The sequence below is a fragment of the Symphalangus syndactylus genome, chromosome 5 (genome assembly GCF_028878055.3).
Source record: "Symphalangus syndactylus isolate Jambi chromosome 5, NHGRI_mSymSyn1-v2.1_pri, whole genome shotgun sequence".
Taxonomy (NCBI): Eukaryota; Metazoa; Chordata; class Mammalia; order Primates; family Hylobatidae; genus Symphalangus; species Symphalangus syndactylus.
Window position 1 is genome coordinate 140542598 of NC_072427.2, and position 576192 is coordinate 141118789.

General features: G+C 37.4%; 4 protein-coding genes and 1 long non-coding RNA gene across 9 annotated transcripts; 3 read left to right on the forward strand and 2 right to left on the reverse strand.

Moving 5' to 3' along the window:
* Positions 1–605: 605 nt before the first annotated feature.
* PTPRO (protein tyrosine phosphatase receptor type O) lies at positions 606–261040 on the reverse strand. 2 transcript variants are annotated; one of them, XM_055280532.2, is made up of 27 exons: positions 260698–261040; positions 109835–110108; positions 99589–99747; positions 97412–97564; positions 95033–95476; positions 93065–93226; positions 88394–88590; positions 81661–81781; positions 80328–80521; positions 77006–77117; positions 72123–72274; positions 70826–70946; positions 50067–50206; positions 47551–47683; positions 45082–45202; positions 39283–39351; positions 36212–36295; positions 30633–30668; positions 26785–26866; positions 19686–19776; positions 18533–18609; positions 17819–17953; positions 16863–16985; positions 11627–11781; positions 9121–9256; positions 2929–3049; positions 606–1898 (listed from the first exon to the last, which is right to left on the reverse strand). In XM_055280532.2, exons 1-26 carry the CDS (start codon positions 260770–260772, stop codon positions 2945–2947), a joined length of 3651 nt encoding a protein of 1216 aa, XP_055136507.1. In that variant the 5' UTR covers positions 260773–261040; the 3' UTR covers positions 606–1898; positions 2929–2944. The 2 variants fall into 2 exon arrangements, with proteins under 2 accessions (XP_055136507.1, XP_055136508.1); XM_055280533.2 differs by lacking the exon at positions 36212–36295.
* A 62630-nt stretch (positions 261041–323670) lies between these two features.
* Positions 323671–324550, forward strand: LOC129481673 (tRNA N(3)-methylcytidine methyltransferase METTL8, mitochondrial-like). The gene has a single exon (XM_055276752.2). It carries the CDS (start codon positions 323671–323673, stop codon positions 324121–324123), a length of 453 nt encoding a protein of 150 aa, XP_055132727.2. The 3' UTR covers positions 324124–324550.
* A 20130-nt stretch (positions 324551–344680) lies between these two features.
* On the forward strand, positions 344681–474662 carry RERG (RAS like estrogen regulated growth inhibitor). Of its 4 annotated transcripts, none has more exons than XM_055280563.2 (5): positions 344681–344804; positions 361056–361230; positions 461304–461360; positions 471054–471127; positions 472933–474662. In XM_055280563.2, the coding sequence occupies exons 2-5, from the start codon at positions 361170–361172 to the stop codon at positions 473338–473340; spliced, it is 600 nt and encodes a 199-aa protein (XP_055136538.1). In that variant the 5' UTR covers positions 344681–344804; positions 361056–361169; the 3' UTR covers positions 473341–474662. The 4 variants fall into 4 exon arrangements, with proteins under 4 accessions (XP_055136538.1, XP_055136536.1, XP_055136540.1 ...); XM_055280561.2 differs by lacking the exon at positions 344681–344804 and adding an exon at positions 357226–357472; XM_055280564.2 differs by lacking the exon at positions 344681–344804 and adding an exon at positions 434556–434737 and having other exon boundaries at positions 361100–361230.
* A 76581-nt stretch (positions 474663–551243) lies between these two features.
* On the reverse strand, positions 551244–553707 carry LOC134736674 (uncharacterized). Its single transcript, XR_010120863.1, has 2 exons — positions 553601–553707; positions 551244–552445 (listed from the first exon to the last, which is right to left on the reverse strand). It is a non-coding gene; the product is annotated as an uncharacterized lncRNA (long non-coding RNA).
* Positions 553708–563099: 9392 nt separating this feature from the next.
* On the forward strand, positions 563100–565580 carry LOC129481674 (bromodomain and WD repeat-containing protein 3-like). Its single transcript, XM_055276754.2, has 2 exons — positions 563100–563811; positions 565435–565580. Exons 1-2 carry the CDS (start codon positions 563376–563378, stop codon positions 565578–565580), a joined length of 582 nt encoding a protein of 193 aa, XP_055132729.2. The 5' UTR covers positions 563100–563375.
* Positions 565581–576192: the final 10612 nt, after the last annotated feature.

Genomic DNA, 576192 nt, shown 5'->3' on the forward strand with positions numbered 1-576192 from the left:
GCTCTGAGCAGCAGTGTTGGAAATGTATTTCAGCTTACCATACATTGCATCACCTCTTCCAAGGTTGCACATTTCACTCCTGACTGTCCATGTGTGAAAATCTAAGAATGTCACACATCCCTTTGCCACCTTTCATTAACCATGTTTGTTCCTGAGAATGGTGCGATATATTATTAAAATGTCCAAAAAAGGGAAATAAAGGAGTGGGGGGTGAGAAGAAGAGGAGGAGGTGGTAGCAGGGAGGTGAGTAGGAACTGACAATCCCTGAGGAGCCCAAGCTGTTAACCTGCAGGGTATGGGCATCCTCTGCCATTCACCCTGCAAGGTGAAACTGAGACTCACTGGCCAGATCTTGCAAGAAACTCTGCCAAGGTCTGCCATGGCCAAGCCTTCTCAGTGACAAGAGACGGTGGGGTGCAGAGCTGTTCATTTGGCATCTTTCAGCAACACTAAGGTCACTGATAAAATATTAAGCTGATCTTATATCTGTGGCTTCATGAAGATGATCAGGGATGGAGGGAAGCCAGGGAAGGGGCAGTGTCAGGTGTATGAAGAGGAGCAAAGCCTCCTGGAAGCACACACACGGAAGCTCACAATAGCCACAGTTGCCACAGGGAAGCAGCCAGCTTGTGTTTACTTTCAACTCAAAGTGTTTTCTGTTGTATATCCATGTCATCACCTCTTATTTATCAGGAAGTGACACAAAGTAACAGGCTTCACAATGCCATCAATGTCATTTTGACAGCATTCATGTCACAATACACAATCATGTACTGTAATTATACAAAATCCAAAGAATAAAATGTTACTAGTTACACTCGTTAAAATGAAACTGACAACCAAAAGAATAACAAAACAAAAAGAAATCTCTGTCAGAATCCATAGAGACATTTGACAATATTACAAAAAATATGTAGTCAAATAATTGTCCCAGCATGCTGCAGTTCATTGCCATAACTTCATAAATTCCCAGCTCTTTGGGGGAAAGAAAGTGCGTTTTCACAGCCTATATAGTTCTTAAAGAAATAGCTCTCACATGTATGCAGGTCAACAGAACAAGGAATGCAAAGTCTAGGCACCAAGATTGCTCAGACAGCAACAGAGTTTAAAGAATCCGACTTGACACTCTTCTGAACCAGATGTGGTTTCTTGAGAAAGAACTTGGACAGTAGCATTAGTCCAAAAGGGCCAAGGAAGAAACACCAACTGTTAATAAGGAAGAAAACCGTCAAGAACTAGAACAGTTAAGACAATATTTTTTCTACTCTACTTTGAATTATAGCTTGAATAGGAAAAGATTACACAGTTGATCTGTGGGTAGAACCCCTCTCTTCCCTGACCAACTTCCCCAATCCAGATCCGGTAACGTTGGAGTACAGATAGTGCTGGCTCAATTTCTTTGAAGTAGAATGACCATTTCTTCATGTGTGGCCATGCCTCCTTTTAATAATGAGGTATAATCTGATGCTAACAATGCCTGTTCCTTCCTGGGTTATGGGGCTGATGAATGGTGTAGGCAGAAAATAATTCAACTTTCTGATAAGAATCACACACACACAAAAATTATTGCACTTAAAAACAAACACTTAAAAAACTCAGCCCAACCAGCAAAGGGCCAACTAAACTCTTCGGAAGTGCTGTACTTCCTGCCCTTTGCAGAGCGTCTTGACCTTCCTGGTGTTCTGTTGAATTTGGTCCGTTATTAAATGTCCCGAAGTGAAAGAGTCCAAAAAGACACTGTAGGCTCTTTAAGGCTAAGTCTTCCCGGTGCTTCTGTGAGATAAATTATCTCCTTGGCCACATATTACAAAGCAGGGCCTCTGTTTAGAAAAATGACTATCAGGGCCCCCTAAAACAATCTGGAAGCAAGGGAGGATGGGTGCACATCATGTCCTCTCCTGTGAATGAGACAAAGAAAGACAGTAAGCAGCCTGGTGTCACAGCAACCTTCTCCTGCTCCACCACTGCTCTCACTATGTTCAGTCTCACAACCCATGCAGGTGTGGGTTGATCTGTGCATCTTTCTCTGTGTGCTGCCTCCTTTCTGTGGGTCTGAATGTCTTTCCCTCTCCCAGCAAATTTGTTTCTCTCTGTCTTTATTTTTTATCCTTCCTGCTCCATTTTGCGCTCCGTCTCTCTTGATGGATGTAGAGGTGCAGTGCTAATCCTATCCTGCCCACTGGTCCATATGCTTCCCAGACTTTCATGATTCTCCCATCATGTACCACTGTCATCTCCCTACCCTGTCGTTGGCTCCTCTTCCCCCAATATAGTCAGACACTCTACAGTCTGTTTACTGAACTAAATGGGCAGATTACTGTTACCTCAACCAAGATTACTTACACCTCCAAAATCTGATCTCCTAGTCAAAATTGGAGAACAGGACATTGAATATGTTACAAGTGTCTTCATGAAGCTGTCAAGTAAGGGCTCACATAATGGGTGAGACCAAGGTATTTTCAGACTCTGCTATCCTGAGGCTCTATTGTCACTGTTGTTTTTGGTTTTAGGAGTGTCCAATCCAGCTCATGTCTTTTTGTAACCCCGTATACAGCCCTTGTAATCAATAAAATATTTGCACAAGATATCTAGATAGATTTGGATGGTAGTATCCTGATATTACAGGCACAGATCCAATAACAGAATAATTTAGGGTTCTGAGTAGAGGGAATGGAGGCAAAGTCATCATGATGTGCAGAAGCTCCTGTTTGTTGCCAACACCAACCCCAAGGTGCATTGAAACTCAAAGATCTGCTACAGTACTTGTTTCTCCCTGTGACCACCCATGTGAGGCCAGGAACTGGGAAGAAATACTCATGTGAAGTCAGAGTCAATACAAATGGCTACTGCTGTCTTTTGTCCCATCCTTCACGTCCCCCTCTAATAGTTCTAAGACCAAGCACTCGTGGCGAGCTCTTCTCCACTTACTGCTCCGGATTCTGAACTAGGACTTGCTAACATTCTCGTATATGACATCACTGATGCAGAACTGCTGCTTCTTCTTCATCCACATCAGTTGCACACACTGATGGATAAAAATGTACTGCTCCTGGAACAAAAGACAAAAACAGGTCTCAGAGTAGACATGTGCAAAGATATAATATTTTATACTATGACAGTTTTAATGATCAAGATCTGGTGTTAAAGGAAACCATTTTCATTATTTACAGAGACACAGTTTTATAACTAGAAAATCCAAGAGAATCAACTGTACAAGTATTTTGATTAATAACAGAGCTTAGAACATCATGGCTTTTTTAAAAAAACAGTGGAATTTTTCCCCCTAACTTTATTGCAGTATAATAAAAATTGTATACATTTAAGGTGTACAATGTGATGACTTGATATACATATATATTATGAAATGATTACCACAATCAAGCTAGTTAACACATTCATCACCCCAGATTATATATATGTTTATATATATGTGTGTGTATATACATATATGTATATATATTTGTGTGTATGTGTGTGTGTGTGGTGAGAACACTTAAGATCTACTTTCCTAGCAAATTTCAAGTATACAATATGGTATTATGAACCATGTTCATCATGCTGTACATTAAATCATTATTAATGCTAAAGGAAATGAATATTCAATCAAATCATGGGGCTATTTTGAAAAAAAAAAAAAGGATATCCCCTTATCATACACCAAAGCAAATTCCAGGTAATTTAATAAATTGTCTTTAAAAATATAGAGGAAAATATTGGTTAATTTCTCTCTGATTACTTTAGGAAAGGAATTTCTAAAATTAAGAGCAATAGAATAAATTACAAAGAAAAATCTCGATCTACTATATATATATATATATATATATATATTTTTTTTTTTTTTTTTTTTTTTTTTTTTTTTGAGACGGAGTCTCGCTCTGTCGCCCAGGCTGGAGTGCAGTGGCGCGATCTCGGCTCACTGCAAGCTCCGCCTCCCGGGTTCACGCCATTCTCCTGCCTCAGCCTCTCCGAGTAGCTGGGACTACAGGCGCCCGCCACCGCGCCCGGCTAATTTTTTGTATTTTTAGTAGAGACGGGGTTTCACCGTGGTCTCGATCTCCTGACCTCGTGATCCGCCCGCCTCGGCCTCCCAAAGTGCTGGGATTACAAGCGTGAGCCACCGCGCCCGGTCATATATTTTAAAAAGTTAAAAAGAAGCCGGGCGCGGTGGCTCACGCTTGTAATCCCAGCACTTTGGGAGGCCGAGGCGGGCGGATCACGAGGTCAGGAGATCGAGACCACGGTGAAACCCCGTCTCTACTAAAAATATAAAAAAAATTAGCCGGGCGTGGTGGCGGGCGCCTGTAGTCCCAGCTACTCGGAGAGGCTGAGGCAGGAGAATGGCGTGAACCCGGGAGGCGGAGCTTGCAGTGAGCCGAGATCGCGCCACTGCACTCCAGCCTGGGCGACAGAGTGAGACTCCGTCTCAAAAAAAAAAAAAAAAAAAAAAAAGTTAAAAAGAATAAAACATAGGGTAAACCAGAAACTGAGAAAGAAAAATATTTTCTAGAATTATGACAGAATATTGATACCTTTATTTTTGTGATAAAGTCATTCATAAAAAGAAAAAAACATAGGGTAAACCAGAAACTGAGAAAGAAAAATATTTTCTAGAATTATGACAGAATATTGATACCTTTATTTTTGTGATAAATTCATTCAAATCAGTAAGATATACAAATAGACAAGTAAAGGACATCAACCACTAGGCCAAATATTCCCTGGAAGTTAGAAACGAGGCATTTATTCCTAATGCCTAGCACTTAGCTGTGCTTATTAAATGATTTTTGAAGTAAACTGAGGAAATATTAAAATTTGCCAAAAATAGTCAAGTAATACAAAGTACATTGAAATAATTATTTTCTATCTGTGTAGTGGACAAAGCTAGAAGGAAAAGAATAATATTTAATGATGACAAGTTTGTTGAGGCAGTCCATTTTACCTATTGTTTGTGGAGGTAGAATTAATAAAGTGCTAATAAATGTTGTGGACACAGATAATAGTAAAAAGTGGGAAATAATCCAATTTAATGTTCTATAAAAAGGAGATTCGTTTAAGTATGCAATAGTGTATCTATAATGAAACATTAGTCTGTCCTTAAAATGAGATTTACAGAGTTGTAGGTAATTTTTGATACTATACAGGCTACATAGTAAAATCCTAAATGAGAAACTACAACGTAAATAGAATGTAAAGTAACACACATATATACATACATATAATATGCGCACAATCACATAAAAGTTATACTTGAATGAAAGCAAGATGAAATCACCAAAATATATCTTTCTGCTAAGAAGTAAGGGTAATTTCACAGTGTTCCTCCTTTTTCTTTGTTTCCCAGAGTTTCTCTATAAGTAATACCACTAGAAATAACATTTAAATGAGATCTGGTCAAAATATTCATAGGATTTTAAGAAGCTTCCTGTGTAACAACTTCATACAAAAAACAAAATTAATATTTCAAACATCACTGGGTTGATACCTCAGCCTAACCTGTATTTTTCAACACGGTTTGGAGAAAATATATTCCCTTTTGTGGTGATGGTATTCTATCAGTGGCTGAGCTACCCCTTGTGGTCATCACACATGGACACCTAATCCATTGTTTCTGGTTTTATGTCAACACAGGGAATAGATAAGACCAGAGATTGCCTGGACATTCAATCTGCATCTGCTTAGTGGCTGCATTTTGTATCAAAACATAAAACAACCAAACAGAAAGACCACAAGAAAAGTAAATAAAGACTGTTTATGGAGGGACTTGTCCTTCAAAGTCCCGACATCCAAACCGCAGATCAGGAGGATGGGCTGCTCAAAGCAAAGCCCCAACTGACCTCCAGGTGAGGATATTAGAGGAAAACCAACAAAATATTTGATAAAAATAGAAGAGAGGAGAACATCATTCATAAGTAGCACTTCACAGTTTCAAAGCACTTATCTAGGTTATATTATTTCCCATCATGTCTACTTTACAAAAATTAGTGAAAGTTATCATTCATATTTTACAGAAGAGAAATGGGAGCCTTGAGAGGTGATGTGACTTGTGCAGCAGTAAAGTGGAGATTCAGGCTCCCCCCAGGGTCTGGCATTCTTTCTAAATACGCGTCTACTTGCGTGAAGAAGTCTATAAAGTGTGTCTGGGCAGGTGAGGAAGAGGAAGAGGGCAGGTCACAGTGCAGTCCAGGCAGCATGTTGCACCTGGAGACATGGCTCATCCTATCAGCTACTTCTGCAATTTTTTGGGTGAGGTGGAATGGTGGAGTCAAGGCAATGTAGAGAAGGCTGGAAAATTAGATACCAGTGATGGGAGGAAATATGGTCTATGTGGGTTGATTATATACATAAAAACAGAGCTCAACTGGAGAATCATTTCATTCTCTTGAAAATCATTAGTGTCAAAGGAGTACTCTAGGATGATACATGTGAAAAGAATAAGCTTTTTTTACTTTGTTATTTCCTTGTTAACTTTTGTGACCTGGTGGCAGAATTTGAATGTGAATGGGCTTAAGGAGAATCTTAGGCAGATCAATCTGTATTCAAAATACGGGATGAACCATAGTGAGCAGAGGAACAAGGAAAAAATAAAGGTAAATGAACAAGATGTTCTAGACATAAGTTAAAAAAAAAAGACACAGATAAATAACTGGAACTGGAAAACATCCACCATGAAGTCCTTAGGGAATCAAGGGTCAAGCTAGAAAAGTCGGAAAAAGTAAGTAACCCGGGGGACCTCTGCCCTCTTTGCTGACTTTGAACTCCCCACGAGAGTTCAGGGAAGGGCTACTGCACTTTATTTTTTATTTAATTATTTCATAATTAATTTTAATTAATTATTTTATGGTTTTTTTTTTTTGAGACAGAGTCTCGCTGTGTCACCAGACTGGAGTGCAGTGGCACGATCTTGGCTCACTGCAAGCTCCGCCTTCCAGGTTCAAGTGATTCTCCTGCCTCAGCCTCCCGAGTAGCTGGGACTGTAGTAGGCATGTGCTACCACGCCCAGCTAATTTTTGTATTTTTAGTAGAGACGGGGTTTCACTATGTTGGCCAGGATGGGGATACTGTATTTTAAAAAGGCTGTGTCCGAGGAGATATCAACATAAAATGCTGGCATAAACAAATGAAACAACCAAAATTTAGGGTAAAACATTTAGGGAGAAAACAAAACTATTTCTTGGCTTTGCAGAAAGCGACATGGTGGCTGCTTGATAACCACCCAAAGAAAGATAATGACTCTAAAAATGGGATGGAGGATGTGTCATGTGAAAGAGATTAAGAATCTGTAGTTGGAGAAAAGTCAAAAGCAAACAGGCCATAATTAAAATCTACGAAGTTTTTTGTTGTTTTGAGATGGAGTCTCACTCTGTCGCCCAGGCTGGAGTGCAGTGGCACCATGTCAGCTCATTGCAACCTCTGTCCCCTGGGTTCAAGCAATTCTCCTGCCTCAGCCTCCCGAGTAGCTGGGATTACAGGTGCCCACCACCAGGCCAGGCTAATTTTTTAAATATTTTTAGTAGAAACGGGGTTTCACCATGTTGGCCAGGCTGGTCTCCAACTTCTGACCTCAGGTGATCCGCACGCCTCAGCCTCTCAAAATGCTGGGATTACAGCTGTGAGCCTCTGCACCTGGCCCCAAAATCTATGAAGTTTTAAAAGGTATGAATTAAGTAAATTGAGGAGACAATTCATTAAATACAAAATACTTAAGGTGTGGCTCTTTGAAGCTTGGTGATTCATATACATAACGGGGAGTTTTAATCACATATCAGGGTGCGAATTTATGGAAGTAAAAGCCAAAAATATGGACTGAATAATAAAGCACTGTTTACTCACCAGATAGTGGACTCCTCTGGGAAACCAGACATTTTAAACTTATGATTAAAAAGTGATATCGATGTCCCCACCACACTAAATTACCAGGCAGCATGATTGAAACCAAGTGAGGAAACCAATTGGATTTGCTTCCTAATTATCAATGAGAGGTCTGAATATTAACGACGATAACTCTTTCCCAAGTGGTATGATCCTGCTGTAGTTCAGAAATGAATGTATTGAAACAGCCTTGCCAAAAATTGGTCAGACAAGAATGGGGAGGTAGGAGGAAAGAAAAGTAAAAGGAGTGGGAAAGCAGAAACAGCTGAGACGGCCGCCATTACTCTAGGCTTTTGAAGTGATACTGACATCTAGTGGTGCTGGGTAGGAAAAGCATGAGGAAGACCAAAGCATTTAAAAAATATCCTGATAACAGGTCGGGCCAGGTTGTGTTCTACCCAAGTGTTTCACCCACACACACTCTTTGAGAAAAAGGATTATTGTAAGACTGAAGCTAAGAAGTCGCGAGTATGGCTGGGTGATGAGGCTTATGAACAAGCTGTTGTACTTGGGTTTTTGCGCCCACAGAGGTACACACCCACGGCTGCTCTGAGGCAGGCGGTGCTGTCTGCCGGCGTTGCCTTGGGTTGCCGCTCCAGACTAAGTGCATCCTCAGGCTTTCAGGGAGGGAGGACTCGGGAGAAGAGGAGGAAGACGGAGCACGTAACGCTGTTGGATATTTCAGGGGATGCTTCCATGTTGTTAAAATAATAAATCTTCATCATTGAGATGAAGGGAACTGGCAATGCTGGTAGGTTGGGGACTGGGAATCTTTAAAATCATAAAAGGAACAGAAAGCTCAAATCCAACTTCTAATCATCATCAAAAGTGAATTGGGATAGAGTCACACGGAGGATAAACTAATGACAAATGTATTGAATCAAATCCAACATTTCAAATATAAATCAAATTGCACCAGTTCTACAGTCTCTATTTGGTGGCATTTACCCAGGATGGCTGTTATCTGCAATTGACTCTGAGTCTGTTCAAAGAGGTTTTACTCTTATGAATCTACCCATGCACTCTGAATTATGATGCCAATAAAAGTATAATCACTACAGGTCAAATGGATTTCTGGAGGCTAGTGTCTGTTTCTTTTATGCCTCAAAGCAGTTTGAACATACACAATAAGAAAATGGGAAAGAAAGATACAAAGAAGTTTGAGAGAATTGTTTTGAAGTGTATCATTGAATAATGGTAAGTTTTTCAGTCCAGGGAAAATTTAAAAATACGTATAGATTATGTTCCTACCTCTGTCTGTACCATAGACATCCGGTATGACCTCATTTCTGACACCAGCCCTAAGATGTCGACAAACTCATGATCCCGAATGTGCTGCAAGAGCCTGTCCAGGGCAATGAATGTTCCCGTCCGTCCCACTCCAGCACTGCAAAAGAATGTTCCAATGGCACATTATTCAGATGGCGCTTCTTTTTTTTTCTCTTTTTTTTTTTGAGATGGAGTCTTGCTGTGTTGCCTAGGCTGGAGTGCAATGGCATGATCTTGGCTCACTGCAACCTCTGCCTCTCAGGTTCAAGTGATTCTCCTGCCTCAGCCTCCCGAGTAGCTGGGATTACAGGCATGCGCCACCATTCCTGGCTAATTTTTGTATTTTTAGTAGAGATGGACTTTTGCCATGTTGGCCAGGCTGGTCTTGAACTTCTGACCTCAGGTGATCTTCCCACCTCGGCCTCCCAAAGTGCTGGGATTAGAGGCCTGAGCCACCGCGGCTGGCCCAGATGGTGCTACTTTACTGTTCAAATAAAACTGATGATTTCTAAAAAACTACTAATAGTGCCCTTGTGGAAAAAAGAAGACTAAGCTCCTGACAGTATTTTCCACTTAACTGATTTTAAAGTATGCAGTTGTGGTTGGTGTTCCTTCTAATGTCACATTTCTGACTATCATGGCTACCTTCCTGAGAGAGGTTTGCACTGCATTGGCCACACCCTTTTTTGGGGTCTCTGCTTCTGCAGAAAAATAGGGATTCCATGCTGAGTACTCTCGGGAACTGATTTCTGCATTCAGAGAGCTGATACACATAAACAATACCCTGTCTTTTGAACAGCATCAGAGTTAAGCCCTCAGACCAGCTCAAAAGTCCAGTTGAGATGTCCATATCCTAACTCTAGCTCTAGGACCACAGAGATTTGTGTGTCTTCAACTCCAAGTTCAGTTCACCACCCCAGACCTGCCTTACAGCACGCCTGCACTTTTAGTGGGTCCTGGGCCTGCTTCTATCTCACAGATGCCTTAAAATCAGATGAAAAATTTGGACCCAGTCTCATCCAGTCCCCCAATCCCAGTGCTCAGGGCACAGGTGGAAGTGGACTGACATGCGCTGGCCAACTGCCCATCACAGTCCCTAGTTTTATGTGTTGAAGTCAGCCCTTCTTTTCCTCCAATCTTCAATAAAGAGCCAAATGGCTCTAAGCTTTGAATTACTGTGAAACGATGGGAAAAGAGAAATTTCAGGCCAATATATATGGAAAGTTTGCTAGAAAAATCCCACTCTATAAACCTTGAGTTTAAGTTTGCTTTTTCTACTAGACAACTCTTCCGTCCCAGGATTTCTCAGATAAAATGATCTGCCATTGGGTGAGCACCTGTAAAATCACATCCAGAACTGCACTTACTATCTTCCATGGAAGGAATCTGTGAGTTTGACCCCAGAGTTGAAGAGCTTCATTTTCTGCTCTTGAAAAGAACCATTTTGAGAACAGATAATCTTATCTGCTAAAGCACATCTTTTAACCTGTGAATGCCTACAGTGGATTGACAGCAACAATATCTGCCTTAAACAGAAACTTAGTAGCTTATGAAGCATATTCCTTTCCAGGGAGACACACACTCCACACAAACACGCATGAATGCACACACATTCATCCTCATTCTAGCCATTCTAATTCACAAGGGCCATGGCAGTAGGTCTGCGATTGTAGATTTATTTGCTTAGGTTGGCATGGCTGCCAATGCTTCCCTTCACATCTTCATCCCACTGCCACCTCTCACATGCCATTGGAGCACGTTTAGGTCCCCTATTCTTTTGAGGTTGCGTAAGGATTTTACAGCAATATTGTGTGACAGAGATAGATTTTGATGGAGTTCATATAGTAAGAAGAACAAATTAAATTTAATGATAACTGTTCCTGTTGGGAATTAGTGTGGACCTTGATTTTTTTATATCCTACATCCTTTTTCATTCTACTGTCCGAAAATTTAAGAGAAAATGCCGAAGAGGAACCACAGCAAATATGTTTATCTTCATAAGCTGAATATTTTCATTTTTCTTTGCCTTTTCTAGTTTTTATGCCTATTTATATTATGTCAAGCTGTGATCAGCTTTCTATAATTTGACCTTGTATTTGTTCATGTTGTAACTACTCAGAATCCTTGATGGAGTAGGATAATATCACATATTAAGGGCATGATCCTTGCAGATTGGCATGCCTGGATTTGAATACTAACTCCTCCACGTTCTAGCTGCATGAACTTGTGTGAATCCCTTAACATCTCTACCCTTCTCTATTATTTTCATTAAAGAATTGGAGTAATAACATCTATTTTATAGGGTATAGATACAGGAAAGCCAGAATAAATATTGTATATAGCGAGACATCAATTAATCATAGTTTAAAAAACATCAGAGTTTATTTAATTTTCAACTAAATCTGATAAGGGCTTATGGAATGGTGAGCTATTCCTCTTACAAAACCAACTCCTAACATTTAATAGAAAATGCAGTTGATGAGGTTACCTGCAGTGAATGATCATGGGACCTTTGCTCTTGGTAGCTTGCTGTCGGACCATGTGTACAAACTGCAGGATACTTTCTGCAGCATTTGCTGTGGGCACACCATGATCAGGCCATGCAGTGTAGTTAAAATGCATCACATCCTGCATCTCGTCAGCCTTTAGAGAAAAAAGCCAAAAACAAGCATTAATTTTTCAGTTCACTGTTAGGATGACCCAGGACTCCACTAGTTAATCATGCAAAAAGGTAGAACCATGTTCCACTCCTGATCAGTACACTTTCCTTTCCAGCTTTGAGCACCATATCTGGCATAAAATAGGTATTGAAAAAAAACACGCTAATTGTATAAAGCTTCAAATAGTAGGATAAGTAGGCTAATCTGTACCTGTGGACAAAACTTAAGCAGATTAGGGTTTGCATCCTGGCTCTGTCATTTAGAAGCTGCATCAGTTTTGGCTAATGAATTAAACACTGTAGAAAGTGCTGTTGGTGCCTGGGACACACTTTTCCCAGTTGCTGCTAACAGCACAGCAGTACCCTTCTCTTGATAGTTGCCTTCTACTGCACAGAGCTGCCTCGATAGAAAATACCTAAGAGGTTGCGTTCTTCTGCTGAGAGCAGCTCACAGCTAATGATTGTCTAATTGTGGGGTGCAAAAATCCAGCCTTTTTCAGAGTGAGACAATACCATGGTGCTATTCATGCCCCAGCACTGCCTGTGGGATCCAGCACAGGTGAGACTTCAGCTGAATGCTCTGTAGGGCTTCTTCTCTGTCAATCTGCTTCCCTTGCTTCCTTATGGGCTTTCCCTAAGAATGCACTTTCATAAAATCACTTATATGAGAATCCTTGTCTTGGGCTTTGATACTGGAGGACCTGACTCACTGAGCTTCAGTTTTCTCATATCTAAAAATGGCCTAATGATACTTGTAACAAGAGTTGTTGTGTGAATTAAGTGTAATCATGTGTGTGATATTACTACTTACTAATACCTCATTACTATCACTCACTGTCATCCAGCTCCGTGCAATTGTATGGTTGATTCTGGGAGTCCCTAGTAAGTGAGTATAACTTGTATATTTACCTATTCCTATTAACCCGTACATCAAATATATTGTTGTTCTCTCTGAACTGAGTACATATTAACTAGAATGTGTATCTTTCCAGATCAACTCTTTTGAGTCCCAACTAATTTGTAAGAGTTATATATTCTCCACTTGTTATCAACCGTCAGAAATATCCCAAACCCAGGCTTCATAAAGGTCTGATTCATCCCTCATTCCTCAAACTTGTGAAGAGCCTAGAATTCACTCAGAGGATGGAATATTATATCATAAGTGGGAAGGAAGGAAGCTTGGCCTCGCTGTCAGTTTTGAGCTAAAATTGAAGTTCAGGTATTAAAAGAGAAATGAATTTCAAAGAGTCAGTGGTCTTGGGCAGAAAATAAATGTATAAAGACAATTCATAAATAAAATGTATAAATAAATATGTAAGATTTGTTTAAATATACATAAGTTACCACCTCCCCTACACCCATTGTACCCTTGGCACCTAATATATCTCCAGCAGCGTGCAGTGCCTTCCTACTATGTTCAAGGGCTCTGGCTTAGACACACGGAACATGAAGTCTACAAAGACCCTGGCTACCCTCCCTGCTCTCTTCAGGAAGTATGTTGAGAAACTATCTTGGGCATAATGAATTGTGCAGAATAATTTACTTATTCAACATCATGAGGATTTGAGAATACTCAGCCACCAGATAACTTTAGTTGCCAGGAAAGTTCAGGAACATGCTTGCCCTGTTCAAATGCTGATCATAATTTGTATAACACGTGTACATTGTAGCCAATATATATATTCCAGTACGGTTGAAGTGAAAATGTATTCAGTTAAAAAGTGCAAGGTGATTTAATATCAGGAAATCATTAAATTGTAGTTAGTTTCTCCACAGCTACAAGGCAGGGGTCCTGGAACTGGGGTCAGCCTTGTGAGCTGAATAGCAAGGCACAAAGTCCCTGGCAACAAACACGTTTTTAGTCTCCAGCCCTCACTCAGTTCATGCCAAGTTTCAAGTAGTAGAAAGTGACAAGTTGTGTGTTATGGTCATTTTTCTCTTTTCTTGTTAAAGGAGAAAACTCTTCTGGTTTTATCTTACTTAGCTATTTCTAAATTTCTCTTACCTTGAGTTCCTTATTTATGTAATTTTATCTTTTTATAATTGGAAAGTTTCCACACATCAATATGGAATGGACAAAGAAGGGCATAAACAAAAAATGAAACAAATTGAAAAATATATTAATTAGCACAGCGCAATGTTCTTTGGGCAACTTAGCCATCATTGTAGGAGCTTAACATTTAGATTCATTATGCTTATGGCCAAAAGGGGGCACTCTGGTACCAGATGCTTGTAACAAGTAAATCCCTTACAAGCAAATACTACTGTTCAATGTTTTATTCCTATTTTTCAAGTCCTTCACATGATTGTCATTGAAAGATAGGTCATCACTTAAGACCAAGGACAAGAAGCATAGTACTGACTATGCAATAATCTATGTGACTCTTCTTTGTCAACAGAATAGGCCATGGAACAGAACCTATTTTGTGCTCTGAAATTTTTTCTCCTACGTGCAAACCTAGGGACAGATTTGTACTGTATTTGGTTATCAGTTTGCACTGGCTTTTCAATTGAAATATCTAAGAACAAAAAACAGAGTTCAAATGGCATTCGGATTGACAAATATTTTCTCTGATGGAAAGTCTATTGATGCTTTACAAGTGCCTTATTATTTTTGAAATAACTCATTCATTCACTGATTTATTCGTTCCACAGGGATACAGCACTTGCTTCTAAAACTCACAGTATACTGGGGAAGCAGATACAAAAAGCGAGAATTGTAACTATCTATGGTGTGCTGTGATAAAGCAGCGTACTTGAGACTCTGTCCCAGCGAAGGAATGGGCTAATGGTGTCCAAGCCCAGAGAAGACTCCACAAAGGAGGTGACACTTAAGCTGAAACTCTGCATTTGAGTAAAAACTTGCTTAACAAGGAAGCAATGTGAATTTTAAACGACCGAAACAACACGAAACACAGTCTGTTAGAGTCATACGGGGATTTGCCTAAATTCTCCTGGTCATAAAACACATTGTTAACTGCCAGTTAACAAGTGGCAGTTAACAGTGGCTAAGAAGTGATTTATCTCCTGTCGATATCACTAAGTAGGTAGTATCAAGTTCTAACGTTGTATTGATATGGGCAATCTTTGTTTCCATTGCCTATTTTAAGGGTCAGCAAACATTTTCTGCAAAGAGATAGTAAATATTTTAGTTTTTGCAGATCATATAGTTTTGGTTGCAGCTACTCAAGCTTGATGTAGCACAAAAGCAGTCATAGAAAATTCGTAAACAATGCAGGCTGTGTTCTAATAAAATGTTATATATGGACATTGAAATTTGAATTTCACATAATTTACATATAGCATTTCACATAAAATACTATTTTTCTTGTTTTTTTTTTTTTTTTTTTTTTTTTTTTTGGTGGAGACAAAGTCTTGCTCTTGTTGCCCAGGCTGAAGTGTAGTGGCACAATCTTGGCTCACTGCAACCTCCACCCACTGGGCTCAAGCGATTCCCCCACCTCAGCCTCTTGAGTAGCTGGGACTACAGGTGTGTGCCATTACACCCAGCTAATTTTTTTTTTTTTAGTCAGATGGGATCTCCCTGTGTTGCTCAGGCAATCTTGAAATCCTGGGCTTCAGTGATCTGCTCGCCTCAGCCTCTCAAAGTGCTGGGATTACAGGCATGAACCACCATGCTCAGATGTTTTTTTTCAACCATTAAAAAATGTAAAAACCATTCTTAGCTCATGGGCTTTATCCAACAGGCAGTGGGTAAATTTGGTCCACAGGCTACAGTTTGCTATTGCCTTAACTATCAGAAAGGATTGTTTCTAAGCAGGGAAGAACATCTCAGTGAGAACTTTCCTATTCAATTTTGTCTTCATAGAGAGCATGTTCAAGTGGAGAAGACTATTAGTAGTAAAAACTGTATATTCTATAGGCTGAGGTCAATGGCATGACTTCGATTGATGTTAGCACCTAAGCCTGGCACAGAAATATTTAGCGTTTGCTCAGAGACTTGTCAGCAGAAAGGTGGCAGGCCTTGTGAGAAAAACAGACATTTTTTTTTGGATGTGTTATCAATCAGAAATCAATAGCCCTTCAAGAGAGATAGGGAATTATGATTAATAAGACCTAGAAGTACCTTACAAATAATGAAAACCAAACCAGAACAAAATAAGAAAAAAAAAAACAACAAACAAAATTCAAACTACTAAATCAGGATTTAATTATTTAATTTAAAATGAAAGTGTGCCTTATATACCCTAATTATACTCATATATGATTAATATAAGTAATGAGAACACTTCTGTCCTCAGTGATGCCTGATGAGAAATGATTAATAGTGTCTTCTATGATCCTGAGCTAATTTGAGATGAACTAGTGCAGACTTTTTACTGCGTCTTCTCAGCCTCTCCAGACCGACTGTATCATCCACACCATCACTGACGGAATGGGAAACAATGACACTGCTAGTGGATTTTTCCTCTTGAAGGAAGCAGCATTGCAAAGCTCAAAGTGCTCGTTGGGTTGGTCTCCCAGCACTTGCCCGGCGGTGGTGGTGTAGGTGTCTGTTGGGAATGGGCCCCCTAAATCTGGCCATAAACTGGCCCCAAATCTGGTCATAAACTGGCCCGAAAACTGGCCATAAACAAAATCTTTGCAGCCCTGTGACATGCTCGTGTTGGCCTTGATGCCAAGGTTGTCGGTTTGCTGGAAGGAGGGCAAGGAACACCTGGCCCGCCCAGGGCAGAAAACCGCTTAAGGCGTTTAAACCACAAACAATAGCATGAGCAACCTGTACCTTAAGGACATGTTCATGCTGCAGATAACTGGCCAGACCCATTCCTTTATTTCCCATAAGGAATACTTTTAGTTAATCTATAATCTATAGAAATAATGCTTATCACTGGCTTGCTGTCAATAAATATGTGGGTAAATCTCTGTTTGAGGCTCTCAGCTCTTAAAGCTGTGAGACCCCTGATTTCCCACTCCACACTCGATATTTGTGTGTGTGTGTCTGTAATTCCTCTAGTGCCACTGGGTTAGGGTCTCCCCGACCAAACTGGTCTCGGCAGGTGTCAGCACAGGGACAGTACCTGCTCTCTGCTTCGTGACTTACATAGTTGATCCGGAAGTGTCTACAGGCCCAGTCATCCTGCTCTTCCTCTGAAATCATCTCCACAGTGATGTCTCCGTAGGCTATAGGTTCTTCTGTGAATGGCCAGTAATGGTCACATTTCACCTGGAGCAAGGACAAAACAATTTTAAAAAAAACAGGCTAGGAAAGAAATTAAGTGTGCTCACTTAGGGAAAACAAAGGTATTCACCTCTAAAGAATTAGGACCGTGGTGAAGATGAAACATAAAGCAAATACAACCATTTCTGCTACATAGTGTGAATTCTTATCACATGACTTGGGTCATTCTTATCATATCTAATTAAAACGGAATTGAGGGGTCAGGGGACAAAGCACTCAGAACGCCCCAGCTACTCGGGAGGCTGAGGCAGGCAGATCGCTTGAACCCAGGAGGCAGAGGTTTGCAGTGAGCTGAGATCGCGCCACTGCACCCCAGCCTGGGCAACAGAGTGAGACTCCGTCTCAAAAAACAAAAGCACTCAGAACGCATAACACTGTTCCAGGAATATAATTCTCTGTAAGCCCCGGTTGCTGAAACTGCCTTTAGTAACTTGAAACTAGTGTTATCTAATAGCAACTGAAACAACCAGCTGCGACTCTGAGACTAGTTTTACCCACCACCATCCATTCACCAATCAGAGCTTGCCAGCTCCCGAAGACTTTACTAGTGCTAATGAAGTTTCCTGGAAAACAATGTGCAATATTTCTCCTTTTTAGAAGACTTCCAACCTTCTCTTTTTTCCTTTGGACACTGCAAAGACCACCGGGTCTGTGTGTTTACCCCCAAATTCTAATTCTTGCTGCCAGAATACAATGTTTTAAATTTAGCGATTTGTCTCTATGTTTTATTTGACTTTGAAAACAACAAGCATTTCATCAACGGCAGTGGCTGGGGCAGGTTTTGCTGCTAAGTGGGAGCAGCTTCAGTAAGTACGTACCCTTCTTTTCTCATTACACTGAGTGAGCATAACAATAATCTGAGACTTTTGTTGCAGGACCATCTTCCAGAAGTCATTTCTGGTTTCAGGCAGTGGCCCCTGGGTGGCAATATACTCCTGGGGTGAGTTGTATCCCTGAAAGATAAGTGACAAAATTATCACCTAACCAGACACTGTCAACACCAAATGCTGCTCCACACCTATGGGAAAAAAACTGAAAATTTACTGGTGATAAAATTGGCAAAGGATCACACACCTATGTAATGTTTTCTTCTGTTTTAATCAAAGAGGCTATCAGAGTAACTGACCATAATTAGTCTGTGTGATTGTAAGCATTGTTCTCCAGAAGGCTGTAAAAATCACATCCACACCTTTTTATGACAATAATAACTATCTTTATATTTTAAAAGTGCAGGTGCTAGGGTGGAACCCTTTGAATTTGGTTGCTGAATGTGAAATTTAAGCACAAGAGAGGTGATCTTTAGCCTTTCTACTTTCCCTTTCACTGGTCCTTTATAAAGAAATAGAAACATTACTAATCTATGGACTTTTTCTTTCTATTCTTTATTATGAAACGGAGTAATGCAAACTTTTTAGAATTCAATTGCTGGGTTGGGAATGGCTCTCTTTCGAACTGTTTGACACATGCATGTAGCCCTCCTAGTCTTTCTCTGGCTGGGTTAGCACTGATGCCTGATTTTTTTTTCTACTTACCGGAATATAGTTGGCATTGATGTAGTCTGCACCTTCCTCTTCGTTCATGGAAACTAATCTCACACGGCTGAAGTCATCTGTAGAGAATAAGGAGAAAAAAATATTAAAATTGAGGATGGAAGGAAAAATTATTTTGGCCCTCTCTATCCAATATTAAGTTAAATCAGTCAGTGACAGTGTAGATAGATAACAATTTTTAGCCTGATATTTTAGCCATTGTTCAACTTTGGTTTGTTGTTTAAATAAACAAGTGAATATCTTCCAACCACTATTTTTTTCCACTACCAGCTCTCCTGTCCTTGAAAGAATTGTTTCTAGGATTGTTTAGGTGTTGTTCAGAGTATTTCAGGAACTACAATATCTGTGAGATTGGTTGGACAGCTATAGTATATAGCCTAAGCACACGATTTTCATTTCACCTAGAAATATGCAGAGAGTTCACTACTTTAAGGAGACCTAGAGAAGAGAATGGCTTTCTTTTGTAGGTGGACATTAAATTAAAGAAGTAATTTCTGAACTGTGTACAGATGTGAAGTGTTATTATGATAATATATCTAATTTCATCAAGAAACCATATCAAGAAGAGACTTCTCTTTCTAGAGCTTTTTCAGCCTTTCTCTTCTCACTTTTCCATTCGTGCCTAGCTCCCACAGCGTGTAGCAGAGAGAAAAGTGAAATCTAAACTGGAATGTATTTTAATTGTTTTGTAAGTGCTTTATATTACCTTTTTTTCTTGAATGTTGCTTTTTATTACAAAATGCTAAGCAACTATATAACTTGTCAGAAGTTAGAGAAGGCATTTTAATATACTGCATTGCCTTTCCATTTGCCTCTTTCCATTATCAATGAATTGGCTGAAAATATTTTATGACAGTACAAATGATCCAATCCCTAATTTGACTATGGCTCTTTAATCTCTAAAGGGCCAAATGGTCAGTCTTTTTGTTCAGATGCAATTCATTTAAAAGCACAATAATTAAATCTTCCTTCATATGATAAGATCTAAAGACATCAAAGCAGAGTGAGATCAATGCAATCTCAGACGTGGCCTTGAGATCCGGACCACAAATGAGTGTGGCCAGAGATTGGTGAAATTGATTAATCTGCAACCCTTAAAAGACATGAGTATGATTGGCACAATTGACGATCTTACATGGTAGGATGTTTGTGTAACGGTTTTTACATCGATTCAGTGGAAGATCTGCAGCAAAGTGTGGGATATCCAGTCCAATCAATTTCAACTCCTGTAAAGGACAGAGAATGGATTTGGGATTTCCATACATGGTGTGAATTGGATTATTGTTCACACTGGTTTATTGCTCACAAGCCCTTTGCTATATGACATTGCAGTAGCTCCCTTTAGAGGCGGAGTGTACTCCTCCACCCCACTATTGTCAACTTGCTCTGGCCAACTTCTCTTGCTTTGGGGACAGACTGATAAGCCACGGGAAAAGGCCTCAGATACAAAAGGAATGGTGGAAACAGATTGAGGCTGAGCGTTTGAGCACATGTGGAAGCTGACTAACTGATAGAACTTTAATTGTGTGTTGCCTTCCTGCTGTAAATACTCTAAGTTGATAAGAGAGGTTTAATTGGCTGAACACTGTAAGTGGAAGTTGCCAAAGTTGAATTGCATCAAAGTGGGAACTGCATGTAAACACAGTATGCTTTGCAGCCTTTGTAATTTAGCCTGTCACTAAGTGAAAAATAAAATATTAAGTTTCCAGTTCAGCAGCTTTAAAGTTATTTTATTTCCAACCTTATGGAAATTCCACTGGCTTAAATCTTTATGAAGACAAAGTATGGAGTGATGGACCTGAAACCCACATAAATCATTTCTGAATTTTCTTTTATCAGTTTTGTTTCTAAATATAATTTATCACCCTTTTTTTCTAGGCTATACAGTCATCTATAGAGAGTTGAATGGCGATCCCCAAAAAGATACATCTACATCCTAACCCCCAGAACCTGTGAATGTGATCTAACTTGGAGAAGGGTCTTTGCAGTTGTAATTAAGTTAAAGAACATGAGATGAGATCATCCTGGAGAAGAGGAAAAGGCATGTAAAGATGGAGACAGATCAGAGTCATGCAGCTGCAAGCCAAGGAATTGCTGTGGCCAACAGAAGCTGAAAGAGGCAAAGCAAAATTCTTCCCTAGAGCCTTCAGGGTGAGTGTGGCCCTGCTGACACCTTGATTTTGGAATTCTGGCTCTGCAATTGTGAGAATAAATTTCTCTTGTTTTAAACCACGACAATTGTGGTAATTTGTTATGGCAGCCATAGGAACTAATACGGTCACCCAAACCCAATAGCAGGCTACGTTTTGTTGGCTGTGTTTGAAGCATACAGGTCTTGGAAAGCAAAGCACAAGCATATACATTACATTAGTTGGCTTAGGCTGCCATAACAAAACACCATAGAGTGATAGTTTAAACAGTAGAGATTCATGTCTCACAGTTCTGGAGGCTGGGAAGTCCAAGATCAAGATGGCAACAAGGTAGATTTCATTCTTAGGCGTCTTGTCTTGGCTAATCCTGAGACAGTCAGACGGGAGGGGGTCCTTAGAGAAATTCCAACTAGCCTGCTCACAGAGGTGGAGCCTCAGGAAGTTCATCATGTTGCAGTGGGAAAGGAGCCTGGCCTCTCCTCTTCCTGTGTGGAACCTGAGATTCAAGCTGCCGGTGGGAAGTGCTCCAGCAGGGACTTCAGCCTAGTGAGAGTCCCTGTTGTTCCTTTTCACCCAATAAAAGCCTGTTTTACTCACACTCCAAACTGCCTATGAACCTAAATTTTCATGGCTGTGGGACGGACAAGAACCGCATCTTTAGCTGATCTAAGGAAAAGTCCTGCAACAATCCTACCATGAAGTCCTCACCCTCATGAGCTTATCTAATCCTAATTACTTAGCAAGGGCTGCATCTCCAAATACCATTGCATTGTTAGGTATTAAACATAGGAATTTGGGGGACCACAAATATTCAGTCCATAACCTGCAACATCATCTTCTGAGGAGAGCACAATCTGTATTCTGGTCTTAGGGTTTGTAACAATGTCAGTAGGTGACAGTTTGCTTTCAGTGTTTTTTTTGGGATAGGGTGGACATTATGTCTTGAAACCCAAGTGTAACTGTTACTGTTTCTGAATTGCATGATTATAAAAAATCCAACAAGTCATCTTCCAGTAAACATATTCTTTTAGTTGTGAGTGACAAAAACATAGCTCAAACTAGTTTAGACTAAAGGAAAGGGGGTTTATTCAAAGGATACTAAGATTACTAGATTACTTGTCCATAGGGGTGGAAAAAGTGAGGAGAAGCAATGTGCCAGTGGTGTTGACAGAAGAGGTTCCATCTATAGCAAGTAAAAGCTACTACCAGAAATCAAAGGTCACCTCTTGTGAACTGCATGGCCAGTTCTGTAGTTTTGTTTTGATCTTTGCAGCCACATGTCTGAACAGAGATGGTGAGGGCCTTTACTAGTATCCTGATCAAACACTAAGCACAGACATTAATAGCAGAATGAGCAATATGTGATATGTCTTCTGGGCTCTCACATTTCAGCTATAAAGTCTGGTTCTTCAAAATCCTTCCCATGTGAAATGTAAAAAATGAGGAACCTATTTTAATCCCTGGGTCCCAAGACTTTTAAAGGAAAGGTGTATATTTTTATCAGAAGGATAATCAATCTTTCTAGCAGATTTAAAATCAGATTCAGAGTAAAAAAGAAATCTATTCAGTAAACACAAATTAGTAACTCGTATAGCTTCATGTATGACTTATAGCTGTATTGGTAGTATATATAAATCCAGACATTAGTTTCAACTTGCAAAATGCTTATAAATGATGTGATTTCTCAATGTGAATGTGATATTTCAATGTCAGCATCAAAATGAATACAAATACTAGGCATTAATATAAACAGAACAAGTAAAAGTTCAGCTGCTGGAATTATCTAGACCAAGGTGATTCGGCCATCTCGTACTCTCTGGAATTCTCATTAGAGCTAGGAATATTTTTTTTCCTTAAGTCTCAATTAACTATCAATATATTTCAAAAACATTTGAGGGCTGCCATGTGAAAGCTCCAGCATACACCCTGAAATCAGGCATGGGAGCACAATACTTCTATGAAAATTGATGAGGAAACCCTGACACTGACCCTGAGGATGTAGGGGGCAGAATGGAACTGAGGACTGGCAATATCTGAAGTCTGTCAAATGAAGAAGGAAGTAAATTGGACCAGTGGGCCACTGCTTGAGCAAATGTTAGTCCAAAACATACAGTCTAAGCCTGTGACTTAAAACAGAGCCCTAGAGAGTAAGTTGTATTTTCCCACCAGAACATGTAAACAATGTCAGGACTTACCACCCAATTAATTACATATATGACCAATAATGTTCTAAGAATAGAAATGTATGAAGAGAGCATCATAATAAATAACAGTATTAAAGACCTTAAAATCATGGTGTAATGGTTAATTTTATACGTCAACTTGACTAGGCTATAGTGTCCAGTTGCTTGGGCAAACACCAGTCTGCTGCTGTGAAGGTGTTTTTCTCATATGTGATTAACATTTATGTAAGTAGAGTTTGAGGAAGGCTGACTATGCTACGTAATGTGGCTGGGCCTCATCCAGTCAGTTTGAAGGCCTGATGAGAAGAGACAGGTCCTACAAGGAGGGAGGAATTCTGCCTCCCCGTTGCCTTCAAACTCAAAACTGCAACCTCAACTTTTCCTTGGATCTCCAGCCTGCCAGCCTGCCCTGCAGGTTTCAGACTTGCCAACCTCAAAAGCCAATACCTTAAAATAGATCTCTCTATATATACATCATATTTGTTCTATATAAACATCCCATTGGTTTCTCTGGAGAACCCTGACTAATACACACGGGTTGTAAAGCTTGGTTGTAGCCTCATCCCATATTTAACCCATATTTCTCAACTAAGCTATTCTAACAACCAAGAACACTCCCACACGTTTTCAAATTTCCTCTGGGGGCTGACTGGTACTTGTCCAGTTGAGAACCATTGATCTAGTTCAACTCACCCATTTTATACATAAAGAAACTAAGGTGATGAGAAAATGTACTTAAAAAAAAGCAGAACATGATTATTTTTCAATACACAACTTCTGTACAAACTCCAAATAAAACCCAACGTAAAAAAATGAGAAAAAAATGGTATTTCATTTTCAACCCTCCACAAAACGTTAACCTCTTTAATCATAAATCAGCTGTTAGAAATCAGTAACAAAATGATGAAGATTATAAGGTACATGAAAATAAAAGAAACAGAGGAAAATGAAATAACACAAATGACTAATAGTGCTATATGAAGATGATGTAGCTGAACGTTAACAGATGAGAAAGCAATTTCTTTGTCATATTACATTATCAATGATTACAAATGTTGACATCTACTGTGTATAGTTTTAGGAAGTGGGGAACACTCAAACACTGGGAAAACTTACTCCATTTATGGGAAATTTACTCAAAATGCAGATTTTGCATATACTTTGCCTGGGCAGTTTCAATCCATAGGAATTATTCCAACAAAGTAGTTGGATAAACTGAAACTTACACATGAGCATGTTGTTCTCTACATAAAAAATCTGTAGCTAATACATCATCCCCCGCACACCGCCCCAAATTCATTATGTATCAATTAGTTAAGAAAAAAACATGTTTTTTAGAATATTAATTAGTAGCAACACTGTAGTGAGGATTCAGGATTTTAGATTCCTAGTTTAGCACATTTCTAACTCCCTTATAAATCCTATGAAGTCAGGCTAAATGTATTCATTTATCCATTGAATGTATAAAAGCCCTCAGCATATTATAAATTGAACATTTAGCACATAAAATTTATAATTCTGCTTTTCATATTTTTGTGATAGCTAAAGATAGCATGCTAATCACTTATGGTTTGGTTCTCCCAATACCCTCTCTTTATTGGGAGATAATGCCCTTCTTAGGTTTTGCTACTTGAGCCACATGGTTCCAGTTAGAGATTGTGTGCATCTGCCCTTTCTGGCTGCGATTGGTTTGAATGGGCACCATGACACAGGCTCGTCCATCAAAATCCTCCCCTGTTAATTTTCAAACTACAAACAAGAAAGGGAGACAATAGTTCCCTTTGGAAACCATGGAAACAAAGGGCTGTGGTGCTCAAGGGTTGTTGTTGGTTGCTTTTCACTATGAAAAAGAGGTTGGGCTGGGCATCGTGGCTCATGGCTGTAATCCCAGCACTTTGGGAGGCTGAGGCAGCTAGATCACAAGGTAAGGAGTTCGAGACCAGACTGGTTAATATGGTGAAACCCTGTCTCTACTAAAAATACAAAAGTTAGCCGGGCATGGTGGCGGGCACCTGTAGTCCCAGCTACTCAGGAGGCTGAGGCAGGAGAATCACTTGAACCTGGGAGGCAGAGGTTGCAGTCAGCCGAGATCGCACCATTGCACTCCTAGCCTGGGCAACAGAGCAAGACTCCGTCTCAAAAAAAAAAAAAAAAAAAGTGAAAAAAAGAAAAAGAGGTTTGTGTTCAGTGAAACAAAGGAAACCAAGACAGACAGATAAGCAGAAATGAGAACTAGAGGGGCCCCTGCAGGGCTCTAGTCCCTGGCTGCAGTCATCCCTGAAACTGTGCTGCGTCCTTGCACGTGGTCTAGCTACTCAATGCTTTCTTTGATTGTATGAGATACCTTAGTATTCTTTGAATAAACCCCCTTTCCTTTAGTCTAAACTAGTTTGAGCTATATTTTTGTCACTCACAACTAAAAGAATATGTTTACTGGAAGATGACTTGTTGAATTTTTTATGATCATGCAATTCAGAAACAGTAATAGTTATGCTTGGGTTTCAAGACATAAACTGTGAGTTGCCAGCAGAGGTTATGATCCAGCTGTGCCACCAAGGGCGTGCCATCTTGAAGGAATTAAGAAAATATGGCTTTAATAAGGTTAAAAGTGTAGCTATACCATAATTTCTATCATCATTGTTAGAATCATCTAGCTATTTATTTTTTCAGAGTTTTGCCTCATGTTTGCTTAGAAAAAAAGTCCTCCTTTCCTTGATATGCTTTCTGAAATGGCATCCTCATCATTCATTTCCAATTCAAATTGAATTTCTTTGAGTATAGCATTTCGTGTAGCATCTATAATATCCTATGCACCTGCATACAATGGATAAGTGAGCAGGCTCTGTGTGGAATTTTTCAGGACACAGGTGGTAGTTAGCGGTCTTTGTATTTGGTAATGTATAAGATTCTTCTCATCCTCAAATTCCCCGTTAGTGTCTCCACACCAGGACCACTGATGCTTTTTGCAGACTAAAGCTGTCTTTGGCTGATAAGTGGAAAGGAGAAATGATTTTTAAAAATGAAGAAAAAACAGCTACCTTAATAGAAAAGAGCACTTAAAAGGCTTTATATATAAAAAAAAAACTACAGAATTTAGAAAAAATCACTTTATCTTTCCCTTTTCCCTGAATCACTGACCACTCAAAGCATACTCTAGAAACCTGAAGGATGGGGGACCATTTAGACTGTGTTATGAGCTATAAAATATGTAGAAAAAAAAAGTGAGAACTAATTATCTTCCCCCACACTGCTGAGATATTAGACTCACTCACTTCCATCTCTTCTGACATATGGTTTTAGATCAAAGAAATATGTGTCCTTCAGAAAAAAAGAGATGTTGGCAATCTTTTTCTTAACACAAATCATGTAACGTTATCTCCCCAATTTGTCCAAGGAAAGAAAATAATACTGCACAAAAGTTATCAAGTAGAATGCCAGGAGTCCTATAGTTTGAAAAGCCCTACTCCAGGATGTTATGTGCCCAGGACACAAAGGGGGTCAGTTTTATCCACTATCCACCCCTACTGTGGCCTAAGAAGCATGAGAAACACTGCAAATCCCCTGAAAGGGAAATTCGGTCTCAGGCGTCGTGCCTCAGCTTGCATTTTTCTTCTTGTACTCTCGATTTCCCTGGTTTTCAATGATGGCTTCTACTCCACCTATGTTTGCTCACCTCAGTACCTGCACCTATTCTCTTCTTCCCCTGATTTGTGCCACCTGAGGCCTTGCCTACTAAGCAAGGATTGACAACCCTTGCTCTGAACCAGCAGATCAGCACCCCCCAGGCCAATACCCTTTTTGTTATGCACTGCCAGTGAGCAGGGACATGAGCCCAACACAAACCCCACAATTCCCAGGCCCTTTCCATTACAGAAGGTAGAAAATGCCTTAACCAACTCACCTCAAACTGAAGAGAAAATTTATAGTCGGAGTCTTTGGCCATATCCTTAATATAGGCATCAAAGTCATCCAGTTGAACCGGGCTTTGCCAAACACGAAGAAATATACATACATTTTAAAATTCTTGTTGGTAGTTATTATATATTGTTTAATATCATACTTCTTAATCTTCTTGGAGAAAATAGAAGTTTTACTTCTCTAAGGTTAGCACTTACCTTTTTTTTTTTTTGATTCAAGTTACCAATCCTTAATATATTGCAATTGAAAAGAAGGGCATATATATCCAGCTTCCTTGATAGGAGAAATCTCTAGATTTCCACTTGGCTCTTACTCTAGCACTACAGTAGTATATATATGCATACTCATATACACACGCCCCCATATATGTTGCTTCTAAAAAACTCTGGCATATGGAAAATAACAAAGGAATAGATTCCAAAGACCTCTTTGAGTTATGGTTTTGCTTTATTGGCTGTGTTATCCTACAGAATCACCTAAGTCTTCAGAGTCAATGTTCTCATCTATAAAATACAATAGTTATAGCTACAGGGTTGACATACAGTATATAAAGAACTTTGTAAGTTTCAACAGCTTTACAAGTATAAGGAATTGTGCTGCTAGCTACAGTCTCCCCAAAGCAGAGGCAGGATCAGTGGGATGAAACTTTTGTCCAGAAAGCTCCCAGGGTCTCACTGGAGCGAGTTATCTTTAGAGGCTTGCATATCTATAAAAGTATGGAAATGGCTCAGAGATTCAATCAAGTAACACATCTGAGCTATGTTTCTGCATCCGCAGCAGAAGTTCTCACTTTTATTTTGAGAATAAGAATCAAGTTTTATCTCCTGCAGTTTTCTGTAGCTGCTTATCTCCTCTAGAGACTACCTAAACCAATTTGCTCTCTAAAGTAGCTCTCTGCTTCTGCAGAATGCCACATGCTGTCATCTAACTCAAGCCTTTCCACTTTGGCAGGGTCCTTACAGTTGACCCTTCACTTGGTCTTGTGGTGTGTTACTCAGCTTACATCATCTAACTGTGGTCTTTTTTGTTTTGTTTTGTTTTGAGACAGAGTCTCACTCTGTCACCCAGACTGGAGTGTAGTGGCACTATTTCGGCTCACTGCAACTTCCACCTCCTAGGTTCAAGCGATTCTCCTGCCTCAGCCTCCCAAGTAGCTGGGACTACAGGTAGGTGCCACCACACCTGGCTAATTTTTGTATTTTTAGTAGAGATTTGGTTTCACCATGTTGTCCAAGGTGGTCTTGAACTCCTGACCTCAAGTGATCCACCTGCCTTGGCCTCTCAAAGTGCTGGGATTACGGGTATGAGCCATTGCACCCGGCCTAACTGTGGTCTTATGTCCAATTACAAAATACATAGTATTTAATAGTGCTCATTTAAAGTTGTTGATTAGCTAATCTGATGAATTCATTTATGTTAACATTTTAGTAAATTTTAGAGGGCATTATATCTTCCAGAGAATACCTTTAAACTTAAATGTTTTTACTTAATAACAATAATTCATTTATAAAACACGCTACACTTCATAAATATTCTCATGTGCTATCTTGCTTAATCGATCCCTGAGGTAGGAATAGACAACATTAGCTCCGTGCTCCAGCTGAGAGAGCCATGGCTAAGAGAGTTAAATGAGTAGCCCAACATCACGTGTCTACTAAGCAGTAGAATTCTCACTGGAATCCAGGGAGAGTAAGTCCTGGTTCAAAGCTTTTCCCACTTCAAACTTGTTATCCTTCCAAAAGAATGGGCTAAAGTTGGGACTCCTCTCCTGGAATGAACCCCCTCAGAACTGCACTCTCTGGCTGGTGTCTTTGGGCAGTGTATCGACCTTAAAGTTGGCTTTAACAACTCTAGCTTTCATCTTGTTACTAGGAAAATGGACGCATGTATACAGAAGGCAAACCAGACAAAGTATTAATGGGTTAAAAGAAGTAAAAGCAAGAAGCAGAGGGAAAAGAGAGAGAGAGGAAGGAATAGCAAACAGAAGAATGGACATAAGGGAGAAGGAGAATGACAAGGAGAAGAAAAAGAAAGCTGGAAGGGAGCAGAGACCAAAAGGACAAATATCTACAGAGGAAAAAGGAAAAGAGGAGGTGAAGGAAAGGAAGGATGCAATGAAGACAAGCGGAGATAGAAAATGGGAACCAGGGGGATACGGTAGTGGTGGGGCATTTGGAGTGAAAGAGAAATGGTAGAGAAGGCAAATGAAAAGGCGAGAGGAAAGCCTTTCAAGAAAGGTCTTTTAGAGAAGGAGAGAGGACTCAAAGGAAGATGAGACGGGGGAAGGTGGAAGCCGAATTGATGTGAGTTTTTTTGCTTGTAGGTGTGTTCTACCACTCCTAATCTCTACCATATCTTTTGTCTGGGTCTTGCTTCTCCTTCTTTTCTTTGCCTGGGTCATGGGAGGAGCAAGCCTTGATAGTCTCTCCTTTTTGTCCAAGGACACTATCTTCTAAATGCTCTAGTATCTGCCTCTTTAGTTCACCTGCCAACCCAAGCAATAGTTTTTGGTAACAAAGTCTTTCTGTTTCTGTGAAATCATCCCTCCCAGTTGACGGTACCGTCTCCTCTATTCAGTCTGGTCTTATCTCTCCTACATCAGTTGGTATAAACCAATGGAATGTATGCTGGTTTGAAATTGACTTAGAGCCTGGACATGGTGGCTCATGCCTGTAATCCCAGCACTTTGGGAGGCTGAGGAGGGTGGATCACATGAGGTCAGGAGTTCGAGACCAGTCTGACCAATATGGTGAAATTTCGTCTCTACTAAAAATACAAAAATTAGCCAGACATGGTGGCGTATGTCTGTAGTATCAGCTACTCGGGAGGCTGAGGCAGGAGAATCATTTGAACCTGGGAGACAGAGGTTGCAGTGAGCCAAGATTGTGCCACTGCACTCCAGCCTGGGTGACAGAGCGAGACTTCATCTCAAAAAAATGAAATAAAATAAATTAAAAAATAGAAATAAAAAATGAAATTGACTTAGAAAAAATTATTCTGTTTTCATATATGCCATAAAATTATATGCCACTGAAGACTAACTAGAAACATTTTTACATCAACTTTTCTTTTGGATTATGTCATGGATTACTCATGATTTCTTTCCATAAGCATAGATGCCACAGACCTGGCTGGACCCCCTAATTTCCTTCTTGTACTAATTCACCAATGTTCTATCTAGGCAGGTATCAAGAACAAACTCTATATAAAGTTCCGCTCTTCATATGTAGAATTATAACTAAGAAAAGGTGTGGAGGTGATAATCTAATAAGCTTTTGAAATCAGCTGGGGGTTAATTTTCACTTACCACAATAGTAATTCTTCTCATTTAATGGTTTAATAGATAAGGAAAACCACAGGCTAGATTAATTATCTTTTCTATTTATTATACAGGTTTCTTGAGAAAACATTATCAAAGTATTTATTATAACATCAAATAGAGTAAAAGCCTTTTCCAGCAATAAACACAGAATTTCAAAATACTAAAAGGATTTTTGAAACCCTTTGATGTAGTTAAATATTAGATTTTCATATACTGTATTTAGAATACCATACTTCCTCCTCCAAGACTTTAAAAATTACTAACGATCCACTCTCTCAGATTTGATATGATAAACATTGTCCTTATTTCTGATGTGATTTCTGTGATACGCTTTTCTAGTGGCCACTGCCACTCAGGCATAAACGACCAATACATTATTGTGCTTAGCTATCATAATATGCATTTGCCTCTTTCTTAAGCATCCCTTCTATTTGAAGACAATCTTTAATTGGAACGTTAAGATTATTATAACCAACGTCCTTTTAAATGACATAGTAAGAAAAACTTACTTTGTCAGTTTCCTCTTCTTTAAACCATTTTTACTCCTGATAATTAAAAAAGAAAAGACAAATTTATCTGGGCAAAAGAATTGATTAACATAATAATTAAACTTGAAGAGCTTTAAATAATTACATCAGGTACCTCAGTTTTATTTAATTTTCATTAAATACATATCAGGTGTGTTGAATTACTTTTCCTTACATGAGAAGATAATAATAATTTCAGATTCATTTTTTAAAACTCTACTAGATTGCATGAACATATCTGCACTTTATATTTCCCATTTGCCAAAAACTGAGTTCTAGAAATGAAATTTCTAACTGCTGTTGATTAAGTTGCTAAAGCAGTTTGTAAATATATAGAAGTATCTATCTACCACCTGAACACTCCAATTTCTACAAGCAGGAAGGAAGAATGGGGGAATAAACGGAGAACAAATAAAGAGACGGTGGAATGTTGTTTTCTTAATTAAAGACTAAAATAACTTTTTCTGACATTTTTCTTTGGGGATGTGAATGTGTGCTGTCAGTGTGGACATGTACCTTGTATAATTCTACTATGGCGTTGTTTTTATTCCACCTCGAACTAATTTTTAAGCTATCTGAAGAACTGGACCTATTACCTGCTTGCTCTTCATCATTACTAGTCTATAAGCTCAAACACAGGAAATGCTAATGCACGCCTTAGTTAGTTACATTTGTTTAGGGGATAATTAAGGCAATGGTTTTCACCCAACCAAGTAAGATGACTTACCTGTTAGCTAAGGCTAACAGTATCTATTGAAGCACTCTGTGATTGTATTCTTATTGTCGTCTATAAATAATAAATACTGAAACATGATTGACTGTATGAGTGACGTTACAGCAAACTTTTTTGCAAGTAATTTTCAGAGGTCTTTACATAATTTTGATAGAAGCACCCAACTTTTCAGAAAATAAACAGTCTATAGTAAATAACCAGTTGTAATCTTAGTACTTTAATGTGTCCAAATATTTATTTATATTTAAAATTATGAATGTCTGGATATCTCCACTTCCAGAAAGCTTTTAGCAGGATAAAGCACTACTTTGTGCTTTCAAAGCGCTTTGCAAACGGAGAGTTTCTCACATTGTGTGATTGTTAGTTGCAGGTACACACCTTGCTACACTCACTATAGCTTCCTCCCAGGGCTGAGTATAGTTAATGAAACACCTAGTGGGTGGTCAATAAACGCTTATTCAATTCAGCTGAAACAAAATACCTCTGCCATGTTACCCTCAGAATTTCACGTAATGATTCCTTTAACCGTTGAATACTAGACTTGGGCTTGTGATGTTCTGATTGAAAAGATGAGACTTGTGGATGAAGAGAAAGTAACTCAGGTCAAGAAATGTAGGAACATATCCATGAAGGCAAGTGGTGTTTGTGGTTTTCAGGTAGGTTTAATTTCCTCCCACTTCTAAGTGAAAACAATCCGTTCAATGGTTCCTGTTCTGTTTTTTCTCCCTCATCCTCTTTGTCTTCCATACTTGAGATTTAGAGGGAAAAATCAGTCCAGGTTTTACTCTGCCTCTCCCTAATCTCCTCAAAAAACACTGTCATGTTGGACATAGCTGTATCTTATAGGCATTTGGGAACCTAAAGGAATATTTATTGATCGTGTATTTTATTCAGCCCCATGATGGTAATTTAGTTAGTTTTAGGAGTTCCACATTTACTTCTTGTAGTAAGAGCCAATTACTTCAGTGCTTTCGGAAAGCAGAATGTCAGCGGAGATGACTAAACAGCTCTGATAAAGTCAAGAGGCTGCCAACACATTTTGTGATCAGGAGTGAACAAAAAAAAATACTTTCCTATCCAAACAGGCTTTAAAGGAAACTAGGAAGTAACAAATGTATGTAAGAGGGTAACACTGAATAAATTCAGTGCTGAAATATTAAGCTGCTACTGCTCGGCAGCTGTGTAGAAACTTGATTCATGGAGGAGAGACACATTTTTTTTCTTTCAATCTCATTCATTATTGAATGAACTTTCAGTATAATGTACCATTCTGCTACATGTTTTGTATGGCATATTATCATATACTTATTGGCATAAGTAATCATGATTTGTATACAATTTTCATTGTTCTATTTAGATCTTGCTGATTCCAAGGAGTTTCTGTATCCTAAGGCTGTGGAACAGACAGGATTGAATTATGAAACTCCACAGCAACACTGATAAAACGTTCCTACATTTTCAATTGCTGTGCTAATTCTGAGACTAAAACCAGGGGAAAATTCACGCAAATTAAGGCTTTGCTAGCAATTTTAACTTAAGCACATTCTGGAAAGAGCCAATATGTGCACATGTTACAGTGACGATTTTGTGTAACATGTAGGGTATTACCTTTTCATTGCAAAAGATTTTCCAAATCAATAAATAACCCCCATCAGACACACCTACAGCATGTATGCATAGAGGATTGTGCACTTATAATTTTTTCTCTTTCTGTTATATTAGGTAAGGTTCAAAATCCTAATGACTTCAAAAAGTTAAGATACATTCTGCATAAATTAGCCATGGTTATGACAGTCTTGGAAAGCCATCCACACTGTAATTCATTCTGAAAAAGCAATAGCAAGGACATGGGATTTATAATGGTTAAAACAAGACAAAACAAAACTCTAAAAGTCTCCAATTTTGTAAGTGCTCCTTACTCTTTGATGAGCTAAGCAGAAACCATCCCCAAATCTTAAAAAGGACTTTAGGATATTATATCATTCTTCAAATAGAACGTGCAATCATCAGGAGTAAAGCTGAGCATTTTCAACTAAATGCCACTTCTTGCTTAAAATGCCAACTGCTTAGGATTGAGAACAAGCAGATGAATACCTGAGTACAGCATGAGGGTCATTATGGCAGCAAAAAAAAAAAAAAAAAAAAAAAAGATTTAACACTGAATCTAGATATAGCTAGTTCAACTTAGATGATTTCTTTCAATAGGAAACATACTCTAAGTTCTGAAAGTCAGAAATCCTTGCAGAACACAATCCTGAGACCAACCTAACTGGGTACTGGTGCTCCACACTGATTCTGCTACCACCCCAGGAAAAGATTTGAGCAACACTATGAGAGAAAGAGTTTTTTGATTTCCACACAAACCACTAGTGGTATCAGATGGGTTTTAGAAAATCAACAGGAACATATATTTCCAAGAAACTGACAGTTTAGAAAGGAAGTTGGACAGTGTGTTAGGCAGTGTGTGTCTGGGGAGATGGCTCTGTTATTTGCAGCTGTTGTTAACAGGGTAGGTGAAATATGAAGACAAACACATCATTAGGAGGATTAAAAATGACTCTAGCCAATGAAAGCAGGGAAAAATAACCACAAGTTATTAGATGAAGCAAACAGGGAATTGGAGTCGTTGTGTGAGTAGAAGCTGTATCTTCACGAGCGGGGAACATGAATTTCACTTCTTTTGTATCTGGCATTGTACAAAAGGGCTGAGAACATAGTTTATATCCAGTGTGTTTTCACTAGTTGATATGTGTGAAATTTACTGAAGTGACAGAAAGCATGCAGCTCTATGTTTTACCTTCTCAACTGGAGACAACCATTTACAGTTTCAAGGTGATTCTTCTAAAAATTACTGAAGGGTATTTTCTCCCCATAAGTTGGGCCTGGTGCTATTTGATTGGTACTAGAAATAGCAGACCTTGTGAGGGTTGCTGAAATTTGAAGATATGTTCATCAATGAGGCCTATTAAGGAATACATGCTTATTTGAACAGGCCTACCTTACTGAAGCTTAAAAACACACTGTGGAAAATGAGAAAGTCTCAGAGAATTAAGCAAGGAAATGATATATGCATCTTTCTTTCATTTTATTTGCAATCTGGGATACTTATGGGTATTTGCTATCAGTATTTTAATGATAGGCACACTATTTGAGGATGATTAGTAGATGTTCAGTTAAAAGTAAATGTATATTTTGAAGGTCGAAATGGAATTTATGTGTGCTATTCATACCAGGAAACTATTTGATGTCAAATACTGAAAATATGGAGTTGACTGTGCTGAAGCCCTATACTAAAAACTGTAACAATGAACTTAGAATAACAGTGAATGGGTCCTCAGCATCTAGCACATTCCTCTAACTTTATTACCTACACATCATGTCTACTTTGTTTCAAAAGCTTTCCTTTAGTCTCTTTTTTTAAAAGAAGATATGAATTCTAGAATTAACAATCTCTATTTTGAGGAAATCCTTTTTTATGTTTCTTCCAGTGCAACTTGAAATCCTAAATTCTGCCAGCTGTATTTATTCTGTCCTTGGAGGAGCTAAAGAACATTTGGTCAATTGTCTTTTTGAATAAATAAATGCTCCAGATTGCTTTTCATACCCGCACCACCACTCCATAAGCTATTTTTTTCCAGTCTGAGATATTTTTATTGTTTTCTTCTGAGACCTTTTCAAGTTGTCCACATTTATGGATCTGTCTGTACATAATTTAGTACCTAAACACTAGGTATTAATATTTTTTTTTTTTTTTTTTTTTTTTTTTTTTTTTTGAGACGGAGTCTCGCTCTGTCACCCAGGCTGGAGTGCAGTGGCGCGATCTCGGCTCACTGCAACCTCCGCCTCCCGGGTTCACGCCATTCTCCTGCCTCAGCCTCTCCGAGTAGCTGGGACTACAGGCGCCCGCCACCACGCCCGGCTAATTTTTTGTATTTTTAGTAGAGACGGGGTTTCACCGTATTAATATTTAAGGACAATGACTTTTTTGTCAGTTCCCGGGGAAACTGCTACCTTTTATCTTATAGCACAGGAAAAGAAAGAGTTCTTAATTCTTTAGTCTCAGAATTCAAGGTTACTGTTATTATGACATATTAAAAAGTCAAAAGGAACACTTCAAGATTTGATTATTAAAATGATCTAGAAGTCAAGAAAATAAGAAATTAAAGGAGTCTGCTCTTTACAGAGGAAAGAATAGATTTCAGAGAGACCTGACTTTGGAACCTGGATTTTGTACATAGTGGAATGTGCTACTAAGACAGTTAATCTCCATAAGCCTCCATTTCCACATTTCTAAAATGGGACTAATAATACTCTCTGCAGGATTGTGGGGGAAAATTAAGTAAGATAATCATACAAAGAGGCTTGCATACAGTCAGCTGTTTAATAGTCACTGAGTTAGCATTATTATAAAAACAAGGAGGCCTCAGATACAGAGGATTGTATAGACTCTGGTTTCTCCATCTTAATGCATTTCTACCTTCTTGGAAATTTGGAGCTCTCTAACGGATGAAGACGACAATGGAAAATGGAAAGCATTATTTGCAAAGATGAGAGGCCAATCGATTGATTCAATGAAGAAACGAATAACTAGTACCAAATGGGAAAAAACGCTTGCCAACAACATCACGGAAAAAAATTTAACAGAAAACCTTATAGTTAACATCTTTGTCCTGTTAACTGCTTTAATTCACTTCAATACATGATTAATAACTTTAGATGTTACTGAACATACAAAATAGTTAAGAAGAAACTTTCCTTTTTGTTTACTTCTTGAAAACTAACTTTTAAAGAGTTTGTGTTAAACAGTAAAAAAAAAAAAATCACTTACCAAGGATTAATATAAAATGCCAAAAGATAATCAGTCCAAAGACATGAGGGTAGCAGGGTTAAGAAAGCAAATATACTCCTACGCCTGTGTGCATTAATAGATAACAGATGGAAAGATGAAAAAGTTGCAAGAGTTAGTAATATAAACTGTGAATAGATATCAGTAAATTACCTACTGGGATTAATTCATATGGCAAGCACCTTAATTACAATTAAATATTAAACCATTCTGTGAAATATAAATGTGAGGGCTTAAATGCTACAATATTGACAAAATCAGTTTTTATTCACACATGACCTTATTGTAATCAGATATATTTCTTTCAACTTATTTTGTGTTAATTAGTCTGCTACCAGGTGATTACATTTTGCATTCAGTTAAATGAAGCACTTAAATGCCTCATTAGTTATCTTGAGGCTTATTCTTGGATATTATTCTTCCCATGCTTAAGCCTATTTTAAGCAACCTCTGTAACATCATTTGACAGCTAAACAGCAGCTTGTGTGAGAAAATAAAAATGGTCATTTTACATATACTGATTCTGGTGAAGACTAAGCTTTTAAGAGACATTCTTATAAAGCTGCACTACTAAGTGTGACATTCTGTATTGTTTTTAAATTACTATAAAATTTATAAATATAACCCTTAAAACAGACGTATGGATGATACTAGGATATCGTTCATTCAAGATAAGTAGCTCATCAACTACTTAGTCTGTGACCTCACTGATATTCAGCTAAGTAGGAGAAAAATAGTTGAGTTTCACTTTAATTCTAATTCAGACTGTTGATTTAAAATGCCTGGTTTCAGATATTCAAACCACTTGTCAAATAGAACACCCATTAATATAGATTTAAAAATATCCTGTGACTGCATCTATGGTTATTCTGAGAATTAGGGGGAAAATACTGTCACCTTGTCACTTCAGTTATTACAAATCTTCACTGAGATATCTATTCTCAGTCAGCTAGAAAATGCTAGAGCCGGCAAAACTGTCTTTGTGAAGAGCTGCAAAATGTGCTTGATTTTACAGAAAGATCCTGAAGTGAATTCTCTTTTGCTTCAGTTCTCCCATGACTGGTCTCCCATAAATTCCATGAATTGTGACTGGCTGTGAAGTTAGTTAATATCTATCTCTCATGAGTCACAAGTATTAAATACATATAATCGGATTGGTTCCTAGATGGGCCACTCATCACTGGTCTCCCATTGGGCCTTTTATAAGGGTGAACCAGGCATGAAACAAGTATCAGTGAGTCAATCTCTTAATTTTGGAAAGAGTGCTAATATATTTGAACAAACCTAGTAACGTTTCCTAACTTTTCGCCATCAAGGGTTGATGGATTTCTTTTTCTTCACAGTTGGGTTGTTTTTTAATAGCAAAATTCTATTCATGTTAAAAATTTTAAATGGCACAACATATTGTCTTATTCAAGGAAACCTGGTTTCAGCTAGATTTTCAACTAGAGTGAGCATCAGCTACACTGAGGGAAGTGAAATTTATATCCTAAATAAAGTTCTCCCTCCTTCATTGATTCTGTAAAATTTCCAGTCTCCCATGTGTATTTCTTTAAGATTAATCATTTTAGGGAGTTAGTAAACAGAAAGAAGTAACTGAACAATGATTAATATGACATATATTCATTTACGTATACTTTGCATAGTTTCTTGCAAAAGAAACAAACTAGACCATGTAAGTAGTACTAGCTTCATGTTGAATGTTTACTTAATTAGTACTTTTGTTGGGCATTGATTGAACTGGATAGGATTGTTAATCTTCATCTATCATTGTCGGGTGTAACGTCAACCAATTTAATCTCTTGACAATGCTCTTTAAAATTCGAACACTTCCTCCCTCCAGGTCCTTAATACTCAAGCATAAAGAAAAATGAAGCCATGTTTTCTTATGAAACTTCCCTGGCTTTGATATTTATTTATCTGTAAGCATGAGAACTGAATACTGGGCTGTATAACTTTTTAACAGAAGTGGTGGCTCTTATTGCCTCAGGCACTGAAATGTGAGTTTAAAATGGAGATGCTAGGTGGGCATGGGGGCTCGTGCCTGTAATCCCAGCACTTTGGGAGGCCAAGGTGGAAGGATCACTTCAGCCCAGGAGTTCAAGACCAGCCTGGGCAATATAGTGAGACCTCATCTCTACAAATATTTAAAAATCAGCCGGATTTGGTGGTGCATGCGTGTAGTCCCAGCTACTCGGGAGGCCGGGGTGGAAAGATTACTGGGGCCCAGGAGGCAGAGATTGCAGTGGGCTGAGATCATCCTACATTCCAGCCTGGGTGACCAAAGAGGGAGATTCTGTCTCCTCAAAAAATACAAAACAATAAAAAATAAAATAAAATAAAATATAAAATAAAATGGAGAAGCTGATGTGTCTCAAGCTGCTTCATTGGAATCTCTTCTTGTGCCTTTAGCCACCACTTGTTCAGTGTGGCTCCTGCATTTTTTTTTTTTTTTTTTTTTTTTTTTTTTTTTTTTTTTGAGACGGAGTCTCGCTCTGTTGCCCAGGCTGGAGTGCAGTGGCGCAATCTCGGCTCACTGCAAGCTCCACCTCCCGGGTTCACGCCATTCTCCTGCCTCAGCCTCTCCGAGTAGCTGGGACTACAGGCGCCCGCCACCACGCCCGGCTAATTTTTTGTATTTTTAGTAGAGACGGGGTTTCACCGTGGTCTCGATCTCCTGACCTCGTGATCCGCCCGCCTCGGCCTCCCAAAGTGCTGGGATTACAAGCGTGAGCCACCGCGCCCGGCCCCGGCTCCTGCATTTAAGCCCTTTTTCAGCACAGGTAGGGGCTCCTGTGTGTGCACCACTGTTTCAGTCCCTTGTTTAATATTGTAAATACAGAGCAGACCATGATGTTTTCCCTACTTCAGAACTACGCTGAGCTTATATAAAGCATTTTATTCTGTGAAGATCTAGCCATTGAAAGTCTACCATCACTGAAATTACAAAAGGATAATCAGACAAAACTATCCCCAAAGGATAGTAAAATCGACTTTGGAGTGCACACAGCATAGTTAAACTATGTAGAAGCTTGTTCCAAAACAATACTCACCAGTTGTATGGAAGCTTTCCATCCCTCTCTAAGGATGCAAAATTGACAAATGTACCTGCTCCACACTCCCTGTTTTAAAGGAACCACAAAATCAAGGTTACTGCTTGACAAAGCATTCTTACGTTGACATAAAAGTAAAGAGAGTCTTTACTAGCTTATCATCACAGCATTAAATTAAAAAAAAGACGCTAGGCTAGGCGCGGTGGCTCATGCCTGTAATCCCAGTACTTTGGGAGGCCGAGGTGGGCAGATCACCTGAGATCAGGAGTTTCGCCAACATGGCAAAATGCTGTCTCCACTAAAAATACAAAAATTAGCCAGGCATGGTGGCATATGCCTGTAATCCCAGCTACTCAGGAGGCTGAAGCAGGAGAATTGCTTGAACCCGGGAGACGGAGGTTCTGGTGAGCAAAGATCGCGCCACCGCACTCCAGCCTGGGTGACAGAGAAAGACTCCGTCTTAAAAAGAAAAAGAAAAAAAAAAACAACATACAAGAAGCTAATACAAGTTCCATATGTTCCCTTTTGGCATACAATGCAGAACAGAAAGATAAAACGAAAAGAAATAATCTTTTGCAAGGTTGCAAATCAAATTATTTGAGGCCAAAAGAATTCACTTCACGATCCTTTCCAAAGGGCATTCATGATTCTAAAATAAATATTTGAACTATTTGGGGTATAATATTTTTTTTTTTTACAAAGCCTTTAATAGTAACATAGAAACTCTCCTAGATGAACTAAGCATTTTCCACCTTTAGCAAAATTCTTTGTAGTGTTTTGTTTTATGGCATTTTGATTTCCTCTCTACAATGATAGTGGATTGTTTACTTCCTCCAAAATCTTTCTCTTATATTGTGATGCCTGCATTATTCATCACTGGAGATTAGAATAAAAGAGTGTAATGTATTGAAATAGGCAAGCTTCTGGCATGCCTATTGTCCGGAATGTGGTCTATTAATCTGCTAGTAAAAACACTGTTGAAGTTTTTTTTTTTTTCCAGAAGTAGAGAAAAAGTAAACATATTCTCATGCCTTCTCTACCTTTTGGCTAATTTCATGCATGAATAACAGCTCATTGGGGCTCATGTATCTCATTTTTTCTTTATATGCAATTAATGGATTTAAAATTCAGAACTGAAGCAGAGATTTTAACATTACTGGCACAATGTGCTAATTACTTGAATTATCTACCTGTTCTTATTAAGGTGTTCCAAGAACAATTTTCTTCTTTTGAAAAGTACACTAATATAATATCATAGTGTATTATAAATTACACATCATTAATGAATTTTCCTATGTCGATTTCCTATATATGGGATTTATTTTACCTCTAACTCAAGGGTTTTAATCTGGAGTTCCAAAGATAGAATGTAGGACTCTATGAACACATGTGGGAAAAGGGTACATATTTATTTTCACAATCTGTGACTAAACTTAGCAGTCCTTTCTATCATTAAAGTAGGTACCAAACCATCATAATATCCACATGTGTGATTTGCTACCAATAGAGATTACATATTTTTTAATAATAGGCTTGCTGCAGATATCTTGAAATATTGGTCATATTCGTCACCATGATGAAATTGTTAGACTATTACATACTGACATTCAATATACTAATTAAAAAGCATACAACACATTTGCTTTTTAAATATTATGATTCTCATATTTCAATATAGTTGTATAATCCTATGTATTTTATTTTAGGCACGGAAAATGGAAGCATTATTCTTAGAAGAGTTCACCAGACTGCCAAAAAGGATCATGGCACGAAAAATGATGAGAATCTCTGCTTTAATAACTAGCTGAAAGAATCAGAACCACCTCTTCTAAATATCTTTGGTATGTACCACAAAAAATGCTCAGAAATACCACTACTTGCATTACTACATCTATTACCACCTCCTCCACCATTACTATTATGAGCTAACATTTACTGCACACTTCCTATGAGTTGAGTATTACGCTATGTTATTACTGCGTTAATGCTCCTAAGTTTCCACTAATATAGGGGCAATTATCATCTCTTCTGCATACACACTGTTTCTCTAGCTTTCAGGCCACCACACTCCCTTAGTTGTCGTTATACTTCACTGGTTGCCTCTTTGTCAGTCGCTTACTGTTATCTTCTTTTCTCCTTGAAAACCTTAATATTGATTGTTCCAGTGATTAACGCAGGGCCTTGTTTTCCATTTACTCCCTGAATTTCATCCAGTCTAAAGCTCTAATGCAATTTATATGTTAACAACTCTCAATTTTTTTTTTTTTTTCCTGAGACGGAGTTTCACTCAGTCGTCGCCCAGGCTGGAGTGCAGTGGCGCAATCTCAGCTCACTGCAACCTCCGCCTCCCAAGTGCAAGCCATTCTTCTGCCTCAGTCTCCTGAGTAGCTGGGATTACAGGCACCCGCCACCATGCCCGGCTAGTTTTTTGTATTTTTAGTAGAGACAGGGTTTCACCATGTTGGCCAGGCTGGTCTCAAACTCCTGACCTCAAGCGAGCTGCCTGCCTCCCAAAGTGCTGGGATTACAAGTGTGAGCCACTGTGCCGAGCCGACAACTCTCAAATTTGTATCTTCAACCAAAAATTCTCTTTCAAACATTAGACTTTTATGTGCAGGTGGCTCCTCTGCACCTGCACTTGCAAGTTATCTCAAACTTCACATTTCTGTGATGGTTAATACTGAGGGTCAACTTGATTGGATTGAAGGATACAAAGTATTGATCCTGGGTGTGTCTGTGAATTTGTTGCCAAAGGAGATTAACATTTGAGTCAGTGGGCTGGGAAAGGCAGACCCACCCTTAATTGGGTGGGCACAGTCTAACCAGCTGCCAGTGAATATAAAGCAGGCAGAAAAACGTGAAAAGGAGAGACTGGCCTAGCCTTCCAGCCCACATCTTTCTCCTGTGCTGGACGCTTCCTGTCCTTGAACATTGGACTCCAAGTTCTTCAGTTTTCAGATTCGGACTGGCTCTCCTTTCTCCTCAAGCTTGCAGACAGCCTATTGTGAAACCTTGTGATCGTGGAAGTTAATACTTAATAAACTCCTATATACCCATAGGATATATATATATACCCTATGTCCTATTAGTTTTGTCCATCTAGAGAACTCTGATTAATACAATTTCCAAAACTGAAGTCTTGATGTTCCCCCAACTCTGACCTGGAATCCTCTCTCAGTTGATGGCAACTCCATCCTTTCAAGTGCTTGGGCCAAAAACCTGGAGTTAGCCTCAACTCTTTTGTTTGTTTGTTTTTTGAGATGGAATTTCGCTCTTGTTGCCCAGGCTGGACTGCAATGGTGCAATTTTGGCTCACCGCAACCTCCGCCTCCCGGTTTCAAGTGATTCTCCCGTCTCACCTCCTGAGTAGCTGGGATTACAGGCATGCGCCACTATGCCCAGCCAATTTTGTATTTTCAGCAAAGACAGGGTTTCTCCATGTTTGTCAGTCTGGTCTCGAACTCCCAACCTCAGGTGATCCACCTTGCTCGGCCTCCCAAAGTGCTAGGATTACAGCCTCAACTCCTTTTTTTTCATTTCCATTCCATGTCAACTTATTAGCAAATCCTGTTGCTCCTATTTTCAAAATATGTCCAGAATCTGATGGCTTCTCTCTGCCTTCAGTGTTGCTACTCTGGATTGAACTATTACCATCTCTTACCTGGATTCCTGGCTACCACAGTTGATATGCCTGTCTCTGTCCTTGCCTCAATACAGCCTGTTTTCTGCATAAAAGTCAAAACGAAAGTGTTAAATCTAAGTCAGATGCTGTTAATCTTCTGCCCCAGAGCCTGCAATGCCTGCTCATTTTACTGAGTAAAAGTCAAAGTCCTTCCAACGGCATACAAAGCCCTACATGACTTGACATCTCCTTCTATTCTTGTCTTCCTCTGCTTTAGTCACAACGGCCCCTCTGCTACACTTTGAACATCCCAGTCTTGCTCCTACCCCAGGGCCTTTACACCAGCTGTTCTTGCCACTGGGCACACTCTTCCCACAGATAACACAGGCTACCTCCCTCATGTGCTTCAAGTCTCTGCTCCAATGCCACTATTTCAGTGAAGTCTACCCACCTCCTAGGACCCCTATCCCCACACTGGTACTATTTATCTCCCTTACTTGGCCTTGTTTCCTTTCCTTATCACCTGCTAACATAAGGGGCAGTCCTTTTACTTATATCTTTATTGTTTATTGTCTATTTCTCCCACTAGAATATGAGCTCCATGAAGGCACATATTTTTGTCTGTTTCATATACTGTCATATATGTACCAATATTTGTAATATGAACGCATGAAGTTTCAGTGACCTACACAAATTCACACAAGTTGGAAGTCAAGATTCGACCTCAGGGAGGCCGAGCATGGTGACTCACGCCTATAGTCCCAGCACTTTGGGAGGCTGAGGTGGGCAGATTACTTAAGGTCAGGAGTTCGAGACCTGCCTGGCCAACATGGTGAAACCTTGTCTCTACTAAAAATACAAAAATTAACTAGGCCTAGTGGTGCGTGCCTGTAATCCCAGCTATCAGGAGGCTGAGGCAGAAGAATCGCTTGAACCTGAGAAGCGGAGCTTGCAGTGAACCAAGATGGCGCCATTGCACTCCAGCCTGGGCGACAGAGTGAGACTCTGTCTCAAAAAAAAAAAAAAATATATATATATATATATATATGACCTCAAGGAGTGTAATTTCAGAGCTCTCCACTGTAGTTACAGTGCAATCCCACATCTCTTCTTATCCTTTTAAGATTATTCAAATGCCAACCTTCAAGAAGCTAATTTTCACATTCAGAATTAGTCTTTATTCTCTACTTTCATGGCATCCTGTTTTTAATCCCCTTTATGCTACATGTCAGCTTATGCCTTTAAATATATCTATCTGTTCATATATCCAGCTAGGTAGGTAAGCTCCTAGTGGACAGCTCTGATGTCTGATTTTTCTTTGGATATGCCACGTCAGGCACTGATTAGATCACTATTGGATGGATGAATTTATTTATGAATATGTGAGTGACAGAACTCTGAGACAGGAGAAAAATGTTAATTTATAATTCAGCAGGTTAATATTGGGCAAATATAAATGTTAACAAAATTTCCCAAACCAAGTAGTATTCAAATAAGCAACAGTTTTTAAGGGAATTGATAGATTGTTCTGATAATACAGGGGGCGGGGCACAGAAACTACTTGAGAATGTGCTCTGATGAGCAATGCATCAGTGGTCAAAGGAACAGGGAAGAGCTGAAATCATAAATCAAAGGCTTTTCTAATTGCAAGAAAAACTAAGCTGGCTGCAACTCTGAGTAATAGGAATAAAACTAATAGAGACTGCTAATGGACCTAATCATAAACTGTACAAATATTTTCCAATAGAACAGCTTAAAATTATGGAGAGGGTTTCTCCCCCTGCCATTCTTTCTTGTCATCTCCATTTTTATTAACTTTTTTCATTAACTATACCAGTCATAGATATTTCTCTTATTCTAAATGTGTCTAAAAGTACCCAAATGTAATGGATCCCCATATATGGGCTACTTCAAATGCCAAGATTGATAGCAAGAGGTCTGACTTTGTGTAAACAAGCAATCCTTTGCTTTCTCATTTCAATGGTAATATTTTCCAATATAATGTTTCAAAGTCTATTTAGAAAACACACACAATAGCAACAGACACTGAAAACTAAAATCAAATATGCCGCTATACAACTTAGGTATGCAAAAACAATATATATGTATATATATATATATGGCAGATAAAGATACTTTAAAGATTGTGGATGAAAGATTAGTAAAACTTAACTTACCTAGCCATCTGCAGATGCTTTTTCCTAAGAATAATGAGGGTAACAAGCAACAGTCCAATTAAAAGTGTGCTAAGGATGGCCAGCACGGAGATCACTACCACATTGGGATTCATCTCTGTAACTAAAGAGATAAGTTGTGCATTTTCATCATAGGTTCTGTTACAGGGAACCAAACAGAACTATTCATTGCTTTTTATCTAGTCTTAAGGGCAGTGAGCTTACGATGATACCAATAATAGTAACAATCATGTTCTCCACGCCAACAATGACCTCTTCCTGGTCAACTGTAACTTAGCAAACTAGACTGATAAGTGGTATGCAGGTGTCTGGAAGAATTGAGTCTCTTTCAAAGGCCTACAACATTCAGGATATTCTTACACAGGGAAACTAAAGAATGAAGCATACCTGTGCCACAGTTTAAATTCATCTGAAAGCTAAAAATATAGAAGTCATTATCATACATTATCGTTTTTTAACATTTTCGCAAGCTTAGAGGGTGGCAACCTCTTATTTTACGCCCATGATTTTGAAGTCAGAAAGCACAACTGTATACTTTGCTTACAACTAATAATGTATATCAAAAAGACATTAGCAAACTACCATCTGCTGAAGCACTTAACACATTACTAGAAGCAGGCATTCTGATGATCCGTGGCCATATGTTTAGAGGTTTTCCATCTGCACCACTCAAGAGATTAAACCTATTAATAGGTTGTAGGGCCCTGAAGAACAGGGGTCGCGTCCTTTTCATGTACTCTATATAAAGACTTGTCTCCTATGGCACTTACACATTGTCTACTTCTTCATACTACACAGAAGAACAGGATATTAAAGGCAGGAACATAGGTTAAATATTCTTATAAAACTCTTTAAAATGGGCCTGAGGACTCATACCGTCTTTTGCATTGATCATAAAATCACAGAATGAGCAAGTGCATCTGATCCCTAAGGTTTTGGGTATTTACCACTTCCCATTTGGGCCAGCTTGGCTCCAGTTTATGAATAGAGTGCTTAAATAGAAAGAACAATGGACTCATGAACAGAAGAGCTTGTTCATTTGAGTACTGCTATTTGGAGAGAAGCCATTTCATCTGCCCTATGGGCCTCATTTTCCTCATTTATAAATAAGTTTAATAATATCACCTGTTATGCTACATTGTCATGGAGCTGACAAGGAATGATGGACATTAAGGTACAGTTGATCCTTGAACAAAATGAGTTTGAACTGTGCAGGTTCACATATATATGGATTATCTTTCCTCTCTGCCACCCTTGAGACAGCAAGACCAAACCCTCCTCTTCCTCCTCCTCCTCAGCCTACTCAATGTGAAGACCATGAGGAAGATCTTTATGAAGATCTGCTTCCACTTAATGAATAGTACATATATTTTCTCTTCCTTATGATTTTCTCAATAACATTTTCTTTTCTCTAGCTTACTTTATTGTAAGAATACAGTATATAATAAGTATAACATAAAAAATGTGTTAATCAACTGTCTATATCATTGGTAAGACTTCAGGTCAACAGTAGCCTATGAGTAGCTAACTTTTGGGGGAGTCAAAAATTATACAAGGATTTTCAACTATGCAGGGGTTGGTACTTCTAAGTCTTTCATTATTCATGGTCAACTGTATATTTTAGAAAGTGTACAAGGATTTAGGAATGAGAGACCATTAAAATACTTTGCAGGTATATTTTTTGTCCTCTCTTCTGAAAAAACAAAAATTAAAAACAGAAAACCTAAAAGAAAAAAGAAAACAGTCCACTCCAGTCATCCCTGAATATAGCAGCTAAATATGTGACTAATATTACAGAAATGGAACTAAACTGGTAAAGTTATAAGTGGCTTTATTACAAGAGGCTTCATAGCGGGTCTCAGGTTGCAGAATCAGACTCTAACAAACCAGGAGTAACACATGCAATACAACTAAGAAAAGAATAAGGAAATAAACAGCATCATTCCAGAGCTTTCATTAACCTCTAATTTTCCCACTTATACTTTTGGCTGGATTGGAAACTTTCTTGCTTTGACCCAGTTATCAATTATGTCATTCTCTGATCAGTGACAGATGAAGGCCAAGGCTAAATAGATGAAACTGGATTGATCAGAGTGTTGTGCCTATTCCTGAAGAAGATGAGATGAGTTAGCAACTAGCATTTAGACAGCATATACTAAGGATTTCAGTATTTTATTTCTAAGCTTCAAAACAACTCAGAAAGTTACATATTATTATTCCAATTTTACAGATGAAAAAAAGCTCAGGGGCACCAAATGTCTTTCTCTAACTCCATAGCTAGTAAGTGCACTTTGGGATTGAAATTAAGGACTCTCTGACTCCGAAGCTTGGGATTTCTTGGTGGAATATTGATACAAATACATATATATAAACTCAAAAATGTGAGAAAAATATGGAAAAAAATATGTAAAGAACTTCCAAAGACCAGATTTCACTAATGTGTGTAATTACCCATTGTTGAGACGGCTATGAACGTAGGGACACTGGGGCTGTCATGGCTAAAGCTGGTGACACTACAATTGTAGGCAGTGGCAGGAAGAAGGCTGGAGATGGTCACGACATGGGAAGAAACAGCGACTGGTTCCTGGGGTTTCAGAAAATAAGATAAATTTTAGGTTAACTTCATCTATATTTTTAAAAAATACATTTCATAGTTGAGTTGGTAATAGATTGACAGAGTAAAAAATGTACAAGATGACAAAGAATAGCATTGAAAAATGTTTCCTTTTTTCCTGATTCCCCATCTGACCAATTCCCTTCCATGGAAGCAGCTTTATTCCATGTTGTCAGGCATTATTTTTCTTCCCATATGCATTTCATGGATGTATGAACATATATGACACAGTTGAAAAACATAAGTGATGGCTTAGCTTACAAATTGTTCTGCACATTTTTTTACCTTAGTTATCAATATATTTTGGTGCTTTTTCCATATCAGTACAGATTAAGCTGTTTTATTCTTTTTAAGGGCTGGACAGAAATCCGTTGAAAGGACATACCGTACTTTATTTAATGAGCCCCGGTTGATGAACGTGTAAATGGTCTCTGATTTTTTGCTATTGCAAACAATGCAACAATGAACTTCGTTTCACAAATTTGGGAAGATACACACATATACATATAGACACACACACATATGTATATATATATATACACATATATACACACAATATATGCATGTAATATGTTTGTAAGTGTGAACATACACACATACACATATACTCATATATTCTTTGCTAGTGTCACATTCTTTGAACTGCTGAGTCAAAAAGTGTACATTTAAAATTTTGAAAGGTATTGAAAAATAGTTCTCTACAGACATTTTTCAAGTTACTCACCTATGGCATCAATGTGTGACAATGCCTGCCTCCCTGCATTCTTTCCAGTACCATAGATTCGCAAACTCTGAGCCTTTCCATTATTACTAGTGAAAATTGTATATTGTAGTTTTATTTTGCATTTTTTTTTTACCATAAGTGAGGTTGCTCAAGTTTTCATCTGTTCAAGAGACTTCTGTATTTATTATTCTATGAAATATTTGTTTTGGGTTGTTGACCTTTACCTTTTTGACTTGTAGCAATTCTTTATATATTAAGGACGCTATACCTTTGTCTGCATTCTTAGCTTTTATATAACATCCACTAATGCATGGCAACTATTTGCACTAAGAAACATTTAGTATTAACTTATTCTTGAGTCAAAAAACTTGCTAGCTTGGTGGACCCACGGCCAGACTAGTGACAAGTACTACTGTACAATAGCAAAAGATGAGCCAGCATCTTTTTCAAAACAAGATTTTGAAACACCCTTGCATAAAGAAATGAGAGCCATCAGCATTTTCTTCCACTTCCTTCTCTTTCACTATTCTATAAAAGAATTATTCTAAGGAAAGACTTTTGCTAACAGGACTCAGTTGTAGCAAGTAGCTAACTAACCATTGTTTTCTTAAAGGAAGGCATCACTGTAGTTATAGAGAAGAAAATCCATTATTGGCAGAGCAGTTATTTTCCAAACGGATTCTTAGAATAGAGAAAATTCAGCTGTTCAGTACAAATCAACAAGAGATACATTCATAGAAGGGAATCTCAAAAGGAGAAAGGAATCAAAGCAAATTGTCTTAGCATTCCATATGAAAAGATTTGCACTCCCAGCAATCCTTTTTTCTTCTCAATCTCATGAACTTCATTATTTAAAAAAGATCAATTACTTATGTTCACAGCATTAGTCTACACACTGTATTATGTAAAATCCCTAACAAATCTGTCCTTTTCCTTTCACCTTTGGCTGTGAAATATTTTTTCCTTGTGGCGTTGCCACTCATAGAACTGCAGGTTCATCTCTTTCCTTCCATTCATTCTGACCTGGTGAACAACTCTGTTTATCGTATCTGCCATTTGTAATACTAGAGCTTTAGCAATAGCCTTCTCTCAGTCTTCATTTTGCAACAAGACTGTTCCCCTTACAAACTAGATATGCACGTTTCTTTTAAATTATCTTGGTAGTATGGACCTCTCTTGTGGTACTTATATTTTACTTTACTTTTTTCTGTACTTATGCAATGTCCACACCATATAAAAATGTTTTGAAGGCAAATATTGATTCTATCATGTGTGTTCTATACAGTGCCTTTTATATACTTGGCAATTGGTTCATATTTGTTAAATTATATTTTATATGGTAGGGTCTTTCTTCCCTTGATCAATTCAATGGCCTACTAACTTTATTCCTTTGTCTGACCTGGAGTGACTTATGAATTAGGAACAAGTGATACAGACAAAGATAAAAGTTCTCATTACAACTTTTGGGCTTGGTCTAAGCCTGCTGTTAATTTCTATCACTGAAACACAAAAGAGCAAATAAACAGTTTTCATTTTATGTAGCTCAAAGAAATAGAAAATTCTTATTTTGCCCAGATAATTAGCCTTACTAAAGTTAACTGAGAAAAGGTAGATCAAAAGGTACAGTACCTGAAGTTTGGTTTTCTGACTGGAGCCAACTTGTTGACAGAAAACTTCAAAGAAATCAGCTACTCCCTCTTCCACCCACAGCAAAGTCACTGAAGTCTGGGTTTTGTTCACTGCGAAGAGTGATTTGGGTGGAGCTGGTTCTGAGCAAAAACAAAGTTTTTTAAAAAATTTAATTTACTAAGTGTATTCTTTCTTCTTTCACTAGTAAGCAGGTGAAGCATCCTCCAATTCAAATATAGGTAGGTAAGGGCACCATAAAGACTTTATATTGCCTTTGAAATATGTCCTTTCATAAAGATAGCTATCTAACTTGGAAGGCAGAATACTTTGCCTTTTCCCCCTTCCATTTTTTTTACTTCTCTTTTCAGAACACTTCTGTTTTCTACTTCAGTTTCATCATAGACATAATCTATTAATAGTTTCTGTGTCATTTATACTGGAATTAGCATTGCCCTGATAATACAGAACTTCCTGGATGAGAAACAAAAATCTGCACTTAATAAAGGTGGAGAAAAATGAAATTTGGTGTGCTTCCTTCTAATGATGAGATGCAGTTTGGTATTTAGCCAACAACCTGTCTTCCTTTCTCTGGAAACTATCTGGAACAATTCAGACAGAAAAACAGCTGCTTGAAATTTTAGTCAAAATTTAAAAAGATAAAGCTAAACAGATAGTATCTTTTTTTTTTTTTTTTTGAGGCGGGGGTCTCACTCTGTCACCCAGGCTGGAGTGCAGTAGTGCGAACACAGCTCACTGAAGCCTCATCTTCCCTGGCTCAAGTGATCCTCCTGCCTCGACTCCCAAGTCACTGGGACTACCTGGCTTATTTTTGTATTTTTTGCAGAGACGGAGTTTTGCCATGTTGCTCAGGCTGGTCTCAAACTCCTGGGCTCCAGCAATCTGCCCACTTTGGCCTCCCAAAGCATTGGGATTACAGGTGTGAGCCACCGTGCCTGGCTGACAATATAATTTTTTAAGAAAAGAGTTGATAGAAGGAGATTGGACGATTAATAAAACATTACATAAATTTTTTATCTTAGACATTTTATCTTAATAATAAATAAATCCATTTGTCAAGGAAGCTGTGTTTTCTGTCCTCTTCATACTTATTTCTAGTAATTGAGTCACTGGCATTGCTCTCTTGAGACCAAAAAACCCTGCCTGTTCCTCAATTCTGATAGTCATCTGCTGTCTCGTTCTCCATTCCTGAATGTCTCCTGGTCTTCTGCCTGTGACCCTGTCTTTTGGATGTTGTCTTTCCCTCTAGGTCCCCCAGTATGCAGAGTGTTGTGCCTGAACTCAAAGTCTTAAGCTGGAGTCCCCGTTACCTGCTCTCAGACCCCCTGACATTGCTTATTTGGACATATTGTGTCTTGCTGCTAGGTTCACAAAACAGCATCCTCCGACCACCTATATGCACCTGTCGGACAACTACCCACTGTTGTAGGTTTCTTCCTGCTTGTTACTTGGATTTTTCATTTTCTGCCCCACTCTCCTAACTCTGTTCTCCAGCTCCTGTCCTTTAGAGGTGCTTGAAAAAGTCCTGTCATCCATTTCACTGCTTTGACAGGTACATATCTTTGTGTGGGAAGATTTGAACCTTGTTTCTAGAATATCATCATTGTGGCCCTGCCCAGGACCAAGAAGTATGTCAAAATCATTCTTGACATGATTTATCACAGATTGCCTAAACTTATGTCCAACTAAAAAGAAGCATGTTTCTTTCCTGCAGCAACTTGACAAGGTTAGGCAGAAGAGTTGATGGAGGAAAGAGATGAGTTCTTCTTAGGCAAGCAAAATTCACAATAGATGTCAGGACCCCTTTTTCACTTGCAATGAATTGTCCAGTCCTCCAGGCATTGTATTGTCCCACTTCTGCTCTGAGGAAGACTGCTAATGAAACACAGAGGTCAATTTCCACTTCTCACTTCCTTTATAACTGCCATTGCTAATAGGATTATGTCCTTCAGGGATTCTGACTCATGTGGAACTTGGATCTATGGAACCAAGTGTGAAGTTGTTCGGGGGGCATAGATGAATGATTAGTTAGGCTGATCCTAGGCTTTTCTTTTTAAAATGCACACTACAGAATTGTTCCTTAGTCACAATTCTGAGGCTCTTCCCTTATTTCTCAGTCCCAGAGAGCACATCTTTAAAAACTCTTCTTACCTTTTCCTTTAATCTTTTTTTTTTTTTTTTTTTTGAGATGGAGTCTCGCTCTGTCACCAGGCTGGAGTGCAGTGGTGGTGTAATCTCGGCTCACTGCAACCTCTGCCTCCCGGGTTCAAAAATTCTCCTGCCTCAGCCTCCTGAGTAGCTGGGACTACAGGCGTGTGCCACCATGCCCAGCTAATTTTTTTGTATTTTTAGTAGAGACAGGGTTTCACCATGTTGGGCAGGATGGCCTCCATCTCCTGACCTCGTGATCTGCCTCCCTCAGCCATCCCAAAGTGGGATTATAGGCATGAGCCACCATGCCCGGTCTCCTTTAATCTATTTTTAAATTATATTGCATGTCTAGACTTTTGAGATCATACTTATTGATCATCACAAACGTGCTGTACCTCTTTTTCCCTGGCTCTAATCAGTTGTTTCTTCATTTTGTCAACGATGGATTAAAATCACCATAAAATGCCATTTCACTCATGTTAAATCCTGTCTGTGCATTGTCTGTGGTATCACATCCAAATATACCATGTCTTTAAGATCCTGCTTAAACTGGCTGCATGCTATCCGACCAGCTTCACCACCATTCCTGACACACAGATGTGTTGCCTCCTGGGAAAGACAGTCTTCTCACTGACCTTCAGGGCAGTGCTCTATGTCAGCCCATGTTTACCTTCAATCAGTATGCTCTTTATTCTGCTCATTCGAAGGTCAAGAAAAAGTCTTACCTCCTCCTTGAAGTCTCATTTGGTGACTCTTTCTCTTGATGATTTATCCCTTCTCTGACATTCTACTGCCTTTAATTATTTCCTATATAATCTATGTGAGTGAAGGCCTGATTCTAGTAGATCCTATTAGATTCTTTAAGAACAGGGGTCATGTGTTATAAATGACTTTGTCTTCATTTGAAGTAGCCACCTATAGGTACTCAATAAATCTTATTTATCAGCTGATTTAAAACATGAGTCAATACTCATCAACCAAAAGAGGAGGATTCAAGCACCAGGCAAGACCAGACATGCTGGGGTTGTATCTTAATGTTCTCTTCTGTTTTTATGGTGCTCGTGTAGATAAAATTATCAAATTTCAGGGGCAGAGTCAAGAATTATCATGAATTATTGCAAGAGCTCCCAGTGGTCCAAGGAATATGACATGAATACTGCAGTAAGGGTTTCCTTTGTTCTGGCCGAGAATGTGGCTCTAGGTGATAAGATTCTCAGGAAAATCTCCTAAAGGCCTGGGACATCTAACAGCCACATAACAGATTTTTCTTTTTGGATGGAATATGAGGGCAATAGATTATTTCAAAGTCCCTGCATCTGCGATCACTGTGCACTTTTCTGGAAGACGTTTACATGTCAGCTCTGTAGGTCAATGAATAACATACATAAATCACCTGCTTGAGGACTGTTCAGGATCTTCGTGATTGGTGTGCTTCCCTAAATTAATCAGGCAGAAATTTAACTCTCGTATCCCAAAGGAAACAAAGAAAGTTATTACAATTTATTGTTACTATAATTATGAACTTATTACTATTACAAGATTTCACAAGTGAAAGTATAATTGAATTGGGAGTGCTTATAATTAGATTTTCCTACTCAAGACAACAACTGTCCCAAGAAATGTTTTAAAATGTAAGAATTGGAATGTGAATTGTCCAACACAGCCACTAGCCACATGTAGCTGTTGTGTACTTGAAATGTGGCTAGTCCAAATTGAGAGGTGCTGCAAATGTAAAATACAGACAGAATTTCGAAGACCCAGTGTGAGAAAAGAATAAAATATCTCATTAATAATTATTTATATTGATTATATGTTGGAACAATATGACCTTGGATATATTTGGTTACATAAAGTATATCGAATTCAATTTTAACTCTTTCTTTTTACTAATTTTAATGTGGCTACTAGAAAATTGAAAATTATACATGTGGCTCTTATTATGTTTCAAATGAATAGTACTGAATTAGAGCATTTCTTCTTATTGTCTAGAGTAGAAGTCTGGAAATTTCTGGCAAAAACTGGCTGGAGGGGTCCCACATCTCATGAGAAGTCAGGGCCAGCTCAGTGCCACAGCCTAGGATGGTTTAGATCAAGCTTGTCCAACCCACGGCCCCTAGGCCGCATGCCACCCAGAATGGCTTTGAATGCAGCCCAACACAAATTCATAAACTTTCTCAAAAAATTGTGAGAATTTTTTTGCGATTTTTTTTTTTTTGATTCATCAGTGTTAGTATATTTTACGTGTGGCCCAAGACAATTCTTCATCTTCCAGTGTGGCACATGGAAGCCAAAAGCCAAAAGACTGGACATCCCTGGTTTACATGACTCATGTTTTCCATCCTCAGAAGCACAAGATTCAAGTGGATAGTGGCTAAATACTATTTAGGCAATTGCATATGATAGAGAATACACTGACATCAAAAGCATTTTGATTGCTTTCTATCTTTGTTATGGGATGAATTATATCCCCTCCCCCTAAATTCATATGCTGAAACCCTAACCCTTAGTACCTCAGAATGTGACTGTATTTTTTTTTTTTTTTTTTTTTTTTGAGGCAGAGTCTTGCTCTGTCGCCCAGGCTGGAGTGCAATGGCATGATCTTGGCTCACTGCAAACTCCACCTCCCAGATTCAAGCCATCCTCCCACTCAGCCTCCTGAGTAGCTGGGACTACAGGCGCCCGCCACCACACCCAGCTAATTTTTGTATTTTTAGTAGATACAGGGTTTCACTGTGTTGGCCAGGCTGGTCTCGAACGCCTGACCTCAAGTGATCCACCCACCTCGGCCTCCCAAAGTGTTGGGATTACAGGTGTGAACCACCACACCCGGGGTGAAAAGGGCCTTTAAAGAGGTGATTAATTTAAATGAAGCTGTTAGCATGTGCCCTAATCTAATCAGACTGGTGTCCTTATAGGGAGAGGAAATATAGACAGTAAGGAGATGTACGTGCACAAAGAAAAGACCATGTGAGGACACAGTTACAAAGTGATCATCTGCAAGCCTCAGGAGAAGCCTACTCTGCTCACACGTGGACCTTGAACTTCCAGACTCCAGATCTGTGAGAAAACAAATTTCTGTTGTTTAAGCCACCCAGTCTGTGGTATTTTGCTATGACAGCCCTAACAAACTAATACAGTCTCTTACTATTCAAAATACCAAATATGTCCCTTTCTGCACATGAGGGATTGGAAAAAAAAACCCCTATAAAATATCAAATACAGTCTGTCTTCTAAAGCAGAAGGACAGGAAAAACCCAATAATGTTGTGAAGAGTAAATGGAATTTAAGACAATGTATACACAAACACTTTATATAATGTAAAGGCACGTAGATACTAGTTACGGAACATCTCCTGGCTATTGCTTTTTATCTCTCTAAATGACATTTTCAATCATAACATTTTCAATATTCTCATGCTCCAAAATGTCAAACGTCCTTTTTTTTAAAATAATTTCACAGTCCATGATATTTGGTATGAGAACCTATGTATATGGGTAAGGGGGATAGACATACCATTTTCATAAAATGAGGTATAGATATAGGGTTGTTTGCTTTTAAATACCCTCTAAAAGCTTTCTAACATGGCTGGTGTTCCACTCAACTAGCTGGCCCTCCCTATTTTCTTTTCTTCTCTCTCATTCCATGCCTCTCCGGGTTTGGACTGAGAATCCAATCTAATTTTATAAGAAAACCAAGTACAATGCATAGAATATGAGCAGACTGGAAGGCTGCAAGGCCATCGCTACCATTTAATTTAGATTGGATTATGAGAGGCTCGAGTTGTTGCCCAGGCTCTCTGGGGAGTGGAAGTGACCTTCCTGAAGTATGAGCTAGTGTCTGATTCTTATTCTGTGCTCTGGCAGCAAATCTCTTCCTTTTCTCAGGAATTCCAAAGGGAATAGTCAGATGTAATATTTAGCCTAAGAGCAGCATGTAATGTGTTTATTGTCTGAAACCCATCTTTCTCTGATAGCTATTACATTGTTTCTTCTTTTAATGTGACTCATTAGTTTAGCTGCCTAGAGAATGATGTTTATGAGGCCAAGATTATATCCGTAAAGACCAGCGTGGTGAGTCATTTTACAAATGTGCAACATTGGTAATAAGGAAAATTAAGTAGAAAAGTGTTGTTAAAATTATCTTAATCCGTGATCCACATAACATTTATTTTCAATCTTTAGCCTCACTGAAAACAGTTTTTTAGAATGCTCTTCATATGCAAAGCATAATTGTTAACATCTATATTGTAGTAAGTCTTTTAAATTTATTTTTACTTTCCTCAACTCAAGCAACTCTATGTTAAGCAGTGTAAGTCATATAGCATATTCGACTTGGCCAAAGGAAGCATCTGCAACGTAAGCAGTGCAGGCTGCAGAAACTATGCTCAAGCTGGTAAAATAACACCTGCAAAAGAAAGCACTATCTGAAAGGAAAATAAACAAGAGGTATAGAAATTATTCAGGGTGAGTTAAGATTGATATGCAATGAAATTAAGGAGAGAAATATTTATGTTAAACAGCAGAAGTCTTTGTTACACCTGAAGTTTATTAGACCTTGTCTTGTTGACTTAGGGAAATTCTTTTCCTAGATACATTTAACAAGTAATTTAAACATTAAAAAAAAACAACAGGAAATAAAAAAATTCAGGCAAATATTTAGCACCTGAAAACACATTAAATTATGAGGCCTTTTTCCCATATATAAAAATAAAATTTTCTCAGGAGTTAGAAATGTCTGTCATTTTCACTACTTTTTTTTATTTTGAGATGGGGTCTCAGTCTGTCACCCAGACTGGAGTGCAGTGGCGCAATCTCGGCTCACAGCAACCTCTGCCTCCCAGGTTCAAAAAATTCTCCTGCCTCAGCCTCCCGAGTAGCTGGGATTACAGGTACCCATGAATACACCCAGCTAATTTTGTATTTTTAGTAGAAACGGGGTTTCACCATGTTGGCCAGGCTAGTCTCGAATTCCTGACCTCAAGTGATCTGCCCGCCTCGGCCTCCCAAAGTGCTGGGATTGGGATTACAGGCAGTGAGCCACTGTGCCCAGCCTTACCTATATTCTTTAAGGCTTTGAGATAGCAAGTATAATACCTTCTTCTGTGAATCACTAGATGGGTTGATAGTTTTAGTACCTTAAGTAACTTCTGAAGATCAATAGAGTTTTTCAGAGAAAGCTCCCATTTAACATTACTTTCTTTTTTTTTAATTTAAAACAATTTGCATATGTTTATGGGATACTAGTGTAATTTCGTTACATGCATTGATTGCATAGTGGTGAAGTCAGGGCTTTCAGGGTATTCATTACCCACATAACATACATTGTACCTATTAAATAATTTCTCATCATCCACCCACTTCCCACCCCCTCACCCTTCTGATTCTCTTTGCTTAGTTTCAAAATAAATATCTGAATTCCTCCTTTTCAGTGGTTCCAGGAATATGTGCTTTTACTTAGCATTTTTATTTTGTTAGGAGTCATATATTGCAAAATTCTTAGAATAAGATCATTACTTTCATTGCGTCATTAATCTTGTTGCTTTTATTCTGGACTCAGGTATGGAATGAAATTCTAAAAGTTGAAGGAGCATAAAAGATCATCTAGCCCAGACTCATTTTATAGATAGGAAGTTGGAATTCAGAGGGTCTGAGTTACTTTGCTATGGTAACACAATTTGTTTGTGAGGGCAAGAACTGGGATCCACACCTCTGGACCCCTAATCAAGGATCCTTCCTATTACACCTGGTTTCCTCCCAATCGGTGAGTTTCCCATTTAGTTGTATATAAGTGGGGATGACCAGGCCTCCTGAAAAATTCCTTTGCTTAGAAGACCAACTTTTCCAGAGTGGGCACTTGCTTGTGTATTTAGGTCAGTGCCAGACTTCACAGTCATTGCCCTATGTGTCCATCCTTCAGATTCTTCCAATACATTGGAGAGAATCATGTACCTGCAGAATATGCAGTACCTTATGATGGGCAGGAGAAATGCTTTTAGAGAAGTGCTAAAGTGGGCCGGGCTCAGTGGCTCACATCTGTAATCCCAGCACTGTGGGAAGCATTTGCGGGCAGATCAAGAGACCAGGAGTTCGGGACCAGCCTGACCAAAATGGTGAAACCCCGTCTCTACTAAAAATACAAAAATTAGCCGGGCATGGTGGTGTGCGCCTGTAATCCCAGCTACTTGGGTGGCTGGCCTCAGCCAGGAGACTCGCTTGAACCCAGAAGGTGGAGGTTGCAGTGAGCAGAGATTAGGCCACTGCACTCCAGCCTGGATGACAGAGTAAGACTCTGTCTCAAAAAAAAAAAATAGAAGCACTAAAATGGTTTGGCATGCCTCTGGGCAGTTGACAAACCATGGTGACACTCAGAAGACTGCAGTGAGGAGGGATATATTGAGGCGAGGGATTGGTTAGTGTCACGCCCAGGTACAGAGCCATGGGACTGTGGCATGGCTGTCACTGAGAACCTAAATCAGAAAACAATGCTTGCATGGGGCTGCTGGCCATGGAGGTATATATCAGAAGAGCAGCACGGCAGGTATTGCCCCCTGCAAACCTAAAGAACATGCATGTGTTTATCTTATAAGAAGTCAATCAGAAGAAACCATCCACAAGCTGCTATCATGATCTTCACTCTGCTCACTATCCCATTAATGCCCATACTGTCTGTTTGTCTGACATTGTCTTCCTGAAGATATATCCAGACCCAATCCTTCCACTGGATCCCTGGGTTCCATCTCACCAATCAAGGACATCACACCAAGTCTCACCTCTAACTCTCCTGCATCAACAGTTTTCTCTGTTTTGTTGAATCATTTTGCTTAGCCTACAGACAAGCTGTTTTCACTCACTTAAAGAAAACAAAATAAAAACAAAAAACTACCAAAAACTCTTGGATTCTTCTATCCTTTAGCTCCTGTGCATTTTCTCTCCTTCCCTTTATAATATAATCCTCAAAGGTTTTGTTATTCTAGGTATTTTATGGTTTTCTCCTTTTATTCTCTTTGAACATCTTTTAATTAGATTTTTTTTCCGTCACCATGGCACCCAAATGCCTCTTCTCAAAATCACCAGTGACTTCTGGGCTGCTAAGATTGGTGGTCAATTCTCATTCCTCATCTTACCAGATTTGTTCACAGGTTTGACCTGGGCAGTCTCCAATCACTGAGGCTCTCTCTTCCTTTGGCTCCTGGGACAGGACACTTTTCTGTGCTCTTTCTTGCTTCCCTGGCCAATGCTCCTCAGTCTCTTTTGCTGGTTTTTACTCACCATCTCCACGTCTTAAAGTTGGAGTGGCCCAGGGCTTAGTCCCTGGATAGCATTATTTTTTCTTTATTGAGTCTTTGTTAACTCATCACATCTGTCTCCTGCCTACACCCAAATTTATATTTTTAGTCCTGAAGTCTTCACTGAATCCAAGCTCCATTATCTAACTGCCTGCTCAGTATTTGTTATTTAATGGTTTCATAGGAACCTTCAAAATGTTGACCCACCCAGACCTGAACTTCTGACATTGCCCCAAACCAGCCTCTCCCATAATCTTCTCCAAGTTAGTAAATCAAACTTGTCTTTTCAATTGCTCAGGCCCCAAATCTTGCTGTGTCTCTAGGCTGCTTTTACCCATTCATAGACAACATCTAAGTCCATCAGAATATTTTCTCAGCAACACCTTCAAAATAAATTTTGAATCTGACCACTTTTCATCGCCTCTGTGGCTCCCAGTCTGACCTAAACAAGTATAATCTCTTGTCTGGACAGACTCAGTGTTCTCTAAACTTTAAGGTGACCATGTAATTTATCAAAAATGTCCACACGGGAACACTTTCGGGGCAGAAAAGGCTTGCCGCAAATCCTAAAGAGGATTACTGCCTTTTAACTAATCCATAAGAGTTGTAAAGTGGTATTGTCTAAGGCAACAAGGAGGTATGGTCAGATTACCTAATTGGTTCCCTCCTGCCCTTATCCTTGCTCTCAACAATCTATTATCACCAGAGTGACCCAGTGAAACCCGTCAGGTTATGCGCCTCTGCTTAAAGCATGCAATGGAGAATCATCTCACTCACAGGAGAGTGTCTTTTCAATGACCTTACACGGTCTGTTCCCTTGCTACCTCTCTGCCCCATATCTACTACTCTCCACCTTGTTTGTTTCACTCCAGCCACACTGCCTGCCTGACTTTTCCTTGAACTTGCCAGGAACACTACTGCTTCCACAGCTGTGCACCTGTGCTTCCTTCTGCCTACAGAATCTCATCCCAGTGATCTCTTTGGTTTAATCCCTCATCTCCTTTAGGCTCTGACTCAAATATCACCTTCACAGTGACACTTACTCTACTTCCCACAAAAATTGCACCCATCCCCCACAGCACTTCCTATCCTCTTTTCCTCTTTCACTTTTCTCCATGACACTTATCACCATTTAACATTCTTACATTTATGTTTATCATCTCCTTTTCTCCATTAGAATGAGGGGTGACATTTTTGTCAGTTTTGTTCATTTCTGTATGCTCAGAACCAAGAATAGTGTGTGGCATACAGTAAATGCTAAATAAATATTCACTGATTCACAGGATGAATAATTTTTTTTAAAAAAGTATAAGTAAGACCTTAAGCATTTTATTAGCTTCTTTCTAGCTGACTGGCAGCCTACAGATTTCTATATATCTATATCCATATCCATATTTGAGAGAGACAGAGAAAAAGCCTGCTATCCCCCAAATACTTAACATTTCAAAGTATTTTGATTTTTTTCTTGTCCATAGCCAAATTATGTTTTAAAGATTTCTAATCTCTATAAAAGTTTCTATGACTGAGATTAAGAAAATCAAGCCAATGTCCCTAAGTCCAAATTCCAAAAGAGGAACAGAAAGTCACAAAAGTGGGTATGAGGCTCCTCCCTGTTGTTAAATTTTGTAATAGAAAAAATGAAGTTTGAAGGGAAAAGGCCACACCCCAGTCCAGGAATAGAAGCAGCAGATGGATAAAAAGTATGAAATGACTGTTTCTGGACCAAGATTTAGCAATGTATAAAGCGTGTCACATTTCTCTAAGCTCCAGCTTGTTCAAATGAGGACATAGAACTGAATTATCTCCAAAAGCTCTCCTAGCACTAAAGTTATATGATTCTTTATCTCGAACGTGCCCGAACATATCTGTGGTCAGGATAAAGCAGAAATTTGATGATGGTGGTGTGCAATTCTGGTTTTTTTGTTTTGTTTTGTTTTGTTTTGTTCTCTGACCTCCTTAGCTGTTCCTTTCCACTCTCTCTTTCTGATTCTTCCTGCTAAGCTGAATTTCTAACTGCTGGGGTGGTTCTTCCAGACTTAATCCAGGGCTTCTCTTTTCTTCTCTATCTTTACTTATTACTTGGTGATTTCATCCAGACACTTCCAAATTTATATTTCCAGCCCAGAATTCTCCCCTGGCCTTCACATCTGCACCGGGATATCCAATAATCATTTTAAATTTTTTTACATCCAAAGAAGAACCCTTGATTCTTACTTCACCCTAAATGTTCTCCTCCTGTAGTATTACTAGTCATCTCAATCTCAGTGAATTGAGCCACCATTCGTCCTAGTTGCTCAAGAGTGAAGCCTGGGAGTCATTAATTTCCCTTTCCCTCACTTCTTGTTTCTGCCCTATCAGAAAGTTCTGTGGACACAACCTCCAAAAGAGCTCCTGAATTCTGTCCACTTCTCTTCATCTCCATTACAACCACTGTAGTCAAAGTTACCATCACTCTCTTGCCACTTCTTTGAATTAGAATATTATTTTTAAAGCTGGCACAAATAGACCCTTAATGAGTTCCCCTACTTTCATAGTTGATACAGTAATCCCTTTCTCATTAAGCGACCAGAGGGATTGTTTTAAATGTAAATCGGATTATTTATTTTAAGTTCTCTAAATGGCCCTTCATTACTCTGAAAATAATATTCCAACTGCATGCCTTAAAAGACTTATACTCAGGCCTGCCTGTTCCCTCTGCCTGGCATCCTCCTTCTTGGCCTTTTCGTGGCTGGTTCTTCTTGTTATTCAGACCATAGCCTCCATGGCTTCCTCAAAGAAAGCTTTGACCACATAGTCATTCTGCACCACATTTCCATGTTGTAGAGCACTGTACAGCACTTACTACCATCTTCCTCTTCACTAGATCATAAGCTCTTTGTGAACTGAAAGTGAAAGTAGTGCTCTGGGTTCATTACCATCACTACTACCACAAGTAGTCTGGCATCTGAGTAGTACTTAGAAGGTTCTCAACATATATTAGTTAAATGGATTGATAAATGGATATTCTATTACCAGAGAGCTATTTGTGATGTGTCCAACACGTCTCATTCCTGTTTTTTTTTTTCCTTTCTTTTTCTTTTTTTTAATGTTGGGAAACTGATTATCTTATGCAGACTTAGCAAGTCCTCTTAAAGTTGGCCCAGGGATCCAGGTTGATTCACCAAGACTAGAAGATACGATTGGTTACTGGCTGAAGTCACAGTCATATGAAGACCAATGAGTTCTTGTAAAATGACGAGTCTTAGAGGCAGATTTGATTGATATTTGTAATGACTGACTGTCAAAGGGACCTGTCATCACATACCACCAAAGTTTCGTGAAACTACTGGCAACCTAAAATTTCCTAATGGATGGTTGGTTCAACATTCTGGGAAAAGCACCATTATTGGTGCATTTCTTTTTGTGAATGTTTATTGATGATACAATATTGAGAATTATTGGCAACTGTTTTGAGGGCTCTCTACCCTTGCACATGACATATTGGATTAATTTATATGATACTGGACTCATTGGTAGTTTGGTTTCTTTCTATAGAGGTAGAACCTACCCTCCACGACACAGGAGTCATTCAGAGGCATTCTAAAGAGGCCTCTATTAGAGATAAATTGAACTGCAGGTTAGCCCAACCAGTTATGGCCCCAGCTTTAACAATGGCATTCTGATTCAAACATGCTCTGAAAAATCTATGTGCCAAAGTTGTATTTTTCTGTAAAGGAGAATGACTATGACTTCCATATATATCAAAATGAATGCGGTGAAGAAACATAAAACCACTAGAATGAAAGTTCTGTAAACACACACACACACACACACACACACAAAACCTGCAATTCAGGTACTACTAAAGCAAGATATTATTTCACTTCTCTGAAAGGTGAAACTTGTTCCAATTAAATATTAACTGGAACACTATGTTCAACTTTGAGGTCCGCAATTTCAATTCATTCAACAGTATCTGTTAAGCAGTTATAGGTGTTCAGGCATTGTGTTATATAAAATGGAAAGGGCTTATATACACAATAACATGATTAGTAGAACAGATCTTTTGACTAAAGGATAAAAACCAACATTATATGTTTTCAAGAAAATAAGAAAGGCACATCATATACAGATTGTCTTGTCTACAGAGAGGAATAAGATAGAAACAATATTCCATTTGATATTTAAGATGCCAATAAGAAAAAGGTTATTGATCCTAAGGGTTACATTAACTAGAAATAATTTCCATGAAAACTCACCTTTCCTTCTTGTAAAGTTTAAATAAATTTTCCAAGCTGGTTTACATAGTCCATTCTGTTATCAGGGAGACATGGAGACTCCAAACATTTTGATAAGTTTGGGAAACTATCATGGTTTTAACTCACTGTCCTATGTAGATACAGTTGTACCAGTTCATGACTTTGACTCATATTCCTGAGGCACCATAGACCATGACGTCACATAGAAATTTCAGTGAAGTTTCCAATAGGCCCACTAAATGCTACTTTGATAAGACCCACTCTGAACTTAAATTTTAAGGGAGACTGAAAAAACAAATGAGTTGGAGAAAGCTGCTAGGACCTGAGAAACCCTTAATAGCTTCCTGTATTAGTAAAGCTTGGAAAAAGGAAGACATTGGGAATATGAGCACAATCTTCAAGTAATTATAGTTACCTGGAAATGAGCTTTTGAACGGCCCTTTACACCCACAGAGGACAGAGTCAGAGATAATGGGGTTGGAATTGGTAGACAGGCAACTTTTTTCTTAATAGAAAGATTATGCAAAGTTGGAAGTTGGTGCTTTCCACATTCGTAGAATTTAAGTATAGATCACAAGGGAGGAAGAGCAGATTGCCTTCAGCGCAGGAAAGAGGAGAGACTGCCCTTGATCCTCAATTGGGGCACTAGCGCCCCCTTGAGGGTATTTGAAGGTTTGGAGGAATGTTTTTATTAGTCACAACAGAGGGAATTAGCCGTTCTTTTGTGGTCAGGACTTAGAAATGCTAGCTGTCCTGGAATTATGAAGAGGACACCAAATGAAAAATTGTCCCATGTCCCACATCCCACATGACTTTCAAATGTCATACCAGAGAAAATCCACCATAAGCATAAATTGCAAGTACTTTACTACATAATATTGAAAGTTTTTAAAAAGAAATTAAGTAAAATAATTTAGAAGAAACTTGTCTTGAAAAGGCATATTTAAATCCAATTAAGATAGTATTTAAAATTATAAATTATTCAATAATATAATTTTTACTTCCATAGTGTCTAATCAATACATCACATATTTCCAAATTACCTATACAATTTTAAAGTATTTCAGCACAAAAACTTAGCTTTTGTCATGGCAAATATGAGACAAAGAAATTTAAGACTCAGTGACTTATGCATTGAGTTCTGAAGAAATGCAATTACTGGGTAAATTGCGGAAAGATCATATTTTTTGTTTTTTAGATTTTCTAAAATTTTTCTAAAAGTACATCACTGTCAACAATGCTACCCATGGTATTTAAGCTACTAATAAAACAACTGTGAATTAGTCTTTACTTACAGCTGCTAATATGAACACATGTAATGACAGAGATGACTTGAGACTGTTATGAACAAACTCAGACACAAAAATTAGCACACATCTTAAAAAATGATGTCAATAAATTGCATTAACTATATGGAAAACACTTTTATTGCCATTTGATAGATTTAATTTTTGAAATATGAAAATTATAAAATCTCTGCTGTGAAAATTACATATTGAAATTATGCATTTAGTTTTGGGTTGCCACTCTTTCAGTCATACTGCCTCTAAAGGTCTATCACACAACTTTGTGTCAATCCATCCTCCATTGTCAGTGGCAGATTTTAGGATACTGTCTTCGAGTTTCCCTATAAGTACCAGAAACTAAATGTATACTGCAATAAGTGGTCAATTTTTGAATGCAGAAGATGTATTTTGTGTTACACAGTCACTTTCCAGTTGCATGTCATAATATAAAGAATTATTTTGACATTACGCTACACAAAAAGATCCAGTTCATTTGCAAGAATGTTAAAGTATCTGTTTTTCCTCATCCACAGCCTATTATTTTTCTTGGCATATTATCTTACAGAATGAATTTGGAAGTATTCCTTCCTATTCAACTTTTTTGAAGAGTTTGAGCAGGATTGGCATTACTCCTTCTTTAAATGTCTGGTGAATTCAGGGATCAAGCCATCAGGACCTGGGCTTTCTTTGGTAGGAGACTTTATTATGACCTTCATCTCATTGCTCATTATTGGTTTGTTAAGGTTTTCTTGTTCTTAATGGTTCAATATCGTTAGGTGTGTTCAGGAATCTATCCATTTCTTCTAGTTTTCCAGTTTGTTGGTTTATAGTTGTTCATAGTAGTCTCTAATGATTCTTTGTATTTATGAGGTCTCTTATTATGTCTACTTTTTTCTTTCTGATTTTATTTCTTTGGGTCTTCTCTCTTTTTTTCTCAGTCTAGCTAAAGGTTTGTTGATTTTATCTTTTTAAATAACCAACTTTTTGTTGTGTTGAACTTCTGTATTTATTTTTATTCTCAATTTCATTTATTTCTGCTATGACCTTTATATTTCTTTCCTTCTACTAATTTAGTGTTTGGTTTGCTTTTACTTTTCTAGTTCCTTGAGGTGCATCATTAGGTTGTGTATTTGAACTTTCTACTTTTTTATATTAAGGGCATTTATTGCTATAAACTTCCCTCATACTATGGCTTTTGCTATATCCCACAGATTTTGGTATGTTGTATTTTCATTTCATTTGTCTCAAGAATTTTTAAAATTCCTTTCTTAATTTCTTCATTGACTCATTGGTTGTTCAGCAACATGTTGTTCAATTTCCATGTGTTTGTTTATTTTTCGAGGTTTCTCTTGTTATCACTTTCTAGTCTTATTCCATTGTGGTCAGAAAAGATACTTGATATGATATCTACTTTTTGAATTTGTTGAGACTTGTTCTGTGTCCTAAGATATGATATATTCTGGAGAATGTTCCATGTGCAGTGAAAACAATGTGTATTCTGTAGCAGTTGGGTGAAATGTTCTTTAAGTGTCTATTAGGCCTATCGGGTCTCATGTGTAGTTTAACTCTGTTGTTTCTTTGTTGCTCTTCTGTTGGATGATCTATACGTTACTGAGAGTGGGGTGTTGAAGTCCCCTACTATCATTATAATTAAGTTTATCTGTTCCTTTAGATCTATTAATGTTTACTTTATTTACTTAGGAGCTCCAGTGTTGGGTGCATAGATATTTATAATTGTTATATCCTCTTGCTAAACTGATCCCTTTATCATTATATAGTAACCCTCTTTGTCTGTTTTTACAATTCTAGATTTGTGGTCCATTTTATCTAATATAAGCATAGCTACATCTGCTCTTTTGCTTGTTTGTTTTCCAGTTGCATGGAATATCTTTTTCCACCCCTTCACTTTCAGTCCCTGTGTGTCTTTACAGGTGAAGTGGGTTTCTTAAAGGCAGCATATAGTTGGGTTTTATTTCTTTATCCATTCAGCCACACTGTGACTTTTAATTGAGAACTGAGACCATTTGCATCCAGTGTTATTATTGCTAAGTACGGATTTACTACTGCCATTTTGTTGCCTGTTTTCAGATTGTTTTGAGAATCCTCTCTTCCTTTCATCTTTTGTGGTTAAGTGATTATTAAGTGTTATGTATTAATTTGTTGCTTTTTATTTTTAATGAACTGATTATATGATTTTGTGCTGTGGTTACCACGAGGCTTATAAAAAATCTTATAGATATAACAAGTTTATTTATTTATTTTCTTATTTTTAAGATGGGGGTCTTGCTCTGTCATGCAGGCTGGAGTGCAGTGTTACAATCACAGCTCACAGCTCACTGCAGCCTCAATCTCCTGGGCTAAAATGATCCTCCTGCCTCAGCCTTCCAAGTAGCTGGGACCACAGGCATGTGTCACCATACTCAGCTTTTTTTTTTTTTTTTTTTTTTAGTAGAGATGAGGTCTTGAATTCCTGGGCTCAAGCAATTCACCAACCTTGACCTCCCAAAGTGCTAGATTATAGGCATAAGCCACCACGCCTGGCCATAACAAGTTACTTTAGAGAGATGACAACTTATCTTAGATCATGAGCAAAAGAATAGAAACAAAAGCAAAACCACCACACCTAAAAATTTAACTTCATCTCTCTCCACCCCCCAATTTTGACTTTGTTGCCTCAATTTACATGCTTTACATTACCTATCTCTTAACAGGTTGCTGTAGCTATTATTGTTTTTAAAAGATTTGTCTTTTGGGCTTTATACCCGAGTTATGGATGGATTGTACACCACAATTACAGTAACAGAACATCCTGGGTTGGTCCATGTATTTAATTTTCCCAAAGGTCTAATACCTTGAAAAATTTTCTTTTTGCATGTGTCTTTTTCTCTCAGATTGAAGAACTCTTGCATTTCTTGTATGACAGGTCTGGTAGTGGTGAATTCTTTCATCTTTTGTTTTTCTGAGAAATACTTTATCTTTCCTTCATATTTGAAGGACAATTTTGCTGGATACATTATTCTTGGATGGCAGTTTTTTTATTTGAGCACTGTGAAAATGTTCTTCCTCATGGCCTGTACAGTTTGTTGCCAGATGAATTGCAGCTTGTTTACTTGTTATTTGCTCCTTTTCTCTTGATGCTTTCAGGATCTTCTCTTTGTCCTTGACCTTTGAGAGTTTGAGTTATTATATGCTTCGGGGTGATCTTATTTGAGTGGTATCTGTTTGGTATTCTTAAACCCTCCTGAACCTGGCTATTTATATCTGTCTCAAGTTCTGGAATGTTTTCTATTATTATTTCTTTGAGTAAACTTCCTTATTCAGCTCCCCCTTGAATACTAATAATTCTTATATTTGATCTTTCAAGGTTTTCTTTTTTCTTTCTGTTTTTCTTTTTTTTTTTTTTTTGAGACAGAGTCTCACTCTGTCACCCAGGTTGGAGTGCAGTGGCGCCATCTCGGCTCACTGCAAGCTCCGCCTCCTGGGTTCACGGCATTCTCCTGCCTCAGACTTTTAATACCTTTTTTTTGTTGATGGAGTCTTGCTCTGTTGCCCAGGCTGGAGTGCAGTGGTGTGATATCGGCTCACTGCAAGCTCCACCTCCCAAGTTCACACCATTCTCCTGCCTCAGCCTCCCGAGTAGCTGAGACTACAGGTGCCCGCCACCATGCCTGACTAATGTTTTTTTTGTATTTTTAGTAGAGACAGGGTTTCACCATGTTAGCCAGGATGGTCTCCATCTCCTGACCTCATGATCCACCAGCCTTGGCCTCCCAAAGTGCTGGGATTACAGGTGTGAGCCACCGCACCCGGCCCTTTTTTTTATGTATCTTATAGTCAGACTTCACTTACTTTCAGTCTTATTTTTCTTTTTTCTCCTCCAATGGTGTATTTTCAAACAGGCTTTGTGCTCCCTGAATCATTATTCTCCTTTGTCCATTCTGCTGTGATGAGTTTTTCAGTTCAGCAAACGTATTTTCCAGTACCAAGATTTTGTTTGATTTAAAAATTTCTTTGATAAATTTCTGAATTGCTTTTCTGTGTTTTCCTGGACATCACTGATTTTCCTTAAACTGTATTCTGAATTCTTGTTCAGAGAGCTCACAAATCACCATCTTGTTAGGGTCAGTCATTGGATTTTTGCTTTGTCCTTCTCCTGGTGGGGGGAGGAGTCACAGTTCCCTGTTTGATGTTGTTTCTTATGGGCATAGATCTATGTCTTTGCATTAAAGAATTAACTATTTAGTCCACTTTCCTTTGTCTGCCTTGCCTTGTTTTGTCTTTTACTGGCTATGTTTGCTTAGCAAATATTTACCACCAGATCACTGCCTACATTTCAGCTCTAGGTGGCACCTTAAGTCCAGATTCGCCTTGACTCTGCCTGTCCTGAAAAGGAAAGGTCTTAAAGGAATTATCGTGGCAGTGTGTCAAAGTTGGCTGAGGGACTCATGCCCAAGTGACCTGTGAAATGTACCTCCTACAGTATGGTGCTGCTGAACAGCCACTCTGATTTGGTGTCTCCTTTGGCCAAGTTACAGAGCAGAGTTGCTGGGACTGGGAATGGTAGTTCCACCTCACCTCTTTGTTTCTGCCTATCCTCAAGCTATTTCTCCCTTCAGGCAGTCACGATGCTTCCTGTGGGTTAAGGCAAGGACAGATTTCCTGCCAGGGAGACCAAGATAGTGGGGAAACTAGTTGACTGCCTCAACCTCACTTTTTCCAGTGTAGAAACATGAGTTGGCAGAAGATTTTCTGCACACTTGTTGCCAGGCAGAATTGTGGGGGAGGCGTCACGAATGTGGAAGCCTGATTCTCCTACCATCTGCCCAGAGTTTTTTCACTTCTCTATGGCTCTGGAATCTGTCTCATCCTTATATTTGAGTTCTGGGTTGTTGCTGGTGAAAATCTCAGAGTGTATATTTGCTTTTGGTTTTCTGTTGGGTAGACGGGAGTGAAGCCAGGTTGCTTCTATGCTGCCATTTATAAACTTTTGGTGTGTTGTCCCTACTTTAATTAAAATTATTTCCATCTTTCTCTCATTATATGAAAGTATATCTCATCTTTTAGTACTTATTTTAACTCTAGTTTTTATTCTAGTATCTACCCGTATCTATGCTTGTTTAGTTATTTGTTATTAATTTATATTAACTTGTTCATTTCTTTGCTTATTTTCATACTTCTTATATGAAGGACTAATGATCTTTTTATTTCCTATAAACCCCAACTTATTCATTTTAATTATATCTAGGCATCAGATAATTTCATTATGTCTTTTAGAGTAGTTGTGTCTGACCATATATGTAGGGAATCCGTATTATTTTATTATAAATTAGTTTCTTTTTGTCTTGATTTTATTCTAGTTAGGAAACTACATAAAATTTAAAAAAATCAATATGTAGATTTTTAAATCCATTACTATTTAAGATATTAAAGGGGGCATTACATAATATTAATATGAAAATAGAATGTTGTCTTATAGGGTTGTGAACACTGCATTAGATAATCTGTAATGTGCTTCCATCTCCAAAATCCTATGACTACCTGGTTTCTTTAATCTTACAAAGAATAGCGAACACCACTGTTTCCCAGAACAGTATACATCCCACTCACAGAAACTTGTACCAAGTTGAACATACTCTTTTGCTAGTACAAATGTCTATATTCTACTCATAAAAAATTAGCCATTTTTCTGTTATTATTTCATTGAATTGAGGAGTCCTTGCTGAATCAAATGATGCAAACATTAGTGATTATTTCACACCCATCTCTGTGTACTCTTCTTACCTAGCTTGACAAGGCGGAGCATGGAGGTATTACTTCCTCTTTCAGTACAAGCAGTTACTGAGAGATTGTAGATGTCGCCTGGAGGCAAGCTGAGAATTGCAGTCATGACATTGCGTGTTACCTGCAAGATCATCAAAATCGAGGGTTTAAACTTTTAGTGAATGAGTCAGTGCACCACCCCAAACAACTGAAGGACTATAGCAGACACATTCCCTCTCTGTTCTATGCTGCAATCTGCAATTGATTATATTATAGATACGTTATATCTTCTGAAAATTTTATAAATTCCTCAGCTGGGCCCAATGCGAGGTAGCCTTAATAATGCATTATATACATCAGAACAATTTTGCGATTAATGCCCTTATTTGGAATGGGTCTCATTCTGACATTTTCTCACATATTCATAACAGGATTTAGAAAAGACAATTACTGAGTTGCTACTGATATGTACCTTCTAAGAAGTTCAAAAGAAACCGACCCATATCTGTAGATGTGTGGCTTCCTACCTAATGGCCACTGTTATTTCCTATCCTCTCCTACAGCTAGAGGGGATGATGTGATCCAGCTCTGATCAGTGGATTGTAAGTAGAAGTCACATGGACAACTTATAGTTCAGTTCACATCCTGTAAGTGCTGGGCTTCCTCATCATCCCTTTTCTTTTCCCCTTTCTGCAGGCTGGAACATGGATGTAATGGTGATAAAGGTTCCTCTCTAGAGACGAGGACTCTGCATAGTGGCAGATGGAAAAACAAAACAGAATTTGCCTTCCTGGATGACCCCTTAAAGCAGAAGTGCCTGGTTAGTCCTGTGCTATCATGGGAGAGGTATAAACTTCTATTTTATTTGAGCCACTGTCTTTTTGTTTGTTTCCTTATTACAGTAGTTTAGTCTGTACCCTAATCAATAAACACCCAAAAGCGTATTTTGGAGAAAAGAAATCAGTAGTCCCAAAGTCCCCAAATCTTTAGGTGTCAGTGATATATGGGAAAAAATTGGAAATACGTTAATTGTAGTTTTCTTGAAAATGTTTGGCATCCTGAAGAAAAAGCTCAAATCATAATTCTAAATATAAATGAAATCAGTAGTTGGAGCTCTTACATCTCACTGTTGAAGATTAAATGGTAAGCTTCATGAAAGGAAGAATTTAATTTTTGTTCACTGTCTTATCTCCAGAGCCTAAAACAGACAACTGGCATGCAAACCTTTGACGTGTCAATAAATGATTGCTTAGTGGTTTTCAATAATTCATAAAACTAAATTCACAGACACACAATACTGGCATTCAAAGAAACATACACTCTTTTTAATTTTCTTTTTTCCTTCTGCAACCACCATCCAGTGAAGCATTCTAGAATGGGACAAGTCCGTTGTATCATCCCCATATGTCCAACTGATATATAACAGACTGTTGAAATATTCCACAGAAGTGATTTCTGGAGCCACTGGGGCTGCAAGGGAGAAACGAGGCACAATTTAGTATAATAGACAGATAAATAAAGTACTTATCAGTAGAGCATGAAATCCCATATAGAGTCAACTTAGCGAATTAGAATTCACAGCACATGATAGTCCTGGTAACTTCAGGACCTCTCGATAACAGTGAAGGATGGTGATACAGGATGGGCACTTGTTTAATGGGATCCCACATCTTGTATATCTAAGATACAAGACACCCAGACCCATCTGTACCTGAGGATATCAAAGTCTTTTATATAAATTTCACCATTACAAAATTCCTAAAAAGTTCACTTGTTTGGGTATATTTTTGTTACATCAACCAATTAATATTAATAGACATCAGTGGAGTCAGTATCCAAGTAGGACTAAAAAATGTAGAGTCCTGTAAACGAAGTCTCTTTCATTTATTTGCAGCAAAGTCGTTTATGGGAATAAAGAACAGTAGGATACAAGGGTAGAAAGATAGAAGATCATAGTACTACAAGTAGGATGGAAGACAAATGTTATTTCCATAAAATAACAAGACATTATTTTTGACAGTGCCTAGCCCAGTGCTTTGCAGAAAACAGGCTCTTAATAAATGTTGCTGAGTGAGTAGTGAGAGAGAGAAAGAAGCGAAGAACAAGTTTTTGTTTTTTTTTTTTTTTTTATCATGCCACGAAGCTAAATTCTAACACTGAGCTTGCTACTTAATCATCTTACGCATTTAAATTTTTAAAAATTTAAGCAGGGAATGTCTGTAATCCCTGCATTTCGGGAAGCTGAAGTGGGTGGATTGCTTGAGTCCAGGAGTTCGAGACCAGCCTGGGCAACATAGCAAAGTCCCATCTCTACAAAAAAATTAGAAAATTCAGCCAGGCATGGTGCCACACCCAGTTGTCCCAACTACTAGGGAGGCTGAGGTGGGAGGACCATTTGAGCCCAGGAGGTCTGGGCTGCACTAAGCCATGAGCCTGCCACTGCATTCCAGCCTGGGTGACAGAGTGAGACCCTGCCTCAAAAGAAAAAAAATTACTTTTACTTTATTTTTATTTTTGAGGCAGGGTCTCAATCTGTCATGCAAGCTGGAGTGCAGTGGCGCAATCTCAGCTCACTGCAGCCTCGGCCTCCCAGGCTCAAGCATCCCTTCTGCCTCAGCCTACCAAGTAGCTAGGACTACAGGTACAGGCCTTCATATCCAGCTAATTTTTGTATTTTTTGTAGAGACAGGGTCTTTCTATGTTGCCTAGGCTGGTCTTGAACTCCTGGGCTCAAGCAATCTGCCCATCTTGGCCTCCCAAAGTGCTGGGATTACAGGCGTGAGCTTCCACGCCCAGCCAAAAAAAAAAAAAAAAATTAAAAATTTGCTAACTAGGGAAGAGAATTCATCACAAGCTTTATACTATATAGGCTCTGAAAACATATTTTAATTACTTTTTAAAGTAACTGCTAATTCTGATTATTTTAAAAAACAAATACACAGTTGAATTTAAATTCCATGTGTGTGTTGGTTTGCAGACAGTCAGTGTTCCATTCTGAGATACAGCACAATGTCAACTAAAATCTTTGGAAATTTTCTATAAAGAATCATTTCCCCTAATATGATGCTAATACTTACAACAAACATTCATAACTAGCTATGCTTTCAAAAATATTCACTGAAGAATTTGTAATATATAAAGTAAAAATGCATTTCTGTTTCATGTGAAATAGAAGTAGCATTTACATAGTATGCTTAGCGATAAAATCTTGAAAGAACAACAATGCATCTAACAAGTAACACAAATCTACATCATATTTCAGAATATTCTACTAAGGAAAATAACCTTGGCTTCCTTATAGCCTCCTAATATATTTCAACATATTTCATCATATACAAGAACCTATGCATATATTTCTTCACAGGATATTTTCTCATGTCCTAATTTTAGTGAGGAAAAGAAATATCTTTTTTTTATTGCTTTTTTTTTTTTTTATTATACTTTAGGGTTTTAGGGTACATGTGCACAATGTGCCGGTTTGTTACATATGTATCCATGTGCCATGTTGATTTCCTGCACCCATTAACTCGTCATTTAGCATTAGGTGTATCTCCTAATGCTGTCCCTCCCCCCTCCCCCCACCCCACAACAGTCCCCAGAGCGTGATGTTCCCCTTCCTGTGTCCATGAGTTATCTTTAAAATTGTAAACCCAGAAGTATATATCTTTCCTCTCACTTGTCTGGTTTTTATATCCATGTTGTTGCTTTAAAATCTAGCATATTGCTGGAAGGCCACAAGATGTCGCTATTTGTTTATTAATGATTTGGCCCCTCATCATTACTGTGATTGAGGGCTAGCCAACTGAATTGCCAAACAAAGATGGTAGACTTGAGTTCCTAATAAATCACACCTAATTCAAATATTTTGTTCCTATTTCCTTTTATACCACACAATTTGGAAAATTCAAAGCATAGGAAAGTTAAGCATGAGATTCTTATTTGCTTTAAATAGGAAGGTAAAAAAAATCACACACACATGCGTTTTTACTTTATATATTACAAATTCTTCAGTGAATAATTATTTTTGAAAGCATAGCTAGTTATGAATGTTTGTTATAAGTATTAGCATCATATGAGGCCTGTCGGGAGGTGGGGACAAGGGGAGGGAGAGCATTAGGACACATACCTAATGTATGCGGGGCTTAAAACCTGGATAACAGGTTGATAGGTGCAGCAAACTACCATGGCACATGTATACCTATGTAATACACCTGCATGTTCTGTACATGTATCCCAGAACTTAAAGTAAAAGTAAAAAAAAAAAGAAGGTTAAAAAAAAACCTATTAGAATTTTCAACTGGTTTAAAAAATAAGTATAAAAATGATAATAATCTATTATAATAGTGACTTACGTTACATGATTTAATTCTCACACATACTGTGAGGTATTTATTATTATTTATTTATTATTATTATACCCATTTTGCAGATGTGAGAATTGAGACCATCTCTGTCAATATGCTCAGACAATACCTGTAGACTGCTGGTTCAGCATCACTTATTTATTTGACCAAGGAAAAGATAGAAAATCATCAACATCAATACGTTGGAGACAATAGACTGCTTCCCAGGTAAGTAGCTTGTTTATTAACCATAGTTTATTGATCCAGACTTGCTATGTCCATTTAAACTGTTATAAACTAAGCCCGATCCTAGTCAGTTTCCCATCTTGAAAGGCATACTTTAAACTACTTGAGCCAGGAAGCCAAATCCTATTAATATTTCATTTCTTTTGTTCCCCCTTAAGGGACAGTGCAAAGACTGTCAGGGTCGTGTTCAATATATTAAGTTTTGCTCTACTAATCAGTTGTCTCTAAGTAGGCTTTAGTGCCTATTTAGCTGACATTTTAGCGGGTTCTACCGGTGAGAAAATAGAAGCCCAGAATCATTAAGATAATTCAAAGTTTGACAGCTAGAAATGAGCAGTCCCAGGTTGAGATGTTACATCTGGGCTTTTTCCAGACAACTGTCCTGGTGAGAAGAAAAGAGCATTCTCAGAAAGTTTATATCAATATAGTTAAATTATAAGAATTATTGATACAGTGAAGTTTACTTATAATTAAATATGTGATTATCATTATAGGCAAAAGCCTAACAGTGCTTGCCAAGTAACTGCTATTTTCTCCTTTTTGGGTATTCTTTCACTTTTCTGCTGTAATATTACTATTAAAATCTGGAACAAAAAGTGCTCTGGATATTGGCTAGTAAAGAAAAGAGACATGCTTATGTGAGTTAATTGTGTAAGAATTCACAGATGATTGATTTCTTTCCACTTTTTTTACTGATAAATTTCAACAGAGTAAACTAGATGTCCACTGAGGAGACTATTTGCCAAAATTATTCCTCTAAGCAGTATTTTTCTCCTCTGTTTTCTCAGGACAACTCTAATTACAACCTTGTCGTTCGATAAAAGGTTCTCGAAATGTCTTAGTTCAAACAACAAGGGTTAGTGTTTCTTTGTTGAATTTCCCCTTTTCATTGCTATCTCTGACTACTGATGATACAACTACATAATTTAAGGTTTCCGAGGATCTAAGACTAATCGTTTTTTAAGTGCTTAAACTTTGTGTCGTGTATTTTGCAAAGTAGCTTATATAATAATGAAGTTGTAATAAATAATAACAGATAACTGATACTATTATCATCCCCATTTTCCACATTAAAAAAAAAAAACAGGTTTAGAAACGTTAACGTGCTCAAAGTTATATGTGGTATGCGGGAGGGTCTATTCAAATCCAGATCTATCTGTCTCTAAACCCTATTTTTTAATTTCCACAATGGACTCTACTACAGTCAGCCTATGACTTTAAAAATGGCTTAATTAATAAGAAAATAAAGGCACTCTAACAAATATAATCATCATATGGGTAAAATCAATTGACTGTGCAGTGTAAAGCTGATGGCTGTTCCTGCCATATTTCTATTCTAATCAATCTCAGCTGGATAGTACATAAATCAAGGTCAGTGCCTCGGAATAAAAATAAGTCAACAGCGGTAATGCAAAATAAAAATAGTATTTTTATTTTTAAAGATTATCAACTAAACAAAATGATGAATGATCAGAATCAATATTATCTCCCATGAAATTGATGTTCACCCAGTGCTGGGTGAATGACTGGCACTTTCTAGAGATTTGGAACCTTGGTAACTCCTCACAATAATGCTCCCTCCTCGTGGAACCATTCCCCACACATGCCTCACCTGTTATGAAGCTGATGGTAGAGCTGTCACAGCAGCTTAATTCTGGATCTCCCCATGTCACCATGGTAACCCGGAAGTTGTAGTACCATGCTGGCAGCAGATTAGCTATTCTCTGAATGAGAAAAGCAAGCAAGGAGACAAAAGACTGTGGGAGAAAGTACTATTTTTGGAGTAGAGTTACTTTCATAAAAAATTAATAAGTAATTTTAATTTTCCTTTATATTGTCTTTTTGTATTTCCTAAATTTACTACAATAAAATATTCTTTCTAGAATGAAATGAGACATAAAGTAAAATACAAAAATATAAATTTTTAAAAGTGATTTAAAGATATAGAGCCAAAGATTTCCAATATTTGTTTCATTTTGCAATTTCCTAATATTACACACATGAAATAGTGCTTATTTATAAGTGACTGTACATACATTTCTCCCTATTTCTAAGACAAGTAACCTCTCACAACTCAATGTTTTTTCAGTGTAAACCATGAACAGGAGTCCTTCAGAGTCTTCAACTGGGTAGAGAGCAATTGTGTACTTTGTGAATAGTCCATGGGTAACCTACACTTTTCAAAATTATCTCGATTTCAGAAAGAGCAATTTTTACCTGTTTTCTTAAAAACCATCCTCTAAAAGCCTGACATTAGAGGTATTTAATTGATCTGTAGATACCACGAAGAGTCCTCATTAAAATTAGGCAGTGTCAACTAACTATTGAATGCCAAAGGGAAATCTCTTTGTGTTCCTCCCCAGGATCCAGGAGAAGCAGTAAGCACTTGATTGCTCTATTCTGTGCTTAGGAAAAAATATTGATTAACAAATACATTCAATTAGAGATGACAGCTAGCTTTAAACAATTATCTCTTTCTCTCCCTCTCGAAACAAAAGAGAATCCCAAAACCTAAAAGCAAAAACAATGAAAAAACTTGAAAATAGCCATACCTATGTGATATGGTTTGGCTGTGTCCCCACCCAAATCTCATCTTGAATTCCCACGTGTTGTGGGATGGGCCCAGTAGGAGGTAACTGAATCATGGGGGCAGGTGTTTCCCATGCTGTTCTGATGATAGTGAGTAAATCTCATGAGATCTGATAGTTATTATAACGGGGAGTGTTCCTGCACAAGCTCTCTTGCTTGGTGCCATCCATGTAAGACATGACTTGTTCCTCTTTGCCTTCTGCCATAATTGTGGGGCTTCCCCAGCCACGTGGACCTGTAAGCCCAATTAAACCTCCTTCTTTTGTAAATTGCCCAGTCTTGGGTATGTCTTTGTCAGCAGCATGAAAACAAATGAATACAGTAAATTGGTACCAAGAGTGGGGTGCTGCTGAGAAGATACCCAAAAATGTGGAAGTGACTTTGGAACTGGGTAACAGGCAGAAGCTGGAACAGTTTGGAGGGCTCAGAAGACGGTAAAACGTGGGAAAGTTTGGAACTCCCTAGAGACTTGTTGAATGGCTTTAAACAAAATGCTGATAATGATATGGACAATGAAATCTAGGCTGAGGTGGTCTCAGATGGGGATGAAGAACTTGTTGGGAACTGGAGCAAAGGTGATTCTTGTTATGTTTTAGCAAAGAGACTGGCAGCATTTTATGCCTCCCTTAGGGATTTTGGAACTTTGAACTTAAGAGAGATGATTTAGGGTATCTGGCAGAAGACATTTCTAAGCAGCAAAGCAAGAGGTGACTTGGTGCTGTTAAAGGCATTCAGTTTTAAAAGGGAAACAGAGCATAAAAGTTTGGAAAATTTGCAGCTTGACAATGTGATAGGAAAGAAAATCCCATTTTCTGAGGAGAAATTCAAGTTGGCTGCAGAAATTTGAATAAGTAATGAGGAGCTGAATGTTAATCCCCAAGACAATGGGGAAAATGTCTCCAGGTCAGGTCAGAGTTCTTCATGGAAGCCCCTCCCATCACAGGCCTGGAGGCCTGGGAGGAAAAAGTGGTTTTGTGGCCCAGGCTCAGGGTCCCTGTGCTATGTACAGCCTAGAGACTTGGTGCCCTGCTTCCCAGCTGCTGCAGCTGTGGGTGAAAGGGGTCAATGTAGAGATCAGATGGTGGCTTCAGAGGGTGCAAGCCCCAAGCCTTGGTAGCTTCCACGTGGTGTTGAGACTGTGGGTGCACAGGAGTCAAGAACTGAGGTTTGGGAACCTCCACCTAGATTTCAGAAAATGTATGGAAACACTTGGATGCCCAGGCGAAAGTTTGCTGCAGTGGGGCAGGGCCCTCATGCCCTCTGCTAGGGCAATGCAAAAGGGAAATGTGGGGCTGGAGACCACACACAGAGTCCCTACTGGGGTACTGCCTAGTGGAGCTGTGAGAAGAGGGTCACCATCCTCCAGACCCCAGAATGGTAGATCCACTGACAGCTTGCACTGTGCACCTGGAAAAGCTGCAGACACTCAATGCCAGCCTGTGAATGCAGCCAGGAGGGGGGATATGTGCTGCAAAGCCATAGGAGTGGAACTGCCTAAGACCATGGGAACCCACCTCTTGCATCAGCATGACCTGGATGTGAGACATGGAGTCAAAGGATATCATTTTGGAGCTTTGAGATTTGACTGTCCCAGTGGATTTTGGAGTTGCATGGGGCCTGTAGCCTCTTTGTTTTGGTCAATGTTTCCGATTTGGAACAGCTGTATCAATGCCTGTACCCCGAGTGTATCTAGGAAGTAACTAACTTGCTTTTGATTTTACAGACTCATAGGCAGAAGGGACTTGCCTTGTCTCAGATGAAACTTTTGACTATGCACTTTCGAGTTAATTAGTTAAGACTTTTCGGGACTGTTGGGAAGGCATAATTGGTTTTGAAATGTGAGGACATGAGATTTGGGATGGGCAAGGGGCAGAATAATATGGTTTGGTTGTGTTCTCACCCAAATCTCATCTTGAATTCCCAAGTGTTGTGGGAGGGACCCTGTGGGAAGTAAATGAATCCTGGGGGCAGGTCTTTCCCATGCCATTCTTGTGATAGTGAATAAGTCTCATGAGATCTGATGGCTATTATAAGAGGGAGTTTTCCTGCACAAGCTCTCTTTGCTTGCTGCCATCTGTATAAGACGTGACTTGCTCCTCCTTGCCTTCCGTCATGATTGTGAGGCTTCCCCAGCCACGTGGAACTGTAAGTCCAGTTAAACTTCTTTCTTTTGTAAATTGCTCAGTCTTGGCTATTTCTTTATCAGTGGCGTGAAAATGAACTAACACACTATGTGTATTTACAAAATAATCAAATTTATAGATAAATTTTTAAAGACACATTTGGTACATAAAGGCTTGCTTGTTCCCATAGGAAAGACTGACAGTTGGTTAAGGGAAGATTACCACGGATGCAGTTAAGGAGACAGTTGCTGCTATTTCATAGTAGGTGGTCCACTCTGATGTCATTGTAGCAGGGTTGAAATAAAACATTTCAACCACGTATTTTCTGAACACGCCTAAATAAGGTCTGGTCCAGCTCAGAACCACTGCTGTAGGACCCAAAGGATAGAGCATTAAATCCTTTATTCCTGTGGGAACTAAAAAGAAGAGGGCAGGGGTTAGAAAAACAAAGAAGGAATGTCTTAGCAATGGCCTCAAACTTCTACTTGATGACCTGAGTTTTCACTCTTCTCATACAATCCCTCCCTCCCTCCCTCCTTCCCTCCCTCCCTTCCTTCCTCCCTCCCTTCCTTCCTCCCTTCCTCCCTTTCTTGCTTCCTCCCCTTCCTTCCTCCCTCCCCCTGCCCTCCCCCTTCCTCCTTCCCTCCTTTCATCTTTCTTTCCTTTTCCTTTCTTTTTCTTTCTTTCTTCTCTTTTCTTTCTTTCCTTTCTCTCTTTCTCTCCTTTCTCTTTCTCACTCTCTTCTTTCTCTTTCTTTCTTTCTCACTTTCTTTCTCACTTTTTCTCCTTTCTTTCTTTCTCTCTTTCTTTTGTTCTTTCTTTCTTTCTTCTTTTCTCTCTTTCTTTTTTTTTTTTTTGAGACAGGGTCTTTCTATGTTACCAAGGCTAGATTAAAACTTCTGGGCTCGGCTGGGTGTGGTGGCTCATGCCTGTAATCCCAGTACTTTGGGAAGCCAAGGCGGGCAGATCACGAGGTCAGATCGAGACCATCCTGGCTAACACGGTGAAACCCCGTCTCTACTAAAAATACAAAAAATTAGCCAGGCATGGTGGCGTGTGCCTGTAGTCCCAGCTGCTCAGGAGGCTGAGGCAGGAGAATTGCTTGAACCTGGGAGGCAGTAGTTGCAGTGAGCTGAGATTGCACCACTGCATTCCAACCTGGGTGACAGAGCGAGACTCTGTCTCCAAAAAAAAAAAAAAAAAAAAAAAAAAAACAGACAAAACAAACAACTTCTGGGCTCAAGCAGTCCTCCCACCTCAGCCTCCCAAGTAGCTGGAACTGTAGGTGTGTGCCACGGCACACAGCTTTACTCTTGTTGTATAATCATTGAAAACTAAAGTAAGTATGTTTGCCTCTGATTTTTTCCCCAAGTAATAAATATTAAGAACGTTTTCCAAGTATACAATTCTAGTCATTTATTACTCTGAAGGTAGCATATTGGATGAACTAATATAGACCTTCCAAGTACGATGATAATTATTTAAGCTTGCACATTGCACCCCTCTGTCAATACCCTAATATATAGGTCAGTCATTCTTGTGGCTAGCAACTTACCAATAGCAAATGTCACAGGATCTGAAGGTGGTCCAATCAAAGGGCCTTTCCTTAGGTATATTACAACCTGGTACTGGGCACCAGGAACCAGATTTTCAATAATAGGTTTGCTTGAGTTCACCTTTAAACCAAACACCCAATAAGATTTATTTAGAGCTGGGATTTCAGAATGTTACACAGAGGCTGAAATAATATTCAGAGACTCTTTTTGGAATCACAGATGACTTTGAAATCCAGAAGGCTTTACTGAAGCTGTCAGATTCCAAAATTAGGATGATTTATAGTTTATGTGAACATTGAAGGGAACCTAGAAGATTCAAATTTTGTCTATTCTAAGCCCTGTGAACTGTTTTATACTCATCAGTGTCAATTATAACTATGCACACTAGAGACACATCAGCCTCTAACCATAATCAAATCAGCAATACCATGAGGATAGTTTGACATTCTAAATTGTAGTGTCAGCTGATTACATACAAAGATCAGTGCAGAAATGTCTTTAGTCTCTTGTCACTTAGAAGCATATAATATCTAATTATAGATGAAAATGACCACCGGGAACAGTGGCTCAGGCGTGTAATCCCAGCACTTTGGGAGGCCAAGGCAGGCAGATCATTTGAAGTCAGGAGTTCAAGACCAGCCTGATGAACATAGTGAAACCCTGTCTCTACTAAAATACAAGGAAAATTAGCCAGGCATGGTGGCAGGTGCCTGTAATCTCAGCTACTCAGGAGGCTGAGGTAGGAGAATTGCTTGAACCCAGGAGGCAGAGGTGCAGTGAGCCGAGATTGTGCCAGTGCACTCCAGCCTGGGCAACAGAGTGAGACAAGCGCTCAAATAAATAAATAAATAAATAAATGGAAATGACCTTAGAGATTACCTAGTCCAAAGTGCTCATTTAATAAATAAAGTAAAGCCAGAGAATGGCCAAGGTCGTATATTTAGATGCAGTGTTGGGACCGGAAGCCTAGTGTTGGGACCTCTAATCTGCACTACGGGCAGGTCACCGTGCTAAGCATCAAGATATCCTGGTAAGCACCTTGCCAGGCTGTTGTAGCCCCCTACAATAATATCGTAGAGAACGTTTCTCATTTAGATGAGACCTTCTTTACTGTTCTTTTTTTTTTTTTTTTTTTTTTTTTTTGAGACAGAGTCTTACTCTGTCGCCCAGGCTGGAGTGAAGTGGTGTGATCTGGGCTCACTGCAACCTCCACCTCCCGGGTTCAAGCAATTCTCCTGCCTCAGGCTCCTGAGTACCTGGGATTACAGTTGTGCGCCACCACGCCTAGCTAATTTTTGTATTTTTAGTACTGACGAGGTTTTGCCATGTTGGCCAGGCTGGTCTCGGACTCCTGACTTCAGGTGATCCACCCGCCTGGGCCTTCTAAAGTGCTAGGATTACAGGCGTGAGCCACCACACCTGGCCCTGCTCTTTTTTAAAAAAATTTGGATACATAACAAATACCATATGGAGAAAAATAGTGAGAACGTACAGATGAATAAAATGCATTTATTAAAGTTGAATGTCAGCACACACAAGAATTGATCATTCAACTAAAAGGTTAAGGTGCTGCTTTGACCTTCAGTGTCTCTAATATTTAAGACAGTATTGCTTGGTGGAAAGAACACAGGTTCTTTTTTTGGACTACCTGGAATCAAATCCTGACTCTACTCATTATTAGCATGGGGGTTTATTTATGCTTTATAATTTATTTAAAATTCTTACCTTGGTTACTTCATTGCTAAAATATAGGTAATAAAATTATATACCTCATAGAGTTTGAGAATGTTTAAACCAGAGTATCAATAAATATTAACCTTTGCTCATCTTATTAACTTTTTGGCCTCTTAGATACAAAAAATTGTGGAATTACTCCAAGGAGGAACATGAATCAATGGAGAACATTTACAGCTTATCTATGCTGTAAGGTGTTTTTTAGAGTCTCATTAAGATTTTAAGGATTCATATAGAACTGGTGATATGATATGAATTTTAAACCTTTTCACACTGGAAACTGATTATACACAGTAGAAATTATGTAATCTGAATTGGTACAACTTGCTCTACATGTAAGTAAAATGAGCCATATACCAAAATTTATTTTCCACTGGCTTGGACAAAATAAGATTACATTGAATTAATAAATTGGGATTTTCATTCTTTCTTTCATATTTATACTCTTTCATATCAGGGTTTCTTGCACAAGTTTTAGATTTTTAATTCTGCTGGAAGCCATATAGTCAGATTTAGTCAACTAGATCTCTTCATCTGATGAAGAATTTTCCTTCCTTCCTTCCTTCCTTCCCTCCCTCTCTCTCCTTCTCCCTGTTTCTTTCTTTCTTTCTTTCTTTCTTTCTTTCTTTCTTTCTTTCTTTCTTTCTTTCTTTCTTTCCTTCTCTTTCTTTCTTTCCTCTTTCTTTCTTTCTTTCTTTCTTTCTTTCTTTCTTTCTTTCTTTCTTTCTTTCTTTCCTTTCTCTCTCTTTCTTTCTTTTTGAGACAGAGTCTTGCTCTGTCACTCTGTTGCTGGAGTGCAGTGGCACAATCTTGGCTCACTGCAACCTCTGCCTCCTGGGTTCAAGCGATTCTGGTGCTTCAGCTACCCAAGTAGCTGGAATTACAGGTGTGTGCCATCATGCTCAGCTAATTTTTGTATTTTTAGTAGAGACAGAGTTTCATTATGTTGGCCAGGCTGGTCTTGAACTCCTGGCCTCAAGCGACTCTCCTGCCTTAAGCGACTCTCCTGCCTTAAGCAACTCTCCTGCCTTGGCCTCCCAAAGTGCTGGGATTACAGGAGTGAACCACTGTGCCCAGCCTAATAGAGAATTTTCTAAAGAGACAAACTATGATAAGAAGATTCATATTATCCACAACTAAGCAGTATTCTTTTATTTATTTAACATACACTTTATATGATAAAACATATATGCTTATTGTAAAAGTTGTTCACCCAGTAGAAGAACAAATGAGGTAAATCGAAAGTCTTGTTTGTTTTCCTCCTCCCACAAATCCTGACATTTTGATACGCATTCTTCTAGACCTTCTTCTAACATATATACATAAATAATATGCTATTGAACCACATAATCTGTTATATTATCAACATTGCTCCAGGCCGGGCGCAGTGGCTCACACCTGTAATCCCAGCACTTTGGGAGGCCAAGGCGAGCAGATTACCTGAGGTTGGGAGTTTGAGGCCAGCCTGGCCAACATGGTGAAACCCCGTCTCTACTAAAAATACAAAAATTAGTGAGGCATGGTGGCTCACTTCTGTAGTCCCAGCTCCTTGGGAGGCTGAGGCAAGAGAATCGCTTGAACCTGGGAGGTGGAGGTTGCTGTGAGCCGAGATCATACCACTGGACTCTAGCCTGGGTGACAGAGCAATACTCCATCTCAAGAAAATCCCAAAAAAACAAAAAAATTTGTTCCATTTAAACTTTACACATTGTAGACATCTGACTATAAGTGTAAATGCTGACCTAGCTCATTAATCACCCATTTTGCTTATTTAGGATGTTTAGAATAATAAAGGATATAAAGAGTATAGATTGTTTCAGGGTGATGTTAAGGTTCCTTTCTTTTGATAATATTTTAGGTAATAGTTGATTCTAACTATTCAAATGACTACCTGGAATCATAGCTGTTTAAATATGCCATTATAGCTGGGTACGGTGGCTCACACCTGTAATCCCAAAACTTTGGAAGGCTGAGGGGGGCGGATCATGAGGTCAAGAGATTGAGACCATCTTGGTCAACATGGTGAAACCTCATCTTTACTAAAAATACAAAAATTAGCTGGGTGTGGTGGTGTGCACTTGTAATCCTAGCTACTCGGGAGGCTGGGGCAGGAGAATTGCTTGAACCTGGGAGGTGGAGATTGCAGTGAGCCGAGATCATGCCTTTGCACTCCACACTCCAGCCTGGCAACAGAGCGAGACTCTGTCTCATAAAAAACAAATAAACAAAAATATGCCATTATAATAAATTTATCTTAGGTATATTATACTTTTTAAAATAAGAAGTAGCTATGGGCATATACATCATATTACTTAAAAAAATCACAAGAGGGTAATTGTATTACAGATTACCTGACTTGGTAATAAATTTCCATCCTCCCCAATTTCTGAATATTTACTGATCTGCTAACCTGTATTTACACTTCTATATTTCTCCATGCCTTTTTACTTATCCTGACCTCCTTGGGTGTGTGTTGGAGGAGGAAAAGTGGAATGCCCCTGCATTCTGCATGTTAAGTAATGTGTTTTATTTTTTACAAAATAATTTCACACTCCACTCCCCCTTAATTTCCACTTATTTAGCATCCCAATATTTTTTCTGACTGTCTTAATCTTCATTCCTGAGAATTTAGTTGAGTCCAGTGTCTCTCCAACTGGATACCACCAGTTCTATTCCTCGTCAGCTAAAGGAATAAGGAGAAAAATGTACTAGAGAGCATAGCTAGTGGAACTAAATATATGTTAGACAATTTTTTTTTTTTAATATAGAGACAGGGTTTTGCTATGTTGCCCAGGCTGGTCTCGAACTTCTGAGCTCAAGTGATCTGCCCACCTTAGCTTCCCAAAGTGCTGGTATTACAGGCGTGAGCCACTGCACCTGTATATGATGGACTCTTAAATAATGGGGTTGAACTAGATGATAGTGTAGGTTCCTTTGAGTCTGAGATGGTCTTATTTCCACTGTATGTGATCTTCTTTCCATTGGTGCTTTTCTACACATTTATTTAGTGGCATAATGGACTATAGTGGTATGATATTATACAAATCTCAAAAAGTTCTTGTGGTAACTGAGATGATGCCTAGCATGGTGGTCTCATTCCTGCACTCCCCTTTAAATATTAGTCTTCTTGCTTACAATCCTGAATAGGACATTTCATGTTCTGTTTTCCTATTTGCATTTTGAGAAGATATTGTAAAAGTACATTTGGATTAGTCTTTTCTGGCTTATTGATAATTTACAATATCTATCTCTACCTTTAGCCTTTGTATTCTTATGTGAAGATACATAATGTGCACATTAAGTAGGGCAAGGGGAGAAATGTACCTTGAAGCAGTTGAGTTCTAGGTCAAGGTCTGTAGGGGAAAACACATTTTTCTGTCAATGTAATGAGTCAGTCATCTTGGGTACGCTCAGGAAAGGAAGCTAATAAGTTACACAATGAACTGTGATTACTAGTTAATCAGTTTAGCATATTTATTCCTTAATTTAATTCAACTCAAGGGGCGCCTCATTCTCAAGTAAGGGCTTATCTTAGCATTCTATGGCTTTCTAGTGCTCCAAAGAACATGATTCCTGAATTCATCTTATCAATTTACAATTTATCATTGTTTGAATTTCATTAAATGCTTAATTTTCCTGGGAGGAACGGAAACATCCCAAATAGCTCTCATACAGCAAACATCTTTTCTGCACATTACATTTCCAATGTACTCCACATGAATTGATAAATTTTTTTTTCCTTTTGCCTTTAGGGAAGAAAATGTGTTTGTAAGACACCAAGAACCACCACATTTGACCTTGTAAAAACATAAGGCCAGAATTTAGAAATATAGGACTGGGCCCCAGGTTCTCAGGGCATCTGAGAGCAAGGTCCACTCTGGGCTCCAGCTGCACGGTTTCACTAGGGATTGGTCTGGCGTGTGCATTCCTTCTGCTAGCGACTCACAGGACTACTGAGTTGCACACTGTCTCTGCCTGCCTCTCGCTCTCCTCTGTGCACAGCTTTCTCCTATATATTCTTCAAAGCTCTTTTCAGCTGTGACTGGTGAGGGGGTAGTTTTTTACTTTAGAGACGGAGTCTCACTCTGTTGCCCAGGCTGGAGTACAGTGGTGCGATCTCGGCTCACTGCAACCCCCACCTCCCGGGTTCAAGTAATTCTCTTGCCTCAGCTTCCTGAGTAGCTGGGATTACAGGCATGTGCCACCGCGCCTGGCTAATTTTTGTATTTTTAGTAGAGATGAGTTTTCACTATGTTGGCCAGGTTGGTCTCGAACTCCTGACCTCAGGTGATCCACCCGCCTCGGCCTTCCAAAGTGCTGAGATTAAAGGTGTGAGCCACCATGCCCAGCCGACTTTATATTCTTTACACTTTTAAATTTTTTTTTTTTTCAGCAAGAATGCGTTACTTTTACAGTAAAAACGAAAATTAAAAGAATGGAAAAAGGTCAAACAAACAAACAAAAAACCCTCCAACCCTCTGCTTGGTTGTCTCCTCCTCTGCGATGTTTTTTCCGACCAGTTTCCAAATCCTCTTTCCCCTTCATCCATGTTACTCATGCTCAGCTCCTTCTTCCGTGAACTCCTCTGGACTCTCATCATTCATTTTAAGCTGAGGCCTTATTCTATACAGTGCAGTCATTGTATGTTCACTTATCTATTGTTCTCACTAGATTATAAGCTCTGCAAGAGCACGATGTTTAAAAACTTCTAACATCTATCTTAGTACCTGGCACATCACAGATGCTCAGCAAATTCCCTTGAATAATGAATGAAAGAGAAAAGAATGTGACCCTCTTCTGAAGAGAAAGGGAGATGACAGCACCATCAAAAAGCCATTGCCACTCATTTCTGGCCCCTCTGGCTCTTGGGAACAGTCATAGAACACACCCATCCCAGCAGACCTCAGCCTGGCTTCCTGCAATTGACTCCTTGGCATTGCCCTGTAAGACTGTGCTTAGGAGGGACCGGCGAGCCCATCCTCATTTCTTCTCCTTTACCTGAGTGCAGTACTGCTTTTCAAGCCTCTGGCTCTCCTTTTGTTTCTGGCAGGTCAGCGAAACCACAGACACAATGGTGCTGTTGTAGTTCTCTTGGGGAGATGTCCAGGACATCAAGGCAGTGGTTGAGCTTAAAACGTGGACACTCACGTGTTGGGGCTTCTCGGTCAGTTCTTCAATCCACTCTCCTGAAGGACCTGCACATTTCAAATTGGAACACAGGGGAGGCTGCACATTACACTGATTGAGATAAAAGATTCTGGTTTAAAAAATCATGTTTTCTTTTTGCCCTTACAATGAGATTCAAAGTAAGATTGGCGGTCAGACTGGCAACTCTTCAGGTCCTCTGCCCAGCTGCAACCCTCTACTCCTTGACCTCACCTTGATCTAAACAGCAGCCTCGGCAATAACAGCAGAAACAAAAGCACCACTTAAATCGTCGTGTGCATGTGACAGTATTCTGGTAAATTCTTCACCAGAGAAAATTTACTTCTCTTTTAACAAAGAGCGTGGCAGTGTGGCATTTCGTCAGGGTTTATAATTCCTTTGCTACTAGGATCTTTGGTCTCTAGGAATAATTACTTTGAGATTCAAATCAGCCTTGACTACTATCCTGTGAAAACATTTGAATTTGGCAACAGTGAGAACAAAAAGGCAGGCTGTGATTATATTAGAGAAGAAACACACAACAGGCTGGCTCAATTAAAGAAGCTGGCTAAAACCTGGGTGATAATTTGAGGAACACAACAGGATCCCTACCATAAAATATCTCCATAGAAGTGCCCATCCTTAGCTTTGTTCTCTTATGTTCCTAAAGTGGTTCTTAACACAGTGCTGACACCTAGTAAGGACTCAAGACATGTTAAGGTGCTTATTATCTACAGAAATTCCCTGCTGAAATGCAAATGTGAAACTTCCATTTATTTGCTTAGGATGCATTTCTCAGCTCCTTAATTTAATGCTGTATTCCTAGGCTGAGACCCAGGAGAGGAAAAGGAGCAACTGGCTCTACTGGGGAGGACAGACTAAGGTTCGGTGCAAACGGTGCAAGGGAAATGATAATAAAAAGTGATATTAATTATAGTAAAGATATATGAAACCCATTATATATTTATATATTTATTCCTGGCAGATCAGTGACACCACAGACACAAGGATGCTACCGTAGTTCTCTTGGGAAGATGTCTAGGACATCACAGTAGTGGTTGAGCTTAAAACACGGATGCTCACATATAAACTGCTTTTCAGCATATAAACTGTTTTTTAGCATATAGACTTCTTTAAGTTTATATGTGTTATGCATTTCATTCCTTTATATTTATTTATTTATTTATTTTGAGATGGAGTCTCACTCTGTCACCCAGGCTGGAGTGCAGCCTTATCTCGGCTCACTGCAACCTCCACCTCCTGGGTTCAAGTGATTCTTCTGCCTCAGCCTCCCGAGTAGCTGGGATTATAGGTGCCCACCACCACGCCTGGCTAATATTTATACTTTTAGTAGAGAGAGGGTTTCACCATGTTGGCCAGGCTAGTCTTGAACTCCTGACCTCAGGTGATCCGCCCACCTTGGCCTCCGGAAGTGCTGGGGTTACAGGTGTGAGCCACTGTGCCTGGCCCCTTTAACTTTTATAACAAGCCAATGAGATAAGTACTTTTATTAAATCTCACTTTTCAGATGCGAAAACTGAGGCAGAGATAGGGTAAGTCAAGCTAGGATTCACACACAGGAAGTCTGATTCCAAAATCCATGCTCTCAACCCCGCATGAGACTTCCTGGAGCACTATGAAATAGTAAAAATTTGGAGATAGGATAATTTCACTAAGACTCAGTTTGGTCATTATTAGTGGTGCAACTTTGGACAAATGAGTTAACCTCTCTGAATCTCAGTCATTGCATCTTTTAAATGGATAAATCATGGAATTTTAGAATAGAACAGAACTTTAGAGACCCACTGCTTTATTTTGCTGATACGGTTTGGCTCTGTGTCCCCACTCAAATATCATCTTGAATTGTAATCCGCACTTGTCGAGGGAGGGACCTGATGGGAGGTAATTGGATCATGGAGGTGTTTTCCCCCAGCTGTTCTCAAGATAATGAGGGAGTTCTCGTGAGATCTGATGGTTTAAAAGTGGCAGTTTCCCCTGCTCTCTCTCTCTCTCTGTCCGGCCACCCTCTGAAGAAGGTGCTTGCTTCCCCTTCGTCTTCTGCCATGATTGTACGTTTCCTGAGACCTCCCTGGCCATACAGAACTGTGAGTCAATTAAACCTCTTTCCTTTGTAAATTACTCAATCTCAAGTATCTTTATAGCAATGTAAAAACGGACTAATATATTTGCTGATGAGGAAACTGAGGCCCAGAGATATAAACAAGCTGCCTGAAGTCATACAGCTAGTAAGTGCTTGTGACCCAACACAGACCGCCTGTCTCCTGTGTTAGCACTTTGTGACAATCTGATTAATTTACTTCATAAGGTTGTTGTTGGGATCAAATGAGATAATATGTGTTAGAGAACTATGTAAATGTGAGGTGTTACTACTGTTCTGAAGAGTACTAGTGTTGTGGGGGCACAGAGGGCGAAGGTTGGAGGAAGCAAAACAAATTCAATTATTTAATAGTTTTACCTTATGACTGACTTGATAATCAACCCAAGGACATGGGTCATTGCCGGCTGAATGAAAATGGGTTTTGTTATAAAATATTCCTGAGTTCTAATCTTAATTTTGACACTTGGTGAAGTCACTGAAATTTCTGCGATTCAGTTTGTTTTTCAATGTGAAAAATGAGGGTAATAAAAGTGTTCTCTTCATAAGGCTATTTGCAGACTAGTGCAAATTCCTACCTGAATTCTCATCTCTGGGAAGGACTTCAAAGCTACATAAATGTAAATTATAATGCAACGACATAAACATATAATAAATTGTAATGTAACCGCTCAACACCAGAATATGTGAAACAGTTTGGTCAGGAAAAACGAGCTGCAAATATACTTTAGCTGGTGTGTGACTACATTATGCTGAGCAAACGTAAGCCACCCTAATTTGCTGCTCATTTACCCAATTAGGTGTAAGTATTTATATCTGTGGTATCCATTTTTTAAACCAAAGAAGTATACACGGTACATCTGAATAGCTCATTACCACAGAACAGAATCTCCTTAAAAAGTCGTTCTTTTAGCAACAGAGAAAAAACAAAACTTCTGGGAGCCTATATTTTTCTAGATAAATATTAAGATGCATCTCTTTAAAGTATCACGTTTTTTAGCAATTCTGACGTATTCTCAATAGCACTAGTCACTTTGGATACTCTGAGAATAGAGCAGAGTGCATGAAAGATATAAGTGGTTCCGTAAGTATTTCTTGAATGTACAAAAGAATGAATAAATATGCAAACAGTATAACTCCAGCCTAGGATTTTACAATTTGACATGAGAAGCAAGATGTACATAAAATAAATCTAGAAAAATACCACACACTAATAAGTTCTGTGTTTTGTGCTGTGTACTGTGAGACAGAATAGGAATTCAGAGAAGAGAAAAGTCAGAAAGACCAGAATTGTTGTGGAGTTTTTGTGGAGGCTGTTCACACGTGCAGTGGATCTGTACTGGGGCAGAAAGAGACTATTTGGTCAGTAAGGCATTTTTAGTCTTATGGTAAGAATGAAATACTCAACTTTGTTCTCTTTCTTAAGTAATCACATGTTCAAGGTCTCGCACACCAGAAAGACACATAAGGTGGGAATACCCTTTCTATGCATCTGATAAATCTTTAAGGCCTTTCTTTTGCCAGAGGTGACATTTTTGGTTTTTCTCTTAAGTAAAAATATTATATGGGATATTTTCAACATTTTTAAGCTGCTACATAAACTGAGCTCCTCTTCTGCTCTCATCCATCCTTCAACGAAAGGTGGTATTTTGCCTTTCCAGATGGCAATAGGATATGTGGTGGTTATCCTTTTCTGAAAGCAATTTTTATTCTTTGCCTTCTGGTTTTTCTTTCTACTGATCGGAGGCACATATAACTCCTGATAGGGTAGGTTACTGATTTTTGACCTCTGTACTTCCAGTAAACATAGTCAGTTTAGCTAAACATTATAGAGGCAGGCACTGTTTGTGCAACCTTCAAAGGCTAGCTTTTGCTGTGCTGTTACCCTTATGGAATGGTAGAGGCCACTCTAGGACTTGACACTGGTGCTTTCAGGTTGCTCTAGCTATGACTTTTTCCGCCAGTTTTATGGAGACCACCTGGGTGTACCCACACTTGAATCTTTGCCTTTCTTTTGAGCCTCACAAGCTCAATACTCTAATGAGATTTTTCACAGTCCTATAATATCATTTCATTATGGGCTCAAACAAATGTCGAATTTCCCAAACTGTATGTCCACATCCTTGGAGGCTTTGTTATGGCTAATGTGGAAGGTCAGTTTAATAAATGTTCAAGTATCACAATAGTAAAAAAAAATCCTCAAGTTAAACTCCTGGATAGGATTGCTACTATTAAACAAGCATATATTTCCTCTGCTATCCAAAGCTTGTGGATCTCAGCCTCTCCTGATCTTGAAGACTTATCATCATCCCTAGTTTGTCAATAATTGACATCTGAGCATCATTAATCCCACCAGTTCCATTGTTCTAGCTCCCCAGTAAGTGTGAAATGATCTCTTTGTGACTTACTGATATAAAAGCTGAGTGATTTTGCTGACTGACTTTTTCGAGTTTCACAAGATCCTGAGGAACTAAAGGTTGTCACAGATAACTTATATTTCCCAGGTTCCTTCAGTTCTGCAATAAATTCATGTGCTTCTTCATCCACCATCAAATATTCAGTAAAGTTCTCTAAATCATTATAAAAAAGAGAAGATACATGAATCAACACCTGGAAAGGCCCTGGGTATAGACAAGTCAATTAATGAAAAAAAAATTAGGTATTTTAAATGTTCCTTCCTTTTGTCAAGTTCAATTACACCTCTAAACTAAAGGTACTATTAAAGAATAATAAATAAGAGTTCAATATTTTTACAATCTTCCAAATAACAAAACTCAAATATGACATTCAAATCAATAAAACTAGGGATGGGTCTACACTGTGTATCTTTATGTACTCCTACCCAGCAAAATTGTGTGTACAAAATAGAAGTAGATAATCAGGAAAAGATAACAACTGTTGGCTTTCTCATCACGAGGTAAGGGCTAAAAAATAACCAGGATCACATATCTTGTAAGTTCTTTGTGGTAGTATTAACCATCCAGAAGTGCTTTAACATTCATTTAAAATACGTCTAATTTTTAAGGTGTATTTTCTGATGTACCCCTGAACTTAAAGTAAAATTAATAAGTAATAATCATGGTAATATTTTTCCTTCATCCATTTGCTTTAAGATCTTCTTAAAGAATTATTTCACATTGCATCACAGTCCATCCATCCTCTGCTGCTTATTACTTCATTTGAAGTCATTATGATCAGTTGGTGACTACAACAGCCTTCAAAAGAAGACACTGTAGTCAGACAAATGCATAATAGAATGTTCATGAGAAGAGGCAGTAAAAAATTTTTGTAATGACAAGATCCTATTTGCCATAGGGACATATTTAGGAACAGAAAAATAAATGATAGATTAGGGAAACTTTAAAAAATATAGGCAATTCCAGGAAAATGACTTTTGACTCAAATAAGAATTTTCATTTTATGTAATATTTGGGTATGGTTGAATGCTGTATCATCTTGTATAGAAGAATCCACAGATTTTGTATCTCATGCTATTAAGTAAAATAGGAGTAAACAATATGTCAGTATATGAGACTACATGGGCCTTAAACTCTCACTCTAAAAATAAGGCTATCATTGTAACTTCAAATTTTTACAAATTATAACCTCTACCACTCAAACTACTAGATCAGAAAATGGAAAATGAAGTATATTACTGTAAAAACTAAACAACAAATAACAGTAAAAATCTGCCAAACACCAATTGAGATAGGCATCATGACCCAAACTTGTTGGAAGTCATGGCTCTACTTTCCTAAGTTAGTGGGCTAAAATATAAAGAATGAATCTTAGTAGCTATATGGAAATGTCAGTAGCTGTGTATTTTCCATTTTACTCTCAGCTTCTCTTTGGAAAACTGTGGTGCTTGTTCCAGAGGGGCGCACCCTAAAGGGAACAAGAGCAGCTGGTTAGCAGGACACGTGCCTCATATTCTTGAGGAAGTAGTAATGTTTTCATAAGTATTACTTTGCTGCCATGTTTAAAAATTTGCATATGAGAAAACAAAATTTCTCTAGGATATGCTGTAATATTCTGGGATAGTTAGATCTTTAATTCAAAATATTTCCAAATATGATGTTTTCCTCATTGTTCTGAGACATGAGAAATAGCGGGCAGTAAAATGTATACAGTTGGCAGTACTTACAACTTGTGAATCACCCGAACCTTCTGATTCTTATCCAGTCTATTTATTTGGGTTTTCTGCTCTCAATCTGCATTGGATACCCAATTAAATTATTCTCTTTCTTTACCATTATTCTTCGACTAGTAACTTAGTAACTGTCTACGATCAGTCTTTCTAAACTCAAATTTAAAAACATTTCAGTTCCCCTTCCTTTGTATCAGTCCTTATTTCCTCTAATTTCCTACTGCTTTACCTTCTCGTTCAATATGGATATGGAACCCATCAAAAGCAGTGGGTGGTTTGGGTGGTAACCAGGTCAATATCATTTGCACAGGGAAAAAGGAGAAAGAGCCTGACGTTGACTTCTCTGTCTCACTGAGTGTACTGTTATTTTCGTATTCCATGGGAAGTACGCTGACAAATTCATCTTCACTTTCAGGAGCTGCAGATGCACTGTCCCACCAATATGGCTGAGACGTAGTTTCATAGTCACTGCTATTAAAATCAGGCCAACCGGAAGAAATGTTGCCCGAGGGAATTTCAGGGGTTTCTTCTGTAAAATGGAAGAGTTTTTCTTTTCCTATTGTATCTTGTGATCTCATGAAGGATTCTTCTGGGAAATTGCCACTCTGTTCTTCCCAGTTGTTTTTGTTCAAGTTTACGATACGAACGGAAATATTTTGAGGTGGATAAGGGGCTGTAAGAGAGAGAATTTTCATTTTCAAGTAATTTTTAATTCAATTAGAGTGAATACTTAATCTCTTAATGAGTCAGGTACACAAACAGATTTTTAAAAGTGGAATTTAATTTTACTTCTAATACACAGACAAATTTACATCAAGATAAACTGTGTTTTTTTTCCGTATACATACTTCTAACATTTTGTGGATGATCTGTACCTATTAACATACCACTAGTCACACTTCAAATATATTAACTTGCAATATTATGCTTGTTGAAGTGGTAATTTAACCACTTCTAAAAGCAGAGTATGTAAATATTTTTCAGTTTATCATAATCTCACAAAAAATGTATCCTGTTCCTGGATTTTTATTACAAAAAAAAAAAAAACAAGTATAGTGTACTTATAGCTATGAAGATGAAAATACTCCATGTGACATAGTTGCACCTACAAGAGTTGCATACATGTGTTGCCTTTAGAGATGTTAACACACGTTAGAAATATGGCTTCACTCCTCACCTCTCTAAAATGAAACATATAAACACAAAATGAGTTTATAAATTATGGAAGCACACTTTACTTACAGGGAGAAAATTATGAAGACACACTGTGTAGTCTCTGCCTGTAACAGTTTCTACTTGTTCTTCAAATAGCAGTTCAATTATCACCTCTTCCATGAACTTTTTTTTTATTTTTATTTTGAGACAGCAGCTCTCTCTGTTGCCCAGGCTAGAGTGCAATGGCGTGGTCTCGGCTCACTGCAACCTCTGTCTCCTGGGTTCAAGCGGTTCTCCTGCCTCAGCTTCCCGAGTATCTGGGATTACAGGGGCCAGCCACCACGCCTGGCTAATATTTGTATTTTTAGTAGAGACGGGGTTTCACCATGTTGGCTAGGCTGGTCTCAAACTCCTGACCTCAGGTGATCCATCTGCCTCGGCCTCCCAAAGTGCTGGGATTACAGGCATGAGCCACCATGCTAGGCCCCATGAGCTTCTCTCCTTGCTTGTGTTGTTAAATAACTTTGTACCTCTGTTATAATATTTATCTCATTCTGCCTTGTATTAGTGCCATTCGTGTATTACGAGTACCATTTTTTGAGGACAAGGATCCTGTCTTATCAGTCTTTGTCTTCATGTCTCAGTACTGAGAACAACTTCCAGGTAGAAGGTGCTCAATTAATGTTTTTCTACTTACATTGAATAATGAAAAACATAAATAGAATCTTAACTGTTGACATTAGGTGAATTAGTGATTTAGCTGAAATAGTTTCCTGGTCTTAGACTAATGAATAAGAATCATGACATCTTAGAATTTCAAATTGTCAAGACGTTAGAAATAATCTATCATAATCCCTTTCTGATGCTCATCAGAATGGCCTCTCCAGCATTCCTATTGAGTACTCAGGCATATAGGCACATATGATGTTGCTTATATTGGTGATGGGTACTTAGTAGATATATGCTTATTTTATCCATTCATTCTTCCATCCATCCATCCATCCAACCATCCATCCATTCATCTATCCAGCCATCCATGCATCTATCCATCCATCCTACAATAGTGCTTCATATTAGTGGTGCTACTAAAATTAAGCACTACAAGTTTTAGATACATTTGAATTTCAATATTTTCCTTTAATAATCTGATAATCTGTACTAGAATATCTTCCCTCTGTTTTCTGCCATAGGGCCACTTATCAGCAATAACTGATGTATACTAGATCCGGGTAAGTTAGTTAATTATAACCTTTGGTAATAATATAGTAGCTTTTTATTCAAAGATTACAAATCTATGACTACAGTAACATGTTTTAGATTTTTCTTATTGAATATTTTGCCCAGTTCTTTTTACATTGGTAGAAAATCTGTTTTAGGTTATTAAACATACATATTTTCTTTCTTTATAGTGAAAATTATTTTTTCACTATATTTGATTCTTCAGGAGACTTACCAGTTCTGTGCTGTTTGGGTTCATGACTGACACCACTGTACTCAACAAGGGTACTTTTATTAAAAGTTGCCTCAGATACCAGCTGAAAGGTGATATTACTATAACACATTCCTGGCAGCCAGTGATTAAATACTGTTTTTCCCTTAAAGAAATCTGTGAAGAGAAAATCAATTACATGAAAAATATGGTCTTCTAAATGTCACACACTTCTGGAAAGTTTGAAACAATTATGGTTAAACATTCACAAAATAGTATTTCCTTCAACTACTGTTATGGTCAGTAATAAAGAGTTAGTAGAAGGCTAGAGATGAAACGTTGAATGTTTAGACTCAATCCTGAAGGGCTTTTTCTGACAAAATTCTTAAGGAGATCAAAGACAATTGGAGTTAACTTTTTTATGATAGGAATTTTGGGGTACGTATTAATTGAAGAAGATAATAAAAAGAAATTGTAGAGGTTAAGTTTATACTGGCCATTTACTTTAAGATAAAAATCCAAGGTATTTTGCCACCTTGTGACCTAAAAAAAAGCGATTTTACAAGAAAAGTTTTCATGTAGAAAAACTAGCCTAATTTAAAACTGGTTTATTTGCCAGTTTGCAGACAGAACCTGCCCAAAGAAAGAAATAATAAAAGTTTAGATTCCACTTAGAAAACTTTAAAGAGAATAACAATAAACTAAAAATCCAATCCAACTCAAAAGAAATGAGAAAAAAACTAAAAGTACCACTTATTGAATTGAAATCTAAAAATAGTTTGAAAAAGTAATTGACTTAAGAATGGGATTATATTAATTATTTTAAAATTTATGATTGTTAGCAAAAGTTTCAGTAATTGCTTTTTAATCATTCATAAATATATTTGCATGTGATCTATAAACAAATAACTTCCCATTTATTAATTTGCAGATTATCTGTTTTCATTGTAAATAAAGAACATAATTTGTGGAATTTGTGTTTCTTTGATTTTTTCAAAGTTTAAAAAAACTAAATTCGCTGCATATATTTCATTCATTCATTTTGAGATGGAGCCTTGCTCTGTTGCCCAGGCTGGAGTGCAGTGGTGTGATCTCGGCTCACTGCAACCTCTGCCTCCCGGGTTCAAGGGATTCTCCTGCCTCAGCCTCCTGAGTATCTGGGATTATAGGCGCCCGCCACAACGCCCAGCTCGATTTTTTTGTATGTTTTAGTAGAGACGGTGTTTCACCATGTTGGCCAGACTGGTCTCAAACTCCTGAACGCAAGTGATCTGCCCACCTCGGCCTCCCAAAGTGCTGGGATTACAGGTGTGAGCCACCACTCCCAGCCCCACCACATATATTTTAAATAGTGTCTCAGAAAAACTAAATCCATGGAAGAAATGAGTGTGTAAAAGCAGCAAGTCAAAGTGACATTTTCCTGGATGTCATGCTCTGTGTGCTTCAATACTCTTTCTCTTCCCACCAATACTTGTTTCCAGTTACAGTTAGCCAATTCTGATACCATTACCTACCTCCCACCCCCACCCGATGTGTCCTGAGAGTATTCAAGTTCCTTTGCTAGGATTCACTCCCAAATGAAACTGAATGCTCTCTCTTCCCTCTCCCTCTAGCCCCTTCCACCCGGAGAAGTTGATTTTGTTCCTTTGACTAATTTGAAGTATTACTTCTCCTGGGCTCTTTTCTCTCCCTTCCCCACAAGGTTCCCACCAAGCCAGTGAAAAAGCGAAACTAATTTTTGTATGTTAATGTATTCATTTAGCTGGTCATACAGCATCGCATTTGAGGATGTTGGATCATCTCCAAGTGAAACTTTGCAAAAGGCACCACTCTGGCTTCCCAGTCCCAGAAATGCCCATCTATCATACCCAGAAATAAACGGTTACTTGTGCTTCTAAACTTAAGTCTGAATTTATTTCCTGCCCCAGGCATGCTGCCTTAGGGAAGAGTAACATGTAAGTGACAATAATTTGAGTATTTCTCATGCTGAACACATGACACACGACTCTCAAATAATGAACCAGATGTTCTAGGCTTCCTCATAACATAATTTTCATAAATCAATAGTTATTTTTAATGGCTCATTTATAGGTCAAATAGTGAATTATAAAACCTCTTTGCAGTAAGAGAGAACATCATTTGGGAAAAGCTTTGTAAAAAGTGAGGGTCATCACTGATTCAGCCTTCCTTTTGCTGCTTACCTTTATATAGCATTGTCCGGAAGTCTTTACCTTCCCAGTAGCTAATGTTCACTCTTGTGAAAACGTTATATTTTTCTGGGTAATGAATTTCAAACAGGACTCCTGTTTCAGGAGAAGGTTTATAGTCATATATGGAAACACTGGTTACAGGTAGAGGTTCTACAGAAGTGAAGTAGATGGAGAAACGGAAAAGAAAGAGAAGAGAGAAAGGCCGTTATCAATACTTGAATGAACCAAGGATTACACCTACCAGAAATTCACGCATATTTTCACTGTCTGTGGGCACTAAACTTCTCAGTGCCCATGAATTGAATGTTCTTAGCAGTAATTAATAAAGTACATTTTATATGGTGCTTTCTCTTTTTGAAGAACTTTTATACTTATTTTTCCTTTTGCAACAGTCCTGAGATCTAGGAAGAGCAAATATTAATATCTCCATCCCACTCATAAATATAATGATGACTCACTGACTAAATTATTTGTCCAAGGTAATTTAACAAGTACATGACAGTCTGTATCTCCAGATTCCTAGTTTATTTTTCTTCTTCTCATGCAAAGGAAATTTGATATTAGTAACAGACCAGTAACAGAAAATAAATTTTGGCTCAGACCAATGATAGTTATATGATCATTTATTTCTTCCTGTGAACATAGCACTTTTCCATATGAAGTATAAAATTTTAAACTGTCTAGTGTTGTAAAAAATATGTTTTGTGGTGTTTATCAAACCACTCTTTCTATAGAAATTTAAAGAAAACATTTCTATTTTGCTTGAGTAGTTCATTCACTGGAAAACTTTAAAAATACTCATTTTTTAAAATCCATGATCGATATATGTCTGCCTCTCCTCCCCCTCCCACTCTCCTGCAAAATTCTTGTAAATAATGCATTTTGCACCTTTTTGAAGAAGCTATTAAACAGATTTTACTTGTATGAATTTTATTAAGAAGATATGTTAAATAATTTGGTTTGGGGTCACCTGTAATTCCAGCATTTTGGGAGGCCAAGGCGGGCGGATCACCTGTGGTTGGGAGTTTGAGACCAGCCTGACTAACATGGAGAAACCCTGTCTCTACTAAAAATACAAAATTAGCCAGGCGTGGTGACATGTGCCTGTAATCCCAGCTACTCGGGAGGCTGAGACAGGAGAATCACTGGAACCTGGGAGGCAGAGGTTGTGGTGAGCAGAGATCATGCCATTGCACTCCAGCCTGGGGTACAAGAGTGAAATCTCAAAAAAAAGAAAAGAAATATGAAGATAAGTAAAATTTAAAAGCTGTTGGAACCCCAAAAGTTGTGACTGTGATCTGAGTCACATATAGTTATAACTTCTGTTCTCAAATTACAGATTAACTCACTTTATTTTTCTTGTTCTGTACAGTGGCTAGAGGGAATTAAATGATGTCAGGGACAAAAATCTCCTGCCTTCTTAATTAATGACCCTTGTTGTAGATTAACCTCCCCCCTTTGTTGTCCTGCTTTGCTTAGGCCAGATGACAGAAAACCCATAAATATTACACTCGGTATAAAAAAGTGTTAAATGTACCCTTCCCCAAAAGAAACACTGCTTATAACCAATGAAATTTCTGTAACCAGGTGTCATCCTTGTATGAATAATTTTTTTTGTAATCCTGATAAAATCTTCTCTGTCTCCGCCTATAGAAATGAGATCCTAATTTCACTACTTTAGAGCACTGACTGAATTCTTTTGGAGTTGGTGTTTCCAGGTGGTCTAGCCTCACACTTTGTGCTTGAAAAAACTCTCTTTAAATGAGATTCTGACCCTTTTGACGATTTTAGCTTGACAGAAAAAAAAAATTTTGATTCACAGTTTTAGAATTGAGAGAATACTTGGACATCATCTATAGGCTGACCTAAAGAAATGTCCTTAGTTTAAAGTTTACATTTAAAAAATTTCAATTTCAATAACATGAGAACTCCAAATTTGACTTAGTTCATTCAATAAATAACTATTGAGGATCTAGTATGTCTCAATCTGTAGCTGAATGTATTCTATTTTGTTGCTCAGGGTCTTAATCTATCTTTGCTTTTGAGTTTAAGCAACCCAGAAATAATTGAAGCTACGTGTTCATGCTTTGATTTTTCCTGGAATTTTCTGAACAACAACATCTACAAAAAAGTTAGGAAGACCTTCAGACTCCAATATATTTTATGATCAGGTCACTGTAGACTATGTGCTATAGTCTGGTTAAAAAGTTTGAATTTTATTTTTGTCTCATCCCTAGTCTTCCTACATGAAGATAACATTTCTGAATGAACTCACTAACTCACTTATGTACCATGTCAACCAACCAACCAACCAACCAATCAACCAACCCTCAAAGACTCTGTTTTGAGTTCGAAACTCCCAAAGAAGTTTTGAACTGCTTCAAGTTCTTTCTTTCAACCCAACCTAATTTACTAACCCATGGAGTCTACCAGATTCAGCTATTGACTCTGGCCCTAAGAGAACTAAAATGAAAGGAGACAGAAGCAGCGGCCATGGAGCAGTAACTCCTCCACTGCTGCAGTCCTGTTTCACATCATCATCAGGGTTTCTTCTACTGAAAAGAGAAGTTAGAAGGGCACTCAATCTTTCATGCCCTGAGGCACGAAGTCTGCACATCAAAGCCACGGTCAAACTTTGAAATTCAAGACAGACAGGAGGATTAGAGAACAGATATTTTATTTTCCAATTTTTTTTTTCTGCAACAAGCTACATAAACTTTAAACTAAGAGAATGTCTTAAAACGCCTGCTTATATGTTTGTTTTATGTTTCCTTCAACTTCAGTGTAAATGACCCAGGTCAGCTGTAAATCCTGTTGATGTCTAAGCATTACTGAAGAGTATTCAATTCAAGAACTACTGTTTTTAGAAGAACTCAAATGTATAGTCTAAAAATATTTTACTATCTCTCCAGTGACTTCTCTCATTGTCTTTCTTTTTAGAAATTAAGTGGTGTGGTATGAACCAGAGCTATAGTTACTAACAGGCATTTCAGTGATGACAAGGTTAAATCCTAATCTAAGCCGATAGTCCTTGCCCTGTCAGTCACTCCATTATACTTCCCTTTCTTTTCTTAGGACCAGCCTGGACTGGACAGAGAAATGGAGTTGTTGGACAAGGCGAATCATTTAATATCTTTGTTCATTACTTTCTTGTCCACAGATGTTTTAATTTTTCAAATAAAGTATTAGAAAATATAGTTGAAATTCCCCCATGTAACTTACCCAAACCCCATTCTTTTCCCACCATGACCAGAAGTAAATTATTACTCTGAATCTGGTATTTATCTTCTCATGCATGTTGTTTAAACTTATATATTTGTAAGCATCCAACATTGTTTCATGTTTTAAATTATTATGTAAATTATCGTAACTATCCTGCAGCTTGTTTTTATTGCCTAACATTGTTTTAAGATTTATCACTCTTGATACAAGAACATCTAAAAATTTTATTTTAGTGTCCATTTTGCAACTATATAACCTACACAATATACCTGTTATTCTTTTAGTAGAGTAATTGCTTTTAATCATTCACTCTTACAAATAATGCTGCAATAAATGTTTGCAGCATGTCTCCTTAGGTTGCAAATCCTGGATAGTAGGGTCTACACATCATCTGTGTCAGATAGTCTCAGAAAGTTTTCTAGTTAGATTAGGGCAATTTACATATCTATTAGCAGTGTATGATAGTTCTTCTTTCTCCATATTATTTTCCAACATTCGCTGATATCAGCCTTTTTAATTTTTGCCACTCTGAGGTATGTGAAATTTTGTCTCTTTGTTTTAATTTCCTGCTCATGGAGATTAATGATTTTTTCTTATTTTTTTGGTCAATCAGCTTTCCTTTTCTTAGAATTGTTAAATTCTTTTGCCTGTTTTGGGGTTCTTTTTCCATCTTCTGCTGCTAATTTGTAACACAATCTTTGTCATATACCATATTCCCATTGTCTTTTTTTTTAAATTGTGTCCTGGACTTTCCTCCTAGGTTCACCTTTTTTCTTGCTGAAATCTATTAACAGTTATTTAACTCAGAGCTATGGGTGTTAAGTTCTCTAGGCTTTGTGTATTAGGAGATTTCTTTATTTTATCTTTATTCTTAATGTGGTTTATTCTTGATGTATCTGGGTATAAAATTGTAGGTAGACAGGTATTTTCCTCAGTACTTTGAAGATGTTTTTTTGTTTTCTTTCACCAGTTATTGCAGAAGGGAAGACTTCTGTCAGTAGAATAGTCATTCCTTTGTAGATACTTCGCTTTTTTTCTCTTGTACCTTTCAAGCTTATTTATCTATTTTCATTTAGCCTTAGTAATCTGATGATATATAATAACAATAATATAGAATTATATGTTTAGGAGTGGTTTTAGTTTTGAATTACTCTATTAGGTACTTAGTTGGAATGCTCTGTCAGTCTGTGAATTCATGTCATTCTTCAAGTCTTGGAAATTCTCATACTCATCTCTCCAAATATTGTGCCCACCATTCCCTCCTTCTTTTTCATGAATTCTTAAGCCTTCTTAGCTGGAGCCTCTCCCACTTCCATGCCTGTGAATTGCCTCACTGTGCTATATTACAGGGCAAATTGCATGGTATTATCTTCCAGTTTACTAGCTCTTTATAACTGTTATCAGTATAGAATTTGTCCTATCTACTGAAGCTTTTCAATTAGTAAACTTTAATCAATCAAATTAATTTTACCTACTTCAATGAATTAAATTTTAAATTAATTTAAGTAATTATGTTTTCATTTATAAAAATTTTAATTTATTCATGTTTATTCTATATGTTTTTATTTTATTTCTGCAAATTTTTTTTGAGATAGGGTCTCATCATGTTGTCCAGCCTTGATTTGAACTCCTGGAATCAAGGGATCCTCCTGGGTCAGCCTTCTGATTAGGTGGAACTGTAGGCACAGCACTACACTGTTTCTACCAATTCTTTTTTTCACTAATTCCCTGGTTTCAAAAACCAGAGGCAGTTCTTACATTTATTTCCTTGAACATTATAAACATAATTAAATTTTTGTTAAATTGCTGTTTAAAATATAATCTGAACTGTTATAGTTGTTTTGATATCTATCTTTTTTAGCATAAGTTCTTCATGTGTTTTGAGACACAGGCACTGGGCTCATTTGATGTTTTCTCATCTCCCCATTTCTCTCTTATTATGCCTTGCTTTTAAAACAATTAAGCCATTGCATCCTCTCAGCCCACCAAAGCACCCAGTCTACAAGACATACGACATTATTTTGCCATTCTTAATATTGTGGATGATATAGTGGTTATCACTATAGATTCATTCACTGAGTCAGAAAGTAACTAGCCTTGGACCTTGGTAGTAAGATGAATATGTGTCTCCTGCATCCTCAGGTCTTTATATATGTTTTTGTTTGTTTGTTTGTCAAACAGGAAGAATCTTTGCTGTAAACAGAGACCCTGGCTCTGTGCCCTGTCTAGCGTGGAGCATTTCCGTCCTTCTGGCTATACTGGGGCCCAGACTCAATAGTGTCTTTTCCAGACCCAGAGCCCATTACTTCAGCCCATTTCCCCACTTTGAGTTTTTATCTTGTTTCTGGTTCTTAGAGAACTATTGTGGTTTTGGGTCTGGAAATGTGCTTCTGCTTTTCTTTTTGCTTTGTGGTAGGAGCAAAAAGTGGATGACAAGAAGAATGGACTGCATTATTTTGACAAGAAATCCTAGCATAAGTTCCCAGTTTTTTCTTTAATAAAAAATGACATTTAGTATGATTATTTTTTCCCTCATTAGGTGTCTTATATAATGAAAACTCATGTTCAAATTGAACGATATTTTATGCCCCTTAATTATCTTTGAATCATTCAAGAGAGATCATGAATAGGAAAGTTTTGAAAGTTTTGGATGTGACTATCTTGGAGAAGAGACAAAGAAATACAAGCAAATGTGGAGTACATACTGTTTAAAGAAAACAAAAGTAGCTCTGTATTACTTATTAAATGCTAACTGCTGAGTTGCTTCTTTCTGAGATTGCTCTGTTTAGCTGGACTAAAGAATAAAAACTAAAGAAGCAATTGTGTTCATGTTCAGTAACCTCTGATGTGACCAACTGAAGAATGTGTCTCTTCTGGCACAGTTCTCTTGAGGGAGAGGATCTGGGATTAGACCCTCACTTCTGATGGCAGGCACAGGGAAAAGAGACTGGACTGAGGCCAGAGCTGCTGTTTGGTGTTTAGATGATGATTTGAGACCTGACCTGGCATCTCAGCTACATTGAAGCAGGCCAGTGAGGTAGGTCTGGCAGCAGAAGCTGCCCACGGTCCAAGTGAGGTGGTGACCATCACATCCTGTACCTTAGTTCAAGTTCTCATCATTTCTTTCCTCGTACATTTCAACAACTTTCTAAATTATTCTCCCTGCCTCCATTCTCACCTTAATTTTCTTATTCATTTCTGCTCAAAATTTCAATGTCTGTAGGCTACTTGATATTCTCACTTTAGTCAGGATCTTTGTCCTAAACCAGTCACCTCCTTCTCACTGATATTTCCCTGCCCAATCTGTCTCAATCTCCTTCACTTCTGACACCTTGAGTAACTTTCTATTTAATGCCATTGATACTTCTTATATTGATTGATCCTATACTGCATGCTTTGTTAAGGAGCTTACTTTATATTATTTTATAATGACCCCACCAAGTAGGCACTCTAATTATCCCTATATTACATATTATAATGATACGACAGATCAAGTGAGCAAACTACAGTCCACAAAGCCAAATCTGCCCTGCCACCTGTTTTTGTTTGACTTTTGAGCTAAGAAAAGCTTTTACATTTTTAGATGTTGGACCTAAACAAAAGAATAGTATTTCATGGCACATGAAAATTATACAAAAAAATCAAATTTTGGTGTCTATAAATAAAGTTTAATTATAACATAGTCATGATCATTTGTTTATGTATTATGTGTGGCTGCTGTTGTTTGCAACAGCAGAGTTGTGTAGTTGCAATATAGACTGTATGGCCCTCAAAGCATAACATACTTATTATCTAAGCCTTCACAGAAAAAGTTTGCTAACCCCTAGAATGAACTGTAGATTTGAAAACTAAGATTTAGAGAAAGTAATCATCTGCCCAAGGCTATACATATGATTGAACTACTACCCCAAATACTTGCTTGATAATTTTTCTATTCCAATGCAGGATTCAGGATCTCTTGGCTTGCCACCCTGCTACAAGAGAGAGCTTTCCCCATTCAAATCCTATTATGTAATTTCTCCCTCATCACTTATAGGTTAAAGTCTAAATTCCTTTGCAAGGTACTTAAAGTTCTTCAACATTGCTAGCCACCTTTCTTGTTATTTTCTGGAACAGCTAACACTTGCCATCTTAACTTTTAGCAGTCATCAAGTGTGCCACGCTACGTATGCCTCCATTATTTGCATATACGATTCCATTTGACTCTGTAACACTTTCTTTATTCTTGCGGCAAATTTTCCTTTATTTTTTCAATGATTGTTTCTTCTGTGCTCCCTTCCCAGTGCTCCCTAGGAAGGCAAGGCAGTCTCTTTCACATAATTCTTTCACAGTGTCAGAGGCATTTGAACCAGGGCAACCCTATCTTGAATAGGGACTGGGTAGAATAAGGCTGAGACCTACTGGGGTGGACCTTCGTGATAAAACAGGTTGCAGTAAAGAAGCTGGCCAAACACCACCAAAACCAAGATGGTGATGAGACTGACCTCTGGTTGTCCTCACTGGCTTATTATATGCTAATTATAATACATTAGCATGCTAAGAGACACCCACCAGTGCCATGACCGTTTACAAATGCCATGGCAATGTCAGAAAGTTACTCTATATGGTCTAAAAGGGACACAAACCCTCAGTTCCGGGAATTGTCCACCCTTTTTGGAAAACTCATGAATAATCCACCCCGTTGTTTAGCATGTAATCAAGAAATAACCATAAAAATGGGCAACCAGCAGTCCTTGGGCTGCTCTGCCTATGGAGTAGCCATTCTTTCATTCCTTCACTTTCTTAATGAACTTGCTTTCGCTTTGCAGTGCGCACTAGCCCTGAATTCTTTCTTGCGTGAGATCCAAGAACCCTCTCTTGGGGGTCTGGATTGTGACCCCTTTCTGGTTACAATAGCAGTTATCATATTATTTGTAATGGTTTTTATTTGTCTCTTCCACTATAGTATAACATCTTTGATTATGGGTATTTTTATCTATCTTTATTTCTTTGGTACCTAGGACATGGCACAGAGAATGTACCTGATAACTAAAATAAAAATTCATGAATTATTTTTATTTAGAATAGGTCCGTACAGAATATTATATTTGTAGAGTGTCTCCATGTGTATTCTTTAATGTGTACAGCCACTATCTGTAGAACTTCACTGACACATGACACAGCTGTTTGTATGTGACATTTCCTCAATTTCCAAGCAACTGATTCCAGGTATCCCTTTACCTGCTGAGAAACTACCCCTTCCCTCTGAGGGGCATGCAATATACTGAAGGTTCTCAATCAATTAAATATTACTGAGATGTCACAGCCTAAGGGTTGTGAAATTCTTTTGAAATGGCCAAATGACTCTGCTGTGCCAAATTTATTCTTTGCCACGTTTTTCAGCTTTCTCTAAGAGTGACAGACTCAGAACAACTATAGTGAAATATCAAAGGACTGCCCTGGGGCCAATTGCTTTGTCATTGCTTATTTCATCAAGACAAGCATCTAACACACAATAAATGACTGCTACAAAGGTACTCTTTTATTCTCAGGAGAAATATGTCAACTCTGTGAGCAGATACTACAAATGTTTTCCAAACTTGTTTAAAAAGCTTTCAGTTAGAAAAATAAAGATGGCAAAAGCACATCATTAACTGACAGATAATGTTAGTTTCAGAGCTCAAAAGTTATCTTAGTCATCATGTACTTTAATTGCCTCATTTATGAAGGTGGAAGCTGAAACCCAAATGTCACCAAATGCCAGCTCATGCCTAATGTCACCGAAATATTTGTGCACTAATCCCCACTTCTTATATTCCCAACCTATTATTGTTCCTTAAATTTGGGATAATGTAATTGAGCCTTTAAAAATGAGGTACAAGACAATATTTAATAGGCCATCATGAATTAATTTTACTCTTTGGAAATCAATACGTGTTTCCTCTTTAATTCAACTAGTAGATTTGTTCATTATGTCTATAAACTTTGAAGGTCTTGGGTCTATGCCATTCCTAATTTTTAGGACTCACTACTGATCCTGGGATTCTGCCAATGGAGACTTTAATTAATTTTTGACAGACGTGTTAAAAATATGTCCTCTAGCTTGGTTCTGAGTTTTTGCTTCCTGTAGTTTCTGCCTTCTTTTATCCCAACAGACAATATCATTGTCTTTTCCCTTATTTATCACCAGAACAATCACACATACATGGCATTTAACAAATTGCAGCTGTTGCAAAACTTACACTAAAGAACACAAGCAAAGGGGAATATGCTGAGCCATTATATTGTGCTAGTGATAAACTCTACTGTCTTACAAATATCCATTTTTCTTCCACAGGTCAACATAGACAGTAGAGTCACATCTTAATTTGAGATTAGATATTAAAGTCAGTGGGTAAAGTAGAAAAAATATCACATGGAGTTAAAACTATTCCTAAAAATTTCCCAATGTCAGCCTTAACTCTTTATGACATGGACTAATGAAGGTTAAAATGCCAGTAATTTTTTTCTTGGCATTTTTTCTTAAGAAGTAGAAGGCAAAGCTATTTTGAAGATGAGGTGGGGAATAACAATTGATAAATAAATATATCTTTTTCTCTCTCTCAGCCAAAGACCTGAATTTGAGCAGGTTAAATAGGAATATTAGTTCATTGTCCTCAAACTGAATTGCTTAATATGAGAATACATGCTCTGGAAAAAAATAAACAAGTTAGGATGACATTATTAAGTAATATAGCAGAAAATTATATGGTCCAGTCATGAATTTGAAATTGTTGCTCAGTCTCAAAATATACTACTTCATTGAGGTTTACTTTTTTTGGTTTAAAAATATTTTTGTTATCACAAGGTAAAGAGTAAACATCAAACTTCAGCAAAAAGCTATGTTCTTAATACAGCTCATAACTTTGAATCTATGTCACTTGGCATTAAGGCAAGTGATTTCGCCATTCTGAGTGGAGTCTGTCAATTTGAGCCCCATGGGAAGAAATAGGGGAACAATAACAAGAAACAGGACAATATTACACATGATGCTTACTTGTTAACACAGTGATTGATCTGGATGGCTTGGTCACCACATTTCCATTTACCACTACCAGAGTGATTATATAATAAAGGCCATGATAACTGGCCTTGAAAATAACAGGAGGAGGCAAAGTGCTGTTGAATTCCTCAAATTCGAAAAAATAATTTTTGGATTCACCAGTTATCTTCACAACATACACAGATGCTGGACTGATGATATCTGAAGCTTCTAATGAGACAACGATGTTATTATCGTCTCGGACAGTTACATGGAAAGCTGTAGCATTCTGTTGAATGAAAGAGAATAAAAACAGATGGAGGTTATATTCAGATAATTGGCAATAAAGTTATGCTAAGATAATTCTTACATATTGTGTATCATAAACATTAGTTATGTTTATGATAAGCCTTATTTCTTAAAATAGAGTTACATAGATATTTTAGTTACACAAGGAAAATCAGAAAGAGATTATCCTTCTTAGGATTAATAATCTTCTCAGGGTTTTACTTTGAGGATTTTTTTCCACTGAAAAGCTCCTTCCAATTTGTGGACAGTGTCATGTAATAAACAAACATCTTGTGGAGGAGTAAATAATGAATGAGTCATTTTGACACTCAAGTTCTAGGGAAGTTCTTGGTTTCAACTGTGCTGGCAAAGTTACATGGTTTGAAGAAGTACTCTTTTTACTTTAGAGGGAGTGATGCTGGGAGAATATATCAAAGCAGTTATTTCCTCTATTTCCTTTCATCTGCTAGTTCTGAAAATTATGAAAAGGTCAGGACTAAGAAACTGGTTTTGATCCTTGTCATTAAAGATTAACCAGCATAATCTCTTAAAGATGAAGGAAGCTATACTAGTGAGGAAGAGACCAGATGGAGGATCTGCAGGTGTCTATGGGACCAGCAGTTGATGGACTTTTTAAAAACTTTGCTCCAAGTCTCCAAATATGTGTTTATGGACAATACCTGAAAAGTCATCCATGGAATTGGTTTAAATATTCCTCCCTGATTCTGTCTCAGACTCCATAGGCAGAATTAATCTTTCTTTCTGGTCTCAAACAAGACTCATGTGCTTTGTACCACGTGCTTGTGTTTAATTTATCTTCCAGGTACGTAGTGTCCCGGGTGAGTAAGTTATTCACTGCACTGAGCCTCAAATTTCTTTTCTATAATAGCAGGATAGAAAAATTGCTGAAACTTGTTAAGAATCTACAGGGATCCAAGCACTATGCCAGGCACTCCATATATAAAAACATCTCATTTAATATTGAAAATAACCTCGTGAGATAGGTATCGTTATTTTTAATCTCACTTTGTAGCTGAGGAAACTGAAGCTCAGAAAGATTCAGTCACTCACCCATGGTCACCAGTACAAAAAATCAGTCTCATGATTGTTCCACATGTTAATTTGTCTTCATCTCTTAACTTACTTTCTTAACACCGAGTCTGTCATATAACACATAACACATGACTGGTAAGTTTCTGTTACATCAATGAAGGAATGGCTGATTGAGTTAATAATATATGGGCATTCGCCTCTAACAAATTACTCAATTTATTGATTTTGATTTTATTATTCCTATTTTTAGTTGACACATAACAATTTTACATCTTTATGCGGTACCTGTGATATTTTGATACATATATACATCATGTAATGAGCAAATCAGGGTGATTAGCATATCAACCACATCAGACATTTATCATTTCTTTGTGTTGGGAACATTCAAAATCCACTCTTGTAGCTATTTGAAAATACACGATAAGTGTTAATATAGTCCCCCTATAGTACTATAGAGCATTAGAACTTATTCCTCCTGGCTAGGTATACTTTTGTATCCCTTAACCAGCCTTTGACTGTCCCCCTCTCTCTCCCTTCCTTGGCTCTAGTAACGACTTCTGCTAGAGCAACTTGCAAGTTTTTTTGTTTTTTTTTTTTTTTTAGCTTTGTGAGTAAAAACGTGGTATTTATCTTCTAGTGCTTGGGTTATTTCACTTGGTATAATGTCCTTCAGGTTCATCCATGTGGTTGCAAATGACAGAATTACCTTTTTATTTTAAGGCTGGATGATATTACACACACACACACACACACACACACACACACACACACACATATATATATATATCTCTGCTGGACACTTAAGTTGATTCTGTATCTTGCCTCCTGTGAAGAGTACTGCAATAGAGATGGGAGTGCAGAGAAATCGTCAACATACTGATTTCCCTTCCCTTGGATAGATATCCAGTAGTGGGATTGCTGGATCATATGGTAGTTCCATTTTTAGGTTTTTGAGGAACCTCCATACTGTTTTCCATAATGGCTGAACAAATTTACATTTCCACCAACAGTTTAACTTATTGATTTTTGTTTCTCACATATTTTCAGCAACCAAATGAAGCACACAATACACATCACTACTCTCCAAAAAGTTTTATAGACTGAAAAATGTACTGATTTTTCTTGTTATTTTATTTTTCAGAAATACAGTTTTTACAGGCCCTAGTACTTATAAAGAATGTCTGGCATAGACAAATTTAATTCTGTCTTAACACTGAATAGACTAAATTGTGTTCCTGATATTCTTATCATACTAGACCATAAGTCCTCTAAGGTCAGGAACTGCACGTTATTTCCAGCTGCATCTCCAGCTCTAGGATCAGTACCTGGCACATGCTAAGTGCTTTTGATGTGGGTGATGCTAGGCATATTTCTGTAATATGAGATAGGCACTGAGAATGAACTTTTAAAATGTCTCTTTATTGGACTATGTCGTGTAATAAAATAAACATCTTGTGAAGGAGTCAATAATGAATGAAAGTCATTTTGACACTTAAGTTCTAGGGAAGTTCTTGGTTTCAGCTATGCTGGTGAAATTACATGTTTTGAAAAAATACGAGGGAGTGAGGCTGTGGCGTCCTAGGAAAATTCTAGGAGAATGTATCAAGGCAGTTATTCCAGACACATGGGCAGGTTTCTAACATTGAGCAATGTACTTCTGGGATCAAACACAAAATATGAGCCATGCTATATTGCCAGTGGTCCAGGTGGAATTGTGAGGCTAACATAAAGTTCATAAGAGCATTTCATTGTTTGGGCAAGAAGGATAAAACACAAGAAAACAGAAAAAGAACAGAAAAGGTATTTAATGTGTTGCTATACATTAACAAATACTAGCTCCTTCCCTTCTCCATTACCCCTTTCTTTCTTTTGAATTATGCTTCTGCAAGTTCTGCTTCAGTTATGGTCATGCAAGTTCCTCTCTGACTGTGTCTCCAGCAAATCATAACCATAAACTCTGGAAAAATTACCAAATAAACAACTGACTGAAGACTGAATCATGAACAAAGCAGAGAGATTTTGGAGGGCAGTTGACACTTGGCAGAATTGGCACAGAATGAGTTATTTTTGTTTATCTATCTGTCTGTCTGTCTGTCTGTGTCTATCTGTCTGTCCATCCATCCATCCATCCATCCATCCATCTTCTACATCAGCTTATAGCCAGAAGGCAGAGGCTTCACTCAATGTGAGATAGCTGAAACTCTGAAAAAAGTCTCAGTCTTTCTGGCCTGAGGCAAAAGATAAGAGAATCTTGGCAACCACTGCTAATGGAAAGTGAGTAGGTAATCCTGAAAAGGATGGGGTCCTAAAGTCTGTCCAAACCTCAGACTGATTCCTGAGCCATGCATGGGGAGGTCAGGCTGCAGGTAGCCCAGCCAAAGCTAAAAGAAGTTCAAGCTGCCACCCATGAGAAAGCATGTGTAGTTTTCATCCAACCAAGTGAATTTCTTGCTAAGACAAAAATATTAGTTTAATCATGAAACATAAATATTACAGTCTTTATAACATAATACTCACAATATTCAAGAAATAGTCCAAAATTAGTCAATATACAGAGATCCAAGAAAATATGACATTTTCAAGAGAAAATCCAGGTTTTGGATGTAGCCAAGTACTTTAAATCAGATATTATAACTATGCTTAATAAACTAAAAGTACGTTCATAATGAATGAAAGGGTAGAAAATTTCACCAGAGAAATAGAAACAACAAAAAAAGTAATTCTAGATCCGAACATAGTTCTGTGTTATTGAAAGGCCTTTTTAAAACAAATTGAAAGAATCCTTGCAATATAGCATATTTGGTTTCATCCTCAGTCATTTAGTCCTAGCCAATGGGCCTAAAGAATGCAGCCACACAACCAAAAGGAATTTAAAAATATCTAGGGCTCAAGTAGTGTGCCGCCTGCACACCAAGACAGAGGGAAGACCCCTTGCCTCATGCGTGCCTGGTCTTTCCGCACATTCAGCTACAGTGAACAGGACTGTGGTGATTGTCATACTCATCTGAAGAGGAGAACAGTGCAGGGCTAGGCTTCTGCATCAGGATGAGACCAGCGCCAGATGTGCCCTACCTCCCTGCCTCCTGAAATCTTCCTCTCTGCTACTCAGTACTGATGGCATCACTGATCAAGACCAGTGTATTCTGCTACTGTCTTGCCCCTGTGCTGGGGGAGAGAAGTCTGCTCCTATCTGAGCGAGAACTTGGAGAACTTCCCTTCTAGGTTCCTTTTAGGAGAGCAAATGCTCTGACTTAGATGAAGAGATGAGATGGGTTTTGCCCCACCTACAACCTCCTCTCCCCTCCCTTCTCTTTGAAGAAAAGATCTAGAAACCTAGTGTCTCCAGTAGAGGCGAGGGAGGCTGTCTATGAAATAGTGGGGAGCAAAACACATAAAAGGAAAAAGTCATTGTTCACATGGGAGCAATTGAAACACAGGCTGCCGTCTGTCCAGCTGGCTGATTACAGAATAATGAAGGGCAGACCCCCTCCCCTGCTAGGCTGAGGTGCTATCGATTCTCCCCTTCTTCCTCAGTTAACCCCAGAGCTTCCAATTCCATGTTGGGGTTTGAGTGCCCCTCTAGAGGAAGGGCTTGTTCTATACTCAAATTGATTCCCAGGGGCTCTTTCTAAGGAAGCAAAAAGGGGCTGGGGATGGTAGTATCTGCAGGTTAAGGTAGCAACAGATGCCTTCTTCCCCTTCGTAAACAATTTTTTATTCTTCATCCTCACCGTCTCAGGCTTTACATATGAAATCCTTAGACTAGAGGGGTTGGGGATCTTCTGTTCCTCCCTGGAGTCTTTCTGCACATTCAGTGCTGTGAAGGTGAAGGTGAAGTTTGAAGATGAGAAGAGTATGTATTTTAAAAAATTAAATTTAATGGCCGGGCACAGTGGCTCATGCCTGTAATCCCACCACTTTGGGAGGCCGAGGCGGGCAGATCATGAGGTCAGGAGATTGAGACCATCCTGGCTAACACGGTGAAACCCTGTCTCTACTAAAAATACAAAAAATTAGCCAGGCGTGGTGGCAGGCGCCTGTAGTCCCAGCTACTCGGGAAGCTGAGGCAGGAGAATGGCGCAAACCCGGGAGGCCGATCTCGCAGTGCGCCGAGATCGTGCCACTGCACTCCAGCCTGGGCAACAGAGCAAGACTTTGTCTCAAAAAAAAAAAAAAAATTAAATTTAATAATAGGCTACTCTAACCTCCTTTTGCCTGTGGTTTTGACCTGTGCCTGTTGGCCCTTTTCTGCCAATAGGGTAAACAAAACTCTCTAACTGCTTCTTCTCCCCTCCCCATACCCAAATTAAACACACATGTGCAAAGGTTCGTAATCCTTGAAAAATTGATCTTAGATTGTTAACTGTATAACATAAATTGGGATTAACATTAATGCACATTAAGACCTGACTAAGCCAGGCTCATTCATCTGTAGAATATTTTTAAAGAGAGTCGACATTTTTCGACCACAGCATTTCATAAGCTAGGATTTGAAATTAATAGACTTCTATTAGTAATTGAAGCAATTGTCTGTATCCTTAATATGACTAGAAAGTTCTAGGTTGCTATCATAGATGCTTGATCTCTTTTCCCTTACTATACTTTCTTTTAAAACCTATTAGCTGATGATCACAGACATCCTAGCCGCCTGCACCAAATCTAGAAGTATTGCATTGTTAATGGTTTGTGGCCCTATGTGCAGTCTGCTCTTGTACCCATACCCTCCAACTTTGCTCTGTCAGTGTCCCAAGGGGGTGTCGAATCAATAGTGGGTGTGAAAAATGAATTGAGAATGTGGGGAACAATTTTATTGGCCATCAGAAGCACAGAGCAGCTGGGTCATGGTTGTCCCCTGCTTGGTGGGGCAGGGCAGTGCCAGCAGTCCAAGAGCAAGCGCTGGGCAATGTGCCAGGTGAGGAACATTTGTTGATGAGTTTATAGTGCGGTGATGGGTCACAGCTGCGCAAGAGATCTCCATGCACCCAGAGGTTCCAGACCTCAAAGGTAGATGGGATGCCCTCCCATCCCTGTGATGGTGCCATGGAGGCTGTCAGCACAATGTGTGCTTATGATGGACAGACCCAAGGTGCAGCGGGAGCACTTGCCTGTCTAGTGAAGTCATCAGCCCCTGTCCTGGTGGGCTACTTTGCCCAAGGGTGCACCTGTTCTTGCCACTTTGTCCCGACTCATGCTCTGAAGGCTAACTCCTGCTCCTCCTTAATGCCCCCATACCCTTGCTGCTACAGCTAACCCGATGGGGTTGGATCCTCTCTTTACTACGGGCACTAATTCTTCCTCTAGCATCATCAGCTTACTTTAGTGTGGGGAATACAATGCATTTTTTAAGGAAAGCAAAGAGCCCTCCCTCTAGCTTTCCTAGGCAAAACAAAGAGCCCTCCTTCATCTCATGGTGAATGCATTGCCGGGATCAAGCAGGAAACACAAGTAATATGTAGGTTGGCCTCAACATCTCCTGCCTCAACATCTTCCCTTCCTCTTTTTTTTTTTTTTTTTTTTTCGAGACAGAGTCTCGCTCTGTCGCCCAGGCTGGAGTGCAGTGGCGCGATCTCGGCTCGCTGCAAGCTCCACCTCCCGGGTTCACGCCATTCTCCTGCCTCAGCCTCTCCGAGTAGCTGGGACTACAGGCGCCCGCCACCACGCCCAGCTAATTTTTTTTGTATTTGTAGTAGAGACGGGGTTTCACCGTGGTCTCGATCTCCTGACCTTGTGATCCGCCCGCCTCGGCCTCCCAAAGTGCTGGGATTACAAGCGTGAGCCACCGCGCCCGGCCTTCCCTTCCTCTTAAGGAAAATTCATCAGCATTGAAATACTTCTAAAATTCTGGCACCACCACCACCACCACAGCAACAACAAATTAGACCCCAATCAACCAGAGCACCCGAGGTCTCCAGCAATACTTCTTAAACTTCTTATTTTTCCCCTACCATAATGTCCTTCTCTCTTTTTTTTTTTTTTTTTTTTTTGAGATGGAGTCTCGCTCTGTCGCCCAGGCTGGAGTGCAGTGGCACAATCTCTGCTCACTGCAAGCTCCGCCTCCCGGGTTCACGCCATTCTCCTGCCTCAGCCTCTCCGAGTAGCTGGGACTACAGGCGCCCGTCACCACGCCCGGCTAATTTTTTGTATTTTTAGTAGAGACGGGGTTTCACCATGGTCTCGATCTCCTGACCTCGTGATCCGCCAGCCTTGGCCTCCCAAAGTGCTGGGATTACAAGCGTGAGCCACCGCGCCCGGCCATCGCCCTTCTCTCTTTAAACTTCTCTCTCTGCAAATTTTGTCTTTTCTTCTCTTCTATCTTTTTGCTTTCCTTACAATCCTCTGTAGACAGACTTTCCAAGATGGGATCTGGAACAGCTGAGATGTCCTCATTGGATAGAGAAGACTTGGGTACGAGGAAAAGAAAGAGTAATCACACCCATGATAGACGTTACTAATTGATACTCTCATCTAGTCAATACAAATTAAGAACCTACTAAGAACCACACAGTCTGCTGAGTACTGGGGATCCAAAACACAGTCCTGCCTCCAGAGCTGCAAGTTTGCTGGTGGTCAGTGGCTGCCTATTCATGAAATGCTTAGTGAATGGGGAATCCTGATTATAAATATGCTTTCAAATTAACTGAGAGCTTATGGAAAATCCTTTTATTTTTAACCTATTGGAAAATTTGCCAAAGTGTTTCATTTTTCATGATACATTTTTTATACTAAATGTACTTTAGGACTTATTTGGAATCTCAGAATTTTTGTATCTCAAAGACCTAAAAATAATGATCGTTACTAATAAATCTTACTGTCCACAAATATAAATTGAAATCATATACATATTGTGCTTCATATCTGAAAGTTGCATTTTTAGGAGAAAATATTTATTTATATTTCCTTATTATTCACTTTTCACCTAGATAGTACTGTTTGGTGCACAACGGGAAAGTCTGTTGAGCAAAATGTAGACAAATCAGGCACTGAGTATCCAGTAGCATTGAAATCTGGCTTTTAGTTCTTATCGATTACAGCAGGTGATTCACTAACTCAGAAAACAATAAGTTTATAAGCATCAAATATGTAGTTACGAAGAAATTTTCTCTATGTTTTAGCAGCCAATAACAGAAGGTGGTTGTGATAATAAGAAGAGGAGTAAATAGACTCAATTTTGTAAAGTGTTTAAGAAATATATGTCTAATGTGTGTCATGATGCTTCATAGGCAATAAAATCATCCAGAGAAAGGGACTAATCTTCCAAATGCTAACGACAGCTTTGGGGATGATTGTATCAGCCATGAAAATAAGCATTGGCCCATGCACTTCCAGGTTGCCAAAAATAAACCAGAGTGGGCTAATCAGATTCAGTTGGTGCGACTAATGAGAGGAAGGCAGCAGGCCAAGTGAGATCTAGGCAGTGCGCCTAAAAGAAGTGTCATCTGTGCTCTTGCTTTCTACTCTTGTCTTCTTTACCTTAGCTTTTCCTGGAATCTATGTTCAGGAGAAAATTCTGAGTGTACGCTGCAGGCATGTAATCCCTGCTGAGAAGTAGAGCAGGGAGGAACAGTTGAAAGTAATAGAAATTGATCTGATAAATGTAGGCAAGTCCAATGCTGATTTATTTGGTTGCCGTAAAAAAATATGTAAAACTTTTATTGAGATGAAGTAATAGTATTGCTTGACTCTGCAGGAAAAATATTTTTGCTGAAATTTCCTTTACATAACAAATTTAATATAGTGATTTCTCTGGTCTAGCATTCTCATTTTATGCTTGAGGGAACAGCGGTGCAAATGTCACACAGCTAATTGATGTCAGGACAAGGTCTAGGATCCATATATCCTTATGCCTCTTGGTGCTTATCTTTCCATAACCAGTGGGGCCAGCTAACTGAGGCAGCAAAAGGGGTCTAGGCACTTGGCTTCAGCAAGAAAGGGAGCCCAGGAGCCTGTGACCTGTTCTAGAAGCAGTCTTCGGGGAGAGAAGCTACTGGAGACTGAGTGGGTAGCACTAAAGAGAAGAATAACACAGGACGAGTCCCCGGGCTGCGGGACAAGGACAAAAACTGGCCGGAGATATGTACTAGTCAGAATCAAAGGAAATCTCCCACCATCACTGACAAATGTAGCACTATTGTCCATTAATCCCCTCATCTGGACCAGGCTATGTGCTAATTTGTTTATATATGTTTTTTCTTTTACTCCTCACAGCAATCCTTAGAAACAATAGTTATTATCTCCATTTTACCCAGACAGGTTAATAATTTGCTTAAGAGCAAAGCAATAAGACTTGAGATCAGAAGGCCTGGGTTTCTATTCTGCCTCTGTAGCCTTTTGACCTGTGAGAACTAGGGGAAGTCCAAGCATCTCTTAACTTCATCTTCTTAATTTATAAAAAAGGGCTAATTCCTGAGACTCATGGAATTTTTGTGAGCATAAAATGTCTTTTGTAAAAATGCTAACACTATGAACTCAATAGTAGTAGTATTTCAAAGGTTATTGTGTTATATTTTAGTTTTGAGTCACTCAATGTCTTTTTTTTTTTTTTTTTTTTGAGACTGAGTCTCACTCTGTCGCCCAGGCTGGAGCGCAGTGGCACCGCGTCGGCTCACTGCAACCTCTGTCTCCTGGGTTCAAGCAATTCTCCTGCCTTAGCCTCCCGAGTAGCTGGGATTACAGGTGCCCACCACCACGCCCGGCTAATTTTTGTACTTTTTCCTAGAGGTGGGGTTTCACCATGTTGGCCAGGCTGGTCTCAAACTGCTGACCTCAGGTGATCTGCCCACCTCAGCCTCTCAAAGTGCTGGGATTACAGGCGTGAGCCACTCAATGTCTTTTAAATTACAGCGGTTCTATAAACATTTGTTTAACTGACTTCAAACACTGCAGAATTCTGTAATTACATTCACCGGATGTTTTGTTCACAGAGCCCTGGAGAGCTATCCATTTGTTAATTCGATAACATACAAGCATGAGCTAAGTGGCAACCGGGCAACAGGCACCATGCTAGGTGTGAGCAGAGGCACATGAGTAAGACGGGTGCTTGAACTCTAGGAGCTCACTCTGTAGTGAGAGGCAAACTCACATACACAGTTGGGATCTGAAGTGTTATTAGTTATCAAATTTGAATAACAGTCCAGATGACACCTACTCTTCTGCTTGTCTGAAATTCTATCTGAGCTTGCACCTTCTTATGGGACACTGCTTCTTTCCCACTCTAAATCTAATGAGGGCCTGACGAGGGTTGCTGATCATGCTACCCCGCCACTGGGTCTGAGCAGGCACCTTGAAGCAGTCTAGGGGAATCATGGCATCTGGTCCCCTTCCTGTGATGCTCATGTAGACTAAGCCAGGCCATCCAGAGTGGTTCCTCTGAAGTTTTATAACTAGAATTCATGGGAAGGAGCTCTTGTTCCTTTCTGGCTTTCAGTATGTATGAATGCAGAGCTGAAGTGTTTGTAATTTCTGCCCCAGGAAGATAGTTGCTAGTGGTAGACTCCCTGATTTGGTCTGAGGTCCTGGTCACACTCATCCAAAGGCCCAGCCACTGTGCAGTTTGGTGACACAAGTGAATAAATCCAAACATACTCTTTAATTTGTTTGATCTAGACTTCCAGGATTTGCAGCCAAATATCCTGGCCAATACAAGAGAACTGTGCAGTGCCACGGACATGTAGACAAGAAAGCCCTCAATTCTGCTTCTGCAGATGGGTGTGAGGGAAGGCTTCAGGGAGCACGTGATGTTTGAAAGATGCTTGTGAGTTTGCCAGGGGAACCCAGGTCAGAAAAGTCACTTGTTAAGCGGGAAGAGCATCCAGAGACCTCTAGAGTGTTTAGATCAATGGAGGATGCTCAGAATAGAGTGCTGGTGGCCCAAGACCAAGATGCGCCTTGCTAAGGAGTTTGGATATTTTTTAGGCCAAAGGAAATCATGAACTGTTGTAATGCAGAAAAGTGATATGATTCAATTACAGGTTAGCAAGACTTATATAATTGGGAGTATGCAGAATAACAGGCTGACTGGGCTGATGTAAGGCCAGTAGACAGTAAGGAGGGTGTTGCAATAGTTCAGGCAGGTAAGATGCTGAGTCAGAGCCAGTGCTGGTTGCACCAAATCAGCCTGTGTGACGTACATCTAGAGCATGGTCAGTGCTCTAGCTGGCAACCCAATAAATGATCAGACTTATTAAAATTCTGCCGTGCTCAGGTTACCACCTAGGAAGGAATAGGCTGCTCAGTTCTTTTAAATAGCAATATTAATGATGTTTGGTGCTTACATAGCACTTATGGCCATGATTCTCTGCAGACATTACATAATGCACCCACTAAACATCCTGTCCAGCTACCAGGGTACCTTTTCCACCTGGGTATTCTTTCTTTTCAGTTCCTTCAGGAAAATCAAAGTCCCAGAGTTACACTCGCCAGGTTGCTTCTGACACTTGGCTAGAATTATTCACAACTCTCAGAAATTGTCAGAGCAGATTTTGGCTGTTGATCTCAAAGGCCGGCGATGGCCTCTCTCTAATCTTCCATTATTTATGCAGCAATTCCTCAGATATATTTTGGGCAACAAGCATGCATTAGAAACTGAGCAGAACACTGGGGATACCCTCTATTTGGGAGTAAAGAGGAAGACAGGAGTTAGGAGTCTTTGCCCTTCCTAGAATTGTGTCTGACCAATAATAGTAGCAATGATGATAATAAGGATGATGATGATGACATAACAAAGAACATCTACTTACATCATACTTCTTGTGTGCCAGAAACTTTCCTGAAGATCATATGGCAGGTTCTTAAATGCTTGTTGAATTAGAATATTTACAACCGGCTGTGTAATACTAGACTTTTTAATATGTATCCTAAATGTATCCTTTCAGATAGAGTATGACAGTTCTCTACTCCTGCAGGATTTGGTGCATGCTCAGTGTTTCCTTTGTTAAATGATCGGATGCAGGCTGGAGTGCAGTGGCCGGATCTCGGCTTACTGCAATCTCCACTCCCCGGGCTCAAGCGATCCTCCCACGTCAGCCTCCCAAGTATCTGGGACCACAGGCAAGCAACACCAAATCTGCTTTTTTTTTTTTTTGTAGAGACAGGGTTTCACCATGTTGCCCATGCTGGTCTCAAACTCCTGAGCTCAAGCAATCTGCCCACCTCAGCCTCCCAACAGATACATTCTTTTATGGTTTCAGAATGAAGAAAACTCATCTCTTTTGCCTGTTGTTTGGTAAAGGGACTCCCATCTCCCAGTTACTGTCAGGCAGGTAATATACATGTGAGAGGCAGCCAGGTGTAAGAGGATACAAATGATGGAATGTTAGCAGACTGGGGGGTACATGCACTGTTTAACAGCATCATTAAAAAGCACAATTACAACAAAATAAACCCCTGCTGGCCAAAGAAAATACATCGGCGGGTCAGCCCCAGCCTGTAGGCTGCCAGATTACAGCCCTTGAATTCCTTGCACTGCCATTTCCTTGACCATTGCTCATCTTTTGTCCTTCAGTTTCTAGATCATACTCTATTTTCTTGGCCCAACCAGAGTGTAGGTGATAGCTAAAGTCTGTCACCAATGAAGCATTAATTTAAAATAAGTACAAATGATATTTTCTTATCAAGTTGCCACGTGTGTGCATGTGTAAAATGACAGTTCAATATATATAATAATGCAGCAATTATTTCCTGACTTCTAAAATGAACTCAGGCTGGAAGCTCTGCACAACTCCTAATTTTGGAGATTAAACAAAACATACTTAAGGAACGAATTCAACCGGCCAGTTTTAAGTTCTGCCAAAGAGATGTGCCAAGATTTTATGTGATATGTAGGGTAATAATAATAGTCATATATCAAATTTTATATTTTAGAAAGCACTTTCAAATATATTTTCTCCTTTGATCCTCAGAACATTCCATTAAGTTATTATCTCAATTCACAGAAGAAGAAACTGACGTTCAAAGAATTAAATGGATTTCTCAAGGCTACCCTATTATATTGTGGAGGAGCTAGCACTCAAGGCAATTCTTATAACTACAGATTTGGTGACTCCATTATACTACAGTCCCCAGACTGTAAGATCCTGGAGCTAAGATGATTTCCCAAATGCTACCTTTCATATCTGTACTTAATTGGTGGCAAATTCCCTCAGCACAAACTGTGACTGACTTCTTCTAGAATATGCTTGATAAATGCTCAAAAAGTGTAGCATCATGAAAAAAACAGAAATTTTGGAGACACACAGACCTGGGTTCAAATCCCACTTAAGTGACAGTCTCTCATTTTTATTCTTTGAGCCCCAGTTATTTAAGGTAAATCATGGAAATACTAAAAGCTTATTATGACAGTTTTTTTGGGGGTAGGGACAAATGAAATCACATGTGCAAATTTTCCATCCAAGGACCCGATATTTAGGAGATCCTCCAAAAACAATAACTAATGTTTCTACAAAATTTGTGATCTGTTTTCTCATTGATTTTCTTTGAGACATATAAATTTTAGAAGCTGTATTTTTTTTTTTTTTTTTTGTCAGGACACTAACGCCATGATTCCTATTTGGTTCAACAACTATTCTGACTTTCAGTCTATTTATTCAGTAATCAGTATTACTTCTCTTTGTGGCATCACGAACAAGAGCAGCCAGTATTTCTTTTTCTCGTTTTGTCTGCAAAAGACAGCCCGAGCTCACCTGTTTTACAGCTCACCTGTTTGATGGAAGGTTACCATGGGAACACTTTTAGGGCCTACTGTGCTGAGAAGTTTAAAGACCTGGAAGCTGTGCTTGGCTGGTGTCTGACTGGGTAGGGGGTGGGCCCACAACCCAGGAACCCATGGAATACATTTGTTCTCAACAGTTCAGTGATCAGGCAAATTCCAAAACTATGCAACATTCTTCTGGCATAATTTGTTATGAAAAACCTGACAGGTTCATTCTGCCTCTGAAACAAGTTTTATTTTCATAAAATGGAGCACCCACAAGTATCATTTTGCCTGACTTCCTTATTTCCCATCCTTCTTTTCCATGCTTACTGGTATTTAGAGTTTGAAAATGGTTTTTCTCTAGCAAGTTGTGAAAATGTAGCTGTCCCACTTATTGAAAGATAATGTGAAAGACGGTGGTGCTAATCATTTATTTTGGAATGGATGAGTTCAGTCAAATTTCCCCACAGGCATGAAATGTCAATTCAGCTGTGACACCAGTTAATTAAATCCTGATGATAGCTAACAAGAGTGCAGCCTACTTACGAAGCTCACAGCATATTTAGGGAGTACGCTTGTGACCTTTTGTAAGCACTGCCCTTTAACTCCCCTTCTTGTTGGGTTGTTAATATCAGCAACAACAAAATTGTCAGAACTTTAAAGCAAATAGTTTAATGAGCCCTCCACCTTCACTAAGGTTTTCTGGGTCTTCTGAAAGACTGATCCCTATAAATGCAGAATAAATTAAAGCCCAGAAGTTAAGGGAGATTTAGGGCAATACTTTACACAGATGCTTGACTCAATGTTTACCTTCAGATAGTTTTTAACAATTGAGTGCCTGCTGTATGCTTCTTGCTGAGAATATGATAGTTAAGACAAGAATTCTGGTTTCTGTTCTAGTGGTGTTTTGAGTCTGTGGAAAGAGAGGAAATACATTATTTTAAATAACTAGATAATTGCAAGGGGAAAAAGCATTGTTAAGAAATATCTGATAATCAAGGAGCTCCTAGCAGGTGGCTCTAGCCTAGAGTAAGTTCTAGTTAGGCAGAGACCTATGGGCTGGTAAGAGTTGACCTGATGATGAGTTGGAGAGAAAGAACAGGACCTAAGGACAGTGAATGTGAAGGCCTGGGTGCTGGAGAAAGCACAATGTGGATGAGAAACCAAAATAACATTTGAATGGCCAGTAGAGGAGGCAGCATGGGAAACTTTGTAGACCCTTCTAAAAAAGTTAGAGGCTTTATGCTAAAGGCGATGGGAAGCCACTTATGGGTTATTCGGCAGGGGCGTGGGATGATTTGATTTACATTCTATAATAGAAGCAAGAAGTTTATGATGTTACTTGCTGGCTCCAGAATTCCTATTGGGGGTGGAAACTTTTATTGAAAAAATACTTGGTAACTAACCACTTGGGATAGAAGGAAATACTGATGGTGTGAGTTGAGGAAGCTAGGCAAGCAAACAAAAACCGGACATCCAAACTGGGATTCAAATTACAAAGGATTTGAATAAAGAATAAAGAATAAAGAAATCTGGAATAAAGAAATCTGGTACAAGATGAGAGCCCCCAAGATGATATGATGCTGGATGAAGAAGGGGCAATCTGCCAATGGAAACATCCAGATGGTGAGGAGGGCAGAGGACATTCAGGACTGGAAATACCTAATGCACCATTGGAGTTCACATTCTGAATAGCAAATAGTTCTCCGTCTCCCTGAATCCCAGTGTTTACTGAAGTTGGCTATGCTCACAAATGCTTTGTATGAATGGATCATCCATGGAACTGGTAGAAGGGGCTGAGTTTCACTTGGAGGTGTTAGGGCACAGAACAGTATTTTTGGAAGTTGGCTCCTGAGGGAAGACGAATTTATAAGAATGAATGTTTACGCCAAGTTAACAAAAACTCCAAGGGGGATTTGGATTTCCATCAAAGTAGAATAAGACTTTAAGCCAATCTTAAAACTCGAGGGGCAGGAAGGTCCCTCTGGTTAGAGTATGGCTAACTGGTTGGTGAGTATAGGCAGCAGTGGATATGACTGCATTAGGCTAGGAGAGAAATGATGGCCACTAGGACTAGGGTGGTATCGGGGGGAATTTAGAAGGCATATCCCTTAGCACTGAGTGACTTAAGAATGGATTAGTTGTGGGCTGGTTACAGTGTTGATTTTGCACACACACACATATACACACACACACACACACACACACACACTCTCACCCCTACCTCACTACCATAAAAAAACCGACTGCAGGAGAGCAGATACTAGCAGGGAAGGAGGGAGGATGACATATATCATTAGTTCAGTTTGATATATACAAAATATGAGATGCCTGTGGGCATCCAAGCGCAGATGTCAAGTAGGTGATGGGATACATGGATCCAGAATTCAGAAGAGAGGTCTGGACCTAATATTTGGAAGTGATTGACTCAGAGATGAAGCTATGAGAATCAAGGAAATAGCATAGTGTGCTATGCACCTAGAGCTTACTTTTATTAAGAGCCTACTTTGTGTTAAGTACTTTTTAGGCATTATTTCACTTAATCCTCTTAACAACTCCCTGAAGTAGATATTACTATTTGCACTTTTCAGATTAGCAGTTGAGCCTCTGAAAGATTAAGTAATACATCTAAGGCCACACAGCTTTAAGATGGTGGATATGAGAGTTAATCTCACATTCCTTTGATCCCAAAGCCTATGTATTAACATTGATTCTACACTCACTGCATTTCAGGTTTGTGCCACGGATGATTCCTTATTCTTTTTCAATCATGAGATATGAATATCACTTTGAGATCAGTTGTTTTTATTACATGAGGAGTTACAGGGCAATCAGCTGTAGTGGAAACAGCAGTGATTTAAGGACAAATAGAGCAGAATATGAATGTTGGTTGTGTCGTATACAGACAAAATTTCCCTCAGCCTTAGGTTCTTCATCTATAAAATGGGAGGAGAACACCAACATCACAAGACTGTTGTGAGATTAAGATTAAAAAATGTAATTAAGGTGCTTGCCACAGTTTAGATGTTACACACACTATGTGCTTAATTTTGATGGTTTAAAAAAGTGGAAATGACATTTAATGCATATTACTAGGAAAGTTCCCATTACAGACGTTGCAAAACTTTCTGAATAACGTAAGAAACCCAACAGGCAAAAGACAAATTTAAATTTTCTCTCACATGGGAACTCTCAACATTATGCTAAAAATCTAAAATAACCATCATACAATTTTTCAATGTGCATTTTTTCAGAAACCATGGTAACTCAGATTTGCTGTTACTTGAACTAGTGACAAACATAACTGAATCAGAATGATTACTTCTTGTGCTATTAAAATAGTCTCTGACATATTCTCAATCTTTTCTATTTTTATCTTCTTCAAAATACTAGATTATGAAGCATAACAGGATTATAGTGGAACAGGATTTTGTTAAAACAATAGAATTATGAAAACAACAGGATTATGTAGAGTAATGAACAAAAAGATTTTGATTTAAAAATCAGCTTGTCAGATGATTGTACACAGGCAAATTATATAGCCTGAGACTCAGTTCTCTCATCTGAAAAATGGGGTTAATACTTCTTTCAACCATACTTTTGTGATGATCATATTGGATAATATTTATAAACTAACACAGCTGGGTGCATTCTAAGTATCCAATAAATAGTCAGCTCTGATCATGTGAGTATTCAGCATTTTAAAACTTGGGGGAAAAAAAAACATAGGGTTTCTTATTCATTACCAAATAAAAACTGAATTACTTAGCTTAGCACTCAAAACCTTCCACAATTAGTCCCCTATTTACCATCCATCTTATCTGCCACTACTTCTCTGTCACAACCTCCATGAACCCCATTAAATAGACAAACTCCCCAGTCTCCATATACCCTGGCTGCTTCCCTGCCTATGTCCTATTTATGCATTCCTTCTTGTTGAAATATCCTGTCCCTGCTTCAAATATCTGACACTATTCAAGTGCCACTTTCTGTGAGAAGCCTTTAGGATACCCCAGAAAGAATCAATTTCTTTCTTCCTGTAAACTCACAACCTTCTGTCTGAATCTTAGGACACATCGCTGTGTACCTGGAAACATACAACTCTACTAATTGGCAGATTGTTCTTAGAGTAAGACGTAGAAGTAATTTTAAATGTCTCTTCCCCTTTACTAAAATTCTTCTGTCCCCAAGTTAGGTAATTATAACATCTTCTTAAACCAATATATAAAGAAGAAATATGTTCAGATTATTCATACAAAACAGAATAAAGCTAGAACATTTTGCACATTCATCTTCATTTCACAATGTTAACTTCAAATTGTCACCATTTCTAACTTTCCAATGCATGAGTAATATGTTCAGCCAGCACTGATGCTATTTTGAATTACAAGAAGGCTGGAACAACAATATGATATTTATGTTTTATAAATGAAGCTCAAAAATATCTTTGTCTTTGTGAACAGCTGTAAAAAGACAGTATTCAATTTATTGCACCAAGTGAAAGGATTCCATTCTTTGGAAGGATGGGCATTTATATAAATCATGCTGTGCTATTTGGTGTTAAGGAAGCATTATTACTTTTACTTGACATATTGAACTTGTTAATTGGCATGTCATCATTAAATATTTTCTTATTGCTTGCCACCATATGTATTTCAAAAAGTGAAAAATAGAAATTTAGCATCATTAAAATAATTTTTAAAAATAATTTTTGTTATTAGAAAATTTTAATGGTACAAGTTCTAAAAACAATGTTGAAAATTTTCATACGATTCTTTACAGAAATGTTTAAGTCTCTTTTCACACATTTGCCTATTATTTGAAAGTCTCTGTTCATAAGATGGCTGTTATTGGTGGTCTGAAACAAGTATATCATGCTAATTTACAATAATCCACACAGGTTACAACAAACAAAATATCTCTATTTACAAAGGTTTTATTCAATTTATAATAAAGACTAAATAAAGTCAGCTGGGCATGGTGGCTCATACCTGTAATCCCAGCACTTTGGGAGGCCAAGGCGGGCAGATCACTTGAGGTCAGGAGTTTGAGACCTGCCTGGCCAAGATGGTGAAACCCCCTCTCTACTAAAAATACAAAAACAAACAAACAAACAAAAAATTAGCTGGGCGTGGTGGCATGTGCCTGTAATCCCAGCTACTCAGGAGGCTGAGGCAGGAGAACTCCTTGAACCCAGGAGGTGGAGCTTGCAGTGAGTCGAGATTGTGTTGCTGCACTCCAGCCTGGGCGACAGAGTGAGACTCAGTCTCCAAAAAAAACCCCAAAACAAAACAAAAAAACTTAATAAAGTCATAGCATGCAACATTTTCACCAGTGGCCGTGTGTTAGATCCACGTGATTTGAAAAAATCAGTGTTAATGTGCTTGAAGTTCTGAAACATGCCTTTCTTGTAGTCCATGTTAATTTTCCATTTGTTAACTACTTTATTTCTATTTCCGCCTCCCTGCATAAGATTCCCCTTCTCTCTTCTGCTGTGCCTCTTTTTTTCTCACTTCTTCCTCTCTTTGCATTGTTTCTTACCATCTCCTTTGTGCTATGTTTAGTTAGTTTTGTATATAAAATTTCTGGCAGATTTTAGCCTTCGAAGTACAGAAAATGAGACCTCACCTATTATCTATCACAGTATACAGCACAGTACTTTACTGTTTGGAACTTGAGAAATATCTGTAAAATTAAATTTATCTACCCATCCATCTACCCAGCCTACATGTGTTGAGCCTTTAACCACATATTCTCACTGTGGCTGTCCAGCCTACCCCTCCTATGTCAGAGTATTTACTATTATTATTATAGTTCAGTTTCTGGGTTATTAAGGTAAAACCATATTATTGTATTATAGAAATGAAAGAATACCTGGACAAACAGAGCTAGTAGGAAGAGAAGCATGAAGGTAAAAAGGGAGGAAGGGAGAATCAGATGGAGAGAAAGAATATCAACAAAGAATAGCTAGGAGACAATGAAGAAAGCTTGTACATTGGGAATAAGAGTAATATTGAATGATATAATGGTGATAGAATAAGACTGATATTTTGCATCTTTTCTGGTCATAACTCCTACCTGTATAATTATTTAGTGCTTGACAAAGAAAGAAACTAATATAAATATCTCAATTGTTTCCTTATCCACCATCCATCTTCATTTTTTTCTTCTATGACTATGTTATAATTTGTTTCTCATTTGCAGAGAATGCATTCTTAAAAAATCATAGATAAAACATTAATAAATCATATGTTGCTATGGGAACTAATAGCGCTTTAATCTTCTCCCTTTCCATGCAGTGGCTGTTCATTCACTGGGCTAAGATGGTGCCACAGAGATTCAAATATTGGATGGGAGATTGGAGTTTAGGATCTATTGATTCATAACTTTGAAGAGTTATGAATTAATAAAAGCTGAACCTTTGAGTAATTTCTAAGAATATTAAGAGATACATGCCAGATTTCCTTTTAGGTCATAAGTATCCAGGATTTATTTTCTTTAAAATGACAATTTCAAGCCTTTCCCATTAAGTTAAGCTTTGAGAAAACAAATCACAGACCATTTGCAGAAGAATTTGATAATAATTCAATGCATTATTTTGCAAATATATTGGTGCATAATTTATAATATGATGCATTATATATATAGTATATAACAATATGATTCTTTGTTTCATTGGAATAAGAAATACTATTAACCTGATGCATTTGTTTAATTGATTAATGCATCTACTTTTTTAAGTATTCCATTTAACTTCAAAGTGAGAAAGATTTTTAGTTATCAGGTAATTATAATTAAGCCCATACTGACTGCTGTAATTAAAGAGAGAAAAGAATAATAACAATTGTAATAGCTAGCATATATTAAGTGAATAATATATGCCAGGAATTTTTCTATGTGTCTTGAGTGAATTATGCCTATTCCTTAAAGCAATATTTAGAGCTTATTATTATTTAATCAACAACGGAAGTAGGAGACAAGAATTCATATAGGCAATTCAAGCAATTATTTTTAGTGCTTACTTGGTGTTATGTACAAGAACATGATTGTGAGCACGGAACACTGGTCTCAGCCCTCACAGAGATAAGTTACAAATAAGCAATAACGGTAAGAAGCAACAAATATTATGGCTGAAAGGACAGAGCACCATGGCAGCAAGAGTATTTTACCAGTGACGGTGAAGACGACACTTAAAAGGTGAGCAAGGCCGGGTGTGGTGGCTCACACCTATAATCCCAGCACTTTGGGAGGCCGAGGCGGGTGGGTCACTTGAGGTCAGGAGTTTGAGACCAGCCAGGCCAACGTGGTGAAACCCGGTCTCTACTGAAAAAATACAAAATTAGTCGGGCATGGTGGAGCATGCCTGTAATTCCAGCTACTTGGGAGGCTGAGGCAAGAGAACTACTTGAACCCAGGAGGTGGAGGTTGCAGTGAGCCGAGATCACACCATTGCATTCCAGTCTGGGCAACAAGGGTGAAACGCCATCTCGAAAGAAAAAAGATGAGCAACACTAAGCTAAGTAAAGAGGCTGGTGTGTGTGCTATATTTCAGGAAAGAGGGGATGGGAAGTAGCAGTGTGGTTAGGGACAGAAGATGAGCATAGCACCTTCAAGGAACAGAAAGGGCCTTGGGGCTGTTAAAGTGTTCCAAGGATGAGATGAACATCGTCAGCTTTTCTTTTGGGAACAAATGAATGACTAGTTGAACTGAGGGAGCAGGAAACCAAGAAAGCAGGAATCAGGAGACTAGTTAAAATGCTGTAGCAGGCCAGGCATGGTGGCTCACGCCTGTAAACCCAGCACTTTGGGAGGCTGAGGCGGGCGGATCATGAGGTCAAGAGGTCGAGACCATCCTGGCAACACGGTGAAACCCCATCTCTACTAAAAATACAAAAATTAGCCAGACATGGTGGCACACATCTGTAGTCCCAGCTACTCAGGAGGCTGAGGCAGGAGAATTGCTTGAACCCAGGAGGTGGAGGTTGCAGTGAGCCAAGATTGCACCACTGTACTCCAGCCTCAGGACAGAGCGAGATTCTGTCAAAAAAAAAAAAAAAAAAAAAAAAAAAAAAAAAAAAAAAAGCTATAGCAATAAATGAAGGACTTGGACTAGGAAACAGCAGTGGTGGAGGAGATGAAGATGTTGACAAAAAGAGTCACACTTTGTAAAATATTTGAAGAGATTTATTCTGAGCCAAATATAAGTGACCATGGCCTGTGACACAGTCCTTGGGAGACCCTGAGAATATGTGTCCAAGGTGTTTGTGGTTCACCTTGGTTTATACATTTTAGGGAGACATGACGCTTCAATCAAATACATTTAAGAAATACATTGGTTTGGTCCAAAAAGGCAGGGCAACTTGGAGCTTGTGCTTCCAGCTTACAGGTAGATTTGAAAATTTTCTGCTTGACAATTGGTTGAGTTTATGTAAAGATCTGGGATCAATAGAAATGTCTGGGTTAAGATAAAGAATTGCGGAGACCAAAGTTCTTATTCGCAGAGGAAGCCTTCAGGTAGTAGGCTTCAGAGAGAATGGGTTGTGAAATGTTTCTTATCAGGCTTAAAGGCTGTGTTCATGTTAATGCCAGAGAGGTAGAGTGAGGCATGTCTGACCCTCAGCTTCCTGTCACGACAAGAACCGGTGTCTCAAGTTAAAATTTAAGAGTGCCCTGGCTGAGGAGGAAGTCCATTCAGATGGCTGGGGCCTGAGAATTTTATTTTTGGTTTACAAGGGGAACAAGGAGCAATGTATTAAAGAAAAATTAGAAATGTTCTTAGTGGGAAAAGGCCTTGGAGCACAGGTTATGCCAACTGCTTAATATACATGAGGAAACCCAAGACCCAGAAAAGGAGAGTCCTGTCCAAGAATATCTTGATGGTTCAAGGAAAATTCTTGCTTAAACATAGGTCTTCTTGAACCCAGTCCAGTGATATTTCCATTACAATGTTTCAACTTCAAAAACTTACCAAATCAACTTATTTTTCTCTTTTTCTTCCCATAAAGAATATAGCTTACCTAGGTTGGCTCTGTGGGCATGCTGTAGAGGTACAGGGCAAATTGGGCATTTAGGTGAATTGTTGGACTTGTAAAGCTATTGTTGTAAATAAGTGATTGTTTTCTAAGAGGCAATGAAGACTGTCTTCATTATTATTTTAAAATAAGGGAACAGAGAAAAATAAGAAATTGAGGGTTTTCTTTACTGCATTTAGTCACAAACATACTAGAAAATTATTACATCATGAGAAAAGCATCAAAATGTAGATTGTGCTTTAGAGTAGGGCTTTTTCAAACTAAAAGGCATATGAAATCAGGAGGTCTGGGATACGGCCTGCAATTCCACATTTCTAGTAAGCTTCTATATGGTGCTAATGCTGCTGGTCCACAAGACACTTGCTGGTAGCAAGGCCTTAGTTTTCAAAGTTTTTATTTCATGGTTTGCAGGCATAAATAGTTCCACCAGCGAGATCCTGAGCCATTTAGGGTAAGCCTAGCCTAAACAAGTCATTCTTGTTTATTGACTCAAAAATACTGAGAAGTATTTTCAGTGTGAAAATAGGTGAAGGAATGGAAAAGGTAATTTGCTGTCAACCCAATGTGAAGCCTTCTTAGCAAGATAGTTGTTTCCACCACTACAGCAACATACACATGAGGCTCAGAGGCTTTAAATAAACCCGAGGAACATAAACCATCTGCCACACATTGACACATCTCCTTGACACCCTGGGTAGAGGAGCATTACACTCTGCTTTGGGTACCTGAGTTCAAATCCTCTTACCAGCTTTGAGATTAAAAATTTCGAGCCTATGTTTTTACTAAATCTTATACTTTATGATTTAGTTTTTGTCAACTTGGTGTTTAGAATTTTAAGAAAAGGAAATGAGTGTGCATGAAAATTCTCTGTTACATAGAAGGCATTCAAGAATTAGAGGAGAGTAACATCAGCAAGATGGCAGAATAGGAAGACTTGGATCTTCGTTCCCATCATAAACCCAGTGATTCAACAACCAATACACAGGTCAACTCCTTTTGCAATAAATTCAGAAGCCAGTTGAGAAGCTCTTGGATCTGAGGCGAACAAAAAACCAACCACACTGAAGCTGATAGGAAAATTTGAGACATCCTCTAACCATAATCCCCACCCTCAGCGTATTGCTATATGCTTGGGAGGAAACCCCCAGTTCCCAGCTTCTCTCTGGAGAGGGAAGGAAAGAACATTATGTGTTCAACATTCTGATTTTCCTGGGGGTTGCCCAAGCATGTGACTTCTGTCTCACCTGTCTCAGAGTGCAAATGAGACTCAGCATGCTACTAAAAATAAAGATGGCTGTTTGAACTAGCATGATGGCACCCATCACAGACCTGGGAGGGTCTTGCTCAGCACAGAGAAAGTGGGAGAAAAACGACAGATCTCATCTACATCCTGAAGAAGAAAAGAGTTGGATCACATGTTTAACATTTCAGTTTTTCTAGGGATTGCCTGAGGAACTGGCTTCTGTCTCACTTGTCTTAGAATGCAGATGAGTCCCAGCATATTCTAGACATCTGGGAGCTACTAAGAACATAGCTGGTGGTTTTGACTAGCATACAGATTTGAGAAGCCCCCAGAATTTCTGGTCAGGCTGATAGGTGAAGGTCTTCTTTTGTTTGAGGCCAGTCCATGAAGGCTGGAAGAGGTAGCTGTTTTATCTAACATCCAGATATACTAAAATAAAGAACCAAGGGTAAAACAACCAGGTAAATATGTCCAAAACAAAGTACAAGATTAATCTCCAGAAATCAAACTTAATGCAATGGAGATATATTATGTCTCTGATGGAAAATTCAAAATAACCATCAGAAAGATGCTCAACGAGGTCAATAGAACATGCATGAACAAAGTGAGAATTTCAACAAAGAAATAGAAAACGTTAAAAAAGACTACCAAGAAACCAGCTCAGAAATCACTGAGCTGAAGAATACAATAACTAAAAAAATTCACTAGAGGGATTCAACAGCAGACTAGATCAAGCAGAAGAAAAGATCAGCAAACTTGGAGACACAACATTAGAAATTATTCAGTGAGAGGAACAAAAAGAAAAAAATGAAAAAGAGTGATAAAACTCACTTAAGGGACTTACAGGGCACCATCAAGTGGCCTATATATGCATTATGGGAATTTCACAAGAAGAGAGATAGAAATGGAAAGAAAGCTTATTCAAAGAAATAATGGTTGGAAATTACCCAAATCTGGAGGAAAAAGGGAAGCCTAACAGTTCCAAATAAGATAAATCCAAAGACATCCACACTGAGATGCATTATAATTAAATTGTCAAAAACCAAATATAAATAGAATTTTGAAAGCAACAAGAAAAAAAATGATTTATCACATACAGGGAATCTGCATAAGGCTGTCAGCAGATTTCTCAGCAGAAACCTTGCATGTCACTAGACAGCAGGATGATATATTAAAAGTGCTGAAAGAAAAAAAAATCTGTCAGCTAACAATACTATATATGGCCAACACCATCATTCAAAAATGAAGGAGAGATAAAGACCTTCCCAAAGAAACACAAGCTGAGGAAGTTCATCGCTGCTAGAGCTGCTTTACAAGAAATGCTTAAGGGAGTTCTTTAAGTTGAAACAAAATGATGTGAAATGACAGAACAAAAGCAAAGGGAAGTACAAAAATTTCTGGTGAAGATAAATATATAGACAAATACAGAACACTGTAATACTGTAATGGTGGTGTGTAAATTACTTTTACTTTCAGGATAAAAGTTAAAAGCCAGAAAAGTACTGACATAACCACTTCTATAAAAATATTTTAAAAGATACATAATATAAAAACATGTGAATTGTGACATCAATAATATAACAAAGTATGTGGGGGCAGGGATTTTTGTATGTGATTGAAAATAAGTTGTTATCAGTTTAAAATAGATAACATAACAAAAGTTGTGTTATGCAAACCTATGGTAACCACAAAGATAATACCTGCATAAACTATCAATATAAAATTTCAGTATAAAATATCAATATAAAAAATTTTTAAAAATACAAAGGAAGACAACCAGAGATAAAAGAGAGATAAAAGAATTGCAGGTCAGACAGAAAACAAGTAACAACAAGGCAATAGTAAATCCTTCCTTAGCAATGATGACTTTAAATGTAAATGGATTAAACTCTCCATGAAGACTTAGAAATAGCTAAATGGATTTTAAAAATCTCAAGTTCCAGTTATATGCTGTATTATTCATGGTTCTCCAGAGGAACAGAACTAATAGGATACATGAATATATGAAAGGGAGTTTATTAGGGAGAATTGTCTCACATGATCAAAAGGCAAAGTCCCACAATAGGCTGTCTGTGAGCTGGGGAGAAAAGAAGCCAGTAGTGGCTCAGTCCGAGGCCAAAAGCCTCAAAAGCAGGGAAGCCGACAGTGCAGCCTTCAGTCTGTGGCCGAAGGCCCAAGAGCCCCGAGCAAACCACTGATGCAAGTCCAAGAGTCCGAAGGCTGAAGAACCGGAGTCTGATGTCCAAGGGCAGGAGAAATGGAAGGAAGCATCCGCATAGGAAAAAGATCATCTTAAGTAAACAATCTAATTTTACACCCCAAAGAACCAGAAACAGAATACATTAAGCCCAAAATTAGCAGAAGGGAGAAAGTAATAAAGATTAGAACAGAACCAAATGAAATATAAAATAGAAAAATAATTTAAAAATTAATAAAAGAATTGGTTTATTTAAAAGATAAGATTAACAAGATATTAGTGTAACTTTTCCCCATAGTATAACTGAGGAAAAAAGAGAGAATACAAATAAATGAAAACAGAAGCAGAGACATTGTAATTGATACCATAGAAATAAAAAGAATCAAGAGGCTACTATGAACAATTATATACCAGTACATTGGATAACCCAGAAGACATGGCTATATTTTTAGGAACATACAACCTACCAAGACTGAATTACTGAGCAATAGAAAATCTGAAAAGACCTATAACTAGTAAGGACATTGAATCAGTAATCAAATACTTTTCAAAAAGAAAAGTCCAATGGTGACTCCTACCAAACATTTAAAGGTGTTCTCAATTTCTTCCAAAGAATCTAGGAAGCAGAATACTTCCAAACTCATCTTATTAGGCCAAATATTAAAATACCAAGTAAAATATCTTGGCTCTGATACCAATGCCAAACAAAGACACTATAAGAAAAACAAACTACAGGCCAATAACCCTGATAAACGGAGATGCAAAAATCCTCAACAAAATACTAGCCAACCAAATACAACAGCATATTAAAAGGATCAGACACCATGACCAAGTGAGATTTATCCCTGGGATGCAAGGATGATTCAACATATGAAAATCAACTAATGTGATATACCACGTTAATAGAATAAAGGGTAAAAACCACACAATCGTCTCAATAAATGCAGAAAAGGAATTTGGTAAAATTCAACACCCTTTTATGATAAAAATTCTAAACAAGTTGGGAATAGAAGGAAATTAACTCAATATAGTAAAGGACATACATGAAATGCTCAAAGTTAACATTATACTCAATGCTGAAAATGGAAAGATTTTTCTCTAAAATCTAGAACAAGACAAAGATGCCCACTTTTACCACCCTTCTTTTTAAATTATGCTTTAAGTTCTGGGGTACATGTGCAGAACGTGCAGGTTTGTTACATAGGTATACACGTACCATGGTGGTTTGCTGCACCCATCAACCTGTCATCTACATTAGGTACTTCTCCTCTGGAAGTACTAGCCAGAGCAATTAGTCAAGAAAAAGAAACACAAGGCATTCAAACTGAAAAAGAGGAAGTCAAATTGTCCCTGTTTGCAGATGACATTACCTGATATACAGAAAACCCTAAAGTTTCCACCAAAAAACGCTGTTAGAAGTAACAAATGAGTTCAGCAAAGTCACAGGATACAAAATCAACATACAAAATCAGCTGCATTTCTAAATATTAATAATGAATCATTTTTAATATCTGAAAAGGAAATTAAGAAACAGTCCCATTTACAATAACATTAAAAAGAATAAAATACTTAGGAATAAACTTAATTATAGTGGTAAATGACTTGTACTAAAAACTACAAAACATTAATGAAAGAAAAAGACACAAACAATTGGAAAGGTGTCCTGTGTACATGGACCGGAAGACTTAATATTGTTCAAATGTCTTTACTTCTTATTGTGCAATCTGCAAATTTAGCATACGTTCTATCAAAGTTCTAATGGCATGTTATACCACTGAGAAAAAACTCAGGAAAAACCTGCCTTAGGTAGGCAGAGATTTCAGGTATTGTGTGTGTGTGGGGGGTGGGGAGGGGCAGGGGGGAGGTGCACAGTGTTAGTGAAAAACATTCTAAGGAATTACTTTTCAGCAGGGATCTGATGGATAGCAGTTAAGCAGGTATAAGTGGTATGATGGTGGCAGTGAAAAGAGAGGAGAAGAGCATTCCAGGCTACATAGAACAGGATGTGCAAATATTCTCTGACAGAAGGAAATGTTGATATCTGAAGGTAGGCTGATATAGAAAAATAAAACAATTCTAAAATTAATATGGAACCACATAGGATTCTGAATAGCCAAAGCAATCTTGAAAAAGAACAAAGCTGGAGGCATCACACTTCCTGATTTCAAAATATATTACAAAGTTACAATAATCAAAATTCAACTGGCATATAGACCAATGGAAGAGAATAGATAGCATAGAAGTTAACACGAGCATATATGTTTTATTGATCCTAGATGTGGATGCCGACTACACACAATGGGAAAATGAGAGTCTCTTCAACCAAGGGTGTTGAGATAACTAGGTATCTGCATGCAAAACAATGAAATTGGACCCTTATATTTCCCCATATAAAAATTATTCCAAAATGTATTGAAGACTTAAACACGAGACATGAAATTGTAAAACTCCTAGAAGAATGTATAGGAGAAAAGCTTCATGACACTGGTTGTGGTAGTGATTTGTTGGATATGACACCAAAAACATAGGCAACGCAAGGAAACATAGACAACAGACTATATAGACAACAGACTATATCAAACTAAAAAGTTTCTGCACAGCAAAGGAAATAATTATTATAGTGAGAAGACAATCTATGTAATGGAAGAGAATATTTGCAAACCTTGTATCTCATAAGGGGTTAATAACCAAAATATATAAGGAACTCTTTCAACTTAATTAGCAAAAGTAATAGAAATAACCAGATTAAAAAATGGGAAAATCCTTAAATAGACATTTTTTTCTAAAGAAGACATACACGTGGCCAACAAAACTTATGAAAAAATGCTCAACATCACTTACAATCAGGGAAATGCAAATCAAGTCCACAGTGACTTATCATCGCACAACTGTTGGGATGGCACAAAAGATAATAGTTTGGTGGGGATGTGGAGAAATTGGAACTTTCTACCCTGTTGTTGGGAATGAAAAATGGTGCTGCATCATTTCAATATCTTATAGGCTAAAGAAATGAAATATACAGCATGTGTTTCAGAGTAGTTCTATATTGCTATCATATTGCTGCAAATGTATTACTCTATTATTACAGTTACCACAAGTAAATGCCATTTGGAATATTTGAAAATGGAAATCACTATCTCAATGATAACAGAAGCAATTTCACTTGTTTCTGCTAGGCAGATCAACTGGAATTATATTTCAAAATAAAATAAATATTTTCTGAGAAGACTGACACGAAATTCACAATTTCCCTCATACAGGGGATTTTTATTTTTGGAAATGAACCTGATGAATCTGACCATCAATCTGCAGAGAATGAAACCATTAGTTTCCAAAGAACCAGGAACTCAATGTATCTATAATTGTCCTTTTTGTTCAAAGACTATAAGATGCAACCCACTCACATAGATGGCAAATTTGGCTCTTAAAAATTTGCTTTTTGGTGAAAAGTCATAGCTATGAGGCATAGGATTGTGGCAAATTCAAGAATCTATGTTTGAATGCATCCATCATGCTTGCCCAGGAATTCATTAGTTGTCTTTAAATTTAGTAATTCATTACATTATGGATTGGTTTTCTTTTTAATCCTACATCTAATTTTGTCAGTGCTGCCTTGCTCATCAAAACCTTCCCCATCTTTCTTGATGGAGATCAAGTGAAATTAGTGAAGGCTGGTGGGGAAACAGTTAAACTCATAAATGAAATAGTATTCAAAGCTAAGGTGGCAGATTCCTTGCTTTTCACCCACATTGCTTTGTCTTTTTATTCTCTGCAAATGGGCTGGAATTGAGCAATAAAAACCTGCTGAAGTTTTTTATTTCAGATTTACTTAAACACAATTTTGGAGCTTAATATTCTTTTTTTGCTTTTTTTTTTTAATTATACTTTAGGTTTTAGGGTACATGTGCACAATGTACAGGTTTGTTACATATGTATCCATGTGCCGTGTTGGTTTGCTGCACCCATTAACTCATCATTTAGCATTAGGTATATCTCCTAATGCTGACCCTACCCCCTCCCCCCAACCCACAACAGTCCCCGGAGTGTGATGTTCCCCTTCCTGTGTCCACGAGTTCTCATTGTTCAATTCCCACCTATGAGTGAGAACATGCGGTGTTTGGTTTTTTGTCCTTGTGATAGTTTACTGAGAATGATGTTTTCCAGTTTCATCCATGTCCCTACAAAGGACATGAACTCATCATTTTTTATGGCTGCATAGTATTCTATGGTGTATATGTGCCACATTTTCTTAATCCAGTCTGTTGTTGGACATTTGGGTTGGTTCCAAGTCTTTGCTATTGTGAATAGTGCCGCAATAAACATACGTGTGCATGTGTCTTTATAGCAGCATGATTTATAGTCCTTTGGGTATATACCCAGTAATGGGATGGCTGGGTCAAATGGTATTTCTAGTTCTGGATCCCTGAGGAATCGCCACACTGACTTCCACAATGGTTGAACTAGTTTACAGTCCCACCAACAGTGTAAAAGTGTTCCTATTTCTCCACATCCTCTCCAGCACCTGTTGTTTCCTGATTTTTTAATGATGGCCATTCTAACTGGTGTGAGATGGTATCTCACTGTGGTTTTGACTTGCATTTCTCTGATGGCCAGTGATGATGAGCATTTTTTCATGTGTTTTTTGGCCGCATAAATGTCTTCTTTTGAGAAGTGTCTGTTCATGTCCTCTGCCCACTTTTTGATGGGGTTGTTTGTTTTTTTCTTGTAAATTTGTTGGAGTTCATTGTAGATTCTGGATATTAGCCCTTTGTCAGATGAGTAGGTTGCAAAAATTTTCTCCCGTTCTATAGGTTGCCTATTCACTCTGATGGTAGTTTCTTTTGCTGTGCAGAAGCTCTTTAGTTTAATTAGATCCCATTTGTCAATTTTGGCTTTTGTTGCCATTGCTTTTGGTGTTTTAGACATGAAGTCCTTGCCCATGCCTATGTCCTGAATGGTATTGCCTAGGCTTTGTTCTAGGGTTTTTATGGTTTTAGGTCTAACATGTAAGTCTTTAATCCATCTTGAATTAATTTTTGTATAAGGTGTAAGGAAGGGATCCAATTTCAGCTTTCTACATATGGCTAGCCAGTTTTCCCAGCACCATTTATTAAATAGGGAATCCTTTCCCCATTTCTTGTTTTTGTCAGGTTTGTCAAAGATCAGATAGTTGTAGATATGTGGCATCATTTCTGAGGGCTCTGTCCTGTTCCATTGATCTATGTCTCTGTTGTGGTATCAGTACCATGCTGTTTTGGTTACTGTAGCCTTGTAGTATAGTTTGAAATCAGGTAGCGTGATGCCTCCAGCTTTGTTCTTTTGGTTTAGGATTGACTTGGCGATGCGAGCTCTTTTTTGGTTCCATATGAACTTTAAAGTAGTTTTTTCCAATTCTGTGAAGAAAGTCATTGGTAGCTTGATGGGGATGGCATTGAATCTATAAATTACCTTGGGCAGTATGGCCATTTTCACGATATTGATTCTTCCAACCCATGAGCATGGAATGTTCTTCCATTTGTTGGTATCCTCTTTTATTTCATTGAGCAGTGGTTTGTAGTTCTCCTTGAAGAGGTCCTTCACATCCCTTGTAAGTTGGATTCCTAGGTATTTTATTTTCTTTGAAGCAATTGTGAATGGGAGTTCACTCATGATTTGGCTCTCTGTTTGTCTGTGATTGCTGTACAAGAATGCTTATAATTTTTGTACATTGATTTTGTATCCTGAGACTTTGCTGAAGTTGCTAATAAGCTTAAGGAGATTTTGGGCTGAGACAATGGGGTTTTCTAGATATACAATCATGTCATCTGCAAACAGGGCCAATTTGACTTCCTCTTTTCCTAATTGAATGCCCTTTATTTCCTTCTCCTGCCTGATTGCCCTGGCCAGAACTTCCACCACTATGTTGAATAGGAGTGGTGAGAGAGGGCATCCCTGTCTTGTGCCTGTTTTCAAAGGGAATGCTTCCAGTTTTTGCCCATCCAGTATGATATTGGCTGTGGGTTTGTCATAGATAGCTCTTATTATTTTGAGATACGTCCCATCAATACCTAATTTATTGAGAGTTTTTAGCATGAAGGGCTGTTGAATTTTGTCAAAGGCCTTTTCTGCATCTATTGAGATAATCATGTGATTTTTGTCTTTGGTTCTGTTTATATGCTGGATTACATTTATTGATTTGCGTATGTTGAACCAGCCTTGCATCCCAGGGATGAAGCCCACTCGATCATGGTTTATAAGCTTTTTGATGTGCTGCTGGATTCGGTTTGCCAGTATTTTACTGAGGATTTTTGCATCAATGTTCATCAAGGATATTGGTCTGAAATTCTCTTTTTCGGTTATGTCTCTGCCAGGCTTTGGTATCAGGACGACGCTGGCCTCATATGTCATTTATACTTTCTACTGCCACCCCCCATGAAATCCATCCACAAAGACAAAAATCATAGCCATTTGTTGTTATTCTATTTCACTTGTCATAATAGTTGTGTGGTCAGAACCAATGATCAATCCATAGGGCTGATTCTCTAAAACCTTATTCTTTCCGGGCAGCCCTTTGTGGAGGGCTAGATGATTCATATGCTGAATGTAGGCTTCAGTAAGCAAAACACCAAGAAGTCACTGGAAAGTGGATGTGCTCACTGTCTACTAACATGCAGGGAGGAGGGGGCTAGATGACGTGTCATGAGTATCCCAAATATGAGTAATGCGTGCTCTCTGCAGGTGTTACTTTCTTGAGAGAATTGCAACTTGGCCAACTCTTTCCAGGCTTCCCAACTGAGGATAGACTTTTCCTCAAATGCTCCCTGCTGGCACAGTGAGATGGATTTTGAGGGTATCTTTTCTTACTTTCATTTTATATAAATAAAATATTTTAATTAATAAATAAAATAAAATTAATCTTTTCCTACTTATATTTATTTACCCTAAGAAAAAAGGACTTCTATTACAACTTTCATATGACTTCTGTCCTACTTATGACATCCCAAGTAACTTGCTTACTGTATGTTAAAAATGATTTTTCCTAATACTAGGAACATTCCCTATGGAATTTTATTCTAAAGAATCTATCGGGCATCATATATTTGCCTTGCTCCCTATTCTATCTTCCTGTCCCTAGCAAATATTAGAATAAAATATTTTAATTAATAAAATAAAGTATCTTTTCCTACTTATATTTCCAGGTAAATAAGGAAGAACGGAATGAGTCTCCCATTATTTTAGTTGCTGCAGCAAGTGCTGCTGTGAGTGTCTTGTGGTGACCTCCTTGCCTTCCATCTCTTTGGTGGACAGGGCAGGGAATTAGGAGGTTTTGAAACGTGTTTTTCTGATTCAATTTCTTCTATAATAATAATTTTCTTTACATCGACCATGATTCTTTAGTTAGAGAAATGTAGTTTACATTAGTAAAATTTGAACTTCTAGTACCACAAAACCCATAGAATTTAAAAAACAAACCCCCAAAATTTAAGGAAAAGGCTTGAGATTATTTGTTGTTGTTGTTGTTTTTCAAATTGAACAATAGAATAACATGCTGAGAAAGTGCACTGCTATTATGCATTGTTCTGAATAGATTGACACCATATTAACGAGGCATTAGAGTAATGAGTGATTCACTGTTTAAAAAAATCCATATATTGAATATTTTTAATCAATATGCTACAAATGCTGCTTTACAAATGTCAATTTCATGAGTGCTCTGCATCCTAAAAAGCATAAATTCATCTAACTTAGATTTTGCTAATATGTTTCAGTTGAACTGTTTCTGTCCTCCCATTTTAATATTTGGCTGAGTTTTGTTTCAGATATGTCAAAGACCTGGCCTAGGGAGATAAGGATTAATTTCCTGAAGATAATTTACAATAAGGAAATCCAGTAGAAATTTAGAGTAACAAGCCCATGTCAATTTAAGTTGATTCATTTTAATGAGGTAACTTTTTTTCTAAATGGAGATACCAAACTACATTTTTATAAAATAAAAGTAATGATTATGCACCATTTAGTGTAAGCACATGATTGATTGTTAACTCAAAGTGGGACAGAACATTTTACTTAGCTGTAACTCCACTTAACATTAGGTTAGGCCACATGAAATTGATGATACTCAACCAAACACATTTTTGACACTTAATGCTTTAAAAATAAGAACCAAAGAACTTCACTCCTTTCATTTTCTTACAATAAATGTTGCCTGTGCACTTACATTGTTTCAGGCTCTAAGGCTATGTTCTTTATTTACAGAGGTACCTATCCAGCCATTTATAAAAGCACATAGGGACTCAGTAACAGACCCTAGATTGAAATATAAAAATTTTGAATGAATAATCAATTTTAAAATAGTAATCCATTTCAATGAGTCCTAATATTTAGATAAAAGAAATATATAACCACTGTACAAAATTAGCATATATAGCTAATAAAACATTAACAACAAAGGAAAAAAAATCCTTATAAGTCCATTACCCAGAAATAACCACTGTTATACTTTCTGACTCTTTAAACCTGCTGTTGTTCTTTAATAAAAGTGGGATCATATTGTTTTCTAATATGCTTTTTCCCATTAATGTATGGAAAAAACTCAGCACATCAGTAAATATTCTTTGCTTATATTCATTTTAAGTGATTGCATTATATGACATTTTTTGGGTACTTGAAACATTATTGTGGTTGCTAATTATAGAACCCATTGAGAGACAAAAAGTCCTAATTTTTTTTAGTCATTACTATTCAAAGACTGGTCTGTGGAATAAGGCCAGTCTGAAAACTATTTTAGTCATCTATTATAGTTTGTTCAGCCAGCTATAAAAAAAAAAAAAACATAGACTAGATAGCTTATAAACAACAGAAATTTATTTTTCACAGCTCTGGGAGCTGGGAAGTCAAAGATTGAGGCACTATTAGATTTGGTGCATGATGGTTTATAGATGGTCATCGTTTTGCTGGGTCATCACATGGTGGGAGGGGAGGGGGATCTCTTTGGGGCCTCCTCTATAAGGAAACAAATCACCTCAAGGCTTTACCTTCAGATATTGTCACATTGGGGATTATGTTTCGGTAAACAAATTTGGGCAGGGGAGGGGAGCAAATTGTCTATGGCGTTATACGTAACAAAGTAAGTATATCAGTGGAGGATTTGCCTTTAAAACTTTTTTTTCTTTTTCAATTTTTAGTTTTGATTTGGGGGTACATACACAGGTTTGTTATCTGGATATATTGTGTGATGCTGAGGTTTGGGATACAAATGATCCCATCACCTAGGTATTAATCACAGTACCCAACAGTTAGTTTTTCAACCCTTGCCCCACTCTCTCCCTCTCCCCTTGAGTAGTCCCCATTGTCTGTTGTTGCCATCTTTATGTCCATAAGTACCGGATGTTTATCTGCCACTTATAAGTGAGAATAGTCAGGACTTGGTTTTCTGTTCCTGTGTTAATTTGCTTAGGATAATGGTAAGCATCCATGTTTCAGCAAAGGACATAATTTTGTTCTCTTCTATGGCTGCATAGTATTCCATGGTCTATATGTGCCATATTTTCTTTATCTACTCCATTGCTGATAGGCCCCTAGGTTGATTCCTTGATTTTGTTATCACAAATAGTGCTGTGATGAACATGTGAGTACATGTGTCTTTTTGGTAGAATGGTTTGGTTTTTTTTTTTTTGGATATATACTCATTAATGAGACTGCATGGTCAAATAACACTTCTGTTTTAACTTCTTTGAGAAATCTCAAAGCTACTTTCCATATTGGCTGAGCTAATTTACATTCCCACCAACAGTGTAGGAGCATTCCCTTTTCTCCATAGCCTCGCCAACATCTGTTGTTTTCTGATTTAGTCACAGCCATTCTGACTGGTGTGAGATGCTCTCATTTTGGTTTTGTTTTGCGTTTCTCTGATGATTAGTGATGATGAGCATCTTTTCATATTTCTTGTGTGTCTTCTTTTGAGATGTGTCTGTTCGTGTATTTTGCCTATTTTTAATGGGATTATTTGTTTTTTGCTTGTTCAATTGTTTAAGTTTCATATGAATTCTAGATATTAGACCTTTGTCAGATGCAGTTTGTGAACATTTTCTCCCTTTCTCTAGGTTGTCTGTTTACTCTGTTGATAGTTTCTTTCGGTGTGCAGAAGCTCTTTAGTTTAATTAGGTCCACTTGTCATTTTTTGTTTTTGTTAAAATTGTTTTTGAGAATTTAGTCATTAATACTTTCCCCAGGCTGATGTCCAGATTGGTGTTTCCTAGGTTTTCTTCTAGAATTCTTATAGTTCGAAGTGTTATGTTTAAATTTTTAATCAATTTTCAGTTAATTTTTGTATACAGTTAATTTTCGTATATGGGATCCAGTTTCATTCTTCTGCATATGGCTGGAAAGCTATTCCGGTCCTATCTATTGCTGAATGGGCAATTCTTTCCCCGTTGCTTATTTTTGTCAACTTTGTCAAAGATCAGATGGCTTTAGGTGTTCTACACATCAGATGGCATAGGCTTTATTTATGGGTTCTCCATTCTGTTCCATTGGTCTACGTGTCTCTTTTTGTAAGAGTACCATGCTGTTTTGGTACTGTAGCATATAGTGTAGTTTGAAGCTGTGGAATGTGATGCCTCTGGCTTTGTTCTTTCTTCTTAGGATTGCTTAGACTATTTGGGCTCTTTTTTGGTCTGTATAAATTTTAGAACAGTTTTTTTTCTAGCTCTGTGAAAAATGATGTTGGTAGCTTGATAGGAGTAGTATTAAAAGTGTAGATTGCTTTGGGCAGCATGGCCAATTTAATGATATTGAGTCTTCTAATCTACGAGCATGGAATGTTTTTTCATTTGTGTGTGTCATCTGATTTCTTTTTGCAGTGTTTTGTAGTTCTTCTTTTGTTTACGTGTACTTCCAGATATTTTTGTGTGTTTGTGGCTATTGTAAATGGGATTATATTTTTGTTTTGGCCCTCAGCTTGAATGTTATTGGTGTATAAAACTGCTACTAATTTTTGTACATTGATTTTGTATCCTGAAACTTTGCTGAAGTCATTTATCAGTTCCAAGAGGCTTTTGGTGGAGTCTTTAGGGTTGTCAATGTATAGAATCATATTGTCCATGAAGAGAGATAGTTTGACTTCTTTTCCTATTTGGTTGCATTTTATTTCTTTCTCTTGCCTGATTGCTCTGGCTACCAATTCTAGTGCTATGTTGAATAGGAGTGGTGAGAGTGGGCATCCTTGTTTTGTTCCATTTCTCAAGGGGAATGCTTCCAATTTTTGCCCATTCAGTATGATGCCGACTGGGTTTTTCATAGATTGCTCTTATTATTTTGAAGTATGTTCCTTTGATGCCCAGTTTATTGACGGTTTTTATCACAAAAAGTTGTGGGATTTTATCAAAAGCTTTCCCTGTGTCTGAGATGATCATATTGTTTTTGTTTTTAATTCTTTATGTGGTGAGTCACATTTATTGATTTGTGTACATTGACTCAACCTTGCATTCCAGGAATGACGCTTACTTGATCATGGTGAATTAGCTTTTTAATGTGTTTCTGAATTCAGTTTGCTAGCATTTTGTTGAAGATTTTTGCATCTATGTTCATCAGGAATATTGGCCTGTAATTTTCTTTTTTTCATTGTGTCTTTGCCAGGTTTTGGTATTGGCCTGATGCTGGCTTTGTAGAATGTGTTAGAAGGGACTCCCTTCTTGATTTTTTGAAATAGTTGCAGTAGAATGGGTGCCAGCTTTTTGTACATCTGGTAGAATTTGGCTATAAATCCATCTGGTCTGGGGCTTTTATTGGTTGGTAGTTTTTATTTTATTACTGATTCAATTTCAGAACTTGATATTGGTCTGTTCAATGTTTCAATTTCTTCTTGATTCAATCTTGGGAAATTGTGTGTTTCCAAGAATGTATCATTTCCTCTAGATTTTCTAGTTTTTGTGTTTAGAGGGTTTCATAATGGTCTCCGAGGATTTTCTGTATTTTGGTGGGATCAGTTGTAATGTCATTCTTTGTCATTTCTGATTGTGCTTATTTGGATCTTCTCTCTTCTTTTCTTTGTTAATCTAGTGTGTTGATCTTGTTTATCTTTTTGAAGAACCAACTTTTAGTTTTGTTGATACTTTGTATGAATTTTTTGGGTCTCAATTTTATTCTCAATGTCTGCCCTAATTTTAGTTATTTCTTTTCTTCTGAGAACTTTGGGGTTAGTTTGTTCTTGTTTTTCTAGTTCCTCTAGATGTGATATTAGATTGTTAATTTGAGATCTTTCTAACTCTTTGAGGTAGGCATTTAGCACTATAAACTTTCCTCTTAATACTGCTTTTGCTGAATCCCAGAGATTTTGGTATGTTGTGTCTCTGCTTTCATTTATTTCAAAGAATTTTTAAATTTCTGCCTTGATTTCATTGTTTACCCAAAAGTCATTCAGAATCAAGTCACTGAATTTCCATGTAATTGTGTAGTTTTAAGAGATTTTCTTGGTATTGATTTCTATTTTTATTTTATTGTGGTTTGAGAGTATGGTTGATTTGATATTTATTTCATTGAGACTTGCTTTATGGTAGAGCATGTGGTTAATCTTGGAGTATGTTCCATGTGCAGATGAGAAGAATGCATACTCTGTGGTTTGTGGGTTGAGTGTTTTGTAGACCTTCATTAGGTCTAGTTGGTCAAGTGTTGAGTTTAACTTCAGAGTTTCTTTGTTAGTTTGCTGCCTTCAAGACCTGTCTAATGCTGTCATTTGGGGGTTGAAGACCCCTACCATTATTGTGTGGCTAAGTCTTTTAGCAGGCTTATAAATCTGGTTGCTCCAAAGTTGATGCATACATATTTATGAGAGTCAAGACTTCTTGTTGAATTGAACCCCTTATCATTATGTAATGCCCTTCTTTGTCTTTTTTTTTACTGTTGTTGGCTTAAAGTATGTTTTATCAGATAGAAGAATAGTGACCCCTGCTTTTTTGTTATTTAAAGGATGGGGCCTTCCTATGTTATCCAGGCTTGTTTTGAAATCTTGGGCACAAGCGATCTGCCTGCCTTGGCCTCCCAAAGTGCTGCGATTAGAGGTGCGAGCCACAGCACCTGGGCTGTGACCGCTGCTTTTATTTCTTCTCTGTTTGCATGGTAGATCTTTCTCCAACCCTGTACTTTGAGCCTATCGGTGTCTTTACATGTAAGATGGGTTTTGTGAACACAGCAGACTGATGAGTCTTTTTTTTTTTTTTCAGGCTTAATTCACTTTATTTTTCTTGTATAAAAATCCTGTGCTGTAGCCACAGCTGGAGCCTCGGTCCTCTGCACGGAGACTCTGGTGTGGGTCTTGAAGAAGTGGTCAGTGAATTCCTGATAGGGAGACTTGGTGAATACAGTCTCCTTCCAGAGGTTGGGGGTCAGGTAGCTGTAGGTCTTAGAGATGGCATCAAAGGTGGCCCTGGAAAAGTTGCCCAGGGTGGCAGTGCAGCCCCTGGCTGATCTTAGTTATTTCTTGCCTTCTGCTAGCTTTTGAATGTGTTTGCTCTTGCTTCTCTAGTTCTTTTAATTGTGATGTTAGGGTGTCAGTTTTAGATCTTTCCTGCTTTCTCTTGTGGGCATTTAGTGCTATAAATTTCCCTCTACACACTGCTTTGAATGTGTCCCAAAGATTCTGGTATGTTGTGTCTTTGTTCTCATTGGTTTCAAGGAACGTCTTTATTTCTGTCTTCATTTTGTTATGTACCCAGTAGTCATTCAGAAGCAGGTTGTTCAGTTTCCATGATGAACATATTGGTACACGGTAGATTGAGTGGTGGGAAAAACCTTGATCCTTTGCCACAGATAGTTTAAAAAGTATAGCCAATCTGGCTAGTCTGACTAGAACTTCTTGGCCTGAAAATAATAGCCTGAGCCAAAGACATGTTGATAGGAATGTTTTCAATGGTAAGGCAGCTAAAATTTGGAGGAGTGTGTGTTAGTATTTGGAGAAATAAGCGTTCTGCTATCCATGGTACTGAACAATCATTTCTCACCAAGGCCTGGTTATTTCGTCTAAACTTGGAATACTGGTTACTATGGATCAACATTTCTCAGAAATTCTCAATCAAGGGAAAGAAGAACGAATGGCGATATATATTTGAGAAATATGAGGAAAAGAGAAAAACTGATACAGGTAAAGAGGAATTATAGAGAGAGATTGTCAAAAAGAAAAAAAAAGGTGCTTTGCCAATTTATTTACTAAGATAATTTAGCCAACCTTAGCCAAAATGCCAAAAGAACAACAGATTTATATTCAATACAATGCAAAGCAGCATCACTGTTGACATTAATAAATAAGTTATTTTTGAAAGAATGACAGATGAGATTGCCAAGCAGAGATTTTATGACTGATGTCATGTCAGTTCAGTTACACAAAAATTTTTATACTTTTCCTTTGCTTTAGTTTTCAATACCTATGAAAATTGTGTTTTGTGAAGCTATGCCAAATAGTATAAATTCATGACTTATGGGTCATCATTAAATTAATAATTTCACATACTTTTGAAAGATCTGTCATATTTTTGATAGCTACAATCACTCTTATCCTGTTATAGTTGGGAAAGTCTATTACCCTATATCAGCCTCTTGCCTACAGGTTATGAATATAGGAGATGCTTCATACATGATAGTGACTGAATAAGTTTGTCAGATCTTCTCTGCTAAGTTAGGGAAAAACAGGGGGCACTGGCGTCCTTAAAAATTATACCAATAGACCACCTTGAGAGGAGAAGGGTAGAAATTAGGACTATGTCCTGCAGCAGAGATGCTAATGCTTCTTTGCAAATGCACCTATTATTTTGAAATTGTCTGACTGTATCTGTGATTCTTGCAACCAAAAGGGCCAAATTATTATGGATATAGTATAATGTATTTAATCAAACTTCTATTATTGCTTATTTAAGTTGTTTCACATTTTCATTATGATAATCAGTGATTCATTGAACATTCCTATAGCTAAATCTTTGCACACATTCAACAGCTCTTTTAAATTTCAAAGCATTTCACAGACATTCACTTGATTGAAATTTTAGTAGTTCTGAGAAACATCAACCAAATCTGGCCAGCTTGTTGAAAAGCCTGCCATAAATTAAGTGATGTTTAACTAGGTCTGTGTTTTATTTAACATAATGACACCTACATACGTTGGAAAAAAATTCCCATGCATTTATGTGAATAACACTTTTGATGTCACCTGTGAAAAATGTTCAATGGCCAAGTGAATTTGTAAACTCCTGCTGAAAGCAATTTTCCCCTTTTCCAGGAAATACTGATATTTACTATTTTACCATTCAGCCTGATAGAAAATAAAGAACTTACTTGTCCTTAGTCTTTACCTTTACTTATATGAGAGACATGCCACCCAAATGAGTTTTAGTATACTCTGTGGCTTGTGTATGAAAACCAAAGTGTTGAATAGAAACCTAAAAGTATTTTGAAATTTGATACGAAATTGAAAATTAGTGCATTTGAACTTAAGATATTTCAGCTGAGTTTATGTTTGCTTTCAACTAAAAAGGCAACAGTTTAAACATTGTTAAAAGTGTTATTCAGTAGTGCTAATATTTGGTAGAATTTATTTCTAGAAATATGGGATATAACTCTGCAAAGGGCGTTTTACTGGACTACTCATTTTCAGAGAGCAACTTCCATGCATACTGAATAAAAAGAACCCAAGATATGCATATTAACAGGGAATTCAGTGCTGCATTGTGACCAAGAGACCACACATTCAGTGAAAGGACAGAAAATTTTGGAGGATTTTCAAACTTAAGACACAGAACAACATTCTGTTTCAAAACCAAATGAACAAAGAAAAACCAGCTGCTGACTACCAACGGCATTTTTCACAGAACTAGAAAAAAACTATTTTCAAATTCACATAGAATAAAAAAAGAGTCTGAATAGCCAAGGCAATCCTAAGCAAAAAGAACGAAGCTGGAGGCATCATGCTACCCAATTTCAAACTATACTGCAGGCTACAGTAACCAAAACAGCGTGGTATTGGCACAAAAACAGATATGTAAACCAAAGGAACAGAATAGAGAGCCCAGAAATAACGTCACACATCTATATCCATCTGATCTTCAACAAAGCCGACAAAAACAAGCAATGAGGAAAAGACTCCCTATTCAATAAATGGTGTTGGAATAACTGGCTAGCCATATGCAGAAGATTGAAACTGGACCCTTTCCTTCCACCATATACAAAAATCAACTCAAGATAGATTAAAGACTTAAATGTAAAGCCCAAAACTGGCCAGGCGCAGTGGCTCACACTTGTAATCCCAGTACTTTGGGAGGCCAAGGCGGGTGGATCATGAGGTCAGGAGATCGAGACTATCCTGGTTAACACGGTGAAACCCCATCTCTACTAAAAAAAAATATAAATACAAAAAGTTAGCCGAGCATGGTGGCACACGCTTGTAGTTCCAGCTACTCAGGAGGCAGAGGCAGGAGAATCGTTTGAACCCAGGAGGCAGAGGTTGTAGTGAGCTGAGATCAGTGCCACTGCACTCCAGCCTGGGTGACAGAGTGAGACTCCGTCTCAAAAAAAAAAAAAAAAAAAAAGCCCAAAACTATAAAAACCCTGAAAGACAACCTAGGCAATACCATCCTGGATATAGGAATAGGCAAAGATTTCATGGTGAAGACATCAAAAATAATTGTGACAAAAGCAAAAATTGACAAATGGGATCTAATTAAACTAAAGAGTGTCTGCACAGCAAAAACAATAACAACAACAACAAAAACAAACAAATGAAAACTATCAACAGAGTAAACTGACAACCTACAGAATGGGAGAAAAATTTTGCAAACTGTGTGTCTGACAAAGGTTTAATATCCAGCACCTATAAGGAACTTACATTTACAAGCAAAAAATAAACAACCACATTAAAAAGTGGACAAAGAACATGAGCAAACACTTTTCTATAGAAGACATGCATTAGGCCAACAAGCATATGAAAAAAGCTCAGCATCACTGATCATTAGAGAAATGCAAATCAAAACCACAATGAGATGCCGTCTCACACCAGTCAGAAGGCTATGATTCAAAAGTCACAAAATAACAGATACTGGCAAGGTTGCGGAGAAAAGGGAATGCTTATACATTGATGGTGGGAGTGTAAATTAATTCAATCATTGTGGAAGACACTGTGGCTATTCCTAAAACAGCTGAAAATAGAACTACCACTTGACCCCACAATCCCATTACTGGGTGTATACCCAAAGGAGTATAAATTGTTCTATCATGAAGACACTTGCACACATATATTCATTGCAGCACTATTCACAATAGCAAAGACATAGAATCAACCTAAATGCCCATCAGCAGTAGACTGGATAAAGAAAATGTGTTACATATACATCATGGAATACTATGCAGCAGTAAAAAATAATGAGATCATGTCCTTTACAGGGACATGCATGGAGCTGGAGGCCATTATCCTTAGCAAACTACTGCAGGAATGGAAAACCAAATACTGCATGTTCTCACTTATAAGTGGGAGCTAAATGATGAGAACACATGGACACATAGAGGGGAACAATGGACACTGGGCCCTACATCAGGGTGGTGGGCAAGAGGAGGAAGAGGATCAGGAAAAATAACAAATGGGTACTAGGATTATAATACCTGGATGACGAAATAATCTGTACAATAAACTCCCATGACATGAGTTTATCTATATAACCAATCTACACACATACCCCTAAACTTAAAATAAAAGCTAAAAAAGCAAAAACAAAAACAGCTGTTAATCTCAGTCTCATAATGAATATTAGTGTCTAAAGAAGGTTGATTGGCCATGGAATATTACTTAAGGTTATTAACACCATGTTATAATATGCAGTATGAATGTGGAGTGAGATTAGACATGCTTCTCTAGATTGAAAAAGCAGGTTTAAAAGAAATAACAAAATAAGAATCGTAAACAGTTATCATCATAATCTATCGTTCTTAGTCTAGATTCCAAAATTTTGCACAAAGTTTTTCTAATATTAATATTTTCCAAGGTAAAAAGCCAAATGTAAGATAATCACTTTGAAGTTATCCAAATTTGTAGCAGTATAGAGAAATCAATGAATTTCTTATGTTTTCATTTGCTTTGAAAATCGCATTCATATATAATTTGCTCTATCGAATAATAACAATTATTAGAACAATTGAAATTATAATGTTCTTTTAAAATAACAAGATCTGTCTTAGTTTGGCAATTTGGTTGCACACCTACTAAAATGTTTTAATTACAGAAGGAGATAATTGAATAGGGTTCCTTACGCGAAATTTTTGAAAAGTTGAAGTGAGAAAAAGATCAAATAATTCATATTTTGAAGGAAGATAAATAATTATAAGGTATAGTTTTCCAAAAGGTATAATTTTTGAAGGCAAATTCTTCCCAAAGTGAGCAAAATAACTAGTTAATTCCTCCTGAGATGAAGAGGGATGACCCTCACTCTTCTCCTCTCTCAAACCTAGGTCCATTCTTTCAGGGACTAAAGGCAAAGTTAGGGTGGGACACATGTTTGATTTTTAGAATCTAACATGGTGGTGTCCAGGCAAATGTCCCTGATGGAAATACCCACTTTTTTAGTTGAAGATCAACTGATTGTTCCTGGGACAAGCCCCTACGCTACCCTTGCTTTAGGACAGCAAATGGCAACCATTCTGTCCCCTGAGTGACTAGAAGTTCAAAAATTGATTACACATTTTTTTATTGAGGTCATTATCAAAATATTGAATACAGTTTTTAGGCACTAATTACTATTTCCACATATTCTATGAAAATTCTGTCTTTAACAAAGTCAAGTCTTTTTTAGCATCATTTCTGAATTCAGCTTCAGAGTGATCCGAATATTTTAATTAATTCATTCGTTCATTTACTTTTAATTGACAAAAATTGTATATATTTATACTGTACAACATAATTTTTTGATATATGTGTATATTGTGGAATGGTTAAATCAAGCTAATTAACATTGCATTACCTCACACACTTTTTTTGTGTGTGGTGGGAACACTTAGGATCTACTCTTAGAAATTTTTCAAGTATACAATATATTGTTACTAGGCATCCACGATGTACAATAGATCTCTTGAACTTATTCCTCCTGCCAAACTGAAATTTTGTATTCTTTGACGGACATCTCCCCAAATGGTTCAAATATTGATGCATAACAAAGATACACAGACACAGCCACCAGCACCATGACTACCACCATCTTTAAGAGATACTTGTCACATCTTATCTTTGCAGTAACATTTCAGAACCCTTCTGTACTCTCAATTTTTTCTTTCAGCCCTCCTCTTCCTTGACTTAAGAAGTCAAGGAAGAATTTGCCTGTTTAGTGCTTTAGAATCCCTCTGCTTCTATCACAGTACAAACTCCCAACAGAGCCCTACCTTCTCACCCACCCTACATTGCTGCCTTCTGTCTCCATTGCTGCCTTCTGCCACCCTTCTTCTGCCTGTCTTTTAGATTCAAGTCCCAGATTCTTGTATTTTCTCATCTCCCTGCTATCTCTGTAGGGGCTCCTCTCTGAAACTGTGATTTAGTTACCAACTATCTATATGCAAAAACCTCTCAAATCTGTATCTCTAGGCTTGCTATTTTCTCGGTGTTCCAGATTTGTATATTTAACTGCCTACCTGAAATGCCTACTTGGATGTCAGAAAGGCACTGCAAACTCAAGGCTCTTAAATCAAACTAAAAATCAACATCTTTCCCCTAATTGGTATTTGATATTTCTCTGTTTCAGAAAATAAATGGTCCACCATCCATCCATTTGTACAATCTGGAAATGTGGGACTCACCTTCAACTCCTCTTTTACCTTCACTCTTTCTTATCTAAATTATCATCAGGTCCTACTGCTTTTAATCTCTTGAATATCTCTTGATTCTGTCCACATTGCTGTCTCTCCCACCTTGCCCAAACTCCTAGCATAGTCTCCTCTTACACTCATCCAGTTGTTTTCTACATTGCATTCAGAACATTTTTCAATGTATAAAACAGGTCATATTGCTCTCTGCCTCAAACCCTTTAATGACACAAATAACTGTGTGTGGCCTGCATTTGATTCTACATTATTTTAACCTTGAGAACCTTTCTAGTCTCATTTCCTCCTACTTTCCCCCGTTTGCTGTACTCCAGCCATAAAGATCTTTCAGTTTCTTAACTGTATCATTATTCCTTTCACTGTGAGATTTGTGCATATGCTGCCTTCTTTGATATTCCTACTCTAGCCTCTCCTTTGCATATTCCCATTCATCCTGTGGATTTGAGTACATGTATCATGTCCTCAGGAAAGCCTTCTTAGATCATCATCATGCTGCCCTGGCTTGGCAAAGTCCTTCTGTGAAATATTCTCAGAACATGTGATAATTTCCTTCTTAACAGTCTCTTAGCTTTTATTAAGATTCAAATATTTTTCATTATGTTTTGAATCCCCACCTTTCCCATTAGCCTAAAACTCCACGAGCACACAGACCAAGTGTGTTGTTCTCAACATTTTTATCTCAAGCCCTAGCACAGTGCTTCGTGCATGGTAAGCACTCACGGATGTCTTTGGAATTGATGAATATGAGCTTCACGAGATTCGACAAACACTGCCCTGCTCAAACGGTGTGGCAAATACTCTTCATTGTTTTCTTCATTGTCTTCAATATCCAATTTCTACAATAATTATGATTTTTAGTAGGCAAAGGAATGCTGAGAAGTAATTATCAGCTTTTGTATTTATTAGTTTTCCTTGTAGCTAGATATGGTTATGTGACCAGTTCCTAGACACTGGGATGCAGGAAGAAAGTAAAACTTTTAGAAAGTGTTCCTAGAGGAAAGGAGTGCACTTTTTTGGCAATCATCTTCTCCTTCCTGCTGGCTGGAATGTGAATGGAAATGCTGAAATTCCAGCATTTGTCTTAGACCATGGGCTGACCCTGAACATGGAATTCCTGCATGGAGAAGCTGCAAGACAGAACGAACCCAAGTTCCTGACACCAAGGAGCACCATTCCAGGCTTGGATGACCACTTAAATTATGTAGGCAAGGTATAAATTCTATCTTATTTGAAACAGTAATATTTTGTGCTTTCTGTCACTTTAAGTTAAACCTAAATCTAATTATAATTTTCCACCTTTAGATTCCTTGATTATAAAAAAATCCTTTTTTATTAAGTAATTTTAACTTACAGAAAAGTTGCAAGCACAATACAAAGTACTTTGGGGTACTCTTATATATGATCCCCTTATAAGAAACTGAATTATGTCACAGTAAAGCTCTATACTTTCAATTTTGACCACTAATCTTTCCTAATTTTAATATCAAAATAAGAACATGTATTCTACTCCCACAAATGAAAAATAACACCATGCATGACCTCTATGCTTTCCCTTGCTTTTTGCAGACAATTGTGAACAGACAATGAGAGTCCTAAGAATCCTTATGTTATTTCAGGTATCAAACACCCTTGCTACCAAATTATTTGTCGTAATGGCTCTGAATGAAGTTCTGAAAACAGTGATGCTATTGTCTTTGAGTTTCACCTCATCCTTTGCCAAAGCACTTGATCTTAAAGGTGCCACCCACATGAGCACTTGCTTTGGCAATCATGAGAGTGCCCCTGCTTTTCTGGTTCTTCCTGCTTGCATAATAGGAAAAGGAAAACCAGACCCACACATTTCTCTCTCCTAGTCAGGGAAGAAGCCCACTGCAAAACCAGCCTTTCAAAACTATTGTTAAAACCACTGTAGTTACCTACATTGATAAACAAATACTTCATTTATAAATATTAATAACATATGAATGGAAATCAAGTTTCACCAGATACTTGAGGAAAATCAACAAATATGCTTATGTAAAAGGAGAAAGTTGATCAATCTCAGAGGAAACCACGATAATGCTAAAACAGAAAAAAACCCAAAAGTCATAAAGCAAGAACAAATTGCTATGAAAAAGAAATAACCTAAGATCAAGAAAAAAAATTTTTGAAATTAAAACCATGATAGCTAAAATTTAACATTTTAGTGGTCTAATAATAAAATTATCAGACTTAATAAATTTATACATGTAAGGTTAAGATATTAAAAAGATTCTTAATTTAAAATTAAGAATATTATCACAAATAGTTTTATAAGCACATATCCATGAGACAATATAATTAAAATGTGTAAACTTTGCAAAAGAAGAGATAAAGTTAACAATTTTCATAGATATAACTAAGAAAAATTCCCAAGAAAACTAATTAAAAAACCACTAGAATTAATAAAATAATTTAATATGGCAATTATATACAAGACAGACATGCAAACATTAATAGTTTTTCTATATATCAGCAAGATATAATTAGAAATTTTATTGGAATTTGAAATCTCATTAAAAGTAGAAACTTTTAATGAATTTATTAGGCATACATATTAAAATTAATGTGGGTGAAGATAAACTCCCAAAACATGAGGCATAAAAGACAAAAATATATACATTTAATAGAAAAGTTATGAGACATAGGGAATAGATGAAGAATTTCCAATATCTGTTTTTCCAGATAGAAAGAACAGGGAATAAAGGAGAAAAATGAATGGCCTAATTTTTTTTGTCTTATTCCAGCATGTGAGCATCTAAGAGCCTAAGACATACTATCAAATTATAAACAGCTTGTCTGGGAGTTAAATGTAAGACCACATTGATTATACACAATGATTTTTAACAACCAGTTCTCTGACCTGCTATGCTGTGTCAAAGAAGTAACTGAAAAATTGGTCTGATCTGAAAAAGGACTTTATTTTAAAATAGCCCATTGACTGCCAAACAGTAATAATAATAATTAATAATGATAATAATATATTAACAGTCAATACCCCATTAGGATTATCGGATTGAGCAAATAAAAATGCATACATCTGGGAAATAGTTTTTATTTGTTATTTACCTGAACTTTAATTTTTCTGAGTGTCTGGTATTTTATCTGGAAAACCTAACTTCAAATCTATACACATTCAGGTGAAATTTGGATAAAATCTTTGAATTTCAAGAATGAAGAAAGTTTTTAAAACCAAGGAAGGTAGCACAATGGAATAACTCTCAGATTGGCCTCAGCCTTCCCTGAAACACAAGATGCTAGAAAGTTCTGAGACAAAGGATTGAGAACCTAAAGCAGCCAAAGTGTCATTTAAATGTGAGAGTGGAATAACTAGTCTAGGAATAAAAATCAAACTACTGTGGAAGAACAATCTAACTGGTGAAATATACAAAGAATTTCAATTAAAACCAGGAACTAGAAAATTAAGAATATTATCACGAATAGTTTTCATTATAAGTACATATCCACAATGAGACAATATAATTAAAAAGTGTAAACATTGCAAAACAAGAGATAAAGCTAACAATTTTCATGGATATGACTAAGAAAAAGTCCAAGATAACTAATTGAAAAACTACTAGAATTAATAAGATAATTTAATATAGCAATTATATACAAGAAAGACATGCAAACATTAATAGTTTTTCTATATATCAGCAGGATCCAATTAAAAATTTTAATGGAATTTGAAATCTCATTAAAAGTGGAAAACAATGATAAAATACTTAGAAATAAGCTTACCAAACATTGTGTAAGACTTAAGAAAAAAACTAAAAATGTAGTGAAATACAAGAAAGACCTTAATAAATGAAAAGACACCCCATATTCTAGTATGAAAAAGTTAATTATTTTGACAATATCAATTTTCTTCAAATTAATTTTATAAGTATATTGCATCCCAAGTCAATATTTAATCGCCTCCACCAAAACAAACCAACTTTATAAAATGTAAGACACTAATTATATATATTTATTTGGAGGAGTTTATAAATAAATGAGAACAGTGACAAATATTTTTTAAAAAGGGAACACTTAAACATCAATTTCAATGCTAAAAAGTAATAGTAATTAGAGCAATGTATGGTATTAGTGAACGAAAGAACAAATTGAACAGTGAAATATAATAAAAAGTTACAAAAATGCATGTATATATGAAAATCTATTTTACCATAAATTTATCATTTCAAATAAATGAAAGAAACAGTGGTTATTGCAATAAATAATATAACATTTGAGAAGGTTTCTAACTCAAATCATGCACAAGAATACATCGCAGAATGATTAAAGTTCTAAACCCAAAAGTCACAGAACTATAAAATTATTAGAAGAATGTCTAGGAGGTTATTTTATAATCTGAGCTGGGCAAGGCCTTGTTTAATAAGATATAAAATACTGGTACCATAAAGGAACAGAAGACAAATTTGAAAGAAAGCAGCTTAGCGGAGGCTCAAAGCAGGGCTTTGTAGCATTCCCTGGCCTCACACCTACCACAGCAAGGCATTGGGAAGTTCTGTGACCTTCAAGATGTAGCTCAGTTTTCTTACCTGTAACATAGGCATGTTAATGCCTTCCCCATAGGGTTGTTATGAAGATTAAACATGGTAACATTTGTAAAGAACATTAGAATAAAACCTGGCACATAATAAGTACTTGTTAGCTAAACTTATAAAATAAACTTTGTGTATGGGGTAAAATCATAGACAAAATAACAAAACTAGCAAAGTACTATGGGAGTATGAGCATAACAAAAATGACAAAGGATGACTACTCATGTTTGTAAAGAGCTTCTACAAGTCAAAATGCAAACAACAACAAATATGTGAAAGGCGTAAACAGGTAAATCAAAGATCACTGAAATCCAAGAGGCAGTCTGACTGTTGTCTCTGACAATTGGGAAAACACAAATTTAAATAGTGGTGAAATAACTGCAGCTTTAAGAAGAAAGCACTTGATGCCTGAGGAAGGCATCTCTCCCTCCCAGATGAGATGGGAGCCATCCTCACATCTGACTTCACAACCTGCGCAGTTGGGCCCAACTAACTTTCACCATTTTCACTTGGGCTACGTTGACCTGTCAATCAGTCGTGAAACACTCTACACACTTGCTGAAAATCTATTGATGTCTCCTCCGCCTGAGATGGCCTGCTCCCCTTTTTTCATCTGGGAATATTCTCTTGCCTTTTTAAGACTCAGCTCAGATGTTTTTCTTCTGGGATGCCTTCATAACCTTATCAGAAGAGATAAGGTGACCCTCTTTCATGCACCCATTATTTTTTTGTGTGTACATCAGCTATGGAACTCACCATCTCCTGATTCGTTTAATCATTCTGTGTGCATGTCTCCCAAAACATTGTAAGCTCCTAAAGGATCCAGGCCATCACCAGTTTATTTCTCTAGGACTGGCACATAGCAGAGACTTAATAAATCTTTGTAAATAAAGAGTGAATATTTATTTAAAAATTCTTCCTGTTTTATTTTCATGGATAACTACAAATTGATTCCATGGTAGTTAATAGATCCATTCCTACCTAAAAGATGATCAACATAACATTTTCAAATATTAAAGGAAAATGGAATACCAATCAAATGCTATTAAAAAATTTCCATCTTTATACTCCAGTGGAAAAGCCTCTTCAAAAAACTTGTCAAATATGTGAATTTTGATGTCCTATAAATGTATGATTTAAAATAGAATACATTCTATGTAAATAAATAAAAATAGATTTCACCAAAAAGATAATACTTATGCTACACTTCATATTCTTGCAAAATTTATTTGAGAATATTGAGTTATAACTTAAAATGCCAGAAGATGCTGATAATTGGAAACGCTGTCCAGCAAAGTCAGGGATGCTTCTCCTTGCAGGCTGCTTGTCCTATTAGCCTGACATATTTTAAAAGGCTAATGAATTTTATTTTGATGACCCGACTCCTCTAACTTGTGCCCTTAAATTCTTGGCTGGAGAAACAATGAAAGTTAAAGGACAGGATGCAGCTACAATAAGTTCTCCCCATTGCATCATCTGTCATTATCAGTATTAATGGCATGGACTCTGAGTCATCTAAGTGGAGTAGGGAAGTAATTAGGATATTGACAGGCAAAAGTGATGGCTAGGAATGAACCTGTGATTATCCTATTATTTGTATTTCTCAGCATCATGTTGAAAGAAAAGAAGGAACTCTAAAACCAAACCTGAAATGTCGTTGCACAAATGTAAAAACAAAAAAATTTCTAGGTTCTCCAAATTATGTTATGGATGTGAATAAATCAAAATGTTGGCATTCATCTTAAAGCTTAAGTAATTAGTAACATTGGATTTATATAAAGAATGGTGACTAATATCTGATTATCACAAAATATGTAAGTGCATAGAACTTTCTAGCTTTTTTTTTTTTTCAAACTGGTCTAATATTGTTTTAACACTATAACCCACCTCAGTTTACACTTCTATCAGAAATAAACTATAATTAAATATGGAAAATATTTATGATTACAAACCATTTTATATTTTACCAGTTTATTTCTTCCATCTTAACACTTTGTAAAACATAACATTTAAAAGATAATTAATGGTCGAATTTCACAAGATCGGTAAATTGTAAAAACTCCAAGAAACCTCAGAGAGACTTTCCCCAGCCATCTTGTTTTATAGAAGAGGAATCTGAAGACCAGGAAGGGCAAGGAATTTATGGGAGGTTCACAGCAATTAGTGAGAAGTAGGTCAGGGCTCAGTGCTCCTCTCTTTCACCCTGGGAGACTTTCTACCAGTTGGCCCTGTCTTCTTCCCAGTTTTTGCTTCAATTTCTCTAAAGTGCTTCTCTCCTGGAATGTAAAATATTTTCTCTTTCTCACTTTCTCCTCAAAAAGTTAAACAAACACATAAATTCCCTTTGCATATCAACATGATCATAACTTTTTAAAATTTAGGGAGAGAGGATGTACAATGGAATACATACACAGAAATTGATAGATGTGACAATCTCATTATTATCTGGAGAAGAAATGGTCTTTGGTTTATGTGACATGGGTCTCACATCTTTAATCCATTTCTTCTGCTAAAGTACTAGTGCTTTGTGCTTCCTTTGATAAATCACTAAATATTTACCCTTTTCAAAATATTTAATATCTTATTTCCCAGCTTCTTCTTTATTATAGCAAACATTTCCTAAATATGCAAAGGACATTGGAATTAGCCGCTACTAAGATGAGCCTGAAAACCTGGGCTCACGTTTCTACGCAGTCGCTTTGTAGCATGTGGTTTATACAAGTCCCCTATCTATCTAAACCCTAATTTCCTCTGTGAAAAATCAGAACCCTACTATCTGGAGGAATAGAAAAAATGTATTTTGTCTGAACTTTATCCCGTGGCCTTTTCTAACATCAAAACTGCCAAATAATTGGCAGTTATTGGGTTCTACCTACTATATAAAACATTAGGCCCAAAGTTGGCACTCAATTACGGATAATTTTTATAACTTTTTCCAAGTTTTTTGTGATTTTATTCATCATAAAGCCATTTTTGTACCAAGCCATCACTTTAATATTTATGTAGTGGTTGCCATATGTAAGCTTTTACAATTGCCTCAAATGCCCTGAAACAATTAGTAAAAACAAACAAACAAGAAAAACAGTTAAAACCCTTTTGTACAATTATGATGTCTTCTTTCCCCTTGCAATCACATTTGACAGAGGTAAGAATGAATTACAACCAAAAAGTTGTAAATCTTAAATCCTCAGTTTGGCAAAATCCAATCCTACTCCCTGTGGCAAGTTATTTTGGAATTGCTGCAAAGTTTCATTTAGCAATTCCATGGCAGAGGAAGTATCTTCAATGAAATCATTCTTTTTTTTTCTTTAAATGGGCGAGCTTCATATTTGTTTTATTTCATTGTTCTCTTATAACTAGATAATAATAATAGATAAAATTTTAAGAATTCTTTTCATGTATCAGGTATCGTTCTAAGCATGTCATGCCTATGAGATAGGTGCTAATCCTGTCACACTTTAAAAATGAAGAACTGAAGCAGAGAAAGCAAGTAACTTGCTCAAGATCAGAGCTAGTTAAAGCCACTCCAGAATTTAACAATATGTTGTTTAAACTTTGCAAACTCTTCTGCTTCACACTAGGTGTCACAGGGCTTTAAAAATAAGGTTCTTTTAATAATGATAAATGATATCATAAATTATTGGAAATGAGAAATAGACACAGACTCCAAAATAAACACTCTGATACCACTGTGATGCAGAATAATACACTCTTTTATTTTTGCTTTCTTCTTCTCTACCTGACCAGTCGATGAAGTAAAAACCTGCCGGCAAATTAAACCTGGCTATGCATAGGTTTCTGAGACATCTCTTTAGGATCACAGCATTTGGTACTTACTGCTATTCAGGCACTAGTTGTACTATACCTATTTTAAGGTCAACATTTGTTTAATGTCTTATTGTGTTATGTGAGCCCTTCCTATTCCCCCTCTCCTTAACTCTCTCCCTTCTCTCTTTTTTACTTCCTTCTCCCTCTTTAAAAAGTACATTTATTGCACTACTACCGTGTTCTAGCCAGTGAGTTACAGCTTAAATGAATTAAATATCACAACCACTGGTTTCAAGGATTTACAGCCCAGAAGGAAAGATAGGAAAATAAATAAGTTAAATGAAATATCCTATTTAGACGTATTTGCAAGACAGGGAGGTAAGAGGAACCGTGGTTGTATGTAGAAAGTCATCACTGTTTAGAGAAGCATTTAAAGGGAAACTGATGATAATGTCTGGAGTTTGCTTTAAAATACTACACTAATGAAAAATAGACCAAAGAGAAATAGATAAATAAACAATAATGGCAAAATCTGATAATTGCTAAAGCTGGGTGTTCCGTATATGCATACCATTGTCTCTAATTTTGCATATATTTGAAATTTTTTATTTAAGTGTTTAAAAAGTATGTCAGCAGCAGCAGTACATTAACATTTATTGCATACTTACTATGTGGTAGACACTAAGTGCTTTTTCTGTACTAACTCATTCAACTCTTACAAACGCCCCGTGAGGTAGAAACTATTATTGTACCCACTTTGCAGGTAAGAGACCTGACCCAGAAGGGAGGGCCCATTAACTTGACCAATTCACAGAACAATAAGTACTGAAAGATAGGCAGTGCGATGTCAAGTTTTACTCATTTAACCACCATGTTATATTGTCTCTCCAGTGTAATTATAATAACATGTTATATAATGATAGTTATTTACTACTGTCAGGCATGGTGCTAAATAATTTACATATAGTATTTCATCTAATCACTGCAAACATAAGAGGACTTAAGTCTTCAGGGGCCATTCGATGGTGGCATGGGTTGGTCAGGAAATGTGGTAAGACGGGAACGAAGAGATGCCTGAGCAGAGTTTCCACAACTGGAATGGCTGTGTTTCAGGGTGAAAAAGGTGTGGTCTCACTCCAGGCAGTGGGAGAAGCTTGGTAAAACACACGCAGGTGAGATGCATTCAGACACTGGCGGTAGCAATGGTGGAGGATTAAGTATGAAGTGGCTGGCACGAGAGTGGAACCAGGTTGAATGATCAGGCAGAACCTGGATTTGGAAGTTCTCATGACATGCTAAGGAATTAGGACACTGCCCTATAAGTTATGAAAGAGGCAATATCAGACTTAAATTTTAAAAAGGCACCCAGGGAGTCCTGAAGAGTACGAGTTAGAGGGGACACTCTTTTATTTATTTTTTTGAGACAGAGTCTCGCTCTGTCGCCCAGGCTGGTGTGTAGTGGCGTGATCTCGGCTCATTGCAAGCTCCGCCTCCCGGGTTCACACCATTCTCCTGCCTCAGCTTCCGGAGTAGCTGGGACTACGACGGCGCCAGGCTAATTTTTTGTATTTTTAGTAGAGACGGGGTTTCACAGTGTTAGCCAGGATGGTCTCGATCTCTTGACCTCGTGATCCACCCGCCTCGGCCTCCCAAAGTGCTGGAATTGCAGGCGTGAGCCACTGCGCCCTGCCCAGAGGGGGACACCCTTACATGCAACTAATTCAATTGGTTTGTTGAATGGATGTTTTGAATGTACATCTAGTAATCTTGACAAATTCTATCTAATGTTGGATTACCTCTCCTTTCTCTGGGGGGAAAAAAAACACCAAAGAACTAGCTTTGACGTGTGCTTCTGCTCTTTCTCCTGTACACAGTGCCTACTGAAATGCTATGCTCTCGAAGGGCATCAACAAGGAAATGCGGTGCGTAAATTAATTTTCTTGCTGTAGTCTGTTTATTAATTAGAAGAAAAGTTCCCTCTAGGTCATACTTGGAGGACATCATTATCCTGTGGCCTGGATGGCTTGAAATTCACCTGAACTGTTAGAAAACATGATTTTGTTTTAGCTTCAGTTAAGTATTTAGCTATACTTCTTAGGTGTAATAAAATTTTTTTTTCCAAGAACCTTGGAAAAGAAGGGAAGCAATCTGAATTGCTTCATCTTCTGGCTTGCACTCCTTTCTGACAGTTTATAGATGTTATTTCTAATGGGCAGCTTTTCTGTTACACTGACCTTTCTCCAAAACTCTTGAGTCTGAAAAATTAGATCACATCAATTAGCACACCCCTGAAACCCTATCATTACTGGAGCATCTTAAAAAGGATAAATGGATTTGTTGGCATAAATGCAGGAAAAGGTGGCTTATTTCAATAAGCACATGAATATCTGCTAAAATTTGTAGCTGATCTGTGCCTATTCACTGTATGCTTCGAGTTCACCTTTGTTCTTTCCAAATTGCACCTATTTTTATCTTCTGTGTACTCTAACTTGAAAGACTGATCTAGCACTTAATATGCATTAGTAATGCTCTAAATTTTACAATGTAGAAAATGTGTCATCTGTATGTGAAATCTTACTCTTGAAGCTTTAAAAAAGTGTCACAATTTTTCTACTTTTATTTAAATATTTAATTTTTATGTGTGTAGAGGAAACAGGCAAGGAAGGACTTTAGTATTGCTTTTGTTACGAATATCATTTAATAAAAGAGGCAAGTTTGGAAGTACATTAGGCTTAGAAAAAAAAAAAAAGATGTTAAAGTAAGAATCTGGTCCATCCATAATTCTTAACACTTCCTCCCAGTACTCGATTGCCTCAGCCTTTGGCTGACGTATGGCACACTCATTCCTTGAAATGCCATATGTATTCCTACCTCCTACATTCTGTGCATTCCACACAATTCCATGTTCTCCTTGCCAGGAATCCCCTTTTCTCTATGATGTTGATGTGGCTCCCATTTTTCCTTCAAATTCTAGATTAGTCTTCATTTTCCTCATAAAAGCTTCCTTGTCTTTTCTAGTTCTTGTGTGATTGCTCCCTACGTTCTCTTCTGCTGAAGCCTCTTTAGGTAAAATCAACAGTATCTATACCTCAGGAACTTTATAAATCCAAGCCAGAAGCAACAACTGCAACAACAGGTAAACAATGAGAGTTGAGCTAGGCACTTCATTCACTCAACAGACACTGAAGGCCATCTCTGTGCCAGGTACTGGGAATCTAGCTGTGAACCCAAGAGAAATTATGGAGTTAACAAAGCAGTTAAACTATAGTTATAATTAATTTGTGCTCTAATATGTAGGGCCTGTTGTGATTAACCACATTCACACTGTAGCAAGTAGAGAAGCCTTCTGCATTTAATCCTTTTGCCTGTGCTATTCAAAGTTCTTGTCCACAAGAGGGTAACAAGCTATGCTTGAGTAGAAATCAACATGCTACTTCCTTCATTGAAAAAGTTTTACTAGGAAAAAAATAGCATCTGAAATTAAGAGTGTGCCTAGTGATGTAGGTGATTTACATTTTGGCACAAGCTTCTTATGTCATCATGCATATTCTACCAAAGTTGCTATCTTATGGCAGACAAGTAACAAACAATTTGCAGATGGGTAGCCAGTTTTCTGACTTCACTTAATATTACATCGCTTTAGGCCACACTCCCAGCATTGTTGAGAGATATCATCTGTAAAGACTCAGATGACAAAGGCTCTAATTTGAGTGCACGCATAAAGGAAGACTAAATCCTAGTATTAAAGGCCCTGACGAATCTCAGTTCAGGGTAGACACAAAGGAAAATTTAGGACAGACCAACACTGAGATCATTCCTTTAGTCACACTGGTTAAGCCCTGCCATGAGTTCTTTTCTAAGAAGGAACTGGAGTGTGATCAATACTGAATGCGTACTCAATAGAGTAGCTTCTTAAACATAATGTGTGTACTGATTTTCTTGGGACCTTGTTAAAAATGCAGATTCTGATTTAGTAAGTCTGGGGTGGGCCCCAGTTTCTACATCTCTAGTAAGCTTCTAGGTGATTTCAATGCTGATGGTCGGGGAGTCACACAGAGAAGCAAGGTTTTGCTAGAGTAAATTTGATTCAATCATTCTCAATATACTCTTGCTATTTTCATAAAGACATGAATTAAAGACCATCTATCCAATTATTGTATTCAAGATGTTTGTGTTCAGAGTTATTAAAAGTTCACAAGTAGTATGTGTGGTATTCACTTTTATTTGTCTTGATATCTTACACAGACAGTTCCTGACTTACAATGGTTCTACTTATGCTTTTGTGACTTTACAATGGACTTATCAGGGTATTAAATGTATTTTTTGACTTATGATGGGTTTATCAGGATGTAACCCCATTCTAAGTTGAGTAGCATCTGTATTTGCACAGGTAGTATTGTTTTTTAACCATGTGCTGGGCACCTTTGCATGTAGTTGGACTGTGTAGGAGTAAAGGAGAGGATCATTCCTAGGAAGTTGTTTAGATAGTTCCACGAATCATGGGAGGGTAGAGTCCTCTCAGGAAGGCACAAATATTGTCGTGTGAATAATACTAAGATAATCTATCAATTACATCTAATCAATATAAGTGTGTATAGACCGAACCTTAATGTAAAACTTATATCCAGGCACTTTTCCACTTCTCCCCATACAGTATATTGATTTTCTATTATTACTATGTGTCTCTGGCCAACCACTGACACAAAGGCATATTCATAAGCATAATGAAGGGAAGGTCTGGGATCCCAAGTGTAGTTGTTTATAGCTTAGATAAAAAAACTGCACAACTTCGCTTAGAGAAAGAGAGGAGCATGTTGGTGAAAAAAAAAAAAAAAAAAAATAGGAAGTGGCAAAACCACTGATAGGATATAAGAAACTGCTCAGTTCTTAACAGAGGGCTGTCAGTAAAGACCCTGGGAAACTGGATTAAGAGAGAGGAACCAGCCAGGTGTGGTGGCTCATGCCTGTAATCCCAGCACTTGGGGAGGCTGAGGCAGGTGGATCACCTCAGGTCAGGAGTTCGAGACCATCCTGGCCAACATGGTGAAACCCCATCTCTACTAAAAATACAAAAATTAGCTGGGCGTGGTGGTACATGCCTGTAATCCTGTCTACTTGGGAGGCTGAGGCAGGAGAATCGCTTGAACCTGGGAGGTGAAGGTTGCAGTGAGACGAGATTGAGTCACTGCACTCCAGCCTTGGAGACAGAGTGAGAGTCCATCTCAAACAACAAAAACAAAACAACAACAACAGAAACCTCTATACACTGGAGTGTTTTTAAAAATAAATACTAAAGGTGTTTTATAAAATGTTGTACTGCTTCCACTAATTAATGGCTAGCATTTGAAAGTGTAAATCTTTCTGCAGAATGGAAAGATCATCAAACATTCATTTGTAAGAAGATACAAAATAAAATGTTATCCAAAACAATTACCAGATTTTTTTTATTAAAGTTGACCTCATGTAATGACTCAACTAGTTATACAGAGGATGACAAAAAAATAAGAAGTTGCAGAAATGTTAATTAAGGGTTTTCTTTATTTCAACAGCAGCAGAAGCTAAACTTAAAATGTCCTAAAAACAGGAAAAATATTTTTAGTAACTTATCCAATGACCCCGTGATAGCCTTTCACACAGTGAAGCATTTTATTTTACAGCATTTTAAGGGCCAGACATATAACTGTTAATAAAAAAGAATTTTATTTGTTCTTGAAACATAAAATATTATAGTTGACATCGTACATTGGTTTAAGGACTTACAAAGTATTGAAAAATGTCTAATTTCTAAAAATTGGTTTTCAAAAGGAGCAGTAGCCCTTAGGGCAGGAAATAATGACATTGTAAGGCATTTTTCAAATGCTTTTCTTCCCAGAAAATTTGGCATTTCCAGATTAAAGATTCATAGTTTCAACTGCGTGTGAATGGTCCCAAGGACATTTTGTAATTTCGCTGACACAGGGTCTGAAGAGAGCTGTGTGAGGGTGTCTGGTGAGTAAAACAATGAGCAGGGTGGCAAATGATCTTGGTAGATGATTCAACATGCCTCTCTCAATGAGGCTTGATGGCTCTCTTTTCTCTTATTCAGTGGTAATCATTTAGAATGTTTTCGGACTGTCTGATGCATGCTGCTGGGCTAATATAACTTATTTTGCCATCTCTGTGGTAGGGCTAGGCTAAATCAAGTGAAATGATGCCTTGAGTCTTCGTAGCAAATAACAACCAATGTGAGGATTAAACTCTTGAAAAATGGAATAACATGACACCACTTTCTAAGTAGATTGTATTTCTGTCACCCAATTTAAACATCATAGAAGTATTTAGTTTTGTCCTTTAGACTCTCTATCTTAAATATCAAATGAGTCCGGCAAGATCTGAGATGAGGCTTGAACGTGCTAAGCAGCATGGTAAAGCTTTGGAGTGGTAGTGAGACGTATGACAGCATTCTGTATCACAGCTACCTACGAATACACAGCTTCTGTTGATTATGTTGAGATCTTACAGACCCACTACTTTGCTTTCAGCTTCTCCAGAGGCAGTCTCACCTTTCCTGTTCCCATTCTAAGCAAAAGGCATATGTCCGGGAAGAACAAAGCAAGTGGATTCTTTAAAGAAGTTAAAAATGGGACGGCTCTTTCTGAAGAAAACTTGCTTTGGTCAGCAGGAAAAAGAACTGCATGTAACTCCCTATTTTTTATTTTCACATAAAATAATAGCCTAAGTTTTTTGTGTAGACAATGGAAGCAAACATGGAGAAAAACTTAGGCAAATATAACTTTGACCATATATAGTTGCCTGAATAGAACAATTTAGAGAGCAGTGGGATAAAAATCTGGATAATTAATTTACTCTGGAAGTAAAGGTACACGTTAAATTATCAAACATTCTCTTAATTTTTTCAGTTAAGTAATTTTAAAACTTACTGACTGACCTAAGGAGCATTCATCATCTTTAAGATACAGCTCAAACTTCTTTTTCATAATAATCAACTTCATACTTCTCATAGCTTCCGCAGTTTTTACTTCATTTAGTGAGCTAACATTGCTTCATTATCAAAAACATTGCATAATTGTTCATGTGTTTTCTTTAGGAAGTTAATTGTCTAGCATCCTGATTGCAGGAAATTAGCGGGTCGGGGACATGTAATTTCTATGTGCCAAGATTTAAACTACTATTGTTTCAATTTTATTGTCAAATATAAGGAGCTGTATTGGATGCAGAGGTCAGTAAGTCACTCCTTCAATAAGGACACTGTGGTTTCCTCATCCTAAACTATCTTAAATTTCAATCTCAAATTTAGGATTTGAGACTGACTAAAGTATTCTCTGTCGCAATGCTTGCATTTACATTAGGATGCAAATTTTATTAACTCTATGTTTTTAAAGAAATTTATTATAACATATTGGCTCACATGATTATGGAGGCTAAGAAATCCCAGAATCTGCTGTCTGCAATCTGTACATGCAGGAAGGTCAGGTGAAGTTTAAAGGCCTGAAAGCTAGAGGGTCAATGGTGTAGATTCCAGGCTAAATCCCAAGGCCTGAGAACCAGAAGCATCAAAGGCAGAAGAAGATAGATGTCCCAGCCCAAGTAGTCCAGCAGAGAGCAGGTGAAGCCAGCATTCTTCTGTCTTTTTGCTCTATTCAAGCCCTCAATGGGTTGAATCATGCCCATCCATATTTGAGTGTGCCATCTGCTTTACTTGGTCCATCAATTCCAATACTTATCTCTCCTGGAAACATTTTCACAGGCACTCCCAGAAATAATATTTAATCAGGTATCTGAGCATCCATGGCCAAGTCAAGTTGACATATAAAATTAACTACGACATGTACATTTCATAAATTGTGTTTATTCATTTGATACCTCTTGTGTCATTTTCATGCAAACATTTTTTTCTTGCATTTATAAAACTTTTTATTCCTGCTTTCTGTTTGTCTGTCTCTCTTTTTTTCATTTTTCTTTAGCTAATAACTCTTTATTATACCTTAATCAGGCAGGAATCATTACCATGAGGCTCTCCTACTCCATTTCCCTAAGGTTGTTAAATCTAGAGGTCCCTACTCAGAGGGTAACAGGGTGACATAGTTTGCATCTGTGTTCCCACCCAAATCATATGTCCCCACTCATATTGAAATGTAGTCCCCAATGCTGGAGATAGGGCCTGGTGGGAGGTGATTGGGTCATGGGGTGGATTTCTCATGAAAGGTTTAGCAGCATCCCCCTTGGTACTGTCTTTGAGATAGTGAGTGAGTTCTTGTGAGATCTGGTCATTTAAAAGTGTGTAGCACCTTCTCCCTTGCACTCACTTGCACCTGCTCTCGCCACATGACATGTAAGATTCTGCTTCCCCTTCTGCCATGATTGTAAAAGCTTCCCAAGGCCTCCCCAGAAGCAGATGACAGTGCCCTACTTCCTGTACAATCTGCGGCACCATGAGCCCATTAAAGTTCTTTTCTCTATGAATAATCCAGTATCAGGCATTTCTTTATAGCAATGTAAGAATAGCCTAATAGACAGGGAGAGAAACAGCTTATTATATATAAGACGATGGAAGAATACGTCCTGTGGGTTGTCACTACTTTAGAACTCCAGTCTACTGCTTGTAGAAGAACTGATGTTGCATTGACATATGAAAGCAAATTTTATCTTGGCTTATGCTGTTTTCTAAGTGTCAGGAAAAACTTCCACATAAACCCATGTTTCTCAGCAGACAGGACCAACATATGATGGTCTATGTAGACTGGCAATACCTTTGAGCCTTTTTTTTTGTCAGGTATCTCAAAGTTGCAACACCTTGGGTAAAATAAATTGGCACAGTGAGAGTTGCTAAGCTGTTTTGACGCAGCATAATATTTATTGGCTGACTTCCATCAAATCCTTTTCTTCTTAGATTCTGATGAAAGTTTTAACTTAGATCATCTGACTTAGTTATTACTATAAAATAATATATTATTTTAAACAATAATTATAGGATAATACAGAAATCCAATTTATTCAAGAAAGTGAAGAAATGGAAACAATTATTCTCAACTTTTATTGAGCATCTACTAGTCACTAGGCACTCTGTTAAGTACTAGAGATACAAAGTGGCATTATTTATTATTCATTATCTCTTGAGGTTTATAATCTAGTTGGAGAGATTGGACAAATGTTTATATCTATACCTCATAAATACAAAGTAGCATATACCAAAAAATAAATGACAAACTGAGAAGGGCTTAAAGTGGGAAATAATTACAAATGATTGAGTGAGTTCTCAGGAAAGGTCTTCTAGAGGACACTAGAACTTGAATTCAACCTTGAAGGAAAAGTACACTGAAGATATTAACAGTAATAGGAAGTACCATTATTGGATCCATATGTGCCAAACTTAGTACTTTAAAAGTATCCAACATTCTTAACAGCCCAAAGAAGTAGATGTTAGTATTGACATTTTACGGGTAAAGATACCGAGGCTAAGAGAAGCTAACAGTGTTATATGTCACTTTTAAAATGGAAAATAAGACATATTTCCACACCTCAGAGATAATGTTTGTGAAAACATTGACACAGAAACTTTGACTTCTGACGGGGCACGGTGGCTCACGCCTGTAATCCCAGCACTTTGGGAGGGCAAGGCGGGCAAATCACTGGAAACCCCGTCTCTACTAAAAATACAAAAATTAAAGCGTGGTGGTGGGCGCCTGTAGTCCCAGCTACTCAGGAGGCTGAAGCAGAAGGATGACTTGAACCCAGGAGGCAGAGTTTGCAGTGAGGGAGATCATGCCGCTGCACTCCAGCCTGGGTGACAAAGTGAGACTCTGTCTCAAACAATAACAACAACAACAAAAAAAAAACAAAAACTTTGACTTCCCTCGAGGTTAAAAAACTTTCTCAACATGACATAAAGAAGGTAAAGTAACACTATGGCCAGTTTATCAAAACAGGATATGATTGATCTTATTTGGGGAGAGACACTTGATAATGCAGCCTTCCATAGAGTATAAAGGAAAAATGACTGAATTTATCTTTCTTTTTCCAATGTGGCATAATAAAAAAAAGAGAACAGGTGATTCTGGTAGAGACCAATAATGACTAACATCTTTAAAAATCACCCACCCCCACAGAGAAGCATCCAGGCATATCCGAAGGAAGGAAAGATTCATATAGTAGATATAAAAATATACATTCTTTCTTAGAACAATAGTATCTCAATCCTAGAGACTGAATTGGATGATAACAGAAGAGAATATTTAAGACAATAATCTTGGGCTAGAGTCTAGGATTTTAAGGAGATCAAATCAGTCCTTATCATCAAATCCCTCATCTCATCCCATCAGTGCCTACTTCTCTCTCATCATTTAATTTCCTCATCTTGTAGGAGCAGTCAGCTTTGAAATTGCTAGGAAGGTAAAGTGAATGAGCTTGATAAATAAACAATTCATTTCAAGTCTCTCACACAAAGATCAGAGAAAAATTTGAAGAAATAGTCATCTGTATGCTTTTCCTTTCCAGTTTTCATTTTCCCCTTCTTTTTAAAAATTTTATATTGCTCAATTTTCATAATAATGAAGAAGAAGAGGAGTAAAAATGTTTTGGGTTATTTTAAGAGAAAAGTTAGAAACCCTAGCTGTAATTGCAGGTTGGATGTTGGCTGTGGGTTATAGTACATAAGCTGGTTACACAATACACACATAGCTTTTATTCTCTAGTTGTTCTGCTGCTTTGGCACTCCAAGTAGATGGTAAAGCACCTGAGGGAAGAAATACATCGTCTGATTTTTCTGTTTCTCTCACAGTACCCAGAATTGCCTCAAGACTAATATTTTGAAGTGTCTTCAGGATTAGACACTGCACTAGGTTTTACAGATTTATTCAATACTTTCAGATCTGGTGATCAAATGAAATTGCGGGGGGGGGATACCTGGTAGTTTTTTGTTTATGTACAAAATGAGCCTTCAAATAAACTGAATTTCACATAGAAGCCACACCAGGGTCCAGACTGACACTTGTCCTTAGACTTTTCTAAATAATGCTGAGTTAGCAAAAGCACTAGGTTGGAAGTCAGAATATAATTTTGCCATTAGCTGAGAGATGAAGCTTGTCTTCAGGTAAACAACGAGGGGTCCAGAGCCCTGCAGTGGGGGAATAGCAGCATTCTCATTTCTGTGATCCAAAAGCTCAGGGAAATCACTGAGATTGTGACTGAATTAAATATTGCAAAGAACAAATGACAGAAACACACTTTATGTACCAAACCATGGACTACTTCCATGTCTTTGTTTTAGCTCCTATTTTCATCAGCATTATACTATTTAATCGCTAAGTCTATGCTACTTTAGTGATGAGATAAACCAATCTGGAAAGACAAAATGTTCTTCTATTTCACTTCATATTAACACAAAATTGTTCTCATATTATTGTTTTCTAGTTTATCTTGTTATGTAAAATGAATACTGACAGAAAGTTAACAAAATGTTATAAGGATCCTTTCTGAGCCTCATTATTTATCTGACATTTTGTGCTGTCTCCCTACATAAGCACAATTCTACCAGGGCACTTTGCATTTATAGCATTTATTTTTTACTGTGACTATATTTCAAGCTCTTGAGAAGACAGTCTTAATTGTATTTAATCTCATATTACAGCATTATTGCCTGTTCAACTAAGGGAGTCCATTAGAGAAAAAAATGCATATAATACAGCCTAATCAGAAATTGAACAAATAAAGGGGCTATAACACCAAAACAAGGTTAAAAATCACTTGGAAATTAATTTTTTAAAAGACAGTATTTCAAGATGACCATTGTATGTAAGACTGTAAGAAAAATTGATGATGATCAAAGCATGTTCTTGCTGGGGATCATGATTGATTTGGCTGCTCCAGAAACACGAATTTCATTTAAAGTTTCATGGTTCTTTATATCTTTCCTGGGCTTACAGCAATCATTTATCTCTGCATGTATCCCTACATGTGTTATGCAATTTATTTTAACAATATCCCTGTGCAATGGCCGCATACACAGAAGTGGCCAGCAGAAGAGAGACTGCACATGTAATTGTGGTAATTACAAATCAAATCATCCCCTGAGTTAGAAGTAGTGAAGTATGGTTACAAGAATACAACAATGGACTCTGATGACTCCTGAATTCTGGTCCCAACATTGTCACTGACTTCTTGTGGGATGGTAGGCCAAAGACAACTTGACCAAACCACAGATTAAAATAAAATAATTTAGTTACAGAATAAAAAATTAAATTTAATGACTTTAATAACTTAATCAAAAATAGCATTTCCTTTAGCAATAGCATAACAATATTTAAATGTGCACTTGATTCCACAATTGAAAATATTATATTACAACTCTCTCCCACTTCTTTGTCACTGTACCTCATGTTTTTCTCCTTTAGTTCTGCTTCATTGGTAACTGTATAGGTCCATCACTCTCGATGAAATGGAGCAGTTTATTACTAACTCATCTTCTAGTATTAAATAAGCTTGTGGTTCAGCATGTAATAATTAACTGACTTCTAATAAATTAAAAATGCTAAACAGTCATTTTAAAGTCCTTCATTCTCTTAACGGCCAATACTTTGTACAGTCAGATGGTAATAAAGATGGTCCTAGATAACGACTTAAAATTTTTTTTGCAAAGAGTAATATTGTTATCTTCTCCCCTCATGGATTCCGGGTTAGAAAATATTTTTGTCTACCTAATAGGTAATTAGAAAATAATGCGTTTTCCCATTTGTATTAACCAAAGGCATATGGAACTATGAGTTCTGATTAGAACTCATATCAATTAGAGTTTCTGATTAATATGAGATACACTGTCACCACACTGAAATGATAAAAGTTTGGTCCAAAGCTCAGAAACAAAGTTTCAGTTGGTTGGCACAATCTTAATGCAGGCAAATAAGCAATTTCCATTAGAAACCATCAAGATAGGCTTTCTAAAATTCAGGATCCCTGGATCACTTTTGTTAGATGATATTCATGACATATTCATGTGAATATGACAATAAAGCAATGAAACTTATTTCCTCCCTTAAACACATGTATAGAAATATAGATTTACTTAACTATCTGCTATGGACTAAATGTTTATGTCGCCCCAAATTCATATGTTGAAGCCTTAATCCCCAATGTGATGATATTTGGAGGTGGGGCTTTTGGAAGGTAATTAGGAAATGAAGGTGAAACCCTCATGCATGGGAGTAGTACCTTTATAAGAAGAGACACGAGAGAGATAATCTCTCCCTCTACATGTGAGACACAGCAAGGAGGCATCCATCTTCAAATCAGGAAGACAGCCCTCACCAAGAACCAAATTGGCCAGCACCTTGATCTTGGAGTTTCCAGCCTCTAAAACTGTGAGAAACCAATTTCTACCACTTAGTCTATGGTATTTTTGGAATAGCAGCTCAGATTGACTAAGACAACTATCTGCTGCCAAATACTGAGATAAGGTGCTTCTCCAACTGTATGGAAGTCAGTTGACACATAGAGTGAAAAGAATATGGATTTTAGAGTTAGATAGATCCTACCAAACATGAGTCATTTGTAAGGATTTTTTCTCTTAGTCTCAGATTATTCACTGATGAAGTATGGTTAATAAATTCCACTGGAAACACACTGAACAGCCTTCATGCCATAAAAGGAGAGCATTGGGTACCCAAAGAAATCACAACATATTGAAAGCCAAAGAGCAAAGTGGAGACATTGTTTTAATACACAAGTTGATTACAATATTATTCCTCTGATTACACAAATAACACAAATAAATAAAAAATTTCCCAACAGAAAAGTAGGCAAAGTACAGTATATGAAATTCCCTGACAAATTATGTATAGCCAATATACATATTTAAATGTTCAATGCCATGAGTAATCACAGAGGCAAATTAAAATAATAACATGCCATTTTCCTCTCATAAAATTAGCAAAGACTTTAAGAAATATAGTTCTGGACATATTGAGAGACGGATTTTGTTATTTAGTCAAATACTATTTATTTTATGTACCAAACACTCTTTTTTTTTTTTTGAGACGGGGTCTCGCTCTGTCACCCAGGCTGGAGTGCAGTGGTGAGATCTCGGCTCACTGCAAGCTCCACCTCCCAGGCATTCTCCTGCTTCAGTCTCCCGAGTAGCTGGGACTACAGGTGCCCACCACCATGCCCGGCTATTTTCTTGTATTTTTAGTACAGACGGGGTTTCACCGTGTTAGCCAGAATGGTCTCGATCTCCTGACCTCTGATCCACCCGCCCTGGCCTCCCAAAGTGCTGGGATTACAGGTGTGAGCCACCGCACCTGGCCCTAAACACTCTTTTAAGGGATGGGTATAAAATAAATAATAAGACCATGGGATCTCTGTACTCATGAAACACATTCTGGTGTGTGTGTGTGTCTATTCTATGTTCGGTGATTAGGCGGGGAGTCAAGCAATAATCAGGTAAACAAAACAAAAAATTACAAATTGAACTAAGTACCATGAAGGAAATGAACAAGGGACACTGCTAAGAAGTGATGGTAGGGCAGTAAATGGACTTCCCTTTAAATAGGGAAGTCAAGTAGGGCCACACCAAACAGGGGATAATTAAGCTAAAATTGGAGAAGTGAGAAGTATTTTTTGTTTGTATGTTTTTGAGACGGAGTCTCGCTCTGTCACCCAGGCTGGAGTGCAGTGGTGTGATCTTGGCTCACTGCAACCTCTGCCTCCTGGGTTCACACCATTCTCCTGCCTCAGCCTCCAGAGTATCTGGGACTACAGGCGTGTGCCACCACGCCCGACTAATTTTTGTATTTTTACTAGAGACGGAGTTTCGCCATGTTGGCCAGGCTGGTCTCGAACTCCTGACCTCAGGTGATCCACCCGCCTCGGCCTCCCAAAGTGTTGGAATTACAGGTGTGAGCCATCGCGCCTGGCCAAGAAGTATTTTTATTAAGAGTCTGAAGAGTTGTCCAGGCAGAAGACACACCAGTACAAAAGGAACTGCCAGAAATGCCGATGAAGCTGGAGTGTGATGTCAAAGGGTAGTGTGGCAAGGTGGCAACAAGCCAGATAGGAAGAGACCACGCCATTCAGGGACTTATATATCATAGTAAGGGGTTTGAATTTTATTCTTAGCGAAGTCAAATCAGATATAAACTCTCAGATGAATAAGAAATCAAATTTATGGTACATATGGAATATAACACAATTTACCAATCAAATAAAACTAAAAAGCTTAAGATTTAAATTGTCAACATTGCCTTAACATGGCAGATGATCTACACTGCATTTGGTGGGTGTATTTAGTACTGACTGTGACAGTACAGGTTCTTTTTAGTTTTATGTAGTTACGTTGACGTTAATCTTCTTATTTTAAAACTATCCTTCACTTAGCTTATCATTTGTATGATACTTGGTTTGAATCCACTATTCTCTTATTATTCTCTATTATATTAAATGGTTAGAATAACTAAAGCATTATAGTACTGCTTGATGTCAGTGAATTAACAAACATAAAGTCAAATGACAACATTTGTCATTTGTCACCCTGATTATGCAAAATTTATAAAATTTGAACAATATATATTGTTATCAAATAGAAACATAACATTTAACAATTTACATAGAGAATTCTTAGGCTCCTGAGTATATGTCCATGGACCCCAGATGGGAAGCACTGATCTAAGACATAGTATTGTGGATTGTTCCTTCAGAAGGTCTTATAATCATCAGAATTTTGTAGTTGAGGATTCCACTAGGCAGAAGTAAACAGATTTTACAAAAATCTTATACCTTGAGGAGGAATTCCTATTGGATTTTCTTTTTTTTTTTTCTGAAATGGAGTCTCGCTCTGTCTCCAACCTGGAGTACAGTGGCATGATCTCTGCTCACTGCAACCTCCGCCCTCCTGGGTTCAAGGGATTCTCCTGCCTCAACCTCCCAAGTAGCTGGGACTACAGGTGCGCACCACCATGCCCAGCTAATTTTTGTAATTTTAATAGAGATGGGGTTTCACCATGTTGGCCAAGATGGTCTCGATCTCCTGACCTCGTGATCCACCTGCCTCGGCCTCCCAAAGTGCTGGGATTACAGGCATGAGCCACTGTGCCCGGCCTCCTATTGGGTTTTCTTATCACTCTAGCTAAACCTTCTAAATTAAGTCCCAAAGCCTCCTTTCATGCCCTAAATTAAAGCAGAATTTAGTTAAACAAATACCAAATCCCCATCTGGGCATCAAAATAATCCTGACAATTCTTCTACTTCATATTGAAATAAAATGTTAGACCATTTCTGTGTTTCAGAGGCATGACCTATAGTTAGGATTCAATGAAATGATGAGATGCAATTTATACTCTAATAAATTTTAATTAATTTTTAATTAAACATAGAAAATTGAATGTTCAGGCGAAATACAAAATTACAGTCAGCAAGAAGAACAAGATGTGCAATCAATCTTACTTTTTAATCAACTCTGTAGATTGTGTCTAAGCCAGACCAGCCATGTGAGCCAGTCTAATGAAATTGACCTATGAAATATGGTGTAGTTCATATGAATAAACAATTTTTAATATACAGTGAATTCTCAGTTATTTGTCTGTAGGATGTCTACTCCATATGTTGTGGATAGCAAATTTGTCATTCTTGGTTGTGTTTAATCAAACTATCAGTAGATTTTGTAAGCTGAAAGAATGCAAACTCATTTTACCATTAGCCTAATCTATCCATGCTATGCACATCCTATGAACAGGTATATTTCACAGACAAAGGGGTAGGGCTTTTATCTATATCACAACTACTGTTCATTGTTATTCAGTCTTCTTTTCCTCGAATATTTATTGTTTTCCATCTGAGATAGCCAGTAGCACAGCTGCCAATTAAAATATGGCTTTTCCTTGTAGTCACTTATAGTTGGATATGGGGAGATGACTAGTTTTGAGCAGTGATTCATAAGCGGAAGTGTCTTGTGCATGTCTAAGCTGGAGTATTTAACTTCTGGCTAAAACCCTGGGGAGTCATTTAACTACTGGTTAAATCTCTGAATAGTTTTCTCTCTCTTCGGTCATAATGACTGGCAATATTTCAGATAATGTCTGTACCACTGGCCCATGTTTCTGAATGACTGTGGCAAGATAGGGAGCATTCCCAGTCAACCTGATGGGCATATAGAATGACTTAAAAAAAAAACCAAAAACCAAAAACACTTCATTGCTTTAAGCCACTAAAATGTTAAGGTTCTTTGTTTCTATATCATTACCCAAGCTATTTTTGCTGAAATACACCATAAACAACAATTCGTGCTAGGTGCTAGGGGATGCATCAGTGAACAAGACAGAAATAGTCACAGACTATATGTAACTTATATTTTAGTGAGGATACTTAGTGTTACTCACTGGAATGGAAGATAACATGAAGGTAGGAGTTTTGGTATATTTTGTTCATGGCTATATTTTGGGACTAGAACAGTACCCAGTGTAAAATAGGTGCTCATCTACAAGAGTCTGTCGAACAAATGAATAAGAAACTGAATAAGCTAATTAAAATATTGGTACTTTGCACAATGGAAATGTACAGAGTATGATGAAAGCCTGTCATGCTGCAAGGTGCCTCAGCTGGAGGAGCTGGAGACTATGTCTTTGTCAGAGAGTAGCTTTTGGGGAGTAGGAATGAACTAGGTAAGGATGGCAGTGGGGGAAAGGAGAGCATGTTCTAGGCCAGTGGAATGGCATGCAGAGCCACTGACATGGGAATGACACAGGCATGAAGAAGAAATGACGGTGAGATAGACTAAAGGCAGGGAACAATAGGCACAGCAGTACTGGTGCAGCAGGTGAGGCTGCTGGGGGTTTCATCACACAGGGTTTTGTAGGTCTTGTTTAGGACTTCAGGCTTTAGCCTAAGAAAATGGAGCACATTGGCACGGTGGCTCACGCCTGTAATCTCAGCACATTGGGAGGCCGAGGTGGGTGGATCACCTGAGGTCAGGAGTTTGAGACCAGCCATGGCCAACATGGTGAAACCCTGTCTCTACTAAAAATACAAAACTAGCCAGGCGTAGTGGCCCCTGTCTGTAATCCAAGCTACTCAGGAGGCTGAGGCAGGAGAATCGCTTGAACCCTCAAACATGACTGATTCTTTTTTCTTTTTCTTTTTTTTTTTTTTGAGACAAGAATCTCGCTCTGTCACCCAGGCTGGAGTGCAGTAGTGCAATCTGGGCTCATTGCAACTTCAGCCTCCTGGGTTCAAGCAATTGTCCTGCCTCAGCCTCCTGAGTAAATGGGATTACAGGTGCGTGCCACCACGCCCATCTAATTTTTGTATTTTTAGTAGAGATGAGGTTTCACCATGTTGGCCAGGTTGGCCTCGAACTCCTGACCTCAAGTGATCCTCCTGCCTCGGCCTCCCAAAGTGCTGGGATTACAGGTGAGAGCTGCTGTGCCCAGCCAAAGGTCTTTTGATTTTGCATGTAGTACAAACAAATATTTCTGAACCACTTCCTACCTCTAAATAGTAAATAATACCTTGGTATGAAAGCTAAGCAGTATGTTTTTCTATGATACAAGATATGAAAAATAAGTGATAATCTTTATACATGAAACAAAATTATTCATTAATTAACTATTATATGTCAAGTACTGTGGGTGCAGTGGTAGATGAAAACAGAAATGGCCCCTGCCTTCAAAGTGCTTCTAGATTAGTGGGACAAAGTCTGGATCTATGAGAAACCAGATTGTATTATGTGAGGCCCCTGGTACTGCATGCTAGTGGGCTTCAGAGCTGGACTGCCTGGATTCAACTCCTAGCTCCAACATTTACTTTTTTACTTTACTTGGGGCAAGTAATTTAGCTTTTCTGTGTCTCGCTTTCTTTACGTGTGACAGAGCAATACCACTAGTACATACCTCTTAGGGTTTTTGTGAGAACGACATATGTTAATATATGTAAAAAGCTCAGAATAGTGCCTTGGCAGGGAATTTTATTGTGAGTGATTATTATTTTCTATAAAGGGAATTTGGAATGGAGTAATGCTCAAAGTACCCCTGTGAAATATGCAATAAGAAATCAAAGCTTCTTTTTTCTTACTTGCATCTAAATGAAACACTATGTATTTAGTATTATGAGATCATTGAGAGGGGACAACTTGGAAGTCTTTTGGGGCCAATTTCAACTAATTTGGAAATCCTGTCTGACCACCTTCTTGATAGGTGTTCATTCAGCCTTTTTGTTAATATGTGCAGAAATGTGGAGTTTACCCCTAACTATCCAATTCATTCCATTGTGGAGCAGCTCTGATGTTTAAAGAGCTCTTCTAGCATTGAGCCACACTCTAAAGAGAAAAAATACTAAGAAAACTGGGTTTTTATCCTGAATTAATACACTCATGGTACAATGATTTGATATGCCCCAAATATGACAACCATCAAGTTGTACATAGTTACTTTCATTATGTGCATTATGTTGAAAATATTTAATTCACAAGTATTCATTGAAGATCTACTTGAATCAGGCGCAAAATAAACAAAAAAGAGTTTCTGTAAAATATTACATTCATATGGTGTTGAAACTGAACAGATATTCCAGGGATTTAGCTAAATTTACCAAATGCCTACTTAGGCATTTAGGCAAGTTAAGTTTCATTTGATTCTCAAAACACTCTGTGGTAGGCATTATTGTTCATATAGTAAAAATGAACTTCCTAAAAGCCAAGATTCGGAGAGTTTTGTTTTGTTTTGTTTTGTTTTGTTTTGTTTTTGGAAAAAATATAGCTATAGCTAGCATATAAATAGTAGCCCTGCAGTTGGAACACGTCTGTTTTTCCACTGTGCTCAGAAGGTCAAAGATAAAACATAACGAGAGAAAGTAAAAATGCACATGGGAACAAGACTTTCTTCAGGGTGCCAAAGAACTATGATTTAAAAACACTAAACCAAAACAAAAATTGGTGGGGAGTTATATTAAGAGATTGTTTCTGAACATTTAAACAACATTGTGCTGCTGTGAACAACCGCTTTTACCAACACAATGAGCAGCCTATTCATGTGCTCCTAATGATGTTGTTAGCATTTGAAGTGGCTCCCATTCACTTAAATCAGACCCATCACGACCACTTTAGATTTCTCCTTTTCGCTCTCATATTTATCTTTACATTAAAGATGGGAGCAGCACTGTGTTGGGAGCAACAATTAACCCTTGCCTCGCCTCATGCTCCTGTTTTGTGGATACTGGTTTTGACTTGGGGTTTATTCCTTTGACTCTTAAATTATTCAGGGTAACTACGAACTGGGGTGGGGTCAAGGCAGATGGTAATCCATTGCTATAATAATGCATATCCCCAACTTCCATAAGGCCTACCTTAAAAAGATTTAAGTCCTTAAGCAGGTATGGTTTTGGTGATATTGGTCGAAGAGTATTCAGAGACTTATTTATGCATTTATCTATTTCTCCCTACACCTAAAGACATAGAACTGATAGAATGTAAGATCCACAAAGGCTGAAAGTTTTTTTGTTTTCTTTGAGCATACTAGGTGCTCAATAATGGTTGGTTGAGGGATACATGAACCAGGACCAAAGCCACAAACCCTTTGCCTTGTGGGTCATTGAGACTTCCAAGGGCCAGCACTGAGGGTTGTGGATGTCCATATTCTCAGCTGGAGGTAAAATGAACCTGTGAAATCCAATTTCAGGCAAGTGTGGCTGGCTTGGAGAACAGTCAATAACTGAAGCCCATTCAAGACAATCAAACTGAAGTAAGTCTTCATTCTCTCTGTCAGTCTAAAGTAGGGGCTTTTCAGTCAGAAAGATCTGGATCTGAATCTAACTTCTCGGTTGTATTGTCTATAAAATGGGTTAATGATATTAATCTTTTAGGGTTATTGCAAGGAGTCAGCAATATATGTGAAAGCATATTTCACAGTGACAGGCACATGGTTGTTTCTTAATGAAAGCTTATTTCTGTTCTTCGCTTGCATAAATAAAACACAGTTGTTAGAAATATAGATATTATCTGTTCCTTAGATCTTGGTGGCTAAGGAAAGCAAATATAATTAGAAATAAATGTAGTCTTTGGGTTATAATTTTTATGATATGCCAGTGGCTAAAATATTACATGATTTCAATGTATTACAGGAACTTTCTATTGAGGACAATTATCGAATGGTCTTAGAATTTAGTGATGCATTATAAGATAAGAAAAAAAAATCCAACTCATGCTAAAGCTAAGCTTCTGGGTGTCAAAAAAAGGTGAAGCTGCCTGAGATTGACTTAATTATATCAGCCATAGAACTTAGCCACTTCCTGAGAGAGCAGTTTCTAAAAACACTTTGTCTGTGATATGTGTGGTCTTTCTACAATTCCATTTTCTTTTGTTAGACTTCCCATGGGAAAGCAAAAGATTAAGTCCATTTTTATTGTAAATGCTCAAAGGGAAAGACTATATTAAGAGGAGTAAATGGCCTAATAAAAATGCTTCCTTGACTTCCATTTTATTTTCTCCTCTGTAGAATCATAAAAGTCCATACAGTGTTGAAGAGCGAGCCTGTGTTAGATGAAAAACTTAATAGAGAATGAGCCTGTAGGTACCTGATCTGGCTCTATGAAGTGCCTTTGCTAGATTCCTTGTTCAATGAAGAATTCCCTTTTGATTTTTCCTAAACATACATTAATATCACATCAATTTAAGAATAATATTTTGGATTCATATGTTTTATAATTAATTCTTTACTATAAAAGAGGGCTGAGTTAGAGCAATTTTTTTCAATAACTCCAATTTTTTTTTTTTGTAATTTAGTAACTTTTAAGGCTATAGTATTTCTTAAGAAATATATGTTTTTATCAGTTAATGATACATGCCTAATAATTATTTTCCAACATTTAAAGGAAAATGTTTTATTATATTTAAAGACACAAGTGCAATTCAATTGAGTTCAGCACCTGTCACTAAACCTTAATTTTCACATGCAAACCCAAATATATATGCCCAAATACGTTCATTTATACCTGAACCTACGTATTTCTATGTGAATTCACACACATCTTCACAACACACATCACATATATTCAGATTTATTTCTATGAGAACACATTCAGAGTCACTCTGTGAATAAAAAGCAATAAATGAAATTAACTTCTATAGAATATGGGATCTTCTAAAAACGGTGTACTACAAACACAGATGTATGCATGTGCACACTGGTGATCTGTGTTCGCAGTGGTAAATGCATTCATCAGAAATTAGACACCTGCTTTCATTTATAACCTTAATAATCCCAAAGGCCTGATCATTTGGAAACAACCATACACTTTGTCTGAGGTTCATTGCTTAATCAATCCTTTCTGGCAAACCAGAATATCCCATTTTGCAATACAAGAGTTTCCATCATCTGTGTGTGTGTGTGTGTGTGTGATCTTTAATTGTCCAGTGCTGTCATATATTAAGGAACAATAAACTGAAATAGGTTGCCGTCTCCTCAAAAGCAATAATAATTCAAATTTGAACAGCTTCAATTTAGGCCAGGTAATTGTGACTATTCCTTTCTTCTCTCATGCTGTAGTCTAGAATTTAATAGTTTTGCAAAATTTACTACATTAAGCCACCAGCAATAAGAAAATAAAATTAAGATATAGGACATGAAAACAGCCAATATGAGAGACCAATGATTCTAATACAAGAAGAGGCTATAGGAAGATTTTTTTTTTAATCATTAACATTCTTCTAATTAGAAGAATGGAGGCTTTTGGGATAAAGAAGAATCTCTGTGAACTCTCTTATATTTTGATTTCTGTTTGTGATCTGATTAAGACATATTAATACCATCCCAATCCTAAACAACAGCAGCAGGAACAACCACAAAAACCTTGCTGTTTCTTCCTCCTCTTCAAGCCATCATCCCCTCACCCTTCCTCTTTCCAAGGGCCAACTTACTGAAATATTTAAGCTCGATTGCCTACATTTCCTCAGTTTCCAGACACTTCTCACCCTGCTGTGATCCCACATCTGCTCCTGCTCTTCTGCTTCAACTGCTCTAGCAAAGGAAAATAATGTCTTCCGTTTTCCACAACTATTTGCCTCATTTTCTTCTTTATCCCATTGTGATACTCAGTGGTATTTCACATTGGTGAGCACTTCTTTCTCTTTAAAATATTTTCTTTCCTAGGTTTGTTGCATATTATTCTCATTCATTCTCTGTTCTGATCTCTCTTCCTCTGTCCCTTTTGCTGAGTGTTTTTCTTTGCCACCTTTTTGAATAGTAGTGTTACCAGAGTTCTCATCTGTTCTGTTAGGTGTGATTTCTTTCACTCCTGTGGTGTCTTCAGTTGATAAGTAGAGTTTGGGTTGAAGTCCATCTCAAATAAATCTCACAGAAACATAGACAAGCCCTGTAGTTACTTCCCTAGGCACCTAAATATATAATTTGGATAAATATACTCTATAGATGGAAGAACCTTACACTGACTACCTGATAACAAAGTAGCAGCCATTATATTTAGAAAGGCCAAGTAAAATCTCCTTAATCTGCATCCCTACCTTGTCCCATTCCAGCAAAGATGGTAATCAGAAATCGTACTGTATGGCAAAAGGAATTTCAGAGGTTAACACAACTATTAAACACTTAAGACTTGCACAAGTCATTAGTCCCCTCATAACACTAATTAATTCTTGTTCAGCCTATGAATAAACCCAATAGATCAGGGCATATGACAATGAACTCTAAAAAGTAACTAAATGATAATCCAAATTACAAGTTGAAGGTAGTATCTTTTCAAGAATGGATCAACTCAGCCTCTGGCACTTGTTATGCCGCTGCTTCGTACTACCGGTTTGGTGGATGTGATCCCTCAGTCCCTCTCAGTAAGAGAAATAAAGCAGATGACTCTTACACAGATGAAGAATAATATACATTTATTGCTTTATCTCAGAGCTATGTTAAATCTCCTGCTCTCTGTCACTAAACAGTCTTCAGGACTCTCATCATTTTAATATTCTGAAACACATCCTGTTGGCTCACTATGTTGGCTATGGTTTGAATGTTTGTGCCCTCTGAAACTCATGTTGAAACATAATCTCCAATATAACAGTATTGGGAGGTGGGGCTTTTAAGAGATGATTGGGTCATGAGGGTTCTGGCCTCATGAATGGATTGGTCCATTCATGGCTTAATATACTAATGAATTAATAGATTATTGGGTTATCACAGGAGTTGGTTGGTTGTCACAAGAGCGGGTCTGTTATAAAAAGCCAGATTGGCCCTCTTTCTTGAGCCCCCTTGCCATGTGATGCCCTGCATAGCTTCTGGGCTCTGCAGAGTCCCCATTCACCAGCAAGAAGGCCTTCACAAGATGGGATCTCTTGATATTGGACTTCCTAGCTTCCAAAATTGTAAGAAATAGATTTCTTTTCTTCATATATTACCCAGTCCCAGGTATTCAGTCATAGCAACAGAAAGCTGACTAAGACAGTGACATAAATGGTAATTTGACATGATTAGGAAGAACTGGCTAGGATTTTAGATGTCCTGGCAAGTTGCCTATATGTTGCAGAAGACAAACTTAAACAGAAGATTCTCAGCAAAAAAAAACCATAGTATACTAGAGCAAGGCCATTCCTTCTATAACAGAGAATTATGGAACATTTGAAAAATAATGCCTGACCTAACATGATACTGAATTCTGGTAGAGGCTGAATGCACAATCTTGGAACCCAAATTGACTATGGGACTGAGCTGGATGTTATCAAATCTACTAAGTCATAAAGTTGAGCAGCAAGAGCAATGAATGATCCATTATGAATGTACTATTCAATATTGGGCCTGAGAAGTTCCAGAAGACATAGTAAATTATACAAACAGGTGGGAAAACTCCTAAGGTATCTGTGACATACCAGTCCCTTACCCACCACTCATAGCTATGGCATCATTGGCTTCCCTGTTTGACTAAATGACAAAGGAATCAGAAAGTTGAGCCTGATTCATAGATACATTGGTGTGATTTTTTTTTCATGTTAGTTTTACTGGTTAAGCATTACACTATAGGTTCATCCAAGGATGGCTCTAAGAAAATATGGTGAAGGCAGATCTTCAAAGATAACAATAGGGAGTTTGCTTTGCATGCAAGAAAACGTGATCTGAATTTTGGGCTTCTGGGCAGCTAATGGTTTGGCTAGTTGGTTAAGACTCCAAAGAAAGACAATTAGAAATAAACAACAAAATTATAGAAAGATACACGCAATTGGATCTATGAAAGTGGCCACAAAGTGTGCATTTGTGTCTCATTTTAATGCCCATCAGGGAGCATCTACCTCAGAAGAGGCACTCAGTAACCAGATACCTAGGATTTGTCCTGTGGATGTCAGCAAGCCTCTCCCTTTAACAACCCCAGTGCTGGCAGGATGGGGCCATGAACAGAGTGACTACAATAATAGGGAGATATCTATGCAGGTTCCACAGCAGGGCTCCCCTTCTTTCTTCTTCTTCTTTTTTTTTTTTTTTTTTGAGTCAGGGTCTCACTCTGTCACCCAAGCTGGAGTGCAGTGGCTCCATGTTAGCACACGGAAACCTCCGCTTCCGAGGTTCAAGCAATTCTTCCACCTCAGCCTCCCAAGTAGCTGGGATTACAGGTGTGTGCCACTATGCCCAGCTAATTTTTGTATTTTTAGTAGAGATGGAGTTTCACCATATTGGTCAGGCTGGTCTCGAACTCCTCACCTCAAATGATCCACGCACCTTGGCCTCCCAAAGTGCTGGGATTATAGGTGTGAGCCACCATGCCTGGCCTGGGCTCCCCTTCTTTAAAGATTATCTAACTACTGCCAACTAGCCGGCACACAAAATGATGCTAAGCCCTCATTGTAACACCATTCTTCAAGAATATGGCTATAGCCAGTTGGTAGTAGGTTGATTATGTTAGACTCAGTTTCCCTGGAGGAACAGAAGTTAATCCTCTCACGAATTGACACCTTCTCATATGGATTTGTCTTTTCTTCCTCTGGGGTCATGCTAATACCATTATTGTCCTAGGGCTTATACAACATCTGATATATATATTTGTATGGTTTCTTACACTAAATTTCCTCAGTCTAGGAGACTAGTTTTATTATATAGAAGGTTGAAGAATGGGCATATAAACACACAGCCCACTTGTCTATCTCATCACTTAGAACCAGAATAATTCAACAGTTACTAGAGGCCCAGTGAAGACAAAACCTTGGGTATAATACCCTATGGGTTGGGTTGCTGTTCTCTTGGATGTGGTACATGCACTAAATCGATGGCTGTTATATGGTGCTATCTGCAGTAGCTAAAATACATTGGTCCCAGAACCAAGGGGCATAAGTAGAATTGGCTTATCTCACTATCATTCCCAGTGACCCACTTGTGAAATCTGTGCTCCCCATCCCCACAAGCAGATGTTGCAGGATTCATGGTGTTAATTTCTGGAAAGAGATTGTGTTGACCAGAAGACAAAGTGGAACCTTTACTCTGTCTCATTTTAAGTTGAAACTACAGCTACCACTTGGTCACTTTGGGCTGCCCATGCCATTGTGGTAGCCAAGGTGAGTAATGACTATTCTAAGGAGGGACTGACCCTAATTTCTACGAAGTGCTAGGATTGGTGATATGCAATGGGGACATGAAGGAGTGTGTGTGGAATCGCAGTGTTCATGAGGGGTGAATATCTGTTTCCAGGTCTAGGGAAAATGTGAGTGGACAAATATAGCAAATGCAGCTCAACTAAGGGCTCAGATCTCTCAAGTGTAAAAGTCTGGACCCAACTAGCAAAGAACCTAGGCCAGCCAAAGTGTTACAAATGGTGAGGGAAATGAATAGGATAAATAGTAAAGAAGGGAGATTATAAATGTGAATTATGATCTTGAAATTGGCTGCAGTAGTGAAGACTGGAATTTTTTCCAATAATAACTGGTACTAAACCTTTTCAGAGATTGTGACTTAAATTACCTTGAAGGGGAACTCTATGATTGCTTGCACTTTATAAAAGGCATTTTGGATCTGAATGGTGCAAGGCATGGGCTGTGTTATAGACTGAATGTTTACATCCTCCCAAAGTTCCACGTTGAACTCTAGCCCCTAATGTAATGGTATTGGAACTGGGGCCTTTAGAAGGTACTTTAGATAAGGTCATGAGGGTAAGGTTTTTCGTTGATGGGATTAGTGTCCTCATAAGAAGAGACTAGATAGTTTGCTCTCATTTTATCCCACCATGTGAGTATACAGCAAGAAGACAGCTGTCTGAAAACCAGCAAAAGGACCCTTATGAGGAACTGAATGGTCTGGCACCTTGACCTTGGACTTCCCAGACTTCATGCCAGTGAGAAATAAATTGCTGTTGTTTAAGTCACTCAGTCTATGGTATTTTGTTATAGCAGCCTGAGCAGACTAAGACAGGGTATGTTGGCCATTTCATATCCTCTCAGACCATCTCTCACCCAGCCACTGCTGTGCTAATAAGTTCCACTAAATGTTTCAATTAGCTTTGTCGCAGTCCAGCCTTATGGTGTCTCACTTTGGGCCTAGACCATATAATTCTTATTTTCTGCCACGAGACTTCTCTGGTACCATGGTGTGGGATACCCATGTGATATGGTTTGGCTGTGTCCCCACCCAAATCTCATCTTGAATTTTAGCTCCCATAATTCCCTCGTGTTGTAGGAGGGACCCACTGGGAGGTGGCAGGTCTTTCCCATGCTATTCTCATGATAGTGAATAAGTCTCATGAGATCTGATGGTTTTATAAAGGGGACTTTCCCTGCACAAGCTGTCTTCTCTTTTCTGCCACCATTTGAGATGTGCCTTTCACCTCCCGCCATGATTGTGAGGCCTCTCCGGCCACACAGAACCGTGAGTTTATTAAATCTCTTTTTTGTTATAAATTATCCAGTCTCAGGTATGTCTTTATCAGCAGCATGAAAACGGACTAATACACCATGGGACCACATTTGGCCTTCATTCATGCACAAGCAGAAGTGCATTACTTAAATTCCAACCTTAAGTAATGGGGATGGGGACCAATGGATAAATGTATTCCCCTGTTGTCCCTAAGCTATTAGTTCTCAAACTTATTTCATAAGGCTCCCCAGAAAATCCTGTGAGATTGAGCAATGCTTGCTCTTGGGGAAGCTCGTCAATATCATGTTTTTGAATTTTTTTTTCTCCTTCCCTGGTCAAAACTGCATCCTCTCATGTATGTTCTCTATAATTACATTCTCAAATAAGCTGACTTTATATACGACTTGGTCTCTTGTTCTGCTTTGGTGTGGGATCTAGATTAAAACAGGGCTTGAAAAAGTTTTTTAAGGAAACTTTTATTTGGAGACTCTAGAAACATGAAGTGAAGTCCAATTTCCCTCTCAATTTCTTGAGCCAGGGTAACTAACTGATTGTATTAATGAGAAACAGGCAATGTTGGAAGGAGAGCTACATTGGTTGGGTAGATTAAAATTTAACCTCAGATGTGGAGTTAAACACAAATTTTATGCAGAAGGTGTTTGGCATTAGAAGTCTAGATTTAAGGTGAAAGGATGGGATTGTGTGATATAGGAAGCTGTGAGAAATAATGAGTTTATCACATTAAATGGATAACAGCAATTTACTCTATTGACAGTGATATGTGGGGAACGTGGTTAGACAAAATCTCTTTATTAATAGACTGAGCCCCCTGAATACAAAGAGAGAAAAGTTATCCTGGATGTCACTCTTCACTTTCACATTCAGTGTACTATTCACTCTGAGAATTCTTATTACCTGGCTATTTAAAGATTCCCTGGAGAGGCCAGGTGTGGTGGCTCACGCCTGTAATCCCAGCATTTTGGGAGCCTGAGACAGGTGGATCATGAGGTAAGGAGATCGAGACCATCCTGGCTAACACAGTGAAATCCCGTCTCTACCAAAAATACAAAAACAAAATTAGCCGGGCTTGGTGGCGGGTGCCTGTAGTCCCAGCTACTCGGGAGGCTGAGGCAGGAGAATGGCGTGAACCCGGGAGGCGGAGCTTGCAGTGAGCCGAGATCGCGCCACTGCACTCCAGCCTGGGCGACAGAGCGAGACTCCGTCTCAAAAAAAATAAAAAAATTATTTATTTATTTTTGAGACAGGGTCTTGCTCTGTCATCCAGTCTGGAGTGCACTGGCACAATTGCGTTGGAAAAAAAAAAATGCCATCAAAATAGATAAAAAGACAGAGAAAATAAAACCTTTTTCCTTGATCAGTCAGTGAGAGTAAGGAAAGAGGTCAATAAGAGTAGATTTTTTTTCTAGAATGGAGAAAAGAATGAACACCTTATGCGGATTTCATTAAAAAAAAAAACAGATATAACATATGGTTATTAAACATCAAAATCTTCCAGCTAGCTTTGGCAACAATTTCAGAGAATTAAATTATTTTAAGGAGCTTTGCTGTTAACACAGAGGATGTGCTCACTAGAAAAGATTTTCTTTTTACGCCTCTGAAACTAATCAGATAGAGCATTTTAGAGTAACACACTGAAATTGTCACTAGATTTACATTAAAATTGGACACACTGTTATCTATCCTCCTAAAAAAAAAAAAAACCACATGGTGTATCTATTAATCACTGCTTAATGTTGAATATTAATGCATGAACTTTTTCCAATTAAAGGTCTATTCTGCTCAGACACTAGTGCCTTATCATTTTAGGTGTTTCATTATTCTCTTGGCATTCGGTAATGGCAGGACTCTCTAGCTATTAACAAAGGCTTTTCAAATCTTATAATTTCAGCACAGTTTAAGGAACATGGGAAGAAAAAAGCTTCAATGCAGTTTCAACTAAAAAAACAGAATTGTGCAAAAAAAACTCAGGGTGGGTGAGTGGCTATCTCTTCTATATTATCTAAAAGAAGTATATAAAATTTATATGCAATAATTATTCTTAAATTTACATTTTTTGCTTGATGTTTTTGGGTAAAATTTAAAACTTTCTCGGGTAATCCGTATGTTATATTCTAACATGATGGAAATTACTCATCCTTTCACCAGGATGACAAACCTGCACGTTGCTTTTTACGGTTGAAAAATATTTTGTGCTTGCAAGGAAAAAAAGTCCACTATCTTTTTCTTAGTATTCCCTGAGGCCTTCTGCATTGGCTTGGCTGGAGGCTGTTCTATAATGAGCATTGTTTATAACTAAGTGGATCTCTTTTTACTTTCCTTATAGGGTGTCACAATTCACATAAATCAAACCATGAGATCAGAAGAATAATTAGCCTTAGAGATGTACAGCTATAGTCTCTATAAGAACCAAGAAAACCCTTTGAATTCCAGCATGACAATAGTAACACAGAAACTGTTCTTCTAAGGCTAGTGTCATTGGGAAGATACACTTTTGAGTTTGAAGACCACTCTTTTAACATTTTTCTGGTTTGTTACACGTTAAAATATTAATGTTTCTATCATGATTTCTCTGATTTAAATCACTTGCATTCATTTGTTTTTTAATTCATTCATTTAGCAGAAATATATAGTACCAGGTTATGTTTTAGACACTGATGTATTCAGATGGCATGGTCCTGACAAAAGTGAATTTACGGTCTAGTGGGAGAGACAAGTAGAGATATGAAGAAAGTACTAAGGGAACATAGAGGAAAAACCATTAAATGCTGCTGAAGACATCAAGGAGGACTTCACTGAGGGGTTGACCTATGAAGAGGGAAGTCGATTTCACCAGGTGGGTGAGAACAGCTTATAGGCAAAGAAAGCGTGAGGAATGGCATTGTGTTCTTGAACAACTGATTGTCTGGGAAATTAGAAGTTCTGTGGAGTAAGGAGATCCCTTACCCCCTCCTCCCTGGGCTTTTAAGAAATAAGATGTTAAAGAGTTTGGACTTTTAACAATAACTATTTTTATTGGACGAGGCTAAAGACCAAATTTGTTTTGGAGTTTAGGGTGTATGTTTGGAAATGAGGTCTGGAGGCAGGGTTCAGGAGATTCTGATCACTGAATAAGTGAATTTCAATGATACCCTGCAAGCAATGAAGTGGGGAGGCATGATGGAAGCAGTGTTTTTCTTGGTATGTCTGCATACATGGAATAATTTTTCTTAAGGTTGGTCATGTTATTTTAATTCCAAAACAGATTTGGCTTGCAGTAGTTTTTGTATGCAATATAATCTGAAAATAGAAAAGCTTCCTGACAGATACTTCAAGTCAGTCTCCAATCTTCATCTTACAAGAATCTAATATCAGATGTCACTAATAAGTGGTGGCCTAAAATAAATGGCAAAGAAAGCATAGCTATCTCTGCAAGCAGTTTTGGAGAAACAAGAGCCTTGGGTCTAGAAACTTGACTGTTGGAGAGGAAGGTGGGAAGATATGGGTGAGTGCCTGACAAAGCCAATTAACTATTCAGCACAATTATCATGAGCAGAACTAAGTATATGTCCTCTGTGTGAATTCAACAATTCTGATTTTAAAAGTTACTGTCATGTAGACTATTTGCTGTGAGACAGAACTCTGAGAATTCCTAGAGCAAAAGAATATTTCTTTCACCTTTATATGGAAAACCTATATTATATAGTGCATCTTCAATATGCATATATAGGCTTAACCATATATAAATGCCTATATGTGACTGTTTTTGCCATACAATATGGCAATTTCATATAGTTCAACATGATACACACATGCATACATATAAGGTTATATATATATATCAATAAATACATTTCAGGTTATCAGAGATACATATATGTATATGCGTATTTGTTTATATTTATTTCATAATCTTTTTGTCAGTTGTATTCTACTGGTTAACTGCTCCATTTAATATTATTCATTAAAATTTCTCAGAAGTAGAAGTTATTTTTTGTTCTTTTTCAAATATGAGTGATCAGTTTTGGTAGCCTCTTTATTTCTTCTTTATTGAAATATAACATCTGTTCATTGATTCTTATTTTAATTCTGCATCTGATAAGGCAAATACCTGAAATCTCAGGCAACTGGTTATGTTCCTTGTTGTTTCTGTGGACTCCAGCACTTTGAGGCTTGTTTCCTTATTTTTTTGTGTGTCTTTGAGCTTGAGTTCATATTTGTGAGTTCTGGATGGCTTGACTGAGGGATATATCTCTTCAGGTGCTTGAAAGATGTAGATTCATCACAGACAAAATATTCTCTGCAGCTTTGTGAACTCTACTGTTAGTGTGATTTCTGACTCCATAACCCTAAATATGACTTAGTTTGCATTTACAAAATCTCAAGGAAATATTATTTTTAAACCTCCACCCAGAGCCAAGGCTAAAAGAAACACACCTTTATCTCTATATCCCTTTTTTAATCTATCTATCATCTATCTATCTATCTATCTATCTATCTATCTATCTATCTATCTATCATCTGTCCTTCTTCTTCTTCTTTTTTTTTTTTTTTTGAGATGGAGTCTTGCTCTGTCACCCAGGCTGGAGTGCAGTGGTGTGATCTCTGCTCGCTGCAACCTCCACCTCCCAGGTTCAAGGGATTCACCTGCCTCAGCCTCCTGAGTAGCTGGAACTACAGGCACACGCCACGCCTGGCTACTTTTTGTATTTTTAGTAGAGATGGGGTATTACCGTGTTAGCCAGGACGGTCTCGATCTCCTGACTTCATGATCCGCCCACCTTGGCCTCCCAAAGTGCTGGGATTACAGGTGTGAGCCAACGCGCCCGGCCGCATCTATCCTTCTGTACTCTTTATCACTGCTGGTCAAGTTTTCTTGTAAGTCACTCTCTCCTAACCTCCTTCCTCTCCAAGGCCAAGTGTATACCTTTCTGGGTCCCAGCTGTGTATGACTTGACCTCCACTCTGATTTCTTGCTTTGTGCTGGCATCAAACTCCAGGTGTCTGAATCCGTAGTCGCCCTCAAGTTGTGAGGAAGTATCAACGTTATACTTCTCCTTGGTACCCTGCTCTTGCCTTTTCCTCAGCTCCCTGGACTTCCCTTATTGTCTTCAGCTCATTCATTCATTTTAAAGGTTACGTTTAACACACTTTGTATCTGGAGGATTCTGGGTGATTTAATCTGCCATATTGCTTGAAATAAAATGAATTTCAAGTTACAATAAACATTTTCAGCCCTGTAAATTGTTGAATTGACTAAATGGATTACTGTATGGAAATCAGCCACAAATTTTCTGGTAAAAATAATTTAATCAAACTTATTCAATTTAAGGTTATGACACTATGTTTAGGCTCAGATAATCCTGTGTGCATACATTTGCTGGATCACAAATGTAACAATTTTGAAAAGTATCACTAACTACAGTTTTCTTATATGAAAACGACAAGGATATAATGCTTTCAGCGTTCAGTAATATTTTCTACTTGTCATAGGTCTTGCTTTTAAGATTAGAAAATCTTACTCCATACAAGAAAAACTCACAATTTTTTGCATGCAGAAATATTTTAATTGTAGCATTCAGAAAAATAAAAAGGTTTTGAACCACTCAAATTCTTTATTGTATTAACATTTCTATGGATTTGTTTTCTGTGATATGCAAATGCTGTGGACTAAATTGTGTTCCTCTCAAATTCATATGTTGAAGCCCTAACCCCCAATGTAACTGCATTTGGAGATAGGACTTTACGGAGATAATTAAGGTCAAAAGGGTTATAAAGTGGGGGGTTCCTAATTTTATAAAATTGGTGGCCTTATAAGAAGAGGAAGAGAGAGAGAAGTCTCTATCTCTGCCATGTGAGAATTCAGAGAGAAGGTGGCTGACTACCAGCTAGGATGAGAGCTCTGGCTAGCAATCAAATCAGCCAGAACCTCGATCTTAGCTTTTCCATTCTCCAGAACTATGAGAAGACAAATTTCTGTTGTTTAAGCCACCCAGTCTATGGTACTTTGTTATGGCAGTCCAAACTAACTAAGACAGTGACCTAATTAACAAAATTGTAATACATACAAAGATTTATAATGATCCAGCAATCCCACTACTAGGTACATATTCAGAGGAATTGAAATAAGCATTGTAAATCAAAAATAAAATTCTAGCCCCCTGGCTCCCAGCCAACTGAATGGACCTCCCCCTTGGCCAAGAGGATCCCAAAGAAAACTTAAAATCTAGTTCAGGTCATGACTGGAAGGGAGGTCTCACCTGCCTTACTATACTCTCCTATCTTTGGTGTTTAGGGACAACTGACTAGCATTAATATTAAAATAGAGATCATCAGACTGAAAAACAGACTCTTTGTGGAAATAAGATACCCTGACTTTGGCATAGCATCACATGACAGATAGCAGACTCTGAAGGAAATCAAAGTATTTTACCCTAAAATAGATTTCTTTGATGTATTTTGAAGTGATTTTGCAAAGCCATCTCTTGCAGGGGAAATTTACATTCTGTGGAGCATCTCTTTCCCTTATTAGGTCTTTTCCAGAGAGTCTGACACCTTTTAAGATCTAATAAGAGATATTTACCAGCAAACCTTAACTCTTTGAACTAATTGCCACTCAGGAAATCTCTGAATCCACCTATGACCTGGAAGCTCTTGCTTTGAGATGTCCCGCCTTTCTAGGCCAAAACAATCCAGGTTTTGCATGTATTGATTTATGTCTTTGCCTGTAGCTTCTGTGCCCCTAACATGTTTAAAATTAAGCTGTAACACAATCACCTTGGGCACATGTTCTCAGGATGTCCCGAGGCTGTATCATAAGCCCTGGTTCTCATATTTGGCTTAGAATCAACCTCTTCAAATATTTTACAGCATTGGTTTTTATCATCAACATTAAGTCATTTATGTTGATAAAAAAGCCAACACTGTAAAATTTCCATGTTCACTGCAGCATTAGTCACGATAGCCAAGAAAGGGGAACAGAGTGCATCCATCAATAGACAAATAGATTTTTTAAAACGTAGTATATATATACAATGGAATACTATTTGGTCTTAAAAAAGAAGAAAATTCTGCCATTTGTGACAACATGTGGATAGATATGGAGGACATTATTTTTAGTGAAGTAAGCCAGGTACAGATAAACAATTACTATGTGATCACACTTACATGTGGAATCAAAAAGAAGTCAAACTCAGAAGTAGAGTAGAATAGTGGTTCCCAGGTGCTGTGGGATATGGTTGGGGTGGACAAGGAAAGGGGAGATGTTGGTCAAAGAACACCGAGCTTCAGTTAGGCGGGAGGAATAAGATCTGCTGATCTATTTATTACACAGCATGGTGATTATTGTTAATAATATTGTATATTTTAAAATTGCTAAAAGAGTGAATTTTAATGTTCTCACCACAAAGAAATGATAAGTGTGTTCAGTGATGAATGCATTAAATAGCCTGATTTGACTATTCTACAATGTATATGTGTATCAAACCATAACACTGTACCCCACAAATATATACAATTATTTGTCAATTAAAAATACAATTCTAAAAAGACTTATAATAAAAGCCAGAAGTTGTACTTAGTTGCAATGTCTTAAAAATATCTGGTTTTTATAGGTTTTTGTAGGTGATTATAATCAAGTTTTTTAATACTGCATTTAACTCCCAAACAGAACAAGAATATATCGATTCCAAAGACTTCCTGTCACTTGACAAATGAATATATTGCCTACAAAGACTTTGTTTTAAAGGAGAGTGAATCAGATACTTCTGTGCCTGCCCCATTTCTTTCTGCCTCACCTGTCTTGGAGGGCCCTGTTACTGTGGTGTGACCAGCATGGGCTCTGAGAGGTCAAGATGGATCATTTTGACAGAAATTCTGTCTCCACAGCCTGTGCTTTGAAATTCTTCCCTCCTGTCCCAGGGCCTCCCTGTTGGTATTGAGATGTCAGATTCCAGGGATCTCAGAATCCAAGCACTTGCCAGTGGAAGTGTGGGGAAGTTAATGTCCCTCGAGGTGAATCTTTGAACTTAAGGAAATGGGAAATAGCAGATCAGTCCTTCTCCGTTTATTTCCCCAAATGGATTGCCCTGAGATGCAGTGGTTCATTTAGGCTTTAGAAAGATTGTCAAAAATGTCTGCAGTTTTCTTGGTACCAAGATGTGGCAGGCTTTTGCAATCTCATATATATATAATATATATTGTTCTCACTTTTTTCATGCCATCTCTCTTTTTCCTTCCTCCTATTTCCCTGAAATTATACTCTTGAATAAAATAATAGCCAATAAGCTTTTATCTTGGTCTCTGTTTGCTAGAGAATCTGGGCTCAGAATGAAGATTATAAAAATAATAAGAAATATTGTTAGATGTTTCTAATTTACTTTGCTCAGTTAATCTTCCACAAAAGGCTATTATTGTTAGGTATACCTCTATTTTAGAAATGGGGGAATTTTAAACTCAGAGTTTAAAAATTGCTTAAATTTAGAAAGTCACCAAACTTTCATTAAATATGGAAAAACATTTTTCCAACTAAAACTTTGAAGGTGAAACATAAACACTGCTTGAGAGGTCTTTTCCACTTAGAGGAAGAAAAGGCAGCAGGGAATTAAACACATTAAATCTACTATTGCCATTAACAAAAGCAAGTACGTATGTTAGCAAATTTTCCATGGGAGTTGAGAAAAGGAGAAAACATTCAGAGAAAATACGTGCCAATAAACATGACCCCTTTCCCTTTCCGCCATAAAGCTGCTGCAGGGTGTCATTAAGAAGTTGTTGTTGTCTTCTTAATTATTTTTAAAGCAACAGTTGAGGTTTGGAAGGGACAGGGGATTAACGATGAGAAGTAGGAACTGATACATAGCCTTAGAAATGTCTTTTGCCCATTGTTGGCTGAAAAAACGCAACACATTCAGCATTCAAGGTGTTATCACTGCTGTACTAGGGATATAGAAAACAACTGTGGAGATACGCTTCTGGTCGGGATTATGTGACTTAAATTGCTCTGAGTAGGACATTGAGAGAAACCATTATTAAGCCCCAATATCAATGCTTAATAACAAGAATTTAAAACATATCCTATCTATCCCACATTCAAATAATACTAATGCAACTGAAAATGCAAAAACTGAAGAACAAACTTTGTGATGTAGATAAAACAAGAATCTTAAAAATTGTATTCTGAGGATATTTAGTTAATATAAACTGTAAGGATACACCATTAATTAACTGTAGAAACTAGATGACTTTTATTTTCAAAGATAAATCTCATGAAAGAACATTATTCAGCCTGTGATATACTGTCTAGTATGGTATCAGCCTATGATGTACTAGGTTGTTATATTGTAAGAACTTTATTTTGCTATATCTTCAAAACTACAAATTAGTCCCTCAGTGATTATATTCTTTTATACTGCTATTCTATATAGTATGTCTCCTTTAAAAAATCCATTCACAGAAGTAAAATCCTATCAAATATTATTGAATGTTCTTTCTAAGACCAGTGATTGAAACTCATTCAAATGAAAGTATATTTTGGTCTAAGTTTCTTTAGCATACAATTAATACAATTGAAAAGTCAATAAAAAAGCTTTAAATTTTTAGTGCAAGAAAAAATTTGACAGTGCAGTAAAGGTTACGTATTTGCTTAGTTCTATTGGTGAAATTTATGTTTCTGTGGTTTTTCTACTTAATCACCTCATCAGATTCCAAACCAAATTGAGATATAAAGCCCCGTGGGCCACTAGCAAAATTTCACCTTTAGATGAATTTTTCTGAACAGGCAAATGCAGCATGGTTTTAATTTTAATTAGAATGATCCAAATCCCATTTAATTTGGCCCAATATGTCTTTTAAAATATACGTAAGTTGCTATTCTTTGAGTCTATTTCATTGTTCTTGTTTATCTGACTTCTCTCTCCCTTTTGGTGCAGTTTCCCTATCCACCTTTTCTTCCTCTCCTTGCCTCATTTAGTTATCTTTCCCCTCCATTGGCAAAAACATAAAATTTATATATAACCTTTGGTTTGTTGGATTTATTGAATTCCCTATTCATAATTTAAGAATTGTCCCTGACTATTATTTTTCTCCTGAGCCTATGGCCCCTGATAGAAGGAATGAAGGAAATTAATATTCATTAGGGATCTAAAGTGTGCTATTACTAGGCCGGGCGCGGTGGCTCACGCTTGTAATCCCAGCACTTTGGGAGGCCGAGGTGGGCGGATCACGAGGTCAGGAGATCGAGACCACGGTGAAACCCCATCTCTACTAAAAAAATACAAAAATATTAGCCGGGCGTGGTGGCGGGCGCCTGTAGTCCCAGCTACTCGGAGAGGCTGAGGCAGGAGAATGGCGTGAACCCGGGAGGCGGAGCTTGCAGTGAGCCGAGATCGCGCCACTGCACTCCAGCCTGGGCAACAGAGCAAGACTCCGTCTCAACAACAACAACAAAAAAAAAAAAAAAAAAAAAAATACATAACACCATAAAGTGTGCCATTACTTAATATATTCTCTCAGAATCCCTGTGATGTATTATTTTCTCCATTTTTAAGTGGAAATACCAGGATCTGAGAACATTCAAGTAACGTGTTTAAGGCCAAGTGATTATTAGGTGATACGCTGGAGTTTGATACTCAATACATTACATGTTATTCTAGTCGAAAATATTCTCATGGAAGCAATAAACATAAAAACTAGCACTTCATTTCTTCATTGGCTTAAAAAATAAAAACCAGTTGTTTTAAAATATAATCCACATTACATTAAATTTATTCATTTTAAGTGCACAATCACTTTAAATGACATACTAAAGTGGATTTTAGTATATTACCTGGGTTGTGCAACCATCACTACAACCTAATTTTAGAATATTTTCATCACCCCAAAAAGAAACCTTACCTACATTACCAGTCATCCCCCATTTCTTTCAGCCTCTGAGATCTAGGCAACCATTAATTTATTTTTGGTCTGTATAAATTTGCCTATTTCATATAAATTGAATCATATAATATGTGTACTTTTGTGATTGGCATCCTTGACACATTGTATTTTCAAGGTTGATACATGTTGAGCATGCATCAGTAATTCATTCTTTTTTTATTGCCAAATGATATTCTATTATATATACCAAATTATATTTGTCTCTCCATTCATCTTTTTTTTTTTTTTTTTTTTTTTTTTTTTTTTTTTTTTTTGAGATGGAGTTTTTCTCTGTCACCTAGGCTGGAGTGCAATGGCATGATCTGGGCTCACTGCAACCTCCATCTCCCGTGTTCAAGCCATTCTCCTGCTTCAGCTTCCCTAGTAGCTGGAATTACAGGTGTGCGCCCCCATGCCTGGCTAATTTTTTTTTTTTTTTTTGGTATTTTTAGTAGAGACAGGGGTTTCACCATATTGGTAAGGCTGGTCTTGAACTCCTGATCTAAGGTGATCCACTCATCTCCACCTCCAAAGTGCAGGCACGAGCGGACGCACCTGGACCTCTCAATTCATCTTTGGTTGGTCCCGAGTTTGACCATTTTGAAAAATATGCTGTGAATATTCTGTACAATTTGTGTATGGGTCATATGATTTTATTTCTTTTGAAAAGAGATAATGCCAAACTATTTTCTAAAGTGGCCATACTATTTTACGTTCTCACCAGCAACGTATGAGGGTTCTAAATTCTCCACTTCATTACCAGGGCTTTTAATTGTCTATTTTTCTTTATCATAGCCATCCCCAGTGAGTATAAAGTTGTATCTCATTGTGATTTTCATTTGCATTTCTCCAATGACAAATGATTTTGAGTATGTTTTTATTTGCTTATTAATAATTTTATATCTTCTTTCGAAAAATGTCTGTCAAAATCCATTATCTACGGTTGTCCTTTTGTTACTGAGTTATTAAGTCTTTTACATATTCAAGATACAAATTCTTTCTCAGATACATGATTTGTGCATATTTTCTCCCCTTCTGTAGCTTCTTACTCTTGTAATATCTTTATTTGGTTTTGGTATTACGGTATTGTTGGCTTCATAGAATGATTTAGAAAGTGTTCTCTTAGCTTCTATTTTTTGGAAGTGTGTGTGTAAAGAGTGTGTAGAACTGGTTTTATTTCTTCAATAAATGTTTGGTAGAATTCATCATAAAGCCATTGGGCCTGGAAATTTTTAATTACTGGAATTTCTTAAATTACTAATTTAATTGCTTTACTTGATATAGGTCTGTTTAGTTTCCATTATTGTTTAGTTACCTTTGGTATTTTGTGTTTTTCCAGAAATTTATCGGTTTCATCTAAGTTATCCACTTTGTTGGTATGGGGTTGTTAATAGTGTATTTTCTTATAAGAATATAATAGTGTGTTTTCTTTTAAGAATATACACTATAATAGTGTATTTTCTTATCCTTGCTTTTATAAGGACAATAAGGCTGTCTCCTTTTTCATTCCTGATTTCAGTAATCTGAGTATGTTCTATTTCTCGGTCAGTCTAGCTACAGTTTATACATTTTGTTGATCTTTTCGAGAAACCAACTTTGGTTTCTTTGATTTTTCCCTATTTTTTTATTCTCCATTTCATTTACATTTACTCTAACTTTTGAAATTATTTCCTTCTTTTTGCTTGCTTTAGGTTTAGTTTGCTCTCCTTTTTCTACATTCTTAAGGTGGAAGATTAGGCTATTGATTTAAGATCTTTTTTGTTTTGTAATATAGACATTCACAGATGTAAATTTCTCTCTAAGTACTATTTTAGCTATATCTCGTAAGTTTTAGTATGTTACATTCTCATTTTCATTCATTTCAAAGTATTTTAAAATTTCACTTGTTATTTATCCTTTGACCCATTGGTTATTTAGAAATGTGTTTTTTAATTTTCACATATTTGTGAATTCCCCAAATTTCCCTCTGTTATTGGTTTCCCATTTTATTTTCTTTTTTTTTTTTTTTTTTTTTTTTTAATTATACTTTAGGGTTTTAGGGTACATGTGCACAATGTGCAGGTTTGTTACATATGTATCCATGTGCCATGTTGATTTCCTGCACCCATTAACTCGTCATTTAGCATTAGGTGTATCTCCTAATGCTGTCCCTCCCCCCTCCCCCCACCCCACAACAGTCCCCGGAGTGTGATGTTCCCCTTCCTGTGTCCATGAGTTCTCATTGTTCAATTCCCACCTATGACTGAGAACATGCGGTGTTTGGTTTTTTGTCCTTGCGATAGTTTACTGAGAATGATGTTTTCCGGTTTCATCCATGTCCCTACAAAGGACACAAACTCATCATTTTTTATGGCTGCATAGTATTCCATGGTGTATATGTGCCACATTTTCTTAATCCAGTCTATCGTTGTTGGACATTTGGGTTGGTTCCAACTCTTTGCTATTGTGAATAGTGCCGCAATAAACATACGTGTGCATGTGTCTTTATAGCAGCATGATTTATAGTCCTTTGGGTATATACCCAGTAATGGGATGGCTGGGTCAAATGGTATTTCTAGTTCTAGATCCCTGAGGACATGAACAGACACTTCTCAAAAGAAGACATTTATGCAGCCAAAAAACACATGAAGAAATGCTCCTCATCACTGGCCATCAGAGAAATGCAAATCAAAACCACAGTGAGATACCATCTCACACCAGTTAGAATGGCCATCATTAAAAAATCAGGAAACAACAGGTGCTGGAGAGGATGTGGAGAAATAGGAACACTTTTACACTGTTGGTGGGACTGTAAACTAGTTCAACCATTGTGGAAGTCAGTGTGGCGATTCCCATTTTATTTTCTTTTGGTCAGAGAACATATTTTGTATGATATAAATTCTTTTAAGTTTACTGAGGCTTGTCTAATGACTTAGCATATTGTCTATCTTGTAAAATAGTCTGTGTATACCTGAGAAAACTGTGTATTCTGCTGTCATAGAATGGAGTATCCTATAGATGTTTAAGGCTGGTTGGTGTATAGCGTTGTTCAAGTCTTCTAGTTCCTTGTTGACCTTTTGCTTTGGTGTTTTATCTATTTTTGATAGTGAGATACTGAATTCTCCAACTATAATTTTTAAATTGTTTATATTTTTCCTATAATTTTCTCAGTTTTTAACTTTGGTTACTGTTTGTATAGTGTATTTTTCATCTTTTCTGCTTTCAACCTATTTATTTCTTTGAACCTAAAATGTGTCTCTTGTAGACAGTGTATAGTTGAATCACTTTTAAAATCTTTTCTGACATCATTTGCCTTTTTATTAGAGAGTTTAAGGTGGGATTTACATTTGCCATTATAGTAGCTCTTCTCTACGGTTTTTATGTCTTTGTTTCTAAATGCTTCCAAAACTACTCTCTTTTGTATTCAGTAGATATTTTCTAGTGTACCGTTTTAACTATTTTGTTGTTCCTTTTACTATAATTTTTTAGCTATTTTCTTAGTGGTTGCTCTGGAAATATACTTAACAACTTAATTTAAAATAATCTAGTTCATATTAACACTAAGTTAATAATATACTGAGACTTTACTCCAATATAGCTCTACTCTCTCCCCATCTATTTGTATTATTGTTTTCATAGAAATTACATCTTTGTACATTATAAACCCATCAACACAGTTTAACAATTGCTGCAACTGTCTTTTAAAACATATGAAAAAAGAAAAGAGTTACATAAAATTACAGTTGACCTTTTTCTATTTACCTATCACACTGGACTAAATGTTTGTGTCCTCTTAACATTTATATATTTAAATACTAACCCCCAGTGTGATAGAATTAGGGTGTGGGGCTTTTGGGAGGTGATTAGGTTATGAGAGAGGAGCCTACATTAATGGTATTAATGCCTTTATTTAAAAGAACCCTAGATAACTCTCTGACCCCATTCTGTCATGTAAGGACACAGCAAGAAGATAGCTGTCAATAAACTAGTAAGTGGGACCCTACCGGATGCTGAACCTGTTGGCACCTTGATCTTGGACTTCCCAGACTCCAGAACTATAAGAAATAAATATTTGTTGTTTAAGCTACCCAGTTTGTGGTATTTTTATTATCGCATCCTGAATGAACTAAGACTCCTGTATACTTATCTTTATGGAGGCTCTGTATTTCATCACGTGAATTTGAGCTACTGCCTAGTGTATTTTCATTTCAGTTTGAAAATCTCCCTTTAGTAAATCTCGTAGGGAAGATTTGCTAGTAACAAATTCTCTCAGTTTCTATTTACCTGAAAATATCTCAACCTCTCCTTCATTTTTGAAAGATAGTTTTGCTGAATATAGAATTCTTGGTTGACAGTATTGTTCTTTCAACATATTGAATGTTACTTCCACTGTCTTTTTGCCTCCCTGATTTCTGATGAGAAATCAGCCATTAATCTCATTAAATTTTTTTTCCAGGATGAGTCTTTTTTTTCTCTTGTTGATTACAACATTTTTCCTTTGTCTTTTGACAGTCTGACTAGGTGTGAGTCTCCTTGACTTTATCTTACGCTTTTCATCAAATTTGGGGAGTTTATGGCTATGATTTTCTTCAAACATTTTTTCTGCCCCGTTCACTCCCTTTTCTATTTCTGGAGCTCACATAATGTGTATGTTGATATGCTCGATGGTGTCTCACAGGTCCCTGAGACCGTATTCATTTGTCTTCATACATTTTTCTTTCTGTTCTTCTGACTGGGTAATCTCAATTGACCTGTCTTAAAGTTCACTAGTCTTTCTTTCTTTTGATCTTTCTTTTGCCAACTCAAATATGCTGTTGAGTCAACTCAAATATGTTGTTTTAGTTATTATGCTTTAAAGCTCCAGAATATCTGTTTGGGTTTTTAAAATAATTTCTGTTTCCTTTTTTTTTGGTGGGGGACAGAGTCTTGCTATGTTGCCCAGGCTGGAGTGCAGTGGCATGATCTCAGCTCACTGCAACCTCTGCCTCCCAGGTTCAAGTGATTCTCCTACCTCAGCTTCCTGAGTAGCTGGGATTACAGGTGCCTGCCACCGCACCTGGCTAATTTTTGTATTTTTAGTAAAGATGGGGTTTCACCATCTTGGCCAGGCTGGTCTCAAACTCTTGACCTCATGATACACCCACCTTGGCCTCCCAAAGTGCTGGGATTACAGATGTGAGTCACAGCAACTGGCCGAATTTCTGTTTCTTTACTGATAATCTTTATTGGGTGAATTATTATCATACTGTCCTTCAATTCTTTGAAAAGGATTCCTGTTAGTTCTTTAAACACATTTATAATAGCTTAATTAAAGTCTGTCTACTAAGTCTAAAATCTGGGTCCCCTCAGGGAACAGATTTTCTATTGACAATTTTTTCCCCTGTGTATGCACCACAATTTTTCTCTTAAAAATTGGACATTGCAAATCATAAAATGTGGCAAATCTGAAAGTCAAATGTTTTCCCCAGGGTTTGTTGTTAATTTTTGTTATTGTTGCTGTTTGTTGTTTACAGATTTTCTAGGGCTAATTCTGTAAAGTCTGTATTTACTGGGCAACCACTGAAGTCTCTGATTAGCTAAGTGGTCAGCTAGTGATTGCTCGGATATTTTTTAGAATACCATGAACCAGTAAGTCAACCCTTTGCCAAGGGACTTTGTGTGTGTTGGGGCACTTCAGCAATGCTCAGACAGTTTTAAATTCTGCCTTTGCCTTCACTTCCTCCTGGTACAGGGTCTCAACCTCAGTAAGAGATGAGAGCCTGGGGCACTCTTTGGTCTTTCCTCAGCATGCACACAGCCCTACTTATACATGTAGCTTCTAAATCCCTCACAATGTGTCAGGGCTTTACAAAGACCCCTATGGATATCTCATTGGCAGGTCTTCCTTTTATGTTTTTGTTCAGGCTCTTGTTCACCCCAACTGGTATTGTGTCATCTGTGATGTTAAACAATTGCTCTTGTAATTGTTTTCAACAGTGTCCTGCAGATAGGGCTTTTGGTTTCTGAATCAGGTCAAATACTGACAATGTCCTGTGAATACAGCTTTTCCAGAGAGCTTCAAGACAGATTAAATCGTGGTGATACTCTGAGGATGCTACTATTTGAGGAGTTCCAAAATTGGACTGCCCTCTCCAGTGCTCCAAGACTGTTGGTTTTTAAGGCTACTCAAAAATGGGGAGAGGAGCAAGGGTTTAGGTCAAGTTAAAAAGCCACAAACTTTCTTGTTCTTACTCAATTTCAGCAGTTTTTTTAATAAATAAAACACTCCTCAAATTGTTACATGTATTTGGCTAATTTTCAGAGTTCTGAAAAAGTTGATTTGGAAAATTTTTTCAGTGTTTTTGTGAAGAAGTGGATTTATGGAAATCCTCACTCTGAAGTCTCAGAAGTTTCAAGCCCGTTGACTGAATCTTAACTGTTATTTTTATCTTCCTTCCTTCCTTCCTTCCCAGTATTTCAGTGACCCAGTTTCCATTTCAGAGAAGTTAAGTGCTTCCTATGGATATTACTCTTGCCTTGAAATTTTTCTGTGCCATTCTAAAACTAGGTAATAAATATATTATATTTAAACATTTTCAAAGCCGTTATTAGCAAATGTCTGTACTAATCATCATGCTCTCTACTTATTAGGCATGCTCATTCCTTTTCTTCAACCAATCGTTCTTTGAATTTTTGAGGTGACCAAGTCTTGAAAAAATATGATGAACTTACCTCCAAGATAGAGACCCATACCACGCAAAATATACAGAGTACAAAATGACCCATTTTAAAATAAGGTCATAGGCCCAAATCCCAAACAAGCCTCTGGAACACAGATTATGAATTCCTGTCTTAGAATTTTATGTTACATTTTTTGATAATCTTTGTTGTTATATATTCTACCATCTTTTTATCTGAGAAAATGTACCCTTGCTGGTAAACAAGAAGGATGAAGTCAATATTTATTGAGCATTGATTGTCAATTTCTATGTTATATAAAATGATTTGCACATAGTAGGTGTTTAATAATTATATTTTGAATAAATGCTACTCAAAATATATTCCTTCAGCTTTCCTGTTTCCTCAGCTTTTGCCAGTTAAACATTTCCCTCCATAAAAAACTAGAATAGCTTGATGATATCTTATATTCAAGAAACAGCAGAGTGGGTGGGGAGGAAAGATGAAAAAATACTGGTGAAATTAATAGTAGATTCATATAGACTTTTGAAAACTTAAGAAATCTCTCCATTTCCACCACACCTAGGATCTGCTTCTTCAAAAAATCCTTCAGCATGAAACTCCATAAAACAACTGATGATTTGTTCTCAGGACCTTCAGTTGTGATGCCAATCTCAGCACCCAAATTGCTTTGTTTTCCTTTCCTATAGTATGCTGCTCACAAGACAATTTGCTGTCACCATGCTAGCACTAACGGCACAGAGCAGCAAAGCCTACAATCAACTTCGTGATCTCATATTTATGTTTGTTTCCATAAAGCCCCTATACCACCTTACCTAGCATTTTAGTTATGGATCTGAATATGTTAACAGCAGCTCATCGGTACTGTAATTACTTCTACTTTAATTTTTCCATGTATTTTCACTTGATTCCATGTAAAACATCTGGAAACACTAATTGCTGCCTGTCCTATAAACTTACACTCCAATTTGCCCTTGTGACAGTCATGCCATTAACTGACTCAGAACCAACTTCCAATTAATCAACTGACAAAAATAGATGGTCCACCTGCCTACACCAGTTTTAGTCCTAATCCGCACAAAATAATATCCTCTGCAGCATTGCCTACATAAATTATGGACACTGACTAAGACAGTCTATTTATTCTCAGTTTACTATAGGGGAAAACTGAGTATGATTATCACATTTCATAATAATAATTATTTAGTTTATTTTTAGTGGTAGATTCAATTCACAGGCCAGTACAGAGTGTCCTGTGTATCCTCATGTACCTCCATTCCACCCACAACGATTTACTAATACAGGCAATGTCTTGAGTGGTATTTCACTTGCAGGCAGTTAACTTTACTGTTTTGGCTGCATTCCAATCTGTGTAATTACACTGTCCTCCCACTTAAAGAAAAATAAAATCCCACAAAATCATAGTGGTTTTAATTACAGAAGTTATTCTTTCACTCCTTTCTGAAACAAGAAACTATCAAATTGCATTTTCACTGCCACATAGTAGCTGTGGGCAAACAAGAGGGACTGGGTTTTGAAAATAAGCGAGTCTCCTAATTAGCTTCATAATAGACTTTAGGGGTCTTTTTGATGAAAGGAATTATGGAATTAGAGAGAGATACTGTATAAGTGGTTCCTGCTATAGACAGTAAAGAGGAAAGCTCTTTCTAGCTTATTCTCTTCAGGCACCAAGATTCATGGTAATCAAATATCTCAAGTTTTGAACTGTACCCCTACATGCTAAGAGGGCAGAAAATATTTTCAGGGTATATAAATGATTCATTAGGGGTGTATACAATCACTAATATGCCACAAACACTTGGCACATATAAGAATTCTTGACCCACATTTTCTTTTAGAGAAGTTCACAATTTAAAGAATTTTGCAAAGTAAAATTGCCTTCAAAGACAATTTCAATTTGCAAAATATAAGTGTATTAGTTTGGTTTTATACTGCTAGAAATAACTGCCTGAGGCTGGGTAATTTATAAAGGAAAGAGGTTTAGTTGACTCACAGTTCAGCATGGCTGGAGAGGCCTCAGGAAACTTACAATCACAGCAGAAGGTGAAGTGCAAATAAGGCACCTTCTTCACAAGGTGGCCAGGAGGAGAAGTGCCGAGTGAAGGGGGAAGAGCCCCTTATAAAACCATCAGATTTCATGAGAATTCATTCACTATCAGGAGAACAGCATGGGGGAAACCACCCCCATCATTCAGTTACCTCCACCTGGTCTCTCTCTTAACACATGAGGATTATGGGGATTATAATTCAAGATGAGATTTGGGTGGGGAACAAAGCCTAATTATATTAATAAGAAATAAAAAAGATTGTACATATACATAATAAAATCACAAACACACATGTACAATATTATGTCAGCTTTAGTGAATGCGTAGGGCTGATCGTTTTATTGTAATCAGTGCTTAAAATAATAATGCGAGCTTGCTGGGCGTGGTGGCTCATGCCTGTAATCCCAGCATTTTGGGAGGCCGAGGCGGGTGGATCACCTGAGGTCAGGAGTTCAAGACCAACCTGGCCAAGATAGTGAAACCCCGTTGCTACTAAAAATACAAAATATTAGCCAGGCATCGTGGCGGGCGCATGTAATCTCAGTTACTCAGGAGGCTGAAGCAGAGAATTGCTTGAACCCAGGAGACGGAGGTTGCAATGAGCCAAGATTGCGCCACTGCACTCCAGCCTGGGTGACAGAGCGAGACTCGGTCTAAAAAAAAAAAAAAGTGAGCTTGAGGTGATGTTCTTTATTTAACATTAGAAGAATATTTGCTGGTTATAAAGTACTACAACTTCTACAAGATATCATCTTTTCTAATTCCAAATACAATATTTGCTTATTGTGGAAAACTTGGAAAATCATTATCTCACTAACTAGAAAAAGCTGACCTGAATAGTTTGCTGAAGATCCAGAGTATAACTTGCATTACAGTATTATGTAATCCATTTTTTTGTTTAGCAATACATTATGTACATTATCCTTGTTGTTGGATATTTTATGTAGCATTACTGTTCTGGTTTGCAGAGTATGAATGTGCCATAACTTACAATCTCTGATTGTTGGAAATTTAAGCTGTTTTAGTTTTTTGATATTCTAAGTAGTGTTTCAATGAACTTTTTTCATAGGTACAATTGCATTTGTTTTTAACAAAAGCTTGTATTTGATTAGTTCTTCAGGTTAGATTCCTAAGTGGAATTATTAGAATAAATATATGCATATTTTCAAGGCTTTTGATTTTTAACAAATTGTGTTTTTTTATTGAAATATTCCTCTTCTATATTAATTTGCAAAAATGTTTTATGGATTAAGAATATCAACAATACAAAAATTATGACACCTCTCATACATATATTACCATTGTCCTCTTGCCTGAATTGTTTTGGCCTTCCTAGATATTTATAATGAAATTTGACATACAGGAGATTAAAATTCTAGGCCTTTAGACTTATGCTTTGAGAAGTTTTCTATATGCTATAATTAAATTAATATTCACACACAGCTGCTTTTAATTATTTTACAGTTTTAATTTGCAATTATGACTTTAATCACTTTGGAATTTATTTTGGGGTTACAGATTTGTTTTCACTGAATTGGTTATGACAGACGTGAAGTTGGTATTAAGAGCTGTATTTACTACCTTTTTTTTTGTATATTTCACTGATGAATTCAGACATAAAGGAGGCTGGGATTTTAAGAATGCAGAGCAACAGGGAGGAAAGCATTATAATTTTTTCTTTAAAATATTCTAAATGTACGTACTAGTTTCTGTGAATATCTAGAATTCATACAAAGACTGCAAGTTTACTCAAAAACCTTCTGTTAAAATATGTGTCATATAATTGAGATAACATACACTTCCTTGAGGAGGAAATGCATTTTAAAAATTTTTTTAAGATGGAGTCTTGCTCTGTTGCCCAGCCTGGAGTGGAGTGGGGCAATCTCGGCTCACTGCAACCTCCACTTCCCGGGTTCAAGCAATTCTCCTGTCTCAGCCTCCTAAGTAGCTGGGACCACAGGTGCCTGCTACCACGCCCGGCTAAGTTTTGTATTTTTAGTAGAGATGGGGTTTCACTTTGTTGGTTAGGCTGGTCTTGCACTCCTGACCTCAGGTGATCCACCCGCCTTGGCCCCTCAAAGTGTTGGGATTACAGGCATGAGCCACCATGCCCTGCCGGAAATACATTTTTGTTGTTGATTGATATGCCTCAGATTTCATTTGTAAGAATTTTCCATATTCTAGGATGTATAATCAATATATGTGAAGGGAGAATTTAGAGGCTGAAAATCATTTTTAGCTCCATAAAAAGCTTGAGCATATGAGGAAAGAGACATGAGTTAATGCAATGACAAACTTACAGTTTATGTTAGGTATCAAATTGAGAATCTAGTAATTCCAATTACATATTTGAATTAATGGTCCATCAATTATTTTGAATTTAGGCAGGCTTACAAAGAAAGTAAAATTGGATGGATTGTTTAGCTTAAATAAACCATGAGGATATGAGTGAGAAGGTTTCGCATCCTACCTGCTAGGTTCAGACAGCTCTGTGCCTTTGATTGTTGATGCATCTGTAAGAGCAGGTGAATGGGAAACTGGTTGAAGACCCTAAGGTCAAGAGAAAAAAAATGGCTGCTTTCCTTTTCTGCTTCACCTTTTAAGTTGAGAATTGCTTTTAATCATCATAGGGTATGTTCCCCTAAAACACACTAACTCAAAGAAATCATTCCTTCTTGTTCCAGATTATGTGTCACTGACCCTATCCACTGGGGATGGTTTTTTTAAATTTTAGTTTTAGAAAACTGTTATTGACTGAAGGCCCAATTAAAACTCCTTTCAAACCATTCAGCAGTCTCCCTCACACCCTCACGGTGGTTAGAGAATTAATGAAGCAGCACATCGGCAAACTAAGCACCATCCATCTAACAGGCTTCCTCAGTGAGAGTAGGATTTGCCACCTCAGTGGTTCTCCACCCTAAGATTTCACAGCCCCCATGGGAGTTGCTCATAGAATGAGAGGTTATCTCTATGCTTTCCAGCCCCTGCAGCAAACATCCTTTATTTTCAACTAAGGGACAACCCCCTATGTCATCTTAAAAATATAACAGGTCCACTTAAGCACTTCCAACAATTAAAGTTTCAGCCGTAAACAGGATTTATGTGATGTAACATTCTCAATGTGCAATCTAATATAACAATTAAGGAGATATATTTTAAAAGAAACAAATATGATGGGCAGAGAATAAACACTTTGGAGAAAATTATCTAGAGGATAAATCCAGGGCTCATGAATAACCTTCATATTTATCTATATTCTTAACATGTATTCATTCCTTTGAAATGCAACATTCATTCAACTCCATTTTTTGAATTTTACTTGGGACTGTGCATGTTTTCACTGCTGTGGATGTAGCCATTCTGGGAACAGGAAAAAACCCTTGCCTACATTGTAGAAGGGAAGACAATCAATAAAAATCAATCAATCAATCAATTATGCAGTGGTTCAGTGGCAAAAGTGCTAACAAGGAAAATAAATAAAGGAATGGTGCTAGAAGGTGGGGCAGGTGATATGGAGATGGTTTAATTACCTTTATATAAAGTAGCTAGACAAGGCTTCCTAATATTGAATTTGCATCAGTTGCCAAATATGGTAAGGAAATAATATGGAGCATGGTGTGGTGGTGGTGAGGGTGGGAATGCCAGATAGAAGGAATAGCCAGGGCAAAGCCATGGGCCAGAGCAAGCCTGGCACGTTGGGGGAACAGCTAAAGGCTTGGCAGGAATGGAGTGAACCAGGTGTCAAGTAGGAGAACACAGAGGAGTCCAGACCCTGGCGAGTTTTGCAGCTTATTGTAATGACGTTTCCCCTGAATGGGAAGTGAAGCTACTAAAGGGTTTTATTGAGAAATGTTTAGATGATTGATCCATGAATTGATTGAATGAGTGAAGTAAGCAGTCTTTATGGCCTCTTTAGTCACCCGGAGACCCCAGAAAGGCATGAAGTGAAGGCACTATTGCCCAGGGCAGAGTAGAGTTATGACTCCCTTCACGCCAGGTGAGGCTCGGTGCAGGATGAAGGTTACAGGCATGGTGGTTATCCCAACAACAGCCCGTCAGGTCCATGGAGCAGTCTGTCCACTTCATTTCATTTGGGGTGGGCATTGTGGGGTGTGACAGAAAGAGAGATGTCAAAGATGATTCACACTTTTTGACCTGATCAACTGGGAGGGTGGAGTTGTTACTAACTGAGATGGGGAAGACTACTGGAGAACAGGCTTGGTGAGAGAATTTGAGAAGCCCAGTTTCAGGTCTGTTACATTCGAGACATCTATTATACATTTAAGTGGAGAACATAAGTATGCAGTCGTATATGTGAATCTGGAGTTCCATGGGAGGCTCAGGCTGAAGATACTAATTTAGGAGTCTGCAAAAATAGATATTACCCTCACTGTGGTCCCACTTTAGCCTTAGCTAAAGTCCATGACTCTACTAGCTAATTTGCTTTATTTATTCTTCTCAAGATTCTATTTTGCTGCATCTGAAATTTTGCTCACATTGTTCTGAAATCTTCTTCCCTCTTTTTTCCATTCATCAGGCTCATGCCAATTTTTAAACTCCTTTCTTTATGTAAGGTTTCCCTCAGTCATCCTAGACTGGGGATTTGTTTGTACCTTTTTGTAGTGCTTCTTATTATCTTGCACTGCTATTTGATTCTTGCTTCATAAATGTTTGTCTATAAATTTTCTTACTTTGAAGGATGAGACTAAAGATTGTACGTATTTTCATCTTTCAGGAGCTTGGAACATTGCGTTGTCTAAAGTAGATGCTCAAAAATATGTATTAACTGTAGCTGTGATGACATTGTACTATACTTTAATAAGTGATCATAACTTCCTTCCGTTTATTGCAATAGTGTTTATCTTGTTTGTGTTCTAGAGTTATTTTATTATCTCCTTCATTAAATTTTGTTACTAATGAGTAACCTTTCATTTTTTTCCCTTGAGTACCTGTATTTTTTAATTGCAAAATCCTTGGTTGACTTGAAATAAATAGTTAATTGATTAATTAAAATAGTCAAATGACACTACCTGAATTCAGCATGTAGTCTTATACCTGATGTAGATTTGACATTTATTTGTTTATACCATCTCGTTCATCAGTTTATTGGTCACTGCATAATTATTTACAGAACCTACACACAAACACACATTCCAACAGGTGAAGATGAAACATTTCAGCCAACAGACAATAATTTTTTCTCTAAGTATTAATAAAAACAAGTACACCTAAAACAAGTACACCTCAAACTCAAAAATAAGTATTAATATGGATTAGATATTATCTCAACTACCCATTTCTTTTTAACAATCTTCATTTACAGCTTTTGTCTAACTAAAATCTTCATTGAAATTCCTACAGGTGTTTTACTAAATGTTGGTATGCATTAAGAAGAATGGAATTTACAAGTTTGAACTATGCCTTTCAATAAGCAATCAAAACTTTAAATTTAGAATTCATTATTAAAAAGTGTCAAAGTTTAAACATTATGAATCAAAATCTTAACTTAGAATCTGCCATTTCAATTTTCCCCCCTCACTCAGCTAGGGCACCGTATACCACTGGTAACTTTCATATTAAATGTCATTCTAAAAGTTCAGAAAAAGACAAACAACAGCTTCTATAGTGAAGATTAGGCTAAGAACTAGCAACCGAAAGTATTTCTACACTCTAATTAGATATAACTTATCTTCAGGGATACCATATGGAAATATTACAAGGAACAAAACAGAAAAACATGCATAAGTTTTTTTGTGATATTTGTCATCTAGGAGCTGTGACTTCTGCTTTGAGGATGAGCATGACCTACTCATTATTATCTTGTGTTATATTGCACCTGGCTGATTTTGGTCCTGCCAAGTTACTAAAGTCATTTTTCTGATGTACCTAATTGTGATGTTCTACACTCTGTCAATTAGCTATAAATTACTTGAAGGTAGAAACTGTGTTTGCTAGCAATGGTTGCTCCAATGTCTAATGGGTCAGGATTCAGAATTAATATTATTCCTTACATATTTTTGATATTGCCTACCCAATAACAGCAAGCACTGCCCTTCATAGCCCTTTAGTGCAGGGATGGGTGTTCACTGACCCATCTTTAGACTCTGATTCTGCCTTTCTTTTATCACAAGCATGAACTTGCAAGAAAACTAATGGGGAATGAAAAGGATTTTCCATGTAGACAGAATGAAGAAAGAAGAACTAGTTTTTAAATACATTATGTCAGATAAATAAAAAGATGTTTTATACATCCAGAGAGGATTAGCTATATCCATATCCAGTATCCAGTAAAGTTTCTATAGCTAATGAAAAATTCAGAGAATAGAGACTGGACCTACATAAAACAAGTATTTCAATCTCTGTGTTGTAGGTTTAAATGATTCTAATGTTTCTTGGTCTTATCCTGTAATAAAAGGGAGTCATAAAAAATACCCTTTATTGATTTTGTTTGCTACCACTGTGGATGGATGGATATATATATATATATATATATATATATATATATATATATACACACAAACATATATAGCCATTCCCCCAAAGGACCTAAACACATTTCAGACAGTAATATTCAAAAGAGTGAATGGTTTTTACTTTTTGAAAACAAGGTTTTCTATGCTTTTGTTTGAGTCTCACTTACACACATTGGACGATCATGTGGACTGGCCAAATATGGGAGAAAGAGGCAGGAAGGTAGGTGGAAGAAGTGAGAAGAGATCAGGACACCCAGAATGTAGGGTTCCTAAGGACCTCCATTGAATGGTCAGGGGATATGTTCAGCATAGCAAAATCAGTGTCATCAAAATTAGATTCCAAATTATTGGCAAAAATTAGAAGAAAATGGTCAAAGCTGGAGAAGTGATGCAGAAGGGGGACAAAGCCTAATTGTGAAAAGAAAAATGAGTCAAAATCAGAAGAAGAAACGATAAAGAATGAGTCAAACTAAAGAAAGCAAGAGATTTAGCAATCAACCCATTAAAAATGGCATTGTTTCTGGACCCAGGCCAGAAGTCTGACTGTAATGAACTGATATTAGAATAACAAAATTTGGTATATGAATTTCTTCAAGAAGCATGCTTATGTTGTTCAATTAACGGGACCAGTGGTTCCAGGATTCAGTGCTTTATATATATATGTACTACTCTCTTGCAGAACAAAATTATTTGATCTTTTCTAAACGTGTACAGGCCCTGCAAAATTCAGAGAAAGTTTTGGAGCAGGCATGTGTCACTGTTGCTATGACTTATTAAATCCTGCAAATCATCCCACCCCCTTTCTTGTCAAACAAGTTTAACTCCCCTGTGAGTTTAATTACAGTCAACAATCTGGATTGCTGGGCTGGTGTGTGGAATGCGCATCTTTACTAATACAGAGGCTCCTCGTCACAGCGCTGCTCTGACCTGTCATGATATAGTAATAGAAAGCTCTGCAATTACAATAAAGGGGACAGAAAGTTGATAAATGAGGTTTTGGATTACAGCGTTTAGGAACCCACAAAAATCAATTATGGTAAATATTTCCAGAAAACCCACCTGACAGTCCTGTGAGAGTTTTTACTACAGTGATTTATTTGTAGAGAGAGAAGCCAAGAAAATATTTTTTCTACCTGGGAAATTTACCAATTCTATAATAATGAATATTCACAAAGATAATAATGACCTCTCTCTTTTACATGTGTTTAGAAGTTTAGTTTATTTTCTGGTAAATGTATCGTGTTTCACTCTTTATGCTTTGAACTGAAGCCTCAAAATGTCTCATACATCATATTCCTAGACTGAAGCCTCAAAATATTTCATACATCATATTCCTAGACCCTCTGTGACTTTTACATAGGTCCTATTTTCTTTCTCTATTACACAATGGTCAGTTGTTAATCTTTACCAGAATTATGAAAGTAATCTAGATTTAACAAATGTGACATAAGTTAAATGGATAGTTCTACAACATAATTTCATTAAGCTACACCTTGTTTCACTTATTATGTGTGGTATATATGCTAATTTTTGATATACATAATATTCTGATGCCAGCCAGTATCTAAGCTTTTACAAATTCTATCATAACAGAAACTGTTGGAGTTTTAGTACAGCTAGTAAAAGGAAGATTATGTCAGCGTAGATCCTTTGATCTCTGCTTGAACAAATATTAAAATAACAGTGATAGCGTTTTTTTGCAAAGAGCTGTAAGTCCCTCAAATTTATGTTATGTTGTATCAAACTAGGTTAGGTCTTCAATGATGAATGCTTTTACTTATGTACCATGTGCCACATTCTATTTTTTTTTTAATCAGATGAAACCATCAACTCATACTTAGCTTCTTATCAAATATAGCTTCTAAATTCTCTGGTGCTTAATTCATTCTGTTGCCATTAAGTCATATCTTCCCCACCCTGTTATTTGCTCACTTGGTTTCTTGGACTCAAGTATACCACCTTACATTTATCCTTGATTACTTTCATCTTGTTTTCAGCTTATAGCTCTGGCCTATTAAAGTCTTTTTGAATTGAGATTCTGTCACCCAACATATTCATTATCTTTTAAATCTAAGCAAGTTGAAGGAGGTATGTTTAATTTGTAGCCCAGCCAGTGTTGCACAGCTGTTCTTCGAAAAATAGAGCATGATTAAACATCATGTGGAGGAGAGGTAATTACTTTCTTTTGTCCCTGGAGAAGATGGTTTCAAAGTCTTGCAAAACTAAGGTATTGAAGAAGCTCAAGGAATTAATCTTCTAAATATTTACCTTCATTCCATATTCATTTCAAACCTTGTTCTATGTAGAAACTAAGCTCTGGTTTGTTTTGTGAAGAGAGTGCCAATTTTCCTCCCTAGACATACTCAAGGTCGGCACAGAAATTAAATTTCAGCCATCTTGAATTTACAGCTTATTTCTTCTTCATTTCCATCACATTTTGCAAGTGTTCCAAGATTAGTTCAAATTACTAGGTTTAAAAAGCTCAAGTAATAATAGAAAAAATATAATGTTTAAAAATAGTTCAGCTGAAAATATTTTGGTGCACAAGTTTAGCTTTTCAAATTTGAAATTAGAAAGTTGTGTATCTATTAGTCTGTAACAGCGAGAACACTTAACTCAGATTTACATTTCTTTAAAAAAAGGTTTCACACAATTTTATTAATACATTTGAACATGCATACTATAATATCATTTTATTTTATTTTCTTTAGTTTGGAGCTACACTGGATTTACACTATACTTCAAGTCACTTGCAGATTAGATCTTTTTTTGATATATGGGTTCATATTTTACTGGACCTATTTCATGTTCTTAATTCACTTTCTAATGAACTCAATAACTTTATAAACTCTACCATATAAGGAAGAGCATATAATAATAAGATACATTAACTGGAGAATATTTTCTGTAAATATTGTATCATATTTCCTATTTACTGTTTTCTCTATAAAGGCCTGACGTATTCAGAGTAAATCTAACACAAAACAATACTTAGATAAAATGTACTTAAAACATTAAAAAATAGATGAACTTGTAATAATGGAATTACATTGAACTTGTGAAAATTAAAGCAAATACAACACTTTTGGACAAAACCTGACATGTAGCTCTGATGTATTTGGCCAAGAATAATACGCAGAGACTCAACACCCAATTCCCTATTTACTTTCCAACCACGGTTACACTTCAATTGCACTGCCTTCTCAGTGGTTGCTGGTGGCTTTTATAGTTCCTGGTGAATCCAGAGTCCTGAATGACTTTCAGTGAAGCATTAGAAGCTTGAAGAATGGGATGCAATAGCAGTATGTGCTTCAGCAATAGCAACATCCCCTTAAATGCTGTTTATGGGATAGTTTGTGCTAACCAGCAATGCAGTACCAGAGGAGCTTGATATGAGAATGGAGAGAAGGAGGAGAATTTATTCTCCTCCACACAGAAGTTTATTGTAGGTCCGATCTATGATTTGGACACTATAGCTCATGTACAGTGTCTGTCTACAGTTAGTATTACTGTGCACAAAATTAGCCTGGAAAGCTGATGAGTCTAAACTAAGATATAAGACATTTCTCCATTTCCATTGCAAATAATTTAATTTATAACATGAATTAAAATCACATTAAATGAACTTTAAGGTTCTTGTACACAATAGTTTGATTTAATGTTTCATATTAGAGGCTAAATAGAAACTAAAACACAGCATAACATTTGCATAGTAATAAAACTTTGCTGATTCTTTTTGTACATTTGCCAAACGTCCACATAACTAAGTCAATTTTAAAATTCATTCATTTATTTAGTCATTCTGCTCTTCAGCAAACTAAATGCACTGCTGAATGTAGTAAGCACTTGGTAACATTTATTTGACAGATCAGAATATTGTTTTCTGTGGCCAGTTCAAGGTTCGTTAACAGAATACTGTTAATGACCCTTGGTCAAATAAGCCCTATTCTTCTATTGATACACTAAGTGTTGGATACATGTTCTGATTTTTTTTTTTTTTTTTTTTTTTTTTGAGAATGAGTCTCATTCTGTCTCCCAGGCTGGAGTGCAGTAGTGAAATCTCAGCTCACTGCGACCTTCGCCTCCCGGGTTCAAGCGATTCTCCTGCCTCAGCCTCTCGAGTAGTTGGGGTTACAGGCATGCGCAACTACACCAGGCTAATTTTTGTTGTATTTTTAGTAGACATGGGTTTTCACCATGTTGGCCAGGCTGGTCTTGATCTCCTGACCTCGTGATCTGCCCGCCTTGGTCTCCCAAAGTGCTGGGATTACAGACGTGAGCCACCACACCCGACCTATGTTCTGAATTTCTGCAGCAAGTGATTCTTGAGCTATTTATTAAATATTTACCATAATTTCTCCTATATTGGTACATGTTTCAACATATACAAATTTTCTCTTATATTTGTATATGTGTAAACATATACCTATATGTTTATAAGTTAAAATGTGTATATATATATGTGTGTGTATCTATATACACGTGTGTATATATACACATGTGTGTATAAATGCATATGTATATATGTGTGTATATACACACACATACATGTATATACATATATACACATATATACACATGTATATACACATATATACACGTGTATATATACACATATATACACGTGTATATATATACACGTGCATATATCCACACATATATACACGTATATATACACACGTATATACACACGTATATACACACATATATATACACGTATATACACATATATACACACGTATAGTGTGTGTGTTTTAACTTATATACAAACATAAGAGAAAATTTGTATATTTGATTTAGTATATATGTGTATACACACACACACACACACATATAGAGAGAGAGAGAGAGAGAGATACTAAATCAGTCACAAACTGTTTAAATTCAGGTGGCTCAAACCGTACTTGGGTGCTGAGTCCCTGTGCATTATTCTTGGCTTTTTGTTGTTGTTCCTGCATGGCACCTGGGGACAGGACTTGGAGCAGAAAATTTCACAGTGTTTTATTGTCATGGATATTCATTATGATTATATTTTTATTCTTTTACAATGGAGACAGAGTGTATCAATATATGCTTTGAAAATGTATTTTCTACTTATAGTTAGAGATGTTAAATCATTAGTCTCAGGTCACTCTTCTTGTGTTCTTATATTTTCTGATCACCTACAATTTGTCAGACACAGCTTTAGGTGCTAAGAAGATAATAGTGAGCCACAATGATAAGCTCTTTTCCTGATGAAACTCATATTTTAATGTAAAAATGCAAGTAAATAAAACAATTCCAGCTTGTGATACATTTTAAGAAGGGTAAAAACGTGATGCTGGGGAATTTGAAAAAACACAATAGAGGGAGGGGCCCACATTTGGTGGTATAATTAGGAATAATCTCTGCAGTAAGTTGATTTTTAAATGGGGGCTTGAAAGATAAAATAGAGCTAACCACTTGGGCTGAAGAACACTTGAGACACAGGAAAAGCAAAGGCTCTGGGTGAGGAAAATGCTTGGGGAATTTTAGGAGCTATTTGAAGGTCCCTGTCGTTGGGACAAAGCCGAGTGGGCTGTTCAAGTGTTCAAGTTAAGATTAGAAAGATAGAAGGACAAACTACACGAACTGAGAGGAAAGTCCTAGAGAGATGCTGAACACAGAATTAACATTAAAAAAACAATTTTTCTTTAGTAAATCAACAAAAACAGACTTGAAAAACATGACAGAAAAGTAGATCCAATGGCCCGGTGCAGTGGCTCTTGCCTGTAATTCCAGCACCTTGGGAGGCCCAGGCAGGTGAATCCCTTGATCTGCACACAAGAGTTTGTTCAAGACCAGCCTGGCCAATATGGTGAAACTCCGTCTCTACTAAAAATACAAAATAAATAAATAAGTAAATAAATAAAATTAGCTGGGCGTGGTGGCGGGTGCCTGTAGTTCCAGCTACTTGGGAGGCCGAGGTAGGAGAATCATTTGATCCCAGGAGATCACGCCACTGCACTCCAGCCTGGCCGACAGAGCGAGACTCCATCTCAAAAAAAAAAAAGAAAAGAAAAAAAGTAGACCAATTCACAAGAGTAACCAAACCTTTATAATATCTGAGAATGAATCTAATAAGGGCATTAAAAATCAATAAAACAATAATGAAAGATATAAAAGAATGTCTGAATAAATGGGAATATCATCTGTACTCATACATGGGTAAGAATCAATATTACCATAACTCTTAATTACCCCTCTTCCCCCAAATCTATAGTTTAAAATACAATTTGCATTTAGTGGTCTACAAAGTGAGGTACTCTTTTAGAAACAGCAGGTCTGATCATCTGGAAAATACAAGGTGATCTTGAATGTCATTTATATCAAACTTGCTTTTCAGCATAGCCCAGTTCCAATTGTTTTATTTTACAGGATTAGACCAAATTCTGGATGCATGTAAAATTCACATTTGAGTGTACAATTATGTAAACTGTACATGCCTTGATCATTTTGGACTCATTCCATTAAATACAAAAAGCAGGAGGCAATAAAAATGATGTAAAAATGCCAAGGATCTTTTGGAAGGTTCATGTACACTGTGCTTAGAATCCTTAGCAGTTGTAACTAAAACTGAACAGAAGTTCTGACAGTGACAAACTTTCGATGTTGGCCTGGGATTTGTACCTGCCACTGACAACTTCTGTTCACATTTTATCAGCAACATCTGTTACATTAAATAACGGGTAAAAGATACAATGAAGTGAGGCATAGAGCATACAATACCAACAGTTAGGAATGCTGGGTTTGTCTTCTATCTTTGCTTAAACTACTGTGAGATCTTGGACACTTCATGTAACACAGAATTTCTTCATCTGTAAAACTTAGAAACTAGATTAGAGAGTCTCCAGGATCCAAAGCCTGACTGAACAGAGCTGGCTGTCTGCAGCAGGAAGAATATCAGGTCATGGTTGAAGGTCTGTCTGAAATGCATAGAGACGTGGGGGAGTTAGGGAGGAGTAGGGATGAAATTGAATAGTTGTCTTCACCAAAATCAGGAAAATTGGGCTCAGGAATGCATAGATCATCTTAACTAAACAATTTCTATGACTGTTCCACTTTCCTTTACACAGAGAAAACCCACGATGAACATCTGCTGATTTGAAAATATTTTCTTAATGTTCATTTCTACTTCATTCAAACCATTCAGCATACTGAAATGAATCAGTCAAGTTATTGAACACATGACATAGTGGGGCAAAGGGAGAACGGGTAGAATGAGTGGAAGAAGTCCCCTGAGCACAATCTGAAACAATCACCTGCAGCCATCAGTTGTTGGGAAATGACAGTAGAAGTCAGAATACTTTGGCATGCAGTAATTAGAGATGGAGAGGCATAATTTCAACCAACATGTTCTATTATTAGTGTATTTCAGCAGCAGAGCTGCTAAGAGAACAAAGGCAATAGTCTGTCTGCTTACACCGAATTACTTGAGGCAGCAGGACCTGTTTATACCCTGCTCTAAGCCAGTGTTCACACCACACGCACGGCACAAAACTGCTGTCACCAAGGTGACAGCCACCCCCACAGTGGCTGCGTGCAGGGATAAACAATAGAATGAAGGCAACAAGGCAGCTGAAAACAGCAATTATCTACAGCATTGACCGTGACCCCTTAAGCCTCCCTAGCCAATACCACACCCCCTACCTGTCTACCATAGCACAGAAAGGAGAAATGATGTATAATAAAAAGGTGATTAAAAAATAGTTGTAGAGGAGAAAAATAAAAAAGAAAAGGAATAACATTTCTGAGTAATCACTATATTTAAAATTTAAACATTGATTATCCTGTTTCATCCATATAAAGAAATGAACTGATTTTCAGAAAGGTTAAGTTCTTTGCTCAGAGTTACAATGAATATAAAATATGTTTGATGTAAAGCCCAATGAACATTCTGCTATACTATTCAGCCATTAAAAGTAGAAGAGAAAAGGGGAAGAAGAAGAGAACAATGTCCCAAATAATGAAGTGCTGCTACATTTCTCTTTCATACTGTCTCATAAGTATCAACACCTAGAGGGGAATGAACCCCTGGACTCAGAGCTACCCACCCCTCCATTTACAGGCATTACTATGTATTATCAAAACAGAAAAATCAGCAAATATGAGATATTTTGTCTTCATTATTATTAGAGCACCAAGGGAAAAAAATAGAATTGGGAGTGACTTCTTTGCATAGAATGGAGAGGAAAATTGGGAGAAAAAATTTAATTCTTAAAGGTATCTCTAGAAAATTCACTTATGTAGAGCGTTTCTTGCTCCACAACAAAATCACATGTATGAAGTATTATTGTATATAATATTCAATATCAAATGGTTATTATGTGCCACGATTTCTCTAAATATGTTTACAGGATTATATTTAAATTTTCTTTGGTTGATTAAAATTCTGAAATTTAATTTTATTTTAGTTGCTATACAATTTGGACACCAAAAAACAAAAGGCTACTTACTAATTCAATGAGTCTCTGAGCAACATTTTTGCCCATAACAATCTCAGGCAAGGCTCCAGTCACAACTTACGCCTGTCATTTTCTGTAATTAAAAGTACACAGTCATATTTATGCATTCTGCCTCTTAGCAGCTGCAGTTAGATTAACTGTGAACAAAGAAAACATTTTGACACAGTTAATTATATGGCTGTTCTCCTTTGCTAGCAAATACCAGCTACCTCCTCAAACGAATAGATACTTTTTTGTTATTTTTCTTTTATTCAATAATAGAAATAGCCATAAAAACTTTAGTTTATACTTACAAAGAGGTTTAACCCTATCAATTTAGTTCAATAAACATTAAAACTGTCTGGAAACGTAATGAAGACACAGGAATATCACATTAAAATGGTTTGATTAAAGTGTTCTATTTTGGGGGGCAAAATTTCAAGCATTTCCTTTTCATTTCAGATGAGGAGAAAGATAGAAATAGAATTTAGTTTCACCTTTGCAACAGATTAGACATTAAAGTTAATCTTGTGTGTGAAGGCAACACTGCCTTTCAGGAAAGACCTCACCAAGCATTACATTTACATGCTGGAAGGGTTTTCTTCATAGTGGGAACGAAATTCCCCAGCAAAACTGGGTTTTTCAGTGCAGAGAGGGAAAATTTGCAGCCAAGGCACCTGACTAAGGCCGTGAAATGAACATGGCAATCAGTGGAAGAGGGCGCCCATACTCTAGTTTATCACATGAAATCCCAAAGAAACCTGGGATTAAGGAGGGAAAGGTCATTTCTGATAATTATTTTCAGTCCTTTGTAGGGGAATGTTTTGGGGATGAAGGAGAAATAACTGAGGAACAGATGTTCAACCCAACCTTTTAAAGGCCTGTCTCAGATAAGGGCATTGCAAAGACACGTAGGGAAACGCCACCAATGTGAGCCATAGTTGTCTTACTTTCTAAATTCATTGTAATCAGTGTGATTCTGTCTTCCTTTCTCTCTCTCTTCATCCTCCCTCTCCCAAATTCCTTTACTACTCAAAATTTCAAAAATAATAGAACAAAGAAGATAGGTATAGACCAGGGGAAAATGTATTGGGGGAAAATGCAGAATGGTGCTTGTAACTAAATGCACAGAGAATTTGGGTCTTTAGAGACCTTTTATAAGATGTGGTAAAAATATACAACAATGCACTGACATTTACTTAGTGGTTATTAGAATGAGCTTTGGAATCAAACTCATTTGCTTGGTGATTTCATAACCCTAAGCCTTGTTTTTGTCATTTGTAAAACGGGGTTGCCTTTGTCTCATAAGACTGTTGTGAGTATCCAGAAAGGCAATGTATATAAGGTGCTTATTATACCATATAACAAACTTTTCTTTTTTTTTTTTTTTTTTTTTGAGATGGAGTCTCGCTCTGTCGCCCAGGCTGGAGTGCAGTGGCGCAATCTCGGCTCACTGCAAGCTCCGCCTCCTAGGTTCACGCCATTCTCCTGCCTCAGCCTCTCCAGGTAGCTGGGACTACAGGCGCCCGCCACCATGCCTGGCTAATTTTTTGTATTTTTAGTAGAGACGGGGTTTCACCATGGTCTCGATCTCCTGACCTCATGATCCGCCCGCCTCGGCCTCCCAAAGTGCTGGGATTACAAGCGTGAGCCACCGCACCCGGCCACAAACCTTTCTTATATGGTTCCTTTTATTATGTGCAGTAAGAAACAAATGCACACCTTAAACTACAAGAAAAACAAGCAGTCAAGCAAGTGCTTAGTGATTCTCTTAGATGAGTGAAGCTACTTAAATCTTAACATTTTTTAGATTTATGATGGAAAAGAGGTCTTTGAAAAGTTCATGGGAAATGCATTTATGAAAAAACTATAGATGGATTTCAAAAACTTTTTGCATCAAAATAAACTCTTACTAACTTATTATAATGTGTATAAATACAACCTAGTTTGAAGCACTAAGAAAGATAAGGCATCCATTTGAAAAGACCCCCTGTGAAAGCAACATGAATTCTGCTAAAATTAAGGCAAGAACAAACATCACATTTATGGTGAAGCTTGAGTGGAAGAATGGTGAAATCATTGATGCTTTATAAAAAGTTTATGGGGACAATGCCACAAAGAAATCAGTTTACAAATGGATGACTCATTTTAAGAAGGAATGAGACAATGTTTAAGATGCAGCCCATGGTGGCAGACCATCTACATCAATTTGTGTAGAAAAATTTAATCTTGTTAATGCTCTTTTTTTTAAAAAAAATTTAGTGCTCTATTTGAGGAGGACCAAGAGTTAACAGCACAAACAATAGCCAATACCACAGACATCTTAGTTTGTTTAGCTTACGCAGCTCTGACTGAAAATAAATTGAACAAACTTTCCACTTGTTGGATGCCAAAACCAATGTGCCCAGATCAGCTGCAGACAAGAGCACAGCTTTTACGGAAACGAGTGGGATCAAGACCCTGAAGCATTCCTTTGAAGAATTGTAACCGGAGATGAAACATGGCTTTACTAGTGTGATCCTGAAAACAAAGCAGAATCAAAGTAATGGCTACCAAGAGGTGGAAATGGTACAATCAAAGCAAAAGTGGATTAGTCAAAGGCAATGGTCATGGCAACAATTTTTTGGAATGCTCAGAACATGTTGCTTGTTAACATATCGGATGGCCAAAGAACAATAGCATCTGCCTATTATGAGTGTTTTGAGAGTTAACCAAAGCCTTTGAGGAAAAATGCCCAGGAAATCTTCATCATGACAATGCTTCTCCACCACAGCAATGCTTCTGCTCATGCCTCTCATCAAACAAGGGCAATATTGTGAGAATATCAATGGGAATTCATTAGACATCTAACTTATAGTCCTGATTTGGCTCATTCTGACTTCTTTTTGTTTCTTAATGTTAAAAAAATCTATAAAGAGTACTCCTTGTCCCTCACTTAATAATGTAAAAAAAAAACTGCATCAATGTGGTTAAATTCTTAGGAGCCTCAGTTCTTTAGTGACGGACTCAATGGCTGGTATCATAACTTATAATAAGTGTCTTGAACTTGATGACATGTTGAAAAACAAGTTCATCTTTTAAATTTTTATCTTTTAATTCCATTTGTCCTTGAACTTTTTGAAGTCCTCTTATGTGTGTGTGGTGGGTAGGGTGGGGTAGATGAGTGGGTAGGTGGGTGTATGTGTTTTCGTGTGTGGTAAGGGGGACTTCTATGTCTAATGGATATTTTAACCTGCACTTAAATGGGAGTAATAAGGTGAATGTCTGGAAAATCAGTTATTATGTGTGAGCAAACACTCACTGATAATGATGCAAGAAATCAGTCCATGCTGAAGGCAAACAATTTCTTCAACAATTAAATTCCTTAGGCAGTAGATAACTTATTCCTAAGACATATTTTCTGGATGATTAATGAGAATCTACCGCATGATATATTGACATATGACATATATTTTCTGGGTAATTGATGGGAATCTACTGTACAATAAACTATTAAGGTTTTGCATAAATTCATTGCTATGCCACATAGACGTAACTAAGGCTGCTTATGTAAGCTATTCTTCCAGTTCATGTGTATCAAGGCTGAATCACATTCTCCTAATTTTAGGAGGGCCCATACATCCTAAATTGTGAAATCCAAATTTCACAATGGCAGAAGACCCATTTCTCTAGAACCTTCCCATTTCTTTCTTTCTTTTTGGAGACAGAGTCTTGCTCTGTCGTGCGGTGGCGCGATCCTGGCTCACTGCAAGCTTGCCTCCTGGGTTCACACCATTCTCCTGCCTCAGCCTCCCAAGTAGCTGGGACTACAGATGCCCGCCACCACGCTTGGCTAATTTTTTGTATTTTTTAGTAGAAACGGGGTTTCACCGTATTAGCCAGGATGGTCTAGATCACCTGACTTCGTGATCCGCCCACCTCTGCCTCCCAAAGTGCTGGGTTTACAGGCTTGAGCCACTGCACCTGGCCAAAAACCTTCCCATTTCTTTAAGTCTCTTCCTTTACACCTTCATTCTTGGTGTTCACTTATTTGAAAATAGTGGCTTCCTGGCTACCAATCATGAACAGTTCCTGACTTTCTCTAAAAATGTCAATCAAATAATTTGGGGAGAACCGATGTAATGGTGGCTGGTCAAGTGTATTGCACCTTGTAACACAGTCTACCTGTCACTGGATCCATTACCAGAACTACACACTGGGCTCAGACTCCATCAGGGCACCACACTGGGCAACAGCCAAGAGTCAAGAAAATGAAGTGCTTCTTCAAAGTGCATCCACAAAGAGGGTCCTCCACTGGCTTCTTCTTTCCCAACAGAGCAGTGACATGGAGACATTGTGTGCTTTGCATTGTCTAGTATAATCTTCCTGCTTATCTTCTTAGTGTGAAGCACATCCACAGTCATTGCAAATCACATGTTTTTCCTGAGGTTATTTATTTAGGAAAGTTTCAGTATACACAAAGATGGTGAAATCTGAGTGTTTGCATGCAATAAATGTATTTTGGCAGAGAAAATCTCTAGAGTGAATGAAGGAGCAATGTTTTTGTTAAATCCCTATAGGTTACAAGTTATTAGAGATTCAACTCCAACTAGTTTAAGAATAAAGGGATTAATTTTTTGTTCATAGTGGGAAAATTCAGTAAGACATGGCCAGATCCAGGGATTTAAATATTATAAAAATGTTTTCTCCTCTTCCTTCTTTACTTTCCTCCCTGTTGGCTTCATTACCTTCCGTTTTTCTCCAAGTGGTACAAAACTGGCCCCCAAAGCTAAAAGACTTGTATCCTTTAATCTCCTGACCTCAGAAGGAGAGCCTGTTTCCTTGTTCCACATAATCTTTGAAATATCATATGCTGGTTGTCTCTCCTTGGTTAATAGGCCTTTTGTTTTCAAGAGGACTGGATACACTGATTGCCTCGCCTGACACGTAGACTTACAGGGAGGCAGGAGTTTTGCTGACAGCCCCACTAAAATCACTTAAACTAGAAAAAGAGCAATTCCTATAAGAAAAATAAAAGTACATATTAATGACAGGTTTCAAATATTCTCTGGAATATGTCATCTGTAAATTAACTATTGGACTTGATAATTTTACGTGTGTAAAAGTTGTTTCATGGCATCTTTTGCTTTTATTTCAAGGATGACTGTGAAGCCAAGCTGTTAGTCGGCATGCTGGGAACGGCAGCACACTTACATAAAACTATTTTGTCAAGTTTTTCAATCCAAAAACTTGCATGGTCTCTGTTTCTCCAAGTCCCCCACACAGCTGATTCTATGCAAGAAAAACCCATTGCTGCCAGTAGTTTCTCAAGTTTCCATTTTGTTTTTCAAGGCCAAGATAAAGAGGAGAGAAAAAAAAAAAAAGAAAATAAATCAAGAACTCTTCTTCTAAAAGCACATGTGCTAAGAGATCCAGTTCTGAAGTTGTCATAGTGAGCAAAAGAATGCCAAGCCTTGCAGCTCAGTGGGCCAAATTCTGTTCTTAGCCACATGTCCGCAGCTTCCATTGATATCAATGGGAGTTGTGTGTATATGTGAACTGAGGACAGAAGTTGGCTGTGTATAAATAGCTCTGCAATGGTGAAAATCTCTTCTTGTGCGTCTGGTACAACAGAGGTAGTCTTTTGCAGTTAGTGGCTGCTTCCCTCTCTAGTAAAGTAACCAGGCGGTTTCAAGAATTCCTGTATCAGAATATTTGATAGCAATTATTTTGTCTAAAAGATTTCAGTCAGGGGTACAGGGAGCAGTATTTGCCCTAAACTTCTCTCATTTTCTAATAGCAAATTCAAGACAGATTTAACAATCAGTTGCAACACCAGCCTTCACTGTTCCTTGGCTGAGCTGTCTATCTGCTAATTGACTGATTGATATGCAGCTAATTGGGGGGTAGGGTGGGAAGTCAGTATGCTCATTAAGCAGTTAAAAACAGTGTCTAAAGCAAAGTATTTACATTCAGACTGGCTGTTGATGCAGCAGAGCTGTATGACATAGTAGGTCTTCCACGGGAACAAGGTTCTGACCTCATCAAGCAGGACACAGGCAAAGCCCTTGGCACTCTCAGTTTGCCATTTTGCCAGCACCCCCAGTCTGGTAGTCAGCGTTGGTGTTAGGCTGAGCCATCTTTTCAGGGAGTCTCAGATGAAAGTTTCTTTCAGAGCACAGATAAGGATAGATTCTTTCACTATTCATTAGAAACAGGAGATTTCTCCAACATTTTTATATGAAGGGTTCCAGACCATGAAAGTTACCTACAGGTAGATGATTTTCAAATCCTTCTCTTCAGTCTGTGTCCCAGTTCTAAATTCCAGACTGGCTTCTGGGCATCTCTACCTGGCTATCCAATAGACACCTTAAATTCATCCGAAGCTTAACTTTGATTCCTGACTCAAAGTGTCTTCTACTTTGGTCCCTATCTTAGCTGGAACTCCTTTCCCCTATAACTCAAATCCAAAAACTGTCAGTAAGCCAAAATTCCTCTCTTTTCCTTGTCGTATGTGTAATCAATAATAAGTGTAGTTAATTTTACCTACTAAATCTCTCTCTTTCTGTCTTCTTATATTGATTCTCTGTTCCTGCCATGGTAGAGTGAATTAAAGCACAGGCTTTAATGTGATTAACAACTGGGGTTGAATCCTACTTTTGTTAGCTTTTTGTGTGGTATTTCTTTTTTAAGGGCACATCTGTCTAAACTTTGGTTTCTTAATTTGTGAGATGGAATGACATCTGCTTTGCAGAGCTAACTAATAGAGACTAAATGGAATTATATATGTAAAGTGTTGTTACACTTGCTGACATATAGTCAAGTTCCAATAAATGGTAGCTATTATAAAACAGAGACCTCATCCTTTCTTACTTAGCCTATGGTAGCAGTCTCTGCATACAGTGTTGCCCCTCTTCCATTCTCCATTTGCAGCTGGAGCAAACTTTCTAGATGCAAATTATTCCACATTATATATCCAAATATATTTTGTGTGACAAACAAGTCCTCATATCACTCATTCATCTATCACTCATCCATCTCCAATTGCACTCCTTCTTAGTTTAACATGGTACTAAATCGTACCCCCATCTAGCCAATTGGAAAACTAGTATTTATTACTTAAAGACCCATCTTAAAATGGTTTGTTCTCTGAAATTTTCCCTGATCCCACTCCAAATAGATTTAACACCTTCCTTAATTCCATCACTATTTCTTGAAGTATAAAACTTATATATATATCTACTATCTGTTTTATTATACTATATTAGTATTACTCGTTCCATAAATCTGTTTTGCAGATCAGACTATTCTATGGTCTTTAAAAATGCCATAAAAAAGAGACAGTAATTAAGAATATCTCTTTATTGTTCTCTCCCAAGCATTTAGCCCAGTGCTGCATTAGTTTGCTGCTCCAACAAATTTATACAAATATAATGACTTAAAACAGATGTATTATCCTACAGTTCTATAGGTCAGAAGTCTGGCATGGGTCTCACTGGGCTAAAATCAAGGTGTCAGAAGAAGAGTTGTGCTCCTTTCTAGGGGCTGTATAATTTTGTTTTTTAACTTATTCACTGTTGTTGGCAGAATTTAGTCTCTTCCTGTTATAAGGATTGAGGTCGCCATTTCCTTGCTGGTAGTCACCTGAGGACTGTTCCTAGATTCTAGAGACTGCCTGCATACCTTGGCTTATGACCTTCCACTGCCTGCATACCTTGGCTTATGACCTTCCACTGCCTGCCTACCTTGGCTTAGGACCTTCCACTGCCTGCCTACCTTGGCTTATGACCTTCCTCCTGCATCTTCAAAGCCAGCAATGGTAGGGGGAGTCTCTCTGTGGCCGTTTCCCTGACCTGGTCTTTTACGTTCCTCTTCTAGTTTTAAGGAACTAGGTGATTGGAGAGCCCAGCTAGAAATTCCAGAATAATCTTGCTGTTGTAAGGTTCTTAATCTTAATCTGATCAGCAAAGTCTCTTTTGTCATATAAGAAAACACATTTACAGCTTCCACAGTTATGGTCTTAGCTAAGATGATACCCTATTCACAAATGCATTCCTGACCTCCTCTCCTTTAAAACTGGGAGAAGTACTTCAGTTTTTTCCTCCTCCCTAGAAACCTTCCACACTCCATCCTTAGTTGGCTATCTGGGAAAGTCCTGTTTATTTATCAAGACACAACTTAAAACAATTTTCTATTCTTTGTTACGGTTCTATTCACAGTTCTATTGAGACCTTTCCTTCTTCCTTTTGCCTTTACAAATTTTCTATTTGTAACAATTTTCTATTCACAGTTAGGGTTAGGGTATGGACATCTTTTGGGGTGCATTATTTTTCCTATCAACAGAGCCTAGCATATTTTAGATGATCTATAAACAATGCTTGTTGAAAAAAAAAATGTATGCAGATGATATTAAGTATGTCTGTCTTTTAAGTATATTAGACCATTTTTAGGGCCATAGGTAAATTGTATAATCTGGTATTCTTATCTGATTTATTTGTCGTAACTTTTCATAAGTGTTATTTTTTCTAGATCTCTGCCCTGCATGGGACCATGCAAATGAATTATAACTAAATAGACCAGATGAATTTTCTATGACCTCCAATTTATCATATATTATCAACATTAGTAAAGGCTACAGAAAACTACCAAGAGTCTCTGGTTCAGCCCTTTTTTGTTAATACTTGCATACAAATACAAGCTCATACATTCATTCTAAAAGTATCTGAGTGTCTGTATGTGCCAACCTTTGTGAAATATGGTAGGTAAAGAGTGGTGAATTAAACATGGTCCCTCCCTTAGAAGGCTTACAGAGTAACAGACAGGTAACTAAAAATTAATTACATCTGTAAGACGAGCAGGTGAGGAAAGAGTATATTTGGGGGTAAAATGATAATAGTGAATATAAGACAGTCTCTTTCTTTAAGGAGATCATATTTATTGCCTGGTTGGGAATATAAATATACAGGGAAATCTTGTCATAGCAGTGTAATTTAATCAATAATAGACATATCTTCAAGTTATAGTGATGTATTAAGAAGGAAAAGAATCAACTACACTTGAATGAGGGTGGGATGGTTTCAAAGAATAGAAAATTGTTTTAAGTTGTGTCTTGATAAATAAACAGGACTTTTCCAGATAGCCAATTAAGGATGGAGTGTGGAAGGTTTCTAGGGAGGAGGAAAAAACTGAAGTACTTCTCCCAGTTTTAAAGGAGAGGAGGTCAGGAATGCATTTGTGAATAGAGTATCATCTTAGCTGAGACCTGGAGGATGAAGAGCCACTTGTTGGGTTAAGGGGAGAGTGTAGAGTTAGGAATTTTCCAGGCAGAGAGAATGGCATATGCAAAGGATTAGAGGAAGGTGAGAATGAGTATCAAGTGTGAGGAATGGAGAAAAATTCAGAATGATTACAGCATAAAAAGTGAGGAATTGACAAGAGATGATACTAACAAAGTGATAATAAATCAGATCATGAAAGACTTTAAGCCCCTGAAGAAGTGTGGGCATTATCTGAAGAACCATGAAAATCTATTTGTATGTTTTAAGCAGGGAAGTAAGATGACAGATTTTCATGTTACTCTATTCCATTATCCTTTAACTAACTGAATTAGCTGTTGGTCTCCCTATCCTCATGACAGAACTAATCTTATTCTTTCCATATCAAAAATTCCTCTTTCATTAATCATCACAATTTCTCTTTTTATCTACACCAAACAGACCACTCAGTATTCTTGAGAAACACTGGCTAATCTTCTAGTCGACAAAGTCACACCCAAGGAAAGCACCAAACTTCTCTGAGGTCAATATTATGTTGGATTGTGCAAAGGCTGTTCCATAAAGATCTTTATGTGCCCGGCAAGCTGCAGACAACTTCCTGCAGCTCTGCATGTGGGAGAATAGGAAATGGAAGCTGATATCCACATATAAAGATGATGCAGGTATACTGTCATCTGACCCAACCTGGGGATGCAATGGGAGAAATAAAATAACATATAAAGTAGCATTTTGAAAACTTAGGTTAAAAAGATTTGAAATAAAGTTCCTGGAGGCAAACTTCTCTATGACATGGTTTGTTCTTACAGTGATAGTACATTTATGGTAGTCAGTTACTGCTAAATGAAAAGAAAAATTTAACAGATAGTTGGATTCGATATGCAAAACGTGAGGGTGAAGATATAAGCAGTTTATATGTTTGTCAGAGAATACAGACACAGTAAAGTCTAAAAGTCAAGAAAGAGAGAAGAAAAAATAACTTGGAAGCTAAAATTCACTGTATTTAAAGAAAGATGATCAAGGCACCAGAGAAACGAGACCTATCATGTTCATCAAAGTTTCTGATTTGGACTCTTCTTGAACACTAAATGACTGGAAGAATTTATAAAAGTTATGAGAGAGGCTCAGAGGGGAAAAGTAGGGGAGGGAATGGGGGAGGATAGTGAGGTCAGATTTGATCTGTAAGCTAGGGGAAAAAAGATATTTTTTCAGGTCTTTTTCCTTCACTGTTTGTTCTTTAGTGCCTCTCTGACATTTGTAAAGGCAAAAGGAAGAAGGAAAGGTCTTAAGAATCTCTTCCCAGGCGGTATTTTTTTTGTTATTATTATACTTTAAGTTCTGGGATACATGTGCAGAACATACAGATTTGTTACATAGGTATAAACGTGCCATGGTAGTTTGCTGCATCCATCAACCCATCATCTACATTAGGTATTTCTCCTAATGCTAACCCCCCACCCACCGACAAGCCCTGGTGTGTGATGTTCCCCTCCTTGTGTCCATGTGTTTTCATTGTTCAACTCCCACTTATGAGTGAGAATATGTGGTGTTTGGTTTTCTGTTCTTGTGTTAGTTTGCTGAGAATGATGGTTTCCAACTTCATCTATGTCCCTGCAAAGGACATGAACTCATCCTTTTTTATGGCTGCATAGTATACCATGGTGTATATGTGCCACATTTACTTAATCCAGTCTATCATTGATGGGCATTTAGGTTGGTTCCAAGTCTTTGCTATTGTGAGCAGTGCCGCAATAAACACACATGTGCATGTGTCCTTATAGTATCTTTTAAATATGTAGTGATACTATAAAATAGTTGACACAGACAATTCAGTTTTGTATTGTACAGTATCAACTATCTGCATGCTAGGTTCAGGAAGACATGAACCACAGCTCAAAACTGTCGTTGCTTTCTGACGCTTTAAAGTATACATTCCAGTGATTTATGTATATGGAAAAGGAGAGGAAAAAAGAATGGAATCTCTCTGTAAAGTGTAAGTTATAAAAGAATAGGCCAGGGAGTAGTAAGGGAAACAGAGAATAAGAAAAGAGATTGTAGAAAGATAGGATGATAGGAGCTTGGTGGTGTATTCAGCTGGAATCACTTAATTCCTCCGAGCCTTAGAATAATTTAGCACCCAGTGGAAATCATATCCCATTTCAACCTTGGGAAATGAAGTGGGCGACGATGAACTGGTTCGTAAGGCATGAGCTGTGGAGTTCTTCCTGAGCAGGAACATTGTATTAAAGCATTTCAGGATTTACCATGGAGGGATGGTGCCACGGAAGTGTGAGGTTGGTATGGTAGGCCATCTGGTGAGATGCAACTTGTCAATCTCCCAGATGGTTTGTGAAAAGAGAGAGACGATATTGAATTCAGATCAGCATATGAAAACAGCCATGAAATCACAAACTTACCCTTTTTCCCATATACTATTTTGAAAACTTCATTAAGTAAATTTTATATAAGTTTTATATAATCTGAGAGAACATATATAAAAGTTTTAACTTTCAATGTGGAGCAATATCAATAATGTATACCACATCTGCTTTCATCTCTTTAATAGAAGCAATATTAGTCTTAAGTGGCTGAGTTAGGAGGAAGATAGAGAGCTATTCTTTTCATTGACTTATCTGCATTTATCTGAGTTTTATGAGATTTCTGTATAGAGAGGTCTAGTAGAATTTGGCTATCCAGAATTATTTATTTGCAAAAGAGTGCTCTGAAAAGTCATGGCCATATTTGTGAAAGGCATTTCACACTTAAAAAATGTATTTTAGAACCATTTGGATGATACGTACTATTAATTCTAAAAATGAATGTGATCCCAGTGTGACATATTTCCAATGCTTCCATAATCCTGGGGCTTCAACATTAACAATGTTCAAGTGTGAGAATTGTGAAATGGTGGATAGTTCTCATTATTATTTCTTGTGTTCTTCAAGTCACAAAGCACAGTTTTTATATTTGCCTTCTTTTTAGTTAGAACCTGACAATGATTATATAGATTCACGTTAAAACTCTCCTTCAACGTAGGATATGTTTCTATAAAGAAAGAAACTTTTCTTAAAAATATTATTTATTTATGGCCAGGCGTGGTGGCTTACGCCTGTAATCCCAGCACTTTGGGAGGACGAGGCTGGCGGATCACGAGGTGAGGAGATCGAGACCATCCTGGCTCACGTGGTGAAACCCCGTCTCTACTAAAAAATACAAAAAATTAGCTGGGCGTGGTGGCAGGCGCCTGTGGTCTGAGGCAGGAAAATGGCGCTAACCCGGGAGGCGGAGCTTGCAGTGAGCGGAGATGGAGGCACTGCACTCCAGCCTAGGCGACAGAGCGAGACTCCAGACTCCGTCTTAAAATATATATATATATATTTGTTTTTGAGACAGTGTCTTGCTCTTTCATCTTGTCTGGAGTGCACTGGCACAGTCACGTTCACTGCAACCCCGACTTCCCGTGCTCAAGCGATTCTCCCATCTCAGCCTCTCAAGTAGCTGGAACTACAGGTGCGTGCCACCATGCCCAGGTAATTTTGAAATTTTTTGTAGAGACAGGGGTCTCGCCATGTTGCCCAGACTATTCTGGAACTCCTGGGCTTAAGTGATCCTTCTGCCTTGGCCTCCCAAAGTGCTGAGATTATAGACATGAACCACCGCATCCAGCCTTTAAATTTTAATTTTAAATTCATATTAAATGGTTGCTTATTTAGGACATTTAACGTAAAATGCAAATATGTTTGAGATAATTAGGACTTTCAATAATTTCTAATATTCCATCCACTGTGGAAATTAGCAATAAATACAGGGAGCACAGTATCAAACAAAAATAAACTTTTTACCTTGTATCTATTTTCACATTCAATTAAGATGTCAAATTTACAAACAGAAGAAATTTAACACAGGCTTTAAAAAATTAGATTATATTTATGTTTTTCATCTTCCTGTATGCTATCCTGCATTTGATTATTTCACTGTCCACTAGTTTATTCAACTCCACTAGAAGATGGAAAAGGCAAATGAGAGGAAGATAAAATTAGATAAGTAATTTTTGCTATTTTTAATGTGATGGGGTCGGGAGTGGAGATCCCAGCTTGTGCCTGAATGGACTTCACACACCTTCACACACAATTACTCTGGTACACATACCTGAATAGGTACACATACCTGAATAATTAGTGGCACTGAAATTCCGGAAACCTATCGGCCCACAGCTGACAAACTGCAATGGGAAAACCAAACTAACAACAACAACAAAAAAAACAAAGCAACAGCTTGACATACTAATAAAGGCTTAGTTTTCAAGGCATGGGAAGATTTGGGGTACATCAAGGAAGGTGCTGGGGTTGGCAGTGGTAGCACCTGGTTGAGCAGGGCAGATGTCTAACAGGAAAACTTCGAGGCTGGAAAGGCAGAGAACTAGGGTTCCACAGCAAAGCCCCACTGGGCACTGAGCAACAGCTGCGAAGGCTCTTCATAGGAAAAAGGCTGGTATTGGGTGTGTACTGGTTGAGCCAACTGCACTGTAATTGGAGTTATTATTATAAATATGTAACCACTTTTACCTACAGATAAGTGAAATCCAAGGAGACACTGAATGATTAGTACCGTATTTGGCACACAATTGATGCCCTATAAATGTTCATAGAAAGAAAGAATAAATTATGCTCAAATATAACATATGAAAGATGATTGGTGATCATAGACATAAAACATTGTACAAACAATGCTGGATGGTATAGGTATGAAATTAGATACACAACAATTTTTAATGAGAATGATCTGGTCGGTATATAAAAGACGGGGCTAACATAAAAATAGTTGCCATTAGGCAGAAATATTTTATGACTTTTATATATTAAGTCATTCCAGACACATAATTAAGCTGTGACTTCAGGTGACAGAAAGTGCACTTGGGTATGGCAAACTTTAGTTTATAAAAAGAAAAAGAAAGTACTACCGTGTTAATTATAGGCTTCCATGAAACACTACACACATGCACAGATACACATAAATGTGGAAAAGAAAACATCTCTGTCCCAGAGTCAATGAAACAGGTGATGCAGACATTTTTAATAAGATATGTATTTAAATTGTGCTTTACAGTTTACAAAGTACTTTCACAGATTAGCTCATTTAGACCTCACAGTAATCCCGCGAGGTACAAGTGATTATGATTGTCATTTTTACAGAGAGGTGAAGTGACTAAGTGATTGCAGGAAGGTAATCTTTGCTTCATGCTGCTTTGCTCTACTGACAATGCTACGACCTTTTTATTTGTTTTGTTTTTAATCAGGTACTTGGTTTTCTCTTACCTGAGGCACATACTATATTTTATTTAACAGCTGTTAAAAAACCTCAGAAGATGTGCACATTCAAGAATTCTTCCCAGCCAACACTTTGTTTCAAGTGATGGAACTCTTAAAGGCAGTGTGCCTTTAATAATAGTACAGCACATTTTGTCATAAGCAGTCTGTTCCTTCATAAATTATCATGAAACAGATTGAGAGCTAAATATGAAATGCTGAGCTCTCCATTTGAAGCAGAGACCTCATTTCATTCAGATCAAGTCTAGATAGATAAGACAAGAAATGGCTGGAAAATTATCCTATTTTTTTCAGTCATGGCAGTACACTTCCCAGTTCAAGGTTGAGACAATTTACAGAGGAGGGGGTATGGCACAGCCTGCTTGACTAATAACTTTCTCTGTGGGATATATACTAAAGAGACAATAGGCATATTCTGGGGTCTTCGTTTTGTAGAAGCATCATCACCTTATAACTTTCATATGCAAAGTTTAATATCTCATGGACAAACTAAAAAATGAAAAGGAAAAATAACATATCCTTGGGCAAATGACTTAATCTCTTTAATTTTGTATTAAGAGCTAATGTTGTTCTTCCACATTTTTTTTACAGATACTCTAATATATTAAATAAAAAGAAAAGAAAAACAAACAAAAGCCTTACCTTAAGGTATGCTTTTTCTTTGCAAAACTAATTTCACTGAACAGTCAGATATGTAATAAAAGGCCTCCAGGGGATGTAATTTTTTATGCAACTTGACATGCAAGTCATGAGTAATTAATTATGTCTTCTATTTACACTTTGTCAGATAAGAGTATTAAACAAAAGAGCTGAGAGGAACACAGAACACTACTATTAATCTGTTTAATTTGCAAATCTAATGTAATCAAAAGGAAGACATTAGTGTTAAAATTGTTGTTGTCTGGTGGTATCTTTCTTGGAGGGAAAGGCCAATTGAGGTGTAAAAGTCTCATAAAGCCAGCAAGCCACAAAATCTCATGTAGGCTTCTAAAGCCAGGGCATAAGTCTGCCATGGTGCTTCTATCATTGACCATAAAAGCTCCGGATTTAAAAGAATTTAAAACACCAGTTCTCCCCATCAGCACATAATATTACATTCAGCTCTGTGTAATTATCTTACAAAGTACAGAAGCATCAAATCTATTACACTGAAGAAGATAAAAAACAAAAGAATGAGCCTGACATTTATGAATTATATAGGAATCCCCTGATAACAGGCTTTTTTTCTGGGAACATGTGCCTGACAGATTGACGGACAGAAAAAAGAAATTGCAAGAATGATTTTGGATGGGCAGGAATCAGCTGTCTGCAGGAGTAATCCCTACCGCATTTCTGTCCAAAAGGCAGTCCCAACCAAGGACTGATTCGGTCACCTGTGTCTCGAGATATTTCTATAGTAAGAGGAAGAGGAAGAAGTGGTAGACCAATAAATGGGGAAATACAAGCCGTGTCATAGTTTTCACACAAAGTAGTATGGTATGTTACAGTGTGTGTAGAATTCTATGGTCAAATGGACCAAGGTTTCACTCCTAACTCCTTTAGTTTCTCTCTGAAACTCAGTTTGCCCATTACTGAAATGATTATAATATATAGGAGTATGTAAGGATTCGATGAGATAATGTACGTAAAGTTCCTAGGAATGTCCCCAATAAACAGCAGTCATTCAATCAATCAGTATCATCTCCATCATTATCAATAAGGCAGTGAGGCTTGGAAGAACTAAATCATTTAATTTCTGCTTGAGTTACCTATATTGATTAGTTCCTTTGGGACATATCTTATATACAAATGCAGATACAACCTCAATTGTTGAGTTGGTGGTATGGTTATGTACATAATAGTGTGGTTTAGATTCTTACTTAGCTTTGGCTAGCAATATGTAGTTTTAAATAAAATATAAACATGTAGAAGAAATTCTACAAGTATGGGGGCATATATATATGAATTGTAATTACTGTAGTAAACGATGGCAAATTTTTAGTCACATGCAGAGGATATAAATTTGAAAGTATGCTGACAGTTACAACTTGTCTCTGAAAAAATCCATTTATTTTTCATTTATCTCTAAGAGTGCATACCGATTAATGCATAAACAACATGATCAAGGGGAGTTTAAGTCTAGGGACTAATTTACTGAACTACCCAAGCAACAGAGGATTATTTTATCTAATTAAGACAGAGCACACGTATTTAGAATTAAGCATTTGCATTTAACAGCAAATTCAGAATTATAAAAGCAATTAAAGCTAAAATGAGGTATGATAATTTTTTTCCTGCACACCACTGCTGTACTAAAGCTCATTTTAATGTTTCCCTTTGTAGCATTATTGAATAGATTATTATGAATAGAAGTTCATGGCTGGGCAAAACCACCTTTTCAACCTCATTTCCAGCTACTCATCCTCCTCAGGACCTGAATCTATCCCCACTGTTTTATTCAAGCCTCCTAAACATAACTTACATTTTCTCGTGTTTCTACTTCTGTTCTTCTGTTTCTCCAATGTGAAATGTTTTCCTTAACCTACTCTTAACTATTTAAACTCTATTGGACTTATATTAAATTTTTGTGTTCCTTCATGAAATCAGTGCTCCTCCAGCCCAAGAGCTTTTTCCTTTATCTGAATGCAAGGACACTTATTTGAATACAGTTCTCTTTCTCATTCATTTACAAATTAATAGGTTAATACTTCAAAACTTCTATTACAGTATTAACTCATATATTGCCCTTTAGCTTCTTACATGTTGGTTATTTTCACTTATATTACAGACTTCTTAGGAAAATAACTTTGCTTTACACTCTTAAAAATGAGGAACACAGTGCCTTCCTTACATGTGTACATTAATACATGTTTGATGATTGACTGGTGGAAATATCTGAACATCTATTCATCTTTACATTAATACATCATCCATCCTTTTCCTCTACTCCACTCCTGTTTTACTCAAACCTTGTAAGCTTATCTTATACTTTCTATTTTGTTCAAACTTATTTATACCATTTCCAGATATGCTACTTAATAATTACTAAAAGAATGGAACAATATTACTTTATCAATTAATATTTTGCCCTTACCTCCTACAATGGTAATTTCCATTTTCATCTGATTCTCTGAAGAGTCATTAAAATGTTGCCTTTAACAATGTTTTGGGAATGCCTTAACACTTGGTCCTTTCAAGAACTTTCCAGGGGAAATGTATGAAGTATTAAGGGGAATGCCTTAGCACTTGGTCCTTTCAAGAACTTTCTAGATAAACCTTGTAAGAATATAGTCCAATATACAACCTGCTTCGTAATAAATTTGAGTTTGCAGCTAATGGTGTTTTATTGAGGTCCTTGTGTATTTTGTGTATGTTCCTAAATTGCTTCACATTTGCTTTGATAACTTACTTTCCCTGCAATTGTAGTTACTGTTTCTCTGCGACAGACCCTATAGGACAAGGAGTATATCTATCCACTATTAAAATACATAGCAGTGTGCCACACACACATACAAAAAGCAAGCTTTGAAAAACCTAATAAAGTTTTAAAAAACATTTTCTTGGAGATAACTACAGATTTATAAGAAGTTGCAAAGAAATACACAGGAAAGTTCCAGGTACCCTTAACCCTGCCTCCCCCAAAGTTAATATCTTACATATTAAAACAAGAAAAATCCAAACGGTGAAATTGATATTAGTACATCTCATAGAGCATATACAGATTTCACCAGTTATATATGTGCTCATTTGTGAGTGTATGTCTAGATCTTACAATTTTATCACATGTATAACTTTATGTAATTACCACCACAATCAAGATATATAACTGTTTCATTATTTCAAGGCTTCCTCATGTTACCCCCTTTTAGCCACATGCAGCTATTCCCCATTCCCCTAATCCCTGGTCTTTGGCAACCATGAAACTTTCCTTCATCATAATGTTATATAATGGAATCATACAGAATGAGACCATTTGAGATGAACTTTTTCCACTCAGCATAATTTTCTTGAAGTTCATTTAAGTGGCTATGTGTATCAATGGTTCATTCCTTTTCATTGCTGAATAATATTATATGGTATGGATACACCACAGTTTTTAAACTTTTTACTTGTTGAAGGACATTTTGGTTATTCTCAGTTTTGGGCTAGTATGAAGTTTCTAGGAATATGTGTCTACAGGTTGTAGTTTTTGATTAAGATAATTGCAATTCCTCTTCTATGTTTAGTCCATCTCACTTAGAGCAGAGATTTTCATGGATGAGTGAGATGGGCGAGGAACTAGTGACTGCATACTGCACAAAACGTGTTTGTGTTTTCAGGGAGAGGTAACCATCCATCACGGTTTTCCCAGAACAGGCTGATTTGTGTCTTCTGTCCTGGCATAAGGATCCCTTCACTCCCGGAAGTGTTCCGGTTGATATGATAAATTACATAATCACTCTGATTCAGTTTACATAAGGATCCCAAGTATCACTATTATTCCTGCTTGGTTATGATGGAATTGAATTTTAGTAAATTTGTAATTTTTCTAAGTACCTGTGGAGTGACTCACTGGAGTCTGAGGAATGAGATCATCTTCCTGCAATGAATGATAGTCTTGCTGAAGTCTCTACTATTCCTGCCGGCTATTTTTCTGCTACAAAATATTTCTTCCTACAAAACGTTTCTTCCTGAGTCAGTTTTATGGTTGAGGACACTGTCCAAGCTCATGCCTTAGCTCCACAACCGGAAAGGAAAATATCCTTTCACCTCCCCTGCCACTGCCGGTTTGAAAACAATTGTAGGACTAGATTCTGATTGTTCTGGCTTAGATCACATGCCAATTCCAAAGACAGTGGTCAGCAAGGTGCAGTCCCCACATGGGCTTAGGTCAGGTGTTCACCTCTTGGCTGTTCACTCTGTCCAGAGCAGTGAGGTCAAGTAGGAGAATGGTATCCCCACTTCAGACTATGTGGATCAAAGAGGAGAAGAAATTTTCCTCCAAGAATAGCAAGATATTAGCAATGCTGGGCGTAGGCTGACCTGGTGGGATGGCAGACTGGGCTGCTGGAGGAATAGTGATCTGTGCAGCCACTGTGATTTGTCTTCTATGAAGAGATCAGTACACTGCCAAATGCCATAGCTAGTAAAGAATACAGCCAGAATTCAATCCTATATCTTTTTTTTTAATCAGCATGCCTTTATTCTTAAGTTCCTTATGCACAGTATTTAGTTGTGAAAAAATAGAAAATAAATGCCTGCCAATATAGCATCTGAAGTTTTGCTATGTGTGTAATTCTTTAGTAGTTACACTAATGGTGGGCACATACATAGACAACAATCTCTTTGCTCAACAAATTCCTTTTCCCCACTTCATGGTTACAATCTGTATCTATGATCATCTACGTCTTTAACAATGCAAATACACTTGGGAATTGCATGCAATTGACCTGGACATATGGGTTAATGTCCTAAATTACAGAAGAGTGAAAATGTTCAGGTCTTGAAAAAAATTATCACGATACCTTTAAGTGAAAAAAGCATGTATAGTAGGGAAGTTTTATACGTTTTTTTTTTTTAACATACACACTCAAATGCACAGGCACAGGAAAAGATTTGGAAAGATATGTCTCCAGATGGTAGCTATTTTGGAATGCAGTGTTTAGGAATGATGATATTCTTTTTCTGCCTGTTGTATTTTTTACATTTTCCGCTGTGAACATCTATCAGTTTTCCGGTTCTTTGTATGTTATTACAGAATTCTTGTGCATGATGATGCACACCTGATTCAGGCTTAAAGATACCAAATTAAGAATGCCTTACTTCAAAACCATAAGTAGCCATATAGTAAAGAGGTTAATTGAAGGCCTCAGTGTAGCAACAAGAATTTCAATGGAAAGATTCTCATTAGTTTCTCAATTATCCTTCAGAAAAGAAAGATGTTACATCAATCTAGCAGTGGAAATGAACCAAGGTAATAGCATAGAGATGGAAAAAGAGTTTAAAGATGCAACTGTATTTTATTTGTTGCAAATAAATAAAATGTAAATCCAAGGAACCAATCTGAGACACATTATAAGGGTGGCTCAGTTTTAGCAAATTTTGCTAATTAAAAAAAAATAACAAAACCTCATAAACTAAGTTTTTAGAATGAATTCCAAAGTATTTAGTTCTAAGTCTTTGTGATTATTTTAGCAAAGCTTTGTCAATACCACAATTTCCATATTACAAATCTCAAGTATCTAACCACTTTGAATAAGGCCTATAGTCAGTTCTAAAAGACTAATTAAAAAGTATAATTTAGTTAGGGAAAATTGCAGAGGAAATTCCCCCATGACAATGCAGAATAAACTTAGCCACATCTCATCACTATGTTTATATGTAAATATGGCTATTACACAAATGCATTTCATAATAACCTTTTTTTCTATAATCCTTTAAGAGATGACCATATGACTCAATGTTTAATACTACATGCAGACGATATACCATTCCCTCAGTCTTTTACTATTTATCTTATTAATCAACTTAACATTCACGAACTTTAGTAGCCAATTTTTTTTCCTAGATAAAAACCTAAGACTTTTAAGTACATTCAAATGAGAAGATGTTTCTTAAGGTGATGGTGTCCATATTTATTATTATAAGTGTGATGCTTATACTTTGTGGTATTTGGCAGTAATAACACTTCAATTTTTATAATTACACTTTAGTTATTAGCACAATATCAAAGTAAGTAGAAAGCTCATAGTAATTTTACTAGGATATCTATTTTATGGATCACCAACTTGACTAAAATTGGAAATTCCTGGCTTATCTCAGAGACAGGATGAGGTGTGACATTTAGCTTAATTCTAGTGTAACCACTCCAGAGACAGAAACAGACTTGTGTAAATGTGTTCTCAAATGTTTCCAGAAATTTTGATTTGATATTGAGAAAAGAAGATTATTAATTTTAAGGAAAACAATACATTAAAGAATTATTAATGTTATTTTTATACTCTCCAGAAGTGAGTCTCCTGATCAGAAATTTATAAAGGAAGGAGCAAAAACTCTTTTCAGTCATGTATGTGACAGTGTAAATAATTTGATCACAATTTTCCTTCTATTTTTGGCTTTGGATGATATATTGATTTGCCAACAAACAAAAACAAAATTAAAGTTGTAGAATAAAAATTACAGCTAACCCAAACTTCAGTACTTTTTCAGTACAGTTAATAGACTATGGATATAGATCAGTGTATTATAAGATTAAGTAATACCTTTCAACTTACCAGAGAAATACTGAATTATTTAAGTAATAGCAGTTGTCTTAAGCATATATTTTGTATGTTAGTCACTTGAAAATCTTGACAATCCAGGTTTTTGGTCTATATGTACTAACACTTTAATGTATGTAGCACTCATGAATCAGCATGTTTAACTCACTGTGTTGCATAGTAAAATATTTATCACCTAGTATTTCAACTGAGTATAAAAATTACCAGTTATTTCTATAAGAAGTTACCTGATGGAATTTTATCCAGGAAAAGACAATAATTTTCAAAAAGTCATTTTTAAAATTTCCATGAGGTATCCATATGCATTTAAAAAAATAAAAATAAAATCTTCAAAAGTAAAGGAAATCATAAAAGTTTTCAGTTTTGAAGAAAAACAACAATTTATCACCTGAGCTTCAGTTAGTTGTGTGTTTCCAGAAATGCCTTTTGAGGTCTAGAGACAATCTGGTTATATTGACATGCATGGCGAGAGAAAAAAGATTTCCACATTAATTTTCAATTTGACGTTTTCAAACTGTAGAGCCAAGATAAAAACAAATTTTTACATTTTAAAAACTGAGAAAAAATTTTTTATAAGTAAGTAAATTATAGACACAGTCAATGAATAAGATGGAGAATAAATGATCAGAAAAGCTATGTTTTTACTTCATTACACAAGGGAACCTATTTATGACTTGGGCACCCATCATTTGTCCTCAGTGGTTTACTCTAACCTGATAAAGAGAAAAAAAAGTGTCAGGAACATTTTTCTTGATGTCTAAACGAGCTCATTTTCACCTGTGGTAATAAAACCTCTGTTCCCTCCACCAGAGCAAAATGGCATCTCCAGGTCATCCTCCACCCTGATGCCACTGCCTCCCCACCCCGACTCAGCAGCGCTTGCCTGATACTCTCCCTCCTAGCTCAACTCACTGTGCAGCTTCTCTACTCCCTGTGCTTGCACACCTGCATCCTGCTCTTCCTCTGTCCCGAGTCTGTCCCATACCTTCCCTTTGACCTCCCTCACTCCATTTATTTATTCAACACTCATTCGTTCACTCATTCAACAAATGTTCACTGGACATTACCATAGGCCAGGCACTCTTCTAGGAGCTGAGGATACAACAGTGAACACAATGGACAAAGTCCTTGCTGTCATGAAACCTATAAATATTCCAATAGAGGAGCTAAGTTATCATAAAATATACAATGTAATGTCATGTAGTGAATGATACATTCTCTGAAGAAAAAGCAGCTTAGGTAAGAGTGGTAAAATGTTAGAGTGATAGGGATGATTTTTAGACAGGCTGTTCAGAAAGACATGCTGAATAAAAACGTTTTTTGAGCAGAGATTGGAATAATATAAAATCTCCATGTATAGAATGCTTACTATGTGCCATGCATTTTTCTCACACTAGCATTCCCAACTCTTTACCATGGTTCATCATGGAACACCCTCAGGAAGAATAAAAACTGTCTTCTACTCAATTTGTTATTGGGGCTATAAAAAAGAAAAAAATGGCAATAGGCAGAAAACTCAGGCTGGTGTAAATAGCTTAAAGTTGTGTGATGGAGGATGAGGACAGAACAGTGAGATGACAAGCTTCTCACATTTTATCTTTATAAGCCATCAGGTCTGTTGGCAAAGCAGTTATTCATAACATGCATGAGAGCGAAAGCAGTTCCTATACAGTGCTCTACTAAAGTCAAACCGAGATGGAAGTAACATGTGAACGCTACAGCCAGAAGTAGTTAATCTCAAGACCAAACCAAATCAACAAAACAACAAAACTGTTGTCTAAAGGTGGAACGGCTGCTTTACAGCTGTTGGCAATGTCACCATTTATGATTAATTTAGCAGTGATATTAGAGACAATATCTAAGCACCAGCTTAGATTTTGAACTAGATGGTCTTTGAAAAAATATGGCTTTATGATTCAATGATATATACTGAACAAAGTTGATTGGTCTGTTAAGCTATATATTAAGATAATTACGTTGGAAAATGATGTTAAAATGTATGTTTCATTTTTTGATTCAAAACTCAAAGAAATATTTTACATGTACAATTACTGAAGCCAGAGTTAGTACAATCCATAAAGTAAGGAAGATATCTACGTATTTTCCTTCAAAAGCATTTTACTCAACATCAGTGTTTTATAAGAAAGTTGGGATGATTGCTTTCCAAGCAAATTCTCCTGATCCTGAGATTTAAATTACAGTTGATCTTGCTGCTATGTTTTCTTTATCCTTAAGGTTACATTTATCATTTCTTAAAGGAAAGATAAAGCATCTAGCATATGAGCGTAAATGTTGTTTCTTAGAGCATATTCATTATTCTCCTGAGGTCAGAAGTTCAAGACCAACATGGTGAAATTCCGTCTCTACTAAAAATACAAAAAAATTAGCTGAGCATGCTGGTGAATGCCTGTAATCCCAGCCACTTGGGAGGCTGAGGCAGGAGAATCGCTTGAACCTGGAAGGCAGAGGTTGCAGTGAGCCTAGATCATGTCACTGCATTCCAGCCTTGGTGGCAGAGCAAGACTCTGTCTAAAAAAAAAGAAAAGAAAAGAAAAAGAAAAAAAAAAAAGAAAGAGGAGACTATAATCAAACAAGTTTGCAAATGTTATACACCATATTTCTCCTGTGGAAGATACAATACGTGTTAACATATTAAAAGTTCTCAGAAATTCTGGCACACAAAAACAAGTTAATACTAGTTTAAACAAAGTTGAACTAATAATTTCCCAAATTCATGTCACCACAAAGGTATTCATTTTTAATAACATTCAATACAAGAGTATTGCCAGCCCCTCCAATGTACTGGGGAGCACATTTTGGGAAATGCTGCTCTGTACACATTTTTATTGCCCTACCTCTTTGACTTTGCTTTGCCTATTTTTACTATTTTTCTCTTCAGTTTATTGTTGTACATAACATTAATTGAGTGCTTACTGTATTCTAGGCACTGTTCCCAGTACTTTATGGTCATTTTCCCATTTATTCCTGACAATAATTCTAAGACATACGTATAAGAGATGAACAAAGGGAATCCAGAGAGGTGAAATAACTTTCCCAACATCCTACTGCCAGTAAATAGCATAGTGGAGAATTGATATTGACCTCAGGTCTCTCTGATCTCACCTGGCACCTATGCTCTTATCAGATAAGGGGCTGCTTTTTGATTCTTCAATTCCCAGAAGCATTTATACCTCCCAGTTTCCACAGAGTCCAATAGTCTATCTATTTCCTAATATAAAGATATTTTCCAGACCTTAGCTTATAGCACCTCTCTGTTGCATTAGATGCTGTGTGCCAAGTCTTCCACTTGAAATTTCCTAGATCTTGGGTTTCCTTGATTTTGCTTTCCTTCTGTACCTCTCTGGCTGTGCCTTCAGCTTCTTAGATTCCTTATCTGCCTGACATTAACAATCGGTGCCTCTCAAGACCCTCTTCCAGCCCACTGCCCTTCTCTCCCTTTCTCTCTGCTAGGGGATCCCATTCACAGCTCCAGGCCTTCCATCTCCTCTACCCTTCAGGCTAATATCAAGTACCTGTTTTTGTTTGTTTCTTCAAACTCAAAGGTCTACCACTAAACCCACCATGTCTTATATCAGTCAGGGTCCCAGCAGGACACTCAAAAAGAAAATCCCAGAGAATGAAATGAAGGGATGGATTAGCCAAAGGGATCAAGGTTTGGAGCAGAAATAATGTGTTAAGCATGGAGAAAACCTACTTAGGGTCTAGAAGCAGGGAGAAGCTATTGTTCTCAAGGGATAAGGACAGAGAACTGTTTCAGGAATTTGGCCAGAACATCAGCCTTGTAAGAAGGGCTGACTATAGAATTGGAAGAGAGAATGAAACCATTGCCTAATGGGGGCTGGCCAGGGTGGAGGCTAGGAGAATAAATGATTTGATTTCTCCCTCCTTCTAGCAGTAATCTTTGGCTAGTGCCTTCCATTGGCCAAACTCACTAGGAGCCAAAGGGCAAGGGAACAGGAAGAAATGGTCCATAGAGGGAAGCTTCCTGGCACTGGGCACAGTGAAGAGGTGAGTTGATCTCAAGAGTAGACTATCCAGCACAGTTGATCTCAAGAGTAGACTATCTAGCACACATGCTATCTTGAGACTGCTACTCTTCCAGGCAAGAGGGTTGGTTACCAAGAAATTACCCTACATCTTGCTCCCTCCGATTTCCCACATCTAATCAGTCTTGCCAATGTAGCTATTTTTCAACATTGCCACTCTTTTACTGTCTGTCACCCTAATGCCAATGTTTGTCATCTCTTAATTGGATAATTACAACAACCTCCTACTTGTTTAATTCTTCCAGGCTTGCTCTACCTTTGGGATAGCCTTTCTTGCAGGCAAAGAGCTCTATCCGAAATGCAACTCTTATCTCATTAATGCCTTGATTAAACCCTTCGATAAGGCCTCTTCCCCTAGAGAATACAGAGATCCTACTTTCTGGCTCAGCATGTAGAACTCTCCCTGATCTGGCTCCTGTGGCTTCATTGCCTTTGATATATATCTGCATTTTCCTAAACTCTGCCATGCTTTTCACAGCACTGGGCCTTTGCTCGTGCAGTTTTCTCTGCCTATGTGTGTTTATATTTAAACCTAACTCATACCTATACTTCAGGACTCAGCTCAGGAATCATCTTAAAAGAAATCATTTCCCAAACCACTAAATAGTTAAGTGTCTCTCCTCCAGCAGCCCACATTTTCCTCCTTAAAACAAAACACCATATTCTAATGACCATCATCTGTGTCCATGTTCCCACTATGCCACTGCCAGGGACTCAACTGAGTATTATCCACTTTTGTACCTATAATATCTAGTAAAATTCCTAGCACATATTAGATGCTTAATGGATGTTTGATTAACTAAATGGAATTGGGCAGTGAGTCTTTATTCTGGAATACAAAAGACAGTATTGAAGAAGAAAAGGAGCTTCTCAATCTTTCCATTTTGGCATTGGGGAAAGACTTGTCAGCCAAAAAATGTTTATAGGATGCTCTTTCAAGGAAACTAAAAGACAAGGAGAGGTTAATTATAATTAATGCCAGGATCCAAAAGCAGGAATACTAGAGTTTATCAAAATAGAATATTGATTCAGAAAGTAAGTACAGGGAGGTGAGAATCAGACTTCAGAAAGGACGGAAGACACAAAGGGCACTGAAAATTCTTTTGAATTCTCTGACATCTGGTTTGTACATGCCAATCACAAATTCCTATGGGTGGAACCAACAGAATCACAAGACACGAATCAGCACAGCAGGCTCATGATTGGTCTCTGATATGGGTTAAAGGTAGAGAGAACCAGGGTCAGAAATTCCTCTGCACTTAATTTGGTCAATGGCGGGTAATAATGAAGGAACACTATTGAGGGCATGGTAGAGTCATATGACTCCTTTCCTCACCCGTTATATAAATCACTGATATTAAAAACTTAGTGGGCAGAAAGAGGAAAATAAAACAAATAAAACAAAGAGGAAATAAAACAAAAATAAAACAACTGTTCTCAGTTATCTGAAAACAGTAAAATGAAATAGCACAAAAAAGGGAAACATTCATCATTTAAATCTCATATAGATTACTATTAATATAATTCTGATCTTGCACCACTACTTGTGGATAAATTGCATTCCTATTCTTTTAATTTGCTAGTAAATGTACCAAAAATCACATTAAAAAAAGGTTTATTTAGTTTAAATTTTCATTAAGATAGAAGTAGTTTTGTTAGAAAAATGAACAGTGCAGCATTCCTATTTATAAAGACTGAAAAACCAAATAGATAGAGTATTTAATAAGAAAATACATTTATTTGCATATAAATAGAATTGCAGTGTATTTGTTTTCATCAAATGTTCTTCATTTCATTCTCTAATTTTCCCTATATTCATTTTCTTACAGAAATTACCATTCATACTCATAATTTGCAATACCGCTCTCAAGCTTGAAGTCCTATTTTCATTTCTGATTCTCTGTTTCTGAAATACTTTTCCAAGCATATATCACTTTTCTCCCTTTCATCTCAATATCCTGAAAAAAAGGAGAGAAAAAAACCTTTTATCAAGAAATCCCTGCAACCTTGTTTCAAACATCTTCTGTTGTTTGGTGGTTTTAAAATATTCAGAAGAAAAAGGAGCTAGCCTTTAAGTAACTAGAATGTCTAAGGAAAGAAGAAATCTTTCATTGGGGAATTCGATGCTGAAAGAGTTGCGAATGCTTTTCTGGCACAAGGATAAGATATGATCCTATTCATAGAAATAAATTCAAAGGCACAATATGCAGAGGAAAAAAAAAACCTAGGGATCGGTGTTCTGAAGACCTAGAACAAGCTTGGAAAAGGGAAACATTAGGAGTAATCGCTGATAACAGATTACATGAGAGGTTGGGGATTATTCACATATACTTTTTTCTTTTTTTCTTTTTTTTTGAGACGAGTTTCACTCTTGTCGCCCAGGCTGGAGTGCAATGGTGTGATCTTTGCTCACTACAACCTCCGCCTTCCGGGTTCAAGCGATTCTCCTGCCTCAGCCTCCCGAGTAACTGGGATTACAGCGCCTGCCACCACGCCTGGCTATTTTTTGTATTTTTGGTAGAGATGGGGTTTCACCATGTTTGCCAGGCTGGTATTGAATTCCTGACCTCAGGTGATCCACCCACTTCCGGCTCCCAAAGTGCTGGGATCACAGGCGTGAGCCACCTCTTATTGGCTGATAGAAACCCATGGGACTTGCTGGAGTCAGTAGCACCAGGAGAGAAGGAACCCACTCAAACTCATCCCAGTCCATTCACACTCTTGCTCACTTTACTTGGGCCACATTAACCTTGTTTGGGTTCCTCAAATCAATGATACCAGTGCACAAAAAAACTTACATACTTATTTAAGCAAAAAGAGCTGATATAATGGGTATTTAAGATGACCATAGAAGAGTTCTGAAGAAATTGGGTTATAAGACCTTGGATTAAACACTACCATAGGTATAACCAAGACCAGGGTGTAGAAAAGACTTCATCTCTTAAGGGTGATGTCTGACAAAACGTTAGGAGGATTTCTACTAGGAACGCAGAAATCTTGGTCAGTTCTGGTTGGTTGTGATCATAGGGGAGTGGTGATGTGGAAGAGGAGGCAAAAATATTACCTGTATAACTGGGTATTAGCTGAAATTGTAGGTCACCCATAGAGTTTAAAAAAATCAATTTCCCCGGCCGGGCGCGGTGGCTCACGCTTGTAATCCCAGCACTTTGGGAGGCCGAGGCGGGTGGATCACGAGGTCAGGAGATCGAGACCACGGTAAAACCCCGTCTCTACTAAAAATACAAAAAATTAGCCGGGCGTGGTGGCGGGCGCCTGTAGTCCCAGCTACTCGGAGAGGCTGAGGCAGGAGAATGGCGGGAACCCGGGAGGCGGAGCTTGCAGTGAGCCGAGATTGCGCCACTGCACTCCAGCCTGGGCGACAGAGCGAGACTCCGTCTCAAAAAAAAAAAAAAAAAAAAAAAAAATCAATTTCCCCTAGTATGTCATTTGCTACTTTTTAATTAATAATATTAAACAGAGGTGAGGCAACATTAATGAATAAATGAGCAACTGAGAATATTAAATTTTGGGGAAAAATAACACATTGATATTTTAATTTATGGTTTTAATAAGATTTTACTATAAGTGATTGGTAAAATTTTTACTATTTGAATGTAATGAGTGCATTGTAGTCATGATTATTTAATTCCCATAATGATAATTTTCCTATATTTTCCTTAAAGATGTGTTCACAAGTCAATATTATATTTCATAATTCTCAGTCAGAGCTTTTATATAATGCAGAAAATTTAAATCTCTTTATTAACCTTCTATTAAATTCCTAACACCACATACTAGCACCATGGAAGATAGAAATATTACAATAGACATTACTTTATTTCAAAAATATTTACAACATATTTGGAGTAATTAAATGAAAACATTAAGTGCTTTACAGTAAAGCTCATCATTGCACTGGGATATGTTTCTGAAACACTGGAACTGTGTACGGAGAGGCATTAAATTAGGGGGAAAATGAGAACTTGTGGTCATTGTTGTTAAGCCTTCTATTGTGCCACACTGCTACCAATTACAATGTTTTATTTAGGTGCATCAACTGCATCTGACATCAAACATTCTTTTACAACCCCTCAAGCCTTAAGTTAGAATTATATTTATAAGGTTCAGGAGTAAATCTGCTTATAAGTTTAAATACCTTTAAGTTGGATATTTAGATAGTAGAAATAGTGTTACATTTTAAAATAAAGTACAACTCAAATTGTTTTTAATCAGTTATCCACATAAATGTGCATTTTCTTTTGGGCCAAAATGAGGCAGAGGTGTAATGTAAATTTTCCATTCCTTCATACAACAATAGTCTCTCACAAAACAAAGAACAAAAGCAAACATATGTTCACAGTGGGAAGGATTATTACTTGATCATCTGTAGGAGCATGGCCCAGGGAGCTTTTGCTAACCTACTGGGGATGTCACATGTAAAAAGATTTCTCCAAAAGGTTGGCAATATGATTTATTAAAGGAGTCAGATGACATGGGAGTTAAGGGCAGCAAACTTCATTGTGATGGAAAGGATCTAAGCTGCTCCAGCAAAATGAAAGGATTATGGTTCACCTGCCAACACTGTGCAATTTATGGATGAAACCTCAACCACAAAAAGTGAAACTTCTTTGTGTGTGTGTAAGGGGTTGGGAGGGGAGACATAGGAAAGGAGAGAAAGGCAGACAGACCGTGGAAAACAGATATTTCCCCTGGATAAGAGTAGAATGGCCAGTATCATAACACTCATGTATTATAGAATTAAATATAAACCTGTTTTAGAAAATACAGTATTAAGACTCTTTTTAAATTTGATATTCTTCAATGATATCTCTGGTAAAAGCAGAAATAGAAATAGAAGGGGTTAAAAAAGAAGGACACATGCCAAGCCCTTGAGTTTAGGAATATATTCCAGCTGACTACTAAAAAGCATTTCAGGGAAGGCCAACTTCAAATTCCTATGATGTCATATTCCACGATTTGCACCTTAGTAGACAAAGTACTTATACTGAGTAAACTGATACAGGAAGACATTTTCTAGGAGGGCTTTAGTAAAGATAGGACAAGTGTCGGAAGTTACATTTCTTTCACTGAGAATTATGGGAAGACGCACAACAGCGAGGCTCGCCAGATAAATACCTCCCTTGCATTCATCCATAGAAGACTTAGAAATTAGTAGCCTTCAATTTAATAACAGAGTTCCATTTTTTTCTTCTATTTTATATACACCATCAATATTGATATAAAAATAAAAATTTTCACAACCAACATTGTGTTTAGGCAAGATAAATTATGCAGATATTAGCTTCCTAATGTGCAGTGAATGATTTAGACAGTCTGAGATGCCCGATTATATGTGCTCATCACTGCTCCATGGATAAGGAATGATGGCACAAAGGCCTTCTTGGCCAGTCACATTTCGTCTCCCTCAATGGAACTGGTTATAGCCATTCATACACATTCAAACTTTCCTACTTTTCCACCACTGACATCCAGCTGCTTATTTTTGAGTTGTGGAAAATGTAAAGCTATAAATTAAGCCTCATACTTGAATTTCTCTGTCTTATATTCCTTTAAGATTTTCACTCTTATATAAAGGATACACATATGGAGTAGTGAAAAATGTATTAACTATAGTGAAAACTGTGGAAATTATTTTGGCAAGGGAGAGTTGAGAGTATGTTTTATTTCTGACTCGGCACACGTGTAACATTTTGGATTTTATTATTGAGACACAGTTAGCAGTTTGGTATTTAATAATGAATTTTTTCTCATCCTCCAGTCACCACCTGCTTGAGTAGATCTATTTTACTGGCACTTAATCAGGACCTTTAATTCAAAAGTATCTGCAAATTATAAAGAGATTATACCATGTGCCCAATGCACCATGTAATATACTATCCCCTAAATGTAAGACATTACACTGTGCCCAATTTACCACTTTGAACAACTCTTGTCAACTGCAACAAAATAGGATTAAATGAAATAACATATGTAAAATACCTAAAAACCCGGCACATAGACGATATTTAATATATACAGTTTTTTCTTCTTTTCTCTCATATATTTTATATTCAGGTGACAAAAATATTACATTCACATAAAATAAAGGACAATGGTTTTTCTTACAAAATTATGTGTCCCATTACAATAATTATTTAAATGGCAAACTTTGCCAGTGTATTTACCATGGAAGCAGTTTGCCATAATTTACATTTACCTGCAATGTTCAGGAATATACCTATTATGTGAAGCAGGCTGGACCTCTATGACAACCACTAACATTTTCATTACACCATAACTAACTGCATTTTCTCATTCCAATATCGAGTTTTAAGTCAAACAATGGCCACATTTATTTTATTTTAATTGCAAAACCTTACCCCCACTCCCAACCAAGTCATTCTCTTATTTCTGGAATTATCTCATTATGAATAACTCAAGCAAAAACCTGCAGCTGTGCTAAACATTAGGTTTGAATCAGATGTCATACATGTAACTCTTAGCTGTTGCTCGGTAAAATGCGTAGTGACTTGGTTTCTCATTTTTGGTTGATGACAATTATTGCATAGGTAAAATAGTTGTGACAGTTTGATAAATAGTTAGAAAATGACTAATAGACAACCTAATAAGTCTAATGCATTTGTGATGTGTACAAAAGAACAACCTCCTATAGTAAAAGCATATAACTGAGCTTATTATTTACCATATTTTAAAATTAATAATTATTGATAACTTAAAAAATGTAAAAACATATGAAATATAATTTGGGGTCTTACTTAGGCATTCTGTTGCTGTTTCCCCTGAAATTTTTTTTCTATTTTTCATTAAGATAAATGAAAGTATGGAGTATTTAAAATTAATGCTATTCTTAATCCATTGGTCCTGTTCCACTATACTCTTTTCAGGCATTCATAATTAATGATGCATATAAGCAAGAAGTGATTCTATAATAAGAAAACCTTTGGATCCATTAACCTGCCATCCATTTCTAGGGTAGGTATCACTGTGGTCCTGAAAGGATAGCTCCGAGTCACCTGTCGACATTCTTGAGTTTGCTTTGCGGAGAGGGGAAAAGACTAACGACAGAACTAAAGTAGATCCACTGAAGACATGAGTGATAGACAATCACTTCAGAATTTCACATCGCCGTCCAAGAAAACATCTAGCTGACATTTCTTCAAAAACATTTACGTACAGTATAGTTGTCAAACTGATTTTTCAAAAGCAACTCCTTTGCTTTTCATTTTTCTCAGAGTAAAACCTCAGGGTAGCACATTCCAAAGAAGACAGGAAAAAGTTAATTATTATATACTTTTCCACCATTAAATCTAGGGGTAGTATCATCTGTAAATATAGTGGAGAAAGTCTAGAGACTTTTTAAAAGGAATTCTAAAGATGTTGATAGGAGTTGGGGAGAGGAATCCTTCCCAAGCTCTACCTGACACTCCTTATTCAAAGAAAATTCTGCCCTAACGTAGCCCTGGCAGTCCATTTGTGGCCAGGGAGTTCAGTCCCCCTCCATTCCCCAGTGTATAATTCCAGCAGTAAGGAAAATTAAGACAAAGGAGCCACACATTCTGTGCGAGGGAGGGCGGAAAGGTTAAGCAGCGTTGGGGTGCAGAGGAAACCAGAAAAGAAAGTGACCTCATTTTGCCTGTGAAAGCACGATCCAACAAGCCCACCTTTGATGTGGATTTCAGCAGCGATAAAAGAGCACAAAGGGCGAAAGCCAGAGGGAGCAAACTTCCCTTATTCTTTCCCCGCCCCCCTACCTCTCAAGACCACCAGGAACACGCACACGCATGGACAACAAAGCGCGCGCCCAGGCTGCACGGCAGGCGCTTCCCGCGGCTGGGCCATCGTGCCCTGGGGCGCGCCGCTCCCCACGGCAGAGCGAGGGCGCCGGAGCGCGGCTGCCGCCCGGACCGCTGGGAAGGAGGGGTGGAGGAGCTCCCCTACCTTGAACAGCACAAAGAGGCAGAGCAGAGGCAGGAGGCGGCGGCCGCCGTGTATCCCCGTGGGCAGGTGCCCCATCGCTGCGCGAACGCGGACTCGGGGGCACGGCTGCGCTAGCGGACGCCCCCGGCGGCGGCTCACAATGGCGAACTGGGGCTGCAGCCTCAGACCCTGGGCGCCGAGGTTGCTCCTGGCGAGCGCATGCTGCCTTTTCAGTCCCCCTGCGCCTGCTCCCTTTCCTCCTCTGCGCCCGGGGTCCTCCAAGAACGTGCCAGGCGCTGCTGTTCTTTAATGACTAAGGATGGAGAGGGTGGGGATTGGAGTGGGCGAGGCTCCGCCGCCGCCACCACCGAGGCTGCCGCCGGAGGAGGCGCGGGGTCCGCGTGGTGAGCGAGAGGCGGGGACCCCGCGCCCAGCCCGCCGTGGTCCTCTGGCAGCAGGGACACTGTCACTCTGGCTGCCGACCCATAAAATGACAGCAGCCTCCCAATCCTCCACCAGGGTCGGCCTGCTGCCTGCTACTGCTGGACAGCCCCCATTGCAGACTCCGCCTCAACCCGGGTCTCAGGAGTTCTGAGGGGTTTCCCTGACCCCTCTTGAGCAATCCAGGCGCCAGATCCCAGTTCCCTCTCAATCTTCCTACATCTGTACCCAATTGCAGTTATAAAGGATCAATAACAGTTGGGTAGTTGTGACTGTAGAAATAGTGTGTAGTGTGAGTGTGTGAATGTGTGTGATAGGAAGGGTATTTTCTCTCCTTCCCCACTGCTTCCATTCTCTCCATCCCATTTCAACACTCTCACTCTCTCCGTCCCACACTCACCCAGGAACAAATAGCACAATTATGTACGTTTTCCATTTGAAATCCGCAGTTCTTGTACGTTTCAGATTCTCTTTTGATACCAAAGTGTGTCGGGCCACCTGAAGCTGAATATAGAAGTGGGAGGAAATCACAATGTTTTACATGTATGACCCTTGAACAACACGGGTTTGAACTGTTGGGTCCAGTTATATGCAGATTTTCTTCCACCTCTGCCAGCCTTGAGACAGCAAGACCAAACCCTCTTCCTCCTCCTCTGCCTGCTCAACCTGAAAAGGATGACGTTAAAGACTTTTATGATAATTCACTTCCACTCAATGAATGTAAATGTATTTTCTCCTCCTTGTGGTTTTCTTAATAATATTTTCTGTTCTCTAGCGTACTTTGTTGTAAGAATACAGTATACAATACATACAACACAAAATGTGTCTTAATCAACTGTTTATTATGTTATCAGTAAGGCTTCCGGTCAAGAGTAGGCTATTAGTAGTTAAGGTTTTGGTGAGTTCAAAGTTATATGTGGATTTTCAACTGCGTGATTCTCTGTGTTGTCCAAGTGTCAACGGTATGTACAGTTATTTTTTTTTAACAATTATCTGTGAATAATTTTACTGGGATGTTTTAGAATCACAAGCAACGACTTTCAAGCTGTGGGGCCCCAATCTACTACTTGTCTCCTTTTTTGTTATGTGTACTTTTTTAAAGATAAGTCTGTCGAAATCAACTCTGGTATGCACTGTTCAGATAAAAATCATTTCTTATTGTCAAGTAAATTACCCTTGCTGTGCCCGTCAGTATTGGAACTTATTTATACCTGAGACATATGCTCGGGCAACAGGAGACAGGAAAGGCCACCCTGGTCATGAATGTAGGTGTTCAGGCATAGACTTTGTCAGTCACACAGCTAGGGAGTGGTGGACTGAGAAAAGGATCCAGAGCTGTGTTTACTCAGCTTTTGCTGCATGAACAATGACCAACCACTAATCATTTGGTTGTTGTATGTATGTGTCTTAAGGAAGCCTTAGATTGAATATATTTACATAAGTGTGAATATGTATATATACACATATGTGTATATACATGTACATATGTATATACACATATATGTATATGCATGTGTACATATGTATATATGTGCATGTGTACATGTATGTATATGCACACGTGTGTGTACATGTATGTATATGCACACGTGTGTGCATGTATGTATATGTACACATATGTGTGTGCATGCATGTATATGTACACATATGTGTGTGCATGTATGTATATGTGTACACATATGTGTGTGCATGTATGTATATGTGTACACATATGTATATGTACACATATGTGTGTACATGTGTGTATATGTACACACATATGTATATGTATACATATGTGTGTACATATATGTATATATGTACCAAAATTCATATGCATGAAATATGTACCAAAATTCATATGCATGAAAATATAGAATAATGGTCTGAATTTATGTGAGAATATTATCCTTGGTGTCTTCTTTTAGAAGCTTCTTTTGTTTTCACTTTCCCATCACATGCTCTCTTCAGGTCCCTCATGTCCACTCTTCATTGGTTTGGACATTTTCTTTCTTTTGAGAAAACGTTAACTGCTCCTCCCTCCCTCTGGGTTAGACTTACGGGCTATCTGAACATTTAATCCTTGGGATTGCACTTATAGGAACTTTGGTTTAATATGTTTTCTTTTGATTTTGGTGCTCCTGAAGCAGCATTTTATTCCCACTCACCCTCAGAAGTGGCTGTAAAGTGATCTAATCTCTAGAACATAAGATATGTATATGCCAACGGCAACAATCACACAGGATGCCAACAATTTCTCTTTGGAGTAGCATTTAGTTTTAAAATGTGTCTGTGAATTATGGGTCTGTATGATGATATTCATTTGTGTGTATGCGCATACGTGTGTATATACATGGATATAGCCTTGCCTGATGTGTGTAGGGCGTTTGAAAGCAGTTCTGATCATAAATTAATCATTTAAATGCTAAAAGAACTTTCACAATGAGGCACACTTTTAAATAATCATATTTTGCTGCGTCTTTCTGTTTTTCTCTTAGTCATACATCACAATTTGTTCAGCTCTTTCTGTCTTTGTGCATATATATATATATGTGGACCACTTTGGAGGAACAATAATAGTAAACAGTAAGTAGTAAAGCATTAGTAATTGTCATTGTTGTTATTTTATTAGTAACATTGTGGTTAGATGGGCTGAAGACTGAAAGTATTATTTTATAATCACAGAAAATTTCCTCTCTAGAGAAAAGTATTTTACATTGCTATTGCTGGATAAAATACTTTCATTTGTTTTTATTGCACTTAAACCATAACAGTGTCCTAGAAGAGACTCTCAAAAAGAATGTGAATGCTGTGTCATCCGCAGTGTGGGGTTTTCAATTCATGGAGCATGTTTTGTGTTTCTTTGAGCTATTGACTGGTTTTTCAATACAATACTTCCAAAGTATGATAAATCTTATTATGCTATTTCCAAGACTCCAAATCAACAAAACAGCCAGGGGCAACATACAGTGCATATAGTGATTTATGTTTCGCCAATTGCTTCTACATATTGGTCCAGATTTCATTATGACAACCACACTGTTACGTAAAGAAGGCTGAGATCATTATCACCAACTGTTTTCCCCTAATGCTACTTTTCCTGGAGAAAAAATAAACACAGAAAAATAATAAAATCTCTTACATGCCATAAAACAAGCATTGAAAAATAAGTTCTCACAAATTGAAATAAAGCTCTCTACTTCCTTTGAAAATTATAAAAATGTGGTTAATGATCATGAAACTGGAAGGTCTTTTTAAAATCTATAGGAGGCTTGGTTTTTACCAAGAAAAGTGATCTTTTCCTAAATATGTAGAAATGTATCTTTGCCTACGTGGTTCACATCTATCTCTTCTATAGAAAAGCAAGTGCAGACACAGAGAAGCAGCTAGAATCCCTGTGAGAGGTTTAATGAGGAGTCAAATGGAACTCTTACGGTGCCCTTGCCAATGAAGCTCAATTCTGTCCTCCCGGGACCACCTCTAATGTAGTTCAGTGTGTTTAGTCCTGGCTTCCACTACTGAAATAGCCTACGAGGCTGTCAGCAGTTTCAGTATTAGGTAATTGTATTTATGGGGGATGCTGAATGACAAATAATTTACTTTATATGGAATAAAAAGAAAAATTCGAGCGATTGATCTCTAGACTGTATTCCACTGGAAAAGTAATAGCCATTCAGTTTGTTGTCCATATCTCACATGTTACAATTTTTATAGCATATGAACTGTAGATTATCTGTATTAAGCTCTTGGAAGAAAATGACCAGGAAGCATTTTGATTTTCTATTTATTTGAGCATTTGTTTTAATTTTTTCTCTTGATGAGCACTGGTTTCTCACCTAAATGATGTGTTGACAATTCATAAGTTTTGTGTCTTTCAAAATGAAAATGATTGACAGCCCTCAGGTGAATGGCATGTTCCAACTGCCAAGACTTGTTACTCTTGCTACACTTGAAAAACAGTGGAAATACGCTAAAGAAGGTCATTTTTGCTTTTACATGGGGAGTCTTCTCCCATTATATTCCCCCCTCCCACGGCAAAAGATTCCTCTTAAGAGACCTACCTTATTTGTACTTGACTCTTACATGTTTTAAAGAAAATCAAATAAGAATATTGCATTACAAGATATGTTTTACAACACAAAATTATATACTTAAATAAGGAAACATACATAGAAAGTGTGAGCAGATATGCAGATATATATCACTGGACACAAATTACAGGCTATAGGATAAACAGCCCTACATTAGAAATGCAGATTGTTGTGTTTTTAGATATTATACCTTCATTCAGTCATATACTAGGATTCTGTCTGTTGCTAGCATTTCATTTAATTGCTCTAAAACTTTAATAAAAGACATTAGCCTTAAGTTATATGATTTTATCCCATATTTTATTTATATGCAATGCCTTGACTAATGAACTTCTAAAATATTTTTTCTGAATGTTCCAGACATTGCTATCATCTACTAACTTAGCTTTTCTTCATAACTAGGTTTTTTGGCTAACTATAATTTAAAATATTAGCATCACTGCACTGAGTGATTCACTTTAGCTTGGCATAAAAAGCAAGAATAGAACCTGAGTGTAATTTATAGCTAAAGCAAGACATAGTGTTTGCTAAGTGGAAATGGTATCTACTGATGCTTCCTTCCCTTCCTTCTTTACTTCCCTTCAAATTAAAGGTACAATGCAACATTTACAGTCAACTCAATGTCACACATAAAAGCAGCTACCAATATCTAATTATGAAAAATTTGGTGATGGTGATTTCAAGTGCTATGTAAAAACTATGAAAACATTAATCACATGTTTTGAAAATCCACTGTCTTAACTGCTAAGGATTTTACCTCAGCAGTTATAGTACTATAGCAGGTATGGCAACATTGCATTGACAATCATACTTCAAATCAATCACACCAAATCAATTTTATGCTGAAATTACAAAGCTAATGATATATTCAAATTTAACTGTGAGAGAAGGGGTAAAGAAGACCATACTCTGAAGAGATGAGGGGATGCCACTGATAGATCGGTGTTATTACCTGTCTTAGCAGAGGGACTTAGAAGAAAAAATTTAAAGAAGGCACAGTAATTCTAGAGAAAATGAAGTACCCAAGGGAAAACTAAAACATCCTCCTCATCAGAACACAAAAAGAAAAGGCAAAACAGGAAAGTCACACATTTCTAGATACGCTGGCTTAGTGTGAATCTGTAAGAGAAGCAGTTTGGGAGTGGGGGATGTATGTAGAGATTTCACCTGTTTTGGTTAATAATTTGATAATGTGGAAAAATTATAAGAATAAGCATTTAATGTATCTTAAGAGGATGATTTGAGTGAAATGTGATCAGGGATCAACGTATGTGAAGCCTATGGCCATTCTCTATTAACTCACTATCTCACTCTACAGTGACCACTTTCTGCCTTTTCTACTCATCTCAAAGCTTCAACCCTCTGCCCTGCAAAACTTTTCAGTGTTTTGGCTTCACCTTCTACCTTACAGAGGAAACAGAGGTGACAACTTTTTTATCTTCCTTGACAGTAAACATAATTCCAACCCATATTCAATTCGTTTCTGTCTTGTTGAGTACAAGGAGCGCTCTCTCTCTCTCTCTCAATGACCATATAAAGAAAATTTTACTGCCTATTTTCGGGAGCTCATTACTTCCAGCCTTTTCTGTGCTATTTTGATGGATTCCATCCTTTGGGTTTTTAACCATGTTCATAACTTTACAACTGAAGGAAAGAAAGTCTTCACTGGACCCTGCTTGTCTTTGGCCGCAACCTTTTCTTTTTCTCTATCTTTCACCACTGCCACTGCCCGTTCACAGCGATGATTTTCGAAGGGTTGTGTATACTCTGTCTCCATATTTTCCAGCTTCTACTTGCTCTTCAAACCACTCTGTAGGACTTCTGTTCCCGTTATCTCCTGAGCTCTGCTCTCACCAAAGTCCGCTAGGAACCTCTTGGGAGAGTATGCTATGTTGGCTGTTCCCTCCTTCCTCAAGCACTCTCTTCTCCAACTTTCTGTAACCTTACACAACTCTGTTTTTTTGTCTATATCTCTGACTGTTCTTTTCGTATCTCCCTTGCTTGTTCATTTTCCCCTTCCTGTCCATTTAATGTTGCGATTTTCAATTCTTAATCCTAGACTTTCCCCATTTCACTCTGAATTCTTGCCTTTGCCAGTCTAATCATTGGCCATGTCTTCAATCCCTACCTATGCGGATGAACCACAGGGTTCTGTCAGCAGCCTTACTAAAACACTCTTTTGTATTTCATACCCACAAAGCTACCTGCATGCTTGAATTTCCTTGTGTTTCAAACTTCTCAGACTTAACAGGCCTGAAACTGAACTCAATAATTTCCACCAGAAACTTCTATCTCTATAAATTATACCAAGACCAAACCATCCACAAAAGCCAGAAACCCAGGTGTCATTCTTTATGCCTCTTTCTCCACCCACCCACCTCTAACAGCACCAAATCCGACGTGATTCAATGTCCTGTTCTCTTGCTTCTGAAATAGTTGTTATGTCAATTCATTTCTCTCTATCCCGCCCTACCTGTACTTTAGTTCAAATTACCTTTATCTTTTGCTGGAACTATTGCAATACCTTCATGAATACCTATTTGCATGAGTCTAGTCTACTTCTATCCTCTCTGGCTTCCTCCACTTCAGCTTGGAGTACAACAAAAAAGTATTTCCAACTGCATCAAGGTAGAACCAGTTTTTGTAACTTCATTCTGATTAACCAGACTCTTCTACATAAAACTAATCAATGGTTTCCAAATGCTTCTAGGATAGTAGTAGGATTCCTTAGCTTGGGCCGGGTGTGATGGCTCATGGCTATAATCCCAGCACTTTGGGAGGCCGAGGCGGGTGGATCACCTGAGGTCAGGAGTTTGAGACCAGGCTGGCCAATATAGTGAAACCCCGTCTCTATTAAAATACAAAAATTAGCTGGGCATGGTGTCAGGCACCTGTAATCCCAGCTACTCAGGAGGCTGAGACAGGAGAATCGCCCAAACCCAGGAGGTAGAGGTTGCAGTGAGCCAAGATCCCACCATTGCACTCCAGCCTGGGTGACAAGAGTGAAAATCTGTCAAAAAAAAAAAAAAAAAAGAATTCCTGTGGTCCACAGGCCCTAAACAATCTATCCCTTACCTGAATCTCAAATCTCTTGTGATATCTCCATCACCTTTGCTCTCTGAACTTCTAAAACTCATTCATACAGTGCTCCCTCCTGATACTGTGATGTGTGCTATTCTCTCTGCCTGGAATGTTCCTCTCCCAAATGTAGTCCTATTTCTGCTCAAACTTTATTTCCTCAGCCTACTTCTAGAGTTTAAGCTTTCATAACCCACCTAGTCTATCTAGTATTGATATTTTGTTTTCTTTTTCATCACTGTGAACTCTAAAAGTTCAGGTACTTCCTGAGCAATTTCTCCTTACCACTTAAGTTAGTTCCAGAAAATAAGTAGCTACACAGAGAGTATAGGTTGAATGAATAAAGTAGAATAATTGCCAATGGTAATTGTGCCATCAAATATTGAAATATAAAATGTTTATTTTAATGATTTGGTTTAATTGTCTAAGGTGAGATATTAAACTGTGCCCTAGGTTCACGTCCACTTTTTGTAGGGAACAACAAATAGGAGACAACAAGGTAACGATCTCTGCATATGACTGATCCTGGAGAACTGCACGCAGAACAAAATGTTGGTGAATGATCAAGGAGAGGAACACATAAGGGAAAGTCATTTTCATGAGGGTGATAATTTTACTCAAAATCAAGGCAATCTTTCAATTGTAATTGGGTAGACAAACCATAGTCCATGCATCCAACAGAATATTACTCAGAAATAAAAGTAACTGAGCTACAGATACATGCAACAATGTAAATGACTCTCAAAATGTGTTATGCTAAGTGAAGTCAGACACAAAAAGTCACAATCTGTATGTACCCATTTACGAGTCACTTTAGAAATGACAAAACTATGGAGAACAAAACCAGACCAATGGTTGCCAAGGACTAGGGGTGATGAAAGGGGTTAACTTAAAAGGCACACAAAACTTTTGGGGTGATGAAAATATTCTAAATCTTTATTTCATTGGAAGCTATATAACTTTATCATTTGTCAAAACTCATCAAACGATGCTAAAAAGCATGAACTTTAATGCATTTTTTTTTAAATTAAGAAACTAAAAAATCAGAAAAACAAAATGAAAACTCCAAGCAAGAATTTGGTATAGGAGAGAGGTGAAGCAAGATGGTGGAATGGTAAGCTCCACCTGCTGCCCCCCACCACAAGGACACCAAGTTAACAACTATCTACACAGAAAAAACACCTACATAAGAGCCAAAAATAAGGTGAACTCTCATAGTATCTGGTTTTCACTTCATATCACTGAAAGAGACACTGAAGAGATAGAAAACAGTCTTGAATCTCACGGCATGACCCTGAGCAGCAGCGGCCTGGTGCAGAGAGCATCTCTGGGTGCTGACAGGAGAAAACAGCAATTTATAACTGATTGAACTCAGTGCTATCCTGTTAGAGCAGAAAGGGAAGCCAGACCAAACTCAGCTGATGTCCACACACAGAGGGAACATTTAAACCAGCCCTAGCCAGAGAGGAATCACCAATACCAGCGGTCCAAACCTGGAACACCAAGGGCCAAAGTGCTCTCAATCTCTACATAAACTTGAAAGGCAATCTAGACCATAAGGATGGCAACTCTTAGATGAGCTCTAGGGCTGAACTAGGACCAGAGACAGTGGACTAGGGGAGACGTGACATACTGAGACACCAGTTGGGGCAGCCAAAGAAGTGCTGGCGTCACCCCTCCCCTAACCCATGGCGGCACAGCTCATGGCTCCAAAAGAGACCCCTTCCTTCTGCTTGAGGACAGAAGAGGGAAGAGTGGGGAGGACTTCTCTTGCGTCTTGGATATCAGCTCAGCCACAGTAGAATAGGGCACCAAACACAGTCATGAGGTCCCCATTCCACGCCCTAGCTCCCAGACATTTCTAGACACACCCTGGGTCAGAGGGGACTTGCTGCCTTGAAGAAAAGGACCAAGTCCCAGCAGCATTCATTATGTGCTAACTGAAGAGCCCTTGGGCTCAGAATAACCAGCAGCAATACCCAGGTACTACATCAAGGGCCTTAGTGAGTCTCTGAGACTTGCTAGCTTCAGGTGAGACTTGGCACATTACCAGCTGTGGTGGCTGTTAAGCAACACTCCTTCTGCTTGAGAAAAGCAGAAGGAAAAGTAAAGGGGACTTTGTCTTGCATCTTAGGTAGCAACACAGCCACAGTGGAGTAGAACACAAAGCAGAATCTTGGGGTTTTCTATTCCAGGATTTGGCCCTTGGAAGACATTTCTGGACCTGTCCTGGGCCAGAGGAGAGCCTACTTCCCTGAAGGGTGAGTCTCAGACCAGGCAGAATTCACTACAATCTGACTTAAGAGACCTTGGGCCTTAAAGCAACATAGGCAGTAGTCTGGCAGTGCTCCTCACAGCCAGAGTGGCAGTGGCTATGGGTTGAGGTTCCACTGCCTTTGGAAAGCGGAGAGAAGAGTGGCAGGTATTGCATCTAGTGGTTTGTATGCCAGCTCAGGTGCAAAACAATAGACCACCAGGAAGAATTAGGAGATTTTGACTCCAGTCACTTCACCTGTAAAGATATATATAGACTGAAAATAAAGGGATTGAAGAATATATTTCATGACAATGAAAACCAAAGAAGGACAGGAGTTGCTATACTTATATCAGACAAAATAGATTTCAAGACCAAAACTGTAACAAGAGATAAAGATCACTATATAATGATAAAAGGGGTCAATTCCGCAAGAGGATATAACAATTTTAAACATATATGCACCCAACACTGGAGCACCCAGATATAAAAAGGAAGTATTATTAGCACTAAAGAGAAAGATAGGTTCAATACAATAATAGTTGGAGACTTCAAGACCTGATTTTCAGCATTGGATGATCTTCCAGACAGAAAGTCAACCATGAAACATCAGACTTAATCTGCATTACAAACCAAATAGATCTAATGGATATTTACAAAATATTTCATCCAAGGGCTGCAGAATAAACATTCTTTTCCTTATCACGTGGATAATTCTCAAGGATAGACCATATGTTAGGTCACAAAACAATTCTTAAAACACTAAAAAACACTGAAATAATATCAAGCAACTTCTCTGACCACAAAAAAATAAAATTAGAAATAAATAACAAGAGGAATTTTGGAAACTATATAAATACATAAAAATTAAACACTGTGCTCCTGAATGACCAGTGGATCAATGAAGAAATTAAGAAGGGATTCGAAAAACTTCTTGAAACAAATGATAATGGAAACAAAACATACCAAAAGCTATGTGATACAGCAAAGGCAGTACTAAGAGGGAAGTTTATAGATGCCTACATCAAAAAAGAGGAAAAACTTGAAATAAACAATATAATGATGCATCTTAAAGAGCTATGTAAGCAAGAGCAAACCAAACCCTAAATTGGTAGAAGAAAAGGAATAATACAGATTAGAGCAGAAATAAATGAAATTGAACAAATAAAAATACAAAAGATGAACAAAACAAAAAGTTGTTTGTTTGAAAAGTTAAACAATATTAACAAAACTTTAGTGAGGCTAAGTAAAAAGAGACAAGATCCAAATAAATAAAATCAGAAATGATTACAACAGATACTGCAGAAATTCAAAGGATAATTAGTTGCTATCAAGAGCAACTGTATGCCAACAAATTGGAAAATCAAGAAGAAATGGACAAATTGCTAGATACCTACAACCTACAAAGATTGAACCAGAAAGAAACCCAAAATATAGATATACCCATAACAAGTAATGATATTGAATGTATAATAGTCACCCAGTAAAGAAAAGCCCAGGACCTGATGGCTTTACTGCTGAATTCTACCAAACACTTAAAGAGCAACTAATACGAATGCTACTCAAAACTATTCCCCAAAATAGAGGAGGAGTGAATACTTCTAAACTCATTCTACAAGGCCAGTGTTACCCTGATATAGAAACCAGACAAAGACACATCAAAAAAAATAAAAAAGAAAGAGGATGAGAAAGAAAGAACCAGAAAGAAAGAAAGAAAGAAAAGAAAGAAAGAAGGAAAGAAAGAGAGAAGGAAGGAAGGAAGGAAGGAAGGAAGAAAGAAAGAAAGAAAGAAAGAAAGAAAGAAAGAAAGAAAGAAAGAAAGAAAAGAAAAAGGCAGGAAGGAAGGAAGGAAGGTAGGTAGGTAGGTGGGTGAAACTCATGTTTTTGGCCTGGGCAGAAATGATGAGCTTGCCATCATTTGAAAATGAATGACACTTGGGAGGCTGAAATGGGAGGATCACTTGAACCCAGGAGTCTGAAGTTGCAGTTAAGTAAGATTGTGCCACTCCATTTCAGCATGGGTGACAAAATGAGATCCTCTCTAAAAAAAATTTTTTTTAAAAAAGGAAGAAAGAAGTAGTGCAGGTTTTATCATTACATAATCTTGAGTTATGCAAAGACTCTCACTGGATCTTTTATTCTTTTATTCAGTAGGAACTTAAGTGTTTATTACGTGCTAAGTGTTTCTGGCTAAGTCCTATGGCTATAAACCTTGTTGGTTTTATTATGTTTCTATTCCTTATGTTTTGAAAAACTTTTCTTTGGATTTAAGTAGAAAGGAAGTGTGACTATTGTTATTTTTAGACAGTTGAAATTAGATATGCAAAATTCAAATATGCATTCATCTACTATTTTATAACTGTAGCAATATCGGCAAATTTCATGTTCAGTAACTTTTTTATAAGAAAATGATTTTTTAAAATTCCAACTACTGATACATCCAAGGATATTATAAAGCAAAATGAGTTAAGTTACTTTGAATTTAAGAAGCCAGTTAAATATTGGTGCCATGAGGGTCCTTCAGCAATGACCTTGAAGAGCTAAAGGATATCCTGGGAATCTCACTGCTAACCCTCAAAGCTACTAATTCTTGTATATCTCCACTGATCCACATCAACTACTGTTGTGCTGTTGATCCTAAATTAAATACACTGGCCTGTTCTTAGTATTAAAAACCTCTGTTGTTTTTGTTTACCTAACTATAAAGTCTTAGTGTTACTTATGGTCATTTTCCAGATGATAATAGCAAAGTTACATAAACATTAAGAAAGAGCTACAGAAGATTTTTTTCTAGACTCTAGGGTTTTACCAATTAATAGACCCTGCTGATGATGATCCAAAAAAGTGATTCACTTGCTTTGGTAACATATGTCCCTTCTTAATCTTCCTTATGACATTTGAAATTAAAATGGTAGAAAAACGAAGTTTACTCTAAATTATCATGTCACATGATATCAGTAACTGCAGAAACTAAGAGATTTACATTTTCAATTTTTATGAACAAAATACCCAAAGCCATTCAAAGTTCTTTATAAACCATGAAATTACTGCCTGTTACTGAGTTGTGCAATGGAACTAGAGCATAAAGTAAAAGTAGAGGCCCATATTAATGTGAAGTAGAACATTTTTCTACTTACAGATGTTCAGAGAAAAGCTCAAACATATGCCAGGCCCTGAGAAAGTGGCAAAGACATTCTGCTAAAAAAGAGTTAGTAACTTCATGGTTCTGGGCAATGGAGTTTAGAGGGTATTAATATAGGAAAATTCTGCTACAGAAAATGTAAGTCAACCCCAAGCCAAAAAAAATTTAAATGTCATTCCTTGCACTCAATGAGAAACACATATTTAGCAATGCTGAGAGATCAATAACTAAATGTCAAGCTTTCCATGAATTGTTCATGAAATTTGCATCTACCCACTGAACTGTGCAAAATAATGGATGTCCTGAAATTTGTTGGTCTGAATTTTTATAATTCACAAACTTAGAAAATAGATTAACTTTAAATGTGAATGTGTTAGTCCATTTTGCATTGCTAAATAAATACCTGAGGCTGGGTAATTTATAAAGGAAAGAGTTTTATTTTGGTGCACAGTTCTGCAGACTGTATAAGAAGCATAGTGCCAGAATATTCTTCTGGTGAGGGCCCCAGGAAACTTACAATTGTGGTGAGAGGCAAAGGTGGAGCAGGCATGTCACACGGTGAGAGAGAGAACAAGAGAAATGCCAGAATTTTTTAAACAACCAACTCTTGCATGAACTAATCAAGTGAGAACTCAGTCATTACCTCAGGAAGGGCACCAAGCTATACAGGAGGGACCCACTACCTCCCAGCAGAGCTCACTTCCAAAATTGAGGCATTTCAACATGAGATTTGCAAGGGCCAAATATCCAAATTTATCAATTAACAAACATAAATAAAGCCAAGAAAAGTTAAAATAAGACAATAACAAACAGACAGTCAAGCATAATGTTTTCTAGGCTCATCCATGTTTTTGAGAATTGATCTCATAGAAGATGAGAGTAGAATATTAGTTACTAGAGACTGGGGAGAATAGAGGGGAAAGGGAGAGGGTGAGATATTGCTCAACAGGTACAATGTTATAGTTAGTAGGAATAAGTTCTGGTACTTTATTACACAGTGGGGTAACTATAGCTTACAATAATGCATTATATATTTCAAATAGCTAGAAGAGAGGATTTTGAATGTTCTCGTAACAAACAAATGATAAATGTTTAAGGTGATGGATATACTAATTACTATGATTGATCATTATACAATGTGTATATATTGTATAATACAATATATGTATGTCACCTTGTACCTCCAAAATATCTACAATTATCAGGTGTCAGTGAAAAAAAGCAAGCAACCATAAACTAAAAATTACTAAAATTAAATATAAAAATCACATAATGACAGCATGGCTTAAGAAGATGCAAGCTAAGGAGGAGCAAGATGGCGTGGTCAGGGTGGTATGGCTGTAGACATATTCAAATATTCAGACAGACAAATAGATGAGTGGAACAGCATACGAAGTCAAGAAATGAATTCTCATAAAAATGAATACTTGCAAAATACAAATCACCAGTATTATAAATTAAACAGGGGATATTACTATAGATTCTATACTCATTAAAAATATAACAAGAGAATACTAGAATAAGATTTTCAAGTTTCAGCACCACAATAAAGAAAGCAGAAATTTGCATTTTCCCCTGTCATCTGGACAGCTTTTTGTTAACATTTAAAGATTTTCTGGTTAGATCAGCGATGATATTTAAAACGTTGACTGTTTTATATTGCATAAGAATATAGCCAATATTTGGAAAAGCTACATGACTTAATGTTCTGCATGATCAATGAACAATATTAGAAAATCATGCATGGGTAGAAAATTAATAAAAATACAAGATGAACCAATATATTTTAATGCAAGAGAGTATGAAAATGCATCTATATAGTTTACATTTGTTTACATTTATATAGTTTCATATTACAAGTACCCTTTTAAAAACATTAGCTTGTCACGTTTTTGTGTAGTATGTCTTAGTCCATTTTGTGTTGCTATAACAGAATACTTGATACTAGGTAATTTACAGAGAGCAGAAATTTAATTCTTACAATTCTGGAAAGACCAAGGTCAGGGGGCCCACATCTGGTGAGGTCCCTCTTGCTGCATCATTCCATGGTAGAAAGCAGAAGGGAAAGAGAATGTGAGTGAAACAAAGCAGGAGAAAGGGGGTCTAACTCATCCTTTTAACAGGAACCCACTCCTGTGATATCTAATGCACTCCTGTGAATGTGTTATGACATATGAAGGCAGAGGCCTCATGACTTAATCACTTCTTAGAGGTCTCACCTCTCAACACTGTTGCTTTGAGGATGAAGTTTCCAACAAACGAACTTTGGGGAATATCATCAAACCATGGCAGTATCCAACAAAATGATCAATTTCAGATAATTTTGCAATTATCTAAAAAGTGTCTTAAATAATGTCCCTTTTCTAGGTACATATCTACATGAGGCTGAATTTTGTTAAGGTATTTTGACCGAAACAACATATTTTAGCAGATCAAATGCAGATAGAGTAACAGTAATTCAGGTTATTCTGTTTAGCTAAACATTTAAAAAGGTATGCAAAAGTATAAAACAATGCTATACTTCTCACTAATTTTTGGTTTTGAAAAATGGTATTTTTCTTTAAATATGTTATTTACATTAACATGTAATAGATTTATTATTTTTAAATGAGTTTACAAATACTTTTAGTTTGATAAATACAGACAGATATAACCTACATAAACCAAAGCTCTTTGGAATACTCAGTAATTTTAGAGTATCAAGCAGTTCTGAGACCAAGTTAGTAAACTACTACCCTAGAAATAACCTGACACATAAATATGATTAGACATGTTGAGAAAGGTCCAACACAGCCTTATTGGTAATAACTTAAAATTGGCTACAAACCAATTGCTCTCCAATTGCATCACAGATAATTAACTTTTGGTATAGTTACATATATTCATGCCAAAAATCAATTTTATTTTACTGAAGTGAAAAGGAGTGAATTACAGCAACAACATTGCTGAACCTAAGCAATAACATTTAGAACAAAATATGCATGTTGCTGAAACATACATTAGTTATCATCTTGTATGCAGTTATAAGCAAAACTAATATATATTTGATAATAGTATAAGCATAGTCAGAGGAATGATAAAATTCAGAATGATGGTTTGATCAGCAATAAACAGTGATTAAAATTGAACTGGTTACACAGATTTCAAACATAATAATTTTCTCTTTTTAAAACTGATATGGTATATATGATTTTTAGCTGCATTATTATGCATACTCACCCACATTTAAAACACTTTACAAATAAAGGCAAATTGCAATCTAAAAGATTGTAATACGTATTAAAGAAGATTAAATTATGAGAATATTCAAATAAAATAAAAATTAGAATGGGAAATCAAATAAGAAAAAATGAGATTGAATATAAACAAGACGTTCACAAAATAAATTTTAAAAAATAATGTGTTCAACCACTTTAGTAATCAGGAAAATGCTAATTATACTGTATGTATTGGGCGTATATTATACTTCATTAATTTGAATGCTATTATCCAATGTTTCTAAAAGTGTAAAAAACTCTTGTATTCTATTGGTTGTCATATTATACTTTCCTCTTCAGAAAGCAATACTGTTAGTAGCTTTTTCTATCCACTTACACATATGCTTATTTTTTGTACATGACTAGGATCACACTGTATATACTGTTCTACAAATTTCTTTTTCCCCTTAATATAAAACTATAAACATTTTATAAAAACTCTTATAAACTGTTGGATGTTAGGCATCAATTTCAGGGTAATTTAGAAAAATTAATGAAAATATAAACTATCCACACTTTCTTGCCTTAGCGAATTTACTTCTATGACTCTGTCCTACAGATTGTGTGCATGTACACATGATGTATGAAAAGGAATATTACAAGCAGTGTTGTTTGTAATAGTAGATTATAGAAAGCAACCTATGTTTCATCCCAGGAAAATGATTGACTACTTAGTGGAATATTTCATGTTATGCTATGCTAATTGCTGAAAAAAATAAGGTGCTCTTAAGTGTGCTGAAGTATAAAGATACACAGATATCGTTAAGGAGAAAAAGCAATTTGTAGGATCCTATGTATGATATGATCCCACTAATGTACAAATGCATATGCGTATGTATAAATGGATAAAAAATGCTAAGAGTATTGCTTTCTGAAGAAGGCACTATAATCCACAGAGTGGATATAGAAAGGAATTTTTTTTTTAAATTAAACATGTTTATTTTTCTTTTTTTAAAATTATACTTTAAGTTCAAGGGTACATGTGCACAACGTGCAGGTTTGTTACATATGTATACATGTGGCATGTTGGTGTGCTGCACCCATTAACTCATCATTTACATAGGTATATCTCCAAATGCTATCCCTCCCCGCCTCCCCCCACCCCACAACAGGCCCTGGTGTGTGATGTCCCTCTTCATGTGTCCAAGTGTTCTCATTGTTCAATTCCCACCTATGAGTGAGGACATGTGACGTTTGGTTTGTCCTTGCAATAGTTTACTGAGAACGATGATTTCCAGCTTCATCCATGTCCCTACAAAGGACATGAACTCATCACTTTTTATGGCTGCATAGTATTCCATGGTGTAAATGTGCCATTTTATTCTACATACTTTTCTAATGCTGAAAAAATTTATATTGATGGATGAATAAACTTACTAAACACATGGAAATATTGAGGATATAATTAGGAACACAATGAATACATTTGAAATTAAATAAAAAGATTAGCCTTATATAATATTTTTAGAATGTAAATTTTTTCAATTTTAGTTTTTAAATTTTTACGGGTACATATATAATTACATAGTAATTATATATATTTATGTGATATGGGATATGTAATACAGTCATATGATGTATAATAATCACATCAGGGTAAATGAGATATCCATCACCTGGAGCATTTATCCTTTGTTACAAATATTCCAACTATACCCTTTTAGTTATTTTAAAATGTACAATTAAATTATTATTGACTATAATTACCCTGTTGTACTACCAAATATTGATCTATTCATTCTTTCTGTTTTTGTACCCGTTAATCACCTACTGTTTTCTTTACACTCCTTACTACCCTTCCCAGCCTCTGGTAACCATCCTTCTACTCTCTCTCTATGAGTTCAATTGTTTTAATTTTTAGCTCCCACAAATACGTGAAAACACGTGACTTTATGTCTTTCTGTGCCTGATTTATTTCACTTAACATAAAGACCTCCAGTTCCATCCATGTTGTAAATGACAACAATCTCATTCCTCTTTATGGCTGAATAGTACTCCATTGTGTATACATACCTGACACTTAGGTTGCTTCAAAATCTTGGCTATTGTGAATAGTGCTGCAATAAACCTGGGAGTGCAGAGAGTTCTTCAATATACTGATTTTCTTTCTTTTGGGTATATACCTAGCAGTAAAGTTGCCAGATTTTATAGTAGCTCTGTTTTAAGGTTTTTCTTGGGAAAACTCCAAACTCTTGTGGTTGTACTAATTTACATTCCCACCAAGGGTGTATGAGGGTTCCCTTTTCTCCACATCCTCACCAGCATTTGTTATTGCCTGTCTTTTGGTTATAAGCCATTTTAAACTGGGATGACATAATATCTCATTGTAGTTTTGATTTGCATTTATCTAATGATCAGTGAGGTTAAGCACCTTTTCATGCACCTGTTATGCCATTTGTATGTCTTTTGAGAAATGCCTATTCGTATGCTTTGCCCATTTTAAAAATCGGATTATTAGATTTTTCCTATAGAGTTTTATGAGCTCCTTATATATTCTGGTTATTAATCCCTTGTCAGGTGGATAGTTTGCACATATTTTCTCTCACTCTGTGTATTCTCTTCATTTTGTTGATTGTATCCTTTGCTGTGTGGAAGCTTTTTAACTTGATGTGATCCCATTAGTCCATGTTTGCTTTGGTTGCCTGTGCTTGTAGAATATTATTCAATAAATCTTTGCCCAATCCGATCTCCTAGCGAGCTGCTCCAATGTTTTCTTTTAGTAGTTTCACAGCTTTGTCTTAGATTTGTCTTTTATCCATTTTAATTTGATTTTTGTGTACTGCGAGAGATAGTGGTCTAGTTTTATCCTTTTACTTATGGATCTCCAGTTTACCCAGCACCATTTATTAAGAGACTTTCCTTTCCTCAATGTATGTTGTTGGAAACTTTTTCAAAAAAGGCCTCACTGTAGATGTATGGATTTGTTTCTGGGTTTTTCTATTTTGTTCCATGGGTCTATGAGTCTGTTTTTATGCCCGTACTATGCTTTTTTAGGTAATTATAGCTCTGTAGTATAATGTGAAGTCAGATAATGTCATTTCTCTAGTTTTGTTATTTTTTGTTCAGAATTGCTTTTTCTGTTCTGGGTCTTTTGCAGATCTATATTAATTTTAGGAGGCTTTTTTTGTATTCCTGTAAAGAATGTCATTGATATTTTGATAGGTATTATAAGGAATATGTAGATGGATTTGTGTTGTATGGGCATTTTAACAATATTGATTCTTCCAATTCATGAACATGGAATATCTTTCCATTTTTTGTGCCGTCTTCAATTACTTTTATCAGTGTTTTATAGTTTTCATTGTAAAAATCTTTCACTTCTTTGGTTCAGTTAATTTCTATGTATTTAATTTTATTCATAGCTTTTTAAAATGGGGTTACTCTCTTGATTTCTTTTTCAGATTGTTTGCTTTTGGCATATAGGAGTGTTACTGATTTTTGTATGTTGATTTTGTATCCTGAAACTGTACTGAATTTGCTTATCAGTTCCAATATTTTAAGGAAAATAGGTTCATTAGGTTTTTTCAAATATAAAATCATACCATCTTCAAACAAGAATAATTTGATTTCTTCCTTTTCAGTTTGAATGCCCTTTATATCACTCTTGTCTGACTGCTCTAGCTAGGACTTCCAGTACTACATTAAATAATAGTCATGACAGCGGGCATCTTTGTCGTATTACAGATCTTAGAGGAAAGGCTTTCAGTTTTTCCCCATTGAGTATGACATTAGCTGTGGGTCTGTCATACATGCCTTTTATTGTGTTGAGGTATGTTCCTTCTAACCCCAGTTTCTTGACGGTTTTTATCATAAAGGAATATTGAATTTTATCAAATGCAATTTCAGTATCAATTGAAATGATCATATGGTTTTTATTCTTCATTCTGTTTATATGATGTGTCACATTGACTGATTTTCATATGTTGAAACATCCTTGCATCCCTTAGATAAATCTCACTTCGTCATATTGAATGATCTTTCTAATGTGCTGTTGGATTTTTGTTTGCTAGTATTTGGTTGAGGATTCTTGTATCAATGTTCATCAGGGATATTGGAGTGTAGTTTGTTTTTTTTTTTTTTTTTTTTCAATGCATTTATGACTGGTTTTTGTATATGGGTAATACCGGCCTTATAAAATGAGTTTAAAAGTATTCCCTCCTCTTCTATTTATAGGATGATATGATTTGGCTCTGTCCCCACCCATATCTCACCTCGAATTGTAATCCCAATAATCACCACATAGGCAGGACCAGGTGGAGGTAATTGGATCGTGGGGGAGGTTCTCCCACTGCTGTTCTCATGACAGTGAGTGAGTTCTCATGAGATCTGATGGTTTTACAAGTGTCTGGCATTTCCCCTGTTTGCACTCATTCTCTCTCCTGCCACCCTGGGAAGAGGTGCCTACTGTCATAATTGTAAGTTTCCTTGGGCCTTCCCAGTCAATCAGAACTGTATTAAACCTCTTTCCCTTATAAATTATCCAGTCTCAGATATTTCCTTATACCAACATGAGAATGGACAAATACAGTAAATTGGTACCACAGAGAGTGGGGTGCTATTATAAAGATACCCAAAAATGTTGAAGTGACTTTGGAACTGGGTAACAGGCAGAAGTTGAAACAGTTTGGAGAACTCAGAAGAAGAGAGGAAAATGTGGGAAAGTTTGGAAACTCCTAGAGACTTACTGAATGGCTTTGACCAAAATGCTCACAGTGATATGGACAAGAAGTCCAGGCTGAGGTGGTCTCAGAAGGAGACAAGAAACTTGTTGGGAACTGGAGTAAAGGTCATAATTGCTATGCTTTAGCAAAGAGACTGCAGGCTTTTTGTCCCTGCCCTAGAGATCTGTGGAACTTTGAACTTAAGAGAGATGATTTAGAATATCTGGTGGGAGAAATTTCTAAGGAGCAAAGCTTAGAAATTCAAGAGGTGACAGCATAAAAGTTTAGAAAACTTGCAGCCTGACAATGCAGTAGAAAACAAAAATCCCATTTTCTGGGGAGAAATTCAAGCTGGCTGCAGAAATTTGGATAAGTAAGAGGAGCCAAATGCCAATCACCAAGACAGTGGGGAAAATGTCTTCAGAGCATGTCAGAGACCTTCACAGCAGCCCCTCCCATTACAGGCCTGGAGGCCTAGGAGGGAAAAAAGGTTTTCTGGGATGCCCCCTCGCCTGTTGTGTACAGCCTCAGAGCTTGGTGCCCTGTGCCCCAGCTGCTCCAGCTGTGGCTAAGCAGGGCTAAGATACAGCTCAGGTTGTTGCTTCAGAGGGTGTAAGCCTCAAGCCTTGGCAGCTTTCATGTGGTGTTTGTCCTACAGGTGCACAGAGGACAAGAATAGAGGTTTGGGAGCCTCTGCCTAGATTTCAGAGGATGTATGGAAACACCTGGAAGTCCAGGCTGAACTCTTCTGCAGGGGCAGAGCCCCTTGTGGAGAACCTCTGATAGGGAAGTGTGGAGTGGAAATGTGGGGTTGGAGCCTTCACATGGAGTCCCCACAGGGGCACTGCCTAGTGGAGCTGTGAGAAGAGAGCCACCATCCTCTTGACCCCAGAAAGCCAGATCTACCAATAGCTTGTACTGTGTGCCTGGAAAATCAGCAGACACTCAACACTAGCCAGTGAAACAGCCAGGAGTGGGGCTGTACCCTGCAAAGCCACATGGGTGGAGCTGCCCAAGACTGGGGGAGTGCAAATCTTGCATCAGCATGACCTGGATGTGAGACATGGAGTCAAAAGAATTTTAAGGTTTAATGACTGCCTTGTTAAATCTCAAACTTGGTGCCTTGTTAAATTGTGCTACTTGCTTGTAGCCCCTTTATTTTGGCCAATTTCTTCCACTTGGAATGGGAGCATTTACCCAACACCTGTTTCACCATTGTATCTAGGAAGTACCTAGCTTGCTTTTGATTTTACAGGCTCATAGGCAGAAGGGACTTGCCTTGTTTCAGATGAACTTTGGACTGTGAACTTTTGAGTTAATGCTGAAATTAAGAATTTGGGAGATTGTTGGGAAGGCATGATTTGTTTTGAAATGTGAAAAGACATGAGATTTGGGAGGGTCCAAGGTGGAATTATATGGTTTGATTCTATGTCCCTATGCAAATCTCACCTTGAATTATAATCCCCGTAATCCTTCCATATCAATGGCGGGACCAGGTGGAGGTAATTGGACCATGGGGGCAGTTTCCTCCATGCTCTCCTCATGATAGTAAGTTCTCATGGGAGCTGATGGTTTTATAAATGTTTGGCATTTCCTCTGCTCGCGTTCATTCTCTCTCCCGCCGCCCTGTAAAGAAGTGCCTTCCACTATAATTGTTAAGTTTTCTGAGGCCTCCCAGCCACATAAAAATGCAAGTCAATGAAACCTCTTTCTTTTATAAGTTACTCAGTCTTGGATATTTTCTTATATCAATGTGAGAATGGATTAATACATAGAAATAGTTTTAGTACAGTTGGTATTAGTACTTCTTTTTTTTTTATTATACTTTAGGTTTTAGGGTACATGTGCACAATGTGCAGGTTTGTTACATATGTATCCATGTGCCATGTTGATTTCCTGCACCCATTAACTCGTCATTTAGCATTAGGTATATCTCCTAATGCTGTCCCTCCCCCCTCCCCCCACCCCACAACAGTCCCCGGAGTGTGATGTTCCCCTTCCTGTGTCCATGAGTTCTCATTGTTCAATTCCCACCTATGAGTGAGAACATGCGGTGTTTGGTTTTTTGTCCTTGCGATAGTTTACTGAGAATGATGTTTTCCAGTTTCATCCATGTCCCTACAAAGGACATGAACTCATCATTTTTTATGGCTGCATAGTATTCCATGGTGTATATGTGCCACATTTTCTTAATCCAGTGTATCGTTGTTGGACATTGGGTTGGTTCCAACTCTTTGCTATTGTGAATAGTGCCCCAATAAACATACGTGTATTAGTACTTCTTTAAATGACTGGTAGAATTCAGCAGTGAAGACATAGGATTCTGGGATATTCTTTACTGGGAGACTTTTTAATACAGCTTCAATCTCATTAATTATTATCGATCTGTTCAGGTTTGTTATTTCTTCCTGGTTCAATCATGGGAGGCTGTATGTGTCTAAGAATTTATTCTTTTCTTCTAGATTTTCCAATTTATTGGCAAATAGTTGTTCATAATAGCCTACAATGGTCCTTCGAATTTCTGTGGTATCAGTTGTAATGTTTCCTTTTTCATCTGTGATTTTAATTATTTGTGCCTTCTCTCTTTTTGTTGTTATTCTGGCTAAAGGTTTGTCAATTTTTTTTTCAAAAAAGCAACTTTTATCCCACTGATCTTTGGTATTATTGTTTTTATTTCAATTTCACTTATTTCTGCTCTAATATTTATTATTTCTTTGCTTCTACTAACTTTGGGTTCAGTTTGCTCTCACTTTTCTAGTTCTTTACTATGCATCGGTAGGTTGTTTATTTCAAGTTTTTCTTTTTTAGATGCAGGCACTTAGAGCTATAAACTTCTCTCTTATTACTGTTTGTGCTCTATCCCATAAGTTTTTGTATGTTATGTTTCCTCATCATTTGTTTCAATAAATTTTTCAATTTCCTTCCTCATCTCTTCATTGACTTGCTAGACATTTAGAATATTGTTTTATTTCTATGTATTTGTATAGTTTCCAGAATTCCTCTTGTTATTGATCTATAGTTGTATTCAATTGCGGTCAGAGAAAATGTTTCAATTTTTTGAAAGTTTTGAGACTTGTTTTGTGGCCTAACATATCATCCATTCTTTAGAATGATCCATTTGCTGAGAAGAATGTGTATTCTGCAGTTGTTGAATGAAATGTTCTGTAAATCTCTATGAGGTTCATTTGCTCTATAGTGCAGATTAAGTCCAATGTTTCTTTGCTTATTTTCTGTTTGGAAGATGTGAGCAATGCAGAAAGCGGGGTGCTGAAGTCTCCAACTATTATTGTACTGGGGTCTCTCTCTTTAACTCTAACAAGATTTGCTTTATATATCTGGGTACCTCAGTGTTGGGTGCATAAATATTTAAAGTTGTTATATCCTCTTGCTGAATTGACCCCTTTGTCATAAAATGAACTTCTTTGTCTTTTTTTATAGATTTTGTCTTAAATTCTATTTTGTCTGATAGAAGTGTAGCTACTCCTGTTCTTTCTTGATTTCCATCAGCATGCAATATCTTTTTATATCCCTTCATTTTCAATCTATGTGTGTCTCTATTGGTGAAGTGTGTTTCTTGTAGATAACGGTTTGTTGGCTCTTGCTTTTTATAATCCATTCAACCTGTTTGTGTCTTTTGATTGGAGAGTTTATTCCATTGACATTCAATGTTACTATTGATAAGTAAAAACTTACTCCTGCCATTTTGTTAGTTTTTTGCTTGGTTTTTGATCTCTTCCTTCTTTCCTTCCTTCTTATCTTTTTTTTAGTGAAGGTAATTTTCTCTTGTGGCTTGTTTTAATTTATTGCTTTTAATTTTTTGTGTATTCATTGTATGTTTTTCAATTTGGGGTTACCACAAGGCTTGCAAATACTATCCTATAACCCATTATTTTAAACTGACTACAACTTAACACTGGTTGCATAAAAAAAAACAAGCAAGCAAAAAGAAAACTAATGAAAACTCTACACTTTAATTTCATCCTCTTGCGTTTTAACTTTTTGTCTTTTCAATTTAAACCTTAATGTACTGTCTTGAAAAGTTGTAGTTATTTTTTATCATTTCATTTTTTCATCTTTCTAGTGAAGGTATCAGGAGTCTATATACCAAAATTACAGTGTTATAATATTCTGTTTTTCTGTGTACTTACTATTGCCAATGAGTTTTCTACCTTCACTTGATTTCTTATTGCTCATTAATGTTCTTTTCTTTCAGTTTGAAGAACTCCCTTTAGCATTTCTTGTAGGAGAGGTCTGGTGTTGATGAAGTCTCTCAGCTTTTGTTTGTCTGGGAAAGTCTTTATTTCTCCTTCATGTTTGGAGGATATTTTTGCCAGATGTACTATTCCAGAGTAAAGTTTTATTTTTTTTCCTTCAGCACTTTAAATATGTCATGCAAATCTCACCAGGCCTATAAAGTTTCCACCAAAAAGTCTGCTGCCAGGTATATTGGAGCTCCGTTTTATGTTACTTGTTTCTTTTTTCTTGCTGCTTTTTGACTCCTTTATTTATCCTTGACTTTTAGGAGTTTGATTATTAAATGCCTTGAGTTAACCTTCTTTGGGTTAAATATTCTTGGTTTTCTATAACCTTCTTGTACTCAAATATTGGTGTTCTATAACCTTTTTGTATTAAATATCTTTCTCTATGCTGGTGAAGTTATCTGTTATTATCCTTTTGAATAAACTTTCTACCAAGTCCTTTCTACCTTCTCTTGAAAACCAATAATTCTTAGATTTCCCCTTTTAAGGCTATTTTCTAGAGCGTGTAGGCATGATGTATTCTTCAGTAGGTCACTTCCATTTTTCAGCTCCAAAATTTCTACTTGATTCTTTTTAATTATTTCAATCTCTTTGTTAAATTTATCTGTTAGAATTCTGAATCCCTTCTTTATGTCACCTTGAATTTCTTTGAGTTTTCTCAAAACAGCTTGTATTAGTTAATTCTCATGCCACTATAAATAACTACCTGAGACTGGGTAATTTATAAAGAAAAGAGATTTCACTGACTCAGAGTTCCTCAGGCTGTACACGAAGTATGGCTCTGGAGGCCTCAGGAAACTTACAATTATGATGGAAGGTGAAGGGGAAACTGGCACATCCTACATTGCCTGCAGGAGGAAGAGAGAGAGAAAGGGGAGGGGCTACACACTTTCAAATAACCGGATCTCATGAGAACTCTATCATGAGAAGAGAAAGAGGGAAGTCTGCACCCATGATTCAATCACCTCCCAGCAGGCCCTTTATCCAACACTGGGAATGACAATTTGACATGAGATTTAGGTGGGGATACAGAGCTAAATGTTGTCACAGCTATTTTGAATTATCTGTGTGAAAGGTCACATATCTTTATCTCTCCAGAATTTGTTTCTGATTTCTTATTTAGTTTGTTTGGTGAGGTCATGTTTTCCTGGATGGTCTTGATGCTTGTGATTGTTAGTTGGTGTCTGGCCATTGAAGAGTTCAGTATTTTATTATAGTCTTTGCAGTCTGAACATTTTTGTAACTGTCCTTCTTTGGAAGGCTTTCCAGATATTCAAAAGGACTTGGGTGTTGGAATTTAAGTTTTTGTTTACCACAGTTTTATCTGCATTAGGTGGCACTCCAAGTCCAGTAATGCTGTGGTTCTTACCAACTGGCAGAGGTATCGCCCTGGTGATCTTGGATAAGATCTGGAAGAATTCTCTGGATTACCAGGAAGAGACTCTTGCACTCTTCCTTTACTTTCTCCCAAACAAACCAAGTCTCCCTCTGTGATGAGCATCCGGGGCTGGGGGAGGGGTGACACATCACTCCTGTGGCCACCAGTACTAGAGCTGGGCTGGATCAAACCTGAAGTCAGCCCATGCCAGAGTCAAACCTATGTCCCATGGTGAGTACTGCATAAGTACTGCTGCTGATTTTCAGGGAGCAAGGGCTCTTTAGTCATCAGGTGGTAATAAATCCTGCAGGATTGGGTCCTTCCTTTCAAGGGAGTCAGTGTCCAGAAATGTCATCCAGGAGCTAGGGCCCGGAATGTGGGTCTTATGACTCTGTCCCATGCCCTCTCCTACCCTGGCTGAGCTGGTATCCAATTTGCAAGACAAAGTCCTCTTTACTCTTCCTTCTGTTCTGCTCAAGTTGAAGAAACCGGTCTCTTTTGGAGCTGTGAATCATGCCCTGACGTTGGAGAATGTTGATGCAAAAACTCCCTTAGCTTCCTCTGCTGGTGTCTCATTAGGGCACATGCCCACCAAGTCCACTGGCTCCAAGCACAGCACAGCACTAGTGCTTGTATAGGAGTTGCGGTCATTGTGGCCTAGACAGTCTTTCAAGTTTATTTACAACTCCAGAGCACTTTAGCCTGTGGTGCTGAGGCTTGACAAAACTCTAGTTCTGACTGATGAGATGGGTGATTTCCCTCTGGCTAGGGCTAATCTAAATGCTCCCTCCATGGACATTGACTGAGTTCCAACCAGTGTTTGCAGCACTGAGTTCTAACGCAAGGTCCCACAATTGCTGCACTTCCTCCCTTAAGTGCACACATTCCCTCTGTGTGCCACACAGCTGCTGCCAGGGAGTGGGGAGGGGTGGCACTGGCAATTCAAGACTGTCTTTCCTACCCTCTTCAGGGCCTCTTCCAGTGATATGAAGTTAAACTAGGTACTGCAATCACTTGTCTGATTTTTGGTGCTTATGAAAGTGCTTTTTTAATGGAGATATTAATAGCCGTTAAATTCGCTATTCCTGTGGGAAGGATGATCAGTGGTGGCTTCTATTCAGCCATCTTGCTCTGCTTCCCATTTTATATAATATTTTATCAAAATAAATATCAACAGGAAAAAGTCCCTTGATCTTGCTACACATTAAGAACAATGTTGTTCATATCTCGGTTGGCAAAATTCCACTTCAGCAGCTATGACAAAATACAGGCGTCAGAATTACTATGAATTTTAGTGTTGCAAATAAGGCATTCTTAGTCTATGTTTTGAAAAATAATCAATATTATTGTAGCATATTACGTTAGAATAGTGATAGGTTAGAAAACATATTATTCTGTATAATATCTAACACATTAAATTCTTGGCCAATCCTTTGGAATAAATGTCTTCCCAAGCAGTATTATTAATTATGTCCATATCAGTCACTTGTGCTGCTTAGTATTCTATAGTGAGCTAGTGAACCTCATTGAAGGAGGTTCACTGTCCCTGAGGATTATAAATTTCATTAGAAACTAAGAGCAATTAAACTATGTCTGAGAGAAGTTAGTGACATCTGTATTGAAATAATGGATCCGGTAAGATATCTCCATTAACCTACCACGGTTAAGCAGAGAGAAGGATGATGAGGAAAAAAGAACTGTATTTTGGCTCTTTCCTTCCACACATACACATCCAATTCTGTACATACTTTGATGCTGTAATATATAAGAGTAAAATGCCTTTTTATATTTCTGATTCAAGCAAGCACACATTTTCACTATAGGGCATTTCGTATGTGCGTGTGTGTGTATTAGTTTTTCTGATATTCTAAATTGGAGGACTTGATAATTTATTTCATCACAAAGGGGGTCATTTATTTATATCTACTCTCAAATTATATCAGAGAGAATTTAAAATACTTTGGCATATCCATATTTTATATGAAATATTTCTAAATTAATAAGAGTCCAGATTATTGGTGCTGACGACTGAAAGCACACATGCATTTTGGAAACAAGTTAAATGTAGACAAGCCTTATATTTAAAAGTAAATAAATAACTACTTAAAAATCATTCTGCAGTATTCTAGTCAGGATATTAAAATGAGGTCAGTTTTATTAGTGGGTGATGTATCATACTCTTGTGCTTTAGAATACTTGGGTCCTGTGAAGCTTGAGTTTAAAAAATTCTATTTTGGATCCCCTAGAAAGTAACCAATGTCAAATTCCTAAGTCACCTTAATAACAGAGCAAAGGAGAGTGACCATGCTAGGCCCTTTGCATGGTGACAGCCTGGAACTGTGTGTTAGTGAGGGAGAAATGACTTCACCAAGTGACATTGAGCAACTTTAGAGGCAAAGGTGGATATAAAGCCTTAAGGCTTACACAGTTTGGGAAGGCTTTTTTAAGAAAAAGAATACAAAACTGAAAATACAATATTACATGTAAAAGCAAATATTTATTTTGAATGAGGAAAAAAATCACAATAAATTAAACAAATGTTAATAAATACCACAAACAATATTTAAAAATCCAGAAAAATAACCTATATTTGTATGTGTCATATCTTTATTGCAATTTTTCCTACAGTTTTTAGTGCATACTCTGGTTGCCTCTTTATTTGAAAACAATGTAGCAATACCATTTTCAATTAAAGAACGTAAGTATTATGAGTCTTGGAGTTAGATTTTAAAAGCATTCCATACATCGTCCGTTGGTTGGGTGATGGCACATATCCAAAAGGACAGCATCCCGTATTTAAGGAATTGCATGCCAGCTGGTACCATAATGAGTTCTCAGCAGACCATTCTACTGCTTGGTTTTTCTGGGTGATAGGATACGTGAAACATCAGTGAATTGTGAGTAGAGCTCATTGTTGCACTTTCTAGGCAATAAAGGTATCCCAGTTGGATGTGATGTTGAATGAGATAGCACAACAATGAAGACGGTTTTCTGTAAGTCTACAAATGGTTACTGGATAGAAACCCTGCAGACAGGAAAGACATTTCCATACCCAGAACAGCTGCATACCATGAGCCAGGTGCTGTGCTAATTTTGTCTAATAAAGATACCACATTCTGAGCTACATCTGTGATTAGGATTACCTCTGATTATGTTGTCAGTAACTCACTGTCGTTCTCCCAGAACCTGTTGGTCTCTGCACCAGCCAAATGGGCAAGTTAAATGGTAAAAACTCTACCCAGAGATGTTCAGTTCTTAGATGGTAGCACTAATCTCTTTAATACACCTAAGGACATGGTGTTGTTTTTGACTCACTGCTTTGGTGAGGGAGTTGGACAGGGGTTTGATTGAAGGAACTTTCACTTGATCCTTCATATCATGATACCCATGAATCAGGGAACCAACCTAAAGTTTCTGTCTTTTACCAATTACAATAGTACCCCGCCCCCACTGACCCCTTACTGTGGAGGATACCTTCCAAGGCCCACACTGGATACCTGAAACCATGGATAGTTCCAAACCCCATATAGAGTCATGTTCTGCATGACAATATTTTGGTTAATGAGGGACCACATATATGACGCAGTCCTATATGACTGTAATAGTCAGCTCCATTGCAAATTTCCTACCACCTGGTATTTGCTATACTGTACTTTTTATTGCTAGTTTACAGTATATTCCTAGTCCTTATTAAAAACTGAAGTTAACTGTAAAACAGCCTCAGGCAGTTCTTCAGGAGTATTCGTCTGGGAGGCATTGTTATCATAGGAAATGACAGTCCATGAGTGCTGTTGCCCCGAGGACCTTCCAATGGGACAAGATGTGGAGTTGGAAGACAGTGATGGTGATCCTGACCCTGTGCGGGCTTAGGCTAATATGTGTATTTGAGTCTGAGTTTTTAACAACAACAACAAAAAACTAAATACAGAAAAAACTGTATAGAAAAAGCATATAGAGGAAGAAAATATTTTTTAAAGTTGTACAATGTGTTTGTGTTTTAAGCTAAATATTATTACAGGAGTCAAAAGTTAAAATTTAAAAAGTATATAAAGTAAAAAGCATTGCAGTAACTAAGTTAATTTATTATTGAAGAAAATTTTTTCATAAATTTAATGTAGGTTAAGTGTCCAGTGTTTATCAAGTCTACATTAGTGTACAATAATGTCCTAGGCTTTCACATTCACTCACCACCCTCTCACTTGCTTAACCAGAGCACCTTCCAGGCCTGAAACCTCCATTTATAGTAAGTGCCCTATACAGGGGTACCATTTATATATACATAGATTTTTTGAGACAGGGTCTCACTCTGTCACCCAGGCTGGAGTGCAGTAGCACGATTTCGGCTCACTGCAACTTCTGCCTCCTGGGTTCAAGTTATTCTCGTGCCTCAGCCTCCCAAGTAGCCAGGGTTACAGGTGCATACCACACCACCTGGCTCTTTTTTTTTTTTTTTTTTTCGTATTTTTAGTAGAGACAGGGTCTCACCATGTTGGCCAGGCTGGTCTTAAACTCCTGACCTCAAATAATTCGCCTACCTTGGCCTCTCAAAGTGCTGGAATTACAGGTGTGAGCCACCTCGCCCAGCCTCCATTTTTGTATTTTGTACCATATTTTTACTGTACCTTTTCTATGTTTAGATTTATTTTGATATACAAATACCATTGTGATACAGTTGCCTACAATATTCAGTACAGTGACAAGCTGTACAGGTTTGCAGTCTACGAGCAATAGGCTAACTACATAGCCTAGCTGTGTAGTAGGCTATATTATCTAGGTTTGTGTAAGTACTTTATGGTGTTCACAAAACTGCAATCACCTAATGATGCATTTCTTAGAACACGTCCCTATTGTTTTCACTCAAGAGAAATGAAGGTATATGTCCATTCAAAAACTTGTACATGAATGGTCATATCAGTTTAATTCATAATAGCCCACAAACTGGAATCAATCCAAATATTCATCAACAGGTGAATGGATAAACAAATCATGGCATATGTATGCAGTGGAATTCTATTTAGCATTGAACTATTGATAGAAGCAATAACGTGAATGAATCTTAAAATGATTATGCTGAGTGAAAGAAACTATGCACAAAATGGTATGTACTGTATGATTCCATTTATAGAAAATTCTAGAAAATGCAAACAAATGTATAATAACAGAAAGTAGATCAGTGGTTGCCTTAGTATTAAGGAGTAGGGACAGGAAGGAGGGCTTACAAAGGGATACATGGTAACTTTAAAATATGATGTATGTTTTCATTATCTTGATTATAATGATGGTTTCATGGGTATATACATTTGTCAAAATATTACACTGTGCATTTTAAATATGCACACTTTATGTATATTAATTGTACTCCAATAAATATATTAGAAACATTTCCATCTTTGAATTTATTATTATTTTTCTTTTTCAACTTTTATCTTAGATTCAGGGGGTATATATACGAGTTTGTTACCTGAATATATTACATGATGCTGACTCCAAACTCTGGAGTTTATTCTCAGTACCCATCACCCAAGTACTGAGAATAAAAAGAAATATTTAAACAAAACTAAATTTAAACCTAGACTTTGACTCACTACATCAGAAAATGTTAAAATTAAGATTTTAATATTAATGAGCCTTCAGAAAGGGTTTACAGCTTCTCAGCTAGTTTTCACTCCTCAGTTCACAAGCTTTAAATTTCTCAAATAAAGTGGAGACCACGTTTTACAGCCAATCCCAAGCCTTCCCTAAAGAGACCTATGGCCATTAACTAGAGCAGCTGTGAAATGGGAACAGGAAAATGTCCAGGGCTCCCAGGAATTATTAGACACTGACTGCATAGACATTAATACTTGGAGACTCATAATGACACATCAGTACCATTATCAGAGTGGAGGTTTATGAAGGACAAGATCTAATTAAACAGATTGACCTTGGCCAAATCCATCTCACAGTTGGTCCAATGAGACTGAGACCTATTCTATAGCTATTTCTGCAGAACAAGAATGATCAGGAAAGAAATATACAGTAGTTACCTCTTATTGTGGTTTTGCCTTCTGTGGCTTCAGTTACCCACAGTCAACCACGGTCCAAAAATAGATGAGTACTGTATAATAAGATAATGTGTGTCTGTGTGTGTGTGTGTGTGTGTGTGTGTGTGTGTGTGAGAGAGAGAGAGAGAGAGAGAGAGACAGAGAGAGAGATTGAGATATTCCATTAACATAATTGTTATTACAGTGTATTATAATTTGCACTTTGTTATTATTTATTATTGCTAACCTCTTACTGTACCCCAATTATAAATTTAATTTTACCATAGGTATTTATTTGCCATCCATTTATTTTATTTGGTAAACTGTCTGTTCAAACCTTTTCCCCCTCTTTTGTTTAAGTCGTTAATTTTCTTATTATTTGTTCCAAGAGTTATTTATATATTTTAGATAAAACTTCTTTATCCTATGCAATTTGCAAATATTTTATTCCAGTCTATTCCTTGTTGTTCATTCTCTTAACAGTGTCTTTCATATAATAGAAAGTTTTTATTTTAATGTAGTTCAAGTTATTTTTTTAAATCTTTGAATCATGTTTTTGGTGTTGTATCAAAAAAATCTTTGCCTCACCCTAGGTCAAAAAGATTTTCTCATGTGTTTTCTTCCAGCAGGTAGTCTGTGATCCATTTTGAATTAATTTTTGTATATAAAGTAAGGATTAAAGTTCTGTTTTTAAAAATAGGAACTTTTTTCAGCATTATTTTCTGAAAAAATATTTGTCCAATAAATTGCTTTGGCACTTTTGTGAAAAATAAGTTGTCCTTATATGCATGAGTTTATTTCTGAACTTTCTACAGGTCCCACAAATCTATTTGTCAATTTTGAGGTTAATTGCTATCTTGATTACTGTAGCTTTACAAGTTTTGAAAACTGGTAGTATTAGTCCTCCAACTTTGTTCTTTTTAAAGGTTGCTTTGCTATTCTAAGTCTCCCCCATTTTCCTATGAACTTGAGAATCAGCTTGTTAATTTCTATAAAAGCCTGCTGCAATTTGATTGAGACTGCCTTGAATCTATAAATTAACTTGGGAGAGGATTGAAATCTTGACGATATTGAATCTTCCAATACATAAACACTGTTAAGAATTTAAAAAATAATTTTAGGATTTTTTTGCACCTATGCTCATGAAGGATATTGTAATATAGTTTATTTTCTTGTAATGTCATTGTGTGGTTATGGTATCAGAGTAACGTTGTTGTCATAGAACAATTTGCGATGAAGTTCCATTTATATTCTGAAGGAGTTTGGATAGAATTGGTGTTATATCTTTCTTAAATGTTTGCATGAATCTACCAGTGAAGCCATCCAGGCCTACAATTTTCTTATTTGGAAGCCTTGTAATTAAAATTTTAACTTCTTCTATAGGTATAGGTCTATGCAAGGTATCTATTTTTTCTTGAATGAACTTATTATCATTTTAATTTCTCTTTTATTTCTGATATGATAATTTGTGTCTTCTTCTTTTTCCTGATCGGTTTGGCTAGATGTTTATAAATGTTGTTGATCTTCAGAATCAATCAACTTTAGGTTTTATTGATTTTACCTATTGTTTTTCCATTAAAAAAATTGATTTCTGCTCAAGCCTTTATTATTTCTTTTCTTTTGCTTTGAGTTTAATTTGATCTTTTACTTTCTTAAAGCAGAAGCTGAGTTCATTTATTTGATTTTTGTTCTTTTTAAATATAGGTGTTTAGTGCTATAACGTTTTCCCTTGTTATTGGTTGAGATCAAGATTTCTCGATAGAGGTACTATTGATATTTGGGGGCTAGATACTGCTTTATTATGGGGAGCTATCCTGTGCATTGTAGGAGGTTTAGCAGAATCCCTGATTCCTTCCTACTAGATGCCGGTAGCATCTCTCCTCTTCCCCACCATTGTGACAATCAAAAATGTCTATAGACATTACTAGATGTCCCCTGAAGGCAAGTGGGCAAAATTACCCGAGAATCACTGATTTAGGTGCATCTCATGAATGTTGGTATATTGTGTTTTCGTTTATGTTTAGCTCAAAATACTTTATAATTCCGCCTTTGATTTTTTTCTTGATCCATGGGCTTATTTACAAACATTTGAGTATTTTTCCAGAGATCTTCCTGTCCTGTTATTAGTTTTTTATTTAAGTCATTGTGCCCAGAGAAAGTATTTTTTCTGACCTAAATCTTTTTAACTTTATCAAAGTTTAGGCCCAAAATATGGTCTATTGTAGTAAATATTCCTTGTGCACTTGAAAATAAAGTATATTCTGTTTCTGTTGGGTGGAATATCATATAGACGTCAAATAGGTCAAGTTGGTTGGTAGTGTTGTTCAAGTCTTCTGTATACTTATATTCTCTATAATTCTAGTAGCTATTGAGAAAGTGGTGTTGAAGTCTCAAACAATAATTATAGATATGTCTATTTCTCCTTACAATTCTATCAATCTTTTTTTCATGTATACAAAGCTCTGTTATTAGGGGTACGAAAACTTAGGATTGTTATGTTCTCTAGGTAGATTGAGCTTCTTACAATTGTGAAATGACTCTATCCATGTTAATATTATTTGCTCTGAAACATATTCTTCCTGATACTAGCATAGCCATGCCCATCTCTTTGGATTAGTGTACGCATGGTATATCTGTTCCTATCCTTTTACTTTTAACCTACTCTGTCTTTATTTTTGAAGTGTTTCTCACAGAAAACATGTAGATAGGTTTTGCTTTTTTAAAATCAAACCTGTCAATCTTCACATTTTAATTGGATATTTACATAAATTCAATTTAATAAGATTATTAATATGGTTGGGTTTAAATGTATGATCTTATTTTATCTTTGGTTTATCTGTTCTTTGTTTCCATTTTCTCCCTTTCTTATCTTCCTTTGGATAAATCATAAATTTCATAATTCGAGTTTATCTACTTTTTGACTTATCAGCTATAATTCTTTTTGCATTACTTTACTGGTTGGTTGAAGGTTTATAGTGTACATCTTTATCTTATCACAGTCCTTTTTTCTGGTAATATCATACTACTTCAAGTATAGTATAAGAAACTTATAGTAGCAGTATACTTTCATTTTTTTCCCATCCTTGTGCTGTTCCTGTTACATATTTTATTTGTACATATTTTATTACCAGTACGTTGTAATTATTTTTGTTTAAATGGTCTATTACTCTTTAAGGACATTTAAATAATAAGGAAACAATCTTACAGATTTCGCTACATACGTACCATTTCCAGTGCTCTTCGTATCTTTGTGTAGACCCATATTTCTATCTGCTGTAATTTTAATTCTTCCTAAAGGACTTTCTTGAACATTTATTAAAGTTTAAGTAGTTGTAGATAAATTCTTTAAATTTTTATGTGTTAAAAAGTCTTTATTTTGTCTTCATTTTCAAATATATTTTATCTGGGTATAAAATCTGGCTGGCAGTATTTTTCTTTCAGTACTTTAAAGATTTCACTCCATTTAATTCTCGCTTTATTGTTTCTAATAAGAAATCTACCATTATGCTTATCCTTGTTCTTTTGTACCTAACAAGTCTCACTTCTCAAGCTGCTTTTAGAATTTTCTGTTTATCATTGGTTTTGAGCAGTTTGCACGTGATGTATTTTGGTGTAATTTTCTTCATATCTCTCAACATATACTTAGCATTTATTGAGATTACTGGATCTGTGCATTTATATTATATATTTCTTCAGATTTGGAAGAAAAACTTGCCCATATTTCGTCTCGTATTTCTTCTCCTCCCTCCCATCTCCTTTGAGGACTCCAATTACATGAATATTAGGCTTCTTGAAATTGTCCCACAGATCAGTGATGCTTTTTTCTTTTTCTATTCTGTTTCATTTCAGGAAGTTTCTATTACTATGTCTTTAAATTCGGTAATGTTTTTTCAGCAATATCTAATCTATTGTTTCTCCTACCTAGTTTATTTTTCACTATGGGTATTATTGTTTCCATTTCCACAGACTTTATTTGGGTCTTTAAAAAAGTATCTTTCATGTTTCTACTTAACTTTTCAACATATGGAACACAGTTATAATAAATGTTAGATGTTGTTGTCTGCTAACTAAAACTTCTGACAGTTCTGGGTCAGCTTCGATTAATTGATTTTTGTCTTTTGCATGGATTGAAACCTGCTTATTTATGTGTTAAGTAATTTTTTAATGGGCATCAGAAATTATAAACTTTACATTATTGGGTACTGTATATTTTGTATCTTGACATATATTCTTGAATTTAGTTCTGTGATACAGTTAAGTTAGTGCAAAACAGCTCATCCTGTTGAGACAGTTTTTAATTTGGCAGGTGGAACCTGAGCACACTAATTATTCACCTTCCTGAGGCAAGACTCTTTGTGAGTCCTCTAACCAATGCACTGGTATTTATGAAGCTTTCCAGACTGGCTGGTAGAAACTAGCACTGTTCCCAGTCCTGTATGAGCACTGGCTGTTGTTCTGTCTAATCCTTTCAGGTGCTTCTTCCCTGGAACTAGGTAGTTTCCTCACATATATGCACTAATAAGCATTCTGCTTATCGCTTGAGGATGTATCCTCTGCAGATCTTTGGGGTCCTCTCACTTTGTAGCTTTCCCTTTTCTGCTACTCTGCTTTGCAAAGTCTAGCCACCTTGGATTTTATGGACTCTCAGCTTATTCCCTCAATTCAGGGAGTTCACTTGACTCTCTCTCTGTTTCCCCTCCTTAAGCTGCTTAAGAATTTCTCCGAAGGCAGTAAGCTGGAATCCACTGAGGCTTATCTTATTTGTTTCCCATTTGTCATGGATCACTGTTTTTTGTTGTCCAATGTCCCATGTCATGAAAATCTTGGTTTTATTTATTGTCTCTAGTTTTTTTTCCCCCCATTTCAAGTAGGATGGTAAATCTGTTTTCCATTAGTGCATTTTTGGAAGAAGTGGAAGTTTCTCATTTCTGTTCGTTTTAGAAATTGATTGTAATGGCTATCATATCTTTTAAAATATCTTCAAATATTTAGAGAGCTAAATAAATGAAGTACAGAGTTGTCTATGCTTATCGTATTATACTGATTTTTATATTCCACCCATCAATTACACAGAGGTTTTTGTTAAAATTCAGTTATTGTATTTCTATTTTCCCTGATGTTGATCATGATTCTTGGAAATAAGTAGTAATATATTGCATTTCTATTGTTAAAAATATGATTCAAAATCCATCAAAACTATTTGGGATATTTTTGATATAGGTTAAATAATAAATTTATGGTTGTATTTTTAAGCATGCAGATATGAGAGTTTTCATAAGTGACATAATTTTCAGCAGCAAAATCACATAGTGATCCAAACATTAGCTGATAGCAGTTCTCAAATATATTTTGCATGACAAGTCCCTTTAAAAACAGGTAGGCTGTCACTCTTTGTTAAAAAAAAAAAACTCACCTTTACCTTGAAGGAATAGATTATATATTTATTTTGAGAAATATCTCTTCTGGGTAGCACATTACTGAGAATCACTAGTTCTCCCTGAACAGGTCAGCAAATTGGCTTAATGTGGCTTGAAACGTCACTGGAAAAAAACTGTAAATGTTTGTATGCATTCTCTGGATTCTCAGATCCCAAATGTCTCACTAATCTTGATGGCTCCACATTACCATTTGCAAACATTTCAAGGCAGCAAACACACCTAGCATGAGATTCAAACAGCCTGGATAATTTCAAATCATTTTGGCTTACTTCTTGTCTTATCTAATTACATCCTCATTGTTTTCAACCTTTCGATGTGCTTGTAAAGAGATCACATTAGAAATGGAAGTTTCTGCCAATTTTTCTTTGTCTGTGAATTATTGGTATTATGTTTAGTCCATGTTTTTTGCAAGATGGCATGAAGTCTATGGCATGAAGCCAGCACTGACCCCTCCTCTATACTTAGAACTTCTGCCTTTCTCCCAGCATGCCTCGGTGACCATATGTGACACTTGCTTCTTTTCCATCTGAATACATTAGGACACCAGTATAAATCCATATGTGATGTGTTAGAAAAGCTTACTTTCTTATTTTTTAAATTTAAAATATATAATTAAAAGTTCTTATATTTTGGTCCACATTCCACCATGGAGAGAGGATTGGCTTGGCTTTAAGGTATAATGTCTCTTGTTGATATACTCAGCTAAATTAGAGAGCTACAAGAAAGGACAGAATTAGACTCCTAAGGCTATAGCTATTGAGTAATGGAAGCAGACAGATCACTCAGGCAACTACTGTCACAATAAGGAGCCTTTAAGAAGAAAACCTTCTGAGAATGAAGGGACATATAGGGATTGTACTTAAAAAAATTAAACTCACGTAACTACTACTGGAATATATAACCAAATCTCTTGTAAAAGAACTTCTTGCCAGTTAAAGAATAAGACCAAGATGATGTACTTTCCTGCATCAGAGAAATCCTATACCCAGTACCAGGAAATTCTATGCACAGATATATTAATCGATATATGAATGGAGCCGAAGTTCCGCTGTCAGCAGATCTTGTCATTCAATGAAGCATGCCCAGGTGGATAAAAACATGAAGAATTACATTTTAAAGAACAGGTCTTAGTTTTGGAAAGAATTTTATGACTCAGTTAAGTAGGTTTTTTTAATACCAAGCTTGCGCTCGTTTCCCTGATTTACAGGTGCTATGTTTCCTTAGTGTCTAATTTTAAACTTGTCCTGTCAGGTTTGAAATGTATGATTTTGGCAATCTTTGCAACTGTGCAAAGCATGCACTTCAAGATACTGTGGTCTTTAGGCTTCTACTTCCTCAATACTAGATTGTTCCCGAAAGAATGTATGAAGGATGAATGGATCAGAAAAGACATTATGCTGGAGACAAGAATCAAAATCCTGACCCTAAAGTATTTTGTTGATAGTTGGCTTTTTACGTTCCACATTGAAATACTCTGTGTGAGGGTCATGCGGTTTAACTCATTGCTGCAACTTGGAGGAAAAGGTGCAATGTCAAGCATTCCCGTATGGTCCAAAACCTTCCATAATGGCCGTCAATGGCTCTTCCTTTTCTGAGAGGAGTATCTGAGTTTCATGATGTCAGATAATCATCCTTGCAATAGGAATTTCAAGTTTCTGGAAGCTCCCCTTCCTTGCAAGTCACTGTCGATTCAATCATTGAGTAAAATGTCCTTGTGTGACAGGAGCAGATTAGCAGATGATCCCAGAAAAATCTAAGCACTGAAGATAGAATGCTAAGGATTTTTTAATTATTTCTTTATTTAAAAAAATTGATACCTCTTTCCTCTTTTTACTTCATGTTTCACTCATCCCCCTTAGAACTATTGGCGAGATCAGGGGCTAAGAGAAAATTTAAAAGTATTTATTGAATTTAGAAATATCAGCAAGAATTTATTCTACCTTCAATATGAGATAGCTCTGCAGTAGTACTATAAAGTAGAAAAACAGATTTTACAAACCATGCTTTTCATTTTATGATGTTTTTAAAGATGTGGTTCAGGTACATATAATTGATGGTGAAAGATGGAATAATTTTAAGTTATACATAGATTAATGCCCATACGTAAATGTATATACACACATTATTCCACTGTATAATTGATAAATCTCATTAGTGCCTCAAAATCATGGTTGCAGAATTATGATTTTTTTAGGGTAAGGCTAGTTTTTTGAAAAAGGAGTTAGTTGGAAAACTACTTACAAACAACTGTTAGGTAAATAGCTGTATAAGCAATATGCAAATATGGGAAAACAATGTAGGCAGTGTATGAATAGCTGAGATTGGGGAAACTGCATTGTATTGCTCTGGTGGCATGTGTTTACTATAAGGTCTTTGCTAACAAGGGTTTTACATGCTGTTTTAGGCCAGGGTTCTGACAAGCAGAGCCTGAAGCAGGGATTTTTGTCCAGGTGAATTACTGAGGGGACACTTTCAGGACAAACCTATAGGCGAGGAAGGGAAGCAAGATAGGGCAAGATAAGAAGCTAGGTGAATCAAGGTTTTAGGAGAATATTAGCTTCAGACTGATCCCCCAAGGAATTTTGATGTTTAAATGCAACAAAAAGTTTGCGTTGCCCGTCAGTGAGGTGGCTGAACTGTTGTAACCTCACTTCAGTCTGCCACAGGCCATAGGACACTTGTGAGATTAGTACAATTTTTCCAGTCGTGTTCTGGTGAGGTGGCAATCCTCTGGAACAGTCACAGTGACTGGATGATGAGTGCACTGGCCTGGTAAGGGAATCTGGACAAGACACCAGGAGTGTCTGCAATGCAATTTTAGGAGAAAAAAAAATACTCAATAGTAAACACCCCAAGTACACTGAGATCGCCAACTGGTAGCTCTTAATTCAGGAAGACGTTGGAGCCAACTAGCAACAATGATATGTCATTTGTGGGAATTCCTGGCAGAAAAAGAAGCTCAGCAATCCTTAGGGTCATCTTAACCCTCTCCATAATGTTTTCATGTTTTCTATGCCAGCCTCCCTGGGCCTGATGCATCAGATGACATTCACTGTACAGTAACCTGCTGGAGGTAGGAGACTGGCCTTATCTGATGGGTACCTGCCCTGGGTGTTCCATGGATGTGGTTCTAGTAGCTTTATGCACTCTCAATTCCACTGAGTCATCACAAAACAAGAAATATTTCCTCTTCCTTAGATAGTATATCACACAGAGATTAAATGTACATAATCAGTTAGTTGTGGCAGGCACTTAGAGGAGAGAAAGATTAGGTTTCAATTTGCGGGAGACATGGCTTCCGGCAATGGCTGGCCCACTACAAGGCATGCCAATTCATTGCAGTTGACCACATATTTCCGCCTAATATCTTGTGAACACAAACCGGATGCATCTGATTAAGTGCTCCCAGCTCTGGCTGTAATAAGTGGCTAACTGGCAGTGTGCCTCCTTCCAGCTATTCTGGGAGCTGGGCTTGGAGCTGCTGAGGTTTGGCATGCACACCTCAGAGGCTTCCTCGGCTGGGCCAGGTGCCTGGCAGTATTCCTCCACATTATTTTATTCCGACTCCTTGTAGCTTCTCCCCCCAACCCCACTTTTCCCTCTAAGCGATGCCTTGCTCAGCAGACTTTGCCTTGCTTTGTTCCCCACGGATGCTACATATCTTCTTTTGGCCTGGCTGCCTAATTTGGAGCAGTGCAGAGAGCCCCACGCCAGGATCAGCTGGAGCGCCACTTGCAGTGAGCATGTTTATTAAATTTGGTCAATGACAGCCAGTTCAGGTCCCTGGCAAGCAAGCCTGTACAAAGTATTTCCTGTTGAAGATGATGATAGATGGTTTAGTGATTAACAACACAGACTCTAGAGCCAGACTCACTGCATTTCGGCAATGTCACTTATTGGCTGTGTTGCCTTGAGCAATTTACTGACTTCCCCATGACTCAGAAAGATCATCTATAAAATGGGAATAATAATAGTATCTCCTTCATAGGGTTGCTATGAGGATTAAATGAGTTATTGCATATAAATGACTATGAATAGGTCCTGGCACATAGAAAAATGCTGATGAAATATTAGCAACTTCTATTAGCATTGTTTATGTAGCTAACGTAATTTTTATTATTTATATAGCTCACTTGTTCTAAGCAACTGGAGGTCTCTAATATTGTAGCTGAGGGATTCTCATTATAACTCTGTGTTATTATGTTCTATCTTGTCAATAACAAAATTGCAGCACAAAGAAATTGACCTTGTCTCATATTAAAGTACTAATTTTATTCAGTAATTTAAAAAAAGTGAGTTTGACTTATTTCTAATAATTTGGAAAGATACACAAAATATATAATTGAGGAGCAACTGAAAATCAGAAAACAATATGCATGATATGATCATATGATTCCATTTCATGTTAAAAACATTTATATATGTAATAATGTATGCGGTTATAGTCATACAGACATTATGACATGGAGAAAATTATTAATCTTTATGATAACTGGCACAGAAATTATTTTTAGAAAGGGATCATCTCTGTTGAAAAGAAGCTTTGAAAAGACCCGTGTACATCAGAAAAGTGCCTCAGCCTGACGGCTGAAGTTCAAGGGGAAGGAGACAGAGGCTCAGTGTGATAAAGGAGGGCAGTGGGCAGGTTCAAGTCTCAGTGCAGTGTTAGGGAAGGTCAAAGGGAAGGAAATTCCCAACTGGTGGTGGTGGTGAAGGAAGACTTAGAAAAGAATTGCCATAGGGTGAAGAAGACTTCAGCAAATTCTACATCACTCCCTAATGCTCTGTGGAGTGAATTTCCTTTGTGTAGAGTGTGGAAAAATGCTACCATCAGCTTCCAGGTTGGAAAGGAGAAAAGATGGGGTTCATCTGGAGATGGCCAGCATCTGAGTTACAGGTACAGGTACATGGACATGCATCTATGAGAATATACACACACGTGCACACACACACACATATACACACACACACACACACATCAGCCAAAAGCTAGGAGACCACATCCCAGACTGTTGTGTGGTTACATGAACAGGAGTATGGGGTTGTACTGTGTAAAGAGGGTTCATAGTTTAACCTCTCTGTCTCTCTCTCTTTCTCTTTATCATAAGGAGCATGTATATATGTTTATATAAAAAGGCAAACAGTGTGTTTCCATGCCTCTTGGTGGAATGCAGCATGGGGCCTCTATCAATCTAGCTCAGGATTTCTGAGCCCAGGAATCCACCTCCGTTGCCTTTACTGCAAGTATGAGTGCCGAGAAGGAGCTGGGCTCCTGGGATGAAAGTGTGTCTGTTTAGCTATTCAGCATGGAGGGCCCTGCTCTCCGTATATTTTTTGCTAACTTTCTTAAATGGTCTAACAGGGAAGAAGAACAACTGACATTATGTAATGAACAATTCTATTCCAGGCACACTCCCTTATGTTTTCACCTTTATCATCCTTATTAACTCCCGTAGTTAGTTACTGCAGGATCCATTTTACAGATGAAAGAATCGAAGCTTAGAAAGATTTAGCTAATCGCTCAAGGTCATACAACAAGCCAGTCTTGAAATCTCTGATGAAACTCAAGTACTTTTTGTTGTTGTTTCTAATTCCAGTCCCAACTTCCTCCCACCAAATGGGGTCCCAACCTTCCTATGAATAAATGTTCAACCCCCAACTCCCCGTTTCTGACTTTTTATCTGATTTCATGGCCCCCTATTACTCCTTGTTGATAATCCCTGCAGGGCGCCCTCTTCATTCTTCACATGGTTCGTAATTCTGCCAATTCCTTTTCCAATTGCTCTCTAGTTTTCTTTTGTTTTAGTCTAGTTATCATATGGAATTTTTCTTTTTCTCAGTCATTTCAAGAAATGTTCTAATGGACTGGCTCTTTGAGGGTAGAATATTTTTTTCCCCTTTTTCCATTCCTTGAGACACAATTGCTCAATAAATATCGGATAGACAAATGAATGAACGAATGAATGGATATGCTAGAGCTGTATCACAGTCTGGGGTTTTCTGACAGGCTGTACCCTACTGGACACTTCTTTGTTCATGTTTTGTTTAACTCAAAGTGAAAACATTCTCTTTTCCCCTACAACATTTTCCTTTATTTCCACCTTCAAAGTTTGCTTCCCTTCCTTTCTCCACACATGGTCCTGTGGAACTCCCAGAAGCTGTGTGTCCACAGTAGCAACAAGACTTGCTCCTTCTGAGAAAGGCTTAGCAAAGGAAAATAGAGTCCAGGTGGTTCCCAGGCCTCATCCAGTGAGATAGTTGAGAGGCCCATTAACAAAACTAGAACCTTTTCCATAGCTTTAACATTTGTGGATGCCAGTTATATTATGTGAATCGCTGACTCTTGGTATTTTAAAACTATAAAACATAAGTCCTTGAACCATATTCGTATATCATTTATGAGAGTATGAAGTCTCTTGAGAGGCGAGTGTCACGCTTAAATCATTACCATCCATTAATCCTGATGGGAAGAGGAGGCCATTTTCTGTGGGAATGTGCCGAAATCCTGCCATCTTGTGGCCAACTTAAATATGACATGTGTCGGTTTTTAAAATTCTGACACTGAGCGAGGAACCGCAAGTTGCCAGGGATTCCTTGCTTTAGAATCAGTCTTCATGCACTGGGGAAAAACTGACCTTCCTTCCAGCTCATCCCTTTGGTGCTTAGCATCTCCTCTTCTGGAAAAAAAATTTTCATTTTTTCCGAAAGTTATTTCATCCGGTGGAAGATTGGATTGTTAATCCATGCAGCCAAATGACTGCTACTAGAAGGGACGTGCTAGGTTTTCTTTAGAACCGTATTGGATATTTTGATGTCTTTGAATTTTAGGAAGCAAAACCAATCAATCAATATCTCACGTGTGCTTTTCTTCACTTTTCTCCCGTTGCCTGACTGCGCAGATATCAATCAGGATTCCAACAAGCCTTTAGTAGACATGAGGGTAAATGAAAGAAAAATAGGCCAGGTGTGTGATCCTAGCAATTTGGGAGGCTGAGGCAGGTGGATCACTTGAGGTCAGGAGTTCAAGACCAGCCTGGCCAACATGGTGAAACCCTGTCTGTACTAAAAATACAAAAATTGGCTGGGTATAGTCTCAGCTACTCGGAAGGCTGAGGTAGGAGAATCGGTTGAACCCAGGAGATGGAGGTTGCAGTGAGCTGAGATTGCACTGTTGCACTCCAGCGTGGGTGACAGAGTGAGACCCTGTCAAAAAAAAAAAAAAAAGAAAAGAAAAGAAGTGATAAGATGGTGATTCCTCCATGAGCTTATGAAAGAGCTACATGAAACTCCACTAGGGTCTCAGTAGATGTGAAAGGCAGGCTTAATGAGGATCTCACTGACTACTTTAATTACATTTATCCTAGTAATGCCCAAAGAAGGAGGAGGAATCTGAAAAGCCACTGCCACACACAGGTCCTGCAAATGTAGAAAGTGAAGTCATGTGATAACTACTGACTTAAGGTCCCTGCCATTACGCAGATAGTACAGAGACCCTGTAACAACAACGGATTTGGTACACGTTTATCATAATTTGATTAGAAATTTTGGCCACCGATGCTGCTGCCCTAAAAGGTAAGTTATTATTAATTTTTAAATATTGCAATTGAATAAAAATGAGCTTTTTGTCCTGCTAATTTTTAAAGCAACCCTAAGCACAGTCAGAGGAATACAAATATTTCTAGATGTTTCAAATTATTAACAGTTATTCATTCCTTCTTTCTATACTAATAAAAACCAAACTCCTAAGGGCAATCATAGAGACTATGAATTGTTCTGGGGAAACTCGTTTTCTTTTTTGCAGTCACGACACTCAGAGGTTAAGTAAAATAGAATGTGGGTGAAATGTTTTCTGTGTGCAGGATCATTTTTAATGGTAAGGAGTAGGACTGCTGGTACAGGTTGTACTTTGTAATAATGACTCATTCTTGTAAATCATAGTTCTGTAAACACTTGAGTTGATGTGAAACTTTTAATAAAGCAAGTTTTATGAAATTAGAAGGCGTGTGCCTTGGTTACTTCTGAAATAAAGCCCTGAAGCTCCTATGTCAGGAGCCTTGGTGTGCTGATATAGATTCCTGGGCCTCTGCCAGTCCTATCAGATCAGACAATCTGGGAATGTGGCCCTGGACTGCGTTTTTGACAGTCAGGTCAGGTGATTCTTGTGCTCAGCAATATTTGAAAACCATTGCTCTGGAGTTCTCAACTTAGTAGAGATCTTTAAAAAACAACGCCTAGTTCCACCCCCGTGAAGTTCTGAATTAATTGGTCTGGCGTGTGGCGTGGGCATCTGGAATTTTAAAAGCTCCTAGGTGATTGTAATGTGCAACCAAGTTTAACAACCAATACTATAGGACAGGAATTGGCATTTCTTTCTTTTTTTTTTTTTAAACAAAGGGGCTAGATAGTAGATTTTTTGGCTTTGTATGTAGGCTTTGCAGTTCCTGCAAAGAGAAAAGGAGAATGTTTCCACCAATGAATGCACACCTTCCCCAGGAACAAGCATGGAATTTGAACACAAAAATTTCACTTAAAATTTTTTTTGCACAAATATGAAGAAAATTCTCTGCCATGGAGGATTTAACTTGGCTCTACCAATGTTGCTGTGAGTGCACGCAGACACAGGACTTAGGAGGGAGATCAGAACTCAATGCAGAGCTGAAGCACTGAGAAAGCTAAAAGCAAAGTCTCTCTGGGATAACAGGCAAAGTAAGAACTTGGCATTTTTCAGGTCTATTGGAGAAGACAAAACCTTATAAAAGTATTGATGACAAAATCTAGAAGCAATTACAATTTTACACACTGAGAATCTCTTACAAATTGTGATAAAGGTTTTGGTACAAGAAAATGGGGTTGCAACACGAACTGGATCAGAACAGCATAGAAAATCTGGAGAAAATTCAATATCACTTTTAAAGCACAGGAAAAAACCCAAATGCAGATTGGCCAGTAACTAACTGAGATATTTTGTCTGCTATCTTATATTTTTACTCGTTCCTGATTTTATATATGTGTGTGTGTGTGGGTGCAGACACATATGTACACACACGTCTGTATGAAATATATATGTGAAAAAATATGCATATATGTACATGTATGTATAAATAAATATGCACACACACACACACATATATATAGAAAGAGTGAGGTTATGAAGTAAATTGCTCATATATACTATATATTGTATATGAACAATTTGTATATATATATATATGTACTAAATAAATGACTGTAACTCTTATTCCATAATAGGGGTTTGGTCTTTGGTCTTTCTCAATATATCACTAACTGAATGTTAGGAAATCCCAAGTTAATGAAATCCTTCTGGTATTGCTATCAAAAGGCTGGATTTATTCCTTCCCTGACTTTTGCAGCCTAATTTAAATACTTAATATAAACAATATTGACAGCTAATGGAATGCAATTTCAACAGTTTCTGTCATTCTTTAGTAGAAGGGTGTAGGAATGAATTAATTTCCTATCACTGCCACAACACATTACCACACATCTAGTGGCAAAGAAACAACACAGATGTGTTAACTTGCAGTTCTCTAGATTAGGAGTTTGGCATGGGTCTCACTGGGTTATATGGTTTGGATCTGTGTCCTCGTCAATATCTCATGTTCGATTGCAATCCCCAGTGTTGCAGGTGGAGCCTGGAGGGAGGTGATTGGAACATGGGGGCAGTTTCTCATGAATGGGTTGGTACTATCTCCTCCATGAACCTCCCTGCAACTCTCTTCCTCCTGCTCTAGCCATGTGAGACATGCCTGCTTCCCCTCCACCTTCCAACATCGTTGTTAGTTTCCTGAGACCTCCCCAGAAGTGGAGCAGATGCTGTTATGCTTCCTGTACAGCCTGCAGAAACATGAGCCACTTAAACCTCTTGTTTTCGTAAATTACCCAGTCTCAGGCATTTCTTTATAGCAGTGCAATAACAGACTAACATATTGGGCTAAAATCAAGGTGCCCTCAGGGCAGTGTTTCTTTCTGAGAGTTCTTAGGAAGAATCTGTTTTCTGGCCTTTTCCAGTTTTTAGAGGCTGTCCTCTTCGATCCTGGCCCTCTTCCTCCATCTGCAAAGCCAGCAAAGTCAGGCTGAGTTTCTTCTCATGCTACCACATCTGGTGCTCTCTCCTGATTCTCTCTTCCACTTTTAAAGATCCTTATGATTACATTGGGCCCACCTCGATAAGCCAGGCTAAACTTTCTATTTTAAGGTCAGCTGATTAGCAACTATAATTTTATCAGCAACCTTAGCCTGCCTTTGCTATGTTATATAGAGTATTCACACACTCTAGGGGTTGGAACGAGGAAACAAAACATCATAGGTGTTTTTTACATTCTGTATTTGCATAAGCTTCAAATACATGAAAATTATGCAGATCAGCTTCTTTATTGTGAATCTAGTTAATATTGTTTACATTTTTAAAAGACTAGTATATAAGATTCCTTAAAATGGTACATTTGATATCAGGTATCCTGGGATCAAATAAAATATTTCTATTACTTTTTATTCATTATTATTTGTATTATTCTACTACTGTTATTATTACCTATTATTTCTACCTCAACTCATCCAGTATTATCTTTTAAGAAAATTATAATTTCTTTTAATGAGTTGAACATTGTGATTCTTTAATGATATGTTTATTTAACAGTAGGACATATTTGTGGAAGATGATGTTTGTATATGTAGTACTTGAATAATTTTTCTCACATGACACATAACATTTGATAAATTAGGAAATAGAATACAGTAGAAAAGATGACTAAATGATGTTATTTTGTAAAAATCATAGACTTGACCGTTTTCTTTTATAAGCATCTAATCATTCTCATGCAAAAGAAGAGAAATTCCATTATCTCATCTCTTATTCTAGCTAGAAAGTACACAACAGTGTGACTTCCAGCATAAAACAGATGAAGGGCCGGGCGCGGTGGCTCACGCTTGTAATCCCAGCACTTTGGGAGGCCGAGGCGGGCGGATCACGAGGTCAGGAGATCGAGACCACGGTGAAACCCCGTCTCTACTAAAAATACAAAAAAAAAAAAATTAGCCGGGCGTGGTGGCGGGCGCCTGTAGTCCCAGCTACTCGGAGAGGCTGAGGCAGGAGAATGGCGTGAACCCGGGAGGCGGAGCTTGCAGTGAGCCGAGATTGCGCCACTGCACTCCAGCCTGGGTGACAGAGCGAGACTCCGTCTCAAAAAAAAAAAAAAGCAGATGAAGAAAATAATTGTTGACCAAATACACGAAGATGAAAGGAACATTAAATCTATAAAATCAATTTATTTGTACATTATGCTTAATATTCTTTTTTGCACATCTATTTAATTCCATATGTATTCATTGAACACAATGCAAGGCCCTCTTTAGTAATGAGGCACTATTGAGAAAACACCTCCCAGGCAATAAAAGAGGTGGACATATATAAATGATGCTGATATGAACCAACTGTGATAAATAGTATAACAGAAGTGAAAATCTTACTAGTGCACAAGCTGCATGAAGGCAGAGGTTTTACTAAACCCAAAGCTAAGAAATATACACAATGATATGAATAGAATGTTCTATGGGAATATAAACAAGAAAACACAGAATGCCATGAGACAGCAGGGAGAAAAAAGGCTTAGACACCATGATTTTGGAAAGTTTCATGCATTAAGAATTTAAGAAAAAATTGATAATTGAAATGGGTTTCATGCTCCACCTTTGACTTCTAAAAATGTTATTATCCCTCTCTGACACTAGGTGGCACTACAGATGCAGGCATGGGCAGAAACGTGAAAGATTTGTGCCTACCTACTTATGATGGGATTCTTCTACCTCCTGCTGCACTTTGCCTGGGGTAGCCAGACTAGAGGAAGACAAATACTGAAAGGAATAATACCAGTGGGGATTTTGTTCAGGAACAGGAATTCTATCCCAAACTTGGATTTTAATCAATATTCCTTTGATTAAAGGTATAATTTTTAAATTAAAAATTTTCAAGACTTTAAGTTTGAATTATAAATCTTATTTTATTTTTACATTTAGTAACTTTGAAAAAATGCTTTTCTGAATTTGATATGTGAGATCAAATTCTTTTTCAAACAACACCATTTTATATTAATAAAATTGCCTTGGATATGTTAAACTACAATGACAACTTTAATACATCTGTATTATCTCAAATGTTTAATTGACTAAGATACATACAGATTTTATTTTAAACACTCAAATACAGATCTAACAACATCTTGCTAAGTACTGAAATTGTAAATCAAGTAAATCAGACTTACAAACATAATAGATCAAATTCTTCTAAGCATTTTCCAATGGCTTGAGGCCCAGACCACACACACAACACATCATGATTCCCTCCCTACTAACTGGACTAAGCTGGAAATGATGCTATAAGCTCTTTTGTATAGTCACATTTTTTATTGCCAGTGAACACGGGCTTTCTAAAACTCAGTCTTTTCCTCTGAAATTAACTACTTACTTAATTTTATGTTTGCAATGCTGTGCCTTTCTCCTAGGTAACCTGTCCCTTAAATTCAAAGGGGATTTTCCCAGTACTTTGAGAGGCCGAGGCGGGCGGATCGCCTGAACTCAGGAGTTCAAGACCAGCCTGGGCAACATGGTGAAACTCCGTCTGTACTAAAATACATAAAAAAAAAAAAAAAAAAAAAAAAAAAAAAAAAATTAGCCGGGCGTGGCACCTGTAATCCCAGCTACTCGGGAGGCTGAGGTAGGAGAATTGCTTGAACCCAGGAGGCAGAGATTGCAGTGAGCCGAGATCACGCCACTGCACTCCAGCCTGGGTGACAGAGCAAGACTCCGTCTCCATTAAAAACAAAACAAAAAATACAAAAAACAAATCAAAGGAGATTTTCAGGTCCTCGTGCTTATAATCCCTTTTCTATAATTATTGTGTTATCTCTTCATACAGGCCTAGTGTGTGCTGATGGAATTTAGAACTCCTTCCTTAGGTTGGTTACATCCCTTTTCACTTTCATTGTATATGTGCCTCACTCATCCACACTTTATAGACATTTAATTAATATGAGCCTATAACTTCCCTTTTATCCTAGAGCAAGGGAAGCAACTTTGTCTCAAATAGACTTCCCAGCACTGGACACCAGAGTCAAGAGACATAGGTTTGAGCCTTTGATCAAAATGGTGCCAGACATCCAAGTCTCAGCAGTTGATCCTGAAATATGGTGATCTCTTCCAGCTTTGAACTCACTTCTGCTTTCACATGTTGTCTGCCCACCATGACCAAAAGTATCAGACATTTTTGTCTGATACCAACAGCATCAGAGACTATCAGAGATCATATTCACTCAACCCTGTAATTCTACACAGAAGGGATGTGTGGTTTCTCTGTTCACCTGGTGGGCAGTGGTGGAGTTAGGACTAGAACTTAAGGATCGTTTTCTTTCTCTGCAGCTCCACTTGTATGAGATACTGGTTTATAGGGACAACTTTTGTCTTATGTAGTTATAGAATATTAAAGAGTCATTTTGTCTAATCCACTTATTATATAAAAGAAGAATCAATTGCCCCAAGAAGAATCAATTGGCATAGCTAGTGACCTTAGGGAATGACTTGATTTTGTGAGCTTTAATGATAGCTGCTATTTATTGAAAAAGTACCATGTACTAGAAATGTAATTGGTGTTTTCCACGTATAGCAATAATATTGTAAAAAAGGTATTATTAACTAATTGATTAAGTAATTGAGACTAAAAAGTTAACTTCTTTAAAGTAAGAAAAGAGATGAGGAGTCCAGGCACAGTGGCTCCCACCTGTAATCTCAGCATTCTGGGAGGCTGAGGTGGGTGGATCATCTGAGGTCAGGAGTTCAAGACCAGCCTGGCCAACATGGTGAAACCCTCTCTCTACTAAAAATACAAAAATTAGTCAGGTGTGATGGTGCGCAGCGCCTGTAATCCCAGCTACTCGGGAGGCCAAGGCAGGCAAATTGCTTGAACCCAGGAAGCAGAGGCTGCAGTGAGCCCAGATCACGCCACGCCAGCCTGGGTGACAGAGCAAGACTCTAGGGAATAAAGATGATGAATTAAACTAGCATTATCCCTTCTGAACTTAAAAGCCTCTCTATTATTAGCATTTTTGTTTAGTTTTAGTTTAGCTGGATTTTTAAAAAACATAGGACTTATCAGGAGTTTATTACCAAATTGTTATGGAAGTTATTTATAATCTCTTATCTAGGTAGTTTACTGATTTTTAAGTCAAATTTCAAATGACTGTCTGATATGGTTTGGCTCTGTGTCCCAACCCAATTCTCATGTTGAATTGTAATCCCCATGTGTTGGAGGAGGAGCCTGGTGGGAGGTGATTGGATCATGGGGGTGGACCTCCCCCTTGCTGTTTTTGTGATAGAGTTCTCATGTGATCTACTTGTTTAAAAGTGTGTAGCACTTCCCCCTTCACTCCCTCTGTCTCCTGCTGCCATATGAAGATGTACCTGCTTCCCCTTCGCTTTCAGCTATGATTGTAAGTTTCCTGAGGCCTCCCCAGCCATGCCTTCTGTATAGCCTGTGAAACTGTGAGTCAATTAGACCTCTTTTCTTTATAAATTACCCAGTCTTGGGTAGTTCTTTATAGCAGGATGAGAACGGGCTAATAAACCGTCATTCAATAATTTATATGACATAGGCCCCTGGATGGGGTCCTACAGCAATGGCTTCTATTTATGTACAAGTAGACAGAGTGAGAAATAATTTTTATGTTCTAACATTTCTGGAATACATCTTAGGATGTAGCCTCTGCATCTAATGGCATGTGATGTAGGAGTCTATAGATAGACAATCCTGGGCTGATGCAAGTGTTCAGCAATGCTTATTGGGATTTGGGTTTGGTCCAAGTTCTGCTCCACAATCCGTGATATGTTTGCTTTAGTCCCCATGCTTACTGCATCCTACCTTCCAACATCTCCACAACATTCTGTACAAGCAGAAAATATCCCTTTGTGTCAAGAAAGCAAAAGTTTTCGAAGCAGCCCTACCCAGCAGACTTCCACTTCTGTCTCTTCCCCACTTCCATAGAGGCTCCTTAAGTTACTAGGGGGAAGGGAATTATGAGGAAGGGTTGGCTCAGGCATCACACAGAAGATTTTGGATTACCAAAAACCTCTGAAATTTAGAAACAAAAGAGTGATCCTGAGGTAAAAATGCAATGATAAATTCTGAAAAGTATAATCCCATTTATATGCTTATCACTTCAGCAGAACCAGGAAATAGTTGCAGGCCTGCCCTCTCTAGAGCACTATGCCAAGTTGAGTGAGAGGCCAACTCCACAGAAGAGGGATAGTCTATAATCTGTCTCACAGAGGGATTCGTTCTTGAGGATGCACACTTTCACTTGAAAGTTTTTTAGAAGTAAATCAAGGTAACCGCTGACATACTCATTCACACTAAGTTGAATGTAGAAAATTTCTCCTTCAAGTTTTACAGCAGACCTCATTTATGCTTGTTGTATGAAAAAATATATACCTTAAAAGTATTTAAAAAAAGAAAAAGTATAATTGCACAAGCACGTCAAACAATGACTAGCATGAAGGGAGCAGACACTACTAATTCCTTACCAAATATCTCTTCTTTTTTCTTAAACAGAATCTTGTCATTGTTGCTGTTTTTATTCTTCTAGACTGTGCATTTAGAGGTAGCCAAGTGACAAATTTCTACATAAAGATTGAGGCCACTGGGTGGGACTTCCTCCAAATAGAAAACAAAGATTAGAATTTTTAAATCGTGAAATGTAACTAGAGAAAAACAAATAATGTGCTGATTTGGTTTAACAAATAATCATAAAGCAAACACCTATGTAACCAACTGTATCATATTTTAAAAATTTTGTTTGTAATGGTCATCCGTATTGTTGTGTGTAGCTTGACTTTTTTTTCTTTGCTGCAAGAAATACAGTTGGCCTTCAATATTCATGAGACATTGGTTCCAGGATGGCCCATGGATACCAAAATTAGCACATATTCAAGTCTCACAGTTGGCCCTGCAGATATGAAAACTTACACCTCCCTATATAAGGGTTTCACATTCTGTGAATATTGTACAGTATTTTTGATCCATGTGTGGATCTGGAACCTGCCCATATAGAGGGCCTACTGTTTTTACTGAAAAATAAAATTCCTATGTAAGTTCAAACCATGCAGTTCAAACCTGTGTTGTTCAAGGGTCAACTGTACACACTGATCTGTTTATTTACTTTGCTATTGATAAATTTAGTTTGAGTCTCATTTAGCTTCTAATTACACATGTTTGTGTATGTATCCTGGGTGCATAGACATCATTATACACACTGACTAGTCACTAGGGTATATACCTGACAGTAGAATCTCTGAATTAAGAAATAATGTATGCATTTAACTTACCAGATGATATCAAGTTGTTCCAAACTGTTTGGAAAGTAGTTGTCAAAACTAGTAGATGACAGGATAGTTCTGTTGCTCTACATCCTCACCATTCATTGATATTTTTGTACTATTGCCAATCTGATGGGCGTGTATAAATAGATTATTATTATTTTGATTTTTCTAATTACTAGCTTGGTCATAATTTCTTAGGCTAATTGACCATGAATTAGTTTGCTTGGGCTGCTGTAACAAAGACCACAAACTGGGTGGCTTAAACAGACACTTATTGTCTCACAGTTCTGGAGGCTGGAAGTCTGGGGTGCTGGCAGTTCCTTCTGTGGGTTGTGAGAATCTCTTCTGTGCCTCTTGCCTTGCTCCTGGTGGTTTGTTGGAAATCTTTTGTGTTTCTTGGTTTGCAGATGCACGAGCCCAATCTGCCGTAATGTTCACATGGCATTCTCCCTGTGTGTGTGTCTGTGTCCATATTTCCTCTTTTTATAAGGCAACGATCATATTGAGTTAGGAGCTCACCTTACTTCAGTGTGACCTTATCTTAACTAATTACATAAGCAACAATCCTATTTGAAATTTTATTGCATTCTGCAGTATTGGGGGCTAGGACTTCACTATATGAATTTTTGAGAGACACAGTTTAATGCATTACGGGTCGTCTGGATCTCATCTTTTGTAAGGAAACTGTTAAAGCTTTATTTACTCATTTTCTTTTAGGTGGTGGTGTATTTATTCTTGATTTGTAAGATTTCACTGGTATACCAGATCTTTTTTTAAGATAAATGTGTTGCAATCATAACCTCTCTTTCTATGGCTTATCTTTTCACTCTCATTAATATTGTTTTTATGAATGGGTTTTAAAAATTTGAATGTGTTTGAATTTTTTTATTTTTCCTTTTTACTTAGTAACTTTTGTATATCGTTTAAGAAATACTCTCCTACTCTACTTCATGGAGATATTTTCTTATCTCCTAAAGTTTTATAGATTTGTCTTTCACTTTCAGGCTCTTCGTCTATCTGGAAATACCCTTTAAATTTTTTTTTTCAAGTGGCCATTTCACTGTCCCAGTTCCATTTGTTGAAGCTTGCCAATTACCCATTGACATGTTATGGCGTCTCTGTCATTTTGTGTCCATATATGTGAGGGCCTGTATTTGAACTCCTGATCTGTGTCACTGGTCTATGCTCCTTATCTCTGTGCTAAAAAAAAAAAACACTGTCTTAATTACCATAGCTTCAAGCAAATTCTATTATCTGATAGATGACTTTTTTGTCTAATATGTCTTCTTCAAGAGTATCTTGCCTGTTATCTCTTCTCACTTTTATGTGAGAATCTCATGAAATTTATAGATTAATTTTGATAAAATTTACAACTGAAAAATATTTTTTCCATAAACATGGCATACCTTCCTTTTACTTTTGGTCTTTTTAATATTCCTCAATAAAATTATAATTTTCTCCACGGAGATTTTCACATATTTTATGAATTCCTAATATTTTTAGATTGTTTAATGCTATTGTAAGTGATACTTTTTTCCTAGTTATTTGTTTCTGTTATATAGGAATACAATTGATACGTGTATATTTAGGTTGTATCCAGATACTCTACTAAATCCTTTGGTTAATTTAAAAATCTATTTAGATTATTCTAGATTTCTGTGTTTACAATCACATTGCCTATGAATCACGGAAGTGTTGTATTCCCTTTCAAATTATTTCTATCCAGTTTTCCCAAAACTACTTATCAAACAGACTATCCTTTTCATGTTGTATACTCTTGGGCCATTATCAAAGATGAGTTGACTGTTGTCTTAGTCCATTTGTGCTGCTATAAGATAATACTACAGACTGGGTAATGTATAAAGAATAGAAATTTATTTCTCACAGTTTTAGAGGCTGACAAATCCAAGATTAAGGTACCAGCAGGTTTTGGTCATCTGGCGATGTCTATATTCCCTGAAAAAGCGAAACTTATGACTTCACATGGCAAAAGTCCGAAAGGCAAGCTGCTGAATGCTGCATGAAACCTCTTTTATGAAGACTTTAATCTCCTTTATGTGGAAGGAGCCCTCGTGATGTAATCCTCTTTTAAAGGCCCAACCTCTTAATGCCATCACATTGGCAACATCTGAATTTTGGAGGGGACACATTCAAACCGTAATAATTGCATTTGTGTGTGTTTGTTTCTGGGTTCTGTATTCTGTTCCATTGGTTCATGTGTTTGTTTTTATGCCATTAACAAACTGTTTTGATTACTACGCATTGTAATATGCTTAGAAATCAGGAAGCACGAGGCCTCCAGCTTTGTTCTTCTTAGTCAAGAGTATGTTGTCTATTTAGGGTCTTTTGTAATTTCATAAGAATCTTAGGGTTGTTTTTGCAATTTCTGTGAAAATTCCTACAGGAATTTTGATAAGGATTTCACTGACTCTGTGGATTGCTTTATGTAGTATAGATATTTTAACAGTGCTAACCTTCCAATCCATGAGCATGAGATATCTCTCCATTTACTTGTGTCTTTTTCAATTTCTTTCATCAATGTCTTAGAGATTTATTGTACAGATCTTTTACCTCCTTGGTTAAATTTATTCCTAAGTATTGTATTTGTTTTGATGCTATTCTAAATTAGGCTGTTTTCTTATTTTTTGGGATAGCTTGTCATCAGTATATAGAAATACAGTTGATTTTTATATATTGATTTTTAGATCTTGCTACTTTACTGAATTTATTTATTAGTTCTAACAGTTTTGTGGGGAATCTTTAGAGTTTTCTATACATAAGATTATGTCATCTGCACCCAGACAATTTAACTTATTTCTTTCTGATTTGGATGTATTTTATTTTGTTTTCTTGACTGCTCTGCCTAGGACTTTGAATACTATTTTAAATGGTAGTGGTAAGAGTGGGCACTTTCATTTACTCCTGATCTTAGAGGAAAAGCTTTCAGATATTCACCGTTAGGTATGTTGTTAGCTGTGAGCTTGTCATATATGGCCTTTAGTATGTTGAGATATATTTATTCTATCCTTAAGTTATTATCATGAAAGAGTGTTGAATTTTGTCAAATACATTTTCTGCATCTGTTGAGATGATCATATGAGTTTTATCCTTTACTTTGTTAATGTGGTGTACCACATTTATTGATTATGTTGGACAATTCTGGCATCCCAGAAATAACTCCCACTAGATCAAGGCAAATGATCCTTTTAATGTGCTGTTGGATTCGTTTGCTAATATTGAGGATTTTTGCATCTATGATTATCAGGGATATTGGTCTGTAAATTTCTTTTCTTGTAGTGTCCTTTTCTGACTTTGATCTCAGGGTAATGCTGACTTTATAAAATGAGTTTGGATTTTTAAAAAATTTTAAAAAGATTGGCACCAGTTCTTTTTAGAATATTTGGTAGAATTCAGCTGTGTAGCTCTCATGTCCCGAACTTTTACTTGGGCATGTTTGTTATATTTTTATTAATTTTTTTCAAAGAATCAGGTTTTAGTTCTATTCTTTTTGTGTTTTAAATTCCATTGAATTCTGCTCTTATTTTTACTATTTCCATTTGTCTGCATGGTTTCAGTTTAATTTGCTCCCCTTATTTTTTATGGTTTCTTAAAATCTTATAATATTGTTTCAAAAACGTTATTGTTTTTAAAAATTGGCATTTAATGTTACATAAATGTCAATTTAAGCACTGTTTTAGGTGTGTTCCATATGTTGTGTTTTCATTTTCATTCAGTGCAAAATATTTTTAAGTTTCTGTTGCTGTTCGCTCTTTGACCCATGGGCTATTTTAAAGTGTGTTATTTAGTTCCAAATATTTGAGCATTTCCAGATTTCTTTCTGTTATTGATTTTTATTTTAATTCCATTTGGTGAGATAGCATATGTTGCCTGATTTCAATTGCTCAAAATTTGTTGATGTTTCTTTATAGCTGAGAACACAGTGTATTTTGGCAAAAATTTCATGTGCATATGCAAATATGTATTTAGTTCATGTTGTATAGTGTATTCAAAATATTAATTAGGTCAAGTTGTTGATAGTGTTATCCAGGTTTTCTTTTTTTTCTTTTTCTTTGGAAACAGAGTCTTGCTCTGTCGCCCAGGCTGGAGTGCAATGGCACGATCTTGGCTTGCTACAACCTCTGCCTCCCTTGTTCAAGTGATTCTCCTGCTTCAGCCTCCTGAGTAGCTGGGATATTACAGGTGCCTGCCAACATGCCCAGCTAATTTTGGTATTCTTAGTAGAGATGGGGTTTCACCAGATTGGCTAGGCTGGTCTCGAACTCCTGAGCTCAGGTGATCCACTCACCTCGGCCTACCAAAGTGGTGGGATTACAGGCGTGAGCCACCATGCCCAGCCTATGTTGTCCAGGTTTTCTGTATCCTTATTGATTCCCATTTACTTATTCAATTACTAAAATAGGAGTATTGAGATGTCCAATACAATTGTAGATTTTTCTATTTCTCTTTGCAGGTCTACCAGTTTTCGCTTCATGCATTCTGAAACTGCATGGTTTGATGCATATACATATAGAATTTTTAGACCTAATTGACTACTTGATTCTTTTATTATTATATAATACCTCTTTTTCCCTCTGGAACTATTTGTTTTGAAGTCTACTTTGTCTGATATAAGTAGTGATTATAGCTTTCCTGAGTTAATGCTTTCATACTATAATTATTTCCCATCCTTTAACTTTAAATCTCTACACATCTTTATAATTAAATTGGATTTCTTGTAGACAGCCAGTGGTGGGAATTTTTTAACCAATCTCTCAATGTCTGCCATTTGATTTGAGTGTTTAGACATTCACATTTTATATAATTCTTAATATAATTATATTTGTATTTACTAAGTCATGAGTGTATTCTATTTGAACACATCCAAGTTCATTCACCTTTCTTCTTTTTTCTGCTTTCTTTTGGATTAATTGAATATTTTAAAAAATAGCTTTACTTAATTTTTACTATTGGTTTATTAGTTGTATATGTTTTAGTACTTTCTTTATAGATTACAATAGAAACCATTAACTTACCATGGTTACCTTTAAATATTTACCACCTCATTTAAAGTGTGCAAGAACTTTACAAGCATATACTTTCAAGTTTTTCCCCCTTCTTCTTTACATGATTGTTGTCATCCAATTTATTCTGAACAGGATTATTGGATGAAAAACTTAGTTTCATAAAAATCTATGATTTTTACTTTAGACATTCAATTATCTTTTAATTATTAAAAATTAGGTTAAAACATCTATCTTATTATCCTCATTTTTATCATTTCATGTACTCTTTATTTCTTTGTGTGGATCCAAGCTTTGATCTGGTCTCACACTCCTTATACCTGAAGGTCTATTGTTACCTTTAAAATATACTGTTCTACTAGCAGTCAATTCTCTTATTTTTCTGAAAACATGTTTATTTCATCTTTTGACATTTGTATCTCTCATTTTTAAAAATATATTTCCTGGGTATAGAATTTTGGGTTGACAATATTTTAAAGATAACACTTTGTCTTCTGGTGCATGATATAGTCATATAGTACAGTATAGGGTAATATAGTATAATATAGTTTCAATGAGAATCCTGTTATAATTATTGTTGTCATTTTTGTGTATTTTGTTCATAACATTTCTTTTTCTTTCCTCTGTCGGCCTCTAGGATTTTTTCTTTAGCTTTGGTTTTTGCAGTTTGACTGTAATGTATCTGTTTTTTAGAATTATCATGTTGATATTTTCTCAGCTTCTGGAACCATGGTTTGATATCTTCCACTATTTTTAGTACATTTTGTCAATTATATTTTCACATAATCTTCTGCTGTGTTCTGTCTCCTCCAAGATCACCGAGTTTATATATGTCAGGCTGACAAATATCCCACAGCTTTTGGATGCCCTTTTCTGTTGTTTCCCCTTCTCCACTCTATTTTCTCCTTGTGTTTCAGTTTTGGTAATTTTTATTGAATTATTTTCATGTTCACTCATTATTTCTTCTGCTCTTTCAAGACTATTGATAGGCTACATAAAAGAATTCTTCACCTCTGATATCATGGTTTTTTAAAAAAATTCCAAGTCATTTTACTTGACACTTTCTTACAGCTTTCATCTCCCTGCTGAATATTAGAAAGGGCCATTATAATGGTGTCTGAAACCTATTACTGGAGTTGCTGAAATCTTGGACAACATTGCCTGGCATCCTGCTACTTTGGGAGAAAGTTTTAAAGCCAAAATGAAAAAAAAAATGCCCATGGAACTCCAGAGAATAAATTAACTTTCATTTGTTAATAAAATAAAAATTTTTTAATTAAAATTAATTTAACATAAAATGAAAAATGGCATACAGGAGTATTAGAAATATAGCTTCTGCCTTACTTAAATATAATAATATTAAAACAATTACATAAGAATACAAGAATCTCTTCCTGTGCTCTGGGATAAAAGAGTTTTCCACTCCTGCCCCAGAGGCTGAGCTTTTTGGCAACATTAGGAGGGAAGAATCCAGGGAAGTGGGTGATGATTTGTGTTTGACTCCAGACGCATCCAATCACCTTCTCACATATGCACTACTAAGCACGGGGCTCTTGCCAATTTCTTCTCTTTTCTCCAGTCTTAGAAGTACCCAGTAAAGAACCATGAAAGAGATTGTGAATGCATATAAATTCCCCTTTGTCTGGGTCCCCCTGTTATTAATAATTGATATGCTAGCTGGAATCAGCTTTATAAATAATTCCAGGCACAAACAATCAAAACCTACTTCAGTCGATGTAAAAGTGTCTACTTTAAAAGCCACTAACTTCTCTTATCTCACAAAGCTTTTTCCCTAGAATGGAAAAATTATTAAGGCTAGTTTTATATTCAGGTTCAGTAACAAGGATACTCATTTATTCATTCATTTAAAAATTATTTATTGTCTGTTTATTTCATACCAGGCATTTTTCTCATCGCTTTGGATAAAAACGTACCAAAACATACAGACACGCATTTTGTTTTCAAGGAAAAATCATTCTAATGTGCAGAAAGACAATAAAAAAGTAATTTCCCAAGATATAAAGTGATAGAGAGATAGATACATATGTTAGAAGGTATATCTATATACAGTGCACTGTATCCTTGAAATGTCATTTCCTCAATATAGACAATGTTTTAAAGAAGATAAAGTAATCTGTGAATTCTGCCAAATGCTGCTGATGAGTTAAGTAGGATGAGAACTGAGAATTGGACAGTGTTCTGATTTAGCAGTGTAGAGGGTATTGGAGAGAAGATTTAGAAGAAAAAGGAGAAGAGGGACTAGATCATGAAAATAAAGACTGCTTTAGGGAAGTCTTGAGAGAAAATATGAAGCAGATAAACAATATTTTATGACCATAGAATGTTTGGCAATTTGAATAGTAATTTCCCACTTGTTTCCTTTGAAACTCTCCGTGAGACGGAAGCAATGATTTCCCATTTCAAAATTAGGAAATTGAAACTCAATACCATTATGCAGCTATCAGATGCCAGAGCTGGAAACAGAATCCAGTTCTGACGTCCAGTCCAAACCATTCTAGATTGCACAATGGAGACGTAACCCACAGTGAAAATAAATTCCGCCTGCTTAATTGTTCTGCTTGGGGTCACGCTCAGCTGAGTTCATTGTGCGGCTTAGTCCACTAGCTGATGTTTTGCAGGTTGGTGAAATAATTTGTTCATTCTGCTGCAGGAATCCTGTGGGTGTTCAATATGTGTTAATTTATTTGACTAAGTCTCAGAGGAGAGTTGTAAATCCCAGCATGTTTCTTTATTGAAGAATATAACCACAATTCACACATAATCACTATAATCACATATTTATTCCTCAAAGTAAGATCCCTTTGATGTTCTCAGTGACAATTGGGGACCTTATTTCAGTTGATGCTTGTAATGTAGAATCATCCAAAGGGCCATTATTGTTCCAATTAGCATATAAGTTTAATTTAATATTTATACCAGGTAGAAGAAATTTTTCAAGTACATATTATTCTTCCCTGGCCCTTGGAATTTCATTTTTGGACGAAACTATTTAAGTCCAAATTAATGGGCATCAGATATATGGAAAGAATATTTTGTCAGAGATATACATAAATATGTACTTACATTCTTATGCTGTAAACAAGGCATTTATGAGAGTTCATCAGGCCACCAAGTGAAATTGTTGGCTGAGTTTTTGTGTTGCTACACTCCAGTACAGAGAAAGAAAGCAATGTGTTTCTGGAATGGAGGGTCAGTAACAGGAAATAATGTTTTAAAATGAGAAATGATAATGCTATAGAAAAAGAGGCATAATCCTCCAATCAGACACATACATGTGAGTGCACATGTGCGCGCGCACACACACACACACACACACACACACTACTTGCTACTAAATAGAGGAAATGGAGAATTGGAGAGACATACATGTTGAGGACCTGCCACAACCCTGTAGGTTTCCATTTGCTGAGACGTGAGGAACTTGTGTCATAAAATATTGAACAGGCTGACGCGGGCTTGCATTCCACCTCAGAGAATTGAGGTAGCAACTGTTTTAGATGGAATTGCACTATGAGAGCTGAAAACAAAGAACTCTCTTTAGTTTCTAATTAGATGGAGAGCCAGGATCATGAGTATTAGAATTCTGCCTGCCCACAAGAGGGGATCTAGAGCAAAAGACTCCAACCTAGACTCTGAAAAACACAAACAAAGGACCTATGAAGACCGATTGTTTCCTGCTAGCAGTGCCACTTTCAGGATACTAGAGGTTGGTTGTGGAGCTGGAAATAGTGTGTTTCCAATTTTGAACACTTTGCAGAACTCTCCAGAGTCCTTTCTGTATTGTGATTTTGCTTCTGGAGCTGTGGAGCTCGTAAATTCACACTCGTCCTACAGAGCAGCCCAGTGTTTTGCCTTTGTTCATGACGTCTGTGATGATGGCTTACCTTACCCTTTTCCAGATGGGATCCTGGATGTCATTCTCCTTGTCTTTGTGCTCTCTTCTATTCATCCTGACAGGATGCAAGGTGTTGTAAACCTACTGTCCAAGTTACTGAAACCTGGGGGAATGCTGTTATTTTGAGACTATGGAAGATATGATAAGACTCAGCTTCGTTTGAAAAAGGGACATTGTTTATCTGAAAATTTTTATGTTCAAGGAGATGGTACCAGAGCATATTTCTTTACAAAAGGGGAAGTCCACAGTATGTTCTGCAAAGCCAGTTTAGATGAAAAGCAAAATCTTGTTGATCGCCACTTACAAGTTAATAGGAAAAAACAAGTGAAAATGCACCAAGTGTGGGTTCAAGGCAAATTCCAGAAACCATTGCACCAGACTCAGAATAGCTCCAATATGGTATCTACACCCCTTTCTCAAGACTGAACTTTGTAACATGTTAAGGTACAAAGCCAGAGGACTGTGCTATTCAAGGACTACTATAAGTCTTTCGTTTCTCAAAAGACAATGAGAAAAAAAGAAGAGAATTTGTATTTCTTGCTGTTTTGTCATAGGTGAGCGCCTTTGTGTATTTTAAGCACATGTAAGTGATTCGGCGCACAGTGTGCCTTTTTCTGTGCTTTGAAAACTTGATATGCCTAAGCTTGTTAGAGTTTATTACACCTAACCATTTTGCTTCTTCCTTGAATTTTATAAGCATTCAGTTAAATTAGTATTATGTCAGGTAATTTTGAGAAAACGTAACTTGACATTTTTTGCAAGTAAAAAAAACTGTTTATTTGTTTAGGCTTAGTAAACCAGTTCCCAAACACACACACACACAGACACACATACACACACAAAGGGAGGAATTCCTGACCATAATGAGGCTCATAACCCTCAAAGGGGAGACTAATATTTGCTTAAAAGGATTGTTAACTTCCACATGTAATCTACAGAAATAAAGTTTTTGATTATTACATAATCATACACATACAAACATATATCATGATTGTGTATTTTTTGTATGTGTATCTCTTTACATTAATGATACTTGTAGAGTGGTCAGAGTAAGAAACATCCCATTTCTTCATTTCATAAAATCAATTTAAATCCACCTATGCTCCTATGCCACCAGTCTCTCTCACCAAATCCTCAATGTTCCTCTAGGACTGTGCAAAGGTCCTGGAGTTTTATGCAAAGCAAATATTTTAGGAGGCACTTCCACTATGGGATTCATGCTGGTCCCTTTCAGATGCCTGTTGTTTCTAAGTCTTCACAATCCTTTGATGTTCAGGATGCCTGGAGCTCTGGTGCTCCTTTGCAGACAGGTCTTTGTTGGTGCTAAAAGTCAGCTGCCCAAACTCTCTCCTCCTTCACCTCCAGGGCACTGCTAGAAGCAGAGTGAGTTTGCATTGCTCTTGCTTACCAAATTCCATTTCTCACCCTGTTGCTAGGTTCTTTTTTTTCTCTGTCTCTTTCTGTCCACAAAGATCTTCTCCTTTTCCTCACCACATCGCGGAAGCATATAATAATTTCTTTAATGAGTCTAGGCTTTTATAAAACACAAATGATTGCCTTCATACAGATTCTACCATCTATCAGTTCAATTACAAACTACCAGCTTGGGTGGAAGTGGAAGAAGATAAATAGCCACAGTTGCAAAGGAGAGAAAGAGAGAGTATTGCATGTCCAGTATGTTAGATGGTCCAGAAATCCTTGTGAGGACAGAAGAAACAAATGGGCTAACCCGTAGGTTAGTCTAGGCTCTCTCTGACAATAATATTTGACCCGAAGTTTGGGTATTTTTATGAATCTCCTAACAATAACCTTTACCTTAACTTTAACTTGGGGAGAAGGAGAAAGGGAAGAATTCCGGGGAGATCACAAGTGAGCACAGAAGGAGTGGAAAGGTTGCAGAAAGTTGATGTGTTCAGTTACTTGCTACTGAAATTCCAGGCAGCAGCTGCTGCTGCTATGGAAATGAGATTGGAAAACTTGCTTGGATCTCTTCTTTAGCAATGCCCTTTCAGGTGGTAAATAGTAAGGAGCAAGGAGGTTGTAGAGAAAACGGAAAAAATTGTAAAATTAGAGGACTAGGAGATAAAGAATGTTCCAGCTTCTCTAAATCTTGTGAAAAAAAAATTGCAAGCTGTCTCTGTGTGTATCTTTCCTCTTCGTCCTCACAGTTTTCTTCTTCCTTCTCTTCCTCTTTGTTCTCCTCCTCCTCTGAAACACAGACACATAGACACAGACACAGACATACAGACACACACACACACACACACACACACACACACACACAATCTCTCTTTGCCATTATCTTTCCTGTTGCACTGTTAGCTTCCTCTAGTTTCCCTGATTTCTAGGATCTTTTAACTGCATTAGGTATTTGTAGTTTTTGTTGATACATAATAGATGTACATATTTTGGGGATACGTGTGGTAACTTCATACAGTAATATAATTTGTAAATATCAAATCAGGGTAATTGAGATATCCATCATTTTAAATATTCATCTTTTCTTTATGCTAGAACATTCAAATTATTCTCTTTTAGTTATTTTGAAATGTACAGTAGATTAATATTGACTATAATCATCCTACTGATCTATTGAACACTCGGTCTTATTTTTTCTATCAAACCATATAATTATACCCATTAATCAACATCTCTTCATGGACCCTTAAACCTCCTGGCCTCTGGTAACCACCGTTTCATTCTCTATCTTCATGAGATCCACTTTTTAAGCTCCCACATGTGAGTGAGAACATGTGATATTTGTCTTTCTATGTCTGTCTTATTTCACTTAACATAATGACCTCCAGTTTTATCCACGTTGCTGCAGTGTATTTGTCTGTTCTCAGGCTGCTATGAAGAAATATCCAAGACTGGGTAATTTATAAAGAGAAGAGGTTTATTAAATTGACTCACAGTACGCATGGTTGGAAGGCCTTGGGAAACTTACAATCATGGTCTTCACAGGGTGACAGGAGAGAGAATGCCAGGTGAAAGGGGAAGCCCCTTATAAAACCATCAGATCTCATGAGAACTCACTAACCATCATGAGAACAGCATAGGGAAGACCACTCCCATGATTCTATTATCTCCACCTGGTCCTGCCCTTGACATGTGGGAATTATTACAATTCAAGGTGAGATTTGGTTGGGGACTCAGAACGAAACCATATCAGACAAGATCTCCTTGTTTTTATGGGTGAATAACATTCCATTTTTTATAAATATCACATTTTCTTCATCCATTCATCCACTGATGGACACTTGGTTTGATTCCATATCTTTGCTACTGCAAATAGTGCTGCAATAAATGTAGGAGTACAGACATCTCTTTGATATACTGATTTCCTTTCTTTGGGGTGTATACCTAGGGGTTATTGTGGGAAAACTGGCTCATATGGTGGGATTGCTGGCTCATGTGGTAGTTCCATTTTCAGCTTTTTGAGAAACTTTCATACTGTTCTCCATAATGACTGTACTAATGTACATTCTCACCAACAGTGTGCAAGGGTTCCTCTGACTAACCATCCTTTCCAGCATGCATTATGCCCAGTCTTTTTAATACAAGCCATTTTAACTGAAATGAGAGAATGAGAGAATATGATAGTTTTTATTTGTATTTCTCTGATGATTAATAATGTTGAGCATTTTTGAAATATACCGTTGGCCATTAGTATGTCTTCTTTTAAGAAATGTCTGTACAGATCTTTTGCCCATTTTAAAATCTGATTGTTTTTTGCTATTGAATTGTTTGAGCACCTTATATATTCTTGTTATTAATCTCTTATTAAATGGATGGTTTGCAAGTATTTTATACCATTCTGTTGGTTATCTCTTCACTTTGTTGTTTTTTGCTTGTTTTTTTGCTGTGCAGAAGCTTTTCAGCTTGATGTAATCCCATTTGTCTATTTTTTGCTTTGGTTGCCTGTGCTTTTGACGTCTTACACAAAATATCTTTGCGAAGAACAATATCCTGGAGAGTTTTCCTGATATTTTGTTATAGTAGTGTCAGAGTTTTAGATCTTAGATTTAAGTCTTTAACCTATTTTGATTTTTATGCATGGTAAGAGATAGGGATCCAGTTTCATTCTTCTGCATATGGTTATCTAGTTTTCCCAGAACAATTTATTGAAAAGACTGCCTTTCCTCATTGTATGTTTGTGGCACCTTTGTTGAAGATGAGTTGGCCATAAATGTGGGGATTTATGTCTGGGTTCTCTATTCAGTTCCAATGGTCTATGTGTCTGTTTCTATGCCAGGACCATGTTGTTTTGGTTACTATAGATTTGCAGTAGATTTTGAGGTCAATTAGTCCTTGAGCTTTGTTCTTCTTGCTCAGGATAGGTTTGTCCATTTGAGGTCTTTTGTGGTTCACTATAAATTTTAGGATTTTTTTCTATTTATTTGAAGAATGTTACTGGTACCTTGATAGAGATTGCATTGAATCTGTAAATCGCTTTGGGTAGAATTATCATTTTAACAATAATAATTCTTCCAATCCATGAGCATGGAATATATTTCCATTTTTGTGTCCTCTTTAATTTCTTTTATCAGAGTTTTATAGTTTTTCTTAAATCAGGTCTTTTACTCTGATTAGATTGATTCCCAGATATTTAATATTTTTGTACCTATTGGAACTAGGATGGCTTTCTTGATTTCTTTTTCAGGTTATGTGCCATTAGCATATATAAATGCTACTAATTTTTGTGTGTTGATTTTGTATCCTGAAACTTTACTGAATTAATTTGTTTTTACAGTTTTTTGGTAGAATCTTTAGGCTTTTCTAAGTATAAAATCTTGTCTGTAAACAAGACTAATTTGACTTCTTCCTTTTCAATTTGGATGCCCTTTATTGCTTTGTCTTGCCTAATTGCTTTGGCCAGGACTTCCAGTGTTATACTGAATAAAAGTAGTAAAAGTGGGCATTTTTGTCTTGTTCCAACCCTTAAAGAAAATCTTCAATTTGTTCTCATTCAATACAATGTGGGTTTGTCATATATGGCCTTTGTTATTTCGAGATGTGTTCCTTCTATATAGTTTGATGAGGATTTTTATCATAAAGAGATGTTAATTTGATCAATGCTTTATTAGAATTTATTGAAATATTTATATGCTTTTTGTTCTTGGTTATTTTAATGTGATGTATTACATTTTTTGATTTGCATAAGTTGAACTATCCTTGCATCCCTGGGACAAATTCTACCTGGTCATAGTGAGTGATTTTTTTTTTAATATGTGTTAATTTTGGTTTGTTAGAATTTTGTTGAGAATTTTGTATGTATGTTCATCAGTGATACTGGCCTATAGGCTTCTTTTATCATTGTGTGCTTGTCTTGTTTTGGTATCAGGGTAACACTGGTATTGTACAATGAGTTTGGATGTATTCCTTCCTCTTCCTTTTTTTTTTTTTTTTTTGAAGAGTTTGAGAGGGATTGGCATCTTCTTTAAATGTTTAGTAGAATTCAGTAGTGAAGCCCTCAGGTCCTGGGCTATGTACTACAGCTTCGATCTTATTATTCATTATTGGTTTATTAGGTTTTTTATTTCTTCATGGTTCAATCTTGGTAAGTTGTATATATATATAGGAATTTATCACTTCCTTCTAAGTTTTCCAATTTCTTGGCATATAGTTGTTTATAATAGTCTCTAATGTATAGTTAGTCTATTCTTTGAATTCCTAAGTTGTCAATAGTTATGTTTCCTTTTTTGTTTCTAATGTTATTTATTTGGGTGTTCTCTCTTTTGTTGTTAGTCTAGCTAAACATTTGTCAATTTCAATTATCTTTTCAAAAAACCTTGGCCAGACCTGGTGGCTCATGCCTATAATCCCAGCACTTTGGGTGCTGAGGCAGAAGGATCACCTGAGGTCAGGAGTTTGAGACCAGTCTGGCTAACATGGTGAAACTCCGTCTCTACTAAAAAATACAAAAAATTAGCCAGGTATGGTGGCAGGCACCTGTAATCCCAGCTACTCGGGAGGCTGAGGCAGGAGAATCACTTGAACCCAGGGGACGGAGGTTGCAGTAAGCCGAGATCATGCCATTACACTCCAGCCTGGGCAAAAAGAGCAAAACTCCATCTCAAAACAAAAACAAAAACAAAAATCCAACTTTTTATTTTGTTGATCTTCTTTACTTTTTTAAATCTCAGTTTCATTTATTTCTGCTCCAATCCTTATTATTTGTTTCTTTCTATTAATTTTTATTTTGGTTTGTTCTTGATTTTCTACTTCCTTGAGGGTAGGTTATTTGATGCTTTTCTACTTTTTTGATATAGGTATTTATTGTGATAAACTTCTCTTAGTGTTGCTTTTGCCATTTCCCACAGATTTTGCTATGTAGTATTTCCATTATCATTTGTTTCAATAAATGTTTCTGTTTCATTCTTTTTTTTTTAACTAACCTACTGGTCCTTCAGGAGCATGCTGTTTAATTTCTATGTGTTTGTGTGTTTTCTGAAATTCCTTATTATTGATTTCTAGTTTTATTTCACTGTGGTCAGAAAAGATACTTGATATGATTGCTATTTTTTTTAATTTACCTTGACTGTTCTGTAGCCTAAGATATGCTCTATTCTGGAGAATGTTCTATGTGCTGAAAAAAAAACATGTATTCTGAAGTAGTTGGGTGAAATGTTCTGTAAATGTTAGGCCTATTAGATCTCCTGTATGGCTTAACTCTGCTGTTTCTTTGTTGATTTTCTGTCTGGATGATCTATCCATTGCTAAGAGTGGGGTGTTAAAGTCCCCTACTATTACTGTATTGCAGTCTATCTCTCCCTTTATATCTATTAGTGTTTGCTTTATATACTTGGGAGTTCCAGTGTTGGATGCATAAATATTTTTATAATTGTTATATTCTCTTGCTGAATTGACCCCTGTATCATTATATGGTGACCATTTTATCTCTTTTTACAATTTTAGATTTGGAATCCATTTTATCTAAATATAGCTACTTTTCTTTTTTAGTTTCCAGTTTTATAAAATATCTTTTCCCACCTCTTCAATTTCAGTCTATGTGTGTCTTTATTAGTGAAGTGGGTTTCTTGAAAGCAGCATATAGTTGGGTCTTTTTTTTTTTAAATCCATTCACCCACTCTTTAATGCCATTTAATTGGAAAATTGAGACCATTTACATCTAGTGTTATTATTGATAAGTAAAGGGACTTACTACTGCCATTTTGTTGCCTGTTTTTTGGTTGTTCTGGAACTCTTTTCTCCTTTCTTACTGTCTTCCTTTGAGATTAAGTGATTTTCTTTGGTAGTATATTTTAATTTGTTACTTTTTATATGTAGTATATATTGTAGGATTTTGCATTGTGGTTATTATGAGACTTACAAAAAATATTAGAAATATAAGAAGTTACTTTAAAGAGGTGACAACTTAGATCACAAAACAAGATAATAGAAATAAGCAAACAAAGGAACAATTAAAAACACTTCTCTACACTTCAGCTCCATCTCCCCCACATTTTGATGTTTAGTTGCTCCAATTTACATATTTTCATATTACCTGTCTCTTACAGCTTGCTGTAGCTATTTTTATTTTAGATACATTTGTCTTTTAGGCTTCATATTAGAGCTATGAATGGACTGCACACCACAACTGTAGTATTTGAATATTCTGGGGTTGTCAGTGCACTTATATTTACCAGTAAGTTTTAACCTTCAAATGTTTTCTTTTCTGCATGTTAGTGTATTTTTTTCTTTCAGATTAAATAACTTATTATAGTATTTATTCTACAACCAGTCTGGTGGTGGTTAATTCTCTCAAATTTTGTCTGGCAAAGACTTTATCTCTGCTTCACATTTGAAAAATAGCTTTGCCAGGTACAATATTCTTGGATTGCAGGGTTTTCTTTTTGAGCACTTTGGAAATGTCATCCTACTTCCTCCTGGCCTATATGGTTTCTGTTGACAAGTCTGTTGCCAGATGAATTGGCATTCCTTTATGAGTTATTTTCTTCTTTTCTCTTGCTGCTTTTAAAGTCTTCTCTTTGTCTTTGACCTATGAAAATTTGAATATTTTATGATTTGAGGTAGTCTTATTTGAGTCAAATCTGTTTGGTGTTCTCTGACCTTCCTGTACCTGAATATTTATATCTTTCTCAAATTTTAGGAAGTTTTCTGTTATTATTTCTTTGAATAATCTTTCTATCCATTGGTCTTGCTCAGTTCCCTCCTGAATACCAATAATCCTTAATTTTTGTCTTTTGAGGTTATTTTCCATATCTGGTAGATGATTATAGTTCCTTCTGTTCTTTCTTTTCTTTTTTCTCCTCACAGTATATTTTCAAATAGCCTGTCTTTGAGCTTTTAGATTCTTTCCTCTGCCTGGTGCAGTCTACTGTTGAAAACCTGTAATTAATTTTTCAGTTCAGTAAATGTATTTCTCAGTTTCAAGATTTGTTTTTTCAAATTACTTCATTGTCTTTGTTTAACTTTTCTGATAACTTTCTGAATTGCTTTTTGTTGCTGTCTTGGGGATTGCTTAGTTTCACTAAGACTGCTACTTTCAATTCTTGGTCAGGTAGCTCACAGTTCACCATCTCATTAAGGACAATCACTGGTTCCTTGCTTTGTCCTTTGAGGGGGTCATGGTTCCCTGTTTTCTCATTTCTCTTGTATATGTATGTCTATATTTTTGCACTGAAGGACTAGCCATTTATTCCAGTCTTCTCTCTCTGGCTTATTTTTTTTTATTGGATATATTTGCTTAGATGTTCTTTACCATTAGGTTACTACCTCCTTTTAGGTTCTAGGTGGCACTTTAGGTTTGCCTCAGCTCTAATAAATGGTTTGAGGTCCCAAAGGGGATACCTCTTCAGTGTGTCAAGGCTGGGTAGCAATTTGTGCCCAGGGGATCCATGGAACTTACCTTCCACAGTGCAGTGGTGCTGAGCAGCTATTCTGATTTTGTCTCCTTTGGCTGAGTTACAGAGCAGTTTTCCAAGCTGGTAATGTTAGTCCTGCATCCTCCCTATGTCTCTGGCTCTTCTCAGGGATCTGTCTCCCTCAGGCACTCAAGATGCTTCCAAATGAGTTGGCAGGAACAGGTCTACTGCCAAAAAACCCGAGATGGTGGGAAGCTGGTCATTCACCTATGTGTCAGCTATTCCAGTGGAGAAGCTGTGAGCTGGGAGGGAATTTTTGCATGGTTGGTGCCAGGAAGACTGTGGGGAAAGGCAGCATGGATATGGAAATTCCATCTGCTCAGAGGTTTTTTACATCTCTGTGGCCCCAGGAACTGTTTCATCCTCATATTTGAGTTCTGGGATATCACAAATGATAATCTTGGTACTATGCATTTGCTTTTGGTTTTTTGTAAGATGAGGGGAGTGATGTCAGGTTGCTTCTATGCCACCATTTTGGAACAGGAAGTCAGTATTTATAGTTTTACTGTAATATGTTTTTAAACACTTAAACTATTAAATAAAAGACACTTTTTCTTAACTTGTAGAATTCCAGATACATTCTCCATTTCAAATGCTTTGTTTTAACAAAATATTTAACCAAGTGAAATATGTATTAGAACCCAATATTTCTGAATATTTCTTCATTTTGTTTTACTATCTCACAGATAGATAATATCTTTGGCATATTTACTCCACATGGAAGAGAAAAATAACCTTGAGCTAACACTGGCACAAAGCCAAATGTGATTGAGGGAAAGGCAATCCTTCAGTTGATCCTTAACAAAATGTTTTATTGTTGATAAATACTGAACCACAATAATCATATTGAGATAAACTCAACTGATATTAATTTGTTTATCTTATTTTTTAATTAGGAGAGTTTCAAACAGACTGCATTCAGAAAAATGTAATATCATCATTACATAAACATTTTTTAATGTTCTTCTTAATACTTGCTTTTCCTAATGCAAATTGATACATTAATCTCCCTAAACTTTTTTTTTAAAGAAAGAGGTCTTATGTAAACTGTGAAATGTTTGACTCAAAAAAAAGTGAGCATTAAATTTTCTTATAAATGCTAAGGAAATTTAGGCAAAAGTTAACAGGGCATGGAAAGTTATTGAAGATCATGACCCATTTTGGGTCACAAGACCATTTTCATTTAGGCACTATGATATTTGTTCATTTCATTTTAAACAATATTTCAAGCAACATCAAAATTGAAGAAAACTGTAGTGGTTGGCAGTATGGTGATGAGGAAATTGGCTGGGTAGGTGGGGAAATGAATAGGTGCATATAGTTGCATGGGGTGGGAAAAAGAACATCAGTGGGAGGGCGGGTAAATTATCGGCTCAGAGAACTAAAGTTGTGGGGTTGGGCGTTTATGTATTTATTTTTTTACTTACCACTTTGTACAAGGAATCGTAGGCAGTTTACAGAGAATATATAATATATAAGAGTGCAATAATACTTAAACTATTTGTGGTAAAGGGCCAGCCTTTTCCCTTCCCTTCCCTCTCCTCTCCTCTCCTCTCCTCTCCCCTCCCCTCCCCTTCTCTCTCCTCCCTTCCCTTCCCCTTCTCTCTCCTCCCTTCCCTTCCCCTTCTCTCTCCTCCCCGACTCCCCTTCCGTCCCCTCCTCTTCCCTCTCGTCCCCTCCCCTCTTCTTTCCTCCCCTCCTCTCTCCCCCTCTACCCCCTTTTCCTGTCTCCCTCCTCCCTTCCCTTTTTCCCCTTCCTTTTCCTGCCCCTTCTCCTTCCCCTTCCCCTCCCCTCCCTTCCCCTGCCCTCCCCTCTCTTTCCTCTCCCCTCTCCTTCCCTATTCTCCTCTCCTCTCCTTTCCTTTCTTTTTCCCTCCTTCTGTCCTTTTTTCCTTCTCTTCCCTCTGCCCCCTTCCCCTTTTTCTCCTTACTTTCCAACTTCATCACAGAATTCAAGCTTTGACAAAACAGTAAGAATGGATTACTAGAAAATGAAATAAAAAGAAAACACTCAAACCAGTCAACTTCTTTTCAGCAAGATGAGTTCACTGATCACATGCTTGGATGTCATGACAGGGTCAAATTGCTCTCAATTCTGTGTGCTTTCTCTATTTATTCTGTCATGGACTGTGCTTTTAGTAGTACTGTCCTATTTAAACATGGATTCAAATAAAAGAAAAAAAGGCAACCAAACAAAAAATCAGCCACAGATCCTAGAAAGCCATGATTTAGACTAGAAAATAGTCCTGCTGAATTATCTCCAGTGCTTGGTCCTTGGCTCTGTTTGCATTGACATAAACCCCGGTGCTTCATCTGTTGTGGTAGTCACTACTTTTTTGGTTTGTAAGTGATATAAATCTAACTAAACTGACAGAAGTTGAAATGTATTCGTTTACATAAATTCTAGTTAGGACAGAGTTAGAACAAATTTCAGAGATCCTCGGAAACCTGGAAATGTTGTTATTACATAATCTTCGTTTTCTTTTCCACATCCTTTCTAAACAAGGCTTGGCATTTATTCAGGGAGGGGAAGCAGGTGCAAGAAAGGAGAGTTAGACAATTAGGACTCGAAAAGATGGGGGCCTAGTCTGAATCCTACCAGCCTCTGTGTGATAGTGTAGAGGGGTGTTGTCGGTTTTGGAGGATGACTTGTAGGCCTGTTAGGGACATGATGTTGAACAAGAAGTGCAGATGCCATAAAACTACAGCATGAGGCTGCCATGGCAAGGACTCAGCCAGAGACATTTCTGAATTTTACAAGGGACAGCTAATGTCTAGGACAGTGTTGCCACCTGTCCACTGCAGGTCATGGACAATGAAGCTAGAACAACGGTTACCAAGCAAACAAGGAGAAGGCTATGGTCTTGCAAAGAAATCGCAAAGGATACCACTCTGTCACTCTGGCCTCTTCTGCATCCCCAGATCTAGAAAGGTTAGAGCCAATAAGAAACAGAGCCCTTCTGTTCAGGGCCATGTGAACTACAAGAGTCAGCTGGGCAGAGTAGATGCGGAAAAGATCTGAAATGGATACAGAGTTAAAGTGTTCAAATAAACTGGTCTGTCTTAGAAGCTGCATGAGACCAGCTTGTGAGAAGTGACTGAAAACTTAGGAAATCAGGCTGAGATATTGCTCAAGAAGACATTCCCCAGTGGGAAACAATGGCTCGACAACAATTAGAAAAAGAAAACCCCTTATGTTTGTACAAGTTGAAACACCTTAATAAAATGGTTGCTTAATTAATACTGTGTCTGCTATGTTGAAAGACTGAAAAAAGGCAACCATAGATGTGGAGAGACCAGTTAGAGGACTTTTTGCTGTGTGGTTTGGTGAAAGGTGACTGTGCCCTTGATGAGAGCTATAATAATGGTTATGGTTAGATGTAGATGGATTTGCTATGTATTTTGCAGAGAGAATAAACAGGACTTGTTAAAATATTAGACACATACGGTGGGTAGAGGGCGTAATCACTCTCTGTTTACTAGGTTGGGAGAATGAGTGGGTGATAATGCCTATTAAAGATATGAGAAAGGCTGGGAAAAGGAAGAAGAATTGGATCAGCATTGAAAGGGGCTGGAATCAAGTTTTGGACTTGCTAAGGTAGAGATGCCTACAAAGCATCTAAATGTAGATACCAAGTGTTCGGTTACATATTTAATTTAGAGCCTAGAGGTTAAGTCTGGGTGTGATATAAAATGGCAACCATTATTTGGAAGGACCTGTACACAGTAGGCTGCAAACAGAAAGCAGGTTTATATTTTCTCCAACTGGTCCTTTTAATTCCTTTCTGTTGAGTTGCTCTTTTCCCTCCCCCTGAATGGCAAAATGGCATGACTTTTAAGATAGTATCAGGCAACGTAAAAATCCACTGTAGTTTCCAAACTATAAAAATTCCAGATTCTCATCCAATTTGAAACTTTTCCTCTCCCCCGCGCCCAGCTGTTTTGTATTTGGACTCTTGAACCCCATAGTGGGACATGTCCGCACACTTTCAGTAGCTTATGATTGTTCTGAGCCTCTGTGGATTCCAAGGGGGTTGGGGCATAGAGGATAAGTAACTGGTATGATTAAAATATGGGATTGGTGCCCTGTGGGTAGGGCAAAAATGAACAGCTGGTATACCCCTAGTCAATTCCCTGGCAGGAAACCTTCCTCAGCAGGACTATTTTCAAGGTAGCTCATGAAGTGCATATCTGGCACCTGGAAAACATGTGCTGTTGTCCTGAGTCTGTGAACTTGCAACACACCTCAACGCAACCTTCTCTTAGAGTAAGTCTGGTACTAGTTCCAGTATTCTTCCAAACGTGTGCGCTTTGGCCCCATGTGGTGGTTCATGTGTGCAATCCCAGCATTTTGGGAGGTCAAGGTGGAAGGATTGCTTGAATCCAGGAGTTTGTCACCAGCTTGGGCAACATAGCATGACCCTGTCTACACACAAAAAAAATATTTTTGAAAGAAACTAGCTAGGTGGGGTGGCATGTGTCTGTGGTCCCAGCTACTCAGAAGGCTGAGGTAGAAAGATTGCTTGTGCCAAGGGGGTTGAGGCTTCAGTGCGCCAAGATTGCACCACTGCCCTCCAGCCTGAGCAACAGCATGAGACCTCATCTCAAAAAGAAAGTGTGTGCTAAACTCTAAATACTTCTCCCAAACTCCAACTCACATGGTTGAAGATGAGAGGGGAGCACCTCTCCCCTCCTTCATAGCTGTGTGGAAAACTTGGGGGAAAGGGATAGCACACTGACAATTCCCTTTAAAGAAATTATTTCGAAAGTGGCAGCATCAACCTCCTTTGAATCTGCTGACTTCATTCACACATTCAGAAGGCAGGCAACAGACCAATGCTGGCAGTACCAGTTTTACAATCCCTTAGCATGACCCCCACCCCCATCTGGTTTAGCATCTTCTCTAGGACGTAAGATACTTGCCTCGTATTTTGTTGCTCTCAGTCTTTGTGGCCTCTACTCCAGACAGGAAAGCTCACAGATATCATAGTGTTATATAAACATAGGATTCATCTGCACAAAGATAGCATTCGAACTATAGGTCTGCCTAAGAACATTGAAGAAGAAAGAGAGAGAGAAGAAAAGGGATCTCATCTAAGGGACTCAAGGAACTCTGATATTTAGAGTTAAGGTACAGAAAGAATTTTACAAGGAAGTTTAAGAGAGATGAGGGGAAAAATACATGGTTGGTATCACAGCATTTTGAAAGGTAAAAGGCAAAGCAATATGGTGATAGATTTTTTCTACCAGAGAAGAAGTTTGTTTCTGTCACTGTTGATACTTGATAGATATAAGTCCATAAGTTAATTTCAGAATGGGCTGTAACATTATGAGAAGATTGAAAGCATTGATCAACCAAAATATAAGCTAATTTTTTAAATACAAGTAAGTTGCTTTTAATTCATTAAATCAGTGACAAAGTCTTACAAAAGAAAATTACCACATTTCAATCTTTAAGTTTTGTGGGGCAAGGAGGAGAAGTGAAATAAAAAAGCAAAAAGGAAAACAAAAATAAAAGCAGAAAATGATTAGGAGGGTGGCCAGTATTCATTTCCACTCTCAGATCTAAATGTTAGAACATAATTGCTGGCTCTTCTGTTTGGTTTTAAAAGTTGACATTTGAGCTGAGACAACCGTTTCTAAGCTGAAGTAGAATTAAGCATATTGTATACTGACATTTTTCACTGTCCAAATAAGCTTAAAACGAACAATCTTAGAAATGTTTGTTTGGCATCAGTGAATATATAAATGAATTAAGGAATGTATGTAATATGTCCATACCTCAAACAACATGAAATATTTGAGAATGTATGAAAGGTCAAATTTATGCTTTTCCCCCTGCATTCCAAGCACAACATCATGTTCTAGTTAAGAAATACAGTATAACTTAGTTTAACATATTTTATGCCCTAAAATGCTTCATTATAAACTTTGTTTTAACTTTGTAGTTGTTCAAATTATTTTAACTTCTAATGGAGACAACTATTGTGTATATAGTTTTAAATGGAGATTTAACCATTAGGATTAAGGATTAATTTCTACATTTGTTTAGTTGCATTCTGTTCTTTTAAAAACAAAGGCTTCAACATAAGACAGAAGTACTTGAGCAATACTTTGTGCATCACTGGAACAATTACTGTCTGTGAAGCCATTTTGGACCAAAAGATAATTTTTAGCATTTTCTAAACTCCAGGGAAAAAAAAAAGTTGAACTTTGGAACCTAGGAATTTCGACTAAGGCATCAACACTCTTCTGTAAGCAGTGATAATTAGGGCTTTGCCAAGTAGGAATAGGGCTTTCTGCCACAAAGATACGCTTTCGTGATAATATAAAGTGGTAATTATTTCCATTCAAGGCTATTTTTAAGTTGTTTCCACCTGCCTGCATGTTTATGAAAATCAGTTCTGGCCATGGTAAAGCTTGACCTAACTAGATAGCTGGCATAAACATCACTAATGATTTGCTCTGATAAACATGAAGAGAAACATGTGATTTCCATTTCCTTTCAAATCCTTAATTGTAGGAATTCACATTTGAAGTGTTATTATCCTTTGTTCTCAAATCACTCATTCGCCAATCATATATCTTGGTTTATTTCTGCAGATTTCCTACATGTGTGCTGCACTGGGACCATCACGCAGAAAGACTGGCTAGACTTTCAGTCTCAGGAGAATAGTTCCAAGCATAAGTGGTAAATTTGAAGGTGGCTTGGTTAATGCTAAGTCAACCTGGACAGTTTAATTGCCAGGAAATAGGGAGGTAAAACCAAGTCAAAGAGTTGTCTATTGACAATGGGACCAGGATCAACGACTCCTGAGATTTCCAGGAGTCAATATAGTTTCACATCAACAGGAGTTAAGAATGGTATCCTTGGAGGCTATGTGGTGCGAAAAGAGCGAAGGTGGGCAGTTCAGCGTTAAAGAGTTCTCTCCAGCCTGGAGAATGAACAGCAGTTCCTAAAGGATTATGCTATCTTCTGATCAACTTTTGACGTTTGACTTAAAATTTGAAACTTGCCTAAGTAATTGCATGCACACAATAAAATATTTAAAATGTCCAAACAGGTGTATAATGAAAGGGAAGTCCCTCTCCAAGCCCTCAGTTCTCTTCCCCAGAAGAAACCACTGTCCCAGCAGCTCTGAATCCCCCTTCCAGAGATATTCTCTGTGCCTGAGCACAGTGCATGTGTATAATTATAATTTTTTAATATACAAATTGTATCTTACTGGTTTGCTCTTTCTTTTCTATTTAACAGTATGTCTTTGAGTTCATTTTTTATCCCCATTCATTTTAATGGCTTCTGTTACCTTTTTATCTGGTGGTTGGGGCTGTCAGTTTAACTCTATTTCATCTAACTCATCTAACTCATTTCACTTAAAGAAACTTTACCTTACATTTAAATTAGATCATATGTAGTAAGCATCTAAAAAATATCTGGCATGGCTCAGGCTCTTCCACTTCTATTTGTGTGCTATTGAGGAAGTTACTTAATTTTTCTAAGCCTCCTTTTTCTCATGTATAAAATGGCAATACCATCTGCCTGACTAACATAGCCAATATGACTGCTATCTGTCAAATGTGTGCTCTCTCTTTTACACTAGAGAGTTATATCTGGGAAGAAATAGTACAGCTGGAGGCTCTATTTGCTGATGCCCATTATGGTGTTATCATGTGACTAAGTTTTGCCAATGGAAGATGAGAAGTAATGATATAGGTCAATTAAAGCCAAGGCAATTAAAACCGCAACTGCACACTAAATCATATAATTGGGGTAAAGGGCAAATAAGACAACATAAGGAAAACATTTACGGCATGGTAATGTTAAGTAAGTGGTATCCATTATTATGAGTATTATAACCCACATTTCGCACTCTATATGAATAACCTGTAGTTTTTCCTGTATCGACTTTAATAAGAGCACAATAATTGGTCACATGCTTCAAGGTCAAATGCAAGTCACAATGCAGATTTTAATTGCAGAAATAAAAGAGCAAATTTACATTGCACACTTCATAGCAAAGAACTTAGTAACAATCTCCATTAGACCTTTTTTCTCCCAGAGAGTAATTCTTCAGCTGCCAGCCTAGAGATGTTTTTGTTTCTTGATGTTTTCCCCATAAATCTCTAAGTTATACTCTATTGTCCCAACAAATTCAGATTCCACTTAAAACTTAAATAATCTCACTTGAAGAACTTCTGAGGTCAACTGGACCTGCCTTCCTTAAAAGGCAATTTGTCAATAACCCATTGTTATTCAACCTGATTTTTGATGGTCTCCATTCTTAGCTAATCATAATATCCAAATATTTACCCAACAATACTAGGGCCTATACCTAGAAGGGGATTTTTTTTCTAAGAAAAATATTCTCCCTCCCCACCCAATTTTCTTGGAATTTTAAATGAGTTTCTCACTTGACTCCTGGTTGCATTAAAGAAATGGACCATATTAGGAGATTCTCTCCTCTTTCTGACTAAAATAGCCCTAGAGAAGCCTATCAGTGAAGCCTTGAGTTGCCTCATTAAAGATAGCATCTGTCCACCAAGCTATTTTTTTAGAGTAACTCTGGCCTTTGCTGTGTTTGGTCCATTCTTTATCCTCTTCAAAAAAATATATAGCTCGTGGACATTGTCCCTGCATATGTTGAATTTGGTCTCAACAACGTACTCCTTCCTTCCCTGTCCGGGTAAATTCCTGTCTTTGTATTCTTGATGATGTTCACCTGTCTTTTCATTGAAATTCAGCCTCACAGTCTACCCATTTCACTAAACCTCTGGAAGACATGATTTCTATTCCTGTCCCCTGAACAGCACCAACTCTCTTTATGTATACTTAATGAGTCTTAGTTCTTTCAAAGGAGTTATCATCCAATTAACACCCAGTGTGGCTGAGTCTACCAGTCTGTGGCAGAATAAAGATACCACACTATACCTGTGACTAACCATGAGGCAAGTGTGGAAAACACCAAAATTGTTTTATAATATTCATCCCTTGTTTAATAACTGTCTTCATCAATATACTGTAAATTATGCAGGGGATGAATTGTGTCTGAATCATTCCTTGAAGTATCCTCAGAATCTAGCACAGTACCTTGGGTATATTAGGGGCTCAGTAATGTTTATTAAAGGAATAAACAATATAGATAACCTATAAGTGAAAGATTAAGTGGTCAAATATATGTTTCTCAAAACAAAATCCACACTACATTTAAAAAATCTAACTCATACTTAATAATTACTACCTTTGTAAATTCAGACAAAATGCTTTCCGATTCTCAGTGTCCTTTTCTCTAAAATGATGCAGTGCAAAGTAGAGTGAAAGCAATTAGAACATCACAAAAATGCTATCTCAATGTTAGAGATTGTTGTTTTCATTTTTATTGGCAATAGGAGGCTGACAGATTATTACAATCTAGAATATTAATCACTTGCACTCATGTCTGTTGCATTATATGAGAAGTAATGTGTCTCAGAGACTTTACAGGAGCTCATTGCCTGGCTCATTGCCCCTGACTTGCTGGACACAGAGGAAAATCACATATTTCCATTCTTTATCTTTAAAATGAGAAAAATGCATGTCTGCTTCCCGGTTAGGTTACATATATCAAATCAAGTACTCCTAATTTAGTGTTTATCAGTTCCTCCATCCTAAGATTTTCCTTGCCCAGTTTCCTCTGTGGTTAAAAGAAACTGGCAATTATTTTAGCCTCATTTTAACCTGTGTTTCAGATTTTAAACCTGCTGTTTTATATTAAAATGTAGAAACAAATAACTTGAAAATTTATGGAATTAATCTAATGGAGGGGTAAAAATTCTGTTCTTGTTGTTAACAAATTCTTACTATTAAACTCCTAAATGAAGTATTCCTTGAACCAAAAGTAACATAAGTATGTTGTCACCAAATATTAAAAACAAAATCCCGTAAAGCAGCCAGTGATGGGTTTCCAATCACATAGGGTACCGAGGGAACTTCCATCATTTGTTAAGTACCTATAAAGTGAGGGTCACTTCACTATAAAGTGGAGGTTTAGATACATAATAGGCAATGTCTTCCAGGGAGTACCCAAATCTCAGAGTCTTCTTATCCTACCAAGTTTGCTAGAGAGTTTTACATCAGTAGGAAGCCTCCCTCACTGTAGCAATGGAAGGGGCAATGGAAAACCTCCCTCAAAACCACAGTGGGGCCGGGGGCAGTGGCTCATGCCTGTAATCCCAGCACTTTGAGAGCCCAAGACAGGCAGATCACTTGGGGCCAGGAGTTTTAGACTAATCTGGCCAATAAACTGATGAAACCCCATCTCTACTGAAAATACAAAAATTAGCCGGGCATGGTGGCATGTGCCTATAGTTCCAGCTACTCCAGAGGCTGAGGCAGGAGAATTGCTTGAACCGGGGAGGCGGAGATTGCAGTGAGCCAAGATCCTGCCACTGCACTCCAGCCTGGTGACAGAGCAAGACTCCATCAAAAAAATATATATATATACAGTAAATACTTTGTGGAAAGGAACACCCTGGTCTCTTAAGACTAAAGGTCATTCCTAGTGGAATGCTTTAAGGTAATGGAGGATGATGAAAGCTGAAACATCAAATGTGTTACTTGAAAGCTGGAGATCCAGGAGCACAGTTATGTGACACCTGGAGATGGCAAGGTAGGCAGTGCTCTGGACAGGAGCCAGAAGCACCAGAGTCCTTGACTCCAACATAAGGGAGCTCAAACACATCAGTAAGAAAAAAATAAAAAACAATCCCATCAAAAAGTGGGCTAAGGGTATGAATAGACAATTCTCAAAAGAAGATATACAAATGGCCAACCAACATATGAAAAAATGCTCAACATCACTAATGATCAGGAAAATGCAAATCAAACCCACAATGTAATGCCACCTTATTCCTGCAAGAATGGCCATAATCAAAAAATTTAAAAAACAGCAGATGTTGGCATGAATGCAGTGATTAGGGATCACGTCTACACTGCTGGTGGGAATGTAAACTAGTACAGCCACTACGGAAAACAGTGTGGAGATTCCTTAGCGAACTAAAAGTAGAGCTATCGTTTGATCCAGCAATCCCACTACTGGGTATCTACTCATAGGAAAATAAGTCATTATACAAAAAAGATACTTGCACACTCATATTTATAACAGCACAATTCGCAACTGAAAAATCTTGGAACCAACTCAAATGCTCATCAATTGAGTGGATAAAGCAACTGTGGTATATATATACCATGGAATATTAGCCATAAAAAGGAATGAATTAACAGCATTTGCAGTGATCTGGGTGAAATTGGAGACTATTATTCTAAGTGAAGTAACTCAGGAAAGGAAAGCTAAACACAGTATGTCCTCACTGATATGTGGAAGCTAAGCTATTAGGACTCAAATGATACAATGGACTTTGGGGACTTGGAGGGAAGGGTGGGAGGGGGACAAGGGATTAAAGACCACAAATAGGGTGCAGTGTATACTGCTCAGGTGACAGGTGCACCAAAATCTCACAAATCACAACTAAAGAACTTACTCATGTAACCAAATACCACCTGTACCTTAATAACTTATGGAAAAAATAGGAAGTTGATAGGGGAAGGGTGAGTGGTCAGAAGCCCAGTGGGGCCTTTGAGTAGGTCTTATGAAAGGAAGGAGCCTAGGTGATGGAACCTTGAAGCAGTGACCTAACTTCCTTGGGGACAGACCTCATCAGAACTTAGAATTCTGGTAACTAGGCACCCACATTCTAGGGATAGCCACATATCCAGCCATTGGTGGGGATGTTCAAGACAGCAAGATGTTCTCCTGCTGTATCTCAGTTTGTCTATGTCCTTGTCTCAACAAAGGTCAAAGTGAGAATCTTTCCAGAGACTGTGGACATTGGCTGAACCCTCACCATCAGCGCCTCTGGCCATTTGGCAGAAGGCACCCACAGGTAACACAGGGCAGCCCAGTGGCAGGCCCTTCCAGGCCAGGCCTCAGCTGTGATCCAGTCAGGGCTGTCCCATACTCTTCCCCATCACCATGTGTTTTAGGGAAGCAAGAGATGAGGGGCCCTCCCTGGACAGGAGCAGGTTGTCAGGGGTTGGGAGTGAGGTGGGTCTGTCAGATTCATACTCTGGTCATGGCTGGCAGGATGGGAAAGGGAGTGTTGTGGACAAGGCTTTTCTTTTCACATGTTCATCCTGAGACTTCAGTCTGTCATCTAGCTTCCTCTCTGACTGGAGATGCTCTGCAGATGCTCCTATGTGCCTGATCTTGGGAGGAAAGTTCTAATCTGGGTGACCGCCTGGGGAAACAGCAAGGCTGGCCATTTACGCCTCTTGGCCTGGCTTTTGGACACTCTCTTTTCAGCATATCGAGGAGCTGTTGGATGGATTCACCATGGAGATCTCCTTCACCATGGAGATCTCCTTCAAAGAAGGGCAGGTGTACCATGCCACCAACCATGACCAGTGGTGCTCTAGGGTGAGAGTAGGCATCGAGTGGTCCCCACAGACAGCAACCAGAGAAGACCAGGGTGGACCCAGAACATATAAATGAATATGGGAACTCCCTGGGCTGTGTCCTAGGGCTTTCCCAATTGAGTAACCCACTGTCTCCTCCCAGAGGAATCTGCCTGACATTATTCCCCAGTGGCAACTTGATTACATGCAAAATCCCTTTCACCACCTTGCAGGAAGATCAGAGAAAACACCATGAGTATCTCTGCATGTTGCCACAGTTTTGTTTTAACTCCCCAACCTAGATATCTCATACAGCACACAGCTCCATGGCCCTGCTAGACGTCCTCCAAGACTCACAATCCAGCATTTACTAGGGAGGTTTTTACACAAAAGTAGGGGGGTTACACAAAAAAGGAGGTGAAGCTACTCCATGCATTTGTCTGTAAAGGGTCATCCCACAGAATTCATCCCTCTAACCCCATCAGGGAGGAGCCCCATCGGGAGGTGCCCTCACATGGCATCATACTATTCCTCAAGGGAAGCCATTTCCCATAGCGGGTCAGCCTGTCAATGCTGTTGGATCCTGTCATGATAAGATTCCATTTCCATGTAGCCGTTCTGCAGGGAGCATCCTATGTGTGTCCTAATAGGCTGGAATAGTTTCCCAGGGCTGCCATAATATGGCACACAGACTGAAGAGCTTAACCACAGAAGTTTAGTTTTTCACAATTTTGTAGGATAGAAGTCCAATATCAAGCTGTCAGTCTGGGGTGGTTTGTCTGAGCCCTCTCTTCTTAGCTTGGAGATGGCTGTCTTCTGTCTCTGTATTCAGAGGGTCTACTCTTGAGCTTTTTCGTGTCCTACCCACCTCTCCTTATAAGACCTGCAGTCATATTAGATTAGGGTACACACCAATAAACTCACTTCACCTTAAGAAAAAGAACCTATATCACAGATACACAATTTAATAGAGGCAGAGTCTGGATTCCAACCTATGCTGTTCCTGATCTTATCCATGATGTTATTGCCCCAGTTAATATCTGGCAGGAATTAATGTATCAGACTGCATCTGTCACCCAGCCAGAATCTAAGAGAATAAGCCATCAGACAGGTTTATTTGATGGAGGTATAAAGTGAAGGAAGAAGGGAAAATGGAGATGTATGACATGGGTATGCTACACAGAAAGTACAGATAATTGTCAAATAGATTATTCATTTAGCTCCTATCAGTTTTTGCTTCTACTTGTCTCCTGGTCTAAGATTTTGACATTGATAAACCTGCCTCCCTTTCTGCCCTTCTGCCATTTGACAGCTCCCTGGGCTTTCATATCTGCATGTTTTCAACTTGGCTTGTCCTCTTGAGCCTGGATAACCCGGTCCCTCCCAATGTTCTCTGGTTGGGGTGGCAGATCAGCTAATATTGGGCAAATATTTCTATAACTCTTTGTAGTGTGCTATAAGAGTAGATACATGTGAGAGCTTCTTTTCAGACATGCATTCTTCTTTTCCTCCACCAGCCAGGATCAACACACTTGAAAGACTCGAGGTCCTCTTCTGCTGTGCATTCATCAGTTTATGTGATGCACAACACATACATTTTAAATGTTCTTAAAATTTTAAAATATAGTTTTGATAAGAGGTCTGCTTACTTGATTTGCAGAATCTTAACAAAATGGCTAGATGGGGTCTATTAAGGCTACATCTTCTGAGGAGGTTCATTAACTTAAGACATTATGATAAAAACAAAAATATAGAATCTGAGAATGGCTGCATTATGTTGTGGACTCAGGAATAATTATGTACATTTGCACGTGTTGCAGAGTAGTCTTTTGACATCATTGTCCTTTGCTATTCAATTCTGTTGAAGGATTAGTAAGAGCTCTAGAGGCAGCAGCTAAGACAACCATCTCTCTGCTTATTGATTTCCAGATCTGTTTCCACATACAAACCAGATTTTACTGATCTTCTATTAGTCCTAGGTTATTATTTCATTCTCAGCTGTAACATTCACTTTTTTTGTATCAGTATTGAAGAATCCTCAGTTCTTGTTTTAGTTAAAAGTTCACTTTAATTACAGATCTTTAAGCTACTAACATAGAAAGGAAATTGCTTTCTTCCAGTGTTTTTGGGAAACGCCTAGATATAGCTTTATATTTGTTTGTTTATTTTGCTCACCTCTGAAATTCTGAGCCATGGATATATTTAAAAAGTAAATTGTAAATTTCGGTTTTTGTGTTTCAATAAGCTCCAGTAACTCTGTCCTTCAATGTTATCATCCAGCTAAAGGGAAAGGGAAAGACATAAGGGCAAACGATATGTGTAATGGAGAAAAAGGCACTGATAGCAAGGAAACTGAAAGGTGACTGCACTGGAATCCAGCTTTTATAAAAGTAAGCCCCTGTGCAGCCAGCCCTGCTGGGACACTAATATGCAAAGGACCAGCATGATTGACAGTAGCATGACTCTCATGCTCAGTTCCAGAGTTTGACATAAATGACAGCATCTTTTAATTGACTTCCATGCCTTTCTGTCATCATCCTTCATGAACAAGCTGGCTAAAATAATATTCACCGCCACCAGAGAAAAGCATATGAGGTATCATCTTGACAGTGTTCATTTAAGAGATGTAACTGTAAAATCCAACCATTTTACATTTTTGCACTGATGATCTTGCTGCCGATGGACCAATTTCCCTTGACAAGCTTTTCCAACTATCTCTAGAATACATGTATTCATCTTCCAGTTTATGTACTTTTTATTACTTAAAATATAATTTTTATTTTGCCAGCTAATATAATACGTATATCTTCATTATAAGATAAGCTAAATAAAACAGACTAAACCATTACAGATAAGCCTAACACCCCCTTATCTACCCACACCAACCCCAGACACTTCTCCAAAGGGACTTTCATCTGTTAGCTTTCTATCCTTCATACTTTTACTGTGAAGTCATGTGTGTCTCTACATAGAAATTATGTAGACTTCTTTTTTTACAGGAATGGCATCAGATTTTATGTATTGCCCCTTGTTTTCTGTTGGGAGATATTTTATGTCAGTATATATGGATTTACCTCATTAAAATGATGAATAATATTTCTAATATAAAAATGTACTTTTAGATGGTTAAAAAATTGCATAAATGGTTCTTGAGTATCATGACAACACTGTTGAAATCAGTGAGGTACATCTGTATGTAGTGAAATGAAAAGATCTCTAAAGCACAGTGAATGAGAAAAAAACAATTTGTACATTATGATTCAATATGTAAGAATTTTTAAAAATGCATGTTTACGGATGTGTGTGTGTGTGTGTGTGTGTGTAAATGAGTACACAGACAAAGGAGGAAGAATATATCCTAAACTGTTGAAGTGGTTTGTTTTATTTGAGTGTTGGCTTTAGATTTTGGCATGCGTTTTCATCTTTATCAATGTCTTATTTGATGTATATTGGCAGCATTTTGGAAAGACTTAGCTGGGGATAGCTAGCCAGATGAAATATTAAACCAGAAATTACTATGTATTTGTTTCATGCCCAATCATCCACAGATCATACATATTTTATTGTATTTATTTTATTCAACAATACTGAAAATGAATCAAACTCTATCTCCATGCCAGCCACTATGTAAATAAGTAAAACTGTAATGTTTTTCACCTTCTACAGTTTTCCCTGAGTTAGCTGCTTACTGGCATCAGTTGGTGGCTGTTATTAAACATTAGGATTTCTGTATCAACTAGATTCATTAAATGATGATTTCATTTAAGAAGAGTTTCTAATTTCAACCCTATGTAAGAGACAGAACAGAGGGAAAATTATCCTAGCTCATGTGGCTTCTTAACCTTTTGTAACCATAGATGATAAGTTGGAATTTGTGAGGTTCAAAAAATGTTCCAGTTTGGAATTGTTTTTATGTATCATTAAGGCAAAGTTAGGAAGTACAAAACCATGTGGACTTTCTTATATAAGTAAATGTAGCTTTTCACATTGACCCTGTGGTAAGCTAAATTTTGCTTTTATTATGTTATTCCAGGTCCCACAAATTGTCAGAACTTTGCAAATGTGTTTCTAATTCCTTGCCAGTTTATTAGGTAAAGATCATCTGATATCATCTAAGCAGCATTAACCTCCAGTGGAATATATTATTCTATTTGAATTTATTAATTTCATCAAGATTCTGACTTACATAACTACAATACTTATATAACTAGTGATAACTAAACTGCATTTACTGTTAGCAGATAGTCTCTCTTTCTCTCTCTCTATTGCACAGTACTAACATGGAGACATAGGCAACTAATCTTAGAAGTGTTCTACTGCCCACTTAAAAGTCGGTAAAAGTGATAGCAATAAGAATTCAATAAGAAATCCAATTCTTTTAGGAGAATCTAATCTCCAATAGTCTAGAAAAATAGGTTAAACAGAGATGGACTAATGAGAACTAAATTTGGTTCAGAGAGTATGGTTCAAAGATCTGCTCAGATATGGGCACTCACTGTCTTCTCCCTTTCCTAAACAAAGTGGGCTGTCTTTCCAGCAATCTTGCCCACCATAGGGTACGGCCAGATGAGCGGGAGGATTCAGAGTGAGAATCTGCAAAAGAGACACAGAATATTGACTACAGCTTACTTTTCTCTAAACGTGCTCATTTCTAGTATTCCTGTTGTCATGCTCAGAACAACCCCAAATGAACTGAGAATGGGAAAGAAGAATGGAGGCAATCAACCTTGGCCAAGGCAAGGAAATATTACAAAGGGAGATGAACTTCACTGCGTTATAAAAGTAGTGAAGCATTGTGATTCAGAACACAGGCTTTGGGCTAACTTTCATGTATGGAATGACATGGAAGGAAGGTCAGTTGCAGAATTGCCCTTTTCCTTTGGCTACTGTTTGCATGGAATATCTTTTTCCTTTTTATTTTCTTTTTTACTTTCAGTCTATCTGTGCCTTTTTATTTAAGAAGTGATTTTTGTAAAAAGCATACAGTTGCATCAGTTTTAACCCAATCTGAAATATTCTGTCTTTTAATTGGAGTGTTCAGTACATGTACATTTAATGTAATTATTGAGATAGATGTAAGTCTATTATCTTCTTATTTGTTGACAAATTTTTCCATCTATTTGTTCCTTTATTTCTCCTTTCTTGCCTTCTTTTGTATTAATGGAATATTTATATTTTATTTTATCTTCTCTATTAGCTTTTTTGGTTACACTTTGGGATTCCTTTAGTGTTTTCCTAGAAATTGCAAGTGCATTCTTATATTATTGGTCTAAGTTAGTAATTTTGCCAAATCCCTCAATATGTAAGAAATTTATAATAGCATAACTTAACTTATACCTCTTACTTTGTTTCCTATTATCATATATTTTACTTCCAGAAATTATAAACCCACAAGACTTTTTTTTTTTTTTTTTTTTTTTGAGACAGAGTTTCACTCTTGTTGCCCAAGCTGGAATGCAGTGGCGCAATCTCGGCTCACTGCAACCTCTGCCTCCCAGGTTCAAGCAATTCTCCTGCCTCAGCCTCCCAAGTGGCTGGGATTACAGGCATGTGCCACCATGCCTGGCTAGTTTTGTATTTTTAGTAGAGACACGTTTTCTCCATGTCGGTCAGGCTGGTCTCGAACTCCCAACCTCAGGTGATCTGCCCGCCTCGGCATCCCAGAGTGCTGGGATTACAGGCATGAGCCACTGCACCCGGTAAAGACACTTTTATACTTGTGGTTTTCATTGGTTCGTATTCATTTATTTTTACCCATTTATTTACCCTATTAGGAGTTGCTGCTACTACTAGAATTTTTTGGTTTTGCTTCCATCTGAAATCATTTTTTTCATTGTTCTGCTGACAATTAATAAACTATCTCAAATTTTGTCTGAGAATGACTTATTTCAACAAATATAGAATTCTAGCTCAGCACTTTGAAGATGCCTTTTCATCATCCTGGGTTTTCCATAATTTCTATTGAGAGGCTATAATCCATTTTTACTGTATTTTTTCCTTAAAAACGGTGTGTCTTTTTTGTTTTTTTTCTCTAGGTGTTTTTAGTATTTTCTCTGTATTTTGATGATCAGTAAGTTGACTGAAATGTATATAGGTGTAGCTTTATTTTTACCTTGCCTGGGGTTCATGAAACATCTTGAATTGAGGGATTACTATCTTTCATTAGATTTGCAAAATTTTCAGCTATTATTTCTTCAACTATTGCTTTTATCTCATCCTTTCGTTCTTCTCTTTCTAGAACTCCAATTACATGTGTGTTACGATTTTTGATCATGTTCTACATTTTTCATTCTCTGTTTTGATCTTTCCATTGTTTATTTTTCCTCTGTGGTCCGTTTTGGACATTTTCTAATGACAGATCTTTGAATTTACCAATTCCATCTTCCATCTTTCAATCTACTGTTAAACCCCTCAAATGCGTTCTTAATTTTAAGTATGTATTTATAGTTCTAAAGTTTTTATTTGATCCTTTTCATACTTTCTATTTCTCTGTGAAATACCCCCAAATGGATAAAAATATGATAAATACTTTATATTTTTATGTCTTTGTCCATTGTTTCCTCTATTGGTTTTAGCATAATAATCCTAGCAATTTGGAAGTCTTCGTCTAATTACTTCAACATATAGATCATCTATCATCTATTTTTATCTCTTGAGTATTGGTAAATTTGTTATGCTTCTTGTCTTCTGGAAATGTTTATTGTGTGTGTTATGAACTAAATGTTTGGTGCCCTCAAAATGCATATGTTGAAACCATACTCTCAGTATGATTTTATTTGGAGATAGAACCTTTCCAAAAAGAATTAAGGTTAAATGAGCTCATAAGGATGATATCAGATCCCATAAGACCAATGTCCTTATAAAGAGAAACACTGGAAAGCTCCCTTTGTCTCTCCACACACTCATACAGAGGAAGTCCTGTGAGCACATAAAGAGGGCCGCCTGCTGGCCAAAAGAAGAGGCTTCAGAATGAAACTTTCTTGGCCTTCTTAACCTCCATAAATGTAAGAAATATATTTCTGTTGTTTAAGTTACCCATTCTGGGGTACTTTGTTATGGCAGCCTGAGCAGACTAATTCAGTAAGTTTGACATTGTAGATGATGGTTATACAGGCTCTGGATCCTGTTAACTTTTTCAAGAGTGTTGTATTTTGTTTTGGCAGGCTGTTAATTTGCTGGTGGATTAGATTGCTCCTGTAAAGGTCTCATTTTAGTCTCTGTTGTGGGGGGATGTCTTTCAGACCCACGCTTAGTCCTAGGTTACAGCCCTTCTGCCTAAGGCATTAATGGTCCTTACTCCTACTTCACAAAGATTTCTGAACTCTGACTGGGCTGAAATTCGGATGTCTTCTCAGCACTCAGAGAACTCTGTAATTCACATCTTGGGATTCAGGAGCTTTCAGACTTTAGGCAGCTGTTCTTTTACCAGATGCCTCAGAGACTCACCACGCAATGTGCAGCCCTGAAATTAGCCAAGATCCTAGGGACATTTCCATGCAAATATCTGAACTTCTGTCTCCGTGGCTGCTGCCCTTTCTGATAGCCTTCTGAACCCAGTTGCCTTAGTAGCCCTGAACCCTAATCTCTCACTGATGTTTGGGCTTCACTTTCATGGATATGGGCCCTTAAAATGCCCCCAACAAGAAAATTTGTGTGCCTGTGAGGCTAAACTCCAGTACATCCCCTCTGTCAGATGTGCAGCTCTGCCTTGGTTGTTTGCCAATGCTTCCAAACAGCTATTTTGTATATTTTGGTTAGCCTTTATAGTTGTTCCCAGTAAACAGGAAAGTTCAATCTCAGCTAAAATCAGTCTTGCCTTTGCCTAATATTTAACTAAATAAATGGTAACAGCAATAAAATACCCATCCCAAAGTCAAAAGATAATCATTAGTAGCAACAAAATAAGGAAAGGAGTATAATTTCTTGCCATGTAACTTCAAAATGAAATAAAGAAAATAAAAGATCATGATATAGAAAGTCTGGCTTTCCAGAAGCAGTACTGATGAGTGATCAAATCCTAAGTATTATTTCTCACCAATTAAGAATGTCTGCAAATTTGGAGTGAAATGAACTGAGCAACTACACTTATCCTTTTCTCATGGGAGAAGAGGGCAGAGTGAGTAGTCATAGTGGAAATAGCTTGGGAGGGAGAGTAGACGGCTCCAAGAATGAATGAAGAATGCAATCTCAGGCTTAAGGGTATCTTTCTGAAACAGTGTGTGACCCTGATGGCCTGCACTAAATTCTGAGACAGTCTTTAGTAAAACCTGAGAACAGTAGCAGAGCATGTAACCTCTCTCAGAGGCTGCACGGAGACTCAGAAGCCCTCATCTTCTCATCTCGGGATGGTAGACAGAATGCAATGCTCACCTTCAAACCATTGCTTTATAGAAAAAACAAACAGGCCTCAGATAAGGTAGGAATGAAGTCAAGCACAATTAACTGAATTTGTATCATAGCAAATATGAGTCCTGATCTTAAAAAGAAATCAATAATAAATATAAAAACACACTACACAGGAAAAAAAAGGAGGAGAAGGTCATTGTAAGCAAAAGTAGGCTAATAACAAATTTAAAAGCAACAAGAAAAGGAAGAAACAGGTATTCTCAATTATACAATACAGCACCTGCAAGACCTTCTTGAAGACACTGCTTAATGAAGATATCAAGCGATGAATCAAAATAATCAATAATAGAAAAAACATGATAAAAGAATCAATTAAAGAAATTTATTCTATTTAAATATAGAACTAAGTTTAAACCACTTTGGGAATGAGAGTTATAAGTGGAATGTGAATGTTATAAATCTTGACAATGAACAAACAAAACCTGTGTAAAAATATAGAAGGAGGGAAGAAGAAAAGAGACATAATAAAAGAGCTATTTTCTTCTTTTAAATAGCAAACAATCAGTTGATATTGACTAAAACAAATATATGTTTAAGCATAATGAATTCAGATCTGGTTTTATGTAATAATTCAAACTGTAAAGGAATCTTTAGGGTGACTATCTCATGAAGTGAGTGACTATCTCATGAAGTGAGTAAATATCTAAAGTTCAGCCAGTCTTTAATGTTCACTTTAATTTTGTTATCTTCTGCTTCATTAAGTGTACTTTTAAATTAAAAATAGCATCTACATGATGATGACACTTAGCATATCTGTGCCATTTCACATACCTGTCCATCAGGATGTCTGTTTTCTACAATATCTGGAATGATGATGGTCCCCTTATGTTAACAATGGTTATTATTTCTGGATAGTGTGATTCTGGGGATGATTTTCTACATCTTTGTATTTTTTCTACTGTTTGAATTATTCATAACAAACATGATTAACAGCTACACACACATACGCACACACAATTCCAGTTTCTAACATGCTTTGTGGTTATATCAACACTTCATCTACTTGTTTTGTGTTAGAGGTTTTAGCTGAAGCCTAAGGCCAGGCTAAGAGACTGGAGTGTGACAAGGACTTCCCCTTTCCCCAGGAGAATTCTTGCACAGCAAACATATATCATGGAACCATAAGTACAAAGTGTCCTCTGCCCTTCTTACTGATCCATGAGGCAGGCAGCACAAGACAGCATGCCTCTTTTTGCTGCTTTAGAGACAAACGAAGCAGCCCACAGAATATAGGATACATACGGAAGATGTAACACAGTGGGTGTCAGGCTCCAGGATAGCTACTTCATCTATCTTAGAGCAGCACATCAAGAAATGCAGATGTGTACGCAAATGCCTCCCTAGTTGAGGGAGGAATGCTGTCATATATGGGCTAAGCAGGAAAATGGAGAGAATCAGGTTCCATAGGCAAGTTCCAAAAGAACTACTACAAATGGAACCTGGCTTGGGCCCTCTTCAAAAACTTATTATATTTTTTCTCGAGACAGAGTCTGTCTTTGTCACCTAGGCTGGAGTGCAATGGCGCGATCTTGGCTTCCTACAACCACCGCCTCTGGGGTTCTAGTGATCCTCCTGCCTCAGCCTCCAGAGTAGCTGGGATTACAGGCTCCTTCCACCACGCCTGGCTAATTTTTATATTTTTAGTAGAGATGGGGTTTCACCACGTTGGCCAGGCTGGTCTCGAACTTCTGACCTCAGGTGATCTGCCCACCTCAGCCTCCCAAAATGTTGGGATTACAGGTGCGTGCCACCACGCCTGGCTAATTTTTTGTATTTTTAGTAGAGACGCTGTCTCTACCATGTTGGCCAGGCTGGTCAATAACTCTTATTAAATAACAGTGGCAATGTGGGAATTCCAACTCAAGTCTCTGTAAATAGTATATTTATAGATATAGGGTCACAGATTTTTTTTTATTAAATCTTGCCCTGAGTATAAGATTTAATGTGGGAAACAAGGTAACATGTGAAACCTGAACACCTTAATGCCACACGATTCCATGTAATTGGAATTCTGTAAGATTCTATATAATCAGTCTAGGTAATTATTATCCCATCCCAGACTTCAAAGATCTTCTGCATGCTAAGACACCAAAGTCTCTCTCTTTTCCAGGCCTCTTTCTTAAATGTCAGCCCCATACATTCAATTTCTTACTGGATGGTCTATCTTAAATCCAGTATGTAAAAAAGCTCAAACATATCCTATCACAACTTCTTCTTTATCTTAATTCATTCAATTCAGTAGGTGTTCTTTAACTACCTACTATATGCCAAGCTGTAGGTATACACACTGTATGGATGATGCTGGGAATACAGAGTCACACATGGTACATCCTGGCTTCTGGGAGCTCACAGTTTAATGGAGAGGACTGAGGGGCAGAAATGAGTACAACACAAACACGATGATAAGATCACAGGGTCCTGTGAGATACAGAGGGTGGCATCTAATCCAGATGTGTGTGGTGTGGAGGGAGGGATACATTAGTGATCAGGAAATTCATAAACCATACAATGTTTGAGCTTTCTAAAAGAACCAGCAGGGCAACTCCTCAGCTATTTTGCCATAGATCTAGCTGTTCCATTCAGCCATTCACTCGTGGCTGCAGTGACCTTCCAGGTCAGTCTGGACTCTGGAAATTGCCTCCAAGGTTACCTCCCTTCCCATTGATGACATTCTGCAGATCGTTCAGTTTGCCCTAGGCCCCTATCTGTTCTATATAACACTGGTTTTCTGGAAGCCGCTTGATATCTTGGTAAGAATACCCAGATTTATAAGAGAAAAACAATAACATAAGTGTCTCCTGCTTCTTCGCTCAGATGTTTCAGTTTTTGGGAGATCATTTAGCCTCTCTGAAGCTCACCTTCTCATCTGTGAAAGGCTAGTAATTATAATACTAGTTCTTACATGAAGAGAGGGCATAAAAATCAAATCAGATGAGGGATATGAAAGCAGGTCCAGCACAGCTCGCATATTAATTGTCTTTGTTAGGGTCTGAGCATAATGGAGTATGACTCCAATGCAAATCCTATAAATGCTGATCTTGTAAGGAGGACGAGAAGCTTTTGGAACTTTCTCAAATATATGAATAGAATTTCAATTGAATTCCGTGTTTGTTTTTCCTAGCATCTCTCAGTTTCCAATCCAGTCTGGATTTCATTCCAGCCATTTACTACCCTTGCATTACCTTCTCCTTCAGTTTCCTCTTGGGTATCATGGAGATAATTAAAGATACTTCAAAGAGATATTGTGAAGATCATTTGATGTAAGGAATAGAAAACACCACGTAGTGATGCTTTCTTAGGCAAGGTTTTAACCGAGGAAAGCTGCCCTTCGGTGAGAGCCTGGAGGCTTGGAAATAACCAGTGAAAAAGGGAAGCCCGTCTTGGGTGCAGCACGTTAAAGACCCAAGCTCACAAGCCTGGGAGGCAGCGCGGCGGGAGGAGCCTGCCCCTGACCCCAGTAGGGGGCGCCGAAGCGCCGCACTGCAGCAGAGCGCAGCGGCCTTGGCCGGGCTCAGCTCGCGTCCTGCCGCAGTCCCTCCGCCGCTAGTCGGAGCGAGCGCGAGTGAGGAGACCCCCGCCAGGCCACTGGCACTTGCTTCAGCGGCGAGTCCCACCCACGACCGCAGCCCAGCAACTCGCAAACGCAACCTGGAGCCTGGGCTGCGCAGTGTGGGAGGGCTTCGCGATCTTGGGGGACCCATTCCGAACTTGCAGAGGACCGTGGCTCTCCTGGCCTGGAGAGTGTGAACAGGTGAGTGTCACGCACGTGTCCAGGTGGCTCTTTCGGGACGACTTCCTGCAGACCCATTCCGAGCCCTGAGCACCCTCGGCCTCTTGAGTCGGTGCTCTTGGTCACCGGGTCCTCCTCCCAGGGCGGCTTTGGGGTTCGCTGCGAGGGAGATGTGAACACCAGCAGCCTAGCTTGACAGGGCTCTCCTAGCTGAGAGGGAAAATGCCCTTTTGACTTACGGCTGCATTTTCTCCCTAGCCTGAAAGCAAGTGACTTGCGGCCCACAATGGGTTTGTTTATTCTTGCAAGATACCTGTTGATTTCAGAGCAACATTAAATAGCCAAGGGGCTTATACAATTACCCTGGTTTGCTGTGGGTACTGCGTAGTGATAAGAAGAGGAAGAATTCCTAGGAATGAGACCAGGAAAACTTGATTTCAGAACCAGAGAAGGGGAGGCCAAAAAAGAAGAGAATCTCATTTCCAGGCCTAGATTAGGGTCTTTGCTTTCCTAAATAGCTACACTTGATTTTGATGAGCGCCTGAAAACAGAAGTTCCAAGCATGATTACCTTATAAAGATGCTTGCTTGCCCCACCCCCAAGAGGAAGTAGAGAGCATGAACCTTGATAAATATAGCCTTGACAATGATTTATTAGGAATGAAAACTTTCTTTTAGTAAGTAAGTAAATAAGGTTACAGTGATCTAAATATCATAGGTCTAACAGCTCTTCGAAGGGAACTACTTTTATTTGTATGTGCATAGCGTAAGTGTGGAATAAATCAATGAATGCATCACTAATAATACAGGATTTTACCTAGCGTTTTTCCTTTTTCCTTTCATTTATGTTTAGAAAAAAAAAACCCTACACCTTCAAACTAAATAGGTATGATTTTACCTTTAGAGTGATAGCAGCTGAGATGTTTTTGTCCTAATAAAGCACCATCCACATAAAAAGTGAATGGCAAATTTCAGCCCTACTCAGAATATTTCAGCAGAACATTAGGACAAATGGATTTTCTTAGATCCATGTATGGAAACTCTCAGATTATGAATTATTTTGAACATCAGAAACTTGGCAACAGTCTACTTATTACAACAATTTACATATTTATTTTTGTTTTCCATCTTGTCAAATGTAACTTTTCACATTTTCAGGTGAGAAATAAAATGTTGAAGAACTCCTGTCAGTTTTGTGTCTTCCTTTAAGTGATTTTTCTAAACATAACATTAGGTTGACAATAACCAGCTGTATCTTTATTAGGTTATAAATGGAAAAAATAGCCCACACAATTTCTTTCTTATGTGAAATTCCTATGCCTCTGAGGCCATTTGGGAGTTACTAAAAAATGCGACTTGCCATTTTTTAAAAATCACATTTGATGGCTACTTTCATGAAACATTAATCAGACAGATAATTACTTGCATTTTATATACATGGATGTGAACAGTTTTGCATGAAACAGAAAATTATTGTCTATACCAGCTCCAGACACTTGCATGTTCAATGTTTCAAAGAAATACTTGCCAGAACCTCTTCTCATTTATAATTTAAATAGTTAATATATCTCCATATATTATGTTTCTGTGATGAAGCACTGAACCTTAAAAACATAGGGGCCTTTTCTTAATGAATGCATCTAAAGTGACAAATAAGGAAATCTTTTTATCTTTAGCCAAAAATATGGGACTGGACAAATTGCAGATGTTTAAGCTTCTGGTTTTTGTTATTAATGATTACTTAGACACTTTTTCATTATTGAGGATGAAGTAAACAATAGCTAATGTTAATGTTGATTTTTCCTTCCTTCAGGGGAAGCTCTGGCACGTTGAAAATCAGCAAATACAAAACCTTATTGGGTACAGGATGACAGCTTAAATACTTAAGGAAGAAAACAATTACAAGTTAATGTCTTTGTAGAAATACTTTTTCAGAAGGATTTTCACTTTTTAATTTCTCTCTCTTAAGAAGCTGTTTGTAAAAATTTATAGATGAAAAAAGTCTGGCAGGAACATTTAACACATTTAGATAACATATTTGTGTTTAAAACATCTTTACAGACTTGAAAACAGAATGAATTATGAAGACTGATGTGATTAAGTTTAACACGGGTAAAAGTGCAGTGTTGTATTTAGGTTTAAGCCATTGATTGCAAAAGTTCAGAATGAGGGTGTCTGCAGTCCGTGTAAAAGATGTGAGGCTTAATGTGATTGGCTGTGCTACAGTACAACTATGGTGTGCAGATTAACGATAGTGAAAATCTCAGGGAATTTACACCGGGTCAGTTTGTCAGGTCATATCTCAAAGTGGAATGCAGTGGACACCACGTTTTTAGAGTGATTAAGATGTTGAGGAGGCAATGCACATGATGAAAAAGGGAGTGAAGGTCAAAAAAACATAAATGAGAGTGTACATTCTGGGAAGAACAAGTGGACAGGCTGGGCCTCATGTTCCTAGAAAAAAGAAGCCTAGGATGGAACAAAGGGTCCCGCTAGATGCTAGGATCCTTGAACAGTTCTGAGTGAAAGAAAAAGTTGACTTGTTTTGAGTTATTTCATAGAGAAAAACCAGGACAGATGAGTAGAAGCCACAGGGAGACAGTTTAGAGCTGAATATTAGAAAGACCGTTCCTCCTAATTGGAGAAATGAAGCAGCTTTCAGAAGTAGTGAGCCCACCTTTCATACCTGGAAGTGGTAAGTCAGGCATGGAATATGGAATTATTGTTATGTCCTAAGGAAAGATTCTTGCTGGAAGAATGGCTAGAAGATTTCTTCAGATGACCCGCACTCCAGCCCCTACCACCACCAAAGCTCTTTCCAAATTTACGTTTCCATGATCCTAAGAATCTAGATGTCATTCCTAAAGCACCAAACTAAATAAGATGTGCTTACTTTGTACATAAATGTTATTTCCCAAGTTTTAAGACAGCACTATAAACTAATTTACTTGAAGTCATCATAGAAAAGGAATAATAACTTGGAGCATGGCATTTATCATTTGTGTACCAGGGCATTGTGCCCAGCAAAATGTATGTAATCTACATATTATATATTGATTCCTAGAACATGTGTATCTGTATCTGTTACATGACTTCATCATGTGATCAAGTGTGAAATGAGAAAAAAATTAACTTTGAGATGCAAAATTGAATTGTGTTGCATTGGAGTTGACTAATATGAATGTGTATTATTCAACCCAAAGAGATATGAAGAGGCCTAAATGTGACTGTCTCCATTGCACCATTGCATGTGTTTGTATACTGAATGTTTACAGATAGATGGTAAATGTGTGTATTCACTTTTACTTTCAGTTACTACCAAGAATCAATAACTTCATTAAAAAATTTCTTGAGGAAGTACTTTAGAAATGCTATTGTGTGTGATAATGCATGTTTTAGTACCAACCAGATCCAAATCCAAGTCCTGAATCTACCATTTATTAGTTAAATCATTTACAGTAAGTTACCATAGACTTCTCACAGGATAGTGGTAAAGATCAAACCAGAAAATGTTGATAAAGTGAATGGTGGCTGGCATATAGTAGATGCTTAATATTAATTCATTTTCCAGTCACTTATGAATTCCCAAATTTCTTTTGTTTAAGGATTGTGGACTCTTCCAAGATTTACAATGATATGGTGAATCCAAAGACTGGAACCAAGAAGATTTTCTCAGTGCTTTAGTTTTAACAACAGTAAATTGTCTACCAACACCCATCATGGCTAAAAGTGCGGAGGTCAAACTGGCAATATTTGGGAGAGCAGGCGTGGGCAAGTCAGGTAAGACTTTCGTTGTGGTTGGTATAGTGTGTGTGTGTAGGTGAGTGTGTTTCTTTATTACTGTTTCTTGGAATTGGGCAGGTGAGTAGTTGGTATTCCTCCTATTTTCATTTCTTACTCTTTTAGATAAAATCTCTACATCTAGAACTTTTATTTTGTGTAATCGACTGTTACATATCCTTTTGCTTATTTATGTTGAAGTAGCTTTGCTGATAACACACAAGATAATGGATGTATCAGAGGTCTTGGCATTCTGATTTTTAACAACCTCCAAAGAAATCAGATCATGGAAATTAAAAAATATATATTTGTTCTTTATGTATGAGATTTTGAGGGACTGATTTGACATCTCATTCATTTTGATATTCTCGCAAACAGTCCAGTGTCAAGCATGTGTTAGATGCTTTAAAAATGCTTAAGTGAATCTAGCTTTATCAGAAACAGAATTGCATTATTACCCAACACTCGAAAATCCTGAGAGGATTCCTGAAATTTTAGGAGTGCATGCTCTCAAGCAAGATAGCTATTGCGAATGCCTCTGCAGTGAATTTGAATTAGCAAGTTCTGGCTAACATCAGTAATTCAGAGACTTTGTTCCCTATCTGAGAAATCGCTAGCAGACCTTTAAGATTAAGGGTGAAATGGTGGAAGTGAAAATTGTACCTAATATCTAATTTGAAAAATATATCTTCGATCTTATAATTAAAGAATTCCAAAGTCAACGTTGCTGAAATATTAGGGCAGCATGACCTTTCAGGGTAACCTCTTGGCTTAGTCTCTTATTGGAGGAAGGAACCATAATTAACTGTACACAGAGCTTTTGGTTCTCAGGAAAGGACTCAAACAGATATCTGATAGGTGCGTGTTTGTAGAGGGAAACCTGTTTGGAAATAAACCGTATAATCCAATACACTAGATAATCCACAAAATCTTAGACGAATACACATAATCGCTTTTTAATTCTGTGACCAACCTTTCTTTTCTAACCTGCTGTCTGGTTTAATTTCAGCAGTAATCTTCCCTCTTCTAAGTCTTTGTCTCTCGTTTTTCTTTTAATTTTCTCAAGAGTACTCTTCCCTGCTACCACCCTTTTCTTCTGTTTGGTTTGCTCTTGCCTCTGGCAGAAACCACACAAGGAAAATAGATAGTTGGCAAGGCTAAGAAACTGCCAGCCTTTACAAGATTGAAGATAGTTAAACTCCTCCCTGTTAATCTCCTCAGTGTTTCCTAATGGCGTGAGAATCTAATTTCTGTTGCTGGTGGAAGGACCTGGAGAATGAGGAAATGATTCCTGTGAGTGGAGGATGGCGGGAAGGGAGTGTGGGAGAAGATGTGCACAGCCAGCAAGAGCTTGTCTAACTCCTTGTGAGTACAGGGTCCAGGCTTGAGGCTGACCATTTATTCCTTCATTCCAGACTTTCAAAGGCAATAAGGGAAGGAGATTTTTAAAAACCTTGTATCATTTGTTAAAATAACCTACATGCGATTTAAGAAGTCAAACATAAAAATGAAAACCCAGCTCAGAGAACCACGTAGCTGTGCGTGCGTCCATCCGTTTCCCATCTTCCTGATCTCAGAGCAAGCTGGGTGTCTCCTCCTCTCAAGGCTCACGCATCAGCCGGAGCTGGGATGCCTGTTTTCATCGCCTTTCCCCACAATGTTTCAATTATTCCTCTCATTCTCACCTGACCATTTTTCCTTACGCATGTCTTTGTCCACTGCTTCATCTTTTTCTTTTCTTCAAGCTTATTGAATATGGGTTCTTCCCTTACTGTCTTATCTTTTTTTTTACTCTCCCATTTATTGCTTAAAACATAGCCATCTTCCGTTATAACCATGCTACTGAAACTGCTTTTGCTAAGGTCACTACCAAACAATAACCAACACATCTAATGATCATTTTCCAGTTCTGATCTTCTTAGACTTCTTTCTATCATCACACAGCTGCTTATTCTTTCTTGAAATTCCTTCCTTCCCAGGCTCCCATGACATCACACTCTTTGGCTTTGCTGCTGTCTCTCCATTGCTCCTAACTAGCTGTCTTCGTGGGTTTGCTCTTCATCTGCGCACTTCTCAAAGTTGAAGCTTCCAGGGTTCTATATATCATCCTCTTGCGTCCTTACTCCATATACTGCCCCTAGAAGTGTTACTCACACCCAGAGCTGAAGATAACACCTGCACAGAGAGATCAAATTTTGCTGACCTTAATTTTATTTTATGTAAAATGCACAGGTTGAAATTGCTCACTAAGTTTCTTTCCAACTCTAACATTCAAATCTTCTTTGGACTGTTTTCTCGATTTGCCTTGAATACATTCCACCATTTGTGTTTATTTTCATTTAGGTGAAAATGACAATGACAGGCTACATACCTTTAACAATTGCCTTTTTGTCTGTCATCTATAAACAGACAGTGTTTTCCTATGTCAACATTAAATTATTTTTCTGAGACCTGTAACTGCACCTTACATTTTAAAAGTAGCACTCGTTTGATGCATGGGTGACAATTGTGAAACCTTTTTCCATAGTTCAGTGAAAACGACCACAAACTACTTCATATCTACCAATTTTATTTTAAGACGCTGGGTCTCCCTCTGTCACTCAGGCTGGAGTGCAGTGGCATGATCATAGCTCGCTGCAGCCTCCAACTCCTGGGCTCAAGAGATGCTCCCACCTCAATCTCCCCAGTAACTAGGACTACAAGTGTGTGCTACCATGCCTGGCTCACATGCAACAGTTTTGAAAATACACTGCAACAATATTGAATTTATGTTTATTTTGATTCTTTGGCTAGTTGATGTCTCTGCCTCATCACTGTATCACACATTTATCTTTCTACTGCAGAGACTTTATCAGTCTTATAGGTAATTTTTGCTTGTTTAAGTCTGCAAGAAATTATACCTGCTGGAATGTAATTCAGTAGCTCCTCACTGAATTGTTTCAGAGGCTTCAAGTCTTGCTTGTCCCCTCTACTTTCCCCACACTTAATACCAGTAGGAACTGGGGGTAAATAAGACCATATTGCCCATTTGCTAACGAGTGGTTGTATAGCTTGGAGTTAAGAGTGTGAGCTTTTGTTAGCCCTGTGAACTTGGCAACTTTGGCAAGTTACTTAACCTGTCAATTTCTTCAACTATGAAGAACGTATAATAGCACCTCAGTTGTTACTAGGATTGAATGAGTTGTTACATGCAAGTGTTCCTGGCACATTGCAAATGCACAAAATTAGCTTATATTATTATAATTTGTGAAGGTATGCTTTTTTAATTTGTAAGTTCTGCAGTGAAAAGATACAATTAAAGATATACTTGCATTCAAGTGAGTATTTTGGTTTTCACTAAGTCAGACAGCTTATAAGGTAAAAACTCCGTATCCCTGCTCAGCATACCCTGAACACACACACACATACACACATACTTTCTCTGTTTTTCTCTTTCTTGAACCTAAAATCTGGTTAATGTCCATTATAGCTTGACCACAGATGATCGTAACAATACTTTGTATGGCTTATATTTAATCTTTTAAAAAGCCAGAAATATGTTGGTGTCACCAATAAATTAATGGCTTATATTTAATCTTTTAAAAAGCCAGAAATATGTTGGTGTCACCAATAAATTAACACCTTTAAATTTGAAAGTGCTTCTGGTGTGTGGCAGATGGCTTCCTAAGCCCAGGTGATAGATAGGCCTTCTATATTTTAAACAGAATTTAACATTCACCAGAACTTTTTCATTGACAGTTTGACCATAGACATGTCAGCAGATGCAAACATTTAATAATGTGCTAATTACTAAGGAGCACTGATAAAAGATGTGAAGGATGCGTGTATGTGCGCGCACATGTGTGTAATATGTAAGTGCTTACATGGTCTGCTGTACTGAGGGAATTCTTGTTCCTTCTAAGTTTATCTTGCAGTTCTATCTTCAAGTGAGCTTGCTGACATAGGGATAGTACGGTGAACTCTGTGGGGACGCTGCAAAGTGTAGGGTCATGATTTCCCAGCCCTTTCTATCTTTTCTTGCCCCAGCCAGGTAAACATTTACTTTCATTGGCTAAGGGTGAAGCATTAATAATGTGGCGTGCAAGGCACAGATTTCCTTACTTGTGTGCATCAGCCTATATTTTGACAAGCTCCAAGTAATTAAAGTGATAAGACTTGCCAATAAGCCTAGAATGCACACATTTTTATTTAAATGCTTCTTGTAGTCATATTATTCAGATTTGTAGTAAGTGTGGGAGGGGGCTGATAGAGAAACAACTGAAATTGTAAATTTAGTTTCACAGTTGACATTCTCATTTTAGAACCGAAATATTGTGTGCCACAGCTAACTATATTGCTTGAAAGGGCTAGTCTTAAAGTTAATTGAGTAATGCTATCCTGTAATTCAAAAGCCAATTGGTGCACTCAGCCATGAAGGCTTAAGTTCATAGACTCAGAATGCCAGGCTATAAACTGGGAACCAAACACAAACAAGCTTGTGATATTTTTTTCTGTGGCACAAATAGAAGTGATTTTTCATCCCATTTTTTGTTCTTTTTCTTGTCTGCTTTTTTCTCTGTCAATTATAAAAAAGTTTTTAAGAGCTTTTTTCATCTTATTTTTAAGTGGGACAAGGACTATTCTAATTTTAAATGTGACTTTTAAGATAACCATCAAAACCCGCTTTAAAGTATATGTATACTTCAGGCTGAGATATATTTATGAGATCTTATATATATATTATAAAATATATAAATATAAAATATATATAAAATAAAAAACAGAAACCTTAGTCGTGTCTTGGGTAGGTAAGTTTTCTTATGCTATAGAACTACCTTTTGTGTTTTAGAACTTCTTCTCTACTTAAGTAGCTATATACCAATTTTCCCGCTTCTTCAGACTAAATGGCATAGTATGATGCTTTTGAACATCATTTTCAAAGTACTTTTAATAGGAGAAAGAAAGATCTAGGGCGTTTGGGATATGTAAGCATCTCATAATCATGTAAGCATTTTGCATGTTTTGTAGTTATAGAAAATGTGTGCAAAACTTACTATTAATCTCTAATATATCTATGTTTCTTTAAACATAAAAACAATCTTCCCTAAAACTCAGTGACTAAAATGGACTTTTCAGGAAGATATAACAAGTTTATTCGTGGCTCTAATATCACATAGGTTTCAGGTCCACTTGAGGACCACAGATATAAGAAGTAGCCTCGGCTGTGCATACCACATGAATGTGAGCACTGACAACAGCCCTGTATCTCAGTTTTCACCTCCTTGAGGACCCAACTAGCCATTAAACTTTTGGAGCATTATTTTCTAAGATTCTAAATATTTTTCACCATCACTCAAGGTTTTTTGTTTTATTTTTAGTTGACAAAGAGTAACTGTAAATATTTATGGGGTGTAATTTGATGTTTTGATACATATATGCATTATGGAATGATCAAACCAGGCTAATTAGCATATCCATCCCCTCAAGTGTCATTTCTTTGTAGTTAGAATATTTAAAATCCTCTCTGTTAGCAATTTTGAAGTGTACAATACATTATTATGAACTATAGTCACCATGCTGTGCAATAGATCACCAGAACTTCCTCCTGTGTAACTGAAACTTTGTACCCTATGACCAATGCCTCTGTTTTGCCCATTGATACCCCTGCCAGTGACGTTAACCACCGTTCCACTGTTTGTGTCTATAAGTCTGAGTTTTTTAGATTCCACATATCAGTGAGATCATATGGTATTTGTCTCTCTGGGCCAGACTTATTTCACTTAGCATCATCTCCTCTATGTTCATCCATGTGGTTGGAAATTATAGAATTTTCTGCCTTTTTAAGACTGAATAGCATTCCATAGTGTGTGTGTGTGTGTGTGTGTGTGTATAAAATGACATTCTAAAATCCATTTATCCATTGATGGGCATTAAGTTGTTTTCAGGTCTTGGCTATTGTGAAAAATTCTGCAGTGAACATGGGAGTGTAGACATAAGATAATATAATCTTTGTGGTAAATTTGCTAAAAACATTAATCAAAGTAAGAAGAGGGGCAGATTATGCTTCCCTCTGCCCCTGTGGATGCAGAGCTTGCATGGCCCCTTAACACATGTGTGTATGTAAAGAAGCTTTTCCTAGTTAGTTTATGAAATTGAAGGATTACTAGAAATCCTATTAATTTCTTGTGTAGTTGGTGGTTAGAGGAATAATTGGTTTTTAAAGAATTGGACCAAAGGGAGGGAGGTGGTTTTGAGACAAATTTGGGTGTGGTTAGAAGAAAGGAACCTTTCTGTTGTCCTAAAATATAGTGCTCTGGTTACCTGTGGCTTTACAGCGTTTGTATCTTCCTTTACCTGCAAAGACATAAAAGTAAAAGGAGGCAAACAGCCTAGATGAGTCCATTGTGATTTGTTTTTTCTACCCCAAGACCAATGAAACCATGTTTTCAAATTGCAGGTGTATGCCTATGTATATGTATAAAAGGCAGACCTCTGTGTAATTTATAAGTCATTGCTGACCTTTCTTGTATGGCCAGGAAGGAAAAAGAGAAATGGTGCTTCAGAGGACATAGGAAAATAAAAGTAAACAAAAAACTAGAAAAAAAAATGAAAATTAATTGTTATTGGTAGGTGGCTAAGTACTTTGCAGGTTGACAATGACCATTTCTTAGTTAAGGTTTTTCTCTTAAGAAAAATATAATTAGGGGGGAGACAATACTGGAAAACAAAACAAAAGAAAATCAAGAATTATTTTTCAAAGCCAAGAGGACATATCTCTGTTCTTGCTATTTTATTGGAATACATTATTAAAGTTCAATTGTCCTGTATTTTAAACTAATGGCTAATTTATTCATTGAAATGTTTCTGTAGTTAAATACCAGCTATCCATTAATTCCATTTTGATCTTGACTTGTTTTCTTGGCAACTTGAAAAGACTAACTTTAAGTGGAGGAAAGAAAATTTTAAATCATCCTTGTAATTCCCCTTTTTATTCCTGGTATTTCTCCAACTTATGGGTTTGGGGAAATCAGCCAGATTTTCAAGGTGGTACTGGCCTTGAAGCCAAAATTCCAGTGCAAATGCATGTCTGTTGCTACAGCTGCTTTTGAAAATTGATGTGGTTTCAGAAAAACAGCCATAATTTCTTCCATCCCATGAAAAATGAGTTCCTATATTGTAAAGGCAGGGCAGTCTGAAATAGATAATTTCAGCATGAATAAACAAATATATAAAGTTTATCCATACATATGAGAGATACATGTGAGAGAGAGATCCTTAGCGAGATCACTCAGCTTGTTGGTGCTAGAGCCAAGTCTAGCATTCCAGTCTATGACTCAATGCAAGGCTCTTGCAACTTTGCTATCAAAGGTTTTCATTTTGTATCATTCAGTTATTTTCCACATCTTCTCAGATATTTTATATTAGAAAATGAAATGTTCATTAGAATTCTATCATACAAACTTTGTAAAGCCTGATGGATTTTGTTTTTATAAGAAATTCACAGTAACCAATAAATAACCAATGCATGGCAAAGCCCTCTGGGAATACCAGGTGTGTTCTCAACCAAAATAGCCAAAATTCTCAGCAACTTTTATATAAAAGAGCATTCTCCTGTAATGCAGTATTCTATTTCTTGCAGCCTTGGATCAAGTGTTAAAAAAAAAAAAAACTGATGAATCATCTTTTGCTAAAGAATATGTTTCTCATTGTTATGTAAATAGCCTACATTACACTGTGTCCTGTCCTTATGATCTAATAGTAAAGAAGCACACAATTGACTGTAAAGATTGGGATTAAAACCTCATTTTAATTTCATCCTTATCTCCTTTTATTCATCTGCCCAATGATGGATTCATTTGTTCTTTTTCAATTTTTACAGAATGCAGGTAGGATAAAATGAAATTATGGCATTGGAGGTACTTTGAAAAATTACAAGTCTGATACAAATGCGGGCTTAACACTAAGGTTCTGTTATTATTGATCTGCATCCATTTTTTTCCCCTTATGTTCCTTAACATTTGTCTTTGGAGAAGCAGCATGGTGAATTCTCTGTCTGTTCGCTACTGAAGGCCAGATGAATACACTCAGTCCAGCAGTTGGCTGTTTGTGTTCCTCCATGGACTGCCTAGTGGGGAGGAATGTGACAGCATATCCAGAGGTTGTAGTTTCAATGCCTTAGGAATTTTTGGTTTCAAATATGTCACATGAAGAGACATTGAGTTGATTTTTTTTTTAAGTATCAGTATGTAAAGTGGGCAGTCAAAAAGGAGAGGAGGGTTTAGGACAATAACTTAGACTTATGCCTTATCGGAGAAGGAAACATGGTGTGCTTATATAATGTTTTAATAATCAAATCTTATCGTTATAAAAATTAAAGCTTTAAAACCTTTTAATATTTTTGATAGATTTCTCAATTAACATGTATATACATGTATGTATATATGTGTATATTTATATATTTCCCTACAATCTTAAAATATATTTTTATTCATTCATTCAGTTGTTCATTCATCAAGTATCTGTTGAGCACCAATTTTGTGTTCTAGAAGAGCTGGTCTGGTTCCCCTGCATATCGTACAGGATCCATGTACCTTCCAAAAAGGCAAAGCAGTATCTGTTTCTGTTCATTATACCTCTAGAGCTCCACACAGTATTTGACACATACTAGGACTTAATAAATAGATGAAAAATTTGAATTAGACTATGTTGTCTAGTTTGCCACACATGCTTTAAAATTATATCAAGGGTCATATATTTTAAATAGTCTCCTTATTATCACCAAAGTGGTTTTCTTGCCTGAACTTGACTGTCTCCAGTGACAGGAATGCAACATGACCGGAAGTAGATCATTCTTGCACATCCACCTTTGCACAACTGTATCAGTCAGGGCTCCCCAGGGAAACACAACCAATAGAATACACACATACTCACATTCATTCATTCATTTAAAGGAATTGTCTCCTTTGATTGCGGCAGCTGGCAAGACTGAAATCTGTAAGGTTGGCAGGGTGGAAACTCAGGCAGGAGATAATGTTGCAATGTTAAGGCAGGATTTCTTCTGCTCTAGGAAACCTCAGTTTTTTCACTTAAGGCCGTCCAAGAATTGGATGAGGCCCACCTATATTATCAGGGGTAGTCTCCTTTACTATTACCAGTCTACTGATATTAACTACCTCGACAAAACCCTTACATTAGTGTTTGATTGAATCAATAGATACTATAGCCCAGCCAAATTCACACATAAAATTATCCCAACAGTTCTTCCTGTTTGTTGCTTTTCCTTCTTTGGAACCAAAGCTTTTTCTGTAGCTTCTAGGCATTGACTTTAACTTTATCCCCTCTGTGTCACGTAGAGCATGATAAATCCCTCTCCTTATGACAGCCCTTCACAAAATTGAATATAGCCAGCATGCCTTGACTCATGCCTGAGTCTCTTCTTCTATAGTCTAGCTACAAAAAGTCTCTTGGTTTACCCCCATGAGGTCATAGCATCATCCTCTCTCTTTTGCTCTACAATGCACTCCATGAAATGTGGACCTGGAGTCGAAGAGACATTTCAGATGTGGTGTACGCAGAACAGATCAGAGCACAACTGTGATTTTGCTTCTAGATCCTTTGCTTCTGCTGAGGCATCCTAAGGTCACTGTTGGTTTCAGGATGAGAGACAACATGATGTTGGCTCATGGGGAGTTTATTGCAAACGGAGACTGTTGTTTTGTTTTTTTTTTTAATGTATGCCATTGCTGAGCTAAACCCTCCCAAATCTGTACCTGAGCAATGTGTGTATGTTTAACCCAGGTATAGATGTTTATTTCCATCCTCTTAAGTATTATTTGATTAGATTTAATCAATTCTCCTGGTGCATCGGGAGCCTTTTGGATCCAGCATGTCTCTTATCCCTCTCCACTTTCTATCATCTGGAAATGTTTGTTTTGGAACTAATGGACCCTTGTGGCACTTTCATTGAATCACAGAATTTTCCACTTTGGTATTATTTAGTTCATTGAAACGATGAGAAATTCCAGTGAAATTATGTCACTTTTTGGGTAACTTACAACTGGTTAACAAAAACATAGGTCTTTGGTTCTTGGTGTAGGCACATTAACACCGTATCACATTACTTCTGTGGTCAGTAAATAACTTCTGTTTAGGAGATTTGCCATAACAAAGGTGAGCTGGGGTGAAGCCTCACAGTTATAATGTCCTGCTTAATATTGTATTTTATGTCTCTTGTTTCTCTCTCCCATGCTTTTCTTAGGAATCAAGACACATTGCTACAGAAAGTGCCTAACAGTGATCAACCATTATTGGCCCAAATATCTATCCTATGCAGAAACTCATTTCCCAGTCATTTATTCCAAGATATGTATGAATACTTTTGTACTAAAATGGCTGAATTTATGTGATTTAGCACTGCTGCTGCAAACCAGAGCTGAATTTGGCAATATATTTTTTTATTGGGTTATAGCAGTTGGTATCAAACTTTACCATGCCTCGGGATCACCAGCAGAGCTTGTTAAAATGTATGTTTCAGGACCCCACCTCCACAGGTTCTGATTCAGTAGGTCTGCACTGAGGCCAGAGAATTTGTATTTCTAACAAGTTCTTCAGTGATGCTGATGCTGCTAGTCTAGGGCCCACATTTTGGGAATCATTGTGTTAAGTTTGCTGAGTACTCAATTTCCATTTGAGGTGTGTGTTTTCAGCTTCAGAAAAGCATATAGCTTTTTGTGAGCTGCGGATTCAGTGCATTGAGTGCCAGGCCCTGTTGGGTGTACTGACACTATAGTAATAAAACAAAGAGCTCTCTGCCTTCATGGAGTTAACATTCTAGTGAGAATAGACTAAGTGAGTAAAAAAAAAAATTCTGTGGGCCAGAGCACATGTGAAGCTTTCCTGTGGTTCCTTAAAACTAGAACTTTTTGTTTACATCATAGAAGGGTGAATTTTGTTTAAAAAATAAAATGTAAGCCTCAACAATTGTGACAGGATGAACTTTGATTTTAAGATGATACTTTGTGCTATTTGATAATAGTGGGAATGGATTGAGCTAGATTGCATGGTAAGTGTTTGGGGATTAAACATATAGTCTATGACCCTGTTACAAATTTTCTGCTGATGGAAACTAAGTAGACGTATAGGAGTTGAACCCGTAACCTTGAGTTTATTGACACCTCACTCCATGTAGTTAAGTCTTAGATAAAACCAAATTAAAGTCAGATCGTTTTTCTTTCCCCAGTATTTGGAAAAATGATTTTAAATTGCTCTTTGACAGTGGCATTTATAAAACTTATGCAGTGGTAGATAGAAAGAACAGCCGTGTTCAGGAAAGTTCCTAAGTTTCCACTGTTATAGGTACAAAGATAATGTCTTTTCCTCAATGATGCATTTCCTGTTTTTTAAATCTTTTAAAAAGTTCTTTCTTGTTTTGTGCCATTGGACAGTAATTTAAGAGGTGAAGTCAAAAAGAAAAGTACAAATAAAAAATTGTGACTATTTGTCTGAAAAGTAATTGAGTTATTTTTGCACTAAGAACCCCATAAATTACAACTGAATCTAACAACTGAGCCAGCTTCCTAGTCATTTGGCAACACATGTTGAGTTTGATGGTTTAAAGGAAGACTCAACCACACATGGTAGTATGAATAATAGTAATGTGTTCCAAAGCCTGGGACTTTCTTTTCCATTCAAATATTTCATATCTTGAATCTACTTCTTAGCAGTGCTCCAAAAGAGGTAAAATCAGGAACACAGTACATTTGAATCTTCAGGTCCCAAAATTTAACCCACGATTTCTTATGTCTCCCACTTATCAGTTTACAAATATTTCTGAAAATCCTACTGTGTTCCTAATTCTTCCACCCTTTCTTCAGTCCTCCCTCTATAAGCCCAATAAAATGCTAATATTTGTGGGAGAAGTCCAAAGAACTATGTAAATTTTTTCTTGTCCTCAGGGACCATAGTGTTTTCCTGAGCATGTATAACTTATAATTCAAAATCAGCCAGTAATAGTATGTGTTTAGCGGAATAAATGATTTTTACAATTTTTATATTGAAATAATATTAATTATACAGAGTTGCAAAAATAATAGAGAATTCCTGTGTACCCTACACCTAATTCCCCTCAATGATGATATCTTACATGACCACAATGCATTAGCAAAACAAGGAAATTGATGTAGATACACAATTAAGCTACAGATCCTAGAATTATTGCTTTTTAACTCAATTCAGGCCCAAGGCCTGTTTGAAAATACAACTAGGGAAGGATAGAGAAGGAGAGACTTTAAGAAATGATAGGGCTCATCATGAGTTTTTAAAAAGTGAAATTTGGTAAGCTATTTATTATCAGAAATGTACATCTGGTGTTATGTGCAATTTAGCTATTTAAATTGTATGTAACAAAGTTTTAGCCATTTTGTTCAGGCCATAAATGCTATAGGAGTCAAGGGAAGAGCAGAAATCAGTGAGAAATACTTGAGGAGGCCTTTAGGGAGGGAGTAAGTTTGAAATACTGTAAGTTCAGTGGGATTTTTATGGTAAGGAGTGGAAAAGCTTTTCCTCTTATTTATTATATTTCAAAATTGTATTATCTTCATAGCAATTCACACGTTATTAATGTTGGAATTAGAGGGAGAAAAAGACCAGTGTCATGAAGCTTTTCCTCTTTTTTCTAGGGGTTTTACAGTCCCAGGTTGTATATTTAAGTCTTTAATCCATTTTAGTTGATTTTTGTGTATGGTATAAGATAGAGGTCCAGTTTCATTCTTTTGCACATGAATACTGAATATTTTCTCAACATCATTTGTTGCAGAGACTATCCTTTTTATATTGTGTATTCTTGGTGTCTTTGTTGAAGATCAGTTGACCATATGTGTGGGTTTATTTCTGGGCTCTCTATTCTGTTCTGTTGGTCTATGTGCCTGTTTTTATGCCAATATGATACTGTTTTGATTACTATAGCGTTGTAATATAGTTTGAAATCAGGAAATGTAATGCCTCCAAGTTTGTTCTTACTTGAAATTGAGTTGGGTATTCTGGGTCTTTTATTGTTCCATATAAACTTTAGAACTGTGTTTTCTATTTCTGTAAGAAATAGAAACTTGTATTTTGGTGGGAATAGCAGTGAATATGTAGGTTTCTTTGTGTAGGATGAACATTTTTACATTATAAATCTTCCAATTCATTAACACAAAATATCTTTCTATTTATTTGTATCTTCTTTAATGTCTTTCATCAATGTATTATAGTTCTCAATTTATAAGTCTTCAACTCCTTGGTTAAGTTTTTAAGTTTTTCCCAAGTTTTTTATTCTTTTTGATACTGTTGTAAATAGGATTGTTTCTTAATTTCTTTTTGAATAATTTGTTTAGTATAGATGCAAGGGTTTTTTTTGTCGATTTTGTAAATAGTATTCTACAGCTTTACTGAATTAATTTATTAGTTCTAAGAGTGTTTTTGGTGGAGTCTTTGGGGTTTGCTATTTATAAGATCATGTCATTTGCAGAGGTAATTTTAGTTCTTTCTACTTATTTGGATATCTTTTATTCCTTTTTCTTGATTAGTTACTCTGGTTAGGACTTCCAGTACTGTGTTGAATAGAAGTCATAAGCATGGTCATCATTGTCTTGTTCCTAATCTTAGAAAAATAGCTTTGATTTTCAACATTGAGTATAATGTTAGCTTTGGATTTGTCATATAGAGTATTACACTGAGGCACATTCCTTCTATACCTAGTTTGTTGAGTGTTTAATGATTTCATGAATTTGCCACCAGAAGCACAGATGACAAAGCAAAAATAGACAAGTGGGAAACTACATCAAACTCAAAAGCTTCTTCAGCAAAGAAAACAATCAGCAGTGAAAAGGAAACCCAAAAATCGGAGAGAATATTTGCAAGCCATGTGTTTGATAAAGGGTTAATTTTAAAAATAGATAAGGCACTCCTACAACACAACAGCAAAAACAAAAACAAAAGTCTCAATCTAAAAATTTAAAACTCAGAATAGTGTTTAAATAGACATTTCTCCAAAGAAGACATAGATATGGCCAACAGGTATTTGAAAAGGTGCTCAACATCACTAGTCATCAGGGCAATGCAAATCAAAACTGCAATGAGATATCACCTCATAACTGTTAGAATGGCTGTTATAAAAACAGCAACAGCAACAGCAAAAAGACAAGAAGTGTTGATGAGGATATGGAGAAATTAGAACCCTTGTATACTGTTGATGGGAATAGAAAATGGTGCAACCACTATGGAAAACAGTATGGAGGTTCTTCAGAAATTTAAAATTAGAACTACCATATGATCCAGCAATTCCACTCCTGGATATATGCCCAGAAGAAATGAAATCAGGGTCTCAAAGAGAAATCTATACTTCAGTGTGCATCGGAGCATTATTCAGAATAGCCAAGCTATGGGAATGATTCACATGTCCCCACTGACATACAAATGAATAAAGAAAATGTGGAGTGGATACATGTAATGAAACATTATTCATCCTTAAAAATGATAAAATCCTACCATTTGCAACAACATGGATGGGCCTGGAAAATATTATGCTAAGTGAAATAAGTCAGCCACAGAAGGACAAATACTTCATGATTCCTCTTATATAAGGCAAATACAATAGTCAAACTTAAAGAATCAGAAAACAGAATGGTGATTGGCAGGCATGGCAGTAAGGTGAAAGAGGGAGTTGTTATTCAATGTGCATAAAGTTGCAGCTATTCATGATGAATAAGTTCCGGATATCTGCTTTACAACAAAGTGCCTAACAATATGGCGTTGTGCACTTAAAAATTTGTTAAGAGGTTAGATCTCATATCACATGTTCTTAACATACACACAGACATATACAACAGACAGAAAAGGCAAAGGAACACAAGGAAACTTTTGAAGGTGGTGGATACTTTTATTACACTTAATTGTGGTGATGGTATCGTAGATATATGTATATGTCCAAACACATCAAATTGTAAACATTAAATATATACAGTTTTTTCACCTATTATGTTCCAATGAAACTAAAAAAGAATGTTTAAAAGGGCAATAAAGTAGTGAAAGAAAGGGATAGGAACTAAATGATGATAAGGAAGGAAGAAGGGCTTCTGAGATCTTACTGATTCAGTCATAGGAAAGGTCCTTTTAACACCTTACAGAGCTTACTCATTAGCCCTCACTTCCCTTTGTCGGCAGGACCATGTGTTTGGAATAAGACAGACCACTTATTAACTGTGTGAGTGATCAGCTTATTTAACTTTGGTGAACCCTAGTCTCCTCTGCTATGACATGCTGATGAAAACAGCTATCTTATATTAGGGCTTTTACGGACCAAAACCAAATGAGATAGAACAATAATAATAGTAATTAACAATCACAATAATTAGCTAATATTAATATTAGCTAATTATTAGCCAATTAGATAATATTAATTAGCTAATAATATTAGCTAATATTAGCTAATAATATTAGCATATCATTTACCATAAGCCAACCATTGCCATGGTACTTCACACATATGAACTCATAAATTGATGAGAACTACTTTATGTATTCACCTTGTTCTTATATATGAGAAAACTGAGGTGCAAAGTGAGTAAATTGCCCAAGATCTTACAGGCAGTGATGGGATTTCAGCAGAGCTAGTATTCAACTCGGGCAATTTGGCTCCGGTGTGTGATTTGATTTACAGTACTCTAAAAATTTCTAACAAAATGCCAAGTACATTGTAGACACTCGACAATATTTTCTTCCCTTCTCCCTCCCTTGTCCTCTCTTCCATGTTACTTAGAATACTCATTTAGATTAATCAGTATCCATGAAAAGTACTTAACCCGAACCATTGCTAGAAAAAAAATGAGGAACCAGAATGGAGGAAACTGTGATTAAACTACTAAAAGATCTTAGGGCCTTACATTATATTGTTTGTCAACTCAGTTTTAAAAATAATATTTTTGTTCCAAATTCTGCCTATGATTTCATGTTAAAACCTCTTATTTGGCTTTTAGGGCCCAGCAGTATGTGAAGGAAGTGTTAAGGGAGGAGGATGGAAATTGTAAAGGAAGATAGAAGAGCATAATGTTTAATATGTAAAAAATGCGAAGCGTGTCAAATATCCTCAGTGGAAAGGGAGGGTACATTAATAATTTGACCTGGCATAGCCCCAGAAGCAAAACTCAGAAGCCTTTTAAAAACACAAAAGTCCTAACATGTCAACATTAAGGAAAATATATAGTCAAGTTGGAATTTTTAAATGATGATATGTGTTCAAAATATTGGATTGAAGACATTTTCTTCATTATTCATCGCAATAGGAGGGTGTTTTATTCTTCACTAAAATACAAGATGTTCTTGTGAACCGAATAACTGGAAGAATCAAGCCCCTACAAAGGGCAAAATGCCAGGAGGCTTCAAACATTTTATGAAGGCAGGTTGGGTAGAATTGGATCCCATCAGATAACTAGAGATCTTTTATCTGCTATGAATAATTCATGACTTCTGGGTCAATAAATATTGTTAAAAACGATGATGCTTTTTGTAAATGCAAGGGACCACTGTCATTTATGGTTGTTATGTTTTAATTCTGTAATTGATTATTCAGAATTACATGATGATGGTGCATTTTGGATGAATGATTGGCACACATAGCTTTGATGAAAAACTGGAACTTTACTATACAGTTTTCTCAGGTCATTTTTTCAGGTTCAGTAGAAACGAAGTTTTGTTCACTACAAATTAAAAAATTCCTCAAGCCAAGCATCACTAAGAAAACATGAGCTCTTGTAAATGTGTCTTATTTAAAGTATGATGAAACAAGATTTTAAAAATTATCTTTAATTATGCAATGTAGCATTGCCATAGTTTTCAGTAAATAAACATTTCTTTCTTGGTCATCTACAGAGTAGTCATTATAGTCTACCAAATACCTTTGTCTACTCAGCCAAGTTTATTCTAAGTTTGTGCCCTTCATGTGGAGTTACAATACTGTTCCCAGTATTAATATGTTTTATTTCTAACGTGTATTAGTTTGAATGGCCCAAAAATTACTGTAAAATAATTTTTTTACAATGAAGGAGTTTCATTTTATAGAGGAGCAAATGCAAACATACTAAAAGAAAGGAATTGCCAAGAAATCTGAAATTTATTTTAATCTTAGAATGCTTTCTCTATAAAGGTGCATTGGTACAGGCAGAAATAAAACTAAACTTCTAAGGCACCAAAGACACTGCATTAACTGCTATATTAAATTGTATAATTTTCAAATCCCCGCTGTTATTTTATGAATGCGTATATATGAGTGAGTGCGTGTGTGTGTGTGTGTGTGTGTGTGTGTGTTTCTGTATCTATATGTATGTTGGCTAAAACCACTATCCTAGAAAGTCAGAACCTAAACCATCTATGGATTTTGATTTTTTTTAGATTTAAAACATGGAAAACATTGAGATACAAGGGGTTCAATATTTAGTCTTACGTTTAGCTTTTTCCTCTATATGTGGTAAATACCAGTCTAGAATATAGGAATGTAAAGAAAACAAGTGTCTACCTCCACTGTAGACTCAGAGTTGGACTGAGAATAGGAAGATTGAAATGACATACAGTAGACATATGGGAACCTGCAGAAAACAAAAAACACAAAAAATAAAAGCCACTCATGGCACTTTTGATAAAAATGCCTCAGAATGCCATAATCAAATGGAAACATTTGATAAAATGTGTAAATCAATAGAAACAATAGCAACTAAATTATTTCAGAATATTTACATTGACAAAGAGTATCTCACGTTGCCAATTTGAGCTTCACCCATGCCTGATTTATATAAGGTAGATGATGAGATACAGGATTTTTGAGCTGATGAGATTTTGGACTTTTAGTAGACACTATTATGGGTTGAGAATATTGAGGACCTTGAGATGAATATATTTTGCATGTGAAACAGATGTGAATCCTTAGGGACCAGAGAGAAGACTGTGATAGGCAGAATAACGACCTCCAGAGATGTTCATGCTTTAATCTGTAGCACCTATAAATATGTTTCTTTACATGGCAAGAGGGACTTTGCAGATGTGATTCAGGTAATGGATCTTTAGACAGGGAAGTTACCCTAGATTATCGGGTGAGCCCAACCTAGTCACATGAATCCCTAAAGGTGAAGAACCTCACCAGGCTGAGGTCAGAGGCTGAAGTCAGGGGAGATTATATTTCTGGTCACAGAAATATAATGTTACTGGCTTTGAGGATAGGGGAATGGGATCATTAGCCATGAAATGTAGGTGGCTTCTAGAAGGTGAAGGAGGCAGGAAAATGGAACCTGTTTCAGAGCCTCCAAAGAGACCTTCATGACCTGTGTCACACTTCTAATCTACAGAACTCTACGATAGTAAATTTGATTGTTGTAGGCCACTAAGTTTGTGATAACTTGGATTCTTATACATAAAAATTGAATGTGGCTCCCAAACACTTTGATTTCATATGTATACTGAAATTACAACAAGAAGAGACTGCTGAGTATCAGCATATTCTATACAGAGTGAAGTTTCTGAGCCTATGCACACATATTCTCCCTTGCTCTGAGGTTCAAAACAGCGTTTGGAAACTCAGGAATGGAGCCCCAATCAGATGTGAACACCAAATGGATGGAGATGACCAACATCCCGAAGAGTTATAGCTGGTTAATTTCTAAATTTAAAGGATCACATTGAGTGATCACTTGGGTTAGGCATGGCCTGAATGGAGTTGAGTTCTGCACCCCTTTTGACCAAGAAGGGGGTGCATTGAGAGCTGTACACTAAACAGAGGAACTCACTAACAGTAAGTTGAACCATCTAGATTTATAAGTGAATGCCTCCTCACCAAGAGACAAGATAGGAAAAATGGAAAGGAAAGGAAATAAAGCCAGAGGTTGAGAACTAAAAAGAACCAATGCATCAAGTGTAGACTGGCCAGGCCAGGTGATGTCCTTATAGACAAATCAGTTTGTGATTCTCAGGCATCTTTGCTTTATATGAGTCCTGGATGACACAGTTATTCTGAGGTCAAGACCTACAGGAAGCAAAGCTGTTGACATAGGACGAAAGATCCAGTCTCCTTGGGCAAAAAGGACTCAGCAACCAAGACAGGCTGAGCTGAATGGTGCTCCCGGGTAATACAGGCCCAGCCCGTCCTTTTTCTCTGCACTGCCCACCACTGTGCACACACATACTGAAGACAGGTGGGCTATAGACTACAGTTCTGCTTCCTTCCGTATAGTCAGGAATTTATAAAGTGCAAGGCTCACATTCCTAAAATGACTTAAATTCGGTTCTTATATTTTATTGTCTAGGTTTGAGGGCCCATAAAGGCAAATAATAAAAATGGCTTACTTTATACAATATCAGGCACTCTACCAACTATTTTATTTGATCTATTGCCTTTAATAGCTTACCAACATGCAATGAATTAAGTTCTGTTATTTTAAGTCCCCTATTTTATTGATGAGGAAATTGAGGCTCACATAGGTTTAACAACTTGCCCAAAGCATATATCTACTAAGTGGCAGAGCCAGTACCTGAACTCATACGTGCTCACTCCAAATGCCAGATCTTTTCAGTTTCTGGCCTTGCTCAGACTATTCCAATCAAGAATAGCTCAATCTTAGGAATCCAGTAATATCAAGCCCAGGACACAAACATCTCCCAATTGCTTCACATTGAATTGTTTATGATTTATGAGATTCTCATTGGTCTCCAAGAGAGACTGCATTTTATGATGCCTGCTAACTATAATAGTTTTATAATCCAATAGTCAGACTTCTTGGATTCAAATCTTGGCTTCTCTGCTTCCTGGTTGCACTACAATCTAAGTTACAGAAAACAGGCATTTTTGTGTGTTTGTCTGACATATTCTAGTTGCTCAGTAAATATTTGGAGAATAAAATACTGCTTCAGATTGTCATTGTAAGTATTAAGCAGAATAATTCATGAAAATGCTTTAGAACATTGCCTGACACCTAATAAATACTCAAAGTTAGCTGTCATTATACATGAAATTGAAGCCCAGGACCTGTGATTGAATAGACCTATGGTCTCATGAGATACTAACAATTAGGAGGTTTGGTTATTTTATGATTAGAATCCTCCCCTCGTGTTCCTGGCCTTTCTCACTTCTCTTCTCATTCTCACCTAGGACTGTTTTGTTTCAGTGTCAGCAGTCAAGAATGATTGCACAGCATTTGTAAAAATATAAACTGCTATGAATGCTTAAGAATAGCCTTTCCTCTCTAGTACAGTATAATTATGTACAAAATACCTACCTCAATGAATTACTGACACTATTTGTAGAATCACCACTTCTAAAGTTCTTTAGAAATGATTTCTCATCCCAGAGAGGCAGTATGTGTTTCATTTTTAGTGTAAACTAAATGCTCACCAATCACTAAAAGCTTTTCTCTCATTCATGTGTTTGAGTTGACCCTAAGCATATTTTTGGTGCAAGGTCTACAGTCTTGGGAGCTGAGGACCTGATTGACCTTCACACCAGGGCTTTGACCTTGAACACAGTTGTTAATATGAAGCCCTAGCTTGAGGTTGCATCTGTTTGACAAATACTTCCTCAGGGGAAAAGAATGATTAAGACAAGGTGTCAATTTCTAACATGTTTATGCCAGCCTTGTAATAAGCTGGCAGTGTTCATTATCTCAGTTCAGGAAGCTGAAGCCACAGTCATTTCTTCAGTCAGAAGAGACGGTAAAGTGAAATGATTTTTCTTTCTTTTTCCATAGATAAATATAAGAGCTGCATCCATACTGTTAAACAGGGATGGGCAATGTGCTCACTCCTACGTATCTATAGATATTACCTGACTTCTTTCTCATTTGACTTAACATGAATCCAGTTCAACAAATTGTTGACCAGGCAGAGCTTACCCATGGAAACTTGAAGAGGAATAGAAATGCCTTTCTCAGATTTTAAATGGCCTGAAAGAGGGAGATAAGTCATTGAATCATACTCTTTAGGCAGTCAAAGTTCCCACACCTAGCTTTGGGGTATTGTTTTGGATGGGGCACATATGCAAACCATTGAGCATTATGCTGGACACCTATGTCCCTTCCACGTATGTTTGTACATATGGCTTGAAAAACTTTCCCAAGACACACAAAACACAAAAGCAGCTGACGGAGTGGCTTTTCACCTTAAGTTATTCATGCATTTGATTTAAGTCATGAATTGGAGATATTAATAGGAAGCAGGATGAGAACCGAAGCTGTGAGCCTTCCAGGAAGGTGGGTGGCATATTAGCAATGTAATTATTATTAGTGATGCAACTTCTAGGTATCTGCATGTCTCAGTTTGGTGCCATATGGCAGCAGTTACTGATTTCCTCCCATCCTTTGACCGCAGTTCAATTTGAGACAAATAGATGCTGATGGATTTGGGTAATTAACTAAACCAACAGAATACAACACACACACATGCACACACATGCACACACACACACACACACACACAGCCAAGCTTGCTGTGCCTTAAGAAGATAAGTGGAAATTTTCCATGGGAAGTTATGGAACCGGAATACATAATCTTTTGTGGAATAAGGTGAAGGCCACCTACTTAGCAAGAGGAAAATGAGTGGGCAAGAAAGACAAAGATTAACAATGGCCTCTCTGTTGCTCCAACTCTTCGTTCCCTAATCAGGCACTCTTGGCATTCTGAGTGGTGCCACTTGTGTGAGAGGTGGAAAGGGGAGGCAGGATGGTCTCATAGGATTTGTATGTCATTCCATTTGTGACAGCTTGGGCTCATCCCAGTCATACTGGACCTTACCCAAGGCAGTATTTCTGGAGGCATTGTGGAAGTCTCCTCAACTCTGCCATCATATCTCGGGGGCTCTCTAGAATCTTCCCATGTCAGCAGTTATTTATTCTTTAGCCATGACTATAATGATGTTCAGAAAGGCTTTATTCAAGCCACTTTACAAGCATTAATTTGACAAGCTCTCTAGCTTTCTGGGTAGTAGATTAAACCTTTCCACAAAGTGTTTGCTGGAAGGTAATATATATAGATATTTAGAAAACAAAACAAATGGAAAAAACTATCAATTTTTGATGGACATAAAGGACTGAATCCTTGGCATCAGTTACCATGTGCCATCTGGCAGCCTGGAAATTGGTCTTATAGAGATAATGGTTATTGACGTGGTTGTGGAAATTGCACCTAGAGAACCCAATGCCCCCTGTAAGATTTCCTCTGTGAATTTCATTAAGTTCTCAGTGGTCAGACACATTCAGCGCAGCATCCTGCAGCAACCAGAGGGTGAAAAATGGACACAGCAAGAGATCCTGCTGTTGTTAACCAATAAAGCAAAATAGAACTCCTTTCTTGGCGTCTGAAAGCTGAACATCATGTTAAGCATTCTTGGAAGAGATGGGCTCCAAGATTTTAAGCAACACCAAAGCTCTATATACAGTGTATGAATCTGAGATGATGGAATGGCAGTAAGAGTGTGGCATTCATATAGAGATTTCACTGAACACCAAGCTTTTTAGGGAGATCGGGCTCCTTCTTCCTCTTCTTTGTTTTTTAAATTAAAAACATTCAGTCCAATAAAACTGATTTTCAAAAGCACATGTTCTGAGGGGAGAGTGTATATATTTTGAGAACCGAGGAGTAGCAGACAATATGTGAGAGAGTAGGAAAAGTGTTTCAAGAGGCCATTCAGTGACTTCTGAATGATCATTCATGATTATACTTAAATGTGTCTTGCCTTTGCTTCCTAACAGCAAGGCCTGTAATGTGCTGTTGAAGGAAACCAGTGTTTGTTATTCAGAGCCCAGCCTGAACCCTGCAAAAGTGTTTCATGCAAACATAGATGTCCCCCAGCTGCGCACTCTCTCCTTTTCACCTGTCAGCATATGATTTAGCATAATCCCCTGAAGGTTCTCAAAACAGGGAAATAATCTTAAATTCTTGCACAGAGTTTATGAGTCATTGTTTTGATTGTTCTTGTAAAGGTACTTACTTTTTTTTCCTGCTGTCAATGTGAAATCTCACATTCAAATCCTTTTGGAGGGAGGGATGGGAAAGTAGAGAATAAAAAGAAGCAAGCCTCTTTTCACCAGTTTGCTCCTTTCTATAGGATTAATAATAACCTGAATCGTTTGCCTACCACTGAAATGTAGGAAATAACACATCCAGGGGAAATGATAGCCAAAGCGTTCTAAGGCAGTTTTCACTCAGTTGCAATTATGCTTGTACTTGCTCTTACTTACAATATTTTTCCATCCAAACCAGACCCAGAGTGAAAATACCAGATGATCAGGAATATCTCCCAGTTCTAAATACAGCACTCTTGCTCCTATATTATATGGTCATGTGTTCATTATTATATTGTGGACCCATATAAGTTTCTAAAGCTGTCATTTTGAGATTATCTTTCTTTGAGGGAACCAGAAGTGAGACAGAGAGCCCCAGTGTGTGCAGCATGGGATGAGTGTAGAGTTAAAGCCATCACAGTGTTCTGAGACACAGATATAAATTCTCCAATAGAAGGTACATGGAGTTTTTGGAGAAGTGATTAGACTCAAGGTTGGGGCATGGAATGAATATTAGTATGGAACATCTTGTGGTGTCTGAAAGTAAGGAAGTGCTGAAAAATGAAAGGGTGGAGGCATGTCTACCAACCTCAAATAAAAACAGTTCCCCATGGCAGGAGTTATACAGTTTAAGCAAAATAAATAACAGCATAAAGCCAAAAACATTACTGAATATAACTCATGGGATAAAATGGATATCCCTGAGGCCATACTGAAACAAATAACTGAACAAAGGCAGTAGAAAGAGCAAGTCATCCTTGGAACACAATTCCAATTAATAAGTTGTAGAATGCATGAGTGGAATAGAACATTAGAATACCAGAGGAATAATCACTAAAAGCAGCCATCAATAGATTTAGTGGGTAGAAATTTAAGCAGAAACAGGATATTTGCATAGTCCCATAGTTCTCCCCTTAAATAAATATTTATTCATTACAAAGAGAAAAGTGGTAACTTTATGGTGAAAAAAATCTGGCAGACACCATGTTAAGCAATACTAAAGGTTAGCATCGCTAGGAATGAGACATACTGACATGATTATATGATGCACTGAGAAGGGCATGTCGCTTCTCTGGCATTCTTTCCAATAATGCATATCCTCATTATGGGTTAACTTCAGACAAACCTGAAATCAAAGACATTCTGCAAAATGGCTGGCCAGTACTCTTTAAAAGTGTTAAGGTCATGAAGGACAAGGAAAGACTGAGGAACTGCCACAGATTACAGAAGGCCAAGGAAACATGACAAGTAAATACAGTGTGGGATGTTGAATCATATACTGGAAAGAGAAAAAACAGTATTATTGGAAAAAACTGGTGAAATCCAGTTGCATCAGTTGTTTAGTTAATAGTATTGCACCAATATTAATTTCCTAGTTTTTATAATTGCATTTTGGTTAAGTGAAGGAATACATAATTCTCTGTTCCGTGCTATTTTCATAACTTTTATATGTCTAAAATTATCTCAAAATAAAAAGGTATTGCATATGCAACATTTAGGGGTTTTTTTAACACATTTTATCCCTGTAAAAAAATAACTGTAAGGTGTTGTGTTAGGCTATTGTTGTATTGATATAAATAGCTGAGACTGGGTAATTTATAAAGAGGTTTAATTGGCTCATGATTCTATAGGCTGTACAAGAATCATAGCAGCACCTGCTTCTGGGGAGACCTCAGGAAGCTTCCAATCATCACAGAAGGCAGAGGGCAAGCAGGCATATCGCATAGCAGGAGCAGGAGCAAGAGAGACAGCGAAATGCCACACACTTTTAAACAGTCAGCTCTCATGAGAAGTCACTTACTATCGTGAAACCAGCACCAAGGGGATGGTGCTAAACCATTCATGAGAAATCTGCCCCATGATCCAAACACCTCCCACCAGGCTCCACCTCTAATACTGGGGATTACAATTCAACATGAGATTTGGGCGAGGACACAGATCTAAACTATATTAGGCGTCCAGGACAATGACAAGATAGTGCTCACCATAACACTTGGCATTTGTTCATTCAACAGCAGCTCAGCAGTCACTAGGTCAAGTCACTGTTAGCTTTAGGGATTTCGTGGCTAACAAGTCAGGCAGATCCTGATAAAGCAGTAAGTGCCAGGATAAGAAAAGTGCATGGATCTATGAGAATGTATAGAAGCAACACTGAATTTAGGCTTGCAGGCATCAGAGGTCACAGAGCTGAAGATGAGTAGGAATGGGCCAAGTTGGAACTGACTGAGGAGAGAGGGGATAAATGATAGGGATGTCTTTAGAGTGGAAGAAATAGCATAGCAGAAGTGGAGGCAAGAGAAAACAAGAAACCTTTGTAAAATGAAGAAAAAGTTAACTTGGCTGGATCATGGAGTCCAAAGGGAGGCTGGAGAGAGATGAAGCTGGAAAGGTAAGTAGAGTGCCCATTGTGTTAAGAAGTTTGTAATTTAACCTAAATATGATGGCAGCTAGTAAAGAGCTTGAATCAAGAGTGATGTTATTAAATTTATAATTTGGAAAAAATTTCTCTGGCTTCCCTATGAGGAATAGATTATACTGGGAGGATGAGGCCTTGACACTATAGTGAGTGGCTTGGAGAGGAAGTGGACAGATTTCAGAGGTCTCAGAAAGGCACAATTAACAAAAGCTAATGATTGCATAGGGACGATAAGGGAGAGAAAGGATTTACTGTTTAGAATGTTCAATTCTACATCTAGAATTAGTAAATCATTTTAGTCTACACATAAGTCCATGCTACCATGTATGGCAGAAGCCTGTGACTGAAATATGATTGTCTGAAGATCTATGATCCTTGTGTGGGTGTGACAGGCACCCCTAACGTGACCCCTAATGAGTCACGTCCTCTCTCCTTGAGTGTGGGTAGAATCCATAACTGTCTTCTAACCTATAGGAAATGGTAAGGGTGATAGGATGCCACTTCCATAATTAAAACTTACATTCCATAAGACTGTCTTAGCAGACAAGTGAGAGAGACCTCCTTGCTGTCTTTGTAGAAGTAGCTGCCATGTTGTGGGAGGGCTATGTGGCAAGGAATTGTGGGTAACCTCTAGGACCTGAGAGTGGCCCCAGCTGACAGCCAGCAAAACAGTGAAACCTTAATCTCACAACTTTGAGGAGGCTGCAATCCCAACTGAGACCTTGAATGTCACCTGGCAAGATGCTGAGCAAAGGACTTCTGACCACAGAAACTATGGGATGATAAAGGGTTCTGTTCAGAGCCACTAAGCTCATGGCAATTTGTTATGCAGCAACAGAAAATGAATATACTTACTCCAGATACTATGTTCTTCCTTCTTTTGTATTTCCCATCTTTGGCTCCGTCCATTATCAGGGTCTTAAACTGGGCTTTCTTCTGGTTTTTGCCTATCATTTATGTTTTAACGTAACCTGTATATTCTGAATGTTAAAAACTCTCTTTGGCTCTATCAGAACTGGATTGACCTACAAATTAAGGAACATCTTTGCCATCTTTGGTCAACCTAGAACTATGTTGTGTACATACATAACCCATTACCAGTGACATTTGCTTTGGGGTGTCAGAGCACCCTAAGACATTCCCACTATTTACCAAACTTATCCAACCTGCAGTCTGTGCACAGCATATAGCCCAGGACAGCTTTGAATGCAGCCCAATACAAATTCGTAAACTTTCTTAAAATGTTATGAGATTCTTTTGCGATTTTTTTAAAGCTTATCAGCTATCATTAATGTTAGTGTATTCTATGTGTGGCCCAAGACAATTCTTCTTCCAATGTGGCCAAGGGAAGCCAAAAGATTGGACACCCCTGGAGCCATGAGGATCTGTTGTAGACCCAAACTGGCTTCCCGTGCTTTCTTATGTCCCTTACCACAGAAGCAACAGGCCTAAGCTGCTTTAAGCCTTTAAGCTATCCTCATCTACTTTAATTCTTATGGAATTGAACTCCCACACCTGTAATCTTATTCTTAAACTGGACTTCATATACTGTACCCTTCTCTCTTATCTTACTGTTACTGAGAAGTGTAGCATTATAAACTACTACCTAGAAATGGATAGAGAATTATAAAAATAGCATATTTGGGAATGTGTAGAGTTTAAGAAATCATGCAGGTTTCTTAATGTCAAGCTCCCTGGTTTGTAACCTTGCTGACATAAGTGATAACCAGGAGGCCGTGGCCTTCTGCCTTTTCCATGAATTTTTGAGAACAGATTCAGTAAGCCCTCCATTTCTTAGTCTTCATGTTTGCTTAAGGTAATGCAAAGTCCTCTCCCAGAAGACCCTTCTTTCTAATCCTCTAGCTGTAGGACCATCTATTCAACAAATGTTTATTTACCACCTACTGTATGTAAGTCACTATTTAAGGCTATGGGAATATAGCAATGAACAAAAGAGTTTTAACAACAAAATTTGCATTCTAAAGGGAAAGAGACATAATAAGAAAATTAATACTTCAATGCACAGTGTGTCAGTGATAGCTATAATGGGGAAAAATGATGAGACTAAAAATAATATTAACAGTTGCAATTTTTAACAGAATAACCAGAATATTTCAGCGAGAAGATTGCATTTAAGCAAAGATCTGAAAAGAGTAAGAGAGTGAATCATGTGGATATATGGACAAAGGTATTTTAGGCAAAGGAAACAGCAAGTGAAAGGGCCTATTTCTGCAAAAGGAAGGCCAGTTTAGGTGGAGTAGAGTGGAATGGAAGAGAAGAAAGAGGTCAGAGAGATTCTTGGGGAGGTGAAACTGTGTAGCTTCTTGCAGGTCACTATAAAGACTTTGACTATTACTGGAATAAGATGAAAAACCATTGGAATATTTTAAGCAAAGAAATGACATGTGACACATTTAACAGTCTATAATTTCTATGCTAAGAAAACAATATGGTGTGTGTTTACAGGAGAGAGGTTGAAAACAAGGGTAGGAACATAGAAACCAGTTAGGAGGCTACTGCAATAATCCAAGTAAGGCAGGGCAAACATAGAACATTACCATCATTATACAACATCCTAGTGGACTTATAGAGAGGAGAGACAATATGGAACACCTTGCGTTTTTTGGTGACTGATCAAGAAATCAAGAAATCTGATAAAAAGAAGAAGTGATCTCTCACCTTACTCTGAGAGTGCATGGGCGTCTGAGGCATTCTCATAACTACTGCCCATAGAGAACAGAAAACCATGGAAAGGACAGTTGATTCCATCCTTTCTCCAAGTAGCATATTTACTTATGTCTAAGGACTATAATTTCAGCTGAAAAACCCTTTTAAGGAAGAGCAAATAATCTCATACTATTGAGCACCCATTACATGCTAAATACAATTTTAATATGTTTTTGGTATAGGCACACATCATGTCCACCTGTTATGTGCTAGATACACTTAATTTTTTTAAAAAAGTTCATCTTTACATTAAATATGAAAAATATATCTTTATTTCTGGAGTTCAGGGAAGGTGAATGCCATGGCCAGGGCAGGAGTCAGAGTTGGAGCATGAAATAATCCACAAGATTATCACTTTTTTTGATATACTTGATGCTGCCTCCTCTTTGGGGATTTCTTCATGCATGATGATCCAAAGAGAATGCTAATAGATTAGAAAGCTTTGTGTGTTCGTGTAACTTTCTGAATATATCTGTAGAGACACTGTGACCTTCTCCAAGTAACAGTGGTTACCCAAGCTTGGGTCTCTGGACAGAGCATTCTGTCTTTACCTTTGTCAAAAACCTATTCTATTAGAGCATGCAAGATAAATATCTCTTCACCAAGGAGGCATTAAAGGCAGCCATGTGAGAAAGAAGCAAATCAAAACACTGCTGGAAATACATGAACACTGGACTGGTGAACAAGGAACAGGAGTTAAGGTCTTGGCTTTCTCACTAATTAGCCATGTGGCCTTACAAATGTAGTAATTCATCTCTCTGGATATCTATTCCTCATCCTTAAGATACAAGTATTGCCTGTCTAAGGACCCATTCTAGCTCTGGAACTCTATAATCCAGTTTGGTGTTCTCTATAATTTACTCTGGTTGGAAAAAATTCTCCATGGCTTCATATGTTCAGTATTTGTTTATTTCCTGATAATAAAAGGGAGAACAATATGTAGTCTCATAAAATTATAATAAAGTCTGTAATTCATCTAGTATAACCCAAAAAAAAAGTTCTCAGCCAGGTGCGGTGCTTCACACCTGTAATCCCAGCACTTTGGGAGGCCGAGGCAGGTGGATCACTTGAGGTCAGGAGTTCGAGACCAGCCTGACCAACATGGCAAAACCCTATCTCTACTTAAAGTACAAAAATAGCTGGGTGTGGTAGCGGGTGCCTGTAATCCCAGCTACTTGGGAGGCCAAGGCAGGAGAATTGCTTGAACAAGGCAGGAAAAAGTTGCAGTGAGCCAAGATTGCACCGTTGCACTCCTGCCTGGGCAACAAGAGCGAAACTCCATCTCAAAAAAAAAAAAAAAAGAAAAGAAAAGGTTCTCAGACCATTTATTTTTGCTATTAAGAATAGCTAAATGACTAAGAAAATGTAATAAATATGTATGGCCTTAATTCATGTTTGTAGCTGACACTGTCAAACTTAAGACCCATCAGTGTTACGGCTGGTCACCAAATAAAGTGTGAACAAGTAAGCAATTGTGCTAAGACCCCAGACTTAAGGAGTTTGCTGGCTTCTAGTCGAATCACATTTAGTTTGTATTAATATAGTTAGACTTTGGATGTGCTAAGTACTGCGTTTACTCTTGGGCACATTTTAAGCTTTGCTTCCCAACAAGAGTAGAGTGTATTATTGGTATTCAGCGTTGTGCCTTACTCCTACTTGTTGCCTTCAGAGCTGGTTCTACCCCTCTGCTCTTGAAAGGTCAATTTTCAAAGTCTATTTCCTCCCACTATCTCCCAAAGATTATCTTGGTCATAACTTTCAGTTTAGCCTGAAATAGTGGAAAAGTTTTATCCATCGTTAAGATAGTTGAATAGTGAGTGAGATGAACTAGATGGTCTAATTATCTCTGTAGGAATCTTAATTGAAATCAAATTATCCCCATGTTAATTTTTTTCTAATAAGAAAAAGAGGAAAACAAGCCAAGCACCCAAGTTCTCCTCCATTTTCTGCTTAATAGTGAAGTTAACAAGAAGCTTTTCCTGAGTATTATTCATTGACTGGGATCATATTGGCTGTCCCCAGGGCCATCGACTCTTCCCAGCTGCTCCATTAATCTCTGGGAAATCCCCAGTGCTGCAACTGTCACTGTATAATTAAATGCTTTGTTATTTTCTGCATGGTCCTGTACTTTGGCAGCTTATTTTCATTAAATAGCAAGGCCTGTTCTTTGTCATTTATCCCATATGGCTGTGAAGAAGTAGCCTCCAAATCTTTCTTTCTTTGATTCCTTCTTCTAAATTAATGTTTTCTCCTCCTCCTTTTTCTCTTCCTCCTTCTCTTCTTCCACCTTCTCTTCTTCCTCCTCTTCTCTTCCTCTCCTCCTTGCTCTTCTTCTCTTCTTCCTTGTCTCTTTGACTCAAGGTCAGACTATCTAAATAATATATCGGATTGATATAAACTATTTTTTATCTTCCTTTTAACCTCTTCTGAGTAGAGAAGATTTAAAACTTTAGAATTAAATGTGTATTTTTAATTTTTTAAATTTTTCCTACAAAGTTTAATCTTTGACTGGAGCACACAGCCCAGCAAACATCCAGACAAAATGAATTACTATAAATGCTGAACAAGAAAAAAATAAATAATTTCACTTCCTGATGTCATCATGTTACTGATTTATATATAATATAAAATATAATGTATTTTTAAATATAATTTGTATAGCTATTTGGGTATCCTCTGAAATAATGTCTATAAGAGAAAGTTTATCTATTCCTCTAAGATTTGGTAAAACATGACTAAAACATTTTTCTAAGTCTTGTTTGTTCAATTTTTTAATGGTCTTTGGTCATTGAAAAAACAGTTTTCCAGGTTTTCTTAGTTCAATTTTTGATGTTATATTTTTCTAAAATATTGTCCATTTTTATTAATATATGTTGGCATAATTTGCTTCATAGTATTCTCAAATCATTTTATAAATATCTACTCTAGTCATTCCTCAAATTTTTAATTTTTTTCTTCTCTTTTTTCTAATCAGTCTTATTAGTATTTTATCAAATTTAGGTTTTGTATTAATTTTTTTCTTTTCAGCTTTTGTTTTTGTTTAGGGGGTACATGTGCAGGTTTGTTATGTGGGTAAATTGCATGTCGCTGAGGTTTGGTGTACAAATGGTCTCGTCACCCAGGTAGTGAGCATAGTTTTTGACCCTCACCCTCCTCCTACCTTTCCCCCTCTAGTAGACCCTGGTGTCTAGGGCCATAACCTGATAATACGGGAAGGCGTTTAAAATAATTATTTTCCCCCAGAGAGCCCAACTTCAGAATTTTCCCTTAAAATACCCTACTGTTGCTAAAAGATGACACAATTACTTTCATACAGGTTGGAGCGTTTCTTGACACCAACTGAGGTGTCTTCACCTAGCGGGAGGTAGGGACATTCCAGGAGATCCGGGGGAGTGAGGGATTCGAAGAGCAGATGGCCACTCTGCTCTGAATCACATTGCAAGCTCCCTAAGGAGCTTCTCTGTGAGTTTCTGAGTCCCCTATCCATTGATTCTCAGTTTTGGGGTGCACATTACAATTATGTGAGAGCTTTAAAAATCTTGATGTCTAGGCCACGGTTAAGAATATGTGAAAGAGGATTGATATGAGATTGGTATCACAGGAGCAAAGGAACTAAATATTTCGTGTTGTATATTCTAGTTGTTGGAACATGGCAGAATTTGGGTCCGATTTATGTGTATTCTGACAATTGTGGCAATTAATCTAAGATTACATATTTCAGGGGAATGAATATTATTTAACATAAACAGCCATCAGAAAAAAAATTGGGGATCTGCACCTGTCCCTGAAATCTTGCCTGCGTAGGAATGAAGTGAATACTGGGGGAATCATATTGAGGTTATTTATGCAGTGCTTAGTCTGCGTTTGACAAATTACTGGAGCTGTTTTTTTGTCACTTTCCATTGGAGTGTTTTATTAGGTTAAGGGAAAATGAAATTACAGGAAAATAGAATGTCCCTCTCTATGCCTGCCCCCATTCTTTCTTGTGGTGTTTCAAATTATGCAATCTATGAGAAACCTCCTAAGTACCTCAGTTCAGATTCTGAAAGGACTCCTGAAGGTTGACCTTCTTAAAATGCTAGAAATACAGGGAAAATCACATAATTTCCCACAAGCTGACTTGGCAATATTCATGTTTCACAATTCGTCTCTGACTGATTTTATGACACACCTTCTGTCATTATGATTTGCTGTCATCGGACGCTATTAAATTCATCACTTCAAACACACTGTGTTCCCAGGTTTACAGCCTGTAATAATGATCCGGATCTCAGTGCATTCCTGATAAATGAGACCCATCCTGATGACGCAGCATAAGTGGGGGGAAAAGTTTACTGGACTTAGAAATTTCAGACATTCTGGTTTATCACATATTTTCTAGAAAATTTTTCACTGGTCATATTTCTTTTTTTTTTCCCATAAGAAGCAAACCAGTTTAGAAAAGCGGAATACATCCACTTGAGCATAAAAAAGTCCTTCTTCCCTGCAAGACTGCTCTCATATACAAAGGAATATATTTCCCTCTTGTTTAAACTAGGTTCGTTTGGAATTACTACCTGTCACTACTGTATTAATATATTATTCACATAATGAAAAATATAAAATGTAGACATTTTGGAAGAATGAGATTAAAATAATAGAAATAGAAGTATGAATATTTTCTTCTTCTATATCTTTGGAGACTAGTGGTGTAGATGAGGAAATGGACATAAAGACATTAAGTGATTGATTTCTTCCCTTATCTGATTTGCGTTCACCATCACATTCTGACTCATGAGAGTCACTGGGTTTGATGTGTCCTGGAGAGTGACAGCGATGTAGAATGAATTTCCATAAATTCGCATCACACGTTTTACTTTTAGAAAGATTATCTGGCTTCCTGCAAAACTTTGATGGGCAAACAGAGATATTAAGTGTTCGTTTATAGGCTCCTCATTCTACTCTTCATGGAAGATGAAGAGATACATAGTTCTGATGAGACTGGGGACTTCTCCTAGCTGGGTTCATGACAGGTTAACCCTGAAACAAGTAAGTTTAGGGTAAATCTGGATGACCCTTTGCTTTCCACACTATTCATGGACCTGTGTAAAAGCTGTGCTTTTTCTGGATTTGGGACAAACTACAATAAAATTATTTTTCTAAAATGATATATGGAGATCATTTATTTAAAGAAAATACCCTAATAGCTTTCTAATATCTCAGAATGACAGGTTGTAAAATAACATGTTGTAAGCATAAAACTTTACATAACTTGAGGGAAAATATTTGTCCTGGGTTAAAAATTGTATACCTGAACTAGAAGCTTCAATTGAATACTGTATTTCATGTCTCCGTTGATTTTCTTTCACTAAAAATTGAGATAAATGCCTTTTTTACCTAAAAAAGGAAATACTTTTCTTTATTAATATATATTTCAGGAAGATTACAAAGTTTTGAATTTATATACAAAATTATTTTAATTTTGCATTTACTTTTTAAAATTGAAACTAAATTGATTACTCAGTTTCAATATTCTGGAGCTTTCTTGATTACAGATTATTATACGTTTGCCCACGTATCTCAGAGATTTGTGTTAAAATTTAAATGATATCATGCATGGGAAGATATATTCTAAACCATTAAAGACAATATAATAATGAGTTATTATTAAGTTTCAAAGATTTATCATTAATTTAGATATTACATCCCCATATTTTCTACTCCAACTTTTTATAATATTTGCACAGAAATCTCCCATTAGTACTTTCTTTTCTGTTTTTGTTCTTGTTTTTCGGACAGGGTCTCTCTCTGTTGCCCAGGCTGGAGTGCAGTGGTGCAGTCGTGGCTCACTGCAGCCTCAACCTCCTGGGCTTAATGGATCCTCTCACTTTTAGCCTTTCAGGAGTTGGGACCAATCACAGGCACACACCACCATGCCCAGCTAATGTTTTAATTTTTTTTGTAGAAACAAGGTCTCCCTATTCTGCCCTCGCTGGTTTCAAACTCCTGGCCTCAAGCGATCCACCTGCCTCAGCCTCCCCAAGTGCTGAGATTATAGTCTTAAGCCACCACACGTGGCTTAATACCTTCTTAGTTAGATAATGTCTGTTAAGTATTTTGAGATCATCAGGGAATTAAAATTATTATTGTTAAGTCAGAAGGTAAAGATGAACCGTTTATATCACTTTACGTTGATGTCATTCTAGAATCAACATGAATATGTAGAAAACATATGTTTTGCAATTTAACAATTGCTATTGCATTACAATTGGCTTATCTTTTTTAGAATTATAGAAAATTTTAATTGTTTTAGATGAGAAAAAATAAGATCTGTACTTTATAATGTGATATTATATCTTTGAGTCAATATTCGATTATTTTTAACCTTTGAAACTCTTCCTAGCTAACAGTTGCCCCTTGGTCCCATTATGGCTAAGACCTGGGAGGAGGTATTTGGTGAGGATGGAGAGTTCTTTTAGCAAGAATCCAGGAAACCTTTTTAAAAGTTAATTATAGGGCCGGGCGCGGTGGCTAACACCAGTAATCCCAACACTTTGGGAGGCCGAGACGGGCGGATCACCTAAGGCCGGGAGTTTGAGACCAGCCTGACCAACATGGAGAAATCCCATCTCTACTAAAAATACAAAATTAGCTGGGCGTGGTGGCACATGCCTGTAATCCCAGCTACTGAAGAGGCTGAGGCAGGAGAATCGCTTGCTCCTGAAAGGCGGAGGCTGCAGTGAGCCAAGATCGCGCCATTGCACTCCAGCCTAGGCAACAACAGCGAAACTCCATCTCAAAAAAAAAAAAAAAAAAAAAAGAAAAAACAAAAAAAAGGGTTAATTAGTTTAGTGTTACTTCCTTCTTCTGAGATAGGATTGTCTTGTGAACAGTAATTTAATCTTCAAAGTATGAGAGAGAGAAAATAACTGAATTTTCAAATGGCTCCTGCCTGTGGTCAGTAGTTGTAATGACATTCTCCCGGAGTTTGCTCTTTGAATAGAGAAGCCCTGCAGCCACACCTTTGCAGTGCCCTGCGGGTGTTTTCCACTTGGTTCTATGTGTGACCTCACTTCTCACTTTCTTTTCTCCATTCTTTACTCTCTCCTCATCAATATAAACGTAACCACCCCAGCAGGCTTTAGTCGTTTGCCTTCTTCCTCTACAAATGGAGAAGATTCACCCAGACATAATAGTATCTCACATTTACTGAACTCCTGTGATGTCCAGGGATTATTCTAAACAATTTACATATAGTAATTAATTCTCATAACAATCCTATGAAATAACTAACATTATCCCCACTTACAGACGGAGAAATGGAAGAGAGGGAGGTTAAGCATGATATACAAGGTTATGTAACTAGTAAGTGGCAGGGCCAGGATTTGAAACCTAGAAGCCCAGGCTGCCAACACCCTACACTGTCATCTTACAATATCTCATTTCTCACATTTTAAGTCTGCAAAGCCCAGCCATTAGCAATCTTGATGAATGGGGTATTTGTGAACACAAACAAAGAAAGAAATCCCATGCCAGTTTCTGAATTAGATATGGAATTTCATAAAAAGGGCTCTAGCTTAATATTTCACATATCGTTTGGATTATTAAGATTTTTCAAGATGAAGAAGACTAGCTTGCTGGCTGTTGGGTTTCTGTGTTAAATCCACATGACTCCGTCATTATCAGTCTCTCCAAGGGCCTCCACTATCCGGGGCTGGTTGAGGACTTTCTTTGGACTACTGCAATGTTATGTGCTGTGCTTACTCTAAATGAAACTAGAGTCTCAGTGGCAGCAGGTGAACCAAAAACAGAGTTTTAAAGCTATTGATGTCTGTGTTTTGTTGCTTAATGGCTAAATGACATTTCCCTGGCGAGGGGAGGGGGGTGGGAAACAACTGGAAAAATGAATGTCTCGATGCAGTAGAATTGCTGCTATTAATCATTTGTACATGTTAGAAGAATTGAGTCTGAGAGCATATGAAATATCTTTACAACTCATGGGGCTGCCTGACTAGAAGCCACCTGGCTGTGTGGTCTTACTCCCCAGTTTGGAGCAAGAGTATTGGAAAAATTCTGCTTCCTACTCACAAAGCTGGGAGATACAAACCCATGGAGTCAGGAGTGAGGCTTTTAGCCTATGAGTGGGGCTGACAGATCCACTTCAGAGATCTCTTTATCGGTAGAGCATGGGACAAATGAGCATTCAGGATCACATAGTTTCTAGCAGACAGAAGGGCTCTACCTCGTCCCTATTTACTTCAGCCAGTGCACTTCCATCTCAAAGTCTGCGCCTCCAGTTAGAGGGTGCTGTGGATGATATATTAGATTTGTCTCCTGGGCGTGGGGTTTTGCTTTTGATCATTCCTGGCTACAGTCCCCAGAGCTACTGCTTGCTGGAAGCTTGGCTGTGGGGCCTGTACAGAGAGATAGGGCTCATTTTCATGTCGGAGCCATTGCCAGTAGCTCAAGCCTTTCAACTCAGGACCCCAGCTCTCCCCACCTCTCCAAGATGAGAAGGAAACTGTCCCCTGGGTTGTGGACAGTTCTGGGAGACTGAATGACCCAAGACAGGGACCCCCAGGCACATAGTGGATGTGGCTTGTCAGCTCACTTCAGCCTGGAAATAGGGCTACATTTTTATTTTTGATTTTATAATTCTGATCTTTGTTCACTACATATGTCAGCCCTTTGCAGTAAAATTCCAAGGCCTTGCTTATGGAGTCATATTCTTCTCTGTTTAAAAGGACACTATTATATTGTATTCCTTGGTTTTCCTTGTTTAAAAAAGTTAAATTTCTAACTAGGAATGCTCTTGTTCCATCTTTTTTTCTTTCATTTTCCTCCATCAAGTTTCTCCTAAATAAGTTCATATGTGTGAATTTTATATCTCTTCTTCGTCTTTCTTCTGAAAACTACTAAACTTGTTGTAATGCTTTTCATTACAACTTTGGCCTGGCCCCTGACCCAGATGATCTGGGACCCAGCTTGTGATGTCCTGTAACATGTGCTTCATGCAAAATCCAGCTGTGATCTTTTGAAGCTCCCATTATGCAGTGTACAAGCTGTGATAATGAATGACTATAGCTAGAGCTGCCCACACTATATCCCTCAGTGCCTCTTTTTTCTTTCTCTGTTGATTGGTAGTTTTCTCCATGAAAAACAGTGAATCACTCTGTTGTGGCTTTCAGGGATGGCAATTGGAATACAAAAACCCGTAGGCATTTTCTCACATCTCTTAATGTCTTTATATTTTTAGATGTTACATGGCAGTAAGCAAATGTTTCCTAACAATTTTTAGGGGAAAGTTACAACCTAAATATGGATGATAATACAATCAGGGGCATAAGCCAGATACTGTAGAAAGTTTTGGTGGAGATTCACAAAATTTATACATTTGATTGCAGCACTGTGGGGTGGGAGATTGCCTTCCAGCAGGTACAGATCTTTTATCCTGGGCTTGAACAGTGATTGATGGCAACAACCTTAATGCAGTTCTGCACTTCAATTTAGAAAGAGACAAGCAGTGCAGAGCCCTGGGTTTCAGACATTCTCCAAACTGCATTGGCTTTTGACATCCTTTGGTTTTGAACTGCTTTTGAGATTGCAAAAAGTGACTCTGATAACATAAGGAAAGAAAAATGCATCTGTCTTCAGAAGGGATTGTATGAATTAAAAGACAATAGAGAGATTTAGTTTCATCCTCAGATAGCTGAGAAGTAGCCACTCTTATCAGCACCTCTGCTACACACATATACACACATTGCTACTACCCATTTCTCTCCCCTACCCCCAAAACATACGTTGTCTCTTGCACTTCTCCTTCCCTTCCCTTCCTTTCTTCCTTTAATTTCTATATTCCTGATGCCTGAAATCTTTAACTGGGGCATGGGGAAACAACCTTATTCTAGGCAGAACAGCTGGAGAAAGTAATAGGTTAGGATTTCAGTACAAAGTATTGACAATTAAGAAACTTTTACTTTAAATGCTCACTTCCTTCAACAGATAAAAGAGTTGATGTAATTTTTAACACAGTTGTAACTCCAGAAAATAAAATAATTTTATATTGACAAGGGTAATCTCTTCAGGAAAACATTTTTTCACATCTCTAACGAGATGGTCCTTTTATTGAATCTCCATATACATTGAGGAGCTTGGAGGTTGTTCCTGTGCAATGAATGTATTAGAGGTTCGTAGGAGTCAGACTCTCCTTTCAATGCAGCCATTTAATTTATGATTTGGTCCTGCCAGCAGATTTTATCATCCGTATTTTACAGATGAGGAAATTGAGACTTAGTATACTTTAGTATATGTAAGTAACTCGCATAAGTTCTCACAGTTAGTAAGAGATAAAGCTGAAACTCAAATCTAGGCCACTCTGAATCCAAAGAATATTCTCTCACCAAATAAAATAAGTCTATAAAATTAAGGAAGAAAACCAAATGGATATTGTCTTGGACTTCTCCCTAGATAGTGTACTGATTATTTCTGACACCTTTTGCATAGTGTAGATCAAACTCATTCATTAGTGCCAAGGTTCCATATTCATATTTTTAACAGAGGCTCAAAGACATATATAATAATGAATATTGTAGAAAAACCCAATGCTGCCATTTTAAGTGGGAGTGAAGAGGTCGCATGTTTTACTTAGAAGAAAGGTTGAAATGAATAAGAAGAATATAGTTAGCCATTTTGTAGAGAGCTTAGAGCTACTCTTGAAGTTATTCCATGATAGAATCAAGTTGTTAATATAGATCAAAATGAGAGAATTGCAAAGTATGCCTCCATTATAGCACATGGCTTTCTTACTTACTTACTTACTACTTTCTTACTCCCCTTTAGCAATAAAACGCCAATCTGTTCCATCAGTCATCCAGGGAAGGGTTTCAATCTATTTGAGAAAGAAGCTAAAAAGCAGAGATCCAGGGATTATAAAATTTAAATATGTAAATGTATGCATCCAGCTCCCCGTTTCTGTGTGCTCTGTAGCTCTGGTTAACACCACAAATAGAAAAGTATAATATCCTTGTTATAAATGGCAACAATTATTTAATAAGTCACACAGGCCAAAAAAAATAAAGAGAGGGAGCCAGAGAGAGATCAGTTTTAGTTTTTCATGTTTTCTCTTGCTTCGTTCTTCCTCACGTTCTTTCTTAGACTCTGTCAAAACAGTGTTTTGGTCTTTGCTCTAGATTTTTAGGTGGAGCCTAAATGTAAGATAGAAGTTTGATAACAAGTGTTCCTTTAAACTGACAGTTTAGTTGTCTTCAGTTTTAAAATGTACTTTGATTATTTCTGCTGCTTTTCATGCTCAAATGTGGAGCCACTGAATTTATCGGAAAGAGATTTTGAGGTATTCTATTAAGCAATGGTATGAATTTCAGATGAACATCATAAATAAGACGGCTAAATTATAGTGGGAGAATTGCTGTGTATGAATTGTAATTTTTTTTTTTTTTTTTTTTTTTTTTTGCTTTGAGGCAGTCTCATTCTGTCACCCAGGCTGGAGTGCAATGGCATGATCTCAGCTCACTGCAACCTCCACCTCCTGGGTTCAAGTGATTTTCCTGCCTCAGCCTCCCATGTAGCTGTGACTATAGGCATGTACCACCATATCTGGTGAATTTTTGTATTTTTAGTAGAGACAGGGTTTTGCCATGTTGGCCAGGCTGGTCTCGAACTCTTGACCCCAGGTGATCTGACCGCCTCGGCCTCCCAGAGTGCTAGGATTACAGGTGTGAGCCACAGCACTAAGCCATGAATTGTACAAGTTTTAAGAAACTAGAAATTATCATGCCAAAATATGGTCTTAAATTTATTTGAATGTTGACAAAGGATTATGCATACTGCATATCACTTAGATATAGATGAACTGAATGAGGACATCTTCAATAAAATCAATTATTTTCATGCCTTATGATAAGATTTTAATAAGATGTCAGAAAGGTTTAATGGCCAAATAAGTGTATTTTCCCTTTTTGTATTCTTGACACTTAAAATATTTTAAAAAGTGTATGGGCGTGGCTAGTTAACAGGAAAGAATGAGCTCTTTTACTGAAAGATCAGATATCAGAAAGATACTTGAAAGTAACGCATTTCACAATGGAAGAAGAAATCTTTTGTTAATCTACTTTAAATAAATTTTATAAAATAGTTTTAAAGAATAACAAAATAAAATACCAAGTAAGTTTGTGTGCTTTGGTATTTTGCTAGTTTTTTTGGGTATTTTCAGATCTCACTGGACCCAAGTCCCCAAACTCCAAAAGAGAAAAACCAACCTATTCAGCATTTATCTTGCAGTTTCTATTATCTCGTGTCTTGCTTCAAGTTGATTTGAATCTGGGTAGGTTTATATACTCAAGTGTGTTTGCTAACAAACAACATCAATAAACACATAATACCCTTAACAGGGGAAATGTGAAAGCCCTCATATGGCCTGCAAAGAACTGATTATATAAAAACAAAATATGTCTGGCTCTGGGTACCACATGTTAAAAAAAAGCATAACCAAATTAAGGGGAATAAAAAGGAGAGTTACTTGGGAGATTCAGCCCTCTATATAACACGAGGAAATATGTGATATGAAGAAGGTGCTGAAAGAAACTAGGAAAATGTAGGCTTCTGTCACACTCTGTAAATTAATATTGAATTTTGAACTACAATGTGCAATTGCCTAAATAAAATAGTTGAAAATAAAGATGAAGAATCATTTATAATGTATGAAAATCTTCAATTAAACTTTGTTTTCCTTTAAAAATAATACTAGTAGGAAACTTCTGGAATGGCAGAATGAGGACCTCTATAATTTGCCCTGCCGTAAAAGCCATGAAAACACTGGTACACTAAGCCATGAAAACACTAATAACGTTTTAGACTTCTAGAAATTAACAAAGTCTTGTAACAATCTGAAAAGTGCTTATTCAGGAAAAACTGCTGAACCTCATTAAGAATTGCAGAGTTTGTGGTACTTTATCTACTATTATCAATCACTCTTTCCCCATCTCTGCAGTAGCCTGGAAAATCAGCAGCCTCACAATCATAGTAGCTATGAAAAACAGCAGTAGTGCAGCCACTGGAGGGGCAGATGGGGTTTGTAACTCCACAGAATGTTCTATCTGCAGAGCACTGTCACTATTTGACCTATCTCACAGCCTCTGGAAAAGCCCACTCAAAAGGAGCAGTTGTTATTTGATCTGATTCACAACACATGTTAAAGGAAAAGCCCTATCCCCAGGGAATTTTTCAAAAACAATTAGTGGTAATTACTTAACATGAGAGATAAACAAGAGCCTGGCCAGAAACTTAAAAAGTAGATAAGGGAAATGAGGTGCCCCTGGGGCTCTTCAAGAGCCCTGAGATATTCCTGGGGATCTAGATGGCTGCGCTTACATGCGAGGTTGTGTGTATGCCCAGGAAAGACCTGAGAGGGCCCCAGTCTCTAATCTTTGGCTGATCTTGAAGCCCTGTGCAAGCAGGAAATGAAGTCTAGGGTAGAGTTTGTAAACTGGCTGCCTGAACATGGAAAGCATGCCCCAGTACACACACACACACACACACACACACACACATACACACAGCCTGAGAGTAAAGGTTGAAAGATTTAATTTTTGGAGGCATTTAAGAAATCTCTGACCAAGCATTAGCTGATTAACAAGGTAACTGAACAGAGCCGTGGTTACACACTATGAAGAATATAGACTTTACAGGATTAGCTTAGGAAAGTTACAAAACAAACAACAACAAATACAACAAAATGATAGCAAGCTCTCTCTCTCTCTCACACACACACACACACACACACACACACACACCTTGGTTGGGAGGTGTTGATCTGATTTCCAGAGTTGCCACATTATATTATTTAAAATGTCCAATTTTCAACAAAAAATTATGAGACACATAAAAAAGGAAGAAAGAATTATCCATACACAGGAAAATAGGAGTCAATGGAAACTGGCCCTGAGGGATCCCAAATCTTAGAGTTATTAGACAAAGATTTTAAATCAGCTTTTATGAAATGTTTAAAGAACTAATAGAAAACATATGAAAATAATTCAAGGAAAGTATGACAACAATATCTCACCAAATAGAGAATATCAATAAAGAGATAAAATTATAAAAAACAAAATAGAAATTCTGGTATTGAAAAGTATTAAGCTAAAATGAAAAATGCACCAGAGGGGCCCAAGAGCAGATTTTAGCTGACAGAAGAAAAAAAATGGTGAACTTTAATGTAGATCAATTGATATTATCCATTGTGAGAAACAGAAAGGAAAAATAAACAGATTCAGAGATCTGTGGGACCATCAAGTATACAAATGTATATGTGTAATTGGAATGTGAGAATAGAGGAAAGAAAGAAGCAGAATGATTACTTGAAAAAGTTACGGCCCAAAACTGCCTAAGTTTGATTTTAAATACACACACACACACACACACACACACACACACACACTCAACAAACTCCAAGTAGAATAAATTCAAGGAGATCCATACCTATACATTATTATAGTCAAATTTTCAACAGACAAAGGCAAAGAGAGAATCTTAAAAGCAACAAGGGAAAAATGATCTATCATGTGTAAGGAATCTTCATTAAGATTAATAATTAGCTTCTCATCAGATACTACATAGGCCAGAAGGCAGTGGATGACATATCTATTTTTTTCTCCTCAAATTACTTTTTGCCGGGGCTGATGTATCTAAAGTGCTGAAAGAAAAAGACTGTAATAGAAGAATTTCACATCCAGCAAAACTACATGTCAAAAATGAAGGAAAAGTTAACCACTACCAGACAAACAGAAACCGAGAGAATTTGTCTCTATCAAGACTGCCTTACAAAACGTATTAAAAGGAATCCTTCATACGGAATTGAAAGGATGAAAGGACAATAGGGAATGCTTGACTTCACGTGAATAAATAAAGAGCACTAGTAAATGTAACTGCATAGGTAAATATAAAAGGCAGAATAAAAGTATTTTTAAATAAAAGGTATCCATTTTAGAAAGGAAAAAGTAAAAGAACTATTTGCAGACAACATCATCATGTATATAGAAAATATTCAGGAATTCAATTAAAAATTATAAATGAGTTTATCAGGATTTCAAGATGCAAGATATTTATAAAACTATTATATTTCCATATACTAACAATGAAAAATTAAAAATGAAATTAAGAAAACAATTTTATTAACAATAGAATGAAAAGAATAAAATACTTAGGTATAAATTTAACAAGTGTCATACTTGTACAATGAAAAGTATAAAATATTACTGAAAGAAATTTTAAAGGACTGAAATAAGGGAAAAGCCCATATTTATTTATGAATTGGAAGAATTAATATTATTAAGATGACAAGACGGGAGTGTTCTCCAAACTGATCTACAGATTCATTGCAATCCCTATAAAAAATTTTTTATCTGGAATTTTTGCTGAAATTCACAAGCTGATCTTAAAATTTATATGGAAATGCAATGGACCCAGAATAGGTAAACAATCTTGAAAAAGAGGAACAAACTTGGACACTCATATTCCCTGATTTCAAAACTCATTATAAAAGCTACATTAATCAAAACAGTGTGGCACTGGCACAAGGATAGGTATATAGATCAACAGAATAGATTTGACAGCCCAGAAATAAACCCATATGTTTATGAAGAATTGATCCTTGACAGAGGTACCAACACAATTTTGTAGAGAAGGAATAGTACTTCCAACAAATTGTTCTGGGATAACTGAATGCAAAAGAATGAAGCTGGACCTGTACCTCACACTATCTGCAAAATTTAAGTCAAAATGGATCATAGACCTAAAAATAAGAGCTACAATGATAAATTTTTGGAATAAAACCTAAGAGTGTTTGTGACTTTGGGTTAGGCAGTGATTTTTATAGATATAATACAAAAAGCATAAGTGACAAGAGAAAAAATTGATAAATTGAACTTTATGAAAATTGGAAACTTTTTATGCATTAAAGGACATTATCAAAGGAAGTAAAAGAAAAACTGAATGGAAGAAAACACATTCAAATCAAATATATGAGAAGGGATTTGTAGCCAGAATTTATAAAGAACCCTCATACTCATAATAAAAAGATGAATAACCCAATTAAAAATGGACAAGGGATTTGAATAGATATTTATCCACAGAAGATATACAATGAATGATAAGCACATAAAAAGATGTTCACATTGATTAGCCGTTAGGGAAATGCAAATCAAAACCACAATGTGATCCACAATGTGATACCACCTGCACCCACTAGGATAGCTTTATTTAAAAATAGTAACAAACATTGGCAAGGATGTGGTAAACTGCGACTCTCAAATAATGTTGATAGGAATGTAAAATAGTGTAGCTATTTTGGAAAACAGTTTGGCAGCTCCTAAAAATGTAAAACATGGAGTTAGCAGATGACCAAGCAATTCTGCTTCTAGATACATATCCAATAGGAAGAAAAAATATGCCTATATAAAATCTTGTGCATGGAAGTTTATAGGAGAATTATTCATAATAGCCCAAAATAAAAATCACCCAAATGTCCATAAATGAATGTATGGATAAAAAAATAGTGTATTCATATAATGGAATATTATTCAGTATGAAAAGAAATACATACTCAAACATGCTATAACTTGGATGAATCTTGAAAACATTATGCTAAGTGAAACAAACCAGTCATAAAAGACCACATATTGTATGATACCATTTTAATGAAATGTCCAGCATAAGCAAATCTATAGACACAGAAAAATTAATTTGCCTAGGGCTGGGGATGGATGGGCGTGGAGTGAGAATTGACTGCTAATGCATATGGGGTTTCTTTATGGTGATGAAAATATTCTAAAATTAGGCTGTATTGATGGTTGTACACCTCTGCAAAGATACTAAAAACATTGAATTGTACTCTTAAATGGCTGAGTTTCATGATATGTTAATTATCTCTTTAATAAAGCTATTTTTAAAAAGCTGTATGTAGCTTTAATGAATAAGTAAAAATGTTAAGTCTTACACGTTTAAATTATTTCAAAAAAGTCGGAGAACTACACGTAAGCTTATTAACTATTACTATGATTCTTGTTATTAATATGATTAACCAGTAACCTCTATTATTTTAGATAGCATGTAGTCAGAGTATGTCAATGTTCTTTTCCTTGGAAATACGTCACTTATGAAATATTCTTTTGCATGAGCTCTGGGAAATGGAATGTTTTAATTTTATTGAAATTTCAAGACCTTTTCAGGTTAACTTAAAACCCACTTAAAAATAATTCGTTAACAATATGAAAAATAAGAAGAGAAAATTGTTTTTTAGGTATGTCTCTCAGATATTTACTTTGACTCATGACTTCTAATCACAGTCGTACTAAAGCATGCTTTGATTGTGCTCCCGCCCCACTCAGAAACCTTTGGAGGCTCCTTTCCTCCCACCTCCTCAGCTGGGCATTCAGGATATCCTACACTCTATCTCCAATTCACAGTCCAGCCTTATCTGCTGTTCTTTCATGAACCTTGTAAATCATCCAGATTATTTGGTCCTTGAACTCACCTTGTGTTAATTAAATCATTTATTCAATTAGTCATTCAGTTAAAATATTTGTTCAAAGTCTACTAATCATACTGTAAATTCAATGTACTGATATGTGGGGGAAAATCAGAATACCACAAGGTGGAGTAAAAATTAATGCTATGAATCAATGCATGCTTGTGCAGTAGGAAGGTCCAACACCAGCTCTGACCACCAGCTTTGATTACAGCCTCCTAAACGGGTGGATGCACACATCCCTCGGCACGTGGGCACATCCTGAAGGAAAATAGTGGCATCGCATTGCAGTGATCCTTGTAAGCCAGACAGAGACCTGAAAATTTTCATTCATATTACTACAGTGATAAACACAATAAATGCACCAATTAAATTCTCCCTATTGGTAAATCAAAGACAACAATAACCTATGTAGATACCTGGGATTTTCTAAAGCTCCCTTGAATTGTCTGCAGAGCTTTATTTATGCACACAGTCATGTAGTAGAAGAGGAAGTATTAGCAGTTGGTTTTATATTAACTGTGATTTTTATTTCCTCTGGTTTTTAGGAAAGTGATTTAGACTTTTAAAAGTGGTTGTTTAGGGTGATTTTACCTTTTGGGAACTTAAGTTGGAAGGAGACAGAGTATATGCAAGAGCTGTGGCATCTTCTGTGAAAACTGGAAATGCCATCTCTGCTCAGTGTGCCTTCACACTGCAGAATTCTGCAGGCTTCCTTGAGCTCGGCTGCCCATTGCATGTTCTGCAAAATATGTTCATTCAGAACCAAAGTCTGGATCCAAAAGGTAAACAGAGTCTATCCTCCAGACCAACATATTATACTCAGAGACTGGAAGCCACTGGCCTCTGCATGTTTGTAAAATGCAATTGCTAGCAGTAATCCTGAAGATCACAACTCCAGAAAATGTGCTTTTAAAAAAAAATTCCTTTTTTAAAAAAAAATACTCTATTTTTAGGACAGTTTTAGGTTCAGGGCTAAACTGAGCAGAAAGTACAGAGTTCCCATATGCCCTCTGTCCTCCCACTCCCCACCCACTATACACACCCAGACTACCTCACCATCCACCTCCTGTACCAGAGTGGTAAATATCTTACAATTAATTATGAACCCACATCATTATCACCCAAGTCCATAGTTTACATTTGAGTTCGCTCTTCTAATATTTATTTTAAAATAATTCAAAGCATTTATTTTACTTAAATAAAATTGCACTTTTATTTTAAAATAGTCTTAAGTTTTATTCACTTTGGAGTTGAATTCATTTATGAGTGCCATTTCTATATCTGTATTTCTCACTTACTTTGAATCTGGCAGGTTTTACAACAATTAGAAATACAAAATACTTTGTAAGCTGGGTGTCATCATCTGGTCTTCCCAAACTCATGCATTGTTGATCCCTGATTTTACACACACACATACACACACACACACACACACACACACATTTTTAGTGGATGACGTGTGCCCTTCTTGTTTCATTGCTTGTGTGGTGTTTGGCTTCTGTTAATGTGTCCTCACGTTGTGGTCTCCCTAAAGAGTGTGGGTTAATCATTAAGAGTCAAAGTTTAGTACTGGCCAATAATTGGTATCACATGAATGCCTGGCTAGACAATCATAAAAATAAATTTCTATATACATCTGAGAGGGAATCTTTTGTATTAGGGTTCTCTAGGGAAACAGAACAAATAAGATATATACATACATGTAAATAGATTTATTATGAGGAACTGGCTCACATGATGACAGAGGCTGTATGGTTCCACAGATCTGCTGATCTGATTTTGCAGAACTGCTGTCTGCAAGCTGGAGGCCCAGGAAAGGTCCACAGATGGTGTAGATTCCAGTCTGTGTCTGAGGCCTGAGAACCAGAAGTGCCAAGAGGAGATCAATGTTTAGCTCAAGCATTCAGGCAGAGGGGACAAATTCTCCCTTCCTCCTTCTTGGCTTCTGGTCCGGGCCTCAAAGGATTGGATGATACCCAACTGCATTGGTCAGGGCAATCTTGACTCAGTCTATCAATTCAAATGCTAATCTCTCTGGAAACAGCCTCACAGACACACCCAAAATAATGTTTAGCTAAATATCTGGGCATCCTGTGATCCAGTTAAGTTAATGCATAAAATTAACTATCATACCCCTGTATAGTTAGAAGGAACACTACAGATCTGTTTTTATAGGTTGGCTCTTACAGAACTTACTATTTAAACTTCACCTCCTCAATCTTGTAGGTTTAAGTTTGCACTTATCATTCATTTCACTGGCAAACAAATGACAACTTGTTTTATTTTCTTACCTTGGGATTCCCTTGATTTGCAACCTTTCATCCCCAGAGTCATTCAAATAGAAAAACAAACAAACAAACAAAAAAAACCTTTAGTGTATCAGCAGACCATACCCTTGAGTTGCCTATGTACTTATTTGTTTAAATCTGGTTTTCCAGAAGAAAAGGTCCTGCTCCTCACTGTGTAGTTGAGAAGACAATAAGAATCTGCATCTTTGTTTCCTCATCTGCAAATTGAGAGAAACAATATTAACTGCACAGGGTTATAAAGGTTAAGAAACATCATGTGCTTGAAAATGACTTTATTACCTTCACAGTGGCAGAGAAATGTTAGCATTATCATGGCGAGTTGATACGGGGCTGTCATCATTTCTCATCAGTCTTCAAGTAGGAACCAGCAGCACACATTTGAGAAACTGCTGACTGGGAGCAGGAATGAAACCTGCGGACACAGTCCAGGGCAAACTAACAATCCATCACAGAGAATACACTGTACCCACAACATGACACCAGGAAGAAGGAGATCTTGACTCTTTTAAGACTTATGAATTTCCAAAGTGCTCTCACTTGTGTTATCTCATTTTGATTTCCATCATCAAAACAACCCTCTGAAGTAGTCCAGGCACAGGTTATTGGCCCCATTTCAAAACTGAAAAACCTCTGGGGACTCAAAAGATTTCCTCAAGGTCCTAGAACCAGTAAGCATTTGAGCTGGAATGGAAATTGAGTCTTTAGACTCAGTGCAGAACTCTCTCGCTGTTGTGTTGCTCTCCTGCTAATAAGGCAGACCGCAATGAAGAGGCTAAATGGTGCTTATACTCCACCTCTTATTTGTGGTAAGTGATTAAAGCTGCAGGGGACCACATCCAAATCATTAATACTGAACTTGAAAACAGCACATAAATCTCAGGAAATGCAATCTTCTTTGGAAAGTAGGGAATTGTACATATTTTTATGATGATGGAATGTACTATTAAAGCAGAGCCTTGGACATTTGAGTGTCCCAACAAAAAGGCAAAAAGCCTAACTGGTTAATTAGATGAGAGGCAATCATAAGCCAGACTTAAACGCATAATGAAACGAAAAACTGAGGTGTACAGTTGACGTTACCTTCTCTCAGGGCCATAGTTCCCAATTGTTATTAAACTTTCAAAGGGCAATTTGTAACTCTGTGTCACCAACCTGAAAGTCTTTTGCCTCAATTTGAGCAAAGAACCAATTAAAACTGCTATTTTTAATAGCCAGAGATGGGAAAAATGACTAATCCAAAAAAGTATGATTTTTTTGTCTTTATTAGAAATGTTAAACAGGGAAGTCTATGCAAAACAAGGAATGCTTTATTTGGATGTAATTTATATAACTAGATTATCTATTTTTAAAGTTAACACCCACTACTACTATCTTTTTTAAAGTATCTCCATTCCAGCTTCCATCAAAAACAGCTCACAAAACTGCCTTTTTGGCATATTTAAAGGGTCAATTTAGATACCAGAATATATGATGGTTTGTCCCGAACATTGCTTCTCAACATGTGGTCCTAAGAGCAGCAGCATCAGCATCATCTTAGAAATGCAGTTTCTCATGCCCCGCCCTAGGCCAACTGAATCAGAAACCCTGGGGCTGGGGTCCAGCAATCTGTGTGTTAACAAGCCCCTCCCCAGGTGATTCTGCTGATGCTGAACTTTGAGAACCACTTCTCCAAAAGAGGCAGGCATTGACTTAGAGCTGGGGTGGAGTCTTTCCGATGCAGAACCTAAATCCCCTTTAAATTCACTACAGAACAAAGAGGGAGGGCCAATCTAGAGCCTGGACTCCTCTCAGGGCAACCCAGCGGATAGTCACATTCAACGCAGGCCAAGTCTAGTGTCTGGGACATTCTGGTTTGCTCAGGCCTCCAGGCAGGCTTAATTGGGAAGGCCAAGTCAGATTAACCCTCAGTGATTTTTATACATGCCCTATACTTGGTAAGAAAATGTACCCTCTGCACCAAGGCTTGCCTATGCATTGTCTGCTTAATAAGACCTGCCTTGCTTGTAAGACATTATATTTCCATTGATGTTTTGACCTTAGAACATGAGAAAGCACATGAACATATAGCAAAACTGAATCTTAGGGTCAGGAAAGTTCTTAAAAGCAATCTAGTCCAGCCGTTTGTCAGGCAGTATAGTGGTTGACTACAACATTCTGAATAACAACAACAATGAAAGCAACAATAAATACTTTCAAGGCACCATATCTTATCATAAAGTCATTTCATATATGCTGATGTGAATTTCACATAATGTATGCATTAGGGAAGGTAAGCAGCCACAGTGGCATCACCTCTACCACCACCACCACCATCACCACCACCACCATCACCACCATCCCCATCATCAATCATCATGAGACTGAAGCTCAGAGCACCTTGGTGATTTGTCCAGAGTCCCAAAATTAAAAAGGAGACACTGAAATTCATATTTGCCCATCCCTTTTGCATAACACCTTCATAGGATTAAGGAATTTGATTAAATTTGGATGAACTGTATGAATATTATGTTCTAGTTCTAAAAAATCTTGCAAGCCCATGAGGGTGGCTATTTATTTTCAATACCTTTCAATCTAGAAGAAACCCTGGGCTTACTCTCTAGGCCTCCTTGCCACTCTGCCCTTGGCAGCCACATCCTGGCCAAGGTAGACAGCAGGACTATCTCATGCTTTTAAGAAGTTGATACCAATAAAAATATCTTTGGAATTTCTTCTCAAATTAGAAATGAGGGTTCTCATGGAGTTAAGTCTTTTACCCTGTGCTTATAGAAATGAGTGTTTTGAATTATCTCTAGTAGTGATAATGATTATACATAACCTGCACAACCTCTCCCAGTCTCTTGTACTAGTGACCTAGGTGTCCCTAGGAAATGGTCAGGGGAGCTCACAGTGATGGAGCCAATTGTGATCCAAGCACATCCATACTTAGCCCATCTTCCATCTCTAAAAGGTTGACAGGGAGAGTTGGAGAGGATAAGATCCTAAGATTGGCAGGTTTCAGAGTTAAGAGTGAGACCGTTAGTTGATCTCAGAAAGTATTTAACTTTCAGGGAATTTAAAAATGTGCCATATTTGGAGTGTTACAGTTATTAATATGATTGTTTAACCTCTTTGGCTCTCCCTGGTACCTACTCCAGGGCATCATGACCCCATTTTAAAACTTCATTCTGCTAACCTGCCAGGCTCATCTGGGGAGGGTTGTTAGTTAAGGCTACTCCAGTCCCTACATGCTGTAAATGAAGGTAAATTTCTCATGGTGAGTCTTACCACCACGCATACCACCTAAACAACTTGCCCAAGGGCAGGCAGTACATGAAATGAAGGAGCTGAGAATCCCACATCACCCATTTGTGAGTTCCCTTAAGGAAGCATAAAGTGTATATTTTCTGGAAGTACAATTTATTATGTTGTTTGAAAATGTTACTCTGAGCAACAGATGTTATTTTTGGAGCCTGAGCAACTTTATTTTAGTTAAAAAAAAAAAGTCTTGGCAGAAGTTAAAAGATTGTTGGCTAGAAGAAGTGTTTGGTACATGAGTTCCAATCTAGTTTCCTTAGTTGTACGGAGACAGTTTACATGCAGAGGCAGAAATCCGTAATTTGCTGTCTTTGAGTGGTCGCCACTCAAAGACATGCTGCTATGACTAATGCAGCCAGGGCTCAGCAGGAGTCCTTCCCTTAACCTTCAGCTTTAAAGTGCCGTACGGACAAGGAAAATGACTGAAAATCTGATCGTGTCCTCAGAATCAATTTGGGTTTTGGTACACTTTGTTCCTACTCTTCATTTAGCTCTGAGTCTGCTCTGGAGGAGTTGTTTGAGACCTCAAAGAGAGAGCACAACCTTTAGTGCCAAGAGGATTATTGACAATTTGCTCTTACATTAAAATTTCCAGAGTGGCACCCTGGCTTAATGAAGAGAGTGCTCCACCGGAAAACTTCAATAACACCCCTTTGGATTCTCTCCAGGTGCAAAAGGTCAAGTTTCCAAAGGAAATTTTGTTTTAACTCTATCTTATTCTCATACACCTTTGACTATTTTGTGCTAGGTAACACCTTTTGTGGGTGGCAAATTTCTGAGGGAGAGATAAAGAAGGAAAATTCAATGTGACTGCTTAGTGGACCATGGGTAATCCAAGCCCAGTAAAGTAAACAGTGGTTCTGTTGGCCCCCTAAGACAAAGTGAATACAGCTCAGGGTATGGCAACTCAGAAAATTCTGCTGTTGACTATATCAAGGCCGTCCAATGGGTGGGTGGAAACACAGAACCTGGAGAAACTTGCTAGTGGTGATACAGGACATCTAATAGGTGGCTGCACTGAGGCACCAGTTGATCAATCCTTTTCGGATCAATATTCTAGCCCAAAGTGGGGGGTGCAAGCCTTGTTCATGTCCCTTGGAAGTGGGAATTAATGAGCTTCACAGGCTGTCAAGGTCTCAAAAGAAGGGATAATTAGATAATGTGATAATCTAATTAGATAATTAGATAATGTGATAAGCTGGACATTAGCCTTATGGATGTCCCAAATACTTTGATTGTTTAGGGGAAGTCTAAAGTTTGGTGAATAGGCAATGAGTTTTGAGCTTACTTCAGAAGCTCTAGAAAGGAGGATGGATGAATCTAGGCCCCACAAATGGTAATGGAGCCCCTATGTAAAACTTGCTCCAGTCAGGACTGGCTCAGAGATCAGTGAGTCTTCTGGAGTCAGACTTTATTAACTGTGCCCTGTGCTAGTCAATTAACTGAGTAACCTCATCCATTCTTGCTCTTTCCCTGCTTTGCTCTGTTTTAAATAGAACTGCATTTCCTTGTCTCTCTTCTCCTCTTCATTCCTGGCACATTTGGCCAATGTGAGGTAGTAGCAGAAGACTGCAATATGGAAAGGGAAAACCACAATATTTCTCTCTCTCTCCTCTCTCCACTCTCCTCTCTCCTCTCTTCTCTCTCTGTCTCCCCCCTACCCTTTCCTGTAGTATTTCCTGTGACGTTTCCATTCCTGTGGAGTAATTGGGTCCCATCTAGACTTCTAATTACCTTAAGAAAGCTCCTCCTTCAATGATCGTCTCTCCCACTAGGCAGTCTTCACTGACTCCAGCTTCTGGACGGCTCCAGATGCTGGGCTCTGGTTACCCATTTCCTCCTGTTGTTTCATCACCTCTAGTTGTGGTTACAGTTTTCTGCTGTTGCCTTCCATCTCCTAAATGGCTTCTCAGGTTTTTCATCATTTTAGATAATAATTTCCCTCGATTAAATGCCATTGGTTTGAAAGACCTAGAGTGGTTTCTGTTTTCCTGGCTAGACCCTATGATACACTCCCACTGAGCAGATCTGGAATCGCAGCAGAGACCATCTGACTATTAAATTACTTTCTTTCCTCTATTCCACATGTATGTCTTATCCCCTACTGGAAATACCTCCCCTATGTAACCCAATTCTTCACATTCATGTCGAACCTTAGTTCTTTTGGGTCATTGTTCCTTTGCTTTCAAATCTGTATATTCATTGGAAAATTAACAAGGGCAACGTTTGAAATATAATCCAGGAAAAATAATTCTATGAGTCACAAAATGATGTTATCAATTTTAATCTTCATCTCTTCTTCTTCCCTGCTCCCTGAGTCATCCAATTTTTCTAGTATATTATTTATTTCTCTTTTTTCAATATCAGGCCACCTGGTGGGGATAACGTCTGCTTGGCTTTTGTGTAGTTCTGGCATTGTTGACTCACTGCAAAAGAAAGTGCTATAATCTCCACCTACATTTTGTGATGTTTCAACAAAAGGTTGAAACTAGGGATCCTCATTAACACAACCGGGGGCTCAAGGGTAAATAATACTCATATTGCTTCAGCAAAGTTCATCAAAATTCTTAGCAAAATCTAGGCTTAACATGAACATCTCTGTAAAAGCTATTGCTAATAGGAGGAATGGAAACTCTTCATGATATAAACGTATGTTATAGGAAGCTAAGGTCTAGAGCAATATTGTAAGGAGGTCTAGGTTCCATTTTTCACAGTGGCAGGAATTAGCTGTGTGATGATAGGCAAGTTTATCTTTGAGAAAATTTTCACATTTGTGAAATAAGGGACTTGGACTAGGTCATCTTTAAGAGCCCAGAAACATAAAGCTGAAACCACACCATAAATTTATTTGGTTGTGTTTTTAAAAAATTCTTCATGCTTTATTTTCCTTCCTTGAGAACAAAAGAGCTCTTCATGTATGTAGAAGAAAGCCTTCTCTGCTGCGTTTTCTCACTTCAGCACTCCCATCCATTGTATTACCATTTATGTTTTGACCAATGGATGTGTAATGCTTATGTATAATGGGACATGTATGATAATTAGGGATCTTAATTTTTCCTTCATCATAAAAGCAATGATATAGGACCTGTCTCTAAGAATGAGAGAAAACTCTAATGGGGTTCTTAATTATGGATTTTAAGCCTGTATAGTTAATATTTATGTGCCCAAGCTCTCCCCAATCCTCTTAGCTGGAGGATTTATCTGATATATTGGAATATTTGATCTCCTGATTTCTTTTTTTATTCTGATTGACGTAAGACATAGTTTCTCCTGGAGGCAGTCCTTGGCCAGGGCTGTGCCTGGGCCTTGGTTCACTCAGTGCATAACCAGAGTAGCTGCCATTTCAGCAATGAGATTTAGGTCCTTCAGCCCTCAAATATTCCTCTTCCCATTGCTTTGCTCTTGTTCTGTGTAAGTATCCTGAAATTCATAGGAGATTCATTTTGATTAAGGCAGTAGTCTAATTTTTCAAGTCTTTCTTTAGAGAACACTTCCTCAAAGAAACTTTTCATTCATACCACTAGGCTAAGTTAGAGTGTATTTCTACAATGCTCTCGAATCTCCTTACCAGGTACTGAAGATACTGGGTTTAAATTTTGCCTCCACCTCTTAGTAACTGTATGAAAATTATTTAAGCTTCATAAGACTTAATTTTTAAACCTGTGAAATGGGAATAATAACAGAATATACTTCGTATGTTTTGGGAAGAGGATTTTTAATGCAAAATACTTAGAACAGTGCTTGGCACATGGTAAATGGTCAACAATATGGTTTATTATTATTATTGTTATTGGTAGTATTCTTTAATTATATATCCTTACCACCAGATAGTAAGCTGCATGAAGGCAGAAACCGTAGCTCTTGTGTATGGTTCAAGTCCAGGCTCCTAACATAGGTTCTGATTCAAAATAGGTGCTTGATAAATAATCAATCAAGTGAATGAGTGAGTCTCTAAAATCGTTTTCTAAAATGCATGTGCTTCCAGGAGATTTAATTGAGTGCATCAGCTATTCATGGTGAGTGAAGGGGATCTGGCTGGTTCCTGAACAGGCAAAATGTAAATGGGAAGAAGGAGGAAGGGAGGTCCAGAGTGTTTGGTGAACAGGTCTGTGCACTGTACAAGGGGCTTTCAGGAACTAGCTTATTATTCCTGAGACAGGAGAGGACCTAAGGAGAAGATAGACATTCTCCAAAGAATACACTTGTTGACTGATGTTTTCCTTGGGATGGTCCATATGTAGAGATTATATTGTATGACACAGCGGCCTACTTTATTACTTTATTTGTACTATATAGAGCAAAACACTAAGTGATGCCCCTGTTTCTTTTTCTTTCTTTTTTTTTTTTTTTTTTTTTCTGAGATGGAGTCTCACTCTGTTGCCTAGGCTGCAGAGCAATGGTGTGATCTCGGCTCACTGCAGCCTCTGCCTCCTGGGTTCAAGCAATTCTCATGCCTCAACCTCCCGGGTAGCTGTGACTACAAGCACGTGCCGCCACGCCTGAGTAATTTTTGTATTTTTAGTAGAGATGGGGTTTCACCATGTTGGCCAGGATGGTCTTGATCTCCTGATGATCTGCCCGCCTTGGACTCCCAAAGTGCTGGGATTACAGGTGTGAGCCATTGCGCCCAGCCGATGCCCCTGTTTCTAAGGAGTATTATTCCCTAAGGCTTTAATGCCTATTGAGCAAACCCTGATGTATTTTTCCAGTTCAATGCTTACATCTCCACCTCCACTATGCTGCCATCCAAGCTGTGGGGCTGCGCTGATTCTTGACTTCCAGCATTCTAATGCCTTCAAATGTCTTTGGACAAAGCGTGATCATAATTAATTATTTTTCATATGCAAAGTATTTTATTGTGGCAGTATCTCTTTCGATCGCTAAAATTACCCTGTGGGATAAATAATGTAAATATTACTGTGATTTCTATTTTAGACATGAAAAAATTGAGATTGAAAGGTTAACAAATCTAAGGCTACACTCCAAATTCTGCATACTTTTTGCTGTGTGATTTCTTCTTGTTTCCTGTATAGATGGAGCCCTTAACAAAAGTTTTGAAAAGCCCTTAACAAAAGTTTTCTAAAAAGCCATGTTTCAGCGGCACCTGAGATGCTTTGCACCTGCTGCAATCTCTGTGTGCCTCATTTCAGCTTGTCAAGTGGCCAGTACCCGCGCATGGTTACTGTGCTGCCCAGCGAGGGTCACAGTGCTTTGTACTTAGAATTCGTGAAATATAACAATCTAACACTACCGTTTTCCATATAATATCAAGACAAGGATTCAAAACAAAAAATGACCAAAATGTGCACATATATATATGCACATATATAGAAGTGTACAAATAAAAACTGCTCAACTGTGGAGAACTGTACTTAGCCATTATAATGAAACAGATTTGCTGTTTTATACAAGTAGAAATTTGTTATGGATACTAAATAGTTGTGTTCATTTTTCCCTCTATTTTCCAAAATGTACGATAATCTCTACTGCTCTCTTCCTTCTTATATCAACTATGGCATATCAAAATTTTCTTAATTGTCTTAGGCCAAGATGCATTAAATCTCACCCTTTTCCATTGTTTGGAAGATAAATTTGGTTGGAATTTTTTGTTGTTGTTTTGTTTCCATTAAGATTTTTTAAATTGTATCAATAAATATAAATGTGTCCAAATCAATTACTTTTATTTAAAAACTAAAAATCCTGATAAGCCAAATACAAAGTTTAAAATATATAGTTAAATCAACAATAATTCTCCCTTCCGTAAAAGTAAAGAATCTTCTTTATGTAAGAACTAAAAATGTATTTCTGTACTAGTAAGGCAGCAAATTATGCAAAAGCATGAACTACTGTTGTGGCTGTAGGCCACAAATGGTGGGGACCTATCAAGAGGACACAAGAGCCAGCTTGAAAGTGCTCTCACTGGCAACTTCTGAGACAAAGTAATGTCAGTAATGGATTACAATCCATTGAACAAAAAAAAATACATGGGTCCCTGTTGATATAAACAGTAAGTGTATAAAGAAATTAATAGGGCGAAAGACAAGTTCTTTCTTACAATAGACTATCAACCAATAAATGCAGAAGAAATGACAAGTTAGAAAACTATCATTCTGAAATTATCAAAATAATTGATTCAGGCAGGAGTCACCAGTGGAGGCTGAAACTAATGAGTGAAAGTGAAAGTGTGGTGAGGATCAGGATATTTACATAGTTTCAGAATATCTTCCACAAATTGCTTATTAATTACCAGATAGAAAAATCATAACTTTACAGTGGAAAATTCTAAAAAAATGCCAACTTAATAAAATAAAGTTAATGTCACCAGTGATGGGATAGGCCAACAACATATGCCTCCTGATATGAAGCACTAAGAAGGACGCACATCACTCTGTAGCATTTCTGCCCCAAAATACCTAATCCGAATCTAATTATGAGGAAGTATTAGACAACTGAGGGACATTTTAGTCTGTCTCTCTTCAAAAACTATGTACTCTTCAAAATTCCTTATACTCTGCAAAAATGTCAAAGATGAAATATCATTTAAAAATACTGAGAGGCCAGGCACAATGGTTCCCACTTGTAATCCCAGCACTTTGGGAGGCCAAGGTAGGTGGATCACTTGAGCCCAGGGGTTTGATCCCAGCCTGGGCAACACAGTGAGACCCCATCTCTTTAAAAAATGCAAAAATTAGCGAGGTGTGGTGGTGTGTGCCTATAATCCTAGCTACTTGGGAAGCTGAAGTGGGAAGATCACATGAGCCCAGGAGATTGAGGTTGCAGTGAGCCAAGATCATAACACTGTGTTCCAGCCTGGATGACAGAGCGATATTCCATCTCAAAAAAAAAAAAAAAAAAAAACTGAGGAACTATTCCAATTTAAAAGAGTGTAAAGAGTTATAACAACTAAATGCTATGTTCAGTCCTAGATTAGATCCTGGCCCAAGGAGAGGAAAGTAACTAGAAAGGGCATGATTGGGACAACTGAAGAAATTCAAATATGAACTGTGGATTAGATAATGTTATTGCATCATGTTAAATTTTCTGATACTGATAATTATACTTTTGTTATCTTACAAAATGTTTTTATTATGAAGTATAGATATTGAAACACTTAAATGTAAGGAGGCAAAATGTCTCCAACTTATTCTCAGGTGGTACAGAAAAATGTGGATGTGTGTGTATATATATTTATTTATACATAAATATTTATGTATAGAGAGAAGGGAGAGTGAATGATAAAACAAATGGGAAAAATATAAACAGTTTGTGGATCTGGATAAACAGAATATGAGACTTATGTAATCTTTTCTCATAGATTTTTTCCAAGTTTGAAAATATATACAAAAGAGTGACAAAGAAATGTTGAAAAGCAAAATTTTCTCATCAGTAAAGGCATTTACATTTCACTGTGATGAAAAAGAAAAGCCTGGCTTATTCAAATTAGCAGGCAAAGCTCTTATTTCCTAGTCATTAGTTATCTTTGCATGCTTTGAAGTTAGAGTTCTCTTTCATGTTTGTATTGTTTTTATTTGTTTGTATCTGTAAGTATAATGTGGGAACCAAAAAGAATGAAAATGGGACACTCTGGTAAGTTATCTCTACCACTTTAGGGGACAGGAAGCAGCTGACAAGCTTTAGCACTACATTTTCATGGTTGTTTCCCAAGAATGGCCATAAATTACATCCTTCAAGTCAGTCCCAACTAGTGGGAATTCATATGAAAAATTACTTGCTGGTTCTCAAGCTTCTTGCACGTCCCTGCTGACATTTTGTCACAGGAAAACTGGGGGTGGATGGATTGTAAAATTTTTCTCAACATTACAAAACATTTTAAAGCTGATACCAGACCTACACTCGTATCTGCTGATTACAAATAATTCTAAGCTATTCTGGTATGCCCTGAGCATCTGTCTTATATGCAAAATAAGTGGCCTCTTCTGTTTTCCCCTGTCTTCTTGAACTGTCTCTTTTCAAAAACTGTGTATTCTTCAAGATTCCTGCAATGCAGAATGAAAAACGGAGACCATCCACTAAAGTGGAAAATACAGAGCAACTCCAAGAAAAGAGGCTGAAAGAAAAGACAGGCTTAGAGATGTTTGACAGACTTGAAGATGGTTTCCGCTTTCCCATTTTGCAAGAGGGGCAATGGACCCTCTAACAACAGAGCCTGAGTTAGCATTTTATCATGTATTACCTCGTTTAATCCCCTCAATATCTCTATGAGATAGGCACTATTTTTATCCCTATTTTGTAGCTCAGATACAGGTTTAGAGGTTTAGAGAAGTAAATAACTTGTCAAATGTGAGTAGTAGGGTTGAGATTTTCACGAAAATGTGCCTGACTTCAGGGTCTGACTAAGCTTAAACTGCTTTGTTTTATTGATTATATTGATCACTCTATTTCTTTCTCCCGACGACTCGCAAAGCAATGATAATACCATTCTGCTCTTGCATAATTTGTTGTACATTCTTGTTTAGAAAGAAAATACTAACAACTATTAGAGATTTTCTGAACCTAGCAATTTTATTAACAAGCATTCCTCAAGTCTACAGGGCAAATTTTTGACACTCACAGTGTTACTACTTGTGAAAATTTTGAAGTGATTTCTGAATCATCAGAGAGATAGAGATTAAAGTGACACTGTTTTAAAAGTTGGTAATTATCATACAATTGCATGAAAGCTGACGTGGTATTTGTGGTAAACTTCTGTATCAGGATGGGTAAGCCTGTATGGCAGGTTCTCAACCTGAACTCCAGATCCAGCAAAGGGTCCACAGGTGGATTTCAGGGGGTCTGTGAACTTGTATGGGAAAACATTTCATCCACATTTTCATGCACCCTTAAATGACAGTTGGCACTGCCTTCCATGATGAATGTAGAAACAAATCACAGTGTTAGCAATACCTGTGACTTTGTCCCTAATAGAAATGATGGATATTTCCATTCGTATCAGTTGTTGCTGATATCTCAAAATGTTATTTTTAGTCATCATTAATGTGAAATCATAATTAATAAGCTCAAGACCAGATTATATTGAACATATTAATAAAGAATGTAATTACTATATCACCTACTTATTTTTAAAAATGTTTTTCTAACAGTATATCAATATTTCTAAATATTTTTATAGAGATATTTCTACATAGTTGATTTTATTTGTAATGACATATTTTATATATATTTAAAAGTATTATTATGAGAAATAGTTCACAGGCTATGCACAAATGGTTTACAGCACAAAAAGGGTGAAGGATCCAGCTCTATAATATAAACTTCATTGTATGTAGCCCTAGTGGAGAATACCCTTGCTTAACAACTGGCTGCTTTCAGAGTCCCCTGGGGGCCCTGCAGTGACTCCAGGAGTAGAGAAGGGCTGTAAATGCTAGAACAAGAGAATTGTCAGGTACTACCAAGAAGCCCTACTCAGCCTTCCCAATTAGAAAGAGGAGTCCCCCAATCCCAACCACTTGCACGTCCTAGTTTCTGCCCAACCCCATTACCTGCTCTTCTTACTCAATTTTAATGAAAGCAGCTCTTCTGGCAGCAACTTCGTTGTGACCCCAGTGCTCTAGGGAGCTGGGCCTGTGTCAGCAGGCCATGGGGGTGGATGAGAGCCAAGACTTTTGTGATTGCCTCCACCCTCATTTTCCTGTGGAAACAGCTCAGAAGGACTATGCTGGAGGGTTGATCAGCTTGGTTATGTATTTGCTTTGCGGAAACCTTAAGTTGTCCTTTTATGTGTCATTTTCTCTCATTTCATTTTTTTTAATCCTTTATTTTCCAACAGGCAGGTTCTGGTCACACCTACCCAGGTGGCACCAGGTGTGTGCATGTTTTTCCGAAAGTCACAATGCAGCATAGACACTGGAAAATGAAGATGAAAAAACACAGTGGTGTTAGATTACTTTATATACTTCAACACCATGCCTGCTTTTTCCCTTTATTTTTTAATTGCTTGTTTTATATTCTTTATTTAGTTTTTTCCAGTCTGAATATCTCTTAGCTGAGTTTCTTATCCCAATTAATCATTTTATACATACACTGGTTTCTTTTCCAAGTCTCTTTGTAAAGCAAGAATCAATATGAGGTGTCAGTGTCTAAAGCCTTCACACTTAGCAACTTAACATTTTAAAAAATGAAAATATATAATCCTACAATTTCATTTAAATTAACTATTCTAAAGCTCCTCCCTCAAATATTAGGAAAGGCCCTTTTGAAGTTTAATACATTTTTAAAATTCTAGTTATGAAAATTCTGTTTGCAGAATAGTCTTTAAGTTGCTGTCTCGCCTAAATAAGACACAGAGGCAGTGTTTATGAATGTGATTGCCGAGTGAGATTGAGACAAATTTCAGCCTACATCAATTGTCCTATTTGGCAGGAGACCAATGAGCTGCCACATAATGTACGCACCAGAAGACTGGCTATGTTCCTTGGCCATCAGTGGATGCCTATGGTTGCTGCTTATAATTGCAGTGTTTTTCCCATTCTGCAAATTTCTCATTAATCAGGTTACTTTAGCTATTTGGCCAAATTTTCCTCGAAGAAAATTAAATACAATCAATCCCTGATTCTTTTCTGATTATTAGAGACACTGCTGTCCTTCATAAGGAACAATAATCAAAGTAGAATTTATATTTGGCTTCATAATGCAATATGTGAGTTTTTCCAACAGATTTGCCCTCTTAATTGCTTTGGTCTGGCAAACTTTAAAAGGAACTTGCCTTATGTGGATGGCAGTATGAGGTTGTCCAGAACCGAACCGGGTGGTTGGCAATCTGAACAAAGCTTCTGTGCTTTATTGATTGCCAGGGAGACTCAGGGGCTAAACAGCAAACCAAAAAACAAGGATTCAGAATATATAACTGTACTAGTTTGCTAGCACTGCCTCAACAAAGTACCACAAACTGGAGGGCTTAAACAACAGAAATTTACTGCCTCATGCTTCTGGAGGCTAGAACTCCAAAATCAAGGTGTCAGAAGGATTGGTTCCTTCCAAAGTCTGTAAGGGAGAATCTGTTCCCTGCCTCTGTCCTAGCTTCTGGTAACCTCAGGCCGTCCTTGGCTTACAGGTGGTGTTCTCCTTATGTTTCCATATCATCTCTCTGTGTGTATCTGTCTCTGTGCCCAAATTTCCCCATTGCATAAGAACATAGTCATATTTAATTACTTAGGGCTTACTCCAATGAAATCATCTTAGCTTGATCATCAACAAAGATCTTATTTTTGAATAAGGTCACATTCACAGGTACTAAGATTAGGATTTCAATGTCCTTTGAGGGGACACAATTCAACCCATAACACTATCTATCTTGAAAAGTCACCAGAGAGGATAATTTATAGCCATTGGTAAAGTTTATGCAAATCATACAATTTCCCTTCAGTCAATGTATTTATTCTAGGTGCCATATTTAGATGATAGGCTGCCAAAAGTAATGCACCGTGAATATTCTTTTTCTGTATATTATAAAAGCTATTCAATTACTCCTGGACTTTCCAGGAACTGTGGTTCTCTAGTTCTTTATAAATCTCAATGGTATTTTTCTGAATCTTACTGTTTTCCTTCTATTTATAAACACTAGACTCTCCCACTTTAAGCAAGTGTCTAAAGATTGGGGTAAAAGATCTCTTTTGTGAGCAAAGTGCATGTCTAGGGCCCTGTTATTTAAGAAATTTAAGATCATCAATTTCAAGCATTCAAAGCCTATACTGCTGGTTCATATTTTTCACTATCTGGAACAGTAACCTTCACAATGGTTAGTTGTGTTCTCTACAAGTCGCAGATAATTGTTATCACATTTAAAGTCAAGCACCCATCACAACTCCCCCATTCTTTCTTTTAGGAAAACCTAAAGAAACCTTGGATGACCATAAGACTCTATGGAAAAGCTGGAAAAACACTGACCCAGAAAACGAATGTGTAACAAGTCACATTTTTTCCATTACTTAAGGGAAATTGTGGTGCTAATTTTTTTCGTAATCTCTCTGCTAAGTGTAAATATGTGACTCACCCTAACTACCTCATTCTTAGACCATAAATATTAGGAGTGATGACTTATAAGGGGCTCATGTTCATGTGTGGTAAGTAAATACTTGTCTGCACATATTAATTTAACAAGAAAATGGCATTTTCCTAAGTAGCATAACATTGGAAACAGCAGAGAATTTAATGTAAGTAAAAAGCAGTGTTATATTTTAAGAAAATTACTATGATGAAAGAATTCATTTTTTTCAAAGAGTAATATAATAATATTAGGCTTTAATACCTAAGAACATGCATGCTAGATCTGGTTCCAGTCCAAAAAAGTTCTGTGAAACTTCATTTACTATGTGAAGGTTCACTTTTAAAAACATATTTCTTCAGAGCAAATTTCTATTCCTAGTCCATGCAAAACCACAGGGTGGTGCTCCAGCTGGACTGGTTTCCTCAATTCAAGTTATCCTTGTCCAGTTTCCTTCTTACGGCACTGCTACATGAAAACCTGATGTGTTCTGTGTTCTTGCAGCAAACTCCTACTGTGTTCTATCTTGGCTCAGGCAGGACAAAATGAGCTCTCCATCTCTAGGAGGTGGCTTGCTTCAGAGCCTTCTCTGTCCAAACCAAGAGTTTTTCCATTTTGTTTCTCTCTACGCTTTTGAAATTAGAGGGGAAACACTATGGATAATAGCTTCAGAAAATATGAAAAGCCCACCTATTACAGCAGATGGGACTGAAGTATCAGTCCATATCTAAGGCAGGTGAATTGGTGCATTTGAAGCATTCCAAGTCAGTAGGACAGCCAGAAATACGAAATGAAAGGCACTAGTTTTCCTTAGCAATGAAATTTTGACTCCTATGACTTTGCTAATGCTGTGTTCTGCTTTCCTTTCTGCCTATTCTATTTGTACAACCTTCTGTGCCTTCCTCAGATGGCTTTCCAAAACATCTGTGGGCAATATTCCCTTCACTGAACAGCAATGGTACTTTAAGTGCAAAACAAAACAGCATCTACCTTCCTGCAGTTTATAGTTCCCGGGTTATTTCATGTGCCTTGTGGTTCTCTCAGAAGCCCTTGATTAATCTCTGAACTGTAGGCAAGAAGGTGGTCTTGTCGTCATGGTAATAACTTCAGTACTTAGCACATGGAACACAGCATTTATTGTAAAATACTTTTACAATCAGATGGTTGCAGCAATTTTAAAAGTCGTAACAGTAAGGGGAGCAGGCAGTTCATGAATTCCTTCATCAGGAGGAAAAGACTGACCTGATTTATAAAGGAAAAGGAAGCATAATAAAAGTGGAATTCTGTTAACCTAACCATATTAGCCCTCTTTGCTTAGAGTTAGGGGGTGTCCAATCTTTCCCAGGAAAACTTTGTATATTCTGGCAGTGCCCTCTGGTGGATGATTTACTATGATCCACTACCATTCAGTTCCTGGACATTACATTTCACCGGAAAGATTTCTACCTTTTGTTACCACTTAGCATTTCTCCCCCCATCTCAAGATGAATAGTGTTTTCTTTCAAAGTTTCTTGAATATCTACATCTACCATCTACAGCAAATGCCACTGGATTGTGGTTTGTAAGGAATATCTAAGGTGAATTCTAGCAAAGTGAATATCAGTTTCTACCATTTATTACTTTCAAAGTCATTAAATTGCTAATATGGGTGCAATTTGGCTGTTGCGTGGAAACACTTGGCTTGGGTGTGTTTATGTAAATGGTTCAAAGCTGTGGACTGTGTATCTGGCAAGCTGCTTCTAAGAAACAAAGGAGAAATAAGCATGTTTTCCATTTAAAAGACATGTGGTTCTTATTGCCTTACCGAGATTGGTTTTTGTTTCTGCTTTGTTTTATTTTCAAAGTCAGTTTTCCACTCTAAGATTAAGTGTGTTCATTATAGAAAATGTAGAAAATACAGAGGAAAAAATCACCCATAGTCACAACAAAACCAAGATTGGTTTTGGATGTAGCCTACGGAGGTAGAATGCTTCCCTGGGGTAGATTTTAGAAGCAGGCTGTAGTGGACCAAAGGGGAGCATGACATTAACCTTCCACAAGCCGTTTTCTCTATTTATAGAGTACAATAACAATATTGCATGTATTATGTACTTTCATTTTCTGTCTCAAATTAGGTATGAAGATTGCGTAATAATAATAGCAGCCATTTATTTAGCACAGAATTTCAAAGCCTAACCCTAGAGTTGCCCTTTGCCTCCTGGAGAACAGCAGTTCAGCCCACACTCAATTCTTCCCTATAACCTCCCACATCTCTGCTAGGATTTATTCTTGTAATACTAATAACTGTTGTTTAACAGGTCCTTATTACACAAGAGAATGCAGCGATTAATATGCAGCCTGTTTGAATTCCAATTCTGGCTTTTCCACCTAATAGCTGAGAGATCTTGGATGAGTAATTAAAGTCTCTGCTTCAGTCTCCTTCTTTGCAAAATAAAGGCCTTGCCACACAAGGTTTTTTGGAGAAAACTAAGTCCCTAGAACAGATCTGGGAACATAAATGTTAGTTATCATTATTAACATATTATGATGATACATTAGACATGATACTAAGTTCATTATTACGCCATTTACTCCTCATAACAATCCTGTGAGTTAGATATTCTTTATCCCTCTTTCAGGTAATGAAAATGAAACAGAGAGCTCCAATGACTTGCCCAAATCACATGGCAAGTTACAATGTTGAGCCTAGATATGGGCCTACATTTGACAGTCTATAAAGTTTGAAGTCGCCATCTTGTTTTGGTTCTGATAGGTTAGCTATTATTTTGCTTGTTTGTTTAATTTGTATTGAAGTATAAACTACATTTAATATATAAAAATGCATATTATAGAGTTTAAACTTGTGTAAATATTCCCAAATGAAAAACGCCTGAGATATCATCACTGCATCTTTACCAGATCCCAAAAAATCTCCTTGTGCCTGCATCCAAAGGTGACTACTAAGCTCCTTTCTAATATCATAGCTGTGATCCAAAAGTGAGCAGTCTTGGCCTTCTACCTACTCTCCCTCCCCGTCCTTTCCCCCAGTAGCCTTCAGGGGTTTTCACAGACCAAAGTAGCATAGTAAGAAAATCACTGTCTATACCCTGGATATGCAAATGCATTCATCTCAGTGGGTTGTAACTCTCAGGAAGGAAGGATTCTAAGGCCATAGAGCACAAAGGAAAGTATGCCATAATCGATTAGTAACGTCTATCATAGTCACGAAACGAGGATGGTGGAGATCTGTAGGCTGGTCCTAGATACCATTTATGAACAGAAACAACTTTTCTTTGAAGTATTTTATTTTCTATCATTTCTAAATCCAGTATCCGTGTGAATTGGCATGTTGGCATAATCAAGCTGTTGGCTATTTAGTACAAATAGGCTAAATATTAACCTAGGAATCATCTAGGTGCATGTAACTTTCTGCATTTGTCCAATAGATCTTTTGAGAGAAATTACTGGAAGTGGAATTCCTTTCATTAAAGTCTTCAGCCTCTTCTATCGAAGTAGCACTCTGCCCCTCTAGTATGCAACAGAGGTCACATTCTGCCATGAGCTAGTATTGTTAGTGAACATCTTTCTCCCCATCAGAACTGCAAAGCCCTTGAGTATTAATTCTGTCTTGCACTTTCATGTATCTTCCACCTCCCCTCCCACCAGTGCCTAGCACTGGTGTTTTCTTTGTTCATAGTAGATGTGGATACATTTTTTTGGCTTTAGATATAAAGATACATTTTACTATTAATATTTTAAAATATATTAAGAATTAAGTATCAGAATTCAGTCTATATAAGGAAAGCCTGAGATGAAGTGATAAAAAATAGACGAAAAATTTCTTGATTTTTCAGAAAGAACAAATAAGCAAATAAACACAGCCCTGTTTTTCTCAGTCACTATTAGATATTGAACATTAAGAGTTAAAGGACTGCAGGCCGGGTGCGGTGGCTCACGCCTGTAATCCCAGCACTTTGGGAAGCCGAGGCAGGCGGATTACGAGGTCAGGAGATCGAGACCATCCTGGCTAATACGATGAAACCCCATCTCTACTAAAGAATACAAAAAATTAGCTGGGCGTGGTGGCGGGCACCTGTAGTCCCAGCTACTTGGGAGGCTGAGGCAGGAGAATGGCATGAACCAGGGAGGTGGAGGTTGCAGTGAGCCAAGACGGCGCCACTGCACTCCAGCCTGGGTGACAGAGCGAGACTCTGTCTCAAAAAAAAAAAAAAAAAAAGAGTTAAAGGACTGCAAATGAATTTAATGAAACTATTGCCCAAATGATTGATGTTCATGTACAGACCAAAATTTCAGTGCTAAATAGACATGTTAATAATGATGCTGGAATAGATTAGATTAGTATTTAAAGATCTCCAAATTCCTGGGGCGTTAGTAGTTGTAATAAAAGTGACTTTTTCTCATTCGCTTCATGACTCCTCAGTGTCTCTGCACTTGCTTGGTATCAGCGGCTTATTTAACAAGTCACTGCACGTAACTTGTATTCCTTAATAATTAATACACTTAAAATTTCCTATGCTTACATGGATAGAAATATTTTCCCAGTGTCTTAAGTTTGATTCTTGCAACACTCAGCTCCATGTTCTTTCAGAAACAGGAGGCTCACTGTAGCTGACAAGCACTGGCATGATCCTTCATTTGCTGTTTGTTTTTCAGGTCATTTTCCCCCCATTTCTACCTGCTTTATTCACATCTTATTTTATTCCAATTAACATTCCCAATCTTCCTTTTGAAAATCCCAGAAGTCCCCATAATGGCCAGTCTGCCTAGCCTTCTGGGTGTCTTCTGACTTTATTACTTATAGTTCACTTGTAATTTGTTTTGTTTTGAATCCACCTACATATAGCCTTGTATTTTGAATGTTTTCTCTCTATGGCATTTTTCTCTCAGTTCACATTATCTAAGAATATATTCCACTCACTCCCTGGGCTATAAGGATATAATTACACTGGTCAGAAAGACTCCCTGGCTTTGGTTTGCAGAATATGACCTTACATAAATATTATAAATCAAAATGATTAAACTCTAGGTCTGCAAATGAATATCATTTCAACTTTTGCAGTGTTTTCTTGTGTCTAACCACTCTGTAAGTGGAGATTCCAGATGTGGACACTCTTCCATGTTATTCTGGGAGAATCTGATATATGTTTTACGTGTTTCATGTACACGGATTAATATTATCCATTAAGACTCACAGATGTGCTGTCCAATTCTTGAGACTTATTTTTGATTGTATAGAAATGGTAGAAGGATTCCTTTGAATTTTAAATAAACATACATTTTCCCAAGTAGAAAACAACTCCATGGTCTCTTTTTGGTTCAACATCTAAATACATAAATTTCTTACAATCTACCTTTTAGTTTGTTCAGCTCTGATCCTTAATTGAACATTCTGGGTTAATATTGTGTTTGCTGTTGAATGTTCCTAAACAAGTTGTCACGTTTTGAAACAGGTGTTCTAGATTAGTGGGCATAATTTCAGATACATGTTCTATATGTATATGTATTTTAAAACTAAGTTTCAATTTCCCTGCTGCCCTCACTATTCTTAAATATACTTATGTAGAACTACAGTTAGAAAGTGATTCCAATTTTTCTCCGTCTTTATTCAGATTGTTTTGTACTGAATTAACTAAAAATTGTTCCCCCAAATACCCATCTCATTTGGCTTGTAAAGACAGTTTTAGTGAACGAATGTTACAAAATGCTTTTTTGCTGAAAGCAGATTTTACAATAGAAATAATGTTCATTTGAAAACCTAGATTTTAATCATTTATATTTCTAATATTAATGTAAGGTCATATAATTCTGCAAACCAAGGCCAGGCAGTCTTTCTGGTCACCAGTATAAGTTTCATCCAATATTTACTAGGGGATGGTGAATTCATTTTGTTAAAATGAGATCTGGCATGAACCTTTACTCCGGGCTTAACTGAAATAAACATAGCCTTAATTTTTTTTTTGGCTTCACTAAATTAGATTTAGAAGCTGGACACAATTAAAAGCTTTAGAATGTCAAAGAGAAGGCATGTTTGAAGGAGATGTAGGCTTTCCTTTTAAGAATATTTGAATAAAACCTAAGTAAAATGAAACCAAAGAGAGGGATTGTTAATGTAATATTTCCAAGTTGATTTGCTTACGGCTAATCTGCATACGTTTGTACTGCTCTCCAATCCAACGCAAAGGCCAAATCGCACTGAAAGTAAACAGGACTTGGGAAGCTGCCTGCTCAGGAATTCAAAGACTAGCCTTCATTCTGTGCTTAACTCACAGTTGTCAGTTTAGCTGGGCCCCATGCTCTGTGCCTGGGAGAGAGTGATTCACTTTACATGCTTTGGTTCTAATGCAAATGGAAAGAGTCATATTGCACCTTACACAATAGTACAGTAAATTGAATAGCCTGACCTTTCAAGTTGACAGTCCCAGATTTGATTTCCAATAGGGCAGCATGACTAGCTGTGAGAGCATAGGTTAGCTACTCAAGCCATGTAAACTTCAGTTTCCTCACCTGTGAAAAGGGAATAAAATACCGACCTTACTTTGCAAGGATATTGTATGGAAAGAATGTATAGAGTGACTATGTAATTTATCATACAAATCAGAAGTTTTGAGAGTGAAAAGGGCATTATTAAAAATTATGCTGGGATGATATCTGTAAAATATGGCTATCCCAGGCCAGCCAGGAATATAATATAAAATAACATAATACAGTATTACTATAAATTATTACATTAAATGTAAAATACATGTCATGTTTACCATAAGATAAGGAGCCTGGCATATTGTAGCACTTGGTTTCAGTTCCTTCATCTTTTATTTTGAAACATTTAAAGTTTATTTATCACTTTTGTATATTATGGCATTTGATAATCACAACAGTCTTATGAGGCATTTCATTTTATCAAGTGTTGAGACTCAAAAAGCATTACTACTTTTCTTGAGATTCTAAAGAGAATAACAGAGCTAGGAGAAATCTAGTTTTATCTTTCCAAGCATAGTGTTTTGTTTTTCCCTGTACCACACATTTCTCCCAAAGGGCTTGTAAACACATTATCTATGCAATTATGGGTTTATGTGTATGGTGCAAATTTCTCAACCACCGTAGGCACAGAAAGCAACTGTAACTTTACTTTTTCTTAAAACGAACTAATTTCTATCTTAATTTTTATTCTGTGTTCTGACATGAAACTTGAAATAGTCCATTTTACGCGAATTCAGCCTAAAACTTCAGATTTCTCTTACTGGGTTTATGGCCAATTCAGCCACCGTGGGGTTCTGCTGTTGCTTCTTTACTCCCTGGTGTGAAATCTAAGATACAAGGGCTTACGCCTAGCACTGGAAGACTCCCTCATTTGGTCAGGCACAGCTGCCCCTCTGTGTTGCCATCCACTGAAGCACCTGAGCACACCTGCTGTTGAAATCCCCTTGTCAGATTGCAGCAGGTGCACAGGTCCCACGACTGACAGCACACCTGTGGCACTCTCAGAGCCAGGGAGCTAGCATCAGACACACCCCGGGCCCCATTTGCAGAGTGGCTCTACCACCCTGTTTGAGATCCATCTGCCTGACCATCCCATGAGTGGTCCTTCTTGTTCCTCCTTAATCAAAGGGGATTTGGTGAGATCTCCCATTGCCCTGACAGGCTGTGAAGGAGAGGTTCCCCTTGTTCCAACTCCTTCAAAGCTAACCAGGGATTTTTTTTTTTTATATACTTTAGGTTTTAGGGTACATGTGCACAATGTGCAGGTTTGTTACATATGCATCCATGTGCCATGTTGATTTCCTGCACCCATTAACTCGTCATTTAGCATTAGGTATATCTCCTAATGCTGTCCCTCCCCCCTCCCCCAACCCCACAACAGTCCCCAGAGTGTGATGCTCCCCTTCCTGTGTCCATGAGTTCTCATTGTTCAATTCCCACCTATGAGTGAGAACATGCAGCGTTTGGTTTTTTGTCCTTGCGATAGTTTACTGAGAATGATGTTTTCCAGTTTCATCCATGTCCCTACAAAGGACATGAACTCATCATTTTTTATGGCTGCATAGTATTCCATGGTGTATATGTGCCACATTTTCTTAATCCAGTCTATCGTTGTTGGACATTTGGGTTGGTTCCAACTCTTTGCTATTGTGAATAGTGCCACAATAAACATACATGTGCATGTGTCTTTATAGCAGCATGATTTATAGTCCTTTGGGTATATACCCAGTAATGGGATGGCTGGGTCAAATGGTATTTCTAGTTCTAGATCCCTGAGGAATTGCCACACTGACTTCCACAATGGTTGAACTAGTTTACAGTCCCACCAACAGTGTAAAAGTATTCCTATTTCTCCACATCCTCTCCAGCACCTGTTGTTTCCTGATTTTTTAATGACGGCCGTTAACCAGGGATTGCTCTGTCTGTTTCTTCTTCTTTAATTCCAGGTCACTGGCTCAGCCTAAGAGGGAAGGGATATAAGTCCACACCAAAATTTATCTCCCTTGCTTTCCTAACTGTCCTCTCTTCCTATTCCAGAAAGAGTGTTTATCTCAGGCCTCTGAGAATGGGGTTGTTTGGGAACTGGGAGGAGCAGAGGGTTCTTGTTAGACTCCAATTGTTAATGCCAAGACATTGGTCTGTTAAAACGTAGGAATGGCTATCTGTGGTTTCTCTTTGCATCTGTGCTCTGGTTTACCTTCCCTGTGGGGAGTGGAGATCAAGGTCTAATAGAAAGAGAAGGAATGGAAAAAAGAAAAGGAAATTTTTCTGTTAAGAAAAGACTTAAGTAAATGCTTCAGCACATTATTGCTCCCACTCATTTTACAACTTCCTGTCATTTTGTTGTAGTTCTGTTTCTCAAGCATTGTGCATTTAAACCGTATTTGGTACACTACTAAATAGTAGCAGGATATATCATTAGATTTGTGTGATTCACAATGTTATCTTCAGACCAAATGATGACTGATAAACGTTTATAATGGGCCTGTCTCCATGAATTGTATGTGATTCAGAACCATTTGATAATAGCTTGAAAGCCTAGATTGACTCTCTGAATTGCCACCCCTCCCTATTCTCTTGAGCCCACTCCATTCACGCTGTCATCCACACCACTCAGCCACCAATTTCACACTGCCAAATCCAGTTCCCAGTTCTCATCGTATTTATTTGCAACATTTGAAACAAGTGATCAATCTCTTTTCCATGAAAAACCTTCTTTGAACAGTTTCCAGGATTCTAAAATTTCCTGGTTTTCCTCCTACTTCAACTTTCCAATTACCTTCCCTCATTTTTACTTCATCAGCCCAACTGTTTAAAGTGCCTCAGAGTTCAGGGTACTCCTATATCTATGCTGTCTTCAAGTGACCTCATCCAATCTTGTTGCTTTAAATAGCACCTTTATACTGATAAATTTGCAAATTTGTATCTCTTTCCTGAATTTCTGCCCTCAACTCCAGACTCTTGCACTCCATGGTCCCTGAGCATCTCCATTGCATGTTTAAAAGATATTACCAAGTTATCTGGCACAAAACTGGCTTTGATCCCTACCCTCCAATCTGCTTTTCCTGCAGTCTTTATCTCAGGAAATGGAACTTCATTCTTCCGATTTCTTGGCCCACAAACCTTGGAGTCCTCCTTCACTCCTCTTTTCCTCTCATACTCCACACCCTTCTTCACCTCCTCACTCTTCTTCTTCCACTTGCCCTACTTTGTGCTCTCCATTCCAGCCACACTGGTGGCCTCCTGTTCCTTAAACAGGCCAAGTGCATGCCTGCCTCAGAACCTCTACACTTGCCCTTTCTTCTGCCTGGAAAATTCTATCCCCAGATACATGGATGGCTCACTTCATTACCTGCTTTGGGTCTTTGCCTAGATGACATCTTGTTAGTGAAACCTTCCTTGATCACCTTCCTTAAAATAAGATACCAATCAAATCCCTCCAACTCCTCTTTCTTCTCCCTGCTTTACTTTTCTGCATAGCACTTACCACCATATAACACACTATTTATTTATTTGGTTTTTGTTTTAGTATCTGTTTTCCTGTACTAAAATCTAAGGACCATGAAGCTTGAGGGAAGAGATTTCATCTGTTTACATCTCTAGGACCCACAGGAGCCTGCCACATTGTAGCTGCTCAATCAATATTGAACGAAATGAATGAACTCAGGGTCAGTACAGTTACTCAGCAACCAGCTCATTGCCATGCACATAGTAGGTATTAGTAAATATTTGTTTCATGAATGAATACAATGGCTTAAATCTATGAGCAGTTGTCTTGAACTCTAAAACTCACAGAAAATAATATATATGTATTATTACACATGTGGGTTTATATTATATATACATACACACATGTGGGTATATATTATATATACACACACACACATGTGGGTATATATTATGTACACACATGTGGGTATATATTACATACACACCTACACACGTGGGTATATATTACATACACACCTACACACGTGTGGGTATATGTTACATACACACCTACACACGTGTGGGTATATGTTACATACACACCTACACACGTGTGGGTATATGTTACATACACACCTACACACGTGTGGGTATATGTTACATACACACCTACACCCGTGGGTATATGTTATATATATATACCTACACACGTGGGTATATGTTATATATATACACACACCCACATGTGGGTATATGTTATATATACACATACCCACATGTGGGTATATATTATATATATATATATATATATATATATATATATATACACACGTGGGTATATATTATATATACATATATGAGTGTGTATATGTATGTTTTTACTTTATATTATCCACAGTTTTTGTCTTTGTTCTGAGGTTTTCTAGGGAAAATCTCATTAATTACTGTCGAATTTTCTTTTAGTGTGCTTAAGCAAAAGCCTGGTACCTGTACAGGGTAGATGTGTTTGGTAATAGTTACTAACACTAACCTATTACATTAACATACACACCAGCCCCCATCCTCCAGCAGAGCTGCAGACAGCATGTACCAAAGATCACTAAGCCAAATCCTTTGGACTTGAAAGAAGGGTTCTGGGAAGTCACTTTTATTCTTTTTGTCTCCAAATGTACACCTCCCTGTGGTGCGATTTGCTTTTCTATCTTACACTGTGAAGAAATGGGTTTGGAACAGCTAGAAGAAAGCTGGCTAAGTTGTGTGCTTTTGTCAGTATATGTATCAAGACTTGTGCCAGTTATTTCAAAATGAGAATATAGCAGATGATGATAGTTTCAGAAAGTATGTATAAAGATATTTCAGGGTTTTTTTTAGGTGGTTTAACTACCTAAAATATCTTATGAGGGAGACTGGTGTTACATTTCTCTCCTACCCCCTCTCTCTCTTCTCTTTCTTGAGACCCAAAGTATTATTATTATCTAGATAAATGCTAGAAAAAGCAAAAGCAAAATAAAGAAGAGGCCAATTGATAAGTCGCCACCAAACAATCCAAAATTGATGCTTAAATTACAGTGTATGAGCCATATCAACCATGTAGCTATATTAGGATCATGTGTATAACAAATAAGCATAACGATCTTTGATGAGCTTTTAAAATTAATTTCCAAACAGAGAGAACAAAATAGATGAGGTATAAAGTGAAATTTTCTTATAAAATACTCCAGTGTGCTACATGGAAACATTGACCTGTACCCATGTTTGTATAGCTGTTAGATTTTGGTTTTGTCTGACAATTTACTAAGCAATTTACTCTTGGAGCTGCTAGCAAGAGAATATTCCTGTGGCATTTGTGTTGAAAAGAACAAAAGATTGGCAAAGTGAATCTGAAGTGGAATCTTCTAATTTGAATAAGGTAATGACTCTTAGATTATTAAGGCTAAAAGATAACATATGTAAATATTTGAGTCTGTAAAATAATTTTTAACACATTTATTAATGGAGAATAATCGATATTTTGTGATTAAATATATATGTATTAATTGGATATGTGTTCTTGCACATTCTTTAAAGTTAAGCGAATATGAGTAACTTGAAAAAGTTAGAAACAAACCAAATAAAACTAATAGTAAAATGCTAAACCCTTGTCAATTAAGTTCTACTTTGAGCCCTACAGTGTCAATGATGGTAAGATAACTTCCTCTTTGTATCGCACACTTTAAAAATGCTGAAATATATATAACACATGGCTGAGCCAAAATAAATGTGAAAAAATATTGAAGAGGCAAGAATAATAGCTGGATAAGGGAGCTCTAGAACATTACTGGAACAGTAAGCTGGAACAGACTTCTAATTTCAGCCTTGAAATGCAACAAGCTTGTAAGTCATCACTTCCATTCTTACAAAAAGAAAAAGCTAAACAAACTGAATAACAATCACTTTTCTTGGACCAGTCAGAATATTAAAGTTCCCAGGGAATCCATCATACCTTGAAACCTGGAAAGGGACAGACAAATACAGAAAATCATAGGCAAGATCAGTTCCCCTGAACAGAAGCTGATGGGACTGTGAAATGTTCTCTAATATTAAAAATAGGCAACATTCAAGAACAGATGGGTAATATACGCAGAAAGATAGAAACTTTAAAAAAAATCAAAAGGATATTATGCTAGAAATAAGAAATAAACAAAACTAACAGAAAGGAAGAATGTGTTTCCTGGGCTCATCAGTAGCTTGGACACAGTTGAGGAAGGAATCAGTGAGCTTTAAGGTAGGCCAATAAGTAAAACCCCATCTCTACTAAAAATACAAAAAAATTAGCTGCGCGTGGTGACAGGCACCTGTAGTCCCAGCTACTCAGGAGGCTGAGGCAGGAGAATAGCTTGAACTTGGGAGGTGGAGGTTGCAGTGAGCCGAGACTGCTCCACTGCACTGCAGCCTGGGTGACAGAGCGAGAATCCATCTCAAAATAGGAAAAAAAAAAAAAAAAGATACATCAATAGGAACTTCCCAAAATAAAACGTGAAGGGAAAAAGGAATGAAAAATATAAAAATGAACGCTGTCCACACTGGGTATCTAAGAACTGTAGGATGGTGTCAAAAGATGTACACATAGTTGGAATACCATAAAAAGAAGAAAGAGAAAGAAGCAAAATAAACATTTGAAATAATAACTTAGAATATTCCAAAACTAATGGCGACTACCAAATCACACATCCAAAAGCTCAGAGAACACCAAGTAGAGTGAATACCAAAAAAGCTACACGTACACATAGGAAAATCATAGAAAACTCCAAAAAAACAAAGACTAAAAACATATTGAAAGCAGCTGGCATGGGGGGAAGATCTTTCTTTCCTATAGAGAAGCAAGTGTAAGAATTAGCGACTACCAAATCACACATCCAAAAGCTCAGAGAACACCAAGTAGAGTGAATACCAAAAAAGCTACACGTACACATAGGAAAATCATAGAAAACTCCAAAAAAACAAAGACTAAAAACATATTGAAAGCAGCTGGCATGGGGGGAAGATCTTTCTTTCCTATAGAGAAGCAAGTGTAAGAATTATATAGTGGACTCATCAGAACCGAAGCAAGAAGAGAGTGGAATGAAATATTTTAAGTTCTGAAAGAAAAAAAAATTACCTAGAGTTATGTATCCAGTGAAATTATCCTTTAAAAGTAAAGGAGAAATGAAGATTTTTCTCAGGCAAACAAAAACTGACAGAATTCATCGGTAGCAGAGCTGCCCTACAAGAAATGTTAAAAAAATTCTTCATGGAGAAAAAAACGTTACATAGGCCAGAAACTCAGATTCACATTAAAAAGGAAAAAACAACAGAGAAAGAATAAATAAGGTAAAATAAAATCTTTCGTGTTTCTTATTTTTAAAATGATTTAATTATAACTGTTATTCAAATGATAATAGTAATGATGTATTGGGGTGATTATAGCATATGGATAAGGAAGATGAATGACAGTAATGTAAGAGATGAGAGAGAAGAGTTGGGAGTATCTGGTGAGAGCCCTCTTCCTGGTTTCCAGGTAGCTGTCTTTTTGCTAATCCCTAAATGGGAGAAAAAGAGTGAGAGAACTCTCAGGGATGTCTTTTATAAGGGTATTAATCCCAGTCATGAGGGTTTCATCCTCATCATCTATTGTCTCCAAAAGGCTCCACCTCCTAATATTATCAACTTGGGGGTTAGGATTTTCATATGTTAGTTTTGGAGAGACACAAACATTCAGTTCATAACACCTTTAAAAAAAGAAAGCAAACAGAAGTTCCATTAGAGAATTCTACCAAACATTTAAGAAAGATTGAGACAATTTTCTACAGAAATAGAAGCAGTGAACACTTTGTATAAGGCCAGCATTAGCCTAGCAGCAGAACCAGATGAAGATAGTATACTTGAGGGGTGAAAAACTGGATTTTTCTCCTAGTAAGGTCATAAACTAGGCAAGGATATCCCCTCTTTCCACTTCTATACAACAGTTCACCAGAAGACCTAACTAGTGTAATAAGACAGGAAAAGGAAATAAAGATATGCAGATTGGGAAGGAAGAAATGCAACTGTCTTTGTTCACAAATGATAAGATTTTCTATGTAGAAAATGCCCCCAAATTTGCACAAAACTCCTGGAATTAATAAGTAATTATATCGACTGATTCTGGGGGTGGAGCCAAGATGGCCGAATAGGAACAGCTCCGGTCTCCAGCTCCCAGCCCCAGCGACACAGAAGACGGGTGATTTCTGCATTTCTGCTTGAGGTACCGGTTTCATCTCACTAGGGAGTGCCTAACAGTGGGTTCAGGACAGTCGGTGAAGCGCACTGTGCGCGAGCCGAAGCAGGGCGAGGCATTGCCTCACTCGGGAAGCGCAAGGGGTCAGGGAGTTCCCTTTCCTAGTCAAAGAAAGGGGAAACAGACAGCACCTGGAATATCGGGTCAGTCCCGTCCTAATACTGCGCTTTTCCAACGGGCCTGGAAAACGGCACACTAGGAGATTGTGTCCCGCACCTGGCTCGGAGGGTCCTATGCCCATGGAGTCTCGCTGATTGCTAGCACAGCAGTCTGAGATCACGCTGCAAGGCGGCAACGAGGCTGGGGGAGGGGCGTCCACCATTGCCCAGGCTTGCTTAGGTAAACAAAGCAGCCAGGAAGCTCGAACTGGGTGGAGCCCACCACAGCTCAAGGAGGCCTGCCTGCCTCTGTAGGCTCCACCTCTGGGGGCAGGGCACAGACAACCAAAAACTCAGCGAGAACCTCCACAGCCTTAAATGTCCCTGTCTGACTGACAGCTTTGAAGAGAGTAGTGGTTCTCCCAGCACGCAGCTGGAGATCTGAGAACGGACAGACTGCCTCCTAAAGTGGGTCCCTCACCCCTGAGCAGCCTAACTGGGAGGCACCCCCCCAGTAGGGACAGACTGACACCTCATTCAACCGGGTACTCCTCTGAGACAAAACTTTCAGAGGAACTATCAGACAGCTGAATTTGTGGTCTCATGAAAATCCGCTGTTCTGTAGCCACCGCTGCTGACACCCAGCCAAACAGGGTCTGGAGTGGACCTCTAGTAAACTCCAACAGACCTGCAGCTGAGGGTCTTGTCTGGTAGAAGGAAAATTAACAAACAGAAAGGACATCCACACCAAAAACCCATCTGCACATCACCATCATCGAAGACAAAAAGTAGACAAAAAAACAAAGATGGGGAAAAAACAGGCCAAAAAAACTGGAAACTCTAAAAAACAGAGCACCTCTCCTCCTCCAAAGGAACGCAGTTCCTCACCAGCAACGGAACAAAGCTGGATGGAGGATGACTTTGATGAGTTGAGAGAAGAAGGCTTCAGACGATCAAACTACTCTGAGCTACGAGAGGAAATTCAAAACAATAGCAAAGAAGTTAAAAACTTTGAAAAAAAATTAGAAGAATGGATAACTAGAATAACCAATGGAGAGAAGGGCTTAAAGGAGATGATGGAGCTGAAAGCCAAGTTTGAGAACTACGCGAAGAATGCAGAAGCCTCAGTAGCAGATGCGATCAACTGGAAGAAAGGGTATCGCTGATAGAAGATGAAATGAATGAAATGAAGAGAGAAGGGAAGTTTAGAGAAAAAAGAATAAAAAGAAATGAACAAAGCCTCCAAGAAATTTGGGACTATGTGAAAAGACCAAACCTACGTCTGATTGGTGTACCTGAAAATGATGGGGAGAATGGAACCAAGTTGGAAAACACTCTGCAAGATATTATCCAGGAGAACTTCCCCAATCTAGCAAGGCAGGCCAGCATTCAGATTCAGGAAATACAGAGAACGCCACAAAGATACTCCTCGAGAAGGGCAACTCCAAGACACATAATTGTCAGATTCACCAAAGTTGAAATGAAGGAAAAAATGTTAAGGGCAGCCAGAGAGAAAGGTCGGGTTACCCACAAAGGGAAGCCCATCAGACTAACAGCTGATCTCTCAGCAGAAACTCTACAAGCCAGAAGAGAGTGGGGGCCGATATTCAACATTCTTAAAGAAAAGAATTTTCAACCCAGAATTTCCTATCCCGCCAAACTAAGCTTCATAAGTGAAGGAGAAATAAAATTCTTTACAGACAAGCAAACGCTGAGTGATTTTGTCACCACCAGGCCTGCCCTAAAAGAGCTCCTGAAGGAAGCACTAAACATGGAAAGGAACAACCGGTACCAGCCCCTGCAAAAACATGCCAAATTGTAAAGACCATCGAGGCTAGGAAGAAACTATAGCAACTAACGAGCAAAATAACCAACTAACATCATAATGACAGGATCAGATTCACACATAACAATATTCACGTTAAATGTAAATGGGCTAAATGCTCCAATCAAAAGACACAGACTGGCAAACTGGATAAGGAGTCAGGACCCATCAGTGTGCTGTATTCAGGAAACCCATCTCACGTGCAGAGACACACATAGACTCAAAGGGATGGAGGAAGATCTATCAAGCAACTGGAAAACAAAAAAAGGCAGGGGTTGCAATCCTAGTCTCTGATAAAATAGACTTTAAACCAACAAAGATCAAAAGAGACAAAGAAGGCCATTACATAATGGTAAAGGGATCAATTCAACAAGAAGAGCTAACTATCCTAAATATATATGCACCCAACACAGGAGCACCCAGATTCATAAAGCAAGTCCTGAGTGACCTACAAAGAGACTTAAACTCCCACACAATAATAATGGGAGATTTTAACACCCCACTGTCAGCATTAGACAGATCAACGAGACAGAAAGTTAACAAGGATATCCAGGAATTGAACTCAGCTCTACATAAAGTGGACCTAATAGACATCTACAGAACTCTCCACCCCAAATCAACAGAATATACATTTTTTTCAGCACCACACCACACCTATTCCAAAATTGACCACATAGTTGGAAGTAAAGCTCTTCTCAGCAAATGTAAAAGAACAGAGATTATAACAAACTGTCTCTCAGACCACAGTGCAATCAAACTAGAACTCAGGATTAAGAAACTCACTCAAAACCGCTCAACTACATGGAAACTGAACAACCTGCTCCTGAATGACTATTGGGTACATAATGAAATGAAGGCAGAAATAAAGATGTTCTTTGAAACCAACGAGAACAAAGACACAACGTACCAGAATCTCTGGGACACATTCAAAGCAGTGTGTAGAGGGAAATTTATAGCACTAAATGCCCACAAGAGAAAGCAGGAAAGATCCAAAATTGACACCCTAACATCACAATTAAAAGAACTAGAAAAGCAAGAGCAAACACATTCAAAAGCTAGCAGAAGGCTAGAAATAACTAAAATCAGAGCAGAACTGAAGGAAATAGAGACACAAAAAACCCTTCAAAAAATTAATGAATCCAGGAGCTGGTTTTTTGAAAAGATCAACAAAACTGATGGACCGCTAGCAAGACTAATAAAGAAGAAAAGAGAGAAGAATCAAATAGATGCAATAAAAAATGAAAAAGGGGATATCACCACCGATCCCACAGAAATACAATCTACCATCAGAGAATACTACAAACACCTCTATGCAAATAAACTAGAAAATCTAGAAGAAATGGATAAATTCCTCGACAAATAAGTAATTATATCAAATAACAGTATACAAGGTTAATGTATAAAAGTTAATTGCTTTTCTATATACTAGCAATGAACAGATGGAATTTGACATTAAAAACACTGTGCCATTTAAAACAGCACAAAGAAAATTAAATGCTTATGTATAAATTAACAAAATATGTACCAGATCTATGTGAGAAACATTATAAAACTCTGATCTAATAAAGAAGATCTAAATAAATGGAGAGATATTGCATGTTCACAGATTGGAAGACTCAATATTGTTAAGATGCCAGTTCTTCCGAACTTAACCTATAGATTCAATCCAATTCAAGTAAAATCCCAGCAACTGAGTTTGTAGATATCAACATCTGTTTCTAAAATTTATATGGAAAGGTAAAAAATCCTAGAGTAGCCAACACAATATTAAAGAGGAAGAATGAGTTCCATCACTAACACTACCAGACTTCAAGGCTTATTTAGAAGGCTGTAGGACAGCATGGTATTCATGAACAAATAGACAGATAGTTCAATGAAACAAAATAAAGAGCTCAGAGGTAGACCTACACAAATAAAGTCAACTGATATTTTACTAAGGAGCAAAGGCAAAAGAATAGCTTTTTAAAAACAAATTTATGCTGTAAAAAGCAAGCGCCCATAGGCAAAAAAAAAAAAAAAAAGTCTAGACACAGGTGAACAACTTTCACAAAAATTAATCAAAATGGATCATATGCCTAAATGTAAAATGCAAAAGTGTAAAGTTTCTAGGTTATAGTATAGGAGAAAATCTAGGTAAACTTCAGTTTCATGAAGACCTTTTAGAAGTGACATCAAAAGAAAGATCCATGAAAATAAAAAAAGGTTGATAATTGGACTTCATTAAAATTTAAAACTTCTGTTACGTTAAACACACTGTGAATAGAATGAAAAGATGAGCCACAGAGTTAGAAAGTTATTCACAAAGGAAATAATATGTATGTGCAGAAGGACTTATACCCCAAATATACAAAGAAGTATTAAAACAACAAGAGGAAAAGAAAACCTAATTTAAAAATAGGTAGAGTACGCCAAAGTCTCTATGGGAAAAAAGTAGACAATATGCAAAAACTCATGGTTAATGTAAATAGAAATTCTAAGAAAGACCTCTAAAGAAATGCTAGATATTAAAATGTCTATAACAGAAATGAAGAATGCCTTTAAATGCCTTTTTCCTCAGTCTCTTTGCTAATGAGTCTGGGCACAGCCAAAGGAAAAAAATCTCTGAGCTCAAGGATATGTCAATAGAAACTGGTAAAACTGAAAAGCAAAGAGAAAAAACACCGAAAAATATAGAACAGAATATCCAAGAACTGTGGTACAACCGTGGTACAAATGTATGTTATTTTCCATGCAACATACATGGAGAGGCAATACCAGAGGAGAGGAAATAGGAAATAAGAGAAGTATTTGAAAAAATAATGACTGAGAATTTCCCTCAATGTCAGATACCAGACCACACATTTCAGGAAGCACGGAGAACACAAGCAGGATAAATGCGAAAGAATGACAGCCAGGTATATCATATGCAAACTTCTCCTCAGAAATTATGCAAGCAAGAAAAGAGTGAAATGAAATATCTGAAGCATTTTGACAAAAAGAAAATCCACCGACCTAGAATTCTATACCCTGAAAAATTACTCTTCAAAAGTGAAAGATAAATTAAGACTTTCTTGGGCAACAAAAATTGAAGGAAATTGCTGCCAATAAACCTGCCTTGAAAAAAAAATGATACGATAGATTCTTCAGAGGAGGGGAATGATGTAGCTCAGAAACTGGATTGTACCTAAAGAAAGGAAGAGCATTACAGAAAAAGGTAATTTTAAAGGTAAAATTAACACTTTAATTTTTCTTACTGTTAATTTATCTAACAAATAACAGTTTGTTCAATGTAGTAAAGGAAACAATGTATTTATACTAGCTCATGTATAAGTTGAATGAATGACAATGAAGATACAATGGACAGGAGGGAAGAATTAGGATTATTTTATTATTATAAGGTATTACTCTACCCATAAAGTGGTGTAGTGTTATTTGAAAGTGGACTTGGATTAGTTGTAAATATATATTTTTTTTGCAAACTCCAGGGCAAGTACTAAATGAAGTAAAAAAAAGAAGTAAAATTGATGTAATAAAAAATGAGAGAAAATAGAATCAAATAAAACGCTCAGTTAAAACCAAAAAAAGGTAGAAAAAAGTAAAAGACAAGAAACAGGAACAAAGAAGAAAAGCAATGAATAGAAAACATAACAAATATGATCGATATTAATTTCATATATCAGTAATCGTTTTAAATATCAATGATCTAAATACATCAACTAAAAGGGATTGGTGCATCCAATATAAAATATTTTTTAAATACAAAGACACATATAGATTTAAAGTAAAGGGATAGAGAAAGAAATATGCTAATACCAATAAAAAGAAAACTGGAATAGCTATATTAATATCAGACAGAACAAACTTCAGAGAAAGGAAAATTATAATGGATTAAAAGGAACATTACATGATGATAAAAGAGTTAATTCTCCAAGAAGTCATAGTAGTATTTAATATATATGGGCCTAAAAGGAGAGCATTAAAATGTGTGAGGTAAAACTTAATGGAACTTTAAGGAGGAATAGATGAATCCGCCATTGTAGCTGGAGACTTCAACACCTTGCTATCAGAAATGGAGAAATCCAGCAGGTAGAAAATCAGTAAGGACATACTTCAACTCAATAGCACCATAAATAAACTGGATATAATTGACATCTATAGGCTACTTCATCCAATGACAGCAAAATACACATGTTTTTCTTCTTCAGCTTACACAGAACATTCATAAGATAGACCACATTCTAGGTCATAAAAAACACCTCAAAAATTTAATAGAATACAAATCATACAAAGCATGTTCTCAGACCACAATGGAATTAAGCTAGAAATCAACAACAGAAAGATTGTTGGAAAAATCCCAACATACTTGAAGACTCAACAACACACTTCTAAATAACATATAGGTGAAAGAAGAACTCTTGAGAAATTTAAAATAATTTGAACTAAATGAAAGTAAAAATACAACTTATCAAAATTTGTGTCATACAGCAAAAGCAGTGATTAAAGAAAAATTTGTAGCATTGAATTCATGTATTAAAAAGGAATAAAGATCTAAAATCAATAACATAAGCTTCCACCTTAAGAAACTAGAAATAGAAGAGTGAATTAAACACAAAATAAACAGAAGATAAGAAATAATAAAAACTAGAACAGAAATCAATGTAATTGAAAATAGAAAATCTATAGAAAAATTAACAAAACTAAACATTAATTCTTTGAAAAGATGAATAAAATTGACAAGCCTTTAGCCAGGCCAAGAAAAAGAAGACGCAAATTACTAATAGCAGAAATGAGAGAGGGGATAGATGTCACGACAGAGCCCATGGACACTGAAAGGATAATAAAGGAATACTATATGGGCAAATATTTCAGCCCACAAATTTTAGAACCTAGATGAAATAAACAAATTCCTTGAAAGACACAATCTACCAAACTCACACAAGAAGAAATAGACAACCAGAACAGGCATATACCTCTTAAAGAACTTAAATCAATAATCAATAACCTCACAAAACAGAAAGTTCCATGCCCAGATGGGTTCACTAGTGAGTTCTATCAAACATTTAAGCAAAAAATCTTAGCAACTCTCTGTAATTTCTTCCAGAAAATAGAAGCAAAGGGAGTACGTCCTAACTCATTCTGTGAGGCCAGTATTATCCTAATACCAAAAGCAGGCAAAGGTATTACAGGAAAAGGAAACTATAGACCAATATTGCACATGAACATAAATGCAAAAATCTTCAACAAAATATTCACAAATTGAATCCAACAATGTATAAAAAGGTGTATATGCCATGACCAAGTGGAATTTATTCCAAATATGCAAGACCGATTGACATTCAAAAAATAATGAAATTTATCAAATCAAGGCTAAAGAATGAAAAATCACATGATCATACCAGCTGACACGGAAAAAGCATTTGACAAAATCTAACACCCTAATGGGTGATAAAAAACTTTCAGCAAACTAGGAATAGAGGAGAACTTTCTCAACTTGATAAGGAACATTTTACAAAAAAACCTATAGCTAACATTACACTTAATGGTGAGAAACCAAGTGCTTTCTCTCTAAGGTCAGTAACAAAGCAAGAATGACTCCTTTGACCAGTACTTTTTGACATCATAATGCTTGTCTTAGCTTATGGAATAAGACAAAAAAGGAAAACACAAATTGGGAAGAAAAGAATATAACTGTCTTTGTTCACAAATTATGTGATCGTCTATGTAGAAAATTTTAAAAAAGAATAGACAAAAAACTCCCAGATCAGATAAGCAATTACGGAAAGATTATAGGATACAGGTCAATCACTTTCCTATATACCAGCAATGAACAAGTGGAACAAATGTTGAAATTTAAAACATTCTACCATTTATGTTAGCACAAGATGAAATATTTAGCCACAAATCTAACAAAAATATGTGCAAGACCTCTATGGGGAAAACTACAAAATTCTGATAAGAGAAATTAGAAAAAAAGTAAGTAAATGGTGAAATATTTCATGTTCATGTATAGAAAGAATCAGTATTGTCAAGATGTCAGTTCTTCCCAATTTGGTCTACAGATTCAATGCAATTGAAATCAAAATTTCAGCAAATTGTATTGTGGATATCAACAAATTGATTCTAAAGTGTACATGGAGCCTGGGCATGGTGACTCATGCCTGTAATCCCAGCACTTTGGGAAGCCGAGGTGGGCAGATCACTTGAGGTCAGGAGTTTGAAACCAGCCTGGCCAACATGGTGAAACTCCATCTCTACCAAAATACAAAAATTAGGGCACGGTGGTGCATGCTTGTAATCCCAGCCACTTGGGAGGCTGAGGCAGGAGGATTGCTTGAAACCAGGAGGTGGAGGTTGCAATGAGTCAAGATCACGCCACTACACTCCAGCCTGGGCAACAGAGCAAGACTCCATCTAAAAATATATATAATAAAAGAAAAATTAAAAGTTTAAGGCAAAAGATCCAGAATAGATAAAACAATATTAAATGAGAAGGACATTCAGAGGACTGACTTCAAGTTTTATAAAGCTACAGTAATCAGAAGACTGTATAATATTGGTGAAAAATAGATAAATAGACCAATGGAACAGAATAGGGAAATCAGAAATCGACCTACACAAATAATGTCAACTTTGGTAAAGGAGCAAAGATAATAGAGTGGAGAAAATATAGTCTTTTTTTTTTTTTTTTTGAAGATTTCATGAACATTTATTAGTTCCCAAAATTAATACTTTTATAATTTCCTATGCCTGTCTTTAATCTCTTAATCCTGTCATCTTCATAAGCTGAGGATGTATGTCACCTCAGGACCCTGTGATGATTGCGTTAACTGTACAAATTGTAAAACATGAGTGTTTGAACAATATGAAATCAGTGCACCCTGAAAAATAACAGAGTCCAGCGATTTTCAGGGAACAAGGAAAGATAACCATAAGGTCTGACTGCCTGTGGGGTCGGACAGAATAGAATCATATTTTTATTAAAATATAGTCTTTTTAACAAATGATGTTGGAACAACTGGGCATCCACATGCAAAAAGAAGAAAAGAAAAAGAAAAAAAATGAACCTGGATATAGATATTATGCCAGTCACAAAAATTAACTCAAAATGAGACACAGACCTACATGTAAATGGTAAAACTATGAAACTCCTGGAAGATAATATAGGAGAAAATCTATGTGACCTTGGGTATGGTGGTGACTTTTTTATACAACACAAAGTAATGACACATGAAAGAAGTAATTTCTAAACAAATCATTAAAATTAAGAACTTCTCTGTGAAAAAAACACCGCCTAGAGAATCATAAGACAAGCCACAGACTGGGAGAAAATATTGGCCGAAGACATAATTGATAAAGGACTGTGATCTAAAATAGGCAAAGAACTTCTAAAACTCAACAATGAAAAAAAGTCAGCTAAAAAAATGGGTAAAACATCTGAAAAGACACCTCACCATAAAAGATATACAGATGTCAAATAAACATATGGAAAGATTCTCAACATCATGTCTCATTTAGGAATTGCAAATGAAAACAACAGTGAGATACAACTACACATTATTAGAATGTGCAAAATCCAAAACACTGACAACACCAAATGCTGGTGAGGATGTGGAGCCAAAAAAACCTCTCAGTCATTGCTGGTGGGGATCAAAAGTGGTATAGCTACTTTGGAAGACAGTTTGGCAGTTTCTTACTAAAAGCTAAAGGTACTCTTGCTATGGGATTCAGGAATCAAGTTCCTTGATGTTTGCCCAAATAGTCTGAAAATGTATGTCCCTACAAAAACCTGCCAGTGGATATTTGTAGAACTTTTATTCATAATTGCCAAATCTTGGAAGCGACTAAGTTTTTCTTCAGTAAATGAATGGATAAACAAACTGTGGTACATCAGACGATGGAATATTATTCAGCACTAATCAGAAAGGAGCTCTCAAGCCATGAAAATACGTGGAGGAAACTTAAATGCATATTACTAAGTGAAAGAAGGCAATCTGAAAAGGCTTCACACTGCATGATCCAACTATATGACATTCTGGAAAAGGCAGCACTATGGAGACAGTAAAATCAGAGGTTGCTAAGATTTAGGAGGAAGAGAGGGATGAATAGGCAGAACAGAGAACTGTTAGACAGTGAAACTATTCTATAATAGTAGTTACATGTCTATATATATATATGTCAAAATCCACAGGATATACAACCCCAAGAGTGAACCATAGTAAAAACTATGGACTTTTGGTAATATTAATAATGTATCAATGTAGATTCATCAATTGTAAAAAAAAAAAAAAAAAAAAAGTTACCACATTAGTGTGGGATATGAATAATGGGGGAGGCTATGTGTGTGGGGGGTGGGGAGGGCAGGGAGTATATGGAAACTCTGTGTGCTTTCTGATCAATTTTGCTATGAACTTAAAATTGCTTTAAAAAATCAAGTCTCATTTATAAAATATGGGCCAAAGATCTAACAGACACCCCATCAAAGAAGATATACGGATAGCAAATAATCACATGAAAATAATCCCAATATCATGTGTAATTAGAGAATTACAAGTTAAAACAACAAGATACCAATACACCTATTAGAATGGCTAAAATCCAAAGCCAAAAACCTGACAAAGCTATATTCTAATGCTAAGAAGGATGTAGAACAACAGGAGCTCTCATTCGTTACTGATGGGAATGCAAAATGGTACAGCCAGTTTGGAAAACAGTTTGGCAGTTTCTTACAAAGCTAAACAAAGTCTTACCATAATCTAGCCATCGTGCATCTAAATATTTACCCAACTGATCTGATGACTTATGTCTACACAGTTAACTGCATGCACATCTTTATTGCCAAAACATAATTGCCAAAAACTGGGAGCAACCAAGATGTTCTTCATTTAGTTACTGGGTAAGCAAACTGTGGTATATCTGTACAATAGAATATTCAGCAATAAAAGGAAATAAGTGATCAATCCAGGCAATGGCATGGATGAACCTTAAATGTGCATTGCAAAATAAAAGAAGCTAGTCTTAATAGGTCACATACTGTATATTTCCAATTATTATTGGACACATTTAGTAATGGTAGGAGTGAAAGGGAAACCTTTCAGTGTTACTTTCTTTCCCTTTGTAGTACTGGAAATGATTCCTAACTAAGCCGTTCGTCTCCAGTCTTACCTTCATCCTCCTAGTTCATCTTGGCAATGAAACAGCAGTGACCTTTATAAAACAAAAAGATGTTCATGTCATATTTTGGTTTATAATACTTTAATGGCTTCCCAGCATCCTAAACATACTTGGAAATTTCTTAGGCTGGCTTATAAGCTTTTCATAATGGGGGTGCTTTTCCAGCTCAAACACCCATAATTCCTTCCACTCACACCCTTATTTCACCAGGCCCTGGTTCTCCATATGTTTAAGGCTTCCTGTCTTCTTATGGGGTGTAAAGGTAGCCATGGGAGTGATGTTTGGGCTGCAAATGGACACACCCTACTGTTAGAGGTTTTCCCCCTGGACTAGAATCCATAGGCAGAGCCTATTTAGGAATTGCAAATGAACTGTATGTGTCCATATGAACAGGAAACCAGATCTGTCTAGAGAAAAGGACATGATGAAGAGAGTAACTTGTAAGATCCTCGGATCTGTATAAGGAGGTCATCCAGTGAGGATTATGCCAGATATTCCTCTGCTTCTCTGGGATACTTAGTTACTCTGAGTCACTTTTATGTCCACAATAAAGTCCAAATGTTTTCACTTGTCGATTTCTTATGTGCCCTAGTAACATAAGTGTAGGAAAAAAATTTAGGCATTAACATCATAAGTATTTCTTTTTCCAAGAAAAAGTAAAAATTGAAAATCTAAATTTTATATCCAAATCCCTTGACAACTTAACAAAATGCTTAATACCTTACAAATAATTCTGTTTAAGCATGATGACTTGGAATGAAATATAAGTTATTAAATTAAAAACACTGACTTGGGAAATTTAGTAATTTATTTATTAACGATCACTTTTAAAATTAACATAAATAATATTTTTCAACTTATATAAAACTGGTTTGAAATCTTGGACACAAAACCCTTTTGATTTATTAACCTTCAAGACCGAAACGAAAAGATAAAACCAAATCAGTTGATTACCATATTCCAAATTTATTTTCTCTTGTTTTTACTTTCAATTTAAATTCTTCAAGAAAAGAGTGTCATTTAATTATACAAGTTAATTTTCTATAGAAAATTAACATTTTTCTTGATTTTGCATTATTTTTAAGCATTCCAATATCTCTACTGCTTTTCAAACATGTTAGGAATTAAAAGCAATGATTCTGCCCTTTTTCCCCTCATCGTGTGTCAGCCTAAAACCAAATTACCAGGATCAGATTAACCTTTACCTTACCATTTCCAAGTTAAAAAAAAAAAAAAAGTCAATTTTCAGAACTTTAGATGCACTGAAGCTAGACTCCCAGGCTGGATTTTCAAAAACAAAAGTGTTTCCCTAATAATTCTTGGAGATTACACCACTTAGCCTTAAAAAATGATTTGTACAGAGAACTGATGTGTTCTCAGTGATATTTTGTGAGAATGCAAGACTAGTCAAAATTTTCAGGCTTAAGCAAACACAGTAATTTAAAAGCAATCCCCAGACCCCCATCTGGAACCAATTTACTTCTCATTTTAACTTCTGGCATTATAAAGCATGAATTTTATATAGCATTCATTTTAAATTTCCATTAAATTGCTCAATTTTATTCTTTATAAAGCCAAACGGTTTTTTTTTTCAATGTCAATTTATTTTGACCTTCACAGGGAATAGAAAAAGGGGACAGGTGAAATAAGGGGTAAGGGAGAGGGTTCCTTCAGAAATAATCACCACATGAAGAGATATTTGTCCCCTGGCTTCATCTGATAACTTTTTTAGTTTAGCTAAAACATCTGAGGAGTTTAGGTGGAGGAGAACATAAAAAGCAAGAGATGCCACCATAAGATGAATCTGAAAATAGAATTATAAGTTAAGTCCTCCTCTACTTAAACTATCTACCTGGACCATGTTAACCGTGCCCACTGCATGCCACCACCCACCAGAAAGTGGCATTCTGGCAAGGATCACTCCCTCCAGCTTCAGGCTTTGATGTCCACTGCTTATGGGACAGTGCCTAGCACAGTACCTGGGACATGATAAATATTCAATAATTGTGTATGCATGATAGACAGGCAGATGAATGGCAGGATAAAGGATGGATGAATGGACGGAGGCAATTCTCTACATTATGTTTTCATTAATGTCTTATGTTCAACATGTTCAAGTCCAACATCATTTTTAATTTGTTTCCCCGTTATATTCTCAAAGAATAATGCTACCCCCAGACTTTTATTTCATATGGAGTCTCTGCACTAATCCCTCTCCCTCACTGTCCACCTCTAATCAGTGAACGGTCCCCAAGATGATCAGATCAAATTGAGCCATTCTCCTACTCAGAACCCCTGTATGCTCAAAAACTTCAGAGTAAAATCCAAGCTCCTTAATGTGACATAGGAGCTACTTTATAGTCTGGGCTCTAAAGAACCGCACAACCTGATCCCCCCACCAACATAGCTCCCCACACATGCCACTCTACCCACCCTGAACCACATGTGATTCCTAATTGAACTAGCTGTCTTGCGTCTTGGCCCTTTCTCTCTGCTTGAAATGCTCTTCCTAAAATAGTGAGCTTCAATCTTCTAAGACTCAGCTTATGGCTTAGCTTTAATATAAAGTCATTTCTAATACCGTGCCTAGGCATCCTCTCAGTCTTGCCTTCTTTGGTGCTTTGCACAGTGGTCAATAAATATTTATTGACTAAATGAATGGGTGTGAAAGTCACATGTGTGGAGAAAGAGAGATAGATTTGATAGGAGATCGAAATGGATAAGCATTTGAAAATTATTGCATTCAATTATCAGCAAATATATCTGAAATCTAGTTTTTGTGTACACATCTTTGCTCTGAGTCCCTTTTTTTAGAAGTCTGACATTTCAAATCACACAATCTTCTGTGGGTTTTTTTTTTTTTTTTTGACATCTTATTTCCAATCCAGCTCATTTCCATTCCCTTCCAGAACAGCTCCTCAGTACAGAAATAGTTTTTTCATCTTCTTTGACTAAGGGCTCCAATATTCCAATCTGGCATAATCTTGGTCTCAGCCATCACCAACATCTGTGAAGGCAAAGCTTCAACTAGCTGTCATGGTCCCCGTGTGGCTTTCTAGGCCGGGACTCACTCGGTGCTGGGATCTCATACTTCACACCTCCATCTGAGGCACAATGACCCATGTTTCTTGGAGGAGACCAGAACGGTCACAGAAAAGAGAGGAAGGACTGCTGTAAAAAAGAACATGGACTTGAAGGTTGGTGATAGAAGACCCAGGAACAACGTATGAAGAACCAAAAGTGTTGGACCCAGGGGACAAGGAATTGGAAAATTCGATTTGGAGGCTTGATTTGACAGGAGGTTGCTGGAGGTGCAGGTGAGGGAGGGAAGAAGAAGGAGCAGAATTGCCTCTTATTTATGTTGTCCCTAAGCTGGAAGACAAGCCATTATAAGGCTGACACATCATACACATTACTCCTATTTTATCTACTAGAGTTTTTCTGGAAAACACAAGTTTTGCTCCCTGTGAGGCACTCGAGTGAGTCCAGCTCACCTCATTCTGGCCTCCCTTTTACCCAGTCCTTGCAGTAAGAATCCTAGACATTGTAACAGGACTTCAATTGGATAATATTCAAAATTGCCCACATATCTTTATATTTTTCCTGGGACATGCAAAGGTGCAAACTTACAACACTTTATGAATACAAACTGCATCTTATTTTCTTTGCTGACTTCCTCACTGCCTAAAATCGTTCCTGGTATGCTAATTTTTATTGTTAATGACTGAGGAAACTCATAAGAAAACATTTGCTTTTCACATACTGCTTCATCGCCTACATCTTCAGATACTTGTTTTCCTCATCTACAGCATTCTTACAGACGTTTTCAAGAAAAAAACAAAAATCTTATTTATCTAAAAGTTCTCATCTTGCTTCACAAAATTCATGTTCTCTTTCTGTGTTGCCATGGTTTCTGGTCATGGATATTTTCTCCACTAAGGAAGAATAAATCTAATCACAAGCAAAATATTCCCTTCTCAAAGCACGCTTCTCCATAAGATGTATGTTCACGTTAAAAAAAAATCAAACATGTAGAATTATATCATATACATAGAAATATTAAAATACAGTGAAAGTATTGTATATTGGAAAAATTATGGGTTTTAAGGTAAACAGAGCTGGGTTCATATCAGTTTTATCACTTAACCGCTTTGTAAATTAGACAAGTTTATTCACTTTTCTGCTTTGGTTTCTTATATGTAAAGTGGGAATCTTAATTTCTACTTTTAAGAGTTTTTGTGAAAATTAAATAAGCTTATACTCAGTATTTAATATATACTTAAGCCCCCTTTTGATATTTAACCTTCAAGATATCCCAGTAGTGTTTTAAGATATAGCTAAAACTTACCTAATAGCATTTTCTAAAAGCATATACACTTTAATCCAACAACTAATATGATTAATAAATGGATACTTAGTTCTACAAAATTAATTCATTCAATAATAAACTATCTCCACAAATCTAGGGTAGAGTCTTCTCTATTTTTGTGAGTAACGCTCATTTTTACTTCTCTGAAGTCTTTTGACCACTTAAGGGTGGCAGTTAAATTTAGGGCTGATAGTGGTATGAGGTCAGGGGTATCGATCCCTCTCTGGCCTAGGAGAGTAAGAGTGATGGGTCCTGCCTTTCTCAATCAGGTTTGCAATATAGGTTGATCAGATTGGCATCTGACCAGAGAAGTCGTCAATATATTTTCAAGAAATGAAAGTTCCACTTTAAAGAACATGTCTTTCAAGTAACAAAAACATACTAGAGTACAGACCCAAGCACAATAGCAATAGTGGAGCCACATAGCTTAAAGAAAGTTTCTCATTCATTTCTCAAATACCAATTGGGCACATATGTGTCAAGTGCTATGCCAGCCATGGGACATAAAGATGAACAAGGCTTAATCTCTGACTTCAGATCATTCACCATTTCTAAGACATACAAGAATATAAATAAATGTTTACAAGGTAATGTACACATTATGTAACAGAGAAGAAACAAAAGACAATTTCATGTCACAAGTGAGTGATTAATATCTTGGGAAGACCAGGGAAGACTTTAAAGAGGAGGGGATGCTGCATTAGATACCGCAGGTAGAAATGCTATCTGGGCCCGGCACAGTGGCTCACACCTGTAATCCCAGCACTTTGGGAGGCCGAGGCGGGCGGATCACGAGGTCAGGAGATCGAGACCATCCTGGCTAACACAGTGAAACTCCGTCTCCACTAAAAATACAAAAAATTAGCCGGGCGTGGCGAGGTGCGCCTGTAGTCCCAGCTGCTGGGGAGGCTGAGGCAGGAGAGTGGCGTGAACCCGGGAGGCAGAGCTTGCAGTGAGCTGAGATTGCGCCACTGCACTCCAGCCTGGGTGACAGAGCGAGACTCCGTCTCAAAAAAAAAAAAAAAAAAAAAAAAAAAAAAAAAAAAAAAACAGAAAAAGAAAAAGAAATGCTATCTGGATATGAGTTAGTACATTTTAAATATGTGTTTCTTTTCCCCTTTCTTTGACTTAGTTCCATTCTGGGTTAACTGCTTAAAATACTGACAAGCTATTAGTTTATTTGGGCTTTTAAGGGTGCTAAACTAAACTAACCTCAGCTTGTAAGTATTTATGGAACATTCCAAATATGTAATGATCCCTGCACTATATTTAAAATAATAGCAATAAACCCTGTAAGAAATGTACAGTCAAGTACATTAAGATGGTGAAGCAAAACGGTACCATGAGGAGAATTACACTGTCTGTGTGTGTGTTAGCACATCATGTGCGTTAGAATTAAGGGAATAGTGTCGGTGCTCCACACCAGGGCAATAAAAGAGGATAATAAATGTACCGAAGTTTATGTCTAAAATATCAGATTTTAATAGACATTTCAGGTTTCATTTTCACAAGGGTTTTTAGTCTTTTCTTTTGTAACAAAAGAAGGTTGAGACTAGACGATGCATTTTTTTCAAATGGAAGAATGTTTATATGTGTACAAATGTATGTGGGCAAATACATATATATATATATATATATATATATATATATATATATGGTATATACAACATTCTCCATGGAATTTTTCAAATGAAGGGTTTACACAATAGAGGAATACACTAGTAAGACTCTTAAGCTCCCTGGTAGCAAAGGCCTCATCTGTAAAAAGAGAATGTAGATCCTGAAGCTAGGAAAGAATAGGCCCACATTTTAGGAAGAAATGTAAACAATTTGAGCTTCATTTTCTTCATCGATATACATACATCGTATTCATATCCGTATCCATATATTCCACACTATAAGGAAGTGAAGAGTAAAGATACATGTGTAAATATTTACCATAATGCCTAACCTAATACAGCACACACTAAATGAAGATGAATAATAACAACACTACTGCATTACTTTTAAACTTTTTCCATTATAATTTTTATAATATTATTTAAATTGAGGTCATGCTTAATGCAATGAGAAAACAGTTCCCATGTTGTATTAAATCCTCTCATTCTTCTCTTTTCCATTATTTTTAAACACTTTATTTATTATGACATTTTAACTATAGATCATAAAAATCAAAGTGAAAACAATGTAATGTTGATTTTACAACCCATGTGGGCTTGGTAATGTACCTCATTGCCTCCTGATTTTTGCTGGTCAAGGTAAGGTCAAGTAGTTAAGCTGTAAATACTATAATGAAATGAAAACGGAGGAGAAATGAAGAGAGCTACTCTATCTCCTGGAGGCATCTCAACCTTGAAAAGTTTCATACTTAGGATACTACGTAAGTTTATTATAATTTATTCATGTAGTTTTTAAGCTTTAACATTTCTAACTTTTTTATTATAAATCAACATGGGAAAAATAATTCAGATAACAAGTGGTAAATATACATATCACAACCCATAACAGACTAAAGTTGTGCTAGTATTATCCACATTTGCCTTCTCTTTATATAACACAAATTTTTGTTTTTCACAAAGTATTTGAAACTCTTTGTGACAGAATTGTCCCAAAGTTGGCAAACTTTTGTAGAAGTCCCTTAAAAAGTATTTTAAAGTTACCTGATTCTACAACTTAAAAGTAACTATGTATTTTTTGTGAAGGTACTGCAGGTTACAGAATGAAAATGATATAAATCACTTGACATACATCCATAGTAAGTTTTCATTATTATATGAATGTTGTACTGTTGTAGAGCATGTATTAAATCAAGGGTCTTTATAGGGTATGTTACTAGGATTATAGACAAGATTCAAAAGGTATTCATGATGTGAAGGTGATGAGTAATATTCCTTGAAGCAGTTTTAATTGGAGCAGAAATTCTTTTCCTAACCAAAAAAAAAAAAATCTGTCCTGGCCATTTTAAACACTTTTAGTTACATTTTTCCAATGCAATCAACTCACCACAGTCCGATAAATACATAATACTTTTTCCAGCTGGAAAAAAAATTTCCAACATTTTTCCATAATAAATACTTATTGTTGTATGCTACAAAGTTTTGGGGTGGATTTGTTATATAGCAATAGCTGTATGCCTGGAGACCTTTAGAAAAGAATAGTCACAACTGTGTAGGAAGTTACATAGGCTTAAGTATCTTAGAAAAAAATTGCATTATATACAGTGTTAATCAAGTTACTTCATGAATTCTATAAAGGAAAGTAATGACATATTTTTCAAGTATGATACTGAAAGGTAACATTTGAAAGTTTTGCCTGAATCTCTCTTGAATATGACTCTTAAATAAGGAATAGCATGTGCGTTAGTTTACATTTACCTTGAAGAGTTCATTTCTTGCTGAAGCTGATTTATTGTACATGAAATACCTAATTAGTTTTCATTTTAAAATATTATTCTGAAACGAAATCTGGCACTCCTGATGCCTACTTCTTCTTGATAATGATGTCAGGAATTATTTCGAGTAACCAGCATAGATTAGTTAATTTTTAGAAATAACGTGACTATTTTAATGTAATGGTTTTACCTTTTAGCTCTTACTTATGAATGGAATATCATGCCACAGAATGATTACATTAAGTGACTTTTAAAAATATTTTATTGGATTAAATTTTTCTTTACCAAATTTTCCATTTTGTTAGAAACCAACTTTCATTAATAATCATAAAATTCATAGTACCAGTAATACTGAAACGGAACCACAGATGATGAAGAATTAGCCAAGTAGGCTGTAAATTAGGCAAAAGGAGGAAAACAGTCTTCCCTACATTAGCCATTGGACATGTTTGGCTTGTTTAATGGAAAGGTATGGGTTGTCAAGGAAATGGAAAGAAAATAAAATATTTCAGAAGGCAGAGACTCAACAGTAACTACTAATCAAATATGTCAAACCTTAAAACTTCTGAAGCAACAAGGCCTTAAATCAATACCACCATTTTACTTCAAAAGACAAACTTCGCTCAAGATAGCTGGGATGGAGAGGGCAGGGAGTCAAAAGGAAATTAGGTCAATCTTTATAGTACCCATTTTCATTAATTATAGTTAAATTAGATTATTAATTTATTAATAATTCAATAAATTTATTAAAATTGAATAAGTTTTAATATATAAATTTAATTATACAACTGGGATAAAATTTTATTATTTAAATTTAATAAATTATATAACTATTTTGAATATATATTTATTATTTAAATTTTATAAATTAAACAAGTGTTTTAAATATATATTTTTTTATATAATAGTTAATATATATAACTTTTTGGGGTTTTGAGCATTCATATACACATATATGCTCAAAAACTCTAGCACTCTGGAGTTGTTTTGCCTCCCCCACTCTACAGCTTCAGAAAGTATTGCTGCATAACTGCACAGGCACTAACCAAGATTATTAACTGAGATCCAGGCATTTACAAATGATTCAATTATGTTCAGTATACTTGGTTTTGAAAGCTGATGGACTAATACATTTTTTAAAGATTTTGAGAAATGATTAAAATTTAAATGGTTTTGGAATTGAAGAACTGTAAATTTCACTTATGTAAAAAATTAAGCTCATTTTTTCGTGATGGAAGATAATTAAGTTTTCTAGGTAGCCGGGTGCGGTGGCTCATGCCTGTAATCCCGGCACTTTGGGAGGCCGAGGCAGGCGGATCACGAGGTCAGGAGATTGAGACCACCCTGGCCAACATGGTGAAACCCCGTCTCTACTAAAAATACAAAAATTAGCTTGGTGTGGTGGCACACGCCTGTAATCCCAGCTACTCAGGAGGCTGTGGCAGGAAAATCACTTGAACCCGGAAGGTGGAGATCGCAGTGAGCTGAGATCATACCACTGCACTCCAGCCTGGGCAACAGAGGGAGACTCTGTCAAAAAAAAAAACAAAAAAGCTAAAGTTGGAACTCTTTAAATCATGCAAGCTGTTATGTGTTTATTAATGTTGCTAATTGTACAAAAGAAAAAATATGTTTACTGCTTACTGCATCCTGTATGTAAAAATAAAAGTTTCAGTCTCAGGAGAGTGAACAGTGACAGACTCTGAAGACTGTAGCTAAAACCACAAGTACAGTCACTGTGGGAAGTATTACAGGGTCAGTGGCCTTGCTACTTTCGGCACTGCAAATATTTTGGCTCAAATTCAGCCTCACACTCTGTAATTACAAAGAACATTGGTACTTTCCATCTCCAGCCCCCAGTCAAGAAGCCACGTTGTGCTCTGTTTTACAAAGTCCCCATGCAGTTTACACTGCCATCTCTCATATAAAACTTCACAGGAGGAAGGTTATACCTCTGTTTTTCCTAGAAGTGAGAATAGGCAAAGACTAACAGTGACCTTCCACTAACTAGTTTTATTTCTTCAAGGGGTATCTTTTGGCTGCCACATTCAGGGCATTTCAGTAAAAATAAAAATACACATTATAATGGGTATTTTAAAAGTGTAAAATATGGTGGACAATGAATCTTTCGTTAAGGTCAGTGGGATCCCAGGGAGGCCATCAGGGGTCTATGAAGGGCTCATGAGCCTGCTAAATTATATGCCAAATGTGTGTATGTATATTTTTTCAGGAAAAGGATCCAATGCTTTCATTCCATTTTTTAAGTGCCTGTAACATCCCGCTCCAATTTTTTTTTAATTTAAAACCACTGTTTTCAACTATACTACAAGTGTAAGAAAATGTTTGGCATATGTCTCATCAATTTATAAGGACAATAGAGTCCACATATTTCCATGCTTTTCTCCAGCCCATCTTCCAGTTAAGTATTATCCAGATGGCCTAGGACTTAACTTCAGTTTGGTACAATGGATAAGTTAGACTTCCTGGATTCAAATCCTTATCAGGCCACTAACTAACTAGATAAGCTTAATTAAATGAGTTAACCCCTCAGCGCCTCAGTTTCCTCATCTGAAAAATGGGAATTAACACAGTACCTGCCTCATAAAGATGACATGAGGATTGAGGAGATCATGCAAGCAAACTGCGTAGCATGGTTCCAGAACCTGACTCTGACTGTATTCTATCAATCAGTGCTACTTTTGATGAGTTTTCACCGATGTCTAATAAAAATCCTTAATTTTGAATATCTACTTTTTTAAAATGCAAATGACCTGCTAGTGATCTTTCATTACACTAAAAATTATCACATTTTAAACTTGCCTTTGCCAATCCTTATCAATATTCAAGCTTCAGATACCTGTATTGTGAACTTTTATGTCTAAATTCATCATTTTGCTAAAAATTTTATATATGAGCATTTTCGCATCATACTTTTGTTTGTTTTGTTTTTAACCTTGTGACTAAATCAACAAATCTAATTGTTGACTAATGTACAATAAACCCATTCAAATATTACAATGGTTTTAGGCCATAATATGAAATTTATGAATATGAATAATATGAAAATTACTTGAATAAACATAAAACATTTATTTGCTTTATACACCAAGGAAATATAAAGGATTTATAGGGTTGTGTGGAGCATTTCACTTTCCTTAAAAAGATAGATGCGCTAAGCAAATTAACAAATTATTTTTTGAAATGTTGCTCTTTTCTTCCACAGCTCTTGTAGTGAGATTTCTGACCAAACGGTTCATCTGGGAATATGATCCCACCCTCGGTAGGTCAAATTTTGTTTCCTTCTCCTCTTCAATAAAAATTTATGGCCCCAAAGAAAGAATAATATTTTCTGTCGCAACATTTTTAAGCTCCTTTTAGCTGACTTGGAAGTGCTTTTCAAATCATGCAAAGAAGCCCTCTCTGAGGCTAGATGTGTGTTTCATGTTGTCTGTGCTTAGAACCCTGCAGGATTTTAATGCATAGATGAAGAAATTAGGTCAAGCCTCAGCCACGAGGAAAGGAAGTGGGTACAACACACTGCCCTCACATCAGAAAAATGCAGCATCATTCTAATGGGAGAAAGAGGATAAAATGGACATGGAACATTTGGTGCGTAATAGAATGGCATCCTGAGAAGAGTAACAGAAAGATAAAACTACTGAATATGGATTTTAGGGAAAAATAAAATACGTTTCTCTCTTTTCTTCTCTCCAATACATCTGACTAAAGTCTGTTACAGAGAGAGAAGGAGAGAAGAAGCAGCAAAATACGATGTCTGTGGATCTTACAAATAGTAAAAATGTTGATGTATAAAATGTAGGCAGACACTCTTCCTGGTTTTTTTTTTAATTTCTTTGTTTTATTTTTGTCACTCCAAGATTTTCAGTTTAAAAGGGAGCAAGACTTCTTTCATTGTTTTTATTCATTCATTCTACAAATATTTATCAAGTGCCTCCTGTGTGTCAAAGTGTTCTGGGTGCTAAGGATAAATCAGTATACAGAAAGAGAAGGACTTGGCTTTTTTGAGTGCACAGTCTAGGAAAGAGAGAAGAGTCAATAAACAAACAAATATATGTGAGATAGTGAGAAGTTGTGTGAAGGAAAACAATAAGGAAGGGAATAGAGAATGATCTTATAGTTTACTTAGTATTTGACTAATAGTTCTGAAATTTATTTTAGTAAGAAGTACAAGGTGAAAACCCAACGTTTTTGTCCAAATCGTTGACCAGTTTTCCTCCTGTTATGTATTAAATACTCGCTACCTTTCTCCCCTACTTCCAAGGCAGTCTTTTCATATGTTGAATTGTTTACACCAGGACGCCATTCTAGATTTGCTTTTCACACCAAACAGAAGAAGCACACTTTTTTGTCAATTGTATGCCGTACAGAACATTTTGATACTTTGTAGAGAAGGTCTTTCCTCATTACTTTTTTACAAAATTATTTTGGCTACTCTGTTCGTTGATTTTTCCAGATCAAGTTTAGAAACCCTGTAATAATATGACATGATTTTGATTGGAATTGTACTAGAACTATAAATTACTTTGAGAAGATCCACATCTTTATGTTATTCCACCTTTTAATCTAGGAGAATAGCATGTTTCTACATTTATTATTTATTCTTCTGTTTTTGCTTTTAAATAGGTCAGAGTTTTCACATCCAAGTTTTTCGACATATTTTTAAATGTAGCCACACTAATTTTAAGATGATATATTTGGATCTAAAAATGCACCCGATTTTTTTAAAAAATTATTCTTTATTATTTCACCCACCAAAGTGAATACTTATTCTGCTCTTATATTTTTATTACTTACATAAGTTTTACAGAGATTATCTGAGAATCTTAGTGATTAATGGGAGTTTAATTTTAAAAATACAAATTTTTTATTGCTGTATCCATATATCTCAATGAAAGATGAAGCTTATAAAAAACGGTCTCATAAAATGAACTCCTCCTGAACGTGTTCCAGTACCTAATCTTATTATTCTTGATTAGTCTTAGTTTAACCATTTTCCCTTTTGTTTTATTCATTCTGAAAAAACAAAACTGCTATTAATAGTAATCTGCCTGCATCAGTTATGTATAGTGCAGGCTTCCTTCTGTAAGAATAATGAAACTTTATTGAGTGACCTTGTACAGTACTTCTCAAAGAGGATGGCAGCTGCTAAGCAACAAGCACTTTCATCAGACTTCAGGAGTAATGGATACATGACTCATTCCCAGGTGAGGGCTTCGTTAATTCTCTCACACTGAGGCTGGATTTGTGTGTCTATATGCGTGTGTGCAAGAGGTCACTTTTGTTCCAGCATAGAGGGGTTCTCAATCCATTTGATTCAAGGGAAATTAGCATTTCCTGAGTTTAACTTCATACTACCTTGGGGAAGACAGGATTCTTTGTTGAATACATGGCTACTGCATTAGTCCATTCTCATAATGCTGTAAAGAAATACCTGAGACTGAGTGGTTTATAAAGAAAAAGAGGTTTAATTGTCTCATGGTTCTGTAGGCTGTACAGGAATCGTGGAAGCATTTGCTTCTGGGGAGGCCTCAAGGAGCTTTTACTGACGGCAGAAGGGAAAGTGGGAGCGGGCATCTTACGTGGCAGGACCATGACTGAGGGTGGGAGGGCATGCCAGGCACTTTAAAACAACCAGATCCCAGTAGAACTCACTATTGTGATGACAGCACCACGAGGGATGGTGTTAAACCATGAGAAACCACCTCACGATCCAATCTCCTCCCACCAGGCCCCACCTCCAACATTGGGGATAACAAATGAACATGAGATTTGGGTGGAGACACAGATCCAAACCATATCAGCTACTTTAACTAAAAGTTTCAAAACCACCACCAAAAGAGATAACAACATTAAAAAGCCAAGTGGCTTATATACAAGAAGCAGTGTTGAATTCTGAAGTCAGTGCTTTCCTGAGAAACATGGGGCAGTTTTTGTTCAACCTGGAACAGAATTGTTACTCCACGAGAAGCTGAAGACTATGATCATCATTCTACATATTAACACACTTCGAATATTTACTGCTTTGAAATAATTCAAGGAAGAAAATGTTTGCTACTATAGTAGCAAGTGACTCCTAAACTTTTCGGTTTCAGACCCAGTGTTTTATTTGATTTTTATGGTGAAAGCCTATCCTAATAATTCAATTAGGGATGCAGGCAAGGGAAAGAAAGAGGGGGGGATCTAAACCTACACTCCACTTGCACTTCATAAAAGAAAGAAATTGCTTTAACATCCGAGTGTTTGTTTTGAAGGATACAATGTAAAAAAAAAATCAGTTCCTTACATTGAACAATTTTAGTTTTATTTTAATTTTCCTTATTTTACCGTGGATCAGTGAAATCTTTGTGGGTGGCCAGCACACGGATGTCTATGAACCACATCTGTAAACCACCACGGAAACTCTTAAGATGTGGTTAATCTTTTTACTGATTTAGCTTTTTTTTTTTGCAAGTTTCAACACGTTAGTATGGACACTTAGCCAGCACAGTAACAACAGCAGTTAGTTATGTTGATTTATGAACATGAAAGCACATGAAAACCCCCTGATGGTGGTGGCAGCAATTACCTGATTGTAGAACAACAGGATCCATGTTCCGAATGGATCCCAACCAAGAATTGAATCTCTACCTCCAAGAGTCATATTACCCTCTAAGAATGCTGGTCACCACAGAGAATACAGATAGAGGCTTAGAATGTGTGTGCCTGTGACTGTGTGTGTGTGTGTGTGTGTGTGTGTGATGGAGGCATTTGGAGAGGGAGAGACTGTATTTCAGCCTCTATCACTACTGCGATTGGTCCCTTGGAGGCACTGTGTTTGATCTGCTTAGAAAAGGCTCAGATGAGGATGGGAATCAGAAGACGTTAGACCCACTAGTTCTTTGGTTCTGTGATTGGTTCGTCTTGCCTGCCTTACAACTCCTGCTGCTTGGAATGGTTCATACGAAAATAGATACACCCAGAACAAATTATCTTAACCAGATTCTAAAGCAGAAGTGCTTAGCCAACTCATAGAATTATTTAATTATTTAATATTGGCACTGCAAGGAGCTTAGAGATTGTCATTTGACAAATAAGGAAACAGGTACAAAGAAGTAAATTTAATCAAAATTACATGTCCAGTTGTGGTTAGACTAGGAACAGAACTCAACTCAGTACAATTTCCATTCTGGCATAAATCAACATAACTAACTGCTGTTGTTACTGTGCTGGCTAAGTGTCCATACTAACGTGTTGAAATTTGCAAAAAAAAAAAGCTAAATCAGTAAAAATATTAACCACATGCAACATCCCTTCAAGCACCAACTCCTCTTAGACTACATAAAATATACTTCTAGTTATTAAACTACTAGTGAGTGTAGATTTTAAATTATACATCTCTCACTTACAGTGAAATTCAAGTGTAACTTTTAATGCCTCATTCCATTTTGAAACTCATATTTTTCTTATAGTATACAATATTTTGGTTCATTTGGAACTATCTCCTAATCATCTCCCCACCCTTCACAAAAAAAGGCTCAATTTATTATTTTTGTTTAGTATGAACAAAATCAAAAGCAAATCCACCAAACAAACACATACACATTTTCTTTTATGTATTAAGATGCATAGTGGAGTCTAATTTCAAAAGCTACTTAGTACTTTTTTTAGAGTTAACTCTGGAAAAGTTAGCACATAGATGCACAACACTTTGCCTTTTGGGGCAATACTTCCATTGTTTTACACATAGAGAAAATGGGCTTCTAATGAGAGAGAGAAGCTTAAAGAAAAAAAATGCTTAAAATGGTATGAACCCAGTATTCACCTTAGACAAAATCACTGCTACCACAAACGCTGCTATGTCTGGGGCAGACATTCTCTCATTTCCTGTATTTTATCCTTTTTGTTTCAGTTAACAAATAGCCAAAGAATCACAACTTCATACAATTTTTATTATATTCCATTTCCCCCCTACTGTGGCATTCTGTGATTGAAATACATACCCTATTTATCATGGAAGCAACAGAGAAAAATGTCCCTGTCTCTCAGACAACTTTTAGTGCAAAGAGATGGAATAGAGCCCAGAACTCTGTTTTCCAGTCTCTGGGGCTGATGCCAGTCTTTTTAAAAGGGAAGTCGGTACAAAGGACACTAAAGAACAGCAGAGGGAGAAGCCAAAGGGCATGGCTCCCCAGCATGTGTGATGCAGAATGGGCTGCTCTTCCTCACGCTGCGGCACTGAAGATGAAAAAAGAAAATCGTTGGGAGAACACTTGGAGACAAGTGCCTGCTGTAAATAGTATTTTAGAGCATTAAATCGTACAAAACTATAATCTCTCATTTAACGTAAAAGAGTAGGGGGATGGAATATTCTGAAATTGTGAATCACTATGCAGACACCATGTATGAATTACATATTCTAGGAGAATGACAATAACGGAAAATATACTTATTAAAATATTGATCATAACCTAATTTTTAAATTTTACTTTTTGGAAAATACTTGAGCAATGTGCCGTGCTTATGGCAATGATCAACACACAGTGCTGATGGAAGTAGAAGGCAAGGATATGGCTGGCGAAGCTGCATTCTACGGCTTGTATTTTGGACAGGAGATTATATTTACAGTAAAGTAACAGAAAACAGTAGTCAAAAAAGGACTGCAAAATAGTTGATGAAATGAAAGTCAGAAACATGAGGTAGATAGAAAAAATAATTCCAAAACCACTGGCTTACAAGCTACCCCCATGAGAACAGAAACTTCTGAGTTTATTGTGTTGGTTGGTTGGTTGGTTGGTTAATGATTTGGGTAGTTTGGGTACAAAGAATTGAGTTAGTAATTATGTTAATCATACTACTCTTTTTCATGGTGTTATGCTATTATTAGTGTATGGGAGGCCTTATATTATTCCACTTTCTTTTCCCCTTCATCCCTTATTTTGACACCCACTGCCCTCCTCTTTCCCTTAAGTGCAGAGTCTAATGTGTTTGAAACTAAGCATGGTATTTAAAAGCCTGAACTCCAAAGCTGGTCTCCCTGACTCAAATCTCACCTCTACCATTTATTATCTGTGTGACCTTGGGCAAGTTATTTAATCTTGTTACAGCTCAGTTTCCTCTTGTAAAATGGAGCTAATAGCAATATACACTTCACTGGATATTTGTGAGGATTAATGAGTTAACATAAGTGTTTAGAACAGTTGTTCAAATAGAAGCAGTATGTGCTAGCTATTATTATATATTTACTTAGGAAAAATAGTGTTCTGTATATATATATTTTAAATTTATATAAACTTTATATATTTTTATATATATACACTTCTAATCATTATAACCAAATCTGATATTTTTAAGATCCATGCATTTTTCTGTATTTACTTCTAGTTTTCTACACGGTATTCTTTACTATGCCACATTTAACTAATCTCCCCAGTGATAAACACCTAAGTTGCCTCTAATATGAGCTACTGCTAACATCACTGAGGAAAACATACCTTTAAATTGGTGGTTCTCAAACTTTAGCATGCACCGTAATCACCTGGGGGACTTGTTAGAACACAGATTGCCCATAGATCTGGGGTGGAGCCTGAGAATTTGCATTTCTAACAAGTTTCTAGGTGAGCCAGATGTTACTGGTTCAGGTCCTACACTTTGAGACCCAGTGCTGCAAGAACCTGGACCAAGTTTTTTCTAGTGCATGTACCTGAGAAGGAGATTGCTGAATCATAAGGTATGCCCACACCAAATACTAGTGAATTGCTCGTCAAAATTATGTACCAGTCTACGCTTTCATTGCCGGTGTAGAGAAGATGCCTATAACCTAGTCAGGCATTATATTACCTAGCTTTATAATTTTTGCCAATCTTATGGTCATAAAATCATTGTATAAGCTTCTCTCTGGTAAGTAAGCAGGTAGAAACATCATCTGATATATGTTTTCGCTAATTGGGCATCCTCCTCTGTAAATTTCCTCTTTGTATACTTTGGCCGTATTTCTTTCCTGTTCACTTATCTTTTTAATTTCTAAAATTTCTTTCATACTTTAGGTATTAATCAACTTTTTGCTTATCGTGTTAGAAATATGTTCTCCAGTCTTTAGCCTATTTAATATTGCACAAAATTCTTAATTTTAGTGTAGTCAACCCATTTATTTTTTATCTCATTTTTTTTTGGTCTGTGCATGAGCTTTTATATTTTCTTACTTTTAATTTTTTTAACTTTAGGTTTCACTCTTCAAATCTAGATGAGTTTAGATCTCTAATTCATCCAGATTTACTTTTGATATATGCCCTAGAAGCCCAACTTTATTCTGTGCATTTAGTGGCCAATTCTTTCTTATTGGTTCCAATCCGAATGCTACTTATTGAACCATTTATTATTTCCCTAAGTAACTTGTGGTGTCACCTCAGTCATATACTAAGTTCCTATATAAATATGAGTCTATTGTTAAGGCCTTGGTAAATTTGTGCATTCTGGTATTAGTACCACACTGTTTGGAGTAATGTTATATAGTATTATATAATTTTAAATAAGTTTCTTGAGCTTCTCAAAAAGTCCAGCTGGACATTTCATTTGAATTGCATTAAATTCTAGATTAATTTTGCAGAAAACTGACATGTTTTTAAAAATGTTGTTTCTCCATTTTCCTAGGATTTTCTTATGTATTCGAGTCTTTATTTTCTGTTATAAACTTCTAAAATTTTCTATTCTAGAAATTTTTTCTTTTTGCTTTTGGAGGGTTTTGAAGGGTTTTGTTCATTTTTATTACTTCCTAAATATTGTTTATTTTACTACTATTGGGAGTAGTTTCCTGTTTTCTCTTACCTTTCCTACATGGCTTTTGCTGATATAGAAGAATGCTAGTGATACTGTATTTTTCTCCAGAATTTATGAGTTTGAAATTATTGCTTATAAACTTCATATTATTTTATTCTTATTTCAGCAGAATGTACAATTTCCTCTTTTTATGCTAAATTTTAATTGCATTGTCTCTCTTAATTTAATGGCAGTATTGTTAGATCTTTACAGCTGTGCTCTCTTTTTATATCTTTTCAAATACCATGCTTTGGTTTTGTTTTCTTTTTCATGATGTTTTTTCTTATTTTGTCTTGAATTTATTCTGTTTCTTCTCTTCTAATTTATTGAGTTGAATATCTAGTTCACTTTTTCTAGATTTTTAAGAGTTATAACATCTTCTGGAATCAGACAAGTACATTAGTTCACACAAACTTGCTTCTGGCCTTTTCCCTCATCTTCACCCTGATATACTGATAGAATCATCTAGAATTGTAATGCCAGGATTGATTTTGATGTAGTTTTACTGTTTTGATGGACGTCTTGAATTCAATTTCACTGGCAAAAAGTCCTATATCAATCTGAGTCGTATCTTTTTGTAGGTGATGTGCTTTATTCCCTAAATCCCTTTAGACTTCTTCCTCATTGATATCCTTAAATTTTGTCATAATGGGTTTAGATATAGAGCTTTTTCCTCATGTATCCTGCTAGTTCCTTTGATCTTAAATCTTTCATTGTTTCATTGTTCCCTCACGTTGAGAAATTCTCAGTCATTACAACCTCAATAATTTCCACTCCTCTATGTATTTTATTCTCTCCTTTGAGGCTCATTTTATAAAGGATACTAAGATTTCTTGTTCTATTATCCATACCTCTTATTAAATTTTACATGTTCCTTTGTTTTACTTACTTACACTTACTGACACTTCTGGGAGAGTTCCTCAACCTAACTCTCATCAGGTCAGTCATTCATTCATTCTGTTCTTTATTTCTGTTGTTCTAGTTTTCCTACAGAGAAGCACCAGTTGGCACTTATTTTTGACCTGTGGTTTCCATTTTATGTGATGAGGGGCATACTCAGGGCCACTCAATCTTCTTACACCTGCTAACTTCTCCTTCCCCTCACATAGCTTGGTGACCACTCTGCTGTTGATCCACCAACCTCCAGCTGGTACTGAGCATCTGCCATTTTTCTGCTTTGAAGAGGCAGCATGAGCAAGACGACTCCATATAGTTCCACCTCCCCTCCATGCTGCCCAACCCTCTCCTACTTTGGATTACTGTTCCTCACCAACCACCCAATACTGGGGTCTGACCACCTTTTACTACTCCTAGACTTTCTCATAGTTTCACATCATTTGGCAAGAACCATTCACCTTCTGGTAATATCTGTTACATTTCCAGAGTTGAGGTTTGAAAGGAAATTAGTAGCTTCTGTTGGTATGTTATCTTGTTAGAAACAGCAGTTTCCAAAAACTAGATTTTTAGAAGCACCAAGGCAGAATGCATTTTGTGAAAATCACCTTCTCAATTTACATTGTTGAGGTCTCATTATAGAAGGAAAAGAGCACCAGGGAGCTGGCTTTTCAGAAAAATAAAATGGAATCTTCAGAGGAAAGGATAGGGCCAGGCGCTGTGGCTGAGGCCTGTAATCTCAGCACTTTGGGAGGCCAAGGCAGGCAGATCACTTGAGGTCAGGAGTTCAAGGCCAGCCTGGCCAACATGGTGAAACCTTGTATCCACTAAAAATACAAAAATTAGCTGGGTGTTGTGGCAGGTACCTGTAATCCCAGCTACTTGGAAGGCTGAGACAAGAGAATCACTTGAAACCCGGGTTTCAGTGAGCTGATATTGCACCACTACACTCCAGCCTGTGCAACAGAGCTAGACCCTGTCAAAGAAAAAAAAAAAAAAGGAAAGTATAGGGTAGCAAAGATGCAAAGAGATTCCCCCTATTCTACACTCTGAAAGTCGGTGGCACCCATGTTAGAACTTGGTATGTCCAGAAGCTAAGTATGAAGATTCTACATTTTTGCACATCCATCCTCTCTTTCCTAGACTACACAGTTCCTTATGCTGTAAAATCAGGAATACTTCTCCCATGCCCATTTTCAGTTTTAAGGATCAAATTAAATCTTGCATTTATTTACCGTTTTGCCTTTTTTATTTGCTCTTCCCTTAGAATCAACCTACCGACACCAAGCAACCATCGATGATGAAGTTGTTTCCATGGAGATACTAGACACTGCTGGTCAGGTAAATAAAGAGTTCAGCGAAAATATTTTTCTGGATCAAATAAAACTGAGAAATCTATGCTAAGAACAAAAATAAGGCACTTTTCTTCAACTAACTTTTGCATGCCTAAAACCTTTTTCTCTAACTGGCCATTTTATATATTAACATATTTGTAAATATCTGTATATTCATCCTTATGTAAACTGCCCAGTGTTTCAAGGGGGTTTTGAAAATACTATAATATTCATATATCATCTAGGTTAGACTCTCTCACCTATATTTTGTGGCATAGCAAGATATTAATAAGTTTTCATGGTCAAATGTGTTTTGAAATGCTCAAATGAAGCTAAACAGGTGTCTTTACTGAAAGAATTCTTAGAGCCTCTAACATGCTTGTGTGTGAGTCTTTAAGAAAGAGATTTAGTATATATTGTATTCTAAACTTGCATGATGTCATATAAGTTTGTTTCAGAATACTTTATGTTAGATGTCTTTCTTGTAATATTTGGTATTAGGTCAGTCACTTCTGAGATTACAAAAGGGTTCATAGATAGGTTTAGTTTCCAGGTACAGAAATGACCACTGGCTGGGCGCAATGGCTCACACCTGTAATCCCAGCACTTTGGGAGGCTGAGGCTGGCAGATCACAAGGTCAGGAGATCGAGACCATCCTGGCTAACACTGTGAAATCCTGTCTCTACTAAAAATACAAAAAATTAGCCAGGCATGGTGGTGGGCGCCTGTAGTCCCAGCTGCTGGGGAGGCTGAGGCAGGAGAATGGCGTGAACCTGGGAGGCGGAGCTTGCAGTGAGCCAAGATCGCGCCACTGTACTCCAGCCTGGGCGACAGAGCGAGACTCCGTCTCAGAAAAAAAAAAGAAAAGAAAAGAAAGAAATGGCCACTGGAATGACAGAAAGCTGAAGTTTTCCATGGTACTTTATCAATGACCCGTGACCCCCAAAAAGACTTGAATCAAAGTGTTAAAACCAAGAAATGTTCTTGAAATGAATTACCCACTTTTCCATCTCATCACCACCTACTTATTCTCTGACCTTCACAGAGCACTGATTCTGAAGACAGGCAGCAGGGAAATGCATGCCTCCAGAAGTAATTTGAACCTGGGAAAGCAATGCTTTTTCAAATCATGCTTGCCACTTTCCTATGAAGGAGTGATAACCCACTTTGAGAATCACTTCAATAGAGTTTCTATCATTGGTACTACATGACATTTTGGGGGCTCTGAGATAGGAAAAGAAAAAAAAAGCCAAATCCTTTAGCATAGAGTTGGATTCTCTAAATAGTTTGTCACAGTTTTTCTGGAGGCTAATTGTCTATAATCTGAAGAAAGAGAAAATTAAAACAAACAACAAACCAAAAAAGTAATAAATAAACCAAAATGGCATCTTGCTAAATTTTGACTCTAATTATGATACTTAAAATGTGGGATGGGGCTACTTGTCTGTTAAAAAATTGCTAAGTCCTTAATTGTGATGAAAAGTCTCAAAAGTGATGTGCTCAACTAAGATTATAATTTCTTTTTAGTTTTTAGGATTACAGATTTAATGATATGGCAAGAAAAAAATTAAAAGCAGAAAGTTAAAATCTATTAAATTAGAAAATACTCAGTTCCCTGAAATATGTTGAGATGAATAAGTAATGACTGTATTTAAAACTTATTCAGAAGGTTTGTACAATTAGAATACCACAACTTTTTAATGACTTTGCATATAAAGAATAGTAATTTAGGGATTACTATCAGCATTACCAGCATCCATGTATTTTGATTATTTCCAGGTCTCTTGACTGCCATTTTTCTTTGCCAACAGGAAGATACCATTCAGAGGGAAGGGCACATGCGATGGGGGGAAGGCTTTGTGCTGGTCTACGACATTACTGACCGAGGAAGTTTTGAGGAAGTGCTGCCACTTAAGAACATCCTAGATGAGATCAAAAAGCCCAAGAATGTGACTCTCGTCTTGGTTGGAAACAAAGCTGACTTGGACCACTCCAGACAGGTTAGCACAGAAGAAGGAGAGAAGCTGGCCACAGAACTGGCTTGTGCTTTTTATGAGTGTTCTGCCTGCACTGGAGAAGGGAACATCACAGAGATATTCTATGAGTTGTGTCGAGAGGTGCGTCGCCGGAGGATGGTGCAGGGCAAGACGAGGCGACGCAGCTCCACCACGCATGTCAAGCAAGCCATTAACAAGATGCTCACCAAAATCAGTAGTTAGGCAGCCCAGCTGAGGTGGACCAAGTAATTGGAAATACTCTTCCCCTTCTGTTCCCCTTTCAAAAATAAAACAAAATATTGCATTCTTTGTTTTGATTCTGAGATATGTCTGGGCTTCCCATTGTTTCCAACCTCTCATAGGTTTTAGCATGGGAAGTTTTAGTGTGTTTTATGCAATTTCAGTGCTAACAACTTCCTCCTTTCCTGCTTGAATAAGATACACTCTAATGGCATTTGAACATGTAATCACCAGAGATTCTGAAATGACTGGTTTATGTTAAGCTATTTTTAGGCATCTTCACCTTGCTTAAGTAGGTTGAAGTTTTTTCAAAGGCATTTAAAAATTCAATTTCTTGTCAGATACTACAAATAATTGTCTTAAAAGTCTAAGATAGCAGAAAATACAGTAAAAACACAGAATAAGCTGAGCTATTGGAACAGAAAATAGAAGGAACTCTAGTTTCTGTTTGAAGTGAGGATTTTCTGAATTATCTAATATCATCTAGGTCTTCTTTAAAATTTTATTTTGTTCTTAAGTTCAAGCATCTTCTCACTAATGTTTTTCACTATAACAGAGAATTCATTTCAATTTGAGTTGGTTCTATCAATGATCTATTGATCATTACACCCTAATTCTCCTTCCTTGGCTCAAACAATATTTTCACTATAACAAAGGCAATAGGACACAAAATTCACATCCTGCTGGGCCTTTTTTCATCAAGTCAGGGTGATATAAAAACATTGGAAATCTTTTCACCAAACCCTGACTTTATTGAATGCTAGTAAAAGATGTAGAATTAGAGACATCTGATTTGTTTATCACCTTAGCAGAAAAACCACAGTCCAAAAAACAAGCAAATTAAGAATGGAGCTTAACCATGCCTCCATTGGGAAGTCTAGACTTTGAGCCAGGTACAGTAAGAAAAATTAGCCTCTGATTCATTAAGTTTACCACATGACTTGTTTTGATATTTTGGATACATTAACTCACTTAGGAGAATTCAGAAAAGAATGGGTGATTAAAGTTCATTACAGCTGAATAAATGTGTCTAAAACAGATTCTTATATTCTGAAAGTACAGTCTACAACTGACAAAACTTTATGATTCTTTTCTCCCCCATTATACCCCTATATATATCAAGATTTGGGTACTTTATTTTAGTAGAAAATATATATCTTTTACATATGTATGTATTTATAAATGCATAGATATATGTATAAAAATTTGTAAGCGTTAGAGGCATTAATTCACCAATGCATTTGGACAACTTGATGTAACTGACTTTATTTTATGTGACTATAATAAAAAGCATAATTTTCTCATTCTGTCATATTTGGGTAATCTTTCTTGTGATAACATGAAACATTTATAATTTGAAGGAAGACTCAAGGGGACAACTGAATTGCAAAATTGACAAATCAGTGAGCCTGATATAAAAAAATTAGCTCCTGTTGATTAAACTAGCTGCTTTTGGAGTCTTTAGGTGCTATTTTAGATACTTTATGTATTATCAAATCTTCACAATCACTCTGTGCAGGACTAGTACTGTAAGCACAATTGTAGAGATAAAGACATTGAGTCACAAGGGGGAAAATGTAGTAAAGCCAATTTCGCATAGCTATTTAGTGTGTAGAACCAGGATTTAAACCCAAAGAGTCAAAAAGTTGGATTCTAGACCTCGCATTATTAACCATTATATACTTCTTATCCTTGAGCTGTGGTGGGGAAGATACTGAAGCAGATAATTCACTTTAATTATGTTTTTCTTCACTCATTACAAATCTTTATACATGTTGGACACATAAATTGATACAAATTAGTCTATTTGATGGTGACTGATCTGAGCCTTAAAGTATACATGAGAGTTATCCAAGAAAGAAATATGGTAAAGATATTCTAGGCAAAGGAAATAGCATGGAATCAAAATATAGAGACTTGAACAGTGATGGTAAGTGTGGTAATTAATGAAAAGGAGTTTAGAGGACCACATATCTCATTTTTAGGGGAAAAGGGGAAAGAGAACAAAAGGGAATAATTTTTTTTTAAATGAATGGGCAGGAGGGAAGAAAGTCAAAAATTCCTATTCCTGCAAGCAACTACCTACTAAAGAATCAAATTGGTAAACTTAGCTATGATTCATTTTCAGTAAAGTCTTTTTAGACAATGTAGGGGACATGGAAGCAGATAAAAATTATTTTTGAAATACTGTTATCTTCTAGAATTAGTCACTTTGATTCTCTCATATCTATACTTGGAAATATAGTTCAACCAATTCCTATTAAAAATAAGCTCATAAGGAAACATAGTGAAATACATGGATGTCATTCTTAAGTCAAAAAACTAAGTCAAACACACAGTCACCAACACTAGAAACTACCCTAGGTATGTGAATACAAATCCAAACATTAAAAACCAAACAACCACTGGCATAAGTTTCAACCACTAATTACAGAAGAGCATGAGACTGTACAAATATAAATTGGTTATTTCTCTCATGCCCTAGGCTTCTCCGCAAATGTAAGATTATAAATAAGTTAATACTATTAGTTGGTTAGAAGCTGAGCTTCATTCTTATGAATGCCGAGGAAGCAAGATTCACTTTGTAAAAAGTAGAGACAGTGTTTTATTTTCTGTATTAAAAGCATAGCATCACTTGGCCATTATGGAATAACAGGGGCCAGATTTACTCTTATATATTAAACAACTAGAAAAAAATTCAGATAAAATATACAGAACAATAGTTTTCAGATATTGAACAACAAGCAATACAGTGCATTGATCCCTAAAAGGAGGGAAAGAAATGATGTAAACCCTATGAATGCTTCAGCTTACTGCCAAGTGACAGGTTCCAAGAAGCAATACAGTTAAAAATAAAAAGGAAAGAAAGAGAGTGAGAGAAAGAAATGAAAGAGAAAAAAAGAGAAAGAAGAAAGAAAAAAGGGAAAGAGAAGGAAAGAAGGAAGGAAGGAAGGAGAAAGAAAGAAAAAGAAAGAAAGAAAAGAAAGAAAGAAGAAAGAAAAGGAAGGAAGGAGAGAAAGAAAAGAAAGAAAGAAAAGAAAGAAAGAAAGAAAGAAAGAAAGAAAGAAAGAAAAGAAAGAAAGAAGGAAAGAAAGAGAAAGAAAAGAAAAGAAAAGAAAGAAAGAAAAGAAAGAAAGAGAAAGAACAGCCTGGGCATGGTGGCTCATGCCTGTAATCTCAGCGCTTTGGGAGGACAAGGCCGGTGAATCACTTGAGCCCAAGAGTTCAAGACTAGCCGGGGCAACATGACAAAACCCCATCTCTACTGAAAACACAAAAATTAGCTGGGCATGGTGGTGTATGCCTGTAATCCCAGCTACTGCTGAGGCTGAGGCAGGAGAATCGCTTGAGCCCAGGAGGCTGAGATTGTAGTTAGCCCAGATCATGCCACTACACTCCAGCCTGGGTGACAGAGTGAGACTCTGTCAAACAAACAAACAACAACAACAAAAAAAAAAAAACCCCGCAGAACTTGATTTTCTCATTGAGTTGAAAAGACAAAAATCAGAATTGGGGGAGGTCAAGTTTATAAGAATCTGTGGGATACAATGTCTGAAAAAAGGAAACTTAACAGAGAGAAAATTCCATAGATGTACAAAAGAGTTCCTTTTAGTCTTTGGCTTAGTATGGATCACTTGGTAAGAGGATGCTACCCATGGATGAAGCAAGAAGTGCAGAAAAGCAGTAGGTCAAATTTTGGGGGGATCATAAATAAGGCTGAGAATAGTTTGTACTATTGAAAATACCATGTAATATACAAGTAATAAACAGGATCTTGGACACTGTGTTTATACACAGGACATTAGGACATTGTGTGAATTGTGAGTCCAAATTAGCACCAGACCAGGATGCTAAGTAACTGCTCTAACACAGCATAAAAGGCAGCCTTAAATTGATCGAACTGAGTCCAAGTAACTTGATTTTGTGCTGGAAAAAAATCCAACACACTATACAAAAATAGTAAAATCTTGTGCCTGATAAGATAAAAATTACAGTGGCTGGCATCCAGTCAAAAATTACTATGGCAAAGAAGCAGGAAAATATAATCCATAAATAGAATAAAAATCAGTCAATCAATAGAAACAGACAAAAACATGACAAATGCTAGCATTAGCAAACAAAAAAAATTAATACAGCCATTATATGTATATGCTCCATATGTTCAAGAAGGTAGGGAAAGATACAAACATAGTGTGTGAAGACAGAAATATAAGTTATAAACAAGACCCGAATGTAATCTCTAGAGATAGAAAATACAATATCTGAAATAATAATACACTGTGTAGCATTTACATCAGATTAGACTCTGAAAAATTGACCAGTCAGCTTGATGACATAGTGATAGAAACAATCCAAATGAAAAAAAGAGAGGAAGAAAGACTAAAGAGATAAAAATGAACACATCATCAGTGATTTCTGGGATAAAACCAAGCAGTCTAACACATAGGTATATAATTGGACTCCCAGAAGTAGAGAAGAGGATGGTGGGACCAAAAAAAAATGAACAAATAATAGCTGAAAAAATCCATATTATAAACCCTCAAATCCAAGAAACTCAAAAGACCCTAAGGAGTAAAAAACAAAGAAAACAATATCATGATACATCAAAATCAAGTTACTACAAAACTATGATAAAATCTTAAAAGCAGCCAGTGGGGGCCGGGCACAATGGCTCATGCCTGTAATCCCAGCCCTTTGGGATGCCAATGTGGGAAGATTACCTGAGGTCAGGAGTTTGAGACTAGCCTGACCAACATGGTGAAACCCTGTGTCTACTGAAAATACAAAAAATTAGCCGGACATGATGGTGGGCACCTCTAATCCCAGCTACTCAGGAGGCTGAGGCAGGAGAATCACTTGGACCTGGGAGGCAGAGGCTGCAGGGAGCCAAGACCATGCCACTGCACTCCAACCTGGGTGACAGAATGAGACTCCATCTCAAAGAAAAAAATAAAAGGAAAAAAAAAAAAAGCAGCCAATGGGGAAATTAGACACATTAAGTACAGCAAAACAAAGACAAGAATGACAGCCAACTTTACTTTCAAAACTATGCAAGCCAGAAGTCATTGGAATGAAATATTTAAAATAGAAGGAAAAGAAATGTCAACTTACTATTCTATTCCAAGTGAAAATATATTTCAATAATAAAGGTAAAATAATGATAAAAGATCTAGGAGAATTTATCACCAGCCAGTCTGTAATGCCAGAAAGGTTAAAGGACATTTTTAGGGCAAAATATATAATAACATTAACACCAAGGAAGGGTGGGAATAGATTTTAAGTTTCTGAAACTATATGTAAAATATCATAACATTATTTTGAGATAGGCAGTGATAATAAGTTACATGAATATGTTGTAAAGTTTAGGGCAACCACGTAAAACTAAAACAAAGAGATGTAGCTAAAAAGCCAATAGTGTATATAAAATGGAATCATAAGACATACTCAATTATTCTAATAAAAAATCAGGAGAAGATAAAGAAAAAAGAACAGATTGGATTAAAAGAAGAAAATTCAATTATATCTATGAATTTACTAAATATGATTGTTGTAAACACTCTAATTAAAAATCATAGATTTTCTAATTGGATAAAGCAAGAACAACCTACATTCTGTCCACAAGAAATTCTTATTAAACAAAAAGATACAATAGATTAAAAATACAACAGTCTGAAATATATACTAAACACTAATTAAAGAAAGTCAGAATAACCATATGAATACTGGACAAGATAGATGTCAGAACAAGGAAATTAACAGGAACCAAAAGAAACCTTTCCTAAAGATAAAGAGGTCAACTGAAAAAGACATAACACTTTTAAATGTGTGCACCTATAACACAGCTTTAAAACACATAAAAAAAGATAGAAATGAAATTATAAACAAATATATAATTGAATATTTCAAGTCTTCTCTCAGTAATTGATAGAATAAATAGATTTTAAGAAATAGTAAAGCTATAGAACACATAAACAAAACTATCAATCAAACTGATGTGATATTTACAGAACACTCCAACTGAACAAAAGCAGAGTACATTTTTTTCAGGTGTACACATTTATCAAGCTAGATTATGCTGGGCAATAAGTTTAAATAAAGTTAAAATAATTTATACCTTAAAGAATGTTCTCTGACTTTAAAAGAATTAAAGTATCTATAGTCAACAAAATGATAATTGAGAAATAACCAAATATTGAGAAATTAAATAACATATAAATAATTCATGAATCGCAGAAGAAATCAATTGGGAAGTCAGAAAATGTTTTGAACAAAATGAATGTAGAAACACTGAATATCAAAATTTGCGGGACCCAGCCAAAGCTGTGCTAGAATAAAATTAATTACACTAACATCTTATATTAGAGAAGAAAAAAAGTCCAGTACAAATCAACATATTATACTGATATCAGCATTACTCTAACACCAAAGCAAGAAAAGCCATATTATTTTTAAAAAACTGCAGGCTAATATTTCTCTTGAACATGAACACAAAAATCTTTATCAAAGTTTTAGCAGATGAATGCACACACACACACACAAACACACACATTCACACACATATCATAATATATCATGACCAAGAGAGTTTATACCAGGAATTGCAAGGTTAATTTAATATTCAAGAATTAATTAATGTAACTCACAATTCTAACAGATTAAAATATAACAAATATATAATAATTTCAACTTATTCATAAAAATAATTTGATGAATTCAATACCAAATTCCTGATCTGAAAACTCAAAAAACAAAAAATCTCTCAGCAAACTGAAAATAGAAGAGATCTTCCTAACTCCAAAAAAGTGTATCTTCAAAATTCCTACATCATACTTAAAGGTAAAAGACTAAAAACTTTCCCCCTAAGAAAGGGAACAAGGATATAAGCTCTCACCACTTCTATTCAACATTATACGGAGGTTCTAGACAGCACAACAAATCAAGGGAATGGAGAAGTAAATTGTTTTATTTGTGGATGACATGATCATCTATACAGATAATGCCTAAGGGATCTTTAAAGAAAAACTACTAGAACTAATAAATGAGTTTAGCAAAATTAGTTGTATAAAGGTAGTACCCCAAAATCAACTGCATTTCTACATACTAGCAGCATACAATTATAAAATTATTTTTAAAATCTATTTACAATAATACCCATATACATATAATATTTAGGAATAAATTTTACAAAATATGTGCAAGACCTGTACCCTGGAAACTATGAAATATTGCCTAGAGAAATTAAAGTTCTAAATCCATGGAGAGACATACTGTGTCCATGGTTAGGATGACTCAACATTGTTAAGATGTCAGCTCTCCCCATTTTGATTTTTACATTCAATAAACCCCAAGTCAAAATCCCAGCAGGCTATTTTGTCAAATTAACAAGCTAATTCTAAAACGAATATTTAAATTAAAAGGATCTAGAATAGTTAAAACAATTTTGAAAAGGATTAAAAAATTAGAGAGCTTATACTACCTGATTTTCATACTTTTAATAAAGCTACACTAGTCAAGATAGTCTGTTATTGGTGTAAGGTTAGATATATAGTTCTATAGGACAGAATAGAAAGACAAAAAAATAGAGCTACACTTAGATGGCCCATTGATTTTTGACAAATGTACCAAGGTAATTCCATGGGGAAAGGATATTTTCTTCAACAAATTGTGCTGTGATAATTGAATAGCCATATGCAAAATAAACAAATAAACCTCAACCCATACCTCAAACCATATACAAAAGTTAATTCTGAGTGGATCATTTACCTACATGTAACAGCTAAACTAAAACACTTTCACAAGAAAACAGGGAAAAAATCCTTAGGACCTTGGCTTAGGTATAAATTTTTAACATCAAACACAAATAACACATCTTAAAAGCAAAATTAAAAGTGTATTACTTTAAAGGATGTTAAGAATATGCAGCAGTAGGCCTGACTAGGAAAAGGTACATGGAAAACATTTATCTTACGAAGGATCTATTTCTAGAATACGTAAAGAATTCTTAAAACCCAATAATAGGAAAATTAAATTGAGTTAAAAGTTTAAAAATGACAAGTTTAAAATTTGAGCAAAAGTTTTGAATACATAATTCACTAAAAATATATGCAAAAGATAATTACATGAAAAGATGCTCAACGTCATTAGCCGTTAATGTAATGCTAATTAAAAACCACAATATATTATCAGTATGCAACCATTATGATGCCTAAAATTCAAAAAGATGCAATACACCTCTGTGACGATGTCCGCATCCTGGAACTCTCATACTTTGCCAGTATGAATATAAAATGGAACAACCATTTAGGAAAACAGTTTGGCAGTTAATTCTAAAGTTAAGCATATAAACTTCACATACAATCCAGCAATTCTATTACTAAATATGTTCCAAGAGAAATAAAAATCTATGTCCACATAAAGATGTGTCTGTTGACGTTTACAGCAGCTTTATTCATAATCACCAAAAACTAGCCACAACTCAGTTTTCCATCATGGGTGAATGAATAAACAAATTATGGTACATCTCATTCAAGAAATACTACTAAACAATTTTTTTTTAAAAAAGATCAAACTACTAGATGAATCTCAATGCATTATGCTAAGTAAAAGAAGTCAAACACAAGATACTACATAAGTATTATAAGATAAGGTTTCATTTGTACAAAACTGGAAAAGGCAAAACTACAGTAAAAGCAGATCTGTGTTTGCCAGAGGCCGTAGATAATGGGCAGGAATGGACTACAGAGGAATCCGAAGGAATGATAGTAGCAGTGGTTAAATGACCATATATATCTGTTAAGACTCATCGAAAAGTGGTTTACTTACTGTACATAAATCATTATCTCCGTAATGCAAATTAGAAAACGAAACATATCTTTCATTTGCACATTCAGCAAAGAAGGCAGGTCAAAGAGAAACTTTCTGAAACCGTTTAAAACAAATGTTCCACATCTCAGCATGGGTTTATATTTAATATATTTTTCAGTTTTAATAAAGTATAAATATTTTATTTTAAAATAATAGTTTCATTTAAATTCTCCTTGCTTTTGCCCTATTTCAGGCTCCCTGACCTGAAGTAGGTCCAATCAATAAACACCCACTGCAAGTCAATGTGTAATTTAATGCCTTGTGAATCCAATAAATGTATTTTTCCTTAAGAACTGCAGATGGATGTTTGAGGCTTTGTAAGTTTGGGCTGCTCGCATATGTGTATGTCTATCTACTCTTATATATTCTATGAGAAAAAAATAACTTGGTTTATTTTATGAAGGAGTATCTTTAAGAATAAAACCTTGGCCGGACTCAGTGGCTCACGCCTGTAATCCCAGGACTTCAGGAGGCCGAGGCAGGTAGATCACCTGAGGTCAGGAGTTAGAGACGAGACTGGCTGACATGGCGAAACCTCATCTCTACTAAAAATACAAAAAAATATGAGCCGGGCGTGGTGGCAGGTGCCTGCAATCCCAGCTACTTGGGAGGCTGAGGCAGGAGAATCACCTGAACCTGGGAGACGGAGGTTGCAGTGAGCCGAGATCGCACCATTGCACTCCAGCCTGGGCAACAAGAGCGCAACTCCATCCCAAAAAAAAAAAAAAAAAAAAAAAAAAAGAATAAAACCTCATTGTTTGTAATCCAGGGAAATTCTTGATGAGGGCTTCTTGATTGTTGATGTTACTTTATAATTTATGAGATCCTGCAAATACCATTATAAAAACTTTTGTTCTATCTTTCCATCTTCTTGCTGTTTGAAGAAGCAAAGAGCTTATTGCGAAAAGCAAGATCGTGCATTGAAGCAATGCACAGGATATTGATTGCTTCTATTCCCTGAGGTTCTGAGTCAATCTATATATACATCAGTAGTGTCTAACTTACAATTTATGCTCCTAACATTTGCTTGTAAATTGGCTTTTTGGAATGCTCAATGCAATTTCCCTGGAAAACAAAGTTATAAATCATATTTAGGCTCCCCAGCATAGCAACCAATTTAACCCACAACACAGCACTTTTCCTGATAGGGAATACACTAACCATAACATTTCAAAAAAGGGCAGGTGTCTTTTTAGCATCCCCTCGCCTATCCTTCTATATCTCTCTCACACATTGCAGTAGCCCCTCCTTGAACTCTTGGTTTTATACCTTCTTTGAAGAGTAGGGCAAGTTAGGAATTTTTTCAACATGGTGGTTGATAACACAAATACATCCAACTGATGATATTTCAAGTCGCTTAGAAAAGTGAAGGAAAACATTTTACAAAGAATAGGGGAAAGATTCTTTAGAATAGAAGCATGTATACACAGAAGCAGTTACACCTAATCCCTAGAATGAGTTCTTATAAATTGCCTATAAACATACAACAGACAAAAGGGACTTAGTAATTATCTAATTTACCAGCATTTTTCAAAGTGACTTTCTTTATTCTATAGGCTGCTGTTAGGTATCGTTAATATATTTTTAAAAGGATTTTTTTTTTCAAACGAATTTGGAAAAACAAAGTGGATTAATTCAAGGAAAGTAAGTTTCACTACAGTGTAACTTCTTTGAGCTTTCACTATGCTAATGAGTGTCGGGAATCAGGAAGAGGAGGTTAGTAGTACAGTGTTGCCTAAACTTGCTTGACTGTGGTGATGTATCTCACAGGACTAGTGTTCTGGGAACTGTACTTTGAGAAATAATGCTTTCATCTTACCTTCGAAGAATCTCTTCCACATCATCAAGGCTTTTCTTGAACAACACCAGTAACGAAAAGTTCTCTGCTCTTTAGGAGAGGTCCTCTGTAGGATGTGCCGTCCCTTTAGAGTAGCACTGCCCAATAAAATTATAATGTAAGCCATAAGTAAGTTTAAATTTTCTATTTATTAGATTTTTTACCAGATTCTTATTAATTGCTTAAATTTAAATTATTTAAATGTAAAATGTTTACACACTGGGCACACATAGACATAAATATGGGAACAACAGACACTGAGAAATACAAGAATGGGGAGGGTGGGAGGGGGACAAGGTTTGAAAAGCTACCTATTCGGTACTATGCTCACTACCTGGGTGATGGGTTCCATTGTACATCAAATCTCAGCATCACACAACATACCTTTGTAACAAGCCTGCACATATGTATGCCCTAAATCTAAAATAAAAGTTAAATAAAATAAAATGTTTACATTTAAAATAAGAAAGAAACGCATGGCATTCATTTCGATATGTTTTATTGAATCCAGTATATCCAAGATAATATTGAGAGACAGGACTAGCTAGATTTCCTAGGCCGACTAAGATTCCCTAAGCCTAGTTGGGAAGGTGACTGACTCCACCTTTAGACACAGGGCTTGCAACTTAGCTCACACCCGACCAATCAGATAGTAAGGAGAGCTCACTAAAATGCTAATTAGGCAAAAACAGGAGGTAAAGAAACAGCCAATCATCCTATCCATAAGCATGGAATGTTCCATTTGTTTGTATCCTCTTTTATTTCGTTGAGCAGTGGTTTGTAGTTCTCCTTGAAGAGGTCCTTCACATCCCTTGTAAGTTGGATTCCTAGGTATTTTTTTCTCTTTGAAGCAATTGTGAATGGGAGTCCACTCATTATTTGGCTCTCTGTTTGTTATTGGTGTATAAGAATGCTTGTGATTTTTGTACATTGATTTTGTATCCTGAGACTCTGCTGAAGTTACTTATCAGCTTAAGGAGATTTTGGGTTGAGACAATGGGGTTTTCTAAATATACAATCATGTCATCTGCAAACAGGGACAATCTGACTTCCTCTGTTCCTAGTGGAATACCCTTTATTTCTCTCTCCTGCCTGATTGCCCTGGCCAGAACTTCCAACACTATGTTGAATAGGAGTGGTGAGAGAGGGCATCCCTGTCTTGTGCCAGTTTTCAAAGGGAATGCTTCCAGTTTTTGCTCATTCAGTATGATATTGGCTATGCGTTTGTCATAAATAGCTTTACTGCCCAAGGTAATTTATAGATTCAATGCCATCCCCATCAAGCTACCAATCACTTTCTTCACAGAATTGGAAAAAACTACTTTAAAGTTCTTATGGAACCAAAAAAGAGCCTGCATTGCCAAGACAATCCTAAGCAAAAAGAACAAAGCTGGAGGCATCATGCTACCTGACTTCAAACTATACTACAAGGCTACAGTAACCAAAACAGCATGGTACTGGTACCAAAACAGAGATATAGACCAATGGAACAGAACAGAGCCCTCAGAAATAATACCACACATCTACAACCATCTGATCTTTGACAAACCTGACAAAAACAAGAAATGGGGAAAGGATTCCCTATTTAATAAATGGTGCTGGGAAAACTGGCTAGCCATATGTAGAAAGCTGAAACTGGATCCCTTCCTTATACCTTATAAAAAAATTAATTCAAGATGGGTTAACGACTTAAATGTTAGACCTAAAACCATAAAAACCCTAGAAGAAAACCTAGGCAATACCATTCAGGACATAGGCGTGGGCAAGGACTTCATGTCTATAACACCAAAAGCAATGGCAACAAAAGCCAAAATTGACAAATGGGATCTAATTAAACTAAAGAGCTTCTACACAGCAAAAGAAACTACCATCAAGTGAACAGGCAACCTACAGAATGGGAGAAAATGTTTGCAATCTACTCATCTGACAAAGGGCTAATATCTAGAATCTACAAAGAACTCAAACAAATTTACAAGAAAAAAAAACCCCATCAACAAGTGGGCGAAGGACATGAACAGACACTTCTCAAAAGAAGACATTTATACAGCCAACAGACACATGAAAAAAATGCTCATCATCACTGGCCATCAGAGAAATGCAAATCAAAACCACAGTAAGATACCATCTCACACCAGTTAGAATGGCCATCATTAAAAAGTCAGGAAACAACAGGTGCTGGAGAGGATGTGGAGAAATAGGAACACTTTTACACTGTTGGTGGGACTGTAAACTAGTTCAACCATTGTGGAAGACAGTGTGACAATTCCTCAAGGATCTAGAACTAGAAACACCATTTGACCCAGCCATCCCATTACTGGGTATATACCCAAAGGATTATAAATCATGCTGCTATAAAGGCACATGCACATGTATGTTTATTGCGGCACTATTCACAATAGCAAAGACTGGGAACCAACCCAAATGTCCATTAATGATAGACTGCATTAAGAAAATGTGGCACATATACACCATGGAATACTATGCAGCCATAAAAAGGGATGCGTTCATGTCCTTTGTAGGGACACGGATGAAGCTGGAAACCATCATTCTCAGCAAACTATCGCAAGAACAAAAAACCAAACACCACATGTTCTCACTCATAGGTGGGAATTGAAAAATGAGAACACATGGACACAGGAAGGGGAACATCACACACCGAGGCCTGTTGTGGGGTGGGGGGAGGGGGAAGGGAAAGCATTAGGAGATATACCTAATGTAAATGATGAGTTGATGGGTGCAGCACACCAACATGGCATATGTATACATATGTAACAAACCTGCACTTTGTTCTGGGTATGAATCCTAGAACTTAAAGTATTAAAAAAAAAAAAAAAAGAAAGAAATAGCCAATCATCTGTTGCCTGAGAGCACAGCAGGAGGGACAATGATTGGGATATAAACCCAGGCATTCAAGGGGGCAATCGCTACCCTCTTTGGGTCTGCTCCCTTTGTATGAGAGCTCTGTTTTCACTCTATTAAATCTTGCAACTGCACTCTTCTGGTCCATGTTTGTTACAGCCTGAGCTGAGCTTTCGCTCGCTGTCCACCACTGCTGTTTGCCACCGTTGCAGACCTGCCACTGACTTCCATCCCTCTGGATCTGGCAGGGTGTCCACTGTGCTCCTGATGCAGCGAGGCGCCCATTGCTGCTCCCTATCTGGCTAAAGACTTGCCATTGTTCCTGCACGGCTAAGTGCCTGGGTTCATCCTAGTCGAGCTGAACACTAGTCACTGGGTTTCATGGTTCTGTTCTGTGACACATGGCTTCTAATAGAGCTATAACACTCACTGCATGGCCCAAGATTCCATTCCTTGGAATCTGTGAGGCCAAGAACCCCAGGTCAGAGAACATGAGGCTTGCCACCATCTTGGAAGTGGCCTGTGGCCATTTTGAAGCGGCCCGCCACCATCTTGGGAGCTCTGGGAGCAAGGACCCCCCCAGTAACAATATCACAGTAACATAATCAATATAAAAATTATTAATTCATGAGATATTTCACAATTTTTTATCAAACATTTGAAATCTAGTATGCACTTCACACTTACAGCACTTCTCAGTTTAGACCAGCCATATTTCAAGTGCTCAATTGCCACATGTGGCTAGTGGCTGCTGTATCGGATGGTGCAGCTTCAGGATATGTTGCCATCTATTGAGTGTTAATGCTTTATTTTGAACAAAGCCAGTCACTAAAAATTTGAAACAGAAATCCTGGAATTCTAAAAGTAAAAGTATCTTCAAAGATCCTCTAATGCCATTCTCTCAACTCTAGAGCAAAATAATGAAAGAGCAACAGGATTGGAATGCAGGCCTCCTGATAGCTAGGTTACATTCTCTTCTCCCTTATATGCCATAACATAGCAACCAATAATATTCTTAAATGGAAACATTACAATTTGAATTTATAAAGAAATTTCTGGCTTCACCTTTAAAAAGATCACCACAGAATTATTCTTAAAAATTGCCGGCTGGGTGTGGTGGCTCATGCCTGTAATCCCAGGACTTTGGGAGGCCAAGGCGGGCAGATCACGAGGTCAGGAGATCGAGACCGTCCTAGCTAACACGGTGAAACCCCGTCTCTACTAAAAATATAAAAACAAAATTAGCCGGGCTTGGGGGCAGGCTCCTGCAGTCCCAGCTATTCGGAGGCTAAGGCAGGAGAATGGAGTGAACCTGGAAGGCGGAGCTTGCAGTGAGCCAAGATCGTGCCACTGCACTCCAGCCTGGGTGACAGAGCAAGACTCCGTCTCAAAAAAAAAATAAATAAAATTGACTATCTCCAGAAAATGAGTGATTTCTTTTTAAAAAATTCAATTTGCAAACACATTTTCCAGACTATATTCACTGTGCAGTAATGCTACTTGCCAAGTTGAAAACAGCATATACGGTAGATTAAAGAGCAACTCGTTATTGCTACATTTTCATTGTATGAAGTCAATGAAGTCAGCAGCATAAACATATAATAAACTCAGATACCATAGCAAAGTTAGTAATGTACTAGCCCTTCTCCATTTCTCTCTAGAGAAGGGGTAACCAGCTTCAATTTATCTGCTCAGCTTTCACGTCTAAGCCAAATGCTATTACTTACAACTTGAATTTTAAAATTCTCTCTGCTAATTTTTTTCCAGCCAACTGATTCTATGGGACCTTGGAAAAAAATAAAAATACAAAATAATTGAGGTGTTGAATAGGCAAATTGAGATTTAATTAGCTACACAACCTTTATCAAGCTATTTTTCTAAGGAAAATTGGGACATTTTACATTCACTTTGACTTTTTGAAAAAAAGAGGGTCTTGAGTTTGCTAGCTTAGCTCAATTACTCTAACTTTTAGCAATAATAAATATTATATTCCAAGTTAACTAGTGTACCAAATGAAAGCTTTTATGGAAGAAAAGTCAGACAGTCAAAGGACAGGTGAGAACAATGCAGGGAAAGCTCCATCTATCCAGGTTGCTCACAATGACAAAAAACAAACAAGTAAAAACAAATGAGAGTATATTAGTCCATTTTCATGCTGGTAATAAAGACATACCTGAGACTGGGTAATTTATGAAGGAAGCAAGTTTAATGGACTCACAGGTCCAGATGGCTAGGGAGGCCTCACAATCATGGCAGCAGGTGAAGGAAGGGCAAAGAGATGTCTTACATGGCAGCAGGCAAGAGGTCATGCGCAGGGGAACTCACCTTTATAAAACCATCAGATCCCATGAAACTTATTCACTATTGCAGGGGAAAAGCCTGCCCCTATGATTCAATGACCTCTTAATGGGTTTCTCCCACAACACATGAGGAATATTATAATTCAAGGTGAGATATGGGTGGGGACAGAGCCAAACCATGCCAAAGAGATATGCTGCTTTGGTAATCTTCCTAGTTGAAATAAATTAACAGTGAATCAACATCCTACATCTTGCTGCCATGTTGTCTATAAACAATCCATTAAAATGTCAACTCAGAGTGGAGAAGAGAAATTGTGCTGGACAAATATATGATGCTGATAAATGATCTGATTTTGACCACAAAATATGAGCAAGTAAAACAGAGTGGAACTCTTCTCACCTACTGTAATTACTGGGCATCAGCCCACAAATACTTACTGCTGTATCTGAATTCTGCTTAGCCTAAAACTAGATTACACACTGTACTGCCAACCTGCCAGATGTTTTTTCTATGTTGCAAATCATGTTTTTGCTAAGGAGTCAAAGGTAAAACATGGGGGGAAATCTGAATCCATAAGTAATTGGCCCTTTCTGTTGGGACCATCTTGGTCAAACCTGTTGGAAGCACACTAATAGGAAAGTATGATATCCCATCTCCAACCTGAGCTTGGCAGGGAATACAAGAATCCCCATGCTGTCCTGGCACAGCTCAGTGCTCTACTCCCTGTGGAAATGTTTTTCAAAATATAACTTTTCTGGGAAGCGTGTTAAGAATTTAAATCCTAGACCTACTTCAGACCCACTGATCTAGAATGTATGGCAGGGGAGCTCAGAAATCTGCATGTAACAAGCTCCCTAGGTGATGATTTTATCTTCAAAGAATTTATTTTCCATCAAAGTGTGACAATTTCTGCAGTAGGGCCAAAGAGACAGGCAGAACAAGAAACAACATTAAATATATCAAATATCAAATATCTATTTTCTGAAGGATCTGTGAATTTCAAGGGGAAGGGAATTAGCTCTATACTGTTTTAGTTTTCTGCCACCATACAGAGGGGTATGCCAGATCTTCACATTACTGCACCAGAGCTAAGGTTCTTCAAGGTTCTTAAGAGTTCTGAGAGCCTTGACAAAAGCACCTGGGTAATTTGTGTAGCTCCTGGAGATGGGGTGAAACCAAATTTAAAATGAAGCTTCTTGACACAAATTTTATAATAATGTCTGTTTCGTTAAAATGGTACAAAGAACTCAGGCCACCATCATTCACCTGAATACCAAAATCTCCCTAATTAACTTAATGTTTTGTATTACAGAACAGAGATTCCCTTTAAGTAAACTTGACATCGATTTGTTCAGATTCCTTTTATAGAGTCTCATGTAAACTGGGCAAAACACATCTAAGGCATGAGGGGAAGGAGGTAGATATATTAATTTCTGATGCCTTCAAGGCAGCACCCCAAGAAATCAGCTCCTCCCAGCAGCCCGTAGATAGCTAAACTGCCAAACGACCTCAGTGATGTCAGAACAAGAATAGAAATAGAAGCTAGAGAAAAAAAGAAGCACTCTAGAGCTTATGAGAAGGGCAATCATGCCCAGAAATCTTGGTAATTTGAGCTATGGTCTGAGGATGTCAGGGGAAGAGTGAAGATTGTTGAAACCAGTATTGGGGAAGACATGGGGAAATAATTGCAAAGGTCATCTGAAGCTTTTTCCATCTCAAGTGTCCAGATTGTTCTGCATAATTGGAAAGATCTTGGATCTAGGCATGGATGACTGACTCAAAGTCATTAAACATAGAAAGTGTTGAACATTTGGAAAGAGGCTTAGATTCAATACTTACTAGTATGCAATAATGCAATAATGCAAAAAAAATTACAACCACTTTATGGAAGTGCAAGGGACAGAGAAATCTAAAAATTTTCAGCAAGCAAGTAATAGTATACATACATTAAGTATATATATATTATATATATATACATTGTATATACATTGTATATAGGATATTGTATGTAAAATATCATACTAAAGCTTGCTTTAAAAATCAACGAGAATATCTTTACTCAGTTTTAAATTTGTTTGATTTTTACGAACTTAATAAATACATATATTTGATCATCCAGTCTTATTGTTGTTACATAATGTCCTGAACTCGTTCAGGGAAAGCTCTTCTATCATGAGAATTTTCAGGAATTTGAGCATCCTTGGGTCAAGAGGGAGTATAATTTATTTTCTCCCTTCACTACAGAGTCTTCCAAATATGTACTGGCTCTTCTTTGACAAACTCTTTTCTGTGGCATACAAGAAAACACAACATGTATTAGTCAGTACATTTTCAGTCATAGCTGGCAGAAACTATCCGATCTGGCTTAAATGACTGGGAAGATCGAAGATAATGGCTTCAGGCATTAATAGATCCAGGGATTTTTAAAGCACATCAGGATTTTCTCTTCTTTCTCCAGCCACAAAATAGAAAACAAACAAACAAAACAAAACAAAAAAACAGCTACTGGTCAACCTGGGAGAAAGAGTTTTTGATGATATTTTCTACTGAAAAAAAAACCTTCACAGGCCTTGATTGTCCTGATGTGGGTATTAAGCCCATCCTTAAATCATTCACTGTGGCCGGAAGGTTGGATACTCTAGTTACTCAAGACCATGCTTGCTGCTAACCTCTCTGGCTGGAGAAAAATTTCAGTCCCACCTGGAATGTGCAGTGGTTTCCCTGCAAGAAAGAGCAGTTCTAGTTCCAGGAAAATGCCAATCTAGCACTGAGTACTTGTTTTCTTTGGTTTAAATCATTGAAACAAACAAAATGGAGCTCCATGTGTAACTCCTAGTGTGCTGGTAGATGTGTTTCCCTTTGCTGTTATTATCTGGAGGTAAAAAGGGGATCATTTCTGGCTGAAGAACACAGCCTAGCCTAGTATTTTCCTCTCATTGCTGCTATTACCAGCTGATAGTAAGGACTTTCAGCTATCCATTCTTTGTAAATATGTTGGGGCATATTGGTATTTCCTGACCTGGAAAGAGATATCCCTATTGTATTTTTAGGGTTTCATGTCATTCAGTAGCCAAGCTCAGCTGCCTTTAAAAGCTCTCCAGAGATTCATCCCAAGGTTCTTGTGATCTCTCCTTTCTAGCCTAAAGAAACCGCCTCGAGGGCTCATTCCTGGGTTCATAGCTCCAGTTCATAGCTCCTCTTCCATTTCCATTATTTCACCTCTAGATAAATAAGTTTCTTTTAAGATCCTCTGTATGAATTTTGTTTGTTATCACTGGGTCTTCCTTTTTATTTTTTGTCATCTTTGTTGTTGTTTGTTTTTTGTTTTTTTGAATCAGAGCCTACTGTGTTTAGCTATCTGAATCTTCTCTGTGAAGAAATGATGCACAGCAGCTTCCCCATCCCACTCACTCTTGTCTTAAAACCACTTTTTTCTTACAATTCACAACTCTGCACAACCAGACTAGCTGTAAATTTTCTCTTTCTCCCATTCTAAGACATCTTATATCTGTCCAATGCTATAGTCAGGGATTCACAGTATCATTTATAATTTAAAACATGCAGAGGTCAGGACCAGCCTGGGCAATACGGTCAAATCCCATCTTTACCAAAAAACACAATAAATTAGCCACGTGTGGCAGTGCGCACCTGTAGTCCCAGCTACCTGGGAGGCTGAGGTGGGAGGATGGCTTGAGCTCAGCAGGAGGTCGAGGCTGCAGTAATCTGTGATCCTGCTACTGCACTCCAGCCTGGGTGACCACAGAGTAAGACCCTTTCCAAACAAAAACAAAAACAAATGCAGGCCTTTCGCTTTTGCTTTTTCATAAATAGAAGACTCTATATTCACATGTTAACATAGGACCTATATGGAAAATCATTTCTACAAAGTTTATTTTTTCACAACTATTTTCATAACCAGTGAAATAGCCTGCTTTTGATTGTGCTATTACCTGTGCCAATAACACTATGCACTTCATATCTGTCCCTTTATAGCCTTAAGTTTTTCTACTCAAGAGTCCATTTCCAGAAAGCTATTTTAAGGAAACGAAATAATGCAGCAAATTCTTAACATCAAAGGTATTAATTGCACTGTTAATTCTCATAACAACAATAACAAAAATCAACTAAACAACAAAGGGAGCATTTATGTATTCAATAATAAGGGATGTTAAAAAATTATACATAAATTTTCTAGAGACTGCAATATTATTGACAGTTTCTAAAAACATGGGAAAGTGCTTATGACATTTTTTAAAAAGACAAGTGAGATACTAATTATACAGCTAAATCTCAAGTAAAACTATGTATAAAAAGACAAAAATTGAAAGAGAATAAAATGGCAGAGTGGTTATCTTTTACTAGATTATAGAGGACTAGTTTTGGTGTTTGCTCAATGATCTGCACATACATAATCTCTTAGGATAAGAAAAAATAAGCTATAGAATTAAAAATAAACTACCTAATCGGTGGCCCTTTCTTTTTTTTCTTCTTTGTACTCACGGATTACTTAGTTTATAATGATCACTTTCTGACTTGCATGGTGGTGATTTATGGTTTCGCTGGTCTTGTGCACCAGATCATCAGTCACTGAATTGTAGGAGTCCTGCCTTGTTTTGATTTTGGTTTCTGTGGCCCTGAGCAGAGTCTTCTAAAACCCTGGTACTCATCTGCACTTTGTTGTATTAATTTGAAAGCGTAAGAGTTATAGTTCTAATTTTTAGTTATTATAACTTCTACTTTCTCTATAATGAGCTTCTGAGGACATGGCTAGAGACTAAACAAACAAAAAAATCAAACCAGCATCTAACTCATAAATGTGAAACATCAGCTACCTGAATGTAAGATCAGTCTCTGCATGAAAATTGCTATTGTTTCCAGAAAAGGATGAGGGAAAATGAAATGATACACCAGAGGTAGAATTATGGTCTAATGACAAAGCCAAAACTTGAAATTTGAGAGCACGTAGTCTGTAATCTTTGTCTAACGTGAAAATGTTACTTGTTATTGAACATCTCTGCATCTGCTTAGTCAAGATTGAGTCTCGGTTTTGGTCCCTGATTCTAGCTGTGACTACACCTAGCCAAAACCACCAGCTTAAAAGTGTCTGGTTAGTAAAGCCAGTTGTTTGCTTCCATGGCACCCAAAATAAACTAGTGGTTAAGACTTTTAAAATGTAAGGTTAGCAAATTGATCTGTGGTCTTGCCTAGCCTAAAATGTGACTTTAAATGTGACTCTGAGTAGTTGAATCTGGATACAAACAACTCAGATTGCAGGGTTCTACTTTAGTCAGAATGTTGAAATAAGTAGTTTGTCTTACGTCTTCCTCCCTTTTTTTATTCATATCCATCCTTTTTCCCCTCCTGCTTTCTCTTTTCCTTCTCCTTTTCTCTCGCTTATTTTTTTTCTCTCTCCCACAATATCTGTTATTTTGTGGCCCTATCTTTTCAAAACATGTATACCTTTTTGTTAAATTTAGCTCAAAGCTGCCTCCTTATATATTCAAAGTTTGGCCTCGTGGTTTCTCTGTGCACAGTAACTGTAACCTAACTGGATGTATAAACAGACTGTAATCTGTTCTTGTTCCAATCACTGAGTTTTGGCCAATCAAAGACAGCCAACTATTCAAATTGTGTTCAAATAAGGCAAACCCAGAGCTACAACCAACCTGGCTGTTTCCATACCTCACATGCCTGTTTTCCATTGGTTGCTTCCCTTTTTCTGTCCATAAATGTTCTTCCGTCACGTGGCTCTGCTGGAGTCTCTCTGCATCTACTCTGGCCTGAGAGGCTGCCCAATGCAACAATCCTCCTCTGCTCAATTAAACTTTGTTATATTTAATTTGTCTAAGGTTTTTCTTTTAACACTCTGTGTAACCCTATTGAGGCTGTGATTCACATGGTCCAATTAAAGAACTATATAGCAAATAAATTGAAACATAACTAAAACCTAAGTTCAAGATAATCACCTGCTTATGGTATTTCTTTAACATCTCAAAGTAAACACACAGTCCACAACAACAATTTTTAGAATCCCCTTTCTTCTTTTTCCTACATTAAAATTTATGGAATCCATTGTTTTAGACTAGTGTCCTGCCTAGGCCCCAGCAGCCCAAAACAAACAAAAATGGGGTCATTGCATGCTAAATGCCACACCATCAAACTGTACTTTAAGCCAGTTTCTCCTGGAAACAGGAGATTCACAGAAATCTATCAGAAATAGCACAGTCAATCTAAGTCAGCATCATTTAAGGAAGTCCTCTTTGCTTCAACACTTACCAGAAAAGGAACCTGTAGTGACTTGATGTTAACCAGTCACTTTTTTTATTTTTCTGTTTTCACGTCCCCACCTTACAAAAACCAGCCATTCTATCATGCCCAACTCATTCTATTTTATAAAATGACATTAGCTTATACAATAATCCATGAGATAAACATTATCCCTATTTTTCAGATAAGAAAAGTAAGGCTTGGAATGCTTAAATTATTCCACAAAATCCATATAGCTGTCAGTCAAAAGAGCCACTTTTGCAGTTGACAAACTTTATATGTTTCCAACATCCCCTATTGCTTCCCAAGAAGTCAGGGCTCTTGACTTCAAGATTTAGCCTGTTACAAGCAAAATTATGAATTAATGAAATTTGTTCTAAACATTTCCAGGTATGCAGTGTAACTTATTCATTTCATTCATTTAAATTGATCAACTATATAATTCATCCTGTAATTCACTGGTCTGTATTTTAGGGATGGGAAAGGAAGAAACAACAAAAATGAATAAGGTATGATTCTGCCCTTAGGTATACCAAGAAAAATAAGAAGTTACATTTGATGGTATTTTTTTCTCTTTTTTTTTTCTTTTTGAGATGAAGTCTTGCTCTGTTACCCAGGCTGGAATGCCATGACTTGATCTCGGCTCACTGCAACCTCCAAGTCCTGGGTTCAAACAATTCTGCCTCAGCCTCCCAAGCAGCTGGGATTACAGGTGCCCACTACCATTCCCGGCTAATGACTTTTTTGTATTTTTAGTAGAGACGAGGTTTCACCACATCGGCCAGGCTGGTCTCGAACTCCTGACCTCAAGTGATCCACTCGCCTCCACCTCCCAAAGTGCTGGGATTACAGGCATAAGCCACCGCACCCGGCCTTGATGATATTTTTTAAATGGTGCATTGTAAATGTTACTATTATTTAGAAATTAACTGAGTATCAAGACCCAGATAGAAACTTCATAGCCTATGGAAGTCTACAGATGTTTCCAAAATTTCTATAAATTTTCTTGTGGTCACATCTGTCTCCAAATATCTGATCTCTCTGGTCCTCAATCTATTGGTCTGGATGTGAAACACAATCTTCTTCTAATTCTAAGGATTGAAGGGAAAAGAAAAATATCACTTGCCAAAATTATTCATGAATGTAGTCATTTTCACTGGAGAATTGATGGTGTCAAAAAAGGGTTCTATACTAAAGAAGGTGAACAGATTCCAATCATGGTATGGATTTCCTGGAGCTAAAATGCCCTTGTGATTTCCCTCTGACTTTACCCCTCTCAGAATCCATCCAGTCTTCCATTCCCTGACTCCTCTCATCACATCCTTCCCTCCTTCATTTGCAGAGTATTTAGGCCCTGTTTGTTGTTTAAAAAATTCACCTTTTATGGCTGCTGTAAAAGGGCACACTCAAAATCTAGTTGGTGACTAGCAGGACAATTGTCCTTGGAATATTAATAGAGCCTTCAAGCATATATGATGATAAACATTTGCTCTGCAAAATGTTTATCAGCTGCTTCCAAAGCACTGCAAAATCTACACAGACAAATAAGATTCTGTCTTTGCCTTTATGGGGCTTATGAACTAGTAAGGATTTGGGAAGAAGACAGGGATTCCCACAAATGTGGAGTAAATTGCTCTCAATTTTCTACAAAATAATCAGAACTGCTCAATCCAATGCTGTTTCATTAATTCCATAGTTTCAAAAAAAAAGTAGGTATTTGAGCCCTGAGAGAAAGTTTAGGGCTACAGTCAAGGAAATCATTTGCTAAATGGTGATGGCTGAAGCCACAGGAGTCAATTAGAATGACTAAACGAGAATACAGAAAGAATATGTTTCGAGGGGGGACATTTTCTAGAGACCTACAGAGAACATTGAATCAAGATGACAATGAAATATTGTCAACATCGTAATCTGTTTGGACTGCTATAACCAAAATAAACTTGGTGGCTTATAAACTACACAAAAATATTTCTCAGTGTTCTTGGGGCCAAAAAGCCCAAGGTTAAGGCTCAGGCAGATGCAGTATCTGGTGAGGACCCACTTGCACGTAGGCAGCAGGCTTCTTCTTATAAACTTACATGGCAGACAGAATGAAAGTGTTCTCTGGGGTCTCATTTATAAGAACACTAATCTCATTTACGAGGTTCCACACATCCCAGTACCACCATTTTAGGGGTTAGGATTTTGACATATGAATTTTGGGGGAACGTAAGCATTCAGTTTATTGCAGTCAGTGATACAAAAACAGAGTAATATAAGAAGGATTTTAAGAAAAGCATGATTGTTACTAATGACAAATGCTGCACAGGTCAAGCAGGTAGAAAAGCAAGATAAATCTATTGTCTCAGATAAACTAAAAGTCATTGAACTTGTACAGAACATTCCATAAAGCAAAGACGTCAAAAATCATATTGGCATAGGACGATGGGTTGGAGATAAAAACTCAAAGGCAATAAATTTGGACTATTCTCCCTACCCCCGACTTTAACATTCTTGGAAGAGAAGGTAGTAATTTGATTGACTAGTAACTTAAAGACAGTGGATTTCACATGAAAAGCATTAATTTGATTTAAAAAATTTGAAAGAATTGATATTATCTAAAGCCAAGAGGGATTATTTGGTGCTGAACTTATTCTCTTGTCATAAATAGTTAAGAGATAGGCAAGACATAGAAATCGCTTTTTGTAGGCCCTGAACAGTACCTAGAGCATATATCTATAATCCTTGAAAGAAGGAGAAGACAAGATGAGCCTTACATTCTTCCTTGCTGTCACTGACGGCATCTTCCAAACCTCAGTGCAGGAAAATAGAGTTCAAGAAAAGAATGATGGCCTTGTCAAGAAGATATATTATTGTGTGGGGCTGGCAAAGCAGGTGGGATTTGAGGGAAAGTCCTGGAGATGAGAACAACAGAATAAGAATTCAAACCTCTGGGTTAAAAACTGCCTTCAGGGATAAGATCTAGTGTTCAGGAGCACAATAGGGTGACTGCAGTTAACAATAATCTATTGCATATCTTAAAATAACTGAAAGAGTGGAATTGGAATGTTTCTAACACAAAGGAATGCTAAATACTTCATGTGATGGATCCCCTAATTATCTTTTTTTTTTTTTTTTGAGACGGAGTTTTGCTCTCCTTGCCAGGCTAGAGTGCAATGGCACTATCTCGACTCATGGCAACCTCTGCCCCCAGGTTCAAGTGATCCTCCTGCCTCAGCCTCCTGAGTAGCTGGGACTACAGGCATGCACCACCATGCCAGGCTAATTTATTTATTTATTTTTTTTTTTGTAGAGACAGGGTTTCTCCACGTTGGTCAGGCTGGTCTCAAACTCCCGACTTCAGGTGATCCGCCTGCCTCAGCCTCCCAAAGGGCTGGGATTATAGTACCCTTAATCATTACACATTGTATGTGGGAATCAAAATATCACATGTAAAACTATTAAGTGCCAATAATAATTAAATTTTTTTAATTAAATTTACTTCAGGTCCTTGGCTGTCCCCTAAGTCACATGTGATTAGCAGGAAAAGGTGATAAGAGATTAATTAATGAGAGCCAGAGATGAGTCACATGTAGAAGTTAATATGTAACATTAATTAACGTGATAAAAAATAGAGAAGCAGGTAGACAAATTAGATTTTAAAAAGGAGTATTTAAATGTAGACAGAGTCTAAAAAGAAATTAAATAGATGTTCTAGAACTGCAACTTGAAATATATCTGAAATTAACTCATTGGATAAATTTAACAGTAGACTAGCACAGGAGACAGGATTAGTGAATGCAAATTTTGCTGTGAATCTGTCTAGTCCTGGACTTTTTTTGTTGGTAAATTTTTATTACCATTTCGATCTCGCTGCTTGTTATTGGTCTATTCAGAGTATCTAATTCTTCCTGATTTAAGCTAGGAAGGATGTATGTTTCCAGGAATTTATCCATCTCCTCTAGGTTTTCTACTTTATGGATGTAGAGGTGTTCACAGTAGATTTGAATGATCTTTTGTATTTCTGTGGTGTCAGTTGTAATATCCCCCTTTTCATTTCTAATTGAGCTTCTTTGGATTTTCTCTCTTCTTGGTTAATCTTGCTAATGCTCTATCAATTTTATTTATCTTTTCAAAGAACCAGGTTTTTGTTTCATTTATCTTTTGTATTTTTTTGTTTCACTTTCATTTAGTTCTGCTCTGTTCTTACTTCCTTTCTTCTCCTGGGTTTGGGTTTGGTTGGTTCTTGTTTCTCTAGTTCCTTGAGGTGTGGCTTTAGATTGCCTGTTTGTGCTCTTTCAGACTTTTTGATGTAGGCATTTAGGGCTATGAACTTTCCACTTAGCACCACCTTTGCTGTATCCCAGAGGCTTTGATAGGTTGTGACACTATAGTCGTTCAGTTCAAAGAATTTTCTAATCTCCATCTTGATTTCATTTTTGACTCAATGTTCATTCAGGAGCAGGTTATTTAACTTCCATGTATTTGCATGGTTTTGAAGGTTCCTTCTGGAGTTTATTCCCAGTTTTATTCCACTGTGGTCTGAGAGAGTGGTTGATATAATTTCAATTTTCTTAAATTTATTGAGGCTCATTTTGTGGCCTATCATATGGTCTAACTTGGAGAAAGTTCCATGTGCTGTTGAATAGAATGTATATTCTGCAGTTGTTGGGTAGAATGTTCTGTATATATCTGTTGAGTCCATTTGTTCCAGGGTATAGTTTAAATCCATTGTTTGTTTGCTGACTTTCTGTCTCAATGACCTATGTAGTGCTGTCAGTGGAGTATTAAAGTCCCCACTATTATTGTTAGCTTTCTAGCTGATTTCGTAGATCTGTTAGTCATTGTTTTATAAATTTGGGACCTGTAGTGTTAGATGCATATATATTTAGGATTTTGATATTTTCCTGTTGGATTACCCCTTTCATCATTATATAATGTCCCTCTTTGCCTTCTTTAACTGCTGTGGTTTTAAAGTTTCATCCATCTGATATAAGAATAGCTACTCCTGCTCTCCTTTGGTTTCCATTTGCATGAAATGTCTTTTTCCACCCCTTTACTTCAAGTTTATGTGAGTCCTTATGTGTTAAGTGTGTCTCTCGAAGGCAGAAGATAGTAGATTAGTGAATTCTTTTTATTATTATACTTTCAGTTTTAGGGTACATGGGCACAACGTGCAGGTTAGTTACCTAAGTATACATGTGCCATGTTGGTGTGCTGCACCCATTAACTCATCATTTAACATTAGGTATATCTCCTAATGCTATCCCTCCCCCCCCCACCCTACAACAGGCCCCAGTGTGTGATGTTCCCCTTCCTGTGTCCATGTGTTCTCATTGTTCAATTCCCACCTATGAGTGAGAACATGTGGTGTTTGGTTTTTGTCCTTGTGATAGTTTGCTGAGAATGATGGTTTCCAGCTTCATCCATGTCCCTATAAAGGACATGAACTCATCATTTTTTATGGCTGCATAGTATTCCATGGTGTATATGTGCCACATTTTCTTAATCCAGTCTATCATTGTTGGACATTTGGGTTGGTTCCAAGTCTTTGCTATTGTGAATAGTGCCGCAATAAACATACATGTGCATATGTCTTTATAGCAGCATGTTTTATAATCCTTTGGGTACATACCCAGTAATGAGATGGCTGGGTCAAATGGTATTTCTAGTTCTAGATCCCTGAGGAATCACCACACTGACTTCCACAACGGTTGAACTAAAGATTAGTGAATTCTTATCCATTCTGCAATTCTGTATCTTTGAAGTGGAGCATTTAGGCCATTTACATTTAATGTTATTATTGAGATGTGAAGTGCTATTATATTCATCATGCTGTTTGTTGCCTGTATACCTTGATTTTTTGTTTTTGTTTTTCTAATTGTATTTTTGTTTTATAAGTCCTGTATGATTTATGCTTTAAATAGGTTCTGTTTTGATATGTTTCTAGGATCTGTTTCAAGACTTACAGTTCCTTTTAGCAGTTTTAGCAGTTTTGTAGCTTGGTAATCGTGAATTCTCTCAGCATTTGTTTGTCTGAAAAAAACTGCATCTTTCCTTCATTTATGAAGCTTAGTTTCAGCAGGTACAAAATTCTTGACTGATAATTGTTTTGTTTGAGGAGGCTAAAGATAGGCCCCCAACCCCATCTAGCTTGTGGGGTTTCTGCTGAGAAGTCTGCTGTTAATTTCATACGTTTTCTTCTATAGGTTACCTGTTGTTTTTGCCTCATAGCTCTTAAGATCGTTTCCTTCATCTGAACTTTAGATAACCTGATGACAATGTGCCTAGGCGATGATCTTTTTGCTATGAATTTCCCAGGTGTTCTTTGAGCTTCTTATATTTGGATGTCTAGTTCTCTAGCAAGGCTGGGTAAGTTTTCCTCAATTATTCCCTCAGATATATTTTCCAAACCTTTAGATTTCTCTCCTTCCTCAGGAACACCAATTATTCTTTGGTTTGGTCACTTAACATAATCCCAGACTTCTTGGAGGCTTTGTTAATATTTTCTCGTTCTTTTTTCTTTGTCTTTGTTGGAGTGGGTTAATTTGAAAACCTTGTCTTCGAGCTCTGAAGGTTTTCTTCTGCTTGTTCAATTCTATTGCTGAGACTTTCCAGAGCATTTTGCATTTCTATAAGTGCTTCCATTTTTTCCTGAAGTTTTGACTGTTTTTTATTTATGCTATTTTGTTGAATATTTCTCACTTCACTTCTTGTATAATTTTTTAAAATTTTCTAACATTGGGCTTCGCCTTTCCCTGATACCTCCCTTATTATCTTAATAATTAACCTTCTGAATTCTTTTTCAGGTACATCAGGGATTTCTATTTGGTTTGGATTCATTGCTGGTGCACTAGTGTAATTTTGGGGGGTGTCAAAGAATCTTGTTTTGTCATATCACCAGAGTTGGTTTTCTGGTTCCTTCTTATTTGGGTAGGCTCTGTCAGACGGAAGGTCTAGGGCTCAAGGCTGTTGTTCAGGTTCTTTTGTCCCATAGGGTGTTTCCTTGATGTAGTACTCTCCCCCTTTTCCAAGGAATGTGGCTTTCTCAGAGCCAGACCTGTAGTGACTGTTATCTCTCTTCTGGATCTAGCCACCCAGCAAGTCTACCAGATTCTGAGGTGGTTCTGGGGGTTTTCTGCACAGAGTCCTGTGATCTGAACCATCTGTGGGTCTCTCAGCCATGAATACCAGCACTTGCTCTGGTGGAGGTGGCAGGGAGATGAAATGGACTCTGTGATGGTCCTTAGCTTTGGTTGATGAGTGCACTATTTTTGGCTGGTTGGCCTCCTGCTGGGAGGTGGTGCTTTCAAGAGAGCATCAGCTGTGGTAGTATTGAGAGCAGGTTTTATTATGTTGGCCAAGCTGGTCTCAAACTCCTGACCGTAAATGATCCGCCTGCCTCGCCCTCCCCCGCAAAGTGCTGGGATTACAGGCATCAGCCACCGTGACTGGCCAATAATTTTAAATCAAAATTTTTACCCACAGTGTTATAATTCTCTTTTATCTTATCCTTAAAGAGTAAAGGTTGAAACAGTATCTCCAGAAAACACAGTCAGGAAGCTCAATCTTAAAACATAGTTGGACATAAATGGCATGCACATATGAGAAGAGAAGATAGTTCACTGTCTCATGCTACTAGTATGTAGTAGCAACAGTATGACTAATAGTCACAGGGTCTCTCTCAAGCAGAGCAATCCCAATTATATATACAAATGCTCAGGCTGCTAAAGAAAGTAAACTGGCCCAAACTTCTGAAGGTGACTGTTTATCAGATGTTTCTGTCTGAAGACACTTAAGGTACCTCTGTAATAACAGAACTCTATACGTAAACAAGTGATATAAAAATTTTTGACATTTCCCACAATGTCCCCATTCTGATGTTCCATCTGAGCCAAAGAGTTATTTCTGGTATTTTTATTCATTCTGTTTAAAGACTTCTTATTAGGCTAAGTTGACCACAATGCTGAATAAGATACAAAGGTAAGTATGAAAAATTTCTGTCCTCAGAGTTCTGAGTCTACCGGAGAAGACAGATGAATTAAAACATTGTATTGACATTGGTGTAATATTGTGCTCTGATACAGATGGTGTTAGATAAAGCACCTGATCCAGAAAGCAGGGTGACTCTGGGAGGGACTCAGAGCTTTGTGGCAGAGAATGAACTCTGGAACTGCATCTTCAAGGCTGAGCCAAATCTAGTGCAGTGTGAGAGTCTGCAGGATGAAAGGAGGGCAACTGATTCAAGAAGGATCATGCAAAAAAGAACAGAATGAGAATAGCAGGCCAATTATACTGTACAGACTGGGAGTAAATAATAGGTACAGATAAGCAAAGCTGGTTTGGTGTTGAACTTTGTCGTTGTTGAATATAAATAGATATTCACAAAATGATATAGATACATACACCTATGCTGGAAAACAAAACCGTAAGTCCAACAAAATATGATTGCAACATAGTAGGTTAAGATTAATAAAAACTAGGATGCTTTGGAAATTTGCTTTAATCTACTTTCTTTCAGAAACCTATGATGGAGTTTTTGTTCTTAAATAATGTTAAATACTTCTTTCATCTGTTTATAAATAATAACATTTGTTTTGTGGTAGGCAGGTCTATGCAAACCTACTCCCAAAGTTCAAGGAAGCTGAGAGGCCAAAAAAGAGGCTAACCTACCTAGTTTCTTAGAAAGAAATATTTAATAAGAACTTACGAACAGAAGCCACGTCTGTGTCTCTTGCCACACAAGACAAGATGGTGGATCCCCATCCTATTATCCCCCAGACCCAGGGCGTATATACCATAGGGAAAGTGTGATTCAGAAGGGAGAGTAGGACATCTGCATTACGATAACATCAAGGTTGTTTGACTTAAGGGTAGGATTTATGGTAAGTAAATCTTCTTAAACGAGGAACAATAGATAAATGGAAATCTTAGAGGTTTCCTGAAACTAGTTAATCGTAAGTCAATACAGCAGATTAACATCCAAGATGGAGTTTGTTTGACCTCCACAACATTATAATTACACCTCTTCATTACGTAAGAGGACTATGGGTCCTATTGACCATTATAAACCATGATACAAATATCAAAGATTATAAGTGTATGGAAGGAAGTAAAGACTCAGCATGATCATCTCGACATTCACTAGAATTGTACCTCTTGGGAGCCTATGAAACATCAATTTCCCCTGTAGTCTTCCTGAATGGTAATATAGTTCCATTTGTGTTTGGCTAGTAACAGTAGAGTACACAACTATCACAGACTCGTCCCATGGCCCAAACCACCCTATGTGCGGTTTGTATTTGGGTTACGTATGTATGTTTGTATTTGATAGAAAGCTGTTTTATTCCTAAACATTGCGGAGAAGATAACATTTCTTTCTTGAAATAGTAAGAAACAGTACAACCTACAAGTTATTTTTATTCATAATGACTTAAATACATTTAATATACACATTCCTATTTCAATCTTAACTTAGTCATTAGTCAAGTAAAAAAAAGTTAACACGCCGGAATAGATAAATAACTCCAGGAGCACCGGAGAGGCATTTTATACTTTAAGATGATCAAGCACTTTTCTTTAAGGAGGAGAAATGGAATTCTGCTCTGGGTAGTTTTTTTCATCCAAGAGTGAGACATCACTGTTAGGGTTTAGGATGATGGCTTGTTTAGCTTGTTTCCCTTTTTTGTAAGTTTCACTGCCATATTCAGCAGTTTCATACAGAACGGGGCTCTTACTTTTATTACATTTATAATTAACTGCATCTAATATAAAAATGAAAATTCTACTTGTGGGCTTGATAAATGTAGCCTTTGTAGCTTGAAAAAAATTGTAAACAAAATTTAAGAAGTTACAAGATAGATTTCAGGTCTAAAACATTTAGCTTACTCAAATGTTCTTAGAATTTCTAAAGTCAATTCTCATGAAAACCTGTGTACATTCAAATGATCACAGAGCCATGGCCAGAAGGAAATATATAGCTTTTTGGTGAAAATGAGAATATAATATTAAATACCAGAAAGAATCATAGATCATCTACTTCAACATCCTTGGATTATAAGTAAGGAAACTGAGGCCAGAAGGAATATATGACTTTCTTAAATGTCACAGTGGCTGAGACATAATGCAGGATGATTCATTTATTATTATTATTATTTTACTTTAAGTTCTGGGGGTACATGTGCAGAAGATGCAGGTTTGTTACATAGGTATGCGTGTGCCATGGTGGTTTGCTGCACCCATCAACCCATCATCTACATTAGGTATTTCTCTTAATTCTATTCCTCCCCTAGCCCCCCCACATCCCGATAGGCCACAGTGTGTGATGTTCCCCTCCTTGTGTCCATGTGTTCTCATTGTTCAACTCCTACTTATGAGTGAGAACATGTACTGTTTGGTTCTCTGTTCTTGTGTTAGTTTGCTGAGAATTATGGTTTCTGGCTTCATTCATGACCCTGCAAAGGACATGAACTCATCCTTTTTATGGCTGCATAGTATTCCATGGCATATATGTGCCACAATTTATTTATCCTGTCTATCATTGATGGGCATTTGGGTTGGTTCCAAGTCTTTGCTATTGTGAATAGTGCCACAATAAATATACATGTCCATGTGTCTTTATAGTTGAATGATTTATAATTCTTTGGATATATACCCAGTAATGAGATTGCTGGGTCAAATGGTATTTCTGGTATTAGATCCTTGAGGAATCACCACACTGTCTTCCACAATGGTTGAACTAATTTATACTCCCACCAACAGTGTAAAAGCATTCCTATTTCTCCACATCCTCTCCAGCATCTGTTGTTTCCTGACTCTTTAATGATCACCGTTCTAACTGGCATGAGATGGTATCTCATTGTGGTTTTGATTTGCATTTCTCTAACGACCAGTAATGATGAGCTTTTTTTCATGTTTGTTGGCTGCATAAATGTCTTCTTTTGAGAAGCGTTTGTTCATGTCCTTTGCCCACTTTTTGATGGGGTTGTTTTTTTCTTGTAAATTTGTTTAAGTTCTTTGTAGATTCTGGATATTCACCCTTTGTCAGATGGGTAAAGTGCAAATATTTTCTCCCATTCTGTAGGTTGACCGTTCACTCTGATGATAGTTTCTTTTACTGTGCAGAAGCTCTTTAGTTTCATTAGATCCCATTTGTCAATTTTGGCTTTTGTTGCCATTGCTTTTGGCGTTTTAGTCATGAAGTCTTTGCCCATGCCTATGTCCTGAATGGTATTGCCTAGGTTTTCTTCTAGGGTTTTTATGGGTTTAGGTCTTAAATTTAAGTCTGTAATCCATCTTGAGTTAATTTTTGTATAAGGTGTAAGGAAGGGGTCCAGTTTCAGTTTTCTGCATACAGCTAGCCAGTTTTCCCAACACCATTTATAAAATAGGGAATTCTTTCCCCATTGCTTGTTTTTGTCAGGTTTGTCAAAGATCAGATGGTTGTAGATGTGTGGTGTTATTTCTGAGACCTCTGTTCTGGTCCATTGGTCTATATATCTGTTTTGGTACCAGTACCATGCTGTTTTGGTTATCATTCTATAACCTAATCTTTGAGCCAGTGTGCTCTGATATGTACATAGTAGAGTAGCAGTAGGTCACAAATATTGGTGATGAACTGTAAAGTTTAGCACTATATTGATTCATTCATCATTTCCTTCTCTATTCTTCAGAAGATCCAAAGACATGCATAGGCATTTTGCAAAAGAGGAGATCAACATACACTGAAAGGAAAAATCTTAATCTAAATAAAGGCAACCAATTCACTTCTTTTGATGCCAATCTCTCCTGAGTCAACTCTCTTCCACTTGTTCCCTCAGTATTTATAAGGGCTAGCATGCATTACAATATGTCTCATTTTAGTGAATTAATTTTATATCTTCCTCCAGAGGCTTGAAAGTTTCCAATGCCTTACCCAAGATTCCTTACAGGAAAGTTGAAGTAGAAAGAAATCAAAATAAAGTGAAAATTTTTACACACATCTCTTATTTCTAAAGCATATCTTGTAATATAACGCTTTTAAGACATCAGAGTAAAAATAAACAGCTAATATGATCCCATCTCAAACTTAATTTAGGAAGTTTCCTTTTGGCAATGAGTAGAATGTATCTGGTTATTGCCAGCTGACTTTACTGAATTCACTTCAAGAAATACACAAAATCCCATATGTAAGCAGTAGTAATATCAGTATCAGATACTTATCAGCATGCTATAATTTTCATAGAAAAGAAACTTAAGTTCCCATTGTAGGAAGTCAATTATGTTTTATGAATGATACCAATAAAACTTATATAACTCCACCCTGAGAGTTCATATAACAGGACTGAGTAGAATCAATCCAGAAAAATTAATCTTGATAACCAAGGAAACACAAAAACCTGTCTTCTCAAATAGGAAAATGAATACATGAATTCATAATTTTACTTAGCAATTCAAAATGAAAGGTCAGATCATGTATCTGGACCAGGAAGTAGAAATGACTATTAGACAGTAATTTATCAGTGAATGAACGGGAAACTAACATTGTAGTCATGGTAACTGATTTCTCTGTGACTCTACTGAAAACAGGCTTGCCTGAAAAAGTGAAAGCTCTCATTTTATTCATAATGACCTGGATTTCATATCAGAGAAAATTGAGGCATAAACAAGCATTTGCTGTTAACACTTGCAATATTTGCTGTTAATAGAATGATACTTGGGATGTTTATGGCAATTGTGGATGTTTGATCAAATATTTGTTATATACTGCAGGTTTTTGTCTCCCTACAATTTATATGTTGAAACCTCAACCCCAGTGGGACGGTATAAAGAGGTGAGCCTTCAGGAGTAATTAGGTTTAGACGAAATTATGAGGGTGGAGCTTCCATGATGGGATTAGTGTCCTTATAAGAAGAAAAGGAAACCAGAGATCCCTTTTTCTGCCATGATAGGAGAAATCAAGAAGGCAGCTGTCTACAAACCAGAAAGCAGTTCCTCAACAGACAGCAGATCTCCCAGCATCGTAATATTGGGTTTCCCAGCCTCTAGAACTATGAGAAATAAATGTGTGTTGTTTAAGCTATTGGTCCCCAACCTTTTTGGCACCAAGGACCGGTTTCATGAAAGACAATTTTTCCACAGACCAGGGGGTGAGGGATGGTTTTGGGATAATTCAAGCACATTACATTTATTGTGTACTTTATTTCTATCATTATTACATTGTAATATACAATGAGATAATTATACAACTCACCATAATGTAGAAGCAGTGGGAGCCCTGAGCTTGTTTTCCTGCAACTAGACAGTCCCATCTGGGGGTGATGGGAGACAGTGACAGATCATCAGGCATTGGATTCTCATAAGGAGTGTGCAGCCTAGATCCCTTGCATGTGCAGTTCACAATAGGGTTTGTGCTCCTATGAGACTCTAATGCTGCCATTGATGTCACAGGAGGCAGAGTTCAGATGGTAATGCAAGTGATGGTGAACAGCCATAAATACAGATGAAGCATCACTCACTTGCCTACCACTCACCTCTTGCTCTGTGGCCCATTTCCTACTAGGCCATAAACCAGTACCAATCTGTGGCCCAGGGGTTGGGTATCCCAGGTTTAAGCCATACAGTCTATGGTATTTTTGTTATAGCAGCCTGAGCTAAGACAATGTTTTACACACTGGTTAGATTTTCAAAGCAGTAGATAGGCATGTATTATGTTAAAAAACTATAAAACGTTTAAATAAGGATCTCAAGCTATGTTTCTGAATCCACTGATATTAGAAGAAAATTTGTATGAATATTTGTATAAATTAAAGGTTTCTGAGTATATTTAAAGAGACAAAAGATGAAAGATAAATTTAAACATTCAGATAGGCTACACAGAAACGGCACTAGACTTCCTACATTTGAATGGCATCTAAACATATACTATATTTTTAGGAAATTGAGCATGCTTATAATTTAAGAGTAGATATATGGAACCTCAGGGGGAAAAATGCATCATGTAATGACAGGGATATGTTTTGAGAAATGCAACTTTGGGTGATTTTGTCATTGTATGAACAGCATAGCATGTAATTATGCAAATCCAGATGGGATAGCCTACTACACACCTAGACTATATGGCATAGCTTATTGCTCCTAATCTACAAACCTGTATGGCATGTTACTGTACTGAATACTGTAGGCAACTGTAACACAAGTCACTAGGTGATAGGAAAATTCAGTTCCATTATAATCTTATGGGACCACAGTCATAAATTCTGTCAGTCATTGACTGAAAGATCATTATGTGGCACATGACTACGTGTGTGTTTTCCTTACTGGCAGTAAAGGTGAAAATTAATAAATGCCATAGCAATACATGCATTTCTAAGGCTGTGAGGTTAGTAGACGTACATTAAATGCTACTACTGAGAACTAATTTACAATTCATGATAGGATTTATAACATAGATTTAAAGACTTTCATCTTCCCTTTTAAGCAAATTTCAACAGAATGCCTGGTAGAACAAAGATTAAGTAAAAGGCTAGCTATTTCTTGGGGTGGTGGGGAGATAATGGGATTAAAAAGAGGTATAAAAAATCAGATATATTGCAAAATATGTAAACTCACAGAAACATCCCAGTCAAGAAGAAGAAATGTATAATGCAAAAGAGATAGTGAAGCTGTAAACTGAGAGTAAACAGTCTTTGCATTGAAGAAAATCGTGTATATTTTACAGATAATAAAACTGATGTTAAAAGGTTCTATAATTTCCTCATAGTAATTTACCTTAGTGCCCAAAATAGACATAGAATCTTCACCACACAATCTTTATTTGAATGTGGTTTCTATCATACTAATCAAAAATGTCTTATATTTTCCATCCCTGGGACACTATGATATCATGATCCTACTTCTGGGGCAGGAAGACAAATAACTGTATCCTGAAGCATTCCTTACTCCACCAGGCCCTGGTCTAACTAAAATACTCAGCTAATAGGACTCCTGAAAGCAGAATTTCATTGAATGGGAACTATCTCCCATGTCTACTTCAACCTAAAAGCATTCACTAAACTGAAAACTACAAAGATATGCTTCTTTGGACAAGTTCACTCTACAAAAAATTTTCAGGTATCTAAGTAAACTTGTGAATTTTTCTTCTCCAAAAGAAAAAGTATAATAATCCCACGAAATGAAACCAATTAAAGTCATTTAAAAAATATAATCTTTCCATGTTCAAAAAACTTTGGGAGAAGATTTATGAACCATTTAGAGTGTAAGGAGAAAAACTGTGCTAAGAAAGGAAGGCAAAGCAATAGCACAGAGAGTCAAATTTTTTATCAATCATAAATTTGGGAATCAGGTGACTATGAGACACATTTTCTCTTTACAAAGAACTTAGAGGGAAGCTACACAACCTATCAAGTAATTACAACAAACATGCTGTAGAGACAGCAGGACACCTGATGGAATAGGAGCTAAGCTTCACTGCACATCAGAATCACTGGAAGCTTATTCAACAACAACAGCTACAACAACACACAGCCGGTCCCCAAACACACTTTTTGACTCATCGGGTCTTGGGTGAGGACAGTAAATTTTCATTTCTAAAAGTTTTGCAGATGATGCCAGTGTTGCTTGTCTATAACCTATACTTCAAGAACCACTGTTCTAGGGAAACAAGGAAACTCTCTTAGTAGCTTATGCTGATGTGGGAAAGATGAGTAGAAAGTATGTGTAAACACTTATTTTAAGCTATTGATATCTAGTAGGGACAAAGTAGCTAAAAAAATAATCAATAATTAAGACTTCTGTTTCTGCCCATGAGATTTCCACTCTTGCCCACAGTGAAGTAACTGGTATCCAACTAATGCTTTCGAGATTAAAAAAAAAAATTGTAACCTGGGACAAAATACATGAGGGGTTTATTATCAGATGATGAACAACAGAGAGTATAGAACTGTGATCCCTCAGAGAGGAGAATACATGAGATTAGCCCAACAATGACCTAGACTTTTTGCCTGGGAGCACTTTTCTGATTGGGGCAAAGAAACAGGGGACCTCAAGAAAGCTGAAGGGCAAGCTACTGACAATGACCCTACTGCCCCCAGTCACAAAGGCACTGTGCATTAACAAATTCCCTGAGGGGAGGCTGCTCCACCCATAGCTGCCACCTGGAGCTGAAGTGCATTCTCCTCAGTCCCCTGCCTATGGTTGCTCCTACTGAAAGCAACATTGGCCACCCCAGTATTAGGTCCACAGTGCAGTTACTGATAACCCTGCCCAAGCATTTTGTCTCTGACAACCCCTGCTTACTACAGCCAGTGCCTGCAAACAGCAATGGGGGTCCTGAGGACAGGCCTTCCCTGTCTAGCTCTGCCCCCTCAGGGCCTAAGCATGTCCTCTAGGAGTCTGGAGGTCACCCAGACCCATTCATCATCATTGTACCTGGGTACTCCTCCCAGGAACATGATGTGAAGCCCAACCAACCTCCCACTACCACGACAGACAGCACCTACCTTCACTTGCCACTTGTGGGTCAGGGAATGCCCTGCTGAGCCTCAGCAGCAACCACCAACATCAGTGCAGACCACTTGGGAGACAGGGATGCTCTGCCACTGCTATGGCCATCACCCCTGCCATGCCCAATGTCCAGAGGCTAGAGGACCTGCCCACCTGCCTGGCCCACCACTGCCACTACTGGCACCTGAGCAAGCTTCCCTTCCTGAATGCCTGAGAATCAGCATGCAAGGACCTGCTAACCCAGTGTCAGCATACACCACTTCGTACAATTGGCCCATTACTGCCACCAATGGGGCACAAAGATTGGCCCATCTGACATCCCCATCCCCAGGAAAACTTCACCATAGCCTTCACTAAAAATGCAACCTAAACCACTGAGAAAAATCACAGACGCCATATATGCTGTTTAAAGCCAAAGAAATTGTACAGGAACTGCACTACTGCCTGCATGCAGAATCTAAGCCAAAGTGCCCTATCCAACCAACATCATAGATTCATCTTCAGGAAAATGTCCTCCCCTATGAAAACAAATTCAAAAAAATTAGAAGTGACTGTTACATCAGATGTGCAGATAGCAATGTAAAGGCAAAAAAGACATGAAAAAGCAAGGAAATATGGCATCTCTAAAGGAACACAATAATTCTCCAGTAACAGATACCAATAAAAAAGAAATTTATAAAATCCCAGAAGAATTCAAAGTAATGATATTAAAGAAGCTCAGTGAGATATAAGACAACACAAACAAACAATAAAAAGAAATCAGAAAAATAATTCAGGATATGAATTTTAAAATTACAAAAAGATATGATTAAAAAGAATGGAACAGAAATTCTGGAACTAAAAACTTCATTTAATTACATACGAAATACATTCAAAAGCTTCAACAAGAAAATAGATCAAGTGGAAAGAATTTCAGAACACAAAGACATGTCTTTTGAAATAACCCAGTCAGACAAAAATAAAGAAAAAAGAATCAAAAAGAATGAACAGATTCTATATGATATATGGGACACCATAAAGAAACCAAATATTCAAATGTTTGGTGTCCCAGAAGGAGAAGAGAAAACAAAGGGGATAGAAACACTATTTAATAAAATAATGGCAGAATACTTCCTAAGTCTAGGAAGAGACTGACACATCAGATACAGGAAGCTCAGGGATTCCCCAAATAAATATAATTCAAAAACACCTTCTCTATGGCATATTAGAGTGAAACAGTCCAAAGTCAAAGACAAAGAGAACATTTTAAAATTAGCAAGAGAATACTGTCCAGTCACTTATAAGGGAACCCGCATCAGACTAACAGCAGATTTCTCAGCAGAAACTTACAGGCCAGGAGAGAATTGCATAATATATTCAAGGTGCTGAAAGAAAAAGAAACTGCTGGCCAAGGATACTATACAGAGCAAAGTTATCATTCATAAATGAATGAGAAATAAACACTTTCCCAGACAAGCAAAAGCTATAAAAACTCATCACCATTACAAATTCATATCACTATGATTGCTCCTACAAGAAATGCTTAGGGGAGTCCTATACCTGGAAGTGAAAAGATAATATCTTTTGTTATAAAATTGCATGAAAGTATTAAACCCACTGGCAGAGCAAACGGGTTGAGAAATAAGAAAGAGTAAGGACCCAAATTTTACCGCTACAAAAAACCACCACATCACAATGATAAATAAGGGAAAAAGAAAACAAAGGATAGCGAAAACAACCAGAAATCAATCAATAAAATGACAGGAATAAACCCTCACATAAAAATAATAACCTTGAATATAAAATGATTTAACTTTCTACTTAAAAGATATAAACTGGCTAAATAAAAGAAATATGACCCAACTATGTGCTGCCTACAAGAAATGCACCTCATCTGTAAAGACACAGATAAACTGAAAGTAAATGGATGGAAAAAGATATTCCATGCAAACAAAAACCAAATGTGAGCAAAAGTAACTATACTTAGTAAAAATAAACTTTAAGACAAAGACAGTCAAAAAGAGACAATGTTGGGGTGGAGCCAAGATGGCCGAATAGGAACAGCTCCGGTCTACAGCTCCCAGCATGAGTGGCACAGAAGACGGGTGATTTCTGCATTTCCGTTTGAGGTACCAGGTTCATCTCACTAGGGAGTGCCAAACAGTGGGTGCAGGACAGTTGGTGCAGCGCACTGTGCACGAGCCGAAGCAGCGCGAGGCATTGCCTCACTCGGGAAGCGCAAGGGGTCAGGGAGTTCCCTTTCCTAGTCAAAGAAAGGGGTAACAGACGGCATCTGGAAAATCAGGTCAGTCCCACCCTAATACTGCGCTTTTCCAACGGGCTTGGAAAATGGCACACCAGGAGATTGTGTCCCGCACCTGGCTCGGAGGGTCCTATGCCCATGGAATCTCCTGACTGCTAGCACAGCAGTCTGAGATGAGATCAAACTGCAAGGAGGCAGCGAGGCTGGGGGAGGGGCGCCTGCCATTGCCCAGGCTTGCTTAGGTAAACAAGGCAGCCAGAAAGCTCAAACTGGGTGGAGCCCACCACAGCTCAAGGAGGCCTGCCTGCCTCTGTAGGCTCCACCTCTGGGGGCAGGGCACAGACAAATAAAAATTCAGCAGGAACCTCTGCAGACTTAAATGTCCCTGTCTGACAGCTTTGAAGAGAGTAGTGGTTCTCCCAGCACGCAACTGGAGATCTGAGAACGGATAGATTGCCTCCTAAAGTGGGTCCCTGACCCCCGAGCAGCCTAACTGGGAGGCACCCCCCAGTAGGGACAGACTGACACCTCACTCGGCCAGGTACTCCTCTGAGACAAAATTTCCAGAGGAACTATCAGACAGCTGAATTTGTGGTCTCACGAAAATCCACTGTTCTGCAGCCACTGCTGCTGACACTCAGCCAAACAGGGTCTGGAGTGGACCACTAGCAAACTCCAACAGACCTGCAGCTGCGGGTCCTGTCTGATAGAAGGAAAACTAACAAGCAGAAAGGACATCCACACCAAAAACCCATCTGCACATCACCATTATCAAAGACCAAAAGTAGATAAAACCACAAAGATGGGGAAAAAACAGAGCAGAAAAACTGGAAACTCTAAAAAGCAGAGCACCTCTCCTCCTCCAAAGGAATGCAGTTCCTCATCAGCAACGGAACAAAGCTGGATGGAGAATGACTTTGACGAGTTGAGAGAAGAAGTCTTCAGACAATCAAACTACTCTGAGCTACGGGAGGAAATTCAAAACAATAGCAAAGAAGTTAAAAACTTTGAAAAAAAATTAGACGAATGCATAACTAGAATAACCAATGGAGAGCAGGGCTTAAAGGAGCTGATGGAGCTGAAAGCCAAGTTTCGAGAACTACGCGAAGATTGCAGAAGTCTTGGTAGCCGATGCGATCAACTGGAAGAAAGGGTATCAGTGATGGAAGATGAAATGAATGAAATGAAGCGAGAAGGGAAGGTTAGAGAAAAAAGAATAAAAAGAAACGAAGAAAGCCTCCAAGAAATTTGGGACTATGTGAAAAGACCAAACCTACGTATGATTGGTGTACCTGAAAATGATGGGGAGAATGGAACCAAGTTGGAAAACACTCTGTAAGATATTATCCAGGAGAACTTCCCCAACCTAGCAAGGCAGGCCAACATTCAGATTCAGGAAATACAGAGAACACCACAAAGATACTCCTCGAGAAGAGCAACTCCAAGACACATATTTGTCAGATTCACCAAAGTTGAAACGAAGGAAAAAATGTTAAGGGCGGCCAGAGAGAAAGGTCGGGTTACCAACAAAGGGAAGCCCATCAGACTAACAGCTGATCTCTCGGCAGAAACTCCACAAGCCAGAAGAGAGTGGGGGCCGATATTCAACATTCTTAAAGAAAAGAATTTTCAACCCAGAATTTCATATCCAGCCAAACTAAGCTTCATAAGTGAAGGAGAAATAAAATACTTTACAGACAAGCAAATGCTGAGTGATTTTGTCACCACCAGGCCTGCCCTAAAAGAGCTCCTGAAGAGAGCACTAAACATGGAAAGGAACAACTGGTACCAGCCACTGCAAAAACATGCCAAATTGTAAAGACCATCGAGGCTAGGAAGAAACTACATCAACTAACGAGCAAAATAACCAACTAACATCATAATGACAGGATCAAATTCACACATAACAATATTAACTTTAAATGTAAATGGGCTAAATGCTCCAATTAAAAGACACAGACTGGCAAACTAGATAAGGAGTCAAGACCCATCAGTGTGCTGTATTCAGGAAACCCATCTCACGTGCAGAGACACACATAGGCTCAAAATAAAGGGATGGAGGAAGATCTATCAAGCAAATGGAAAACAAAAAAAGGCAGGCATTGCAATCCTAGTCTCTGATAAAATAGACTTTAAACTAGCAAAGATCAAAAGAGACAAAGAAGGCCATTACATAATGGTAAAGGGATCAATTCAACAAGAAGAGCTAACTATCCTAAATATATATGCACCCAACACAGGAGCACCCAGATTCATAAAGCAAGTCCTGAGTGACCTACAAAGAGACTTAAACTCCCACACAATAATAATGGGAGATTTTAACACCCCACTGTCAACATTAGACAGATCAACGAGACAGAAAGTTAACAAAGATATCCAGGAATTGAACTCAGCTCCACGCAAAGTGGACCTAATAAACATCTACAGAACTCTCCACCCCAAATCAACAGAATATACATTTTTTTCAGCACCACACCACACCTATTCCAAAATTGACCACATAGTTGGAAGTAAAGCTCTCCTCAGCAAATGGAAAAGAACAGAAATTATAACAAACTGTCTCTCAGACCACAGTGCAATCAAACTAGAACTCAGGATTAAGAAACTCACTCAAAACCGTTCAACTACATGGAAACTGAACAACCTGCTCCTGAGTGACTACTGGGTACATAATGAAATGAAGGCAGAAATAAAGATGTTCTTTGAAACCAATGAGAACAAAGACACAACGTACCAGAATCTCTGGGACACATTCAAAGCAGTGTGTAGAGGCAAATTTATGGCACTAAATGCCCACAAGAGAAAGCAGGAAAGATCCAAAATTGACACCCTAACATCACAATTAAAAGAACTAGAAAAGCAAGAGCAAACACATTCAAAAGCTAGCAGAAGGCTAGAAATAACTAAAATCAGAGCAGAACTGAAGGAAATAGAGACACAAAAAACTCTTCAAAAAATTAATGAATCCAGGAGCTGGTTTTTTGAAAAGATCAACAAAACTGATAGACCGCTAGCAAGACTAATAAAGAAGAAAAGAGAGAAGAAGCAAATAGATGCAATAAAAAATGAAAAAGGGGTTATCACCACCGATCCCACAGAAATACAATCTACCATCAGAGAATGCTACAAACACCTCTACGCAAATAAACTAGAAAATCTAGAAGAAATGGATAAATTCCTTGACAAATACACCCTCCCAAGACTAAACCAGGAAGATCTTGAATCTCTGAATAGACCAATAACAGGTTCTGAAATTGTGGCAATAATCAATAGCTTACCAACCAAAAAGAGTCCAGGACCTGATGGATTCACAGCCGAATTCTACCAGAGGTACAAGGAGGAACTGGTACCATTCCTTCTGAAACTATTCCAATCGATAGAAAAAGAGGGAATCCTCCCTAACTCATTTTATGAGGCCAGCATCATCCTGATACCAAAGCCTGGCAGAGACATAACCAAAAAAGAGAATTTCAGACCAATATCCTTGATGAACATTGATGCAAAAATCCTCAATAAAATACTGGTAAACCGAATCCAGCAGCACATCAAAAAGCTTATCCACCATGATCAAGTGGGCTTCATCCCTGGGATGCAAGGCTGGTTCAACATACGCAAATCAATAAATGTAATCCAGCATATAAACAGAACCAAAGACAAAAACCACATGATTATCTCAATAGATGCAGAAAAGGCCTTTGACAAAATTCAACAACCCTTCATGCTAAAAACTCTCAATAAATTAGGTATTGATGGGACGTATCTCGAAATAATAAGAGCTATCTATGACAAACCCACAGCCAATATCATACTGAATGGGCAAAAACTGGAAGCATTCCCTTTGAAAACTGGCACAAGACAGGGATGCCCTCTCTCACCACTCCTATTCAACATAGTGCTGGAAGTTCTGGCCAGGGCAATCAGGCAGGAGAAGGAAATAAAGGGTATTCAATTAGGAAAAGAGGAAGTCAAATTGTCCCTGTTTGCAGATGACATGATTGTATATCTAGAAAACCCCACTGTCTCAGCCCAAAATCTCCTTAAGCTGATTAGCAACTTCAGCAAAGTCTCAGGATACAAAATCAATATATAAAAATCACAAGCATTCTTGTACACCAATCACAGACAAACAGAGAGCCAAATCATGAGTGAACTCCCATTCACAATTGCTTCAAAGAGAATAAAATACCTAGGAATCCAACTTACAAGGGATGTGAAGGACCTCTTCAAGGAGAGCTATAAACCACTGCTCAATGAAATAAAAGAGGATACAAACAAACGGAAGAACATTCCATGCTCATGGGTTGGAATAATCAATATCGTGAAAATGGCCATACTGCCCAAGGTAATTTATAGATTCAATGCCATCCCCATCAAGCTACCAATGACTTTCTTCACAGAATTGGAAACAACTACTTTAAAGCTCATATGGAACCAAAAAAGAGCCCGCATCGCCAAGTCAATCCTAAGCCAAAAGAACAAAGCTGGAGGCATCACGCTACCTGACTTCAAACTATACTACAAGGCTACAGTAACCAAAACAGCATGGTACTGGTACCACAACAGAGACATAGATCAATGGAACAGAACAGAGCCCTCAGAAATAATGCCGCATATCTACAACTATCTGATCTTTGACAAACCTGACAAAAACAAGCAATGGGGAAAGGATTCCCTATTTAATAAATGGTGCTGGGAAAACTGGCTAGCCATATGTAGAAGGCTGAAACTGGATCCCTTCCTTACACCTTATACAAAAATTAATTCAAGATGGATTAAAGACTTACATGTTAGACCTAAAACCATAAAAACCCTAGAAGAAAGCCTAGGCAATACCATTCAGGACATAGGCGTGGGCAAGGACTTCATGTCTAAAACACCAAAAGCAATGGCAACAAAAACCAAAACTGACAAATGGGATCTAATTAAACTAAAGAGCTTCTGCACAGCAAAAGAACTACCATCAGAGTGAACAGGCAACCTACAGAATGGGAGAAAATTTTTGCAACCTACTCATCTGACAAAGGGCTAATATCCAGAATCTACAAGGACCTCAAACAAATTTACAAGAAAAAAAACAAACAACCCCATCAAAAAGTGGGCGAAGGACATGAACAGACACTTCTCAAAAGAAGACATTTATGCAGACAAAAAACACATGAAAAAATGCTCATCATCACTGGCCATCAGAGAAATGCAAATCAAAACCACAATGAGATATCATCTCATAGCAGTTAGAATGGCCATCATTAAAAAGTCAGGAAACAACAGGTGCTGGAGAGGATGTGGAGAAATAGGAACACTTTTACACTGTTGGTGGGACTGTAAACTAGTTCAACCATTGTGGAAGTCAGTGTGGCAATTCCTCAGGGATCTCGAACTAGAAATACCATTTGACCCAGCCATCCCATTACTGGGTATATACCCAAAGGACTATAAATCATGCTGCCATAAAGACACATGCACACGTGTGTTTATTGCGGCACTATTCACAATAGCAAAGAGTTGGAACCAACCCAAATGTCCAACGATGATGGACTGGATTAAGAAAATGTGGCAAAAAAAAAAAAAAAAAGAAAATGTGGCACATATACACCATGGAATACTATGCAGCCATAAAAAATGATGAGTTCATGTCCTTTGTAGGGACATGGATGAAACTGGAAACCATCATTCTCAGTAAACTATTGCAAGGACAAAAAACCAAACACCACATGTTCTCACTCATAGGTGGGAATTGAACAATGAGAACTCATGGACACATGAAGGGGAACATCACACTCCGGGGACTGTTGTGGGCTGGGGCGAGCGGGGAGGGAGAGCATTAGGAGATAAACCTAATGCTAAATGACGAGTTAATGGGTGCAGCAAACCAACACGGCACATGGATACATATATAACAAACCTGCACATTGTGCACATGTACCCTAAAACCTAAAGTATAATAATAAAAAAAAAGAAAACATCTACAAGGTTACGAAAGTTGATTTATCTGCTCAGAATAAAATTATTTATAAATAAGAAAAAAAATAGTCAAAACAAATGACTCAATCAATAATTTTGTATTAGCACAATTATTGAAAAACACCCTATTTAGAGGCCCATAGTGATCCATATTCTACAGTGATAAATGATAATTTGAATTACAATAAATAGTAACTCCTTGTGAAAAAAAAGACAATGTTTATTCTATAATAATAAAGGGATCAATTCAGCAAGTGGATATAATAATTATAAATATATATGCAACCAACATTGGAGAACTCTGATATATAAAGCAAATATTAGACCTAAAGAGAGAAATAGACTCCAATACAATAATAGTTGGGGACCTCAACAATCCACTCTCGGCATTAGGCAGATAATCTAGACAGAAAATTTACTAGCAAACATTGAGTTTAAACTGTACTTTAAATTAAATGGACCTAACAGACATTTACAGAATATTTCATTCAGCAGCTACAGAATGCACATTTTTCTCATCAACACATGAAACATTTTCCAAAATTGACCATATGTTAGCAAACAAAACAAGTCTCAAAAAATTTTTAAAAATTGAAATCATTTCAAATATCTTCTCTAACCACAATGTAATAAAACTAGAAATCAATAAGAAAAGGAACTTTAGAAACTGTAAAAATACATGGAAATTAAACAACATGATCCTGAATGATCATCAAGTTAGGGTAGAAATTATAAAGGCAATCAAAAAGTGTCTAGAAACAAATGAAAATAGAAACACAACATACTAAAGCCTATAGGATACAGCAAAAAACATGCTAAGAGGGAAGTTTATAGCAATAAACACCTACATCAAAATGTAGAAAGAGTTCAAATGAACAATCTAACAATTTACCTCAAGAAACTAGAAAGAAAAGAACAAACCAAACTCAAAATTAGTAGAAGAAAAAAAAGGATCAGAACAAAACTAAATGAAATAGGGACTTAAAAAATAATAAAAAGGATCAACAAAATGAAAAGTTGGTTTTTTGAAAAGATAAATACCACTGATAAACAACTAGCTAGGCTAAGCAAGAAAAAAGGAAAAAAAGACCCAAATAAAATCAGAAACAAAAAAGGAGACATACTCACTGATACCAAAGAAATATTATACACATAATCATCAGAGGCTATTATGAACAACTGTACACTAATAAACTGGGAAACTTATAGGAAACAGATAAATTCCTGGACACACACAATTTACCAACATTAAATCAGGAAGAAATAGAACAACTGAACAGACCAATAATCAGTAATTAGATGGATTCAGTAATAAAACATCTCCCAACAAAGAAATGTTCCAAATCAGATGACTTCGCTGCTGAATTCTATCAAACTTACAAAATGCTAACAGCAATTCTCCTCAAGCTGTCCCAAAAATTTAAGAGACTGGAATTTTTCCTAACTCATTCCATAAGGCCAGCATTATCCTAATACCAAAACCAAAGATGTGACAAAAAAAACTACAGACCAATATCCCTGATGAATAAAGACATAAAAATCCTCAATGAAATACTAGCAAATTGAATCCAACAGCATATCAAAAAAAGATAATACACAGTGATCAAGTGGGATTTATCCTAAGGAGATAAGGACATATGCAAATTAATAAACATGATGCATCACATCAGCAGAATGAATGACAATCATATGATCATCTCAATAAATGCAGAAAAAGCACTTGATAATAGTCAACATCCCTTTATGATACAAATTCTCAACAAATTAGACATAAACAAAACATACCTCAACATAATAAAGGCCATATATGACAAACCCACAGTTAATATCATACTGAATGGGGGAAAGCTGAAAGTCTTTCCTCTGAGAATTGAAACAAGACCAGGATTCCCACTTTCACTACTCCTATTCAACATAGTACTGGAAGTCCTGACTACAGTAATCAGGCGAAAGAAATAAATAAAAGGCAGCTACATTTGAAAAGAGAAAATTATAGGTGCAGCACACCAACATGACACATGTATACATATGTAACAAACCTGCACATTGTGCACATGTACCCTAGAACTTAAAGTATAATATATATATAAAAGAACTTAAAGTATAATATATATATAAATATATATAAAAAATTTTTTTTTAAAATTTAAAAATTATAAAAAAGTGTCTCTCTTAGCAAGTAACATGATCTTATAGTCTCTCTTAGCAAGTGACATGATTTTATATCTAGAAAAACCTAAAGACACCACTAACATTCTCTTAGAACTTATAATTTCAGTAATGTTATGGGATATAAAATCAGCATACAAAAATCTGTAGCATTTCTATACACAAATAATGAACTAGCCAAGAAATCAAGAAGACAATCCCATTTACAATTGCTGCAAAAAAATCTAAAAATAAATTTGATCAAAGAGATAAATGACCTCTACAAGGAAAATTACAAACACTGATGAAAGAAATGAAGAGGACAAAACCAAATGGGAACCCATCCAATTCTCACTGATTAGAAGAATTAATGTTATTAAAATGATTGTATTGCCCAAAGCAATCTACAGATTCAATGGAATCCTTATCAAAGTACCAAGGTCATTTTTCACAGAAATAGAAAACAACAATTCTAAAATTTGTATGGAACCAAAAAAATTCCCAAATAGCCAAGGCAATCCTGAACAAAAATAATAAAGCCAAAGGCATCACACTACCTAAATTCAAAACATATTACAAGGCTATAGTAACCAGAACATAAGTATTAGTACAAAATCAGAATCATAAACTAATAGAATAGAGAACACAGAAATAAATCCATGTATTTAAACGATTTTCAACAAAGGCGCCAAGAATATGCATTAGCAGAAAGAATACCCTCGTTAAAGAATGCTGCTTGGAAAAAGACATCCATATGCAGAAGAATGAAACTGGATTCCTATCTCTCACTATATGCAAAGATCAATTCAAGATGGATTAAAGACTTAAAGGTAAGACCGACACTATAAAAATCCTAGAAGAAAACATAGGGGAAGCAGTTCAGGACATTGACTAGGTAAAGATTTTATAACTAACTCCTCAAAAGCACAGGCAACAAAAGCAAAAACAGACAAATGGGACTATATTAAACTAAAAAGCTTCTGCATAACAAAGGAAACAATCAACAGAGTGAAGAGACAACCTGTTGAATGGGAGGTAATTATAAAGTTCATCCAACGAGGAACTAATAACAAGAATATGCAAGGAACTCAGCAGAAAAACAACAACATCAACAACAACAACAAAGAGTCCCATTAAAAATGGGCAAAAAACATGAATAGACATTTTTCAAAAGACAACATACAGTCCAGGCGCAGTGGCTCACGCCTGTAATCCCAGCACTTTGGGAGGCCGAGGTGGGTGGTTCGCGAGGTCAGGAGATCGAGACCATCCTGGACAACATGGTGAAACCCCGTCCCTACTAAAAATACAAAAATTAGCGGGGTGTGGTGGCACATGCCTGTAATCCCAGCTACTCGGGAGGCTGAGGCAGGAGAATCGCTTGAACCAGGGAGTCGGAGGTTGCAGTGACCTGAGATCACACCACTGCACTCCAGCCTGGCGACAGTGAGACCCCATCTCAGAAAACAACAACAACAACATACAAATGGCCAACAGTATATAAAAATATGCTAAACATCACTAATCACTAGGAAAACGCAAATCAAAACGACAATGAGATATCATTTTACTCCAGTTAGAATGGCTATCATTAAAAAGTCAAAAAACAATTCTGGTGAATATACAAAGAAAAGGGAACTTTTAATACACTGTTGGTAGGACTGTAAATTAGTATAGCCACCATGGAAAACAGTATGGTAATTTCTCAGAAAACAAAAAATCGAACCACCACATGGTCCAGCCATTCCACTGAGTATTTATCAATTGGAAAAGAATTCAGTATATCAAAGGGATGCCTGTAACCTTCTTTTAATTACAGCACTATTCACAATACTAAAGATATGGAATAAACCTAAGTGTCCATCAATGAATCAGTTGATAAAGAAAATATGGAATATATATATAATAAAATAACACTTGGCCAAAAATAATAATAATAACATTATGTCACTTGCAGCAACGTTGGTGGAATTGGAGGTCATTATGTTAAGTAAAATAAACCAAGCACAGAAATTTAAATAATGCAGATTGTGAAGGTGGGAGCTAAAATGTCATGGAGGTAGAGAACAGAATAATAGAGACCAGAGGCTAGGAAGCATGTGTTTGTGGGGTTTATGAAGAAAGGTTGGTTAATGGGTACAAACATGCAGTTATACAGGAAGAATAAATTCTAATATTCTATAGCAGAACAAGGTGACTATGTTAACAATGTATTGTATATTTCAAAATAGCTAGAAAAGAGGACTTAAAATGTTCTCAACACATAGAAATGATAAATACTTAAGGGAATGGATACTCCACATACCCTAACTTGGTCATTACACATCCTATGCATGTAACAAAATAACACATGTACCCCATAAATATGTATGAATATTATGTATCAATAAAAATTTTTAAGGAAGGCTTAACTACATGCAGTGTATAGGAAACACACATTAAATATAATGACCCTGAAAAATTGAATATAAGTAGATGGAAAGCATGCACCATGAAAAGTGTCAGCAGAAGTCTAGAGTACCTACATTAATAGCAGTTGAAGTAAACTAAAAAAGAATATTACCCAAGACAAAGTTATTTCATAATGATAAAATGGTCAATTCATCTGAAATCATAACAGTTATAAATATGTATGTGCCTAACAGCAGATCTTCTAAATACATGAAGCAATAAATTGACAGAATTAAAGAATATCTATAAAAATAAAATACACAATTTTTTTCCCGGGAACCAGTCCTCGTTTTATTCTACAGCACATTCATATAAGTTCCTGCATTTCTAAGGTAACCAAGTCACATTCAGGTTAGCACTGCTAGTAACAAAATCATACAACTACCCTGGCTTCAAAAACAAGATAGGGTGATGCACATTAATACTTCTTTCTCTTTAATACAGCATAAGACAGTACATCCCAAAATAAAATCTCTAAAATCACATGCCTTTTACAATCCAGTGTAAAAGCACATTATTTATGTTAAAATTAGAAATATGGAACATGAGAATAGAGTTTGAAAGCTCTCTAAAATTTCCCCCAATTCCATCTTTCTCTTCTAACTGCCAGTTGGCACATTCCGCTCCAATGCCATGGGAAGGGAGGGGCAGACAAAAATAACCTGATGTCAATATCTCTTCCTCAGTAATTAATAAAACAATTGTACACAACCAAGTAGTAGGGAGAGAGAAAATTTAAACACCATAACCATCCTGACCTAGTTCATATTTATTGTTCACTGTATGAAACAACTGAATTATATTATAATTATGTATAATTATATTATATTCTTTAAGTTCATTAAAGTATTTACCAATACGGACCACAGGTATCGTAGAATACATTTAAGTAAATTTTAAAAGGAATTCTCATGGAGTGCATTCTCTGAACACAACAGAATTAAATTAGAATAAAAAAAAAGATCTCTCAAAGTCCTTTGTGTTTAATTTGCTCATCTAGGAAGTAGAAGGAAGGAAATGAAAAGCTTAAATCAATAAAATAAAAAGATAATATAAAAATTAAAGCCAAAATTATTTCTTTGGAAAGATTAATAAAATTAAAAACCCTCTACTAAATCTTATCAAGGTAGCTTTCTATTCATCAAGACATTATTAAGAAAACAAATTGAAAAGTTGCCAACTCAGCATATTCACAATAAACATATCTGACAAAAATGTATATCCAGGATATATGAAGAATGCCCATGACTCAGAAACAAAAAGAAAATCTTAAATAAATATGGGGAAAATTTTGGACCTTTCAGTAACAATAATACATGAATGGCATATAAGAACAGGAAAAAAAAGTTCAGCACATTAACCAAGAAATACAAATTAAACCATAATGAAATCTACTGTATATCCAATACAATTGCTAAAATGAAGAAGACTAACAACAGTAAATATTAACTAGGATATGGAACAAATAAAATACTTATATGTTATTGGTAGGAGTATAAAATAGTACAACCACTTTAGAAAAAGCCTTGGTAGTTTCATTATGTTCTCCATCAACTACCTTGTAATCTAGTAAGTCTCCAATTAAAATAAACATTTATATTCACAAAGAAACTTGTACACAAATGTTTATAGCAGTTTGATTTATAATAGCTAAAAAAATAAAAAAACAAAATGCTCATCAACAGAACAGATGAACAAATTGTGGTATATTCATATAATAAATGTTATTCAGAAATAAAAAGGAATAAACGACTTATACACACAGCAATGTGGATGGATCTCAGCCATTATGCCAGGCGAAATAATTGGGACATAAAAGAGTATCTTCTATATGATTTCATTTATAAGACATTTTAGACCAGGCAAAACTAACATACGGCAGGAAAAAAAGTCAGAAAAGTGATTGCCTGGGGTAAAGTTTATGGGAAGGATCCCCAGGGGCACTGGGAAGATGGAAATATTTGATATCCTGGTTGGCGTCTTCATTGTACAGATAAATGTACTTCTCAAAACTCAAATTGTACATTAATATCTGAACATTTCAATCTATGTTAATTTTACCTTAAAAACAACCGCAGAAACTGAAACCTCAGATATGATCAGTGTGATATAGCATAAGAGAAAAAAACCTGCCCCTATGATCTTGAACAGATGAAAATGAGCCCAGACTCTACCCAATGATCTTAGAAAATGATTTCACAACTTCCCATAGCTTCAAATGCCTGTTTTTAGAATAAGACACTAATATCTACACTTCATTCAGTTAATCTTTTTTTCTGTTGTTGTTGTTGAAACGGAGTTTCACTCTTGTTGCCCAGGCTGGAGTGCAATGCCGCAATCTCGGTTCACTGCAACCTCCACCTCCCAGGTTCAAGAGATTCTCCTGCCGCAGACTCCTAAGTAGCTTGGATTACAGGCATGTGCCACCACACCCAGGTAACTTTTGTATTTTTAGTAGAGACAGAGTTTCACCATGTTGGCCAGGCTGGTCTGGAACTCCTGACCTCAGGTGATCCACCCGCCTCAGCCTCCCAAAGTGCTGGGATTACAGGCATGAGCCACTGTGCCTGGCCCATTCAGTTAATCTTTAACAACCTACTATATGCCAAGGGTTCAGTAAATGACTCTGTTACTTCACAGGCTTATTACAAATTTCATATGAGAATATTAAATTGGTTAATAAATTATAAGGCAGAATACAAATGTTATGATTTGTTACTGAGTCAAGTAACAGAAATAAACTTACAGGGAAAAAAAAACAAACATTTCATGCTTGGGGCTTCAAAATAGACAGCTTATATGACAGCATCTACTCCTGCTTTTATTACATGAAAGAATATGAGAGATCTTAGATGAGAGGAAATAATTTAAAAGGCAAATTACAAACAGCCTTCTAGTTTATGATCATAGAAAGGACTCATTTGTTCAATTAAACTGGTTGCCAAGGGAAATAGCAAACCTGAAAGCCTTTAATATCGAAAGCCTAAAGATCAAGAATTTAAATTCCTGCAGTAGAACAGCTGACCCAGAATGAATCAGAAGGAAACATGCCAAATAAAAACTGGAGATAAAACCAGAATTAGAAAAGATCCGTCCTATTCTAACTGGATGAGATCAGTCCTCATCAAACCTGCTCATTTTAAATTTATATCTTATGTATTATACAACAAAGTATAACAATTTCTAAATAGAAATAATTGTTTTATTTTTAAAATTGTTTGAAAGTTAAAAATCCGTGGTTCCAATCTATAGCTTATAGAAGATAGTTCATTATGGTAGCATGGTAGCTACTTCCAATTAGCTCTGAAATTTAATTGGAATATCAACTTATATACTTAAACGCCAGTGACGAGCCCCACGCCATTCTAAAAATGTTTTAATAAATTCCCCCAAACTTGGCTCATTGGAACCTAAATTAAATTTGTCAAATAGTTTTATCACTCAAATTAGTCAATTTTATTTTAATGAAGAATTTTCCTTTTGAATTCAAATTCTGACAAATACATTGAATAATTTCGATAGGACATGAGGCAGTGGTAGAGACAGAATCTATTTCAGACTGGAAAGAGTGGATTTATTGAAGCACTGCTCCTTTACCTGGCCTTCCCTTGCTTTCTTACAGTAAATATTTCTAAAGTAAATGCAAGTGATAAACCCCATGATTACAGCTAACTGATGCTTACGTCTTATTTCCAAAATAATGGCAGTGCCAGTCATGGGACATCCTGTGAATTTAGAAAACCAAAGCCACCTAAGATTCCAAGAGAAATATTAGCCAACTTGTTAAATTAAGCACAAGATAAAGGATCAAAAAATGCCCCAAATAGATGGGACAAGGCCTTCAATGAATGTCTTACAAGGCAAGGTGTTTTGGAGAATTCTATTTGGAGATTAAATATCTTTGTGTTGGAAATATAGCCTAATGTACAAAAAATGCCTACAAAATTAGTTTGAATCTGCGGTATGTGGTCAGGTAATTAAAAAATTAGTATAGGTTTTTCTCCCAAACAAAAAAGTGCTGAAAACATCTTCATAGTATAAGAGGTTAGTTATATTCACAGACAGTCTTAAGGAATATTGCTGGCCGGGCACGGTGGCTCATGCTTGTAATCCCAGCACTTTGGGAGGCCGAGGCGGGCAGATCATGAGGTCAGGACATCGAGACCACGGTGAAACCCCGTCTCTACTAAAAATACAAAAAAATTAGCCGGGCGTGGTGGCGGGCGCCTGTAGTCCCAGCTACTCGGAGAGGCTGAGGCAGGAGAATGGCGTGAACCCAGGAGGCGGAGCTTGCAGTGAGCCGAGATTGCGCCACTGCACTCCAGCCTGGGCGACAGAGCGAGACTCCGTCTCAAAAAAAAAAAAAAAAGGAATATTGCTTTGCTTCATGGGCTAATTAAGACCCACTCACATTGTGTGGTATCAACTATTATTAGGCTACAAAAAAAATCTGATCCATCAAGTACATGGATAAAAACAAGTAGGCAACGTATAGACTCATCATGATGGTGCTGTGATCTGAGAGACCAAAATAGATGCGTGCCCCTTTATCAACTAAGAGGGACCCTAAGGTTAAGGAAACAAAAGTTACCTGCAGATAAAGAGTTCGGGGCTCAACTGGCATGGTAACTTTTTAAACTCCTATGGCTACCAGAAAAATCACACTCTTGCTAAACTCTCTCACAATAGGAGCTATCAGGCAAATTGTCAGACACTTCCTAACTCTGATTATTAACCAGATCACTACAACTCTGATTGGACAAAGAAATGGCCCTACAGACACTATTTCCTGATGATGTTTTTAGACCTGAATCCAGTTTCAACCAGCTTATAGAAACCGTGCACAAACTGTCTTTGTATCTTATAGTTTATCTTTGACATAAAGAGCCAAATTCCACCTCATTTTAATGCTATTAGGTTGGTGGAAAAGTAATTGCAGTTTTTGCCATTACTTTTACTGGCAAAAATCCTAATTACTTTTGCACCAACCATAAAACCCCGCCCCAAAGTGAATATGGAATGCATGTTACCTATATATTTATCCATTCCACATGCTCTCAGCTCCCCTCATAAATATGCATGGCTTTCCACCCTAAACTTGCTGAATATGTATGATTCCATTGTATAATGCAGACCCTGTGAGGCATAAAAATCAACCTACCCTTTTGTTCTTCAAAGAGAGAGCACCTTAGGTACATGCAGGAGACAGTCTCTTCCCGGTTTGCAAATTGGTATTACCAATAAAGCTCTCCTTTCTACTATTTAGCCTTCCTGGCAGTCTTTTGGATGCCATTGATATTAAGTGGATTAAAGAAAATTTAGAAATCTCTCATGTTAATATTAGCAACTACTATTTGTTGATGATTGACAACACATCCACATTTCATGTGTTTTATTTTGTTACCTTCTTATACTAGCCCTCTAGGAATATTTTCAAATCTTCATTTAAAGAAAAGAAACTAGCATTCAAAGTTTAAATAACTTGCTCAAAGTCATATAACAAGTAATGAAGCAAGATCTGAATTGAGGTCAAACTTCAAGACCCATGATTTGCTATTTTCATGTTTTATCACATCCACAACTGAATTAAATTTTTAACCTATAGTGTTTATGGTCTACACTTGCTGTATTCCACAAACAATTCATAGCCCCAAAAGCAAAGCCAGCCCTAATGGATTCAGTCATCTATATAAGTTAGCATTTCCCAGTGTGGCTGAAGGATCACATGTAGCCAGGTGGCTAAAAAGCTATGATCTGCGTGTGAGTATAATTACTCAAAGAGTATGTATTACTCTATCTTCCTAATCAGGACAGCTTTAGTTTAAAGCTTTTTTAAAAAAATATCCTAAGGTCCAAAAAAAGTAGTTAGTATTAAAGGTAAGACTACTGAATACATTGGAAACTAACAGTTATACAAAAATATAGATGGTTTCCAAAGGTAAAATTGAAACAAGAAAAGTTGTAGTCTGTTACCATTTTTATTACTGGCAATGAGAATAAGTGAAATAAGTAGAAACAAAATTTTCTGAATAATGATATTTGGGTGAGTCAGTGTCTCATAGCTAGATTTGAGATGGGGCCTCACAGGGTTTGCAGATACTTTGTTAATTTCCTTCTATACTTGTACTTATTGGCAACAACAAGGGATATAAACTTAGAGAATCACTTTTGAAGAAATACATTTAAGACTAAACAGTGGATAGTTACTCTGCTCTTGCTTTCCACTAAGTGAATATTGTTTACATGTCACATCACGACCATCAAGTATTAGACCATCTCTCGAAGGCAAATATCTCTATCCTTACTTAAATTAAAATAGTCTTTGGTTCTAGCTAATGCTTTTGATGGTCTTGATGGTTCTATTTTATAAGAGGTAACCATTACTTACCTGATAACACAGGGAGGCCTAGACGGAACCAACCTGCCTTCAAAGAATTTTAGAAATAAGTAAAACAGAAACTCTCTCAGCAAGAGAATCATGTGGGTAAAGTTTAATTAAGGGCCCTATCTTTTTTCCCCATGTTTTCCTCTTACTCAACTAAGTATTCCAATATACTGGCTAGTTTCATACTTCCTAATCCTCCCTGGACAGAAAGTAATCTAACTTGCATTAGCCTACAATCCTTCATCATTTTCCCCAAAAATACTTTAGTAAAAGAGACACAGGGTAAAGAAGGATATTCTTTGGACGGAAAAAGAAGGCTGTCAGGTTCCCTTTAAATCATACAACATTAAAACTCCACTGTGTAGCCCAACTCTGAACAAAAACGGAATTTTGTACTGTAGTTCTAAACTCTGCAGCTTACGTTTGGATATTAGACATCTAATGACTTGGCTGACTTTTAAACATGTGGCTAACATATGACAAATTTGTTTAAACTTGTGTCCAAAAGGTTCTAATATGGAAGACTAGAAATCCTTATTCATGTTTTCTTATTCTAGTCTCTCGAAGAAGAATTAGTGCCAATATGTCTGTGTTGAGGGGGGTAAAGGGGAGTGAAAGGGAGCTAAAGGGAGGAGAGAAAATTGTTTTCCTTCTCCCTTCTTAGCAACTGGGGAAGCAAGGTAGACCATTTCTTGCTGAAAAGTCTTTGTGATAGCAGAGTATACATTTACATGATAGCTGATGATAAGGGCACAGTTTATCCAGAGAAATGTAAAACTTCCACAAGTACATAGAGGGGTGAATATAATAGGGTGATTTTTTTTAAATGAGAAAATACGTAAAAGCCTGTCATGTTTCATTTGAAGTTTTGGCCATTGTATTTAGTCTATGTAGTAGGAAATATTCAGTGACAGAAAAAATATTAGTAAACAAAAATATGTAATTATAACTACAATTATACAATGCTTTGAGTTCTTACTTTGTGCCTGGAACTTTTTAAAGGCATATATTAAATATTTAAATATCTCAGAACAATCCAAGAAAGTAGACATTTATTATCATTTCCATTTTACAGATAAAATTGCCAATGCACTAAGAAACTAAATATGTTGGCCAAGTCAACAGTGCTAGAAACTGGGGAGCCAGGATTCAAACAGAGGCAGTTTGGCTCCAGAATTTATACCCTTAACCATAATGTCACATTGATGCTTTGGTTTGGAAGAAGGGCTGTACTGATCAAGCCTCTGCTACTATTACTTGGAGGGAGTAGAAAACAAAGCCCATCCATAGAAATCTAAGGATTATTTTAAGTCCTTCTATCCATCCATCTTCACCCCATTATTAGATGTAGAAGGAGCTAAAAATCAAGATGCTATATATGACTTCCTACAAGAGAACTTAGCTTATCAGCAAAGGCGTAAGTGGTGCTGAGTGGAGAATGAGCTCTCTGACATCATGATGGCACCTACAACAGTAGGTTGGTGGTGAACAAGCAGTGAACCAGTGAACAGGTAATCCTCAACCTTCTGCCATTGCCAGAAAAGGGTGACCCCAGAGATCAGTACTACCTAGTTCTCTCAACATTCTATGACAGAAGTCAGAGTAAGGCATATGTTCTAGAAGTACACTACAGAAGCTACTTCAAAAATGGCTTTTGTATTAGTGAAAAAGATTAATCAGAATGGCAAGCAAAATTCTAAATGTACATTTTCTAAAAGGGATCTGATATTGAACACAAACCTTTCCTTCCTGTTTGTGATCATACCTAACTTATTCTTGTGGCAATACCTTTGTTCGTGTCATTCCCACATGACAATAATCTCGCTAACCCTATTCTTCAAGGCTTTTCCTTCAAGCCATTACTTTTCCTTGAAGTCTTATCTGACCACATGTCTTGTGTTTGTAATCTGCAACATTGAATACCTATACTACCGATATGTTGTCTATATTTTATGTGCTATCTTGCAATCTAAACAGTAAACTCATATTGACCAGATATTTTTGTCTTCTTAAACAAGGATATCATAAATGTATAAATAAGAGATATTCAGCATACTTGAATGATTTTCTATTTCTATAATTACTATGAAATCTTTAAAAGGTTGACACAAGATATAAAGATTGATTCTAAACTAATACTTAGGAACCCAAGTAATGATGTTGTTGCATCAAAGTAAGGAAGAAGAAGAATTTTACAAATTGCAGATACACACTGGTACTCTTGCCAAAGTTCTCTCTCACCATGGTCCAGGTTCAAAGGTAATTTACAACATTCTGTGACAAGTTTTAAACTCACACATTTACTTTGTAAATCAGCAGAACAAGCAAGCTACAGTACTTGTAACTAGCACAGCATGTTAGCCACTTATTTACTTATTCTCAAGCTATTGGAGAATAAAACTGGCCAACAGAGCTTCTGCAGAGACTTTCAAAGTCTCTAACTCAAAGGATTGGCATGCAGCCATCTTTACAGGTTTCCAGCATACGAAACCACAATCCTACCCAAGGTGCAGAGTCACGAACATTCAACTTGTTCCACAAGCAGCTAAAATTTGTTAATTCTGCCAAGTTCCATGAGTTTTAACACCTGCAGTCAAATTAGGTTTGATTTGTGTTCTGCTGTAAAGTAAAAATATTTGGGTAGCCTGCAATACATTAAGCCTTGGAAACTTTAGGCTAATAGGCTAGAAAGGGTGTTGGCTGGATGACAAAAATAAATAACGGGGGTAAAGCAAAAGATAGGAGCATAGGAAAATTAGAGGGAAAACCTTAGTATGCAATACCTTAAGCAGATAATTCAGAATTAATTAATAACATTAACACTTAAACATAATGTGGAAACAATTGAGGCATAGAGGTGTTAGGTAAACTCAAGGTTGGACAGACTACAGAGGTGAGATTTGAACTGATGTGGTCTGGCTCCAAGTCCAATACCCTTTTAACTACTAAGCAAGCTATGCCACCTCTGACATTTGGGAAGTTACTGGTAATAATAAATTTGGAGCTGGACCTTTGACTTATAACTAAGGGTAGTGGAGTAAAGACAAATTGACTCTACTTCTTTCTCTTAAAACAGTTGCAAATACAATGAATTTCAATAAATAAAGATACATCAGTGTTAAAATGTAAACCTGTAAAACTATTTACCAAATAAGTTTGAAATAAGATAATGGATTAATTCAAACAGCCCAGTATTCTAATCCTATTTTTCCACTTACCAGTGTGACCTTGGGGAAGTTATTTTGATTTTTCCGTAAGATGAAAATATAGGCCGGGCGCAGTGGCTCACGCTTGTAATCCCAGCACTTTGGGAGGCCGAGGCGGGCGGATCACGAGGTCAGGACATCGAGACCACGGTGAAACCCCGTCTCTACTAAAAATACAAAAAAATTAGCCGGACGTAGTGGCGGGCGCCTGTAGTCCCAGCTACTCGGAGAGGCTGAGGCAGGAGAACGGCGTGAACCCGGGAGGCGGAGCTTGCAGTGAGCAGAGATTGCGCCACTGCACTCCACCTGGGCGACAGGGCGAGACTCCGTCTCAAAAAAAAAAGAAAATATAACTGCTGTGATGAGGATTAACACCAGAGATGTCACCTTTTACAGCCTTTGGAACAAAGTCTATAAATTATTAATGATACTTCTTCCCTGAGGAAACTAGGGTTGAAGGAATGGAGGAGAATAAAGAAGCCTTAATTAAAGTAGTGTCGTCTTACCTAGAAGCCTAATTTCTTGCTTGTTTCAGGAGAAGTAAGTGTATTTGCTGTTCAGCTTCTAATCATATTTAGGTCTCAACTCTGACTGCATATTAGAAACTCCTAAGACCATTATAAAAACATCAACCCTGGGAGTGCAACTCAGACCAGTTACATCAAATCGCGTGGGAGTAGAGCCAGCTGGTATAATTTTTTAAGTGCCCCAGATGATTCCAATCCAGGATTGAGCCCCACTTTGCCAGATGCTCATCAGCTTGGCCTACCAAAGTATCTACAAATGTGGTCATACCGTTGGCTGATGTAAGTGTGATAGTTCAAGTTACTTCATAGTCACCCAACACACTGGGAAGCTTTGCAAAAGGAAGAAATGGAAGAATCACCCTTCCAGAAGTAATAGAGAATAGGCACAAGGAGTTGATAGCTAATGAGACTCAAGTGTCAGGTTTATTCATCAAGTGCCAATCAAGTGCTTATTTTTGTCTTAAAGGGCAGCGTTCTTTGACAACACTGACTTTAACAACATGATGAGCCATTTTTTCCCTCACCACAAATTGAAGAAATTTTCAAAACTGGGCAAGGCTGATTTGATTTACTCACCCAATTGCATACTAAGAAGCTGTAATTGAGAGAGCTGACTTAGCTGGGCCTTCCGGGAAAAGCCTTTATTTTTCTCTTTCCTCATGGAGACTTAAAGAACAAAGTAAGCAACTAAATTTCTGACTAGATGGTGCCATTTTTCTAGTCTTAAATCAAAGTAACCCATTCACTAGTAAAAAGCCATGACTCAAAGAACGTTCAGACTGTACTCATGCTCCCCTGAAGGAAGGAGTAAGTAAGGAGGTGACATATGAGACTATTTCCCAAGTAGGGTGGAAAACAAAAATACCCTTGTCTCTGGACCAAAACGGTAATGTAGGGTCATGCAGTCTCATCAATATTCCACAAATTTTTGTTCTATCATAGCCAATAGACTTTACAGCCAAGCCTCTGGTCAACTGGAAGTATGAATGGAAGAATGAATTGTCCTTCAGGATGCCAGGCCACACTACCACCAGGGGCCCTGATACATCCTCCTGAAATTTGTGAAATGGCCCCTTTAATGGTTGACCTTCAAATGCTTTGGTGTGGATCAGAACATTCACTAAGTCCGTGATGCTGTCTACATAAAAAGTAACTTTATTTCGCACTTCGACTTATGCCCAGTAACTTTATTCACCATAATTCATCTGAGATTATAAGAGATCCCCAAACAACAACATAACATAGCAAATGGTACAATGCCCAGACAATTAATAATATATACATTCTCCAAAGATGAAGTTACCAGAAAGAATTAAATCCCTTGATAAAATATCCTTCTTGTGCATTAAAAAATGTAAGTTCAAAATCATTTTTCTCTTTAGCCCGACTCAGTTAGAGGATATTACCTTAATCTGGGTTTCTTTAGCAGCTGTTTCATCTTGTGCTGACTTCCACTGGCACCTCCAAAGTTGTTGTTTCAACTTTTAAAATGTGTGTATCTCTTTTCCAGTCAGATGAAACAGGATACGAGGTTATCACATCGCTGGCCTCATAGGCATAAAACAAATCCTTGGTATCTATAGCAAAATTCCTAGGTAAAATTAATGATCCAGACCTCAAGACAACCCATACCTACAAAAGTATACCAAAGTCAAAGCTCAGTATTAGCTTGGAAAGAGGAGTAAACATAAAATACGAGAGATAAGGGGGGAAAATGTCTTGGCATCAGGGCAGCAGGAGGCCATTAAGTCTGTGAGCAGTAGTCTGAAGCTCACAATCTGGGAGCTGAAATTCCTTTCCAACAGCGGTCACACTGAGAGTTAAATTGTCGTCGTCACAAGTGTCCCCTATCCTTGGGGGAAAACACCCACCTCTATGCAATCCCCTTATCTCTTAAAGCATTTAAGGCATTGCAGTCTCCCTGAGCCATTTTTATTTTTATTTTTTTGCTCCTTGATTCCACATATTTACAAGGTCTTAATTTCAACTTACCCTTTAAGCTCTACATACTTGGCACCCTAGGCATAAATTTAGTAAAAATATTTCTCATGTCACTGGGAGGCTTCTTGTAAGTAGCGTTCCTTTGATTTTTAGCATGCAACCTCTCCAAGCAACATACATTGCCTTTCTTTCCCTGCAGTCTTGTCTGTGTCTATACCCTAGTAAGATCCCAGGGTCTTTTAGCACTGCGCACACACTGCTCCTAGGCCTCCTATCTCCTAGGAGCAGTTTCCCCATCGACCCCAGATGCATGCCTGCTAGAGAACTACTCTCAGCCAATTCCTGAGAGGCATAGTAACGTTCAGTGCTCCTCCTCATCTTCTGATTTTTCTAGATACATGGAAAACTATGCAAATAAAAAAAGATTGTGAAGTCCAGGAGAAATGAAAAGTTATGCAAGAAAAAAAATGTAATCATAGTATACCAAGTGCCTAACAGTGATTTAGCAAAAATTTACTAATAAATGTACTGGAATAAAGGGGAAGTTCATTGGAGTGGAGTATAATGTAAAAGGATTAAATCTTCAGATTAGAAAGCCATTAGATATTATCCTAATTTGAAAAAAAAATTTAAATGGCCAATAAGCATACTGTTTGGATATATGGAAGTAAATACTAGAATAGTAGCTGAAAATGTTGAAAAATAATATTCCTTAAGCAGTGGGACTCAGAGGTGGGAAGGTGGGACATGTAACTGCGTGTGTAGGGACTGGGAGTTGGGGGGGTATGTTTAAAATGAGACTTTAGTGCTATCTAAATTTCTAAACCATATGCAGTTACTGAAATAAAAGTTAAAAATTAGTGTATAATATAACACAAACCAAACTAAGGGCATCCATTTTTCTAATATTTTGTTTCTCCAAACCACATCACATCAGTTGCATAAACACATGATAAACGGAGCACTGAGGGTTTAATGGCTAAGCACACACCCACATATATTTAACATAGCATATATTTTAATTCTAAACAAAATAAGAACAGTGGAATTATTTGGTTCCCCTCTCTAATTTTTATTCTCTTTGATATGTAATTTCTCATCCTTAAGCAGAAGAAATGTATATACAACTTCCAATTTCCATTAAACAAAAAATAAGTCACCTAGAAAATTGTCTCTCAACCTAAACACTTCATGGAATCTTTACTTGATTGGGCATCATAGCATGTTGAAGTTAAAAAGGAGTAAGGAAAAGAAATCAAGATAGGTAACTGAATACCCCAGGGAAGACTGGAAGATAATGTTTTTGGACTTGAGACAATAAAATGATAAAAAATGATGTCCTGGAGAGAGAGAGAGACAGAAGATCTATATTTGGCAGGAGTAGGTCTCATATGCAAATCTAATTGGCAACCTGCTGATCCTTATGAGGACTTTACACACACACACAAACTCTTCTTTAGTCTTCTGACTGTGTTATAGAATAAAGAAAGGAAGAAGGGAAAAGGAAAGAGGGAAAGAGAGGAAGGAAAGAATGAAGGAGGGAAGGGAAGGGAAGGGAAGGGAAAGGAAAGGAAAGGAAGGGAAATGAAGGGAAATGAAGGGAAATGAAGGGAAACGAAGGGAAACGGAGGGAAGGAAGGAAGGAAGGAAGGAATCATTTCCATCTCTGGATGCAGGATATTATATCTACTTTAAAGGGAGCTTCCTTTGTTGAAAATGCCAGTGTAATTTGAGCCACTATCTATTTTCAGGTCAATTTTCTGCCCCATCAGTTCATGCAACTCCTATGATTACTGTTTAATGTGCAGAATTCTTGCTCTTCATTGAGTCCCTACATCTTTCCTTTAAAGTTTACTGATATTTATATAGTATGTTGATGTACTCTGAAATTACAATGTAAATTTTGAGATTTCCAAATGAGAAGAAAAATAATAAAGGGATTGGGAAAAAATAAGAAAGGCTAAACTGATTCTAACTTTTTAATCTCAGTAGAAAGTCAAGAAGTACATTTATCATGTATTTCAATATATAAGAAATTATTACAAGGGAAGAGCAATCATAAACTTTTCTGCCTCATTGAATAAATGCCAGAACCAATTGTAACTTGCTTCACTTATGAACTGAGTACATAACTACATGTTGATTTTATTTTTATCCTGAAATGGTCAAACAAGAACCAAACTTCGTATTGGATTTGGCAACATTTTCTCCCTGTATCTAATTATCTGGTCCGTTGAGGCCAGCTTTGGCCTGATTTCCACAGATTATTTTTGCCTGGAACATTGGCAGCCTGAGTTGCACTGCCTCTCATGCAGCTGGTCCCCTTCAACCTGCTCCCGGTTGCTGGGCTGTTTTTGTGATAGGTAGCCTGAATGGTCAGTGGTCACCTGCACAGGCAGCATCCTAGACCTGAGGTCAGGACTCTCTTTCCACTCTCCAGCTTCCTTGCCTCCTTTATTCCTCCCCACGTTCTGGCCAGGCCATACTGTGTGATAACTATTTGAAAGAAAATTTCAAACATGAAAATATAGAGTATAACAAAAATAAAGAGTCCAAGCACCCCGGTTTGACATGTATCAACACTTTGCCATATTTGTTCCCCTCCCTCACATTAACCCCTTTTTTTACAAGTTTTTTTTAAAGTAAATCCTAGATCCCATGAAATTTGATCTTTATCTACTTTAGAAAGAATCTCAAAATAATAAGAGTGTTAGTAACATAAATGACATTTTCTTAAAACATACTATTACCATACCTAACAAAAAATACCAATAATTTCTTAATATGTATTACATAATACCCTATTATCATAATTCCCTGGCTATTTTCTGGTTCTCTTGGAGGCGGAGCCAAGATGGCCAAATAAATAGGAACAGCTCTGGTCCACAGCTCCCAGCGTGAGCGATGCAGAAGATGGGTGATTTTGGCATTTCCATCTGAGGTACTGGGTTCATCTCACTAGGGAGTGCCAAACAGTGGGTGCAGGACAGTCGGTGCAGCGCACCGTGCAGGAGCCAAAGCAGGGCGAGGCATTGCCGCACTCGGGAAGTGAAAGGGGTCAGGGAGTTCCCTTTCCTAGTCAAAGAAAGGGGTAACAGACGGCATCTGGAAAATCGGGTCACTCCCACCCTAATACTGTGCTTTTCCAATGAGCTTAAAAAACGGCACACCAGGAGATTATATCCCACATCTGGCTCGGAGGGTCCTATGCCCATGGAGTCTCACTGATTGCTAGTACAGCAGTCTGAGATTAAACTGCAAGGCGGCAGCAAGGCTGGGGGAGGGATGCCCGCCATTGCCCAGTCTTGTTTAGGTAAACAAAGCAGCCAGGAATCTCGAACTGGGTGGAGCCCACCACAGCTCAAGGAGGCCTGCCTGCCTCTGTAGGCTCCACCTCTGGGGGCAGGGCACAGACAAACAAAAAGACAGCAGTAACCTCTGCAGACTTAAATGTCCCTGTCTGACAGCTTTGAAAAGAGTGGTGGTTCTCCCAGCACACAGCTGGAGATCTGAGAACGGACAGACTGCCTCCTAAAGTGGGTCCCTGACCCCTGAGCAGCCTAACTGGGAGGCACCCCCCAGTAAGGACAGACTGACACCTCACTTGGCGAGGTACTCCTCTGAGACAAAACTTCCAGAGGAACGATCAGACAGCTGAATTTGTGGTCTCACAAAAATCCACTGTTCTGCAGCCACCGCTGCTGACACCCAGCCAAACAGCATCTGGAGTGGACCTCTAGCAAACTCCAACAGACCTGCAGCTGAGGGTCCTGTCTGGTAGAAGGAAAACTAACAAACAGAAAGGACACCCACACCAAAAACCTATCTTGTACATCACCATCATCAAAGACCAAAAGTAGAAAAGCCTACAAAGATGAGGAGAAAACAGAGCAGAAAAACTGGAAACTAAAAAGCAGAGCACCTCTCCTCTTCCAAAGGAATGCAGTTCCTCACCAGCAATGGAACGAAGCTGGATGGAGAACGACTTTGACAAGCTGAGAGAAGAAGGCTTCAGATGATCAAACTCCTCTGAGCTATGGGAGGAAATTCAAACCAATGGCAAAGAAGTTAAAAACTTTGAAAAAAAAATAGATGATTGTATAACTAAGATAACCAATGCAGAGAAGGGCTTAAAGGAGCTGATGGAGCTGAAAGCCAAGTTTCGAGAACTACATGAAGATTGCAGAAGTCTTGGTAGCCGATGCAATCAACTGGAAGAAAGGGTATCAGCGATGGAAGATGAAATGAATGAAACGAAGCGAGAAGGGAAGCTTAGAGAAAAAAGAATAAAAAGAAACGAACAAAGCCTCCAAGAAATATGGGACTATGTGAAAAGACCAAACCTACGTCTGATTGGTGTACCTGAAAGTGACGGGGAGAATGGAACCAAGTTGGAAAACACTCTGCAAGATATTATCCAGGAGAACTTCCCCAATCTAGCAAGGCACGCCAACATTCAGATTCAGGAAATACAGAGAATGCCAAAAAGATACTCCTCGAGAAGAGCAACGCCAAGACACATAATTGTCAGATTCACCAAAGTTGAAATGAAGGAAAAAATGTTAAGGGTGGCCAGAGAGAAAGATCGGGTTACCCACAAAGGGAAGCCCATCAAACTAACAGCTGATCTCTCAGCAGAAACTCTACAAGCCAGAAGAGAGTGGGGGCCGATATTCAACATTCTTAAAGAAAAGAATTTTCAACCCAGAATTTCATATCCAGCCAAACTAAGCTTCATAAGTGAAGGAGAAATAAAATACTTTACAGACAAGCAAATGCTGAGTGATTTTGTCACCACCAGGCCTGCCCTAAAAGAGCTCCTGAAGAGAGCACTAAACATGGAGAACAACCGGTACCAGCCACTGCAAAAACATGCCAAACTGTAAAGACCATCGAGGCTAGGAAGAAACTGCATCAACTAACGAGCAAAATAACCAACTAACATCACAATGACAGGATCAAATTCGCACATAACAATATTAACTTTAAATGTAAATGGGCTAAATGCTCCAATTAAAAGACACAGACTGGCAAATTGGATAAGGAGTCAAGACCCATCAGTGTGCTGTATTCAGGAAACCCATCTCACGTGCAGAGACACACATAGACTCAAAATAAAGGGATGGAGGAAGATCTACCAAGCAAATGGAAAACAAAAAAAGGCAGGGGTTGCAATCCTCGTCTCTGATAAAATAGACTTTAAACCAACAAAGATCAAAAGAGACAAAGAAGGCCATTACATAATGGTAAAGGGATCAATTCAACAAGAAGAGCTAACTATCCTAAATATATATGCACCCAAAACAGGAGCACCCAGATTCATAAAGCAAGTCCTGAGTGACCTACAAAGGGACTTAAACTCCCACACAATAATAATGGGAGATTTTAACACCCCACTGTCAACATTAGACAGATCAACGAGACAGAAAGTTAACAAGGATACCCAGGAATCGAACTCAGCTCTGCACCAAGTGGACCTAATAGACATCTACAGAACTCTCCACCCCAAATCAACAGAATATACATTTTTTTCAGCACCACACCACACCTATTCCAAAATTGACCACATAGTTGCAAGTAAAGCTCTCCTCAGCAAATGTAAAAGAACAGAAATTATAACAAACTGTCTCTCAGACCACAGTGCAATCAAACTAGAACTCAGGATTAAGAAACTCACTCAAAACCGCTCAACTACACGGAAACTGAACAACCTGCTCCTGAATGACTACTGGGTACATAACGAAATGAAGGCAGAAATAAAGATGTTCTTTGAAACCAACGAGAATAAAGACACAACATACCAGAATCTCTGGGACACGTTCAAAGCAGTGTGTAGAGGGAAATTTATAGCACTAAATGCCCACAAGAGAAAGCAGGAAAGATCCAAAATTGACACCCTAACATCACAATTAAAAGAACTAGAAAAGCAAGAGCAAACACATTCAAAAGCTAGCAGAAGGCAAGAAATAACTAAAATCAGAGCCAGGGTTTTTAAACAAAGTTCTTTTATTTAGCAAATAGTATGCACTTTAAAATACTTTAAAATTTTTTAATCGTATTGAAAATCACAAACATAAAATTTACCATCTTAACCATTTGTACGTGCACTGCTGATTGGCGTTAAGTTTATTCTTGTTATTGTACAGTAGATATCCAGAACGTTTTCATCTTGCAAAACTCAAACTCTACACCCATTGAGCAGCAACTCATTTCACCCTTCACCCAGCCCTTGGCAACCACCATTCTACTTTATGTTTCTATGAGTTTGAGTGCTTTAGATACCTCATGTAAGTGGGTTTACACAGTATTTGTCTTTTTGTGACTGGCTTATTTCATTTAGCATAATGTCCTCAAGATTCATCCATGTTGTAGCCTATAAAATGAACCGACCTGTTTTTAAAACATGGTTTCAGTGTTTTTCTCAAAAAGTTCTAATAATCCCACAACACATATAAATCATATAACTTCCAGGTAAGTAGGAGTTGTGAGGGCTTATCCATCTATTTTGCAAGTTTCCTTAACATGGCAGAAATCATTCTTCTTATTAGAAATTATTTTGTGATAAGGAACACACTAACTTTGAGAGTGGATACCCCATTTTGCAATAAGCCCCATCATTAGATGCTACCATAGCTGTACTCTCTGAACTGTTCTGGGGATGCATTGATTGAGATCCTAGCATTTGACAGCAACAAAGCAAATATATAACGTCTGTTTAGAGCCCTTATTTTCCTCAAAACCTTCTGATATTCTCCAGGTCACCTTTGTCTTTCTGGCAACTAGCTATTTTATTCCTTGTGTCATTTAACCATGGTTACTTATTAATCATCCCCCATGAGATGCCTGAAGTAACAATGTTCTGCAGATAGGTTCAGCTCTCTGGTTTTAGGGAATGAAGAGGGAGAACTGTAAAAGGCGAGTGTTAGAATTCATCCCCAGAGGCCAGGAACAACATCAAAGAAGTCTGGTATCTCTGCAGTTGATAGTTCCCTTTCACATGACTAGATTTTAAAATAATTAAGTTCTCAATTTCCAACTTAGTATAATTGCAATCTCCAACAGCATTTCAGAAGTAGAAAACCTGAAGCATATATCTGCGCACTTTTATTTGTAGTTTAGTAAACAGAAAGTCTGAAAATGAGAAAGAATAATGCCTAACTTCTTAAATAAGCAGAAGATGGGAATAATCCAGTCATTGTGCTTATACCTGTACTTCTCAGTTCTGCCGCAAGTATTCCAGTAAAAACTGGGTTGATCTGAGCTGATGTGTTTCTTCTTTTGGCCAGGTGCAAAAGTCTGCAGTCTACTTCAGAGGGCAAATGTGTTTAGTCATTTTTATAAGAGTTGAAAAAAATAAGCACTAAATCTTTCTTTCAAACTTGAACTGGTCCTCAAAACAATTTTAGGAATTTCCAAAGGATCTTTTTGCTTTAGTGTCCAAGCTGGTGTTTTCACTTGTTCCCATTTTGTTTACTAGATAACCTTAGTCCTAAATTTTAAAGAAAAATGCTTTGAGGACGATTTTATCAGCACTCCATATGGAATATGAGAGAAAATATCCATGACCTTCTGTATCCAGTTTACCTAAAATATTTTTCTAAGTTTTTGGTAGGCAGGTATTCTCCTTTCCACCATAGAACTCAAGCAGTACAGACTGTACTATGGCCTAATGCTAAGATTTACTGAGATCTCCACTTTTGGAAACCCCTCAAGTGTAAATTGAGATTAATAAAAATTCCTTGGTATGAAAGATGCTAACAGTTGAATTTCACTCTCCCATCTACTCAGATATTACTTTGTACTCCTGGATACCCCTCATAACTGCTCCTGATGCCCAGGCATCCAGGGTTAGGTGAGGAAGCATGACCTGGGTTTTCAACAAATTGCATGAGGCCACTCTGGCCAAGAGCAGACTCTCTATCCTCAGGTTCTCAGGAATTTTGAGTTACTTCCTCTCAGCTGTCTGACTTATACTTGAAGCACAACTGCACAAAAATAGCAATTCTTGACACTTTTATAAACACATTTACAGAGTATGTTCTCAGGTATCGCCTTAATACAGTAATCTGAGGTAATCAGGTCTGGAAACATAGCCACGTTTTATAGGTAAGGAAACCAAGAATAAGTGATCTAAAAACTAATAGGAGAGTGAAACTGAAACCAGAACCTTGGTTTTCTGACTGCCCGTTGTGGATTCCCCCTCTGGTTTTCTAGGAAAGCCCTATAGTGAAGGCCATATTGCTCTCAATATTTCTTCTTCCTTTCAGTTACCTTTCTCTATGCCCCTCATCCCCGTCTGTCTTTTCCTCATCCAATCTCCTTGTGACTCTCTGAAAGTCCCTGCCCTGTGATAGCCAGTTCAGACCTACCCTTTCTAGCCATTTTCTGATGCTCCCTGAGCTGCAGATTTTCCTGAGCTTCAGACACCTCTCGTTCTCTCAATGCCTTGCTAGACTGCTGCAATTTCAATTTATAAGGAACTGATGGGAGATAATAGTTTACTGCAGTGTTTCTCAGTCAGGGCAGTTTTTCTCCCCAGGGGACATTTGGCAGTGTCTAGAGACATTTTATGCTGCTGGCACCTATTGGGTGGAAGCCAGAGATGCTGGCTGCCATCCTGCAATGCACAGGACAGCCCCCTAAATACTAAGTAGAAATACTTTGTGCCAAATGTCAATAGTGCCTCCAATGTCAAGGTTGAGAAACCTTGGCTTAGAGCAATAATCCATCTTACAATGTTTATAACAAGCATTTCCCCAAAGGAGTAACCAATGCCGAGACTTTCTGTCATCATGGTGGTTGAAGAAGATAATAGGTTTCAAACCGGCTTGTACAAAAGAGTGGGGTGGGTCCATTAGTCAGGTCATAGAGACAATAGCCTACTTTGAGTGTGTTAACTGATCATTCTTGACACAGTAAAGTCGCATAAACTACTCTGTGGCAATATAACTAAGACTTGCTGTGAGAGGAAGGCAGAAAAGAGAACGTGAGCACAGAGTTCTTCTCAGAATCATTGAAGGTTTGGTCTGAGTATGCCGCACAATGGGACGCCTGCTTTGAGAGGTGAGCTCAGGGTATATGTGTCCCAAGCAATAACATAAGATTATTATGCGCTGGAAAACAGACTTAAGAATAAAATACACTAAATATTTTTGATGTAGTATCCCACGGTGGGTAACACATGTCAGAGATGTGAGTGCAAATGTGAGATGCCTGATCTGCTCTATCTAGTTCTGTCAGAGTCATGGACCTTCTAATTCCATTCCTTCTGTCAAAAATATTTTTACATTCATTCTGGGATCTGTGTCATGTAAATTTTTAACCAGCAGTGCAAATTTTCATTTTATCTCAAGGACAAAGAACAATTTGCTCTCAGCTACAAACTTCCTTCCTTCCATCTGTAACATCATCAATTCTGTTCTTGGTTCCTCCTCTTCAATCATGTGGGACTCACTTAAAGAACAAAGAAGTCCTTTGACCCTTTGTCCTCCCAACCACTTCCATGTTCATGACATATATTTGTGATATTTTGAGTGAGTTATAATCACTTAATTCTAACATGTTTTTTGAAAGAACATTTTCCTTAGACTTCTTACTTTCCAACTCCAATTCTCTCAACCTAAAGAAATCCTTTCTTTCCCACTTAGCTGAATCCGAGCACCCCTCTTCATTTATTTTCTGGTCCCTTGTTTTTCACTGGACACTTTTCTACACTCCACTTGGGCACTTTCCAGCTGCCGAGGCACTATATTTTTATCTTTTCTCTCTTACTACTTTTTTATGTTAACAAGAACATTATGTGTACTTACATCACTTCTTTTCCTTCCTTTTGTGCTGTAGGACCAGAACTATATGAAGTTCTGAGGACATAATAGCAGTTACAATCTTGTTCATCTACTGAGATAAATGGGCCTGAGCTCTCCTAGCATTTCTTCTTTCCATAATCAATTGTGATTCTTTCCATAATCAATTGTGGTAAAGCTCTCTCTCTGTCTCTCTGTCTCTCTCTCTGTGTGTGTGTGTGTGTGTGTGTCTGTGTGTGTCTGGTTTATGACTATCAGAGGAAGAGAGACAGCTGGAAATTATTTTCAAGTATTTAAAGGTGATAGAAGTTCTTTTTCTTAGATAACATGCTATCCGGACGACTGGCTAGTGTAGTATATAAAACATAAAACAATTTCCCCTTGGTCTTTCATTTCAAAGTTCAAAACTTAAAGATCATGCTAAGAAAAGAGGGGTTTGGTGCTATATTAGCTGTAACTTAGTCTTGGGGTCTCTTCCAATGGTTGGCCTTATTTTCCTTTGGCAAGGAAAAATTTATTGTTATGCTTGGAAAATATTTTGCTGTTAGCAGAAGAATAGTCGATATTTCAAAGAAAGATAAAGGGGGTAGAGAGAACTATGTGACAGAACATTTTTCTTGATTGTTTTCAAAATGGAAGGATGAGGGGTATTCAAAACCAGAAAAATAAAGTACGATTTTGACCTCCACAAAGCAGATGCTACATCTATTTTACCTTCCCACAGATCCCAGTAAAATATTCTAGACCTGGTGAGTGTGAAGTAAGTATTGTGACCTGTTTTGTCCTGAAAGTCTAATTAACATAATCAACTAAGAACTTCATGTGAAAGTATGCATGTTGCCTTTGTAATAAATTAGTTTTTAGAGATTAGATGAGTCTACGTAGTAGAAATATACACAGTGGCTTTAAACCTTTCAGAGTACTGCCCCTAGTGAGCATTTGTTAAAAAGAAAGCATGGCCTGAGCACCTTGAAGCACAAGCCAATGTCAGGGCCGGAGCCTGTGGGCCAGGCTAGTGGTGATGGTGGTGTTGGTCATGTGTGGCCGAGAACAGGAGAGGCAAGAGATCTACCAGGGAGCCTATAACAGAAGACCAGAGACCTGAACTACAGAAACGAAAACTGGGTGTGGAATAACTATTTAGCAGAAGTTTCTCTGATGCCGTACTAGATTTTTGTGGACTTAGCCAGGCCCAGGCCGAAGCTATGGCAAATTCCAATGATGACCCAGGTCCTCTAGTTTGGAAGCCAGGGACTAAGATAAGTGACTGAGAGGCACTGAGCAAGAAGCTGACCTAACATCTGGTGGTAAAAACCAACCAACCAACCTGACAGTCAGATCCTGCCCAGCTGGGTTGGATGCCTACTTAGAAATTTTCTACCTTCCACACATCACCTTATTCTTCTAAGTAGCACTTTCTCATCTCCTTTGAACCTTTATGATTATCCTGCCTACAAATCAAAATTTTTGTGGGAAAAGGGAGGGCCAGAGTGTGGGATTTGTGCCATCTGAGGGCAAAGTTAGGCCTGGTCCAGGAACTTGCAGGCTCAACACCACACTTTGCCACAGCTAGGATGAAGGTCTGCTGAATCACAGCTTACGGGGGATGAGGAGTCTGGGGGGGTTGGCCACCTCAGTGAATACTGACATCTTGTTTCAGCATCCAAAGGTAGTCCACTATCCCCCCCTTGAATTCAGAGTATGGGATCAAATTTCCTCAAAAATATGTGAAGATAGAGATGTTTTTTAGATGCCATCTCTTTTTGCAGCCCTCTTACTCTTTTTTTGCAGCTGTATTATTATTATTAATGTAGATGTCTTTTGAATATCGACTGTGTCTTCCTTTAATCCTCAAAATAACCTTTGATGTAGATTTAATTACCCCAAAACTGCTGCTGAGAGAGCATGATTAACAGTCCTATGATTAGTAAACTAGTACATGGCAGCACTGAAAATTGAACTTAGTTTTGTCTGACGCTATAGACGCAAGTCTTTTCACTATGCTCAATTTGCTTTCTGTTCTTCTTTTTGGCAGTTTTTTTGTTTCAAGACATGCTTAATTCTGTTTGCTCTTTAGGAAGATGATTAGTGAAGTTGGTGAATTCCCCTGGCCAGTGGTAATACTCCATATTGTATCAAGTAAAATGGGCATCTGTCAGCATGGCTTTTTAGAGATAGAGTCAGACCTAAGGAAGTCACTGGACTTTTCCAATCGGCTATAAAGTAAGGCTAAAACTATGGCAAAATAGAAGATGTAGTAATTCTAGCCAGATGGAACCATACAACTTCTCTTAAAATAAACTAACATTTGTTCAAATGATAAAGCTTTCCCTCCTGCCTTCTCTTATTAACCCATTGTACTGGGCTGAAGAGTATCTCCCCAAATTCCTGTTCTCCAGGAAGCTCTGAATGTGATCTTTTTTGGTAGTTGGGTCTTTGCAGAGGTAATTAGTTAAGATGAGGTTTTACTGGATTAAAATGGGCCCTAAATCCAATGACTGGTGTTTTTATAAGAGAAGGGAGAGGGAGATGCAGACACAGAGACATACAGGAGTTATAGGGGAGAAGGCCCTGTGATGACAGAGACAAAGATTGGAGTGATGCAGATACAAGCTAAGAAATGCAAACAATTGCCAAAAGCCACCAGAAGCTGAGACAGGCAAGGAAGTATTCTTCCCCTAGAGCCCTCAGAGGAGCACAGCCCTGCTGACACCTTGACTTTGGACTTCCAGCTTCCTGGACTGCGAGAGAATAAATACGTTTCTGTTGTCGAAACCATCCAGTTTTGGGTACTTTGTTATGGCATTTCTAGGTAACTAACACACCCATTATTCCTGATGCATTTATGTCGTTATCTCCTCAAACACTCTAAGAGACATAGAATTTAAGAAAATAAGACAGAAAATAGTGAACTTTCAGTGGCTGCTAAAGGCATAGGAGAAGGCATTTCAAGCAGTTAGAGGACAAACATAGTAATCCAGGGACTGAGGGAAAAACAGACAAGGTGAAGAGAAAAGGTCAAAAGTATTGAAGAGACCATGCACTTTTGTCTAAGGGCTCAGGTAATCAGCCTCACTGATTTCCTAAAAAGCATTTGGAAAATTAACATACTTGGAGGAGGTTTTAAAAATTAGCTTAAGTATTTCTCTTAAATTACATGTTAGATATTTTATATAAATGAAATCAATTTTCCTAATAAAAACATTATTTAATGAACTTTGATTCTGATATATTAATGTAAAACATACACTTTAGATAAATGAATGAATTTTTAAAAATAAACTTCAAAAAGTGATATTCATATGAAAGCCTTCCTAAAGTCAACAATAAATGTACATTTATATTAGCTCCAGTCAGAAAATTATTTTAAAATGGTATTTGTACAAACAATTCTTTGCTTAAAGTTTCATAAAATTCTTAGTGAATACTTTCAAGGCTCTTTTAAAAAAATAAAGTTTGACTTGAAGTGTTGAAATCACTCCTAGTCCCATTCATTATTAAGGAAAAAACAAAAAAAATACTTCACAATTTAATAAACAGAGCCTTGTGCTGAGAGTCAGGAGACTTCAATTGAATTATAGCCGAGGCTCTGACTTTGATCTACTCTATGACTTTAAGTCAAATAGTTCACCTCCCACTGTCTCGATTTTCAACTTATTTATAGCATGTAACGTTTGCCAAGTTATATAATATTGCTCCACCTCAATTTTCTCAACTATTAAATGAAAATAATGATGACATCATTTTGCAGAGTTGCTATGAGGGTTAGATGAGTTAGTATAGTCAATGCATTGAGAGTAATGCCTGGTATAGAGTAGCTAGTATCGGTACTTGCAGTATTACGTATCTTCTCTCGCCTTCTAAATCTTATGCCTCTTAAGGGCAGGGATCACATCTTATTTATCTTGGTGTCTCTCAAAATACCTAGTAAAGTATCTTGTATACAGTAGCTGCTCAATAAATATTTATGGACCCAAATTTGCACTTAAAGGACAAAGGCTATATATTATCTAGTTGTTTTGGATAATGGTCATCACGTTTTTTAAAAAAAATCCATTGATCTGGGAAAATAAGAGAAAGGATCTTTTGGGAAAACGTCAGTGAGCAAACCATTCCCATGAGAAAGTTTCCATCGGGTTGGAAAAAGCTTTTAAAAATCTTCCATAGTAGAAGCAGAGAATTGGTCTCCCCGGGCGCTAGTCTCTGCCTTCTTAGAACAGCCTGGAATATAACTACTGTTTAGAAGAGCTGAGCCTCTCTTCCTTCTTTTTTCGCCTTCCCAGCTCTATACCTCACCCCAACCTCTTTCTCATTCCGCTGGAGACCTCTTTGTCCCAGAAGAGCTAATAGTAAATTCTTTATTGCTTTAGCTTTATTGCCTTTAGCTCTGGAAACTGTGTGCTTCCAGGCTGTAATTACATTCCATTTATAAATATTATCTCTAAGAGAATAGCTAATAGCTTTTTTGTAACGCTATCCGTAATTCTGTTGCTGCTAAATTTATGTGTCAGCTAGAATCTTGAAGTAAACAAAGTTTATAAATTGATTCCTGTAGAATGATGTAAGATCTTACTAAACTCTAATACTGCTCAGATGAGAACAGCTCAGTTAATCAGCTAATAAGCCAGCAGTGAAATTAAAAATATAATTGAACATTCAGAGCAGTCTCCAAGAACCATGACAAATTAAAAATAAAACCCAACATGCAAATATCAGTTGCTTTGTGAAAAAGTCAGGTTACCCAGACTCCAGAGGTTCATGTAGTTAGGTCAAGTTAGCTTTTCCCATAAAACAGTTCAGATAGAAACAGTCTTTAACCTGCACATCAAAGTTTCAGGAAATGGAATGAAGAACATAAATCATAGTTAGCTCTTTGACTTCCACATAGAGTCAGTAGATGAAAATGTTTCTTGAAAAGAGGTGAATGTCCACTCTGATGTCTTAGTTGTAATGACAGTGTCATAATGAGGATAGGATGGTGGCTGGATTCTATCTTCACACAAAGGAGTTCTGACGAAATTATGTGGAATCGCCTTCCCAAAAAGAACAAGCACAGTAGCAAATATTAGCAAACATCTGCATAGTTTAACTGAAGAGATTCACTTTTTCTCAAGAGGCAGGTAGTCTTGGGTAATGATAAACGGCACGAGCTCTGAGGACAGAACTTCTTGGGTTTATATTAAAAAAAAAACAATCCATTTCATTTGGACAATTTGTGTCAGTTTTCTTATTTATAAAATGGATGGAAGTTATAAAGATTAAGCGAGTTAATACAATTAAAGTGACTAAAACAGGACGTAGGACATCATAAGAGATCAATAAAAATTTGCTATTATGTTACTATACTTATTATTTAGAATTATTTTATTTAGAATAATTGTTGGGATTGTTTTGTTTCGAATTCTTACATCATTTAGAATTATGAGTCAGCTCTCTCCTAATTTTTGCTACCTTCTTTTATTCTTTTTCCCTTTGGTCAGGGGTTAAAGGGTTGACAAACTTTTTCTTTTTTTTTCAACTTCAACTTTTATTTTAAGTTCGGGGTACATGTGCAGTCTGCACAGGTTTGTTCCATAGGTAAATGTGTGCCCTGGTGGTTTGCTGCATAGATCAACCCATCACCTAGGTTTTAAGCCCAGAATCCATTAGCTATTATTCCTGATGCTTTTCCTCCTCCCATCCCCCAACAGGCCCCAGTGTGTGTTGTTCCTCCTGATGCATCCATATGTTCTCATCATTCAGCTCCCACTTATAAGTGAGAACATGTGGTGTTTGGTTTTCTGTTCTTGCATGAGTTTCCTGAGGATAATGGCTTCCAACTCCATCCATGTCCCTGCAAAAGACATGATTTCATTCTTTTTTATGGCTGCACAGTATTCTACAGTGTATATCCACACCATTTTCTTTATCCAGTCTATCACTGATAAGCATTTAGGTTGATTCCGTGTCTTTGCTATTGGGAATAGTGCTGTTCTTGCTACCTTTATATCTAGCTCAGGAATTGCCAAGCTGTGGTCACTGACACTATTGTCTTGAAGAGATATTCTGACAACCTTGTCTCTACGACCCCGGAAAGACAATTCCATTAGTCCTATGTGGGAAATATTTTTTTTTTAACTAAGGACCAAGCAAACATAAAGATGATTAAAATCTGAAAAGACAGATAATGCATAACATTATGAAGTGACTTGCTACTACTTCTGAGGAAACTGAGGTCCCTGGGGATTCTTTGTAGTCCCTGGGGCCCCTCTATTCCTAGAGGCACAAGGAACACAGGCAGCATGCCCCCTCCTCTGAGCCGTGACTTCCATTTTCATCTGTGGAGATTCCTATTTCCCAAGGCTGGCTTCAAAATGGATTGCAGTTCTCCCCAGCCTTTTCCTCTTTGTGCTATCTTCCCAAACGAACTAACAATTTTTCATTCAACAATTTTACTACTAATCACTGTAGAAGAAAAGATTGGCGCTAAAGAATAAAATTGGGAAGGTACGGAGTTCCCAAAGTTGTAGTGGAAATGTGAGATTTAGAACCCAAATGCTTTTCTCTGATGGAACAAAGACACCAGCATCCTCCAGTTTCTCTCTGACAGTCTTAAAGGTAAAATTTAATAAATAAGATATATTACTAAACCTCCTCCAAATCCTTTTCTTTTTGAAGATCTCTCAAAATAGGGATAAGAGTATAATTAAGGTAGATTAATTAGGCACTCAAGTGAGTGCCTTGCACGTCAGAGGAATTCCAAACACATATAATCCCTCATTTTGAGCTATTAATATCTCCCATGTTCTTCTACTTCTGTACATGAAAGTCACTTGATGAAGCCCATTTATTTGAGGACTTAATTCCTACCATTAGTCAAGCAGGTCTCAAATTGTAGTGTACACAACAATCACCTGGAAGGCTTATGAAAACACAGAGTCCTAGTTCCTAGTGTCAGCGTTTCTGATTCAGTAGGTCTTGGATAGGGCTCAAGAATTTGCATTCTCACCCAGCTTCTAGGTGATTCTGATTCTGCTGGCAGCACACTAAAGAAAACCATTGACTTATGCTCCTTCTGTCCTGGTCCTCCCTTTTGGTCAAATGGTGACAGCCTTTCTGCAAAATGAACCCGGTATGAGACACATGCAAATAAAGAGAGAAGGAGGGACACACGAAGAGAGACCAGAGCAAGGCTGTTTGGCTCTGGGATCCATTAGGATCTGAAGCCGGCTCTATACTCCATTTTCCAAAGTTACAACTATACATTTTGCTAAGTTAGTGTGAGTTGGGTTTATGCCATTTGCAACAAAATAAGACAACCAATAAAATCCCAGTAAAATGTAAAATTATGGAAGTATCCACTCAAGAGCATTTCTCATTGCTCCTATACATCATCAGAGAAGTTATTTCTCTACCTCAGTTTATCACCTTAATCAACAACAAATATCCATTACCAACTTGACAACCACCATTTACTTGTTTAGAGAGATTTGATGGTGGTTGAAGCAGATGGAAATTCCTCCAGGTAGAGGTAGGCACAGAAGGCAAAGTTGAGCGTATGTTTGGCAAGCCCAGAATCATGCATTCATTTCCTTAACAAATAGTTGTTAAACACCAATGTGCTACTCACTATGCCAAGTGCTGGAATGAAACAGTGAAAATACCCTGTCTAGGTGGAGTGACAGAAATAAGCAGTCACAATAGAGTTAGATCAGATATGTGAAGTCATCAAGATGGTACCACTGGCCCTGGAGTGAACAAACAGGGGACACCAGGGCACCAGGCCTGTGCTCCGCAAGCCATCACTCTGAGACAAGTTTTGAGTGATGGTGAGAAAACAGTGGATGTGAAGGGCAGATAGATGTCAGTGTTTAGGGCACAGGCTTTGGGCCTTGAATAGACTTTGATTGGAGGCACAGCTCTACTACCCGTTAGTCTACTTAATTACATTGAACAGTTAACTCCCTAAGCTTCAATTTCTCTTATTTATAAATTATACTCTTTATGTTAGCTATTTTAGGTAACATTGTGATAAGAATTGCACATTGTTCACAAACATATAAATGTTCTATCCATGTTTGCCAAATAAAGTACTCCCTAATTACATAATTTTAGAAATACAGTAAAGGAAGCCCAGTCTTCCACTGGAAAGCTACGTACAGAGGAAATGTGAAACCTAAAGTTTCAAAGACTGAAGTGACATGAAAATTAAATAAAGGAGGAACTTTTGAATGATCAATACCTTCAGAGCTGAACCTCTAAAGGACTTCTTTAAGAATCTATACTGATACCATAACATTGATCCAAAAAGATAAGAAATGGCATCCTATCTTTTTATGAAAATGGAAAAGTTATATAAATTTAAAAGAAGCTGTGAGAACCGTGGGAGATTAGACACAGTAAAAGACACAAATCGTATTTGGCCCTCATTAATGTAAAGCAGGGGAATTGCCCTGCAGGTTTCCATGTGAGAACATGTTATGCTTTACGGTGGAAGGAGGGGGAAAAAAGTCAAAATAACCAGACTTTACCCCTAGATTTGACTAAGGACTAGCTCCACCACATTCTAGTTGTGGGGCACTTAATTATGAGCTCAAGACTGATGATCAGTGCTCTCATTATAATACCTACTCTACAAGTGTGTGAAGAATCAAGTGCCTAGGATCCTGCCTTGCACCTCGGAGGCACTCAATAGATAGGAGTTAAAGTCATTGCTGAGAGGAAGATAAATGAATTTATAACTTCTCTGCAGGTCAAGCAACTCACTATACTGATGGCTTCAACCTTCCCGCTGCATCATTTCTTCGTGTTTTGCAGATCATGAGAAAATGCTGTCATTAGCAAAGTCAAATTGGCTTCTGAACCTTAGGTCAACAACTCTGCCACAGAAAGCCTGCTATGGGCATAATCGTGAAATTACACTGAATTTCTGCAATCTCAGATGGCACTTTCTGTCCTCCTTCTGGTCCCACCCCAGGTGTTCTTAACGAACAATCAGCTGTCTGAAAGCTGCCCTAATTCTGCCCCACAGGAAAAGAACAACTTCTTAAAGTGTGGTTCCCAAACTCCATGTGTCAGCACCCCCTCTTGCAGTGAGCAAACTCCACAGGAACAAGCAAGTGGTCTGTTGAGATTGGAACCTCCTGAAAACTGCTCAAAACATTCCATATGAAGAAACAAAGAAGCATTGTACCTGTGCGGGGATAGGACTATAGTGCCACAGGAAGTTTTTCTCCACTCTACTATCACAGAAAGGGATGCTCTGAGAATTCATGAATGATTGGGGTTTCTGTTTTGCATGTTTAAAAAGAGGGAGTTTGAAAGTAAGAGAACATTGATGGAAATGTGTTAAAAATTGATAAGTAAGACTGGGGCATTTGAATTTTGTGTAAACCTCTATTTGTTTTATGTGTTTAAATACCTACCAACAGAAAAACATTTTTAAATTAAAAGAAATCTCACTATCATTTTAAATTAAATTAAAAGAAGTCCTGCAAGTTTGTGAATTGTTAAGAGCTTTGAAATATAGAATTTGCAGAAACACACATAGCTGTAGGATAAAGAACATGATCCATCAGAGTCCGGGTCAGGAAACTAGAAAGCATACTAATTATTATAACAGATGGAATGTATTATAAATTAATTATAATCAGTTATAAGGAATTGGCTAAGCTAAATAGAGAAGGTAGAATAAAGGGAAGAAATTGAGGTTCCGTCCCAGGTGTTCCTAACAAACAATCAGCTGTCTGAAATCTGCCCTGATCAGAGAAGATGCCCGGTAGAGCCATTGTCAGACCCGGACCAGATCTCCGAGGAGAGGGCACTGCCTGGCAGCTATGGGTAACTCTGCAGAAAAAGTGTAGAAAGAAGATGGAGACTAGAACCAGACCAATTGCTGCTGCCAAGAGAGGGCGGTTGTTGCTGGGGGATGCCGCTGCCAGGAACAGGGACTTCTTCCTCCCTCCCTCCCTTTCTCGGCCTCCCAGCAAGCATCCAGTGCCTCCCCCTCAGAGAAGCCTCACAGGCAGCCAAAACTCTATTTCCTATCATCCCAGCCCCAGTGCCATAAAGCTGAGTATGGGAAGGTGGGTTTGAAGTAGAGAGACAATAGCTTCATAAATCAGCACACTGTCTTCTTAGGAAACCCTTCAAGTAAACTGAAGTAGATTTAAAAAAAAAATCACAGCAGATGCTTCAACTGGTAACTGCAGTTTGCAAACAAAGAACCGCATTGCTGTAACCCAGGTGGGGAAGCCTCTGCTTATGCCATAGTGATCTTTGCAACTATCCATGCACACAAATAATTTTCTCCTGTATTTACTCACCCAGGAAGTATTTACTGAGTTCCTTCTATTTCTAGGCATTTCCTAGGAAATGGAGTGGGTATAACAGTGAACAAGACAGGCAAATTCCCTGTCCTTGTGGAGCTGATGTTCCAACAGGATAGACAGACAACAAGCATGCTAAAAATAGCCGGTAGTGCTAAGTGTAAGAAGACTGAAGACATGTGGGAACAAAGGGGTATCCAATCTACATCCTTTTCCTAATGCAACAAACATGGGCTAATATTTTACATTAACTTTCTTTCATAAGCCATCATTTCATCTGTCGATGGTTCATACTAAGCAGCCTGGCTCACATCGTATCTCTTAAAACAATAAGACCCAGAACCCTAAGATTCACCACTTGTGGTGAGAGCCAAAGTACATATACATGAGCTCCAGCCCTGCACACTGAGGTGGATGAGCTGCAGGACATTCTCTTTAAGACTGTTCTTGTGTTCCAGACATAGCATGTAGGGGTCTGAAATAATCCCTCTCAAAGAGCTTTAACGATGAACTTTGCAGGAGAAGATATTTGGGAGAAATAGAAAACCAGAGGACACGTTTCAGAGACTGGTCCTTCTTTTCAAACTTCAGGGGAAAATCACCTATTTGTATCTTAGCATATAGTTGGTTGCCTGAATGAAATAATTTCAAATGATGGTTATTCTAATTCTGTCATATTTTTTACTTTAGGCAAAATAAATATTACAAATGTCTTGACTCCAATTTGTTTTGCTTCTTCAAGGCACCATAACTACTGAAATATTGAGGATATTAATCAAACCTGTTGTGTGCATACTTCTTGTGGTGACCTATGTTAGAAAAATAACTGAGGCTCTAGCATGCATTTACTAATCCTTCATTTAAATGCCATGCAGCAGCTGCAGATTATGTATACTGAATTGTTGATCATGCTGTGGATAGAAACTTTAATTATTTGGGGAGGGGGATTTTTTAAAACCACACTTCTCAGTATGTTCCTTCCTAAACCTGACATTAAAACATTTTCCACTCCTTTTCTGAAAATCTAATAATACTGGCCTCTGTATGTAAATGACCTCTAAAGTGACGCATGCGCTCAAAAGTGTGGCACAATCTCTGGTTTCACATAGCTGGCTTCACTCAGTTCCATCACCTACTTGCCTTTGGAGGCATTTGAGTTTTGCAAACTCTGTACTTAGTGAATAGCTCAGAAGAGATATTAAATATATTTAATAATCAATAAGGCATGGGCAATAAATGGGTGAGGTCCTAGAAGTCCGATGCAGTGTTAGGCATTAGCCCATTAACTTCTAATTGTGAGAAGAGGCTAAGTTGAAGGGATATGGGGGATGCCTGGGGGATCATGACAGGAGTTATTAACCCGTCATTGAAATATCAATATCTGAACTACCTATATGGCCATATCAACTGAATATCAGATCTAGGTGTGTATTCATTAGGTGAAGAAGTCGTGAAACTCCTTCATGAGTTCAAAATATATAATTTTGACATAAGGAAATATATTGAAAAAACTGAGAGGCGAAGTGAAGAAAGAAGGGATGATGCCTTCAGATACACAGAACTAGAGGCAGAGGAAAGAGTACGTGTGCGGCCGGGCGCAGTGGCTCACGCCTGTAATCCCAGCACTTTGGGAGGCCGAGGCGGGCGGATCACAAGGTCAGGAGATCGAGACCATCCTGGCTAACACGGTGAAACCCCGTCTCTACTAAAAATACAAAAAATTAGCCGGGCGAGGTGGCAGGCGCCTGTAGTCCCAGCTACAAGGGAGGCTGAGGCAGGAGAATGGCGTGAACCCCGGGGGGCGGAGCCTGCAGTGAGCCGAGATCGCGCCACTGCACTCCAGCCTGGGTGAAAGAGCGAAACTCCGTCTCAAAAAAAAAAAAAAAAGAGTACGTGTGCATGTGCGTGTGTGTGTGTGTTTGTACCAAAACCTAAGGAAAGCCTGTAGAGATAACAAATAATATTGTTTCTGAAGGCCTGAGATTTGAATTTTGAGCTGTTTAAGATGCTACATGTACAAAACAGCTGATTTCGCCTTTAAAATGGATAAGAAAAGCAATGATTCCCTCAACCTGGTTCATAGTTCTGAAGTAGTAATGGAAGAATTAGAACAACAGGAACCTCTATCAGATCCCTTATCCCATTTCTCTGTCTCTTTCCACTGGACTGAGAGTTTCTTTCGTCTTTGTTTCCCAAAACCTAAGACAGTGCCTGGCAGATAATGTGCCTTCTCTGGCTCCCTTCCAACCGCAGAATGATTCAGGCGCTCTTTGTGCCAGTTTATCTAGCTCAACTGGAAGGTCTTTAAGGGAATGGGCCATGTTTTCATTATTTAACATTGTGCATAGTGCCTGACTCAGAGTAAGGCTTAATATATCTGTTGAATAAATAAGTGAATGAATATCAATCAATGAACCACCTTGGCAAACACTTGTAAGAAAAATCTGTAAGACTAAGAATTTATTTGCTCAAAGTATGCTGCCAATGTATGAAATAATAAGGCAGACATTGGTGATTGGCTACGCAAAAGTCATTCCTGATCCCTTCATTCTTGTGGTCTTCTTGTATAGCACTTAATAAGTGCATATTACATTCCAGAGCAAATGGAGATCCTCAGTTAGCCCTTGATTTATTGATTGGAAGGAGCAGAAACTATCTCTGAGTTCCTTTGTAAATTCCTACTCTAAAAAGTAGATGTACAATAATTTCCATTACATGAAACCAACATCATAAAGAACATGAAGGAAAGAGCACTTAGTGAGAATCAGAAAACCACATGAGCACTAATGAAATAGAACAATTTAACATCAAAAGAAAGCTGTCAAGTTGTTCAAGATGCTGGACTGGGTACAGACATTTATGTCCTGTGCTTCCCAGGACACAATGAAATAGTTTAGAAACACACACATAAAGTCAAGAAAACAGCAGGGATGGGGGCAAGAGTAACCAGTAGAGGAGAGATTTCAGTAAATCCCTGCAAGACAGAAAACAGATGGGAGTACATTGATGGACCACAGCAGAGAAGTTATAGCCTGGAATATTCCACGAGGGGGCTGAGTGGGGACTGGAATGCCATGATCTGCCAACTAGAATTCTAGAGGGGCTCTGGGCTCAGGAGGGAGGAATTGGTCTGGAGCCTGGAAACAGGCGGATTTATTGAATATATAAACAGAGAAGAGGTATGCCAGTTAAATTCCTCTCTCTCCACCTCCCTCATTGCTTACATTTGTAAGCCATCTGGGGAATTAAGCCTTCGAATGGGATGTTGGCATACTCCAGAGTGAAGTCACCTCATTCTGACTTTTGGGGGAACCCCATCTGACAGCCACCTCCACATTTTCTCATTTTAAAGCTAAACTTGCCATTCCACAAACTCCCCCCTTGTAAACAAAGCTCCCTACCAGAATTTCCGCTTGGTGGAGCAGCCTATCTGGACATCAATACTGGACACCAGTATATCAGAGGAGATGCCTATACCAGATCCCCATCCTTCATTCTTAAATAGGAAGAGACAAACCCGAAGATGATTAGACATGTGAGAAAAACCAGCACCATTAAGAAAAAAAGAAGAGAAAAAGAAATAATGGCTGCAGGAGAAAAAAAGAGAACTCAAGCACTGAGAAATATTTTACATTCATAAACTTTCTGGGTGCTAAGAAAATGGGGCAAGCCGAGAACTGTAAAGAGACTAAAAACAGGACACAAAAAAATCAATGGAATGATAGGAAAACAAGGTCATAAAAATATCCCAAAATATGAGCAAAATGATAAGGAGAAATAGAACATGAGAGAAAACACAAGAGAACTAGAGAAACCATCACTTGACTTAGAATCTCAGAGAGAAAAAAAACAGAAAAAAATGGAGGAGAGGATATTATTAAAGAAATAGCAGGGGAAAAAAATCCCTAAACTAAGAAAAACAAAAGTTTTCACCAGAAAAGAGACCACTTATTGCTGAGTAGGATGAATTTAAAAAACTATAAATTTTAGAGTGCCAGTGATAAAAGATGATTATAAACAATTCCAGAAAGAAAAACACAAATACAATCCAGAAAAAGAGCGTGTCTAGGATGACATAGCTATTCTACAAGCTTGGAAAAAAACAATCCAGAGTGGGCCAGTGAGATAGAGGCTCTAATAGGGATGTCTCCCCAAGAACAGTTGGGGGATTTGGTGCAATAGACCAAATAATCGTAAAAGTTGAAAAACTTGAAAATATGATAAAGGCATATTATTCTTTTGGTAAAATATTTTTAAAAGAATCAAAAAAATCAGAAAGAAGTAAAACAACAAACTTGACAAGGCTTTACATAATTGATGAGGTGCAAGGAAAAATATTTCATTTGATCTTGGTACTGAAAAGATGTTCCATTGAGGAGCCCAAAAGTGCAGATATTGAATGAATAGAGAAGGGTCCTGCTTTATTAAAAAAAAAAAGAAAGAAAGAATGCATACGTCATAACAATGTAACTGCTATTGATTAGTTTTGCTTTTATTATAGAATCCAACTATAGGGAAACCATGGGAGGTTTATGTATGGCTAGTGTACAGAATGTTACTACCAATAACCTGGAGAAGGTGGAAGAAAAGTGATTGACAGAATGGGGAGTATAGAGGTTTAGAATGGGGAAAGTTAGAAAGAAGGGTTAGGGGTAAAGGCACTCATCCTAAATAAGCAAAGATTCAAGATAACGGAAGAAGAAAATATCAGTTAAAATTATAACCCATAGGAGATCTAAAAATAAAAATAAAGTAAGTATCAAATTTAGGAAATGAGAATATATAGGGAAAGTAGCCAGGGTATAAGTTAATATCTCATCTTTTATATTAAGATATAAATATTGTTTAAATAAAGGCATAAGCCTATTATTTAAATTTATAGTGGTAACTATGAGAGGGTTAAAAATAGAAACAGAGCTGCCCTCAGGAGATGGAGAGAATGGAAAAGGTATAATGGAGACTTTTGCTATTTATAAGCTCTTCTTTAGTTTTATTAAGAATTTTTACACTGCCTTTGAAACACTAATTTTGTAATAAAATAATTACTAAGAACCATCCATTATCCCATTTCTGAGTCTCATCCTATTCTCACTCCAAATCTTATGTCTGTCCAATCTACATCTTACCCCTTCTTACTCCATTACTGAGTTCAAAAGGAAAGCATAGCTGATGTATCACAATGGCCCAGCAAATTGACCAAATCATTTTATTTCATGGGTGACCAGTCATTTTATCCTCTCAGCCTCAAGTGTTTTCTTTTATAAAATCAGGGCATATAGTGAATAATATAAAGTCTTTTCTAGTTTTAGCATTTTTTAAGAATATACGTGCACCTCTTGGAGAGAATGCAAATTAGCACGACCATGTGGAAAACAATATGGCGGTTTCACAAACAGTTACAAAGAGAACACCATATGATTCAACAATTCCACTTCTGGGTATATATCAAAGGATATGAAATCAGTATGTCAAAGAAGTATCTGCACTCCCATGCTCATTGCTGCATTATTCACAATAGCCAAGATATAGAATCAAGCTAAGCAACCATCAATGGATGAATGGATGAATGGATGAAGAAAATATGCTATATATACATAGTGGAATACTATGCAGCCTTAAAAAAGAAGGAAATCCTATAATTTGCAACCACATGGATGAACTTAAAGGACGTTATGTTAAGTGAAGTAAGCCAGGCACGGGAGGACAAATACTACATGATCTCACCTCACCTGTATATGAAGTGTAAAAAAGCTGAACGCATCAAAACAGAGAGTAAAATGACGTTTTCTGAAAACCGGGGGATGGGAAGAATTGGGGAGATGTTGGCCAAAGGATGCAAAATTTCAGGTGGATATGAGAAATCAGTTTAAGAGATCTATTGTAAATCATGATGACTTCCATTAATAACAATGTATTGTATGTTTGAAAATTGCTTTCAGAGTAGATTTTCAGTCTCACCACAAAAAAATAGGTATGTGAGAGAATGCATAATTAAGTTACTTGACTTGGCTATTCCACAATGTACACATATATCAAAACATCACATTGTACACCCTAAATATGTACAATTTCTGCTTGTCAATTTAAAAAACAATGTGTCTATTTCTCTCTCTCTCTCTCCGCCCCCCCACCCCCCGCGTCTCTCTCTCTCTCTCCCTCTCCCTCTCTCTCTGTCTCTTTCCTCTCTCTCTTCTCTCTCTCTCTCTCACTCACTCTCTCTCTCCCTCTCCCTCTCCTCTCTCTCCTTCCTCCTCCGCCTCCTCAGCTCTTGGGCTAGAATATCTATGGGTCGAAACGTGATGCGATGAATTCGAGAGAGAGCGAAACTAGGACGAGGAGTGCGGCGGAAGCGGCGGGACTCCTGGGCATGGGGGCGTCACCACAATAGAGGCAGCGCCCCCACCCGCCCCCGCCAGCCCCTCCGGAGCGAAGCCCCCAAACCCCCTCGGGAGAAGGATGGCGGCGGCACCTACCCAGATCGAAGCCGAGCTGTATTACCTGATCGCTAGGTTCTTGCAGCCTGGACCCTGCAACAAATCCGCTCAGGTGCTAGTGCAGGAGCTCGAGGAGCATCAGCTGATTCCGTGCCGCTTAGATTGGGAGGGGAAAGAGCACCGAAGAAGCTTCGAGGATCTGGTGGCAGCAAATGCACACATTCCTCCAGACTACCTCCTTAAAATTTGTGAGAGAATTGGTCCTTTACTAGATAAAGAGATCCCTCAGAGTGTTCCTAGGGTACAGACATTATTAGGTGTTGGTCGGCAGTCTCTGCTACGGGATGCCAAAGACTGTAAGAGTACACTATGGAATGGGTCTGCTTTTGCGGCTCTGCATAGAGGCAGATCTCCAGAACTACCTGTAAATTATGTGAAACCTCCAAATGTGGGCTGGAGTATAGTCAGCTCGCTGCAGACTCCCTGCCTCCGGCTCCCGTTATTCTCCTGCCTCGGCCTGCGGCCTGCCTGGGATTGCGGGCGCGCGCCACCACCCCTGCCTGGTTTTTCTCCTTTGGCTGGAGGCGCGGTTTCGCCATGTTGGCCACGCTGGTCTCCAGCTCCTGACCTCCAGTGGTCTGCCCGCCTCGGCCTCCCGAGGTGCTGGGACTGCAGACGGAGTCTCGCTCACTCAGTGCTCGGTGTTGCCCGGGCTGGAGTGAGGTGGCGTGGTCTTGGCTCGCTGCAGCCTCCGCCTCCCGGCCGCCTGCCTTGGCCTCCCAGGGTGCTGGGATTGCAGCCTCTGCCCGGCCGCCGCCCCGTCTGGGAGGTGGGGAGCGTCTCTGCCTGGCCGCCCATCGTCTGGGATGTGAGGAGCGCCTCTGCCTGGCCTCCCCTTCTGGGAAGAAGTGGGGAGCGTCTCTGCCTGGCCGCCCATCGTCTGGGATGTGAGGAGCGCCTCTGCCTGGCCTCCCCTTCTGGGAAGAAGTGAGGAGCGCCTCTGCCCGGCCGCCCCGTCTGGGACGTGGGGAGCGCCTCTGCCCGGCCGCCCCGTCTGGGAGGTCTACCACGGAGGCCAGACGCAATGTGGGGGCTGGACGTGGTGGCTCACGCCTGTAGTCCCAACACTCTAGGAGGCCGAGGCGGGTTGATCACTTGAGGCTAGGAGTTTGAGACCAGCCTGGCCAACATGGCGAAACATATGAAAAATACAACAGACAAACCAACCAACCCAGTGACAACAAAACAGGTCTACCCTGGAGTCATACTCTAATTTTTTCTGTTTTCCTCCCTTTCTGATCCTTTATCCCACTTTCTTTTTCTTGCTCTTCCTTCTCCTTCTTCTTTGTCAAATAAAGGATTGAGTTATTATCATTGATCCATACAAAGTCCCTCTCTCATTTATTTTCTTTAATTCCCACCCCCCATTTCTATTCCCCGTCTTCCCATGTGCAACCTTCCTAATATGTTTGATATGCATCTTTTTGTTTGTATGTATTTTTAGAAAATGTTTATTGTTTTGTGTGCAAAAAAATTAATAAAAAAAGAAAAAAGAAAAAAATAAACAATGTGTACACTTACTTTTATCTGTTTTTGTCATCACTAGAATATGAAGCTAAATATCCACAAGATGGCAGCCTAAGCCCAGTTCTAAGAAGAATCCATTTTTTTTTTTTTTTTTTTTTTTTGCTTTTTTAATTCTCCTAGTCTTGCTGGTAGAAATTATTACACAGCATAAAGAACTAAGAGAAATATTTTCAGGAAAATTTGAGTAAAGCCGTAAGCAACACTCAAGAAACCAGGCTTACTTCCTCACCTCCAACCTCTAAGCAGTAGCTAAGCCTCTCCTATAGCATATGAATTGCCTTGCCACAAGTCACAGCAACCCAGATTTTTGCACACTTTCAAAATAACAATCACAAAACCTTATTTCTGGGGTTTGCACCTCCGTCCAAAGTATTGGTGAAAGCTATATCTTATGGACCCTCCCAGTTGGGGTAAGGCAGGTTTTAAGTGATAAATCCACTCCAGCCTTCCCATCTCCCTAAGCCTTTGAATCCCTTCCTCTATGGTAAACCAAGGGAGAGCAGGCATCGCCAGCTCCCTCACAGTGGGCCACCTTTTTATCCGTGTTTCAACCAACCAACCAAACAGATTGTTAGTGCCTTTCCTAACTCCCCAAGCTGCAACATTAAATGCAGAATCTCTGCTTAGTGGGCCCAAGTAAATAAGTTCAGCTAGATCCAACTTTATGTTCGTTCTACCATTATCCCACACCCTTAATATCCATTCCACACATGTTCCCTGGATTTCTGCTTGTATAAATTAGAAAACTCAAGTCGTTCTTTTGGAGTGTAGTATACCTTCTCATGGGTCACACTTTCTATCTCACCTTTAGGGGCCTGCTGGGACTTGAGTCTGGTTATGCGGCTAGAAACAAAGAGAAGAGATGAAGGTGGGTCCTGAGGAGAATCAGCCTTGTCTTGCTTGGAAACTCCCTCAGAGGAGGCCATTACTGTTTATTCAGACAGTGAAGGGTTAATCCCCTCAGACACAGGTGGAAAGGCCAATATCACTGGGGGTGGGGGTTGAGGTGGGGGTGCTACTGCCACTAGGGATGAGGGTTCATCAGATTTTAGGAGCCTGATGTCTCCAGCCTCATCAGGGTTCTCCCACACATCTCCATCCCAACTTAATAAAACAAACAAACAAAAAAATAGTCTTTCCCAATCAATGTCCTCACTTTAACAGTAGACACCCTGTGAGGCTGAGCGTTTCTGTTTATTGTACATCAGACCATTGCGTGATGAAGGCTTGTTTGATTTTCAGCAATTTCAGCAATTTCCTGTACTTACAGGAGAGAAGGTTCTTCTTCAGAGCACACTTAAAAGCTCTTAGGCTATTTATGAGCACCTAGAGCCAAGATTTCAAATCCATGAGCTCATCACTTTCTTCTCTCTTTTTTTTTAGTATAAATTTAAGGGGTACAAGTGTAGTTTTGTTATATGGATAAATTGCCAAATGGTGAAGTCTGGGCTTTTAGAGTAACTGTCATCTGAATAATGCACATTGTACCCACTAAGTAATTTTTTCTGCCTCACTCCTCATCCACTTTCCTCCCATTTTCTTTCATCACTTTGTCCAGTGGTGTTAGGAGCAACCAACTAGCATTGTTATATTCCTTCGTTTTTCACAAATGTTTGGAAGTATCAGGTACAGGGTTACCAAGTGTCTCGCTTCATATATGTGGTGAATTAGGAGTATCAAATATATTTATTTTCTGTACAACAGTTCATGCCATGGACTATCTGTGCTCTCTGTACTGTTAGAAGCAGAGTCTTTAGCATTTTTATATCTAATCAGATTAGACAGCCCAATTCAAAAACCCTAAAACCAGTTAAGAAAATTTATCCTTAAAATTCTGTTTCTCAAGAACCACTCCTGGTACCAAAATCTGTGTTATTCAGAGTTCTCTAGAGAGACAGAACCAACAGGCTACACAAAAGGGGATATATATGAGGAGAACTGGCTTACACTATCACAGTGGTGAAGTTTCACTTAGACTGACTTCGAGCTGCAGAGCCAGAGAAGCCAATAGCATGACTCGCAGCCAGTAGCGTGGTCAGTCCGTGTCCTAAGCCTCAGATCCAGGGAAGCCCATAGTGCAGCAGTGAAGACTGAGACCACCCCCCACCCCAACCCCGGAGGCTGCTGGTGCAAGTCCTAGAGTCCAAAAGCTGAAGAAGAACTTAGAGTCTGATGTTCAAAGGTAGGAAGAGAAAAAGTATCCTGCTCTAGAAGGGAGAGAAGGAGATAATTTTTCTGCTCGTTTTCATGAGCAGGGACCCCAGATGACTGGATGCTGCCCGCCCACACCGAGAGTGGGTCTTCCTCTTTCAGGCCACTGACTCACTCACCAATCTCCTATGGAAGCACGCTCACAGACACACCCAGAAACAATGCTTCACCAGCCATCTGGCATACCCCAAGCCAGTCAAGGTGACATCTAAAATTAACCATCACAATGTCTTTAACTGACATCTCTTGTGTAAGTTTGGTGACTTTCAGAAAGAGAAATAGTATATAAGAAAGTTTCAGCTTAACTTACAAACGCTACATTTACAGATGTCCACATCAGCATAGTATTTTACCAATTTTGCCAAGTCAGTGGCCATGAAGACATGGTCAATGTGCAAGAGGGTGCCTTTAGGCAAAGATAGGCATGCCAGGGCAGAGTCTTTTAAATCACCACTTATTAATTCAGTCTACATATATATTAATATATTGAGTGCTTGCTATCTGCCAGACTCCATGTCAGACACTGACTACACAGTTAAGAATGATATAACGAGGTCACTGTTTCTCGCCATTTACATTCTTACTGCTGGGGGAACAGACAAGATGGCTACAATTTGAAGGACGAGTTGGGGAACAGGTGTGAGAACAGGAAGATTATTTGGAGGCTGTTTTAATAGTTCACCCATGAGATGATGGAAATGGAGACCAGTAGAAAGATTCACCTAAATTACTACTCTTCCTGACTGCATTGCTCACAGCTACACACATACACACACAACAACCTCTACCAGTGCTGTCACGTAGCTAATGGTTCCCTTCAATGTGATCTCATAACAAACTATATCTCCATGCTAGGCTATCGTCATGCTGAAAGCAAGAAATTCATAATTATAACAATGGCAAAGAATATAGCAATCATAAATATGATCATTGGACATTTACCATGAGCCAAGCATTACACACTTATTTCATGTAACTTTCAAAAGGCATTCTTATGAAATAGATGCTATTTCCTCAACATTGTAGATAAGAAAGTGCATTTGGAGCATTTCAACTTATTCATCTCTTGAGTCCATTTGTTTCTTTTTACTTCTGTTGCCTGTGCTTTTAGTGTCCTATCAAAAAAGTTATTGCCAAGACCAATGTCAAGGAGAGTTTCTCCTATGTTTTTTCCTAGTTTTATGGTTCAAGTCTTTAATCCATTTTGAGTTGGTTTTTGTGTATGGTGTAAGATAAGAATCCAATTCTATTATTTTTTATTTTTTGGTAAATATAGAGATAGGGGTCTCACTATGTTGCCCAAGCTCATTTACTCCTGGGCTCAAGTAATCCTCCTGCCTCGACCTCCCAAAGTGCTGGGATTACAGGCGTGAGCCACCACACTTGGCTGAATTTCATTTTTTTACATGTGAATATCCAGTTTCTCCAACACCATTTATTGAAGAGACTATCCTTTCCCCATTGTGTATTTTTGGCACCTTTATTAAAGATTAGTTAACCATATACGGGTGGGTTTATTTTTGAGCTCTCAATTCTGTTTCATTGGTCCATTTGTCTGTTTTTATGCCAGTATCATACTGTTTTGATTGCTGCAGTTTTATAATATAATTTGAGACCAGGAAGTGTGATGCCTCAAGTTTGGTTCTTCTTTCTCAAGATTGCCTTAGCTACTCAGGGTCTTTGTGGTTCCATGCAAAATTTAAATTTTTTTTTCTATTTCTGCTAAAAATGCCATTGGAATTTTGACAGTAACTGCATTGAGTCTGGAGATAACCTTGGGTAGTATGAAAATTTTAACAATTGTAATTTTTCAAATCCACAGATACATAATATCTTTCCATTAATGTTTGTCTTCTGCAATCTCTTTCATCAATGTTTCAGTTACAGTTTTCAGTGTACAGGTCTTCCATTTCCTTGATTAAATTTATTTCCAAGTATCCTATTTTTTGAACATTTTTATTTTAGGTTTGGGGGTACAAGTGAAGGTTTGTTACATAGATAAACACATGTCACAGGGGTTTGTTGTACATATTATTACATCACCCAGGTATTAAGCCCAGTGCCCAGTAGTGATCTTTTCTGTTCCTCTCCTTCCTCCCACCCTCCACCTTCAAGTAGACCCCAGTGTCTGTTGTTTCCTTCCTTGTGTTCATCAGTTCTTATAATTTAGCTCCCATTTATAAGTGAGAATATGTGGTATTTGGTTTTCTGTTCCTGCCTTAGTTTGCTAAAGATAATGACCTCCAGCTCCATCCATGTTCTGGTACAAGACATGATCACATTTTTTATGGCTGCATAATATTCCATGGTGTATATGTACATTTTCTTTATTCAGTCTATCACTGATGGTAATTTAGGTTGCTTCCATGTTTTCACTATTGTGAACAGTGCTGCAATGAACAGTCACATGCATGTGTCTTTATGGTAGAATGCTTTATCTTCTTCTGACTATATACTCAGTAATGGAATTGCTGGGTTGAATGGTAGTTCTGCTTTTGGCTCTTTGAGGAATTGTTGTACTGCTTTCCACAATGGTTGAACACATTCACACTCCCACCAACAGTGTATGAGGGTTACCTTTTCTGTGCAACCTCATTAGCATATGTTACTTTTTCACTTTTTAATAATAGTCATTCTGACTGGTGTGAGATGGTATCTTATTGTGGTTTTGATTTTCACTTCTCTAATGATCAGTGATATTGAGCTTTTTTCATATGCTTATTGGCCACTTGTATGTGTTCTTTTGAAAAGTGTCTGTTCATGTCCTTTGCCCACTTTTTAATGGGGTTGTTTGTTTTTCTGTTGTACATTTGTTTAAGTTCCTTATAGATGCTAGATATTAGACCTTTGTCAGATGCATAGTTTGCCAATATTTTCTCCCATTCTGTAGGTTGTCTGTTTATTCTGTTGATAGTTTCTTTTGCTGTACAGAAGCTCTAAAGTTTAATTAGATCCAGTTGCTTTTGGGGTCTTCATTATGAAATCTTTGCCCATTCCGATGTCCAGGATGGTATTGCTTAGGTTGCCTTCCAGGTTTTTTTAGTTTTGGGTTTTACATCTAAGTCTTTAATCCATCTTGAGTTGATTTTTGTATATGGTATAAGGAAGGGGTCCTGCCTCAATCTTATGCACATGGCTAGCCAGTTATACCAGCACCATTTATTAAACAGGAAGTCTTTTCCCCATTGCTTGTTTTTGTCAGCTTTGTCAAAGGTCAGATGATCATAGATATGTGGCCTTATTTTTAGGCTCACTATTCTGTTTCATTGGTCTATATGTCTGTTTTTATACCAATACCATACTGTTTAGTCACTGTAGCCTTGTAGTATAGTTTGAAGTTGGGTAATGTGATTCCTCTAGCTTTGTTCTTTTTGCTTAGGATTGCCTTGACTATTCAGGCTATTTTTTGGTCCTATATAAATTTTAAAATAATTTTTTCTAGTTCTGTGAAGAATGTTATTGGTAGTTTGATAGGAATAGCATTGAATCTGTAAATTGCTTTGGGCAGTATAGCCATTTTAATGATATTAATTCTTCCTATCCATGAGCATGGGATGTCTTTCCATTTGTTTGTGTCTTCTCCGATTTTTTTGAGCAGTGTTTTGTAATTCTCATTGTAGACATCTTTCAACTCCCTGGTTAGCTGTATTCCTAGGTATTTTATTTTTTTGTGTGGCAATTTTGAATGGGGTTGCCTTTCTGATTTGGTTATTGCTGGTGTATGAGAATGCTAGTGGTTTTTGTACATTAATTTTATATACTGAAACTTTGCTGAAGTTGTTTATCAGCTGAAGGTGCGTTTGGGCCAAGACAGTGGGGTTTTCTAAATATAGACTCCTGTTGTCTGCAAACAGAGATAGTTTGACTTCCTCTTTTCCTATTTGAATGCACTTTATTTATTTCTCATGCCTGATTTCTCTGGCTAGGTCTTCCAATACTATGTAGCTGGCTGGAATTCCAGGCCAATGGGTCTTATCTTGTGAGGTGCCATGGACATGGGGCCTGTGGGCTGTTGCTGCTCAGCCCCCCGGATTCAGCCTCTTTTCTAGGAGTATGTAAAGGAATTCAACCTTCCACTTTGCCAGAGCTGTGGCTATTTTGCCAGAAAGCCCAAGTATCTAAGGCTCCAGGGTCTCCATACATCTCTAAGCGGCTGCTCTGCCATGACTCCACATAGCTCTGTCTGTCAGACTGAAGACTGAAGGCCCTGGTGGAGTGGGTTCACAAGGAGATCACCTGACCTGAGGGTTGCAAAGATCTATGGAAGAAGTGTGGTTTTGTCACTCATTCACTCACCACTTCCCTGGGCAGAGAAGGATCACCAGGCTCCATGATGCTCCCAGGTGGGCCATTGTCCTGTCTTGCTTTTCTTCATTCTCTGTGGGTCAATTTGTTTCCTTGATGAATTCCAATGCAAGTACTTGGATGTTTCCGTTGAAGGTGTTGTATTTACTCAACGCTTCTTTTCCTCTCCATGAGAGCCGTTCACACTAGTTGCTGATAATCGGCCATCTATCATCTTATTCTTTTGATGCTATTATCAACAACTTTGTTTTCTTATTTTTCACATAGTTGATTACTAATGTATAGAAGCATAGCTGATTTTCATAGGTTGATTTTGTATCCTGCAACTTTACTGAATTTGTTTGTTAGTTCCAAGTCTTTAGGCTTTCCTGTCTATATGAATATGTCATCTGCAAACAGAAACAGTTTTATTCTTCCCTTCCTATTTGGATGCATCTTACTTCTTTTTATTGCCTAATTGCTCTGGCTAGAACTTCCAATATTATTGTGTTTTAGTTTGAGTTACACAGGTATATTGAGTAATGCTGAGATTTGGGATATGAATAATCCCATCATCCAGGTAGTGAGCATAGTACCCAATAGCTTTTCACCCATTTCCCTCCTTCCTTCCCTCCCCCTTTAGTAGTCCCCGGTGTCTATTGTTGCGATCTTTATGTCCATGTGTACCCAATGTTTAGCTCCTATTTATAAATAAGAACACGTGGTATTTGGTTTTCTCTTCCTGTATTAATTAGCTTAGGATAATGGCCCCCAACCTGCATCCATGTTGCTACAAAGGACATAATGTTGTTCTTTTCTATGACTATGTAGTATTCTATGGAATATATGTGCCATTTGTTGTTTTTTTAATCCAATCCAGCATTGATTGGTACCTAGATTGATTCCAAGTCTTTGCTATTATGAATAGTGCTGTGACAAACATGGAAGAGCATGTGTCTTTTTTGGTAGAATGCTTTGCTTTCTTTTGGGTATATACCCAGTAATAGAATTGCTGGGTCAAATGGTAGTTTGGTTTTAAGTTATTTGAGAAATCTTCAAACTGCTTTCCATAGAGGCTGAACAAATTTACTTGCCCGCTAACAGTGTATGAGCATTCCCTTTTTCCTGAAGCCTCTCTAGCATCTGCTGTTCTTTGACTTTTTAATAATGGCCATTCTGACTGGTGCGAGATGGTGTTTCACTGTGGTTTTGGTTTGCATTTCTCTGATGATTAGTGATATTGAGCAATTTTTCATGTTTGTTGGCCACTTGTATGTCTTTTTTCGAGAAGTGTCTGTTCATGTCTTTTGCCCACTTTTAATTAGGTTATTTGTTTTTTGCTTATGTAATTGTTTCAGTTCCTTGTAGATTCTGGGTATTAGACCTTTGTTGGATGTAAAGTTTGCAAATACCTTCTTGCATTCTGTAGGTTGTCTCTTCATTCTGTTGATAGTTTCTTTTGCTGTGCAGGAACTCTTTAGTTTAATTAGGTCCCACTTATCAATTTTTGTTTTTGTTGCCATTGCTTTTAAGGGCTTAGTCATAAATCCTTTCCCATGGTCAATCTCCAGAATGATGTTTTCTAAATTGTCTTCTAAGACCCTTATAGTTTGAGATCTTACATTTAAATATTTAATCCATTTTGAGTTAATTTTTGTATAGGTAAAGATAGGAATCCAGTTTCATTCTTCTGCATGTGCAGCTATCCCAGCACCATTTATTGAATAGGGACTCCTTTCTCCATTGCTTATTTTTGTCAACTCTGTAAAAGATAAGATGGCTGTAGATGTGCAGCTTTATTTCTGGGTTCCCTGTTCTGTTCCACTGGTCTATATGTCTGTTTTTGTACCATGCTGTTTTGGTTGCTGTAGCCATGTAGTATAGTTTTAAGTTGAGTAATGTGATGCCTCTGGCTTTGTTCTTTCTTGCTTAGGTTTGCTTTGGCTATTTGTACCACAGATATAAGACAAACCAATACTACCTTTTATACAGATGACACTGATGGGGGAGAGATCTTACAGTTCAATCCAAAGATTCGCTGTTTCATAGGAAAACAGACAAAGCACATGAGCAGACAATTCACTGACAAGAACATAACAGTGACTTTTAAACTTATGAAACGCTGTTCATTTTCAGGCAAAATAAAAATGTAATAATATATGTAAAGGTATGAGTGTTTGGAAATGTATGCATGAGTTGTATATGTTGTGTTAATGATTACAAATTTTTCAGAGGTGAATGTGGCAATATCCTTCAAAACCTGTCCATTCTACTCCTAGGAATTGGTCCTAGAGATAAACCTGTACAACTCTGGCATAAATATGGAGGCATTTGAGAAAATATATAGAAGTCTAAAAATATCCAAAACGTCCATCACTATGACACTGGATAAATGAATTAGACCTCAATTATACAAATGAAACGTATGCTGCTACTTTAAAAAATGAGGTATATCAGAATGTACAGACAGAGTTTTCTTCAAGAAAAAATAAGTCAAAAATAGTATAGAATAGCAAATATAGTATGTTATTACTGTGCAAAAAAAAGTGTATACATATAAGTGTGTCTATGCACAGAATGCCTCTGGCAGGATTCACAAAAAGCATAACAGGGATTGATGGAGAACGAGAGAGGGATGTAGGGCACTGGGTGGAAACAAGACTTATCTTGTACTGTGTTCATTTTTATACCCTTTTAATGTTCATCCTCTGTATGGATTACTTTTCCTTAGCCAAGCAATGCAACAGTTTAAATTGGTGAATGAATGGATGGGAAGAAATTCAGAACTAGCTATGTGGATTGAAAAGTCTAATAGAAATGGTTGTCTCCAAGTGTTGAAGTGCTTATTTGTTGCAGCAGGTGGCAGTACTAATACACGATTTGACTTTGTTACTGGACCCTGGAGAAACGTGAAAAAAAAAATAAAAAAGGCGGGGGGTATTAAACAAGCACTCTAGAAATAATTGGAAACTGAGGCTCTGTGCTTTAGGTCTTCTGGTCTAAAGGGAACAACTGAAATATATTTAGATGTATTAGTTGTTTTTTGGAATTTTTTGCTGAAAGGAAACTTGGCAATCATTATGTCTAAGATCCTGTTTTATTCTCAAATATTTGAGGCCAAAGAAGAAAAGTGAATTAGCTGACTATCTAGCAGGTACTTTGTAGCAGATCCAGGCAGAACCCAGGCCTCTCAATTGTTTTTGCCAAAAAAAAAAAGATACTGTGTCTGACGTTGCCAATCAACTTGATTGTTGCTTTTTTGAATTTCAGTTTTCATCAATCTGACTCTGCCCTCATATTGCAAAAAGCATCATGCTAATATATATATATATATATATATACAATTTTGTGGCCTGTACAAGCATTTCCCCCTAGCCTTTTACAAAACATAGTTCCTTTCCTATTTTCTCCTTTAAAACAGTTCAGTGTCATTCTTGCATGGTTCTCATTATATGAGTTTTATAGTGCTCAACCTTGTGTGATCTTTTTTTCTGTTGTGCTAAATATTGGTCTAATTGATTATTCCTCTGTGCGTGTGTTTTCCCTCCACTTCTTTAGTTGTTGAGAAACTCCTCCTTTGTTACCCAGCTTGGGGTTGTCTTCTCTTTGCTGCCAGGACTCAGATGAGGACAATGACTTACTTTATCTCTTTCATATGTGTTGTCTACACATTGAGGGGTTTCCTATTTTTTATTTAAAATAATAAAATGATAGGAATAGAAATAATAGGATTCTAGATATTGGAAGGGCTTTAAATTATGTCTACTCCAGCCTACCCCCAAATGCTAGACTGTGGCCTCAAAGATGTCTGCTTCTTCCTGCTTCATCATTCCTTTTTTTTTTTTTTTTTTTTTCAGACGGGGTCTCGCTCTGTCACCAGGCTGGAGTGCAGTGGCATGATCTCGGCTCACTGCAACCTCTGCTTCCCCGGTTCAAGTGATTCTCCTGCCTCAGCCTCCCATGTAGCTGGGACTACAGGTGCATGCCACCACACCCAGCTAATTTTTTTTTTTTTTTTTGTATCTTTAGTAGAGACAGGGTTTCACCATGTTGGCCAGGCTGGTCTCGATCTCCTGACCTCGTGATCTGCCCGCCTCAGCCTCCCAAAGTGCTGGGATTACAGGCATGAGCCACCGCACCCAGTCTTCACCACTACTTTTTAAAAAGATCCGGTGTATTCAGGTTGTTACAGCTGTGGACCGTGACAACTTTTCAAATATTTGCTGGCAATGAATGTTTTCTTCTCTCAGCTAAATGTTATCAGTTCCTTCAACAATTCCCCATGTAACATAGTTTCTAGATCCTTCTTTATGTAGCCTTTGAATACGTTCTTTTGAGTGCATTTTATTTTGTCAATGTCATTGCTTCATTTTTAAAGAAATATTTGAAAAGTAAGCCAAATGTGAACCAGAGTCTCGCCCAGCTGAAGAAGCCAGTCCTCCCTAACTGAGATGAACTAAAGGCACCGGTTGTCAAATGGAGCAGCTAACTTGAAAGGCAAGGGTTAGCTTTGGCAGGAGAGAAAGCAGGTGCCTGGGTGGAGGCAGGAGTTCCTGCTGAAGGAGGAAGCACACATTTCCACTGGGCCTCTGCATGTCGTGGTTCCACTTCTGAATCTATACCTCAGTTTTTCTTTTGTACTTCTAATTTTCTGGCCAGAAGGTAACCTGATCATTCGTGCAAAATGGTTAACACAGGCCCTGTAGCAGCCACAAGTCTTTGAATGCTGCACTCCTCCAAGACCACAAAGTCACAGA

What these genes read in the sequence shown, in the direction of transcription:
- LOC129481674 (XM_055276754.2), top strand. Translation starts at nt 563,376, where the DNA reads ATGGCGGCGGCACCTACCCAGATCGAAGCCGAGCTGTATTACCTGATC. An exon ending in ACCTCCAAATGTGGGCTGGA is followed by an intron (nt 563,812 to 565,434) that starts GTATAGTCAGCT and finishes TGGTAAACCAAG; the next exon opens with GGAGAGCAGGCATCGCCAGC.
- RERG (XM_055280563.2), top strand. Translation starts at nt 361,170, where the DNA reads ATGGCTAAAAGTGCGGAGGTCAAACTGGCAATATTTGGGAGAGCAGGC. An exon ending in GGAATATGATCCCACCCTCG is followed by an intron (nt 461,361 to 471,053) that starts GTAGGTCAAATT and finishes CTCTTCCCTTAG; the next exon opens with AATCAACCTACCGACACCAA. An exon ending in TACTAGACACTGCTGGTCAG is followed by an intron (nt 471,128 to 472,932) that starts GTAAATAAAGAG and finishes CTTTGCCAACAG; the next exon opens with GAAGATACCATTCAGAGGGA.
- LOC129481673 (XM_055276752.2), top strand. Translation starts at nt 323,671, where the DNA reads ATGAGTATTAGAATTCTGCCTGCCCACAAGAGGGGATCTAGAGCAAAA.
- PTPRO (XM_055280532.2), bottom strand. Translation starts at nt 260,772, where the DNA reads ATGGGGCACCTGCCCACGGGGATACACGGCGGCCGCCGCCTCCTGCCT. An exon ending in TACCATCAGCTTCATAACAG is followed by an intron (nt 72,275 to 77,005) that starts GTGAGGCATGTG and finishes TCTCCCTTGCAG; the next exon opens with CCCCAGTGGCTCCAGAAATC. An exon ending in AATTTTCTCTTCAGTTTGAG is followed by an intron (nt 19,777 to 26,784) that starts GTGAGTTGGTTA and finishes TGTCCTTTACAG; the next exon opens with GAGTTGAAATTGATTGGACT.